The sequence below is a fragment of the Melanerpes formicivorus genome, unplaced genomic scaffold (assembly GCF_026170545.1).
Source record: "Melanerpes formicivorus ecotype bairdi unplaced genomic scaffold, bMelFor1.0.p_v2 SCAF_60, whole genome shotgun sequence".
Taxonomy (NCBI): Eukaryota; Metazoa; Chordata; class Aves; order Piciformes; family Picidae; genus Melanerpes; species Melanerpes formicivorus.
Genome location: NW_027142412.1, coordinates 2,459,245 through 2,908,323, shown reverse-complemented (window position 1 = coordinate 2,908,323; position 449,079 = coordinate 2,459,245). Strand labels below are relative to the sequence as shown.

The 449,079-nt window shown below is 56.0% G+C and overlaps 14 protein-coding genes and 1 long non-coding RNA gene across 24 annotated transcripts; 9 read left to right on the top strand and 6 right to left on the bottom strand.

Annotated features, from left to right (window-relative positions):
- Window positions 1-664: 664 nt before the first annotated feature.
- Window positions 665-27,585, bottom strand: EWSR1 (EWS RNA binding protein 1). Of its 3 annotated transcripts, none has more exons than XM_068161816.1 (17): window positions 27,514-27,585; window positions 22,185-22,221; window positions 21,121-21,172; window positions 20,172-20,295; window positions 17,087-17,273; window positions 13,576-13,743; window positions 12,693-12,907; window positions 11,103-11,283; window positions 6,977-7,014; window positions 6,311-6,343; window positions 4,357-4,475; window positions 3,589-3,718; window positions 3,152-3,274; window positions 2,893-3,070; window positions 2,537-2,634; window positions 1,838-2,111; window positions 665-1,095 (listed from the first exon to the last, which is right to left on the bottom strand). In XM_068161816.1, the coding sequence occupies exons 1-17, from the start codon at window positions 27,524-27,526 to the stop codon at window positions 1,056-1,058; spliced, it is 2,010 nt and encodes a 669-aa protein (XP_068017917.1). In that variant the 5' UTR covers window positions 27,527-27,585; the 3' UTR covers window positions 665-1,055. The 3 variants fall into 3 exon arrangements, with proteins under 3 accessions (XP_068017917.1, XP_068017918.1, XP_068017919.1); XM_068161817.1 differs by having other exon boundaries at window positions 6,977-7,011; XM_068161818.1 differs by lacking the exons at window positions 665-1,095; window positions 1,838-2,111; window positions 2,537-2,634; ... (3 more) ...; window positions 4,357-4,475; window positions 6,311-6,343 and having other exon boundaries at window positions 6,978-9,118.
- Window positions 27,586-30,513: 2,928 nt separating this feature from the next.
- On the bottom strand, window positions 30,514-39,407 carry EMID1 (EMI domain containing 1). Its single transcript, XM_068161815.1, is given in 16 exon segments — window positions 30,514-30,598; window positions 31,356-31,440; window positions 32,033-32,077; window positions 32,159-32,203; window positions 32,301-32,354; window positions 32,453-32,505; window positions 32,616-32,702; window positions 32,880-33,017; window positions 33,184-33,282; window positions 33,761-33,887; window positions 34,013-34,074; window positions 34,178-34,205; window positions 34,207-34,265; window positions 36,273-36,379; window positions 36,482-36,595; window positions 39,199-39,407. Coding segments are annotated over 16 exon segments (1,242 nt in total). The 5' UTR covers window positions 39,330-39,407; the 3' UTR covers window positions 30,514-30,590.
- A 4,013-nt stretch (window positions 39,408-43,420) lies between these two features.
- Window positions 43,421-54,387, top strand: DTX1 (deltex E3 ubiquitin ligase 1). The gene is made up of 10 exons (XM_068161814.1): window positions 43,421-43,500; window positions 44,947-45,712; window positions 49,932-50,592; window positions 51,282-51,343; window positions 51,666-51,827; window positions 52,000-52,061; window positions 52,222-52,380; window positions 52,496-52,657; window positions 52,745-52,834; window positions 53,684-54,387. Exons 2-10 carry the CDS (start codon window positions 45,454-45,456, stop codon window positions 53,906-53,908), a joined length of 1,842 nt encoding a protein of 613 aa, XP_068017915.1. The 5' UTR covers window positions 43,421-43,500; window positions 44,947-45,453; the 3' UTR covers window positions 53,909-54,387.
- Window positions 54,239-63,369, bottom strand: RASAL1 (RAS protein activator like 1). 7 transcript variants are annotated; one of them, XM_068161806.1, is made up of 21 exons: window positions 63,042-63,369; window positions 61,454-61,510; window positions 61,251-61,364; window positions 61,101-61,162; window positions 60,889-61,018; window positions 59,814-59,895; window positions 59,596-59,733; window positions 59,333-59,421; window positions 59,088-59,205; window positions 58,843-58,996; window positions 58,569-58,633; window positions 58,319-58,431; window positions 57,931-58,123; window positions 57,705-57,842; window positions 57,040-57,184; window positions 56,493-56,668; window positions 56,265-56,402; window positions 55,713-55,848; window positions 55,484-55,604; window positions 55,358-55,413; window positions 54,239-54,550 (listed from the first exon to the last, which is right to left on the bottom strand). In XM_068161806.1, the coding sequence occupies exons 1-21, from the start codon at window positions 63,104-63,106 to the stop codon at window positions 54,396-54,398; spliced, it is 2,445 nt and encodes an 814-aa protein (XP_068017907.1). In that variant the 5' UTR covers window positions 63,107-63,369; the 3' UTR covers window positions 54,239-54,395. The 7 variants fall into 7 exon arrangements, with proteins under 7 accessions (XP_068017907.1, XP_068017908.1, XP_068017911.1 ...); XM_068161807.1 differs by having other exon boundaries at window positions 56,493-56,665; XM_068161810.1 differs by having other exon boundaries at window positions 56,493-56,590.
- A 2,974-nt stretch (window positions 63,370-66,343) lies between these two features.
- WSB2 (WD repeat and SOCS box containing 2) lies at window positions 66,344-71,449 on the top strand. Of its 2 annotated transcripts, none has more exons than XM_068161805.1 (9): window positions 66,344-66,633; window positions 66,795-66,966; window positions 67,587-67,819; window positions 68,023-68,154; window positions 68,500-68,600; window positions 69,561-69,733; window positions 69,940-70,053; window positions 70,492-70,599; window positions 71,184-71,449. In XM_068161805.1, the coding sequence occupies exons 1-9, from the start codon at window positions 66,618-66,620 to the stop codon at window positions 71,344-71,346; spliced, it is 1,212 nt and encodes a 403-aa protein (XP_068017906.1). In that variant the 5' UTR covers window positions 66,344-66,617; the 3' UTR covers window positions 71,347-71,449. The 2 variants fall into 2 exon arrangements, with proteins under 2 accessions (XP_068017906.1, XP_068017905.1); XM_068161804.1 differs by having other exon boundaries at window positions 66,345-66,633; window positions 67,584-67,819.
- Window positions 71,450-72,432: 983 nt separating this feature from the next.
- On the bottom strand, window positions 72,433-75,921 carry RFC5 (replication factor C subunit 5). Its single transcript, XM_068161715.1, has 11 exons — window positions 75,848-75,921; window positions 75,578-75,642; window positions 75,298-75,434; window positions 75,132-75,211; window positions 74,647-74,720; window positions 74,379-74,538; window positions 73,478-73,559; window positions 73,242-73,371; window positions 72,953-73,030; window positions 72,803-72,857; window positions 72,433-72,697 (listed from the first exon to the last, which is right to left on the bottom strand). The coding sequence occupies exons 1-11, from the start codon at window positions 75,877-75,879 to the stop codon at window positions 72,601-72,603; spliced, it is 990 nt and encodes a 329-aa protein (XP_068017816.1). The 5' UTR covers window positions 75,880-75,921; the 3' UTR covers window positions 72,433-72,600.
- A 4,468-nt stretch (window positions 75,922-80,389) lies between these two features.
- KSR2 (kinase suppressor of ras 2) lies at window positions 80,390-165,534 on the top strand. Its single transcript, XM_068161803.1, is given in 20 exon segments — window positions 80,390-80,576; window positions 88,500-88,640; window positions 89,361-89,511; window positions 96,019-96,514; window positions 108,432-108,613; window positions 117,125-117,194; window positions 117,821-117,904; window positions 122,191-122,258; window positions 123,893-124,011; window positions 126,107-126,275; window positions 129,161-129,202; window positions 129,745-129,811; window positions 131,891-131,939; window positions 134,936-135,303; window positions 153,676-153,715; window positions 153,717-153,773; window positions 159,186-159,319; window positions 162,713-162,844; window positions 164,657-164,786; window positions 165,397-165,534. Coding segments are annotated over 20 exon segments (2,814 nt in total). The 5' UTR covers window positions 80,390-80,399.
- Window positions 165,535-179,164: 13,630 nt separating this feature from the next.
- On the top strand, window positions 179,165-278,983 carry NOS1 (nitric oxide synthase 1). The gene is made up of 29 exons (XM_068161802.1): window positions 179,165-179,231; window positions 218,282-219,416; window positions 230,989-231,121; window positions 239,408-239,545; window positions 240,066-240,211; window positions 240,791-240,953; window positions 242,272-242,363; window positions 243,754-243,895; window positions 245,645-245,784; window positions 246,749-246,923; window positions 247,698-247,799; window positions 248,769-248,963; window positions 250,531-250,616; window positions 254,393-254,537; window positions 254,936-255,040; window positions 255,616-255,674; window positions 259,040-259,156; window positions 259,894-260,068; window positions 260,464-260,602; window positions 261,549-261,627; window positions 262,269-262,462; window positions 263,053-263,222; window positions 263,470-263,680; window positions 264,383-264,470; window positions 264,769-264,890; window positions 265,970-266,118; window positions 267,299-267,493; window positions 268,484-268,602; window positions 270,308-278,983. Exons 2-29 carry the CDS (start codon window positions 218,689-218,691, stop codon window positions 270,321-270,323), a joined length of 4,323 nt encoding a protein of 1,440 aa, XP_068017903.1. The 5' UTR covers window positions 179,165-179,231; window positions 218,282-218,688; the 3' UTR covers window positions 270,324-278,983.
- A 1,669-nt stretch (window positions 278,984-280,652) lies between these two features.
- FBXO21 (F-box protein 21) lies at window positions 280,653-306,312 on the top strand. Its single transcript, XM_068161799.1, has 12 exons — window positions 280,653-280,884; window positions 283,403-283,538; window positions 286,215-286,309; window positions 288,958-289,079; window positions 291,780-291,926; window positions 293,707-293,840; window positions 294,177-294,313; window positions 296,138-296,314; window positions 297,040-297,172; window positions 299,044-299,234; window positions 300,320-300,477; window positions 304,656-306,312. Exons 1-12 carry the CDS (start codon window positions 280,661-280,663, stop codon window positions 304,832-304,834), a joined length of 1,833 nt encoding a protein of 610 aa, XP_068017900.1. The 5' UTR covers window positions 280,653-280,660; the 3' UTR covers window positions 304,835-306,312.
- A 2,630-nt stretch (window positions 306,313-308,942) lies between these two features.
- On the top strand, window positions 308,943-317,029 carry TESC (tescalcin). Its single transcript, XM_068161800.1, has 8 exons — window positions 308,943-309,106; window positions 312,841-312,910; window positions 314,313-314,393; window positions 315,676-315,815; window positions 315,917-315,978; window positions 316,050-316,157; window positions 316,619-316,666; window positions 316,759-317,029. The coding sequence occupies exons 1-8, from the start codon at window positions 309,049-309,051 to the stop codon at window positions 316,834-316,836; spliced, it is 645 nt and encodes a 214-aa protein (XP_068017901.1). The 5' UTR covers window positions 308,943-309,048; the 3' UTR covers window positions 316,837-317,029.
- Window positions 317,030-319,157: 2,128 nt separating this feature from the next.
- On the bottom strand, window positions 319,158-387,455 carry FBXW8 (F-box and WD repeat domain containing 8). The gene is made up of 11 exons (XM_068161798.1): window positions 386,709-387,455; window positions 383,429-383,533; window positions 374,646-374,810; window positions 373,183-373,271; window positions 358,731-358,888; window positions 348,030-348,226; window positions 346,167-346,376; window positions 330,059-330,186; window positions 323,882-324,055; window positions 321,688-321,798; window positions 319,158-320,008 (listed from the first exon to the last, which is right to left on the bottom strand). The coding sequence occupies exons 1-11, from the start codon at window positions 387,438-387,440 to the stop codon at window positions 319,864-319,866; spliced, it is 2,214 nt and encodes a 737-aa protein (XP_068017899.1). The 5' UTR covers window positions 387,441-387,455; the 3' UTR covers window positions 319,158-319,863.
- On the top strand, window positions 387,227-405,350 carry LOC137452960 (uncharacterized). Its single transcript, XR_010990214.1, has 3 exons — window positions 387,227-387,277; window positions 387,618-387,797; window positions 399,402-405,350. It is a non-coding gene; the product is annotated as an uncharacterized lncRNA (long non-coding RNA).
- HRK (harakiri, BCL2 interacting protein) lies at window positions 389,968-390,231 on the top strand. The gene has a single exon (XM_068161963.1). It carries the CDS (start codon window positions 389,968-389,970, stop codon window positions 390,229-390,231), a length of 264 nt encoding a protein of 87 aa, XP_068018064.1.
- Window positions 405,351-409,612: 4,262 nt separating the features above from the next.
- Window positions 409,613-441,908, bottom strand: RNFT2 (ring finger protein, transmembrane 2). Its single transcript, XM_068161797.1, has 11 exons — window positions 441,770-441,908; window positions 441,277-441,453; window positions 438,252-438,741; window positions 435,241-435,719; window positions 434,108-434,184; window positions 431,721-431,821; window positions 428,236-428,389; window positions 417,876-418,025; window positions 413,781-413,846; window positions 412,145-412,246; window positions 409,613-409,836 (listed from the first exon to the last, which is right to left on the bottom strand). The coding sequence occupies exons 3-11, from the start codon at window positions 438,332-438,334 to the stop codon at window positions 409,702-409,704; spliced, it is 1,347 nt and encodes a 448-aa protein (XP_068017898.1). The 5' UTR covers window positions 438,335-438,741; window positions 441,277-441,453; window positions 441,770-441,908; the 3' UTR covers window positions 409,613-409,701.
- Window positions 441,909-442,180: 272 nt separating this feature from the next.
- SPRING1 (SREBF pathway regulator in golgi 1) lies at window positions 442,181-448,807 on the top strand. The gene is made up of 5 exons (XM_068161795.1): window positions 442,181-442,512; window positions 443,075-443,231; window positions 444,561-444,712; window positions 445,189-445,302; window positions 446,510-448,807. The coding sequence occupies exons 1-5, from the start codon at window positions 442,402-442,404 to the stop codon at window positions 446,591-446,593; spliced, it is 618 nt and encodes a 205-aa protein (XP_068017896.1). The 5' UTR covers window positions 442,181-442,401; the 3' UTR covers window positions 446,594-448,807.
- Window positions 448,808-449,079: the final 272 nt, after the last annotated feature.

Genomic DNA, 449,079 nt, shown 5'->3' with positions numbered 1-449,079 from the left:
GGGGGTGGAGGTGTTGAGGAGGTTTGAGGGGGCTGTGGTTCAGGGGGGTAGAGGTGTTGGGGGGGGTTTGAGGGGGCTGTGGTTGGGGGTTGGAGGTGTTGAGGGGGCTGTGGTTGGGGGGTGGAGGTGCTGAGTGGGGGGTTGAGGGGGCTGTGGTTGGGGGGTGGAGGTGTTGAGGGGGTTTGAGGGGGCTGTGGTTGGGGGGTGGAGGTGCGGAGGGGCTGTTGAGGGCGCTGTGGTTGGGGGGTGAAGGTGTTGAGGGGGTTTGAGGGGGCTGTGGTTCAGGGGGGGTGGAGGTGTTGAGGTGGTTTGAGGGGGCTGTGGTTGGGGGGTGGAGGTGCTGAGGGGAGTTTGAGGGGGCTGTGGTTCAGGGGGGTGGAGGTGCGGAGGGGCTGTTGAGGGCGCTGTGGTTGGGGGCAGTGGTTGATGGCGCTGGGGCTGTGCTCGAAGGACGCCAGGGCCGGTGGGGGGCTGTGGGTGCTGCGGCTGGGGCGGTGCTGAGGATGCCGTAGCTGCAGGCTCGGGGCACCGGGACGCTCGGGCGGCCTCATCGCCCCCCAGCTCGGTGAAGGTCTCCGGCCGCGGGGGCGTGCGGGGCGCTGCCGGGGGGCACGGCGGCCGCCCCCCGGGCGTGCGGGAGGCTCGGAAGAGAGTCGGGCAGCGGTTGGGTTATAAACACGGGAATTTTATTTCTTAGAAAACCGTCACAACCGTTCACAGGCTCACAGCTGGCCGCCGCCGCGGGGGGGTGCGCAGCATGCTCACGACACGGGGAGGGGGGCGGGGGGCAGGGGTTTAGTTCTCGTTAAACAACCGGCTTCAAAAGGGGGAGGGGCGGGGGGGGAATAAAAGATAACTCGGCACGCTACCCTTGAACTCGGTTTTAATGTTTCTCCACAACCGGTGAAAAATACTAAAGAAGGAGGGGGGAGGGGCGGGGGGGGGGGGAACCATAATGTTGTGGGGGCCAACATTATAAATATGGAATTATAAATTTAAAACATTTGTCTGGTTTAAAAAATAAATCTGGTAGGAAAGGCAGCTGCAGGCCGCCGCTAGTAGGGCCGGTCCCGGCGCTCCTGGCGGTGCTCCCCCCTGCAGGGCGGAAGAGGTTGGCTCAGGGCAGCGCACTGCCGCCGAGGGGAAGGGTCCTCACCCCCCCGCACCGGCCGGCCCCACCAACCCTTTGCTCCTCTGCCCGCCTGCCCTACCGCCCCTGCGCTCAGCTGAGTGCCCCCTCCCCCCAGCCTCTGCTTCCTCTGCTGCCCACATCCTGGTACTGCTTCACCTCAGCACCCGCTCACCTCAGCACCCAGTCACGCCAGCAGCCAAGCACCCACTCACCCCCCCACCCGCTCATCACCCACTCACCTCCCACCCTCTCCCTCCAGCACCCACTCATAACCCACTCACCCCCCACCCTCTCCCTCCAGCACCCACTCATCACCCACCCTCCCTCCACCCTCTCCCTCCAGCACCCACTCATCACCCACTCACCCCCCACCCGCTCATCACCCACTCACCCCCCACCCGCTCATCACCCACCCTCCCTCCACCCTCTTGCTCCAGCACCCACTCATCACCCACTCACCCCCCACCCTCTCCCTCCAGCACCCACTCCTCCCATCACCCACTCCCCCCAGCATCCACCCACCCCAGCACCTGCTCCCCCCCGACACCCATCTGCCCCCTCACTCAGGCACCCAAATCCAACTCGGGCACTGGGTGCTGGTGTAGATGCCCGGTGCCACCCCAGTGCCACCCTGTCCCTTTCCCAGATGGCCTCGGTCAGGGCTTGCCCCCTGCCCAGCCGCTCCCCCCTGCCCCCCATACGTACTTGTCCATCTTGCCAGGTCCCCCGCGCCGCCCCCCTCTGCCGCCGCCTCCCATCTGCTCCATCAGGGGTCCCGGGGGCCCCCCAGGTCCTCCTCCTCCTCCTCGCCGGCCGCCTCCTCCGTAGCCTCCTCGGTCCATGCCGCGGCCCCCTCTGAACCCCCCTCGGTCTCCGCCGCGGCCTCCTCGGAACATGCCGCCGGGTCCCCCGCGGTCCATGAGGCCACCCCCTCGGCCGCCTCTCATCCCCCCGGGGCCACCTCGGCTGCGGTCACCGCCTGGGGGAGAGGAGCAGAGGCTCAGGGTGCTCCAAGGGGAGAGTGTGGAAGCTACAGCCTCTCCTTCAGCCCATCCCGGTGACCCTGGCACATCCAGATCCAGCACCAAGCACAGGAGAAGGCCCAGGGGCAGCTGGGAACCCTGAGGGCACCCAAGGAAGCACGCACACCTCGCCCAGCTTCTCCTCAGAGCCAGGGCTCTCCAGGAGGCTGCTGCCTCACAAGGTGGAAGTGCTTTGGGGAACCACAGAGAGCCCCAAGGAAGAGGCTGGCAGCTCCAGAGCGGCTGGGAAGCGTGGGCAGAACGCTGCCTGCCTCCATTTCACAGCTCAAGGAGGGAAGCAGCAGCAGCAGCAGCTCCCTGGGGCTGGGGTGGGGAACCCAGGCACCTCCAAGCCCTGCTGGCACCCCTGCAACTCACATACCTGGAGGGGGGAAGGGGGGAGGGAGAAACCCTTCTGGTTTCGGAGCCTTGCACTGGTTGCACTCCGTTCTCCAGGCGAAGTTCTGGTTGCCACAGCCCCTGGGGGAAAACAGCCATTGGCAAAGCCTGGCCAGGTGCTCCAGGAGCGCTGGGCAGTGCCAGGAGAAGGAACACCCAAGCTGGCCAGCAGCACCTGGAGCAAGCTGGTGCCACGGTGGGGAGAAAGAAGCCTCCTCTGGGGGCCCAGCAAGTTACCCTGGGCAGCACCTGGCACAAAAAGGTCTTTGCCAGGGCTCCAGGGTAAGGGACGGCAGAGCCCCTGACACGGGGCAGAGGTGGCACAGGGATGGTACTCACGGGTTGGGACACTGCCAGTCGCCGGCTCGGTGCTGGACGCTGCCCCCAGAGGGGTTCCCCCGGGACCCCCGCGGTCCCCGCGAGGAGAAGCCTCCCCTCTCCGTGCCTCTGCCTCCCATCCGCCCCATGGGGCCGCTCGGGCCGCCGGGCCCCCCCGGGCCCCCGGGGCCCCCCGGACCTGCAAGGAAGGCTCTGTCAGCGCCAGGAGGCTTGGGCACAGCTGGAGAAGGCACAGCTGGTGCCAGGGCCTGGGCATTACCTCCGCGGAGGGGAGGGGGCATCCCCCGCTGCTCCCGGGGGGGCAGCCCGCCCCTCATGCTGTTCATGGGGCCCTTCTTCCGTGCCAGGGTCACCTTCAGCTTGCTGCCCTGGAAATCCTTCCCTGGGGGCAAACACAAGAGGGTGAGGGCATCGCTCCGGGGCTGTGATCCCACCACACCCCATACAGGACCACGCCAAAAACCCCTCCCGAGGTCTGAATCTGAGGACTTCCTGCCACAGGAGACGGCAGGGGCCAGAGGCCTGGGCAGCCACAGCCCCAGCACCACGCTGATCTCTGCCAGTTCAGCCCAGAGCTCCTCGGGCAAGGGCCTGACCACCTCGAGCCGGCTCTGAACGACCCCAGCTGCGCAAGAAGTTAGTTCTGACACAAGAACCGAAGTGGTTTCACCCCAAAACGCCACCCCAGGGACTCACCATCGAACCACTCCACAGCTGTTTTGGCGGTGGAGGGGTCGTCGTAGGACACCGTGGCATCTCCTTTGGGTTTGCCAGTTTCTTTGTCAAGGTAGAGGTTTATCATGGGCTGCCCAGTCCTCTTGTTCACCTAGGAGGGCGGCAGCAGGTCACCCCACGGCACAGCTCCCCATGAGCCAAGGGGGGGATCTGCTCTGCTCTCTCCTGCTTTTGGCTCGAGCCAACCAAGCCTTGTTGCGGTGGCTTCGTGGCAAGACAAAGGGCCCTCAGCCTGCACAGCCCAAGGGATGAAGGAAGCAGCCCTGAGCAGCTGCCTGGCCCAAAGGGGACCTGGCAGGTCCCCAAGTCCTTCACCCACCACTCTCCAGGTGCCCCTCTGCTCTCCCACCAGCAGCAGATCCACAGAGGCACCTTCCTCCGTGACTGATCACGCTGTGGAGGGACAAACACCACAAAGGCTCTTGGGGACAGCCTGAGCTGCAGGTCAGCTCCAAGCTGTGGTGATCCTACTGCTCTATCAGCAGGGACCTGCCAGCTCCTGGAGATGAGAGGCTGAGGGGAGAGCACTGTGAGGGCAGGAGGAGCTGGGCAAGGCCATTCACAGACTACCTCGGGTTGGAAGGCACCCTCAAAAGTCATCTTGTCCGAGTGCTCTGCAGAGAGCAGGGACACCTCCAGCCAGATCAGGCTGCCCAGGGCTACATCAAGTCAGGGCCACATCTTTCTCCATGGCCATGCCAGCTGGAGGGTGACCTGTGTCCCCCTCACCTTGACAACACCGCACTGCTTGAAGAAGTCTACCAGATCCTCCAGGGTCACATTGTCACCCAGGCCCTGCACGTAAACTGAGCTGTTGTCTGAGTCTTCATCTGGATCCATGGGTGGGCCTGGAGAAGACAATTCATGGGGTCATTGTGGGAGGGGAAAGGCAGTGACATGACAATGGAGTCATCCTCATGATGTCACCCCCTCAGCCAGCTGTGGCTTCACTCTCAGTGGCCACACGACAGCAAAACCCAGGCGCTGAGGTGACTCTCCGCCACCTCTTCCACCCAGGGCTCTGCGCCTGGCCGCTGCAGAGGGACAGACTGACTCCCACTGTGAGGAGAACCACATGGCTAAACTGCTTGGTTCCAACAGGAGACACCCGAGGTGGGACCTGGAGAAGACCCTGGTGTCCTGCAGGCCCCCTGCCCGTGGCCATGCACCCTGCTGGCTGTGCTGCCCTCCCCCTTCCGCAGCGCTGTGCCGCGGCTGGAAGCTGACACACAGCTCCCAGCCACGCCTGTGAGAGAGGAAGGAAAGAGCTGGGGGCACGGCAGGGCCGAGAGGAGGAGGCTATGGGATCAAGCTGAGGCTTTCTCTCAACCCAACAGCCATGAAGCAGCTTCCCCAGAGAGCCAGGGAGAAGGATGAGCAGCTCACAACCACGTGTGGTCTAGCAGTAGCCCAGGTGCTGTGAGGAGCCAGCGATCATCAATCAAAGAATCACGAAGGTTGCAAAAGAGCATCAAGTCCAACTGTCAGCCCAGCACAGAATGCCTTAGGTTGGAAGTCACCTTAGAGGTCATCTACTCCAACCTCCCTGCCATGGCCAGGGATGCCTCTCAACTAGACTCAGGTGCTCAAAGCCTTATCCAGCCTGGTCTTGAACACCCCCAGGGAAGGGGCATCCACAACCTCTCTGAGCAGCCCATGCCAGAGTCTCACTACCCTCACACTGAAGAACTTCCTCAGCTCCAGTCTGACCCGGCTCTCTCTCAGCTTCAAACCCTTCCCCCTTGGCCTGCCTCTAGACACCCTCAGGAACAGTCCCTCTGCAGCCTTCCCGCAGCTTGCCTTCAGGTACAGGAAGGCAGCTGGTGCCAGGTCTATGTGCTTTGGAACACCTCCAGGGATGCTGACTGCAACACCCTGGGCAGTCTGTTCCAATGCTTGAAATGATCAGAAAGAGACTGCAAATGGCTCCATGGAGCCAGGGGACACCACCTCCAGGGACGGTGACTCCACCACCACCCTGGCCAGCCAACACCACAACAAGAGGACACAGTCTCAAGCTGTGCAGGGGGACGTTTCGGCTGGAGGTGAGGAGAAAGTTCTTCCCAGAGAGAGTTGTTGGCCATTGGGATGTGCTGCCCAGGGAGGTGGTCGAGTCACCATCCCTGGAGGTGTTCAAGAGGGGGCTGGATGTGGCACTTGGAGCCATGGTTTAGTTGTTAGGAGGTGTTAGGTACTAGGTTGGACTTGATGATCTCTGAGGTCTTTTCCAACCTTACTGATTCTGTGGCCAGCCTGTTCCAACACCTGAGACAACCTGAAAGAGCTCCTTGGAGCCAGGGGACACCACCCAAGGGATGGTGACTCCACCAGCCCCCTGGGCAGCCTGTTCCAACGCTCGAAAGAGCTCCTTGAAGCCAGGGGACACCACCCAAGGGATGGTGACTCCACCAGCCCCCTGGGCAGCCTGTTCCAACGCTCGAAAGAGCTCCTTGAAGCCAGGGGACACCACCCAAGGGATGGTTTCTCCACCACCCCCCTGGGCAGCCAGTTCCAACGCTCGAAAGAGCTCCCTGGAGCCAGGGGACACCACCCAAGGGATGGTTTCTCCACCACCCCCCTGGGCAGCCTGTTCCAACGCTCGAAAGAGCTCCCTGGAGCCAGGAGCCGGGGCAGGGCCGTCCGGCGGAGCCGCTCGGGGCGCGCGGCCGAGGGCAGCAATTACCTAAGTCCAGGTCCGGTCCTTCCTCCATGTGTCCTGCCAGGTGGGAGAGAAGCACAAGAAGCTGTGTTAGCTGGGGGGCTGGGAGGGCGGCAGGGCCGACACACACAACTCTAGCTACAGCTCACCACCGTGAATGGCACCGGGGCTGCCCCGCACCAGCAGCAATGCAACCTTCTACCTGCGGTGGCGATCGGTTTGCTCCCTTCGAGCAGCCTCTCAAACCATTAACCACTCTGACGCTGGGCTCGGGGCGAACCGGGCGGGGGGGGAAGGGGGGCAGGGGGAGTGGTGGTGGTTTCTTTTGCAATGCTTTACCAGGCCAATCTTTTTCTTTCCATATATATATATATATTTTTGTGGTTAACATTAAGCAAAGGCTACTTGACCCAAATCCTTTTGCTTACAGCTGCAGTTACTCTCCCCAAAAGGCTGGCTCCACCTTTTGTTGTCGGCACCCTTCGTCACCGCGCACCCCTGAGGCATTGCCGGCACCTTGCGGACAGCATTAGCTCGGTTTTTTTTGGTGTGCTTTCCCTTTCGATTTGGATATGCTAACAACAATTAACACTGGCTGCATCACTTAGGCTTTTTTTTTTTTGTCATTTCCATTTTTTTTTAATTTTATTTTTTTTTAAACACTATCCATTGTAATGCTCAAAAACTTACCACCAGGCTTATTGAAGCCACCTCGCTCTCCAGCGCTGCTGGGGGGATAAACGAAGAAATGAAGGCCTTTCCCTTTTAAAAACCACGGCAGTGCCGCCCGGAGCCGCTGCGGCTCACGGCGAGGATGGGCACTGGGCTAAGCAAACATCTCCAGACAATGCATCTGTCTCGCTCTCTCTCTCAGTCTCTCTCTCTCACTCTCTCAGCTTGGCAACTATTGCCTTTCTTCGGGGCAGCTCCCTCCAGCCTCCTCTACACATGTATCAGACCACCTGGCTTGTCTGGCTTGGCTCGTCGGTTCACCCCCTTGTGCGTGGCTTGGGATGGGTATTAGCAGTGCAATACTTGGCTAAAAAACCATGCTGGGTATGGAGAAGTTGGCCCTTGGGGTGGGGCTTTTTGGTTTGGCTGGCTTCGTTTTGTTTTGGCTTTGGGGGTGGATTTTGGTAGTTTTGGTTTGTTTGATTTGGTTTTGTTGGTTTCAGTTTGGTTTTAGTTTGGTTTGGTTTGAATTGGTTCAGTTTGGTTTGAATTGGTTCGTTTTGGTTTGAATTGGTTCATTTTGGTTTGAATTGGTTCAGTTTGATTTGGTTTGGTTTGGTTGAGTTTGGTCTGGATTGGTTTGGTTTGAATTGGTTTGGTTGAGTTCGGTTTGGATTGGTTTGATTCGATCTGGATTCGTTCAATTTGGTTTGATTCAGTTTGGTTTGACTCAGTTTGGTGTTTCAAGTCAACTCCCTCCCCTCTGTGTGGACATAAAGGTGCACCCCTCAGCCTGTGGCAGCACCGGAGCGGAAGGAGCCGGCAGGGTCCCTGACATCAACAGCATCAAAAGGGAGAGGAGGCACAACCAGACCGCGAGGCCTAACCGCACCGAGACCCTCAGCTGCTTGGACATTCCTGCTCCCAACCTTGCTCCAGCCCCACACATTTGGAACAGGTCTCAGCAGGGGGAGGACTTTACAGAGCAACAGGGAGGGGGCATCCAAGGCCTGGGGTGCAGCTTTGTGGGCACCGCTGGGCGGCTCTCGCAGGGGGCTGCGGCTGAGGGGTCAGCTCGGCCCTCTTTTGGGGTGCCAGGAGGGGAAAAAGATCACTCCTTGAGGTAAAGAACAGGTATCACCCCTTGAGGGAGAAAAATATCACTCCTTGAAGGAAAAAAATATCACTCCTGGAGGGGAAAAAGAAAAATACCACCCCTGGAGGAGATGGAGAACTCCTGGAGGAGATAGAGCACCCCTGGAGGAGGTAGAGCACTCATGGAGGAGGTAGAGCACTCCTGGAGGAAAACAGCACTCCTGGAGGAGATAGATGATTCCTTGAGGAAAAATACCACCCCATGAGGAAAATATCTCCCCCCCAAGGCTTTTTTCTCTCCTTGGTTTTGGTGTTTTGGATCTCCTGCTCTTTCTGGGTGAGCCCAGAAGCAGCGTGGCAGGCGGCGAGCAGAGGAGGGAGAGCACTGCTGGCTTGTTTCTAGCAAAGTATTGCACCTCTAATACTGGCCAAAGGAAAAGAAAGCATCGTGGTCAACACATTCCCCAGCTGTTGCATGCAGCTTCCACCTCCTTGGGGTTTCTTTGTAATCCAAGTTCAGAGTACACACCAGAGGGTCACTGTCTCTCTTTTAAAACCACAGATGGCTGTTACCCCAGCGCTACAGAATACCTCCTCTGCTGGTTGGGGGGGGGGTTTGCTTTGGGGTTTTTTTTTTGGGCTGGCTGTTTGCTGTTTGGGTTTGGTTTTTTTTTTTGGGGGAGGAGGAGGGGGGTTGGTTGGTTGGGTTTGGGTGGGTGTTCTGTTTAATTACCAAAAGAGAGAGGTTGGGTGTCGCTGGGTTTGGTAAAAGCAAAGCGACAGAAGGGGCTCCGTGTACACAATGGCTACGAAGGGAGTTGGGGGGGGGGGGGGAGAGAGATAACAAAAAGCAAAACCAAAATCAAAGTGGGGAGGGGGTGGGGGGTGGGGAAATAAAGAAAAGGGATAAAAGGAAAATATCATCAAAACCAAAGAGTCTAGGATTATTTTTCCTCTCCATATGGACACCGTGTCTAGTCCCACTTTTCATTATGCTGCCGGCTGAGTACTGAGTACGGGGTACATTTAAGTACTGAGGTGTATACAAGGCTCTCACTTTGTAACCTGTAGCATATAAATGCGACAAAGCATGTTAAAAAGTTTCCATGTTTAACAAAGCCAAGGAAAAAAAAAAGTCAAAGCAAAGAGTTCTCTTTTCTGTTTTTTTTTTTTTTTGTTAAAACTTTCCCAGTCAATGACAAACAAAAGGAAAACAAAAAACAAAACAAAACAAAAGAAAACAAAAAGAATTTACTTCAAGAGATAACAGAGAGAGAGAACAAAGAGAGACAACAGAGAGCTCGTCCCCAACCACAGCCGGCTCCTTACCTGCCGCGGACACTGAAATCCATCACCACAGCGCGCCTCAGGGAGGCCCCGGAGTGCACACACACCACCCCCCGCTCGGGGCTGGGAGGGGGGGAGCCACCTCCTCTAGGGACAGCAGAGAGCCTGCAGTCCATAGAGCAGGGGAGCTTTGGCCACGGGGGAGCTTTGGCCACAAGGGAGCCTTGGCCACAAGGGAGCCTTGGCTACAAAGGAGCTTTGGCCACAAGGGAGCCTTGGCCACAAAGGAGCCTTGGCCACAAAGGAGCCTTGGCCACAAAGGAGCCTTGGCCACAAGGAAGCTTTGGCCACAAAGGGGCCTTGGCCACAAAGGGGCCTTGGCCACAAGGGAGCCTTGGCTACAAAGGAGCCTTGGCCACAAGGGAAACCTTGGCCCCAGGGAAAGCTTGGCCAGGCTCTCAGTCGGGTGGGAACGGCCTAGGCAGGGCCAGCTCAGGTTGGGGTGGGGCAATCGAGAGAGGTGACCAAATGGGGTGAGGGCAGAGCTCCAAAGGGGCTAGACATTTTGGGATGTGATGATAGGCATTTCCAGTGTCCACATCTACTTGCAATCATTAAAGAGAGAGAGAAACCAGGTTGTGGGTGTGAAATCTTTATGCAGGACCACTGAACTCTTGTCCCCCTCCAGCCAATTGGAGCCACTTTGAGGCCAGGCCAAGCTTTTGGTGGTTTTTTTCCCTTCTCTTTCCAGGCACTGCAGCTCTTTATTTCTCTGATAAAGATTTCAGGCCACACCAATTCATTTGGACAGAGCTATGCAGAATGGGACCAGCCACTGCCCAGCTGTGGGGCTGCAGCAGGCTGGCAGACACCTGCAGGAGCTGGCTCCCGAGGAGAGGCTGCGGTCGTGGCCGCCCTGTGCCCAGGGCAGGGCTGGCGGCGCACATCCCCCCCCCACCTCCCCCAGGGACACTCTGCATAGCTCTGGGCGACGGGGGCGAAGGGAAGGAACACACACAAAGCCCCTCTGTCCCTCTCTGAGGAGCCTGGCAGGGGAGGACCAGTCCTCCTCCCTCACCACTACCAAACATCCCAGGCAGGGAGACGCTTGCTGACCTGCAGGCAAAGGTTGACCAAACCAGGCTCTGCCATCAGTTAAAATGGCCAAACTGGTTTAGAGCACCCACAAGCTCCGAGGGGGAGCAGTCCTGGGAGCCGAGCCAGCCCTCTGGATGTTCCTGGGGGTCCTTCCACATGCTCCAGGGGGTCACTCAGAGCCACGGCCTCCACAGCAGCCACCTGCCGCGGGGGGTGACGAGGCTGACGGCCTGGGGGGGGGCTGACAGCACCCTGTACATACCTGAGCTGTCAAGCCCCCCCCTGCTGAGGGCCAGGGAGCGAGCCCCGGGTGGAGGTTTGTGTGTGTTCCATCCACAGTTACTGTTAAACCCAGCAGAGGATTCCCCTCTGCACCACCACGAAGGGAGCTGAAAGGTCCTTGTTTGGCAACACCCCTGATTTCCCCCCCCAGCTCCACCCTGGGACCCAACCAAGCCACAGGACAGGATGAGCAGATCCTGCTCCTGTTTCTCCCAGCGACTGTTTGCACCCCTGTGGATTCGGAGCAATGCTACTACAGGGCTGATTTTTTTCCCCCCAGGGATGCAGTGTGGGGAAGGTCAACCTTTCAGTCCCTTCTTTGCACCTCAGAGCCTGTGGGTGAACCAGGATTAGAGAAAGAGGAGAAAAGATTTGCTCTTACCCCATTCCACCGCGGCCTCCTCCCCGCCCACCTCTGCTCATGCCTCCTCGCTCATATCCCCCTCTGCCCCTGCCCCGGCTCTCGGGGCCGCCCAGGCTGCGGCTCTCTCCCGGGCCCGAGAAGCCTCCGGCCTCCTGCCCGTACACGTTCATGCTGCTGGGGTGGTCCTGGCGGAAGGAACCTGGGGAGGGTCACAACAGACAGCTCAGGGAGCGACAAGCGAGAGGGGGTCCCAGAGCCCCAGCGTGGTGAGGGGCTTGGAAGGGACCTCTGCAGATCAGCCAGACCAACCTCCCTGGCTCCAGCAGGGCTCCCACAGCAGCCTGCCCAGCAGCACAAGGGCCAGGGTGGGGTTGGAAGCTCTGCACAGGAGACTCCACAACGTCCCTGGGCAGTTTGCTCCAGGCCTTCAGCACCCTCACAACAAAGAAGTTTCTCCTCCTCTTCAAATGGAACCTCCTTGGTTCCAGATTGTGCCCTCTGCCCCTTGTGCTGTCCCTGGGCACCACTGACCAGAGCCCAGCCCCAGCCTCCTGCCAACCCCCCAGGGCTTCATCTCTTGCTGAGCATTGCACAGGCTCTTCTCCAGGCTCAGCAGCCCCAGGGCTCTCAGCCTTTCCTCCTCACAGAGATGCTCCAGGCCCCCCAGCACCTCTGGAGCCCCCCCTGGCCTCTCTCCTGTAACTTCCTGTCCTTTGTGAACTGGGGAGCCCAGAACTGGACCCAGGACTCCAGATGCAGTCTCACTAGGGAAGAGTAGAGGGAGAAGAACCTCCCTTGACCTGCTGGCCACACTCTCCTGCATGCACCCCAGGGGACCATTGGCCTTCTTGGCCATGAGGGCACAGCACTGCCTCAAGGTAAACTTGTGCCCCAGCACTCCCAGGTCCTTCCCCTCCACACAGCTGCTTCCCAGCAGGTCTCCCCTCACCTGTTCTGCTGCAGGGGGCTGTTCCTCCCCAGGTGCAGGACCCTACACTTGCCCTTGTTGAACCTCAAGAGGTTCCCCTCTGCCCAACTCTCCAGCCTGGCCAGGCCTGACTGACTGGCAGCACAGCCTGGCAGGGTGTCAGCCACTCCTCCCAGTTTGGTATCATCAGCAACCCTGCTGAGGGTCCACTCTGGCCCTCACCCAGGTGGCTGATGCAGGAGCTGAACAACATCAAGGGTTGACTCAGGGACCTTTCAGACTGGAGAAGAGACCTCTGTTGAATAACAAAGGTCAAGAGTGCCTGTCCCCTCTCTCAGCCCTTGCACCTGCCCTCAGCACCAGCACACAGCCAGGACAAGCCAAGGAAGGGCAGATGCAGCACTGCTCCCCTTAGCCCCCAGCAGCCTGAGCCCTGCGGAGCGGCCGCGTGGCCCAAGAGCACTGCTCCCACCAACCCCAGCCACAGGGTTTTGTGCTTCTGTGCTTTCCCCTGCCCCAGAGCTGCCACCAAGCCATTGTTAACTGACACAGGGCAAAAGTCAGCTCTCCCTCTGCCAGAGCTGGGAGCTTCAGACCCAAATGAAGACCCCAGCCTCCTCTGGAGCCAGCCCACCCTGCGGAGGGAAGGGAGCTCGCCCCCCTCCTCCCCTCCCACTCACTCTGCTGGCCATAACTGCTGCTCTGCTGGTTGTACTGGCTCGGGGCCTGGCTGTAGGATCCTGTCTGCGGTGGGTAAGTGGTTGGTGGAGGCTGCTGCCCATAGCTGCTCTGCTGCCCATAGCTGCTCTGCTGCCCGTAGCTGCTCTGCTGCCCGTAGCTGCTCTGCTGCGAGTAAGTGCTCTGGTCGTAGCTGCTGGGCTGTGTGGAGGGATAGCTGCAAGAGAAGAGCATCAAAGGGGTGGAAGGGTGAGACAATCCCCTGGCACCAGGCTGCTGGAGGGGCTCCTGCCAGAAGATAATGGAGGTAATGCCATTAAAAACCATATGTGGGGCTGTAAACCATTTATCAAAGTGGAGTCATGCTGGGAGGCCTGGCTGAGGGCCCTGGGGCTCTTCAGCATGCAGAAGAGAAGGCTCCAGGGAGACCTTGTGGTGGCCTTGCAGTGCTGAAAGGGGTAGGTCAGACAGACTCCTGAGCAGGGCCTGTTGTGCCAGGACAAGAGGTGATGGTTTGAAACTTAAAGAGGGAGACTGAGAGTGCAGGGAAGGGAGAAATGTTTGGCACTGAGGGTGGGGAGAGCCTGGCCCAGGTTGCTCAGAGAGGTGGGAGATGCCCCATGGCTGGGAGCATCCCAGGTGAGGTTGTTTGGGGCTCTGGACAATCTGCTCTGCTTGGAGCAGATGACCTTTGGAGCTCCCTTGTATGCCCTTTTGGGTGTGCACACAGAGATCCTTACACACTCAGCCACAGCCCCATTTTCCCTACCACAACCAGCAGCACCCCAACAACTCCCTCCTCCCAAACCTCCTTTTCCCATCCAAAATGCCCCCAGAAGCTCCCCATGCCCCAGCTGAGCCGAGGGCAGCCCCAGGGGGGGTTACCTGGTGGGAGGGTAGGTGGGCGGCGCAGCCACTGGCTGCATGGGGTAGCTGGCGGGCACCTGGGGGTAGCTGTAGTTGCTCTGCCCGTAGCCCAGGCTGGGCTGGCTGTAGCCTGTCGTGCTGGACTGGGGCTGGCTGGTCTCTGCTGCTTTGCTGCCATCCGGGGGTCTGGGGAGCAACACAGAAGGACACGCTGGCGCCGAGCCCGCCCCCGCTGCCCACGTCGCTGTCCCCTGGGGGAGGGCAGCAGGGGCACCCCTGGGTGAGCTTGGAGAGCACACCAGCCTGGGAGGGAAGTGCTGAGCTGCTGGAGAGTAGGAAGCAGCTGCAGAGGGATCTGGCTGGGCTGGGTCGATGGGCCAAGGCCAGTGGGATGAGGTTCAACAAGGCCAGGAGCTGAGTCCTGCACCTGGCTGAGAACCACCCCGTGAACGCTCCAGGCCTGGGGCAGAGTGCCTGGAAACTGAGCAGGGGAAAAGGACCTGGGGGTGCTGGATGACAAATGGCTGAAGATGAGCTGGGTAGCCAAGAAGGCCACCAGCATCCTGGCCTGCACCAGCAATGGTGTGGCCAGCAGGAGCAGGGAAGTGTTTGTGCCTCTGTGCTGGGCACCGGTGAGGCTGCACCTCGGACACTGGGCTCAGTTTTGGAGCCCTCACTCTGAGAAGGACCTTGAGGGGCTGGAGCAGGTCCAGAGAAGGGCTGCTGGAGAACAGGGCTGGTGAGGAGCAGCTGTGGGAAATGGGGTTGCTCAGTCTTGCAAAGAGGAGGCTCAGGGCAGACCTCATTGCTCTCCACAACTCCCTGAAAGGAGCTTGGTTTCTCCTCCCAAGGAACAAATGATAGGACAAGAGGAAATGGCCTCAAGTTGATCCAAGGGAGGTTTAGGCTGGACATAAGAAACTCCTTGACTGGAAGGGTTCTCAAACACTGGAACAGGCTACAGGGAAGTGGTTGAACCTCCTTGGAGGTGTTTAAAAGCCAGAGAGATGTGGTGCTGAGGGCCACGATGTAGCACCACTTGGCAGAGTCAGAGACTGGCTGGGGTGGGTGATCTGAAAGGCCTTTTCCACCAGAAACCATCCTGTGATTCCATGCCTCTGGCTAGCAGAGCAGGAGCTCAGATGCCCCCAGAGAGAAGAGCACTCCCCAGGACCTTGGGTAGAGTTCCAAGCTGGCAGCAGAGCGGTGTCAGCCACTCTGGCAGCACCTGATACACCCTCATTAAACACTGAACATTTCAGCACCTCCTGGCTGGGGATTTCCCCTGCCAGCTGCAAAGGAGCACCCAGCACCACAGCCTCTGCCCTCTGGACACCTTATGAAACCAAAGGATTGAGGCTTTGGCTCTGGAGCCAAGGGGAGGGTGTGGGAGGGGCGGGCAGGGGGTCAGCAGTGCGCTCACTGCTCTGAGGCTGGCTCTGGGACACGATTAGCTCAGAGGCAGGCAGAGCTGCTGGCAGCTGAAGGAGCCATTGTCTGGTTTAGAATCCAGAGCAAGCAGCTATTACCCCACATACAGGAAAGGATGTGGGGGGCTGAATGTGGATGACCTTTAAAGGTCCCTTCTGACCCAAAGCATTCTGAGCATGAACTCTGCAGGCCTGGAAAATAAAGAGAAGCTTTGCAGGGGACTCAGATGTCCCTTTCTGCTTGCCCCATGCTGTTTATGGTCTCTAAGTGTTTATCAGAGCAGAGCAGAAAGAGTTAACCTCCTTTGGCTGTACAAGCTGGGGGGAAAAAATGACTTTAAATGGTGTCAGAATTCTCCCTTCAAAGTGTGATCTGACAGCCTGAGCTGGGCCAAGCTCTGCCTTTCCTCCCTGGAGTGGTTGCTACAACACCAGGTAAAGGAACAAAGCAGTTTTGACTCACTCCTAACCAGCTTTCCATGAGGTGCTTGAGGTCTCTCACATCCTGAGCAAACAATGACACTAAATATACTGCTGGGTGCCCAGCCAGGAGGGATGTCAGCAGGAAACTGCCTCCTGTGCTGCTCGAGAAGGGCTGGTAGGTAGCAGCATCCTGCCTGACCCTGGGGCTGCAGACCAAGCCAGACAGATCCTTTAGCTGCTCTGCTCTGAGCCAGGAGCCCGTTCTGGCTGCTGGCTGCTCTCCTCCTCTGCCAGTAACGGCACTGAGTCACCACACTGCTGCAGCCGCCAGCGACGCAGCCGCCCCCGGCCCCCACAGCCGGCAGGGAGAGCAGCGCAGGGGTCAGCAACGCCAGCAGGCACCAGCTTGGGTGCTGAGGCTTGCTCCAGAGCACAGCCTTCACAGGAGGAGGAAGAGAAGGATGAGGAGTGGGAGGAGGAAGAGGAGTAGTAGGTGAGGAGAAGCGAGATGAGCAGGAGTAGGATGAGGAGAGAAGGAGTAGAACGAGGAGAGGAGTAGAACAAGGAGAGGAGGACTGGGATGAGAAGAGTAGTAGGATGAGGAGACAAGGAGTAGAATGAGGGAAGAAGAACGAGGGGAGAAGGAGGACCAGGAGAGGAGGAGTAAGATGAGGAGGAGTAGAAACAGGATGGGGAGGAGTAGAAGCATGATGAGGAGAGGAGGAGTAGGATGAGGAGAGGAGGAGTAGGATGAGGAGAAGCAGGAGTAGGACAAAAAGATGAAGAGTAGGATGAGGAGAGGAAAAGCAGGATGAGAAGGAATAGGACTAGGATGAGGAGAGGAGTAGGACGAGGAGAAATAGCAGTAGGATGAGGGGGAATAGGAGTAGGATGAGAAGTAGGGTGAGGAGGACTTGGAGCAGGATGAGGAGGACTCGGAGCAGGAGGGGAGAGGAGATGGATGAGGAGCAGGACGGGGAGGGGAGCGGGATGGGGCTGAGGAGGGGGGCGCAGGGCAGGCGCGGGGCGGGCACGGGGCAGGCGCAGGGCGGGCATGGGGCGGGCGTGGGGCGGGGCGGGCGCAGGAGCGCCCAGGCTGGGTGGGCACGGGGCGGGCGCAGGGCGGGGCGCGGGGCAGGCGCGGGAGCACCCAGGCTAGGCAGGCGCGGGGTGGGCACAGGAGCGCCCAGGCTGGGCGGGCGCAGGGCGGGCGCAGGAGCGCCCAGGTTGGGTGGGCATGGGGCAGGCGCAGGGCGGGCGCGGGGCAGGCGCAGGAGCGCCCAGGCTGGGCGGGGCGCAGGGCGGGCGCGGGAGCACCCAGGCTGGGCAGGCGCGGGGCAGGCGCGGGAGCACCCAGGCTAGGCAGGCGCGGGGCGGGCACAGGAGCGCCCAGGCTGGGCGGGCGCAGGAGCCCCCAGGCTGGGCGGGCGCAGGGCGGGCGCGGGGCGGGCACAGGGCGGGCGCGGGGCAGGCTCAGGAGCACCCAGGCTAGGCAGGCGCGGGGCAGGCGCAGGAGCGCCCAGGTTGGGTGGGCACGGGGCAGGCGCAGGGCAGGCGCGGGGCAGGCTCAGGAGCACCCAGGCTAGGCAGGCGCGGGGCAGGCTCAGGAGCGCCCAGGCTAGGCAGGCGCGGGGCGGGCACAGGAGCGCCCAGGCTGGGCGGGTGCAGGGCGGTACCTGGCGGGGGCGGAGGCGGCGGGCTGCTGGCCGTAGGCAGGGTACGCGGGCTGGGTGCCGTAGGCGGAGGGTGCGGCGTAGGAAGCCTGGGTGGTGGTGACCGTGGCGGTGTTGGTGTCGTAGGCGGCGCTGCCGTAGCCCTGCACGGGCTGGCTGTAGGCTGGGGGGGCGGTCGGGGTGGTGTAACCTAGGAGAGAGCGCAGCAGCCTGGTCAAGACCTCAGAGCCCCGGAGCAGATCCCACGCTGCAGACCTGCGAGGGGGGAGCCCAGGAAGGGCCTTCTGACAAGGGCTGGGAGTGCCAGGATGAGAGGCAAAGGGCTGAGGCTGGAGGAGGGCAGGTGGAGACTGGAGAGCAGGAGGAAATTCTTTGCAGTGAGGCTGGGGAGACTCTGGCACAGGCTGCCCAGGGAGCTTGTGGCTGTCCCCTGCCTGGAGGAGTTCAAGGCCAGGCTGGATGAGGCTTTGAGCAGCCTGGGCTGCTGGGAGGTGTCCCTGGCCATGGCAGAGAGGTTGGAGTAGATGATCTCTGAGGTCCCTTCCACCCTGAGCCATTCCATCATTCTGTGAACCCAGGGCTCTTGTGGCACTCCCCCTTCCACTCACACCTTCAGGCTCTCTGGGCTGCAGCTCTTGGTTTCAGTTCCCCACTCTGCAGACCAGCAGTGCTGCCAGCAGGGCACTGCCTGCCTCTGCTTCCACATCTCCCAGTCCCAGCCACAAACCAGGGCCCTCCCCAGTGCTCACTGACTGGGTGAGTGAGGAGGAAGAGAAGTGAGAGGAGGAAGTCTGCACAGCACAGTAGCTACAAAAGCCCCAAAGCTCAGCTGTCTGCCCCCAGAGTCATTCTGGGGCTTTCTGGTTTGAATCCTGGGAGTGCAGAATGGTTGTGGTTGGAAGAGAGCTTTAAGATCCAGTCCAAGGATTACCTCAGCACTGCCAGGGCACCACCAAGCCACAGCCCTCAGCACCACACCTCCACAGCTCTGAGACCCCTCCAGGGATGGGGACTCCAGCACTGCCCTGGGCAGCCTGGGCCAGGCCCTGACAAGCCTCAAGGGGAAGCAATTGTTCCTCATGTCCAACCCAAGCCTCCCCTGGCCCAGTCCCTGTTAGCAGAGAATCACAGAATTGTTTGGCCTCTAAGGTCACTGACTCCAAACCACCAACCCAGCCCCTCCATGGCCATGAAATCACATCCCATGGCCACACATGTGTTGAGCAGCTCCAGGGCTGGGGACTCCACCACCTCCCTGGGCAGCCTGTGCCAGTCCCTGACCACTCTTGCAGCAAACACCTTTCCCTCATTCCCAGCCCAACCCTCCCCTGGCACAACTCCAGGCCATTTCCTCTCCTCCTATCACCTGATCCTAGGGAGAAGAGACCAAACCCCAGCTCACTGCAGCCTCTTTCCAGAGAGCTGTAGAGAGCAATGAGGTCTCTCCTCAGCCCCCTCTCCTCCAGACTAAACCAGCCCAGCTCCCTCAGCTGCTCCTCACCAGCCCTGCTCTCCCTCCCCAGCTTTGCTGCCTTGTTCCATGGCCTCTCCTGTCACCTGTCACAGTTACCCTAGGTGCCCCTGCACACCTTCACTGCCTTGCTGCTCCTGCCCTGGGCCTCCTGTCACACTGCTGAATGTCACAGGCTGTCTTCCACACCTCAGGGCTGCCAGCCTGCAAACATCACAGCTAGAGAGTGAGCTGTCTCCCACCAGGAGATCACCTGCACAAACCACCAGGGAAGCACTTGTCACAGACTCACAGAATGGCTTGGCTTGGAAGGGACCTTCCAGATCATCCACTTCCAACCCCCTGCCATGGGCAGGGACACCTCCCACCAGCCCAGGTTGCTCAAGGCCTCATTCAGCCTGGCCTTGAACACCTCCAGGGAGGGGGCAGCCACAGCCTCCCTGGGCAGCCTGTGCCAGTGTCTCCCCAGCCTCACTGCAAAGAATTTCTTCCTGATCTCCAGTCTCAATCTGCCCTCCTCCAGTTCAAAGCCATTGCTCCTCATCCTGTCACTCCAAGCCCTTGTCAGAAGTCCCTCCCCAGCTCTCCTGTAGCCCCCTTCAGGTACTGGAAGGCTGCACAGGCCTTCTCCAGCCTCAACAGCACTAACCCCCAGCCTGCTCTCCAGCCCTCTGAGCATCTTGGTGGCCTCCTTTGAACCTGCTCCAGCAGTCCCACATCCTCCCTGTGCTGGGAGCCCCACAACTGGGTACAGTGCTCCAGGAGCAGTCTCAGCAGAGCACAGGGGCAGAATCCCCTGCCTCAGCCTTCCCACACCCATGCATCCCCTCCCCAGCCCCCTCCATCCTTGCACCGTTTCACACCAGCTCTGCTCCGGCTCTGCAGGAGGGAGGCCCTCTGCCAGCAGTACCAGCGTGGCTTGGGCTGGAGGTGGGCAGTGCAGCCTGGTGTGGCCGGCAGGGGGCAGGCAGCGTGGCCGGCAGGGGGCAGGCTGTGTGGCTGGCAGGGGGCAGGCTGTGTGGCTGGCAGGGGGCTGTGTGGCTGGCAGGGGGCAGTGCGGCCGGCAGGGGGCTGTGTGGCTGGCAGGGGGCAGGCTGTGTGGCTGGCAGGGGGCTGTGCGGCCGGCAGGGGGCTGTGTGGCTGGCAGGGGGCAGTGCGGCCGGCAGGGGGCTGTGTGGCTGGCAGGGGGCAGGCTGTGTGGCTGGCAGGGGGCTGTGCGGCCGGCAGGGGGCTGTGTGGCTGGCAGGGGGCAGGCAGCGTGGCCGGCAGGGGGCGGGCAGCGGGGCCGGCAGGGGGCAGGCAGTGGGGCCGGCAGGGGGCTGTGTGGCCGGCAGGGGGCAGGCAGTGCGGCTGGCAGGGGGCAGGCAGTGCGGCTGGCAGGGGGCAGGCAGTGGGGCCGGCAGGGGGCAGGCAGTGTGGCCGGCAGGGGGCAGGCAGCGTGGCCGGCAGCGGGCAGGCAGCGTGGCCGGCAGCGGGCAGGCAGTGGGGCCGGCAGGGGGCAGGCTGTGTGGCTGGCAGGGGGCAGGCAGCGCGGCAGGCAGGGGGCAGGCAGTGTGGCTGGCAGGGGGCTGTGTGGCCGGCAGGGGGCTGCGTGGCCGGCAGGGGGCAGTCTCTTACCGGCAGGGGGCTGCCCGTAGGACGTGGCGTAGGCAGTCTGCCCGTAGGCGGCGGTGGTCTGGGGCTGCGTGTAGCTGACGTCGGTGGGCTGCCCGTAGGTCCCATAGCTCTGCTGGCCGTAGGTCTGCCCCCAGAGACAAGAGAGGTGGAACTGGTGAGCAGCACTGACCCAGACACCACCCAGAGACACACAGACACTGCTCCGGGGGTGCAGGCAGGCTGCGGGGTGACACCGAGCCGGGAGGCAGGGAGGGAGGGAGGGAGGGAGGGAGTGGTGAGCTGCTGGGAGGGTAGGAGGGATCTACACAGGGGGCTGGCCAGGCTGCACTGAGGAGTTGAGGTCAGTAGGATGAGGCTCACAGGACCTTAGGGGTAGCAATGGACCTCTGAAGGTCACTGAGTCCAAGCCCCCTGGCAGAGCAGGAGCAGAGACTCCAGCGCAGGGCACACAGAACACATCCAGATGGGGCTGGAGAGGCTCCAGAGCAGGAGACTTCATAACCTCTCTGGGCAGCCTGCTCCTGCTCTGGCTGGAGCTGTCCCTGCTGCCTGCAGGGGCTTGGCCAGCATGACCTTTGAGAGTCCCTCCCAACCTGATGCAATCTGTGAGAGGTCTGTGTATGCAAACACCACTGCTGCAGGCTGCTAGGTCATGGCTGCAAGTAAGGCTCCAGTATGGACACCCAGAGCCCCCCCAGGCAAATGCCCTCCCTCTGTGCAGCTGTGAGTCTGTGCAGCTGGGACCTGCTGCCTGCTCTCCTCCCAGGCCATCCCCACTGCTCAGAGGGGAGCTCACCGCTTTCCGCCCTGAGCTCTGAAGCTTCAAACCCACTTTCCAGGCCAGATTTTCACCTTCTGCTCAGGTTTCAGCTGGCTGGCAGAGCCCAGTGGAGCTTAGAGCAGGAAATGTTTCAGCAAGAGGCAAGAGCCCTCCCCTGGCTGCCCTTACCTGAGCGGTCTGTGCGTAGCCCTGCGCCGGCTGGGGTGCGTAGGCGCTGTAGCTGCAGGAGCAATGGGGAGACTCGTTACGGAGGATGAAGCTAGCCCCTCTCCAGCTCAACCCCAACACCCACCACACCAGGCAGCCTACACCCAGCTGAGGGATCTCTGCTGCAAGGCAGCATCTGAAGGCTTGAAGAACAGCATGAGGTTCAACAGGAGCAAGGGCAAGGTCCTGCAGCCGGCTCGGGGCAATGCCAGGCACTGCCACAGGCTGGGCAGGGACTGGCCTGAGAGCAGCCCTGCAGGAAAGGACCTGGGGGTGCTGGGGGATGAGAAGCTCAGCAGGAGCCAGCAGGGAGCACTTGCAGCCCAGAGAGCCAAGCAGAGCCTGGGCTGCAGCAAGAGAAGTGTGGCCAGCAGGGCCAGGGAGGGGATTCTGCCCCTCTGCTCCACTCTGCTGAGACCACAGCTGCAGCTCTGGGGCCAGTTCTGGAGCCTCTGTGCCAGGAAGGCTCTGGAGGTGCTGGAAGGTGTCCAGAGCAGGGCCAGGAGGAGGAGCAGAGGGCTGGAGCTGCTCTCCTGTGAGGACAGACTGAGGGAGTTGGGGTTGTGCAGGCTGGAGAGGAGAAGGCTCCCAGGAGACCTCATTGTGGCCTTCCAGGATCTGCAGGGGGCTGCAGGAAAGCTGGGGAGGGACTTATGAGGGTGTCAGGGAGGGATAGGACTGGGGGGGATGGAGCAGAACTAGAAGTGGGGAGATTGAGATTGGCTGTGAGGAAGAAGTTGTTCCCCAGGAGGGTGCTGAGAGCCTGGCACAGGCTGCCCAGGGAGGTGGTGGAAGCCTCCTGCCTGGAGGTGTTTGCAGCCAGGCTGGAGGTGGCTGTGAGCAACCTGCTGTGGTGTGAGGTGTCCCTGCCCATGGCAGGGGGTTGGAGCTGGCTGAGCCTTGGGGTCCCTTCCAGCCCTGACAATTCTATGGACAAACCCCAGGCAGAGCAAAGCACAACTGCTGAGATGCTTGGAGGAAATCTGTTTTACAAGAGAGAGGAAGAAAGGCCTGGAGTTACTCACCCCTGCTGGGCTGCAGCTTGGCTGTAGGTGCTATAATCTAGAAGACAACAGGGAAAAGAAGGAGAAAAATAGGTTGACAAAGGCAAAATGAGCAGGGCAAGAGCAGAGCAGCTGTGGGATTTCCTCCAGCAGCTGCTGTAAAGCCCTCTCTGGAAGGCCTGGAAGGTAGAGGCACTTCTGCAGCCTCCCTGAAGGGAACAGAACCTCTCTTCCCTTCACTGTTAACTGCTCCAACTTTGATCTCCCATGACCCTGCTTCACTGCTACTGCCCCCTTGGATGACACCCAGAGGGGGCAGGGCAGGAGGAGAGGAGGTGGTCTGGGGGCACTTAAACTCCCTCCCACCCTGGTTCCAAAGGGCTCTGTGGAAACCACCTCCCCTCTTCCTCTTTAACTTGTGAGGAAGCAAACTGGGCAGCCCCAGCAGGTCTCCCCTGGCAGGGGCTGAGGGCAGCTGGCTGTTCTTCCTTCCCCCACCCTGCCCCATCCAGGCCAATCCCCTGCTCTAGGGGAGAATGAGAATCCTGGAACTCCAAGCAGGAAAACCCTTCGCTGGAGGGAATGGGAAGTGCACCCACGTGGTGGTGACAAAGTGAGCTGGTGAGCTGCTCAGCCTGCACCAAGCACCTCCAGCTTCCAGCCACATGAGGAATCCATCCCTCACACCTTGCCAGCCACAGCCCAGCAGCCCTGGGCCACCAAGTCCTGAGGGCAGGGATCAGGATGAGCTCCAGCCTCGCTCACCTCTGCTGCTTGGGCCACAGGCTGGTGCTAGCAGAGCTTGAACCAGGCCAGGTCCCATGTGGGGAGAGGTTTGGGTGTCTGCATCACAGTAACCCCCAGGACACCCAGATCTCAGTCTGAAAACTTGCTGATCACTTTGAGAAACCTGGCTGACAACTCCCCACGGCCCTCAGTTACCCTGAGGCTGCAAGGGACTCCTTCCAGTCACAGCTGAGGGTGATGGAGCACTAGGAGCCACTGGGAAAAGACCACAGACCAGAACCTCCTCTTTCCTGGCTGGATTGATCCCTAACAGAGCTTTCCTCTCCTCTTCTTTCCTGGCTGGATTGATCCCTAACAGAGCTTTCCTCTCCTCCTCTTTCCTGGCTGGATTGATCCCCAAAAGAGCTTTCCTCTCCTCCTCTTTCCTGGCTGGATTGATCCCTAACAGAGCTTTCCTCTCCTCCTCTTTCCTGGCTGGATTGATCCCTAACAGAGCTTTCCTCTCCTCCTCTTTCCTGGCTGGATTGATCCCTAACAGAGCTTTCCTCTCCTCCTCTTTCCTGGCTGGATTGATCCCTAACAGAGCTTTCCTCTCCTCCTCTTTCCTGGCTGGATTGATCCCTAACAGAGCTTTCCTCTCCTCCTCTTTCTTGGATGGATTGATCCCTAACAAAGCTTTCCTCTCCTCCTCTTTCCTGGCTGGGTTCACCTCTAACAGAGCTTTCCTCTCCTTCTCTTTCCTGGGTGGATTCATCTCTACCAAAGGAGGGAGCTGGGGTTGTTCAGCCTGGAGAGGAGGAGACTCCAGGGGGACCTCAGAGCTGCCTTCCAACACCAGAAGGGATCCTGCAGGCAGCTGCAGAGGGACTGTCCCCAAAGGTGTCTGAGCCAGGCCAAGGGGGAAGGGTTTGAAGCTGAGGCAGAGCAGGGTCAGACTGGAGCTGAGGAAGAAGTTCTTCAGTCTGAGGGTGGTGAGACTCTGGGCTGGGCTGCCCAGAGGGGCTGTGGAGGTCTCCAGGTTGGTTGAGGCCCTGAACAACCAGTTCTAGCTGAGAGGTGTCCCTGGCCATGGCAGGCAGGTTGAGTAGCTGCTCTCCAAGGTCCCTTCCAACCTGAGCCATTCCAGGATTCCAACAGAGCTTTCTCACTCCTCCTCCAAAGCCCTTGAGGTGCACTTAAGGCTTTTCCCTCTTTGTCCTTCCCTCTGCTGATCCTGCAGGGAGGACAAGCAAAGGCCCAGGCCTCCCTGCAGTGACTTCTGACAGCTGCTAATCCCTTCAGCCTTGCAGCAGAGCAGAGGGGTTGGCAGGAGCACAGAAGGAAGAGGCCTGGAGCCCCACTCACAGCAGCAGGCACTGAAGGCTTTCCTCACTCCCACCACACTCTGCTCAGACTGCTCTGGCACTGCTCCCCTGCCTGGCCTGCAGCTGGAGACATCCAGCTGGGATCTGGGGATGCTGCTTTCCCCCCTCCCTCCCCCCCAGGCCTGCAGGTGGCTCTGAGCTCTGCTGGATCACAGAACAGCTCAGGTGGGAAGGGACCTGGGAGAGCACTGACTGCATCCTGCCTGCCATGGACAGCTCCCAACCAGGCCTGGGTGCTCCAGACCTCATCCAGCCTGGCCTTCAGCACCTCTAGGGAGGAGCCAGCCACAGCCATCCAGGGCAGCCCATGCTGAGCCTCCCCATCCTCACACTGAAGAGCTTCTTCCTCAGCTCCAGTCTGACCCTGCTCTCCATTCCCCCCTGGCCTGGCTCAGACACCCCCAGGAGCAGTCCCTCTGCAGCCTGCCTGCAGGATGCCTTCAGGCACTGGAAGGCAGCTCTGAGGTCCCCCTGGAGCCTCCTCTCAATTCTGGGTGCTAAAGACATTGCCATGCATCCCCCTCTCCCCCAGCTGTCCTACCACCTGCTCACACCTTGCTGGACACCTTGCTGGACACCCTGCCTGCCCCAGCCCCAGCCCTGCTCCCCCCAGCCCTGCTCCCCCCAGCCCTGCCTGCCCCAGCCCCAGCCCTGCTCCCCCCAGCCCTGCTCCCCCCAGCCCTGCCTGCCCCAGCCCTGCTCCCTCCAGCCCTGCTCCCTCCAGCCCTGCTCCCTCCAGCCCTGCCTGCCCCCTCCAGCCCTGCTCCCTCCAGCCCTGCCTGCCCCAGCCCTGCCTGCCCCCTCCAGCCCTGCTCCCTCCAGCCCTGCCTGCCCCCTCCAGCCCTGCCTGCCCCCTCCAGCCCTGCCTGCCCCCTCCAGCCCTGCCTGCTCCCCCCAGCCCTGCCTGCCCCAGCCCTGCTCCCCCCAGCCCTGCCTGCCCCAGCCCTGCTCCCCCCAGCCCTGCCTGCCCCAGCCCTGCCTGCCCCAGCCCTGCCTGCCCCAGCCCTGCTCCCTCCAGCCCTGCCTGCCCGCCCCAGCCCTGCCTGCCCCAGCCCTGCTCCCTCCAGCCCTGCTCCCTCCAGCCCTGCTCCCTCCAGCCCTGTCTGCCCCAGCCCTGCCTGCCCCAGCCCTGCCTGCCCCAGCCCTGCCGGCCCCAGCCCTGCCCGCCCCAGCCCTGCCCGCCCCAGCCCTGCCTGCCCCAGCCCTGCCGGCCCCAGCCCTGCCGGCCCCAGCCCTGCCTGCCCCCAGCCCTGCCTGCCCCAGCCCTGCTCCCTCCAGCCCTGCTCCCTCCAGCCCTGCTCCCTCCAGCCCTGTCTGCCCCAGCCCTGCCTGCCCCCTCCAGCCCTGCCTGCCCCCTCCAGCCCTGCCTGCCCCAGCCCAAGCTGTTCCTTCATTCACAGAATGCTTTGGGTTGGAAGGGACCTTCAAGAGCATCCAGTTCCAACCCCTGCCAAGGGCAGGGACCCCTCCCCCAGCCCAGGCTGCTCAAGGCCTTGAGCACCTCCAGGCAGGGGGCAGCCACAGCCTCCCTGGGCAGCCTGTGCCAGGCTCCCCCCAGCCTCACTGCAAAGGATTTCTTCCTCCTCTCCAGTCTCAATCTGCCCTCCTCAAGCTTCCATCCATTGCCTCTCATCCTGGCACTTGTCACAAGTCCCTCCCCAGCTCTCCTGCAGCCCACTTCAGGTCCTGGGAGGCTGCTCTGAGGTCTCCCTGGAGCCTTCTCTTCTCCAGGCTGAGCAGCTCCCACTCATCCAGCCATCAAACCCTCCCTACTGCTCACTTCAGTCTCTCTTTCTGCACCTACTGAGCTCCCCCAGTCCCCCAGGTCACTGAAAAGCAGCCAGGCTGCTGTGCATGGAGCTCTCCAGTCCCTTGCTGGTAGACCCCCAGCAGCCCACCACCCTCCAAGCAGCTGCTGGGCCCCCCAGCTGCTACACTCCTGCTCTGCCATGGAACACCCATCCCCTTCTCACAGCCTCCCCACACAACCCCAAGGCCTTCAACTCTGCAGCACTGCAGAGATCCACAGAATGGGTTGGGCTGGAAGGGACCTTGAAAGGTCACCCAGGGTCCCCTGCCACGGGCAGGGACCCCTCCCAGCAGCCCAGGTTTGCTCCAGGCCCCATCCAGCCCGGCCCTGAGCACCCCCAGGGCAGGAGGCATTCTCAAGCCAGGTGTGGAAGCTGCAGCTTGTCTCCATCAGTGCCTCTCCTGTGCCTTGCTCCAGTTCAGGTGAAGGCAAAACATGAAAGGAAATATTATGCTTCATTAAAAAAAAAAAACCCAAACCCACCCCAACTCTCCCAGCCTGCATTTCCAGGGGGAAATTAATCTTCATCCTACCACTTCAGCAGGCTCAAGAGCACAACAGCACAGCCAAAAATAGCAGCTCCCAGGGCAGAGCCTTGCCCTGCTCTGCTGAAAGCCAGCTGGGTGTTTTTCACAGCCCCCTGTGGGGTTTCATTGGCACAGGCTCCTTCAGCTAAACTTTCTTTTCTTTGGGGGGCACACAGGAGATGCTAAACAGCTCCAAGGTCACATTCCATCCTGTTCCCCTCACGCTCCCTGGCTGTGATATTACTTCCTGCCCCCTTCAGGGGCTGATCCCACCTTGGGCTTTAAAGCTGCTTCAAGGCTGGGGCTGCTGTGGCCGGGGGCGAGGCTGGGGTCGGAGCCCTTCGCCTCCTGAGCAGCTGGAGCCCTCCTGCGACAGACGCCTTTGCTTTCGGGATGCTTCACGGCTTTTATTACTCAAATGAAGTACACTCGCACCAGAAGCGCTCCCGGACACCGCCAGGGAGCCTGGAGGCGGGCGGGAAGCCCTCGGCAAGAGCGGCGAGCTGCTGCGAGAGCCCAGCCGGGAGGATGCGGCGGGGCCGGCCCGCCGCGGGCCCGCAGCCCTTTCACCGACACACGGCGCAGGCGATCCGGGCACCGCACCCCCGGGAGGGCCTGGACCCGCCGGGGAACAACGGTGCCGGTGGGGGGCCGGGCTGGGTGCAGGCCCCGCCGGGATGAGCCTGCGGGCCGGCGCCTCGCCTCGCCTCGTCCCGCCGCCGTGCCACGGCCACGGCCTGGCCCCGAGGCGCTCCCCCCCGCTCCGCTCCCCGCGGCCTGCTCAGCCCCAGGCGCAGGCTAGGCCGATCCTAGCTCGGTCCCGGCCCGGCTGCATCGTCTCCCGCTGAGGCGGCCCCCGCGGAAGCCCGGGCCGGCCCCGCTCCCCCCCGGGCCCCGCTCACCCGTCGACGCCATTTTGTCGCCTTCCTCCTCCGCGCTCCCAACGTCCGGCCGCCGGCGCCGCCCCGCCCTGCGCATGCGCCGCCCGGCCCGGCCGGCACCTACCACAGCAGCGGCGGCGGGGGGAAACCTCAGGCTGCAGCGCACCCGCCGCTCTTCCCGCTCCTCCCTCCGGCCCTTCCCGTGCCTCTCGTCCTTCGTCGAGAACCCAAATGGCTCCACGAGGGGGCGGCTCGGCTCGGGAACGCGCTTTCGGTGCGGTGCTGGGCGCGACCCCCCCCGCCGTGCTGTGCGTTGGTATCGCCCAGAGACGTTAGGGGCCGTCGCGCAAGAGCCGCGCGGAGCGGGGCTGCGGCGTGACGTCATCGCCCGGCGTCACGGCGTTGTGCGTGGGGTCGCTGTGACGTCACGCCGCGGTGGACGGGCCCTGGGGCAGTGACACGTGGGGGGCGTCGAGGGAAGCGGCGCAGGGCACGGCGCAGGCTCTGGCATCCCGCACCCTGCCTGATGTCACCCTGGCGCAGTGACGTCACCTGTGGCATCGTCTGTGACGTCACCCCACCCGCTGCCGGCAGGGGTGGCCCAGGGAGCCGCGGGGACACCACAGGGACAGTGCCAGCAGGGTTGGCCCATGGGTGGCATGGCATGGGCTGGTGTCCTGTGGGTGGTGTGGCATGGACAGGTGTCTCTAGGGATGGTGTGGCATGGGCAGGTGTCTCTAGGGATGGTGTGGCATGGACAGGTGTCCCATGGGTGGCGTGGCATGAGCTGGTGTCCTGTGGGTGGTGTGGCATGGGCTGGTGTCCTGTGGGTGACATGACCTGGCTGGGTGTTCCAGGGATGCCATGGCATAGGTGGGTGTCCCATGGGTGCCATACTGAGGGTGGGTGCCCCCAGAGGTGGTGTCACATGGGCTGGTGTCCCCAGAGGCAGTGTGGCATGGGTGGGTGTCCTGTGGGTGGCACAACGTTGGTGGGTGCCCTGTGTGTGGTGTGATGTGGGTGGGTGTCCATGGATTGCATGACACGGGTGGGCATCCCCTGGGTGTCAGTAGGTGCCCCCTGGGTGTCACTGCAGGAGTGGGTGCCCCGTGGGTGGAAGGGCACAGCTGGGTGGCACCTGGCTGGAAAGCCCACGGGTGTCCCACCACTGCCAGGTCCCCCTGCAGGTCACAGAGCCCAGCTCCCCAGGTCCCCCACTGCTGGCAGCCCCTGGCACACCCCGTGGCACCCCACCGCTGTCCTCAGACCACCCAGAGTGGGCAGAGGAGGCCAGCTCCAGCCACCAGCTGCCCACAGCGCCCAAGGGGGTCCCTGATGGCCCAGGGGACTCAGCAGGCCAGCAGTTCAGAGGCATTTAATGACCTTGAGGGTCCCCAAGCAGTGGGGACAAAGCTTGTGGCACAGGAGGGGCCCCAGCGGGGGGGGGGTCCCCACTCCCACCCCCGCCCCGAGCCTGAGTCCCAGCTCAGAGGTGGCTCTGGGAGACAGGATTGAAGCACCCCCAGAGCTGCACAGGGGAGTGGGGGCAAGAAGGGGGGAAGGGCCTGGCACCCCTTTGCCCCCCCGGGAGGGTTCAGGCAGCACCAATGGGGAGGCAAAGCACTGGGGGGGGCTGGCGCCGTGCCACCAGCTAGCACCAAGTGCCCTGGGGGGACTTTGGAGGGGGGTGACACCCGTCCTGCCTCCCCCAGGGGGGATGCCCCTGCCCATCCCAGCACAGGGGTGGGCACAGGAATGGGGGGGTGGGGAGTGGCAGTGAGTGCCAACTCCACCCCCTCCCCAGGGCGGGTCACTGGGGGCCGGGGGGGCCGCTGGCGGGGGGCCACGATGCGGTACGGGGGGTGGCCACCGCCACGCTTGGCACGGGGGGGTCCGGGGGCCAGCGTGCCTGGGGGGTCAGTGCCTGAGCCAGCCTCTGCTTCTGCGGGGGAAAGGAGAGAGAGAGGTCAGGGAGGGCAATGCCACACAGCAGGTGTGTGTCCCTGTCCCCCCCCCACTAAAGAGTGTCACCCCAGTCTCCTGCCCCACAGAAAGGGGGTTTGATGCCCCCTCCCCCCCGCCCAGTACTCTGGGAGCAGGGTTGGGGGACACAGATGAGGACCCCCGCAGCTGGCACCCCTGCCTGGCACCCCCAGCCGGCACCCCCAGAGCTGGGGTCCCCCCTGCAAGAAGCACAGCGGGAAGGGGGAGGCAGGGTGGGGAAGAGAGAGTGGGGGGCACCCAGTGGCAGCCTGCTGGGCACCCTGGCATGGCCGGGCACTGGGGGCTCCTTGGGCCGTGGGTGGGGCTGGAGGCTCTCCCACCCAGGAGCTCCCTGTGCTGAAGGGTTTCTCCGTGGCCTCCCTTCGTCCCTGGGAGCTCCAGGAGCTGCTCTGGCTCAGGAGGGGCTCCCTGGGGGGCTTCCTGCTGGCACTAGAACCAAGCTCCAAGGGATCCCTTGGTCCAAGGAGCTGTAAGGTTTCCCTTGGCCCGAGGGGGTGCCCCTGTGTGCCCCTTGGTTAGCGAGAGGCTCCGTGGTCTCCCCTGGTCCTTGGAGAGCAGCAGAGTTTCCCTAGGCCCCAGGAGCTCCAAGAGGATTCTCTCTCAATCCAGGATCTCTGGCTTCTGTTCAGGAGGGTCTCCATGGCTCTCCCCTGGGCTGAGAGGGGCTCTGTGGTCACCCTGGATCCCTGGGAAGAGCCAAGGCTTCACCTGACCCAGGGGGGTCTCCATGGCCAGCTCTCAAGCCAGGAGGGTCTCTGTGTCCTGCCTTGGTTTGAGAAAGGCTCCCCGGGGAGATCCAGGGCTTCCCTTGACCCAGGAGAGTCTCCATGGCCATCTGCCAGTCCAAGAGGGTCTCCATGGCCATCTCTCAACCCAGGAGGGTCTCCCTGAACTCCCTTGGCCCCGGGACTTGCCTGCAGGGGCTGCAGCCCCGTGCCCGCTCCCGGGGTGCGAGGGGCACGGCACGCCAGGCTCTTGCGGGGTGCGGAGGAGGGAGGGTGGCAGAGTTACCTGGCCAGATGATGGCTTCCAGCAAGGTGACCCTTCTAGCCAGGACCTCCAGCCGGGCCTGCTGCCGCAGGAGGGTTTGGAAGCTACTGGCCTGGGGGAGAGTGAGAGAGCAGAGCAGAGCAGAGAGCGCCTGGGCCCCGCGGCGGGCACGGCCGGGGCGGCGCAGCCTGCGGGCAGCCCCCTCCGCCGGGGGGGCCATGGGAAGGGGGGTGCCAGGTCTCCCGGGTGGGTGCTCCAGAGGGCTGCCAGGGGGGGCTCCCGTGGGGGTGCCAGGGGCTTTCCCCCACCGGCTGTGTGGGGCTGGGGGGACGCAGGGGTCCCTTGCGCTGACCTCGCTGACCCTGGCGGTGCCCTGAAGGGGACACCGCTGTGCCCTGCCCTGGTAGCGCCCAGTGAGGTGCCCCCTCTGGCACCCCCGGGCGTGCCCAGCCTCTGCACATGCTGGGGGACGTGTCCCCAACCTCCTTGGGGGGGGCACCGACTTGTGCCCAGGACAGACCGTCACAAGTGTCCCTTCCCGAGGTGGGCAGCCTGGGCAGTGCCTGGGGGGGGACAGCTCCTGGGATGCCCAGCTGGGGGTGGCCCTCACCCTATGGAACAGTCTGCTGTGCTGGGCATGGTGCCAGGGCGTGGGTGATGATGTCACCCCACAGCCGGGGGGGGCTGATGCCTTGCCCTGGTGCCCCCCACACCATGGCAGAGTGGATAGGGTGCCAGGGGACCCCTCCCCACTGCTCCACGGCACCAGCGAGCCACGGTGGCATCGTGGAGACCCTAGTGGCCTGCTGGTGGGGGCCACCTCGTGAAGTGGGGGACCCCCCTGGCCGGGCTGGCCCCCTCCTACTCACCGTAGAGCCCAATCATTGTTTCCAAGATTAAAACCCTCTCTGCTAAGATCTTCAGCGCCTCGCGGAGCTGGTGCAAACCCTCCCCCTGCAGGAGGGACAGGCACGGCCTGAGGGGGGCGCCCTGCGCCCTCACACGGCCCCCAGGCACCTCCCCCCCCGCCTCCCAGCACCGCCCGACTCACTGCAACACCGGGGGAGGGAGTGGGGGTCCCCCCGGGGGGTGGCTCCTGAACCCCCCCTGTGCCCCTTCCTGTGCTAGGGGGTACCGGGCCGGGGCTGGCTCTGCACCCCATTAGCCTGCCCAGGCACAGAGGGGGTCGTGATGGCATGACCCACCCCCGGGGGTGAGGCATGGAGCGCTGGGCACTGCTGGGGTCCCCCTCTGTCACTGCTGGGGTCCCAGGGATGGCACAAGGGCACTGGGCACTGCTGGGGGCTCCCCATGCCACTGCTGGGGTCCCAGGGATGGCACGAGGGCACTGGGCACTGCTGGGGTCCCAGGGATGGCACGAGGGCACTGGGCACTTCCTGGGACACCCATGCCACTGCTAGGGTCCCAGCAATAGGATGTGGGAGGGTCGGGGTCCCCCCGCGCCCCGCACAGCCCCCTCCCCCCAGCACGCCGTCAGCAGCTGTGTCCCTGCCCCTGTCCCCGATGGCACCCTGCTGCCACTCACCCAAGTGCCCTTCTCGCCCGGCTCGCCCCTGGGGCCCGGCTCACCCTGAAACACAGAAAGGAGAGGGCCTGGCAGGGGGGGGGCACGGGGGGCTGCAGCCCGGGGGGGCCCGACCCAGCAACGTACCTGTGCCCCGTCCTGCCCGCGGCTGCCCGGGTGGCCCTGCGGACCCTGCGGGGGGGGAGAGAGTCCATCAGCACCTGGGGGGCACAGCCACGGCGGGGGATCCGGGCAGACCCCCCCAGCTGGTGTGGCAGCAGGGACTCACCCTGTCCCCCTTCTCCCCGGGGGGGCCAGCAGGTCCGGGGGCCCCAGCTCTACCCTGTGCAGGGACAAAGCGGCTGCCGTCAGCCAGTGGGGGAGGGGGAGGCTGGGTTCAGCTCACCCTGTGCCCCCCACGCTGGCACTACCAGCACTTACGTCAGGTCCTGGGGGGCCAGGTGGCCCAATGGGACCTGGGGGGCCAGGAGGACCTGCAAGGAGAGGGGACTCAGCTCAGCCCTGCCAGGGGGTCCCACACTGGAGCACCCCCAAAGTGCTGGGAGAGGGCAAGAACCTGGGGGGAACGCACACACACACTCACCCATTGGCCCCGTGGGTCCGGGGGGGCCGGCAGGCCCCACGATGCCCCCAGCAGCTTCAATGAAGGTGTTGGAGAGCAGCGGGTCCCCTGTGGGGGGAGCGTGGGTGGTGGGCAGGGGTCCCAGCACCCCAAGCCGGGCAGGATCTGGCCTGGGTGATTCACCCACCCCAGATGTCCCCTGAGATCCTGGGGGGGGGGTCTCCCTCCCACTCCAAGCTCACCCCCCGCCCCCAGCTCAGTCTCCCCAGCCCGGTCCCTCCTTACTGGGCTCGACCAAGCGGGGGATCGCCGGCCCCACCGGGGCAGGGGGGCCTGGGGGGCCGGGGGGCCCGGGTAACCCCTTCTCTCCTGGGAGTCCCCTTGCTCCGTCCCGACCGGGGGGTCCTGGGGGGCCGGGGGGACCTGCAGGGAGGAAGAGGAGGGTGAAGAGCGGGGGGTGCCTGTTAAGCTCCCGCGGCCGAGCACCGCTGCTGCTCCGCTGCTTCCCCTCCGCAGCCCCTGGCGGGAGGGGTAGGGGGGCTGCTCGGCCGGAGCTGGGCACTGCTCTAGGAGCCCCCACCCCACTTACCTGGTGGCCCTGCCGGACCCTTCACCCCAGGAACTCCCGACGGCCCCCGGCCTCCCACGTCTCCCTTGGGGCCGGGGGGGCCCCGTGAGCTGGGTCTCCCTGCAGGTGAGCAGCATCCTCAGGGGAGCATCCTGGGGGACAGCCCCTCGGTGGGTGCCCCCCCGACCCTTGCTGGATCCCCACCCCCACGCCCCAGCACCCACTGCGGCCCTGGTGTGGGTGGGCAGAGCATCGGTCCGGGGCTGGGGGGCACCTCGCGGGCACCAACCCCACGCTGGTGCCCTCAGCCTGCCCCAAAGTGAAGCACCGAGAAGGGTGGACACAGAGCCCCTCAACCACCCCCCCAGCCCCCCCAGTGGCCTGGGCTTCACGTGTGGCTCAGTGTCACCACCCGCCCTGGGGACACCCCACAGCATGTGTGTCTGGGGTCCAGGGCTCCAGGAAAGCTGTGCCCCCCCCCCCCCGATACTGCTAACCCCCAGGGCAATGCCACCGCCACCGCCACCGCTGCCACAGGAGGAGGCACTGCCACCAGGATTTGGGTGTTTGAGGGGGTGGGGGCAGCTCCCTGCCTTACCATCACCTCCGGGGCTCCCACGAGCAGCAGGGGACCCCCAGAGCTGCCCAGTGTCTGCCCCCCTGCCCAGGGTGCTGCTGCTGGGCGCTGGGGGGCTGAGGGGTTCGGCCACCGAGAGCCGAGCCACCTGGAAAGGAGAGAAGGGTGGGTGCCACGCTGTGGGGGGGCCACGAGGTGAGCCCTCCCCTGGGCTCCTGTGCCCCTCAAGGGGTGGGGAGGTGGCTGCCCCCCAGGCTGAGGGGGGGAGCTCACCTGTGCCTCCAGGGTGGCAAGCCTGGCTGTCAGCTCCCCGACGTGGCTGCAGTTCAGGCACCCTGTTGGGGGCGAAAGTGGGGGGCACGGGGGGTTGGCCAGGGGGGCAGCCACCCCTCGGCCCACCCTGCTGCAGCATGTGGTGGGGAGGGAGGGGACACCCACCTGAGAAGGCCGTGGGGCGCAGGGGGGGGGCGGCGTGGGGCCGTGCTGGGGTGCCTGGGGTCCCGCAGGGCGAGGAAGGTGTGAGCCTCTGCTGAGCACAGGGAGGGTCAGGACGGGGACATCCCCCCCCAGAGGTCACAGGGCTGGGAAAGCCTGCTGCCCCCACCCCAAAACAGCTCCCCCCCCCGGCTCCAAACCCCTCTGTGACCAGCCAGACCTCCCCCCGACCCATCCACAGCCCCAGGACAGATCCCCCCAACCCATCCCCAGCTCCCAGCCAGATCCCCCCTGTACACACATATGAGCACCCAGACCCTCCCCAATCCCACCCATAACCCTGAGACAGACCCCCCAGACCCACTGCCACTCCTCAATCCAGACCCCCTACCACAACCACCCCCCAGATCTCCCAAACCCATCCCCTAACTCTGAGCCAGATGGCCTCAGTTTCACCCATCCTGAGCCTCATCCCCCCCAAACCCCTCCAGGGTCCTCAGCCAGATCTCCCCAACCCCTCATGACTACATGCCACACCCCCAAATCCCACCCATGTTCCTGAACCAGCCCCCCAAGACTGCATGCCAGATTCTTCCCCCCCAACCTTACCCCACAAGCCTCAGCCAGAATCCCCCCCCCAGTCCTGACAGAGATCCCCTCCCAAAGCAGATTCCCCCCAACCCACCCCGTACCCTGCATCAGACCCCACAAAACCCACCCCCCATAAAACCCACCCCTGATTCTCATCCCCAGACATCCTCAGATCCCCCCTCCAGCCCCTCCAGCCAGGTTCCCCCCACCTCCCCCCATACTCCTGTGATTCCCACCCCTAAATCCCCACCATGGCCTCCCAGCAACCCCCCCCCCCCAAACCCCAGCTGGAGGAGCTCCCTCTGGGCGGGGGTGGTGGTGTGTGTGAGCATATTCCTGGGGGCTCTGACCCACTGGGGGGTCCCAGCCCCCTGTCACCACCCAGGGACCCTGGGAACAGTGACTTGGGGCCACTTGGCATGGCAAGAAAGGGGTGCCTGGCAGAGAGCCCCCCCAGCCCCCTCGCTGCCAGCCCAGCCCAGCCACCGCCATGCTGCAGGGGACAGGCAGCGCCGCCTAAGCGGGGCCAGATGTGGGGCACCCAGCCAAGCACGCACGGAGAGGAGGAGGAGGAGGAGGAGACCCCCTCTGCTCCCCCCTACGCTGCTGCCACCCAGCTGGCTCTGCAGCCCCTTGTGCCAGCCACTGTCCTGCAGGCCCTCGGGGCCGCCCCGCTGTCCCCAGGGTGTCCCCACCCCTGGGTGCCACCTACAGATCCCCCCCGTGCCGGAGCTGGGGCCAGGCTGGGGACCCACAGCTGGGGACTCTGGGGAGAAGGAGGGAGTGCCACACGGGTGACAATGGGGACAAAGACGACCCTCCCTGGGGAGGAGGAGGCTGGAGCCAGCTGCTGAGGTGGCAGTGCCAATCCCACCACTCATGGCACAGCCTTGCACTCATTCATCCACCCACAGGCTGGCAGCTGCCTGGCTGCCACCCGGCTGCACGCAGGGACAGCGGGCAGACGGGTGGGCATCTCCTCATGGGTACAGCCAGCCAGCCACTCAACAGGAGCATCCATCCATGAGAACACCTATCCACCCACCCATCCACTCAGGACCATCCATCCCTCCATCCCTCCCTCCCTCCCTCCTCCTCCATCTATCCATCCATCCACTCAGGACCATCCATCCATCCCTCCATCCCTCCCTCCTCCTCCATCTATCTATCCATCCATCCACTCAGGACCATCCATCCATGCCTCCCTCCATCCCTCCATCCCTCCATGGATTCATAGAATGGTTTGGACTAGAAGGGACCTTGAAGGTCATCTAGTTCAAACATACCTGCCATGGGCAGGGACATCTTCCACTAGACCAGGTTGCTCATCCACCTACCCGCCCACCCATCCATCCCTCCATCCATCCATCCACTCATCCACCCATCCATCACTCCATCCAGCCCTCCCACCCCACCCTGCCCATCCCGCAGCCCAGCCACCACCCCTGGTTGGCACCACCCCACCTTGGCGGCGAGGAGGAGCAGGCTAAGGTGGATCCCATCCCACCTTCCTCGCAGTTGGCCCCGGAGTGCCCGGGGCAGCACCTCCACTCCAGCGCCGTCAGCGTCTTGTAGGTCACCCTGTAGATGGGCCGGACCACGGCGCGGTAGCTGCTGGCACAGAGCGGGGCAGCGCCTTCAGACCCAGCCCGCGCTGGTGGGGCAGCCCAGGGTGGCGGCTGCCCGCCGCTAGGGGACGCTGGTGGCGCGGCTCACCTGCCCCCGCCGCAGGCCAGGGGCCAACGGCAGCCCTGGAAGACCCGCTGGAGGAAGGTGCCGTTCTGGACGTGGCACGACACCGTCCGTGTCACCGTGTAGGAGCACCAGTTGCTGGAAGGGAAACCAGTGGCACCAGCGCAGCGCAGCCTGGGGCACGCCGAGACTGGCAGAGGCGGCGCTGCCCCTCGGCGGGGGTCCTTGCGTGTTTAGCCCAGGGGGTCCCACCCCATAGATCTGCCCCAGGAGGTGCCCACCCACGGCCATTGGGGTGCCCAAGGGGCAGAGACTGCCCTGGCATGCCGGGGGCAGCTAGGGCCCTGCATTCCTGCTGCATTCCCGGGCTGGCACTGGCCCCAGCTGGCGTGGAGCGGGGTCTGGAGCCCTCCCATGCCCCCGGCCCACCCCACACAAAGGCTCTTTTCTTCCGCCCCATGTCAGCTCCTCATGCCAGGCACTGCCCACCCTGCCCGGCCTCAGTTTCCCCCCTGCAGAGGGGGTACACCCGTGCCAGCAGTGCCGTGAGGCTGAGTGCCCCCATCCCCACAGCTGGCAGGGACTCGCTGCACCCTTGGTGGCCCCAAACTCCGAGGCTGTGCAATTTGGGTCAAAATCTGAGGGTTTTGGGACGGCTGCAGTGCTGCGAGCAGGGAGGCGGTGACAGCAGGGACAATTGTCTGGGAGGTGCCGGGAAGGGGGGTGGGCACAGCAGGGTGGCACAGGGCTTTCCGGCCGGGCACCGACCCAGGCAGGCTTTGTGCCAGGACCAGGAAAGCACCGAGGCTGTCGCCACGCTTCTGCTGCTGCCCCACCGTGCACAGCGAGGTCCCAGTGTCCCCCAGTGAGCCCGGTCTGGCACCTCCAGATGCCATTATCCGGGCTGGCAGCCCCTGGCATTGTGCCCGCTGGGTGGGCACCCAGCCAGCGGACAACGCTCGCCATGGGGATGCCACGGGTGCCACGCTGGCACGTGGCCACAGTGTCCTGGGGCAAGGATGCAGCGGCGATGCCAGCACCAGCTGTGGCGGGTGCCCACGGGCACAGGGATGGGTCCCAGCTCGTTTCACCTCCTGCCTGGCAGAGGCAGGAAGGGAAATTGCCCTCCCAGAGAGCGGGGCAGGAGCTGGCGGGCATCAGCATGCCAGAGCTCGCATGGCCCAGCATGACCCAGCCCAGCGGCTGCTGTGCCAGCTCTGGTGCACCGAGCAGGCCTGGGCTCTGCTGCCAGGGCACGTGCCCGCCTGGGGCAAAGCCCACGGTGGGATTGGCTCCAAATCCCACTCCCCCCTTCCCCAAACCAGCCTCTTGGCATTGTCCCCCCTCGCGGCTTGGCACTCGGAACCCCAGTGGGATGGATACGATGGGGGCTGGGGGCCTCCCTGGTGCCAGTGGCAGAGTGGTGGGTGCTGGGTGGTGGACTGGGGGAAGTGGGGGGCACAGGGCAGGGTGGGGGGCACTGCGAGGTGAGATGCATCGGGGGGGTGGGTGATGGACTGCGGGGGATTGAAGGGGACGTCGGCAGGGTGCTGGGTGGTGAGATGGATCTGGGTGCTGGGCTGTGGAGACTATGGGGGCACAGCAGGGTGGTGCCAAGGCACTGGGGGCTTCCTGGGCTTGGCCGGGAGGGGAAGGGGAAATGAGGCAGCTTCTGCCCGTCTCCTCGCGACCCGGGCGGAACCGGGAGGTCCCGGCAATCCGGAGCCGGAGACACGGCCAGGGCCGAGGGTTTCCTGTAAACAACCCCCCCCGCCCCCCCGGCACCCCTCACCCCCAGTGCTCTGCCACGGCAGGACGATGGAGCACCCCCAAGGCTGGGCACCGTGGCTGCCCCTGCCGCCACCACTCCCTAGACACGGGCGGGACCCTGGGGCTGGAGCCACTCACTCCCCAGCAGTGCCAGTGTGCCCAGGCAGCCCCAGCAGCCCCAGCAGTGCCAGTGTGCCCAGGCAGCCCCAGCAGTGCCAGTGTGCCCAGGCAGCCCCAGCGCTATGCTAGCCCTGGTAGCTCTGGTCACCCAGCAGTGATGTTGGTTCCAGTGAGTCTTACTAGTCCCAGTAACCTCACAGTAAATCCCAGTAAGTCCTGCTGGCTCCAGCAACTTCCAACCCCGGTGCGTCCCGCTAGCCCAAGTAACCCCCAGCCCCAGTAAGTCCTGCTAGCCCCAGTATCACCCTAGTAAGCCCCAGTAAGTCCTGCTAGCCCCAGTATCCCCCTAGTAAGCCCCAGTAAGTCCTGCTGTCCCTAGTAACCCTCCAGCAACCCCCAGCCCCAGTCAACCCTGCTGGCCCCAGTACCCCCCCAGTAACTCCCAGCTCCCCCAGCAGCTCCCCCGGAACGGACTGAGCAGCCCCTGCCCTGCTGCCGCCGGTACCCAGTGCCTGCTGCTCCTTGGTACCCAGTACCCAGCATCCAAGTACCCGCAGCCCTCGGTGCCGGGGGGATCCCTGATGCCTCCCGTGCCCGGTACTCGGCACCTAGAACCCTCCCCAGTACGCGATGCCCTTTCGTGCCCGGTTCCCGGAGCTCCAGTGTCTGATGTTCCCTGCGTCCGGTACTCCGTACCCGGTAGCCGATGCCCCCCGCGGCCAGTACCCAGCAGCCGGAGCCCCACGGTAGCCTATGTCTCACCGCGTCCGGTACTCGGTGCCCGGAGCTCCCTGATGCCTGGTGCTTCCCTTACCCGCTGCCTCCCCGGTGCCCCCCTTCGGTGCCAGTACCTGCGGGCAGCGGGCTGCAGCACGGCCGGGCTCCAGGAGCCGGCGGCGGGAGGCGGCAGGAGCAGCAGCAGCAGCGGGCAGAGCCCCAGGGGCACGGGCAGGGGAGGGCAGCGGCGGCAGAGCCCCGCCATGGCCGCTCTGCTGGGGCTCGGCGCTGCCCGGCCACCGGCACCGAGCGGCGGGAGGGGAGGGGAGGAGGAGGGTCGGAGGGGGAGGAGGAGGGTCGGAGGAGGAGGAGGGATGAAGGAGGAGGAGGAGGGATGAAGGAGGAGGAGGAGGGACCCCTCTCGCCCCCCCGCCCCCTGTCTTCCGCCCCGCCGGCCCGGGAATCCCGCTGGCGGTACGGGCAGGGGAGGACCGGGATCGGGGCGGGGAAACCCGGCGGGGAACGGTGCAGGAAGGGGGCGAGGGGGCACAGATGGGGACCCCCTGTGTGACATGCGTGTGCGTGTGTGTATGCGTGAGTACACGCGTGTGCAGACTCAAGGGTGCACGGGTGTGTGCGTGATTGTGTGCGTGGATGCACACTCGCATGTGTGTCTGCGTGTGCCGGCGCGTGGGGGTGTGCAAGGGTTCACCTGTGTGCCTCTCTGTGTGCTTGGGGGCATGTGAGTGTGTCACTGTGCCTGGGCACACACATGTGAGTGTGTCACTGTGCCTGGGGACAGACATGTGAGTGTGTCATTGTGCCTGGGTACACACATGTGAGTGTGTCACTGTGTTTGAGGACACACATGTGATGTGTCACTGTGTTTCAGGACACATGTGAGTGTGTCACTGTGCCTGGGCACACACATGTGAGTGTGTCACTGTGCCTGGGCACACGTGTGCCCCTCTGCCTGTGCACATCACGTGTGTGCACACCTGGCTGTCCTCTCACCCACACCCCTGTGCCCATGCCTGCCAGGCTGCACTGCCACGCGTGTCTGCATGTCCACACGTGTGCCCATGCATGTGCACACGGCATGGCTGTGCCAACAGACTCATGGCTGTCTGGCTGTCTGTCTGCTTGTCTGTCTGCCTGCAGCTGGCCCTCCATGTGTGCATGTGTGTGGTCCCCGTGTCAGGGTGTGTGTTGCATGGCCATGTGGGTGGTCCTGCTGGGGGGGAGGGGAATGCGTGTGGGGGGGTCCTACAGGCACTGTGTGTGTCCCCATGTCTGTCTATGTGTGCGTGTCTGTCTGTCTGGGGACATGTCCCTGCACCCACAGCATCCCAGGAGCCCCCCATCCCCCTACCCTGCCAGATGTGTGGGGGGGGCTCATCTCTCTTCTCCCTCCCCAGTCAGGATCCTCAGCCCGGGGTGGGGGTGGGAGTGGGGGGCGTGGGGGGGTGTCCTTTCCCCAGGGAACAGCAGGGTCCCATGGGGTGGGGGAGTGAGAAGGGGACCAGTGCTCTGCCCGCCCCCCCCCAGCATGTGGAGCTGAGCTGGGGGGGGGTGACAAGTGGGTCAGGAGGACTTCATACAGGAGTGGAGGTGGGAGTGCACCCCCCCCCCACCCCCTTCCTGTGGGCACGGGGGCAAAGTGGGGAGTTGGCACAGCACCCCCAAAGCTCACACCCACACCTGGGAGCACCCATCTCCTCAGCTCCCTGCCAAGATGGCACCCACCCCCTTGGTGGTTAGAGCACAGGGTGTCCTCAGTGCCTCCCTGACACCCCCACGCCCCCCTGCAGCGCTGCTGCCAGCCTGGCCCCCAGCATGTCCTTGTCACAGGGCCTGGGACGTGCTGGTGGCCCTGGTGGGTGCTTGGAGGAGCCCAAGGCCACATGCTCTGCTCCTCAGACTAAACAAGGCTGCTGCCAGGCACCCGGGGGGGCCTTTGGGTGGGGACAGGCTGTATCAGGCACTGGTGTCCCCTATCTTGTCCCCCAAAGTGGGCACCATCCCAGGCTGCTCCCACTCCAGAGCCAGACACATGGGACCCTGCCTCAGGCTGCCCAAGACCTTGTTCTCACGGGTAACCCTGAGTGCCCCCCACTCATTTCCGGGTCCCCTCACCCCTCTGCTCAGTGCCTTGAATCCCCCCAGTGCTCCTCAAGTGGGTTTCAGCCCACTGCCAGGTCCCTGTGCCCTGTCCATGTTGCACCTCCATGTCCCCATGCCATGCCTAGCTCTAGGTCCCTGCCCCAGGACTGTGGCCCAACTCCATGTCCCCAATGTCACCTTGTCACGGCCCTGCCCCAGCTCCTTGTCCCCATCTCAGCTCTGTATCTCACAAAATGTCCCAGCTCCAGCTCCCTGCCCTGACTCCAGGTCCCCATGCCGTGTCTCTGCTCCAGCTCCATGTCCCCATGCCATGCTCCATGCCCTCATGAACATCACCCCTGCCTGAGTCATGGCACAGGGTGCCAGCCCCCGGCCCCATTTACCCTGGGTCTGGCTCCCAGCATGAGACCTGGTGCAGCTCATTGCGTGGATGTGCAACGGGTGGCTCCTGCCCGTGACGGGGAGCCCAGTCCGGGCTCACCATGAGGACAGGGACAGGTGGATGTCCCCATGCTGGACCATGTTCAGCCTCTGCTTAGCCCAGGGGGTGGGGGCTTGCTGCCCTCCTCAGCGGGGACCCCCCTCCCCCCCCCGGTGCCACCCTGGGCTGCCACGAGACATGGCCAGAGCCACCAGGTGGCACTGCGAGTCCGCCGTGGCCATCTCTGCCCTGCCTCTGGCCACCCCCAGGGCCAGCCCCAGCTCCCCGAGTGTCCCTTTCACGTCAGGGGGGAGGATGCGACCAGAGGCCAAAAGGAACACCCCCTCTGTCGCCAGATCTGTCGCCGGTCTGCCCCTCCCTAAGCCCGGCCACAGCGGCAGCCGCTCTGTCCCCCACCCCGGGTCTGCCCTCCCCGTGGGCACGGCCAGGATGAAAAACCCTCTGCCTCAGCTGTCCACAAACCTGTCCCTCGGCGGGCACAGCCGGGGTGACCACGCCTCTGTCCCCAAACGCGTCCCTCCATGGGCAGTGCCAGCTGCCCTGTCCCCGGATCTGTCCCCTCTGCAGGCACAGTCAGCGGCAGCCCCTCAGACCCCAGTCCCAGTCCCCAATCTACCTCTCTGCAGGTGGAACCCCTCTGTCCCCCAACCTGTCCCCAGTGTGTCTCTGTATGACCCTGGCCACACTGGCAGTCCCTGTGCCCCCCACATCTTCCCTCCTCCTGGACAGGGGCAGCCTCACAAACCCTCTACCCCAAATCTGTCCCCAGCTCTGTCCCCAGGCCTGCTCCTCCACAGACACAATGTCAGCTCCCCTCTGCCCGGGTTTGCCCTCTCTACAAGCACAGACAGAGTGGCAGCCCCTTTGCCCCCAGATTTGTCCCCAAATCTCTCCACTCTGCAGGTAGAATCCAGGTGACTAAGTCCCTGCCCCCAGATTTGTCCCCAGATCTGCCCCTCAGCAGTCACAGCCCCTGGGGCCAGGGCTGGTGTGTGCCAGCAGGGTAGACGCTGGGATGTCACCGTGGCTTAGGACCTGCTGCCACCTCCCGTGCCTCAGGTGCCCCCCTGCAGGAACCACATCCCCTGAGACAGGGACAATGTGTGGCCCCCGGCCCGGGGGGGTCAAGCCAGGGCACAGCCCTCCCACGGGGACATGTCACCCCCCGGGTGTCTGAGCACACACCTGTGGGTGCCACTGCCTGGTCCTGTGCTGGGTGCCCAGCCTCCTGTGCACATCCCCAGTGTGGGTGCCTGGCCCTGGTGTGAGTGCCCGGTGTGAGTGCCCAGTTCCCTTTGCATGTCCCCTGTATGGGTGCCCAGCGTGGCTGCCCAGCCCTGGCGCGGGTGCCAGATCCCGGTACAGGTCCTAGTGCAGATGCCCCGGCCCTGGTGCGTGTGCCCGGCCCTGGTGCGTGTGCCCGGCCCTGGTGTGGGTGCCCGGTCTCTCCTGCCTGTCCCCGGTGCATCTGCCCGGTCCCTGCTGCGTGTGCCCAGTGCCGATGCCCCGTCCCTGGTGCGTGTGCCCGTCCCTGACGCGTGTGCCCGTGCCTGGTGTGCGTGCCCGGTCCCTCCTGCGTGTCCCCGGTGCATCTGCCCAGTCCCGGTGCCAGTTGCGTGTTCCCCTCCACGGATGCCCGTTCCCGGCGCGGATGCCCGGTGCAGATGCCCGATCCTGACGCGTGTCCTCGGTGCGGGTGCCCGTTGCTCGTGCCCGCGCGGCCGTGCGCGCCACAACCGGTGGCCGTAGCTGCCTGACGCTGGCGGAGCGCTGCCGCCGCCCGGTCCCGCTCCCGCTCCCGCTCCCGCCGCTGCCGCCGTGTCTGCTCCCGGTGCGGCTGCGGGTCCCGCTGCGGCTGCGGCTGCCGGAGGTAACGGCGCGGGGCGCCGGCGATGCCGGGCGGCGGCGGCGGCCATGGCGGGGCGGGGGGGACCGGATCGGGGGGGTGGGCGGCGGCGGGACCGTGCACCGGGGGCTGTCGTGTGCCGTGGGTTAAGCGTGCACGGGGTGGGGGGGAGATGGACCCTGGGACTAGGGGTTGCCGTGCACCGGGGGGCTACCGTGCACCGGGAGAGGGAGAACCGCGCACTGGCGGGGACTGTGCACCGGGAGGAGGGGACTATGCACCGGGGCAACCGTGCGCTGGGGGCTGGGGGCTGCCGTGCACCGGGGGGGAACACACCGTGCATCCGGGAAGGGTGGGAAGGGCTGTGCACCGTGGGGGGACCGTGCCACCGGGGAGCTGGGGGTTGCCGTGCACCGGAGGGGGCACGACGAAAACGGCCGTGCACCGTGGGGCTGGGGGCGCCATGCACTGAGGGGGGGGGGGAGGGGGGGGAGGGAGCACCGTGCACGGAGGGGACCGGGGCAGATCGTGCACCGGGGGCCAGGCCTGGCCTTTCCCCCCTCCCCGAGCAGCCGGGCCTTGGGCTACGGTGTGTGTGGGGGGGCTCGCACCGGGGCTCATCCCCGCTGCTCGGTCCTGAGTCGGGGGTGGGGGGTCGTCCCGGGGCTGGGGAGCAGGCGGTGCTCGGGGTCACGGCTGGCGCACACGCGTGTGGAGGGGTGAGGCTGCGTGTTGCACCCACCCGTGGTGGTGCATGTGGGGTGTGTGTGTGCGTCCGTGTGGCCCGGGGCGGGGGGGCGGCGGGGGGGCGGGGTGGTGTTGCTGTTGCTGTGGGTCCCAGTGTCTGGCTGTCTGTCCCTGCCGGTCCCCCTGCCTGTGTCACCGTGCGTGTGCCAGCGCGCGTGCCCATGCGTGGCTCCGTGTCCGTGTGTCTGTGTGTGCCCGGCCGTGACCGTGCGGCTGGCTAGCTGGCTGTCAACAACCCCCCCGCCCTGCTCCCGCCCTGCTCCACCCCCCTCTCCCCCCAACAACCACCCACCGGTGGGGCTGAAGGGTGCTGTGGGTGGCCGAGAGGCTGGCGGAGGGAGCCGGGGGGCGCAGCGAGTGGCCTGCGCTTGCCCCTAGCCCAATGCCTGCAGTGCAGATCATAAATCAGCGGTGGCTGGAGCGGGCTTCGGGGGGCCGCGGGTTCCCTGGCACCCAAATTACCTGGGTAGGGAGCTGTAGAGCTCCCTGGGTTTGTAGGACCCCTGCCAGCCCCTCAGGGCCGTGAGGAGGGTCCCCTTGTCCCCCTTGTCCCTGCTGTCACGTTGAAGGCCGGCAGCTGGCCAGGGCTGGCAGGCAGCCCACACTGCCAGGGCTGCGGGCACAGCGGCCTCGCCGGCTCTGGGGGGGTGACGGGGTCTGTCCCCCAGCTGCCAGCCGTGCGGTGGCACCCAGGGTGACGGCTGCCGTGGCTCTGTCTTGCAGGTGATACCCCACTCATTTGCCACCAGCGATGTGCTGGGTGGTGGGGACAGCTCTGGAGCCACCGAAGACATAGGTGGTGGGACACAAGGAGGAGGAAACGGAGGAGGGGGGTGTCTCGGGGACAGCATCTTGGTGTGTGTCCCCACCAGCATCTGCAGCCACCAGCCACCCTCAAGCCAGCGCCACCCGAGGGGGTCCTGGTGGCTTTTTGGAGCGTGAGCCCTGCCAGCGTCTCGAGGAGGAGGAGGAAGGGCCGAAGAGGACGTGCCGGGTGATGGATGGCCCCGGCCCGGCGCAGCGGCCTCGAGAGAGCAGAGCCAGGCGGCTTGGGGACCTCGGGGACCTGGCTGGCAACACCCTCCTCTGCAGAGCCCCACGGCATTCGCTCTGCTGAGCTCCAGAGCCTGCAGGCAGCGGGAGCCAGGAGCGGGGTCCGGAGGGGCTCCGGGTGACCCCCACGCCCCCGTGCTGGGACGCGGCTCGGGGCTGAGCCGCCGTCCCCCTGACATGGCACGGCAGGGCTCGGGGGCCATGCTGGCCTCCGGCGGCCTGGGCTTCCCTCCCCAGAACCTGGCCCGGGTGGTGGTGTGGGAGTGGCTGAACGAGCACGGGCGCTGGAGGCCCTACTCGGCCGCTGTCTGCCACCACATCGAGAATGTGCTGAAGGAGGACGCCCGCGGCAGCGTGGTGCTGGGCCAGGTTGACGTCCAGCTGGCGCCCTACGTCATCGACCTCCAGTCCATGCACCAGTTCCGGCAGGACACAGGTAAGAGGATGGTGCTGAGCCTGCAGCATCCACCCATCCTGCCATCCTGCCGTCTTGCCATCTTTTCATCCCTCCATCCACCCATCCATCCATCCATCCATCCATCCACCCATCCATCCATCCACCCATCCATCCATCCATCCATCCTTCCATTCTTCATCCATCCATCCATTCATCCATCCATCCATCCATCCATCCGTCCATCCATCCTTCTGTCCTTCCATTCTCCATCCATCCATCCATCCATCCATCCATCCACCCATCCATCCATCCATCCATCCATCCATCCATCCATCCATCCATCCTTCCATTCTTCATCCATCCATCCATTCATCCATCCATCCATCCGTCCATCCATCCTTCTGTCCTTCCATTCTCCATCCATCCATCCATCCATCCATCCATCCATCCATCCTTCTGTCCTTTCATTCTCCATCCATCCATCCATCCATCCATCCATCCATCCATCCATCCTTTCATTCTCCATCCATCCATCCATCCATCCACCCATCCTTCCATCCATCCATCCACCCATCTATCTATCCATCCACCCATCCATCCTCCCACCCATCTGCCTGTCCATCTGTCCCTCCATCCCATTGCACACCCCCTCCTCTCTGTCCATCTGTCTCACTCATTCCTTTTCTCTCCTCGTCCTGGGCTCTGCTCCCCCAGCAAGACCCTTCCTGGCCTTGCCTTTCCCTCTTCCCACCATCCCCTGGCACCAGTGGGACATGTCCCAGGTTCTCTCCATCCCCTCCTATCCCCCATGAGGTGCTTTGTCCCACTGGCCACCTATATGCTCCACAAATCTCTCCTGTCCAGGCTGCCACGGAACTGGGGAGGCCCCAGTTTGGGCACTGCGAGCTGTAGTGGGCACCAGGCTGGTTGCAGCCACACAGCTGATGGTGCTGTGGTGCAGCATGCATTCAGGCCACGTGTCCTCAGGGGAAATCAAAGCCAGTCCCAGTGCCAGCACTGAGCCCAGACCCCATTAAATGTGTCCCCATCTTGGTGTGACCCACTAAATGAGCACGTGCCAGCTGTGCCACGAGGGACTTGACAGTTCCAGTTCATTCCTGGCTGTTCCTCCCCATCCCTGGGAAGCTGAGGGCAGGATCTGACCCCCAGGCCAGGCAAAGGGACAGTGTGTCACCTACACACCAGGTGACACTGCTAGGCTAGGCTGGGGAGGCGCAGGGGCCACCCCCTTGTCCATGCCACTTTCTCCAGCCTCCGATGCCATCATTCCTGGTCACCAGCCACGGTGAACGACCCTGTGTGTGGATATGGCTCTTATGACGCGCTGGGGACTGAGCCAGGGACCTGCCACCCTGCTTCTGTCGTCAATCCTGGCTCTGGATCATTCTCCTGCCAGTCATGGGCTTGGCAAGGGGCAACTTGGCACCCGTGGCCCTGTGTCAGCGTGGCTGCGGCTGCGGGCATGACCCAATGGGTCGTGCCAGTGGCCGTGGCTGTGCTGACTCAGGGCTGTGGGTGCCACCAGGACACCCTGGCTGTCTCCATGCCAGGTTGTGTCAGCTTCAGCCAGGACCCCTCACCTGCCAGCAGCACCTGGCATTGCAGCCCATGGCCGTCAGGCTGGGTGCTCCTCATGGTGAGGCCGTGGCTGGGTTTGGGGGGGTGACACCTCTCTGGCAGCAGCAGGGCACTGCGGGACTTGGGGACACAACTGTCCCTCATGCTGAGGGTGCTCCTGGTGCCTGCTGTGCCATGGGGACACAGGAGGCTGAGGGCTTGGTCTGTGCCATGGCTGGGGAGGGACAAACTCAAGGTAAAACAGAGACAGTGTGAAATGAGGTGAACCCGTTCTGAGCAGCCGGGACGTGTGTCCCCTCCCTGTGGCCTGTGGCCCTGGGGACACCGGGCTCTGCCAGAGGAGGGGACAGGGGTGATTGGGCAGCTGGTGGCACTCAGGGACACAGAGCTGTGTGTGGTAGGGTGGCCTCTCCTTGTCCTCTTCTGCTGTGTGGCAATGGGATGTGGGATGCAGTTGAAGGGGCCAGTGGGATGCAGGACATGGATGTGAGTGGGATGAAGGATGTGGGATGCTGTTGTGAGTGGACCACAGGACATGGGACACGGCTGCATGGACTGGTGGGATGTGGGATGCAGATGGAAGGAGCAGCAGGGTGTGGGATGTGGATGTGAGAGGGCAGGGGGATGCAGGATCCAATTGCAAGGACCAGTGGGATGCAGGACATGGATGTGAGTGGGATGAAGGATGTGGCTGCAGGTGGGCCACAGGACATGGGATGCAGCTGCAAGGACAAGTGAGTGTGGGACATGGAAGTGAGTGTGGGACATGGATGTGAGTGGGATGCAGGATGCAAATGGGCTGCAGAATGAGGGCTGCAGATGCAAGGCCTGGTGGGATGTGGGATGCAGATGGAAGGAGCAGTGGGATATGGGATGCAGCTTCAAGTGGACCACAGGCCATGGGATTCAGTGCAAGGACTGGTGGGATGCATATGGAAGGAGCAGCAGGATGAGGGATGTAGATGTGAGCTGGCAGGGGGATGCGGGATGCAGTGGCAAGGGTGAGTGGGTGTGGGACATGGATGTGAGCAGGTTGCAGGATGTGGGCCATGGGTGTAAGTGGGCAGTGGGAGGAGTGATGTGGCTGTGAGCAGGCAGCAGGATGTGCGATGCAGTTGCAAGGAGCAGCGGCTGTGGGTCCTGAGCGGGATCCTGGGTGTGGGATATGGCTGCGAGCGGGAAGCAGGATACAAGGACCAGTGGGATGCAGGAGGCAGTTGTAAGGACCAAGGGGGGAGTGCAGGACAGAGACAGGAGTGGGATGTGGAGGTGAGTGGGCAGGAGGATGCAGAATGTGGCTGCGAGTGGGCAGCAGGATGGATGCAGGATGCAGTTGCGAGGAGCAGTGAGCTGCAGGATATGGATGTGAGCAGGATGCAGGCCGTGGGCTGCAGGATGCAGATGCAAGGAGCGGTGGGATGCGATTCCAAAGGGTGCTGGGATGTGGGACATGGATGTGAGTGGTCTGGAGAATGGGGGCCTGAATGGGCAGGAGGATGGAGGACGCAGATGGAAAGAGGCAGACGTGGATGTGAACCCAAATGGGATGCAGGGCAGGGCTGTGAGCAGGATGTGGCCAGGTGAGGAGTGGGATGTGGATGTGAGCCAGCAGTGGGATTTAGGATGGGGCCAGCAGCGGGCAGTGGGTTCTCTGTGGGTGCCAGAGCAGGACAAGCAGCCTCCCTGCCAGCCATGGGGCCGAGCTGGCTCAGCACAACCCAGCAGCTGGGGCCAGGCTCTGCTGCCCAACGCAGCTGATGATTAATGACCATTATTAGCGTCGTTAATCGGGCTGGGCAAACGGTGCTGCTGAGGGGATAGAGAGGCACCATGCTGCAGGGGGACTGCCAGGGCTGGAGGAAGGGGCTGTGGAGCTTCCCCCCCGCAAATGCAGAGCTTCAGACGCGGCTGTGGCATCCTGCTGGCTTGCAAAACAAGCAGCGAGGGGCCAGGATCTGGCGGTGCATGTGGGACAACGCAGGGCTCCCGTGACTGCCAGCTCCAGCCAGAGCCACAGCAGCTGGCAGGAAACCCTTGGTGACCGGGAAACGCTCCTGACAACGCAGGGAGAGCGAGGGGACCCCAGCCAGGGAGGGTGGAGGTGGGCCTGGAACAGAGGGATGGAAAAAAAGATGATGGAGGTTGAGCAGCGTCGCCCTTCCCGTGGCGGCTGAGGCTGTGATCCCAACATCCCGGCGGGCAGCCAAGCCGACACCGCCGACACCGCTGAGGGAGGGTTGTTGAGCCTCCCCCGGGGAGGCTCAGCCCTGCAGACGCCGATCGATCCCCCACACGCCGCGGCCAGGGCTGCCTCTTGCTGCTCATCAGCCCTCTGGCACGCTGCAGTGCTCTCAGGAGGGTGAGAGGGGGTGCCTGCACCCCGCAGTGCCTCTGAGCCCCCATCCCTGTGGGGTGCTGGGTGGGCACTGGACACACACACGTGTATGAGGTGTGGGCCCCTCCACCAGCAGCCCAGGGTGCTCTGTGAAGGGCAAGAACAAGCTGCTTGCACCCCACAGTACCTCTCTGTCCCCATCCCCGTGGGGTGCTGGGCTGGACACTGGACGTGAACCCCTGCAGCACCTTCTGCCAGCACCCCAGAGCGCTGGAGCCCTGCTCACATCACATTCCCCTCTCCCCCTCCCCCATGTCTCCGCAGGGACCATGCGCCCCGTCCGGAGGAACTTCTACGACCCCTCCTCAGCCCCGGGGAAGGGCATCGTGTGGGAATGGGAGAACGACAACAACTCCTGGACGCCCTACGACATGGACATCTGCATCACCATCCAGAACGCCTACGAGAAGCAGCACCCCTGGCTGGACCTCTCCTCCCTGGGCTTCTGCTACCTCATCTACTTCAGCAGCATGTCGCAGATGAACCGGCAGACCCAGCGCAAGCGGCGGCTGCGGCGCCGCATGGACCTGGCCTACCCCCTCACCATGGGCTCCATCCCCAAGTCCCAGTCGTGGCCGGTGGGCGCCAGCACCGGGACGCCCTGCTCCTGCCCCCAGTGCCTGCTGGTCAACAGCACCCGCGCCGCCTCCAACGCCATCCTGGCGTCCCAGCGCCGCAAGCTCTACCCGGGAGCCGTCCGCCAGAGCAGCACCTTTGCCGGGGGAGCCTTGTGGCCGGCGGGGACGGGGACGGTGGCGGTGGCGGGCGGCACAGCCAAGGGGGAAGGGCTGCGGGTGCCCGGCGGGGCCTTCGCCCCCGGCCAGAGCGTGCCCGCCGGGGCACCGCTGCCCGGGCTCAACAACCTCAACCAGCCTGGCACCCAGCGCGGGGCTGGACTCGGCGCCCGTGCCACCGTCCCCCCGGGGTAAGGAGGCTGGGGAGAGGGGATGGTGGTGGCGTCAGCGAGGCTGTGGGGAATGCCAGGCATGGTGGGCACAGGAGTGGGTACACAGGATGGGGGGAAGGGGAAGACGAAGGCACCTTGTGCCTTGCTGTCAGCTTGCACAAGGAGCCCTGGCACTCCCTGTGTCACCTCCAGCCCCAGGCTGCCCACCCTGGGGACAACCCCAGCGGCTGGCTCATCTTGTCTCAGGTGATCTGCTGGATCTCTGCCTCTGTGGTGATTTGTGCAGTTGTGTTGTGCCATGCTGTGCCACACTCTGCCATACTATGCCATGCCAGCTGCAGGAGATGGAATGCTTGGTTCCAGGGGACTTGTGCTCCTGCAGAGAGTGAATGACAGCATCCCATGGCCTGGTGCCACCAGGCAGGTCTCCTGGGAGTACATGGGGACCACAGCCTCAGTGTCCCCTGCACAGATGGGAATGACTGGGGAGGGATGCAAGTTGGTTAGCAGACCCCCAGTGGGGCGTCCCAGTGAGTGTCCCTGTCCTGGCACCCAAGCCCTCATGGCCACACCTCTTGGTGGGTCAACCTGGTGTCCCCTCAGGGCTCTCAGCACCAGGCTGTCACCACAGCCCCAAACCCAATGGGGGTGGACAGTGCCAACCCTGCCAGCCCAGCTGAGCCCTATCCCCTCCCATCTCCTCACAGGGTGCCAGCCCTCCCAGTGAAGAACCTGAATGGCACTGGCCCTGTCCACCCTGCCCTTGCAGGTAAGGGGGAGCCTGCCAGCAGCTGAGTGCCACTGGGAGGTGACATCATGGGGCTGGAGGGCAGGAGGAGCAGGGCACTGGGCTGAGGCACAGCCAGGTGGTGGGAAGGATGCATGGGTGTTGGGTAGAAGCATGGATGGGTGGGTGGGTGGATGAGCGAATGGATGGATGGGTTGATGGATGGGTGGGTGGATGGATGGATGGATGGATGGATGGATGGATGGATGGGTAGGTGGGTGGATAAATGGATGGACAGACAGACATGTTGTGGCTGGCTGGCTGGTGGGCTGGCTGGCCAGACAGCAGCTGTTCCCTGGGGCAGGGATGACTGGCATCCTGATGTGTGCTGCTGGGCTGCCCGTCTGCCTGACCCGTGCCCCCAAGCCCATCCTGCACCCTCCGCCCGTCAGCAAGAGCGACATCAAGCCTGTGCCCGGAGTCAATGGCATCTGCAGGAAAACCAAAAAGAAGCACCTCAAAAAGAGTAAGGAGCTGCCAGGGCACCTGTGCTCTCCTGGCCCTGCCAGCCCCTGCCAGGAGGGGAAACTGAGGCACGGGCACTGCTGCCACCCACAGGGGTGGCACCCCCAAGGGTGTGGCTGAAGGTTTTGGGGCTCTGATGGCATCTTCCCCCCTCCCCCTTCTGCCCATGGTAGGCAAGACCCCTGAGGACGTGGTGCGTCGCTACATCCAGAAGGTGAAGAACCCCCCGGACGAGGTGAGCGGGCACCCCTGGGCACCGCAGCTCAGCCCACTGTGGGGCCCGGCCATGGAGAGAGGAGGGGGCAGGGAATGGGCAGCCCACTGTGGTGGGCACAGACTTGGGAGCTAATGTCCTCTTTCCACTTGGACACTGATGCCCATCGTGTGCCCGTCAGGACTGCACCATCTGCATGGAGCGGCTGGTCACCTCCTCTGGCTACGAGGGTGTCCTCAGCCACAGGGGCATCAAGCCGGAGCTGGTGGGCAAGCTGGGCAAGTGTGGGCACATGTACCACCTCCTCTGCCTCCTGGCCATGTACAACAATGGCAACAAGGTGAGCCGGGACCCTCACCCCAAGGTGGGACACCCTCCCCAGGGTCACCCATCCCTGTGAGTGTGGGTGCTGGGGGTGGATGCCCTCCCCGATGCCCACTCTGGTACCTATGCAGGATGGCAGCCTGCAGTGCCCCACCTGTAAGGCCATTTATGGAGAGAAGACTGGCACACAGCCCCCCGGGAAGATGGAGTTCCACCTCATCCCCCACTCCCTCCCTGGTTACACCGACTCCAAAACCATCCGGATCGTCTACGACATTCCTACTGGCATCCAGGTGCGTGCTGCCCCCGGGACCCCCTCCTGCCCGGGCTGGGTGCCCACACCCTGTGCCACTCGCTCAGCCCATTGTCCCCCTACCCAGGGCCCGGAGCATCCCAATCCTGGCAAGAAGTTCACAGCCCGTGGCTTCCCCCGGCACTGCTACCTGCCTGACAACGAGAAGGGAAGGAAGGTGAGCGGCACAGCAGCGCCGGCGCGGGACGGGATAGGAGAGGAGGGGATGGGAATGGGATGAGGGAGGAAGAGAAGAGAAGGGGTGGAATAAAATGGGATAGGAATGGGATGAGGTAGGAAGAGAAGAGCAGAGCAGAGAAGAGAGAAGAGAGAAGAGAAGAGAGAAGAGAAGAGAAGAGAAGAGAAGAGAAGAGAAGAGAAGAGAAGAGAAGAGAAGAGAAGAGAAGAGAAGAGAAGAGAAGAGAAGAGAAGAGAAGAGAAGAGAAGAGAAGAGATAGGATAGGAATAAGGTGAGGTAGGAAGAGAAGGGGTGGGTTGAGATGGGATGGGATGGGAATGGGACAGGGTAGGAAAAGAAGAGATGGGGAATGGGAAGTGAAGGTGGGGAAAGAGAAGCAGATAAAATGGGAAGAGGATGGAATGGGAAGGAAAGGGATGGGAAGGGATAGAAAGGGAATAGGGAGGGATGGGATGGGATGGGATGGGATGGGATGGGATGAGATGGGGATGGGGATGGGAATGAGAAAGAATGACATGGGAGGAGAAAGGGAAAGGGATGGGATGTGGATGAAATGGGAAAAGAACATATGGGACAGGATGGGAAGGGAAAGGATGGTGTGGGATAGAAAGGGAATAGGAAAGTATGGGAAGCAAAGGGGAGGCTGCAGGAGGGCCGGGGTAGGGGTTGAGCTGTGCCACAGGGAAGGGTGGCCCCATGCAGGCCCCATGCTGGGGCTGACTGCTGCACTCCGGGGTGCTGGGGCTGGGCAGTGCGAGGCAGGGGGAGGGCTGGGGGAGGGCTGGGGGTGCCGGTCGGGCGAGCGACGCCCGCGGCCGCCTGCCGCAGGTGCTGAAGCTGCTGATCGTGGCCTGGGACCGTCGGCTCATCTTCACCATCGGCACCTCCAACACCACGGGGGAGTCGGACACGGTGGTGTGGAACGAGATCCACCACAAGACCGAGTTTGGTTCCAACCTGACGGGCCACGGCTACCCCGACCCCAACTACCTGGACAACGTCCTGGCCGAGCTGATGGCCCAGGGTGTCTCCGAGGCCAACCTGAAGGACTGAGGCGAGGGCGAGGGGCGGCCGCCAGCCCCCCGTCCCACCACGCCCCCGCCCGTGCCGCCCGCCGCCCGCGCCGCTTCGCTGCCGACGCCGCAGCCCTGCCGGGCGGGCTCGTCCCCCGTCCTGGGCCGCCCTGTGCCACCTGCCCCCACGGCCCCGTGTCTGTCCGCCCTCCCCCCGTCCCGTCCGCCCTGCTCCCGTGGCGATAGCATCGTGGCCTGGTGCTTTTCTTTTTTCTACCTGTGGCCTCTCCGCGCCTCAGCCGCCCGTGCCACCCGTGCCACCCGTGCCACCCTCCGCTGCCCCAGGGAACCGCGTAGAGCCGGTGCCATGTGTTACATCTCTGTGTTACAGAATACACCCTGAGCTGGGCCACCGTCCCCAGCCTGTCCCCAGCGCGTCCCCGCTCCGGTCCCTGCGCCTCCTGGGGTGCCGTGTGGTGTCGCTGCAGGGTGGGTCCCCGTGGGGCGATGTCGAGGGTGGGTCTTGGTCACTCCTTGTGGGGATGCTGGGCTGGCAGGGAGGGATTGGGGGATGTTGGGGGGCTCAGAGCTGTCCCAGGGGTTTCGTCCTGGCGGGCGAAGGTGTCATGGGCGATGTCCAGGTCCCGCAGCACAGCCTGCAGCCGCCCCTTCAAGGCGTCCTCTGTGCCCCACAAGCGAGGTCAGAACTCACCCCCTGGCACCCCTCCAGTACCCAGCCTCTGCACCCCCGCAGCACCTCTCTCCAGCACCCACCACCACCCTCACCCCGGCCCACCTTCAGCAACCACTACCAGCACCCACCCACGGTACCCTCACCAGCACCGTTTGAGGTACATCCTTACCACCCAGTACCCTCCCAGCACCTATCCCTGACATCCATCTCCAGCGACCCCTCCTACTGCTATGTCCCCTCATGTCCCCCCCGCACCCCCTTCCACCACACCACACACTGCTCCCCGCCCCCAGCTTGTCCCACTGCCCCTCCCCCGTCTCCCCACCTCTCCCTGCCCCTTCCTCCGCAGTGCCCCGCGGGAGCGTGGGGATGGGGTGTGTGTGTGTTTGTGTCTGAAGCCGGGTGCGGGCGCGCCCGCGCTCGCCCCCGCGCCTGCCTCCGTGCGCGCTCGGCCGTGCACGTCCCCGTGCGCGCGCGGCCTCGTGGCTGTGTCCCGCGGATTTGCTGTCCCCTGCTGGAGGGGACCGGCGGAGCGATGCTGGTGTGCACAAGTGTGTGCGTGTGTCTGCGAGCCTGTGAACGCGTGTGCAAGTGTGTGCATGCATGCACAAGCACGCGAATGTGTGTGCAAGCATGCAAATGCCTGTGCAAGCGTGTGCTCTATGTGTGCACAGGTATGTGCCTGTGTGTGCCCAGCCATGCCCACGTGCACCCACAGCCCCACGCAGAGGTCTCCCCAGCAGCAGCCAGAGGATTGCATGCTCCCCATGCCCCCTGCCCTCCACCTGCCCCTACCTGCATGCCCCGGGCCGGGAGGCTCAGCGGCTGCGCTGCCTTCGGAGTCCTGTGCCCTGCAGGAGAGGGACCCTCAGCACGCTGCCTGCCAGCACGCAGGGTCCCTTGGGCACCCCCCAGCCTCACCACAGGCGGGCCCCCGCCCTCCGGAGGTGCCCGTAGAGGGTCTGTGCTGCTGCCGCGGGGTCCAGGGGCTCACTCCACTCGCCCAGTGCCACGGCTCCGTGGGTCCGGCTGCAGCCAGGCGCTGCCAACAACGGCGGCAGCTGAAACGCTGGGGACTCCCCGACCCTGCTGCCCAGCTGGGCCCCCGCCCCGGGCTGCCCACCCGCCCCGGGCTGCCCACCGGCCTTACCGGCACGGGCAGGTTGCAGGCAGCAGGTCCAGCGGCCTGCGCGGAAGGTGCCCGGGTGACAAGTGGGCAGCATGGCCTCGTTGGCGCTGCTGGCCTGTCGCAGTGCCCAGAGCCACTGCCACAGCTCCTGGGCGCTCTGAGGGGACAGGGAGGGAGGGTAGCACTCCCCATGGGCACCCACAGGCTCACTGTGCTGGGGGCTGCTGGTGGGGATGAAGAGGGGGGAGGTGGGCAGGAGTGATGCCAATGGAGTCTCCATCAGAGGTGGGCACCAGGGATGGTGATGGGCACCAGGGATGGTGATGGGCACCAGGGCAAGGTGACTAGAAGTGACAGTTTGATGGCAAAGATGTCCGAGTAGGACCTGGTGTGGAGATGGCACCATGGGAGCCAGGGTACCCCAGTGGCTGCAGTGTACATAGGGCTGGGAGTGTGGAGGGTCCTGGGGTGGGAGGGTTGCAGGGAGCTCAGGGTGGGGTGTGGAGGGTCCTGGGGTGGGAGGGTTGCAGGGAGCTCAGGGTGGGGAGCAGAGTGGCACTGGGGGGCACCCACCTTGCACTGGATGTAGGTGGTGTGGAGCTGCCCAGCCTCGTCCTGTGCCACGATCTGCATGACGTGGGGGTGCTGGAAGGTGGCCTCGTCCACCCGCTCCACCGCCCGCATCTGAGGCACGGGGATGGAGCAGCGCACCTGGGGACCCCCAGACGCCCGCTGCTCACTGCTCCTGTGTCCCCATGCCAGCCCGGGGCTGGGGGGTCACGGGGAGGGGGCAGCACCCACCTGCCACTGGGGGGACTTGGAGTAGGTGAGGGCCTCAGAGCTGAGCCAGAAGTACCTCTTCTTGAAGGCGAAGCGGGGCAGCAGGCTGGGTCCCCCCGCTGTGCGGGTGTGCAGGTACCCCTCCTTGATGGTGCCCATAGGGTGGCAAAGTGCTGGTGGCACCAGCCCCTCGCCTGCTGTGGCATGGCCAGCAGTAGTGTCACCCCAAGTGCCACCTCCCCCAGCCCACCCCTGGCCATTCACAGCATGGAGCAGATTCCTCTCCCTGGGAATGCTCCCCGGATGCAGGGGGGCAGCAGGGACGATAGCATCACTTGGGTGCTGGCACGGCTGGACCCACCCCAGGGGTGCCCCAAGTGTCACTACCTCCCCCAGTCCGAGGATGCCCATCCCTGGCCATTTCATGGCACCAAGTGGGACTCCCTCTCCAGGGGTGCTCCCGGGATGCAGGGGACAGCAGGGATGATGTCACCACCCTGTGTTGGGCCCTGGCATGGCTAGAGCTGACCCCGGCTGTGCCCCTCCTGCGCCCATGGTGCCTGCTCACCCTCGGTGCTCTCCACGCTGACCAGGCTGTCCAGGAAGGCTTTGACACGGGTGACACTGGGCAGCAGGACAGCGTGCAGCGGGGCCATCCACAGCTCCTTGCCCTGGCCCAGCTGCAGCCCCAGGTTGCCAATGCTCTGCAGTGCCTGCCCAGCGCCAGGAAGGGCTCACACTGATGTACCCACCACGGTGTGGGGGGCAAACCCCCTCTCTGGCTTCTCCCCTCAACTCCAGGGGCTTGGCAGTTGGGGAGGAGAGTGAAAAAGCAGAGCGGCCAAGAGGGTGATGGGACCCAGGCACTGCCCCAGCTCGTGGTGGCATGGCCCAATGGTGGGCAGGGCTGGCCTTGAGTGCCAAGGGAAGGACCCAGATTGGGGCATATGGCATGAGGGCAGGAACGGCTTTGTGCTCCTTGGGATCCCCACCCCTTCCCTGGGTCCCCATCCCAGGGTCTCCCTCTCCTCCCTGGTCTTGCCTTCTCTCCCTAGCACCCCATCCCTATGGATCCCCATCTCTCCACAGTGTCCACTTCCCTCCCTACAAATCCCTATGCCTCCCAAGGGTTCCTATCCCTCCTCCCAGGGTCTCCATCTTTCCCGAGGGTCTCCCTCTCTCCTAGCTGTCTCCATCCCTCCCTGGGCTCGCAGTGCCCCCAGGTGCCCGTACCTTGGCGAGCAGCAGGAGCGTGCGGCCGGTGCGGGGCTCAGCGTGCTGCTCCCGGAGCCCAAAGAGCTTTGGGGTGAGGACAGCAGGGGCGAAGAAGCGAAGGAAGAGAAAGCCACTGATGGAGAAGTACTGCACCTCCTGGCCAGGGACAGGGACAGCTGGGGCCGGTGGTCCAAGTGGCATGTGCCCCCCCCGGCCCCAGTCCCAGCCTCAGTGCCTGTCCCACCTGGTGCTGTGCCGAGGGGAATCGCTCCTCCACCCTCTTGCGGAGCTGCTTGAAGGCCATCCTCATGAGGAGGGGACACTTCTCCACTGAGCCTACGATGGCATCCATGATGTCCCCCAGATAGCCCTTCAGCAGCTCCAGGCTGCTCTCTTGCACCTGTGCCTCTGAGAGGGACCCCTTGAAGGAGATCCTCCTGCGGGAGCGCCGCCTGGTCAGGGGGCCACCTGCTGCCCAAGAGCAGACCGCCCCGAGCCGGCCACAAGCTGCCGAGGTGACTCGTGGGCTCAGCAGCGACGGGTGACACCCTCCTTGCAAGGGACATCAGGGTGGAGGTGGCCTGGGACGTGCCAGGCACCACCTGTGTCTCCAGCTGCCCCTTTCTGCTCACCTGCCGCGGCTCAGCTCCATCTTGCTGGGGTCCAGCTCCACGTACTTCTTCTCCTCGAAGATGCGGTTCACCACGGGCCTCAGCACCTCCTGCAGGTAGGGCAGCCCCACCACCTGCAAGGAAAGGCAGGTCACTGTCCTTGCCCCCGGACTGCCCCCCGGATTGCTCCCCACATGCCAGCTCTGTGCCCCGATGCCCTGGCGGGAGGGGGGGCAGCGGGGGCTTGGCTGCCATCTCCTCCCCTGCTCACCTTCAGGAACTGCTCCATGGACTTGGAGGCCAGCGAGTTGGAGCGGAAGAGGATGTTGGGGTCCGCTGGAGGAGCACAGAGGCTGTGGCAGTGTGGGCACAGGGTGGTGTCCCAGCCCCCCCTGGTGTGCCCGACCCCTCACATATGTGCCACCTATCCTGCCTTCCCCCTGGTGGCCCCCACTCTACTCCCCGTGGGGGTCTGGGGAGACCCTAGAATCCAGTTTCCTTGCTGGGGTGGTGGTGCAGGTGGTGCTCTCAGCCCTGGCACTTACTGGTCCTGGCCAGCTCGTGGGTGGTGAGATAGTCCAGGAGGGGCACGGCCAGCCCCTGTCCCAAGAAGATCTTCACCAGCTGGGTGGCCACATCCTGCCGGCTCTCCCCCGAGGTCACCTCCTCCAGGACGGCCAGAGCAGTGCCAGCAGGGGGCTGTGGGGAGGGCAGGGTGGGCACGGCAGGGCCCCCATGCCGGGGTGGTCCTCAGCCATCCCTGAGGGTCCTCCTACCCCACATCACCCACCTGGCCTGGGCACAGGATGGGCTCGGTGAGGAGCTGGATGAGGGGCTGGTAGTAGGGGGTGGGCAGCACCCTGTCTTCCACCAGCCGCACTGCCAGCCGCAGGGCACCCAGCTGCCCCCTGCAACGGCACAGGAGGGGCTGGGTCAGGGCCTTCCATCAGCCATCGGAGGGGTCCCCCAGGGATCCTGTCACAGCTGTCCTGGGGGACTGCTCGTGGAAGCTGCCTGCCCCCTGCCTGCACTCACCCGTGGTCCTCAGCAGTGCTGGGGAAGGGCAGGAGCTGGAACCAGCCCTTGGTGGGGTTGCTGCAGATGGTGTCCAGGGGGATCTCGACCTGGGAGGCCAGAGGCAAGGTCATGGGTGGGGAGGGCCACGCAGCAGAGCACCCTGTGCTGCACCCCCCTAGTGAGGTCCCCGCCTTCGGGGGTCATCCAGACCCCAAGCACAGGGAGGCAATGGGGGCTCCCCCAGGACCCTGCCCCGTGCCAGCATGCCCCGAGGTCCTCACCTGTCCCAAGAAGTCGTTCTTGCCCACGATGTCCCAGTCCCACACCTCCACGTTCAGCACGGCCTCCCCCAGCTCGCCCTCTGCCAGCTCGAACTCCAGCACCTCATCCCAGCGGGGGAAGCGAGTTTTCTTCAGCACCTGCTGGGCACAGCGACCAGTGGCTGCGGGGGATGAGGTGGCCAAGCCTCGGGCTCCCAGCACCGAGCACCCTGACTCACGGCCGTCTCCAGCGTGTGCCCGCAGCACGACACCCGGGCGAAGGGGTCTGAGGTGCCAGAGAGGTCCCGGGGGGCCAGGTCCCTGTGGGGAGGTGTTGGGGTCAGGGGGGTGGCAGCAGACAGGTCCCCACCAGCACAGTCCCTGCAACCCTGTGTCTCCTTTTTTCTCCCAGCTCATCTGGGCACACTGGGCACCAGGGGGGTGCTGGGGGGGGACGTTGGTGAGAGTAGGTCTCCATCATTCCTGCCCCCAACCCCTTCCTTTGATCCCTGGGGACAAATGGCATAGCACTGGGGACTGGGATGGGAATGGGGATGGCAGGGGGGCCTGATGTCCTTCCTTGTTGTCCCCGTGGCCATCCTGTTGCCTTGGTACCCACTTTGGTTGCCATGGCAGTGGGATGCTGCCTCTGCTCCCTGCTCCCCACCGGCTGGCAGCCACGTGTGTGGGCACAGGCACATGCATGCGGGCACACGTGTGCCCCCCCCCCCCCCCCCCCCCCAAGAGCACAGGGGAATCCTGGGGCCTGCCTCAGTTTCCCCCCATTTTGAAGCCAAAGAAACTGGGTTTCACCCCACTTTGCTCCCAGTTGCTCCCCACAGGCTGACAGGAAGTTAGGGGTTGGAAAGGACCTCCAGAGATCATCGAGTCCAACCCCCCCCTGCCAGAACAGGACCATAGCATCCAGCACAGGTCGCACAGGAACACATCCAGGTGGGGCTGGAAAGGCTCCAGCAAAGGAGAAGTCAAAGGAGAGAAACTGGGTGCGAGCACCAGCTGGTCTGAAAGGGCCCATTTGGGCCACCCTGCTCTGCTCCTTGTCTCCCCGACCCAGAGCAAGGCTGCCAGTCTCCACAGCTGCTCATTCCCAGCTGAGGCCCTGTGGCACTGTGACATGTGGATTGGCATCATCGGTGCCCCCAAGCAGGACAGAGTGGGGATCCTTCTCAGAGCCTTGTGCCACCTCTCTTCCCATCCCCTCCCCTTCTCCTGCTGCCCAGACCTCACCAGCCAAAAGCAAGACCCCAAGGGGTGGTGATACCCCCTGGCATGCCCTGCCAGCACCCTCCCTACCTGGCCTCGATGAGGTGGCAGCGCAGCACCCGTGGGTGGCCCTGCTCGGGCACCTGCAGCTCCAGGTGGATCTCACCCTGCACCTCCTTGTCTGGGTCCACAGGTGCCAAGCTGAGCCAACTGTCCACACCTGCCAAGGGAACGAGGTGGGAACCTTATGGTGCCAGGCTGGGCCCCCCCAGCAGCCCCCTCCCCAGCACGACCCCACTCACCCCGAGGTTCGGCCAAGATCTGCTGGCGGCTGAGCGAGACCTTGCCGATGACATCGTCCTGCCTGCCAGGGCAGAGACACGGCGGGCACTGAGCCCACGGATGGGGGCGCGCCACCTCGGTGCCCGCCAGGACCACCTCGCCTGCCTTACCCGATGGTGTCTTCATCCAGCACGTAGACAGCGAAGCTGTGGAAGCCGCAGGGCAGGCGCAGGATGTATTCCTCACCCCAAAAAGGGTTCAGGCTCTTCCACACCGTGGCTGTCCTGTGATGGAGAGCTGGCTGCACCCCGAGGCAGAGTGCCCATCCCCACACCTCCCCTCCCCAGGGTGGCACAGTGTTTCCCCCCCCTACCTGGCCACCACCTCGTTGTCCACCTTGACCACGCAGTAGGGATCGCTGGAGCCAGACCTGGGCAGAGGGATGAGGGTGCAACAGGTTCAGCACCCGAGCTGGGGGTCCCCATACCCGGCTCGGGGGGGCTGGATTCGAGCACCGCTTCAAATCCCAGCAGGGAAGCACCAGCTCTAGGTGGGGAGCTGAGCTGCCCAGTCTCAGCCCAGCCCCACAGCTGACACCAGGATGGGGACCACGAATTCTGCTGCTGCTCCCTGAGCTAGGGGGACCTGCTGAGGGCCACCCTGAGCCATGGCCCTGCACCCCCCACCCGTGGGTACCGGTGTCTTGCCAGCAGCACAGCCAAGCCCAAGTTTCTGTGGCAACACACGATGTCAGGGTGACACTGGCCTGGCCCAGAGCCTGTTGTGCGGGGGAGGACATGGAGGGGACAAGGGCTGGATCCGGGGCTCTGTAGCTGGTCCCTGAAAAGCCACTTCCCCGCTGATTTGTGTCACCCGGGACAGCAGAGAGGGACAGCAGCCCTGGCTCAGCACGCAGGGCCGGTGCTGGAGCCCCAAATCCCCTGCCGCTGGTGGCAGGGGGCGACAGGAGCCGCTGCACCAGGGAGCCAGAGCCTGAGTGGTGCGGGGGAGGTGACCCCAACCTCTCTCTGTCCCGGCCACAGGAAGGTGCTGGTCACAGCTGTGGGCTCCGTGGGTGGTGGTGGCGGCTAATGAACGGTGGTGGTAATCCCCAGGGGTATCTCAGCACCTCCCAGCAGAGCAAAGTCCATGACCCAGCCAGTCTGGCAGGGCACACTGTGGCAGGGCACACTGTGGCAGGGCACTGTGGGGCTGGCAGTTCCTCTCTCCCACTACCCCAGGAGCCCTGGGATGGGAGCAGGTCACTTTGAATCCCCCTGCAGCTCCAGGCTGGATCTGGGGGGACTGAGAGGGGTACCAGGCACCTCATTCCCATGCTGGCAGGTCCATATCTCCCCACTGTGTTCAGACCCCCAGATCAGGGCACCCAGCACAGCATTGTGACCCCAGCTGGGTGGGGAAACTGAGGCAGGGAGACCCCGCTGTGTGTGGCCATGGCTGGCTGCCTGGCCCGGGGAGTGGCCAGCGGTGCCAGGCTGGCACATCCGGACAAGTCCGGGACTGCCAGGTCTGCTGAGGCATATCCATGGGGCAGGAGCAGGCAGGGGGTCTCCTTGCCTCCCCTCCCACTCTCCCCTTCCCCCTTTGCTACCCCCTTTGCCCAAGAGCATGGTTCCTCAGTGGGTATGTGGGGTTGTGGGGAGCTGTGCCCCCCGAGTGCTACCCACAGCCTTGGGGTGATTCCTGTAGCCATCCTGCTGGGGGGCAGCAAGAGGATGCTCAGGGGCTTGGGGGGGGCATAGGCTCTGGGGGATCGGGGGGACTGGCACCACCCTACCACCCCCAGCCCCCCACTTTGGGGAAGTGTGTCCCTGCCAGCATGGGTGTGAGCTGGGATCCCCAAAACTGCTCGGGGAGCAGAGTACCCAGCGCCCCCAGCACCCCCCCCCACCCCCACCCCCCGGCAGGGGGGCCGGGGGACCCCACCCCGAGCCACTCACACGTCCTTGGCGGGCAGGTCCTTCCCCTCCAGCACCCGGCAGTGCAGGGAGCTGCTTTTGGCCATGTCGGAGAACTTCGGGGCGAGCGCCTAGGAGTCCATGGGGTGCCCCGATGGGTGCGCCCGGGGGTGTCCTGATTCCCGCCCCTCCACCTTCGCCGCCGGTGGGGCTGCGGGCACCGTCCTCCGCCTCCTCCTCCTCCTCCTCGACCGTCTCTCTCGCCGTCGCTTCTTCCTTTTTCCTCTTCTGGGTTGTTTTTTTCGCTGCTTCTCTCCCCACCTGCGCCCGAGCAGCGAGTGAGAAGCCAGTGAGATGGGTGCCCACTGGCCCAGTGCCACCCCGCCGCCAGCCGCTGGTCGTCGCTCACCCTGCGGTCTCCCCGTGTGCCAGCCGCAGCAGCATGGGCAAAGCTCCCCCCGCCCCGGCTCTAGTGATGGGGAAACTGAGGCACATCACAGATGGGAGGGGGACACACACACACAGACAGCTTCTGTCCCCTCCCAGCAGAGTGGCACAAGGGACTGTCCCCAGGGTGGATCTCTGCCTGCACCCCAAAGTAGTAGTGGGCGGCATGGGGTGGTCTTGGGGTAGGGGAAGGGAAGCAACCTGCGTGAGGGGGGCTTCTGGCACAGGGATCCCCCAAGGCTCCCCATGGGACTTCGTTCCCTGACTTCTGTGACCCCCACCCTTGCGAGGGACACTCTGAGCCAAACTGGGGACATCCCATGCTGTGGTGCAACACCGTGGTGCTCCCCATACCCCCATGCTCCCCCCCCCCCATGCTCCCTCCACCCTGGCTTCTCTGCAATGGGCACCCCAAGCCAGGGGAGATGGAGGGGGGCAAGTTCCCCTTTGTCACTGCTGTCCTGCTGGGGTGCAGCCCCCCCCGCCGCCTGGCACAGTGTGGGGCACTGCGGGGGGAGCTGGAATGATGGAGAATTCCGGGGGTGCGGGGGTGGCTGGCCAGATGTCTCCTGCAGTGACTCACGGTAGGTACTGCCAGGGTGGGTGGCACCCAGGAGCTGTGGGGTCCTCAGGGTACTATTGCCAGGAGGGTGCCAGCATGTGGGCGTTGGGTCCCTAGGAGAGGCCATTGCTGGGGTGGGTGTCAGCCTGCAGGTGCTGGGTCCCAGAGGGAGGGGCGAGTCAGTGCCCGGGGGAGTCGTTGCGCAAGTGCTTGGTCCGTGGTGAGGTCGCTGCCAGGGGGGGTCACTCTGTGGGTGCTGGGTGCCAGGGGTGTCACTGCTGGGGTGGGGGCTCTGATGGGTCCTTTGGGGGTTCACTGCCAAGGGATGTCACTGCGTGGGTCCTGGGTGGGTCATTGCCATAAGGTTGTCACCGTGTGGGCACCGGGTCCTGAGGGGTCATTGTCAAGTGGGGTGTCACCGTCTGGGTGCTGGCTTCTTGGGGTGCTGCTGCCAGGTGGGTGTCACCATGTGGGTGCGGGGTCACTAATAGGGGTCATTGATGGGGGGTGTGTCACCCTGGAGGTGCTGGGTCCTCGGGGTTTCCAAAGCCAGGGGGGTGCCCCTGCAGGAGGATGTCACCATGCAGGTGCTAGGTCCCTGAGGGAGCAGGGCTGTCACTGTTGAGGGGTGTCACTGCGTGGGTGCTGCGTCCCTGGGGGGATGCCATTGTTGAACGGGGGGGGTCTCACCATGGGGGTGCTGGGGTTGAGTGTCACTGTGTGGGTGCTGAGTCCCTGGGGGGAGTCACTCTCGGGGGTGTCACTGTGTGGGTGCTGGGTCGCGGGGGATCTCTCTCGGGGGTGTCACTGTGTGGGTGCTGGGTCCCGGGGGATCTCTCTCGGGGGTGTCACTGTGTGGGTGCTGGGTCCCGGGGGGGTGTCACTCTCGGGGGTGTCACTGTGTGGGTGCTGGGTCGCGAGGGGGTGTGTCACTCTCGGGGGTGTCACTGTGTGGGTGCTGGGTCCCGGGGTGTGTGTCACTCTCGGGGGTGTCACTGTGTGGGTGCTGGGTCCCGGGGGGATCTCTCTCGGGGGTGTCACTGTGTGGGTGCTGGGTCCCGGGGGGGGTGTGTCACTCTCGGGGGTGTCACTGTGTGGGTGCTGGGTCCCGGGGGGATCTCTCTCGGGGGTGTCACTGTGTGGGTGCTGGGTCCCTGGGGGGAGTCACTCTCGGGGGTGTCACTGTGTGGTTGCTGGGTCCCGGGGGGGGTGTCACTCTCGGGGGTGTCACTGTGTGGGTGCTGGGTCCCGGGGGGATCTCTCTCGGGGGTGTCACTGTGTGGGTGCTGGGTCCCTGGGGGATCTCTCTCGGGGGTGTCACTGTGTGGGTGCTGGGTCCCGGGGGGATCTCTCTCGGGGGTGTCACTGTGTGGGTGCTGGGTCCCGGGGGGGGTGTCACTCTCGGGGGTGTCACTGTGTGGGTGCTGGGTCCCGGGGGGTGTGTCACTCTCGGGGGTGTCACTGTGTGGGTGCTGGGTCCCGGGGGGGGTGTCACTCTCGGGGGTGTCACTGTGTGGGTGCTGGGTCCCGGGGCGGGTGTCACTCTCGGGGGTGTCACTGTGTGGGTGCTGGGTCCCGGGGCGGGTGTCACTCTCGGGGGTGTCACTGTGTGGGTGCTGGGTCCCGGGGCGGGTGTCACTCTCGGGGGTGTCACTGTGTGGGTACTGGGTCCCGGGGGGATCTCTCTCGGGGGTGTCACTGTGTGGGTGCTGGGTCCCGGGGCGGGTGCCACTCTCGGGGGTGTCACTGTGTGGTGCTGGGTCCCGGGGGGATCTCTCTCGGGGGTGTCACTGTGTGGGTGCTGGGTCCCGGGGGGATCTCTCTCGGGGGTGTCACTGTGTGGGCGCTGGGTCCCTGGGGGATCTCTCTCGGGGGTGTCACTGTGTGGTGCTGGGTCCCTGGGGGGAGTCACTCTCGGGGGTGTCACTGTGTGGGTGCTGGGTCCCGGGGGGGTGTCTCTCGGGGGTGTCACTGTGTGGGCGCTGGGTCCCGGGGGGGGTGTGTCACTCTCGGGGGTGTCACTGTGTGGGTGCTGGGTCCCTGGGGGGTGTCACTCTCGGGGGTGTCACTGTGTGGGTGCTGGGTCCCGGGGGTCTCTCTCTCGGGGGTGTCACTGTGTGGGTGCTGGGTCCCGGGGGGGGTGTGTCACTCCCGGGGGTGTCACTGTGTGGGCGCTGTGCCCCCGTGTGTCCGTGCCAGCCTGCAGCCGTGGGGTGGCACAGGAGGACCGAGGCGTCCCCGGAGCCGCGCTCCGGCGCTTTGTTTGCCGTCCGACCTGTTCCCCCGGTGCCCGCACCCCAGCCCGGGGCTGGAGGAGCGGCACGGCCGCGGGCACGGCGCGGTCCCGGGCACGGCGCGGTCCCGGCGCGGCGCGGCCGCGGGCACTGCGGTCCCCCCGGTAACGGGCGGGCCGCGGCGGGGCGGTGCCGGAGGAGGAGGAGGAGGAAGCAGGCACTGCGCTCACCGCGCCGCCGCCGCCGCCGCCCTGGGCCGGGTCGTGGGCCTGGGCCCGCCCGGCGGGGCCTTCCCGGGGCCGGGACCGGGGCCGGGCGGGGCGACGGGGCCGGGCTGGGGCCGAGCGGAGCGGCAGCGCCGGGCTGGCAGCCGCCATGAAGCCGAGCGGAGGTGAGGCAGGGCGCGGGGAGGGCTGCGCCGTGACCGTGAGCGCGGCCGGCTGGCCGAGGGCGGGGGAGCGGGGAGCCCCCTCCGGGGCCCCCTTTTCCCCGGCGGGGAGCGCGGCGGCGCGGGGCCGTCCCGCCCGGGGCTGAGTGCGTGTCCCGCCGCAGAGGAGCCGCTGCTGCTGGCCGAGCTGAAGCCGGGCCGGCCCCAGCGCTACGACTGGAAGTCCAGCTGCGAGACGTGGAGCGTGGCCTTCTCTCCCGACGGCTCCTGGTTCGCCTGGTCCCAGGGACACTGCGTGGTCAAGCTGATCCCCTGGCCCCTGGAGGAGGCCGAGCTGTGAGTCAGGGGGCGGCTGGATGGGCAGCGGGGTGCTGGGGAGCCCCTGGGTGGATGTACGTGAGTAAGGAGTCGGCGCTGGGGCCGGGCTTGTTCAACAAACCCGCCGGCGACCTGGCGAGGAGACAGAGCAGACCCTCGGCCGGTTTGCTGCTGAGACAAACTGGGAGAGGCAGCTGGCACCCTGTCAGGCTGTGCTGCTGGAGAGCTGGGCAAAGGTGAACCTTATGCCGTTCAACCAGGGCAAGCGCAGAGCCCTGCTTCTGGGGAGGAGCAACCCCTGCACTGGTACAGGTGAGGGGGGACCTGCTGGGGAGCTGCTCCTCAGAGAAGGACCTGGGGGTGCTGGGGCACAAGAAGTTCATCAGTGAGCCAGCAATGTGTCCACTCGTGGCCAAGAAGGCCAATGGTCTCCTGGGGTTCATGAAGAAAGCTGTGCCCTGAACGGTTGTGGAGTCTCCTTCTGTGGAGAGCTTCCAACCCCCCCATGCCATTGTGCTGCTGGGCAGGCTGCTGTGGGTGCCCTGCTTTAGCAGGGGGGTTGGAGTGGATGATCTCCAGAGGTCCCTTCCAGCCCTCTCCAGCCTGTGGTTCTGTGCTGCTCTCCTTTCCCCCAGCAGCTGCAAAAGCTCAGAGCGCAAGAGCCGCGGGGGCAAGGCGGAGGCCAGGAGCCGAGGGGCGGCCAAGGAGAAGACGCTGGAGTGCGGCCAGATCGTGTGGGGCTTGGCCTTCAGTGCCTGGCCAGCAGCAGAGGCAGGAGGGACAGAGCCCACCTGCACCGTGGGCCTCCCCTGCCTGATCCTGGCCACTGGGCTCAATGATGGGCAGATCAAGGTCTGGGAGGTGCAGACGGGTGAGTGGCTGTTGCTGACAGCAGCAGCAGTCATGGCTTCGGGCTGCTGGCTTTCCCCTTGCTCCCTCTGGGAAGGAGATCCTGTCTCCATCCTTCCCTAAAACACTTCCCTGGGGCGTGTGGGAACACTTCCCTGTCCCTGTCCCAGGGTCCCTCCTTGTTTCCCATGGCAGGACAGCATTCAGCGTGTGCTCTCTCTGCAGGACACCTCCTCTTCAGCCTCTTGGGGCACCAGGACGTTGTCAGAGACCTGAGTTTCGCTCCCAATGGAAGCCTTATCCTTGTGTCAGCCTCGCGGGACAAGACCTTGCGTGTCTGGGACCTGAGCAGAGATGGTAAGGAGCACATGGAGACATCCCAGGTGCTAGGTCGTGCCTGGCTGAGACTGGGCTTTGCTGTGGGAAAGGGTGGGGAGAAAACTGCCTCAGGAGGTGGGAGAAGCTCTTTGGGGACAGTGTTTGAGTCAGAAGGGGAGAGTTCTGCACCACAGACGAGGACCATCCTCCTCCAGGTGGGGCCTGGGATGTGCAGGAGGAAGATGCAGGTGGACAGAGCTTGGTGTCTGCAGAAGGGAAAGCCCCAGCCCCATGTGTGCTCCCTCTCAGGAAAGAGAGGGGAGAGCAGGGCCAGGGCCCAGGGCTGGCTGTCCTGCTTGCCTCTCATGACTCCTGTGTCCCCAGGGCGTCAGATCCAGGTGCTGTCAGGCCATGTGCAGTGGGTCTACTGCTGCTCCATCTCCCCAGACTGCAGCATGCTCTGCTCTGTGGCTGGAGAGAAGTCGGTGAGTCTCTCTGGGAGGGAGCTGTCCTGTGTCCCGTTGAATCTAGGGCTCCCCTTCATCCTCCCAAGTCCCCACCAAGAGAAGGGGCCAGGCCCTCCTCCATTCTGGTTCTGCACACAATCATAGAATGTCAGGGGTTGGAAGAGACATCCAGAGATCTCCAATCCAAGCCCCCTGCCAGAGCAGGATCTCCTAGGGCAGGTCACACAGGAACACATCCAGGCAGGTTTGGAAATCCTTAGGGAAGGAGACTCCACAACCTCTCTGGGCAGCCTGCTCCAGGGCTCCAGCACCTTCACACCAAAGAAGTTTCTTCTCATGCTGAGGTGGAACTTACTGGGTTCCAGCTTAGCCCCATTGTTCCTTGTCCTATCACTGGGCATCTCCAAGAGGAGCCTGGCACCCTCATCTTGAACCCCACCCCTCAGGTATTTGTAGACATTGATCAGGTCCCCTCAGCCTTCTCTCCAGACTAAACAGCCCCAGGGCTCTCAGCCTTTCTCTATAGCAGAGATGTTCGTGTCCCTTCACCACCCTTGTAGCCTCCATTGGACTCTCTCCAGCAGTTCACTGTCTCCCTTGAACTTGGGACCCCAAACTGGACACAGTATTCCAGGTGTGGTTTCAACAGGGCAGAGTAGAGAGGGAGGAGAACCTCCCTAGACCTGCTGGCCACACTCATCTTGCTGCACCCCAGGATGCCATTGGCCCTCTTGGCCACAAGGACATATTGCTGTCCCCTGGATAGTTTACTGTCCACTGGGACTCCGAGGTCCTTCTCCATGAAGCTGCTTCCCAGCAGGATGACTCCTAGTCTGTTCTGCTGCCTGGGGATGTTCCTCTCCAGTTAGAGGACCCTGCACTCGCCTGGAGAGGCTGAGAGCAGAGCCCATGTGCCTCAAACCCTCACGTCCCACCCCGGGGATGTGCCCAGCCTCAGCCCCTGCCGGTGTCCCGCAGGCGCTGCTGTGGAGCATGAAGTCCTACACGCTCATCCGGAGGCTGGAGGGCCACCAGAGCAGCGTGGTGTCCTGTGACTTCTCACCAGACTCAGCACTCCTTGTCACCGCTTCCTATGACGCCTGTGTCATCATGTGGGACCCCTACACCGGGGAGCAGCTGCGGACGCTGCGGTACGGGGCCGGGGGGTGCTGAGGCACCGGGGAAGGGGCACAGAGCAGTGCTGGGGGGGGCGTTGTTGGGGCTGACTGTGGCCTTCTCTTCTAGTTGGGCACAGCCACCACCTCCCTCCTGCCTCCAGCAGTTGAAGGGGGGCTCAGACCTGCTGGGATTAGGTCAGCCTGGGGCTGACCTTGGGCTTGCTTTCCTCCCTCCACAGCCACGTCCCTTTGCACTCAGCAGTGGACTACAGCGGCGAAGTCCACACCAGCTCCCTGCGCTCTGTCTGCTTCTCTCCTGAGGGCCTCTACCTGGCCACAGTGGCAGATGACAGGTGAGTGAACCCTCGTGGGGACCTCCAGCAGAAAGAAGGTCCCAGGAGGACGCCTCTAAAACAAACCAGGAGCTCAGGATGTGCCGGTGGGGCGCAGATGTCACTTGCCAGGTCCCCACCAGTGCCCAGCAGAAAGGGAAAGGCTGGATTGCCTGGGACATGGCAGCTTGGCTGTGACAAAGAGGAGCAAGGTCCCCTCTCTCAGTGATGAACTGGGGCCCACCTCCTCCTCCATGCTGTGCCCCCCTCGCTGTGCCCCGTGGCACAGTCACAAGCTCTGCCTCCAGCTCAGCTCTGCAGGGGATTTGCTGCTGTGTTGGGACTTTCCTGGCATACTCTGAGCCCCTGGGTTGAAAATCCTTCTCCAGAGGCTCTCTTCTAGCTGCAGGCACTGTGTGGGGGTAGGCCTGGCAGGGTGTCCTCTCCCTGTCTCCCCAGGCTGCTGAGGATCTGGGCCTTGGAGCTGCGCTCTCCGGTCGCCTTCGCGCCCATGACCAATGGGCTGTGCTGCATCTACTTCCCACACGGCGGATTCATCGCCACGGGGTGCGTATGTGGGAGAGGAGAAGCACGGATCTCTTCCCTCCTCCCCCAGCTCGGGGTCTTCTCAGCACCTGCTGGGCTTCCCTGGGCTGCAGGTTGGTTTCCTGAGCTGGGGGAGGTGTGGTTAGAATCCTTGGATCTGAGAATCGTTGGGTTTGGAAGAGAGCTCTGAGGTCATGCAGTCCAACCCTTCAGCCAGCACTGCCAGGGCACCACTAAACCATGGCCCTTGGTGCCTCATCTCTGTGGTTCTGGAACCCCTCCAGGGATGGGGACTCCACCACTGCCCTGGCCAGGCCTTGACAACTCTTTCAGGGAAGAAATTGTGCCACATCTCCAACCTGAGTGTCCTCTGGTGCCGCTTGAGGCCATTTTCTCTTGTCCTGTTGATTGTCCCATGGGAGAAGAGACCAACTCCCACCTGGCTCCAGCCTCCTTCCAGGAGCTGTAGAGAGCAGTGAGGTTTCCCCTAAGCCTCCAGACTAAACCACCCCACTTGCCTCAGCTCCTCCTTGCCAGCCCTGTCCTCCAGACCCTTTAGCAGCTTTGTTGCCCTGTGCTCACAGCTCGTTTGGGTCCCGTTGCAGGACCAGAGATGGCCACGTGCAGTTCTGGACTGCCCCCAGGGTGCTGTCGTCGCTCAAGCACTTGTGCCGTAGGGCTCTGCGCACCTTCCTCACCACCTACCAGGTCCTGGCACTCCCCATTCCCAAGAAGCTGAAGGAATTCCTCACTTACAGGACATTTTGAGGCTGGGTGGGAAGCAGAGGCTCACTGTGGCCGGGCTCAAGAGGAGGCAACCTCCGCAGCGCCGCCTCGCTGACAGCCGTGGAGCAGGAGGGTTGCTGTGGCCCTCGTTTCGGGGCTGTGTTTGTCAGTGTGGAGGGATTTGGGGGTGTTATCATAGGAGAACCCAGCAAAAAAAAGGCATGCAGAAGGCAAGGGGCATGGTTGTGGTGGCCTGATACAGGTCCCCCTGTCCCCACCTCTGTGATCTGCAAGCTTTGGGTCAGGTGCTTCTGCTTCCAAGTGCAATGTTGTGGGGGTGACGGTTAGTGGCTGCAGTCCCAGCGGAGTTTGTGTCGCTGGGATGAGCACACAGGGCTACAACTGTCCCCAGCAAACCCTCCTTAAGTGGGGCCAGCTTGTCCTGGAGTTTAGTCCCCAGAGCTCAGGCCCAGCCACTGCTGGGCTGGGCAGGAGCTGGACAAACCCAAGCTGGTCTCTGCCGACTTGAGGACAGCGAGGACAGAATAAAAAGTGATTCCTCATGTCTCCTCCTCTTGGTTGGTAGAGGTGGCCTGGGGGACAGCTGGCAGGGCCTGCTCCAGCCCTCTTGCCATGGATGTCATGGTGGCAGTGAGCACTCGCTGGGCAGCAGAGCAGTAAGTGCTCAGTGATGTGCTGGGGAGGATCAGTCCACCATGAAGGTGGGACACAGGTCCAGCTCCCATTCCTTCTACTCCATCCTGGAGCTTGGCACTCCAGCAGCCCAGTCTCCAGACTTCAAGGGTGATGGGAAGGTTGTCTCCCTGGTGTCTGGAGTGACAGCCTGTGCTTCAAGTCCCTGACATGGTAAGTGCTCAGTTGTGACCCCAGCTGATGGAGGAGAAAGGGGATGGCTCCTGTGAAGCTGCTTTGGGAGCAGCATGCTATGCATGGCTGCATGAGTGATGGAGCTTGTAAGCACCTGGGGATTTGGTGACAGCAGCTGGACCTCAGCCTGTGTGACACCACTGGGAGCAGGATGAGGGCAGGGGGTGAGCCTCCACCACACCCCTTTGATCCTTGGTGTACAAGGGGGGTGGGGAAAAGACAAGTGGAACCTGGTGGGCTTTAGAGGAGGCTTTATTGATGGGTGAAGCTCAAACACACTACCCAACTTTGTGTGGGCTCAAAGCTTGTAAGAAGGCACCAGAGTGCTGCAGGGAGCAGCTCTGGGCACAGGGCTGATGGTCCCTTCCCACCTCTTGGCATTGCAAGCAAGGATCCAGTTAGCAGGGATCAGGCTTCGGCCACAATCAGGTCCCTGGTGACTTGGAAAGCTGCGATGAGGGAGCTCAGCTGAATCTTCTCACTGGTGCCAGCAGCCAGCCGGTACCTGGAGCAGGGGGCAAGGGCAGGTTTGGGGGTTTCCCTCAGGGGGTTGTGTACCCATGGGGGGTGTTGGGGGGCAGCACTGGGGTGGGGCTGAGCAGATGCTTACTCAATGTCTGCCATCTTGATCAGCAGCTGGATGCGGATGGAGGGTGGGAAATCCACTGTGGAGAGAAGGACACGGTGTGTGGTGGTGTGCAGGGGGAGAGGTGGTTGGCATCCTCAAGGTCAGCCAGAAGCCCTCCCCACGAGTCCTCACCTCTGTGCACGAAGAGGTGGATCTCTGTGAGGATGTCCTGCAGGGCCAAGCCCTTCAGTGTCTTCAGCTCTGTGATTTCTAAGGTGAGAGCGAGTGAAGGGCTTTCATCCAGGTCTCTCCCTGCGACGTCCCACTCCTCATCCCTACCACAGCCCACAGCACCCTCCCTAGTGACCCCTCCCCTGCCTCCCCCATCCAGAGCTGGAGGTCACAGGATGGGGAAGCCCCAGCAAAAAGGATTTCCAGCAGCAGGGAGGGAAGCCCAGGGCTGGCGGAGGGGAAAGGATACTGCGGTAGGCAGTGGAGAAGTCCTGGTTCAGCATCCAGTCGAGGATGTTGGCGATGTCAGACTTCAGGGGGTGTCCTGTGCAGGTGTAGACGTTCTCCTCTGTCACCTTCCCGAAGGCCATGGTGGTGCTCTGAGGAAGAGGAGGGTGGAGGAAGGAGGAAGGGTTCCTCTAGTGACCCCTCCAGGGCAGCTGCTGGCTTGCAGGGCAGGAGGGAGGCTGCCGCCGTGGTCCCTACTTGCAAGACGTTGAGGGCTCTGCGCATGTCGCCGCTCGAGAGGGTCACCACGGCCTTCAGCCCATCCTCCGTCACATCCACCCTGGAAAACAAGACCTGGGGGCTGCCAGGGGAGCCAGAGGGAAATGACACCCTAGAGAACCCAGCCCACTGCTCCTCCCTGTGAATGGGGCTGTGGAGGATGCCATGGGGGCACCCCCAGAGTCACAGTGCGAGGTCCTGTGTCTGGGTCAGGCCAACCCCAGGCACAAATCCAGGCAGAGTGCAGAGGGGGAGCAGCCCTGAAGAAAAAGCCTTGGGGGTGTTGGTTGAGGAGGAGCTCTTCACGAGCCAGCAGGGCAGGAGAGGGGATTCTGCCTCTTGAGGCTGCTCTGCTGAGACCCCACCTCCAATATTGTGTTCAGTTCTGGTGTCCATATCATAAGAAGGACACAGAGCTGCGGGAGTGAGTCCAGAGGAGGCCACAAAGATGATCCCAGGGCTGGAGCAGCTCTGCTATGAGGACAGGCTGAGGGAGCTGGGGATGTTCAGCCTGGAGAAGAGATGACTCTGGGGGGACCTGAGAGCTGCCTTCCAATGCCTGAAGGGAACCTGCAGGAAGGCTGCAGAGGGACTGCTCCTAAAGGTGTCTAGAGCCAGGCCAAGGGGGGAATGGTTGGAAGCTGAGGGAGAGCAGGGTTAGACTGGAGCTGAGGAAGTTCTTCAGTCTGAGGGTGGTGAGACTCTGGAAGGGGTTGCCCAGAGAGGCTGTGGATGTCCCCTCCCTGGAGGTGTTCAAGGCCAGGCTGGATGAGGCCTCAAGCACCCAAATCTGGCTGAGAGGCCTCCTTGGCCATGGCAGGGAGGTCAGAGTAGATGATCTCTGAGGTCCCTTCCAAGCTAAGCCAGGGCATGTGCTCACCCCTCCTCCTGTATGACGTGCTGCAGCCGGGGCACCATCAGCTCGGGGGTGAGGGGGCCGAAGCGGAAGCGAGTGCAGCGGGACTGCAGGGCAGGGATGATCTTGGAGAGGTAGTTGCAGATGAGGCAGAACCTGGTGTTCTCCGTGAACTTCTCGATGACTGCCAAGAGCAGCGGGCAGGTGAGGCAGGGCCTCAGGCGGGGTCCCACCCCCTGCCGGGCTGAAGGGGTGGAGCAGCCCCGGGCTCCCCTGCAGCCCCTCACCTCACCTCGCCTCAGGGCGTTCTGAGCGTCCTGGGTCATGGCATCAGCTTCATCCAGGATGACCAACTTGAAGCCTTTCCTTAGAGAGGGAGAGCAAAAGGGGTGGCTTTGGTCCTGGGTGGCTTGGTGCTTGAAAAGGGAGTGAGGGACCCTTACTCCCAGCATGATTCCCCCACCCGCCCCCCACCTCCACTGAGTGCTCCCAAGGAGCCCTTCCTTCCTCTCCATCTTCATCACTCATCCTTACCACCATCATCCTCCCTGCTTGCTGGGCACCCCTGGCTCCTTCCACAGAGTCAGCATCAACAACCAGGTTGGAAGAGACCTCCAAGTTCACCAAGTCCTCCCAACCACTCTGGCTGACTGCCCAGCCAGGCAGCACCCCCAAACCCACTCCCCACGCTGAGCGCTGGGGCAGGTTGTGGTGGTCACAAGGGGAGAGGGAGCTTTGGGGAACCACAGACAACCCTTCCCCTGGCCCCCAACTTACTTAAAGATGGTCCTGGTGCTGGCAAAGCTCAAGATGGGCCCCCGGACGATGTCGATGCCCCGGTCATCGGAGGCGTTGAGCTGCAGGCAGAGGAGGTAGGTCCTGAGGATGTACCCAGGGGTGGGGGGCAGCCCCACCATCACCATCCCATCCCACCCCAACTCACCTCCAGCACCATGGAGCCGAACTCCCGCTCCCGGTAGAGCTGCCTGGCACAGGCCAGGATGGTGGAGGTCTTCCCAGTGCCGGGGGGGCCATAGAGCAGGAGGTGGGGCAGCCGGTCCTCGCTGATGAACCGCTGAACTAGGGGGCGGGCGGGGGGAATGGGCTTGGGGGGTGCCCGCTGGGTCCCCCCGGGGTGTTGCAAGGGGGAGGACTTGCTGGGGCCGTGGTCGCTTGCCGGGAGGGGTGGGGGGTATTTATTTACCGGGAGGGGGCTTCCTTACCGGTGCTGAGGATATCCTGGTGGGACACCAGCTCAGACAGCGCCTGCGGCCGGTACTTCTCCACCCTGCACCGGGGAGGATGGGCAGAGGAGGGGGGGGGTCAGCCGGGGGCCGGCTCCCGCTGCTTTCACCCCCCCGTCCCGCTCCGGTTCCGGGGCAGGTTCTCCCTCCCGATCCCGATCCCGATCCCAGTCCCGGTCCCATTCTCGGCCGTCCTAGGGCATGCTTCCCCGGTCCCGGTCCCAGCCCCGGCCCCGGTCCCGGTCGTACCACGGCAGGTTGCCGCCGCCCGCTCGCGCCATCCCCCGCCGCCTCGCGAGAGCAGCGGGACGGGGCGGGGCGAGACCGGGGGCGGGGCGAGCGGAGCGGAGCGGGGAGGGGCCGGAGCAGGGCTACCGGGGAGCCGGAACAGGGCTCGGGGGGGGACAGGAGCAGGGCTGGGGCGGAACCGGAGCAGGGCTGGGGGGGACCGGAGCAGGGCTCGGGGGAGACCGGAGCAGGGTTGGGGGAGAACTGAAGCAGGGTTGGGGGAGAACTGAAGCAGGGCTGGGGGAGAACTGAAGCAGGGCTGGGGGGATGTGGAACCGGAGCAGAGCTGGGAGGGGACCGGAGCAGGGCTGGGGGAGAACTGAAGCAGGGCTGGGGGGATGTGGAACCGGAGCAGAGCTGGGGGGAGCTAGAGCAGGGTTTGCGGGGCGGGGGTGGCTGGAGCATGGCTATGGGGGAGCCGGGAGCAGGGTTGGGGGAGTCCTGGAGCAGAGGTTGGGGGGCAGCGGAGCAGGGCTGGGGTAAGCGCTGGCTGCTGGGAAGGGCGAAAGGCTTTGTGGAGAGCTGCGTACCGGGAGCTGCTGAGGTGCAGCCGTGGATGTGCTTTTGGGAGAGGGCAGCGGTGGGAAGCGCTGAAGGAGTGTTTGGAATCACGGAACGGTGGAAGCCTTTCGGTTGTAAAAGACCTTTAAGATCATAGTGTCCAGCCGTTCTCTAGCTGCCACGGGTGGTGCTAACCCATGCCCCCCAGCACCACATCTCTGCCTCTTCTAAACCCCCCCAGGGCTGGGGACTCAACCACCTCCCTGGGCAGCCTGTTCCAGTGTTTCAAAACCCTTTCAGTGAAGAAATTTCTTCCAACACCCGACCTAAACCTTCCCTGCTGCAACTTGAGGCCCCTTCCTCTTGTCCTGGTGTTTGTTCCTTGGGGGACCGACCCCCACCTGGCTCCAACCTGCTTTCAGGGCGTTGTAGACAGCCAGAAGGTTTCCCCTCAGCCTCCTTTTTCCCCAGTTCCCTCATCTGCCCCTCAGCAGACCTCTTCTCCAGACCCTTCATCAGCTTCATTGCCCCTCTCTGAACATGCTCCAGCCCCTCAGTAGTAAGGGTAGTGAAGCCCCCCAAAACTGGGCTGTGGGCATGCTTTTGGGGGGATGCGTTGTGCTGGCACTCCCCAAGGCAAGGTCAGCTCTGTGCTTTCGAGGAGAACACAGCACTGGGAGTTGCTAAGATGAAGCTGTGGGCACGTTCCTGAGGGAAGTGCTGTGCTGGGAACTGCTGGAGGATGGCTGTGGGCATGGGTTTAGGGAGGTGAGGTGCTGGAGTTCACCAAAGCAAAGTGGTGACTGTGCTCTTGGGGACAGCAAGGTCCCAGGAATTGCTAAAGTGATGCTGTGCTTTGCTGTGGTTAATTTGCTTTGATTCGGTCTTTGCTTTATTTTCTCTTATTTCACTTTGCTTTGGTTTATTTTATCTTATTTCACTTTGGTTTGGTTTATTTCACTTCATTTTCTGTTTTGGTTTGGTTTATTTCCTTTTGGTTTGTTTTATTTAACTTCATTTTGGTTTGGTTTGGTTTATTTCACTTCATTTTGTTTTGGTTTGGTTTATTTCCTTTCATTTTGTTTTGCTTTGTTTCACTTTGTTTAGCTTTATTTAACATTGTTTTTGTTTGCTTTTCTTTATTTTGCCCCTTTTTTTTTTTCCTGTTTCCCTTCATTTCCCCTTCTCCCTTTCGTCCCCTTTCCCCTGCTTCTTCCCCACTTCCCCCATTTTCTCCCCCTTTCCTCTCCTTTTCCTCTTTTCTCCTCCCTTACCCCCTCCCATTTTCTGCTTATTCCCACCCTTTTCCTCCCATTTTCCCACTCTTCCTTTTCCACCCTTTTATTCCCTTCTCCCCCTCTTTTTCCCCCTTCCCCCCTTAATTCCCCTTTATCTCCCTTTCCTTACACTCCCACCCCCCCTTAATTCCCCTTTATCTCCCTCTCCTGTGCTTCCCTTTGTGGCTGTGTTTTGCAGGGCAGACATTGGGCTGTGGGACACTTTGTGCAGCAGTGGTGCTGGTGGTGAGGGGGCAGCAGCAGCAGTGCAGGCAGAGGATGCCCAGGGGGGCCCTGATCCACCTTCTCCCAGCATCCTGCCTTTCCCCCCTTCCATGTCCCCACTCCATCGTGCCCAGCACTAGGAAGAGCAGCCCCAGCAGTGGTGGGCTTAGGGCTGGGATGATTGAGGGCCAGAACTGGTCTGTTGTGGTTGCCAATGAGCTGAGCACAGAGTGCCCCAGCTCTTATCTCCCAGCTCCTTATCCAGAGGCTCCAGGCACCACAGCAGCCAGGAGGGAACGTTCCCAGCATCGGGGGGGTGGTGGTGGTGGGTGGGTTTTTCCCATGCTCCAGTTAGCCACTGGGATGCATCACATCCCCACCACGGGCCAAGTGGAAAAGCAGGTGATTGCCACCACCCCCCAGTGCCTGTTGGCCTTCCTGGAGGAAAAGGCAGTAGAGCAGGAGGATGCTTCTCCCCTGGGACCTGCCAGTGCCCACCAGTTCCTTCCAGTGCAACCCAGCTGCTGCAGTACTGCTTTTGCCCACCCACCCCATCCAAAACACCCAGTTGGAACATAGAGATATCCATGGATATCTGTAGGGCTGTATCCTATCTGTGGGGCTATATCCTATCTGTGGGGCTATATCCTATGGATGTACAACCAGAGAGAATCTGGGAACACAGCCTGGCTGACGCTGGCTCCCTGGGGGACATGGTTGCAGCAGGTTCTCCACCAGCTGCTGCTGACCTGCTTGGTGGACCTGTGACCTGGACCTGTGTGGTCTGCAGAGTGCCCCACTGTGTCCCAGCCCCATCCACGTGTAGAACTGTAGAACAGTTTCAGCTGGAAGAGACCTCTAAGGTCAGCCAGTCCAACCATCAACCCAACACCATGCCCCAGAGCACCATGGCCACACATTTCTTGAAGAGCTCCAGGGCTGGGGACTCCACCACCTCCCTGGGCAGCCTGTGCCAGTCCCTGACCACTCTTGCAGCAAAGAGATATTTTCCCTCATCTCCAACCTAACCCTCCCCTGGCCCAATTCCAGGCCATTTCCTCTTGTTCTATCACCTGATCCTAGGGAGAAGACACCAACCCCCACTTGGCTCCAAACTCCTTTCAGGGAGTTGTAAAGAGCCAGAAGGTCTCCTCTCAGCCCCCTTTTCTCCACACTAAATCACCCCAGTTCCCTCAGCTGCTCCTCCCCAGCCCTCTTCTCCAGACTCTTCCCCAGCTTTGTTGCCCGTCTTTGAACCTGCTCCAGCCCTTCAATGTCCTTGGAGCTGGGGGCCCAAAACTGAACCCAATATTCAAGCTGTGGCCTCACCAGTGCTCAGTACAGGGGCACCATCACTGCCCTACTCCTGCTGGCCACACTGCTGCTGATGCAGGGCAGGATGCTGATGCTGGTGGCCTTCTTGGCCACCTGTGCTGGGCACAAGGGAACAGCTCTGGGCAGTTCCCTTTGACCCCCTCCTTTTTATTTCCATCCCACCTGAATCTTTTCAGCTCAGGTATGAGAGTCTGGCATCCTGGTTTTCTGTATATCAGAGCACATCATTCTTCTTCTTCATCTTCATCTTTTCAATCACCTTCTTTCTCTTCTTGATCATCTCCTTGATCTTCATCTTCTTGTTCATCTCCATCTTAATCTTCTCTTTAACCATCTTTGTATTTTCTTCTTCTCCATTTCCTTCTTCATCATCTTTTCTTCTTCTTGTCCATCTTCTTCATCTTAATATTTTCTCCTCCTCCTCATTCTCTTTCATCATCATCATCTTCTTTTCTTCTTCTTCTTGTTCCCCACCCCCCTCCCCCCCATCGCTGCAGCAGCACCCCCCTTTACACCAGCACCCCCTTGTTGCATCATCTGCCCCTGGGCCCAGGGGGGAGCTGCTGCAGGGATGGGAGGGGGGGAAAGTGTGTGTTTTGGGGAGGGGGGTGTTGAGGGGGTTGAGTGTTGGGGGGTGTGTGTTGAGGGATGTGGGTGTTGAGGGGGGGGTGTGTGTTGGGGGGGGTGTGTTGGGGGGTGTTTTGGGGGTGGGTATGTTTTGGGGGGGTGCGTGTGTCGGGGGGGATGTTTTGGGGGTGTGTGTGCAGGAGGGTGCGTGCGTTGGGGGGGGTGTATGTGTTGATGGGGGTCTCTGTGTTGGCGGGGATGCATACGCTGGGAGAAGGGTGGTTAACGAGCGGAGCGGCGCGCACCGAGCGCGGCCCCGTGGTACCGGAGCGCGCCGCCCCCGCCCCCGCCGCGCCGCGCCCGGGGAAGGTTGAGGCGGGGGGGGGATGGTGGGTTGGGTTGGGGGGGTGGGGGGGGGGAGGCGGACGCTCGGTGGGCACGGCGGGACCGCGATGCTGCGGGCCGCGGAGGAGAGGGGCTGAACGGCCGCGGGGGGGGGGGGGGGGGGCGCGGCGGAGGGTGGAGGGGAGGAGGAGAAGGAGGAGGAGGAGGAGGACGAGGAGGAGGAGGAGGAGGAGGAGGAGGGGAGGGGGGGGGCGCGGCGAGCGATGGATGAGGACAACATGACGAGGAGCGAGGAGCAGGAGCTGAGTCTGCAGAAGGCGCTGCAGCAGTGCGAGCTGGTCCAGAACATGATCGACATCAGCATCTCCAACCTGGAGGGGCTCCGCACCAAGTGCGCCGCCTCCAACGACCTCACGCAGAAGGAGATCCGCACCCTGGAGGTAGGGGCCCACCGACGCCCCCCCTCCCCCCCTTTCCCCTTCTATAGCCACCCCCCCCCTTCTTCCCCCCCCAGGCCGCGGCGGGTTCCCCCGCGGCGCTGCGGTGAGCCCGAGTGAGGCTGCGCGCTCTGCAGGTGGGTCCGGCCCCGACCAACCTTCCTGTGGGGGCTGCCCTCGGAGCCCTGCCCCCAGCTTTGGTGTGTGTCCCCCCCGCCCCCGACATCCCCCTGGCCCGGCCTCGGCCCCACAGCATCCTCCCAGCTCGGCCACATCACTCCCTCCAAGCGCCGATGGACCCACCGGGATGCATCCCTCCATCCCACTGGCATCCTCCTGGCCCACCTGCATCCCTCCATCCCACTGGCATCCTCCTGGCCCACCTGCATCCCATCATCCCACTGACATCCTCCTGGCTCACTAGCATCCCTTCATCCCACCAGCATCCTCCTGCCCCACTGGCATCCCCCTGGCCCACCTGCATCGTTCCATCCCACCAGCATCACTCCAGCCTGGCTGCATCCCTTTCCCTGGGCTGCATCCCTTCCATAGGGTCCTACTTCCCTACCAGGCTGCATCCCCCTGGCCTACCTGCATCCCTCCCGCTGGGCTTCATCCTTTTGGCCTGGCCTTATCTGTTCCATCAGGCTCCTACCTCCCCACCAAGCACCATCTTCCTGTCCCACCTTCATCCTCTGTCCCACCAGCATCCTTTCCCACTGGGTTGCATCCTTCAGGCCCACCTGCATCACTCCCACTGGCCTTCATCTCTCTAGCCTGGCCTCATCCCTTCCATCAGGCTCCTACCTCCCCACTAGGCTACATTCCCCCAGCCCACTGGATTCCTTCTGCTGGGCTCCATCACTCTGGCCTGACCACATCCTCCTGGCCTGGCTGCATCCCTTCCACTGGACTGCATCCCTGTGTCCTAACTATCTCTTCCAGTAGGAAGCATCTCCTCTGCATCCCTCCCACCAGGCAGCATTCCCGTGGCCTGCCTGCATCCCTCCCACCAGGCTCCTGCTTGGGCCAGGCTACATCCCTTCCACCTGGTTGCATCTCTTCCATGGGCTCCTATCTCCCTATCAGGCTGCATCCCCCTGGCCCACCTGTGTGCCCCCAGCCCAGCTGCATCCCTCTGGCCTGGCCACGTTGCTTCCACAGGCTCTCACCTCTCCACCAGGCAGCGCTCCCTTGGCCTGGCTACATCCTTCCCCCTGTAGTCCTCCCTCTTGTGCCAGCTGCATCCCCTCAGCTGGGCTCCAGCCCCTCACTGGGAGGCAGCCCCAGCATTGTGACCCCTGGTTCCTCCACCACATCCTCTGCCCAAACTCTCCAGCCCTCCCTGCAAGCAGGAGAGGCCCAGATGCTGGCCTGGATGCTGGTGGAGTGAAGGCAGCAGGGCTGTGCTGAGGGGAACACCGGATGGGTTTATTTATGCTTCAGAGATGGGAACAGCACCTCTGAGTGAGAGCTGCTCTGTGGGGCCCTGTCTCTTGTGGCCCCACAGGAAGAGATCCCCTATGGAATGTGCCAGGGGATGGGTTTGGGGTTCAGCAGGAGGTTGGTGGGCTGGGCAGGGCAGGGAAGGGGCTGAGCTGCTGGGAGGTGAGCGGAGGCATGGCCGCGCCGGTGCCGTGACCCCGGGGAGAGTGGCAGTGTGGAGGTGGCTGACGCGGAGCCAGGGCTGTGGGTGGGGGAATTTTGGAGCCTGGCCCCGCTCAGGGCTTTCGTTTGGTGCCTCCAAACCTGAGAACTCAGCCCTGGTGGCACTCTGGTCCCTGTACTCGGCTGCACAGGACCTTGCCAGCGTCTTGCAACCCCTCTGCAGGGGGTTTTCATCTCTGGACCGCAACCAGAGCTTCCCATCCTGCTGCTTTTGCTTCTGGAGGTCCCAAGTGAGTGGGGACATCACTGTGCCACTGCTGGGCCCCTCATGAGCACACCCCCAGGGCTGGGGTGCAGCTCCTGGCTCTGTCCCCTCTCTTTGCTCTGAGCCCTGTCCCCTCCCACCCCTCCATGCCAGGGCCTGTGGGCTCAGCCTCCAGGTGTTGGTTCGTGAGTGACCCCAGAACAACCTCAGAGGAGGGAGAGGGAGGTGGAGATGAAGGTTTTGGGGTGTGTAGAAAACTCTGCTGGAGGCAAGCTGGCTTGAAGGCTCCCTAGAAGAGATGATGCCCAAAGGTGCAGTTCAAGAGAAGCTCATCCCAAGTGGAGTGATGGCCTCAGCAGGGTCAGCACAGCTCAGGAGCTACCTCTTGCCTCCCATGGCTGGAAGCTGAAGAGCATGGTGAAGCCACCCCAGTGGGATGATCCTTCCCTGCATCCTGTGATGCCACATGGGTGAAGCAGTGCCCTGGTGTCAGCCAGAGGGTTTGGGGATGGCCAAAGGGGATGCTGCTCTGCAAATCCCAGGTGCTTGCAGGGGAGCATCTCTGCAGCCCCTGTGGGCTGGGCCGTGCCTGCCGTGGGGACAGCTGGCATCAGCTTCCCTAGAACACCCCCAAAACAGATGTCTCAGCCATGGGCAGCCCTGCTGAAGCTCACCCATTGCTTGGCAGCACAGCAAAGGGGCCAGCCCCAGGTTGGGAATGCCAACAGGTGAAGCCAGCACAGGTTCTTGGTGCTGGCTGATCGGTGTGGGGCTGAGCTGGCTGCTGGTGGCTCCTGGGCTGCTGCCAGCGCAGGCAGGAGCTGAGCTTGGCCCTGAGTCCCTGTCCCAAGGCCGTGACGCAGACACAGAGGCCTGCTCTGAGCTTCTGTCCTTCCCAGCTGGTGCCAGCAGAGCCAGGCTGGGGTGATGGCTGGTGATGGGCAGCCTGGGAGGTCATCTCACCCTGGGCACAGCCCTTGCCTCAGTGTGAGCCTGGGATCAGCTGAGTGAATCATAGAATTGTTAGGGTTGGAAGGGACCTCAAGGATCAGCCAGTTCCAACCCCCTGCCATGGGCAGGGACACCTCACACCACAGCAGGTTACTCACAGCCACTTCCAGCCTGGCTGCAAACACCTCCAGGCAGGAGGCTTCCACCACCTCCCTGGGCAGCCTGTGCCAGGCTCTCACCACCCTCATGGGGAACAACTTCTTCCTCACAGCCAATCTCAACCTCCCCACTTCTAGTTCTGCTCCAACCCCCCCAGTCCTGTCCCTCCCTGACACCCTCAGCAGTCCCTCCCCAGCTTTCCTGCAGCCCCCTGCAGATCCTGGAAGGCCACAATGAGGTCTCCTGGGAGCCTTCTCCTCTCCAGACTGCACAACCCCAACTCCCTCAGTCTGTGCTCACAGCAGAGCATCTCCAGCCCTCTGCTCCTCCTCCTGGCCCTTCTCTGGACCTGTTTCATCCTCACAGGCTGGCTTTAGAGAAGTTTTTCCATTCTTTTGTGGTTTTGAACTCCCTTAAGGGATGTTGAGTCCCCATCCTTCGTGTGCTGTGCTTGTGTGGGGCAGGGCACAGCATCCTGCCCTAGAACCATAGCATCATAGAATGGTTTGCCTTGGAAGGGACCTTCAGCATCACCCAGTCACAGCCCCTTGCCCTGGGCAGGGACACCTCCTGCTAGACCAGGCTGCCCAAGGTCCCTATCCAACCTGCCTCTGAACACTCCCAGACTTGGAACCTCCACAGCTTCTTGGGCAACCTCTTCCAGTTCCTTACCACCCTCATGGGGAAGAATTTCTTCTTAATGTCTCACTTAAATCCAGCTTCTCCCAGTCTGAAGCCATTACCCCTGTCCTGTCACTCCAGGCCTTTGCCACAAGTCCCTCTCCAGCTTTCCTGTAGCTCCCTTCCAATACTGGAAGGCTGCTCTAAGGTCTCCCAGGAGCCTTCTCTTCTCCAGGTTGAACAGCCCCAACTCACTCAGCCTGGCCTCACAGCAGAGGTTCTCCAGCCCTCTGCTGATCCTTGTGGCCTCCTCTGGACCCACTTCAACAGTTCCCTGTCCTTCCTGCTGCCCTGCAGCACCCTTCCTTCAGGAGGGGCACCACTGTCTGCAGCCTCGTGGCTGGGAGGCTTTTAGGTGTTGCTTGCAACTGGGGACAGGCTCCAAGAGAAACCGAGGCAGAGGCTGGGACCAAAACATGCTCCAGGGTGGGAGTCAGGGCCAGTCTGCTCCCTAGGGAAGAGCAGCAGCCCTGGGCTCTGTGGCTGGGGCAGGAGGGTGGAAGCAGAGCTGCCATCCCATTAGCCCTGTTCCCTGTCTGAGTGTGGGAGCTGGGTTTTGCAGCAATACATTTGGGGCTCAGGCTGTAAGCAGGGCAGAGGGCTGCTGCTGCCCTGCGTTGCTGGAGGCAGAAGGAAAAGCTGCTCAGCACTGGGTGATCTTTCTGGCCATGTTGCCCTCGGTGTTACAGCAGGGGGGGTCACTTTTCCTCTCTGTTTCAAAGCCTGGGTCAGGGCTTCTAGAAAGCAGTGAGTGGCTCTGAGGATGATGCCAGGGCTGCTGGTTCCCCTTGCCTGGGCTCCTCTGTTCCACCTGGGAAGGGGGAACCCTCCCAGGATGCCTTTGGCTGCTGCACAAACACGTGGGTGAGGATGGGAAGAGGCACCTGGGGAAGAGCTGTGGTTGCTTCCAAACTGTCACAGGCTGTGGCCAAAGGAAATGCTGCCTGGGGGAGCCATTGCATGTGGATTCTCTGGTGTCTAATACCAGGGGTGAGCACAGCACACTCAGCCTTGGGCTCTGCACCCTGTGTGAGAGCCAGGCACCTCCAGCAGGCTGGGCTGAGCCACTTTGGCCCCTGCAGCCCTGGAGAGAGCCCTGGGGACCATTTAGCAGTGCTGGAAAGAAATGATGTGGAGAGCTGGAGATGGCACATGAGCCTGGCAGGGGCTAGAAAGAGCCTGGGGAGGGCAAACAGAACCATGGTGAAGTATTCCCAGCCTGAAGGTGCTCCAGGTGACAGTGGGATAATGAGCCCCTTGGTAGGAGCCAGGCAGGAGGCTTTCTGGTTGCAGCTACACGCTGTAGGAAGGCATCTGCTGTGACCTGCTGCTGTGCCAGGAATGGTTAGAGGGAATATCCAGGAATATCCAGCACAGGCATGTGCTGCTCCTGCCATGCTGAGCAGGAGGAGCATCCTGGCAGGCACAGGCTCCCTCTTGACATCTTGCAGAGGCAGAGATTCACAGACTGGTTTGGGTTGCAAGGGACCTTCAAGATTATCCAGTTCCAACCCCCCTGCCACGGACACCTTCCACCAGCCCAGGCTGCTCCAGGCCTCATCCAGCCTGGTCCTGAACACCTCCAGGGAAGAGGCATCCACAGCCTCCCTGGGCAGCCTGTGCCAGAGTCTCCCCAGCCTCACTGGAAAGAATTTCTTTCTACTCTCCACTCTCAATCTGCCCTCCTCAAGCTTCAATCCATCGCCCCTCATCCTAGCACCACAAGCCCTTGTGCAAAGTCCCTCCCTAGCCCTCCTGTAGCCCCCTGAGAGGCTGTTCTAAGGTCTCCCCAGAGCCTTCTCTTCTCCAGGCTGAACAGCCCCAAGTCTCTCAGCCTGCCCCACAGGGGAGGTTCTGCAGTACTCTGATCATCATTAAGGGCAACGAGGCTGGGGAGGGGTCTGGAGCACAGCCCTGGGAGGAGAGGCTGAGGGAGCTGGGGTTGCTTAGCCTGGAGAAGAGGAGGCTCAGGGGAGACCTTCTTGCTGTCTACAACTACCTGAAGGGAGGTTGTAGCCAGGTGGGGGTTGGTCTCTTCTCCCAGGCACCCAGCACCAGAACAAGAGGACACAGTCTCAAGCTGTGCCAGGGGAAGTTTAGTCTGGAGGTGAGGAGAAAGTTCTTCCCAGCAAGAGAGTTTGGCCACTGGGATGTGCTGCCCAGGGAGGTGGTGGAGTCCCCATCCTTGGAGGTGGGATTGGATGTGGCACTTGGAGCCATGGGTTAGTTGTCAGGAGGTGTTGGGTATTAGGTGACAGGTTGGACTCGATGATCTCTGAGGTCTTTTCCAGCCTGGTTGACTCTATGATCTCTGTGGACCCTCTCTAACAGTTCCAGGTCCTTCTTGTGCTGGGGGCACCAGAACTGGAGGCAGTGCTGCAAGTGGGCTCTGAGCAGAGCAGAGGAGAGGAGCAGAACCCCCTCCCCGGTGCTGGCAGCTCCTGCCTGCCTTGCCTCTGTGAGGTTAATTAACTTTCCCCTCTTGCTCTCACAGGTGGATTTTCCACCACCTCTTCCCGGTCTCCAGGCAGGGCTGGGTGCTGTCTCCAGCCCTGCTGACGTCAGGGGGCTGTGCTGGGGGGGTCGGGCGGGGGGAGGGTGGTGCAGCCACCTTCCTGCTCCTTGGAGATGGCTGCTTTGCTCCCAGTGCTGCTTCTCCCCACCCTGGGCTTTGGGGTGAGAGCCTTGCCGAGAGGAAAGGCTGCTTGGGGTGCTGGGAGGAGCCTGGAACCCCCCCTCAGGGAGAGGAGCCCCCAGGCTTTGAACGGGGATGAAGAGGGCTCCAGCCTTGGGTGACCCCGGCCCCTCACCTCGCCGAGGTCACCCAAGCTCCCAGGGCAGGGATGTGCAGTGGGGACCTCCCTCCTCTGCCTGCAGCCATCCCTGCAGAGCAGCAGCAACCTGCTGGGCTCCTGCTTTCCAGGTCTTTGCCTTGGAGAGAAGATGGAGGGGGGGGGGGATCCCAAAGCCACCAGTAGCCAAGGGGAAGGGGCTGCTTGTGGTGGAGCATCTCACCCTCCCTGCTTCCATCTAAACCCTTTTACATTGAGGCTGCTGGAGCCCTGGAGCAGGCTGCCCTGAGAGGTTGTGGAGTCTCCTTCTCTGGAGAGCTTCCAACCCCCCCTGGGCACTGTGCTGCTGGGCAGGCTGCTGTGGGAGCCCTGCTGGAGCAGGGGGGGGTTGGAGTGGACGATCTCCAGAGGTCCCTTCCAACCCCCCCCCCCCCACGCTGGGATTTGCCCCCTTGTCTCTGTTCCACTCTGCTCAGCTGTTTTTGGGGTTCACAGAGCAGGGGCACAGCACCACCTAGTGCTGCTGGAGCAGGGAATCTCCCGGCTGGAAAAGCAGGAGCAAGGATTCCCAGCAGCTTCCAGCCAGCTAGGCTCTGCTCCCTGTTGCAGGGGAAGGAGGCCAGGAGCTTGGTGCTGGTATTTTGGGAGCTGTCAGGCATCTGTGGCCCCGTGGTTGGAGGTCTTGGGGGGGTGGGAGGTGCATGGTGGGAGCAGCTTGGTTGGTGGAGTGATGAGACCCTGGGCAAGCAAGGAAGGCTTGATGGCTGTGGTCATGGTGATGAGGAGCAGTGGGAGGAAGGAGGATTGGGTCAGATGTGGGGTGAGGATGAGGAGCAAACAGCCTCATCTTGGTCTTGACACTGTGTGGTGGTGGTGATGGTGGTGGTGGGTGTGAGGCTGGGTGTGAGGCTGGGTGTGAGGCTGGGTGTGAGGCTGGGTGTGGTGCTGTGCCATGCTGAGGGGTGCTGGGGAGGGGGAGGGTCTCTTTGCACTGAGCCTGGGTGTAAAAGAGGGGAGTGTGGCCTTTGGGTATTGGGCAGCACTGGGAAGGAGTGGGCTCTGAGTTGATGTGTGGGACAAGTGATGTCTTTGTGTTCTCTGTCCTCCCTCCTCACCCCACCCACCCACTGTGGGGTCCCTGAGGTGACAAGGGCTGTCTGTGCCCTGAGAGAGACCCTGGCACTGGTCCATGCTGGGCTAGGGATAAAAGGAGCTGAGAAAGGGCTTTTTTTTGGGGGTGGTGGTGGAGAAATGCCCCCTTTGGACACTCAGCTTGATGCCAAAGGAGCCTGCAGTAGTTTGGCTGCAGATAACAGGAGGGCTTTGAAGGCAGGAGGGGCTGAGTGGCAATGGGGCCGAGGGAGGGCAGAGCCCAGGCTGCCAGCAGTCAGCCCCTTCCTGCCATGGGTGAGCTGGAGGGGGAGGTCATGGCAGGAGGATCTCACAGAGCTGCTTTGGCTTCTCTTCCAGAGCAAGCTGGTGAAATACTTCAGCCGGCAGCTGTCCTGCAAGAGGAAGGTTGCCCTGCAGGAGCGCAATGCCAAGCTGGAAGGCTTCCCCCAGCTCCTGCACTGGTTCCGCATCGTGGACATCCGTAAGGAGGTGATGGAGGTAAGGGCTGGGCAGCCAGTGGCCTGGGGAGGGATGCTGAACCTCTCAGGCAGTGTTTCCCCCACGGTTTTAGGGCCTGGGGGCAGTAGTGGGGTCAGGTTGGGACAGCAGAGCAGAGAGACCTTCTTGTTTTACTGTGTGCAAAGCTGCTGCAAGGCCTTGGTGGATGTGCTGGCCAAGGCCACCCTGCAGCTCTCCTCCACCCACCGGTGAGGACACCACCCCCATCCCCCCCCAGGGACTCTGTGGGCACTGCTTACCCCTCCCAGGGGGGATCTTCCATGTCCTCATCACAGCATCCTTCTGCCACCTCCTGGACTCCTGCAGGTGATGGGTGCAGCAGGGGGGAGGCACCCAGAGGTCCTCCTGGAAGACCCTCCTCAGGGAAGAGGAAAGCCTCTACTGGAGCTGCCCAAGCCCTGCTTGTGCTCAGGGCAGGTTTGCGTGGTGCTCTGAGATGTCCCAGTGTTGAGCTGGGTCTTGGGTGGACCTAAAGCCTGTAAAAGCTTGAGGTAAAGCTGAGGCTCAAGCTGGGCCCTCTGGTTTCCATGTGGTTTGAGGTGGGGAATGCAGGGTTTGGGGTCTGTGACCTAAAGAGGGTAGCAGGAGGGAACAGCTCCTCAGCTGTGTGCCCCGAGGTGCTGGTTGGAAGCTGCTCCAGGCAGCTTTATCCTTCCTCTCTCACTCCTTCCTTGGTTTTCTCTTTTTCCTGTCCTTTAGGAAATTGCTCCAGGGCAGCTGAGCCTGGAGGAGCTGCTGGACATGACTGATGACGAGGTCTGTGCCACCATAGAGAAGTTTGGGGCCAACAGTGAGGAGTGTGCTCGCCTGAACGCTTCCCTCTCCTGCCTCCGCAGCGTCCACAAGTCCGGTGAGTCCGCTGCCCTCCTGCGCTCCTGGCCGGGTCCCCTGCAGCTGGGGGCGGTGAGTGGCACTGGCCCATGGTGGTGGCACCAGGAGTGTGGCTTTAATAGTTTGGAGGAGGCTCAGAGGAGACCTTCTTGCTGTCTACAACTACCTGGAGGGAGGTTGTAGCCAGGTGGGGGTTGGGCTCTTCTCCCAGGCAAGCAGCACCAGAACAAGAGGACACAGTCTCAAGCTGCACCAGGGGAGGTTTAGGCTGGGTGTTAGGAAGAAGTTCTTCACAGCAAGAGAGATTGGGATGTGCTGCCCAGGGAGGTGGTGGAGTCACCATCACTGGAGGTGCTTAGGAAGAGCCTGGACGAGGCACTTGGTGCCATGGTTTGGTTGATCAGATGGTGCTGGGTGATAGGTTGGACTGGATGAGCTCAAAGGTATTTCCCAACCTGGTTAATTCTATTCCAATTCTATTCTATCCTTTGGGCATGGGTGGCAGAGCTCCTGCATCACCAGGGCACAGCTGGGTGCCCTCTGCCCACGGGGCACAGCTTTGCCACGGTGCATCCCTGCAGCTCAGGAGCCTGTGGAAGTGATGAGTTGTGAGACCTCTGCAGGGAGACTTCACCCAAGGCAGGTGCAGAGCTTCTTTTGGGGTTCCCCTCTTCCCTCTTGCTGCAGGAGCACAGCTGGCATGCTCAGAGCAACCTCCTGAGATTCACCAGGCTCCTTCCACCCAGAGGGCTGGCTGCAGAGGGAAGCCCCTGCATCCAAAACCTTCCCAGAGCACCTCAGCCCTTCCCACTGGAACAGGCTGCCCAGGGAGGTGGAGTCCCCATCCCTGGAGGTGTTGAAGAAACGTGTGGCCATGGCACTTGGGGATGTGGTTAATGGTTTGGGGTCAGTGGTTGGACTCGATCTCAGAGGTCTTTCCAGCCTTAACGATGCTGTGATTGCCTGGCCTCTGGGAGGGGGTGAATGGGGACTCCAGTGTGAGGTGTCCCTGCCCACGGCAGGGGCTTGGAACTGGCTGATCCTTGAGGTCCCTTCCAACCCTGACAACTCTGTGATTCTACGACTGGGGGCTGTGGGGGGCTGCGGGAGCTGGAGGGGCTGCAGGACCGGGAGGATGCAGGTGCGGGGGGTGCGGGTGCCGGGGGGTGCGGAGCTGGCAGGCGGTGCCCGGGCGGTGGCAGCAGAGCTCCGCGCTGCAGAAGCCGCTGCACGAAGCCGGAGCTGCTCCGACTCTCGGCGGCGGCAGCCCGGCGGCGGGGCCGAGGGCTGCGGCGCCGGGGAAGGGGGGGAGTGATGCAGCGTGGTGGCGCCGGGGGTGCTGTGCAGGGTCTGTCTCTTCGGACACCTTGTCCCAAGGCAGCTGAGCCTTGCTGCATGCTGCTGTCCTGGGACTTCCTCTCCTGGGGCTGGCCTTGGAGGGGTGTTGGGGGGCTCTTCCCCACACATGTGCCTCCTCAAGCAGAAGCCCAGCCTGGCCTCCCCAGGTGCCTCCTTTTGGAGGAGCTGCCAGGAATGGTGAAACTTCATTTCACAGCCTAAACCACTCCTCCTCTCTCCCCTTCCCGAGGGCTGGTCCTAGCCTGGGGTGATGGCAGAGTGCTGGTTTAGCTGTGGACCCAAGGCTTGGGGATCCCAAATCCCTCTGCCTGTTCCCTCTTGAGGAGCTCCTCCAGCTCAGCTGCATCCCAGGGCTGGGGGAATGGAGGCTGAGCTTTGCTGGGGTGTAGCTGCTGGGGATTGGCTTTGCAGGGTCAGAGCAGTCCTTGGGGACAGGAGGGGACAGGGCTGGTGGTGAGGAGGGTGCTGTGATTTGTTTCCACCAAGAAGCAGCTTTCAGGGGCCAGCACTGTGCCCACAATACCATTGCTTGGCCTGACATGTCCCAGGCAGGGGTCCAAGCACCTTCCCTGGAGGGGTCTCAGCCACCTCCACCTGCTGTGGTTCCTGCCACTCCTTTGGCCTTCCCATGCTGTGTGGCAGAGTGGCATGGCATGGCACAGCATGGCAGTGTCTGTGCTGGGGGACAGTGGCAGCAGGCTTGTGCAGAATCCTCTTCCAGCCCTCTGCTGGAGCAGCAGGATGGGGATGGCTGAACCCAGCTTGACATTTCCCTTGGCCCTGACTCCAGCTCCTGCCTGTGCTTCTGCCCTCCTTCCCTTTGGCATTTCCCCTAAGTATCTCCACTGTTTGAGGAAGGGCCTCAGTGCCTCCCTCAGAGCCCAGGGAAGGCTCTCAGCCTGCTCTTTGCTTAAACACCTCTGACTTTTAAAGCCTGTTGCAAACAAATCTTGCTTTACTTGCTGTCCTGGCTGAGCCCTGCCCCTGCAGCCCTGCTGCTGCCCCTCTGCTGGCTTGCCCAGAGGAAATGGGTAGATTCAGATTGGAAGAAGTTCTTCCCCATGTGGCTGGTGAGAGCCTGGCACAGGTTGCCCAGGGAGGTGGTGGAAGCCTCATCCCTGGAGGTTTTGAAGGCCAGGCTGGATGTGGCTCTGATCTAGTGTGAGGTGTCCCTGGCCATGGCAGGGGGGTTGGAACTGGATGGTCCTTGAGGTCCCTTCCAACCCTAACAGTTCTATGAGGCTATGAATTCCACATGCTGGTGGGACCTCTGCTTTGGAAAATCCACCTGAGCCTTTGGTTCAGCAGCTGCACTGAGGATGTTGAAGCATCTTCTGCCCCTCTGGTGCTTTCTGGCTGGCAAGGATGGGGTGCACTGGTGTAGGGGAAGAAGGAGGGGCTGTGGGATGCTTGCTGCTTCATTTCCTTTTTAATGGGGCAGGTGATGGGGCCGGCAGCCCTCACAGCAGGATGCAGCTTGGTGGCCCATTGGGTCCCTGTGGGAGGGAGTTTGCTGCTCTCCAGGCTGGAAGTTGTGTTTGCCTTCCCCAGCGCTCCATTTAATCCCATCCATCATCGTGCTGCTCCCAGAGGGGGGGCTGCAGGCTGGGCTGTGTGCTGGGGGCTGCTGTTTTGTCCCCCCCAGCATGTGCAGAGATGCTGTAGAGGCTGTTCCTGCTCTGCTGGGACTGGGGCTTTGGGCTCTGCAGCACAATGGTCATTGCTGGTGGACATTGTCCAGTGGACAACACAAGCCTTGGGGACAGGCAGTTTGGGGCACTGCAGAGCCCCTGTGAGACACAGGAGCTCCCCAGGTGATGGAGGAGACCAAATCTCCCTGAATTTCTAGAGGATTTGGGTGCAGAATGCTCCACCTGGGCTGGCAGATGGTCTTGTGCCTTCCTCCTCATGGCTGCATGTCCCCTGCCTCTGCACTGCTGGTTGGCACCCAGCTGGGTGCTTGGGAGGTTTGCACAGTGCAGAGGAGCTGGTGGGTGCTTAGTCATTGACTCATACAATGGTTTGGGTTGGGAGTTGACCTCAAAGATCATCCAGTTCCACCCCCCCTGCCATGGGCAGGGACACCTCCCACCAGCCCAGGTTGCTCAAGGCCTCATCCAGCCTGGCCCTGAACACCTCCAGGGAGGGGGCAGCCACAACCTCTCCTGGGCAACCTGTGCCAGTGTCTCCCCACCCTCACTGGAAAGAATTTCTTCCACATCTCCAGTCTCAATCTGCCCTCCTTAAGCTTCAACTCATTCCCTCTCCTCCTGGCACTCCCAGCCCTTGTCTGAAGTCCTTCCCCAGCTCTCCTGTAGCCATCTTCTGGGAGGCTGCTCTAAGGTCTCCTTGGAGCTTTCTCTTTTCCAGGACATCTCTTCTCTCAGCCTGTCCCCACAGGGGAGGTTCTGCAGCCCTCTGATCATCTTTGTGGCCTCCTCTGGAGCCTCTCCAGCAGCTCCAGGTCCTTCTTGTGCTGGGGGCCCCAGAGCTGGAGGCAGTGCTGCAGGTGGGGTCTGAGCAGAGCAGAGGGGCAGAATCCCCTCCCTGTGCTGCTGCTCTCCCTGCTCTGGCTGCAGCTCAGCACTCAGCTGGCTCTGGGCTGCCAGTGACCACTGCTGGCCCCTGGGGAGTCTTTCACCACCTGACAGCCCCAAGTCTTCCTCCTCCAGGCTGCTCTTGAGCCACTCCTCACCCAGCCTGGCTTTGTGCTTGGGATTGCCCTGCCCCAGGGGTAGGACCCTGGGGTGACAATGCTGCTCTCTTGGGATGGGATCAGCTTTTTACCTACATTTTGCCTCTTTGCCAAGCAAATGTATTTCTGCTCCAAAACCACAATCAATGAGCAAGTTGTTGGCTCTTTAAAACATGGCAACAATTAATTCCTCCAACTGCAGCAGCCAGTGGTCAGGCTCTGGAAGCCCTGCTCAGTGTCAGTGCAGCAGGACTCAGGAGCAGCATTAACTTTTTTTCCCCCCATCAGTCTTTTATTTATTTATTGAGTCATTAATTAGAGACATCTAATTTCCCAGGCCAGTTCTGTCCTGGCAGGGGAGAACTCAGGGTCACCAAGGGTAGGTCACACAGGAACACCTCCAGGTGGGCCTTGAAAGTCTCCAGAGATGGGGACTCCACCACCCCCCTGGGCAGCCTGCTCCAATGCTCTGGGGCCCTCAATGTGAAGAAGTTTCTCCTCGTGTTTAGATGGAACTTCCTGTGTTCAAGTTCATGCACATCACCTCTTGTCCTGTCACTGGGGACCACTGAGAAGAGTCTGGGGACCCCATCTTCCTGACACCCACCCCTGAGATATTTGTAAGCATCAACAAGAAGTTACATCCTTCCACCACCCCTCAAGCTTCCTCTTCTCCAGGCTAAGCAGCCCCAGCTCTCTCAGACTCTCCTCCTGTGACAGATGTTCATCTCTTCACTGGTGATGAATTCTGCCAGGATGGATGGGGTTTGATGGTGGGGAAGGAGCCTCTTCCCGAAGTGAGCATCCCCAGCAGCAAGGAAAGCCCTGGAGGACCTGACAGGCCAAAAGCACATTGTGCTGCTCAGAGATGGTGGGAAGCCGGTGCTAAAGCCCAGCTGATGGTGCTGGGGAGGTTTTTGGGCTGTGAAGCCTCCCTCCTGCTCAGCAGCAGGGTTTGATTAGCAGCTGAGGCACCAGCTTGGAGCTCGGAGGGGGATTAATTGAATATTAAGTAAGAGCTGAGCTGTGGGTTGAGGAGTTGATGGTGTGTGACTGGTGAGTTCTGGGTGGAGGTTCTTAGCTGTTCTACAGGGGGAAAAAATGATCCTGAGCTGAATATTTATGGTCTGGCCCAGCTCTGGGAGGGCTGTGGGTGGCTTGGGGAACAGTGAAGGGTCAGGCAGGGTGATGAGTGACAGAAGAGGAGCTGTGAGTGTCCTCATTTGGGGCAAAGCTGCTGGAAAGCAGCTCCTCAGAGAAGGACCTGAGAGTGCTGGGGGACAAGTTCACCTGGAGCCAGCACTGTGCCCTCATGGCCAAGAAGATCTCCTGGGGTGTATGAAGAAGAGTGTGGCCAGCAGACAGTTGAGGGAGGTTCTCCTGCCCCTCTGCTCTGTCCTGGTGAGACCACATCTGGAGAACTGGTTGCAGTTCTGAGCTTCCCAGTTGAAGAGAGACTGGGAACTACTGGAGAAAGTCCAGAGGAGGCTGAGGGGCCTGGAGCCTCTCTATGAGGGAGAGGCTGAGAGCCCTGGGGCTGTTGAGCCTGGAGAGGAACAGCCCCAGAGGGGATCTGAGCAATGCTCAGCAAGAGAGAAAGGGCAGTGGGTGAGAGGCTGGGGCTGGGCTCTTGTCAGCGGTGCCCAGGGACAGAACAAAGGGCAATGGGCACAAATCCTTCCATTTCCAAAGGATTTGTCTCCTTTCCTTTTCCTCTGGAGCTTGAAATCAAAGGTTCCCCTCGAAGGGAGGGGAAGAGGGGAGGCCAGGCAGTTAATTATCAAAAGGGAGCTGTGAAGGATGCTCTTCAAAATACAGAGGTGATGGTTTTATGAGGCTTTCCTCGGTCGAGGCAACCAAAAAGGACCAAGCAAAGGGACCCTGAGTAGGATCTGTCACCCTGGTGCTCTGAAGTTGCAGCCAGCAGCCCTTTGTTGGTCTCTGTGCTGGTTGAGATGGATAATTATGAGCCCCCCCCTAATTACAGTCCCTCTTTTGTATGTAAATGGCAGGGGTGAGACAAGGCACTGGCCTTGGGCAGGCAAGGGGTGTCCTATCCCCAGGGCATGTTTGGGGGTGACGGTGGTAAGCTTGGTGATAGTGGAGGGACACATAGAGGGAGCTCAGAAGGTGGGGAAATGTGGGCACGGCCCCTCCGGAGCGCCCCCGGGCACAGCCCTTCTCGACCCCCTCTGGAGTGCCCCGGGGAGAGTCCCTCTTTAACCCTGGGCACAGCTCCTCTCGAGCGCCCCTGGGCACAGCCCTTCTTGACCCCCTCTGGAGTGCCCCGGGGAGAGTCCCTCTCTAACCCTGGGCACAGCCCCTCTGTGCCTCTCTAACCCTGGGCAGAGCTCCTGCTTGGCTTTGCAGGTGCAGAAGGTGCAGCAGCTCGACGCCGGCTCTTCAGAGCCGGGGCGCGGGTCGCGCAGCCTCTGCCATGCCTCACGGCCGCATCTCTCTCTTCCGTCCCAGGTGGGAGCCTCTCCAAGCAGGACTGGACCATCCAGTGGCCCACGACGGAGCCGGGGAAGGAGAACAGCCCCGGGTGCCCGCCGGAGCCGGGGCAGTGGGGCAGGACGCACCTCCTGCAGAGCCCCCGGGTCCCACCCAAGTGCGGGCAGAACCACTGCCACGCGGGCTCGCCCCACGCCCCCCCGGCGGACAGGCTGACCGTGGAGGGCCCCGCGGGGCTGTGCCCGCCCGCCGAGCCCGGCCCCCGCTCGCTGCCGCCCTCGCCGCGCCAGCGCCACGCCGCTCACACCCCTCCGCGCACCCCCAACATCGTCACCACCATGACGCCGCCGGGCACGCCGCCGGTGCGCCGCCGCAACAAGCTGAAGCCCCCCGGGACCCCCCCGCCCTCCTCGCGCAAGCTGATCCACCTCCTCCCCGGCTTCACCGCCCTGCACCGCAGCAAGTCCCACGAGTTCCAGCTGGGCCATCGGGTGGACGAGGCGCACACCCCCAAGTAAGCACCGGGGGAGGTTTAGGTTGGACGTGATGAGAAACTTCTTCCCTGAGAGGGTTCTCAAGGCCTGGCACAGGCTGCCCAGGGAGGTGGTTGAATGCCCATCCCTGGAGGTGTTTAAAAGAGGCAGAGATGTGGTGCTGAGGGACATGGGTTAGCACCAGCCTGGGTAGAGTTAAAGCATGGTTGGAATCCTGGCTCTCAAAGGGCTTTTCCAGCCCAGATGGCTCTGTGATTTTAGTTTGCCCTCCTGGGACCACATTTTGGGAGTGTGGGGGTGGATGGGGGGCACCAATGTGCCAGGTGGCTGGCAAAAGCCCCGTGTGCTGGAGCATGGCATGGGTGGGGGGTGGGATGCTGCAGCTGCAGCGTGGGGATGCACAACCCAGCCATAAGAGCTGAGTGGGAGTGGGACGGGGATATGACACTTCAGAGACCTTCTGGTATCTTTCCTATCGCTGATGGTGCTGGCAGAAGGCTGCTTAGGCTCTGGCCATGCCCTGCTCCTTCCTGCTGCTCTGCAGCTCCCATGCCGGCAGAGGCTGCTGCTGCGCAGGGAATGGGCTCCCAGCACCACCACACTCCCTCTCCATCCCCTTCAGGCTTCGTTGCTGGCAGTGCTCAGCAAGCCTGCTGCTGCCTCGGTGTAGGGTGGCAGAGGAGACCTCCTTGGTTCAGAGAATGGTTTGGGTCGGAAGGGACCTTCAAGAGCATCCAGCTCCAACCTCCCTGCCATGGACAGGTTGCTCAAGGCCTCATCCAGCCTGGCTTTGAACAGCTCCAGGGAGGAGGCAGCCACAACCTCCCCTGGGCAGCCTGTGCCAGTGTCTCCCCATCCTCATTGCAAAGAATTTCTTCCTCCTCTCCAGTCTCAATCTGCCCTCTTCAAGATTCAATCCATTGTTCCTCATCCTGTCACTCCCAGCCCTTGTCAAAAGTCCTTCCTCAGCTCTCCTATAGCCCCCTTCAGGTACTGCAAGGCTCCCCAGAGCCTTCTCTTCTCCAGGGTGAACAGCCGCAAGTCTCAGCCTGTCCCTGTAGGGGAGGTTCTGCAGCCTCCTCTGGACCCTCTCTAGCAGTTCCATGACCTTCTTGTGCTGGGGGCCCCAGAGCTGGAGGCAGTGCTGCAGGTGGGGTCTGAGCAGAGCAGAGGGGCAGAATCCCCTCCCTGTGCTGCTGCTCTCCCTGCTCTGGCTGCAGCTCAGCACTCAGCTGGCTCTGGGCTGCCAGTGACCACTGCTGCCTCATGCTGAGTTTTCCATCAACTGTCAGCCCCTTTTCCTTCAGTCCCTGTCTGGCTGTGCCCAGTTTGCCCAGCATCCTTCCTGGTGGTGCTGGGCAAACTCCAGTGCTGGTTAGTGAATCAACAGAGGAGGAAGCCAAGGTTGCTGGGGCTCACTGCCTTGGTATCCTACTGGGGTTCATCCTGTGGCTGCGGAAGGATCCAGGATCCAAAAGCTGCTCCAAGAACAGGGGAGGTTAATTTTCTCTAATGGCATTTAATGGTTTTTCAGGAGGCAACCACTAAATCCTGCCTGCTAATCCCATTAGTGTTTGGGGATAGTAATTAGTGTGTTTAAAGAGGCAGCTGCTGCTGCTTCCCCCTTTCTCTAGCAGAGGCACTCTGAAGTTCAGGCTCTGCATTCACCTGGAGATGGTGGCAACTGCTTGGCCTGGCACAGTGAAAAAGGAGCTTTGCAGGGCTGTGATGAGCTGGTGTGGAGGAGTGGCTGATGCCCCATCAGGCAGTGCTGCCATTCAGTGAGACCTGGCCAGGCTGCAGAGTTGGGTGGAGAGGAAGCTCCTGAGGTTCAACAAGGGCAAGCCTAGGGCCCTGCACCTGGGGAGGAACAACCCCCTGCAGCAGTACAGGTGAGGGGGGACCTGCTGGGGAGCAGCTCCTCAGGGAAGGACCTGGGAGTGCTGGGGGACAAAAAGGCCAATGGTCTCCTGGGGTACACTAAGAAGAGTGTGACCAGCAGGTTGAGAGAGGTTCTCCTGCCCCTCTACTCTGCTCTAATGGGGCCACATCTGGAGCCCTTGGTCCAGTTCTGGGCTTCCCAGTTCAAGAGAGACAAGGAACTACTGGAGAGAGTCCAGTGGAGGCTGTGAAGGTGCTGAGGGGTCTGGAGCATCTCTGTGAGGAGGGAAGGCTGAGAGACCTGGGGCCTGGAGAAGAGCAGCCTGAGAGGGGATCTGATCAATACTCAGCAAGAGATAAAGGGTGGGGGGGCAAGAGGCTGGGGTTGGGCTCTTCAGTGATGCCCAGGGACAGGACAAGGGGCAGCAGGCACAAGCAGGAACCCAGGAGGTTCCATCTGAACAGGAGGAGAAACTTTGTTGTGAGGGTGCTGGAGGCTCGGAGCAAGCAGCCCAGAGAGGCTGTGGAGTCTCCTGCTCTGGAGAGATTCCAAACCCCTCTGGCCGTTGTGATGCTGCTGTGGGTGCCCCTTTAGCAGGGTGGTTGGACTGGATGACCTCCAGAGGTCACTTGAAGCTTGAGGAGGGCAGATTTAGACTGGAGATGTGGAAGAAATTCTTTGCAGTGAGGGTGGTGAGACACTGGCACAAGTTGCCCAGGGGAGGTTGTGGCTCCATCCTCCCTGGAGGTGTTCAAGGCCAGGTTGAATGAGGCCTTGAGCACCCTGGGCTGGTGGAAGATGTCCCTGCCCATGGCAGGGAGGTTGGAACTGGATGATCTTGAAGGTCCCTTCCAAGCCAAACCATTCTCTGAGGCTGAAGCAGAGGTTAAGTTTCTTTTGAGCTCAGCTTCTCCTGCACGCAGCCTCCAGCTGCTGGCCCTGACTCTGGGGTACAGAACATTACTCCTAAACAGATTCCCCTGGCTTCTGTAAATCTGCAATCCATAAACATCTGATGAGTGGTCTTGAGGTGGAAAGAAAACATTTGGAGTGCTTGATAATAGAATGCTCATTTCCTACCTCCTGAATTCCATGGGCCATTGAAATCCTTCATGGATAGTTAATGATTATTCATCAGCAAGGAGTCAGAGAGGGAAAGGAACAGCACACAAAAAAAGCCCAGCCATGGCTCTGGCTGGAAGAGCTTAGAAACACATTAATTGGGGAGGGAAAGTCAAACTCAGCTGAGAGCAAGCTCCAGAGCTCTCATTAACCCTTAGCAGGCTGCCTGTCAAATAGTCCCCTGGAGCAAGATCTGCCCCGTGGGGTCCTGCCCCAAGCTGGAGGTTGGGTGGCCAGCCTGCATCCTGAGACCCCTGAGAAGAGGAGCTGAGCCCAAAACCTCCTCTGCTTCCCAGCTGGGGTTCTTTGTGCCATGCTGGTGCCTGGCCCAATTCATGACCTCCTGGGACAGCCACCAGTGAGCAGCTGGGGAGGGAGGATCCCGGAGTGTGTGGATGGTGAACCAAAGCTGTGTGACCTCCTCTGGGCCTCAGCTATTGGAGGTGTCAGCTCTCCCCAGGACTGATGTGGAACAGCTGCTGGAGAGGATGTGCAGCTTCATGGTGTACCCAGGTCAGGTTTGGGCTGGGAGGAGGCTCCTCCAGCTCAAGGCAGCTTCATTTTGGATACACTTTCATAGAATCAGTAAGGTTGGAGAAGACCTCAGAGATCATCAAGTCCAACCTATTACCTAACACCTCCTGACAACTAAACCATGGCTCCAAGTGCCACATCCAAGCCTTTCTTGAACACCTCCAGAGGTGGGGACTCCACCACCTCCCTGGGCAGCACATCCCAATGGCCAAGCTCTCTTGCTATGAGTGAAGAACTTTCTCCTCCCCTCCAGCCTGAACTTGTGGAAGCCTGAAGTCCTCTCCACCATCCCCACCACACCAAGCAGCCTGTTGTTGACTTGTCCTTCAGAGTCAATCATCTGCACCGGGTTTTAACTGCTGCTGAGTGCCAGGTCATTTGCTCTGCTGCTCTGCAAGCCTCCGAGTGACGCCCTGCTCTCTTCTATCAATTCCCATCCACACTGCTGCCTGCCAGATCAATTATTTGATATTCTGCGTGGGCTGGGCTCGATGGAGCAGCCCTTAGATGGCTCTTGTGCCTCCCTGACCTTTCCCAGGCATGGCAAGGCAGGTGGGCTCTTGGCATTGGGGACGAGCAAGAGATGGATGTTTGCAGAGCAGGTGGACTCAGCAGGATGCTACCAGTGTGTGCAAACAACTCCATGGGCAGCACAGAATCATCAACCAGGCTGGAAAAGACCTCAGACATCATCAAGCCCAACCTATTACCTAATACCCAGCACCTCCAGACAACTAAACCATGGCTCCAAGTGAGCCTCTCCTCACAGGGCATCTTGCAGTGTCTGAGTGCATAGAGGTCCACCTGGATGGGCAACAGTGCTGGGGAGGGGTCTGCAGCACAGCCCTGTGAGGAGAGGCTGAGGGAGCTGGGGTTGCTTAGCCTGGAGAAGAGGAGGCTCAGGGGAGACCTCATTGCTCTCTACAAGGGAGGCTGTAGCCAGGTGAGGGTTGGTCTCTTCTGCCAGGCACCCAGCACCAGAACAAGAGGACACAGTCTCAAGCTGTGCCAGGGGGAAGTTTAGGCTGGAGGTGAGGAAGAAGTTCTTCACAGAAAGAGAGATTAGAATGTGCTGCCCAGGGAGGTGGTGGAGACAACACTTGTTCCCTGTGATAGGACAAGGAGCAATGGATGGAAACTGCAGCACAGGAGGCTCCACCTCAACACAAGGGGAAACTTTACTGTGAGGGTGACAGAGCCCTGGAGCAGGCTGCCCAGAGGGGTTGTGGAGTCTCCTTCTCTGGAGACTTTCAAGGCCTGCCTGGATGTGTTTCTCTGTGACCTGAGCTGGATTCTGTGGTCCTGCTCTGGCAGGGGCTTGGACTCGATAAGCTCTTTGGGTCCCTTCCAACCCCTGACATCCTGTGAGCCTGTGAACATCCCTGGAGGTGTGTAAGAAAAGCCTGGATGAGGCACTTGGTGCCATGGTCTGGTTGATTAGCTAGGGCTGGGTGAGCAGCTGGACTTGATGATCTCTGAGGTCTCTCCCAGCCTGGCTGATTCTGTGGCTCTTCTGCAAGGGGGAGAGGGTTGAAGGCAGGGAATTTGGAGGGCAAAGTGGGCAGCATCTCCCTGTGTGTTTCCAGAGAATCTTTCAGCTTAATCTCGGTGTCTTTGATGGTGGGGAGGGAGGGAGGGAGGGCTGGAGAGTTTTGCACAGGTCCTGGGCTGTCTCCAGCTCGCTCAATGTATGGTCTGCACTCCATGAGCTGACAGTGATGGGTTGCCTCCATAGCAGACTGGCTCTCTGCTGCAATTATCCCACTGCTCCGGGCTGCAGCTCTCCTTAGGTATGTCATTAATGTTAATTACTGCTGCGGTGCTCCATCAAGAGGAGCAGGAGTTCTCACAAGCTTGGAGGAGAAACTTTTCACTGTGTCCTTTAATGAGAAGCTGAGCCTCCTTTCACCACTTGGGAAGTGGGAGAGTGTGATGGGGAACTGAGATAAGGATTAACACCTCAGGGAGGGGGGAGGTGGCAGAGCTCTCCTGCTGCTGGCACTGTCACCTGATGTGCTGCCTCCAGGCTGTGGGAGAGGAGGGCATGGGGAGGGCAGCTGCTGTGGGCAATGTCCTAGGGTGGTGAACAGGATGTGGATGGATTGGAGAACCGTGGCATAGTTGGGGTTGGAAGAGAGCTTTAAAGCTCATCCAGTCCAACCCACTGCAGCCAGCAGGGACAGCTGCAACCAGAGCAGGTTGCTCAGAGCCTCACACAACCTCACCTGGAATGCTCCCAGCCATGGGGCATCTCCCACCCCTCTGGGCAACCTGGCACAGGCTCTCCCCACCCTCAGTGTCTAACATTTCTCCCTTTTCTCTGCTCTGAATCTTCCTCTTTCAGTTCCAAACCATCACCTCTTGTCCTGGCACAAGAGGCCCTGCCCAGAACTCTGTCCCCAGCTTTCTGAGCAGCCTCTTTCAGTGCTGAAAGGCCACCAGAAGGTGTCCCTGGAGCCTTCTCTTCTCCAGGCTGAGCAAGCCCAGCTCTCTCAGCCTGGCCTCACAGCTGGGGAACAAGAGGGCTGAAGATGTGGCAGGGGGGTTGGAGCTAGGTGATCCTTGAGGACCCTTCCAACCCTAACAATTCTGTGATTCTAAGACCACAGAGCTGTCCCACCTGGCTGAGGTGGCGGTGTTTAGGGGTGCAGAAAGCCACTTTTCTGGCTGCAAACGAGGGTCACCCCGGGACAAAAGGACACTCCATCGTTGGTTGGACACAGCTGGTGGTGCTCGTCCACCTCCACCACCTTTGTGCCGTCCCTCAAAGACACCTCAGGGTAGAAACACAGCGAACAAAAGAGGCTTAATGAGCCCCAGGACCTGCTCAAGGATCCTGGCAGTTAGCTCCTCCAGGCTCCTTCCAGCCTGCAACCTCCATCTGCTCCCAGCCCCGTTCCTGCTGCCCTCCTGCAGCACCACCTCGTTGGCACAAGAGTCCCAGGAGTTTAGGAGGATGAAAAGGGGGTGTGGGGGGGAAGGGGGAAAAGTCCTCTTTGGCTCAAGCTCCCTTCAAAGAATTTCCCAGCTTGATAATTTGCAGCTGTAATAAAAAGTTAGGCTTTGTGCTGGGAAAAGAGAATAATTGATCAGTGAGACCTGAACCTTGAAATTCAGCTGTCCTGGGAAGCAGGGATGGGCACTTGGATGAATATTTAATTGTGGAGGCTTTGATATGAAGAACCTGCTCCTGTTCTGGCTGGAGGAGGGGGAGGAGGAGGAAGAGGAGGGGGTTTGTTGGCTCTTTAACGAGGAGGAGAGCTGGAAGCTCTGGTGGGTAGTCTCTATTTATCTTTTTAATCTCGGGCTGGTGTTGCACAGAGCTCCCTCAGATCTGGCTGGGTAATGAAGAAACTTCTGCTGCTCAGGCAGCTTCAAATGCTCCACCTTGAACCTGGCTGCCTTGAAACCCTGCAAAATGCTCAGGCAGCTGCTGCCAGCTGTGCTGCCTGGGGAGAGATGCTTGATGGCAGCAGGCAGGGATGCTCTACCTTGAGTCTCGCACAGCAGTGTGCCCAGGTGGCCAAGGAGGTCAGCAGCATCCTGGCCTGGATCAGCAACAGTGTGGGCAGCAGGAGCAGGGCAGGGATTGTGCACTGGGCACTGGTGAGGCTGCACCTGGAGTATTTGGTTCAGATTTGAGCCCCACACTCCAAGAAGGACATCGAGGGGCTGGAACCTGTCCAGAGAAGGGCAACAGAGCTGCTGAAGGGTCTGGAGAACAGGGCTGGTGGGGGGCAGCTGAGGGAAATGGGCTTGTTCATCCTGGAGGAAAGGAAGCTGAAGGGAGACCCTTCTGGCTCTCCGCAGCTCCCTGGAAGGAGCCTGGAGCCAGGTGGGCATTGCTCTCTTCTCACAAGGAGCAAGGGACAGGACAAGAGGAAATGGCCTCAAGTCACCCCAGAGGAGGTTTAGGTTGGAAATGAGGAACAATTTCTTCCCTGAAAGAGTTGTCAAGTCCTGGCCCAGGCTGCCCAGGGCAGTGCTGGAGTCCCCATGCCTGGAGGGGGTTTCAGAGCTGTGCAGATGTGGTGCTGAGGGCCATGGTTGAGTGGTGCCCTGGCAGTGCTGGGCTAAGGGTTGGACTTGATGATCTTCAAGGTCTCTTCCAACCAAAACCCTTCTGTGGCTCTGTTCAGACCCCCTCATGCCCATTCTTAGATTCCAATGCCTGCTGGTGAGCACCCACCCTGCTGCCCCAGCCCACCCTGCTGCCCCAGCCCACCCTGCTGCCCCAGCTGAGCCCCCCAGGGATGCCCCAGCTCAGGGACAGCAGAGCTCCCCACATCCTCCACGGGAACCCTTCTATCAGGGACCCTACAGCACCCAGAGCACCCCACCCCCCACCACAGCCCCTGTCAGTGCCTGCTTTGCCTCCTGGATCCGTGCAGAGCCTGGGCTGGGGCTGAGAGGAGTGACAGGCCCTTTGTCCTGGGTGTCTCCTCGTGTTTTGCAGCACCTGGTGAAACCTGGATGTTTTTCTGCAGCTGCTGATAAGCATTTGACTGATGCCACAGAGCAGGCAGGACCAAGCCATTCAGCCTGGATTGACACCAAAGAGATTTGCATGAAGCACTTCCAACCAGCTGGGCTTGGGCTTGGGTTTTTTCCTTTCCCTCCTCCTCCCCCCCCACTTTATTTGAAAGCCATCACCAGGTATTTAGCAAATTCTGCCATGAAATGATGGCCCTGAGAGGTGGCATTTGCTGATCTCTGCCTCCTGGGCAGCAGCAGCAGCTTTCCTGAGCAGCCAGGGCAGGAATCAGCCTTTGAAGCTCCTGTGAAGTTGGTCCAGGCTCGGTGTCCCCACCAAGAGAGGCACAGGGAAAGTGAGGATGGGATTGGTGGAGGTTTTTGGGCTATGCAGAGGGTTAGGGGCCAGGCAGAGGTGGCAGAACAGGCTGAAGGACATGGACCTGATGGAGCAGGGCCAGAAGGCAGATCACATCCTGGGGTGCATCAAAAGTGGTGTTGCTGCCAGACCCAGAGGTGAGACCTCACCTGGAGTACTGTGTGCAGGTCTGCAGCCCTCTGAGGGAGAGGGTCCAGAGGAGGGCCATGAAAATGCTCAGGGGGTTGGAGCAGCTCTGCTCCAAGGAGAGGCTGAGGGAGCTGGGGGTGTTCAGCCTGGAGAGGAGGAGGCTCTGGGGAGACCTAATAGCAGCCTGGCAGTACTTGAGGGGGGCTACAGGAAGGCTGCAGAGAGACTGTTCCCAAAGGCCTGCAGGGACAGCACCAGGGGCAAGGGCTTCAAACTAGAGAAGAGCAGATTTAGGTTGGGTATCAGGAAGAAGTTCTTCCCTGTGAGGGTGGTGGAACACTGGCACAGGCTGCCCAGGGAGGAGCACCAAGAGCTTGTGCACACCCAGGGAAGTGAAGGTGCAGGTTTGCTCTCAGTCCCCAGACCAGTCCCCCAGCACCCAAGGGACACCTTGGGGGTCTCTAGCAGCTGGGGGCACCACTGCCCCCACTGTTGGGCTGCTTGCCCATGGGTAAGGATGCTTCAGCTGCAGCATCCCATTCCTCTCTAGGCTCAGGTCCCTGCTCCCCCTCCTTTGGGGCAGGGAAAAGGGCTCAGGGCTATGGTGGGCTCAGGGCTATGGTGGGCTCAGGGCTATGGTGGGCTCAGGGCTATGGTGGGGCCAGCCCTTGGTGGTCACCCAGTTAGACCATGGGCTTTGTGTGGATTTATTACTTTACCTTTCTTCTTTTCTCCCTTTTTTTCTTTTTGAGGAACAAACAGGGAGAGAGAAACCTCTCTCTCTGTCCAAAATCACTCATCTTTCCTCCTAATGAGAGCTGTCACCAGCCCTGCTTGGTGAGGAAATGATGCTCCTGGTAAATATTTGGTCTGGAACTGATTTATGGGCAGGAGGAGGGGAAAAAAAAAAAAAGAGATCAGTGGTTAATCACCACACTGCAGGAAGTGCTTTGGGCTGAGTGCTGAGGCCAAGCTTGTGGGGAGCTGAGACCATGCCCATGGGGAGCTGGAGCTGTGCCCGTGGGGAGCCAAGGACCTGCCTGCCCCAGGAGCTTTGGTGGAGACCTTGTGGTGGAGTTGAGCTTAAGAGGCAACAACAGAGGCTCACAGGATGCTAAGGGTTGGAAGGGACCTCAGGAGATCCTTGAGTCCAAGCCCCCTGGCAGAGCAGGAGCAGAGACTCCAGCACAGGGCACACAGAACACATCCAGATGGGGCTGGAGAGGCTCCAGAGCAGGAGACTCCACAACCTCTCTGGGCAGCCTGCTCCAGGGCTCTGGGAGCCTCCCAGGGCAGAAGTTCCTCCTCCTGCTGAGCTGCAACCTCCTGGGCTGCAGTCTCCATCCCTTGCCCCTTGGCCTATGGCAGGGTGCAGCTGAGCAGAGCCTGTCCCCTCCCTCCTGCCCCCCAGCCCTCAGAGATTCAGAAGCATTCCTTAGATCCCCTCTCAGGCTTCTCCTCTGCAGACTAAGCAGCCCCAGGGCTCTCAGCCTCTCCTCCCAGGGCAATGCTGCAGTCCCTCAGCCATCCTGGTAGCCCTCCATGGGGCTTGGACCAGCTCTGGGGGCCACCAGGCTTTGCCTCACCTCAGTGCTTTGCAGAGATGCTTTAAGGACTGGAGGTTTAGGGGCAGCTCAGATCTCCTGGCAGGGCACAGCCTGGCAAACAGCCGTGGTGGTGATGGTGCATCAGACCTTGAGGAGGGTTGTGCTGGTGGACCTGGTTGGAAGAAACCATCAGCTCCATCCTTGAGCCCAGCATACCCGAAGAAGCCATTAGAGCCCCCCTGAAGGCAGCAGCTTTTCCTGTGTGAGGAAACAATTAGCTAATTAGAAGGGGGGGGGGAGAGTGTGTGTTTAATTTTCTTCTGCTGAAGCAGGCTGCTGAGCCCAGTGCAGTCATTTCCTACTGACTGGCATGGCCAGATGCCACTGGGCATTGCTGGGACCTGGGCAGTGGGATTTGCATGGCCCCAGGGAGGAAGGTTCACTCCTGGTCAGGGGTGGGTGGTGGAGCTTGGGTTCATCTCTGGTGGATGGCGCTGGACTGACGGCAGCAGAGCAGGACCCAGTGCCTGGAAACAGCATTTAGGTGTCTGCAGGAAAGAGCTGTTGGAGATGGTGTCCCTCAGGGGTCTGTATTGGGACCACCACTGCTCATTATTTTCGTCAGACACATGCACAGTAGGAACCAGGGCACTCAGTGCCCTTGGAGATGACACCGAGCTGAGTGGTGAGGCTGACATGCCCCAGGGACAGGATGCAGTCCCAGGCACTGCCACAGGCTGGGCAGGGACTGGCCTGAGAGCAGCCCTGCAGGAAAGGACCTGGGGGTGCTGGGGGAGGAGAAGCTCAGCAGGAGCCAGCAGTGAGCATTTGCAGCCCAGAAAGCAAATCACATCCTGGGCTGCAGCAGGAGAATCATGGCCAGCAGGGCAGGGAGGGGATTCTGCCCCTCTGCTCAGCTCTGGTGGGACCCCACCTGGAGTACTGCCTCCAGTGCTGGACCCTCTGTTCCAGGAAGGATCTGGAGGTGCTGGAAGGTGTCCAGAGAAGGGCCACCAGGATGAGCAGAGGTCTGGAGATGCTCTGCTGTGGAGACAGCCTGAGGGAGTTGGGGTTGTGCAGTCTGGAGAAGAGAAGGCTCCCAGGAGACCTCATTGTGGCCTTCCAGGATCTGCAGGGGGCCACAAGAAAGCTGGAGAGGGACTTTTGAGGGTGTCAGGGAGGGACAGGACTGGGGGGGATGGAGCAGAACTAGAAATGGGGAGATTGAGATTGGCTGTGAGGAAGAAGTTGTTCCCCATGAGGGTGGTGAGAGCCTGGCCCAGGCTGCCCAGGGAGGTGGTGGAAGCCTCCTGGCTGGAGGTGGCTGTGAGCAACCTGCTGTGGTGTGAGGTGTCCCTGCCCATGGCAGGGGCTTGGGGCTGGCTGAGCCTTGGGGTCCCTTCCAGCCCTGACAATTCTATGGTTCTATGTAATCCAGGGGGATGTGGGCAAGCTGGAGAAGTGAGGCTGTGTGAGCACTGTGAGGTTCAACAAGGTCAACTGCCCTGCACCTGGGTCAGTATCAGCAGAGGCTGGGGGCTGAAGGGCTGCTGGTGGGAGGGAGGCTGGGCATGAGCTGGCACCATGTGCTCACCCTTTTCAGCCAGGTTTTGCAGGGGAAATCAATGTGTTCCATAAGGAAAAGTCACCTTTTCTTTTTGGGGGAGGAGGGAGGATTGAAGGTTCTTGGAGGCAGGTGGGTCTGATCCTCACCTAAGCTCAGGGGTAATGGAAGCATCTCCCCACCTGAGCAGCACCACTCCCTCGCTGCCTCGCTTCCTCCTCCCCGCCTGCGAGCAAACTCCCTCCTGCCCTTCCTTCAGCCCTTCACTTCTGTCTCCTCTTGTTTTCTCCTTCTCTTCCCCTCCCAGAGTCAAGAAGAAGAACAAGCCCTTGAACCTCAAGATCCACAACAGCGTGGGCAGCTGCGAGAACATCCCGGCGCAGCGCTCGCCGCTCCTCTCCGAGCGCTCCCTGCGCTCCTTCTTCGTGGGGTATCCACCCTTCCTCCCCTCCACCCCTCCCGTCCACACTGAAGCCACCTTCTCAGCAAGTAAGTCCCTCTGACACCCACCCCCTGCTCTAGGTTCCTTTTACCATGGGATGGTTGCTGCCCAGCAGAGAATGTGGCTGTGGTAGCCTCGGGCTGTCTGCCTGCACGGGGGTGGGTTGGGGATGTTGGCCGAGCGGTGCTGAGCGAGCACAGCCCTCGTGTTCAGAGGTACCTGGGGGTGTTCTGGGCAGAAAAGGACCTTTGGGTGGGGGGTTGGTTGGCAGCTGTCTGAAGATGAGCCAGCAGCATGTGTTTGGGGAGCCATCAGCATCCTGGCTTGGATCAGTAAGAGTGTGGCCAGCAGGAGCAGGGAAGTGATCACCCCCCGTGCTTGGCACTGGTGAGGCCATGCCTCAAATCCTGGCTTCAGGTTTGGGCCCCTCACTCCAAGAAGGACATTGAGGGGCTGGAGGGTGTCCAGAGAAGGGCAAAAAAAGCTGGGGAAGGGCCTGGAGAACAGGGCTGGTGAGGAGAGGCTGAGGGAACTGGGGTGGTTCTGCTTAGAGAGGAGGAGGCTGAGGGGAGACCTCATTGCTCTCTACAGCTCCCTGAAAGGAGGCTGGAGCGAGGCTGGGGTTGGACTCTCCTCCCAAGGAACAAGTGACAGGACAAGAGGAAGCAGCACCAGGGGAGGTTTAGGTTGGATATGAGGAACGATTTCTTTCCCCACCTCAAGCATCATGTTTCCCCTGTTTCCCTGGCTTTGGGGTCAGGGGGACCTGGCAGGAGCTCTGCAGGCAGGAGATGTTATTTCTGGAGCTGTGTGGCCAGCAGAGCCAGCAGCTGTGCCTGGAGCAAAGGGTATTTTTACTTCACTCTTCCCCCTGTGGCATCAGCTGAGCTCAACCTGCAGACCAGGCTGCTGAGCACTTGCAGACCTACGGAGCAAGGCACAAAGAGAAGGCTCTGAGGAGACCTAATTGTGGCCTTCCAGTAGCTGAAGGGGGCCACAAGAAAGCTGGGGAGGGACTTTCCTGTGCCCTGCATTGCTGTTAGGAGACCTGGGTGGCTTCCCCCACCTTGGACACATGGAACTTTGTGAGTCCTCAGGTCTCCTGCTCTCATTTTGCTGCTCTTCCTGCTGGTCCAAAAAGCCAGGGCTTGTAGGTGCTGTGAGCAGCACTGCTCCTGGGTTTGGGGGTAACACCTCACCCCATCCCTGCTCCACAGGGCTTGTAGGTGCTGTGAGCAGCACTGCTCCTGGGTTTGGGGGTAACACCTCACCCCATCTCTGCTCCACAGGGCTTGTAGGTGCTGTGAGCAGCACTGCTCATGGTTTGGGGGTGACACCTCACCCCATCTCTGCTCCACAGGGCTTGTAGGTGCTGTGAGCAGCACTGCTCCTGGTTTGGGGGTAACACCTCACCCCATCTCTGCTCCACAGGGCTTGTAGGTGCTCTGAGCAGCACTGCTTATGGATTTGGGGGTAACACCTCACCCCATCTCTGCTCCACAGGGCTTGTAGGTGCTGTGAGCAGCACTGCTCATGGTTTGGGGGTGACACCTCACCCCATCCCTGCTCCACAGGGCTTGTAGGTGCTGTGAGCAGCACTGCTCCTGGTTTGGGGGTGACACCTCACCCCATCTCTGCTCCACAGGGCTTGTAGGTGCTGTGAGCAGCACTGCTCCTGGTTTGGGGGTGACACCTCACCCCATCTCTGCTCTAAAGTAAGAGCACAAAGTCTCCTGGCTGTTCCTTGGCTCCGTGGTGATTCCTGGGATGCTTTCCAAGCTCCTTTCCATCGATTTTATCCATCCCATTCATAATGTGAACATTGCCTGACTCTGTTTGCTGTAGTAGGAGGAGGAGGGTTTGTTTATCGAGCTGTCACCGTGATGGATCACACATTCACACCAACTCCCTGGGCACCCAGAAAGGTGCCAGGAGGAGGGGGCACATTGTGCCAAAGCAGAACCACAGAATCATGGAACTGTTTGAGTTGGAAAACACCTTTCAGATCATGGAGTCCAACCATTGACTCACCCCCACCATGGCCATTAAACCACGTCCCCAAGTGCCATGGCCACACATTTCTTGAGCAGCTCCAGGGGTGGTGGCTCTGCCTGGGCAGCCTGTGCCAATCCCTGACCACTCTTGCAGCAAAGAAACTTTTCCTAATCTCCAGCTTCAACCTCCTCTGGCACAGTTCCAGGCCATCTCCTCTTGTTCCATCACCTGATGCTAGGGAGAAGAGACCAAACCCCACCTCACTCTGACCTTTCGGGGAGTTGTCTCCCCTCAGCCTCCTCCTTCCCAGACCGTGGTCCCCATCAGTGTGGCTTGGCATGGCATGGCATGGCTGCCAGCCCCAGGTGATGCTCCTGGTGCGTTTGGTGAGGGTGGAAACCTAGATAAGCAGCACAGGGGAGCCTGGGCTGCTCTTGTCCATGCAGGAGCTGCCCTGGCAGCGGGGAGTGACGGGAACACATCCGCAGTGGCAGGCGAGAGGCGGCGGGGAGCCGGCGGGATGGCAGCAGGGGCGAGGAGGGCGTCACAGCCGAGGCAGCATCCCGGTCCCCGTCACCTCCGAGGTGTGTGGGTGCCACTCAGGGCCCAGCAGCGGCTGTCACAGCTGCCTGTCACCGCTGAGGCCGGGTGGCAGGGCTCCTCTGCACGGCGGCTGTCAGAGACGCGCCGGAGGCGGCTGTCACCCCGCGCCCGCCTGCCTTCCCCCCTTCCCTGCTCCCCTCCTGGCACGTCTGATCCCATCAAGCTGTTGACTCAAGGCTCAGCCCTGCGTGCTGAGCAGGAGCCCTGACCTTTGCCTGTGTGGTGCTGCAGAGGAGGAGAGCACAGAGGCTTTGGGGTGCTGGGGTGGAGGGTGGCACCCGTTGGCATCGGGTGCCCAGTGGCCGGGTTGCTGCTGCTCTGGGAGGATGGATGTGCTGGGTGGCAAGATGCTGGGGAGCAGGGTTTGGCTTTTGGGGAGGTGCATGGAGGGAGGCAAAGGGATGGGGGCTTGGCCAGGACGTCCTCATGATGCTACTCTGGGTACTAGTTATGTTCTTAGACTCACAGAATGCTTTGGGTTGGAAGGGACCTCAAAGATCATCCAGTTCCAACCCCACTGCCATGGGCAGGGACACCTCCCACCAGCCCAGGGTGACCTGGCTCAGGTAGAGCTGAATCTCCCCTCCCCTGAGCTATAATTGCTCTCATTCTTTGTTGCTAAATGCCTTGCTCACAAAGGCAGGGGGGGAGGGCACAGTGGCAGGGATTCATCCGGAGCCAACAAGGGCCAGGGCAGACACTTCCTTCCCCTCTGCTGCCCCGGAATTCAATTAAGGATAAAGCAGCCTTAGCTCTGGATGGTTCATAGATGGCTCAGAGAATGCTTTGGGTTGGAAGGGACCTCAGAGATCATCCAGTTCCTGCCTCCCTGCCATGGGCAGGGACATCTCCCACCAGCCCAGGTTGCTGCAGGCCTCATGCAGCATGGCCTTGAGCACCTGCAGGGAGGGGGCATCCACAGCCTCCCTGGGCAACCTGTGCCAGTGCCTCAGCACCCTCACTGCAAAGAATTTCTTCCTGATCTCCAGTCTCAGTCTCCCCTCTTCCACTTTCAATCCATTGTCTCTCATCCTATCACTACAAGCCCTTGGAAAAAGTCCCTTCCAAGCTTTCCTGTAGCCCCCTTCAGGTCCTGGAAGGCTGCTCTAAGGTCTCCCTGGAGCCTTTTCTTCTCCAGGCTGAACAGCCCAAGCTCTCCCAGCCTGTCCCCATAGGGCACATCCATGCTCATTAGATAGCACTTTGGAGGAGGAGATGGGAGAGGCAATTCTTAAACCTGCATGCGAGGGGAATTAGGGCACAGAGAGCTCTGATCTCCCAGCCACAGAGGAGGTGGCTGGTGCTAAACGCTCTAAGCAGTGAGTGACACCAGGGCAGGGGAGGTCAGGAGCCATCAATCGTTGCGGGGCAGCTCAGGGTTGTTAGCGTGGGCTGGAGAGCTGCCAGCCGAAGACAGAGGGAGGTGGGCAGCTGGCTGTCATGCTTCAAAGCTTGAGAGGGTCAGCTTTAGCCAGGTGCCTCAGCACTCTGCAGCTGGCTCTTCTCCATCACAGGCTCCCTATGACAAAGCTTGGTGTGTCCCCCTCCCCTTCCCCCCTCCCCCGGCAGCGGTGAGTCCTAGCTGTGAGATTCTGGTTTTCATTCTTGCAGTTCCCTCTAATTGTGGCGATTTGGAGGTTGTGACAAGAGTACCTCCCTTGGTGGAGGGGTTGCTGCATCCCATCCTCCCCAAAACCCCTTCAGGCATCACCCCCATTTAACATTGCCCAGGCAGGAGCAGCTTTCCCCCCAGCTGAGCATCACACAGGTTAAAGGGGAGAATCTCCAATTAACCTCACTCCCCCACACCCCAAACCCTCGGGACCGTTTGGGGGATGTGTGTGCGCCTTTCCCTTCCCTGCTTGGCTTGTTTCCCCCCCCACCCCAGCTCTGCCAACAGCAGGTCTATTGTTAACTGCTGCCATCCTCCCCGTATCGCTGCCTCTAATGAAGATAATTAGCCGTGAATCGCCGAGGTCTCGTTGTGGTGAGGAGGTTAAAATCCCCGCTACACTTTAATACATTTTTGCAGCGACCACATTTAGAAAGTAATTAAAAGGCTGAGCTGCCTTTGCCTGCGTTCCCTCTCCACCCCCCTCCCCTCTCCCCAGGCCAGCAGGATTTAATTGAGGCCAGCCGAAAGTTGGTGGAAATAAATCGTGGCTGATAAAGCAGAGGTGGTAATTTCATTCTAGGAGAGGAGCTGCTCTTGCCTGGGTGTTTAGTTCATCAAGGATCCGTGTTGGAGGGAGGACTTTATTTTGTGTAATGTCATTTGCTGATGAGCAAAAGGCATTTAGGGAGTAGAATCAGAGAATGCCTTGGGCTGGAAGGGACCCTGCAAGGTTATCTAGTTCAACCTCCCTGCAGTGAGCAGGGACACCTCCAATTAGATCAGGTAGCTCAGAGCCACATCGAGTTTGACCTTGAACGTCTCCAGGGATGGGACCTCCACACCCCCCTGGGCAGCCTGTTCCAGTGTCTCCCCAGCCTCACTGTGAACAACTTCCTCCTGATGTCCAACCTAGATCTGCCCTGCTCCAGGTTCAAACCACTGCCTCTCGTCCTACCACTCCAAGCCCTTCTAAAGAGTCTCTCCCCAGCCTGCCTGTAGGTTCCCTTCACATATTGAAATGCAGCTCCAAGGTCTCCCTGGAGCCTTCTCTTCTCCAGGCTGAACAGCCCCAACTCCCTCAGGCAGATGTCGTAGGAGAGGTGCTCCAGCCCCCTGATCGTCTTTGTGGCCCTCTTCTGGACCCACTCCAGCAGGTCCATGTTCTTCTTGTGCTGGGGACCCCAGAGCTGGACATGGTGCTCCAGGTGGGGTATCACCAGAGCAGGGCAGAAAGGCAGAATCTCCTCCTGGGACCTGGTGGCCATGCTGCTTTTGATGCAGCCCAGGATGCAGTTTCTGTAGGGAGGGATAGTGCACAGGCATGGGGTGCTCCTGCTCTGTAAAGCATCGGCCTGGAGAAGAGGAGGCTCTGGGGAGACCTTAGAGCAGTCTTCCAGTACCTGAAGGGGGCTACAGGAAAGCTGGAGAAGGACTTTTGACAAGGGCTGGAAGTGACAGAGCAAGGGGCAATGGATTGAAGCTTGAGGAGGGCAGATTTGGGCTGGAGATTAAGAATCAGCTCTTTAGAGTGAGGCTGGTGAGACTCTGGCACAGGTTGCCCAGGGAGGTTGTGGATGCTTCCTCCCTGCAAGTGTTCAAGGCTAGGTTGGATGGGACCCTGGGCCACCTGGTCTGGTGGGAGGTGTCCCTGCCCATGGCAGGGAGGTTGGAACTGGATGATCTTTGAGACCCCTTCCAATCCAAACCATTCTATGACTCTCCAGGGCTTGTGGGCATCCCTGGCAGGTTCAGATAAGGGGGTAGTGGGGAGGTGGTGGTCCAGGAGCCCGAGGTGGGTTGTCTGAAGGGCTGGTGAGAAGCCTGGCTCACAAATCTCGGCGAGCTGCTGGTCTGGTGTCAAAGAGCAGATGCAGGCCTGGGGGCAGCAATTACCTTAATCGACTCTATTGTCTTTCAGCATCTTAATTGCTGGCTGTGCTGGAGGGGTGATGGGGGCTGGAGTGGTGGAGTAAAGGGAAGGATCCAGAGCAGCTGCTGGTGGGAGGTGCAGGAGCCGGCCGGGTTCGGGGGCGCTCCCAAAGCTGTTCCCGGGAAGCAGCAATGTAAATGTAACCTTCAGAGCGGGAGCGCAAGCGGAGCGCCGCCCGCCCGCGATATTAAACCGGGAGCTGGAGGCAAACAGAGGCTCTCCCCGAGGGCAGGGAGCCGGCAGGGAGCCTGTTTGCCGAGGGATTTTCTGGCGTGCTGAACAAACAGCCCAGCTCCGCCGCCCGGCTCCGCACCACGGCTCGGCTGGCCCCGAGCTCAGGGCTGCTCTCTCGGTCCTGGGAACCCTCTCGAAGCCCTGATTGAAAACCCAGCCTTTGAACCACGGACTCGTTAAGGTTGGAAAAGACCTCTAAGATCGTCGAGCTCAACCTTCAGCCCAGCCCCACCGCGGCCACTAAACCAAGTGCCAGGGCCACAGGTTTCCTGAACACCTCCAGGGCTGGGGACTCCACCACCTCCCTGGGCAGCCTCTGCCAAGCCCTGACCGCTCTTGCAGCAAAGAACTTTTCCCTGAGCTCCAGCCCAACCCTCCCCTGGTGCTAGGGGGTGAAAGCAGACTATTCACACACCTGCTTAATTCTGTGTCTCCATCTCTGCACCTGATGAGTTTCCTCTGCTGCTGTGAATTTGACTTTAAAAAAAGAATGAGGAGTTGATTGGCACGACCAGAGCCAGAGCCCTGCCAGGGTGCATCACACATCCTTCCACAATTAATGACATGAATGAGTGAGTTGATGAGGCTGTGTTCAGCCCACGGCAGAATCAAAAGCCAAACCCAGGGTTTGTGCTTGGATTTGTTTGTCCTAGCCTGGACTTCGTGGCTGTAACTTGGTTCCACGAATGCATTTGCCCCAGGGTGATGTGTGTGCAAACCTCCTGCCTGTCTGCAGGGTTTGGTGTGCAAAGGGATGCAGCAGCTGCAGAAATGTCTGCTTGGAAAGCAGAGTGCTCTGTCCAGTGCTTGGGAGGAGGCAGAGGTTCTTTGAAGTTCAGAAAGTAGGTTTTCCTACACTGAGTAACACAAGAAATTAAGACACAAAATGACTTTGATTCCTCTCCCCTAAGGCAGGAAGCCTTGGGAGGGTTTGAGATCAAGACTGACTGCTCTCTTTCTTCCAGGAGTCTCAGATTGGAGGGGGGGAATTTGCACTGATGCTGTGCCCCAGTCCCCAGCGTTGATGCCCTCCCTGGGGCTGAGCATCCCCCAGGGCAGGACCTCTCCCATGACTTGTGCATGCCTGCAGGAGGAGGATGAAGGTCTCTGCCCTTGCTGAGGCAGGAGAGGCAGTCACAGAATCATAGAATTGCCTGGTTGGAAAAGACCTTAAGGTCATCAAGTCCAACCATAACCTGACATCTCCACAACTGTTAGACCATATCCCTAAGATCCTCATCCTAATGTCTTTTAAACACCTCCAGAGATGGGGACTCTACCACTACCCTGGGCAGCCTATTCCAGGTCCTGGCAACCCTTTCAGGAGAGAAATTGTTCCTCAAGTCCAACCTAGACCTTCCCTGGGGCAACCTGAGGCTGTTTCCTCTTGTCCTGTCACTTGTTCCCCCACCTCCCTGCAGCCTCCCAACAGGGAGCTGCAGAGAGCCAGAAGGTCTCCCCTCAGCCTCCTTTTCTCCAGGCTGAACAGCTCCAGTTCCCTCAGCTGCTCCTCATAGGACCTGTGTTCAAAACCTCCTCACTGGCCTCATTGCCCTTCTCTGAACCTGCTCCAGCACCTCATTGTCATTCCTGTAGTGAGTCCATGGCACTGGCATGGCCATCTTGTTAATGACCTGCCTTCTCCAGCCAGCACTGATGAACTTATCTCATTTTCTTTAGTGAGCCAAGGTCCTGTTCCCCTTTCTCCCTCCTTTCCCCCTAGAAGGAGAGCACTGAGGCTGCTTTTCACTTTGTTCTGCTGTTTCAATCCCAGTTCAGTTGCCTTCTGAGCAGCTGGCACTTGGCTCTCTGTTCAGTTGCACTGATGTCTTCTTAACTAATGAGGGAGTTGCTGTTTTGCCTTGATTCTCCCCTTCTTGAGTCATCAGGACATGGCTCTGACAGCTTTGCAGTCCTCTTTGGTGCCCAGATGGGTGCAGCACCCGTGGGGCATCACCTCCCACCTCTGGGTGCTGGGTGGGGGAGACCCCAACTGCCAACAGCCACAGGCAGAAAGGTTCTTGCTTTCCAGACAGGGAGCCCCAGCAAGGGTGTCTCTAAAGGGCAATATCCAGCAAACCTCGCTTTCTGTGGGCATCCTTTGCTCCCCTCTCCAGGAAGCTGAGCCCCTGTGCTCACCTTGGTGTCCCCCCTGATGGTTTTCCCTCTCTGCCCCCACAGATACTCTGTCAGTGCCTCGCTGGTCCCCGCAGATCCCTCGCCGAGACCTGGGAAACTCCATCAAGCACAGGTATGCCGCAGCACTGAGTGAACGCCCCCTCTTGCTGGGGGACCAGCACCTCCCTTTTCATCTCTGGGCCAGGATGCTATCCCATCCCATCCTATCCTAGCAGCCCATTTAAATTCCATTTCAGTTCTGATCTGCTGTCGATAAGGCTTGAGTGCCTGTCGATAAAAGCTGTGCCCTTATCCCTGACCTTCAGCAAATTCCCCAGCTCCGGATTATTGCCCTTCCAGATCTACCTCAGGAAGGAAAAACACTTCAGATAGTCTTGGTGCTGCTACTCAGTGGGGCAACCACTTCTCTGATGGGCTGGAAAGTGAAGTCCCCACGGCAGGGAGGGGTTTTGGGGGGCGCTGGGATGGGTGAAGCTGAAGAACTGTAGCAAGCTGGTGGATGGTGCTCCTCCTGGGCAATTTGGAGTTTCTGTATAACCAGCAAAGGGTTCAGATTTGTCCTCTGGCATCCCTAGAAAGATGCCTCAACACCTGCAGCAGTGTTTGAGGGCAGCAAGGAAAGGATGAATTGGGGCTTGGGAGATAAGCATGGCTTGGGAGATGCTCCTGTAAGGAGCACAGATGAGGTGGTGCAGCTTCATCTTTTCCCCTGGCCACTCTCCATGTCTCTCTCCACAGGTTTTCCACCAAGTACTGGATGTCCCAGACCTGCACTGTCTGTGGGAAAGGAATGTTGTTTGGCTTAAAGTGCAAAAACTGCAAGTATGGAGCTGTTCATGTTGCTCCTTGATGTTACACAGGGGGGGTGGGTGGGGGAAACTGCAGGGTTTGCTGGTGGAGCTGAGCAGGAGCTTGGGCACAGGGAGACCAAGCAGCCTCTCACCTGCTCATCCTTGCAGGAAGCTTTAATGAGCTGTGAAACTGGGGGAAGCTTCCCACAAAGTGAGGCTGAGCTCGGGTTTGCACGGTGGGGCTGGGAGCAGGCTCCTTGGGGAGGATGCTGCTCACCAGACCTTGGCTCTGCTTGTACCAGAGCTCTGAGTCAGATCCTGACAGCTTCCTTGCTCGCTGCAACCCCTGGCCTGGCTTCAGATGCCCGCGGTGTGGGGCTAGAGGTGGAGTTATCTGCAGGAGGTGGATGGAGAGTGGCTCGGATGGGAGCATTGCCTGAGTCAGGGTAGCTGCAGGCACAGGATGGGTTCTGTCCGCGGTCTTGGGCTCTGTCCTCCGGTTTTTGCAGCAGAAAAATGTCTTGTGGCCTCTGCTTCTTGGCCATGCTCTGACACCAACCCACCCCAAACCACATTTAAGCTGCAGTGCAGCTGAGAGGGGGCTGTAAAATTGGGCAGGACTGGGAAAAGAGAGAGAGGCAAGGCTGGGGCCACTTCTGCTGCCTCCAGTCCGGTGGAGCCCAGTATCACACAGCCTCCAGCACTGAGTGAAGCTGCTGCTGGAGGCAGGGCTTGCCTTTTCTGGGGCTGGGTGCTGGTATCAGGCTGCTAGTCTGAGTTAGCTGGAGCTGTGAAGTGATCACCATGGGTGCTGGGGTTGATTAAATGCTGATGAGTTAGCACATTGGGATTTAAACCTGGAGCAGAAATCCCTGGTTGCCCTGCAGCTGTGGGGTTCAGGAAGGGATATTCTCAAACATTTGTGATCTTAAAGCCATGATTTGCATGCAGTGCTCCAGCAGCTGGAGGCTTTGCTCCTGCTGGGGCTGCTGAGGGCTGGTCCCTGTGCAGGGGGAGGGATGCTGGGACTTGCCCTCACGATGTTCCTGCTCTGTGTGGGTCCTGCTGCCTGTAGTCACTCAGAAGAGAGTAAATAAATTCCCTGGTTGCTGAAGGTTTGGGTGGATACCAAGGGTTAGGTTTGCTGGATTTGCTGTAACCACCCAGCCCTGGTGCTGCTTCCCCTGGAAACTGGAGGGGATTGAGCAGGTAAACCAAAAACCAGCTCCCAGGAACTGGAGGGGATTGAGCAGGTAAAACAAGCAAACGGCCCCCAGGAACTGGAGGGGATTGAGCAGGTAAAACAAGCAAACAGCCCCCAGGAACTGGGGGAGAATGAGCAGGTAAAACAAGCAAACAGCCCCCAGGAACTGGGGGAGAATGAGCAGGTAAAACAAGCAAACATCCCCCAGGAACTGGGGGAGAATGAGCAGGTAAAACAAGCAAACAGCCCCCAGGAACTGGGGGAGAATGTGCAGGTAAAACAAGCAAACAGCCCCCAGGAACTGGGGGAGAATGAGCAGGTAAAACAAGCAAACAGCCCCCAGGAACTGGAGGGGATTGAGGAGGCAAAACAAAAACCAGCTCCCAGGAACTGGAGGGGATTGAGCAGGTAAAACAAACAAACAGTCCCCAGAAACTGGGGGAGAATGAGCAGGTAAAACAAATAGCCCCCAGGAACTGGAGGGGATTGAGCAGGTAAAACAAACAGCCCCCAGAAACTGGAGGGGATTGAGTAGGTAAAACAAGCAAATAGCCCCCAGGAACTGGAGGGGATTGAGCACGTAAAACAAACAAACAGCCCCCAGGAACTGGAGGGGAATGAGCAGGTAGAACAAAAACCAGCTCCCAGAAACTGGAGGGGAATGAGCAGGTAAAACAAACAAACAGCCCTCAGGAACTGGGGGGAAATTAGTAAGTAAAACAAACAAACAACCCCCAGAAACTGGGGGAGAAGTAGCAGGTAAAAGAAACAAACAGCCCCCAAACAGCCCCCAGAAACTGGGGGAGAATGAGTAAGTAAAACAAAAACCAGCTCCCAGAAAGTGTATGGGGGGGGGGGAAGGAGCAGGTAAAATAAAACAACCAACCTCCAGGAACTGGGGGTGGGAAAGAGTAGGTAAAACAGCCCCCAGAAAGTGAGAAGGATGAGCAGGTGAAAGAAACAAATAGTCCCCAGGAACTGGAGGGGATTGAGCAGGTAAAACAAAAACCAGCTCCCAGAAACTAGGGGGAAATGAGTAGGTAAACCAACCAACCAACCAACCCCCAGAAACTGAGGGGATTGAGCAGGTAAAAGAAGCAAACAGCTCCCAGAAAGTGGTGGTGTGGGGGAATGAGCAGGTAAAATAAAACAACCAACCTCCAGAAACTGGGGGTGGGAAAGAGTAGGTAAAACAAACAGCCCCCCAGAAACTGGAGGGGATGGAGCAGGTAAAACAAGCAAACAGCCCCCAGGAACTGGGGGAATGAGAAGGTAAACCAAAATCCAGCTCCCAGAAACTGGGGGGGAGGGAGGGGGAAATGAGCAGGTAAACCAACCAAGGAGCCCCCACATGCCCTCCAATCCTCAAGCACCAGGTTAATCTCTTCCTTTCCCTCTAGGAATGGCTTTGCAATAAAAGGCAACACGTGCAGCTCCTGGATTTTCATTACCCAGCTCACTGGCTTGCAGCCACTGCCTTTGGTTTGGGTTTATTTTTCCCCTCCCCTCCTCCCCCCCCCCACCCCTTTTCCATCTTTCCCCTTGTTTGTTTTATTTATTTATATTTTTCAGCTCCTTGTTTTTTTTATTCCCTGCTTCCCCAGAGGCTCTCCCTGCTCTGCAGCAGAGCAGGAGCCAGGGACTCGTTTCCATCCCTAATTAAGGAGGAACAAAAAGGTTTGGGGGCGATGGGAGCCTGCTTATGCCTATATACATGACCCAGGGGTGAAGCCCTCCACGGAGCCCTTGCTGCAGCTCTGTGAAAGCAGGGCAGAGCTCTGCAGAATATTCAGCGTGGCCATAAATGCTCTCATTCTTTGTTGCTAAATGCCTTGCTCACAAAGGCAGGGGGGGAGGGCACAGTGGCAGGGATTCATCCGGAGCCAACAAGGGCCAGGGCAGACACTTCCTTCCCCTCTGCTGCCCCGGAATTCAATTAAGGATAAAGCAGCCTTAGCTCTGGATGGTTCATAGATGGTTCAGAGAATGCTTTGGGTTGGAAGGGACCTCAGAGATCATCCAGTTCCTGCCTCCCTGCCATGGGCAGGGACATCTCCCACCAGCCCAGGTTGCTGAGGGCCTCATGCAGCCTGGCCTTGAGCACCTGCAGGGAGGGGGCAGCTACAGCCTCCCTGGGCAGCCTGTGCCAGTGTCTCAGCACCCTCAGTGGAAAGAATTTCTTCCTGATCTCCAGTCTCAGTCTCCCCTCTTCCACTTTCAATCCATTGCCTCTCATCCTATCACTACAAGCCCTTGGAAAAAGCCCTTTCTAAGCTTTCCTGTAGCCCCCTTCAGGTCCTGGAAGGCTGCTCTAAGGTCTCCCTGGAGCCTTTTCTTCTCCAGGCTGAACAGCCCCAAGCTCTCCCAGCCTGTCCCCATAGGGCACATCCTCCTCTCCTATGTTGGTTTGGGGAATTGGCTTTGCCCTGAGTGTGGGTCAGCAGAAATGATCATTTTGGGCATCCTCAAGCTGGCTGCTGGCTGCCTGGTGCCCTGCAGCCAGCAGGGAAAGGCTTTGGGGGTTCTTCTGCCCATTTCTTGGGGCAGGTGCACCCAGCCAGGCTCCTGTTTGCCTGTGTCCTCCTAGCCAACCCATCCTGATGCCCCAGCAGGACCACAGGGATGTAGGAAGGTTTGTCCTTGGCAGAGGAAGAGTAAGACTGCAGGGGTGCAGGAGGATTTGTCCATGGCAGAGAAAGAGCAGGCCCACAGGGGTGTGGGAGGGTTTGTCCATCCTGGATAGCCTGTTCCAGTGTTTCACCACTCTCATCGTGCAGAACTTCCTCCTGATGTCCAACCTAAGCCTCCCCTGCTCTGGTTTCAAGCCATTGACCACAGGCCCCTCTGAGCAGTCCCTCCCCAGGCTTCCTTAGGTCCCCTTCAGATGTTGAAAGGCAGCTCTGAGGTCTCCCTGGAGCCTTCTCTTCTCCAGGCTGAATTCTTTCAGTCTGTCTTTGTAGGAGAGGTGCTCCAGCCCTCTGCTCATCTTGGTGGCCTCCTCTGGACCTGCTCCTTCAGGTCTTTGCTGCTTCCTGGCTGCATGCCTCTGGCCACGCCACGGTTGCTCCCCCATCCCCTCTGCTTCTCACACCCTTTTGTCTCTTCCCCCCCAGGCTCAAGTGCCACAACAAATGCACCAAAGAGGCCCCTCCGTGTCACCTGCTGATCATCCACCGCGGAGGTAAGGACCTTTCTTCCCCCTTCTGCCTCCGGGGGCTGTCGCCAGCAGGTAAAACTTTCCGAAGCCCCCCGGGGCGATTCGGGAGCCCCGACGCTCGCTGCCGGTGGGTGGGCTGGAGGCTCCCGAAGCGCTTTGGGAGCTCGGTGAAAATTTTACCCACCGTTTTTCTCCGCTTGTAGGGAGACGAGCCGTGCGGGGCGAGGCAGATTTGCATTGCAAACCACTTCCACCCACCCTTCCCCCGCCTCCTTTTCTTTTCAGATTCCCCACCGCCCGGGGTAAGTCGCAACAGGTTTGAGCCTTTTGCTACCGTCGAGAGCTTAGGGCAGCCGTGCGGGACCCCCTCCTCCCCCTCCCTCCCCCCTCAAAACCAAACCGAACAACCCTCCGACCACAAAGCTGTCCCACGGCGCTGTTGTGGGCGCATGGGGGGATGTCCCCCTTGCCAGTGGGGCCGTGGCCGTGCTCCTACGGATGCTCGTGGTGCTTTTGGAGCTGCTTTGCCCTGCTCTGACCCAGCCTAAAATATCCACAGAGGAGGGAGGAGTCTGCAGCAGGACAACAGGCGGCGCTTCCCACCTCTTTTCTTCCAGATTTTGGCTGAGCGCTCCCCGACGGCCAGAGGACTGAGACCGCCTAAGGGAAAGGCTTCCAGGCCCCTTTGCCTTGACTTTTAAGCTCTTAAGGCCGTTGCTCTGTGTTAAATGCCACCAAAAGCACGCTCGTGGGTTGCATCGTGGGGGAAGGCATTGTGTTGGTGGCACCTTGCCAGACGAGTGAGGATCTGTAGCTTGGAGGGAGGCAACTCTGCAGCCTCTGCTCTGGCCCTCATGCCCTTGCTTGCAGCAAGCTGGGGTAGAAGAGGGTCGAAGAACCACCCCTGACATGCTCTGAGCTGCTACAGACGCTGACCAGGAGGCAGGGAAAGCAAGAGTCTCACACTGCCAGGGGCTAGTAGGCTCCTGAGATGGGCAGAAACTGGGGGTTATGGCTGTGATCTACAGTGCTGCAAGAGCTGGGGCTGCCTGCTGTGTGCTTTAGCTCTGGGGTGGCCTCAGCATCAGTGAAACAGCCACCACCCGCCCTGCCTCCCCCCAACCTCTTCCATGTTTTCCCCTGCAGCCAGCTTGTTCTCAAGTCCCCCAGGCTGCAGGCTGGTCTTTTGCTTTTAGTTCCCCTGCAAGAAACTCTCCTCCAAGAGCAGGCTGCCCTGAGCCAGCTCCTTCCTCCTGCCTTGCAAATCTGCAGTGAGGAAGAGGATGAGAGGATGGTGCCTCCTGCTGCTGCTGCCTGACCCCCCCAGCTCATGGGGTGGCCACGGTGGCTGCTGAGCCTCCCTGAACTGCAGCTGCTCAGCAGGAGGAGAGATGCAGCTTTCATCCCAGCATGAGGGTCTTTAAGCCCCCCACATCCCAGGGGGGTTTGGCTGTACCCTGGGGCAGGGGCTAGGCCAAAGGCTGGCTGCCCCCCCGGGGCAGGAGCCGAGCGGCGTCTGGATTGCTTTGGAGAGCGATTCAAGAGCGGTTTGCAAGCTCAGGGTTGACCCCCGAGAGCTCCTTCAAAGCTCTGATGTCTCTTTATCTCTCTCCCCTTCCTCTCCATCCCCTCTGCCCCTCTCTCCCTTCTCCCTCCAGCGCGGTTAGTCCGGACAGAGTCAGTGCCCTGCGACATCAACAACCCCCTGCGGAAGCCCCCGCGGTACTCGGACCTGCACGTCAGCCAGACGCTGCCCAAGACCAACAAGCTCAACAAGGTGAGCTGCTCCCCCTGCCCTGCCACCCCCTGGGTCACCCCACCCCCACGAAACATAGGCTCAGAGAATGGGTTGGCTTGGAAGGGACCTCAAAGATCATCCAGTTCCAACCCCCTGCCATGGGCAAGGACACCTCCCACCAGCCCAGCTTGCTCCAGGCCTCATCCAGCCTCCAGGGAGGGGAAAACCACAGCCTCCCTGGGCAGCCTGTGCCAGTGTGTCACCAGCCTCAGTGGAAAGGGTTTCTTCCTACTCTCCAGTCTCAATCTGCCCTCCTCAAGCTTCAATCCATTGCTCCTCATCCTGTCATCCCCAGCCCTTGTCAAAAGTCCCTCCCCAGCTCTCCTGCATCCTCCCCAGCTCTCCTTGTACTGGAAGGCTGCTCTAAGGTCTCTCTGGAGCCTCCTCTTCTGCAGGCTGAGCAGCCCCAACTCTCCCATCCTGACTCATAGGAGAGGTTTTCCAGCCCTTTGATCATCTTTGTGGTCTCCTCTGGACCCACTCCCATCAAGTCCAGGTCCTTCTTGTGCTTGAGGCACCAGAACTGGAGGCAGTGCTGCAGGTGGGGTCTGAGCAGAGCAGAGGGGCAGAATCCCCTCCCTTGACCTAGTGGCCAGGCTTCTTTTGATGCAGCCCAGGACACAGCTGACCTTCTGGGCTGCAAGTCCCCATTGCTGGCTCACGTCTTGCAGGTGTCTCCATGGGTCTTCAGGCACATCCACCACTATGGCATCGATGTGTGTGGGGTGGGAGCTGCCTGGTAACCTTCTTGGAGGCTTAAATTCAAGCAACAATGCCATGGTCTGGCGCTGGTTGAAGGAGCAGAGCGGTGCTGAGCTCAGTGTTGAGGCAGGAGCAGCAGAGCTGCCAGCCCCTCTTCCTCTGGCTTTCCTCAGCAAAATGGAACGAGCACTTTGAGGACAGCCTGTGTCCCACCAGCTTTGCTCCTCTGTGGCCTCTTGTTGTGCAGGTCTCAGTTGAATTTGGGGTGGTTTGGTGCCTGTGCCACCACCTGAGCCTGCCACGCACAACCGATTTATCCTTACCGTTAAAACAAGCCCAGAATTGGATTGTGGGCGATGCTGGGCAGCCCAGGGCTGACAGTGCACCTGCCTCCCTCACTGCTGCCCTGCTCTGACAGCAGTAAAACCAGCCTGGGGCTCTGCTTGATGAAATTTAAAGGCTGGTGCCTTCAGAAAGATGAAATTTAGAGCTCGCTGCCTTCAGAGAATTTCTGACGGGAGGTGGTGCAGGGGGAGGCTTCTGCAGCTGGAAGTGCTCAGAGCAAAGGAAGCCCTTGGTGAGATGGGGAACAAGCCATCAACCCCCAAACTTCTCAGTGCCTGGCATGACCCACAGGTCCTGCTGGACCTCAGCATGTTCAGCTTCACAGATTGCATTGGATTGGATGGGAGCCTCCAAGGGCATCCTGTCCAACCCCCCTGCAGGCAGCAGGGACAGCTCCAGCCAGAGCAGGCTGCACAGGGACACAGCCAGGCTGAGCTTGGATGTCTCCAGGCATGGAGCCTCAACCACAGCCCTGGGCAGCCTGTCCCAGTGTCTCCCCAGCCTCCCTGTGCACAACTTCCTCCTGATGTCCAACCTAAACCTCCCCTGCTCCACCTTCAAGCCCTTGCTCCTTGTCCTATCCCCACAGTCCCTCCCCAGCCTGCCTGGAGGTCCCCTGCAGATATTGAAGTGCAGCTCTAAGGCCTCCCTGGGTTCCTTCTCTGCCCCAGGCTGAACAGCCCAAATTCTTTCAGTCTGGCTTCATAGACCTCTGCTCACCTTTGTGGCCTCCCTTGGACCTGCTCTAGCAGGCCCATGTCCCTCTGTGTGTTTGGGGTCCCATAGCTGGGCACAGGTGAGGCATCCTCTCTCAGCAAAGGCTGGGTACCAGATGATGCTCACCTGCTTGCAGTTGTTTAAGCCTGAATCTCTTAGGAGGTCCTTGGTGTGATGCTCTGCCCTGTGGTTGTGATGGGGTGGTGCAAATGGCTTTTTGAGGCTGGGGAGTACCAGAGCACCTTGGTGGGGCACTGGTCAATGCTTCTCTAACCTGCTCCTCTCTTCTTTCCTTCCCTGTGTCCCACAGGACCACATCCCAGTGCCCTACCAGCCAGACTCCAGCAGCAACCCTTCCTCCACCACCTCCTCCACACCCTCCTCGCCGGCCCCACCTCTGCCACCCAGCGCGACGCCCCCGTCCCCCCTGCACCCCTCCCCGCAGTGCCCACGCCAGCAGAAGCAGTTCAACCTGCCAGGTACTGTCAGCTCCCCTCCCTCCCCCCCTGCCCCACCAGGAGCAGTTCAACCTGCCAGGTACTGTCAGCTCCCCTCCCTCCCTCCCTGCCCCACCAGGAGCAGTTCAACCTGCCAGGTACTGTCAGCTTCTTACCTCCCCCCCTGCCCCACTGCCTGGGTTTAGGTGAGAGGGACAGAAGCTCTAGCATTTGGTGACCCTGTCATGCATCACCTCTGGAGCAGAAACTCCTTTCAGGCCTGTTGAGATGTTGTTTAAAGTAGAAACCACAGGAGTGAGCTCCAGAGAGGGCAGCAGAGTCTCCCTGTGGGGACCTGGATGTGCTGTTGTTGCCTCCTGGGCTTATAGTTGGATGGGGAAAAGCTGGAAGCAGAAATGAGCAGCAAAGATGAGTTTAGGATAATTCAGGTCAGGAAGGAGCTGGGGAGTCTCTAGTCAAACCTCCTGCTTGAAGGAGGGTCAGAGCTTGAGGCTTGATCCAGTTTGGTCTTGAAGATCTCCAAGGATGGAGCCACACAACCTCTGTGGGCAACCTGCTGGTGCCTGAGGCTACAAAAAGCTTTCCAGACCTGACCTCTCCATGCCTGCTGCATTCCCTCCACAGCAAATGGGCAACAAGGTCCTACCCAGCCACAAGGGTAGCTTGGGTTGGCTTCATTGTGTCTGTGGGGTGATGGACCTCCAGCAAGCTTGGGGTGCTGGTGGGGAGGAGCTGATGCTGGCTGTGTCTGATGAGGCTTGCCTGGGTACCTGGAACACATCTGCTGCTGGAACTCCAGCTCTGCAGGGATGGTGGAAGAGGCAATTTGGTCACAGTGGCTGCCAGGACACAGGAGTTGCATTAAGTGGCCAAAAAAAGCTCCTTCTGGCCTGAGGATGTGCTGAAGCCTGTCCCAGTGTGGCTGCCTTTGGGTTAGCCTTGAGGCAGTGCTGCTGCTCCAGGGCAGGTCCCTTCCTGGAGGTGAATGGCTCAGTTGAAAGTGTCCTTCATCACTCACCTGCATCTCCAGCTGCTCCCTAAAAAGAGCCTGGCAAAGGGAGAGGAGAAGGAGCCACAGCCTTGACCCATCTCTGAGGTGCTGGGGCACTGCAGCTCTTCCAAGGCTGTTGACCTGGAGCAGGTCTGTGGCCTTGAGCCTCTGTTGGGACCTGGGATCCCTCCTGCATCCCCAGATCCCCAGGGTTAATGAACTGCTCTGGTAGGAAGGAGGATCAGGATTGCATCTCCAGAGGAAGCAGATGACCCCAGCATGCTCTGCTGATCCTGCTGCACTGTGGAGATTCCTCCCTTCCATCTTGACAAGCCATCAGCTGGAGAGGAGGAGGAAGAGGGAGGTGAGGGGGGATTTGACTGGCAGGATCCATCAGCACGACAACAAACATTGCCAAAAGCTGGGGAAGCACCCAAGAGACCACCAGCCAAACCACACAGGTCCTGGTGTGCTGGGAAACACCCAAGAGACCACCAGCCAAACCACACAGGTCCTGGTGTGCCTTGACCAGGTAGAAGTCTCACTTTCTGGAGCGCCCAGGATGCTGAAGGGGCATGAGGAAGATGGTGGAAGAGCTGAGGAAGCACTGAGAAGCCCAAGGTTCCTGTCAAGGAGGGACTCAGCTCCATTTCCCACTCCCAGGTTGGGATTTCACCTTTGAGTCACCAAGGAGCACAGGAACCAGGGTGGCTGCCAACCTGAGGGCACCTTGCTGCCACAACCATGCTGCTGGTGGTCCAGCCAGAGCTGAAGCATCCTGTTGTCTCAACAGCAATTCAGCCAAGCTCACAGTGAGGAACATCTCCAAACCACTTGCTGGGCAAGCCCTGGACCCTGCTTGGCTCTGGGTGGGGAAGGGACAGAGGGTTCAGTGCTTGGAGACCCCATCATGCCCGGAGAAGAGCCCTCCCTGCAGGTCATCAGAGAAGTTATTTCATGTTGTTTGAAGAAGGAATCACAAAAGTAATGCCCTGAAGTGGGCAGCAGCACTGACCACTGCCCCTCCTGGGGACCAGCACAGAGAGCCCCTGGAAGCTTTGCCTGGCTGTGATGGAGCCAGGCTAGGATCAGACCCTGGCTGCTCCCTGCTTTCATGCCTGAAGAGGAGCTGGCCTGACACAGAGCAGGGCTTAGTGTGCTTTCATCTTCCCACGGGGGAAGGTCACCTCATCAAGATGGTCATCTTGGGGATGAGGACTTGAGCTTGGCAAGTGCCACATGGTGACCTTTTTCTGCCAGAATTGCCTTTGAGTCTCCTTTGATCTCAGCTCAGGGGTGCTCAGGTCCTGCTGCAGAGGTGAGCTCACTCTCCAGGCTCTCAAAGCTGGAGAGGAGACACTGAGGGACACTGCTTGAGGTTGTGAAGCTTAAGGAGAAGCACCCTGAGCCCTTCTGCAGGGCTCTCCTGGGGCTGCAGACAGCCACTGACTTCCTTCAGTGGGCCAGGAGGCAGGAAGGGAGCCCAGGCAGGACAATGCTCCAAAGCATGGCAAAAAGGCAGAGTTAGATGTGCTGCAGGGGGCAAAAATGGGCAGCAGCTCAGAGTCTGTTTCCCAGAGGCTGCTTGGGAGCCAAGCACTCAAACCCTGAGGGCTTTTGCTGGCAGCAAGGTGTCCACATCCCACCAATGACTTTGTAGATGACATCAAGACCCTCTGTGTGGTACAGAGCAGCAGCTGAGGGTGGCAAAAGTAATCCAGCCAGGTAGTTAGAGGGCTCAGGTCTGAGCTTTTGGGCACCCATTGGGGGTGGCATCCTCTGGAGAGATGGAGGTGGGAGAGGTTGGGTGATGCAGTGGGGTGGGGGGCACCCAGATCTGGGACTGGCATGGGTTGGGGTCTCTCCAGCATCTGGATCTGTAGGTCAGTGCTTGACCCTCTCTTCTCTTTTCCAGCTTCCCATTACTACAAGTACAAGCAGCAGTTCATTTTCCCAGGTGAGTCTCTTCCTAAGTCGTCTTCTTTTGGGAGGAGATCTCATTTGGCTCTCCTGACCCTGGAGCTCCAAGGGATCTCAGCTGGCTCTCCTGACCCTGGAGCTCCAAGGGATCTCAGTTGGCTCTCCTGACCCTGGAGCTCCAAGGGATCTCAGTTGGCTCTCCTGACCCTGGAGCTCCAAGGGATCTCAGCTGGCTCTCCTCACCCTGGAGCTCCAAGGGATCTCAGTTGGCTCCCCTCACCCTGGAGCTCCAAGGGATCTCAGCTGGCTCTCCTGACCCTGGAGCTCCAAGGGATCTCAGCTGGCTCTCCTGACCCTGGATGTTATTCTGGGCTGGGATTTGCCCCCCAGAGCACCTCTGGTGGTGCAGGACTCTGAAGATGCTGCAGGGCTGGCCCCAGCTGTGTAGCTAAGGGTGTTACTGGAGGGGAGCTGGGGACAGAGGGAGGGGTTTGGTGGGATTTAGCTCTTGTGGGTGTTTCCAGCACTGGAAAGGGTTCCTGGTGCCTCCCAGCTGACTCTCCACTCTTTTATCCCCAGATGTGGTGCCTGAGACACCAACCCGAGCCCCACAGGTGATCCTCCACCCTGTCAACTCCAACCCCATGTAAGTTCTTCCTCCTCCTCCTCCTCCTCTTCCTCCTGACTTGCCTTCTTTTCCCCTCCTGAACAGTGCATCCTCTGCACCCCCCTGAGCACCCATGGGTGCTCCCCTGACCTTGCAGCACCAGCTTGGGGCTTAGGGCTGCCCTTTGGGGTGGGTGGCTGAGGTGCTTGGGCTGCCTTAACCCAGCTCATAGCTCTGGCTTGTGTCCTGGGGAGGAGAAAGGTTAGGAGGAGAGGGCAGGGGATTGGTTTCTAACCACAGCAATGCACCCACCCAGCACTTCACCACCAGGGAAAAGAAAGAGACTTTCAATCCAAGAGCAAACCCATGAGACACCAAAGCCCAGGAGCACTGGGTGGGCAGGGGGTAGGAAGCCCAGGAGCACTGGGTGGGCAGGGGGTAGGAAGCCCAGGAGCAGTGGGTGGGCAGGGGGTAGGAAGCCCAGGAGCAGTGGGTGGGCAGGGGGTAGGAAGCCCAGGAGCAGTGGGTGGGCTGGGGGTAGGAAGCCCAGGAGCAGTGGGTGGGCTGGGGGTAGGAAGCCCAGGAGCAGTGGGTGGGCAGGGGGTAGGAAGCCCAGGAGCACTGGGTGGGCAGGGGGTAGGAAGCCCAGGAGCAGTGGGTGGGCAGGGGGTAGGAAGCCCAGGAGCACTGGGTGGGCAGGGGGTAGGAAGCCCAGGAGCAGTGGGTGGGCAGGGGGTAGGAAGCCCAGGAACAGTGGGTGGGCAGGGGGTAGGAAGCCCAGGAGCACTGGGTGGGCTGGGGATAGGAAGCTCGCAATCACTGGTTAGGAAGAGGATATGAAGCACAGGATGCTCAAGCAGCTTGGGAATCTCTCCTGTGATCCTTGCTGCCTCTAGGAAGGGATGCTGTTAATTAGGTTAATGATAATAATGATTTAGAATGTATTTATATTCTGCTTGAAAGCACTGGAGCTGCTCCAGCTGCTCCTCCCCATGGAATCTCCCTAATTCCCTGTTCACTGCTGGGTGCAGGAAGACCCTGATCAGGGGAGGTTTAAGTGGAGAAGCTCCTGGCCCAGGGAGCTGGCAAGCAGACAGGTTTGGGTGCTGCCTTTAGAATCCCCACTTGTCAAGAATTTAAACCCCCATTCTCTTCTCTCCTGGTTGCCAATCAGCCCCATGCTGGTTGGTGCTCCCTGGGAAGGGCAGCTCTGATCTTGGAAACCACCTCAGAGTGATAGAATCAATAAGGTTGGAAAAGACCTCAGAGATCATCAAGTCCAACCTGTCACCCAACACCATCTAATCAACTGAACCATGGCTCCCAGTGCCACATCCAGTCCCCTCTTGAACACCTCCAGGGGTGGGGACTCCACCACCTCCCAGTGGCCAATCTCTCTTGCTGGGAAGAACTTTCTCCTCACCTCCAGCCTAAACCTCCCCTGGCACAGCTTGAGACTGTGTCCTCTTGTTCCGGTGCTGGTTGCCTGGGTAAAGAGCCCAACCCCCACCTGGCTCCAACCTCCCTTCAGGGAGTTGGAGAGAGCAAGAAGGTCTCCCCTGAGCCTCCTCTTCTCCAGGCTAAGCAACCCCAGCTCCCTCAGCCTCTCCTCCCAGGGCTGTGCTCCAGACCCCTCCCCAGCCTCCTTGCCCTCCTCTGGAATGCCACACGAGTGAGTGTGTGCCCCAGCAATGCCTTGAGAGGTTCAAAAGCTGGGAGGGTGTAAGTCTGTCCCTCAGCCCAGGCTGGCCAGGGTGACACCTCCCAGGACACGGCAGTGGTGCATCCTGCACACCGTGCACTTGAGAGCTGGCTGTGTGCTCCCCACATCCCCAAATCCAGCCTGGAGCTTCCCACCTCGAACGTTAATTAATGCAAGAATTGATATTGCTCTTCCCTTCTCCTCTGTGAGCACCCCCAGGGCTGTCCTTCGGGGTGGATGTGCCCAGGATGTTGGGGAGAAGGGGGGGAAGGGATTGCTCTCCCAGCTTAGCTGCCAGCCTGGTGCTTCTCCCCACTGATGCCTTTAGCTCTGGTGCAGAGTGATGGTGTGGGAAGCAGGACTCGAGGTGCACAAGTGTTTGTGACCTGGTGGTAACTCAATAATTCTTTCAACAGCCTGGAAGGAAACCCATTGCTTCAAATTGAAGTGGAGCCCACCTCGGAGGTGAGACGTTCAGGCTGGCTCCTGTGCTTAATGGCCCTGCAGCTTATCTCCACCCTGGGGCACATTTCACGGGGACCAGAGACATTTAACACCTGTGCAGTGAAATTACTGCTAATTGAATTAACAGCCAACCCCGGGGTCTGCCCAGGCAGCCGTGTCCCCACCCCACCAAGAGGGAACCCTCAGGGGCTCCATGTCCCTCACCCCCTCCCCCTGCCCCATTTAGAATTCAATGAGCTTTGCTGAGATGACTTCAAACCATGGTGGGAGGGGGAGGATGTGGGATGTAGCTTTTCAGGGGTGTTGGAAATCCTGTGGAAAGCTTGTTCAGGGCATGAAGGGAGAGTTCAGAGCTATCCTGGGGGGCTGGGGCAGGATAGCCAGAAGGTAGCAGGCTGGGAGCAGTTGGTGCTAGCAGAGAGCAGCTTAGAATCATAGAATCAATAAGGCTGGAAAAGACCTCAGAGATCATTGAGTCCAAGCTGTCACCCAGCGCCTCCTGACAACTAAACCATGGCTCCAAGTGCCACATCCAATCCCTTTTTGAACACCTCCAGGGATGGGGACTCCACCACCTCCCTGGGCAGCACATCCCAATGGCCAATCTCTCTTGCTCACCTCCAGCCTAAACTTCCCCTGGCACAGCTTGAGACTGTGTCCTCTTGTTCTGGTGCTGGGTGCCTGGGAGAAGAGACCAACCCCCACCTGGCCACAACCTCCCTTCAGGGAGTTGTAGAGAGCAAGAAGGTCTCCCCTGAGCCTCCTCTTCTGCAGGCTAAGCAACCCCAGCTCCCTCAGCCTCTCCTCCCAGGGCTGTGCTCCAGACCCCTCCCCAGCTTTCTTGCCCTTCTCTGGACACCTTCAAGTCTCTCAATGTCCTTCTTAAACTGAGGAGCCCAGAACTGGACACAGGACTCAAGGTGTGGCCTGAGCAGTGCTGAGCACAGGGCAGGATGAGCTCCCTGCTCCTGCTGGCCACACTGCTCCTGATGCAGGCCAGGAAGCCATTGGCCTTCTTGGCCACCTGGGCACACTGCTGGCTCATGTTCAGCTGCTGTCCACCAGTACCCCCAGGTCCCTTTCTGCCTGGCTGCTCTCAGCCACTCTGACCCCAGCCTGTAGCACTGCCTGGGGTTGTTGTGGCCAAAGTGCAGCCCCTGGCACTTGGACTTTTTCAATGCCATCCTGTTGGACTCTGCCCACCTGTCCAGCCTGGCAAGGTCCCTCTGCAGAGCTCTCCTAGCCTCTAACAGATCAACTCCTGCCCCCAGCTTGGTGTCATCTGCAAATTCACTGATGATGGACTCCATCCCCTCATCCAGATCATCAATAAAGATATTGAACAGGATGGGGCCCAGCACTGATCCCTGGGGGACACCACTGGTGCCTGGCTGCCAGCTGGCTGTGGCACCATTCACCACCACTCTCTGGGCTCAGCCTCCAGCCAGCTCCTGACCCAGCTTGGCCAGGCTAGGGTGAAATGCTGCTTTCAGACAGAAGCAGCCCATGCTCTGGGGGTATCATGCTCTTACCCTCAACCCTGGCATCATCTGGGTTGCATAAAACACAGCTGCCCACCTGGAAGGTACCTGCCTGGTTTCTTAGACTCACTGACTGGTGTGGGTTGGAAGGGGCCTTTAAAAGCCGTTGGATTCTACCTCCCTGCAGGCAGCAGGGACACAGAGTCATGGAATCAGAGAATTGATTCGGTAGGAAAGGAGCTTCAAGAGCATCAGGTCCAACCATTAACCCAACACCACCGTGGCCATTAAAATGTGTCACCAAGTGCCACATCCCCACGTTCCCTGAGCACCTCCAGGCAGCTGCAGCAGACTTGACAGAGTTAGTTAATGGTTGGAGGTCAATGATCTTAAAGGTCTTTCCCAGCTGAAGCAATTCTGTGATCCTATGAGTCAACTAAAGTAGGTTGCTCAGGGCCCCAGGATAGTCCCGGGCAGGGGGCATCTCCCACCTCCCTAATGGCCAACCTGGCACAGGCTCTGCCCACCCTCAGTTCAAACAGGTCTCCCTTCTCCCCACCCCGAATCTCCCTCTTTTAGTATCAATCCATCACCTCTTGTCCTGGCACAGCAGCCCCTGCTCAAGAGGGTTTTTTCCACCCTGTTTTTTTATTTCCTCTTTTATTCCACCCTGGTTTTTTCATTCATTTCCCCCCCACCCTGTTTTGTCTTTATTTTTCAATCTGGTTTTTTTTTCCTTCTTTTTCCCACCCTGGATTTTCTTTTCTTTCACCCTGGTTTTTCCTTTCCCCCCCCGTTTCTTTCTTTCCTTTTTTTTCACCCTCTTTTTTTCTTTCTTCCTTTTCACCCTCTTTTTTCCTTTCTTTTTTTTTCATCCTCTTTTTAATTTTTTTAACCCTCTTTTTTCTTTCTTCCCCCCCTTTTTTCTTTCTTCTTTCCCCCCCTCTGTTTTCTTTCTTCTTTTTCACTCTCTTTTTTCTTTCTTCTTTCCCCCTCCTTTTTTCTTTCTTTTTTACCCTCTTTTTTCTTTATTATTTTTCACCCTCTTTTTTCTTTCTTTTTTAACCCTCTTTTTCTTTTTTACCCTCTTTTTTCCTTCTCCTTTTTTCACCCTATTTTTTATCTTTTTTCATCCTCTTTTTTCTTTCTTTTTTACCCTCTTTTTTTTCTTTCCTTTTTCACCTTTTTTCTTTCTTTTTTTTACCCTCTTTTTTCTTTCCTTTTTTCCTCCTTTTTTCTTCCCCCCCTTTTTTATTTCCTTATTTTTTACCCTCCTTCTTTCTTTCTTTTTTACCCTCCTTTTGTCTTTTTTCCACCCTCTTTTTTCTTTCTTTTTTTTTTTACCCTCTTTTTTCTTTCTTTTTTTACCCTCCCTTTTTATTTTTTTTCCACCCTCTTTTTTTCCTAATTTCTTTCTTTTTTTTCACACCCTCTTTTTTTAATTTCTCCCCCTCCCCCTTTTTTGTTTCTTTCTTTTTTCCCACCCTGTTTTTTCCTTTCCCCCCTCTCCTCCAGAACGAGGAAGGCCCCGAGGAGGCTCAGGAGTCAGAGGACGACTTCGAGGAGATGAACCTCTCTCTCCTCTCGGCTCGCAACTTCCCCCGCAAGGCCAGCCAGACCAGCATCTTCCTGCAGGAGTGGGACATCCCCTTCGAGCAGCTGGAGATCGGGGAGCTCATCGGCAAGGGCCGCTTCGGGCAGGTCTTCCACGGCCGCTGGCACGGGGAGGTGGCCATCCGCCTCATCGACATCGAGCGTGACAACGAGGACCAGCTGAAGGCCTTCAAGAGGGAGGTGATGGCCTACAGGCAGACCCGCCATGAAAACGTGGTGCTCTTCATGGGAGCCTGCATGAGCCCTCCCCACCTCGCCATCATCACCAGGTAAAGCCCCAGAGCCTCCTCCTGCTGCGCTGGAATCGGTTTTGGTTTCCCCGACCCCCTTGGCTGTGCTTCCCTGTTGTGCAATCATAGAATCAATAAGGTTGGAAAAGACCTCAGAGATCATCAAGTCCAAGCTGTCACTCAGCACCTCATGACAACTAAACCAGAAGAGTAGCCCCAGAGGGGACCTGAGCAATGCTCAGCAAGAGCTAAAGGGTGGGGGGCAAGAGGCTGGGGCCAGACTCTGCTCAGTGGTGCCCAGGGACAGCACAAGGGGCAGAGGGCACAAACTGGAACCCAGGAGGTTCCACCTGAAGAGGAGGAGAAACTTGTTTGTTGTGAGGGGGCTGGAGCAGGCTGTCCAGAGAGGTTGTGGAGACTCCTCTGGAGAGCTTCCAACCCCCCCCGGCCATTGTGCTGCTGAGCAAGCTGCTGTGGGTGCCCTGCTTTAGCAGGGGGTTGGAGTGGATGATCTCCAGAAGTCACCTCCAAGCCCACCACGCTGGGACTCAATGATTCTGTGCCAGGGTGACTCCAACCAGAGGCTGTCTTTCTGCACCTGTGAACTGGAAAAAAACCCAGGCTTTTGATTTTGGAGCACAAAACAGCCACCTGGGAGAACTCAGCAGCCTTTCAGGTCTCCATCAATCAGCTCCTGTCCAAAAGCTTTATGCTAAGTCTGCAAACACAGGTATTGATCGGTGCGTCAGAGCCCCCCCAGCCCTCTCTTCCTCCCTGCTGCTGCTGCTTCTCCAGCTTGCTCCCCTCCATGGTCCCTTCATAGCCCCTTTGTGCTCAGCTTTTCAATCCTATTCAATACCCAAACCTGGGCAACAGATCCTGGCTTTTCTCTGGCTGTAAAGTGGTGTCTGTTCTGATGCCTCTTTAGATGAAACCAGGGAGGTGACACTTTTGACAGTCTGACAAAATGAATACCTGTGCTGCAGCAGCTGCTGCATTAACACCAGGGTTGGGAAGTGTCCAGTGCTGCTTGCTCTTGTTCCCACCTCCCCTTGGTCCTCTTTTTAAGGTTAAAGTAGAACTTTATTGGATTGCCCTAAATATAACCTGTGCTCAACACCTCTTGGAGCATCACCACCTCTTTGCCTGCAAGGAGCAACCTGCTCTTAGCTCTATCCTTTGAAGACTAAATCTCACCATGGGGGGGGTTGGAGGGGACTTCTGGGCTTCATCCAGTCCACCCCCACCCTGCTAAAGCAGGGCACCCACAGCAGCTTGCCCAGCAGCACAATGCCCAGGGGGGCTTGGAAGCTCTGCATACAAGGAGACTCCACAACCTCTCTGGGCAGCCTGCTCCGGCCCTCCAGCACCCTCCAACACTGAAGAATCTTCTCCTGCTCAGGTGGAACCTCCTGGGTTCCAGTTTGTGCCTGCTGCCCCTTGTCCTGTCCCTGGGCACCACTAGAAAAAGTCTGATCCAGACCATCACAACAGCTTTTCAGTTGCAGCTGGAAGCCTGTTTGGGTTTTCTCCTGCTGGGATAGTTCTGGGATGTGATCAGTTCTTGGCCTGTGCTGGTGCTGGGCTGGCCATGAAGATGTGGGAAAGCCAAGGGGGACGCTGGAAGGGGGACGCTGGAAGGGGGACGCTGGAAGGGGGATGCTGGAAGGGGGATGCTGGAAGGGGGTTGCTGGAAGGGGGCTCAGTTCAGTCTCCAGCCATTTTTAGGAGGGTCAGGACTGCAGGAGAGCACACTTGTTGCCTGAAGTTCATCTCCAGACACAACTCATTCCCTTTTGAGGCTTCCTACAGGGCTCTGTGCTGCTGGTGCTTCTCCAGGAGCACCTCCTTGGGCTTTCGGGGCAAAAGCTCCCCTAACACGTCCTAGGGATGCTCCCCTCCTTATACCTCTGGCCCTTGTGTGGACTCTGCTTGGTTGAAGAGTTCAGGAAGCTTCTTGGGGCATCTGTGGTGACCTCCTGTGGGGAAAAGCCTTCTCACCACGTGGAGGTCTCCATCCCATGCATGTTTCCCTGATCCCTGGAACAGGTCTTTCCTAAGGGATAGGACAGGTTTTGCTTGGAGTGAAGGAAAATCAGTCCCAGCCCTCTGATGGAGCTGATTACAGACATTGAGCTGCTGGAGCCTGCCCAGAGAAGGGCAACAGAGCTGGGGAAGGGTCTGGAGAGCAGGGCTGGTGAGGAGCAGCTGAGGCAGCTGGGATGGTTTAGTGTGGAGAACAGGGGGCTGAGGGGAGACCTCATTGCTCTCTACAGCTCCCTGGAAAGAGGCTGCAGTGAGCTGGGGTTTGGTCTCTTCTCCCTAGGATCAGGTGATAGAAGGAGAAAAAATGGCCTGGAATCGTGTCAGGGGAAGGTTAGGTTGGAGATGAGGAACAATTTCTTTGCTGCAAGAGTGGTCAGGGATTGGCAGAGGCTGCCCAGGGAGGTGGTGGAGTCCCCAGCCCTGGAGCTGTTCAAGGAACCTGTGGCCAGGGCACTTGGGGGCCGCGGTTTAATGGCCATGGTGGTCGTTGGGATGCTGGTTGGCCTGGATGGTCTTTGAGGTCTTTTCCAACCCAAACAGCTCTGTGATTCCAAAGGCAGGATGCCCAGGCTTGCTCAGCTCTGTGCTCAGCCCTGGGGCAGGACTGGCTGCGTGCTGCAGGGTCTCCTTTTCATCTGGGTGCCCAGGGCCGGTGGCTCTAGGATGGCTTTCTGCTTTTCCCCCCAGCAAGAGATAAAAAAGAGCAATTTCCTTGGAGCTGTTAAAGAAATCTCCATTTTGCTGCTGGCAGGCTGCAAGCAGCTGCCCAGCCCTGGAAGGGGCTTCACCAGCCGTGCTGGAGGGGGATTATTTATAGCAGGCTTTATTTTTGCTGCTCCACGTCCCTACGTTTTCCTTCCTGCTCGTTTGTGATATTCAAGGATTGCCTCATTAGCAGGAAGATATCTCCCCCCCAGCCCCTCCCCCTGCAATCACCACTGTGCACAGGCAAAAGCTGGGTGGGGAAACTGAGGCAGGAGCAGGCTGCTGCTGCCATGCTTTGGGTTAATGTTCTGATTTTTCTCTGCATCGACCATCGTGGATGGGACCAGCGCTGCTTAATGTCTGCACCACTGCCACAGATGGTGGCATTGAGTGCCTCCTCCTCGTGTTTGGGGATGACAGCAAGTTGAGTGGTGGGCTTGACACACCTGAGGGGCAGGGTATGGTTCAAGGGCACGTGGACAAGCTGGAGAAGTGAGGCTGTGTGAACTCTGTGAGGTTCAGCCAGGCCGAGTGCAAGGTCCTGCACGTGAGTCAGGGCAACCCCTGGCATCAATCCAGGCTGGGGAGTGAAGGACAGCCCTGAGGAGAAGGTCTTGGGGGTGCTGGGGGGGGGTGACAAGCTGGACATGAGCTGGCAATGTGTGCTGCCAGCCCACAGCCAGCCCTGCCCTGGGCTGATCCCCAGCAGTGTGGGCAGCAGGGGCAGGGAAGGGATTCTGCCCCTCTGCTCTGCTCTGCTGAGACCCCCCCCTGCAGAGCTGGGGACAGCTCTGGAGTCCTCAGCACAGCCAGGGACCTGTTGGAGCAGGGCCAGAGGAGGCCACAGCAATGCTGGGAGGGCTGGAAGCCCTCTGCTGTGAGGCCAGGCTGAGAGAGTTGGGGTTGTGCAGCCTGGAGAAGAGAAGGCTCCAGGGAGACTTCCTGGTGGCCTTGCAGTGCTGAAAGAGGGCAATCAGAGAGCTGGGGACAGACCTTGGAGCAGGGGCTGCTGTGCCAGGACAAGGGGTGATGGTTTGAAACTAAAAGAAGGAGATTCAGAGTGGAGAGCAGGGAGAAATGTTTGCCAGTGAGGGTGGGGAGAGCCTGTGCCAGGCTGCCCAGAGAGGTGGGAGATGCTCCATGGCTGAAACCATCCCAGGTGAGGTTGGCTGGGGCTGTGATCAATCTGTTCTGCTTGCAGCTGTCCCTGCTCAATGCAGGAGGGGGTTGGACTGGGTCACCTTGAAAGATCCTTCCCAACCCAGCCCAGTCTGTGGTTCCTGAGCTGTCTCTTAATGTGTCTGAGTCGAAAAGGAAAGAAATTCAGCATCTTTGGGTGATGGGAGGTGGTGGCTCCAAAGAGCTCTTCCATCAGAGCTGCTAATAGATTTTCTCTTGGGTAATGAGCAGTGGGGATGGTTAACATTCATCTTAATTAGTCTTGAGCAGGAGCGAGTGTGAGCCTTGCCGCTTCCAGTGCTGCGCAAATGGATTAGCAGGAGAGGCATCAAAGTCCTCAGCCTGGTGGGAATGAAAGGGAAATGCCATTTTTTGTGTGTGCTGAGAGCAGGCAAATGACAACTTGGTGTAGAATGAGACAAAGCCAGGCCTGGGTAAGCTCCCCTCGGGTCCTCAGGGCTCCTGCTCCCAGCCCCCGACGGGGAGGGGAGGGCAAAGCCTGAGCCACCCAGGAGGTCCTCCAGAAGGCAAAGTCTAACAGTTTCCTTATGCTAGGAAAATGACTCAAGCCACCCACAACAGGGAATGGATTGCAGAAAGCAGCAGGGTTCAGGCTCCTGGGTGTTCCTTCCAGGAAAATGAAAACAAAAACAACCAGAAAGGCTTCTTGAGCCCTCCCAAGGCTCCTGGGAGCCATTGGGTCTGTACTGAAAGGAAGGGGAGAGAGGGGTGGGAACAGCAGCTTGGGTGCAGCTTCCTGGCTGGGTCTGTGGTGGTTTGTGTTGGATGTGAATGTGGATTGCAGGAGGGGATTGAGGTCTGAGCTGGAGCTTGCCCCTCTTGGAGCTTCCCTTGGCTTGTGGGGGGCTGGGGGGGGTGGATGCAGCTGTCCTGAGAAGGTTACTTTGGTTTTCAGTTCAAAGCTCACATGTGGCTGAGCCTGAGCAGAGCCCCTGGGGGCTGCACCCTGAGATGCTTCTGGGCAGGGTTTGGCTCCTCTCTGCTCCCAGAGCAGTGCTGGAGTGACTCTGCATCTAGAGGATGCAACGAGGAGTCCCACCAGGGCCCAGGTGGCCATCCATGATTTATGGCCCTGCTGGGATGCATCAGGAGGAGCAAGGAGAGCACTGAAGCACGTTAGGAATGAAGCTTGACCGTGGCAGGACTGTATAAAGAGAGTTAATTTGTCCAAGGTGCCTTTCAGCAGAGGCTCTGGGAACATTTCTACCACAGAGGGAGCATCTCCCAAACCCTTCCCTGGAGCTCTTGGTTAGCAAAGTGGAGCTGAGAGCTGGGAATGAGCATAAGCTCAGGTCCTCTGCTCAAGAGGAACAGAGACTTTTCTCCTCCATGGCTGATTTTTAACCCCATGGCAAAGCAGACTGGGTTTAATAAGAGGTGGTGCTTCAGGCTGGAGTTTAGTGGCCATGGCAGCTGGGTCACAGTTGAGCTCTGTGGTCTCAAAGGGTCTTTTCCAACCCTGATGGTTCTGTGCTTCTGTCACATTTATGAGCCAGCAGCTGGGGTTTTCCCAAGCTGCCTTTTGGCTCTGGCCCTTCTCTCCCAACTTGTGCAACCAAATGATTACAAACTGCATCCTCTCAGCCTTCTTTCCTGCCCTGGAAAGTTCAGTGGGAGCTCTAAATCCTGCTCAAGGGGAGGGAAACTGAGTCACAGAGCTGCCACACTCTCTTCTTCCATGCCAGGCTAGAGCCACACATCCTCCCAAGTAACCAGTGACAGGATGAGAGGAAATGGACTTCAGCTGTGCCAGGGGAGGGTGAGGTTGGAGATCAGGAAACAGTTCTTCCCTGCAAGGGTGGTGAGGGGTTGGAACAGGCTGCCCAGGGAGGTGGTGGAGTCCCCATGCCTGGAGGTGTTCAGGGAGCTGCTGATGTGGTGCTCCAGGCTGGAGTTTAGCGGTCATGGCAGCTGGGTCACAGTTGAACTCTGTGATCCTAAAGGGTCTTTTCCAACCCTAATGATGCTGTGATTCTGTCATGTTTATGAGCCAGGAGCTGGGCTTTTTCACAAGCTGCCTTTTGGCCCTGGCCCTTCTCTCCCTCCTTGTGGGTGGCTTTTGGGTGGGGAAGCCTTGAGGTCCTGCCCCCCCCTTCACCTTCCCCTCTCTTGGCTGCTGGATTTTGGAGCTGGAGCATCACCTCCTGCCCTGCCTCTGGGTTGTTTTCCCTCCTCTGACTTTCTGCTACATTCCTCCTTCTCCTGGCAGTTAAATAATGGAGCTTGTAGATCATATAATAAATAGGTATTGATCTCCTGCCAGGGGCTGGATCAGAATGGATTGGCCCAAGGGAACAAACTCCTTCACGATCAATAAGAGGCCATCAGGCTGGAGAAATCTTGATAATGACTGACAACAGCAAAGTCAATGTGGGTATTAATACATACATTAAAAGGGTATGGATCTTCCACCTGGAGGCAGCCTGGCTTTGGGCAGCTGGTGGAGCAGGGTAAGGTGGGGAGGAGACCAAAATCTTCTGAGGGATGAGGGTGGGAGGGATGGGGAAAGGCAGCTTGGTGCTCCCTGAGGGTTTAGCTTCTCATAGAATCATAGGGCTGGAAGGGACCTCCAAAAGTCATCTGGTCCAAGCCCCCCTGCATTCAGCAGGGGCATCCTCAACCAGATCAGGTTGCCCAGAGCCCTGTCCAGCCTCACCTTGAATACCTCCAGGGAAGGAGCCTCAACCTGGGCAACCTGTGCCAGTGTTCCAGCAGCCTCATGGTGAAGAACTGGTTCCTAACATCCAATCTAAAGCTGCTCTGCTCTAGTTTGAAGCCATTGCTCCTTGTCCTTTGTGAACAGCCTCTCTCCATCCTTCCTGTAGCCCCCTTCAGGTACTGGAAGGTCTCTGGTAGGTCTCCCTGGAGCCTTCTCTTCTCCAGGCTGAACACCCCCAGCTCCCTCAGCCTGTCCTTTCAGCAGAGCTGCTCCAGTCCCCTGAGCATTCTCATGGCCTCCTCTGGACCCTCTCCATCAGGTCCATGTCCTTCCTGTATTGAGGGCTCCAGACCTGGACACAGTACTCCAGGTGAGGTCTCCCCAGAGCAAAGTGGGCATGAGGAAATATTCAGTTCCCAAAAGGGGATTTGGTGGAGGCCAGACCTTGAATCCTGGGCTCACTTTTGGGTGCTTACTCCAAGAAGGACATTGAGGGGCTGGAGCAGCTCCAGGGAAGGGCAGGGAAGCTGGGGAAGGGTCTAGAGCACAAGGCTTATGAGGAGCAACTGAGGGAACTGGGGTTGTCCAGCCTGGAGAGAAGAAGGCTCAGGTGAGAGCTTCTGGCTCTCTACAGCACCCTGAGAGGAGGTTGGAGTGCAGTGGAGGTTGGACTCTTCTCCCAAAGAACAAGCCATAGGACAAGAGGAAATGTCTTCAGGTTGCCCCAGGGGAGGTTTAGATTGGACATGAGGAACAATTTCTTCCCTGAAAGAGTTGTCAAGGCCTGGAACAGGCTGCCTGGGGCAGTGGTGGAGTCTCCATCCACAGAAGGGTTTCAAAGCCATGGAGATGTGGTGCTGAGGGCCATGGTGAGTGGTGATCTGGCAGTGCTGGGTTAATGGGTGGGTTCCATGATCACAAAGGTCTTCTCCAACTCAATTCTGTGATCCTATGAACCACAAGCTGGGGTTGCTTAGGGTGCTGGGGCTGCTGGGGGTGCTGGGGCAGCTCAGGGTGCTGGGGCTGCTCAGAGTGCTGGGGCAGCTCAGGGTGCTGGGGCAGCTCAGAGTGCTGGGGCAGCTCAGGGTGCTGGGGCAGCTCAGGGTGCTGGGGCAGCTCAGGGTGCTCAGGGTGCTGGGGCAGCTCAGGGTGCTGGGGCAGCTCAGAGTGCTGGGGCAGCTCAGAGTGCTGGGGCAGCTCAGGGTGCTGGGGCTGCTCAGGGTGCTGAGGGTGCTGGGGCAGCTCAGGGTGCTGGGGCAGCTCAGGGTGCTGGGGCTGCTCAGGGTGCTGAGGGTGCTGGGGCAGCTCAGGGTGCTGGGGTAGCTCAGGGTGCTGGGGCTGCTCAGGGTGCTCAGGGTGCTGGGGCAGCTCAGAGTGCTGGGGCAGCTCAGGGTGCTCAGAGTGCTGGGGCAGCTCAGGGTGCTCAGGGTGCTGGGGCAGCTCAGGGTGCTGGGGCAGCTCAGGGTGCTCAGGGTGCTGGGGCAGCTCAGGGTGCTGGCTGAGCTTTGCCACCGTAGCGTCGGCTCCTGGCTGGTGGCTGTTCCTCAGCAGCACTCCTCTGGCAAAGGGATGCTGGAGGGACAGGCTCTCCTTTGTGCTGGTGAAGTGTTTCAAAACACTTCTATTTTGGCCATGGCTTGTTGGGGAAAGCACTTAACACAGCGGGGCTGGGAGCCCAGGCACTTCACTGGAGAGCAGGGGATGTAAGTGGCTGTTTGAGGGAAAGCCTGTGATGAAGTGCCCTGCTGAGAGATGGTCCCACCAAAGGCTTTTTGCTTCTGCCAGCTCTTCCCTTCCCTCTGGAGTGACATCTCAGCATGATTCACTATTGTTGTTATTATCATTGTTGTTTTCCTTAGAGGATGCTGAGTTTCTCTGTGGGGCCAGGCAGGGTTTGTTTGCTGGGGAAGGGCCTGGGGCACCCCCAGACGGATAGGCTGGGTTGGGGTGGGAAGGAAGTTGGGAAGTTTTGCCTGTGCATACAGCTTCCATTGGCTTCCAGCTGAGCTGGTCTGGCAAATTTAATGGTTGGGGGTGGGGGGGAAGGAATTTTCAACCCACCAGACTTGGCTTGGGAAGGACTTTTAAAGCTCATCCAGTCCAACCCCCCTGCAGCCAGCAGGGACAACTGCAATTAGAAGAGGTTGACCACAGCCCCAGACAACCTCACCTGGAATGGTTCCAGCCATGGGGCATCTCCCACCTCTCTGGGCAACCTGGCACAGGCTCTCCCCACCCTCAGTGGCAAACATTTCTCCCTTCTCTCCACTCTGAATCTCTCTCTTTTAGTTGCAAACCATCAGTTCTTGTCCTGGCACAGCAGCCCCTGCTCAGAAGCCTGTCCCCAGATTTCTGAGCAGCCCTTTCAGGACTGCAAAGCCACCAGAAGGTCTCCCTGGAGCCTTCTCCTCTCCAGGCTGCACAACCCCAGCTCTCTCAGCCTGGCCTCACAGCTGAGCACTTCCAGCCCTCCCAGCATTGCTGTGGTCTCCTCTGCCCCTGCTCCAACAGGTCCCTGTCTGTGCTGGGGACTCCAGAGCTGGCCCCAGCACTGCAGAGCAGGTCTCAGCAGAGTACAGCAGAAGGGTAAAATCCCCTCCCTCCACCTGTGAGTCATCCTCCTACCTAGAGACAGAAGCAGCTGCCCAGGGCAGCAGATCCCTCCTGTGACAGTGTTAGCAATTTCTTGTTGTTAACACTATTAATGATCACTGCTCCTAGGCCAAAGCAGGGTTGGGGTTTTTTGCACAGCAGCTGCCTGCCTTGAAAACCTTGCAGCTTCCCTCTCTTCAGAAGCAGGCTGGTTGTTGAAGTTTCTGTTCCTTCCTGTAGTTGAGAATAGCAGGAGGATGGTGCCATGGAGAATACATTCAGCTCCTGCAAAGGCAAGGGGAGGTCAAAACTCCTTCACCCAGCCCCTTGCCCCCAGCCAGCCCCCTCAGAGCCCTGTCAACAGGCAGCAAAGGGCTGCCCCAAGAACCAGGCAGTGGCAAATGACTTGTTTGCAGCCAGGGCTTTAGAGAAGCCTCCAGGGTCTGAGGCTGCTTTGCAGTCACCTCTCGCTCAGCCCTTCTCCCTGCAGCTGTAGAAGAGCTGCTCTACTCTGACTCTGGCTCCTTCTCTTCCTTCCCTCCCTCTCTTCTCCTTCCTTCCTTCCCTCCCCTCTCTTCTCCTTCCTTCCTTTCCTCCCCTCTCTTCTCCTTCCTTCCTTTCCTCCCCTCTCTTCTCCTTCCTTCCTTTCCTCCCCTCTCTTCTCCTTCCTTCCCTCCCTCCCCTCTCTTCTCCTTCCTTCCCTCCCTCCCCTCTCTTCTCCTTCCTTCCCTCCCTCCCCTCTCTTCTCCTTCCTTCCCTCCCTCCCCTCTCTTCTCCTTCCTTCCCTCCCTCCCCTCTCTTCTCCTTCCTTCCCTCCCTCCCCTCTCTTCTCCTTCCTTCCCTCCCTCCCCTCTCTTCTCCTTCCTTCCCTCCCTCCCCTCTCTTCTCCTTCCTTCCCTCCCTCCCTCTCTTCTCCTTCCTTCCCTCCCTCCCTCTCTTCTCCTTCCTTCCCTCCCTCCCTCTCTTCTCCTTCCCTCCCTCCCTCCCTCCCTCTCTTCTCCTCCTCTGTAGTTACCTCATGTGCCAGCTGCTGGGAAGAAATTTCTGCTCCCTAAGTACTAGCCATCAAAGGGTGGACCTCCCATTGGGCAGAGATGGTGAGCACAGGACAAAAGGACCATCCCCTTTGCTGGGGCTCTTCTATTTCCTCTGCCTACTTCTATTTCCCCTGCCTAATGGAGCAGTCCCAGCTCTTTCTTAGTATCCCCCAGAGGTTTCTTCTTCCCTGTGAAATCCTAGGAGTGTGTAAATGGATGGGGAATGTGTGAGCACTGGAGCAGCCCTTCCTTGGCTCTGCCTTTCCTGGAGAGCAGATGCAAGCTGCTAGCAGAGGTATTTTTATATTAAAGTGCTTTATTAGTTCCCCCTCTGTGTTTCCCCTGGGTGCAGAGTGCTGGCTGTCACCATGGTATCTGAGCTGGTTGCCCATAAATCAGCAGACCCAGCAAGTAAGGAGCTCCCTGGGGTCTGGCATTTCTCACTTTGGGGTGTTTAAGTGATCCTAGTTAATTGAGTGGGTGTTTATGTGGATGGTTGGGCAGAGGGATGAAAAGCACCAAGCACCAGCTAGGAACAGCCTGGCAGCCTGTGTGCAACTCAATCAACTCCTGCTCCTGAGCCAGGAGCCAGGCTGAGGTCTTTGGTCCTACAGAGGTGCTGGATATCAATGTAGAGGTGGTAGAGGTGGTTGAGGGGGGTTATCCTCTCCCTCTGCTCTGCCATATCTGGAGGTTTTGGTCCAGTTCTGGGCTCTCCAGTTCAAGGCAGACAAGGAACTACTGGAGGGAGTCCAGTGGAGGCTATGAAGCTGCTGAGGGACCTGGAGCATCTCTGTGAGGAGGAAAGGCTGAGAGCCCTGGGGGCAGCCCCAGAGGGGATCTGATCAGTGCTCAGCAAGAGGCTGGGGCTGGGCTTTGTCAGTGGTGCCCAGGGACAGGACAAGGGGCAGTGGGCACAGACAAACCTGGGAGAAGCTTGTGTGTTGTGAGGGTGCTGGAGGCCTAGAGCAGGCTGCCCAGAGAGGTTGTGGAGTCTCCAGCTCTGGAGAGCTTCCAAACCCAGCTGGCCCTTGTGACTCTGTGACCCCCAAGCTGCTGTGGGTGCCTCTGCTTTAGCAGGAGGGTGGGACTGGATGATCCCCAGAGGTCCCTCCCATCCCCCTGCAGTCTGTGTTTTGGGTGTGATGCCATCAACAGCTAGGAGATGGCCTTCAGTTTAGAGGGGGGTGACCATCAATATTTGTGAGGGAGGGGAAAAAATCCCCAGTGGGAGGGGGGATGGCTGAGGCTGTTTTTCCCATCAAGTGGGAAAAATATCAAGAGGCAGTGCTCCAGCTCTTCCTCACTCATCCTTCCCAAATTGTTCCTCTGCAAGTCACTTTGGCTTTACCTCCCATTGCTGATGTCCTCAGCCCACGCTGGTGGAAGGCAGAGTGTTTATAAAGCAATTTGGGATTTGGCTTGCTTGGCTGAACACTTCAAAAACTCATTTTGAATAGACACTTGCATCTGCAGCAGGGCTGGGACTGTCCTAGCAGGGAGGAGGGCTATGAGCTGAGGCTGTGCTGTGGCTTGAGAGGGGCTCCTCAATGCTGGGCACCCCCTAGAAGGATCTTTGCACCTCCCTGAGCTGCTTGGCTGCTTGTGCCTACTGCCTTGCAGCTCTGGCTGGGGCTTGGGGACGGAGTCTTTGGAAGGGTGATAGGATGAGGGGCAAGGGTTTGAAACCGGAGCAGAGGAGATTCAGGCTGGACATCAGGAGAAAGCTCTTTACTGTGTGGCTGGTGAGAGGCTGGAGCAGGTTGCCCAGAGCAGCTGTGGAGGCCTCAAGCCTCATCCAGCCGAGTCTTAAACATTTCCAGGCATCAGGAGGAAGTTCTGCACAATGAGAGTGGTGAAGCATTGAAACAGGCTGGCCGGGGAGGTAGTTGAGAACCTGTCCCTGGAGACATTCAAGACCAGCCTTGATGTGTCCCTGGGCAGCCTGCTCTAGCTGGAGCTGTCCCTGCTGACTGCAGAGGTGTTGGACAAGATGGCCTTTGAGGGTCCCTTCCAACCTGCTGCAATCTGTGAGCCTGTGACTTGGCTGGGTGCTGGGACTCCTGTCACCAAAAGGGTTGTCAAGGCCTTGCCCAGGGCAGTGGTGGAGTCTCCATCCATGGAGGGGTTTCAGAGCCCTGGAGATGTGGTGCTGAGGGATGTGGCTTAGTGCTGGGGGAACACTTGGACTTGAATGCTGAGTTCTGGGCTCCTCAATATAAGAAGGACATTGAGACACTTGAATGTGTCCAGAGAAGGGCAATGAGTCTGGGGAGGGGTCTGGAGCACAGCCCTGGGAGGAGAGGCTGAGGGAGCTGGGGTTGCTTAGCCTGGAGAAGAGGAGGCTCAGGAGAGACCTTGCTCTCTACAACTACCTGAAGGGAAGCTGTAGCCAGGTGGGGGTTGGTCTCTTCTCCCAGGCAAGCAGCACCAGAACAAGAGGACACAGTCTCAAGCTGTGCCAGGTGAAGTTTAGGCTGGAGGTGAGGAGAAAGTTCTTCACTCACAGAAAGAGTAATTGGCCACTGGGATGTGCTGCCCAGGGAGGTGGTGGAGTCCCCCATCCCTGGAGGTGTTGAAGGGGGGATTGGATGTGGCACTTGGAGCTCTGGTTTTGTTAGTCAGGAGGTGTTAGGTGTTAGGTACTAGGTTGGACTTGATGGTCTCTGAGGTCTTTTCCAACCTGGTTGATGATTCTGTGATGATCTTCAAGGGTCACTTGCGTGCTTTGATGATCCCTGCTCTGCTGCTGGCTGGGCTGGGGAGGTTTAGAAGGCAAGGCTTGGTTTACAGAGCCCTAGTCCCGCGGTGAATAGGCCTGGATCCGCCTGGAGATGCAAATCCTCTGCCTTTGTTCCCGCTGGCAGGCGGGGGCTGCCCGTGGCCTTGCGCTCCCCAGCCTCGCTCGCTCGCAGCCGGCTGGTGCCTCAATGGCAGGGTTGAAGGAAGACCTCTTGAGGAGGTGAGGCAGGAGCCGATGTGCCCGCCCCCGGGAGCCGCGCTCCGTGCCCGCCCCGGGAGCGGCGCTTTGTGGCCGCCCCAATGGGGAGCGATTGACGAGGCGGGCGGCGGGCGAGGGGAAGCGAGGCTGCTGAGCTCTGCCGTGAAAAGGTTGCGCAGGTGGTGGCTGAATGGGCTCAGGTGCTGCATAATAGGTATCAGCCAGGGCTTTGTCTGGGTGTTGGCAGCTCCTTGTCGAGCAAGAAAGGGCGAGCAAATAGCGGCGCGGTGGTCGCCGCTTGGCGTCGTGCAGAGGGAGTCGTTCGTCGCAGCGGGGGAGAGAGGCACCTGGGCTGCTTTGATGGCTCTGCTGAGGTCTGTGGAGCAGTGCTGGAACGTCCTGTGGCCGTGGTGCCGGGCCGTGATGTGCTGGGTTTGAAATTTCCTCCCTCCCCAACATTAACTTTGCCAGCCCAGCCCAGCCCAGCTGGAAGCAAGTGGGAGCTGTATTTACAGGCAAAAACGCCAATCTACAACAGGATGCAATGAACATGGATAAAATCGATAGGATTTACAAGATTTGCAGTTAATAAACAGCATAGGAACCCCCCCGGTCTTTGTAATAGCTACTAGCTGTCACAGGAAGGGTCTGGAGGTGCTGGAAGGTGCCCAGAGAAGGGCCAGGAGGAGGAGCAGAGGGCTGGAGCTGCTCTGCTGTGAGCACAGCCTGAGGGAGTTGGGGTTGTGCAGGCTGGAGAGGAGAAGGCTCCACGGAGACCTTCTGGTGGCCTTCCAGGATCTGCAGGGGGCTGCAGGAAAGCTGGGGAGGGACTTTTGAGGGTGTCAGGGAGGGATAGGACTGGGGGGGATGGAGCAGAACTAGAAGTGGGGAGATTGAGATTGGATGTGAGGATGAAGTTGTTGCCCATGAGGGTGGTGAGAGCCTGGCCCAGGCTGCCCAGGGAGGTGGTGGAAGCCTCCTGCCTGGAGGTGTTTGCAGCCAGGCTGGAGGTGGCTGTGAGCAACCTGCTGTGGTGTGAGGTGTCCCTGCCCATGGCAGGGGGTTGGAGCTGGCTGAGCCTTGAGGTCCCTTCCAACCCTGACAATTCTGTGATCCTAAGTGCACAGGAGGTGGCAGAAAGCCTCTTGCATCCCAGAGCCTACAGCTTGACCAGCTTGTTTAGCACAAACACTGCCCAAACACTTTCGTGTTGGGAAGTTGGTGGGAAAGGAATTCAGAGATTTATAGAGTGGTTTGGGCTGGAAGGGACCTCAAAGATCATCTACTTCCAGCCCCCCTGCCAAGGGCAGGGACACCTCCCACCAGCCCAGGTTGCTCAAGGCCTCATCCAAGCTGGCCCTGAACACCTCCAAGGAGGAAGCATCCCCAGCCTCCCTGGGCAGCCTGTGCCAGAGTCTCCCCAGCCTCACTGCAAAGAATTTCTTCCTCATCTCCAGTCTCAGTCTGTCCTCCTCAAGCTTCAATCCATTGCCCTTCATCCTATCACTACAGTTCCATGTCAAAACTCCCTCCCCAGCTCTCCTGTAAGCCCCTTTTTGGTCCTGGCAGGCAGCTCTGAGGTCTCCCTGAAGCCTTCTTTCCTCCAGGCTGAGCAGCCCCGGCTCTCATGTCTGTCATTATTTTTTCACCCTTGAAGTCTGCCTGCAGAAACCCAAAGGCTTGCTTTTTTTTTTCCCCCTATCACTTATTTCCAAGCAGGAGCTTGAGTGCTTGGATCCTAATCTTCAGACAGATTCATTCTTGACTGCAGCCCAACTCTTGCAGAGGCTGGGAAGCGGCTGCTGGTTGAGCTGGAGGAAGATCACGTTTGTAATTGCGGGTGTCTAGGGCTTGGAGCCCAGCTGCTGAGCTCAGGGACGTGCTGAGACACCCAAGCAAAGAAAACCATCCCTGAGGAGGCAGTTGCAGGGCTATGAAGGTGCCTTGAAGTGCCCCCCGTGGCTCCTTGGCATCTGGCAAGGAATATTTCCACCCCAACCCGTGGCAAAGCGCTTTGCAGGGTCAGGTTGCTGTTGTCTTTCCCAAACCTTAGGAGATTTAGGATTGGTCCTGTTGCTGTTTCACTCTTTTGACTCCCAAGTGGTGCTTTCTGCCTGTGGAGGGACATGGAGCTTTGGCTCAGGAGCTGGAGGGTCCTTTGTGTCTGGGAGCTTCTGAAGAAGGATAGAATCACAGAATGGTTTGAGTTGGAAGTGACCTTTTTAAGGCTCATCCATTCCAACCCCCCTGCAGTCAGCAGGGACAGCTGCAACCAGAGCAGGGCAGCTCAGAGCCCCAAACAAACTGACCTGGAATGCTTCCCGGGCTGGGCTATCTACCACCTCTCTGGGATGATGATCTTGGGATGAGGCACAGCTCAGGATGGTTCTTTCCATCCCAAAAGGGCAAACCCCAGTAGCTCCCATCAGACAAATCCAGACCAGTCCATGCTGGTTCCCTGGGACATGGGCAAGGAGGAAGGCAAATGGGAAGGGGTGCAAAAGCATGTTTGGAAGGCCACAAAATGATCCAAGGGCTAAAGAGCACCTCTCTTACGAGGATAGGCTGAGAGAACTGGGGTTGTTCAGCCTGGAGGAGACAAGGAGCCAGGGAGAGTTTTAGGAGGCCTCTCAGCACTGAAAGGGGCTGAGGAAAAAAAAAACTGGAGACAGACTTGTCCTCTTGTGCCAGGACAAGAAACTTGAAACTGAAAGAGGGAGATTCAAACTGGAGAGAAGGGAGAAATGTTTAACACTGAGGGTGGGGAGAGCCTGGCACAGGCTGCCCAGGGAGGTGGTGGAAGCCTCCTGCCTGGAGGTGTTTGCAGCCAGGCTGGAGGTGGCTGTGAGCAACCTGCTGTGGTGTGAGGTGTCCCTGCCCATGGCAGGGGGGTTGGAACTGGCTGATCCTTGAGGTCCCTTCCAACCCTAATGATTCTATGACTCTCTGGCTTCTGCTTTGTTAACTGGAAGGGGCTCAAGCTCACATGTGTGCCCACTGAAGCCTCTTTTCCAAGCTGTGCCAGGCACATTATTCCCTGGCCACAGGTGCCCAGTTCTGGGACCCTCAATTTAAGAAGGACATTGAGGCACTTGAACATGTCCAGAGAAGGGCTGGGTGTGAGGAGGAAGTTCTTCCCCATGAGAGTGGTGAAGCCCTGGAATGGGTTGTCCAGGGAGGTGATTGGGGGCCCCGTCCCTAGAGATGTTTAAGCTCAGGCTGGATGAGGCTCTGGCCAGGCTGATCTAGTGTGGGGTGTCCCTGCCCATGGCAGGGGGGTTGGAACTAGCTGATCCTTGTGGTCCCTTCCAACCCTGACTGATTCTGTGATTGTATGAAGGGCAGCAAGGCTGGGGAGGGGTCTGGAGCACAGCCCTGTGAGGAGAGGCTGAGGGAGCTGGGGTTGCTTAGCCTGGAGAAGAGGAGGCTCAGGGGAGACCTCATTTCTGTCTCCAACTCCCTGCAGGGAGGTTGTAGCCAGGTGGGGGTTGGTCTCTTCTCCCAGGCAAGCAGCACCAGAACAAGAGGACACAGTCTCAAGCTGTGCCAGGGGAGGTTTAGGCTGGGTGTTAGGAAGAAGTTCTTCCCAGCAAGAGAGATTGGGATGTGCTGCCCAGGGAGGTGGTGGAGTCCCCATCCCTGGAGGGGACTGGATGTGGCACTCGGAGCCATGGCTTAGTTAGTCAGGAGGTGTTGGGTGACAGCTTGGACTCAATGATCTCTGAGGTCTTTTCCAGCCTTGTTGATTCCATGGTTCTCTCTTCCCACAGTTGCCTGTGATCAGTGTGGGTGGATCCAGAAAAGAAGAAAAACTAAACAAAATCCCCCCCTCTTGATGTGTTTTTTTTTGGGGGGGGGTGTGGGGTGGGCAGGATCCCAGGCAGCATCCTCCCACATACTCCATTAGGATATTCAAATGTCAATATATTTTTAATTGGTTTATATGCTTCCCCCCCCCTCCTCCCTCCCTCCTCTTCCCTCCCCCTCCCCCCCTTCCAGCTGCCGTTGGTAATTAAGTCTCTGTAAATAGATTTTACTGTAATTGGTACGAGAAGGAAAATTGGAGGACATTGTACAGTGCCTTGGGTTGGGGTTGGGGTTGGGTGATTTTCTTCCCCCCTCCTCTCCTTCCCCTCCCTCCCTGCCTTTCCTCTTTTGACTCATTACATCTGTGAGCTTTGTATCCTCGGGGGGAAGAGGCGGGGAGCCAGGGCCCCTTCTCCACCATCAAGAAAGGAGAAGTCTGAGGCAAGAGGCCCAGGTGCTCTGCTGGCTCCTGGGACGTGGGGAAGAGCCTGGAAGAACCAGCCTGGGGCACTGCTCACAGGGCTCAGCACCCCGCTGACAGCACTCTGGGGAGCAGCAGCAGCAGCTCCCTCCCAGTGCCAAACCGGGGAGAAACCCCCTCCCCACTCCCCTAGTTTCCAAGCTGCCTTGAAATGTAGCCAAAGCTCTTGTGGTTATTTATAGCTCCCTGCCACTGCCTTCATCACTTGGGGGATCAGGGGAGACCTTATTGCTGAAGGGAGGGGGTTGGTCTCTTCTCCCAGGCAACCAGAACAAGGGGACACAATCTCAGGCTGTGCCAGGGGGAAGTTTAGGCTGTAGGTGAGGACAAAGTTCTTCCCAGAATGAGTAACTGGCCCTTGGGATGTGCTGCCTGGGGAGGTGGTGGAGTCCCTGTCCCTGGAGGTGTCCATAAGAGGCTTGGATGTGGCACTGGGAGTCATGGTTTAGTTGTCAGGTTTAGTTGTCAGGAGGTGTTGGGTGACAGCTTGGACTTGATGATCTCTGAGGCCTTTTCCAACCTTATTGATTCCTCTTCTCTTCTCTTCTCTTCTCTTCTCTTCTCTTCTCTTCTCTTCCTCTTCTCTTCTCTCTCTTCTCTTCTCTTCTCTTCTCTTCTCTTCTCTTCTCTTCTCTTCTCCTTCTCTTCTCTCTTCTCTTCTCTTCTCTTCTCTTCTTCTCTTCTCTTCTCTCTTCTCTTCTCTTCTCTATCTCTCTTCTCTTCTCTTCTCTTCTCTTCTCTTTCTCTTCTCTTCTCTCTTCTCTTCTCTCTTCTCTTCTCTTCTCTTCTCTTCCTCTTCTCTTCTTCTCTTCTCTTCTCTTCTCTTCTTCTATTTTTATTCTTATTCTATTCTATTCCTCTCTTCTATGATTCTGAGTTTCTCAGTGGGGGATGGGGGCTTTGCAGACTGTGGTTTTACCTTCTCCCTTCTCTGTTCTTCCAGCCTGTGCAAAGGAAGGACTCTCTACTCCGTGGTGAGGGAATGCCAAAATCGTCCTGGATGTGAACAAGACGAGGCAGATAGCACAAGAGATCGTGAAGGTATGCTGTGCTCTGTGTGTGGGGGGGCAGCTGGGGAGGGGCTGCACGCAGCTGAGAGCCCTGAAATGGAGCTGCTAGCAGTGGGGTTGGACTCCATGATCTTTGAGGTCCCTTCCAACCCCTAACATCCTGTGTGTGAACCCATCTGAGCTGCAGCATGGGGGTGGGAGTCGAGAAGCCAAGGAGCACAGGCGGGACAGCAGCTCTTGGCTTCGGCATCCCACGTCTCTTAGACCTCCCTCCACTACCCTGAACGAGGTTTTGAGCAGTCTGGTCTACTGGGAGGTGTCCCTGCCTGTGGCAGTGGGGTTGGAACTAGAGGATCTTGAAGTTCCCTTTCAGCTCAAGCCATTCTATGAATCTATCTCCAGGTGAACTGGAGTGGCACCAGGGCTTCCCACGGGCTCCCTGTACAGCTCAGGGCTCATCTTGGCCACCTCTCCTCTTCCCCCCTTGGAAGTGCAGGTGTTTAAGTCCTGTCTGAGGGAGCTGAGAGCCTTTTTGCTTCATTTCTTGTTTTGATCTGTATCTGACCACTTTGGAGAATGGATCTGAGGCACCACACAGGTTTGCCCTCACTTCCCACCCTCCCACCCCCGACTGCCATCCTGTTTGTGCTGAGGGTTTTGCAGCTCCCAGATGTTCACAGCAGGAGGGAATGGGCTCAGCTCAACTCCCTTCTCTGTGCTGGTTGCTTTGCTTTGTGTGGGTTGGGGGTTGGAAGGACGAGTCTGAGACTACAGCCTTCTGCAACTGCCATGGGCAGGGACACCTTCCACTTCCAGCTTGCTCAAGGCCAAACAGGCCTTAAACACTCCCAGGGATGAGGTGTCCACAGCTTCTCTGGGCAACCAGTTCCAGTGTCTCATCACCTGCATAGTGAAGAACTTTCTTCCTAATGTCCCATGGAAATCTGCCCTGCTTTAGTCTCAATCCATTGTCCCTCATCCTGTCACCACAAGCCCTTGTCAAAAGTCTCTCCCCAGCTCTCCTGGAGCCCCCTTCAGGTACTGGAAGGCTGCTCTAAGGTGTCCTTGGAGCCTTCTCTTCTCCAGGCTGAGCAGACACAGCTCCCTCCCTCCATGTGCCCTCATAGCAGAGGTGCTCCAGCCCTGGAGTCCCCATCCCTGGAGGGGTTCAGGAAGAGCCTGGTTGAGGCCCTTGGTGCCATGGTTGAGTTTGATCAGATGGTGCTGGGTGATAGGCTGGACTGGATGATCTCCAAGGTCTTTTCCAACCTGGTTAATTCTGTATTCTTTATGGGACAGCAGAGCTGTGGATCTGATGAGATCAGTGGGTGGCAGGTCTGTGGCTGTGCCAGGGTCCTGGGGACAGAGCAGTTCCTGCTCAGAGGAGGAGCGGCAGAGGGAGCTGGCTTTTCGCTCACGCCAGGCAGGAGGGAATGAAGGCATTATGGGGCTGGGAGCTGCTTTCTCACAGAGCATCCCAGGGGTGAAGGCAGCAGGGCTGGAATTTGCAGTGGGATCTGAGCCATACCACGAGGGGTTTGGGTTTGCCAAGACAAATACCTTCATAGAATCATAGAATTGTCAGGGCTGGAAGGGACCTCAAGGCTCAGCCAGTTCTAATCCCCCTTCAGGGACACCTCACACCACAGCAGGTTGCTCACAGCCACCTCCAGCCTGGCCTTCAAAACCTCCAGGGATGAGGCTTCCACTACCTCCCTGGGCAACCTGTGCCAGGCTCTCACCACCCTCATGGGGAACAACTTCTTCCTCACAGCCAATCTCAATCTCCCCACTTCTAGTTCTGCTCCATCCCCCCCAGTCCTATCCCTCCCTGACAGCCTCAGAAGTCCCTCCCCAGCTTTCTTGCAGCCCCCTTCAGATCCTGGAAGGCCACAATTAGGTCTCCTTGAAGCCTTCTCTTCTCCAGCCTGCACAACCCCAACTCCCTCAGTCTGTCCTCACAGCAGAGCAGCTCCAGCCCTCTGCTCATCCTCCTGGCCCTGCTCTGGGCACCTTCCAGCACCTCCAGATCCTTCCTGTGCTGGGGGCTCCAGCACTGGCCCCAGAGCTCCAGCTGTGGTCTCAGCAGAGTGGAGCAGAGGGGCAGAATCCCCTCCCTGCCCTGCTGGCCACACTTCTGCTGCTGCAGCCCAGGCTCTGCTTGGCTCTCTGGGCTGCAAGTGCTCCCTGCTGGCTCCTGCTGAGCTTCTCCTCCCCCAGCACCCCCAAGACTTTTCCTGCAGGGCTGCTCTCAAGCCAGTCACTAAGGCTTGGCTGCATTGGATGGCATGGGAGAGGTGCTCCTGGCTGTGCTGTGTGAGCATGGGGGCAAAGTCCCTGCTGCCTGCTTGGAGCACCCAGGCTGATGGGAAGGGGCTGGGGAGAACCCCTGTGGTGCTGGATATCATCTTGGCCCATGGAAGCTTAGGACCCTGTGCTGCACCTTGCAGGAGGAGCAGGCTCATGGCATTGAGATGCTGCTCCTTGCACAACCCCAGGACTTGGTGGAGGTGACAATGACAATTTTAAAGCAGGCTTTTAAAACCTCATCATTATTTCATGTGCTGGGACCAGGAGGCACCTAATTAATCCTGGTGCCTGGAATGGTCCTGGCATCCAGCTGCAGCTGTGGCATCTCAGGGACAGGCACAGGATCCTTTCCTTCCTTCAGCATCCCTTGGCAGTAGCTCCTCAGGGTTTACTGGCCAAGAGGTGCAGCCAAATCCCCCTGCCTCACTGGGTCAGGGGTTATGCTGTCCTTGGCTGTCCCTAATCCTTCCTGCAGGGTTTTTGTTCCCATCCTGGGCATTTGCATTTCTGGGGTTTTCAAGTTGCTTTCCTGATGTTTCCAGACTGTTTCTGAATCTCATCCCTCCCAGCTTCCCATCACCTGCAGGCTTAGAGATATATTCTTGTTCCACTGCCCTTCTGGCTACAGAATCATTGAGCCCCAGCGTGGTGGGGTTGGAAGGGACCTCTGGAGATCATCCAGTCCAGCCCCCTGCTCCAGCAGGGCACCCACAGCAGCTTGCCCAGCAGCACAGTGGCCAGGGGGGGTTGGAAGCTCTCCAGAGGAGGAGACTCCACAACCTCTCTGGGCAGCCTGCTCCAGCACCCTCACACCAAACAAGTTTCTCCTCCTGTTCAAATGGAATCTCCTGGGCTCCAGCTTGTGCCCATTGCCCCTTGTCCTGTCCCTGGGCACCACTGAGCAGAGTCTGCCCCCAGCCTCTTGCCTCCCCCAGGACCTTTGTCTCTTGCTGAGCATTGCTCAACTCCCCTCTGGGGCTGTTCTTCTCCAGGCTCTCAGTCCCAGGGCTCTCAGCCTTTCTCCTCTCAGAGCTGCTTCAGGCCCTACAGCATTTTGTCAGCCTCTGCTGGGTTCTCTGCAGTGGGTTCCTGTCTCTCTTGATCTGGGGAGCCTGGAATGGGACCCAGGAATCCAGATGTGACCTGCTTGGGATAGAGCAGAGGGGCAGAGGAGCCTCCCTCAACCATCTGCTGGCCACACTCTTCTGAATGTCCCCAGGAGACCCCTGGCCTTCTTGGCTGTGAGGGCACATTGCTGGCTTATGCTTAACTTCTTGTGCCTCAGCACCTCCAGGTCCTTCTCTGAGGAGCTGCACCCCAGCAGATCCCCCCCTCACCCTTACTCGTGCAGGGAGCTCTTCCTCCCCAGGGGCAGGGCTCTACACTTAACCCCTGTTGTACTTCATGAGCCTTGTCACTGTCCAACTCTCCAGCCTGCAGCCTCTCCAAATCAATGGCCAGTGCTGGGGTTGGGTTTGTGAAACGTTCAGAGGTGGAAGCCTGGTGGAAACTCAGCTAACAAACCTCCCCAGGCACCGTTGGACAAAGGATACTTGGTCGGAAGCAAAGCTGGATCAGGCTCCCAAGAGAGGTGCTTGAATCCCCATCCCTGGAGGTGTTTCAGAGGGGCAGGGATGTGGTGCTGAGGGCCATGGTTTAGCAGGCACCTGGCTGGAGTTAGAGCCTGGTAGGACTGCACGACCTCAAAGGTCTTCTCCGAGGGAAACTTTTCCGCGTGCCCACGCTTTTCCTGCCTCGTTTGGCACTTATCCCTCAGCAGCATTCCTCCAGACTTCAGTTTCCTTTGGTCTGGTTATGAGGATGACAAGTGAGGCAGCCCTGGGAGCCCTGCTGGGGGCAGGATGGATGGCTTTCATCTCCCTCCCCCTTCCCAGAGCCGGCTGTCCCGTTGAGCTGAGTGCGGGTCGCGGGGCGCTGCCGGCAGGCAGGCTGCTGGATCTGCTGCTGGAGCAGCCTGGTGCAGGGGGGTTTGGATTCCCCATCCATGGCCTCCTTTTTTGGGTTTTTTTTGCCTCATTAGCAATAATTTTAATTAACCCCCAAGCAGCTTTTCCTAGGGGAGAGGAATGGAGCAGGAGTCCTGCAGGGTTGGTTTCCAGGCTGGCGGTGCCGGTGTGCGCTGATGGCTCAGCTGGGGTCAGCGATAGCGGCGGCGGTGGAGAGCTTTGACTTATTAGCCTTCTGCTGCCAGCCCTGAGAGAGAACCAAGGCAAGAGCATCATCATCATCAATTTCTCAGCAGAGGATTTCAGGAGAGTGACTGCCACTTTGCCTTGCTGCTAATTCTCCTTGCGTGACCAATTAATCAGGAAGATGAGTGGGGGCTGCCGCAGCCCAGGCGCCGCAGTCCCTGCGCCCTCGCCGAGCACCGCTGCGAGCACTGAAGGGCTGAGGCTGGAAAGGACCCCACAGATCACCTCCTCCAACCTCCCTGCCGTGGCCAGCGGTGCCTCTACAGCTGCACTTGGGTCTCAAGGCCTCATCCAGCCTGGCCTTGGACATCTCCTGGGAGGGGGCATCCCCAACCTCCCTGGGTGACCCTTTCCAGAGTCTCACCATCCTCATACTGAGGAACTTCTTCCTCAGCTCCTGTCTAACCCTGCTCTCCCTCAGCTTCAAACCATTCCCCCTTGGCCTGTCTCTAGCCAGCAGTGTGCTCAGGTGGCCAAGAAGGCCAATGGCATCCTGGATCAGGACCAGTGTGGCCAGCAGGAGCAGGGAAGTCATTCTGCCCTGCACTCACCACTGGTTAGACCACACCTTGAGGACTGTGTCCAGTTCTGTGTCCCTCAGTCCAAGAAGGATGTTGAGCTGCTCAAGCATGTCCAGAGAAGGGCAACAAAGCTGGGGAGGGGTCTGCAGCACAAGTGGCAGGATGAGAGGAAAGTGTCAAGTTCCCACCAGGCTGCCCAGGGCAGTTGTGGAGTTCCCACCCCTGGAGGGGTGCTAAAGCTGTGGAGATGTGGTGCTGAGGGACATGGCTTGGTGGTGCCCTGGAGGTGCTGGGCTGAGGGGGGACCTTGATGATCTTCCAGCCCAGGGCACTCTGTCATTCTGTGCTTCTGGGCTGCTTTTTTCCATCCTGGGTATTTCTCTCTCTCTCCCACCCTAGGGAATGGGCTACCTGCACGCCAAAGGGATCCTGCACAAGGACCTCAAGTCCAAAAATGTTTTCTATGACAATGGCAAGGTGGTGATCACAGACTTTGGCCTCTTCAGCATCTCAGGAGTCCTCCAAGCAGGCAGGTAGGACATGGTGTGGTGGAAATCCTGGCCTTCCTCCCCATGCCTTAGAGCTGCCTTTTGTGCTGGGAACGCTGGGGAGGAGCCCCAAAACCTCCTCTCCAGAGCCTTTGTGGGTCTGTGGTCTCAGCAGCCATGAGGACAAGGTGCCCTTGAGTGTGATGGGGCTGCCCCAGGGACTTCACTGTCTGACCTTCCAGGATTTTACTGCTGGGGAGGCATGCTTTGGGGAAAGAGCAAGCAGTGAAGCTCCTGCAGAAAGCCTTCTGCCCCACAAGCTGCTGCAGAACCTCCCTCTGCTCCCTCATGCTGCAGCTCCATGCTCAACACCAGTGCTGGGCTTGCAGTGCAAAGCCCCAGAGGGATGGCAAAACCAGGGTTGGGGTTTCCACAGTGAGATGGGGCTGGGCTCAGTGCTGAGGAGTGAAACCCAACTGCTCTGCCCCTTGGGTGCAGAGGTTGTGGCTTGTTTTGTTTTCTTGGGTTTCATTTCTCTTTTGAAGCCAGCACTGGAATTGCTTTGGGTGGGTAGGAAGGCATGAGGGCTGCCAGCAGTTTGGTTCAGAAAAGCAGGGCCTGGCCCATGGCAGGGCCTCCTGCACCCAACCCCTTCCCATAGGATGCATCATTCCCATGGCCAAATCACCCTGCACCCACCTGGGAGATGCTCCTCCAGCTCTGCTGCATCATGGCCTGGGGGAGAGGAGGCTCAGGGGAGACCTTCTTGCTGTCTACAACTACCTGAAGGGAGGTTGTAGCCAGCTGGGGGTTGGTCTCTTCTGCCAGGCACCCAGCACCAGAACAAGAGGACACAGTCTCAAGCTGTGCCAGGGGAGGTTTAGGCTGGAGGTGAGGAGAAAGCTCTTCCCAGAAAGAGTAATTGGCCATTGGAATGTGCTGCCCAGGGAGGTGGTGGAGTCCCCATCCCTGGAGGTGTTCAAGAGGGGATTGGATGTGGCACTTGGAGCCATGGGTTAGTTGTCAGGAGGTGTTGGGGGACAGGTTGGGCTTGATGATCTCTGAGGTCTTTTCCAACCTTATTGATTCTATGATTCCATGGCCAGCAAAGCTGCTTCATTCCTTGGCCTTTCCCTAACATTATGATCATAATCCTCCAGCATTTGCTTCATCTCCTGCCTCTGGGCTGATGCGTGGTGCAGCCAGAGTAGCAGCTTGGCTTGGGTAGTGCCACCCCTGTGGCAGTCCCTGGCTGCTGTGGTGACCTTTCATGTGCTGCAGACATCTGGCCATGGTGTCTGCACCGAGCAGGGCATGGAGCAAGAGGCAGGGAACAGGAGAGCCAACCCCAGGACGTTTGCAGGGCTGTGACATTTTTTGGGCTCTGTGGGGTTTGGAGCCCAGCCTGTTTGGTGAATGTTCCTGATGAAATGTCTTTTCTTCCCAGTGCTTTGGGAGGTTTCCCAGCTGCAGGCATCACAGGGCAACAGGTTTCAGCAGCAGCAGAAGGGAAGAAAAGCAAAGCTGGGGGTGTGTGGAGGGGAAGGAAAGAGAAGGGGGGGAGGGGGAGAGGAAAGAACAAAGGTTTTATTTTCCTTCTCTGCTCAAACTAAAAAATGGAGCATTGCTGACTTTTCCCAGTGGGAAAGGGCTTTTCCCTCCACCCTTTGTGTCAGGAGCAGCGTGGGCCATGGGCAATGTTATCAGTGCTGGCAGCTTGGGCAGGTTTCCTCTGGCAGTGCTGCTCCTTTTGGTCTCCACCACCCCACCTGATGGGATGTGTCCCTGGAGAGGCTGTGGTGGCAAAGCATCTCTTGCTGCTGAAGGTGCTCGGGAGATCAAGAGCACCTTGGAAATGATCACAGGATGTTAGGGGTTGGAAGCCCATGCCTCTTGTGGCAGCAGGATGGGGAGATTGAGAAGCTGAGAGGCCTGGGGCTGTTGAGCCTGGAGAAGAGCAGCCCCAGAGGGGAGCTGAGCAATGCTCAGCAAGAGATAAAGAGTAGGGGACAAAAGGCTCTGCTCAGTGGTGCCCAGGGGCAGCACAAGGGGCAATGGGCACAAATTGGAGCCATCTGAACAGGAGGAGAAACTTCTTTGTTGTGAGGGTGCTGGAGGGCTGGAGCAGGCTGCCCAGAGAGGTTGTGGAGCCTCCTCTGGAGAGATTCCAAACTCACCTGGGCCATTGTGCTGCTGGGCAAGGTGCTGTGGGTGCCCTGCTGTAGCAGTGGGATTGGACTGGATGATCCCCAGAAGTTCCTTCCAGCTGGATTCTTGGATTCCCTAGGGAGGTTTTGTGGCTGGGAGGATCCAGACTGAGTCATCTTGGGATTGTGCACATTGTGCTCACAGCTGCAGAGGGAAAAGGCAGCCAAGTGTTGGTGGTGGAGCCTGTCACCTCCCCTCAGGGGCTGATGGAGATGCCCACACATGGGTGGTGTCCCCTGGGACGTGGGCTCTGCAGTTTTGGCCCTAGGCTGAGGTTCAGGAGGACAGATGGCCACTCAGGCATCCCTTACTTCTGCAGATCACCATCTTTGGGAGGGCATCAAAGCACAGGGAGGAAGAAATTCCTTGACCTGTAGGTCAGCAGCCTCATCCTTCTCTAGCTGGACGTGACCTGGGACAATGCCAGCTGCCTGCTGCACAACTCTGCTGCAGGACTGGGGCTTGGGCACATCATTAAGCTGCTCAATATGTCACCACCACTGATAGTCACTGTCTGGGGACCCTTTTAAAGCCAGCCATGTATCCTAGGTGCCTGCTGCAGGGTATAAAGGATGAAGAAGGAACCAATGGCATCCTCAGCTGTTGGCCAAAGGAACTTAATGTGTTTGTAGCAGGCAGGGGGAGCTTGAGGAGGCAGAGGGGGTTGAGGCTAGCAGAGAGGCTGCTGGTTATAATGAAGCCAGGCTGCTGCCATGGGAGGCTTGGACACAAAGGTGAACTGGAGAGGTTGGTTGAGGCCAGACAACCAAACCCACTCATTTCCAGGCCATTAGTATAGGTTGGGATTGGTTGGAAGAGGTTCTTAGAGGTCCCAAGTCCAACCTCCTTATCAAACCACTGCAGGACCAGCTCAGGCATCAGCACTGGTGGGATTTACCTCAGGTAATGCTTTGCCCCTGCTGTTTTCAGGTGTTTCAGTGCAGTGAGGACCTTGGCAGACCCTGCCTCACCATCACCAAGCCAGCAGAGCTGAAGGTGCCCCTCAGCACCATCCTGTGCCCAAAGCGTGCCCTGCCACCAGCTGCCAAGCCACCGCGCTGGCGTCTCTCAGAGCGGAGTTAAAGCCTAGCTTTGCAAGGGTGTCCTGGGGAAAACCAGGCTTAAACAGCATGGGGAGGGCTTGGGAGGGGGGTTGGGGAGTGCTGGCTGGTGGGGGGTGGCAGTGTCCCCCTGTGTGGTACCCATGGCTGGGGCTGGGTGTCTCGGCAGGCGGGAGAACAAGCTGCGGATCCAGAACGGTTGGCTGTGCCACCTGGCCCCGGAGATCATCCGGCAGCTCTCCCCGGACACCGAGGAGGACAAGCTGCCCTTCTCCAAGCACTCTGATGTCTTTGCACTGGGGTGAGTCCCTGTGGGCAGGCTGTGGAGAACTAGGGGGGGTGTGTCAGGTGTGAGCAGCTGGGAGAGGCTGGGGGACACCGTGTGCTGCCCGTGGGAGTCCCCAGGGCAGGACTCAGACAACCTTGGCTTTGAGACACCTTGCACTGAACCCCCCTCGAGGTCCCCAAATGCTCCTGTTTTGGCTGTGGACCAGGGTGGCCTCAAGCAGTGGGATCTGGAGCATTCTGGGGCTGCCAGCGTGGTGCAGGTCTCTGCCCTGCACCTTCCTGAAGTGGGTGTTGATGAGAAGGTGCTGGGGATGCAGAGGGCTTGGGGATGCAGAGGGCTTGAGGTTGCAGAGAGTTTGGGGATGCAGAGGGGTTGGGGATGCAGAGGGGTTGGGGATACAGAGGGCCTGGGGATGCAGAGGGGTTGGGGATGCAGAGGGCTTGGGGATGCAGAGGGCTTGGGGATGCAGAGGGCTTGGGGATGCAGGGGGTTGGGGATGCAGAGCTGGGGACACAGGTCTGGGAGCCCCCATATCCCCAGGTTCTCTCCCCAGCCAGCTGCAGGGGGTCTGGCAGAGGTGGTGGTGGAAGGAAATGCCAAATGGAGTAGAAGAGGAGAATAGCTGAGTGTCCTTCAGCAAAGTGCCTTCTCCACTTAGCTGAACACTTCCTGAGGGCAGGAGCCTCCATCCTGCCCCAGTCAAAGCTTCCTGGAGGCAGACACAGCCTTTTTATGCAGTAGATTAATTTTCTCTGGCTGCAGGGATGAGTGTGTGTGAGGCTGGTATCAGAGGTGAGCTTCCCATCAAACCCACAGTAATTACAGCTCCAAAGGGCCTCTCCCCCCCTCCCTCTTTCTCGAGGTATAACTTCAGCACAAAAATAAAGAAGTAATTAAGGGACTGTATTGAACTGAGTGAGAGGCACTGACTTAGGCTTAGCTTTTCCTTTTTCTTTCAAGCCTGAGCTCTGCCCTTCCACAAAGCCTGAGCTTCCTTCAAAGAGTCAAAGATTTTCCCCACTTTCTTCCTCTTTTGTTCCTGTTGCCCTCTGCTGAGCCTGAGAGGCTCAGGGATGATCTAGAGAGTTGTTGCCACTGCTGCTTCCCTGGCGGGGGTGGATTTGGGGATCAGTGACAGCTGGAGGAAAAGAGTTTTGAAAGAAGCCAGGAATGTGGAACTCAAGTGGTGTGTGCCTGCTGAAGCCTGAGAGTCATGGAGGAGGAGCAGGAGTAGGGAAGTGGTGGTGCCCCTGTACTGGGCACTGGTGAGGCCACAGCCTCGAATGCTGGGGTCAGGTTTGGGTCCCTCACTCCAAGAAGGGCACTGAGGAGCTGGAGCAGATCCAGAGAAGGATAACAAAGCTGGGGAAGGATTTGGAGGGCAGGGCTGGTGAGGAGCAGCTGAGGGAGCTGGGCTTCTTTGGTCTGGAGGAGAGGAGGCTGAGGGGAGACCTCATTGCTCCCTACAGCTCCCTGAAAGGAGGCTGCAGTGAGCTGGGGTTTGGTCTCTTCTCCCTAGGATCAGGGGATAGAAGGAGAGGAAATGGCCTGGAGTTGTGCCAGGGGAGGGTTAGGTTGGAGATGAGGAACAATTTCTTTGCTGCAAGAGTGGTCAGGGATTGGCAGAGGCTGCCCAGGGAGGTGGTGGAGTCCCCAGCCCTGGAGGTGTTCCAGAAGCCTGTGGCCCTGGCCCTTTGGGACGTGGCTTAATGGCCATGGTGGTGTGGGGTGGTTGGAGTGGGTGGTCTCAGAGGCCTTTCCCAAGCCCATCAATTCTGTGCTGCTGTGTTTCTTTCATCTCTAATCCTTGCTGTCTCCTCACAGCACCATCTGGTACGAGCTGCACGCACGGGAGTGGCCCTTCAAGACCCAGCCAGCAGAGGCAATAATCTGGCAGGTGGGAAGAGGGATGAAGCCCAACCTCAGCCAGATAGGGATGGGCAAGGAGATCTCGGTAGGTGCCACGGTGCAGGCGCTGGAGCCCTGTGGGTGTGCTCATGGGGGAGGAGCCTGCTCCACTGACTCACACCCTGGGTGCAGGGTCTCTTTGAAAAGGACCCTGTGCTGCTCAGGGTCTGCCAGCAAAAAGACACAGAGGCCTTCCCTGCCCAGCTGGTGAGGCTCAGTCCTGATGCTGGGGCACGAGTATCAGCTCAGCTTGCATGTCCCCTCTACCCCAGCCCTTCACAAGGATATGCTGGTGGGTCTGGTGTCCTCATGGGGTGGACACATCCCCTCCATCCCAGCCCTCTAACAGGTTGTGGTGATGGAGGTGGTGTCCTCATGGGGTAAACACATCCCCTCCATCCCAGCCCTGCAGCAGGTTGTGGTGATGGAGGTGGTGTCCTCATGGGGTGAACACATCCCCACCATCCCAGCCCTTCAGCAGGTTGTGGTGATGGAGGTGGTGTCCTCATGGGGTGCACACAGCTCCTCTGCTGCAGCCCTTCTCAGGGATGCGGTGATGGCAATGGGGGCCTTGCAGGGTGGATGCTGGGCACAGGGGTTGCTGTGGGAGAGGAGCTGGCTCTGTTTGCTCATGCACTCACCCTGTGTGGCTCCAGGACATCCTCCTCTTCTGCTGGGCCTATGAGCAAGAGGAGAGACCCACCTTCACCAAGCTCATGGACATGCTGGAGAAACTGCCAAAGCGCAACCGTCGCCTTTCCCACCCCGGGCACTTCTGGAAGTCAGCAGAGTAAGTCCCTGGCCCTGCCTGGCCCTCCCATGCCAGCTCTGCCTGCACTCCTCACCCCCTGCCCTCGTCTTGGCCCTGGGGAACGAGCTGTGGGGACATTTGATGCCGCCTCAGTGGGCAAGGGTGGGTAGAAAGGGTGCCCACACAGGGGTGTGCCCGTGCCAGCTGTCACCAGAGTGCCAGCACCCTTAGCACATGATGGAGGTTGGAGCAGAGGACCTTTAAAGCTCCTTTCTATGATCACCCCTGGGGACATCAGCCATGGTTCCTGTGCCTGCCTGTGCAGTTTTCCCTCCTGGAAAGGGTTATTTTGCCTTCTTTTGCCCAGACTGATCTATTTGAGGGGCAGATGATCTGCCTGGGGTCTCTCCCCAGACCCACAGCTTGTGGCACCCTCCACATCTTCCAGCAGTGAGAGGAGGGGAAGGTCTCTTCCTCTCCTGCAGATAGCTCGTGGCCAAGTCCTGCTCCATTTCACTACTTGGGCTTAGTCACATCTCTTTGCTTCAGCAGCCCAAATGGGTCCCCAGTCAGGGGTTCAGGATCTGGCATGGTGGCAACAGCAGGCAGAGCACAGAAGAGTCCCTTGGAAACTCATTTTCTTCCCTGGATTTCACCAGATTGTGACAAACAGGACCAAAAGCCCAACCCCTGTGGGGGCTGCATGCACAAAGGGGAGCTTTTCCTTCTCCCTGGGCCATGGAGGGTGGAAATAGGGATGGAAGGAAGGAGGCAAAGGTGAGCTAAGGGAGAGAAATGAGGGCACCTCAGACTGCTCCAAGCATCCCTCTTGGACCCCAGCAAGGGTTGAAGATGTCGACTCCTCCTCTTGCATCTGGCAACCAACCTCCTCCCTTCCTCATCTGCATGTGGAGCACGGGCAGCCCCAAGGTTGTGGGCACAGCAGAGGATGCTGGAGTGTCCCCCTGTGTCCCCTGCCACCCTCCTGTGTGCTCGGGGCTGATGTGGGGCTCCTGGGAAGAGCACGAAGCCAGCAGTCAGGTGGCCCCCAAATCACCCGGAACCTAAGCTGTTAATCAGGAGGGAAGTTAATTAGCAGGCACCAGGGTGGCTCTGGCAGCCAGGCAAGGAAAGCTGAAGGTTGATGGCCCCCAAGGCAGCAGGCTGTGTAATTGCTTGGTTTGGTTTGAGAAGGCTTTTGCAATCACCCAGCCACGCTCTACCTGCCACCAGCTTCTCCTTAATTACAGGCCCCCTCTTCAGCCAAGGGTGAGGGGGGGAGGAAGCTTCGGCTCGGTGCCTGCCTTCCACCTGAGCTGCCTCCTTCCTTGGGCACTTGGCTCCAGTCACTGCCCCCGTGCAGGGGGATGTTTTGTAATGCCCTGTGGTGACAGGAGGGGAGGGGCAGTGGTTTGAAACTAGAGCAGGGGGGATTTAGGTTGCACATCAGGAGGAAGCTCCTTCCTGTGAGGCTGGCGAGAGGCTGCGACAGGTTGCCCAGAGCAGGTGTGGATGCCTCGTGCCTGGAAACCTTTAAGGCTAGGCTGGATGAGGCCTTGAGCAACCTGGTCTAGTGGGAGGTGTCCCTGCCTATGGCAGGGGGTTGGAACTAGATGACCTTGAAGGTTCTTTCCAACTCAAGCTACTCTGTGATTCTCTTAAGTCCCAGCTTCCCCACAAGCTCCTTTCTCACCCAGAAGCTCTGGTGAGCTAGCTGCACTATCCAGGACCTCTGCCATCCCTGCATGAAGGAGACAGGGGGTCAAAGCCCCCTTGGGGTCCTGCTGTGGGGAGAGCCTGGGTGGGTGTGGATGAATGAAGTGGCTCTGAGCAACCTGCTCTAGCTGCAGATGTCCTTGCTGACTGCAGGGAGGTTGGACGAGATGAGCTTTAAAGGTTCCTTCCAACCCAACCAAGTCTGAGATGTGGATGGGGTGAGGTGTGTGGTACCCAACAAGCTCTTTCCCCTCTGGACAATGCTAAATCCAAGGGCTGCCTGCCAGGACAACCCTCTGCAGGCTGCTGGGGAGGTTCATGGCTGCACTCAGGGGCAGCTCCACGGCAAGCCCATCCAGGAAGGCTTGCTGCAATGAGCTGCCCTGCAAGCCCCATGGTCCCAGGGGGTGAAGCACCCAGCACTGGCTCTACCCTGTTGTCTCAGCAGTGTGCCTGGGGGGCATGGAAGGCCAGTGGCATCTTGGCCTGGGTCAGGAATAGTGTGGCCAGCAGGACTAGGGATGGAATTCTGCCCTGTACTGGGCACTGGTGAGGCCAAAACCTCAAGCACTGTGTGCAGCTCTGGGCCACTCACTTCAGGAAGGATCTTGAGATGCTGGAGCAGGTCCAGAGGAGAGCAACCAGACTGGGGAGGGGGCTGGAGGGAAAGTCATATGAAGAGAGGATGAGGGAGCTGGGGGTGCTCAGCCTGGGGAAGGGGAGACTTAGAGGGGACCTTATCACCCTCTACAACTACCTAAAAGGAAGCTGTAGTCAGGTGGGGGTCAGGCAGCTTGTGACAGAACAAGAGGGCATGGCCTGAGGCTGTGCCAGGGGAGGTTTGGGTTGGATATTAGGAAGCACTTCCTCCCCAGGAAGGGATCAGGCACTGGGGGGTGCTGCCCAGGGAGGTGATGGAGTCACCATCACTGGAGGGCTTGAAGAAAAGCTTGGATGTGGCACTTGGTGGCAGGGTTCAGCTGATGTGGTGGTGTTAGGTCATAGGCTGGATTGATGATCTCAGAGGTCTTTTCCAGCCTCACTGATTCTGCTTCTGTCCCTTCCAGGCTGTGATGGGAGGAGCTAAGGGACAGTGCCTTCCTCCCGTGGCGGTTCTCCTCTTCCTCTCCGCTTCCCAAGCCGGCGCTGCAGAGGGGCGAGGGGCAGCGGGGGCTGCCAGCAGTGGGACGGGCAGCAGCCTCCTCACCCGCAGTGTTTCACCCTGGGAAGCCTCTCTGCAAGGGCTGGAGGAGCCAAGCCGGCGGCCAAGGCGTGGGGGACAGCCGGCTGCGGCGGGACCAGGACAATGAGCAGCTCCCAGTGCACAGGGGCTGGGGTCCCGGGCCCCTTCCCCACCGAGTGCAGAATCGTTGTGGTTGGGAAAAGACCTTTAGGAGCATCAAGTCCAACCAACCACGAGGCAGCAGCTTCAGTTTACCCCCAGGGCTCCTCTGATCCCAGTCAGCATGGTCAGCGCGGGGTGCTGGGGCGGGGAGGGGTTGCTCCTGGGTTCTCAGTGGGGTTTCTTTCATTTCCTTTGGGTTTTTTTTTTCCCCCCCCTTCTTTCTTCTTGGTTTTTCCTTTTTTTTTTTTTTTCCCCCCCTCCCCTATTTCTTTCTTTCTCTTTTTCTTTTTTTTTTTTTCTTTTCCTCCCCTTTCTTTTTAATGAAAACCACAAAGGAGGAAACGTTGCTGATTCATCAGCTTAACACTGGAGCCTGCCGGGGCCAGGGGGGTGCCGCCCCCCCCCCCCCGCCCTGCCGTGGGGAAATGCATCTGCAGAGCCAGAGCTGGAGGAGTCCTGCTCCCTCCCCTCCCCCCCCGGCCTTGCCAAGCCCTTTTGCAGGCAGTGGTGACCTTTTGCAAGTGGCTGCTTTACCTCCTGGCCGTCCTCACTTACGTTTCACCCCCCCTTCAGTTCTCCCTCTCAGCAGGACACATCTCCACCTCCCCATTAATTCAGCCATTTGTCCCAGCGTGTCCCTGATCAGCCAGCCTCCCCCTCCTGCCCTCCCCACGGCCTTGCTTTTGCTCTTGGCTTCAATCTTTACTGCCCAAGCCCTGGGTTTGGGGATGCTCTGAGGCTGGGCAGAGCGGAGCAGCCGGGCTTGGGCTCCTTTCCTTCTCTTGTGGCTCCTCACTGGATCCAGGGATGGAGACATGCTCTGGTTGTACAGAGCATCTCCCTTTCCAGCCCCACACGTGGGAGCTGTGAACATCTCTGCTGGACAAGCAGCCATGCCCAGCAGTGTGGTTTATTTCCGCCCCCCTCCCGCAGATTCACCTCCCAGCAGCCAAACCCTGGACTTCCCTGCAGAGATGCTCTCTGGGCAGCGCCTCAGAGCCCCCGTTGCCATCTGAATGTTGTGTGCTGGTATTTCCCTCTCCCTGTCAGCTCAGATGGGCCCTCGAGCCCATTAGATGAGCTGTCAAGCAACCAATGATAGCAAATTGTGTTTGCAGGCTTTTATTGAGCATAATTGCTTGACAGGAACCATCCTGAATAATTCAATCCTACTCCAAGTTAGCTTTAATTTGGTGACATGACGAAGCTCTGCAAAACTAACCGGCCCTGGTTTGTTTGCTGCTCCTCTCCCCACCTCCCCCCCCCCCCCCCCCCCCCCAGCCAGTGTTTGAACCACTTTAGCATAAGTAAATGAAGATTAGGAACCTAATTGCAGCTAGGAAGAGATGGTGCTGTGATTGTGGGGGTGTGTAGGAGGGGGCTTTTATTCCTTCAGATTTGCACACGTGCAGATGTACAAACTCTGAGGCAGGCAGGAGAAGTGGGGTTGGGGGGGTGGGGGGGGAGGAGGGGAGGGGATGTTCAATCTGGACTCCCAAGTGCTGGCAGAGGGTTGAGCCTCCTGCAGATGCTTTTGGGATATTTGCTGTGCCATGTGGTTGTTTCTTGCTCTCAGATGTTTTGCACGAGGCAGAGATGAGCCAGGATCACCTGCTTCTGCCTTTGGTGCTGAGAGCAAGTGAGAGAAGCAGAGGAGGGCAGGATGTGCCTTGGTTTGTCCTAGCTGCCCCCTGCAGCGGGCAGCCCGGGCTCCTCCTGGTCCCCTGGGTGTGATGCTGCAAAGCTCAGCGCGGTTGGCTGGGCATCACCTCATCCCACTGACACAGGAGGATGCTCCATGGCTCTTCTGCCTCCTCCACATCCCTCCTCTTCCCTCACCATCTTCTTCATCCCACCCCACCCCTGCCTGTCCTCCCCATCCCAACCCTTCCCTGCCCTCTCCGCCCTCAGTGTGTGCTCTCCTGTGCCATAAATGTTGCACTGAGCCTCAGAGGCTCTTTGAGTTTTCACCAATGCCTTCACCCTTGGTGGTCCTGGGGCCCTTGGGCAGGACAATCCTCCTGTTGCTGGAGGTCATGGCTGCTGGAGGGGCAGGAGGAGGCCTCACCAGTCCCCAAACCATGCTCAGATGGAGTGATCACAGTAGAAGGCTGGTGTCCTCCTTGCTGAGTGATTTTGGTTTCTGAGTAGGTGTGAACGTTCCTGGGTGAGCTGTAGGGAGTGGAATGTGCTGGAAGGATGAGGGAGGTGATACCCTGGGTGAGGCTCAGCACCAGGGCTGGCAAAGTGCTGTAGCCTGGTAGATGTGGTGCAGGTTTCCAGTCGTGGAAGCCTTGAAGGACTTGCTGTGGGTTTGGTCTCTGGGAAGTCTTAGCTTGGCCTATGCCCCCCTGGGGTCCCACCAGTGGCTGCTCTGTTTTCTCAGCTGAGACTGGAGGAAACAAGTGAGTGGATGAGCATGCTGATTGGGTCACCCCCCCGTGGTGTCAGGTCCTCAGGGCTCTGTAGCCAATCCCTTAGGCTTTGGGCATCTGAAAGAAGCTGAGCGCTCCTCTAGCCAATGAATCTCGGCAGCTCTTCCCTCAGCTCCCTCCTCTTTCTCCCCCCACTTCCCTCACTGTGATTCAAGAGATGATAATTCCCTCACCAGCTCAAGGCAGACAGGGATCTGCTGGAGAGAGTCCAGCAGAGAGTTAAGAGGATGGTGAAGGGACTTGAACATCCTTCCTACAGAGAAGGGCTGAGAGCCCTGGGGCTTAGTCTGGAGAGGCTGAGAGAGGACCTTGACAATGTCCATAAATATCTGAGGGGTGGGTGTCAGGATGGAGGTGCCAGGCTCTTGGTGGTGCCCAGTGATGGGGCAAGGAACCACAGGCACAAACTAGAACCCAGGAAGTTCCACCTCAACATAAGGAGAAACTTCTTTGGTGTGAGGCTGCTGGAGCCCTGGAGCAGGCTGCCCAGAGAGGTTGTGGAGCCTCCTTCTCTGGAGAGATTTCAGACCCACCTGGATGTCTTCCTGGGTGACCCTGCTCTGGCAGGGAGGTTGGACTGGATGATCTCTGGAGGTCCCTTCCAACCCCTAACATCCTGTGACTCTGATTCTTTGGGGCTCGTCCAAGGCACAAGCAGAGGAGAAACTTGTTTGGTGTGAGGCTGCTGGAGCCCTGGAGCAGGCTGCCCAGAGAGGTTGTGGAGCCTCCTTCTCTGGAGAGATTCCAGACCCACTTGGATGTGTTCCTGTGTGCCCTGCCCTGGGTGACCCTGCTTTGGCAGGGGGCTTGGACTGGATGATCTCTGGAGGTCCCTTCAAGCCCTACCCTTCTGGGATTCTGTGCTGTCTCAGCCTGACCATGAGCAGATCCCTTGCACCATTGCATGATAGTATTGATGTGGACAAACAGCTGCCCCCCCAAATTAACCCCAAAGAGCAGCTCCTTCCCTTCCCCTCAGTGCAGCCACCCCTGCTGGGGCAGCCCTGGTGCCTCCACCACGCTGCCTGATCTTGGAAAGTCTTCATTGGTCCAGAAACCCAAACCAACAGGTCTTTTCAGTTGTTGTCCTTTGGGTTTGGTTGGTTTTGACTCTGGCTTTTGAGAGGGTTGAGGGTTGGGTTCCCCCCCCCCAGGTTAAAAATATGCAGCCCTTCAGCAGGGAGAGAGTGTGGGAGAAGCTCCCCACAATGCCCTCCGAGAGGAGGCCCAAAGGAGTGAGAAGGGGCATCTGCTGGCTTGGTTTAGCTGTGTGAGCTGGAGGAGGGATGGGTTGTTTCTAGGTGTGCTGGCTTCAGCAGAGTGATGTTTTGAGCAGCAGCCTGAGAGGTAGGAAACCACCCCCAAGCCCTGGGGACATCCCCAGGTTCTTAACTGTGAAGCAGCTCCAGTGATGTTCATAGATGGTTTGGGTTGGAAGGGACCTCAGAGATCATCCAGTTCCAACCCCCCCCCCCCGTGGGCAGGGACACCTTCCTCTAGCCCAGGTTGCTCAAGGCCTCATCCAACCTGGCCTTGAACACCTCCAGGGAGGGGACATCCATGACCTCCCTGGGCAACCCATCCTCCAGCTCTTAGCTGCTTTATCCTTTTGGTTTCCCCCCAAGGCTCTTCCCCAAGCTCCCCAGCCCCTGACCTTGCTTTTGCCTGAAGGTTTTTCCCTTCCCCAGCATTGCAATGCTCATGGGGGAACACCATCCTTAGGGCTGGGTAGTCAAGCCCCTCCCAGTGCATGGCCCCAAAGCACTATGTCCTCCTTTGGCTGCTAAATGCTGTCCCCTGGTCCTGCTGCTGCTTCTGTCTCCCCTTTCTCCCCAGCTTACCCCAGTCCTCACCGAGCTGTGACTGTGGGTGGTCCTTGGGGAGCTCAGAGTCCAGCCCTGACGACTTTTGATCACCCAATACTTGACCATGGCAGGAGCTGAGCTGGTGAGGAGCTCAGACTGACAGAAATGAATGTCTCGGTGGTGGAGGAGTTGCTCAGCCTTCGCTGGGTGCAACGGAAGAGTCGGTGCCAACTTGGCCTCTCTGGCCAGCCCAAGGAGCAGGGCAAGCTTCTGCTGGTGCCATATTGTCTGCACCCCCCCTCCCAAAAGTGCCATGGGGGAGCCCTGGGGGGGTGGGGGAGGGTTGCAAGCCCACCAGCATCCAGCTCTCCACTGGGCACCTTCGCTTCCCTTCCACCTTTTTTTTTTCCCCCCACACCATTTATTTATTCTAATTTATTTTAATTTATTGATTATTTTTGTGTGTGTGGTGGAGGGGGGGGAGGGGAGGGGAGGGAGGGGAAGGGAAGGGAGGGGCTGATAGTGACTTTTCTTGGGGGTTGTTTTGGAGAAGTTTGGTCAACTGTAAAAAGCTTTCTTGGATTTCCAGTGCCCCTGTAAAGTAGGCTGTTCCATTTCCTTGTACATAAAGTATATATAAATATATATACACATCTCTATATGGATCTATAGAGATACCTACAGCACCAACCAGCTCTTGCTCCTGGACACTTCCAACCTCAACTCGATGGCCTGCTTGGTTTGGTTCTTTCTTCTCTCTGTGCTTAGTTTCTGACTGTGGAAGAATGAGCTCAGTTTTCATTCCCTCCCTTTCCTCCCTTTCCTCCCTTTCCTCCCTTTCCTCCCTTTCCTCCCTTTCCTCCCTTTCCTCCCTTTCCTCCCTTTCCTCCCTTTCCTCCCTTTCCTCCCTTTCCTCCCTTTCCTCCCTTTCCTCCCTTTCCTCCCTTTCCTCCCTTTCCTCCCTTTCCTCCCTTTCCTCCCTTTCCTCCCTTTCCTCCCTTTCCTCCCTTTCCTCCCTTTCCTCCCTTTCCTCCCTTTCCTCCCTTTCCTCCCTTTCCTCCCTTTCCTCCCTTTCCTCCCTTTCCTCCCTTCCCTCCTCTCTCTCTCTCCCTTCCCTCCTCTCTCTCTCTCCCTTCCCTCCTCTCTCTCTCTCCCTTCCCTCCTCTCTCTCTCTCCCTTCCCTCCTCTCTCTCTCTCCCTTCCCTCCTCTCTCTCTCTCCCTTCCCTCCTCTCTCTCTCTCCCTTCCCTCCTCTCTCTCTCTCCCTTCCCTCCTCTCTCTCTCTCCCTTCCCTCCTCTCTCTCTCTCCCTTCCCTCCTCTCTCTCTCTCCCTTCCCTCCTCTCTCTCTCTCCCTTCCCTCCTCTCTCTCTCTCCCTTCCCTCCTCTCTCTCTCTCCCTTCCCTCCTCTCTCTCTCTCCCTTCCCTCCTCTCTCTCTCTCCCTTCCCTCCTCTCTCTCTCTCCCTTCCCTCCTCTCTCTCTCTCCCTTCCCTCCTCTCTCTCTCTCCCTTCCCTCCTCTCTCTCTCTCCCTTCCCTCCTCTCTCTCTCTCCCTTCCCTCCTCTCTCTCTCTCCCTTCCCTCCTCTCTCTCTCTCCCTTCCCTCCTCTCTCTCTCTCCCTTCCCTCCTCTCTCTCTCTCCCTTCCCTCCTCTCTCTCTCTCCCTTCCCTCCTCTCTCTCTCTCCCTTCCCTCCTCTCTCTCTCTCCCTTCCCTCCTCTCTCTCTCTCCCTTCCCTCCTCTCTCTCTCTCCCTTCCCTCCTCTCTCTCTCTCCCTTCCCTCCTCTCTCTCTCTCCCTTCCCTCCTCTCTCTCTCTCCCTTCCCTCCTCTCTCTCTCTCCCTTCCCTCCTCTCTCTCTCTCCCTTCCCTCCTCTCTCTCTCTCCCTTCCCTCCTCTCTCTCTCTTCCTTTCCTCCTCTCTCTCTCTCTCCCTTTCCTTCCTTCCCTCCTCGCTCTCTCCCCCTTTCCTTCCCTCTCTCCCTCTTTCTTTTACTACAACCATACACACAAATCTCTCTCTCTCTATTTTGTTCTCCTCATGGCAAAACTCTGGTGCAACCACCCCAGCCACCCCCAGGAGCAGTCGATCCTGGTGCGAAAATCAGGAAGAATCGATAAGAAATCGGCCCCACAAAGCAAGGACAACACCACAAACCCCTCCTCTCCCTCCCCCTTCTCCCCCCCCCAATGCTCCCCCCTGAGAAAGGCAGGATGGCTTCTGTAAATTTGTACAGTAACATTTCTAACGTTTTCTACACTTGAAGAAAGTTTATTTCTAATTTCAGCTGTCTGACTGGGTGCGAATCGCTGTGACCTGCAGAAGTGGATAGCCATTTGTTCCCCGTGGTTTCTCGTGCAGTGTTTGGTGAGGTGACAGTGTATGAATTATTTATGCCAATAAAAAAAAACCAAAACCACAAAAAAACCCACCCCAAACTACACCAAACAACCCCACCCCCACCCCACCCCACACCTCTGAAACCCTTTGCCACCCTCTGCTCCTTCTCCGTTCCCGCACCGCTCGCTCCCTGTGCTGCATCACCTCCCAGGCGTGGGGTGGGAGGGTTTGTCTGTGCTGAGGGCTGGATCCCCAGGAGCCTCTCAGTGCTCCAGGGATGCTCCCTGCCTTGCTCTGGCATCACCTCCCAGACATAGGGTGGGAGAGTTTGTCTGTGCTGAGGGCTGGATCCCCAGGAACCTCTCAGTGCTCCAGGGATGCTCCCTGCCTTGCTTTAGCATCACTTCCCAGACATGGATTGGGAGAGTTTGTCTGTGCTGAGGGCTGGATCCCCAGGAGCCTCTCAGTGCTCCAGGGATGCTCCCTGCCCTTGCCTTGCTCTGGCATCACCTCCCAGTCATAGTGTGGGAGGATTTGTCTGTGGTGGGGGCTGGACCCTCAAGAGTCTCTCAGTGCTCCAGTGATGCTCCCTGCTCTTGCCTTGCTCTGGCATCACCTCCCAGACATGGGGTGGGAGGGTTTGTCTGTGCTGAGGGCTGGATCCCCAGGACCATCTCAGTGCTCCAGTGATGCTCCCTGCCTTGCTCTAGCATCAATTCCCAGACATGGGGTGGGAGGGTTTGTCTGTGATGGGGTCTGGACCCCCACGAGCCTCTTGTTGCTTCAGGGATGCTCCCTGCCCTTGCCTTGCTCTGGCATCACCTCCCAGTCGTGGGGTGGGAGGGTTTGTCCATGGCAGGGTTTGTCCACGCACCACTCTCCTCCACCAGCCCCCAGGGGCGTCTTGGTGCTCAGGTGATTCCCCCCTGTCCTCACTTTGACCCCAGCATCACATCCTGGCCTTTCGAGGTGGGAGGATTTGGCCCTGGCAGGATCTGGACCACTCTCCTCCATCAGACCCCTGGGAGCTTCTTGGTGCTAAGGTCTGCTCCAAGCACTTCTGAACGCTCCTTTTCCTCTCTTCCCACCACTTCGCCTCGCAGCTTGGCCCCCTGGGGAGGGTAATTCACGGTGAACATTTGGATGGGAGCCACAAGGAGCCGCAGCAGCTGGGAAGATGGGAGTGGAGCAAAGTGCAGGGCAGGCAGCAGATTAATCGCTGCTCGGCAGAGGGGCCGGGCCGGGGGCCGGGCCGGGTGCCGGGGCCGGGGGAGGGACGCTGCTCCCCCTGTGGGGATGGCTGAGCCCGGTGATGAAGCGCTGGAGGCTCCTGGCATCTGCTGCTTTGTTTGTTTGCTTCTCCCATGCTGTTTTGCTGGGGAGCCACCATAAATCTGCATCCCAGCCCGTTGGAGAGCAGCAGCAGCCTTCACTCGCGGGGCAGGCACAGGCAGCACCCGGTGGAGGGAGATGGAGAAGGAAATCACCGAGGATTTGTGTTCCTCCCCCCCCCCCCACCCCCAATCCCTTCTCACTATCTCCCAAGAGCTCGAAAGGTATAATAATGATGGCTCACCATTAATAATCCATGAACACTCAACACTCCTCCTGGTGAGGGCTTTTCATCTTTCAAAGCCTGCAGGAGCTGGTAACCAATTAAACCAGTCACATCCTGGGCAGGGAGAGGTGGTGGGGATGGCTGGCTGAGGGGATTTTCCTTGGAAGGATGGAAAGGGGATGCTGTGATGGGGCATGGATCTCCCAGAGGAGAGAGAAGGAGGGGATTGGGGAGTAAAGTGCCACCACTTGATGCCCTCTCCCTGCCAGAGACTTTGCCACCTCCCCCCAGCTCCCTGGCAGGCCGGATGGGATGCAGCTGTGGTGATGTTCCCATCCCTTGCACAGGTGGCAAGAACCAGGGGCTTCAACCCTGCTGGTGGTTACAATCATGGAATTGTCAGGGCTGGAAGGGACCCCAAGGCTCAGCCAGCTCCAACCCTCCTGCCATGGGCAGGGACACCTCACACCACAGCAGGTTGCTCACAGCCACCTCCAGCCTGGCTGCAAACACCTCCAGGCAGGAGGCTTCCACCACCTCCCTGGGCAGCCTGGGCCAGGCTCTCACCACCCTCCTGGGGAACAACTTCTTCCTCACAGCCAATCTCAATCTCCCCACTTCTAGTTTTGCTCCATCCCCCCCACTCCTATCCCTCCCTGACACCCTCACAAGTCCCTCCCCAGCTTTCCTGCAGCCCCCTGCAGATCCTGGAAGGCCACAATGAGGTCTCCTGGGAGCCTTCTCCTCTCCAGCCTGCACAACCCCAACTCTCTCAGGCTGTCCTCACAGGAGAGCAGCTCCAGCCCTCTGCTCCTCCTCCTGGCCCTTCTCTGGGCACCTTCCAGCACCTCCAGATCTTTCCTGGCTCCAGAACTGGACCCAGGGCTCCAGGTGAGGTCTCAGCAGAGCAGAGCAGAGGGGGAGAATCCCCTCCCTGGCCCTGCTGGCTGTGCTTCTCTTGCTGCAGCCCAGGCTCCCCTGGGATCAGTCTGGAGGCTCCCACCAGTCTGCAGTGTGGCTGGTTGGCACTGGGGTGTGACTGGGCAGGCAGGGCCCTGGTGGTTGCAGGTCTTTGGGGCCAGCTGCTAATTGAAAAGCTGAGCTCCTGCTGTGCCCACCACAGGGATGCTGAGCTCGTTCCTGGCTTGTGGCTAATGAGATGGCAGCACCAGGGTGGGAATAAATGTGCCACATATCCCCACATCCACGGTGCTGGGGGATGAGAGGTGCCTCTGGAGACAGTTCTGCTTGGATGCACAGGGGGGAGTGTGCCTGTGGAGCCCCAGGAGCACACACACCTGTCTGTCATCTCCTTGCTCTGGGTGAATCAGGAGCCATTAATATTTCACAGGAGAAGGATAAAAGCAGGGAGAGAGGAAAAAAGACCTAAACCCCCAGGACACTGCCTCCAGCCCCCCTGATGCCTCTCCTGGGTGAGCCCACAGGACCACAGGGCAAGAATCAGCCAGCCCAGTGCCCTCCCCCCAGCCCAGTGCCCTCCCCCATTCTGTTTCTCTCACCCAGATCAGCCCAGGGGGTTCTCAGAGGGGGTCAGGGCTGCACAGGGTTTGCAGTGCACAAAACCCTCTCTGGATGACCTCAACACTTGCACTGAAGCCCTAACCAGGATGGGGCTGGTGGGTGTCCTGCAACACTGATCCATCCTGTTGGTGCTGGTCCTCCCCAGGCTGGGCACAGCCCTGGCAGGGGCTGGGGCTGTGGCAGTGCCCAACAATGAGGTATTGTTTGGCCACTGTAATTTATGTTTCCTCCCCAGGCTTGCTGGGGCTTTCTCAGGAGCCTCAGTGAGCCCTCACTGCTGGAGCAGGGGCTGGTCCCTTCTGGGGGAGGCCCTGGGAGGGTTGAGCTCCCCAGAGCCACCCCAGTAGAGACTGGGGAGGTCTTGCCTGGGTGATGCACGCATGGGCACAGGCTGGGGGACAAAGCACAGCTCCAGCCCTTTGCTAGGGCTTGTTTAAGCTCGGCAAAGGCTCTCCTGCCCCACGAGCAAGACATGCTGCTCCACTATGGACCTCCTGGAGAGCGTTGTGGGGGCTGGGGAGAGCTGGCAGCTGATACTGCATGGACTCATTGGCCTCTTGTGTGGTGGCCCCCAGCCCTTTAACGGGCTTGTGTCTCTGAGCACAGCTGGTGCCACTTTGCAGAACGACCTGGCTCCTTAGTGGGATTAACACCAGCTGGGGCACGCCAGCGAGCTGCCCAGCTTTCCCCTGGCATTTCCCACCCCCTCCCCTGCTCAGCTGCTGGGGAAGGGGCTGCCCTGGCCCTCGTGGCCCTGCTGTCCCATTGCTCAGCAGGTTTCCTTTCCTCACTTCTATTTTCAGACCGGGACAGAAACCTGAGCCCCTCACTGCTTTTGCTTTGTGCTTGGGGACACGATGTGAGCTCCTCCTGCTTGGCTTCCAGCACAGGACCCTTTCCTCCAGGCAGCTCTGGGAAGGAGCAGCAATTCCCAGGTCCCAGCTTTCTGTCCTAAGCTTTGTACCTGCAGCTTCCTCTGAGGGTTAAAGATCCACAGCAGCACCAGGTAGAAAAAAACCCAACTGGCTGGAGGCTCCCCAGTGCCTCACAGCTCTTCACTGGTTCCTTGATTGGCTGGGACAGGGTGGCCTGGGGGGTGTGAGGGCATCCACCCCCTGCTGGGTGGCCCTCAGGGTGTGGAGATGGGCTCGTGGTGCTGAAGGTCCCCTTGGAAAAATCAGCTCCCAGCTGTGCCTGGGCACGTGGAGAGCTGTGCTCACCCAGGGGGCATTTGGGCAGCTGGCATCAAGAGAGCTGTGGGTGGAGGAGAGGTTGTCCTAGTGGGCATGGGCTGAGCTTTCCAGGCACTTTGGGGTGCCAGGCATTGCCGTGGTGGGCCTCTGGAGGGCATGAGGAAGGCCTTGTGCCCCCTGTCCCAGGGACAGCTATGGGGCAGGGGTGCTCTCTGGTGCCTAATGTCTCCATGTCCTCATTTCCCAACGATGAAGAGAAACATCCCAGCAGCCTGGCTGCTACCAGGTGAGCCTTCAGCCTCTCCTCTCTTCCTTGGAAGAGAGCTCTTCCCACAAGAAGAGCTCATCTGGGTGCTGTTCCCTCCAGCTCCATGGTGAAGGGCAGGGTGAGGGCATCTGGAGGTGCTGGAGCATGTCCAGGGAAGGGCCACAAGGATGAGCAGAGGGCTGGAGCTGCTCTGCTATGAGGACAGACTGAGGGAGTTGGGTTTGTGCTGGCTGGAGAGGAGAAGGCTCTGAGGAGACCTCATTGTGGCCTTCCAGGATCTGCAGGGGGCTCCAAGAAAGCTGGGGAGGGACTTTTGAGGGTGTCAGGGAGGGATAGGACTGGGTGGGATGGAGCAAAACTAGAAGTGGGGAGATTCAGATTGGATGGTCAGCTGTTCCTCTTGTCTGCTGACACTGCACCAAGGCGTTCCCATGGCCTCAGCTACTGCCCTGTGACTGAGGGGGCACAGGAGGGGACAGCCACCTCCAGGCTGCTGGCTGCTGAGTTTAGAGTGGTGCCAGCATGGTGGCCAAGCCCCAGGTTGAGTTTCACTTGCTGCTGGTTATTTTCAGGGCTGCAAATCCCTGATGGTGATGATGCTTGTGACTCTGTGTGTGTGGTGAAGTCACCCTGGGAGCAAGGTGTCCTTCCTCAGCCTGGCCACGCTCCTGCCTCTGCTCTCAGAGGTAGATTGAGGCTGGAGGTTGAAAAGGAATTCTGTACAGTGAGGCTGGTGAGCCACTGGAGCAGGTTGCCCAGGGAGGCTTTGGATGAAGCCTTTCTGGAGGTGTTCAAGGCCAGGCTGGATGAGGCTTTGAGCAACCTGGGCTGCTGGGAGGTGTCCCTGCCCATGGCAGGTGGGGTGGAACTGGATGATCCTTAAAAATCCCTCCCAACCCAACCCAACCCATTCTGTGTTTCTGTTATGATTCTGTGATTATCCAACTTGCATCCTCTGATTTTCAGCTGCTCACTCCATGCAGCTCCTTTTCCAGCATCCTGGGTGCAGCTGGGTCCTTGCCTACCCCTTGCACCAGGAGCTTCCTGCTCAGATTAACCCACAGCATCCTACCACGCAGTGGCTGCTTCCTGCTCCATACCCAGAGCCCAACAAAACCCCAACCTGCTGGGCTCCTTCTGGGTTTGTTTTACACTGACAGCAGTGCATCTGTGCTGGAGGAGCAACTAAACCATGGCTTTGCCAGCTCACAGCATCACAGACTGGTGGGGGTTGGAAGAGACCTCTGGAGATCATCCAGTCCCACCCCCCCCTGCTCCAGCAGGGCACCCACAGCAGCCTGCCCAGCAGCACAATGGCCAGGGGGGGTTGGAAGCTTTCCAGAGAAGGAGACTCCACAACCTCCCTGGGGAGCCTGCTCCAGGCCTCCAGTAGCCTCACACCAAACAAGTTTCACCTCCTGGGTTCCAGTGGTAGTTGTCCCTTGTCCTGTCCCTGGGCACCACTGAGCAGAGTCTGGCCCCAGCCTCTTGCCCTTTAGCTCTTGATGAGCATTGAGGAGAGCCCTGAGGTGATGCTGGCTCAGCCTTGGTTTGCAGCCTGCACACCACGAATCTCACCTGCATCCACAGGGATGTGGGGAGGCTGCAGGCAGCTGCAATATCAGGAAGAGGATGATTTGGGCAGTGGGGATCCCTTGCTCTGTGGCTGGGCAAATCCTCTTGGTGCTTTCCCCCAGGTCCTGTCCCAGGGCTTGGCTCAGGGCAAACCTGCCTTGGGTGCCAGGAGGAAAATGGATTGCTCCATTATCCAGCTCTCTCCCACACCTTAAATACAATGCAGCTGGCAGGAGAGGGGCCCTTGGGTGCTGCTCACCTACACCTTGTGGGTGCAGGTGAGCAACTCAACTCCAACCTCCCAGGGAGCACCTGTGGGGCTTTTTTTCCCCCCTAGGGGAACAATGCTGTGCCTGGACCTGGACCTGGACCCAGTGGTGAGAGACACCAGGGCTGTGCTGGGGCTGCTGTGCTGAGACCCCTGGGTTAGGTCTGTGTGTGCCAGGACTGGCCCAGGAGCTTGGGGCGATGCTGGGAGGGGCTCTAATGTGGGGATGTGTGCTGTGAGCTATGTTTTGGGGTGCCTGTCATGCTTGGTGGGTGGGGGAGGAGAATTTGGGGCTGAGACCCTGGGAAGGTCATGCAGAACTTCTGAAGGGGCAGGTGAAGACTGTTGTTGGAGTCTCAAAACACTTTTTGCTGGTGGAAAGAAGGTGAGGATGGGGCAGAGCTTGCCTTCAAATGCTTGAGAAGCTGTTAAGATAGCAACTGCCCCAGTGAGAGCTGCTGCCTGGCTGGCTGCAGCCCAGGGGCATCCCTCCAGGGCTTCCTCCTGCACTGCTGGGGGGGTCCAAGATGCCTCTAAATGCCTGCAGTTGATCACAACCACAGACAGCAGCACACAGCCCCTTCTTGGGCTTGCCCCTCCTTGTTCCCCTAAGCTGGTCGATGTGCAGGGATGGATCCCAGGATCCAGGGCTGGGAAGCCACAGCTTGGGGTTTACAGGCATGAGCACTGGACAGGGAATGCCTCTGTGGCGAGGTAGCTGCTCCAGAGTCTTTCTCATGGTGCAAAACAGTGGGGACTGGCTCTGACTTTGGGAGAGGAAAATGCCAGGTTAAATAGGTCAAAGCAGGATTGAAGTGGAGAGTTTTGCAGGCAAGTGGTGAGTGATGGAGGACATGCAGGACAATATTCCTGCTCTGGAGAGGTCACCTGGGGATGGGAAGGGCTCGTGTGAAGTATAGCAGGGACCTGAGCTCTAAGTGTTGACAGCAATCAGGGCAGGATGTGACTATTGAGAACTATTTTTATGTTGCAAGGTTTGGGCTCCTTGGGGCTGAGCTGAGGCTGCTGGGCAAGAGCTCCATGTCTGAGCTGGTGCAGTGTGGGGGTCTGGCAAGGGGCTGACACCCTGTCAGGCTGTGCTGCCATTCCATGAGACCTGCCCAGGCTGGAGAATTGGGTGGGGGGGGAACTTCATGAAGTTCAGCCAGGGTCTTGCTCCTGGGGAGCAGCAGCTCCCTGCAGCAGCACAGGTGAGGGGGCACCTGCTGGGAAGCAGCTTCATGAAGAAGGACCTGGGAGTACTGGGGGACAAGAAGCTCCCCATGAGCCAGCAATGTGCTCTCGTGGCCAAGAAACCAAATGGTCCCCTGGGGTGCATGAAGAAGAGCTGTGGCCAGCAGGTCGAGGGAGGTTCTCCTTCCTCTCTACTCTGCCTTAGTGAGCTCACACCTGGAGTCCTGGGTCCAGGTCTGGGCTCCCCAGCTTGAGAGAGACAGAGAACTACTGGAGAGAGCCCAGTGGAGGCTCCAAAGCTGCTGAGGGGCCTGGAGCAGCTCTGTGAGGAGCAAAGGCTGAGAGCCCTGGGGCTGCTGAGCCTGGAGAAGAGCAGCCCCAGAGGGGAGCTGAGCAATGCTCAGCAAGAGACAAAGGGCCAGAGGCTGGGCAGAGACTCTTGTAAGTGGTGCCCAGGGACAGGCCAAGGGGCAGTGGGCACAAACTGGAACTCAGGAGGCTCCATGAAGAGGAGGAGAAACTTTGCTGTGAGGGTGCTGGAGGCCTGGAGCAGGCTGCCCAGAGAGGTTGTGGAGTCTCCTGGTGTGGAGAGCTTCCAAGCCCCCCGGTCCTTGTGCTGCTGGGCAAGCTGCTGTGGGTGCCCTGCTGGAGCAGGGGGTTGGGACTGGATGATCTCCAGAGGTCCCTTCCAAGCCTCACCCTGCTGGGGTTCTTGGGTCACTCCCTGCTTGGGGCTGGAGCGTTCTTGCTTGGGGTTAAATTCCCTTCAATTTCAGAAGGGAATTGCCTCTGTGCCAGCTGAGCTGGGGAACTTCAGGGGCTTTGCAGGAGCTGAACTTGATGCTGAATCAAGGTGCCACTCTCCCATAAGCTGGTTGTATGCTGGAGGGGGTGTTTGGAGAAGACAGGAGGCCACCAGGTGATTATTTCATCTCAGAGCCCTGGTTTAATTAACGCAGCAGCCCTGGGATGCATCCTGATGGTGCAGGCACACCTGAGCTTGCAGCAGCTGGGGGCTGAAGTTGTTGGTGGGGAGCCTGCATGTGCCTCTCTGCTTCCCCTCACTTTGTAGCTGGGGAGAGGGGGGGGAATCAATGCAAACCCCTTCAAAATGCCTGGAAACCTCTGTTAGCTCCTGATCCAGCTGGGGAGGTGAAAAGTTCAAAGCAAGCCCCACTGCTGCATCGAGGGTGAGGGCTCCTTGTCTCTTCTTCTGGACGTGGGTTAAAAAAAACAACCAGCCCAGCTCCTTCCTTGTGGAAAGTTAAGATTCCTTTGGTTGGGGGTACGAGAGCCTTGCTTGCCCTGGCTGTGGGGGTAGAAAGAGCCTCTCCCTGAGCCTGAGGCTTCCTGTGTTCTGCAAGAAGCCTTTTGCAGCGGGGAAGTTCCTCATACCCTGTGCTTGTGTCCTCAGGAAGCAGAGGACAGCAATGAGGCTCTGCTCAATTTTCACTTTCTACTTCCCCTCCCTATTAGTTTGGTGTTTTAAACTCAAACTCGAAGCTTTTCCCTCCCCCTTGCCTTCCTTTCTCCCAACCCCACCGGCTGGCCCGAGGCAGAGGCAGCCCCCACGCCACCAACTGCTTTTAAATCAGCCCAAACCCCACGGCTTGAGCAATTCGGCAGCTTGTAAAGCAGCTTCCACCTGGGGAGGCTAAAAGTTACTGAATAACCAAACTCCTGCGGCTGCCGCCGGGGCACTGCCCGGTGCCCTGCGGGTATTTGGGGCATCCAAACTCCCCCCACCCCACCCCCCACCCTGGGGAGCTTAAGGGGACGATTCCCTGACTGAGGCGATGGGCGCAGTGCTGGGCATGGGCTGGGGAGGGGACGGGGCCACCGGTGGGCCCCGGTGTGTGGGAATGGCACCGTGGGAAAGCAGGCTGGGGCCGCGCAGCCGGCTCGGCACCGCGCACGCAGCCCTCCCGCGGCTCCACCGCCAGCCAAGCCCTTTCTGCTCGGCGCCCAGCAGCTCTCCAGCCCCTCACCTCTCGGATGGCTCCGCAGCTATGGGCTCGGTCTGTGCCTTTTGTTTGCTCTTTCTTTCGGGGCTGAAATCCCACGGGCAAGGGAGGGGGTGGAAGCGGGGCCTCGGCCAAGCGGTGTCTGCAGCGGGGGCGAGCGGGCGAGCTGCCCGGTGGCCGGTTCTCTCCGGGCACCAGTAAGGCTGGGGGTGGCAGGAGAACCTGGGGGACCTGGCTGTGGGGTGGCAGGGAGGTGGGTGGCTCCGCATGGCCGAAGGGGTGTGAATGTCTTTGGCTCCCAAAGCGATTGGGAGGTTTCCAGGTGTGGAAGGAGTGTGGTTTAACTGGGCTGGGATGGTGGCGCCGGCTCTGCCCTCCTGCCCTGCTGGTGCCTTAGCCTGAGAATTACAGAGGGATCGTTCCTTTCCCCCGGCTCTCCGGGTGTTTCACTTGTCCCTTCCCTCGGGCACAAGTTTGGCCTTCGCAGCGGTGAGCTGGGGGCTGGGGCTGCCATTCCAGCGCTTCAGCTGGAGCAGGAGCTCGGCAGCTGCCTCCTGGCTCAGCAGGTTGATAGGTTGTGTGTGTGTGTGCGGTGGGGGGGAGCTGAAGGACCATTTGCTGCACTGAAAGACTTGACAATCCCTCCCGTGTGCATCTTGCTGCTCTTTTAGCTTCTCCTACCCACCGTGGTCCAGCAAGGTTGGACTTGGTGATCCCAAAGGCCTCTTTCTAACTGAAAAGCTTCTTTGGTGCCAAGGTGTCCTCCACCTTGACTAACCAACAGCAAACCACTGGCACACGTCAGCGTGGGTGAAGAGATATGTGGGGTGCAGAGGGGCAGCCATGGGGCTTGGTGAAGGGAGGAGGGGGGGAGGTGGAAAAAAGGCAGGCAAAGGGGAGGGGAAGCACCTCAGCAGCTTCTGCGGGGAGGCGTGTGTGCTCCTTCCTCCAGCAAGGACCTTCATCCTCCGAACTGCGTCGGCACGCAGCTGCTCCGGCTTCCTGGGAAGTCCTATTGATGCCAAAGCAACGCTGGGCTCGGTGGGGGCGGGGGGGAAACGACTGAAGTTATCCCGGGCTGCGTGCGGCTGCAGATGTGGGGTCCTTGCTCCCGCCGCCTTCTCCCTGTGCTGGGTTTTCTTTGGGGGGGTGGGGGGTTGGGAGCCCGTGATCAAAACCTGGAGCCGCCGTCCATCTGCTTCCGACAACCTGAGCGCTCGCTGGCAGCTTCAGAATCCCGAGTGTTGAATTCCTCAATAATTAGCGGGTTTCTTGCTTAAAAAACACCACCACAACCCACCGAACCAACCCCCCAAAACCAACAAACCCCATCTGGGCTTTTGCATGGTGGGAATGAAAAGCCAAGGTGGGTGTGGGAGGGGGGGCAGGTGGATGTTCAGCCCTAGCAACCCAAATCTTGAAATCCTCCATCAGCACCGAAGAGGTGTAATTAAGAAGGAAACAAACGAGCCCAGCTAATCTGTTTTGCTTGTTTGAGCTTAGCAGAGTGCAGAAAACAAACAGAGGCTGAGTGATGAATGAGATTTTATTTATTTGTATTATTTTTGTTTTGTTTTTTTTAAAGGGTTTGGCTTTCTCTGAGCCCTGAGGGTGGGGGGTGGGATACGGGTCAGGAAACTCAGCCGCTCTCCCCCGCGGCTCCGAGGCCCTCCGGACCGTGGCAGCCAAGGCTCTGAGCCACCCTTTGCCCATTTCTTGTTTGAACTGACTGCTCTGCCAAGCCAGCTCCCCTGGATGTCTTCCCAGAGGGATGGGGATGGATTTCCGCGCTGCTGTTCCCTGTGGCTGGGTGGTGGGGGCGGGCATCAAAGCCTCAGCCCTGCAGGTCGCTGTGGAAGTGCCCTTTACTGTGGGCTCCACTGCTGCATCCCTCCTTCAGCTGAGCCCTAGGAGTTTCCACGTGTCCTGGGGAGGATGAGATCCTGCCCGCGGTGACCTCTTGGCGTTGGTGTTTCCGAGGAGTGTTGGTCTTGGTGCGTTGCTCTCGGTGGCAAAAGCCAGGGGGCTGGGCAGCTCCAGTGGAGGGATCCCACAGCATCCCCCCCACGTTCCTCCCCCTCCCACCTGCTGCCTCTTTCAGCCCCACCGCTCCCAGCCATCCCACGAGGGACCTGGGCTCACGTCCCTGCTTGTGAAACCACAATCAGGGGCAGCATTTGGCAGCCCTCTAAGCACCCCGAAGGACTTTGCCACTTGGTTAGAGCAGACCCCGCCGCTGCTGCTGCTGCTTCTCCTCGCCTGGGCATGCCTCGGCTGCCTTCATCTCCCCGCTGCCTGCTCCGAGCCCAGCGGCACAGGCTTGCCGAGCTGCTGGCTGCTCTTGGCCGTGGCAGGGAGGAGGGCTGGCTTGGCTTTGTTTTCTCCGTGCACTCGTTTGCTTTCGGGCTCCGGCGGCGGCATGAGGTGCCAGGAGCAGATGGCAGCCATCGGCCGGGCTTTCTCTCAAACCCCCGTGACTCCTGGCACCGCGCTGGGCAGCGGCTCCCGGTAACCCCCTCGCTCCCACGCTGCTCTCCAGGGAAAGAGCTGGGATTTTTCTGCCTGTTCTTTTCGCTATGTTCTGTCTAAACCCTCTCTTCAGCCCCCCGAGCTGTTTCTCGCGTGGGTTTTGGTGTGATGCCCTGTGCTGAGGGCTGTGCAGGACCTGGCACGGATGGAGGTGGTCTCAGAGGCAGATGGGTCTGAGCTGCTGCCCGTCAGCTGGTGCCAGCAAACACCCTGTTCCCCCAACACCTTCCAGCTAAACCTTCCAAAAAAGGGTTTTAAAATCGAGAAGAGGAGCAACTTGCTTGGTCCTAGGGAGTGCAGGGTGCTGTGGGGAGGAGCAGGGGCTTGGCAGAGCGTGCAGGGTCCTGGGGGGCTGTCAGCCAGTGGGGTCATCCCAGAATGGTTGGCCTGGCCACCCTGAGTTCCTCCCTGACCCTGCTGACACATCTTCCTGGGTTGAACTGGGACACCAAAACATTGCATGGCAGAGGGGATCCCAGTGAGCCCCAAATGTTGCATGGCAGAGGGGATGCTCCCAGTGAGCCCCAAACATTGCATGGCAGGGGGGATGCTCCCAGTGAGCCCCAAATATTGCATGGCAGAGGGGATGCTCCCAGTGAGCCCCAAACATTGCATGGCAGGGGGGATGCTCCCAGTGAGCCCCAAATGTTGCATGGCAGAGGTGATGCTCCCAGTGAGCCCCAAACATTGCATGGCAGGGGGGATGCTCCCAGTGAGCCCCAAACATTGCATGGCAGGGGGGATGCTCTCAGTGTGCTGGTGGTGTCTCTCCTGGTCAGCATTGCCCCAGATCACTCTGGTGCCTCCTTTGCCCCTACTCTCCTGGTCCTGCACCTTTGGCTTGTTTTCAGCCTCCCTGCCAGGCTTGTGCCCGTACTGCTGTCCCGGGCAGCAACCCCTTCCTCACAGCAGGAGGGTGTTGAGCCCCTCTCCCCCCCTACTCACAGCCGTCCCTCCTCACCCTCCCCTCCCAACCACATCCCATCTCCTGCCCCTGGAGAGGCAAGGAAATTGGGAAACGGCCAAAATGAAACAAGTTTTCCCCTCCCCTCCTGGGTGACAATTTCAACTCCGCGGGAGCTCGGTGGCTGCCAGCCAGCTCCTCGGTCCACACCGGTCCCCAGCAACCTCCCCCTCCCCCCGGGATGGGAACACCAGCCCCTTCCTCCCTTCACAACCAGTGCTGGCTGCATTATTATTCTAATTCTGATGTGGGTTTTGGTCATGTTGAGTTTCTTTCTCGGCGAGGAAGAGGCTGGGGCTGGTTCTTGGCAGGCGTCGGGGTCTGCTGGCTGGGCTCAGCAGCGCGGTGACTCTCTCCAAGCACTCACAGCCTCTCTGGATGAGGAAATCGAGCAGCGTGGTGGCAGGCAGCGTCTTCCTCCCCGAGTGAGGTTTTCATTCTCCTCAGTTTGGTTTCAGCTGAAGAAATCTGCCAGGCAGCAGTGCCATTAGCCTGGTCCCGGCGACTTCTATCAATCTGCAGTTGTCTCTTTGCTGATAGTTTTATATTGAACTGCCTGAGATGGGTTCCAAAGAAGAGGGCTGCAATTTAAACTATTAAGTCATTTGGGAGAGCAATTAGTGTTAATCTGGAAACTCCCTGTGTTGCTCCCAAATAAATCAACCCCTCTGTGAGAGCCCTGCTGAAAGAGCCTGGCCTGAGGGAGGTGTGGGGCTCCGGGGGGAGGAGCGGGGAGCTTCCAGTCGGGAAAACAACACAGGGCAAGTGTCTTGCCTGGCAAATTGTGGAATCACAGGCTGCTTTGGGTTGGAAGGGACATCTGAAGGTTGCCTCCTGCAACCTGCCTGCAGTCAGCAGGGACAGCTGCAAGTAGGACAGGTTGCACAGAGCTACAAACAGCCTGACCTGGAATGGTTCTAGGCATGGGGCAGCTCCCACCTCTCTGGGCAGCCTGGCACAGGCTCTCCCCACCCTCAGTGGCAAACATTTCTTCCTTCTCTCTATTCTGAATCTCCCTCTTTAAGTTTCAAGCCATCACCTCTTGCCCTGGCACAACAAGTCCTGCTCAAATGTCTGTCCCCAGCTTTCTGACCAGCCCTCTCAGCACAGGCCCCAAGAAGGTCTCCCTGGAGACTTCTCCAGGCTGAACACGCCCAACCCTCTCAGCCTGGCCTCACAGCAGAGCCCTTCCAGCCCTCCCAGCATTGCTGTGGCCTCCTCTGGCCAACAGGTCCCTGTCTGTGCTGAGGACTTCAGAGCTGGCCCTAGCATTGCAGGTGGGGTCTCAGCAGAGTGGAGCAGAGGGCAGAATCCTCTCCCTCAACCTTGTGGCCACAAAAACTCCAATGCTTTGATGGTGCTGTGATTCAGAGTGTGTTAGAGACTTGTGGGAGCCAGGTTTTGATCCTGGGGTCTGCTAATGTGCTGGGGGTGGGGATGGGACTCCATGCAGCCTCATCTCCAAAGCCTTTCTCTGCCAGCAGCTGTGCCCAGCCCTGTAGTGCTCCCCCAAACGTCTCTGTTTAAGCTGGTGTTGTGGTTTGGCTTCTGACCTCGTCTCTCCTAAGGAAGAAGGATGACAGGGATGGGGACAGGGAGATGAGGGGGAGCAGAGGAAATCCTTCCAGATCCCCACACTGCATGCCCAGCACTAGAAACACTGTGGTCCCATCAGGTGGAGCTGGTAGAGGTGAAGCCTCTTCCTCCTCTGTCTTGTTCTCTGTTGGCTTCTGCTCAAAACCAACCAGCAAAACTGTGTGCAGGTAATCTCTGCACTCCACCTTCCACCCTGCCTCCTGCCTGCACTCTGGGTGTCCTTCCTCAAGTCAGGGCCAGAGGTATTCACTCAGGGCCACCACCCAGCCAAGGTTCAAAGAACTCCAAGGATGACAATCCCATGTCTTTGATCACCTTCATGGACAAAGTTGGTTTTTCCTTCTTCCCTAACAGCAATTCAGCTTTTCTCCTGTCCCAACTTGTGTCATTGCATCTCCTCCTCTCCCTGATGACCTCTTGCTGCCTTCTCACCAGCTGCCACTTAGATCATTGCAGACAGCCATTAGGTCTCTTCTTCCTCTCCTCATTTGGGGTAGACGGAACCCAACCCCTGCAGCCTCCCTTTGTGCTCCAGTCCTTGATCAGGCTGGTGGTCTCCCCTGGGCTTCCTCTACTGTGTTCATGTCTGTCTTACCCTGAGGAGCCCAGAAGTAGAACTGTGAGTACCAAATACAGGGTAATAAGACAGCCCAGCGTGGCAGCTGGCTTTGGCCAAGCTCAGCTATGGTTCTTCTCTCCCAGGATCTCTACTCTGCTCTGGTGAGACCCCACCTGGAGGTCTGTGTCCAGTTCTGGAGCCTCTGTGCCAGGAAGGATCTGGAGGGGCTGGAAAGTGTCCAGAGCAGGGCCATGAGGATGAGCAGAGGGCTGGAGCTGCTCTGCTCTGAGGACAGCCTGAGGGAGTTGGGGTTGTGCAGGCTGGAGAGGAGAAGGCTCCCAGGAGACCTCATTGTGGCCTTCCAGGATCTGCAGGGGGCTCCGAGAAAGCTGGGGAGGGACTTTCCTTTCTTCTCTCTTCTCCTCCCTTTCCCTCTTCTCCTCCCTTTCCCTCTACTCCTCCCTTTCCCTCTTCTCCTCCCTTTCCCTCTACTCCTCCCTTTCCCTCTACTCCTCCCTTTCCCTCTTCTCCTCCCTTTCCCTCTTCTCCTCCCTTTCCCTCTTCTCCTCCCTTTCCCTCTTCTCCTCCCTTTCCCTCTTCTCCTCCCTTTCCCTCTTCTCCTCCCTTTCCCTCTTCTCCTCCCTTTCCCTCTTCTCCTCCCTTTCCCTCTTCTCCTCCCTTTCCCTCTTCTCCTCCCTTTCCCTCTTCTCCTCCCTTTCCCTCTTCTCCTCCCTTTCCCTCTTCTCCTCCCTTTCCCTCTTCTCCTCCCTTTCCCTCTTCTCCTCCCTTTCCCTCTTCTCCTCCCTTTCCCTCTTCTCCTCCCTTTCCCTCTTCTCCTCCCTTTCCCTCTTCTCCTCCCTTTCCCTCTTCTCCTCCCTTTCCCTCTTCTCCTCCCTTTCCCTCTTCTCCTCCCTTTCCCTCTTCTCCTCCCTTTCCCTCTTCTCCTCCCTTTCCCTCTTCTCCTCCCTTTCCCTCTTCTCCTCCCTTTCCCTCTTCTCCTCCCTTTCCCTCTTCTCCTCCCTTTCCCTCTTCTCCTCCCTTTCCCTCTTCTCCTCCCTTTCCCTCTTCTCCTCCCTTTCCCTCTTCTCCTCCCTTTCCCTCTTCTCCTCCCTTTCCCTCTTCTCCTCCCTTTCCCTCTTCTCCTCCCTTTCCCTCTTCTCCTCCCTTTCCCTCTTCTCCTCCCTTTCCCTCTTCTCCTCCTTTCCCCCCCCCTTGTCTAAAACAATTAAGCTTGGCTCAAGCCCTCTGCAATCCATCAATTAATACAAGCTGCAGCAGTAAATTAGAGGGAAACAGGAACAACTATGCTGGGATTAGGTCACTGAAACTATAAACTTTGGACCAAATCAGATTTCCTTGGGAAGGGAAATGGACAGCGGTGATATGTCAAGTTGTGAGATGAGACAGGCTTCAGAGCAACTTTCCAGAGTCTCCTGACTTGGCTGCTGGATGCCAGAACTTCTTCCCCAGGGAAACTTTTGGGTTGCCAGACCCTGTTGCTGCGGAGAACTGCCTGGATGGCCAAACAAACAAACAAGGAGAGGGAGAAAAGGGAAAGGAGGGAAGGGGGAGAGGCTGTGTGGCTGCTTTGGGCAGGGGGGTTTATCAAACTGTGCTGTCAGTGAGGTTAAGCCCCATATGGAACCAGAGGATGCTGTTGCTTGGAGAAGACCTTTAAGATCAGCTGGAATCCAGGGAGTTCCACCTCGACATGAGGAGAAACTTCTGTGGTGTGAGGGTGCTGGAGGCCTGGAGCAGGCTGCCCAGAGAGGTTGTGGAGTCTCCTGCTCTGGAGGGCTTCCAAACCCACCTGGATGCATTCCTGGGACCTGCCCTGCTTTGGCAGGGGAGGGTTGGACTGGATGATCTCTGGAGGTCCCTTCCAACCCATAATGTCCTGTGATTGTGTGATTACCAAGGCAATGCTGCAGAGTACCTTACTCCATCACACATCTGCTACAGGTAGCTTGTGCCACCCCAGCCACTGCAGGGTGCAGTCCTGGAGACATCCAGGTGCCCCACAGTCCCCCTGGGACCTGCCTTGGGTGACTCTGCTCTTTCAGGGGGGAGGGTTGGACCAGATGATCTCCAAAGATCCTTTCCAACCTCCACCACTGCAGTGTGATTCTGCCAGAGCCTGCTGGGTTCCTTCTCCAGTGAGGAGTGGGAGCACTGGAAGTTGTTGGAGCTCACCACAGCCCCACCCCCAGGCAAGCCTCTCCTCTCTGACACAAAGAGCCCAGAGTGTTGGTTCCCACCTTTGATGCTCCAAAGGAGCTGGAGTGGCTGAGAAGCATCATTAGTGCTGGAGGAAATAAAAGGCCACCTCAGGTTGTTGTTTCAAGACCGAGCACAGCATCCCTATCCCTGCAGCTCCCACGCTGTTCCAGCTCCACCAGCAGATGTGGAGATCATTAGCAAGACTTTTACTGGAGGTGAAGAGCTGTGGTGGCCTTCACATCGCTGCTAACAAAGCTGCGTGGGCAGGGGTTAAGTGCTGGGGGTCAGATAGGAGCAGCAAGAGGAGCTTTGTGCTCACAGGGGAAGAGGGATGCTCCTGCAAGCAGGCTGTGGAGGCTCCATGGGTTTTGCATGACCAGCTTGGAGGACAAAGGAGAGGGTGAAGAGAGAGGCAGTGGGAAGAGAAGGGGGAGGGACGATGCAGAGCTGAGAGCAGGAGAAGTTCTGCTGGTGCAGGCAGCAGGTAATTCACTTTGCAGCCTCTCCCTGAAGCCAGGAGCTGAGCAAGAGGCCAAAGGGACAAGGTGTTTATGTAGCTAATGAGAACATCTGGCCTGCCACCACCCCTGCTGGAGGCAGCAGCCCAGGAGGGTGCAGACTGCCACCGACCTCACGTCACTGGGAATGTGAGTAAGGAGGTGGGGAGACAGCTGACGTCTGTCCAGCAGTCTGTCTGTCCTGGGTGCCAGCAGCGAGGTGCTGAAGATGGTGAGGGAAAGGGACTGCCTTGTGCCTTGCTGGAGCAGCAGGGCAAGGATGCTCCTGATCCCTCAGTGCAGGAGCTGCTGTGTACCAATCCTTTGGGCAGGAGTTTCATCTCCTCTCATCTCATAGGAAGGTTGGGTTGGAAGGGACACCTCCCACCAGCCCAGGTTGCTCAGGGCCTCATCTAACCTGGCCTTGAACACCTCCAAGGAGGGGGCAGCCCCCAACCTCCCTGAGCAACCTGTGCCAGTGTCTCACCACCCTCACTGCAAAGAATTTCTTCCTAATATCCAATCTAAATCTGCTTTCCTCAAGCTTCAATCCATTGCTCTTCATCCTGTCACTCCCAGTCCTTGTCAAAAGTCCTTCTCCAGCTCTCCTGTAGCCCCATTAAGGTATTGGGAGGCTGCTCTAAGATCTCCCCAGAGCCTTCTCTTCTTCAGGCTTAACAGCCCCCACTCTCTCAGCCTGTCCCCATAGGGGAGGTTCTCCATCTCTCTGATCATCTCCATGACCTCCTCTGGACCCTCTCCAACAGTTCCAGGTCCTTCTTGTGCTGGGAGCACCAGAACTGGAGGTGGGTCTGCAGTGCTGCAGGTGGGATCTGAGCAGAGCAGAGGGCAGAATCCCCTCCCTGTGCTGCTGCTCTCCCTGCTCTGGCTGCAGCTCAGCACACAGCTTCCTGCTGGGCTGTCAGTGACCATTGCTGGCTCCTGGGGAGTTTGTCACCACCTGACACCCCCAAGCCCTTCTCCTGCAGGCTGCTCTCAAGCCACTCCTCACCCAGACCAGATTTGTGCTGAGGAATGCCCTGACCCAGAGGCAGGACCTTGCACTTGGACTTGTTGAACTTCATGAGGTTGACTTGGGGCCACCTCTCCAGCCTGTCCAAGTCCCTCTGGGTGCCATCCCTTCCCTCCAGCCTGCCAACCGCATCACGCAGCCCGGTGCCACCTGCGGACTTGCTGGGGGATGCCTCAGGCCCTCTTTGGCTCCTCTCAGTCTTCCTTTGTGCCCACCTGCATCATGGGGGCTCAGTGGCTGCTGGGGGTTTTCTGGGGCGCTGGAGCCTGTTGTGGGGAGTGGAGAAGGCAGGAGGGGGGCCGGGAGGTTCAGACGCTGGCTAATGCTGTTAGGAAGGCAGTGCTTATTGCAGGGCTTCCAGTGGGACCTGCTAAATGAACCTTAATTCTGTAATGAGATTTCCTTTTCCCGGCCAGACTAAATGTTCCTGGCCACTGGGAATAAAAGGTCAGAGGGGAAGAAAAAAAGCTAAAGAAGAAGGGGAGGGGGAAAGCCTGTCTCAGGCTCCATCTATCTCGACTGGATCTGAAGAGCTCTCCCATGTGCCTGGCTGTTGCAGCTCGCTCCTGCGCCCTGTGAGTGCAGCTCAGGGCAACAGGCTGCCCTGTCCTCCCCTGCAGGGGGTTGATAGAACCCTGAGAGCAAGCAAAACACATCTGAGGTTGTGATATTACTCCAGAAGTCAGAGAAGGCAAGAGAGGCTTCCTTATGATCAGGGAGAGGGATGGGGAAACAGGCTGCTGGGCAGGGGAGGAGGAAATGTGCCCCAGAAAGGTGTGGATTTCTTTGTAGGAAAGCTGAATTCCACCCAAAACAATGCCCAAGGTGAGCTTTGGTTTGAGTTCTAGCTGCAGCAGAGAAAAGCCAGCAGCATCCTGCTCTTCTCCAGGAGTGGTCTGGGGTCTGGTTGCTGGCAGAGTCCAAGGCTTTGGGCTGGGGCAGCTCAGCACCGGTCCTGCCCCAGGCTGGTGCCACTGTGCCCCTGGTGCTTTGGCTGGGGTGAACTCAGGGCAGAGGGGAAGTTGTCCTTTCATCTTTGGAAATAGGGGGAGCTTTTAGGCGAAAACCCAGAGTGGCCTTGGCTCACTGACCAGGGGCAGCCAGCCTCCAGACTCCTCAGACAACCTGTTTGTGCCTTACACAGCTCCTCGGTGAGCTGACCCCCAGGGTGAAGGAGGAGATTCTGCACCTCTGCTCTGCTGAGACCCTCCCCTGCAGTGCTGGGGCCAGCTCTGGAGTCCTCAGCACAGACAGAGACCTGCTGGAGCAGGGCCAGAGGAGGCTGCATCAGTGCTGGGAGGGCTGGAAGCCCTCTGCTGTGAGAGTTGGGATTGTTCAGCCTGGAGAAGAGAAGGCTCCAGGGAGACCTTCTGGTGGCCTTGCAGTGCTGAAAGGGCTGCTCAGAAAGCTGGGGACAGAGTTTTGAGCAGGGCCTCTTGTGCCAGGACAAGAGGTGATGGTTTGAAGCTAAAGGAGGGAGATTCAGCCTGGAGAGAAGGAAGAAATATTTGGCAGTGAGGGTGAGAGCCTGTGCCAGGCTGCCCAGAGAGGTGGGAGCTGCCCCATGGCTGGCAGCATTGCAGGGGAGGTTGGTTGTAGCTCTGTGCAACCTGCTCTGGTTGCAGCTGTCCCTGCTGGCTGCAGGGGTTGGTCTGGCTGAGCTTTAAAGGTCTCTTCCCATGAAAACATTCTCTGATTCTCCTGCTCCTGTTGAGGGGCTCTGGAGAGCACTGGGGTCACTCCTTGCTCTCTCCTGAGCCCTGAGGGGTGGCACTGGTGGCAGAAGGGGCATGTGGCTCACAAGGAGGACACGGCTGGGGTACAGAGCTGTCATGAACTCAGTTGCAGGGTTTCTAGTACCACACCTGATGCAACTGCATCTGCTGCTAGGGCTGCACCCCTCCCCTCTTCCTCCATCTCCTTGCTTGCAGGTGTTGCCAAGCCCCCCCCGGCTGGCCTTGTTTCAGCGCAGGATGAGGAGCCAGGCTCCGTGGGGCAGGGCTGGGCTCTTGGCTCCGCTGCTCTCGGCTTGGGCTCTGCCGGGAGTGGCCTGGGGCTGGGAGCTCTCGCTGCAGCCCAAGGAGCAGGGAGAGATCTGCCCGCCGGGCCGGGGGGGTTGTGCAACTGCTCCTTTCTTGCCTGATCTCCATCTCGTCTGGGTTTTGTTTCTTTTCTTCCTGGGCTCCCTTTCTGAGCGTCTGACTCTAATTTATTTCTGTCTAAATGGCAGAGAGAGGCTTTGGCTCTGCCAAGCCTCGGGCTGGATTTCTCTGGCTGGGGCTGGTGCTTTGGGTGAGGGATTTCCAGCCTGCCCTGCTCCAGGGATTCCTGAAGGGCCTTTCACCTCCCCGTGAAAACTCCAAGCTCTGTCTCTCACCCAGCAGGTGAGGAGCCAGAAAAATCCTTGGATGTTTGGGTTTCTTTTATTTGCTTTTATTTTATTTGCTTTTATTTTATTTGCTTTTATTTTATTTGCTTTTATTTTACTTTATTTTGGTTTTGTTTTATTTTGTTTTATTTTCATTTTATTTTAATTTTTATTTTAATTGGATTTTTAATTTATTTTATAATTTTATTTTAGACATTTATTTTATTATTTGAGTTTTTTAATTCTTTGATTTGATTTCTTTTCATTTTGAATTTGGTCCCAAGAGAGCTGCAATCAAGTTACCTGAGCCTGGCCCCTCCTGTGCCTTAATTTCATCACTTTTCAAACAAGGGTTGGTGAGAGGGGTGGGAAGAGTGGGACCAGCAGCTCCAGGAAGCTTTTCCTGCCTCTCTGCTCTGACTTGGTGAGCTCACACCTGGAAACCTGGGTCCAGTTCTGGGTAGGGAACTGCTGGAGAGAGCTCAGCAGAGGCCATGAAGATGCTGAGGGGCCTGGAGCAGCTCTGTGAGGAGTAAAAGCTGAGAGCCCTGGGGCTGCTGAGCCTGGGGAGGTGAGCTGAGCAATGCTCAGCGAGAGATAAATGGTGGGAGGCAAGAGGCTGGGGCCAGACTCTGCTCAGTGGTGCCCAGGGACAGGACAAGGGGCAGTGGGTGCAAACTGGAACTCAGGAGGTTCCATTTGAACAGGAGGAGAAAGTTGTTTGGTGTGAGGGTGCTGGAGGGCTGGAGCAGGCTGCTCTGTGGACAGCTTCCAACCCCCCCTGGCCATTGTGCTGCTGGGCAAGCTGCTGTGGGTGCCCTGCTTTAGCAGGGGGGTTGGGCTGGGTGATCTCCAGAGGTCCCTTCCAGCCCTCACCACGCTGGGGTTTGGTGATTCTGTGATTTTCCAGCCCTTCATGGAGCAGTGCTTCACAGGTCCAAGGCTGCCTCTTTATTCCCTGGGCTGGTTTCCTGTTTACTCTGGTTTTTGCCTCCGAGCTCTCCCTCAGGCTGCATGGATGGGTGCCTCCTGCTCCTAACTCAGAGCCTGTTTCCAGGCCATCAGCTGCTCTTGCTGTTATAAAAGCCCTCAAATGAGGATGGGAAAATAACATTGCTAAATATAAGATAAAAATCTGAGGGTTTTGGAAGCCAGCCCTCCTGGGAGCTTCTCAGCACCTCTCCTTCCTCCTGGCCCACAACCCTTTGATACGGGGCTCAGCAGGGCAGCCAGCGTTGCTGTGCTGGAGATGGGTGCAGGGGGGCTTGGGGCTGTCTTGCTCCACCTGCCATGGTGCTTGGGCAGTGTGGAGGCAAAGCCCAGGGGTCTGCATCCTTCTGTCTGGACTCTTCTCACAGGATGGTAGGGGTTGGAAGGGACCTCTTAAGATCATTGAGTCCAACCCCCCTCCCAGGGCAGGATCACCTAAAGCAGACCACACAGGAACATGTCCAGGCAGGCCTTGAAAATCTCCAGAGATGGAGACTCCAGCACCTCTCTGGGCAGCCTGTTCCAGTGCTCTGGCACCCTCAAAATCCAGAAGTTCCTCCTCATGCCCAGATGGAGCTTCCTGTGCTCAGTTTTACACCCATTAGTTCTTGTCCTGTCACTGGGGACCACTGAGAAGAGTCTGGCCTCATCTTCCTGACACTCACCCCTTAGATAAGCATTGAGGAGATCCCCACTCAGCCTCCTCTTCTCCAAGCCAACCAGCCCCAGCTCACTCAGCCTCTCCTCATAGGAAAGAGATTTTCCAGGGTTCAGTGGTGGGGTCAGAGGAGGATTCAACACATCAATGGTGACAGCCTTGTCTGGGGACACTGATGAAGTGTAGAAGGGTTGGCAGCCACAACCCAACTTCCATTGCCTAAAGGGCTTCTGCCTGTGGCCTGCTGGCAAAGGGATCATCCCCTGGGCTGAAGTGACATAGTTTAGTGGTGGACTTGGCAGTGCTGGGATTAGCAGTTGGACTCAGAGAATCAGAGAACCATTTTTGGTTGGAAAAGACCTTTAAGACCATCAAGTCCAACCATGGCTCCAATTCTACCAAGTCTGGTGCTGAGCCATGTCCCTCAGCACCGCAATGATGATCTTCAAGGTCTTTTCCAACCTAGGCAATTCTGTGACTGTATGAAGTGACCACTGAGGGAGCCTGATGCGGATGGCAGTGTTGCTCCCATTGGGACCTCCCTTACTTTACCCAGCTTTGGGAACAGGGTGGAAGCAGAAGCTCAACCAGATGGATTCATGAGTCCCACAGCTATGACCCCTGGGCTGATAGATTACCAACCAGCTCTGCAGGAAGCATGAGGGAAAGGTGAAGGCATCCACAAGCTTGTTTGGCAAAGCCCAAGGAGCACAGGGCTATAGCTGGCTGCAGGCAAAACCTGAGGTCAGAAGCTGATGTCCCAGCAATCCATTTAATCTGGCCTTACCCAAGTCACCTCCTGGGTGCTGAGATGCAGCAGGAAAGCAGGAGACTGGAAATGGAAACAGTCAGGGCCCCTCCAGCATTTTCCTGGCACGGAGAGCCAGGGTTTCCTGGGATTTCACTTTCCTGCCTCTACAAACTGGGCAGGATCCCAGGTTTAGGTGGGGCTAGAGAGGTCTGTGTTCCCATCAGGAAACCTCTTCTTGCCTGGGGCTTAAGGATGGGAGGGTAACTCCAGCTGGGGACTTTAGCCCCACCCTGAGCAGCTGGTTTGGGTTTGGTGAGCAGTGATGCCATTGGTGGTGGAGTTACCATCACCTGTTGGAGCTGTGGGGTGGTGGGAATTCTCCAGCTCTTAAACACAAGGACACTTTCCCTGCTCCAACAGCAGCAGGACACTAGAAGGCTTTTAGGTGGGGTGCTTTTCTTTCTGGGGGTACCCTTGGTGCCACTTCCCTAAGGAAGCAGGGTTCATCTGCTTTATCTCTCCTCCATGCCCTAAACCAAAATCCAGCTCATTTTGGCCACATTTAATGGGGGAGCTGAGACCTGAAGATGGGTGCCAGGTGGGGGAACTGAGCAGGATGGCAGGCAGGGGGCTGGGGTTTGGACTGAAATCCACGTGGCACTGCTGACCTTGCAAGGAAACCTCAGGGATGCTTTGGACTGCAGGCAAAGTCTCCCTCAACCTCATTAGAGCTGACGTCAGCCCTGCTTGAGGCTGGGGTCCTGGGTGCTAACGAAGCAGGAATGCAGTGAGATGCTCAGCCCCAGTTTCCTCTCATTAGTGGGGCCAGCCCTAGCTTCCAGGAGCCTCAAACCAGAGGGGCTGCATGTGAGCCAGGAAGTGGCTGTGAGGAACCTCTTGCAGCCTGGAGGCAGGTGAATCACTGAGGCTGAGCTGCGTCTGGAGGTAGGCAAAAAGTTGTAAATGGCTTTAATTTTATAATAATTAATAATGATGATGATGGTGGTGATAATCTCAGGGGCTGGCAGGTTCAAGCCTGCTGCAGGGGCTCCGTGTCGGGCCACTGAGCTCTCCCAGCCACGCTGGGGTTTGTCAGCTCTGAGCTAAGTGATTTGAGGGAAGGGTTTGCTTCAGCTTGGTTCAGCCAGCAGAAGCAGTTTCATACCTTTGAATCCCAGCAGTGTTTCAATATCCCATTAAAGTCATTCCAGGAATGAATCTGAATTCCTGGCATAGCTCCTGCAAAGTTCTCCCCAGTCGGTGGGGAGGCTGCACGCTGTCTTTGGTGTTGTTTGCTTTGTGGAAGCAAAGGGGGGCGGTGGTGGGGGTGGATGGGGGGAAACCACAGCTCTGTCTCTCAGCTTCTTCCTTTTCTCCCTCTTTTTTTTGGAGGGGGAAGGGGGGAGGAGATGTTGACTCACACATCTGGGCTGGGAGAGGTCCTTGGCTGTGGTTTGACCATGGTGCTGGTTCAGAGGTGGGTGACCAAAGCCCCCAAGGCTTTGTTGGGTATTTATTTTTTGCTGGAGCTGTGAGTAATTTAAGGGTTGGGAGCAGCCTTCCCCAGTGTCACCTGAAACTGTGCCAGAAGAGGTTTAAGTTGCACATTGGGGGAAAAAATTCCTTGCTGCCAGAGTGGTCAGGGACTGCAACAGGCTGCCCAGGGAGGTGGTGGAGTCCCCATGCCTGGAGGGGTTCAGGGAGTGTGTGGCCATGGCACTTTGGGACATGGTTTAATGGCCATGGCGGTGTTGGGTTGGTGTTTGGACTCCATGACCTCAGAGGGCTTTTCCAACCAAAAGACTCCATGGAGTGTCCATCCCTCAGTGTCCCCTTCCCCTTGGTCCTGATTCTTTGCAGCTGGGGCTGTGTTGCTTTGCTGCTCCAGCCCAGCTGGAAGGAGCTGGGCTCAATGTGAGGGAAGGGCTGCCCAGCTCACTCCTCCTCATGGGGTGTCCCAAATACACTGCTTCATTTCAGTGGGGGACTGGGGATGCTGGAACCTTGCCCCCCTGACCCCGTGGGGAGGCACTTGAGTGGTTCTGCTGGTGTGTAGTGGAGTATTTTTGCCTTTCTCTTATAGTTTTTTTTTCCTCCCCCCTTCTTGTTCTTATTTAGAAATTAAGAACTTGACAGCAGCTGTTTCTCTGCTTTTGGGTTTGCTTTGTGTTCCTTTCTGCAGTGAATGCTTTGCAGATTTGCCTTATCAGGCTGCTCCAAGCCCTCCGCTCTCCTCCCCAGCCCTATTTACCCAGGGCTCTGGCTGACGCAGGACCCTTTCCTGTGTTTGTCACCACCCACCCCAAGGTCCTCCGGTGATAACTTTGCGTTTAAGATTAGGGATTTGGGTCCTTTCAAAAGAGTCTTTAACCTCCAAGCCCTCTGAAATATTTCACTCGAGAGGAAAAAAAAAACCCCAAACCACCAAACCTTAACCACCACAAACCTCTAAATATACTGTTTAAGGTTGGCACAAAAGTGATTCTCCCTCCCCCCTCCCCCTCTTTGTAATCAGCCCAATAATTGATCCGAAGGTGAAAAGGTGCCGTATGGGGGCTGGATGCCACTGGAAAGGAAGGGGTTTGAAGCAGGGACTCGGATGGATTGGAATACTGAGGACTGGCTGGTTTTAGCTGGCTTTAATGATCTCGATTCTGCTGATTTCAGTGGAGTCGTGTTGCTCCGCCGCGCTGCCGAGCATCTGCCCCCAAACTTACAGCTGCCGGTGGATGGCTCAAGCACTTGCGTTCCAAAACAGCGTTTGCATCTGAATAACCCAGAAGTAACTCGAGCCCCTTTCAGCCTGTGAAGTGTGAGGTCTTAAAGCAGAGGTTTTTTTTTCATCTGTCGAAATTAGCCCCTGGATTTCTCCCAAGTCCTTGAACTCTGGTGTCTTTGTTAGACCTCCCTGACGTGTCCTTAAAACGATAATGAAAGCAAGTTTGGCTTTGACGGGGAAGTGGCAGGGCTGTGAGCTGGAGGAAACATGCTGCTGTGATTCTCTCTTTTTTCCGAGGTAGGGGCTTCATATTTTTGAAGTACAAGAGGAGGAAAAAAAGAGAGAGGGGGGGGAAAAAAAGGAGGAGAAGGGAAGACAGGCAGGTAATTCTCTGCCCTCTAACAGTGATGAAACAGAAATTCATCCCCCTGGAATTTCTTGTTTGTGTTCTCCCATAATTTCATTTCTTTGGTGTCTGTATGAAGCTGGAGATAGTTGAATGCCAGAAGCCAAATACTCTTCGACTAATATCTTTTGATTAGATTTTGGTGTGTGCCTGTGTGCCCACGCCTACGTGTGAGAGAGGCAGAGAGAGAGAGAGATCAGCCTCTGTAACCCACTTCATACCCCTGGAGCTTGTGAGACACACTCCCAAAGAATCTTTCCTGCAGCACAGATTGAACTCTAACTCCCCCCTGGTACAGGGAGGTTTTTGAGACGCAAATCTGGTGTTGGTGGGATTTGCAAGTGTCTTGTTGGAAGGGAGGCTGGTTGAGGGGGGGTGGGAGTGGGGAAAGGTGATGTCAATGTTTGTGCTGGAAGGGTTCACCTTGCCACATCTCTGCCTGGTAGCTGTGGAGTTGTTAGAGAAGCTGGGGGAGCAAAGGGTTTCCCCCTGCCCCCAGTATGTTCTGGAGCTTGTGGGCTGGTGGAGGTGGGAGCTGGCATGGGATATTTCTGAGAGTGAGATCCCTTGGCTGTGTCCTCCCAGGCTCTAAAGGCACTGTGGATTTGATCACACCCCAACCTTTTCCCCATGCACCTTGCAGGGGAGAAGATGCCAAAGCATCCCCCCCGAGCCCGTGGCGTGGGCGTGTGTGACGTGGCTGGAGGAAGGAGGCAGCAGGAGTCTATGCTGGGCACAGGTTACCTTTATTTCTGCCCACAGCAAACACTTCACCTGCGGCCAATCCAGCAGAGAGTGCAAAGCTCCAGCTCAGCTGGGGACTTCCCAAGCCCTCCTGCTCTGCTCTGCTCGGGGAGAGGCCAAGAGCGAAGGCTCACTGCCACCTCTAGGCAAGCTCCAGCATAGGCGCTTTGCTCTAAACTGGAGCACGGACAGACAATCCTGGGATTTGTCCCAAATCACCGCAGTCCCCGTGCCAGACCCCCCTCTCAGCTGCTGTGTGTGCAGTTACACAGCCTCCCTAAGCTTCCGTATAAATATGTTGAGCCCTTTCTTTATTCCCCGGGCAGTAATCCCTCGAACGCGCCGCGAGTGGCAGCGGAACAGCAGCCGCCGAACTCCAGCGCCGCGGCTGCCGGGGATATTGGCGGTGTGATCCCTGCCGAGGCCACGGCTGCCTGAGGATCTTAGGGAGCTGAGCATCCTGAGCAGCACACTCGGCAGCCGAGCAGACTTGCTGGCCGCCCAGCCCTCCAGGCAGAGCCTTCGCCAGCTGCTTGGCACGGCAGCGGAGTGCACGGCCACCGCTGGCTGCTCAGAGAGGTGGGTGAGGATGAGGGGCAGCAGGAAAAGAGCCCAGGTTTGAGGGAGGGAGAGGGGGAGGAGGGAAAGGAAAGTCGGATGAGCGTTTTCGGTCAGGCTGCCCAGGAAGGTGGTGGAGTCGCTGTCCCTGGAGGCGTTCAAGAAACGTGTTGACCTGGCACGTTGGGATGTGGTTGGATGTGTATGGTGGTGTTAAGTCGATGGCTGGACTTGATGATCTTAGGTCTTTTCCAGCTGAAATAATGCTTTGATTCTATGATTAGCTGCTGGGGTTTATATTTGGCTTCTCTGACTGCTGGCAGCATATGGCCAGGAGCAAGCAGCGCTGAGCTGATTTCAGAGGAGAGGGGGAACTGGGGAACAGCTGGGTGAGGGGCAGGCAGGAGGCTTGTCCCTCTCCTGAGCAGTCTGGGGTGGGGGGGGATAACTTGCTGCTAGCACCACTTGTGTTTGTTCCCAGCTGTGAGAGAGGGGAAGCAACTTCCATGGACAAAGCTGGCTCGGCAAGAAGGGAGGGGTGCTTCTCCAGAGCTGAGTCTCTTCTCCAGGGCTGTCAGCTACCCAAGCAGGATGAAACAGGATTACAGGAATATGCTCCCTGTGGAGCAATCCTATCCACAAATATTCTCTGCTGGATGAAAGGAATGTACAAACGTTTGCTGTCACACCAAGAGCTTCAGAGGAATGGGCTCTCTGGGTGCAGATGGGCTGGAGAGGGTCTTGCACCACCTTCTTAATTTGCAGACTAACATCTGTTTCATTAGTTGCTTCTGAATCTCTGAGGCTGACTCATGGCTACCAGCTGGAGGAAAAGGCTACTTGGGGCTCCTCCCTGGCTCGGGGGGGAGGCACAGGACATGCACAGACCAGCAGCTCTCTTCTTGTACTGATGCTTTGCTCCTGGCTTGCCCAGATTTATGGGATTCAGAAAAGCTCCAGATGGTACAAAAGAGGAGCTTTGTCCCATGGAGTTTTCTGTAGGTGAAAGAAGTGCTGCCATGGTGGGGATGTGGCCCACAGAGGGGCACAGCTCATCTCGATCCTTTAAACTCTGGGCTCTAGTGGAGAGGGCTGGGATTGTGCCAAGGGTGAAGCTGCAGGGTGGGATGGATGAGCTGCAGTGGCAAGCTGTGTCCTGCTCACCTGCACCCCAGCAGTCAGGGCTTTGCTTCCCCAGCATGGTTGTTGCCTCCTGTGCATGTGCCTCAATAGCAGGAGGACAGAAGGGCAGTGAGGTGCTGGTGGATGGAGCTCATGGAGTGTGTCAGGGGGGCCTTGGCAGTGCAGAGTCCCCCTGAACACCATGCAAGTGCCATCACACTCGTCATACTTGCTTGAGCTGGACCTCCAGCCATGCTACACTCACCCCCATCTGTCCACCATCCCATCCAAGAGGGACTGGTCCAGTTTCCCTGATAGTCACCAGCACACATCCCTGCAGTGCTGAGGCTACACTCAAAGATGCTCACACTGGGAAGAGAGGGATTTGGACTCTTTTATAGGCTGGGCTGGAGCCTATGGCAGGGTCACAAAGCTCTTCCTTGCTGGTGTGCACCTACTCACCCCTCCATGGGGATGAGTAGATGCTGGTGTGTAGCATACTATGAGCTTAGTCCTCCTACATCTAAACAGGCATGATGATGTTTTTGTTAGCCCCAGTCAGTGTGTGTCCCAGTTTGGGCACTGTGTCTGGGCAGTGTGAGGAGGGGGAAAGCAGCCTCAGTCTTGCTGCTGCATTCCCCTCCCCTCTCCCCTTTGCCACCTCTGCAAAGCTCCCCAGGTGCCAGGGCTGCTCCCTTCCCTGGGGGAAGTTTGGTAATTGAATCACCTGCTGGGCTGGGTTTTAGTTGCCTGCCTCTGGAGAGATGGTGGGGCAGGCTGGGGCTGCTGGGGTGGGGGGCACTGCATCCCAGAGCTGCTGGGCTTTTTTCTTGGTCATCCATGGGCTGTGCATCTTGTCCAGGCTGAAGCCAGCTCTCTGTGATCCAGTGGGAGCTGCCTCCTGGGCTTGGGAAAAGGCTGTGGGTGGGTGAACCTCACACTCCTGCCCAAGAGCCCTCTTGGGTTTATATAATATTATAGATCTATAATGGTGTGTTTGTGGTTGCCATGGGAATGAGCACAACTGCAAAGCCTGCAGACTGATGTTGAGCCTGGGTCTGCACTGGGCCTTACTGGGGGCAGGTAAATTGCCAGGAGGGGAAATGGGGTGAGAAGCAGTCCCTTTGCTCTCTCTCCAGCCTGCAGCCCAGGCTCTGTTCAGGCAGCTGGGAGAAGGGCAGACCTGCCCAGCCTGCTGCAGGAGTGCAGGGCACTGGGACATGCTGGTAGGGCTGGTGCCTTTTGCTCTGGGCACACAGAGGGCAGGGGCAGAGCTGGCAGGAGGCTGGCAGGGAAAGAGGGTGCGTTTTCTGCAGCCCTCAGAGCATAACCCAGCTGGGATCAGGAAGTTGGGGGGGCGGGGGGAGAGGGGCTGCAGCTTTCCAGAGGCTGAGGAGTGGGGCTGACAGAGCCCCTCCCTCCCGCCCTGCTCCCTCGGGGCAGGCTGAGACTGCGGAGCAGAGCTTCCCGCAACAAGTAGGGACCGGGGAGGCGGTGGGTGGGTTGTGGCTCTCGGCTCTTTAATTGGTGAGGGAGCTTGAAGGGGGGGTGGGCGATGCTCCCTGGAAAGGGGAGGGAGGGGGGAGCAAAGCCAGGCTGGAAATGAGGTTATATAAAAGATGTATGATTTGGAGAGCCGAGTGTCTCCTATCGAGGGCTGCACCGGCTCGCTCCCCACCCATAAAAACCCTGGTTGGACGTCAAAGCGGATTCGTTTCGGTGATGCTGGGCTAAAGGGGCGCAGCGAGGACTGGTCCCCTCCCTGCCAGCCCAGCCCAGCCCGGAGCCGCCGGGAGGGATGCGCTGGGCGGCACCGGGAACAGGGACGGGGACGGCTCCTCTCCGCCGCACGGTAGGTTGGGCGGAGGAAGGGCTGCCCCCAGCCCCGTACCGGGCACCGCTTCTCCGGGAAACTTTGCGGCAGGCTAGAGTCTGAGGGACCGGCGAGACCTTGCACAGTCCTTCGGGTGCCCGTCGGAAGCGTTCCCAGGGCTGGGGGGAGCACAAACGGGGCCGGGGCGGGCAGCCGGATTTTGTCTCTGGCTGCACAGCTCCGGAGGTTGGCGTAGCCGCCCGAGCCCCTCCCTGGGCACCGTGGGACCTGCCCGGCTAAAGACGCTTTAATGGTCTGCCGAGACGCAGCTCCCACCCAGTGCCCCCTCCCGCCCCGCCACCCTCCTGGGCTGTGCTACCTACTGGGCCACCGTAGCCGGTGTCCCTGTGCAGACCCCCCCCTCCCCCGCCACCCCCCATCCCTCTGCACCCCGCGGCTCCGCTGCAAACTTCCTCCAGCGCCTCCGTGCTCGGTTCCCCGGGACCGGGGTGGGAGGGGGGCTGGCTGTTCTCTCCCTTCCCCGCAACTCTTAGCAGTAAGTTTGGATGGGGCGAGGGGGGCTCTCTGCACGGCTCGGGGGGGGACACCGTGTGCCCAGGAGGAGGACAGTTTGCCCGATCAAGGAAGGAAGGAAGGAGGCGGCGGGGACTGGCGGGCAGGTGGATGGGAGGGGGCGTTCAGTTTGGCCAGGGAAGGCAGGCGGGCACCGTGCCCGGGACAGGGGGGAGTTTGCCCCAGGAGGGAAGAGAGGGACCGGGGTCGACGGCAGTAGGGTCGGGAGAGGATGTCATCTGCCTGGGGAGGGCGAGGATGGGGGATCGGCGTTCTGGGGGCATGGAGGGCGGTTTGCCTGGGGAGGGAGCAGTTCCCAGGCTGGGGGCTCTTTCCCGGGAGGCAGCACAGGCAGGGCGGCCCCGTTCCAGCTCCCTCCGGCTCCTCCGCCGCCCTGCCCGCCTCTGCCGGAGCTGTCCCGGGTGCTGAACGTTACCGGAGCCGCTGTCCCCCGATCGGGGCACCTGGAGACATCCCCCCACCAACAGACCTGGGTGGGCTTGGGGCTGCAGGAGATGCCACCACCCCTCAGTGGTGGGAGGGAGGGGGAACCACACTGCGTGATGCCTCTGCCATCCCCCCTGTCCAAGGCGGTCAGGGTGTCCCCAAGGCTAGGGAGCTTTCAGGAGATGACAATGCTGCTGACGCCCCCCCTTCCTCCCTCCAATAATGGTGTGGAGGAGATGACCCATGCCAGGTTCTGACCCATGCCAGGTTCTGCCCCACGAGATCGACTGTCTGCGCTGTCCTGGGATGTCCCTACTCTACCTGGGAGGTTCCCCACTCTTCCCAGGGACACTGAGGTGGAAGCAAGATTCCCATACAGTCTGGGATGGGCAAGAGACCCCCGGATACAGGTCCAGCCCCCGAGTGCACCCCTGGGATGTCCCATTCACGGCTGGCTGCTGTCCCTCGGGGAGATCCGAGAGTCACTCTGGCTCCTGCCCTTTCACTCTTCCCACATGCCCACCAAGAACCTCGGTTGTTGTCTCTGGAAGCACCTGGGATGCAGGAGGGATGTTGGTGCAGGGATCAGGGGACATGAACCCTGCTTGCCCTGCCAGTGGTCTCGCTCTCCACACGGTATGCAGTAGTTAGTAGAAAGCTTGTGGGGTTGTTTTACTGGCAAAGTGGAAGAGAGGAGCTCTCTGTACCTGCACATCTGGAGCAGCTGGTGCTGGAGTGGGTGTGCATCCCCCCTCCTCCCCATCCAGCACCAGTCCTGCAAAGTCTTTCCCTGCCTCGGCTCCCAGAGCGCAGCTCTGACTCCACAGCCCAGGTGCAGACATTTTCTTCCAACGCTTTCAAGTTCTGGCTGTCAGGAGGAAATTCTGGCAGGCAACTTGACAATTATCTGCTGAGTCCCCGGGGAGCTGATCCGCCTCCCGCTGTACGGGAGGGGAAGCGTCTCCTTCCTTCCCGCGGGAGCACAGCCTGGCTGGGGTGGCAGCTAGGACAGATCGCAGCGGGCAGTTGCAGTGGTCGGGGGAGCGGGGGTGGGGGGTTGACTGCTTTCAGTGTCAGCTCCTCTTCTGCATCCCCCCATGCTGGTGGCTCAGGGAGGAGCACACAATAGCTGTGGGGAGGCTTTTGGGGCAGGGGGCTGCTCAAAGTAGTGCTCACCCGGTGATTTCGACCTGCACCTCTTGGCTGGTTCTGTCTTTCCTGTTGATGAGCTCAGGTGGGGAAGCCTTATTTGCAAGAATGTGGGTTCACATCACCAGTTTCTTTTCCCCCCTCCCTCGGTTTCTTTCTAGCTTGTGTGAGCCACAATATTTCCTTCAGGCTGCTACAAACTCCCTCCTGCACTCCCCAGCTTGAAAATGTGTGCGTGTTTGCAAACAAACTCCCGCTGCAGAGCCTCTTCCTGTGCAGACGTGGGGGTTTGGGTGTGTGGGGGGGAGCTGTCTCTCCAGTCAGACACCTGCACTGGGAGAAGTGTCACCTTCCCTCAGGAGCCAAGGAGAGTGACAAGTCCTGGTGCACTTTGAATTCTGCTGATTCCCTCTGCCTGTGCAGCAGCAGCAGCGGGCGAGTGCGAGAGGCCATCTTAGGCAGAGGGGTTTGGGTTGAATCCTCCCTCGCCATTCATGTGCTGTGCCTGCTGCTGGGGAGGGGCTGGTCCTCCCTCACCCTCAGGCACATTTTTGGGCCTGTCAGATTTCTTTTTCTTTCTCTTTCCCCACCCTCCCCTGCTCTGTTGGTGTATTTTGTGTTTTCCATGTCAGTAGTGGTGTCTGTGCGAAGGCTTAGGAAATCTGCCAGATTGCCTAAATCAGTGCCTGCAAACAACTATATATAGCAACTGATAAGTCAGATGAGCTGGGCTCGCATAGATTAGCATTTACCTCTCCTGAGTGACGTGGATATTGTTTGATACTTGTTGATACCATCGATTTTCACTAAAGGAACACAAGCCCTGGCAGCCAGGGACCGGTTTGGAGAGGCAGCTTCCAAACCAAGCTAAAATGCCTTCACCTCATTCACGCTGCTCTGATTGTATCTGTGCATTAAATCAACCCCACAGACGCGATCTGAGCGTCCCCTCTGCCACCAAAAATAAACAGATTGTGTCCCAAGGAGGGCAGGAGCTGTAAGCCAGGCTCTGGAGGAAGCAGGAGGGAGGGCAGCGTGATTGTGTCCCTCCTATTTGTGCTGGGCTGCGTGAGGTACCTGACCCAGCACCCCACATTGCCACCCTGCCCCGCAGCTGGAGAGCAAGTGGAGGGATGTATGGATCTGATGCTCTGTTTCTGCTTCAGTGTCCAGGGAAGGGCAACAAAGCTGGGGAAGGGTCTGGAGAGCAGGGCTGGTGAGGAGCGGCTGAGGGAACTGGGGTGGTTTAGTGTGGAGAAGAGGAGGCTGAGGAGAGACCTCATTGCTCTGTAACTCCCTGAAAGGAGCTTGGAGTGAGGTGGGGATCGGTGTCTTCTCTCTAGTATCAGGATAGGATGAGGAGAAATGGCCTGGAATTGTGCCAGGGGAGGGTTAGGTTGGAGATGAGGAAAAATTTCTTTGCTGCAAGAAAGCAGACAGGGAGTGGCAGAGGCTGCCCAGGGAGGTGGTGCAGTCCCCATCCCTGGAGGTGTTCAGGAAACCTGTGGCCAGGCCACTCTGGGACATGGTTTAGTGGCCACGGTGGTGCTGGGTTGACGGTTGAGCTCGATGACCTTAGAGGTCTTTTCCAACCAAAACAGTTGCACAGTTCTCTGATTCTAAGTGCTGAGGATGTGTCTGTGGGCACGAGAAACACAGGCTCTGGGAAGCCCATATGTCCTCAGTATGTTGGTTCTATATGCAGAGCGTGGAAACCTGTGAGGACCATGTGTGTATATACAAAACTGGGAGTGTTTTGCTAAGGCAGCTCCTTTCATAGCCTCTCTTTTGCATGGCAGTTCAGCAATGCCTAATGAGATCTTGCAGTACCCTTCCAGGGCTGGCTTCTCTTAATCCCATTTTGCAGAGTCTCAGGCTTATGCTTTCAGACATGCTGAAAACGTGCAGCTCTTCCTTGCCTTGAGAGTCATGAAAGCTCTGTCTTTTCAGAGCAGGACTCAGCCTTCATCCCCAGCCACCATCAAAATTAACTCATCCTTGGACCTGTCAGTGATGTCTCTCAGCCAAGGGCTCCAGTCCCAGTGCAGAGCACTGAGTCATAGCCCTGCTGTGCCAGCCTGCCCCACTGCTGCCTCTCCCCACAATGCCAATGTCAAGAAGCATGGCCTGGGGAAGCCCAAATCCTCTCTTCTGGTGTTGGGGAAAACCTCTGTGCTTTCAAGACAGGGGTTGAGCATGATCCAAAGGCAGCATCACCAGTATGGGATTGCCCCATGGAGGAAGAGGAAACGGAAAAGCAGGTGAAGAGAGTGGATTCTGCCCCTCTGTTGAGACCCCCCCCTGCAGTGCTGGGGCCAGCTGAGTCCTCAGCACAGACAGGGACCTGTTGGAGCAGTGCCAAAGGAGGCCACAGCAGTGCTGGAAGGGCTCTGGTGTGAGGCCAGGCTGAGAGGGTTGGGCTTGGGCAGCCTGGTGAAGAGAAGGCTCCAGGGAGACCTTCTGGTGGCCTTTCAGTGTGACAAAGACTGATCACAAATCTGGGGAGAGAGTTTTGAGCAGGGGCTGTTATGACAGGACAAGGGGTGTTGGCTTGAAACTAAAGGAGGGAGATTCAGAGTGGAGAGAAGGGATTGACACTGAGGGTGCTGAGAGCCTGTCCCAGGTTGGTGCCCAGAGAGGTGAGAGATGCCCTTTGCCTGGGACTATTCCAGGTCAGGTTGTTTGTGCCTCTGAGCAACCTGCTCTAGTTGCAGCTGTCCCTGCTGACTGCAGGGGGGTTGGAGTGGGTGATCTTGAAAGGTCTGCTCCATCCCAGACCAGTCTGTGGTCCTAGGAGCATCTCCAGTAACTGGTGGCTACTTCTGAGAAATGGCCTTGCTCTCACCAGCAGCACTTCTAGCAAAAATTAGGAAGCAGAAAATTCCACATTCCCCAACCTCATCCCTACCTGAATTAGAGCCAGAGCCCTCTGTGGGACAAGGAACAGGTCCCAGGAGGTCCCTAGAGAACTTTGTTGCCGCTGCTGATGCTATGGCAACAAGTGCTAATGCAAAACTCTAGGAAAAGCTTGGACAGAAGCTCAGGGGACCAAATTATCTTTGCTTTCTGCCTTGTGCAGTCACCGAGGATGCTGCTGCAGAGAGGACAAGAGCTCTGCTTCCACTCCACATCCCAGATTCATCGGTGGGACTCACACCTCTGGTCCTCCCACGCCTTGCTGTGGTGAAGAGAGGTCACAGTGATGCTCAGGGGACAGAGCAAATCCCCACAGCCCTTTTAGTGGTGGCTTTCACGGGGACCTGGCAGGAGAGAGGCTTGTGCCTCCAGACCGAGTTGCCCAGGCTTGTGCTGGGAGCAGCCTGCTGTTTCCCTGAGGTTTTTAAATAGTGACATGAGTCACTCCTTCTGCAGGTGGGGACAATGTGGTTTAATGCTGTTTAGTGTCATAGAACCATAGAGTTGTTAAGGGTTGGAAGGGACCTCAAGGATCATCCAGTTCCAACCCCCCTGCCATGGGCAGGGACACTTCACACTAGATCAGGTTGCTCAGAGCCACATCCAGTCCTAACCAGGTTACTTTCCCCACAGCCCTGGCTGAGGAGGAAATTTTACTGGTGTGCTGGAAGGATTTTGGGGGAGTCCACAGCCAAAAAAAGAAAAAAGGAGATAGAATGTGAGCTGCTGAAAGGAGCTGGGAGTGTAATTCCTGAGATGACGCCGAGCCCAGAGCTCTGCCGGGGACTTTATTGATGCTGGCTGGCAGCTCCGGAGCTATTACAGCTCCAACCAACCTGCTGCTAGCTTTAGAATTCCCTTTTTTCTTCTTCTTCCCTCAATGGAGCTACGATTCCCTTCTTGTGCTGCAGTTGGCTTCTGAGCCCATCCATCAAGTGGCATTGTCTCATTTATTTCCTATCTACCTGCTTTGTCACTTCGGACAAAGCGCTGTTGTGTTAACAGGGCTCCCATTTGTCACGCTGGAGTCGCCGCTGCAATTCCAGTCCTCTCAGCAAAGGGATGCCTGGTGAAATTTATGGTTTACAGGTGATGGGCCAAGCCCTAATAAGAGCATCAGCTTTAGCTGGGGGTAGCAGCAGAGCCGAGGGGTTGATCTCTGCTCCGCTCCAGCCGCACGTCTGGGAGAACGTCGCACGGAGCGGGGGAAGAGGAAATGGCAGGAGGGGTGCTGAAAGCTGCTAAGCCTTGAACTCCAAATTAAAGCAAGCCCTTTCTTTCTGTCATCTAAAAGAGAGAGGGATTTTTGTCAGCACAGTTGTCTTGGCAACATTAAAATGTATTGCCTTGTGGTCTGCTCGGAGAGGAGCAGCTCTGATCGGATGGGGCCGAGGGCAGAGGGATGAGGGATTTCAGCCAGCTACAGCAGCGTCTTGGTGTGGTTCTGCCTCCTCCAGTCTTGCTGCTTCATGGTTAAGGAGTGTGCAGGATGCTGGTTGGGGTAGGATAGGACAGGACAGAAAAGGACAGGATAAGACAGGATAAGACAGGATAGAAAAAAACAGGGCAGGATGGGATAGAAAAGAGGAGGATAGGACAGGACAAAGGTAGAAGAGGAGAGAACAGGGTAGGGTAGGGTGAAATAGACTGGCACAGGATAGAATAGAGTAAGATAGAACAGGGTAGGATAGGGATAGGATAGAATAGAAAGGAACAGGATAGGACAGGGTAGAACAGGGTAGGATAAGGACATGATAGAATAGGATAGAAAGGAACAGGGTAGGATAGGACAGGATAGGGATAGGACAGGATAGGATAGAAAGGAACAGGGTAGAGTAGGATAGGATACAATAGACTGTCTCAGTTGGAAGGGACTTGAAATCATCATGCAGTCCAGCAGCCAGTGACTGCTTGTGCTGGCAGGAGCAGGTTTGCCTTGGCTATCTAATTCCAGGGAGAGGGATGGTTGGGATGAATATCAAAGCAAGTGCCCTGATAAATGTGCAGGTCATGGGGGTAGCTTCAGCCCACGGCAGGGTTAGATAATGCTTGGCCTCGATGATCTTAAAGGCCTTTTCCAACCAAAAGGATTCTGTGGTTCTGTGATATGGCCATGAGCAGAGCTGTGTTGTTTTGCTTTCCAGAAATCAACCTCCTGAGCAGAGGCACTGAACCCCCTCAGGGAATGGGCAGAGAATTCTTTCCCTCAGAAAGGAAGTGTTTGTTTGATTAACTTATTTTACCAGTGATAGGCATGTTTTGAGTGCAAACACTCGTGCCCTGCTGACAAGGGGGAAGTGAGGGGGTCTCCAGGGCTCAGAATTTCAGCATCTTTTCCTGAGCTTGCTGGTTCCTGTGGCTGCTTGGAGTGGTCCAGAAGCATCCCTGGGCACTGACACCAGGGTGTTGTACAGAGAGGTGGCAAAGTGCCTCTTAACTTAATTCACTCCTGAGTGTAGATCTGGTCTGCTGGGGATAAAGAATGTGTTGTGGCTCAGGTGAAAGAGCCAATCCCCAGCCTTGTGCCCTGGAGGTGGAAGGGGAAAGTGGGGCCTCTTCTTTGGCTGTGAAGGAAAAGGACTTGCTCCTTCCCAGATGGATTTTTGCAAGGATGGTGGGAGGTGGATCATCAGAGAGAGCTGGGGAGATTCACCTGCATGTTCTCAGGATGAAAAGGCTGTGTAGAAGAGAAGGGCAACAAAACTGGTGAAGGGTCTGGAGAACAAGTCTTACAAGGAGAAGGGAACGGGGGTGCATTTAGTCTGTAGAAAAGGAGGCTAAGGGGAGACCACCTGGCTCTCTACAGCTCCCTGAAAGGAGGTTAGAGCAAGGTGGATGTTGATGTCTTCTCCCAAATACCAAGTGAGAGAGAGGGAGGCAGTGGCCTCAGGTTGTGCTAGGAAAGGTTTAGGCTGGGTATTAGAAAACATTTCCTTACTGAAAGAGGGCAAATGGTATACTGGAATGCATTAAGGAAAGCGTGTCCAGGAGGACTAGGGAGGGTCTCCTGCTCCTCTGCACTGCCCTGGTGAGACCACACCACTGTGTCCAGTTTTGGGGTCCCCAGGTCAAGAGAGACAGAGATCCAGGCAGGGAGAGTCCAACAGAGAGCTATGAGGGTGGTGAAGGGAGTCGAAAAATCTCTGGTAAAAAGAGAGGCTGAGAGACCTGGGGCTGTTAGTCTGGAGAAGAGAAGGCTGAGAGGGGACCTGAGCAGCATCTATAAATATATCTGAGGGGTGGGTGTCAAGATGAAGGTGCCAGACACCTTTGGTGGTGCTCAGTAATAGGACAAGGAACACTGGGGATAAGCTGGAACCCAGGAAGTTCCACATCAACATGAGGAGAAACTTCTTTGGTGTGAGGAAGCTGAGGGGTGTGGGGGCCCTGGAGCAGGCTTCCCAGAGAGGTTGTGGAGTCTCCTTCTCTGGACAGATTCCAAACCTGCCTGGATGCATTCCTGTGTGACCTGCCCTGGGTGATTCTGCTTTGGCAGGGGGGGTTGGACTGGATGATCTCCTGAGGTCCCCTTCCAATCCCTAACATTCTGTGCTTCTGTGAAAGGAGGGTGGTCAGGGATTGGAGCAGGCTGCCCAGGGAGGTGGTGGAGTCACCATCTCTGGAGGTGCTCAAGAAACCTGTGGCCATGGCACTTGGGGACGTGGCTTAACGACCATGATGGTGTTAGGCTGATGATCTTGGAGGTCTTTTCCAGCCCCAAACAGTTCTCTGATCCTGTGTACACAGCCACACTGCAGCGTTGGTGGGAGCAGAAGAGGAGCTGAGCTCAGAAGGGCTGGCAGGAGCGAGCTGGCTGCCAGTGAATCAGTTTAATGCTCAGCCTGCAGGTTTACAGTAAGTGTGCATATGTTGCATCCCATTGCTCCTCATCGGATTCCCTGGCTCTCCACGGGTCAGCCAAATTAAACAGGCATAAATCCATCGGCCCTGGGGTTCTCTGTGGAGCTCTATAAATCCCACCAAAACTAATTAAACAGGACAATGGTGCCCATTTAAAGCTGGCATGTAGAAATGTAAGCCATGGCCACAGCCAAGGACTCGAAGGGATTTGAGAGGGTGAGGGCAACACAAGTGCCTGCACTCAAGGGTAGGTGTTGAGCGCATCTCAGCTCTCCACAGCTTGCAGCTTCTGGCTGGATGAGTGTAGAGATTGTGCTAAGCTCCTAAGATTGATTTCTCTTCTGCTTTGCTTTCTAAATCAAATCATCCAATTAACAGATGTGCTGGAGTTTGTTGCTTGAATTGTTATCTGGTGGCTCTAAAAGCTTTTTGTTATTGCTCCTCGTAGGGCTTGTCTGCTAGGCAAGTGCCTTGGTGGCTGCTGCCCTAGGGGAAGCTGTTCTGCTGAGCTCCCCCACGCTGATTAGAGCCTCCAAACAAGCCATATCATCGTGGGTCAGTGCTGAGATCAGAGCTAATGCTTGTCTGGGCTGCTCCAAGTTTGCAGTTCTGCAGGGCTTGGCCACAGAATCAGAGAGCTGTTTTGGTTGGAAAAGATCTCAAAGATCCAAACTGAGTCCAAGCATCAACCCAACGCCACCATGGCCACAGGTTTCTTGAACACCTCCAGGGATGGGGACTCCACCACCTCCTTGGGCAGCCTCTTCCAATCCCTGACCACTCTTGCAGCAAAGAATTTTCCCCTTATCTCCAACCTAACCCTCCCCTGGCACGATTTCAGGCCATTTCCTCTCCTTCTATCACCTGATACTGAGCAACCCCCACCTCACTGCAGCCTCCTTTTGTGGAGCTGCAGAGACAGAAGCCCTGATGCTCTTCTGTAGCTTGGGTTGGTTTTCTGCTTTGGAAAAGGGAGGGAGGCTGAGGCAGGGGGTGGGACAGCACTCTCCATGGCTGCAGTGGTCACGTCCCAGCTGCTTTTGCACATCAGTAGCACTCACCCCAGTGAAACTCTGCTCACAGCCACGCTGTTCTCGCTGGCTTGTGGCGTCAGCTGTGACACCTCCAGTAGCTTTAAATGTATGGCCTGGCAAATGTACTCCTGCTCCTGGGTTCATAAATCAGACTCTCAATGATGCTCATAGAGGGAAGTGAACTCTGCAGAGCTGAGCAGAGCTCAGCCACCCACGCTGCCACCGGCCGGCGTCTCCCCTTCGCTTCACACAGGGCTGGATGCTCCAGGTTCCATCTGACAGATGTTCCCCCTGGGAACAGACCTGCAGATGTCCTGGGACATGGTGGAAGGTGGGCATGGGGGAGGCCCTGACCCACACCTGGTGTCTGTGGAAGGCTTTCCTGTGCTACCAGGTGTATCTTCTGCTGTCTTCTCCTACCCTGTACTTCTTGCTCTGCCTCCAATCTTCACTCTGAGTCACTGGGAAATGGTTGGCCTTGATGATCTTAAGGTTATTTTCCAACCTAAAGGTTTCTGGAAGTCTGGGAAAATGCCTCTCCAACTGCCCCTTTCCTCATCCCCACTGACCTGCTCAGTTGGCATTTAACCCTCTGCTTGCTGCCTCTGCTCTGCAGGGCTGAGTGATGGCAGGAGAGGAGCCACAGGGGTTAAATCCAGCCACAAGGGTTGTCGGTCTCTCATTGCTTTGTTCTTTACTCATCTGTAGAAAGCCAGTCTGGGGCCAGCAGCCTTCATCACAAGAGGATGAAAATGCATCAGCAAGCTCATGCCAGGGCTGGTGTCACTGCCCTGCTGCTCAGATCCCTGTTTCCCCCCTCCCAGTGCCATAGGGAGCTGCTGGCAGAAGGGTGTTTGGTGCTGGGTGTCTGAAGGTGCAAACCCTGCCCCGAATGTGCTGCCTCTGGGAGCCAGGAGAGCGTTTTCCTTGGCACACCAGTGCCTCCAAGCCCACAGATCTGGTGCCCTCTGTTCTCTCCCCAAAATTCAGATTTCAAGGAAGAAAAGAAGGCATCTGCATCTCAGCTCCCTGCTAAATGTCAGGGCACAGCCCCAGAGGGCAACATTCTCCAGAGCATCTCAGAAACGAGGGAGGGGAACACTGAGAGGGTTTGGGAGCTGAAGTTACCAAACACAAGCGTAGGCATGGAGAGCCAGGGTCCCATCAGGAGTCAATGAGACGTGGCTCCCCAAGCCATGAGAGGGCTGTAGAAAGCCAGGCCCAGCTTTGGGAGCTTCCCCTGAGAGCTGGCTAAACTCATTGCATGTTCTCCTCTAGATGGTTTTCCGTCAGCTAAAGCAGTTTGTTTGGGAACTGTTCCCAAGTGGATGGCAGGGCTGGGCACGGGGGAGTGTTTGCTTTGCCTCCTGCAGCCCTCTGCCAGGCTCGAAATACGGGGAGAGGAGGAGCTGAGCCAGGCTGAGGCTGTGATCCCTGGAGCCAGGCTTAAAAGTGCTTCCCGTTGGAGGGGGCTTTGAGTAGCTCAGGGTAAGGGGAGCTGAACCTTCTCTTCTCCTATCTCGTTTTGCTTGTGGCTGCTGCATCGGAACGGTCTCGGTGTGGCAGCACCTATGGCAAGGGTTTCATCCGGGGCAGGGACATCCGATCTGTGCCTGCTCGCCCTGATCCATCTCGACCCTCAGGTTGTGGGATACTCTGGGAAATGCACGGAGACAGGATCCTCAGCCGGCAGCAGTCGCCGCCGAGCTCTATGAGGTTCTACTCTTACCCAGCCCCGGAGGATTTGTGCTTGCACCCCAGGGGCCAAGCGGGGAGGGTCCGAGCGAGGCTGCCCAGCAGCCCCCTCCCAGGGCTCCCTCGCTCCCCCTAGCGCGTTCCCGGCCCCCGCTGAACAGATGGTGCCGGTTTTTGCAGGGGGAGAGCTGGAGAAAACAAAGCCCAGAGCGATGGGAGGCTGCAGCCTGGCTCCCAAACGCAGCCCGAGGGGTGACATCTGTGGGGACAAGGTGTGGGTGGCGTGCCGAGCCCCGTGCCGCGCCGCCACTTACGCTGCCCTGCCTCACTTGGCTTCCTCCTTTGGTGGTTTTGTTTGTTTGTTCTTTTTCTTTTTCTCTTTTCCTCCCTAGATAAAGAAGCTGGGGGACCGTTTGCAGGGATGCCGGTGAAGCCAGCGGGCTGCCTCCCCACCGCTGCCCAGCGCAGGACCAGAGCCTGACTGAAAGCTGGCATGGTGCCCCTGCTCAGCTCCGTGATGCCCAGCCCTGCCTGCCCTGCCCCTGGCCTTGCCTTCCAGCGGTGATACAGCCTCCTTCCCCGGGCTGCGTGTCGGAGAGAGGTGGCAGTGAGCATGCTGCAGGAAGCCAGCCTGCAGCCCAAGCCCGGAGCAGCTTTGCAGTGAGGTCAATTGCTCAAAGCCAGAGTTGTCCCTTCCTCGTCCCGGCGCGGAGGAGCATCTCAGAGAGTGAATCTGCGCTCAGAGAGTGTCGAGGTCCTGGTCTGCAGGCTGTAAGAAGTGTGTGGGGGGTGGGCTGCCATGGAAGAGAATGTGTTCAGTGTGCAGCAGATCCAGCCCAACGTCATCTCGGTGAGGCTCTTCAAGCGCAAGGTGGGCGGCCTCGGCTTCCTGGTGAAGGAGCGTGTCAGCAAGCCGCCCGTCATCATCTCAGACCTGATCCGGGGAGGGGCTGCAGAGCAGAGTGGCCTCATCCAGGCTGGGGACATCATTTTAGCCGTCAATGGCAGGCCCCTGGTGGACATGAGCTATGAGGCCGCGCTGGAGATACTGAGAAGCATCGCCTCCGAGACTTACGTGGTCCTCATCCTGCGGGGCCCCGAGGGCTTCACCACTCACCTGGAGACCACTTTCACGGGCGACGGGACCCCCAAAACCATCCGTGTCACCAGACCCCTCTGCCCGCCCCCCAAGGCCGTGGACTTGTCCAACCCAAGCCCGCAGGGCAAAGAGCAGCCGCCGGCGGCGGCCGACCGCACCATGGGCTCGCTGTGGGCAAGAGAGATTAGGAGGGAGGTGGAGCCCATGGTGCACATCAACGGTGTCGTTACTGGCAGCAAAGGGCAGGACGCTGGGAAGGGCAAGGAGGGTGCCGGTGGTCGCCCTTGCCTCAACGGTGGTGTGGAAGACAATGAACTGCTCAAAGAAATCGAGCCCGTCCTGGATCTCCTGAAGAGCAGCAGTAAGGACAGCGATGGAGATGCACCCTCCAAGGTAGAGACAAGAGATATAGAAGTCCAGGTGGACTGGTAGGTCCCTAAATACATTTAATTCATTTTTCTTGCTTCTGGTGAAATGTGCTGGGCTTGGCTGCCCAGCAAGGCTGCTTCAGGTGCTGGGGAGCAGCTCTGCAGACACAGCTGCCTTCTGCCCTGGTGGGATGGAGATGGAGAGGAGGGGATGCAAAGAAGAAGGGGAAGCAGGTGGTGAGGGCATGGGGAAAGTAATGAGAACTTGGGAGGAGGTGGTGGAAGGAAGGGAGGAAGGTGGAAGTGTGGGGAACTGGGGGAGACAAAGTAAGGTCTTGTGGAAAGCTGAGCTGTGTGGTGGGGTGGATCACAGGCTGGGCTTGCTTCTCTCCCATGTTCTTCATCTCATTTCTTTGACATTTAAACCAAATCCCGTGTCTCAGTTTCCCCACCTGCCAGATAAGACTCGTGGTGTTGTCTGTCCTTGCTCTGCTGCTTGAAACCTGCTATTGATTGACTGCTGGAGAGGGAGAAGGAAGGGCAGGGGTGGAGGAGGATGGAGAAAGGGGTTTCAGAATGTTTTGTGGGTTTGGATTTCGAGGTTGACTTGGGGAGGGGAGAGGGGAGCCCCAGTTCAGCTCCAGGTGAAGCCCAGGGGACTGTTGTGCAAGGGCAGTGGGACCTGCCTTGGGTGCTCCTGTTTTCTACCCCTAGGGAGTAAGGGGGGGAGATGTTTCCTGTGTGGAGCTCATGCATGGCCATCCTGTGTTGAAAGGCATCAGAGGAGCTGCCTGTGTGTCCCCTCTGCTCTTTCTAGACCAAGCTAATCATTGCAATACGTGTATGCATGTATAACAAAGGGGGGCACATGGATGCTTGTCCCACGGCCTCTTGGGGAGGGTGAAGTCCCATCATGTGGGAGGAAGCAGGGAAGTGACTCTTTGCAAGGGCTTGTGGTGACAGGATGAGGGGCAATGAGGAGGGCAGATTGAGACTGGAGATTAGGAAGGAATTCTTTCCAGTGAGGCTGGTGAGGCACTGGAACAGGTTGCTCTGGGAGGTTGTGGATGCCCCCTCCCTGCAAGTGTTTAAGGCCAGGTTGGATGAGGTTGGATCCACTTGGTCTAGTGGGAGGTGTCCCTGCCCATGGCAAGGGGGTTGGAAGATCTTTGAGGTCCCTTCCAACCCAAACAGTTCTGTGAATCTATGAATCCCTTGCTGCCTGCTCCTGCCAGGGGCTATGTGCATTTCTCACCATGTAGACCATCACTCTGACACCAAAGCAGCTCCCTCCAGCCCTTCCTGCTTCCCAAAAATCTTGTTGGCTGCTCTTTATTTATTTATTGTGGTCCCAGCTCACTCATCTCCTGGCTATTTATCAGCAGTGATGGGTTGCCTTCTCCTGGTACCTCTCCCCAGGCCCTCAAGCACCTTTTAGCAGCATTGAGTGCCGCAGCAGGTTGTGGCTCCCTCAGCTATCGACCACTCTAAAAGCTGGGGGGGAGCTTTTTGGGGGTGAGGTTTGCTGAAGCTGATTCAGTGGCAGAGGGATTTGTAATTCCAGCTCCCATTGCTGCCTTAACAAGGTGTGTGGAGGAGGGGAGAGAGGGGAGGGGGGAGAATGTAGTCCTGTTATTTATCAGAAACAAGAAGAGAGGAAAAGTAGAGCTGTGGAAAGGTAGAGTGTGTGTGGAAATGTAGTCCTGTTGTTTATCAGAAACAAGAGAGGAAAGGTAGAGCTGTGGAAAGGTTGTGTGTGTAAATATAGTCCTGTTATTTAGCAGAAAGAAGAGAGGAAAGGTAGAGCTGTGGAGCAGTGTTGCTCCCGAGGTGGGTGCAGAGCCCAGGCTGAGCTCCTAATCGCTCCCAGCACAGCCCCACACCCACGCCCTGTGCTTGCCATCTCCTGTTTGTTTTGTGTTCATGTTGTTGCTGCTGCTCTCCCAAACGATGCATCTTTTCCGTGGAGGACACGGCTCCCCAAAGCCCATTAGGGTGATCACCCTGAGGCAGAGAGAAAACAGCCTGCTCAGCTTGGTGCTGGCAGCAAGTGACAGAGGGCTGGGGGAGAGCGGTGGGGCAGGGCGCTCGCTCTGGGGGCATCCCTCCTCATCCTGCCCCCAGATCTCATCACATTTGGCTGCTTTCAGAAAACCCTCGAGCCCAGCACTGTCCCAGGAAGGTTGAGGGGCCACCTGCCCAGGCTGCATCTCTAGTACCAATCCATCCCTGTGTTTAAGCATCCAAAGAACTGAGGCCTTGAAGAGGTCCAGCAAAATGTGATTTAAAATCCCCTTTGTCCCTCTGTTTGCACCAAGGCTGCTGTGGTGGAGCTGAGGGGGGGGTCACAGTCTGGTGAACCTCAGAGGACACAACCCCAGGCAGTGATACAAGGCTCACCCACATCATTAAAACCCTGTCCCCAGCCTACCAGCCACAGGGTCTCCAAGGAAATTCTTCTCCAGCTGGGGAGGGGAATGGATGAAAAATGCTTTTTTATGTCCTTTTTATCCTTTTCTTTGAGAGTGCCTTCTACTCAGAGAAATTAAACTGAAACACTTTAAATTCACTTAAACTGAAGGACCTCAAAGCAGCAAAAACATTAAGCAAGAGGGTACTTCACCACAACTCCACTCACTTTCGTTTTCAATACCCTTAAAACAAATTAATCTGTGATCTCTGTGTCTTGGGACTGAAAATCCACTTCTCAGTCAAAATTTAATCTTCAGCCTGCTTGATGAAAAGCTGCAGCTTTGCTCTAGCTGTTGGACCCTGTCTAGACAAGGAGACCTGAGAAGAGGGGAAGGAGATAAACTGCAGAGAGAGCTTGTGGAGAGCTGCTGGGCAGGGTAAAGGGCACTTCTCAGCTGCCTCTCCTCCCGCTCCTGTGATGGGCTGGAGATGATTCATCTCCTTGGCTTGGTCTCAGAGCCAGGGCATTGCAAAGGTCTTCTACAGCGAAGGTTTTCTTGGCCCACAGGAGAAGTGCAGACAGGTCAGGGCATGGTGGGGAGCGGAGAGCTGGGGAGGCTGTTGGTCAATGCCAAAGAACTGCTCCCAAAATGAAGCCAGGATTTATCAAGTGGTTGCAGGTCTTGTGCTGTAGGCTGTGACTTCTCCAGGCTGGAGGGAAGCAAGCAGAGCTGGTGTTACCTGGCACAGGAACAGAGCTCTACCTAGGCACCCCTTGGAGGCAACACCTCGCTCAGCGTTGAGCTCGACACCTACAGTCTGGGCCACTTCACCAGCTGGAGATGTTGGGTTTGGGCTCAATCCTCTTCTTTCTCCATCTTTGCCTGGTGCTGACCTTGACAGCCTGCAGAGCTTTGCCCAAGCCAGGCCAGCTCACAGAGCTGTGAGAGCTCTCCCAGGGCTGAAAGGGATGGTAGGAGTTTGAGGTTATTCTCCAGCAGCCAAACGCCTCTTGTTCAAGGTGGGCTTTGCCAAAAGTGATTCAAGTTGCACCTGATGCTTTGGGCTCCCAGCCCACATCTCTAATGATATTTCTGAGGAAAATTGGAAGCTGTAAAGTTTGCATTGGGGGAGAAAAAAAATTTTCCATCCCCTGCACCCATGGTCTGCACTCCCTGGGGAAATGATCTCTGCAGTGCCCTGGCTTTGGCTCCCTGCTCATTTGCAGTTGTACAGTGCTCTGTGCCCATGGGGCATGCCCATGTGGTGGGCTGTGACCACTCAAAGAGCTGTGATGTCCAGGTGGAGACCAGTGACAAGAGGAGCTCCTCAGGGGTCTGCTCTGGGACCAGTGCTGTTTGACATCTTTGTCAGTGGCACAGTCACTGGCATTGAGTGCACCCTCAGCAGGTTTGCTGATGACACCAAGCTGTGTGGTGTGCTCCACTCACCTGAGGGTAGGGATAGCATCCAGAAGGATCCTGACAGGCTTGAGAAGTGTGCCAGTGCAAACTGCATGAGGTTCAACAAGTCACAGTGTAAGGTCCTGCATCTGGGTGGGGCCAAGCCCAGGCACAAATCCAGGTTGGGTGCAGAGTGGGTTAAGAGCAGCCCTGAAGAAGAAGCCTTAAGGGTCTTGGTTGAGGAGAAGCTCCTCATGAGCCAGCAGTGCCCTGATGCAGCCCAGAAGGCAGCAGTGTGCTGGGCTGCATCAAGAGGAGTGTGGCCAGCAGGGCAGGAGAGGGGATTCTGCCCCTTGACTCTGTTCCTGAGACCCCACCTCAAATACTGCCCCCGGCTCTGGTGTCCCTGTCATGAGAAGGACACAGAGCTGTTGGAATGGGTCCAGAGGAGCCCACAAAGATGATCCAAGGGCTGGAGCAATGTCTGCTCCTTGGCTCAAGCCATCTGTGGTGAAGTCAATCACAGAACAGAGCATGGGAGTGGGGCACAAGGTATGATGAGAGCTGGCATTTCTGCCACGAGGCTCTCCGTGGGCTAGGAAACAAAAATAGAGTTTGATTCACTCCCTGCCAGCTAACCTGGCTCTGCTTTTGCCCCTGAGCTCTAGGGAGATTGCCATCTCCCATCTCCCAGCCCTCTCCCTCCCTCCCTCCCCTCTCCGAGGTGCCACTACGTATTTTCCTTCTCGGGTCTGTTCCGTAACACGAGCAGCGTGATGGAAAGGTGGCAGTTCCAGTCCAAACAGCAGCACCAGCAACCCTGAGAAGGGTGTTGAGAGCAGGAATTCTGTTTAGGAAGGGTTTCAAGGTTTCAGGCTCAATCCTGCCTTGGAACACACCCCATAATTTCACAGTTCTTCAAGGGGAGAAAAAATTCTCTTCCTCCCACCTCCTTTTGCCGCCGCCAAAATCTCTTTTGTGTTGCTCAAAACATTTCATTTGCATTTCTGATGTCTTCATTATTCTCTACTTGGACAAGAAACTTTAAAACCCTCTGAAATGAAAAGGTTCCCTGAACCCATCATCTTGTTGCCAGCAGGCACACAGGCAAGTAGGAAGCTCTGGCAGTGAGTAACCCTCCTCTTCTCCCTCAGCCAATTCTTCTTCCTTTGACTACATCAGACTAACCCAGAGAGATATTTTGTGCCCACAAACAGCACATGCCACCCAAATATCTTCTTCCCCCTCCATGGAACCCTCTTGGACTGGTCTCCAAAGCCCCTTCACCCACCTGTGTGACGGCTCCGTGTCCGTGGGCCCTGCAGGCAACCCACGACCCACGCAGGAGCCTGTGCTCTCCTGGTGGTCCTGAACCACATCTGGCCTCCAGAGAAGGTGCTGAGGCTGGAATCCTCCAGGTGGTCTTTAAACATGGCTGGGAAGGGCTGAGTGTGGCGGTTCCAGGTTGTGTGGGATGCTGTCTGCAGCTTGCATGGGACCTTAGGATCGCTTGGGACTGTTGCCAGGGGCTTATCTGTCAGTGCCTATCAAACAGCATTCTCAGACCTCATATTTCATGGGCATCTCTCCAGAGCTGCTCCATGCAGCTTGCTTGGTTCATTATCCCCTAGTCCCACCACTGGGCACAGCCTTCTGACCTTCTGAGGGTGCAAGACCCTCAAGCTATGCTGCATGTTTGTTGGTGAGGCTTTGATCCCTCAGTGCAGCTCAGGTTCCCCTGTCTCATTTAGTGGCTTCTTGCTCTGACAGCTCTGCAGTTGCCTGCTCCAGGCATGCTGGCCTTGCTGCCTCTCCAGAGAGCTCATCCCATTTTTGGTGGGATGGACTGGACTGCATCAAAACAGGCATGGCCAGCAGATGAAGGGAGGGGATTCTGCCCCTCTGCTCTGCTCTCAGCAGTCCCCAAAGTCCCCAGCACAAGAAGGAGGTGGACCAGAGGAGGGCCACAATAAAGATCAGAGGGCTGGAGCACCTCTGCTGAGACAGTTGGGGCTGTTCAGCCTGGAGGAGAGAAGGCTCCAGGGAGACTTTAGAGCAGCCTCCCAGTACTTTAAAGGGAGCTACAGCAGAGCTAGGAAGGGACTTTTGACAAGGGCTGGGAGTGACAGGTCAAGGAGCAATGGATTGAAGCTTGAGGAGGGCAGATTGAGACTGGAGAGTAGGCAGAAATTCTTTCCAGTGAGGGTGGTGAGACACTGGCACAGGTTGCCCAGGGAGGCTGGGGACACCTCACCCCTGGAGGTGTTCAAGGCCAGGCTGGATGAGGCCTTGAGCAACCTGGGCTGGTGGGAGGTGTCCCTGCCCATGGCAGGGAGGTTGGAGCTGGATGATCTTTGAGGGCCCTTCCAACTCAAGCTGTTCTATAAACCCATGGAATGTGGACACCAGCACACTTCTTGGTCCACCCTTCTTGGCCTCTGGGGACTGCAGCAGCCTGTGGTAGCTCTCATCTCTGTTTGAGAGATCCTTCTGCCAGGCACATCCAAAGCAGGGAAGTGACAAACCTTCCCTTTGCTCATACTGACTTTTTTTTCCCCCCCTTCTTTTCTTTCATCTTTCTTTTTTGGACAAGCTTTGGAGAAATTTCTCAAAGGGCTGTCTCAGCAACTTCCCTTCTGCTTCATCACTCCAAGCACTGCCACATCATCAGATTAGTCAAAAGAAAACAGTGGTGCCTCTCATTTCCCCAAGCAGCCAGATGCTCTTCCCGAGGTGAGGCAGAATCTGAAGCTCTGCCTTTGCACCAGTGGGGGAGGGCAGGATTCCTCTGGCTTTTTTTAAGTGACAGCTTTGGCTTGCAGAATAAAACACGAGGTCCCTTCCCCAAACCCTGCTCTGGATCTGAGAGCTGAGGGTGGTTAATAAACGTGGCAGCAGGACCAGGTCAGAGAGGGATCTCTGGAGCGTGGAGCTGGCTTGGGAGAGTTCAGCCAAACAAGTGCCTCTGAAGACAGAGCCCAGGGCTGTGCCCAGTGCCTCCAAGGCACAAATTGGTGATTCAAAAAATCCTCTTCAATGCCCTAAAGTGCCCAGGCTGGGTCTGGTAGTGAGTCAGGAGGAGTTGTTCACAGAATGGTTTAGGCTGGGAGGGACTATGAAGATCATCTCACTCCAAGCCCCCTGCCATGGGCAGGGACACCTCCCACTAGACCAGGCTGCTCAAGGTCTCACCTAACCTGGCCTTGAACACCTCCAGGGAAGGGCTACCCACGACCTCCCAGGGCAGCCTGTGCCAGTGTCTCAGCAAAGGCATCTCTAAGGGCATCTTGCTGTGGGCTGATGCTCCACCTCCCTCTCCCTGGCATACCTGCAGAAGGGGCTGCTCCCACAGCAGCTACTGGAAGTGCCCCAACTTGGTTGCCTCAAGACACCCCTCAAGGGAAATTCATCTTCCCCCATCACCCCCTGGGACCGGCCCCTGGGTGTGGGCAAACAGACTTTGGGAGCATTATCTGGATGCTGAGCTCGGGCACGGTGGTTTGGCCATCCTGCCAGACTCCTTGAGTGTGTGAGTGGCATCCTCCTGTGAACCTGGCAGGTCACCCCCAGTCTCTGCTGGGGGCTGGGGGAAGCCAAGTCAAGAGAGGAAAATCACTGGCCCCGAAGGCCCTGTCCCTGCCTGGGGTCACAAACAAGGAGCTTTCCAGAAGCAGGCAGGAAATGTTTGGAAAATGAAGCAACTGATTTTTGTTCATTTTCTTCTCACCCCCTCCCCATCTGGGGTGAGGCTGGGGCTGCTCTGAAAGGGCTTTTCTCTCCCTGCTGCTCTCCAAAAGACAGAGCCGGATACTTCTGGGCAGCCTCATCCGGGCGAGGTCTGCACTGGCTCAGGGCAGGCTAGGCACCCACAGCCCTGCCAGGGGGGCACCCAGGGAGCTGCAGCACAGGGCAGGGATACAGCCCTGAGGCTGCTCTGAAGGCTCTGTGGCAGCTATGCTTGGCTAAGGGTGGGGGTAACACCACACAGCTGTCAGCTCCTTAAGGAGAGCAACAGGCAGCCTGGTGGTGCCCCAGCTGCTCAGGTGCAGAGGGATGTGCAGCACTGCAGAGCGTCAGAGAGTTACAGAACCAAAGAGTCAGGGACCCCAGTGGTGCCCCCAGTGCCTTAAAGACACAAAGTGGTGACTGGAAAAATCCTGCTCAGTGCTGAGAGTGCCCAGGTTGGGTCTGAGGGTGAGTCAGGAGGACTTGTACATAGGATTCACAGAATGGTTTAGGTGGGAAGGGATGTTGAAGATCCTCTAGTTCCAACCTCCCTGCCCTGGGCAGGGACATCTTCCACCAGCCCAGGTTGCTCAAGGTCTCATCCAGCCTGGCTTTCAACACCTCCAGGGATGAGGTGCCCACAACCTCCCTGGGTAACCTGTGCCACTGTCTCCCCATCCTGACTGGAAAGAATTTCTTCCTCATCTCCAGTCTCAATCTGCCCTCCTCAAGCTTCAATCCATTGCCCCTCATCCTGTCACTGCAAGCCCTTGTCAAAAGGCCCTCTACAGCTTTCTTGTAGCCCCCTTTAAAGTACTGGAAAGCTGCCCTAAGGTCTCTCTGGAGCCTTCTCTTCTGCAGGCTGAACTGCCCCAACTCTCTCAGCCTGTCCCCATAGGGGAGGTTCTGCAGCCCTCTTCATGGCCTCCTCTGGACCTGCTCCGGCAGTTCCAGGTCCTTCTTGTGCTGGGGACACCAGGACTGAATGCAGAGTGCTCTGGGTGGCTCTCACAAGAGTTGATGGATTCCTCTCTGAGGTTCCTTCATGCTGCCAGATGCCTGTTTAGTTGGGCTTGCAAACACCTTACTGTGTCCAGTTCTGGGCCCTTCAGTTTAAGAAGGACACTGAGACACTTGAACATGTCCAGAGAAGGGCAACAAGGCTGGGGAGGGGTCTGGAGCACAGCCCTGGGAGGAGAGGCTGAGGGAGCTGGGGTTGCTTAGCCTGCAGAAGAGGAGGCTCAGGGGAGACCTTCTTGCTCTCTACAACTCACTGAAGGGAGGTTGGAGCCAGGTGGGGGTTGATCTCTTCTCCCAGGCAAGCAGCACCAGAACAAGAGGACACAGTCTCAAGCTGTGCCAGGGGAAGTTTAGGCTGGAGGTGAGGAGAAAGTTCTTCCCAGAAAAGGTAATTGGCCATTGGGATGTGCTGCCCAGGGAGGTGGTGGAGTCCCCATCCCTGGAGGTGCTCAAAAGAGGCTTGGATGTGGCACTGGAGCTGTGGTTTCGTTGTCAGGAGGTGTTGGGTGACAGGTTGGATTTGATGACCTCTGAGGCCTTTTCCATCCTTATTGATTCTATGATGAAGCCTCAGGTGGTGCCAGGTGCCTGAAGTGTATGGCCAGTGCCATCTCAGAGGTGCCTGTGGCATGCCTGGCACTGAGCTCTGCTTGCCCAAGCCTCTCCTGTCTGTGTGCTGACACAGTCTGCACCCCTGGCACAGCACCATGGTCCCCAGCAGGGTCGCTCTGCTATGTCCCAGGCACCATTAAGCCAAGGGATTTCTTCCCTTTCCTTGTGGATTTAGTCCTTGTGCCTTGATTTTAGGCCAGGTGATGAGCCCCAGCACCTTGGGGCTCAGCATCTACAAGAGGTGGCTTGTGTCTGCTCATCACTTTGTGTACTGAGTGGTTCTGTCTTGACTTGCCTCCACTCTCTCTGGCGTGCTGGGGCTCAGGGAGAGATGGCAGGGGATGTGCAGCCTTGGGGATGAGTGTTGCCCAGGAGGCTTGAATAGCTGCCCATGGCTTACAGTGAGCCAGAGCTGCTGAATCTGCTGCTTGCTAACCCTCTGCCTTGTTGCTGGGAATTCTGTAGCTGGAGGTTGGCTGAGACTTTGCTCTTCCCCTTTGGCTGGGCTGATGGAGGGCAGAGTGGGTGCTGCGTGGATCATGGTCATCCCCAGCTCCAGGACCTGTGTGGCTCCTGCAGTGCCACCACCGTGTAAGAGAGAGCTGGGACCTGTTGTCTGGGGCTGTGGCTGGGCAGGGGGTGGGGATTCTGCTCTGTCTGTTTGAAACCCTTTGCAAGAGCCAAGTCACAGAAGTTTTCTTTTCCTGGGGTGGGTGCCACACAGAGAACCCTGTGAAAACTGCTCCTCTGGCACCTACCTGCACCTCCTTGCTTGCACCAAACCAGCCCCTTTCATCCTAAAGCAATGTTTGGAAGGTGTCCAGGAGCTTACTGTAATCTTTTGGCAGTGGAATTTTACTCTGGAAAGGCAGAAAAGTCATGGAAAACTGAGAGCACAGGGAGATTATCTCTGAGGCAAACACTTTCCTTGAGCTGTGCCTACAGATATGAGCTGGGGGGCAAGGAGGGTTGTGAGACTGAGCTTAGCTGTATGTTCCTGTCTTCCCATGATGGTGTCAGGAGCAATATGTTGGTGTGAATGATGTCCTGAGTCCAGGTGTCCTGGTTTGGTCAGTGCCCAAAGCCTGCTGGTGTTAATAGCAGCATTTCAGTATCTGAAGGGCACCTCCAGGAAGGTTGGGGAGGAGCTGTTGAGTGATAGGAGGAGGGGCAATGGAGCAGGGGAGATTTAGGTTGGACATCAGGAGGAAGTTCTGCACACTGAGGCTGGTGAGACACTGGAACAGGTTGCCCAGGGGTGTAGGTGAGGCCCTGTGGCTGGAGACGTCCAAGATCAGCCTTGGGGTGTCCCAGTGCAGCCTGCTCTAGTTGGAGCTGTCCCTGCTGAGGGCAGAGGGCATTGGACAAGGTGACCTTGGAAGGTGCTTTCCAACTCAGTGCAATCTGTGAACCTGTGATGGGAAGGTCCCTTGCTGCCCTTAGTGGGCCTCTGAAAGACTTTTAGGGGCTGAGAGCAGGAGCAAAGCAGTTGCCAGAGCACTTTACCTGGACGGTCTGTTGAGCAAAGGGCTGTGCTGCTCCTGTGCAGCCCAACCCACAGAGCTGCCTCACACCAGGGGTGGCTGGCTCCTTTGCTATGGATGGCACAGCCTGCTTGCTCTGAAGATCACGTCTCCAAACCCCATTTGTTTTCCTCCTCGGTGAGGGCTCCGGCGGCAGAGGCTTTCCATCACCTGCTCGGATGGCATTTCGCAGCCTCTCCCCAGCAGCCTGCGGTACCTTTCCCCAGGCAAAAAACATGCTGTAGGCTGTGTGTGCCATGAGTTACACCAGTCTTCCTGGGAGGCACTGGGGACACTCTCAATTCTCCAGCCTGACCAACCTTCCCAGCTCCGTGGAAGCAATCCATCAGTTTGCTCGAGTCGAATCACTTACGCTCACTGGCATTTGCAGCAGCTCTAAAGGTCAGGAAGAGCAGAGCAAGCTGGCTCTCCCTCCTGGGAGCCACCTATTTTTCCTTGGGTTGATTTCCCTCTCCTCCACTCATAAACACCAAGCTGCTCTGCAAACCTGGCTGCTTTGGCTGGGAGGTTTAGCAGCTGGGAGCACGTGCATGCGGATCTGCTTTGCTTGGCTCCCCGCTTGCTCTCGCGGGGCTCTGGCTTGGGCTTTGGGGGGCTGGCGTGTGAGCCCACCACAGCTAGTGTCGGGGCAGGGGCTTCCTGTTGTTTGCAGGCACTGTGCCCAGCCAGGCAGTGAGGTTTCCATCGTGTTTGGGTTGGCCTCGCTGCAGTGATTCATCGCCTTGGCCCAGGCAGAGCGTTTCCTTCCCCCTCGCAGGGCGATGGGCAAGTTGCTGCTCCTGCAGGAAGCAGCTGGAGCAGGGCTTGGAGTTTTTGCCCTAGGATTTGGCCCTGTGATCCCAGCTCCAGCCCTCCTGGCCTCATGGTCCCAGCCCTCCAGCCTCCTACTGACCCAAACGGTTTTTAACCCTTCAGTTTCAAGGAAGGGGAAAACAAGCCCCAGAAAGCCTTGCCGGCTCCGATGGAGAACGACCGCATCCTCGGCGACCTGTGGGGGAAGAGCAACGTGCCCGTGGTCCTGAACAACCCCTACTCTGAGGCAGAGCAGGTAAGAGCCCATGGCTCGTGCTACTTTGGGTGGAAATGTGGGGGGGGGGGGGGGGCTATGTGAGCTCTCACACTGCAGAGCACCTGTGAGGACCACACCAGACCACACACTCTGCCTGAAGGGCTTTGATCCCCAGAGCTGGAGTTGATGGGGTATCGATCATGGGGGTTGGGCAGGGCATAGGTGACTGGAGAATGATGCTCTCCATCCAAGGAGCCAGAGTGGGATGGGAACACAGCCAGGGACTAGGGCTCTGAAGCCTCCCTCGGGACTGTCATCCCTTTTCATGGGCACAAGGCGAATTGCGTCGTTAGAGTCGTTTGGATCCATCTGATGGTAATTCAATAGAGCACTTCAGATGTTCTGTTGTACGCTGCCTTTTCATCTCCTCATGCTCCATGGACATAAATTCTCAGGCTTCCTCGCCAAAAATGGATTAACTCCACGTTTGTAGCAAAGCCAGAGACGTAAGGCAGACCCTGGCAGGCCAGGAAGATCACCCCGGGGAGAACATGACGTGTGTGAGCACAGCCAAGCCTGCTCAGGCAAATCTGTCTCCCTGATGGGATTACCCAGCAGCAGGGCAGGACATGGGGTGACCAGCCCGGGGACCATCTTGTCTCCTTGCACCACTCTCTTTCTCTGGGTGACAGAGTAAGGGCTCTTTTCCAAGCAAGGGCAGGATCAGTGTTTGCTGAGCTCAGGAATCAGCAGACACCTCTGGCTGATGTCCCCTCCCAGCTGTGAGGAGCTGCAGAGCATCACTCCTGGCTGCCTTGCCACGTGCAGGGTGGTGCCACTCGCCCTGTGGTGGACACCCAGGTATTGAACCTGGCCTTGACTCCCCAGTGCTGTCCAGCAGCACCTCCCAGACTGTGGCTTTGCTGGTGAATGCTTTCCCACCTCACAGGCATTTTGCAAGCTACAAAGCCAGGAGCAGGGGGTGAGGTCACGTGAGGTGACATAGTCCTTTCATGCCCACGGAGGTGACATGGTCTTGGCTTGGCTGAAGTGGTTTAACTCTGCCCTGTGCCAGGAGCACTGCACTGCACTCCTGAACAGAACAATGTGGTGGAGTCCCCATCCCTGGAGGTGTTCAAAAAGGCTTGGATGTGGCTCTTCAAGCCGTGGTTTAGTCAGTCATGAGGTGTTGGGTGGTAGGTTGGACTTGATGATCTCTGAGGTCTTTTCCAGCCTTATTGATTCTATGATGTTCACTGCACTTCTGCAGCACCCTCAGTGTCAGAGGCCCATGGGACATGCAAGACCTGCTGTGTGGGTGCTGATTCACACCTTAGGTGGCTGAGATACTCCTGACCATGCCAGACTTGCTGCACGTTCTAAACCAACCTGGTTGGGTGCTCTGGATGCAGGCAGGAGTGATTTCCATCCCTCCCCTTAACCTGGCTGCAGCTCAGGATTGCTTCCAGCTCTGCCAGCAGCACAGACAACCTTATGGTGGCTATCATCCTGCATCAGCACACACAAAGATGGAGGCATCCAAGAGCTGCAACACAGCTTTGTCCAGCTGCTGGAGAGCTGTCCTTGGGCAGCTTTATGTCCTGCTGCATGGTTAATGCACTGTGGCAGGTAGCATGAGCCCACCTAGCCCAAGGACAGCTCACTGCTCTGGTCCCTTGGCCCCAGCTCTGGAGAGACGCTCTCCTGACTCCTTTGCTGGGCTCCTCACATCTAAGTGTGGGTTACTCTAAGCACTTTATAACCTCCTGTGTTCAGAGCTTAGTTTCTCCCTGTGTTAGGGCTGCCAAAACCTTCACTCTTAAGCTGCTGCTAAACTCTTTAATATTTCATTCTTTGTTTCCCACTAGATGTGCAGCTTTCTTTTTATCCTCCTTATCCCCAAGCCACCGTTGCCTGCTGGCTTGGGTTTCTCCCCCATGCTCCCTGCAGCTCTGTACCCCAGCTTGGATGTGGTCAAGGCATCTGAGCTCCTTGAAGGCTGCTGTTAGCATGGGGGCAAGTCAAGGCAAGGGTCAGCTTTTGATCCACCATGAACCAGCAATGTGCCCTCATGGCTGAGAAGGAAAATGCTCTCCTAGGGTGCAGGTCAAGAGAGGATCTTCTGCACCTCTAATTTGCTATAGTGAGGCCACATCTGTTGGCCTGGGTCTAGTTCTGGGCTCTCCAGTTCAAGAGAGACAGGAGACTACTGGAGAGGGTCCAGTGGAGGTTACAAAGATACTGAGGGGCTTGGAGCATCTCTGTGAGGAGCAAAGGCTGAGAGCCCTGGGGCTGTTGAGCCTGGAGAAGAGCAGCCCCACAGGGGAGCTCAGCAATGCTCAGCAAGAGCTAAAGGAGCTGTGGGGGGCAAGAGGCTGGGGCCAGACTCTTGTCAGTGGTGCCCAGGGATAGCACAAGGGGCAGCAGGCACAAACTGGAAGCCAGAAGGTTCCATCTGAATGGGAGGAGAAACTTCTTTGGTGTGAGGGTGCTGGAGGCCTGGAGCAGGCTGCCCAGGGAGGTTGTGGAGTCTCCTTGGGTGGAGAGCTTCTAACTCCCCCTGGCCATTGTGCTGCTGGGCAAGCTGCTGTGGGTGCCCTGCTTTAGCAGGGGGGTTGGACTGGATGATCTCCAGAGGTCCCTTCCACTCCCCACCACGCTGGGCTTCTCTGCTGCTTTCTTAAAGGAGGATTTGGTGGACTCCCTTGGCCAGGTGGGGAATGTCCACAGAGGCTCATAACAAGGTGCTGGAAACCTTGCTGGGTATTGATCCCTGCTGTTCTTTATTGTGCATGCAGGATGTCTTGCCTTGTTCTCCAGCACCTCAACTCCCCTGGCCCTAAACTTGGCTGTGACTGCACCAGCCCAGGTCCTGCAGGAGCTGTACATCAGTCCACACAGATTGATTTGTTAGGAGCTCCAGGGTGGGGAGGGTGTCCATGTAGCTCTAGCAGGGGCAGGGAGCCAGAGCAGCTTTGCACTTGTAAGGATGATTTGCAGCCTTGTAAAAGTGAAAAACACACTTCCAGCCAGTGGGGCTAAAGCAGGCTGGAAGGAAATGTCAGCCTAGCAATAAATCTCTGACCTGGGCTAAAGCTTGCAGACCTCCTCCTTCCCCAGTCACAGGATCACAGCATCACACAATTGTTTTGGTTGGAAGAAACCTTTAAGGTCATTAAGCTCAACTGTTAACTCAGTACCATTCCTTCCCAAACCTGCTCCAGCCCTAAAGCCATGTCCCTCTGCACGGCATCTCCACATCCTTTCAGTCCCTCCAGAGGCAGGGACTGCACCACTGCCCTGGGCAGCCTGCTCCAGGCCTTTACAACCCTTTTGGGGAAGAAGTTGTTCCTCATGTCCAACTTAAATCTCCTCTAGGGCAACTTGAGGCTGTTTCCTCTTGTCCTGTTGCTTCCTCCTTGGGAGAAGAGCCCAACCCACACCTGGCTTCAGCCTCCTTTCAGGGAGTTGAGGAGAGCCAGGTCTCTCCTCAGCCTCTTTTTCATCCCTCAGCTGCTCCTCATGAGACCTGTTCTCCAGACCCTTCACCAGCTTCATTGCCCTTTTGATGCCTTTCAGATGCCACCATGGCAGGGACTTCTGAAGCCCAGGAGCTTCAGGAGTCCCTGCTATAATGGCATCTGAAGAAGGCTGAGGACCTGTAGAGCCCAGCTGGGTCTGCAGAAAGGGAGATGCTCCTTGGCTCCAAGGGGCTGGGTGTTTCTCCCCTGGGTCTGTAGGAGCTGCAGACAGCTCCCAAGCTGCCAAGTGCCAGCACTTTCCCTGCTAAAAGATGTTTGCATAATGCATGTGAACCCTGACTGCTGCCTTAGTCTCTCCATTTGTCCCACTCTTGAGTCATTAATATCACAGCTGCCTAATTAAAACATGAAAGGAACTCACACAACCTCCCTGACAGAACCAGGGGTAATATTTGGCTTCAGCTTTGCCATGCAGGGGACACACACACACAGAGAGCTCTTTCCCTGTCTCTTCTGGGTGTTGCTCTCTCCACAGCTGCTCTGAGATGTGCTTGCCAGATTTGGCACCTCAGTTTCTTGTAGGTGGTGGCACCTTGGCTGCTCTAGCCTGGCTGGCATCCCAGGGATTCATCCTGCCTCTGTACTGCTCTCCTCTTTCAGCAAGGATCCCAACTTTTCCAATTCCTGCAGGGAAAACACAAGAAGGAAAGGGCTCTGAAGGTGCTGAAGGGCCTGGAGTACCTCTGTGAGGAGGAAAGGCTGAGAGTCTTAGGGCTGTTGAGCCTGGAGAAGAGCAGCCCCAGAGGGGAGCTGAGCAATGCCCAGCAAGAGAGAAAGGGTGAAGAGGCTGAGGCCAGATCCTTGTCAGTGGTACCCAGGGACAGGACAAGGGGCAGCAGGCACAAACTGGATCCTGAGGGGTTTCACCTGAACAGGAGGAAAAACATCTTTGGTGTGAGGTGCTGGACCCTTGGAGCAGGCTGCCCAGAGAAGCTGTGGAGTCTCCTCTGGAGAGCTTCCAAGCCCCCCTGGCCATTGCAATCCTGTGCAAGCTGCTGTGGGTGCCCCTGGTTGGACTGGATGATCTCCAGAGGCCCCTTCCAACCCCCACCATGCTGGAGCTGTCTGCAATGGAGCAGCTTTCAGAGCAGGTTAGGGCAGAACATCAGTAGGCAGATGTTAAGCAGATGATGTCCATCAGCTTGGACCATGAGCTTGCGTGCTCCAAGGGTGGGGCCGCTGCTACATCTGGATTCACAACACACTCCTGGTCCACACCTGCTCTAGCAAGAGGAGGTGTTTAGCAGCACACCTCCTGAGCTGCACTGAAACCAAATCAGCACTAACTCAGAACAAGGAAGTGGTGCTGGCTGCAAGCAACACTTTCTGCTTGGTCACTTCTGAGTCCTGTCTGGCAGGTGAGGGAACAGGTGAGGATTGGCTTTGTTTGCACTTCCTAGCAGCAGTTTTCAGCTCTGCTTTACCAATCTCCTGGAGCTGCTCTGAGCAATCACACTCAGAAAGGAGGTGACAGATTATCCTCCTCAGTGCTATGGGTGACCAAGGTTGGTTCAGAGCACACAGGAGGCTGGTGGTGGCTCAGGAGTGGTTTCATTCTCTGGAAAGAATAAAGCAAGCAGGGGAAAAAAATACTAGTAATAAAAAAGCCCAGGACCTGCCCCCATTTAGGTCAGGTTCCCCAAACCTGAAAAATAGGAACTTAAAAATAGTGCTCTTCCAGACTATTTTTACAAGGTTCCTTTTGTCTGCTGCTGGCTTTGAGCTTTAGACAAAGTCTTCTATTTGTTTCCTGAAGCATGGAAAGGCGAAGCCGAGATCCACGGTGTGGTCATCTGCCTTCGGGGGCCAGGACTTCAAAATGCTTCTTGGCAGGATTTGTGACAGGGGGGATGTCACAGAGACCTGTGACAGCCTAGCCTGAGGCAGGCAGAGAGTGGAGCTGTGAGGACCAAAGATGGTCCTACCGAGGGCTCGGGTTGTCAAATCCTCCCTTCCCCTCCATCCTCTGTCTCTTGCTCCCAGCATATGCTCTCAGTGCACAGTGATACACTGAGAGCCTCAGGCTTCTTGACAGCAAAAATCTCTATTTTCCAGGGGGGGAAAAGTAATAAATTAGGAAGCATGTGGGCAAAGCAAGGACTGGGCAAAATACATGGCCAGCACTGAGGCCAGGGCGATGCAGTGGTGTCTGCACAGCCCAGACATCCATCTCGCGTCGCATCAGGCATCGATCTCCCTCTGCTTTGGAAACCCAGAGTGAAAAACAATCCTCTGTCTGGCAAAGTAAAACCAGCTTTGATCTGAAGCCTCCTTGCTTTTGTCATCCCTATGGGCCCTGGTTGCTTTCTCTCCTGGCTTTGCTCACCACCAAAAGGACTACTTCTGAGGCAAGATCCTCTTCTGCTCTATGCTGGCTCTTCTTCCCTTGGCCCTTCAGGCTGTAGTGCTGGGTTTGTACCTACTGCTGCTAATCCATGAGCTACAGCTGTGGCATGAGCACCCAAAGGGAGGGTGAGACTCTGCAAAGTTCTGCTGAAGGCAGTGCTGTCTAAAAAAAACCCAATCCAAACCTTGCAGGTGGCTTAGAAAGGGACACAAGCTATGGGGTGCACAGAGTCAGAATCGTTTGGGTTAGAAGGGACTTAATCATCTGGTCCAGCCCCTCCTGCCCTGGGCAGGGACACCTTCCACTGGACTACATTGTTCAAAGCTCCATCCAACCTGGCCTTGAACACTTCCAGGGATGGGACATCCACAACCTCTACTGGCAACCTGGGCCAGTGCTTCACCATCCTTACAGCAGAGAGGTTCATGGAGGAAGGCTACATCAAAGGTTCCTCCAAGCCCAGATCTGCTTAGTGGTGGTGCAAACCTTTCAGTGGTGCCAAATAATAGCAGGTCCTGATGGGGTGTTCTGGGCTGGGGTCACAGCTCCCCTTGAAACCTGCAGTTGCATGGCAGTGACTGAATTACAGCCTGAATTGCACCTCTGCAATGAGGACAGGCTGAGGAATCTGGGGTTGTTCAGCCTGAAGAAGACTCCAGGGGGACCTTGGAGCTGCCTTCCAATACCTGAAGGGAACCTATAGGAAGGCTGCAAGGGACTCTTCCTAAGGGTGTCTAGAGACAGGCCAAGGGGGAAGGGTTTGAAGGTGAGGGAGAGCAGGGTTAGACTGGAGCTGAGGAAGAAGTTCTTCAGTCTGAGGGCGGTGAGACTCTGCAATGGGTTGCCCAGAGAGGTCGTGGATGTCTCCTCTCACTGGAGGTGTTCAAGGACAGGCTTGATGAGGCCTTGAGCATCCAAGCCTAGTTGAGAGGTGCCCCTGCCCATGGCAGGGGGGTTGCAGTAGGTGATCTCTGAGGACCCTTCCCACCTAAGCCTTTCTGTGATTCTATGATTTGATTCCTAGAAGAAGCTTCTCTGCTTTCCATGGCTGCTGCAGATCTCCCTGTGACATGATATGCTGCCAGACTCTGATTGCTCTTTAAGTGCTTGGGGCAAATAAGGGTCCCAGAAGAAATCCTCCAAAGCAGCTCTGAAAACATGTCCAAGTACAAGCTCTCTGCTGGCTGAGGCTCTTCCTCCTGCTGGCACAGAACTCAGTATGTGCTGGATGAGCACTCCCTGATGCAGAGGATCAGGGAGAGCTGGAGGCTGAGAGCTGGGACTGAAGGAATCCAAGCAGGCAGAATTCACTTCTCCATCCTTAGCCCTACAAAACCTTCCAGCACTGATATCAAAGGAGCTGTGCCTTTGGCTTGCTCAGAGGAATGATTGGCTTGATCTTGATGCTTGTATTAATGAGGCAGAGCTTGGCACGTGTGAAGCCTCAGCAGGTGATGCTCCTTGAAAGGAAACATCCAGTGGGGCTTAGAATCATAGAGTTGTTTTGGTAAGAAAAAACCTTTAACATCATCCAGTCCAAGCCTTCTCTAACTCTGCCCAGGCTGGTGCTAACCCATGTCTCTCAGCACCACATCTCTGCCTCTTTTAAACACCTACAGGGATGGGGATTCAACCACCTCCCTGGGCAGCCTCTGCCAGGCTTTGAGAACCCTTCCAGTCAAGAAGTTTCTTCTAATACCTAACTTAAACCTCTGCTGGTGCAACTTGAGGCCATTTCCTCTCATCCTATCACCTGTTCCAATCTCCTTTCAGAGAACAGTAGAGAGTGAGAAGGTTTCCCCTCAGCCCCCTTTTCTCCAGGCTGAATGACCTCAGTTCCCTGAGCTGTCCCTCACCAGCCCTGCTCTCCAGACCCTTCAGCAGCTTCATTGCCCTTCTCTGGACTGACTCGAGGACCTCAATGTCCTTCTTGTAGTGCAGAGAGGTTAAGACTTCCAGGAGGAAACTTGAACACAACATTCCCCTAAGTAATGTCTAATGTTTTAACTCCTCTCCTACACTTCTGGCTGTTGTGCAGACAGAGATGATTTCTCACTTGCCTGGAGAGTTGTTTGCTCCATTGTAGGTCCCAAACATTGCCAATATTTGGGTCACAGACCTTCTCTTGCTATATTGGCACAGGCACAAGTTCTCTACCATAAGGGTGGTGAGACACTGGCACAGGTTGTCCAGGGATGTTGTGGATCCCCCCTCCCTGGAGGTGTTCAAGACCAGCTTGGATGAGGCCTTGAGCAGCCTGGGCTGGTGGGAGGTGTCCCTGCCCTTAGGAGGTGGGTTGGAACTAGACGATTTTCGAGGTCCCTTCCAACCTAAACCAATCTGTGACTCTATGAAGTTGTTCCTCGTTGCTGTGGTCTTTTCCCTGTGTCTGGCTGATGAACACTAACCCTGTGCCTGCTCTCCACTGCCGTCCAGCCCCTGCCCTGCGGGCGGCAGTCGCCAACGAAGGGCGCAGCAAACGGAAGCCCTTCCAAGTGCCCGCGCTTCGTCAAGATCAGGAACTGGGAGACTGGCTCCGTGCTTCATGACACCCTGCACCTCAAGACAGCCATGGTGAGTGCAGCTGAGGGGACTGCCTGAAAGGTGGTCTGAGCATAACTGAGTGGATCACAGCGTTTCCAAGCTGGCTTCACCTGGAAACGCAGGGCTGGGTGAGCTGTGGCCACTTCCCCTTTCCCCGGCGGGTGAGAGGGAAGCCTGTCTGGCATCATCGGGACAGGCAGGGGGCTTTCTGCCAAGCTGGGGCAGCTAGTGAGCCCCAGTTGTGACAGAATCACTGAATCATTTTGGCTAGAAGAGACCTTCAAGATCACAGAGTCCAGCTGCTAAGGCAGCACTGCCAGGCCCCCGCTAGGGCATGTCCTTCAGCAGCAGGTGACTGCACACGCTTGGGCTGCCTTCTGCAGCGCTGCTGGGAGGTGTGAAAACCAATGAGCTGGAAACGGCCCTCGTTGCCAAAGGTGCCACCAACTTCTGCAGAGCTAACTCTTGACTCCCCCCAGCCCATCCCAGCTCATGTAGCAGAAAGTGCTGCAGCAGCCCAAGACTCTCTTGTCTCCTCCTGTCTCACCAGACCACTGCATGCACCGAGCAGATCTGCATGGGCTCAGTCATGACCCCCAGCCAGCATGTCCGCAAGTCAGAAGACACCAGGACTAAAGAGGAGCTTCTCCTCTTGGCTAAGGACTTCATTGACCAGTACTACTCCTCCATAAAGAGGTAAGTATTGACCAGAGAAGGTCACAGTCCAAGGCTGCTGCTCATGCTGAGATGTCACCTATGCCTGTGAGTCAAAGCAGGGTGAGACTGTGGTGCTCCACATTCAGCTGCTTCTTTGGGGGGATTTCATTCCCAGCATTTATTGTGTGTCTCTGTGCAAATTACTGACCTCTCTTGTTTGGCTTGTCCAGCCCAGAGAAGAAAAGGCTCTGGGGTGACCTTATTGCAGCCTTTCAGTACTGAAAAGGGCTGATCAGAAAGCTGGGGACAGAGTTTTAGCAGGGCCTGTTGTGCCAGGACAAGAGGTGATGGTTTGAAACTGAAAGAGGGAGATTCAGCCTGGAGAGAAGGAAGAAATGTTTGACACTGAGGGTGCTGAGACCCTGTCCCAGGTTGCCCAGAGAGGTGGGAGATGCCTTTTGCCTGGAACCATTCCAGGTGAGGTTGTTTGTGGCTCTGGCTGCAGCAGGGATGGACAAAATGAGCTTCAAAGGTCTCTTCCAACTCAAATTGTTCTGTGAGTCTGTGATTCACTTGCACTTGGCCAGCTGTTACCTCCTCCTTTGCCCACCCATGCAGATCTGGCTCCAAAGCCCACATGGAAAGGCTGGAAGAAGTGACCAAGGAGATTGAAGCCACTGACACCTACCAGCTGCGGGACACGGAGCTGATCTATGGAGCTAAGCACGCCTGGAGGAATGCAGCTCGCTGCGTGGGCAGGATTCAGTGGTCCAAGCTGCAGGTGAGCACCAGCACAGCAGCAGGCAGCTGCCAGGCTGTGGCTGCACAGGAGTTTTGGAGAGGCCACACTTGACTCTTCAAGCATCTGGGGAAGCACAGCACAGGTTCTTTGGGGGTGTTCACAGCACAGCAGCTGCGGTCTCCTTGAGAGCCTTGGGGATGCACAGGTTGGGAGGTCAGCAGAAGCTGGAAAAGCATCTGTGGGGCAGGTGTAGCCTCAGTGTCTGAGTGTGAAACAGGGCCAGCTGGAAGCTGGTGCTCTAAAGAAGATTTCCCAACCTCAGACACTGCTCCAGCATCTTACATGCTACTCCCCAAACCACTGTTCTTCCTGGAGAGGGGCAGCAGAACACACTCATCCTCAGGACAGAGATGCTAGGCAGGAGAAGGTTTGTCTCAGTGCCCTTTTGGCTGGCTGGTAGCGCAGGGTAGGATCTGATTTCATGATCTCTAGTGGAATCCCTTGGTGTGGAGATGACATATCACTCTGTAGCCTGGAGCACAGCTCAAGTGCTGCTGAGCTATTCTTGGGGCTGCTTCACACATGGCTTGGCAGTGCTTGGGGCTAGGAAGCTGAGCCTCCTTCACTCCCAGCTCAGCCTTCAGCTCTTCTCTTTCGCTGTTCCTTTTGCCATATCTGAACCATGAGAGGAACCATTTCTGCCTGAAACTCTCCTCAAGCCTCCTACTGACCCTCTTTCCTGGTTCCCCCATTCTTTTGTCAATGTCCCGTGCCTAGAATCATTCCAGGTCAGGTTTTTGGGGCTCTGAGCAACCTGCTCTAGTTGCAGAGGTCCCTGCTCACTGCAGGGGGGTTGGACTGGATGACCTTGAAAAGTCCCTTCCAACCTGTCCTGGGTTAACACAGCTCCCTGGGTTGGCATCAGCAGATTTGACTCAACACATGACACAGCCCAAACCCTTCTATGACTCTGTGATTCCTCACCCTCTCAGTGAATCTGAGCCCTGACTGACACTTCTCCTCTTTCAGCTTTGAGTCTTGATCTTTAAGAGACAAAGAGAAGAAACCAGAACTGTTGGTGGGTAAGCCAATAGGAGCAGCAGCAGGTTGAGAGCACTGAATTGAGGAGGTTTTTTTGCTTGAGCAGCAGATGACTCACCTCTCCAGCACAGAAGGGGCAGCTGGATTAGACATCCACATGTTGTAAAGGCAGGGAACACATAATTATGGAGCTTTAGATCCCTTTGAAGTCACGTTGGCCTCGAGGGCTTTCCCTGTGCTCTGATCCTTCTGCCTGGCTCTGCCCTAGGACCTGGAGCATCTTGCAGCATCACCAGAATTATTTCCACTCTTCCAGGTGTTTGATGCCAGGGATTGCACCACAGCCCATGGGATGTTCAATTATATCTGCAACCACATCAAATATGCCACCAACAAAGGGAACCTCAGGTGAGACTCCGGGGTTTGCAGCTGAAGGTCCCTGGATGTGTGTCCACCCAGCGCTGGGCCCTGCTGAGACTGTCCCCTTTAACATCCACTGCACAGTGGGATGGCTGCAGCCAGACAGGATGGTTGTAGCCAGCCTCTGTCCTGGGGAGGCTTAGAGTGACCTGGTATCAGCAGAAGTGGTCCTTCTGGTCCAAGTACATCTGTTCTGGCTGCCCATGGGACCCTAAAGGGCAGATGTTCCAGTTATTTCTCCTTTCCTATACTCTGCATCAAGGGCAGAGCATGAGCTGCTCTCCAGATCTATCTGAACCTGCATGTGAGCAGCCAGCTTGTCCCTGCAGCTGAATTGCTGGAAGCTCTCCACATTCCAGAGCTGGGTTGCACCTGGCCATGCCTTCTTCTGGAGAAGGAAATAGAGTAACTGTTTAGTCTTGAGAGGAGAAGGCTGAGATGTCTGTAAATATCTGAGGGCTGGGTGTCAAGATGAAGCTGCCAGACTCTTTTTGATGGTGCCCAGTGATAGGACAAGGAACCACAGGGATAAGCTGGAAGCCAGCAAGTTCCACCTCAACAGGAGGAGAAACTTGTTTGGTGTGAGGGTGCTGGAGCAGGCTGCCCAGAGAGGTTGTGAAACCTCCTTCTCTGGGGAGATTCCAAACCCACTTGGATCTGTTCCTGTGTGACCTGTCTTGGGTGATTCTTCTCTGGCAGGGAGGTTGGATGGATGATCTCTAGAGGTCCCTTCCAACCCCTAACATCCTGTGGTTGGAAAAGTCCTCAGAGATCATCCAGTCCAACCTATCACCCAACACCTCCTGACTAACTAAACCATGGCTTCAAGTGCCACCTCCAATCCCTTTTTGAACACCTCTGTGGATGGTGTCTCCACCATCTCCCTGGGCAGCACATCCCAATGGCCAATTACTCTTTCTGGGAAGAAATTTCTCCTCACCTCCAGACTAAACCTCCCCTGGCACAGCTTGAGACTGTGTCCTCTTGTTCTGGTGCTGCTTGCCTGGGAGAAGAGACCAACCCCCACCTGGCTACAACCTCCCTTCAGGGAGTTGGAGAGAGCAAGAAGGTCTCCCCTGAGCCTCCTCTTCTCCAGGCTAAGCAACCCCAGCTCCCTCAGCCTCTCCTCCCAGGGCTGTGCTCCAGACCCCTCCCCAGCCTCGTTGCCCTTCTCTGGACACTTTCCAGTGTCTCAATGTCCTTCTTAAACTGAGGAGCCCAGAACTGGACACTGGGGGTCGTCCAAGGCACAAGCAGCGGTGGGGCACAGGGTGGTGACAGGCAGGGGCAGCCCCTTTCCCCCAGCATCGCTCTGACGCCTCCTGTCCTGTGTCCTCGCAAGCCCTGGGCGCTCAGCAGCGCTGCCTCTCCCTCCCAGGTCTGCCATCACCATCTTCCCGCAGCGGACGGACAGCAAGCACGACTTCCGCATCTGGAACGCGCAGCTCATCCGCTACGCCGGCTACAAGCAGCCCGACGGCACCGTGCTGGGGGACCCTGCGAACGTGGAGCTGACCGAGGTACCGCCCAAGGCCGCCTCCCTCCCCGCCCAGAGCCGCGGGCGCGGCGCTGCTGGCGGCAAGCACAGCCTCTGACCCTCCCAGGAGGGTGCTGGGTCAAGCAGTGCCACGAAACAAAAAGAAGCAGGCTGGGACTGGAGATCAGGAAGAAATTCTTTCCAGTGAGGGTGGGGAGACACTGGAACAGGCTGCCCACAGAAGCTGTGGATGCCCCCCCATGGAGGTGTTCACAGTCAGGTTGGATGAGGTGTTGAGCAAGCTGGTCTAGATGAAGGTGTCCCTTCCTCTAGAGGGAGGTTGGAACTGGATGATCTTGAAGGTTCCTTCCAACCCAAACCATTCTCTGAACCAAGGAGGTCTCCTCTGCCACTGCAGACAGAGGCAGCAGAGGGCTTGGTGAGTACTGCCAACAGTGAAGCCTGAAGGAGATGGAGAGGGAGACCCTGGAACAGGTTGCCCAGGGAGGTTGTGGATGCCTCATCCCTGAAGTGTTGAAAGCCAGCCTGAAGGAGCCACCTGGGCTAGTGGGAGGTGTCTCTGCCCATGGCAGGGAGGTTGGAACTAGAGGATCTTCAATGTCCCTTCCAACCTAAGCCATTCTATGAATCCTATGAAGAAGTTCTCCTGACTCACTCTCAGACCCAACCTGGGCACTCTCAGCATTGAGCAGGTTTTTTCCAATCACCATTTTGTGTCTTTAAGGCACTGGGAGCCTGGGCTAGTGGGAGTTGTCCCAGTCCATGGCAGGGGGGTTGGATCTGGATGGTCTTGAAGGTCCCCTCTAACCCAAACCATTCTGTGGCTCTATGAATCTGTGAGAATGAGGCCCCTGGATATCTCCCCAGGAATCAAAGCTTCCACTCATGTAGGAGTTGGCTACAGCTGCACTGAGAGATTCATGTCTCATGCTCCTCCAGCCAAGAAGGGGTCACTTGGTGGTGCTGAGGGAACTGTTGCAGGAGGACCCAATGCTGACCTAGGCTGGTGGGAATCAGAAAGGAGATCTGCATTCTGCTGCTGCCTGTGGGCACTGCCCACCCTGCACCAGTGCTCTGCTCAGCTCCTCCCAAACTCCTTTTCCCACCCATTTTCTCCTTCACCATTGCAGGCACAAATAGGGTCAGGAGCTTGTTCAGAGCCATGTCCCTACCTGTGGATGTTCTAAGCTCATTTGGAGCCCAGGTCCCCCTTGCTTGGCCATGGGTTGGCTGAGAAAGGCAGCCTCATGCCACAGCTCCCTTGGATGGACTTGCTGCTCAACCATAAGGGCCAAGCAGGGATGCTGTCAGGAGACCCTGCTCAGTGCCATGTGACTCCCAGCATGGTATGGGTTGGAAGGGACCTCAGGAGATTCTTCCAACCCTAGAGCATTCCTTCCCTTCTTGTTTCTCTTCCACTGCCAGTGCAGCCAGTCTGCCTACAGTCTCCATTCCCCTTGGCTCATCTGAAGGGGGTGCAGGGTCCTGCTGAACTTGATCACCCTGGGCAGGATCTGATCACCCTATCAAAGTGAATCAGGCACCTCTAATTCTTGCAAAGGCCATGGAGATGCTTTGTGCTCTCTCCACTCCCCAGAAGCTGTCCTTGCCCTCTTGCAACACCGGAATCACAGACTGGTGGGGGTTGGAAGGGACCTCTGGAGATGATCCAGTCCAACACCCCTGCTAAAGCAGGGTCACCTAAAGCAGATTGCTAGAGGGGCTTTATGACCTGCTGGGACTTCCACCCCCACCTTTGTTTTGCCTGTAGATCTGCATTCAGCAAGGGTGGAAGGCACCCTACGGGCGCTTCGACATCCTGCCTCTGCTCCTGCAAGCCAACGGCAACGACCCAGAGCTCTTTGAGATCCCGCCGGAGCTGGTGCTGGAAGTGCCCATCAGGCATCCCAAGTAAGTCAGAGAGAGCCCCAAAACTGCTTGAGGACTCTGGTTTCACTCTCAGCCATCTCCTGTTATTGGCCTGCTCATGACTTGGGGGCTTTGCCCAAGACCCTCTTACAGGGCAGAGCTGGGAAGCGATTTGTGTCCTTGCCTCAGGTCTTCCAGGACTTACATCACCCTGCAGCACTCCTGACACATCCCCTCCTCCCCAAGTCAGGGAGACAGTCTGCTCATAATCTGGTGGCTGTAGCAAAGTGGCCTCCTCCATTCCTAGTGGGCAGCAGGGTGCCCTTGTGGCCAAGAGGGCCAATGGTATCCTGAGGTGCATCAAGAAAAGCGTGGCCAGCAGGTCTAGGGAGGTTCTCCTCCCCCTTTACTCTGCACTGGTGACACCATGCCTGGAGTGCTGTGTCCAGTTTGGGGCTCCCCAGTTCAAGAGAGACAGGGAACTGCTGGGAGAGTCCAATAGAGGTTGTGAGGATGATGAAGGGACTTGGAACATCTCTGCTATGGAGGAAAACTGAGAGCCCTGGGGCTGGTTAGTCTGGAGAGGAGAAGGCTGAGAGGAGACCTTATCCATGTCTATAAATATCTGAGAGGTGGGTGTCAAGATGAAGGTGCCAGGCTCTGTTTGGTGGTGCCCTGTGACAGGACAAGCAACAGTGGGGATAAGCTGAAACCCAGCAAGTTCCACCTCAACAGGAGGAGAAACTTCTTTGGTGTGAGGGTGCTGGAGCCCTGGAGCAGGCTGCCCAGAGAGGTTGTGGAGTCTCCTTCTCTGGAGACTTTCTAAACCTGCCTGGATGTGTTCCTGGGTGACCTGCCCTGGCTGATCCTGCTTTGGCAGAGGCTTGGACTGGATGATCTCTGGTGGTGCCTTCCAACCACTAACATTCTATGATTCCGTGGCTCTGTGATCCCCCTGCCTGCCCTGGGGAACAGCTGATGGCCTGACCCTGCCGTGTCCCACCAGGTTTGAATGGTTTAAGGACCTGGGCCTCAAGTGGTATGGCTTGCCAGCAGTCTCCAACATGCTCCTCGAGATTGGTGGCTTGGAGTTCTCTGCCTGCCCCTTCAGTGGCTGGTACATGGGCACAGAGATTGGCGTCCGGGACTACTGCGACAACTCTCGCTACAACATCCTGGAGGTAGCTGCCCCTCACCCAGGAGGCCAGGAGGGAGCCCCTGGGGCGGTGGGTGGCTGGGTGTGGAGCAGGCAGGACGCTGGGAGATTGTTGCCTTGAGTGGGAGAGTACAGGGCATTCACCTTCTGGAGCCAAGTGGCCAAAGGATCTGGTGGGCTGGCAAGTTTGTTGTGTCCTGTGTGGCCAGCTGGTGTCGAACACAGGGAGTGGTGATGCCCACTGAGCTCCACAGAGACTTCTCAAGGCATCTTATGGATCAGCAGGAGCCTGATGTACTTGACTGAGGTCCAGTGCTAAGAGCTGGTGGGGCTGAGAGGGCACTGAGACACTTCACAAACCCTTCAGGGCCATGCTTGCCCATCCTCCAGCTGCCCCCTCTGGAGTGCTCTACCATGGCATGGAGACTCTCCACACTGTGGCCAGGGGTCTGTTCCTCCCCACACATGGATCACCACCATCTCCTGCTGTCCCACAGACCCACTCATTTCCTCTCCTCTCACAAAGAGCAGCTGCTTGGTGGTCCTTCTCAGCAGCATTTAGTCATCTCCCTGTGCTCAGGGGAGGAAGGGACTGGCCTTGCTCCTGTCAGGGAGAGGAAAAGGCAGGACCACATTTTCTCAGAGGAAGGCAAAACGTCCTTGCATGTGTGCTGCCCTGCCCTGCAAGTGCCTTGTGGCAGCCTGAGTCCCTCCTTTGGGTTCCTCTCCCCAGGCAAAGACTTCAGCCCTTGGTTCTTGGCCATTGATTGTGTTCACCTCTTCCCATGTTTTGTTACAGCAAGTGGCCAAGAAAATGAACCTGGATATGAGGAAAACCTCCTCCCTGTGGAAGGATCAGGCCCTGGTAGAGATCAACATTGCTGTGCTCTACAGCTTCCAGGTACTTGAGCAGCAGGACTCTGTTTGGGTCATGCCTGAGGGACACAGGGACTGGATGGGACAAGTATGAAGACATCTTCCCAAGGACGATGGCAGCAGCTGATAAACTCAGCTGAAACCAGGCTGTGCCTTCCTCATTTTCGGCTGTTCCAGGAGCCTGCAGTGATATTTAATCATCTCTGTGCCCTGGATGTTGCAAAGACAGCACTGCAGCATCTGAGCTCTGCTGCTCCAGGGGGAGTGCCCTGAGGGGGCAAGATCCAGCCCTTCTGTCCCATCCATGAGGCAAGAACTGGCCCAGGTTCTCCTCACCACCACCTTCACCTAAAGGCTGGGTAGCAAAACTAGACCTTGATAACTCAACTTCAGTGGGTGAGAGTCCCTCCTAGAGCTGGATCAGAGCTGCTCCTGGAGCTGTGTGAGCCATGAAAGAGTTCCCCTGGGGGCTGAGCAGAGGATGCTCCATCCCCTTCACACCATCTTAGTCTTGGCTTGACCCATGAGAAGAGGAGGAGCAGCCATCCCATAGTGCATCCATTCAGGAAGGACAAGGACAGCTTTGCAGCCTTCTTGGGAAGACCAGGGTCAGCAGCCACCCTCTGTCATGTCCAAAAGTACAGTCCTGTAAGGCTGTGGGAGTGAGAAATGAAATAAGGGCTACGTGGAAGGAAAGTGAGGCCATCATAGGAACAAGTTCTTTACTGTGGGGGTGGTGGAACACTGGAACAGGTTACCCAGACAGGTAGTGGAGGCCTCATCCCTGGAGACATTCAAGGTCAGGCTTGCTGGGGCTCTGAGCAACTTGCTGGAGGAGGGGGACGTCCCTGCTGACTGGGTTAGAGGACCTTTAATGGTCTCTTCCAACCCAAACCATTCTGTGATTCTATGATGTGGGTCCAGCAGCTCCAGATGTAAAATTTGGTTGCAGTAACCCACAGCTGTTGGCTCTGCTCTCTTCTCCCTCCCACAGAGTGACAAGGTGACCATTGTGGACCACCACTCAGCCACAGAGTCCTTTATCAAGCACATGGAGAATGAGTACCGCTGCCGTGGAGGCTGTCCTGCCGACTGGGTGTGGATTGTCCCCCCAATGTCTGGCAGCATCACCCCAGTTTTCCACCAGGAAATGCTCAACTACCGCCTCACCCCCTCCTTTGAGTACCAGGTACTGTCTGCACCCTGTCTTCCACCAGTGCTGCCTGCCCAAGGGGATAGCCAAGAGCAGGGTGGGAGCTGGAGCTCAGAAGGTGCAGGAAGGAGATGGACACCATCTTATCCCTTCCACAAGCTGTTCCTTGAGGCAGTGAGGTCCAGGAATGAGTCTAAGTGGTGATTCCCCTTCACATGGTGTAATAACCCCCTGGGTGTCACAGCTTTCCACAAGGGAATGGCTTTGTTGTCCCCCCATGGGAACATGGAACACCCAAGGACCCAACTTTCACCCTTGGAAGCAGAACTAAGCAGAGCTTCCTTCCTTTGGAAGTGCCTCATTTTGCACTTTGATGCCCAGGTGAGGAAATGAGCTGGTGGCCATCATATCCCTTCCTTGGGTGGATGGCTTCTGCCAGCCTGGGGATGCAGCACTTTGCTGGGGGGGGAGGAGGGGTCCCCTGCCCAGCAGGCCAAGCCCTGCGTGAGCCGAAACGCTACTGCTGGAGCCTTGAACGCTCCAAAGCATGGGAGAGCAGGCTCTGAGCAAACAAGCACGCCCTCATTAGCCAACCATCCCTGTTCTGGTGGTTTTCACACAATGTGACCTTTAGTCAAGAGCCCTTAAGGAACAATCCCCAAGCAGGAGCAGTCTGTTCATTTCTGTAAGCAATCCACCAGGAACCCCGACGCTTCCTGGCCCCGCTCGCAGCCAGCCGCCTGCCAGGGCACTGAATTAGCTTGTTCCTCACTTCAGCTGCCTGCTCTTCCCAAAGGGCCTCTTAGGGAAAAGAAACTGGGCTGGGGAGGGGGAAGAATGTGCTTTGCATCACCTCCCTCCTTCTGGTGTTGCCTGCTGCCTTGTTGCCTGTGACCTATTGATGCTCAGCTCAGAGGTGAGAAAAGCACTTGGCCAGATGCTGTGTTGAGCCAACAAGGGTTTTAGCAGATTGCAGTTCTCTCTGTGCATTCTCCACTGCCCAGCTGCCCCAAGAGAGCTCCAGGGAGCCTCCTGTAGAGATCAGGAGCTAGAAAGAGGCCAGCTAGTCTTCCCCTTCATGACTAGAGGAAGTGCTGCTGAAGTGAGTCCAGAGGAGGCCACAAAGGTGATCCAAGGAGTGGAGCAGCTCTGCTATGAGGATAGGCTGAGGGAGCTGAGGTTGTTCAGCCTGGGGAAGAGAAGGGGCCGGGGGGGACATTAAAATTGTCTTCTAGTATCTGAAGAGAACCTGCAGGAGTGCTGGAGAGGGACTTTTCATGAGGGTGTCCAGAGACAGGACAAGGGGGAACGTTTTGAAGAGGAGAGGAGATTTAGCCTTACAATTTAGGAAGAAGTTCTTCAGTGCAAGAGTGCTGAGACTCTGGAAGTTGCCCAGAGAGGTTGTGGATGCCTCCTCCCTGGAGGTGTTCAAGACCAGGTTGGATGAGGCCTTGAGCAACCAAAGCTAGTGGAAGGGAGGCTGGAGGAGATGACCTTTAATGTCCCTTCCAACATAAGCCATTCTGTGATGATTCTATGAGATAATCATTTCCCAGAGCTCTGAGCACTGCCCATCAGCTGCTGCTGCTCTTCTCTCTCCTAGCCTGACCCCTGGAACACCCATGTCTGGAAAGGGGTCAATGGGACACCTACCAAGAAGAGGGCCATTGGCTTTAAGAAGTTAGCAAAGTAAGTACCAACAGGCTCTGGAAAGCCTTGGAGCGTGTGGGGCCCGCCCTGGTTTGGGAAGCTCTGTCTGCATTATTTGATAGCACTGCCCCATGGATGTGGGTAGCTGATGGCTTATAAGTCTTTGCCTCAGTCCATTGGAGGCTTTAGCTGCCACAGGGGACATCTGGAGAAACAAACAGTCTGTGGAACACCCCATCAGGCCACCAAAAGATGTGCCACCAGGTGAATATTAGATGTTGCACATAGTCTCTTCTCCCAGGCTGGTTCGTTGCCCAGTAAGGTGTTCCTCAATGCTCAGGAATGGCTTTGTCACTTCTTGAGGGTACAGTTGGCTGCACATCTCCTTTCACTGCCCCCTGGGGCAAAGAGCTCACCCATGGTGACATTCAGAGCCATGCTGGCACAACTATCCGTATTTCATTTCCTCTCCCTCCCTCTTCAGCTATTTGAGGAGCACTTGTCTCCAGTGTGCTCCTCAGCCTCCAAACACCCACTTTGCAAGAAGTGGGGAGTTAGGAATGAGGAATCTCCCTGCAGGCTGCAAATGGACCAATACTGAGCTCAGGTTTGCACTTCATGGCCAGCTGACCCCTGGTAATGACCACTTGAATCCCTTTGTCCTGCCCAAGCTTCTGGTCAGCTGGGGTGTAGCAATGAAGAGGCATTTGCAGCCTTTGGCTGACCCTGCCCCAAATGCCTCCTCAGTGGGCCACTGGCAGAGAGATTCTTGTAGGAGCTCCATGGCAGCAGAACCCTGGGCTAAGGCTGGGGAGGGCTGGGTCTGCCCCCAGATCTGTGGGCAGGCTGCCAGGTGGCCTTGTGCTGCTCACAGCATCTCCCCACGCTTCAGCTTCCCTGAGCTTCCCTATCAGCTCGTTCCCACTCTTCAGCTGTCACCTTCTGTGAGCTGTTCTCCATGGTGCATCCATAAACATGATCAGCAGCTGATGAATGCTCTCCTTAGGCTGACTCTCGGTGCCTGGGGCTGGGCTGGAACCCAGGGCTGGTGGAGAGTGTGAGAAGATTAATGGAGCCATTGAGTTGGAAGGAATGGGGCTTTTATTTGTGTGTGTGCCTGCAATTGATTCATAGCCTGATGAAAATGTGAGGGTGGCAGGTAATGGGGGGAAAAAAACCAAACCACCTCCATTGTTCCTGGTGGAGGGGAGAGCAATTCCCATCAATCCTGCCTGGATCTCGGCTGAACAAGGGACGGAGCCAGCCCAGCAGACCCGAGCGCGGCGCCGGGCGCTGGTCTCAGCCTGGGTTTGAAGCCTGTTTGGACAGGCTGCGCTGGTCCTGGCCAAAGCAGAGTGTTTAACCCTGCAGTCCCCACCTGCCCTGCCCCTTCCATCCCCTGGGGACAGGGAAAGCAAAGGGGCAGCTTTAGCATGCAGAGCTGAAGCTTGAGGAGGGCAGATTGAGACTGGAGATTAGGAAGAAATTCTTTCCAGTGAGGGTGGGGAGAGACTGGAACAGGTTTGCCCAGGGAGGTGGTGGATGCCTCCTTCCTGGAGGTGATCAAGACCAGGGTGGAAGAGGCCTTGAGCAGCCTGGTCTCCTGGAAGGTGTCCCTGCCCATGGCAGGGGGATTGGAACTGGATGATCTTTGAGGTCCTTTCCAACCCAAACCATTCTGTGAATCTATGAAACATGCTGAGGGATGCTCCAGGGGCTGACTTTGACCTGGAGGGCAGTTGCCTGGAGAAGAGAGGACACACCAGCCTGGTGGGGGGTCCTACCTCTTAGTTCCTCTCCTTTTTTAACCTCTCCAAGTGATTTTCCAAACCTAGAGCCTTTCTTCCCTCCTTGCTTCTCCTGCCAGCCCAAGCAGTCCATCTGCAGCATCCATTCCCCCTGGCCCATCTGAAGGGGATGCAGGAATCCTGCTGAAGGTGATCACCCTGGGCAGGATCTGATCACCCTATTAAAGTGAGTCAAGCACCTCCTGCTCTTGCAAAGGCCATGGAGATGCTTTGTGCTGTCTCAACTCCCTGAAAGTTGCCCCTTCCCTGTTGCAGCACACCTGACTAAGTCACAGACTGGTGGGGGTTAAAAGTGCCCTCTGGAGACCATCCAGTCCAACCACCCTGCTACAGCAGTCTCCCACAGCATGTTCCTGACTTGCCTTTCTGGTGGCACCTTTTAAAGGCTTGATGGTCCACTTAGAAAAGGTGCAGATATTCTCCTGCACTTAGGAGAGGCTGGTGTGATCATGAATGGCCCTCCAACAAGCAGTGTGCCACACTGGCCTTGGTGACCTATCCATGTAACCAGGCTCTCCACAGCCTCCTTTGACCCCATCACTGTGCTCCCACTGAGGCCAAGCCAGTGCTTCTGGGTCTGCATCACCTTGGCTGGGATTAGAGAGGCTGCTGACCTCTCAGGGCCCCTCTGCCCTGCTGTCAGAGCTGATTCCACGGGAGAGCTGCAGCCAAAGCTCCAGTCAGGATGGCAGCCGCGGGAGGCAGACGGCTAGACACAGCCCTGCAAGAGCTCAAAGCAACGTGCAAGCACTGAGCCTCAGGAGGGCTGCTCCTCAGAGGAGAGTTCATTGCATCACTGGAGTGCAAATCAGAGGCTCTCCAGACAGCCTCCTCTGGCCTGCTTGGCGTCTTGGGGCTTTGTGTGTGATGTGTGGAGCCCAGGCGCCGCTGCTCGCCGTAGACACCTCCTGCACAGAGTCAGCTGGATAGGAGATGAAGACATAAAGAGAAGGAGAAGCCACTGTTCATCCTGAAGCTTGGGCTCTGGCTGGTCTCCAGCTTTTCCTTTGAGCTTATATGCTCACTGCTTTTCAGCCTCTCATTCTTCTGCTTCTCTGCTCCTTCAGTAGGAGCAGCTCCACACTTGGTTAAGCATTTTCCTCCCTATTTCCATTTGGGTGTTTCAGATCTGTCTTCAAGTCCCTCCATCTAGTCTTCCTCTCTGACAAGTTGATTGATCAATAGCCAGCTGAAGACAAGCCAGCATGTGCCCAGGTGGCCAAGAAGGCCACCAGCATCCTGGCCTGGATCAGCAGTAGTGTGGCCAGCAGGAGTAGGGCAGGGATTGACCCTCGGTACTTGACACTGGTGAGGTCACTCCTTGAATACTGGGTTTAGTTTTGGGTCCCTCACTCCAAGAAGGACATTGAGGGGCTGGAGCAGGTCCAGAGAAGGGCAACAGAGCTGGAGAAGGGCCTGGAGAACAGGGCCGGGGAGGAGCAGCTGAGCGTGTTCATCCTGAAGAAAAGGAGGCTGAGGGGAGACCTCATGGCTCTCTACGGCTTCCTGAAAGGGGATTGGAACCAGGTGGGGGTTGGTTTCTTCTCTTAAGTCAGGAGTGATAGGACAAGAGGAAATGGCCTCAAATTGCACCAGAGGAGGTTTAGTTTGGACAGGAGGAACAATTTCTTTTCCCAAAGGGCTGTCATGTCCTGGCCCAGTTTTCCCAGGGCAGTGGTGGAATCTCCATCCCTGAAGAGGTTTCAAGGCCATGTAGGTGTGGGGCAGAGGAGATGGTTTAGTGATGCCCTGGCAGTGCTGGGTTAAGGCTTGGACTCCATTATCTTACAGCTCTTTTCCAACCAAAATGCTGCTGTGGCTCTAAGCCTAGACAGACTCTTCCCTACCTTCCCTGTTGGGCACATCACAGCAACAACCCCAAGCTGACACCGGGGGTTTTAAGGCAGGCTCTGCGCTCGCTAACAAATCAGACGGTGTGAACCGGCTGAGCTGGAGGCACCAGCAAGAAAACAAGCTCTCTTAGCAGGATTTCTTCTTGCTTCCCAGAGCTGTGAAGTTCTCAGCCAAGCTGATGGGACAGGCCATGGCCAAGAGGGTCAAAGCAACCATCCTGTACGCCACGGAAACGGGGAAGTCGCAGGTCTATGCAAAAACTCTGTGTGAAATCTTCAAGCACGCCTTTGATGCCAAGGTATGGTGCCAGCCCCCCCTGCCCCTGCACCCAAGGACAGAAAGAAATGGCTGTTGGTACTCAGCATGTGTGGAGCTTGGGTCTTCAGCAGCTCCCAGCATATGACCTTGTGGGTCTGGATTGAAGCTTGCAGAGGGATTTCTCCAGCGAGTTCTCCTGCAGGCACTGCAGCAGGCATTTGTCTGCCGCCCCTCGGGTGGGAGCCCCGTGGTTTGTTCATGCCTCTTGAGGCTCTGGTTCTCACCCTCCTTGTGTGGATATCTCCTGTAGTGCACTGGCATGGAGTCAGCAAGGATGTGCTGCTCTCATCCCAGGTGGACTAGAGTCCACCCAAGGAGACTGGCTGGTGATAGATGAATCCACCAAAGGCCTCTTGCTAACACCTCTGTTGCTTCCAGGTGATGTCCATGGATGAGTATGACATTGTGCACTTAGAGCATGAAACCATGGTCCTGGTGGTTACAAGCACCTTTGGCAATGGAGACCCACCAGAGAATGGAGAGGTAGGACAGAGCAGGGGGATGTGTGACTGCAGCAGGAGCGTGGGCAGGGCAGAGAGAGTGGAAATGGGGAGGTGCATCACCTTCTTCCTCAGCCTGAGCTGGAATGGCCCAAAACAGGTCTGGGTGCTGAGGGATAATTGGTGCTGTGCCTACTTCCCTGCTGTGAGACAACTGCAACAGGTTGCCCAGGGAGGCTGTGGCTGCCCTCTCCCTGGAGGTGTTCAAGGCCAGGCTGGACAAGGAAGCAACTTGGTCTAGTGGAAGGTGTCCTTGCCCATGGCAGGGGGCTTGGAACAAGATGATCTTTGAGGTCCTTTCCAACCCAAACCATTCTATGCATCTATAAGTAACTAACCTGTTGCTAAATCCATCCTGTCCTGCTGATGAGAGTGGCACACAGAAGGTGCCAGGCCCTTGCCTGGGGAGCTATGACCTTGTCCAGCCCTGTACACCAGCGATGCAGGCTGCTGGGAACAGTAAGCAGAGGGCAGAGCCACAGCCCAGGCTTAGCTCCTGGCTTGGCTTCTTGCAGAGATGGGCCAAACTGATGGTCTTCCCATGTCTCTTCTCTGCAGAAATTTGGCTGTGCATTAATGGAGATGAAGAATCCCAACTCCAACCTGGAGGAGAGGAAGTAAGAGCACCCCAAACCCCAGCCTTCCCCCCCTCCAAGCCCAGCAAGCAGGCAGCTGGCCCAGCCTGCTTCCCTGCTTCCCTGCTCTTGGAAGGGAATGTGGAATTCTCAAGCAGGTTTCAAGTTTGCCAAGGCCCAAGGGATGGGACCTGCCTGGAGAGGCAGAGGATGGAGCAGGTGGAGGTCCTGGGGAAAACAGAAGCACTGAGTCAGGCATGCCTGTGAACTCCAGCTTGTAATTCCATGGGCTGGTGTTTGAAAGCTTCTCTCTTCAGCTGTAGGAGGCAGGCACTGGTGGGGAACACAAACAAACACCAACATCAGATTATGGCAGGAATCCCCCCCAGATCCTCAAATCTGAGAGGAGCTGCCCAGGAGACACCAGAACAGTAAGACTTGGAGGTAGCAGGGAGCTGCTGGCTGTGTGGATGCAGGTGGGGGGAAGGGCTTGAGCACCACATTTAACTACTTGCATGGTGTGAAAAACATTCCTAGGGAAAACAAGAGCTGTTAGAAATCCTGGCTGTGATGTTTGTGACAGTGAGCCTGCAACCTTGAAGACAGGCTCTGGGATTGCAGGAGGTCCCCCACCGCTGAAGATGAGCCTTGAGCATGCTGGTGCACGTCCCAGAGGCTGGGAAACGAGGGCAGCCATCAAAGTGTTAATCATTTGGGGCTCTCTCTTATTTTAGCTCTTAAGAACAATCAGTTTTGCTTAACTGGGTTGCTGCTCTGCTCTGGAGTCTCCCCTGAGTCAACGCAGCGATGGTTGCACTGGCAGAAGGCTGCTCTTTAATTAAGGAAGAATTAGCCCTGCCCAGTGCTCCAGTGTGCTTTCACCACCCTGCCTCTCTGCTCCAGCAGCACTGGTGGGGCTGCAGAGCGATGCCAAACCCACTGGGCACAGCAGGGACTGGTTTGTACCACATGGCAGCCCCAAAGTGGTCTCCTTGCTGTGCAGTCGAGGGAGCCCCACAGAGCTCACACGCCAAAAAACCATTAAGGTTTCTGCTGGCCTCAAGCCTTAATGGGGGCAGCTGACAAAATGGGATGGGCAGGCTGCCCTGGAGGTGTCTGGACAGAGAAAAGGGTGTTTAGTGCATGGCTCTCACACAAAGATCTCTGGGTTGGGGGTGGAGGTGCCCCTTCATGGCGAGCCAGGCAGATTTGAGGAGGGTAAAAGGACCTGAGCTTGGTGCTGGCTGGCACAGTCACCTCAAAATGTAATTTAAGGGGTTGGCAGAAGTTTCTGAGAGCCAGGACAGCCTGTGGCTTGGTTACCTGACAGCAGAAGTGGTCAGAGCACTGGAGACAGTGACCTGCAAGGGCAGATCAAAAGGCTGAGAGCTATTTTATCTGAAGAGGAGGAGACAGAAAGGCGGTGTGGTAGCAGACTTCAAAAGGAGAAGGTGCCTGCAGAGGTGGAGGGAATGAATTGCTTGCCATGGGCCCCCCCAGGACAGGCCAAGAGGTCATGGCTCTGGCTGATAGGAAGAGATGCTGACGTTAAGCCTGGAAAAAGCTTTTCTGGTGAGAAAAGGCAGCCTGGAGGAGGCCATCTGGGGGAGAGCAGCAGAGGCAGCCTGGTGTCTGCAGGGAAGGGGAAAGAGCAGCTTCTGCTCATGCACTCCATGGGGTCCCAGTTCCATGTCCACCAGAGGATGCTGAGGGTGGATGAGATCCCCTGGGATGGGGGTTGGTGGTCTCTCTAAGCCACTGTGTCTTGAGGAGCCTGCCAGAGAGCTGCAGCTGTGGCTTTCCAACCAGAGCCCTGAGGTTTTGCTGTGGTTGTTATATTTGGTTCCTTGTGCAGCAAAGGGTTCCTTCCTACAGCAAGGGCTTTCCAAGGGTTTGCAGAGGCATTTGTCTTCCTTCCATGTTTAAGGACTTGCTGTTCCAGTGCAGCCCAGCTTCTCACAGTCACCCCCTGCCACAAGGGCATGGTCTTCTCACAAGAGCTGCTGCTGCCCTGACCTTGGGCCCAGCACCCAAGTGGGGAATCTGGATTTTATGCCCCTCCAAACCAGTGGGCATGGCCCGGGGCAGTAGAGAAGGAAGTGGCTTCATCCAGCTGGAGTGAAGCAGAAGAGCACAAGAGGCCTGGGTGGCAGGGAGGAGGCTCTGGAGCAGCGGTGGAGCACAGGGCTGTGTGACCCTGGAGTTACTTTGCTCAGGGGTTGTCTCCTCTGTGTGGCATGCTGGGTGCAGGAGGTCTGCTGTGACTCATGCACACACCACAGCTTCATTGCTCTGGCAGTATATTTAGAAACTCTTGTGTGGAGCAATTTCTGGAGATGCTTCAATTCAGAAATACTTCTGCTCTCGTCAGACTTTTTTTCCCCTCCACTTCCCTTCCCCCCTCCTCACCCCCTCTGCTCTCTTTTTTTCCTTCCTATGAATAAAAACCCCCTCAGAATATCTCTTTAGACATACACCCGACCTTGTGTGCAGCCAGGGGAGGACAGGTAAATGCCAAAGGTCATCCCAGCTCTGCCACCACTGGGGACAATGTGGTGGCTGACATCTGGGTCACCCCACTGGGAGGCAACTGGAGGACAGCACAGAGCAGACCAAGCCCAGCTAGGGAAGATGCAACACATGGGCTGCTATGGCTTAACGCTGGGAGAGAGCAGATTCCTCATCTCTAGCCATGGAACATGTGGCCAGAAGGACAAGGGAGGTGATTCTGCTCCTGTGCTCTGCTCTGAGACCCCACCTGCAGTACTGTGTGGAGCTCTGGGGCCCCCAGCACAGAAGGACCTGGAACTGGGGGAGCAAGTCCAGAGGAGGCTACAAGGATGATCAGAGGGATGGAGCACTTCTGCTATGGGGACAGGCTGAGAGAGTTGGGGCTGTTCAGCCTGGAGAAGAGAAGGCTCCAGAGAGACCTTAGGGCAGCTTTCCAGTAGCTGAAGGGAGCTACTGGACAGCTCCCTTTGAGAAGGGCTGGGAGTGACAGCAGGAGGGACAATGGATTGAAACTTGAGGAGGGCAGATTGAGACTGGAGAGTAGGAAGAAATTCTTCAGAGTGAGGGTGGTGAGACTCTGGAACAGATTACCCAGGGAGGTTGTGGATGCCCCCTCCCTGGAGGTGCTCAAGGCAAAGTTGGATGAGGCCTTGAGCAACCTGGGTCAGTGGAAGGTGTCCCTGCCCATGGCAGGGAGGTTGGAACTGGATGATCTTTGAGGTCCCTTCCAACGCAACCCATTGTATGATTCTGTGACCACGGTGCCTGCTCCTGGAGTACTGAACCACTGGTTTGGACTCCCCTGCAATCTGGTCCCCTCTGAGCTCACAGCCAGGTGAGAACCACATTGATGTGTGTTGGCAGTGTCACCAGCTGGGTGCTGTTGCTGTTCACAGGAGCTACAAGGTGCGTTTCAACAGCGTCTCCTCTTACTCGGACGCACGGAAGTCCTCCAGCGATGGCCCTGACTCCCGGGACAACTTTGAAAGCACAGGGCCCCTGGCTAATGTCAGGTAAAGAGGATGGTGTGGAAGCACCAAGTTCCTGCTGCAGAAGTTCTGCTGGAGCACTGCCTCCAGTTCTGCTACCCCCAGCACAAGAGGGACTGCTGGAGAGAGTCCAGAGGAGGCCATGAAGATGATCAGGGGGATGAGAACCTCCCCTGTAGGGACAGGCTGAGGGAGTTGGGGTTGTTCAACCTGGAGAAGGCTCTGGAGAGACCTTAGAGCAGCCTTCCAGTACCTGAAGGGGGAAACAGGAGAGCTGGGGAGGGACTCTTTATAGAGGCTTGCAGTGATAGGAGAAAGGGCAATGGATTGAAGCTTGAGGAGGGCAGACTGAGACTGGAGATTAGGAAGAAATGAGATTAGGCGAGGAGACACTGGAACAGGTTGCCCAGGGAGGCTGTGGCTGCCCCCTCCACAGAGGTGTTCAAGGCCAGGCTGGATGAAGCCTTGAGCACCCTGGTCTAGGAGAAAGTGTCCCTGCCCATGGCAGAGGGGTTGGAACAGGGTGATCTTTGTGGTCCCTTCCAACCCAAACCCTTCCATGTATCTATGAAGGAACAGCACAGGAGCTGGTGCTGCACAGAGTCCCTTTCTCCTGCCACAACCCTTAACCACAGTGTAAGCCTGCAGTATGCAGATCCCTCCATGCTGCCTCATGCTTGTGTTGGCCATGGTGGTGTAGGAGAGGGAGATGTCAGCGTGCCCCCCAGCTCTGCAGTCACAGCTGTGCCATGTCTCCACAGGTTCTCTGTGTTTGGGCTGGGCTCTCGTGCTTACCCCCACTTCTGCGCCTTTGCCCGGGCGGTGGACACCCTCCTGGAGGAGCTGGGTGGAGAGCGGATCCTCCGCATGGGAGAGGGAGATGAGCTCTGTGGCCAAGAGGAGTCCTTCAGGACCTGGGCTAAGAAGGTCTTCAAGGTAACCCTCTTCCCTTGTGCTCCAGGGGGGAGAGGACAGGGGCACAGAGCAAAGCTGCTGCTTGGAGCTTGATCAAAGCCCAACCTCTCCTTCACGGTGCTGGGGCAGCTGGCCCTGCCCTTGGTCCACAATAAAGAGGCTCTCCACATTCTGGTGGTTTGGCTTGTGCCAAGTGCCACAGGGTGTGCACCCTGTTGAATTCCTGCATCATGCCAGATGCCTGTGGAAGGAGAGCACCTCAAGGTGTGCCCACAGTCACCAACGCAGCCCGATACAGTTGTGGGCTCCCTCTCCACGCGCTGGCTGAGATGGGGTGGGACAAGGAGGGCCATGGGGCTCAGTCAGAAAGCTGAGGGGCAGCAGGGAGATGCCTGAGAGCCTGGTGTGTGCTGCAGGCAGCGTGTGATGTGTTCTGCGTGGGGGACGACGTCAACATCGAGAAAGCAAACAACTCCCTCATCAGCAACGACCGGAGCTGGAAGCGGAGCAAGTTCCGCCTGACCTACGTGGCTGAAGCCCCTGAGCTCACACAAGGTATAAGGATGGGGTCCCCTCAAAGGGCTGTGGGCATGGGGCAGGTGGAAGAGGAGACAAGTGGGGGCAATGGTGAGACACTGGAACAGGCCACTCAGGGAGGCTGTAGATGACCCCTCTCTGGAGGTGTTCAAGGGATGGATGAGGCCTTGAGCAACCTGGGCTGGTGGGAGGTGTCCCTGTCTATGGCAGAGGGGTTGAAACTGGATGATCTTGAAGGAGCCTTCCAACCCAAACCATTCTGTGAATCTATGACAGGGACCAAGCCTCCTTCCTTTTCCTTTGTTCCATTCCTATCCTTTCATCCTTGCCTTTCCTCTCCATCACACGCAGGAGAGGAGCAGTTTGTGATGCTCTCAGGTTGGTCCCTGCCAGAGATGTTGGGATCTGATCTGATCTCCCTCCTCCTGACCCCGTTTTGGGAAGCAAAGAGCTGGGAAGCTGGGAGCTTTCCAAGCTGGCTGCGTCCCAGCGCGGCTCGGCCGAGCGTCGCGGTGCACCGGCAGGTCCTGCCCAGCGACACCTGGCCCCGCAGCACGGCTCCTGCAGCGGAGGCTCTGCCGCCCTGCCCCCGCTCTGCCCACCGTCAGGCACTTAGCTACCAGCCAGATGGTTGTGGCAGCCAGAGGAACGTGCCTGCCCGAGAGGGCACGTCCCTGCACCTCGTGAGAGAGGCTTTGGAGTCCTTCCCTATCACCTAACAAAAGAGAGACCTGTTTGGTTCCCCCTCTGGGCTTTCTGATCCCCCCCCCCCCAGGCTCGCTGGAGCACTGCAGGTGGAGGCAGGAGGGTGGCTGAGCCCACAGTGAGCCCAGCTTGCTGCCGTTGGTGCCAGCCAGCTCTGCCCCAAAGGGCTGAAGGCACAAAGGTGTCCAACAGCCCTGCAAAAGGCAGAAGCCTTGGCCATGTTCTGCTGCATTCCCTCACTGTGCCTCCTCCTCCCCAGGACTGTACAGCATCCACAAGAAGCGTGTCTATGCAGCTCGGCTCATCACACGCCAGAATCTGCAGAGCCCAAAGTCCAGGTAGGAGGTGCAGCTCTCCTGGGGCACCTGAGCATCCCTGCATGCAGTACTGCAATTAGCTCTTGACCCCTGAATGTCCCAGGGATGCCATCTTCCTGGGAATTATGGCTGAGGTTGAATCTGGATGAACTCAGTGAAAGGAGTACAGGTGAGGGGGGACCTGCTGGAAAGCAGCTCTGCAGAGAAGGACCTGGGAGTGCTGGGGGACAACAAGTTCCCCATGAGCCAGAAATGTGCCCTCATGGCCAAGAAGGACAATGGTCTCTTGGGGTGCATAGAAGAGTGACCAGCAGGTGGAAGGAGGTCCTCCTCCCCCTCTACCCTGCTCTGGTGGGGCCACATCTGGAGTCCCAGGTCCAGTTCTGGACTCCCTGGTTCAAGAGAGACAGGGAACTACTGGAGAGAGTCCAGTGGAGGCTGAGAAGATGCTGAGGGGCCTGGAGCCTCTCTGTGAGGAGGAAAGGCTGAGAGCCCTGGGGCTGTTGAGCCTGCAGAAGAGCAGCCCCAGAGGGGAGCTGATCAATGCTCAGCAAGAGCTGAAGGGTGGGGGAGACTTGGACATACCACCAGTGGCCAACACAGCCAGCAGCTCCCTGAGGACTCCCCCAAACCACATCCTGCTCTTTCTGCTTCCCCTGTAGCCGCTTGACCATTTTCCTGCGCCTCAACACCAACGGGCACCAGGAGCTGCAGTATCTGCCCGGGGACCACTTGGGCGTGTTTCCAGGGAACCACGAAGACTTGGTCAATGCCCTCATTGACAGGCTTGAAGATGCTCCTCCAGCCAACCAGCTGGTGAAGGTGGAGCTCCTGGAGGAGAGGAGCACAGCTCTAGGTAATTGAGGCTCCCTCTCTCTCTCTCACCCATCCCTCGTAGCAGTTCTTGTAAGCTCCTTGGGGAGGTGGGTGACCCCCAGGAGAAATCATTCCCCATCTCACTGCTGCATTTGCCTGGATTTGGAGCAGCTCCTTCAAATTTCTCCTGCCCAGAGCCATTGCTCATCTGCATTTGGGGTGCAGAGCATGGGTTTGAGGGCTGAGGAGGACCCCAAGGAGAGGAAGTTTCCATCTTCTTCAGAACAATTTGAAGTGTTTGGATTTTTGTGGCAGGAGCAATGTCTAGGGCTGGAAAGAAGAGAGAAGGGATCTTGGTGGACCACCCCAACACTGTATTTCAGGGATCAGCCTGATACCCTACTGCCATGTGACAGGAGATGGAAAACAGTGTGGACCTCAAGTGACCAGGGGCTCATGTTTGTGCTCATTGTACAGCTCCTCACTTGTAGCAGGAGGAGATCTCGTTGGCTCTTCTCTCCAGCCCATCATTATTCACTGTCTCAGAGCTGATAAGGGGGCAGTGAAAGCATTGTCCATGGCTCCCATGCTCAGCTGATGACATGCTTGTGCTGGATTCCCTCCTGGCAGGTGTCATCAGTAACTGGACAGATGAGAATCGTGTCCCCCCGTGCACCATCTTCCAGGCTTTCAAATACTACTTGGACATCACCACCCCTCCCACGCCCCTGCTGCTGCAGCAGTTTGCTGTGTTGGCCACCAGTGACAAGGAGAAGAAACGCCTACAGGTCCTCAGCAAGGTGAAGCCTCCTACTCCAAGCCCCAAGCTCCTCAAAACCCTGGGGACAACAACTCCAGGGCATTCCCATCCCACACTGTGGTTAGGCTGAGTCTACCTGTGACAACAGGACTCCTCCTGCCTGCCTTCACTGCCACCCACCCCCAGCTTTGCCATGGGCCGGCTGGGATGCTGGCAGGGGCACTTGGCTTGGAAGAGGTCAGTGCTGCAACTCCCTTCTCCTTCCCTTGCTCTTTTCCTGGCTGCAGGGCTTGCAGGAGTATGAGGAATGGAAGTGGTCCAAGAACCCCACCATCGTGGAGGTGCTGGAGGAGTTCCCCTCGGTGCAGATGCCCTCCACACTGCTGCTCACACAGCTTCCCCTCCTCCAACCACGCTACTACTCCATCAGCTCCTCCCCAGAGATGTACCCAGGCGAGGTCCACCTCACCGTGGCAGTGGTCTCCTATCGCACAAGAGGTACCAGGCTCGTGCAGGTGGCAGTGGAGACAGGCACTGGCACATGGGCAACACCTCAAGGTCTCGGGTAGAGATTGCAGTGGCTAGAGTCCTTCAAGCCATGGCACTGCTGTCCCACCTTATGGAGCATGGCCACCCATCAAAGGTGCCAGGTCTGAGTCACACAGCAGCAACACAGCAGCCATGGGGGCTCCAAGCTTCATCAGTGAACTCGTTTGCCCACACCAAAGTCCACATGGCCAGATCTCTAGCCAGATGTCTGGACCTGTGCAAGCACTGGTGTGTCCAAGAAGTTCTGAGTGGGGTGTAGACAGCCCCCAGCCCCATCACTCCTGCAGCAGGTAGGATACAGGGAAAGACATTGCCCATTCATCTGGAGTTGCCGTGGCAGGCTTGTATCTGTAAGGACCATGGCACAAAGCTGCTTATGCCAAACAAACAAAGGACCAAAGAGAAATTGGGTGCTTTCTAAGCATTGTGGAGGTGCAGCTGTCCCAGGGCTGGATCCTGGGTGAACTTGGGGAGCTCCACAGAAGGAGCCAAGTGCCAAACTTCTGCCCAGTTCATGGGGAGTGGATGGAGAGACACTAAATGTTTCAGTCAGGTGTCCATGTGGGGTGTAGCAGGGACGATTTCAGAACGGCAGGCAAGTGGGAAGCTGGCTGGTGTGCCAAGTAGAGACCTGCTTCCTTCCTCCCCTAGATGGAGAAGGACCAATCCACCACGGAGTCTGCTCCTCTTGGCTCAATCGGATACAGACCGATGAAGTCGTGCCCTGCTTTGTAAGAGGGTAAGTGATCCATGCAAGGCAGAGGGTGAAAAAGATGAAGTGAGCCCCGCTGCAGGATGAGCTCCTTGCCCTCAGTCCCTGCCTGCAGAGCACTAAGGGTGAGAAGAAAAGAGGGCTGGGTTTGGGAGCAGCTGGGTCCCTCTTGGGGGCGGTTCTGTGCTACAATGTCCCTGTCTGAGATTTCACCTCGCTTTGCACCCCTCCCCAGGCTCTCTGGGTGTTGTCTCAGCTTGCTGAGGGCAGGGGTGAGGGAAGGAGCATCATGCTTGGGTTTAACTGGTGTCTCTGCTGTGTGCAGTGCCCCTGGGTTCCACCTGCCCCAGGACCCCCAGGTGCCCTGCATCCTCATCGGCCCTGGCACCGGCATCGCCCCTTTCCGGAGCTTCTGGCAGCAGCGGCTCTTTGAAATCCAGCACAAAGGTGGGGCCAAGCTTCTGCCTCCTCTTCCTCTTCTCTAGCAGTGCTTGGGAACCCTGGGCTGGTGGGGATGGGCTCTCTGGGCTGCCTTAGCAGAGGCAATGGGACTCTGGAAGCAGCAACTGTTCCAAGTGCAGGCTGGAAGGTCAGCCCAAGCTTGCTTAACAATACCCCTGGGAATCCTCCTGTAAAACGTTGTGGGGTTTTCCAGCAGCACCACAGTGATGCTGCTGGCTTTTAGAGGCCCTTTAATCACAGAATCATTAAGGCTGGAAGACCTCTAAGATCAGTACAGTGCCCCTGTACTCAGCACTGGTGAGGCATCCTGCATCTCGAATCCTGGGTTCAGTTTTGGGTCCCTCACTCCAAGGACATTGAAGTGCTGGAGCAGCTCCAGAGAAGGGTAACAAAGCTGGGGAAGGGTCTGGAGAACAGGGCTGGTGAGGAGCAGCTGAGGGAACTGGGGGTGGTCAGCTTGGAAGGCTGAGGGGAGATTTCATTGCTCTCCACAACTCCTTGGAAGAAGGTTGCAGTGAGTTGCACCTAGTCTCAGGTGATAGAAGGAAAAGAAACAGCCTGAAATTGTGCCAGGGGAGGGTTGAGTTGGAGATTGGGGAAAATTCCTTTGCTGCAAGAGTGGTCAGGGATGGGCACAGGCTGCCCAGGGAGGTGGTGGAGTCCAGCCCTGGAGGTGTTCAAGAAACCTGGGGCCATGGAACATAGGAACGTGGCTTAATGGCCACAGTGGCGTTGCACTGAGGGTTGGACTCAATGATCTTGGAGGTCTTTTCCAACCCAAACACCACCATTTATACAAAACACATTTTTCACAGACCATTAAGGGAAAAATAAAAGGCTAATTCCTCCCCAAAACCTGGCACAAGCTCCCCTGCCATATGGCCCCAGGCCAGGCAGTGCTTTACCTCCTCCTTACTGGTGTGCCCTTCCCAGGCTGGCTTGAGAAGGCTCCTGGCCCTTTAGTGCAGGTTGCTGGGGCTGCTGGCAGATCAGGGGGGAGGTGGCTTGCACAAACAGAGCACCAGTGGTCCTCAGGCTAACTGCTTCTCTCCTCTCTCCCCCAGGCCTGAAGCCTTGTCCCATGGTGCTGGTGTTTGGCTGCCGGCAGTCCAGGATCGACCACATCTACCGAGAGGAGACACTCTTTGCCAAAACCCAAGGGGTCTTCAGAGAGCTCTACACAGCCTACTCCCGGGAACCAGACAAACCAAAGGTGCGTGGTGGGCACTGCTCTGGTCCTGCTGTGCAGCCATGGGTGGCTGTGGCCAGCCAGCATAGCATGGGGATGGTGGTTCCTTGGCACAGCCATGGTGGCTTATGGCCTCGAGTGCTTCGGTTACATAAACCATACCTGAAGGGAGGTTGTAGCCAGCTGGGGGTTGGTCTCTTCTCCCAGGCACCCAGCACCAGAACAAGAGGACACAGTCTCAAGTTGTGCCAGGGGAGGTTTAGGCTTGAGGCGAGGAGAAAGTTCTTCCCAGAGAGAGTTGTTGGCCATTGGGATGTGCTGCCCAGGGAGGTGGTGGAGTCACCGTCCCCGGAGGTGTTCAAGAGGGGACTGGATGTGGCACTTGGTGCCATGGCTTAGTAGTCATGAGGTGCTGGGTGACAGGTTGGACTTGATGACCTCTGAGGTCTTTTCCAACCTTATTGATTCAACTTGAGGCCATTTCCTCTTGTCCTATCTCTTATTGGATAGTAGAAGAGGCCAACTCCCACCTGGCTCCAGCCTCCTTCCAGGGAGTTGTAGAGAGCAGTGAGGTCTCCCCTCAGCCTCCTTTTCTCCAGGCTGAACAGCCCTGGCTCCCTCAGCTGCTCCTCACCAGCCCTGTTCTCCAGACCCTTCCCCAGCTTTGTTACCCTTCTCTGGAGCTGCTCCAGCACTTCAATGTCCTTGGAGTGAGGGGCCCAGAACTGAACCCAGGATTTGAGATGCAGGATTATGCCCTTCCCAGTGCAGCTCATTTCCCAGGGCACATCTCCATCCCTTTGCCTTCTGCGTGTGTGCCACTTTGCTCTGCTTTGCCCTGGGGAGCTGCAGCCATGGCAGATGAGGAGGGGAGATGCCTGTCCTCCCCAGGAGGTGGCCAAGGAGGGATGTCACCTGGTGGAGTGGCCAAGAGCCAGTGCAAACATCTGGTCTAAATCCCCACCGCCACCCAAGTGAACTCAGCAACGAGATATATGGCGGAGGCGTGACGCTGCAAGAGCAGAGCGATGCTTTGCTGCTTTCCCCAGGCCTCTCCTCTGGCTGTGGGTGCTGTGGGGTGCAGATTTGCTCCCCTAAAGAGGAGGCCACGCTGCACTGCCGCTTCAAAGGCCGGCCAGAGCACGCAGGGTGGCCGGGGCTGAGAAGCTGTCTCTGACCTCCCCTCCCGCCTCCTCCTCCTCAGAAATACGTGCAGGACGTGCTGCAGGAGCAGCTGGCCCAGACCGTCTTCAAGGCTCTGAAGGAGCAGGGAGGCCACATCTACGTCTGTGGGGACGTGACCATGGCTGGGGACGTCCTCAAGACCGTCCAGCGCATCGTGAGGCAGCAGGGCCAGCTGTCGGTGGAGGAGGCAGGAGCTTTCATCAGCAAGCTGCGGGTGAGTCCAGCCTGCACCGCCGGACACCGCCCCGGCGCCTGCCACCGGCGCTGCCCCTGCTGCCTGCTCCCGCACAGCAGGCGGCACGCAGGACGTGGGTGCTGAGGGAGGGGCTGGGGGGAATTTGAGGTCTCTTCCAACCTGGACAAAACAAGATGAATTGTGGCTTGCACCCAGGCTGAAGCTTGGAAGCATGATCTTCCAAAGGTCCGGGTCTGCAGGTGGGAAGGCGTCTTGCTTTGCAGGAGCTCTCCTCCAGGCTGCAGCACACCCCCAGCCCGCCCTGGGCTCTAGGACAAGCTCTTTTCGGCACCCTTGGTAGCTCAGGCAGGGTCTGCTCACCTTGTCGAGTCCCTGCTGTCCTTTCATCGCTGCAGCAATCTCAAGGGGCAGTTTGTGTGTGGGTCCTCCTCCCCACATCACACAGAATCAAAGCTTGCCAGGTTGCAAGGGACCCCAGGGGTCATCTGGTCCAGCCTTGCAGTGTTCTGGCTGGATGATGCCCCTGGGCAAACACACTGCTTCAGATGCTGAAGCACAAAATGAGCTCAGTTTGGGGGACAGGCTCAAGGAATGGCTCTGAATGGCTCTGCTTCCATTCAGGAAGATAACTCAGCCCAGTTCCTATGGGACTACCCCTTCTGAACCATGCCCCCATGCTCCAGCCAGGAGCTGAGGGAGCCCAGAGTCGGTTGGCAAACAAAAGCTCTCATTCCTGGGCTTGCCTGGGGCTACCTGTCCCCTTGACAGCCAGGCAGTCCCTGGTTACCAGCAGTGGAGGAGCTCTCATTCACCCTGGAGACGCTGGGAAGATCATTACAGCCTCCTGCTTGCTCCTGCCCCTCTGCCCTACCTGTCCCACAGCTCTCGCAACAGATCCCGGGAGGTTTGCTGTGCCTTTGGTACCTCCCCGTGCCACGGACAGCTTTTGGTGCCTCAGCGACACCAAGTGTTCACTGCTCCTGCCTCCCTCTCGCCCCTCTCTCGCAGGATGACAGCCGGTACCACGAGGATATCTTCGGAGTCACCCTGCGCACCTACGAGGTGACAAACCGCCTTAGGTCCGAGTCCATCGCGTTCATCGAGGAGAGCAAAAAAGACACGGACGAGTGAGTTGAGATGCTCCTTTTAACCCCTGCAGCTGCCTCCCGAGCCCACAGGCTGCAGGATGGGGAAGGGAGCTTGAACTTGGGTACCCATGGGGTCCTATCCTAGGCAGGTGGGTTCAAAAATCCAATGGATTTCACTGGAGGCAGAGGCTGCTGCCTGGGATGCCCTCTGAAATCACTGCCACTTACCCAGGACAGTCCCCTGGCATTCCCTGGCCACCATACTGGTGTGCTCAGAGCTGACAGCCAGTGGAGATGTGAAGCAAAAGGGTCATAGAGTCAGAATGCTTTGGGTTGGAAGGGATGTTCAAGATCATCTAACTCCAACCTCCCTGCCCACTCTAGCCCAGGTTGCTCAGGGCCTCATCCAGCCTGACCTTGAACACTTCCAGGGAGGAGGCTTCTACAACCTTCCTGGGCAACCTGTGCCAGCGTCTCACCACCCTCACTGCAAAGAATTTCTTCCTAATCTCCAGTCTAAATCTGCCCTCTTCAAGCTTCAATCCATTGCTCCTCATCCTGTCACTCCCAGCCCGTGTCCAAGTCCCTCCCCAGCTCTTCTGTAGCTCTCTTCAGGTCCTGGAAGGTTGCTCTAAGGTCTCCCTGGAGCCTTCTCTTCTCCAGGCTGAACAGCTCCAACCCTCCCTGCCTGTCTCCATAAAGGAGAATGCAGAAGGCATTTGAAATGCAGAAAGCAGTGAGGAGCTCACACCAGGACAGCCAGCAGCTGGCACCTGGGTAGGCCAGATACACAACCCTGGTCCTGCCTGCTGCCTGCCTCTGCTCTCCTGCCAGCAAGCTAGTGGCTGATGGGCTGGGAGCTTGGCAGGACCCACAGCAAAGAGTGGCTCTGCCTAGCTCCAGTGTCAGGTTTTGGGGGTTCTGGCTGGCTCTAGGGTGTAGGCAGTGGGAGAGGTCTCCAGGTTGCTGCACATCTGGTTAGGAAAGCTTACACAAGCACAGAAACACAGACTGGGCTGGGCTGGAAGGGACCTTTAAAGCTCACCCAGTCCAACCCCTCCACAGCCAACAAGGACAGCTGCAACTGGAGCAGGTTGCTCAGAGCCACAACCAACCTGACCTGGGATGGTTCAACAGAGAGGGCAACTCTCACATCTCTGGGCAACCTGGGGCAGTGTCTCATGACCTTCAGCACCAAAAACGTCTTCCTTAGATGTAGCCTGCACCTCCCCTCAAAGATCCAGAGACTTTTCTTTCCACTGCTGTAAAAACAACCAAAGGCAGTAAAAAAACCTTGACATTTGCTGTGTTTGTTTCTACTCTACCATGTCCTGCTATTTGCTCAGCTCTGTCAGGCTGGGATTTTCCCCAGCTGAGCAGAAGGATTATTCAGGATAAAGGACAGGCAGCTGCATGCATCTTGCTCCTTTTCCTGGGGTGCAACCTCTCCCCTGCACTTCTGGCTGTGCTGAGTGGTGCCAGGCTGACCCAGAGTGAGTTTCCCAACATCCCTGAGCCTTGGTAGGAATTCTGCAGCACGTGTTCTGGGGTCTGCAGTGGCGAGAGTGCCTCAGTTAGTTTCCCACCTCAAGGCAGGGATAAGGGTGAGGCAGCAGCTCCCTCCCACCGCGGCAAAGGGCTCTGCAAATCCCTCTCACGGTCCCGTGGGAACTCGTTAGTCAGGGTGTTTGGGTGCTCCTTGCTGCCCCCTCTAAGGCCACTCTTTCTCCCCTTTCCCTTGCAGGGTTTTCTGCTCCTAAGTGGACCCTCCTCCCCAAGGGGAAGCCAAACCAGTCCCAGCACCTGCTGCCCGCTCCAGCCGCAGGGCACTGGGTTTTGTATCTCACGGACACGGTGGCTCCTTTTCCACGGGGCACTGCCCATGGAAAGCACTCTGTCTCTCGTCCTGTTGTTGTGTCCTGATGATGATGATGATGATTTTTATTTCCTTTTCTTCCTCTTTCTCTTGCTCTTGTCCTGTGGCCATTTCTTTTCCCCTCCTTTCCCTTCCCTGGGTCCCCCCACTGAAGTACGATGGCTTTATAACCTGCAGTGGCTCTTGACACAACTTCTCATTTCTCCTCCTTCTCCTGAGAGTGTTTTGCAGCTGCATGAAATCATCCCCTTTATGATCACCTGCCTTCCTGGTGTGCTGGGGGACAGCAGAGCTGCCAGGGGCAATGGCTAGGTCTTGTTGCTTAGCCAGACCTGGGGGTTGCTCCCCTCAGGCTTCTCCTTTCCTCAGCTCGGGGCTTGGCTGAATCCTTGCATTTTCCTGGCTTTCCTTTGGACTTGTCCAGACCTGGCTGTGTGCCCATGGCTGGGGGGCAGCTGATGTGCAGTCCCCTCGTGCCTATGAACTTTGTTCATCCCCAAGCAGCCAGGGTACAGCTGTGCCTGTTTTGAGCTGCAGGGTGGGATTCATCTGGTTCATCTGTCATGGATTCTGTGCTGTTTGCCTCCTTCCCTGCTCCCCATGAGCCTCTTCCTTTTGCTCAGTCCCCACTTCTGCTAGCACAAAAGTCCTCCCACAGGGGAGCAAGCATAGGCTGATGTGTATGCCAGGGGAAAACTCATGGATGGCAATGGACTGCTGTTTGGCCAGGCTGTCCTTCAGAAGGCTTCACCAGAGACAAGGGATCTGCAGCCGTGGTGCTGGTGGGACAGATTGAGGAACCAGCTGCATCCTAGAGCTTTGCATGCTGTGAACATGTGAACCTTCTCCCAGGTGAGACTGGAAAGTCACAAGGATGGGAGAGAAGTGGCTCCAATCCCAGCTGCAAGAAGGACCTCCTGGTAACAAAGCCTATTTAGAAAGCAGCACTTGGAAGGCTGTGGAGCCTCCTGGTCCTCGGTGAGGGTGTGCAGACCAAGGACTCCTGAAAGCCCAGAAAGCATCACCTCCACCTTAGGGCAGCCTTGTGAGTAGTTCTGGGACAGCAGACCCCAGCCACTTCCACACCTTTGGGAGCAGAAAGTGCCAGCAAGGAGTGAGCTGCCTGCCAAGAGCAATGCATGTGGCATCTCGGTGGCAAGCCTCAGCAGGCTCTGCACCGCCTGCCCGTGGCACGAGCTGTCTGCCAGGACACCTCCTGTGAGAAGGGAGGTGAGACCTGCTGCAAAGCTGCTGCATGAGCTGAGCCCTCACACGCTCACACCTCAGCCCTGCTGCAAAAATCTGACCCCAAAAGCAATCTGTTAACATGCTCACAGGAAGGTCTCAGTCCCTTGAGCAGAGACAAGCTGGCTGCAAGGCAAAGCGTGTGTGACCTTGTGTGTCCTCCCTCCTCCTCCTCTCTTCCTCACCCTGGCAAAGGTTTGGCCTCCCTCACCACCAGGATGAGGACAGCAGGACATGGCTGCAGGTCTTGCTGGAGGATACAGGGTTGACATTTCGAGCTGGTGGCTGCTGATCCTCTCCTCCTGCCCCTGCTCCGCTGAACTGTGAACTGATGCTTGCATGGAGTAAAGCATTTGCACCAGTGAGGGCAGAGGGTTTGCCTAGGAGCTCCAACTCTGGGCATGCTTTCAGAGGACTAAGATTGGCTGCCTTAAGCCAAAGTAAGGGGATGCAGGTGATTTGCTGCTATCCTAGCCTATGGGACAAGCAACACTGGCTCCCCTGACCCCGGGCTGTGCAGTGATCCCCACCCTCAGCCAGGACCTCCTGCGCTTCCCTGCTGCTTGGCTGGCCACGTCTCCCTGCGCTGTGACCACCTTCTGGAGCTTTGACTCCCTGGATGTTTGCAGCAGCTTCGGCACAGAAAACAGGAGGAAAAGGTTGCCAGGCACTGGGAGAATTTGAGATGCTGGTCTCGGGTTCCTTGATCGCGGCGGAGCAGCTGGTGTGGTGCAAACCGCGAATGGCTGCTGCCACAGTGTGGCCAGAGCGCAGCCGGCTGGGCTGGCAGGGCCACCGAGGCAGGCTTTGGAGACAGCTGTCACAGAATCACACAACAGTCTGGATTGGGAAAGACCTTAAAGATCATCTAATTGCAACACCCCATCCAACCCGACCTGGAATGGTTCCAGGGATGGATCATCCACAACCTCTGTAGGCAACCTGGAATCTCATCGTGAAGAATTTCTTCCTTCTCTCCACTCCGAATCTCCCTCTTGCAGTTTCAAAGCAGCATCCTTTGCCCTGGCACAACAAGCCCTGCTCAAAAGTGTCCTCAGCTCTCTGAAAGGCCACCAGAAGGTCTCCCTGGAGCCTTCTCTTCTCCAGGCTGAACAAGCCCAACTCTGTCAGCCTGGCCTCACAGCAGAGGGCTTCCAGCCCTCCCAGCTTTACTGTGGCCTCCTCTGGCCCTGCTCTGACAGGTCCCTGTCTGCGCTGAGGACTCCAGAGCTGCCCCAGCACTGCAGGGAGAGTCTCAACAGTGCACAGAAGAGGGGCAGAATCCCCTCCCTGCTGCCCACGCTGCTGGGGATCAGACCAAGACACAGCTGGCTCTGGGCTGGCAGCACTCAGTGCTGACTCCTGTCCAGCTTTTCACCCCCCAGCAGCCCCAAATCCTTCCTCACAGGGCTGCTCTCCAGCCCTTCATCCCCCAGCCTGGATTCGTGTTTGGGATTGCCCCAACCCATGTGCAGAGCCTTGCCCTTGGTCTTGTGGAACTGTGTCATTGCCTGGGCACTTTGTGACCTGGAGATGAAAGCAGGACAGGCAGGAAAGAGGACAGCCCATGGTCTACCTCTGGGGCTTGTGCCCTAATGCCAGGACAGGCAGAGGGGTGGAGGAGCTGTGTCTCTTTGCTGCTGGGATGTGTGGATTTGGACAGAGGTCCTGTCTGGGGGAGACAACTCCTCAGCCCTAGAGCAGTGAACATGCAGCAAACCAGACCCCAACCCCCAACTCTATGGCTGCAGAAACAGAGCTGAAAGAAGAAATCAAACTCAGCCCTTCCTTTAGGAAATCTGGTTCTGGCTCTGGACTTTGAGCTCTGCTCCACCTTTTAGTAGGAGCAAACTGACAAGGAGGCAGTGCCCAAAGAAATCATACAATCACAGAACGGTCTGGGTTGGAAGGGACCTCCAAAGGTCATCTAGTCCAAGCCCCCCTGCAGACAGCAGGGGCATCCTCCACTGGATCAGGTTGCCCAGAGCCCTGTTGAGCCTCACACTGAACATCTCCAGGGTTGGGGCCCCTACCACCTCCCTGGGCAACCTGTTCCAGTGTTCTACCACCCTCATGGGAAAGAGCTTGTTCCTCACATCCAATCTAAATCTCCTCTAGTTTGGAGCCATTGCTCCTTGTCCTATCACTGCAGGCCTTAACATTGTCCTCTTTCCAGCTCCTCCTGTGCTGCTGGTAATTTGCTTTCTCCTGCCCTGCCTGTATCACTGCAACATCTCCCACCTGGGAGCCACATTGCTCCTGGACTCTGTGTCTGAGGTGACCTGGATTGCTTCTCCTGCACCTCAAACCTTCCATCTCCCTTCAACTTGAGCCATGGTGGAGAAGGGACCAGGGGGTTGTGCCTTGCCTTTGGCGGGATCTCCAAAGGGGTTCTGTGCCAGGCAGGTAGCCAAAACCCTCTCAAGTTCAACAGGCACGGGGTGGGTGAGTCCTTCAGAGCCCTCTGGAAGGGAAATGCTGGTTGAAGGCAAGCCTCCCTGCCTGGCCCTGGAGAAACAGCACGCTCCCTGCTGTGAAGGTCCACGAAGTTAATAAGTCCCCCAGGGCTCTGAGCAGCCTCTCTGCTCCCTCTGCCTGAGCAGGACTGTTTGCTCCTCACAAGCTGCACCACTGGGAATTTTGATTCCTTTTTCCCCTGTTGAGTCAGTCTCAGATGTCTTAAACTTCTCCTCCATCCCCCTTCCCTGCAGGGGCTTCACACTCCCCTCGAGCTTCATTTTCTCCCACAGCCAAGGGGGAAATAAACTTCTGGATCTGCTTGGTCATGCCACAAATGTGGCTCTTCCCCCACCTGTCCGGACTCTGCTCACCTCGGTGTGGCGTCGCCGCTGCGGGGCTGTAGCCACAGCATCGCTGGCATGCAAAACCGGCACGGGGTCTGCTGCAGACCGGTGTCAGGAGCTGCTCAGGGTGTCATGCACGGAGGGGCTCTGCCTCTTGGGCACTCCATTCATAAATCTCTCACCTCTGGGTACCTGCTGCCCATCCAGGCTCCTGCACAGCTCCACAGGGCTCCCACAGCAAGGGGATGCTGGACCTGATGGGACACCCAGCCTGGTCCAGTGTCCCAGTTCCTCTCCTGGCCGATGTCCCCCCCCCCCCCCCACTGCCTGTTTTTAGCAGCTCTGCTCCTTGTCACTTACCAGGTGTTGAACATAAAGAAGGTCCTCTCTGATTCTCTCAGATTTGATTTTCAAGACCCCCTGAAGTGGGTTTGTTTGTTTGGTTGGTTTTTTTTTTTGGGGGGGAGGGCAAAGATTTTAAGTCTTGGGTCTTTCAGGTGTCCACAGAAAGTTATTATACGAGCTTGAAAACTCTTGGGAAATGGTTCTCTGCTTTCCCAACCTGTTGTGTCCACTAGCAGGGGGAAATAAGTTGTTCATTGAGGGCAACTGCCTGTGCTGTTGGTGACTTCAAAGGTTTCATCTCTCCAGAGGGACAGCCTGGGAGCTTGTTGTACTGCAATTTATGAGAGACAGCAGGAAAATAATGAGGCTTCTGTCTTCAGGAGTAGGCTCACCCAGAGGACAGCTCCATGATCACTGCTGGGTAGGTCTGAGCTTGTTGCACTAGAGGAACCCAGCCAGTTGCATCCACACTGGCCAGAGAAATGGGGTTGGGGCTTGGGCTGTCCACACTCCCTGTGCCTGTGCATCCCCAGGGACGAGCAGGGGACTCTGCTCACACCCAGAGCAACATCAGCCAGTGCATCCCTGCATGACCAGCACACCAGCAGCTGTGTCCTGAGCAAAGGTGGTTGCTCCTGTGCAGAAGAGAAGGGCAGAGGCAGGAGCTGCACAAACCTCTGTCCAGTTGAACTGTGATTGCTCCACCAGCTCCTTTGCTCTCAGTATGTGATGCCTGTCACCCCATCCCAGGCTGTAACCCAGGTTGCTCTATCACTTCTCTCTGGAAGTCCCTCCTGTCTCCTCCTCAGCCCAATCTGCCCAGCCCAAAGGTGCAGTGAGCTGCTGGGCAAGGGTGAGTCCTGGGAATGGCAACAGACTGACAGTGCCTTGTGTTGGGAAGAGACTATTGCACTGGGGGTGCCCTCCCACTCCTGCTCTCTCCAGAGATGCTTCAGGCACACCGAGACTGGGGGCTGAGAGGAACAGATGGCTTTGTTTTGCCAAGGGAATCCTTGGTGAGGAGATTCCTCCTGGGACAAATGACAGGAAACTTCTACCCTGTGCTCTGTGATGGGGTTTCACAAGGGTATGGCCTCAGTGCAAGCTCAGAGGGCAGGGGTAGAGTGGACCCACAGCCAGGACCCAGGTCTGTGCACATCTATCACATACAGGAGACTGTGTTTTTATTGAGCTGCTGGTGGGGAGAGGCATGTTTGTGCTTGAAGCCTCATGGACTTGCAGTAAGCCCAAGCCCAAGCTGCTGTGTCCTGACTTAGGACCACTGAAGCCATCACAGCCCTCTGATTTATAGCTGTGGGGAAGCTGCAGAGAGCTCCCAGCAGTTTATGGAAGGAGAATTTTATGCTCAAAACTGAATTTTGTTCCTCCTTTCACTGGGGACCAGTTTGCAGCTTCAGAGTTGCTCTGATAACTTTGCAATTGCTTTGCTAGCTCCAGAGGGGAGCAGAGTCCCTTCACAGAACAGATGGAGACACATTTTCAGGACCATTCAACTTTGCTGTAACTCTTCTCTGCGTTAGAAGAGTTTCTTCTGTCAGAACAGGAGGAGCAGAATTTCCCTTCTGAAAACTGTGCTCTCCAGCTTGGACAAAGCTTAGCCTGGAACCCAAGTCCTGCCAGGTACAAAAATGCCTTCCACACCCACTTGGCTTCAGTGGCCTTGGGGATTCCAGCAGCTTGCAGGCTCAGGCTTTCGCAGCAGCAGTGTCTCAACCTGTGTCAATCTGCACTTGCCTGCAATGCATGGCTCTAGCAATCCATTTGAAATCTGCCCTCCATGGGGAGAGCTGAGCTTCTTCCATATGGCCATGTGTATTTAATAGGGAATCAGGGGACTGGGAGAAAGCTGATGAGATTGCTGCTTTAAAGCACTTGGTTCCAGAAGTAAACCAGACCTTAGCAGAGGTCGGCAGTGGCTTGGTTCCAGCCTGGGCACAAAGGTAACTCGTGAAATATTTAAGCATTGTCATGCAGAGACACCTTTTCCTCTGCTGTGCCAGAAATGAAGTAGATTAGAAACTCTTGGCCTCCACCCCTACAGATGTTTGGCTGTGAATGGAAGTTTGAGCCATTGAAATCCTGGGATAAAAAACCACAGCAACTCCAAACAACTCAGAGTGTGAGCTCCTAGCTGAGCAGCTGCAGCTCCTTTAGCAGCAGAGCTTCTCCCTCAGCAGGCTGCTGCTCTCCTGCCTTACTCATTCATCTACCTACCTGGCCAGAGGGCAAGGAGGGAGGAAGCACCACAAAAGCAAGAAAATCAAACTGATGAGCCTTGCTCTGTGAATCCCTCACTAACAGGAGCCCACAGGCCAAGACTCTACAGCTCTTCCCATGGTGGGAAAGTGGGCAAGACCCAGGGGTCTCTCCTGTAGCCACGGGCCAAAGCTTGGGCTGTGGAAGAGCAGGAATGTGGCACTGGGATAGGAGTGGACTCCTGCTTGGCTTGACTACAGTGTTTGGGCTGGTTGAGAAACTTGCTAGTGAGGAACACCAGGCCAAGTATTTTTCTTAATACTTCAAAAATTAAAGAGACCAACCACTGAAAATGTGAGTCTCAAAGAGCAGCCAGCTTGGGGCTCCTTTTTTGTTGCTGTGTTTTCTGTGTGATGGTTTTGGGTGGGGAATGAAATAAAAACCTGGTCTAGTGGTGAGTGTCCCTGCCCATGGCTGGGGGGTTGGATCTGGATGATCTTTGAAGGTCCTTTCCAACCCCAACCCCTCTGTGAGTCTAGGGAAACACTTGGTTCCCAGGAGACTTGTTGAAGGAGGTTCACACATTTATCCAAGGGCAACAAAGCTGCCTTAACATGTCTTCAACCCCCAACAAGAGACATCAGTGCTGCTTGCTTCTGAGCCTGCTTTTTGTTTTGGTGGTGGTTTGGACTCTGTGTGATCATGGCATGGAATCATGTCTTAACAAAACAAAACTCTACAGCACTCCACAGGATGTCCAGAAAGAGAAGAGGCTGGTTCCTAATCTCCCCCCCACCCAGTGTCGATGGTGATGGCTTTGAAGCCAATGACATTCAGTGCCACATTCTTTTTGCTCTGCTAGACTGCTACAAACCAGGCCCCTGGCCACCATCCCCGAGGTTAAATGTGCTCTGCTGCCTTGAGATGCCTTCAAACAAAACAAAACAAAACGACCCTGGGATCTGTGTGCTGAGAAGAGATGGAGAACAAGTTCCCTGCTTCACAGCAGCAGCACCCCCAGCTCCTCTAGAGGGTGAGCAGTTCCCCAGGCTGTAGATGAGCAGAGGAGGATGACTTCCAGCCAGGACTCATTGCTTTTCAGATTGCATGTAGTTAGGAGCATGAGTTCTGCCAGCTGCCCAGGGAATGGGATATTCAGTGCCAATTAATTGCTGTAACAGGAGCAGGGATTCATTCTCTCAATTCCCTTTGGCACCTTTGAAAAGAGCAAGCCTCAAAGGTTGGGGTAGGTTGGTTGTTTTGCTGGTGGCCTTTCTCCTGAAGAGCAGTGGTGCCAAGATGAGACTGGGGGGGCCAGTCAGTGAAGGGGAGCAGCTTTGGGGCAGGCAGCTCCCAACATGCTGGCTGCAGAGGTTTGCAAAACTCTTCAGCTGTCTGTAAATTCTGCTCTGCTAGATGGGACTCCCACCTCTTGCTGCTCTCTGGTCCTCTTGCTCCTTTTCCCCACCCCCCATCCCCTCAGCACTTCCTCATGTCACTGTGCCTTCATGTGGTTTCTAAATGGATGCCATGATTTCCAGCTGGCACACTGTCTTTCCTTCCACTGCATCCCATCAGACAGGTCTGGGGGGTGGGTGTGGGAGGGGAGCTTCTTTTGTAGCTTTTTGTGCGGTCTGAAGGTCTTCTGAGGAGTAAAGGGGTGGGGAGGATGGGAGCCAGGGCTGTTGTGTTTGGTCATGCCAGTGCTTTAAGCGGTCAGAACCATGGTTTTCCCCTACCTCTGAGCTCTCAATGCTGCTACAAAATCTCTGCCGTTCGTACGATGTACTCCAGCCCCCTCTCTTGGACTGACTCTGGCTCTGTTTGCAAGGTATCCACGTCGTTCTGAAGCATGCACCTCTCTCTGTATAGTCCCAATCTTCTGATTTTATGGAATACTTATGCCTGTTTGCATTACAGTCCAAATAAAAAAGCGAACTCCAGTCTGGTGGACCTCATTCTTCCCTTATCTCGGGGCTTTTAAAATGCTGAACACCTCTCCTGGTATCTTGGCCTTGCTCTGCTTCACTACCTGTAATGCCAGAGCACTATAAATAGGCTGGTGGCGTCAACCAGCAGCATCTAATTTATCTGCAAGACCCAAACACTCTCTCAGAAGGTTGCTTGAGTCACAGCATCACACATTTCACATCATTTACACCGTGTCCAGGGGGAGAATGCCACAGGAAGGGCTGTCTGCACACAATCCAGGGCAACTTGTAATGCTGGAGCGTCAGGGACACAGCTGTGGTACTCCAGGCAGGACCTGAGAGCCCTGAGGAGAAGCAAGGGCTGCATGTGGCCAAGAGAATGAGCCATAAATAAGGATGTGGCTTTTCCAGGGGAAGGTTATCTGCTCTTGCAGAGGGTACTGACCACAGAACAGTAGAATGACAGAGGTTGGAGGAAGGGACCTTCAGAGATCATTGAGTCCAAGCCCTCCATCAAAGCAGGGTCAGCTCGGGCATGTCACACAGGAACACATCTAGATGGGTCTTGAAATCTCCAGAGGAGACTCCACACCCCCTCTGGGCAGCCTGCTCCAGGGCTCCAGCACCCTCACAGTAAAGAAGCTTTTCCTCGTGGTGAGGTGGATGTGGCACCTCCCAACTCTTTGGGCAGCCTGGGACAGCCTCCCAGCACTCTCATAGTGAAGATTTTAGTACTTCTAGCTAGTCTGAATCTCCCTCTTTTAGTTTCATACCATCACCCCTTGTCCTGGCACTAGAGGCTCAGCTCAAAAATGTCCCCAGTTCTTTGAGCTGCCTGTTTTAGGATTGGAAGGCCACCAGATCTCCCTGGAGCCTTCTCTTCTCCAGGCTGAACAACCCCAACACAGCTGGCTCTGGGTTGGCAGCGCTCAGTGCTGGCTCACGTCCAGCTTTTCACCTCCCTGCACCCCCAAGTCCTCTTCCTCAGGGTTGCTCTTCAACCCCTGTGTTCCTATCAGGAGTTGCCCTGATCCATGAGCAGGACCTTGCACTCAGCCTTGTTGAACCTCATGAGGTTCACACCGCCCCACTTCTCCAGCTTGTCCAGGTCCCTCTGGATGGATCCCATCCCTCAAGCGTGTCAACCCCACCGCCCAGCTTGGTGTCATCTCCAAACGCGCTGAGTGTGACATGGATGAAGACATCAGCAGCCCACGGTTCAGCTCTGCGCAGGGCAGGCGGGCACAAACCACCCAGCTCGCTAAAGCACTCTCATGGTCCAGGTCCGGACCTGGTCTCTAGGAGCCCGCACAGCTCTGTAGGGACTCGGGGCAGACGACGTTTAGGGGGCTCGGATGTCCCCAGACCCGCGTCCCTACTATCCTGGGGACCCACGCCTCTCCTGGGGGACAGGAACTTTGCAGACGCTCCCTCAGCCCCGCCGCGGGCTGCCGCCTTTGGCCCGGAGCCGCAGCGCGCTCCGCTGCGCTCTGCGCCGCGCACATGGCAGACGCTCCCTAGCGCTGAGACGGCAGCGAGCGCTGGCTGCGCTCTGCGTTTCCCGCGGCGGCAGCACTTGGCAGACGCTCCCTGGGCCCTTCCTCCGCCTTCGCCCTGCGCCGGAAGCGGCAGACGCTCCCTAACCCCTCCCGCGGGGGGCGCGCAGGTAAACAGCCAAGATGGCGGCGGCGGAGGGCCCGGGCCCGGGCGGGCCGCGGGGCTCGGCGGAGCCCGACACCGAGGGCATGGGCCTGACGGACCTGCCGGGCGAGCTGCTGGAGCTGATCCTCTGCTGCGACGTGCTGGGAGCCGCCGACATCGGGCGGGTGTCGTGCACCTGCCGCCGGCTGCGTGAGGCGTGCCAGCCCCGCGGCAAGGTGTGGCGGGAGCGCTTCCGCCTCAGGTGGGCACCGCCGCCCGGCCCGGCCCGGCCCGGGGGCTGCGCCGGCTGCGCGCGGCTTGGCCGGGGCGGGCGAGGGCGGCCGCGCTTCCCCTCGGCGGGCACAGGGCCCTGCCAGCGCAGGCCTGGGCCGCTCCAGAGGCTGCGGCCGGGCAGGGCAGGGCCGGGCAGGGCAGGGCAGGGCAGGGCCGGGCAGGGCCTGGCTGCTGCTGCGCTGCTGGCAGTGAGCGCCCCCCGCCCCCCGGCCTCCCCCTGCCCGGCTGCGCAGGCTGCATGCTGAGCTCCTGACGGGTCGGATCAGCCCCGCAGCTGGCTGCTGCCGCTCCGTGTCCAGCGAAGGGAAACGAGGGTGTCCTGCCCGAGCAGAGAGTGTCGCAGCGCTGCTCCCCCCCTGACTCCCGTGGAGCGGCCCCGGGCTGAGCCTGCTGCTGGGAGGCGATTGCTCTTGGCAGCCCTTTTCGCAGCCAGGCGCTGGAGTCCCCTGCGGTGCCCAGGAGCAGCCTGGGGGCTGGCAGTGCTGCAGTCGTGAAGCCGCAGGCGCCCTGGGGGGGGCAGTTGGCCTCTCTGGCCCCACCAGCAGCTCCCAGAAGAGCTGTCAAAACTTGTCCTGTGGCAGGGCTGAAGCTTACAGCACAGAGTGCTTCATTTGTAGTGGTTTTAGGAGAGATTTTAATACAGCAGCCTGGATCCTTTAGCTTGAGTTGCTGCTTGTGAGTTCAGTTTCCCTTCAGGGCTGTCACAGGGGGCCTGTGCTGTAATCCCTGAACCTGTGGATGCTTTACCTGGGAATAAAGCATGAGCAATGTCTCCCCTCTGCAGTCCTAGACACACCACTCTCTCACTGAGATCTAGACTGGGGCATGTTCACCTGCTACCAGCTTTTGTCTGTGTTTTGGCCCAGGCAAAGCAGCAATCTTGCCTTCTCTAGTTGCCAGCTGGCTTCTAAGACTTAGCACAGCTCAAATGAGAGGATCATACTCCTTTTTAATGGGTGAAAAGGGCTGCTGAATGATTACAGCTTGCCCACTTCACCCAGCTGTGGCTTGGGATGGCTGGCCAGGTACTTTCACCAATTCAGTGGCTCTGATTTCTCAAAGCAAGCCCTGAGAGCTGAAGAGTGGTTTGAGATCCAGCAGCTGGAATTGAATGTGGCAGGTGATCAGCACACTGCTGCCCTCCTCTCTCTTTGGTAATAGGACTTTTGGCAGGAGCTTGCAGGCTGACCTTGTTGTCCTGGCTGGATCCCATTGTGAGTAGTGGCACTTTGTTTATCTTCCTGAATTTTCTTCACTGCCTTTTCAACCCCAGAAATTACACTTTCTTTCCTCACCCTAAAAGGAATGACTGCAGTTGGCTGACCTGGCTGTGCTTCAGCTGCTCAGGGACCCAGCAGGAGGCAGGTTGTTAACAGAATGGGAAGTTGCTTGGTTGGTCTTTTGACTTCCACTTTGTAACTGCAGCTGCAGTGTGGGTTTGTTATTAACTGGTAGCAAAATAGCTTCCATGTGTGGCCAGCCAGACCTGGGGTGGTTTGGGCATCAGGTGGTAATCACTCTTCTGCAGAAGTGGTGGTTTTAAACAGTGGGCTTGCTCTAGATATCTAGAAGTGTAAAGCTACCTTAAAAAGAGTGTACAGATACCTAAAAGCGTGTGGTTTTGATGTGTATGTTCTATACACACACATATGTAGCCTGACAAGAGCCTAAAGCAATCCATGCAGCTCCTCCTGCTGTGGCAGGGAGGTTGGGCTCAGTGATCTCCTGAGGTCCTTTCCAGCTCCTCTGATGCTGTGGTGTAGTGAAGGGAAAGGCCTTGCAAAGCCCAGCAGTCATGAGCAGAATTGCCCAATGTGAGGTCAAACCTCCCTGTAAGTCACCAGAGGCCTTTCTCTCAGCCTGCTTTCCCTTACTGCCCAAATTGTTTCCCCCTGCATTAATTCTCCTTGGTGTTTTGTACTGGGAGGTCCTGGTAGCCTCAGGACAGGTGTGGGTGTTGCTGCCCTGGCAGATGTTTTGCCCCTCCCCTCTGAGTCTCCCCAGAGCCTTCTCTTCTCCAGGCTGAACAGCCCCAACTCTTTCAGCCTGTCCCCACAGGGGAGGTTCTGCAGCCCTCTGATCTCTCACCTCTCAGGCCAGGGCAGAGGGCCCTGGGCACACCTGGGCCAGGCTCTCACCATCCTCAGGTGTCCAACATTGCTTCTGCCTAGTGTTTAGAGGAAATCCCCAAAGACTTTAGGATTTTTAGGCACTGAAATGCCAGGAGTATGAACTTCTGGAAGGTTTCCTGTGGGCAGGCTTCAGAAGAGCTTGCTTCTAAATAACCACTAAGGGGGAGATGAAGTTGGTCAGGGTGCTGCTTTGGTGCTGGATTCAGTTATTTGGTACAATTGCATTTGAGGTTTGGCACTGACTCAGCTCCTCAAGCCTCATGGGGTCACAGTAAGCAACGTTTTAGGGTTGTGGAGGTTCTCAGTGGTGTTTGGAACAGTGATGAAGTTGTTCCCTGATGTATTGTTGTGCAGGTGGCCATCACTGCTGAAGTACTACAGCCACACAGATGGTGTCAGCTGGCTGGAGGAATACAAAGCACGGCACAATGCTGGTCTGGAAGCCCAGAGGATTGTAGCTTCCTTCTCCAAAAGGTTCTTTTCAGAACATGTAAGTCACTTCCTCTGGGCAGCAGCCTGGTTTATAGATTCATAGAATGGTTTGGCTTGGAAAGGACCCTCAAAGTTTCAACCCTCCTGCCATGGGCAGGGACACCTTCCACCAGCCCAGGTTGTTCAAGGCCTTATCCAGCCTGGCCTTGAACACCTCTGGGGAGGAGGCAGGCAGAACCTTCCTGGGGAACCTGTTCCAGTGTCTCACCACCCTCATTGGAAAAATTCTTCTGATTTCCAGTCCAAATGTGCCCTTCTCAAGCTTCAATCCATTTGTCCTCATTCTGGCACTCCAAGTCCATGTCAAAAGTCCCTCCCTAGGTCTCCTGTAGGCCCCTTCAGGTACTGGAAGGCTGCTCTAAGGTCTCTGTGGAACCTCCTCCAGTCTGAACAGCCCCAGCTCTCTCAGCCTGGGCCCTCTCCAGCAGCTCCAGGTCCTTGTGCTGAGGCCACCAGGGCTGGAGGCAGTGCTGCAGGTGGGGTCTGAGCAGAGCAGAGGGGCAGAATCCCCTCCCTGTGCTGCTGCTCTCCCTGCTCTGGCTGCAGCTCAGCACTCAGCTGGCTCTGGGCTGCCAGTGACCATTGCTGGCTCCTGGGGAGTTTGTCATCACCTGGCACCCCCAAGTCCTTCTCCTCCAGACTGTTCTCAAGCAGTTACTTCAGTCCTTTTCCTCTCTCTTCACATCTTCGCAACTACTCAGGCAGAAAGCTCTTGTCTCAACCCTTGGTGTGAAAATGCTGCCTCACCAGCCAAGGGGGGAGACAGTTCAGTCTGGTGCAAACAGTCTAGAGCCCAAAGCTTACTCCACAGGTCACATTCAGCTGGGCTGCTGCAGCTTTCAGAGCTCTTCACTCACTGCTGTGTGGCTCTGGGAGCTTCTGGAGGACTCAGAGTTTGTTGACACACAGCACAGCCTGTGGATTTATCTCACTGCAGACCTTGTGCAGGGACATGTTCTGTGAGTTACCAGAAGTGCTTTTAAAACCAGGACCAAGGCACATTAGGTTGACTGAATGGTGTATTCTTCCTTTACCCAGCCAGGGCCCCCAGATGCTTTTGCATTCAGTGTGAAAAAGATGAGAGTGTAATCTCTGGGAGACATAACTTTATGTGGAGCATAAGTTCCTTCATAGAGTTGTGGACTCCTAGAATGGGATGGGTTGGAAGGGACCTGAAAGGTCAGCTAGTTCCAAGTCCCCTGCCATGGGCAGGGACACCTCCCACTAGCCCAGATTGCTCAAGGCCTCATCCAGCCTGGCCTTGAACACCTCCAGGGAGGAGGCATCCACAACCTCCCTGACTGCTCCAGTGTCTCACCACCCTCACTGCAAAGAATTTCTTCCTGATCTCCAGTCTGTATCTGCCCTCCTCAAGCTTCATTGTCTGTCTGCTTAGTTGATGGCTGTGGGCTTGGCTGGCTGTACAGTTTGGGTCAGTTCTGTGGAACAGGCCCAGATGCTGCCTGTAAGTTGGGCTGAATGGAAAAGGGTCACTGAAGAGTCACCCCTTTGTGGTTCCTGTGCCACAGAGTGTGTTATGGGCCAGGGGAGACTGCCCCTAAAGTAGAGAAGACCTGTGTAGAAATACTCTTGCCTGACTTGAAGCATAGGTTGGTCACTTAGGCTTTCAGCCCTGGGGGAAAAGGCCAGTGGGATGTTTGGAGTTGTGCCTCAGCTCTTCCTCTTGAACTCTTCCACTCACTGCAGCAGATGGCCATTTGACCATGCAGCAGCCAGGGCACTGCCTGGGGGCAGAGGCTGCTGGATTCCTCCTGTTTTAATCACACATGCAGAGAGTACTGAGAGACAATTCAACCATACCCAGAGGTACAATAATGATAATAAGGATCATCTCCTGTGGGACTGGAAACTGCAGCTTGATTTGCTGCTTGGGATTAAGGGGAGGAGACTCACCCCAGTTCTGCTGGAGCTGGCAGAGTGCTTGCTGAGCTGCAGTGTGATGGGAATTGCTTTTCCCTGCTGGCTTAGCCCATGTGCTGCACTGAGAAGTTTGGAATAAAATGGATTTCTTTCAAGTTCAACCAAAGTTTAAAAAGGAAAAAACACCTCTGGGAGAAAAGAGCTTTCTGAATGGCAGAAAATGGTTTGGCTTGCAAGGGACCTTAAATCTAGTTCCAAGCCCCTCTGCCATGGGCAGGAGCAGCTTCCACTAGACCAAGTTGCTCAAAGCCCCATGCAGCCTGGCCTTGAGCACCTCCAGGGTTAGGACATCCACAGCTTCTCTGGGAGACCTTTTCCAGGATCTTTTACAGATACCTAAGTGACTGTTTCAAACAATGCAGGCTCCTGCTCCTTCACTCCTTCCCCCAGGATCAATCTTCTCCTCTGGTGTGTGTGGAGAGTTGGTCAACCACAAGCAAAAGCTGATTCCACCTTAAAAGTTACTTGGTCCCAGCCTGCTTGTCCTGGTCCTTACACCTACCCTAGGAGCTCTGGATCCTCCAGGAGCTAGCTTTAGGCTGCTCCCAGGGGCTCTCAATGGATCCATGTCCCACATCTGTGGAGACTGAGTACTTGGTGAGCTGGGCAGTTGGAAGAGCTCACATAAACTCTGAAAGACAGAACAAAATGAGGTTTGGGTCTTGCTATGAAATGATGTTCTGTGGGCAAAGAATCTGTTGTGCTCTGCAGTAATCACTGCCTGCTTTGACAGGTGCCCTGTGATGGCTTCAGTGACATTGAGACTCTGGGCTGCCCAAGTCACTTTTTTGAGGATGAGCTGATGTGTATCCTTAACATGGAAGGAAGGTAAGAAAGAGAGGGGTTAGAAGTGGGGAAAAAGGACCTCAGCTGCTGTCCTTTTATTTTTCCCCCCACTCATAAACCAACATTCCTGGGCTGGGAAATGATTGCTGTGTGTTTAATGTTCCCAGAGGAAATCATAGCATCATAGTGTCAGTCAGGGTTGGAAGGGACCACAAGGATCATCTAGTTCCTACCCCCCTGCCATGGGCAGGGACACCCCACACTAGATCAGGCTGCCCAGAGCCTCATCCAGCCTGGGCTTAAACACCTCCAGGGGTGGGGCCTCAACCACCTCCCTGGACAACCCATGCCAGGGCTTCACCACTCTCAAGGTGAAGAACTTCCTCCTCACATCCAGTCTGTAAATCGTTCCAGAAGGAGAAGCTCCTCTGGCTTTGTGTTGCTGCTTCATGACACCTCAAGGTGTGTTCCACCATAGCCTCTTCTCTGCAGTAGTTCTGGCTTAAGGAGCTCCCATCCTCAGGTTCCTTTTATTGGATCACTTTGCTGACCTGATTGGCAGGATGAGGCCAGAGCAGGGAGGGGAGCAGGAATGTTCAGTGAGGGTTGCCCTCAGGAATAATTCCTCTATCACAGCACTTAGAGCTTTTTGAGTTTGCCTTTAACTCTTCATCTTGCTTTTCTTAGCTGTAATAAGCTGGTACCATTTTTGTCCCCCAGTAAACACCTGGCTTCAATTCAGCCACTGCCAAGATTGCAGGCTGCTTCTTTTTAAGTTACCCAGGTGGATGGCAAGCAGGTAAAGGAAATCTCTGCTTTGCATCTGCCTTAATACTGGGCAAGATAAATAAGTGACTGTTTCACTTGAAGGTTTCTCTGCTGGTGGCATAAAACCCACACTGAGTTCACTGTGCTACAGCAGCCATAGATTGCTCTTAATGGAGCCTAATAGCTCTGATTAAAGGGACTATTAGTAGAGCTGGAGAAAAACATCACTGGAATGGCAATCATCTCATTTTTGCTTTTTTTTTCCCCCCCATCCATTTTATTACCTCCTCTGTTTGAGCTGAGACCCCACATCTCTCATCTGACAACTGGTTACAAAGCTTTCAAGCCTTTGCCCTGGCCAAATGCCTCCCCTGTAAAGCAGAATTGATGCTAATTACCCCCTGATTAAGCTGCAGTCATTGCAATTCAGGAGCATTAGGCTAAATCATTTCCCTGGAAGATAGCCCAATAAGGCACTTGTCCCTGTTGAGCATCCCAGTGTATTGGAATGGGATGAAGTGTTGTGAGGTTTGATTGTTCTCCTGTCCAGGAGGCTGGAGGAGGCTGATTTGCCTTGCAGTCTGGAGGAGAGGAAATGTGAGCAGGGGAAGGGGGAGTCTTCTGAAGAGCACTGGACTTGTTAAAAGCCTGGCAAAGGCAGAGCCTGGGAATCTGTGGAATCCTCCCTTTGGGTTTTTAGCATAGAACCATAGAATTGTTTTGGTTGGAAAATACACCTAAGATGTCTGAGTCCAGCACCACTGTGGCCATTAAACCATGGCCCCAAGTGCCATGGCCACACATCTCTTGAACAGCTCCAGGGATGGGGACTCCACCACCTCCCTGGGCAGCTTGTTCCAATCCCTGACCACTCTTGCAGCAGAAACATTTTTCCTCATCTCCAACCTAACCCTCCCCTGGCCCAATTCCAGGCCATTTCCTCTCCTTCTATCACCTAAGACTAGGGAGAAGAGACCAACCCCAGCTCGTTCCAGCCACCTGTCAAGGAGTTGTGGAGAGCAACGAGGTCTCCCCTCAGCCTCCTTGTTGTTGTGGGGCTGGAGTTTTGTGCCATCCCTGTTTGGTGTAAAAGCGCTCAGTGAGGCACTGGGTGACCCACTGCTGAAAGCCAGGGTTGGCCTAGATGTGATTTCAGTGGCTCTGAGTTGGTGCTGGCCATCCTTCAGGTGGCCTCTTCAAACCTGACCTGTGTAGTAACCAGCTCGGTGTTGCTGCTTCTGGGGCTCTCTGCCTTTGACTTGGTAATTCAGGAAGAGAAGTGGCTGTAGGGGGTTTTGTGATCTGCAGGCCAGCTGTTGATCTGTTGCTGCCTTTCCAGGGCAGCAGAGGTGATTTTCTCCTGGGGATTGTGATCTTTTTCCTTCTGAATACTGTTGGAACTGCTACTGGACCTACCTTGATCCATGTGCTGGAGCACCTCTCCTGTGAGCATAGGCTGAGAGAGTTGGGGTTGTTCAGCCTGGAGAAGACTCCAGGGAGACCTTCTGTGGCCTTTCAGTACTGGAAGGGGCCAGTCAGAAAGCTGGGGACAGAGTCTTGAGCAGGGCCTGTTGTGACAGCACAAGGGGTGATGGTTTGAAAGTAAAAGAGGGAGATGGAGACTGGAGGGACAGCAGAAATGTTTGCCACAGAGAGCCTGGCCCAGGATACCCAGAGAGGGGGGAGATGTCCTATCCCTGGAGCCATTCCAGTGGCCATTGCTGGCTCATGGGGAATTTGTCACCAGCTGACACCCCCAAGCCCTTCTCCAGACTGCTCTGGAGCCGCTCCTCGCCCGGCCTGGGTTTGTGATGAGAGGAGCAATGCTTTGCAGGGCTTATGTTGGGGTTTTGGGTTGGGGTTTTTCTTGTTTGATTGTTTGTTTCTCTGATTTTTATTTTTGTGTGTGTTTCAATGTGCAGGAAAGGTCTCACCTGGAAGTACTATGCAAAGAAGATACTCTACTTCCTGCGGCAGCAGAACATCCTGAAGAACCTGAAGGAGTACCTGCAGCGCCCGGCTGACCGGCAGTCCTTCCTGGAGGGTGAGTCTGGGGCAGGGCTTCCCCCTGCAGCACCCAGGCTTCCCATCAGCTCTCCATCGTGGTTATTTCACTTGGAAAGAGCCCTTCACAGACTGCATTGGGTTGCAAGGGACCCTCAAAGGTCATCTTGTCAGTGGGGACACCTCCAGCTAGAGCAGGCTGCACAGGGACACAGCCAGGCTGAGCTTGGATGTCTCCAGGGATGGGGTCTCAACCACAGCCCTGGGCAACCTGTTCCAGTGTCTCCCCACCCTCACTGTGCAGAACTTCCTCTTGATGTCCAACCTAAATCTGCCCTGCTCCAGTTCCAAACCATTGCCCCTGGTCCTATCCCCACAGCCCCTTCTGAACAGTCCCTCCCCAGCCTGCCTGTAGCCTCCTCCAGTCTCCCCAGAACCTTCTGCTCTAAGGTCTCCCCAGAACCTTCTCTCCTCCAGGCTGAACAACCTCTACTCTCCCAGCCTGTCCCCATAGCAGAGGTTCTCCAGTCCTCTGATTATCTTTGTGACCTCCTCTGGACTCTCCATCAGGTCCAGGTCTCTCTTATGTTGGGGCCCCATAGCTGGACACAGAACTGCAGGTGAGGTCTCAGCAGAGCAGAAGGGCAGGATCCCCTTTCTCCATCTCTGGCCACACTGCTTTTGATGCAGCCCAGGCTGCCCTTGGCCTTCATGGCTGCAAGTGCCCATTGCTGGCTCCTGCCCAGCTTCTCACCCCCCAGCACCCCCAAGTCCTTTCCTGCAGGGCTGCTTTTACATTTGTGTTATTACATTTCAGCTAGCCCTTGGACAGTGACTCCAAATGAAGTTGGGATTTGTGCTGTACCTGAAACCCTTCCAATTTTGCAGTAGCTGCATGGTGTTGCATCAGAATGAAAGGCTTCTGTTAGCTTCAGTAATTGCCCAAGGACAGATGAGCTGAAAAGCAATACAGAAAATGTTAAAGCACTTGCAGTTGGATTTTGGAACAGTCTGTTGAGGAACTCAGCAGTAGCTCAGCATCCCAATTAGCTGACATTGCAGAAGCATTTTGGCTGTGGCCTCTGGGCCAAACTGATCTGATTTCAAGTCACTTCCCATGCTCTCTCCTTTCCCAGGAGCTTCTCTGATAAGAGCAAGGAGCAAACCTGTGGCAGGGAAATTGCTGTCACAGCTCCCAGCCTGTGTCTGGGCTTTCTCTCCAGAGGTGTCTGACTGCTGTGCAGTGCAGAGCTGGGAATGGCTGGAAGGGCAGTTGCAGGGTGGGAAGGCAGCTGCACCCAGTAGAAAGAAAGAAAAGGTTCCTCTGCACTTCAGATCCTCACTCTGGTGGATTATTCTCTTCTCCAAGCTTCCTGTGGAGAGGATTGTTTTCTGAATGGGGGGAAAGCTGCCAGTGTCTGTGGGAGAGTCCCCTGCTCATAGTGTATACCTCCAAAATGTAACACAAAAGAGCCTCTAACACCAAGGCTGGTTCTCATTAGTGGCAGTAGGCTTTGAAGAAAGGATGAGGAGGAGTGAACTGAAGCTTGAGGAGGGCAAATATAGACTGGAGATTAGGAAGAAATTCTTTCCAGTGAGGGTGGTGAGGCCCTGGATCAGGTTGCCCAGGGAGGTTGTGGATGCCCCCTCCCTGGAGGTGTTCAAGGCCAGGTTGGATGAGGCCTTGAGCAACCTGGGCTAGTGGGAGGTGTCCCTGCCCATGGCAGGCACTTGGAACTAGGTGATCTTTGAGGTCCCTTCCAACCCAACCCATTCTGTGACTGTGTTAGGGCAAGAAGTGCCAAAAGTGGCACAGAGTTAACTGAGAGACTTCATCACTTGGGTCACAAATGTATGCATTTGTCTGCCATGCAGGTACTGTTAGATCACCTACAGGGTGTCCTAGGGGAAATTTCCCCTGGTCAGCATGGGGAACACCTCTGGAGGGTGAGGGGGGAAGTCATGGCTTTGGGCCCTGCCAAAGTCCCTGCGTGTGGGCCTGTCATGGAGGCAGAGTGCAGGAAGCCGGAGGAGGAATGGTCCATGCAAAGTTCATGCAGGTGCACACAGCTGATTGCAAAGGCTGAGCAGTGCAGAGGCTTTGCAAAGAGCACTGCTGACATGGAGAAGATTCTGGGAAGGGGCAAGTTTCTTTTCTTCCTGCAGAAGTTTGATGGAAGAGAACTTGTGCAGGAGGCAAATGAACATCAGTTCTGTTAATAGTGGTTTGTGACACGAAGATGGAGAGCAGGCATGGAAGAGAAAGATGAATGTAGCAGGAGAGGGAAGGATGAGCAAGAGTGATAGCTGTGGGGAGGATATGGCAGGAAGAAATCAGAACTGAAGCAGGAGTGGAGATTGTTTGAGGCTCTGAATAAAAACACATTATGAGTTGGGAGGATGCCGAGAGAGTCAGCTGGTTGAGCCTGGTCTAGCAGTACCTGCTGAATCTCTGCATCTGTGGTGGGGAGGGGAGCACTGAGTTGGCATTCAGGGGGTCACCCTTTGCATTTGATGGGATCAGTCCAATCTCTGGATCTGTGGTGGGGAGGGGAGTACTGAGTTGGCATTCAGGGGGTCACTCTCTGCCTTCGATGGGATCAGTGCAGTACAGGACCACAGATGCGCAAAGGGAAGCTCTGGTGTCCTGCTGCAGTTGCTTGCTGCCTGCCTGTGGTTTAGTAGAGGAAAGCCAAAACCAAACTGAAGCCCTGTTTCTTATATAGTTTGTTTTTTCCAGGTGCTGTTCTAATTGACCAATACTGTAACCCCCTGTCAGACATCTGCTTGAAGAGTGTGCAGGCCCAGGTGGATGACATCACCGACAAGGTGCGCAGAGTCCTGCGGACCAAAAACCCGAGGCACCCCAGCCTGGCCTCCAAGGCAGGTACTGTGCACAGCCTTCTGCTTCACTGCACAGCAGCCCTGCAAGCCCAGACACAGCCAGACAGCCTGCAGCAGCTGTTGGGTTACTGCAACATAAAGAGCTGCTGTTTCTTATCTGCTGTGGCTTCCAAGGCAGGTGCTGTGCACAGCCTTCTGCTTCACTGCATGGCAGCCCTGCAGACAAGCTGCAACAGCTGTTGGGTTACTGCAACACAAAGAGCTGCTGTTTCTTATCTGCTGTGGCTTCCATGGCAGGTGCTGTGCACAGCCTTCTGCTTTACTGCAGAGCAGCCCTGCAGACAAGCTGCAACAGCTGTTGAGTTACTGCACCATAAAGAGCTGCTGTTTCTTATCTGCTGTGGCTTCCAAGGCAGGTACTGTGGACAACCTTCTGCTTTACTGCAGAGCAGCCCTGCAAGGCTAGACACAGGCAGACAAGCTGCAACAGCTGTTGAGTTACTGCAACATAAAGAGCTGCTGTTTCTTATCCCCTTGCAAGCATAACCAGTTCCTGAAGTGAGTCTGCAAGACAGCTGGGGAGGGACTTTTTGCAAGGGCTTGTTTTGATGGCACAAGAGGGAATGGATTGAAGCATGAGACCCCTCCTCCAATACTGCATCCAGTTCTGGTGTCTCCATAAGGAGGATGTGGAACTGTTGGAGCAAGTCTGGAGGAGGGCCCCAGGGATGATCTGAGGGCTGGAGCACCTCTGCTATGAGGATAGGCTGAGGGAGCTGGGGGTGTTCAGTTTGGACAAGAGAAGACTCCATGTGGGCTGTAGAGCTGCTTTCCAGTGCCTGAAGGGAACCTACAGGAAGGCTGCAGAGGGACTTTTCCTAAGGGTGTCTAGAGACAGGACAAAAGGGAGTGGTTGGAAGCTGAGGCAGGGTAGGGTTAGACTGGAGCTTAGGAAGAAGTTCTTCAGTCTGAGGGTGGTGAGACTCTGGAGCAGGTTGCCCAGAGAGGTTGTGGATGCCCCTTCCCCTGGAGGTGTTCAAGGCCAGGCTGGATGAAGCCTTGAGCAGCCTGGGCTGGTGGGAGGTGTCCCTGCCTGTGGCAGGTGGGTTAGAAGTAGATGATTTTTGAGGTCCCTTCCAAGCCAACCCATTCTGTGATTTGCTAAAGCCATCATTCAGGAGACAGCCTTTGTTCAGCCACAGGCACTCAGGGTTCTGTGTCCATCTGAGCCAGAAAAACAAGCCTGGGAGGATGGATTTTTCAGTTTTATTGACCTCCTTCCTATTTGTCCCTGAAGTCTTAAGTAGCCTTGATAGCAGAGCTGTGGGACAGGGGATCAAAGTCTTTTCCTCTGCAAGTCTCAGAAAGTCAACAGCAGTGGAAGAGGTCTCTGCTTCTACACCTCCAGAGGTCAGGCTGCATCTTGCTCCTTGTGTTTTTATAGCACTGTCTGACGTTTGCTGTCCTTCAGAGACAGTCAGCCTGTACCTGTGTGTCTGGAACAGTTAAGCTGTGCCTCCAGCAGTGTCAGCACAAATCCTGTGTTTGGGCAGCGTGACCTGGCCCAGGGTGGCTCAGGTCCAGTCCTGCAGCTGCAGGAGGCAGCACTGGTGCACAGCCCAGGCTCAGGGCAATCCACACTGTGAGCAGAGCACTCAGGGCACCGCCGTGGTCAAGCTCCAGCCAGGCTCTTGACTCTCTGAGCTGAGGTGAGCCTCTTGTGTTCCCAGGGCAACAGGAAGAAGTTTGGTCTCCCTTTCATGACAGAAATGTGAAGTCCACTTCTTTTCTCAGTCTTTTCTTTCTTCCCCTGTCTCTTCCAGGGGAAGTGTTGGTTCCAGAAGTGGAGCTGCAGCGGCAGGTGCTCGACGCTATGAATTGTGTCCTGTATGAGCAGCTGAAATACAAAGGAAATGAGCTGGACTACTACAACTCCCTGAATTCCTACATCCACCAGGTATTCTCTGTGCTGGGCAGAGACTAGGCAGCTGGAAGGCTTGAGACATTCTGCTGGTGGTGTTTGTTTGTGGTGCCTTCAGTGCTGATTTCTCCCTGCTCCTCCTCCACAGCTAGCACTCTTGCTCGTCATTCCCTCTCCTGCCACATTCCTCTTCCTTCCATGAGTGTAGTCAGACAGACCATTCTCTCTGAAGAGCAGCTGTGAACCCAGTGTGATGGCATTTTATTTTGGGTGCCTGTTCTGCCCAGTTTTCATCTGTGGAGTGGCACGTGGAGGGGGGGCTGTGGTGTTCCTTACTCTCTGCCATCTTTGTGTCACGTTGTCATCCCCCAGGTTTTGATCCGCAGGACAGGAATTCCCATCAGTTTGTCTGTGCTTTATTTAACAATTGCCAGGCAGCTGGGAGTCAAGCTGGAACCAGTCAACTTCCCCAGCCATTTCCTGCTGCGCTGGTGTCAAGGCAAAGAAGGGTGAGTGACCCTGCTGAGCGTTGGAGGTGTGCCCCCGGGGATTGAAGCTGGGAAGCTCTGACAGCCCCAGCACCTCTTCCCAGAATTATGAATTATTGTTCTATGTCTAATTATAACCCAGACAGGAAAAGATTCACAGATTGCATTGGGTTGGAAGGGGACCCTCAAAGGGCATCCTATCCAAACACCCTGCAGGCAGCAGGGACAGCTCCAGCCAGAGCAGGCTGCCCAGGGGCACATCAAGGCTGAGCTTGGATGTCTTCAGGGATGGGGCCTCAACCACAGCCCTGGGCAGCCTGTTCCAGTGTCTCCCCACCCTCACTGTGCAGAACTTCCTCCTAATGTCCAACCTAACTCTGCCCTGCTCCAGTTCCAAACCATTGTCCCTTGTCCTATCCCCACAGCCCCTTCTGAACAGTCCCTCCCCAGCCTGCCTGTAGGTCCCCTTCAGGTATTGAAATGCAGCTCTAAGGTCTCCCCAGAACCTTCTCTTCTCCAGGCTGAACAACCTCTACTCCCCCAGCCTGTGCCCATAGCAGAGGTTCTCCAGCTCTCTGATCATCTTTGTGACTTCCTCTGGACCTCTCCATCAGGTCCAGGTCTCTCTTATGTTGGGGCCCCATAGCTGGACACAGCCCTGCAGGTGAGGTCTCAGCAGAGCAGAGGGGCAGGATCCCAGGCTGCCCTTGGCCTTCTTGGCTGCAAGTGCCCATTGCACTGTCCTGTCCAGCTTCTCACCCCCCAGCACCCCCAAGTCCTTTCCTGCAGGGCTGCTCTCAATCTCATCATCCCTCAGCCTGGACTGATACTGAGGGGTGCCCTGACCTGGGTAACTGTAAGGTAATGTTTCCCTTACCTAAGAAACTGATGAAGATCTGAAAAGAGGCAAAAATGGTGCTGATTTCACATAACCCTTCCCACAGAGCAGTTGCTAGAGCCACTCATTTCATTCTCTTGAGTCAGTGCAGAATGCAGCTTTGGCCAGATTGCAGCCAGGTTACTGAAAGCTGTGTTTTGTGGCTGACATCACCAGCCCCATTCAGAGCCAGGGGTTTCTCTCTGAGGACCTCTCTGGGGTGCAGATATCATAGAATCATAAAATGTTAGGGGTTGGAAGGGACCTCTAGAGATCATCCAGTCCAACCCCCTGCCAGGGCAGTATCACCCAGGGCAGGCCACACAGGAACACATCCAGGTGGGTTTGGAAAGCCTCCACAGCCTACCCTTTTGGCTACAGAGATGCCAAATGCCTGGGCTCTAGCAATAGCTGCAGCAAAGCTGTGAACAGCTGAAGGAAGGAACTGATGGAGTTGAGAGGTCCCTTTATTTTCTCTCTTGTTTTCCCATACCTGTTTATAGAATAGAATTAACCAGGTTGGAAAAGACCTTTGAGCTCATCCAGTCCAACCTATCACCCAGCACCATCTGATCAGCTAACCCATGGCACCAAGTGCCTCAGCCAGGCTCTTCCTAAACACCCCAGTGATGGTGACTCCAGCACCTCCCTGGGCAGCCCATTCCAGTCACTCCTTCTGTGAAGAATTTCTTCCTAACCTCCAGCCTAAACCTCCCCTGGCACAGCTTGAGACTGTGTCCTCTTGTTCTGTTCTGGGAGAAGAGACCAACCCCCTAAATCTAGATGAGAAGGGAGGAGGGTGGGGAAGGGCCCAGGTAATCTCTTCGTTCTTTAGAGGGAGCTGGGGTACAAATGCCAACTTGTTTTACCAGCAAGCATGCAGGTGGTGAGGGAGGGGCAGGAGTGGGTAAGGCTGCTGTAGCAGGAGAGCCACCAGCACAGCTGGCTTCCCTTGTTGGCCCATTCAGAAGCACAGACATTTTTGACTACACCTACATCGACGCCTTCGGGAAGGGGAAGCAGCTGACGGTGAAGGAGTGCGAGTACCTCATCGGCCACCACGTCACCGAGGAGTTCTACGGAGTGGTGACCTCCAAAGAGGTCTTGCAGCGCATGGTGGGGAACCTCCTGAACCTTGGCAAGCGGTGAGCTGAGGCTTCCTGCAGCTGTGGGCACCCTAGGGCAGCAAAAGCAGACTCAAAAGGGAAGGGCTGGGGACTGACTCGGAGAACTGCTGTGGTTGGTGAGACCTCTAAGGTTCTGGAAGCCAAGCCTGAAAGCTCTGAGTAGGATTGTTTGTCCAAGGGGAATAGCAGTGAAGCAGGGGGGTGGAGGCCAATCAGCAGGGGTGTGTAGTGTCTCCTTCTGAGCAGGCTGTTGGAAGTGACAAATGGCAGTGCTGGAGTCACAGAATGCTAGGGGTTGGGAGGGACCTCCAGAGATCATCCAGTCCACTCCCCCCTGCCAAAGCAGGATCAGCTAGGGCAGGGCGCACAGAAACACATCCAGGCAGGTTTAGAAGGTCTCCAGGGAGAAGGAGTCTCCACAACCTCTCTGGGCAGCCTGCTCCAGGGCTCCAGCACCCTCGTGCCAAGGAAGTTTCTCCTCATGTTGAGCTGGAACTTCCTGGGCTCCAGCTTCTCCCCTATTCCTTGTCATATCACTGGGCACCACTGAAAGGAGCCTGGCACCTTCATGTTAAGACCCACCCCACAGATACTTATAGACACTGATAGGGTCCCCTCTCAGCCTTCTCCAGACTCTTGGCTGTGCCTGCAGCACCACCTTTGGTGCCTCTCCCTGTGCATTCGGGGCTGGGGGTGGGGACTGAAGGACTGACCTTAAAACTGAGTCTCTCTTTTGCCGGCAGAGAAAGCACTGATCAGTCTTACCAGCTCCTGAGAGACTCCTTGGATCTGTACCTGGCCATGTATCCAGACAACGTGCAGCATCTGATGCTCCAGGCCAGGTTGTACTTCCACCTGGGAATCTGGCCAGAAAAGGTACCTGGCGCGCTCCCAGCGCTGCTCCATCCATCGGCAGCGCAGCCCTGCCCCTGCCCCGGGCCGGTGTGGAGGGAGCTCAGGGAGCCGGCTCTCACCTTGCAGACAATCAATTTCTGCTCGAGCAAGCAGGGCAAAGAGGATGGCTCTTACTTGCTTGGCCTAGGAGAGACTTGTGAGCAGCCTTCTGAGTCATAGTGATGATTTACTGCCCGAGCCTGAGAGCTTATCTTGCTGCTAATAGTGTGGGCTTCCAGCTGGAAGCTATCAGAACATTCTGTGTTTGGCTTATGCCTTGGTGTTGATAGTGGAGGAGCAGCTCTTGCTGGACTGGAGTTATTACCTTATCAGAGAACTTGGAGGAAGCTTAATACAGAAGATCAAAGCTGTTCCCTGAAGCCTTAGGCACACAATCAGTGGCTCTTGTGAAAAGGCAGCTTAAGATTCATAAATTCATAGAATGGTTTAAGGTTGGAAGGAGCCTTAAAGGTCATCTAGTTCCAAGTTCCTTGCCCTGGGCAGGGACACCTTCCACTAGACCAGCCTGCTCAGGGCCTCATCCACCCTGGCCTTGAACACCTTCAGGGAGGGGGCAGCCACAGCCTCCCTGGGCAGCCTGTGCCAGTGTCTCACCACCCTCCCTGGAAAGAATTTCCTCCTAATCTCCAGCCTCAATCTGCCCTCCTCAAGCTTCAGTCCATTGCCCCTCGTCTTACTACCACAAGCCCTTGTCAGAAGTCCCTTCCCAGCTCTCCTGTAGCCCCCTTCAGGTGCTTGAGGTATTTGATGTTGGGATGGATGGTTCTGGCTTTTCCCAACTGGATTAGCCAGATTAGCTTTGCTAAGAGCAAGGCAGTGGGGGAGGGGGGGAAGAAACATAGTAGAACTTGCATTGCCTGCCTCTAACAAACCTGGCAGCAGCTCTGACAGTGTGCCAGAGGGTGAGGGTGTTGGTGGGCTGGTGCTCTGGATCTGCAGGGTTTGTTGCTTGGAGAGCACTTCAGAGCTGGTGCTCTTCAGTCATCCTGAGACAAGAAGGTTCCCTGCCTCTTGGTCACTAGCACATGGTATAGAGTCAGAGAGGTGATTTGCACTTCTTTCCCTGCTGCCCTGGTTTGCCTCTGCCAGGCTCCCACAGACACACTGAGGATCTCTTTTAAACAACAATGTTTGTTCTCCAGTAGAGCAGAAATCATCTGGAATCAGTTCACAGCAGCACTTTGGGAGACTAGCAGCAGTGTTCTCTTAACATCTGATAAACCTTGGAATGGTCTCATCAGCACCCTGTGGCTGCAGAATGTGACACCAGGAGCTGCTGGGACTCGGTTCTGAGGAGTTCCTCTGCTCAGCAGTGCCCTTCCCTGGAAGCAGGGAGCTTTGCAAACAGAACAGCAGAGGGCTGTCTGCAGGTTCTGCAGGCTAAGCAAGTGTGAGCACACCCCTGGCAGTTACCTCGTTGGTGTGATGGGTGCAGAAGTGACTGCACAGCCCAGCAGGGTGGTTGACTCCCTCCTTGTTTCTTGTTTCCCCTTCTCCCAGTTGCTGACTTCCAATCTCCTTCCCATTCTCTTGTTCACATTTGGGTTTCCTTTGTCTTCAGCTGTTTGTTTCTGCATTTATTTAGTCACTCCTAGTCATTTCTCCCCCCCTCAAACAGAGCAGAGGTTTTCAGCCCCCCTCAACCAGAGCAAAGGTTTTCAGCCCCCCTCAAACAGAGCAGAGGTTCTCAGTCCTGTGTGGAACATTCATGTGGCAAAGCTCGAGGCTGGGCACTGAGACCCAGCTGACTTGGGAAGTGTGTCTGCATCTCTTTGTGTTGGACTGCTGCAGAGACTTGGTCTGAATCTGTCTTTCTGTTTTGATTGCTGAAGGTTCTGGACATCTTGCAGCACATTCAGGCTTTGGACCCATCCCAGCACGGGGCTGTTGGTTACTTGGTCCAGCACACCCTGGAGCACATCGAGCGCAGGAAGGAGGAGGTGGGGCCCGAGGTGAAGCACCGATCGGACGAGAAGCACAAAGAGGTCTGCTTCTCCATCGGGCTGATCATGAAACACAAGAGGTGAGCCCTTCCACACCTTGCCCACCTGAGCAGGCTGTGCTGCAGGCAGGAGGGTTTGTTGTGACAGGAATGAGAGGTGGGGCTGGCTGCCAGGGAGCGGAAGGTGCCCAGCCAGGTGGGGCTGCGCCGCGAACCTCCCCGGGAAACCGGAGCAGCCCTTTCCGTCCCTGGAGAGGGCGAACGTGTGCACCGCTCCTGGCTTGCAGGGAGAGGTTGGTGACTTGGCTGAGTCATCAGAAATCACACAGCTAAAATTTCCACAGCCCAGAGCTGTCGAGGAAACCACAGCAATCAGCTAATGAGGAGCCATGGAACAGAGCTGGCTTCAGGAGGTTCTTAAGGCAGCTCGTGGATCTCTCCCTGTGCTCTCGCTACCTCCTTCTCTTCCTGTGTTGCACAGAGCCCTTCTGTGTGCTCTCTGTGCCACTCTGCCACCATGACATGCCAGCACTGTTGCTTGGGCCACTCCACAGGGCATCTGGAGTGTGTTTGAAAGGCAGCTGCAGTGGCAGAATACCTCACCACTCCTTCCATAAATCATCTGAGGATAATGTTGGCCTTGTTCGGGAGGTCAGTGCTGGGATTGGCCTCCTCTGTGTGGTGGACACACAAGTTCAAGGCCAGGCTGGATGAGGCCTCGAGCAGCCTGGTCTAGTGGAAGGTGTCCTTGCCCATGGCAGAGGGGTTGGAATGAGAAGGTGTTGAAGGTCCTTTCCAGCCCAAACCATTCTGTGATTCTATGAAGTGATTGCACAGCAGGATGGTTGATTCCCTCCTCGTTTCTTGTTTCCTGTTCTCCCAGTTGCTGACTTCCAGTTTCTTTCCCATCCTCTTTTCTTGATCCCATTTGATTTTCCCTTGCCTTCAGCTGTTTGTTCCTGTGTTTATGCAGTCACTCCTGATCATTCCTCCTCACCTCATAGCACACACACAAATCATTTTAGAATTGATTTCCCCCCCTGCCTTGCTCTTCCTTATGCCAGCTGCCAGCAGGTTCCTATCCTGTTTGTTCTATATTAGTCTTCAGGAAGCAGAGCTGGCTCTGGAGGTTTCACAGTGCTTGGTGTGCCTTTTTGTTTCCCTAGGTATGGCTATAACTGTGTGATTTATGGCTGGGATCCTGCCTGCATGATGGGCCACGAATGGATCCGGAACATGAACGTCCACAGCCTGCCACACGGCCCCCACCAGCCCTTCTACAACGTGCTGGTGGAAGATGGCTCTTGCAGATACGCTGCCCAAGGTGAGCAGGGGGCTCCTGGCTTTGCTACCTGTTTAGCAGCACAGTAAGAGAAAGGGAGGCTGAAGTATCACAGTATCACCAAGGTTGGAAGAGACCTCAAAGATCATCCAGTCCAACCTGTCACCACAGACCTCATCACTAGACCACTGCACCAAGTGCCACATCCAATCCCCTCTTGAACACCTCCAGGGATGGGGACTCCACCACCTCCCTGGGCAGCACATTCCAATGGCTAACAACTCTCTCTGGGAAGAACTTTCTCCTCACCTCCAGCCTAAACTTCCCCTGGTGCAGCTTGAGACTGTGTCCTCTTGTTCTGGTGCTGGTTGCTTGAGAGAAGAGACCAACCCCCACCTGGCTACAACCTCCCTTCAGGGAGTTGCAGAGAGCCAAAAGCATCCTGGCTGGGATTAGAAGTGCTGTGTAGGGAGGAGATTGTCCCCTAGTGCTCAGCTCTGGTGAGGCCACTCTTTGAGTATTGTGTCCAGATTTGGGCACCTCAGCACAGGAGAGGTGTGGAGGTGCTGGAGCCAGGGCAGAGCAGGGCAAGGAAGCTGGGATGGGCCTGGAGAATAAATCTGATGAGGAGCAACTGAAGAAGCTGGGGTGGGGTTGCTTAGTTTGGAAAAGAGGAGGCTGAGGGAGACCTCATTGCTCTTTACCACTACCTGAAAGGAGGTTGTGGAGAGGCTGCTGCTGGTCTCTGCTCACAGGTGAGTAGTGATGGAACAAGAGGGAGTGGCCTCAAGCTGAGCTGGGCAGCTTTAGACTGGGCTTTAGGGAAGCATTTTTTCCCATCAGGAGTGGTCAGGGATTGGAGCAGGCTGCCCAGGGAGGTGGTGGAGTCACCAACCCTGGATGTGTTTAAAGGTCATTTAGATGTGGTGTTTGGGGGTGACCCTTGTGGAGCAGGGTTCTGGGTTGGACTTGGTGATCCTTGAGGGTCTTTTCCAAGCTGAATGTTGCTGTGATTCTGTGATGTATGTTCAGTAATCCAAAAAAAGGGGAAGTGAGGACTGGGAATGTTGCAGCTCAGCCCTTAGGGCTTTCAGGAGGCAGCACCTGGCCTCTCAGAGCTTCAGCACCAAACCTTGCTGTGTGCTGTGGGTTGATAGTAGCATCTGCACCTCAGTGCAAAGCAATCAGGTACTTGTCCCGAGTGCCTCTGGGGCTGAGTCATCTCTTAGCTCCTTTGCCTAATTGTTTCCCAACAAACACAGTGCTGGCTGGTTCCACAGCACAGAGTTTGCTAAGCTCTCTGCTGACTCTCTCATCTCTGTGGCATCCAAGTGTGTTGGTGTCACTGGGAGGAATGAAAGGATTTGTCCTTGCTTGCTGCAGTCTTGCAGCCTGTTTCAGGAGTACCTCCTCCAGGATACATCTTCACATCCTTTGGGGGAGTGTTTCATAACTCCCTCACCTGACTTGGGGAAGGGATGATGGGGTTTTTATACTGAACCTTAAACCTGCATGCAGAGTGTGAGCTGCACAGCCCAGGAATAACAGCAAGGTTAGCACAGGGCTCAGCTGCAGTCCTTTCTGTCAGTTCATAGCTTGAGCTGTAGCTAACTCACCTGCTTCAGGCAGAGGAGTGTGGCCAGCAGGATGAGGGAGGTGATTCTGCCCCTCTGCTCTGCTGAGACCCCACCTGCAGCACTGCCTCCACTTCTGGTGCCCCCAGCATGGAACTGTTGGAGTGGATCCAGAGGAGGCTGCAAAGATGATCAGAGGGCTGGAGAACCTCCCCTATGGGGACAGGCTGAGAGAGTAGGGGCTGTGCAGCCTGGAGAAGAGAAGGCTCTGGGGAGACCTTAGAGCCACCTTCCAGTACCTGAAGGGGGCTACAGGAGAGCTGGGGAGGGACTTGTGACAAGGGCTGAGAGTGAGGGGCAATGGATTGAAGATGGAGGAGAGCAGATTGAGACTGGAGATGAGGAAGAAACTCTGCAGTGAGGGTGGGGAGACACTGGCACAGGTTGCCCAGGGGAGGTCATGGTTTCCCCTCATCAAGGCCTGGCTGGACAAGACCTTGAGCAACCTGCTCTAGCAGAAGGTGTCCTTGCCCCTGGCAGGGGGGCTGGAACTAGAAGATGGTTAAGGTCCCTTCCAACCCAAACCATTCTGTGATGTCCCTCTGTCTTTCGTTTGCTCTGCAGCAGCAGAGGCCAGGTATCTGGCTCAGAACTGCCAGTCAGCAGATTTCTCAGGCTCCCCAGCTAGCACCAAGCTCCCTTCCCTGCTGCCAGCTTCTGTTTCATCACCCTGCTGCTGCCTCAGTGCACAGCTCCCTGCTCAGCCCTGCTGCTGCAGAGCGCGCTGGAGCCGAGCCTGCGCTCCGCGGTGGTGCAGTGCACAGCAAAGCTGCTTTGCACCAGCCTGCTGAGGTGCAGAGAGCTCTTCTGCTTCCAGCTGCACACCCTGACAAGGCAAGGAGCTTCCAAGAGCCTGCCTGCCTCAGTACACCTCCTGTGTGCTCCCTGTAGTGGATGGACTCGGTCCAGAGGCAGAGGGATGATTCCTGAAGGATGTTCTCTGCAGCCCAGCTTGTCCCTGCCCTGCACTGTGGGACTCAGGCAGCTTTTTGTTCCTGCTTGTACCTCTGGTGCTGGGCTGGAAAAAATGACATCATCTGAGGAGTGCTGCAGGCCACCTGCACATGTGATGGTGCACTGCTGGGCTGCCTCACAGTCACACCACTTTGCACACACACTGCCCTCAGCTTGGGTCACCTTTACCTTTCCATGCCAGTGCCTCTGCATTGTTTACCTCCTGGGCTCAATCAGGTTGTCCTTCAGTGCAAAGGAGGTGCTGTGGGAAAGAACCAACTTGCTCTTCTTGTGGGAAAGAACCAACTTGCTCTTCTTGGGCACTTTCTCTTCAGTTTGGAAAGCTGACTTTAGAGAAGCTGAATTTAGCTGGGTGAGCTGTGCTTGAGAAGCAGGCTGGGGGGTTGGCATGGGTGAGATGCAGGCTGGTAACTGGGGACAAAAAAGCCCTTGGCTCCTCTACCAGGATAACCTTGTGCAGTTGGCCTCACCCTGGAGCATCTGAGAAGGATCTCCCTTAGAGACTGGGTCTGCATGGGACTTCATCATGGCATCACAGAATGACTCAAGTTGGAAGGGACCTTAGAGGTCATCTACTCCAACCTCTCTGCCATGGCCAGCCTGGCCTTGAACACCTCCAGGGAAGGGGCATCCCCAGCCTCTCTGGGCAACCCATTCTGGAGTCTCACCACCCTGGTACTGTAGAGCTTACTCCTAAACTCCAGTCTAAGCCTGCTCTGCCTCAGCTTCAATGGCTGCCTAATGGCAGTGTGGTCTCAGGAGTTAAATGGTTTTCACCCCAGTGTCAATGGGGTCAGCATCACCTGGGAGCTGAGGCTGTGAGCAGCCACACTGGCAGCCCCTGTGTGTGCCTTTTGTCTGGGAATCATAGAATCACAGAAGTGTTTCAGTTGGAAAAGACCTTGAAGATCACTGAGTCCAATTATCTACCCAGCACCACCATGGCCACTAAGCCATGTCCCTAAGTGCCATGGCCACACATTGCTTGAACAGCTCCAGGGCTGGGGACTCCACCACCTCCCTGGGCAGCCTGGGCAGTCCCTGACCACTCCGGCAGCAGAGACATTTTTCCTCACCTCCAACCTAAATCTCCCCTGGCACAATTTCAGGCCATTTCCTGATCCTAAGGTGAAGAAGCCAACTGCACTTCACTGCAGCCTCTTTTCAGGGAGCTGTAGAGAGCAGTGAGGTCTCCCCTCAGCCTTCTCCACACTTAACCACCCCAGTTCCCTCAGCTGCTCCTCCCCAGCCCTGCTCTCCAGACCCTTCCCCAGCTTTGTTACCCTTCTCTGGGGCTGTTCTCCAGCCCCTCAATATCCCTGGAGTGAGTGGCCCAAGACTGATCCCAGTGTTCAAGGTGCAGCCTCACCAGTGCCCAGAACAGGGGCAGCCTCTCTCCCCTAGCCCTGCTGGCCGCTCTTGCTGATCTGAGCCGGGGGCTGGGTGAGCACGCTGCCGGCTGCCGGCTCACCTTCGGCCGGCGGCCCCGGGTCCTTTCCTGCCAGCAGCAGCAGGGGGTGATGCTCCTGGAGACAGAAACAAGACTGGGGAGGGGCAGAGCACTTAGTGCCTCGTTCCGTGGCGATAACTGCTGGTTGCCTTTGCCGACAGAGAACCTGGAGCACAACAGCGAGCCGCGGGAGATCCCTCACCCCGACATCGGGCGCTACTTCGCCGAGTTCGCCGGCACTCACTACCTGGCCAACGCCGAGCTGGAGCTGCGCTACCCGGAGGACCTGGAGCTCACCCGTGCCACGGTCCAGAAGATCTACAGCTCAGGCAAGGAGTGAGTGCAGAAGGCCCCCTGAGGACAGAAGCAGCTGGAGTGTAGCTTTACCCTCGTTTGCAGAGCTCGCCTCGGGAGGGCGAGTTCGGGGACAATCCTTTGGCTTAATGCATTGGAGACTGCATTGGGCTTCTGTGACTGGTGCAGGAGCATCTTCCCACTGCCTGCCTGCCCCAAGGGCACAGGGACACCTTGGTAGCTGAGGCCCAGCACGAGGATCTGGCAGGGACAGTCGTGCTAGGAAGCACATCATCCCTCAGAAGGGTCTGCACACAGGACTTGCCCTGTGGTTGTCCTGCCTGGAAGGTCCATGCAGTGAGAGCCTTGGTGTGGCACATGGAAGAGCCTCCTCTCTAGAGAAGGAACCTGCTTGGCCCTGCAGTGCTGTGGGCTTGGTTTGGGTTCTTTTTCAGTTGGCTGTGTTTCATTTTTTAATGTATATCTCATGCAGGTGATAGTTTTTAAAGTCTCTTCCCTTTCACTGCTGTCTTCTTCAGTCTGAATTTGTGGTCAGAGTTTGCTTCAGCTCTGTTGTCTGATGGTTCATAGAGCAAATCCCTTCTGAATACCCACACAGGCCTGGAAAGAGCCCCAGCAACAAACCCAGCAGCAGCTGGGCTTCAGGGGGTGGCAGCCCAGTGGTGCCCCTGAGGTCCATCCAGCTGGCCACCTTGCTGGTGGTACAAACTCTCCTAGTGCAGAAGATGAGCTTCTAGCCCTTGGCCCTGCCTGCCAACCCCCCCCAGTCCACATCCTCACCTGGGCTCCTGCTCTGTTCATCAGGCCTGGCCGTGGCAGGATCTGCAGCACAGCCCCAGTGCTCCCAGGACCGTTTGGAACCTCATGGCACTGTTCCATGGAAGCCTTTGAGGCCAGTGCCAGGATGACTGATGTGTGGGGAGCTTCCCCTGGCCTGCCATCTCCACTCTCTGGGAGTTTATGCAATGCAGTGGGATCGTGACTGGAAACTGGCCAACCCTGGAGGCAGCCAAACCCTCTGTGGAGGAGATTCCTGCAGCTCAAGGCCTTCTCCCTTTCTGCCAAGAGGATGGATTTTGGGGGGAGCCCAGAAGGGAAGAGCTTTAGCAGCTCAAGGCACATGAACTTGAACATGACTTCAAGTCCCAGCCAAAGCCACTGCAGCAAAGGTGTTCCTCTGAGCTCAGGTGTCCATGGGAGGCAGACTGACACCAGCTTTGTGTCCACACACAGCCTGTGTACCTCTCTGGTTTCTGAAGCAAGGTCTGCAGCCCAGCTGCAGCTAGTGTCTGCTCTCACTGTGTCTGGTTGCAAGATCAGAGGTGACAACTAGGCCCTGTGCCCTCCCTGTAGAGTTAGGTGGATGCTCTGAGTCTGTTCTAGCCCTTCAGGTATCACCACATGAAGTCACAGAGCCCTCCTCCCACAAGCCTGCTTGCACTGCATGCCCTCCTCTGGAAACCCAGCACTGCTTACAGATGAGAAATAAATACTCCAAGCCCAGCACTGTTGCAAGCAGAGTGGTGGTGGTGGTGGTCTGCAGGAGCCTTGGTGCTTCAGGAAGAAGTCTTGTGTGGTAAGTCAGTGCTGAGGAAAGGGGAAGGTGCTCTGCTCCAAGCAGCTGTCTTTGAAGGAGTCTGCAGTGGAGTGAAGGTGGAGGGGGGAGGAGGAAGGGGCCTGCAGAACTTCCACCCTAGCAGACTGGATCCAGCTGGAAGGGTGGAGAACCATGAGGCAAAATCTGAAAGGAGCAGAACCATAGAATCACTTTGGTTGGCAAAGACCTTTGAGGTCATCCAGTCCCAACTGTTCCCTACCAAGGCTGCTACTGGCCCATGTCACTCAGCACCACCTCTCTGCCTCTTTGAAACACCTCCAGGGTGCTGTAACCACCTCCCTGGTGGTTCCATGGAAGGTTCTTCTAGTACTGAACCAAAACCTTCCCTGGTGCAACTTGAGGCCATTTCCTCTCACCCTGACAGCTGGGACTGTTGCTGCTGAGCACAGACATGCAGGAGCAGGGCTTGGGCTTCCCCTCCCCAGCCTCAGCTTTGCTGAAGTGAGCTCTGTGCCAGCAGTGAGGCTGCTGGGGCTTTGCCCTGCCCTCTGCCATTCTGGTGACACCTTCCCCCCCCTGGCAGCACAGCCAGCTCTGCAGGCACCATTTCCCCCCAGAAGACAGCAGTGGATCCCTACACTCCCTTGTGTCCCTGAGGAGTGTCTGTGTCCACAGGAATCTGTGGTGCTAGGTGCTGCCTCTGGGTGTGTGTCAGGAGCTGTCCTGTCCCATCTGGGGGAGCAGGGATGGTTTGCCTCATGGAGGAGGTGGCACTGCCACCCTTCTCTTGTCTCCTGCCTTGCCAGCCCACCAAGCAGCCTCTCCTAGGGTGTCTGGTGCACAGCCTAAACCCTCAGGGCTTGATCTCCTGCAGCCAATTCCCTCTTCTCCCTTTTCTTTGTGTGTCACCAGCCCTCTGTCCTGGGGGCACAGCAGCCAGGGGGCTGCCACCTTAAAATGGCCTTCTGGAGGGTGAAGGGGAAACAGGGAGAGGGGAAAGAAGAGGCTGGGAGGAGCCAGTTGTGGTGACTGGGTTGTGAGGAGAGCCATGGAGAGCTGAGAGCAGTCCTGGGATTCCTGAGTTGTGCCACTGGGTCTTGGGGCTCAGGTGGGGCCTAAAGGAAGAGCCCAGCAGGGAGTGAGGACTGTGGGCAGCAGCCTCCCAGGGAGGTTGGTTCCCCCCTCCCAGGCTGATGCCCTGATGGTGCCAGGGGGAGAGGCTGAGGAGCTGCTCCCAGCCTCCCCCAGCCAAGCATCTTCTGGGGCAGGGGCAGTTAATGGTGCAGCATCCTCCGGGGAAGCCCTTCCAGCCCCTCTGGAGCCATCCCAACACACAAGGCCAGCAGGGACACATCACCCTGACAGCCCCAGGGCAGAGGGCATGGTGTGTGCCCCGTGACAAACCATGGCACTTTGGCACCAGCCTGCACAGGAAAGCCCTAGGGAGCAGGCAGGGGAGAGCTGCATCTTCTGGGGCTATGCCACAGACTGCAGGAGGGTGAGGGGAGGAGCTTCCCGAGGCTCCCTTCCAGGCCACCTCCACCTTCACAGCTGCTCAGGGTACTGTCTGCCTGGATCTGAGCATCTCCAAGGGCTGCCACAGCTCCAGGGGCCCTCCCAGCCTGGCTGGTGGCTCTTCCCCTGCATGAGGACACAGGGCTGAGTGGGCAAGGGCAGAGCAGTGCCCATGGTCCCCCTCCCTCCTGCCCTGCTCCTCCTGGATGGAGATGCCTGATCCAGGGAAAAGGACACATTAGGCAGAGAACTCTGCCCCAGGCCTGGGGTGGCTGCAGCCCCTCACCCAAGAGCCTGGGCAGGCAGGGGGGCTATGGGAGCCAGGGTAGACAAACTTCCCCCTCCCCCCCATGCCCACCAACAGCCCAAGTGTCTGCAGACAGGCTGGGCAGGGAGCAGAGGGCACAGGGGAGACCCCCACCCAGCCCAGGTACCTGCAGCAGCCTGGGCAGGGAGCAGGGGGCACAGGGGAGACCCCCACCCAGTCCAGGTACCTGCCCCAGCCTGGGCAGGGGAGACCTCTGTGCCTGTCCCAGGCTGGGCGGGGAGCAGGGGGCACAGGGGAGACCTCTGTGCCTGCCCCAGGCTGGATGGGGAGCAGGGGGCACGGGGGAGACCTCTGTGCCTGTCCCAGCCTGGGCAGGGAGCAGGGGGCACAGGGGAGACCTCTGTGCCTGTCCCAGGCTGGGCGGGGAGCAGGGGGCACAGGGGAGACCTCTGTGCCTGTCCCAGGCTGGGCGGGGAGCAGGGGGCACAGGGGAGACCTCTGTGCCTGCCCCAGGCTGGGTGGGGAGCAGGGGGCACGGGGGAGACCTCTGTGCCTGCCCCAGGCTGGGTGGGGAGCAGGGGGCACGGGGGAGACCTCTGTGCCGGTCCCAGCCTGGGCAGGGAGCAGGGGGCGCAGGGGGCACTCCGTGCCCCTCTGGAGGATGGGCACAGCAGGCCCCGCAGCTCCCCGCGCCTGGCTCTGGCCGGGCTCCAGGCGCCGCCAGGGGCGGGAGGGCTCCGCTCGGCTCCGCTCCGCTCTGCTGTCGCTCTGGAGCCTGAGGACCGCGCGGCGGAGCTGCGGGACCCGGGGGAGCCGCACCGCCGCCGCCGCCTCCCTCCTTCCCCGCCCGCCTTCATCAGCGGCAGCGGCGGCTCCCGGTGCAGCCGCCCGGCCCGGGATGGGCTCCGCGCACTCCGTGCCCGCCGAGATGCGGGAGCTGGCCGACAGGACCGGCTGTGAGTACCGCCCGCCGCGGGGGCGCCGCGGACCTGCATCCCCCCCGACCGCCTCCTGCCCTCCTGCCAGCACCCCCATGGAGGGGCTGGGGGCTGGACGGCCCCGCGGGGGCACCTCACCTGGGGGGGGCAGGAACCTGTCACCGGGGGGGGGCAGGGGTCTGGGACATGTCGTCTGGCGGGGGGGGTGGTGGTGTGCGACATGTCAGCTGGGAGGTGGGGTATAGGACATGTCGCCTGGGGGGGCTGCAGGACGTGTCACCCGGGGGGGGGGGCGGTGTGCAGAACGTGTCACCCGGGGCAAAGACACGGCACTGGGGCGCAGGCACTGCGGGACCTGGCACCTGGGGGCACGCAGCACATGCCACCGCGGCCGGGGTGGGAGGGGGGATGCGGGATGTCACCTGGGGTGCCGGCATGTCCCTAGGGGCGGGGGGGGACACGCACCGGTGTCACCCCCGCACCCCCTGCCAGCCGCACACGTGTGAGCCCCGCAGCGCTTTGCCCTCCCACGCTGCCGGTGCGTGGAGCTGTCCCCGTGGCACCGTTCGGCCCCGGAGCCACCGGCCCTGCTGCCAGCCGCGGCTGCTCCGGGGGCTGCTCGGGGGCTGCTCCGGGGGCTGCTCTGGGGGCTGCTCCGGGGCTGCTCCGGGGGCTGCTCCGGGGGCTGCTCCGGGGGGCTGCTCTGGGGGCTGCTCCGGGGCTGCTCCGGGGCTGCTCCGGGGGCTGCTCCGGGGGCTGCTCCGGGGGGCTGCTCTGGGGGCTGCTCCGGGGGCTGCTCCGGGGCTGCTCCGGGGGCTGCTCCGGGGGCTGCTCCGGGGGGCTGCTCTGGGGGCTGCTCCGGGGCTGCTCCGGGGCTGCTCCGGGGCTGCTCCGGGGGCTGCTCCGGGGGGCTGCTCTGGGGGCTGCTCCGGGGGCTGCTCCGGGGGCTGCTCTGGAGCTGTTCCGGGGGGCTGCTCCGGGGGCTGCTCCGGGGCTGCTCCGGGGGCTGCTCCGGGACTGCTCCGGGGGCTGCTCCGGGGGCTGCTCCGGGGGCTGCTCCGGGGCTGCTCCGGGGGCTGCTCCGGGGCTGCTCTGGGGGCTGCTCCGGGGCTGCTCCGGGGTGTTCCGGGGGCTGCTCCGGGGCTGCTCCCCTGCGTGACCCGCGGAGGCAGCAGGCTGGGGGGAGGGCAGCAGGGACACGGCCTCGGGCTCCAGGCAGGGCTCGGTGCACAGCATGGGGTGGTTGTGTCCCTCCTGCAGTGGCATCGCTCCAGGGTCCCCCAGGACGTGGTCAGCTCTGGGCACAGAGTCTGGGGGGCTCCCATTAGGTTCCCCCAGCTCCTGCCATACCCAGAGCAGGTCGTGACGGATGGAGGGGTGAAGGGAGGCAGCTCTGCCCACAGCCAAAGGATGGGTCAGGTGGAGGGGGGCCTTCAGCACCTCTCCCCAGCCCTGCCACTGAGCTCTTCCTCCCTGCACCACCCTCCCTCCTCCTTTCCCGGTGAGAGCTGAGCCCCACAGCACCCCTGGGCACCCCGGGGTGACCTCAGCCCTGGAGCCTGGGGAGTCCCCGGGGTGCAGCCCAGGGCAGGGGAAGCTCTGGGTAAGGCCTTGTCCTGGGGATCCTGCCAGGCTGGTGCTGCCAGTGAGCACTGCTCAAGCACTTGCCCATGTGGAGCACCTGCCTCATGCCCTGCTGCCCCCTCAGGAGCAGGGTTTGCAAGGCCAACACCCAGAAAGGCTAATTGGAACCAGCTGCTGGGGCCAGGCCTCACCAGGTGGTTGGGGCTGGAAGGGACCTTAAAGCCCATTTAGTTCCCACCCCCTGCCAGGGGCAGGGACACCTCCCACCAGCCCAGGGAAGGCAGTGTGGTGCCCCCCTGCCAGGCTGGGCTGTGAGCAGTGTGCTGCTGGGCAGCAGTCACAGAGCTTCCACCCTGCTGTGGCTGCTGCAGCACAGCCTCCTGGAGGGCATCACAGCCACCCCTGGGCCCTTGGGAGGAGCAGGCTCAGGACAGGGCTCCCTGTGGGTCCCCAGGATGTGCCCATGGCTTGTTCCTCTGCCTCCCCCACTGCTTTACACCTGGAAAGCTTCAGGGACACCCCAGAGCTCATGGAGTCAGGGCCAGGTCCCCTCTCTGCCTCCGTGTGCCTGTCCCCAAGCTGCAGCATGGCCTCTGCCTGCTGCTGAAGTGGCTCTTCCTTGGCTAGGGAGCTTCTCCTGCACCCAGGCTGGCCCAGCAAGGTGCAACATGGCACAGTGCAGGGCTGAGCCCCTCCAGAGCATCTCTCCTCTTTGCCCAAGCAGCACAAACTGCTGCAGGCTGGCAAGCAGCAAACCCAGCACCCATCTGGTTAAATCCCCCTTTCCCCCCCTCCCCTCTCTAGCACAGTGCTTGGACAGAGCCCTGAGGACATTCCTCAGCGTCTGAGGAGCCTCTGCTGCCCTCCAGCCAAGCCTCCTTGCAGGAGAGAGCCTTTGCCCTCTGTGCAGGTGCAGCTTTTCTCTGGCTGCTGTGGTGCTCAGGGCCCTGCCTGCACCACAGCACTGTGCTGCAGCTCCCAGCTGGGTGAAGACGACCTGGGCTGGGGGAAAGAGGGAGGCAGAACCCTCCCTTTGTTCTGCCTTGCAGCCAGGGGCTGGATGCTGAGAGGCTGAGCTGACCACGAGCACCCAGCCAGTGCCCTCAAGTTTTTGGTCACATTGTGTCTGGGATGTTTGTCTTAGAGATCAAAGATCTTGGTGTCCAACAAGTCCCAGAGGCTGCAGGCTTGGCCCAGCTGCTCCCATGGGATGGGCTCAAGGGAGAAAGCCAAAGGTCACTGCTCCATGGCCAGAATTGGAAAGCAAAGGCCAGGGAAAGCTTCCATGTGTGTGGTCAGCAGCAGAGCAGCAGCCAGAGAGGGATTAGGGGGAAAACCCTCCCAGGGATGAGTCAGTGATGCCCCTGCAGATGTCACCAGACCCCACCCCCAGAGCCCCCCCAGGGGGTCTCAATGGCCTCCTCCTGCGAAGGGGCTGGAGGCTGCCAGCACAGGCAGAGCTCTGGGGGCAGCTCAAGCCCCAGCAAGAAGCACAGATGGGATTTCCAGGCCATTACCAGGGCTCTGTAGATGCTCAGCCTCCTGATCAATGCAGTTTCTATTCCAAGGCTGTGAAAGGGCCATCAGAACCCAGCAGAGGACATTAGTTAAAGATCATAAAAGAGAGTGTGGGAGCCAGCCAGCACCCAGCTCAGCACGGACCTCTTCTCCTCCAGCTGCAGCAATTAACCATTTGCAGCCCCTCCAGGAGCCTTCAGCAGGCTTTTATCTTGCTCTGCTCCACCAGCAAGGGCTGAGGAGCAGGCACCAGCACAGCCCTGCCCCGTGCCTGGCTCCCTGTGGGTCCAACTGGTGCCCAGAGAGATGCAGGCAGCTCCTGCAGCCAGAGCTGAGAGCTGCTGCCCTGGCTCCTGGGAATGGCTGCTGTCAACATCTGCACAAGAGCCAGGCCCTGCCTGTCCTAAGGGGGCTGCAGAGCTTGGCTGCAGCCTGGAGAGAGGAGCTGGGGCTGCCAGGGGCGGGAGCAGGAAGGCTTTTGGCTGTCAGGGGGTGAGCTATGGTGGTGTCCCCAGGGACCAAGCTTTGCAGCAGGCTCTGGTGCCCACCAGTCTCCTGGCATCCCCGGGCAGGACGTGAGCTCTGCAGACGGGTGTCCTTGGGGTGTCCGCAGGAGCTCCCCCCTCACCAGCTCTCTTCTCCCCCGACAGTCACCTCGGAGCAGATCGAGGCCCTGCACCGGCGCTTCAAGCAGCTGAGCCGGGACCAGCTGACCATCCGGTACCGCACCCCCGGCCCAGCGCCGGCAGGGGGCAGAAGGGACCTCTGGAGGCCATCCAGGCCACCCCCTCTGCCAGAGCAGGGTCACCTAGGGCAGGCTCCACAGGCTGCACCCCTCTGCACTGCTGCCTGGCCGCAGCAGCACCCCTGGCACCTGCCTTTCCCAGGCTGCCCACTCGGGATGCAGCTCAGTGGGCTGCAAGGACGAGCTCGTCCTTCCCACTCATCCCACAGCCAAGCCCAGCTGGTTCCCTGCTCCCTGCAGTGCTGCAGCAGTGTCCTGGGCCAGGCTTGCTGTTGCCAAGCATCCCATTTTCCCCCACCTTTAAAATCCATGCTGGGAAGGGAAGGGAAGGGGATGCTGGGAAGGGAAGGGAAGGGGATGCTGGGATGGTCCCACCCAGCAGCTGTGCTGGGGTCTGCAGTTGTTCTTTCCCCCTCCTCAGCTTTTCCACAGCAGATCCTGCAGCACAGCTGAGGCTCCACTGCCCCAGGACAGCTCTGGTGTGACCCAGCAGCTTCCCCAGCCCCAGGAGCAGCCAGCCCAGCTGCCCTCTGCTCCCCCTGAGCCCAGAGATGGCTTCGTGGCTCATTTGCTCTATACAAAGCTGAGAGCAAAGGACCAGCACCAGCTCATCCTGGTGTCCCAGCCTGGCAGAGAGGTCCAGAGGATTGGTGCAGGGTGGAGGAAGCCAAGGGGGGGCTGGGGGGAGGGTGGCAGAAGCTCCTTCCCTCACCTCATCAAGCCCCACTTTATTCATAGATTGGTTTGGGTTAGAAGGGACCTTAAAGGTCATCCAGTGCCAACCTCCCTGCCCCTCCCACCAGCCCAGGCTGCTCAAGGCCTCATCCAGCCTGGCCCTGAACACCTCACAGGAGGGGGTAGCCACAACCTCCCTGGGCAACCTGCTCCAGGCTCTCCCCAGCCTCACTGCAAAGAATTTCTTCCTCATCTCCAGTCTCAATCTGCCCTCCTCAAGCTTCAATCCATTGCCCCTGGTCCTGTCCCTCCCAGCCCTTGTCACAAGTCCCTGCCCAGCTCTCCTGGAGCCCCCTTCAGGTACTGGAAGGCCACAAGGAGGTCTCCCCAGTGCTGCCTTTTCTCCAGGCTGAACACCCCCAGCTGTGCAGCCATTTGCAGGCTGAGCCCTGCAAAGTGTCACTGTGTCCCAGAACTCCTCCCAGACCTATTTTAGTGGGTCCAAAGTCTCCCTCTCCCCCCTCCATAGCTGCTCCAAGCAGAGCCTGTCTCGTTTCCAGGCTGACTTGAGGCACATTGGGGTTTCAGACAAAAGCTTTTATTCCCTCATGACTGCTTTGAAAGAATGGGGTCAGGGCCTCTGCCCCAGCCCTGTTGGCAGCATCTTCCTCACACTTTGGGCTGTCTCTGGTTCCTTTGCAGCAAGGAGAACTTTGACAGCATCCCAGACCTGGAGTTCAACCCCATCAGGGGCAAAATCGTCCACGCCTTCTTCGACAAGCGGTGAGAGCGGCCCCGGGGGAGCCTCGGGGGCTGGGGGTGCTCCCCAAAAGCAGGCTGTGCTTGGGCAAACACCACAGGATCAGGGGATGCTAGGGGTTGGAACGGACCTCCAAAGAGCTTTGAGTCCAACCCCCCCTGGCAGAGCAGGAGCAGAGACTCCAGCACAGGGCACACAGAACACATCCAGATGGGGCTGGAGAGGCTCCAGAGCAGGAGACTCCACAACCTCTCTGGGCAGCCTGCTCCAGGGCTCTGGCAGCCTCCCAGGGCAGAAGTTCCTCCTCCTGCTGAGCTGCAACCTCCTGGGCTGCAGTTTCCATCCCTTGCCCCTTGGCCTATGGCAGGGTGCAGCTGAGCAGAGCCTGTCCCCTCCCTCCTGCCCCCCAGCCCTCAGAGATTCAGAAGCATTCCTTAGATCCCCTCTCAGGCTTCTCCTCTGCAGACTAAGCAGCCCCAGGGCTCTCAGCCTCTCCTCCCAGGGCAGTGCTGCAGTCCCTCACTCATCCTGGTAGCCTCTGTTGGGCTCTCTGCAGCAGATCCCTGTCCCTCTTGAACTGGGGAGCCTAGAACCAGATGCAATACTCCGGGTGTGGTCTCCCCAGGGCAGAGCAGAGGTGGAGGAGAACCTCCCTGGCTGTGCTGGCCACACTCTGAATGCACCCCAGGAGCCCATTGGCCTTCTTGGCCAGCAGGGCACATTTGTGCCCCATGGAGAACTTGCCACCCACCAGCACTCCCAGCTCCTTCTCCCCAGGGCTGCTCTCCCAGCCTGTACTCCTGCAGCTTGTTCTTCCTTCCCAGATGAAGGACTCTGCACTCATCTCCTCCCCAAGGGCTGGGATGGAGCCAGGCTGAAAGTTATCACAGATTCAGTAAGGTTGGAGAAGACCTCAGAGATCCTCAAGTCCAACCTAGCACCCAGCACCTCCTGACAACTAAACCATGGCTCCCAGTGCCACATCCAATCCCCTCTTGAACACCTCCAGGGATGGGGACTCCACCACCTCCCTGGGCAGCACATCCCAATGGCCAATTCCTCTTTCTGGGAAGAACTTTCTCCTCCCCTCCAGCCTAAAGCTCCCCCTGCACAGCTTGAGGAAGTTTACAGACATCTGAGCTAAGGCTTAGGGCAAGGCTGTCCCAGAGCGTTGCTGAGGGAGGCGCTGGGCTCTGTGGCAGGCAGCTGCAGGCTCTGCTTTGGTGGCGATGGCAGCTGGGCTGTGGTTGCACTCAGTGATCTGCAAGGCCTTTTCCAACCCTGGTGGGGCTGTGCTCCTGGCAGGAACCTGCGGCAGGAGTCGGAGGGGCTGGCGGACGAGATCAACTTCGAGGACTTCCTGACCATCATGTCCTACTTCAGACCCATCGAGATGGACATGGACGAGGAGCAGCTCGACCGCTTCCGCAGAGAGAAACTCAAATGTGAGCCCTGCCCGGCCCGGGGCTGCCTGGGGGCTGGGGGGGGACCATGACGGTGGGGAAGGGACCCTCTGACCCTGCCCTGCCCTTCTGATCCCTCCCAGTCCTCTTCCACATGTATGACTCAGACCACGACGGGAAGATCACGCTGCAGGAGTACAGAAATGTAATGTATGGTCCCTCCCCTCCCCCATCCCCCCCAGCTCCCAGCCCTGCCTCTGACTCACTGCCTTGCAGGTGGTGGAGGAGCTGCTGTCGGGGAACCCCCACCTGGAGAAGGAGTCTGCGCGCTCCATCGCCGACGGCGCCATGATGGAGGCAGCCAGCATCTGCGTGGGACAGATGGTGGGAGCTGGTTTCTTGCTCTGCCACAGCACAGAGACATGGAGAGGCTAACAGGGCTGGAATGGCCTTGCCTGGGGCATCCTGCCCATCCCCACACTGCTGTGGCTGGAGGTCTTTTTGCAGGCAGCAGCTCTCTGTCGGGATGTGGGCAGCAGGTGTCGGGATGTGGGCAGCAGCGCTCAGGATGTGGGCAGCTTTCCACCATAAGAGGCTATGGGGAAGAGGCAGCACCCCCAAAGCACCCTCCTCAGTACCTTGGGGCTTTAGTGCATGCAAAAGCAGCAGTTCCTTGCAGCTGTGGTGGTTCTGGGAGCCAGTTATGGGCTGGCCATGGGGCATGGTGCAAGGCCAGCACTGCACCCACGGGAGGCAGGTCCCATAGCCCCAGAGGACACATCAGTGGTCACCCAGTGCCCCAAGGCAGGGGGCAGCCTTAATCTTCTCTGTTTTGCTGTGCACAGGGACCAGACCAGGTGTATGAGGGCATCACCTTTGAAGACTTCCTTAAGGTTGGTGCCATCTCCACTCATCAGCCCAGGAGGAGGTGGTGGCAGGGTCCTGGGTGTTGGCCCCAGCCCTGCTCACCCCCTTCCCCCTGCAGATGTGGCAGGGGATCGACATCGAGACCAAGATGCACGTTCGCTTCCTCAACATGGAGACCATTGCACACTGCTACTGACCTCCAGCCAGCTCCTGGGAGCCACAGGAAGGGGGGGAGGAGGAGGAGGAGGAGGAGGAGGAGGAAGGAGAGGATTCTGTAGCAGCTCCATGTTCCTGGCACTAAGAGCTCTGTACCCGCCCGCGTGCCTGTCCCGCCGTGGGGCTGCCTTCTGCTCTCTAGAAACATGGGAGGCTTTTATCTGTCATAAAAAGGATTTATCTTTTTACTCCTTGCTGGGAAATATTCCTGTCTTACATCCATCCTTCCAGCCATCCACTCCTCCCTCTGTCCCTTTCTCCCTCTCTCCCCCTCCATCCCTCCCTCTCTCCCTCCATCCCTCCCTCTGTCTCTCTATCCCACTCTCCCTTCCCCCCCCAGGCTTGGTGGGATCTCTCCCTGCTCAGAGAGCCTCCACAAATCCTGCTCTCCCCACAGATCTGAATTTTTAGGAGCTGCCCAACTTGTGCTCTGACCCCACTGATCCCTGGGGAGGCAGGGATGAGGCTGCTGAGGAGCAGAGGTGGAGGCAGTGTCCTCTGCACCCGGAAGGGAATCACCGCTCCTGCCAGTGCCTGAAGGGGGCTACAGGAGAGCTGGGGAGGGACTTTTGACAAGGGCTGGGAGTGAGAGGATGAGGAACAATGGATTGAAGCTTGAGGAGGGCAGATTGAGACTGGAGAGGAGGAAGAAATTCTTTGCAGTGAGGGTGGTGACACATTGGCACAGGTTGCCCATGGAGGTTGTGGCTGCCTCCTCCCTGGAGGTGTTCAAGGCCAGGCTGGATGAGGCCTTGAGCAGCCTGGGCTGGTGGGAGGTGTCCCTGCCCATGGTAGGGGCTTGGAACTGGATGATCTCTGAGGTCCCTTCCAACCCAACCTACCCTGGGATGTTTGATTCTGCATCCCTCAAGATGCTCAAGGCAGCAGGCACAAGGAATAACCCCGAACCAAACCCAGCCCAGCCACCTTGGCCGCCTCTGCACAGGAGCCAGGCAGGAGGAGCAGCATGGGGAGTGAGCTGAGGTGGCAGCAGGGATGGCAGGGACATGGGAACGTGGGCTCCTGGCAGCAGGGAGGCTTCCACCCCCACATGTTCCTGCCAGAACAGGCGAGCAGGGCTTGTTTACTGCCATTAATGACTGCATGGCTCCAGGCAGGTTCTGTCTCTAAGGCAGCCTGAGCTGGGAAGGCAGAGTTCTGGGGAAGGGGAGGGGGAAAGCACAAGTTATTTTTAGAAAAGCTGGAAAGATTTGTTTGTTCTATCAAAAATAGGCTCCCCTGGTGCCATGGGTGCTCCATGGGAAAGCAGAGCAGCCCCTGCAGCCCAGCAGGCAGCAGCGAGGGCTGCCGGGGCGCCGACGTGCTGGCTGTACCACCAACCCCTCCAGCCCCCCGGGGAGCATCAGCAGGCAGCACCTCCCAGGCTCTGGGCATGGACAAGCCACCTTCTGCCCCATGTTAAGTGGAGGTTCCTGCACTGCCCAGGACCTGCCCTGCTCCTCCAGAGAGCTCCACTCCGGGTTCAGAGCTGCTGAGCACAGCCCTGCGCCGGAGCAGCTTCTGGAGGCAGCAGCGGCAGAGCAGCTGCACTAACCCAGCGAAGGACAACCCTTCCCTGCAATGCAGTCCTGGCCTGGAGAGACCTGAGCTGCTCCCTGCACCGAGGACAGCCTGGGGCTGACCTGGCTTCAGAGGGAGCCGTGAGGGTGGAGATGATCTCCCACCTCCCAGCTCCACACCCGGGCAGAAGTTTGGAGGTGGAGTCCAGGAGAAGGGCTCAACAAGGATGGCCAGAGGGTGAGCTCAGCTTATCTGCTGCTTGCAGCAGGGAGATAAAGAAAGAACAAAGCTGTCCTGAGATAATGAGGCAAGATAAGGAGAGTCAAAGCTGGAACAAGCCAAGGGTGTCTTGGGCGAGAGCAGGCAGCAGGTCATGGCTTGGAGAGCAAGAGAAGAAGGAGGGCTCAGGGAAGCTCTCTGTGCTCAGGCTCATCAGGAGAGGGAGCTGGAGCAGCCCACACAAAGGTTGGCTACACAAACCACTGCTCAGTTGAGAGGTGTCCCTGCCCACGATCCTGCAGCCTGGACTCTTCGACATCATCAGTGGACTGTAGACAGTTCACCTCTCTGTCTCACTCCACCAACATGCTCAGCTCCCAGCTCAGACGTGAGGACAGCACTGGAAACCCAGGTCCCAGGCACCTGGGGAAATCCTCTGGGTGCTGAGGAAGGTCACGATGCAGCATGGGACATACCTGACAGCTGCCCTGAGCCAGGACAGCCTTTGGTTCCAGTTCCTAAAAGCCTTATGAACAACCCCTCCCCCAACCAGGCAAGGAGGCAATTAGAAAACATTTAATCAGAAGCTGAGAGGATTAAAAAAATAACTTCTGGAATGTGGCCCTGCAGAGCTGCCAGGCAGCCAGCCAGGCCAGGGCCAGCCTCCTCCTCCCCTTCGCCAGCCTCCTTCCCTCTCCCAGCTGCCATAACCCTTCCGGCATGCTCCTCGTCCTAGACACATTCTGATGCCCTCCAAAGAAGAGAAGAGCCAGCAGCTCAGCACAAGGAGAGAAGTTTCCAGCACGTGGCTTAGCAGGATGCTTTCTCTGAGTCCTTGGTGGGTTCTTCCCCTCTGAGGACAGGCATGAACCCCTCAGGGTGCTCCCAGCCTGCAGCACTTTGCCTTGGGGCTCTGGCTTCCTGACCCTGTCCTCTGCCAAGGAGGGTGCAGGAGCATTTTCCCCACCAGCAGCAGGAAGGAACATTCAACACACTCAAGTGTGTTGTCCTCTCTCACTCTTCAGCCTCTCTGTTCCACCACAGTGGACCTGTGAACGTTTGTGGGGCAGCAGATTGCAGTGCAAGGCTCCGGGGCAGCCACACTCCCTGCTCTGCTTCGCCTGCTGGAGCTCCCGGCGAAGGCTCAGCCCGTCCCACGCGCCTGCGGCCGACGCCAGCTCTGGCCTTCGGTCCACGGGGACCTCCTTGCCTTTGGCCATGGACTTGGCAGGGGGCTGGCCCCCAGGAGCCAAGTGAGGTGAGGTGCCTAGATGCTGTCATAGGGCACTGTGAGGCCGATGTTGTAGTTGTACCCCGTGGCCTCGTCGTAGGAGGAGCGGCAGATGGGGAGGACGCTCTCCACAGCCAGCTGGTCCACGGAGAACTCGTAGGCATAGATGGTTCCTCGGTGCCTGTGCACAACACAACCAGCACACACCTCAGAACCTTCCCTGGGCATGGCAGCAGGGGAAACCAGCAGTTAGGGCTTGCCATCAAGGACCACAATTCAGTGCCTCAGGAGATGAACAGAATCAGGGAACCGTTTGGGTTGGAAAAGACCTCAAAGATCACTGAGTCCAACCACTGACCCAGCCCAGCACAGCCACTACACCATGGCCACACAGCTCTTGAACAGCTCCAGGGCTGGGGACTCCACCACCTCCCTGGGCAGCCTCTGCCAATCCCTGACCACCCTTGCAGCAAAGACATTTTTCCTCATCCAACCTACCCTTCCCCTGACACAACTCCAGGCCATTTCCTCTCCTCCTATCCCCTGATCCTAGGAAGATGAGACCAAACCCTCACCTCACTGCAGCCTCCTTTCAGGGAGTTGTAGAGAGCACTGAGGTCTCCCCTCAGCCTTCTCCATACTAAACCACCCCAGCTCCCTCAGCTGCTCCTCCCCAGCCCTGTTCTCCAGACCCTTCCCCAGCTTTGTTGCACTCCCCTGGAACTGCTCCATCCCCTCAATGTCCTTCTTGGAGTGAGGAGCCCAAACCTGACCCCAGTATTTGAGATGCAGCCTCCTCAGAGCCCAGCACCACCACCCCATCCCCTCTGCACTTGGGCTGTTTATGCAGTTTTATCAGAGGAAGCTTTCTTCTGCCTCCTTCCAGGGAGCCTGAAAGGAGGTTGCAGAGAGGTGGAGGTTGGTCTGTTCAACCATGTAACAAGTGAAAGAATGAGGGGAAATGGCCTCAAGTTGCACCAGGGGAGGTTTAGGTTGGACACCAGGAAGAATGTCTTCACTGAAAGGTTTATTAAGGACTGGCCCAGGCTGCCCAGGGCAGTGGTGGAGTCCTCATTCCTCAAGGCGTTTAAGAGTGCTGTAGACACAGTGCTGAAGGACATGGTTTAGTCAAGGGCTTGTCAGTGCTGGGTTAATGATTGGACTCGATGATCTTAAAGGTCTTTTCCAATCTAGGCAATCCTGTGAGCTCACCAAGCCCTGGAAAGCCAGAGTGAATCATTCACTTGAGCTGTAGGCATGACTCTCATCTGCTGAGACACTTCTCGTCTCTCTGGAGGGGGGAAGAGAAGTACATTGTAGCTTGATAGTTCAATTAGACATGCACACAGCCATCTGAGATGCAAACACCAAATGCTGGGGCTTAAATAACAGCAGTTTCCTTTAGGAGGAGATGTCACTGCCAGTATCTAGAGCAAGGAAAGGGCTGCACTCTCTGCCTGGCTTCAGTGCCCTTTGCATTGCCCTGCTGAAAAAGGAAAGCACTTTGTGTGTGCTAAATAAAGAGTCAGAGTCACAGAAGGGTTTGGGTTGGAAGGGACCCTCAAGATCATCCAGTTCCAAACCCCTGCCATAGGCAGGGACACCTCCCACCAGCCCAGGCTGCTCAAGGCCTCATCCAGCCTGGCCTTGGACACCTGCAGGGGGGCACATCCACAAGCTCCCTGGGCAGCCTGTGCCAGTGTCTCCCCAGCCTCACGCCAGTGGCCATGGTGGTGTTGGCTGGGTCGGTGGCTGGACTGGATGATCTTAGGGGTCTCTTCCAACCCAAACAATTGCATGATGCTCTGAAGCAGATCCTCCCAGTGCCAAACCCCTGCCTGCCGGAGCTGCCTCACTCACTTGCGGTGGGTGGCGAAGTCGTCGTCGCTGGCGCCCCGGGGGCCTTTCTCCTCGGGGACGTTGGCGGTGATGAGGCTGTGGGAGTTGAACCACACGTGCCGGACTGGGTGCCTGAAACAGAACCCACAGCGCAGGCTGAGCTGCCAGCGGCGCCGAGCTCCTCGCATCCAGGTGCAGGAGGGGGCTGGCTCCGGCTGAAGGAAGAAGCCCTTCCCGTCAGGGGGCTGCCGGCGCCCGAGGCTCGGACCCTGCCGCTCCGGCTGTGCCCCGCGGCCGCAGCACAGACCCGGCGGCGGCTTCCAGCGCCATCTAGTGGTCTGCCAGCGGAACGCACGGGGAGGCACTTGGCAGCGCCCTGCCCGCCTGCTGGCTCGGCTGCTCTCAGGACCACGGGAAGAGCAGGATGCTTCCCCAAACAAAGGGCAGGGACCCCCAGGGCCCCTCAGCCCCAAACACTGAGCTGTGGCTGGTGCAGACCTGCACTGCATGGAGCAAGGTCTGGGCCTCATTCCTTGTCCTGTCACTGGTGAATAAAAGAACCCTGAGCCACTGTAGCAGCGTTTTCATTGTTCAAGTAGGAGTAACAACTTCTCAAACTGAGATGCCTCTTCTCCACCACCCCAACGTGTCTCTTGCCATCTCCCTTAGCTGCTGCCCCTGCACTGGGCTGCAGGTGTGGGGAACATCACAGATCCCTAATGTACAAATGCCTTCTACAGGGATCCCCTCTGATGCCTGTCTAAGTTAAAGAGGGTTTTAAAAGTTGAACCTAACAGGTTCACTTCCAGCACCCCTCCAAAGCTCAGATCTTTGCTGCCTGCCCTCCTTCTGGGCATGCTCCTTAGTGCTGCTCCAGGAGACAATCAATGACAGTACTGTCCTTAATGCATCTGGATGATCTTTAAGGTCCCTTCCAACCCAAACCATCCTATGAATCACAACAGGCTTTGCAATTCACGGGGTCAGAAGAGAAGGAGATGGCTGCTATTAACCAATGACAGCTCACACTTGAACTTCTCTGACTGTAAATACCTCACCTAGCTCATCCTTGGGGGAAATGCATTAAAGAAGAAAAAAAACCCCAAGAGATCAGGATTTATCTGCTCAATTTACTAAGGCTATCATTTAGATTTACAAGGGGCTAAATCCTTGCAGTCTTCACTCAAACAAGGACAACTCCCTGGGAACTGTGCCTTGATCAGGAAACCATCACTTCAGTGTAGCAGCTAAGAGTCTCCTGTCAGCTCCAGGAGGCTGATCCCTGCTGGTGCTCTCAGCACTGCACTTCTGGAGGTTTCACTACAAACTGGTGGCTTTAATATTCAAATGAGTTTTAATCCCAGCCTGGTTATGACTGTTGCAGCTAAAGGAGTGTGTGAAGGAGGGGGATAGCAGCACAGGTACCGTGGTAAGGATACAGCAGAGAGACAGCCAGGGCCAGACACCCTGAAGGCAGCAGCCCAGCAGTTTTAACCCAGTGTTTAATGAAATAAATACTGCCTGGGGGTGGGACAGGGAGAGAACACTAACTGACCCTCATGGAAAATCCAAAGCAAACAACTTCCATGCTCCCCTGGGCTGACTGAGGCACTCTTGTTAACTCATGACTACAAAGGCTCCAGTAGCTGAAGGGCACACACAAACACACACAAACCTCCAGGTGGGGAGGCAAGCTGCCTCCAAATCACAGGAAAACTAAACAGAACTCTCAGAAGCTTTAGAGTTGGACACATCATCATCCTGGACCTGGATCATTCCATGCCCACATTCCTCCAGGCACAGAACTGCAGACTGGCTCAGGTTGGAAGAGACCTCAGAGATCATCATTGCCTGATCTAGTGTGGGGTGTCCCTGCCCATGGCAGGGGGGTTGGATCCTTGTGGTCCTTGTGGTCCCTTCCAACTCTGACTGATGCTACTGTGATGCTAGGATCATCTACTCCAACCTTGCTGCCATGGCCAGGGATGGCTCTCAACTAGACTTGGTTGCTCAAGCCCTCACCCAGCTTGGTCTTGAAGACCCCCAGGAAAGGGGCATCCACAAGCTCTCTGGACAACCTATTCCAGAGTCTCACCACCCTCAGACTGAAGAGCTTCTTGCTAAGCTCCATCTAGCCCTGCTCTGCCTCAGCTCCAGGCCAGGCCTGAGCTGTCCTGCCAGTCAGATGCAATGATCAGCCCTGCAGACGACTCACCTGGCGTGCATCTCCCAGAGCTTGGTGCCCATCCGTTGGTCCCAGACGCAGACCAGGCCCTCCTCTCCTCCACTGACCACCTTCCAGTCATCCATCTGGACTGCAGTCACCCCCAGGTGGTGAGCATAGAGGGAGCACAAAGCTTGGCTGCGGCGCAGGTCGAACACCCTGACCCTAACGGAGAGCAAAGACAGAGGAGAGATGAAAGCTCTGCGGAGCTGCAGCCTGGGGCTTCTGGGAGCCTTCAGGGCCAGGACAGCAGCACTCCCATGGCCACTACAGGGCAGAAATACAACCTGGCTGACACTTCTGAGCATGGAATTTTCACCCTGACTTCTCCTCTGTCCTGACAACAGACACCAAGCTGCTGGAGAGGCTCCAGAGGAGGACACGAAGATGATCAGAGAGCTGCAGCACCTTCCCTATGGGGACAGGCTGAAAGAATTGGGGCTGTTCAGCCTGGAGAGCAGAGAGCTCTGGGGAGACTTCAGAGCAGCCTTCCAGTACCTGAAGGGGGCTACAGGAAAGCTGGGAAGGGACTGTTTACAAGAGGCTTGTAGTGACAGGACAAGAGGCAATGGATTGAAGCCTGATGAAGGCAGACTGAGACTGGAGATTAGGAAGAAATTCTTTCCACTGAGGGTGGGGAGACACTGGCACAGGCTGCCCAGGGAGGCTGTGGCTGCCCCCTCCCTGGAGGTGTTCAGGGCCAGGCTGGATGAGGCCTTGAGCAGCTTGGGCTGGTGGGAGGTGTCCCTGCCCATGGCAGTGGGTTGGAACTGGATGATCTTGAAGGTCCCTTCCACCCCAAACCCTTCTATGATTCTATCTTCAAAGTCTTTGAGGCAGACTTCTCCCACCACAGAGAACCTCTGTGTCTTCACAAGTCCTATTTGATATCAAATCTAAGTGAAATTTGGAGACAGCTCTGCCACCTGTGCCTCCTATGTATGGCACAAAATCTTTTGGGCATAGTGCTGACACATCCCACCCTTGGTCCCTAACCTACATCTGCTGGGGCTGGGGGCAATATTATGGTGAGGATCAAGGCAAAGGTTGCTGTCACAGGCCTGTGGGGTGAGAGGAGATTCATAGAATGCTTTGGGTTAGAAGAACCTTTAAAGAACACCTAGTTCCAAGCCTCCTGACACAGGCAAGGACACCTTCCAATAGCCCAGATTGCTCAAGGCCTCAACCAACCTGGCCCTGAACACCTCCAGGAAGGAGGCAGCCACAACCCCCATGGGCAGCCTGTGCCAGTGTCTCACCACCCTTACTGGAAAGAATTTCTTCCTACTCTCCAGTCCAAACCTGCCCTCCTCAAGCTTCAATCCATTCCCTCTCCTCCTATCACAACAAGCCTTTGTATGAAGTCTCTCCACAGCTTTCTTGTACTGGAAGGCTGCTATCAGGTCTTCCCAGGACTTTGTGTGTGATAACTGAGAGAAGCTGAAGGGATTCTAGGCTTCTAGGCTGGAGTTAATCACCAGTGTGGGATCAAAGCTATCCACAAGCAGCCAGCAAGCAGAACCCCTGCAGTGCTGTCAATATCGAAGACTTGGCCAGAAGCAGATGTGCAGAAGAGGAGCTTAGGATGTCAGCCACTGCAGCTAGCCCAGAACAGCAGTTACAGCCAATGGGGGCAAGATTTAAACCCAGCCCAGCTCACCAAGGAGCTTGTTTGCTGAGCCTTAAACACCAAGATTAAGAGATAAAGCAAAGCACATAAGTGAATTAACACAGAGATGTGGTGAGTGAAAGCAGAAGGGGAAACACTGACCTCAGATATGGAAAAGACTCCAGAGAAAGTTCCTCCCAGCTGATGGCTCCAAAGCCTGGAGCCATCAGGTCCACATTAATCCCAGAGAAGGCCAAAGCACACTTGTTCCAACACATTAACTGTACTTTAGTCCATACCCCTGCTAGGATCCTAATGGTGCTGCAAGGCTTTCCTTTCCCTTCCTCACAAGGAGATTGCATCATAGGGATTCACAAAGAACACACTTCAGCTGAAATAAAAGGCAACAGAAAGAGTCCAAAACTCCAACAGAGCAACATCCATCTGACATGGATCAAAAGCAGGCTGGAAGGGAGCGAGGAGCACGGTTTCTGTGGCCCTGCACTCACCCCTAGGAAAACCCCATCCCAGCTGATGCTGGAAGGACTTCTTGCTCCCTCCCACTGCAGCAGAGGGAAGCTGTGGCTGCCCCTGAGAGCTGGGCTTTGGGCAAAGGGGGGTGCTCTGGAAATGCCCAGCAGCCTCCCTGTCTTCCTGCACTGTTCCACAAGGCAATCAAAGCTGCTCCTGTTTGGTAAGCACACTTGGAAACAGAGACCTGATCATGTCCTGGTTATGTCACTAGCAAGGGCCCAGGCTTCAGGCAGGAGGCCATTTTGGCACTCCCTTGGAAGAATCAGAGGCACACTTGAGTTGTTTAGATGTGCTTTAAAAACAACCAACCACCACCAACAAAACCCAAACAAAAAGGAAGAGCATTTTGCAGAGCTAATGTGATGCTGTAATGCAGCCCTGGCAGGGCTGCCATCTCCTGCCTCAACAGCTGGGCTCAGTGGGAGCACACCAGATCCAGCCCACTCCAAAGGAGCCCTGAGGAAGGTGTTCCTGTGGCCAGGCTTTCATGCTCCTGCTGGACTACCTTAGAAGGAAGCTCACTTGCACTTAGGACAGCATGCAATATGTGTTTTGATCCACACCTTTCAGACAGGGCTCAGTGGGCTTGCCATGTGTTTGCTCTTCACCATCTTAGGTCCCAACCAAGAATCATAGAATCAATAAGGCTGGAAAAGACCTCAGAGATCATCCAGTCCAAGCTGTCACCCAACACCTCCTGACAACTAAACCATGGCTCCCAGTGCCACATCCAAGCCTTTTCTTGAACACCTCCAGGGATGGGGACTCCACCACCTCCCTGGGCAGCACATCCCAGTGGCCAATCTCCTTAGCAAGAAGAACTTTCTCCTCACCTCCAGCCTAAACCTCCCCTGGCACAGCTTCAGACTGTGTCCTCTTGTTCTGGTGCTGCTTGCCTGGGAGAAGAGACCAACCCCCACCTGGCTCCAACCTCCCTTCAGGGAGTTGGAGAGAGCAAGAAGGTCTCCCCTGAGCCTCCTCTTCTCCAGGCTAAGCAACCCCAGCTCCCTCAGCCTCTCCTCCCAGGGCTGTGCTCCAGACCCCTCCCCAGCCTTGTTGCCCTTCTCTGGACACCTTCAAGTGTCTCAATGTCCTTCTTAAACTGAGGAGCCCAGAACTGGACACAGGACTCAAGGTGTGGCCTGAGCAGTGCTCAGCACAGGGCAGAATGACCTCCCTGCTCCTGCTGGCCACACTGTTCCTGATCCAGGCCAGGAAGCCATTGGCCTTCTTGGCCACCTGGGCACACTGCTGGCTCATGTTCAGCTGGTTGTCAACCAGTACCCCCAGGTCCCCAGAAAGAAAGTTCTCTTGTGCAGTGCATCAGCAGCATGTCATAGAATCACAGGATGTTAGGGGTTGGAAGGGACCTTGGAGGATCATCCAGTCCAAGCCCCCTGCCAGAGCAGGACCACCTAGAGTAGCTCACAGGAAGCATCCACTGCTGATCTCTCTCCAGTGGGAAGCTCAGCTAAGAAATCCAGCAAAGCAGCAATGCTTCAGGAGAGGCTTTTGATGGGAGGACAAATTTTATAGGTCCTACCAAAAACATTTCCCAAGTGTTACTTCAGAGCTTTGAGTAGGAAAACAGCAGGCACTAATGGAACTGTGACATTCACAGCTTCAAAGAATGGGTTGGGTTGGAAGGGACCTTAAAGATCATCTACTGCCAACCCCCCTGCCATGGGCAGGGACACCTCCCACCTGCTGAGGTTGCTTAAGGCTTCATCCAACCTGGCCCTGAACACCTTCAGGGAGGAGGCATCCCCCAACCTCCCTGGGCAACCTGTTCCAGTGTCTCCTCACCCTCACTGGAAAGAATTCCTTCCTGATCTCCAGTCTGAACTTGCCCTCCTCAAGCTTCCATCCAAGCTGCTGTATTTAATTCAAGCAGGAAGTTTTCTCACTGGTCCTCAGCAGTCTGAACTCCCATGGCAAATTCCCTGCTTGCTCCATCATTGGGCTATGGAGGGTCAAGTCACATTCCACCTGTGGATGCCCAGCACCTATTTATCTCATCAATCTGGTACCACATGAGGATCTTGAGATAGACATAGTCTTGTCTCCTGGATGCTCAGCTTGTTTGCTGGAGTATTGAGTCCTAAATCCTTGGTATTTTAGTGATGCCCAACCCCTTGGACTCAGGCAGTGCTTCAGCTGAAGAACTGAAAAGCTTTCTGGAGGAGAAAGGGTACATCATAAGGACATGGAACTGTTGGAGTGAGTCCAGGGGAAGCCACAAAGATGATCCAAGGGCTGGAACACCTCTGCTGTGAGGACAGGCTGAGGAAGCTGGGGCTGTTCAGCCTGGAGAAGAGAAGACTCCAGGGGGACCTTAGAGCAGCCTCCCAATACCCTAAGGGATCCTACAGGAAGGATGCAGAGGGAGTTTTCCTAAGGGTGTCTAGAGACAGGACAAGGGGGAATGGGTTGAAGAGCAGGGCTAGACTGGAGCTTAGGAAGAAATTCTTCAGTCTGAGGGTGGTGAGACTCTGGAATGGGTTGCCCAGGGAGGTTGGGGATGCCCCCTTCCTGAAGGAGTTCAAGACCAGGCTGGATAAGGGCTTGAGCAATCAAGTCTAGTTGAGAGGCATCCCTGCCTATGGCATCCCTGCCTGTGGCTGCCATCTCTGTGGCAGGGGGGCTGGATCAGATGATCTCTGAGGTCACTTCCAACCTAAGCCAGTCCACAATTCCATGGTGATGGTTTGCTGAAGTATTGGTTCCTCATTTCTTGGTACATCAGTGATGACCAACCCATTGAACTTGGCCTTTCAGCTGAGGAACTGAAAAGCTTTCTGGAGGAGAGAGGCAGCATTTAGTCCAGTTGAAAGGGAGAAAATTTCCACCTCACTTAAGGGGTGTCAACTTTATCCACTTGCTCCTCATTGTGCAAGAGATTAGAATTGGAGGAAGTTTTACTGGGGTGCTTTGGAAAATCAGTTACCTGCTTTTAGGAGGAGGGGGGAAAAAAACCCCCACCCCAGCAGGCAAGGATTCAATGACAGGTGTCAAACTTCAGATATTGCCTTTATCCTCTTTGCTGAGAAAGAGTGAGAAGGGAAAAAAAAACACCCCCAAAAAAAACCCCTGCTTGACAAAATAATCATTTTTGCAAGCTGCTGCACTGGCAGGACAGAGGTCTGGGATTTGGCACAGGGAAGTATCCGCCTCACAAGCTGATACCCACCAACACACCACACCACCACCTGCAGCCCGCTGCCCACTGCAGAAAGGAGGAGGGAAGGAAGAGGGAGCCATTAGAGGCTGGCTCCTCGCCATCCCACATCTCCTTTGGTGCACTGGATCAGACCCCACAAATCACTAGCCAAAAAAGAAGGGGGGGTGGGGGTGGGGGAACCTCTCAGAGTTGGCCTCCGAGGGTCTTTTTAAGCACTTTAATCCTTTCGCACCGACTGTTCCCAGCGCGTCCTCTCCTGGCACCAGACACTGTGCTGGGAAAATCCTCCTCCCCAAGCCAAGGAGTTAAAGAGAAAGCTGCTAATCAGCTAAATAGAAGCTGGAATCTGTTCATATGAAAGTCTCTCTTGTCTTTGTTTTTTTGGTGTGTTTTTGGGGGGTTTGTGGGGGATTTTTTTGTCACCTGAGGGACGCCACAGTGCTCTGAAATACCCTCTTGACATCATTTGGCAGCCAGAGCCATCTCCATCCTCCCTGCTTCATCCCTGAGGTTATTGTTTTAATATCAGAAAGTGAGCTTTTAAATGCCAAACCAATTTTGAGGGTGGTGGTGGGGAAGTGGAAGATGTTCCAAGTGGTCTCGCTGGGCTGTACACCAACTGTGTCCACCAAATGGCTCCGAAAGAAAGTCCTCCCATGGAGCTCTCTGAAACAAAGCAAACTGCCAGCCACAGCCAACTATTACCTAATATTTTGTTCCTGAAGTTCATGCAGGCTGCATGTGAAACATTAGAGGAGAGACAAATTCGAGCAGGTCCAGATGTAGGACAGCAGGGCAGGAAGTAAGCTAATTTGAGCTGGGTTACAGCTCGGGGGGTACCTACCTTCTGTCTTTATTGCCCGCTACAAGCATGTTTGGAGGGCTGTGCTGGAGGTTGACACACGTAAAGTCACCCATGGAGCTGCCCATCTTCCTCAGGCACTGACTTGTTTCCAGATTGTAAAGAAGAATCTGGCAGAAAGAGAACAAACACCAGCTAAACGTAGCAGGAGCACAACTGCATCTCGCTGCAGCACGAAGCGGAGCAGAGCTCTGACCGCGAGGGATGGTGAGCAGGACTCGCCTCTCAGCGTGCTACTACAGACAGCTGGGGAAGGGGCTGGAGAACAGGGCTGGTGAGGAGCAGCTGAGGGAACTGGGGTTGGTTAGTCTGGAGGAGGCTGAGGAGAGACCTCATTGCTCTCTGCAACTCCCTGCAAGGGGGTTGGAGTGAGGTGGGAGTTGGTCTCTTCTTCCTAGTCTCAGATAATAGAAGAGGAAGTGGCCTGAAATTGTGCCAGGGGAAGTTTAGGTTGGAGATGAAGAAAAATGTCTACACTGCAAGAGTGGTCAGACCTTGGAAGAGGCTGCCCAGGGAGGTGGTGGAGTCCCCATCCTTGGGGGTGTTTAAGAAATATGTGGCCATGGCACTTTGGGACATGGTTTGATGGCCATGGTGGTGCTGGGTTGATGGTTGGACTGGGTGATCGCAGAGGTCTTTTCCAGCCAAAACAATTTGATGATTCTATGATAACCAAGACACAGATCTCTCTATTAAGAAGGGCAACAAGACCCCTCAGAAATCAGGCAATCAAGTCTGTCAGTGGAATTCATTCAGGAGCAGGGTGCAAAGCCCTTGCCAACCAGTATCAGGGGTGCTCTGACACCGGCCAGCTCCCTGGCAGACAGGATGAGCCACACAGGTTTTCTCCACGTTAAACTTTTAATGCTTACATGGAAAAGCAAATAGTCCCTTCATCAATTTGAATATTTGAAGGAGCAGCGAAAGCAGACAGGATCATCATCTAGAAGGTTCAGACAGATGGACTGTGCAAGGAAATTCAATCAAGTCCAGCAAGACCTGAAGTGCAGACGTGAGCACGGCTCCAGCGCTGACAGCCCTGCGGGTCATGCATCAGAGACAGCTGAAGAGAAACACCACCTCTGAAGTGGCAGTTCAGATGGGAAGGGAATAAAAACAACTCTTGATTTTCAACTGCATCCAAGCTGACTTGCCCAGAGCCTGGGAGAGCAGCATGAGTTGTTCCCTGGCCACCCTCCCTCCTCTGCTCCATGCAGCAATCAGTCTAATCACATTCGCTGTCCTCTCCTGCAGGGCCAGATGAGATTTCTCCATTTGGGCCTTTCAATTTAGGTGAGTTCAGTATTTTTAGCAACAGCAACATGCACTGCTCAAAGCCCAGTGGAGCCCAGCACAGTACCTGCTCTTGCCTAACTTCATAAACATGATTAAATTTCATGGTGATGCTCCTTTCATTTCAAAAGAAACTTAATGACCATGAAATGAGGAACGGTAGCTACACCATCAGGAAGAACTTAGGGCTTCCATGGCAACACCAGCATGGCTGCACCACCATCACATGAACATTCTTCATCCCTCCTTTTCTGATTATAGCCCCATGCAGCTTAATAAAACACCACTCACCCTGTACCTACTGCTTCAACGTTTGCCAGTGATAGTGATGCTGCCTGGCCTTTCATTCCCTATCTGGGCAATTTTAGCAGGCATCTGAAAGCCTGACCAGCTCTGTGTCCAGCTCTGGAGCCCTGAACACAACAGAGACATAGATCTGCTGGAGTGGGTCCAGAGGAGGCCACAGGATGATCAGAGGGCTGGAGCACCTCTGCTATAAAGACAGGCTGAAAGAATTGGGGCTGTTCGGCCTGGAGAAGAGAAGGCTCCAGGGAGACCTCAGAGCTGCATTTCAATATCCAAAAGGGACCTGCAGGAAGGCTGGGGAGTGCCTGTGGTGATAGGACAAGGGGCAATGATTTGAAACTGCAGCAGGCTACATTTAGGTTAGACACCAGGAGGAAGTTCTGCACAATGGGGGTGGTGAAATACTGGAACAGGTTGCCCAGGGTTGTGGTTGAGGCTCTGCCCCTGGAAACATTCAGGATCAGTCCTAATGTCTCCCTGTGCAGCCTGCTCTACTTGGAGGTGTCCCTGCTGCCTGCAGGGGGGTTGGACAAGGTGACATTTGAGGGTCCCTTCCAACCTGATGCAATCTATGAATCTGCAAGTTTGAAGTAAGGAAGCTGGAGGGGATCATTTTGTGATGGATGCCTCTAGGCAACGAAAGGGAAGCTTGGAATATCTCTAGGAACACTGCAAAGCAAGGCAGACTTCCTCCACCTGCTCTTTGTCCCAGCTGAAGAGGGGGTGTGCTTTCATGTAGACATATTAGCAGCTTCCTATTGCAATCAACACTTTCTCAGTTGCTTACAATATTTATGATCTCCCAACAGCTCTCTTGCCCAGCCTTGTCCTTTTTAACCTCAAATAGCAGCCTTTAGCCTGCAATTGCTCTCATGTAAGACCCCAAAACTCAAAGCACTTTTACCCAAGCTCTGTAAAGCAAGGGCAAGTCTACTTTTTCGGGGAGGCTTAGGACATAAAAGTTGCTGAACATGAAATTTAAACTTCCATACCTCAGAAAAAGAAAAGGCAAATGGCTGCAAAGTGCATGGAAATTGTAGTCTTCAAAGCAAAGGCCAATTTACAGCCTGTCCTCACTTGCAGCACAGCTTCCAACAGCTCCCTAACCAAACCCAGAGATAATGACATTCTGGCAAAGCCTCTCTGCAGTGTTTTCCAGTGCAAAGGAAATTAATATCTGTGCCTGGCAACCAGATTTCTCCTTGGAAAAGTTCTGAACAAAAGACAAAGTCAATAAACTGCTGAAACTCAGCTTATGGACAATAAACGATGGGGTCAACGGTGCTGGGTTCCAGCTCCCAGGCGAGCCTCTGAACCAACCCTTCCCAGCTGCAAGTTCAAGCTCTGGAGGGGGAGAGGGCCAAATGTTGCTTTCTCAAAAGTCCCCTGGGGCTCATAGTTAAAGTGAACATCCATAAACTATTAATTTATCTAAATGACCATAGCTCCCATCTATCCTATAAACATGTGAGACATGCTTGAAAATTCGCTCCTGGCCCCGAAAGACTGCAGCGAAAAACTGCTCCCACACAGCAGTTCCAAACTCCCCTCTTTTACATCCCAGCACACAGTCTCCTGCTTGCAAGCTCGGTTTTAGACCTGTGGCAATCCCCCTGCATAGCCAAAGCCTTCTTTATTGAGCTTCACATCCCTTGCAATGGGCACCAGTTTACAATGCTTGCCTCCAAGAAAGGAAAGCTGAAACAGAACCAAAGCTCTGGAGCCACAAACCTGGGAGAAAAGCTTTTCTCTTACCACCTCCTCCCCACTCAATTCCTTCTCTTCTCACCTCAGTCTCTGCTCTCCCAGAGATTGTTGGGCTGGTTTTATTTTAGACCCTATAATGCATGTGTGAGTTTCCAGCCAATTAGCTGAAGCACAGGAAGAAAGATTCCCTTTGTGATTTGCAGTATCCAGGTTCTAGCTATCTTTAAATTCAACTTCTGGCTTGGGCAATTTGAATGAATTTCAAAACCTCACCCTGCCAAACTGACAGCTAAAGAAACAAAAAGCACTCTGGATGCTTTTTCAAGTCTGAATAATAATTTCTTGGAAGCCAGGGGGCTGAAGAGCATACTGATGACAATTTTGAAGCTGCTAGAACGCTGCTGATCAGCTCTCCTGTAAGGTCCCAAGGCAACAAGGGTTTTCTTTGCAAAGGCCAAGGAGAACTAATGAAAATACCTGGTCAATAGGGACTTGAAATAAGGGTCTGCATGTTAAAGGGCAGATAAGATCTTTAGGAGGTTTATAATCCTATAATGCACCCTGCAAAGGGATTACCCTTTTAAGGATATTTATAATCCTATAATGGACACCCAAGACCAGTGACCTAATAGGTACCCAAATGAAGGCAAGTGAACCCAGAGCATTTAGGTGTGAAATGAACCCCCCTGGGATGAGACACTAATGAGCATCCCTTCCCCCCGGGGGGCCTGCAGGAGTCAGGGGAGGAGGAGCATTAAATACTCTGTGCAGAGCAAACTACAAAGTGTTACCTATTAACACTGCTCACATGCAAAAGTCCAAGTTGTTGGACAGGAGCCAAGCAATCTCCCAGAATGCTTAATAATTCAACAGGCCAGAAATAGCCAGAGTACCTTTACCATTATGTTTAGTTAAAGACCACAGAGATTAGAAAACACATTATCCATCTCAGAGGTGATTCTTTCCATGTTACAAGTCCCTTAACGACCTTTACCATCTCTCCCTCTCCCTCTCTCTCTTTTAATAAGGCTGAGCAAATGGGACTTCATTTTACCCAATTGCCACAGACTAGTGGTATTAATTATTCATGCTCCCACTCTCTCTTTTGTTAAGGCAGTGCATTAGACTAATTTCCCTCTTCACTGCACGAGTTGGGCAAGTCTCAACCTGTGGCCACTGTCCTCAGATAGATGCACTGAGAAGCTGGCCAATTCCTGAGCCCAGGCAGAGGAAGAGAGGAAAAGTTACTGTACTCCATGAATCAACAGAGGGGATGGGGAACTCTCTTTACTGCTGTCCAAGAACTCAAGAAAGAAGACTAAATGAATTCACAGAGAATTAAAGTCTCTGTAGCCAGAACAGCTAAGCTGTGAGCTTTGTTACATCTTGCAGCTAAGTGAGGTCAAGCGTGGTCGATGTACTCTGGTTGAGACACTTCCAAGGAATTGAAGGAAATGTTGTTGATGGAACTCTTCCATGCATGTCCAATACCCCAGCAGGTGTTGTGGGATCCTGTGTTGCTGGAGATGTCTTTTTTGGATGGAACATTAAAACAACAAATCCCTGAGCACTTGTTATCAAAGAGCCTGTGGTACTTTCAACAAGAGCAGGGGTGCTCAACCCACTGTCCTGGCTGGAGGCCAGCAGACAACTGCTTTGTGGAAGAGCTGGTTTCCTCCTGCAGACACATTGCTGCCTCTTGTCAAAAGCCACCACGCTGTAGGGTTAGTGAGAAGTGAGCTGCCTCAGGATTGGGCAAAGCAGTCTCTACAGGCAGTGCATTTAGTTCTTATTTAGATGAAGCACTGAGCAGAAAATCACAAAGATCAGCCAAATGACACACCAAAAATCACACAAAACCTACATCCTTTGTCTGAGTTCCACACACTGGGTACATTAGAGAACCACTTTCTCACCACTGTGTAGGATGGAGGTTTCTGTCACGTTAGAGACTGAGGATCAAAATAAAATGCCTAAGCTGCTGGGAGAGGCAGAGAAACAAGCAGCAAGACTGTGCACAGAACCTGCATTTATTTGCAGGCTGTGTCTCCTCCTGCCCATCCCTCTGACAACCAGCAAACCCATTTCCTGAACACACACAACCATGGCCAAGCAGAAAAAAAAGCTTGGTGAAATTTCAAGTCCCCAACAAATAAAAAAAAGGGATGTGGTTTCTGCTCAGGTCAAAGCCACCCAATTTGAAGGCTATCTCCACAAGTGGGAAGGGCAGCTCCTGTGCATTTGCAGCAGAAGTCATCACATTAAGTACCGTGTCCAGTTCTTCAGTACTGTGCCCAGTTCTGGGCTCTTCAATTTAAGAAGGACACTGAGACACCTGAAGGTGTCCAGAGAAGGGCAACAAGGCTGGGGAGGGGTCTGGAGCACAGCCCTGTGAGGAGAGGCTGAGGGAGCTGGGGTTGCTTAGCCTGGAGAAGAGGAGGCTCAGGGGAGACCTTCTTGCTCTCTGCAACTCCCTGCAGGGAGGTTGTAGCCAGATGGGGATTGGTCTCTTCTCCCAGGCAAGCAGCACCAGAACAAGAGGACACAGTCTCAAGCTGTGCCAGGGGAAGTTTAGTCTGGAGGTGAGGAGAAAGTTCTTCCCAGCAAGAATAAAACCAAACCAGGTTGGAAGAGACCTTCAAGATCATCGTGTCCAACCCATCAACCAATCCAACCCACCCAAACAGCTAACCCATGGCACCAAGCACCCCATCAAGTCTCCTCCTGAACACCTCCAATGATGGTGACTCCACCACCTCCCTGGGCAGCCCATTCCAATGGGCAATCACTCTTTCTGTATAGAACTTCTTCCTAACATCCAACCTGAACCTCCCCCGGCGCTGCCTGAGACTGGCCACTGGGATGTGCTGCCCAGGGAGGTGGTGGAGTCCCCATCCCCGGAGGTGTTCAAAAAAAGGCTTGGATGTGGCACTGGAAGCCATGGTTTAGTTTTCAGGAGGTGTTGGGTGACAGGTAATAGGTTGGACTGGATGATTTCTGAGGTCTTTTCCCACCTGGTTGGTTCCATGGTTCTCAGTCCAACACATGGCACAGGCTGCTGCAAGTTGGGATTTGATTTCTAAAGGGATGCAGGGGGGAGCAAAAAAAAAAGCCTACTTTCAAAAGCTGAGAAGCCTCAGGGGCACAGCTTCCCAATGCAAATGTATTGAAGTGCCTTCTGTAAACATGGCAGAGAGCACTGCAACAACAGCAGCAAACCCTGCCTGCCGCTAACAAATGCAAGGTCAGCCGATTGATGCTTGCACCCAGAGATAAGTGTGCTGGCTCCATAAATTCAAAGATGAGCTAAGATTTAAAAGGAGCAGCTGAGGGAGACAGACAGACAATCAAAGGGGGGGAAAAAAATAAAAGAGAGGGGGAAAAAAAAGAGTAAATCATACACAAACCAGCCAGTTAAAAAAAAAAGCAGCAGTTAATATACATGAATAATGGATGCTTGATTTAAAAGCAGTTTACTCCAATATGATGTAATTTTTGACTATCAGCCAGAGAGACTATTTTGCAAGTTCTTGCCAGATAGAAGTCATTGTGTAAAGCTGGTAACACAAGTATTTCTCTGAGCCTGTGGAAAAATTGACTTTCATGCCAGCCCAAAGGTGACTTTCATGCCAGCCTAAAGGCACACGAGAACTCTGCTTTCACTCGTGCTCAGCTGCACCAAGCTGCCTCAAGTGATGCTTAAAGACCCAGAGGACTGCAAAAATAACAGGATTCTAAACAGCTTGCAGCAAATGCAGGTGCAAATCCAGCAGCAAATCCAGCAGCAAATGCACCACTGGCTCCTCCAAACACCTACACCTGCTGCAAAAGTTACACATCAAGCTAAAGATTCATGTGGTTTTCCCTTTAAAGTGTTGATCAGACTGGAGTTAAAAAGTAGGACTCCAAGCTGGTAGGAAGAAGAGGAGCCAAGTGTTGTGCAGGCAGGCAGGGAGAAAGCTTCAGCAAGGCAGCTCTGCCAAGGCACCTGCAACCCTCGCTGTTCCAGCACTGGACACTGCCCCAGGCTGAGCTGCCAGTGGCCAGGGCTCTGCCAGCCTCCACCGCTTGTGATGTGGGCAGATGTCTGCTAGGACCTGGAATGAGGTCACCAGACTTGTATCTGACTGATGTAACGTGACAGGGTGCTTGGTTGCATGGGTTAGTTGATTAGGTGGTGTTGGATGATAGGTTGGACATGATGATCTTGAAGGTCTCTTCCAACCTGCTCTGCTCTATTCTATTTCTATTCTATTCTATTCTATTCTATTCTATTCTATTCTATTCTATTCTATTCTATTCTATTCTATTCTATTCTATTCTATTCTATTCTATTCTATTCTATTCCTATTCCTATTCCTATTCTATTCTTATTCTATTCCTATTCCATTCCTATTCTATTCCTATTCTATTCCTATTCCATTCCTATTCTATTCCTATTCCTATTCTATTCCTATTCCATTCCTATTCCATTCTATTCCATTCTAGTTCAGGTACCCAGAGAAGCAAGGATATTGTGTTTGCTCCCTGAACCACCCACCCCCCAAAAAAAATAAACCCTCCACACCACATTTTCCCTAAGCTAGGGGCAGGGCAGGGAAAAGGAAGGCAAAATAATTGTTAAAACCAGAATGAATTCTCTTGGGTTCCTAGATTGTCACCTTCAATACTCTCACCCTAGCAGCTGTATCTCCAAAACCTGAGACACCTAAGCAGCTGTGCCCAGGTGGAGGTATTCCCCTGAAGGTACAATCAGGCAAAAACCCAAAGCAGAATGTCATCAGCATTTACCAATTAAGAAAAGAGACATTTTTAAAGTCTGTTTAATTTGTAAATGATTTCTGGTCATTCATAGGTGGAGGAAACTTCAGCTGGATGATTGTTGCTTTTCAGCAAGAGAGAGGCTGATCGTGGCCAGCAGGTTGAGAGAGGCGACTCTGCCACTCTGCTCTGCTGAGACCCTACCTGGAGCAGGGTGTGCAGCTCTGGAGCCCTCAACACAGGAAGGACATGGACCTGATGGAGCAGGTCCAGAGGAGGGCCACAAAGAAGACTGAGGGGCTGCTGCTACGAGGACAGGCAGAGGGAACTGGGGTTGTTCAGCCTGGAGAAGAGAAGGCTCCAAGGATACCATAAAGCAACCTTCCAGTACCTGAAGGGAGCTATGAGAAGGCTGCAGGGGGACTGCTCCCTGTAGTGATAGGATGAGGGGCAATGGTTTGAAATGAAAGAGGAGGTTCAGGTTGGATGTCAGGAACAAGTTTTGCACCATGAGGGTGGTGGATCATTGAAACAGGTTGCCCAGGGAGGTAGCTGAGGCCCCATCCCTGGAGATATTCAAGGTCAGGCTCAACAAGGCTCTGAGCAACCTGATCCTGGGGAGGATGTCCCTGTTCAATGCAGGGGGGTTGCAGTAGATGACCTTTGGAGGTCCTTCCTACCCAAACCACTCTATGATTCCACATAGAATGCAGGCAAGGGAAGCCTCTGGTCTCTCTGCTGGGCTGTACTTGCAGTGCCTGATGGCTAAAGAGTTGCCCAGTTCAGATCCTCAGAAAGAGTTCTGACTCAGTTGCTAACACTCTACAGTCCTGCAGCACCCCAATGAGAAGAGTTTGGGCAACTCTCACAGCTTCCAACCCAGCCAGCAGTGAGACCTGGGCTTCTAGTGGTAAAGAAACCAGGGTTCACGAAGATAATTCATTGAAAACTGGACTACTGACATGGGCCACAGAGGTAAACAAAACTGAAACAGCCCCACAGTTCTGAACAACAAAAGTCAGGAGGAAAAGAAGAAATCTGAAGTCTTGGAACCTTGATGAGAACTGGAGATACTCTGACACCAGAAAAGACAATGCAGGCTTAGCAGCTTACAAAGAGGGGGATTTTAGTTAATAGAAGGTGCAAGAAAGATGCAATGGCTTATAAAAACAAGATCTGACCTAAATACATCAAGAGAGACTGCAGAGCATGAAACCCAGTCTAGGGGATTGTTTGAAACCTGTTTTCCCCTTACTGTTAGCTCCTAAAACCCATTTCAAGTGATTAATTCTCCTGGATCCACACAGATGAGCAAGCAGTTGATCGTCAAATGCAGGAGCCAAACAAGGCAGTATTTCAGTGGCTGGTGAGAAGACAGGTGATGTTGAACCCCATTCATCAAGCACAAGCCAATCAACAGCTCAGAACAGATGACAAAGTGACAGCACAACAAACAGCTCCCTGGATATGATCTCAATATAGGCAGCCTTCTATTTCTGAGCTCACAGAATGCTGGAATGGTTAAGGGTTTGAAGGGACCTCCAGAGATCATGCAGTCCAATTCCCCTGCAGGATCTCCTAGGGCAGGTCACACAGGAACACATCCAGAGGGATCCTGAGTCTCCAGAGAAGGAGATTCCACAACCTCTGGGCAGCCTATCCTCGAGGTCTCTTCCAACCTTAGTTATACTGTGATAAATATCTGAGGGGTGAGTGTCAAGGGGAGGGGGCCAAGCTCTTTTTGGTGGTGCACAATAATAAGACAAGAAACAACAGGTTCAAGCTTGAGCATAGAAGATTTCACCTCAAAACAAGAAGAAACTTCTTTACTGTGAGGGGGACAGAGCCCTGGAGCAGGCTGCCCAGGGAGGCTGTGGAGTCTCCTTCTCTGGAGACTTTCAAACCCACCTGGATGCATTCCTGTGCAGACTACTCTGGGTGATCCTGCTTTGGCAGGGGGGTTGGGCCCAATGATCTCTGGAGGTCCCTTTCAACTTCTAATGTACTATGATACTGTGAATCCTTCATCCTGTTCCTGAGGCTGAAGGCAGGTTGTCTACTTGTGATGAGCATAAGCAGCCAGTGCAGAGCCCCTCACGGTGGCCTGAGGCCTCTCATTACCATCACATGCTGCAGTGATTCATTTCCAGTGTGAGGTCAGCTGCTGCACCAACACCAAGCAAGCCTCCTTGTCAAGAACAGCCTGGCCTCCAGGTCCACCTCCTCGCTGGGATGTGAGCTGATGCTCTCTTCAGGGACTAAGGAAGTTCCTTAGCTCCTTTCAGTTCCTCTATCCTTTCACCAGCGAGGAAATGCCGCTGAAGGAGGCAGTTTGCCCTTCCAACAACTCACCTCTGCAAGTGACAGAACTGGAGCAGGGCAGAAAAAGAATTAGCAAAAGCAGCCTGGCCTCGCAGCACCTCTCAGCCCTAGAGGTACTCCTTGTGGCCTCTGCGTTTTCCCAGTCACTGTGGGTTTGTTGTAAGGGGAAATTCAATGCCACAGGTTACATTGATGCTTAACCTAGAGGCAGCCCCAGACCAAGTTTCCTCTTCTAGTCACTTGACATGAGAAAAGGATGCACTTGCAAACCGCAGACCGCAGCTCCGGGTGCTCAACTCCTGCCTCCCTTCTCCACCTTGCTTGAAGCCTCAAAGTATTAACCACAAAACCGGAAGAAAATCAGGGAGGGGAGAAGTATAGGCCAAAAAGAAAGGGACACAGACTCCTCCGAAGGCATCTGGTCTGCGCAGACATTGGTCCCTGCTCCGCAGAGAGGCTTTACCAGGAGCAGGCTGCTGCCATCGGCCGTGGGAGATCTCAGGTAGGATTCTGTGTCCTCCCAACTCCACATTTGTTCCTGCTACCTGCTGCTTGGGTCTGTGTGGTGGGTTGAAACTGTGCTCCCTCCCAGCATAAAATTGCCAGGCCAGCTCAGTTGAAAGCAAATGAAGCTGTACTGACAGGCAAAACTACACTCTCAAATATGGAATGCACTGAAGATACAGAACAAGAGGACTAGAACAAGAGGACACAGTCTCAAGCTGCTCCAGGGGAGGTTTAGGCTGGATGTTAGGAAGAAGTTCTTCCCAGCAAGAGAGACTGGCCATTGGGATGTGCTGCCCAGGGAGGTGGTGGAGACACCATCCCTGGAGGTGTTTAGGAAGAGACTGGATGGGGTGCTTGGTGCCATGGTTTAGTTGATCAGATGGTGCTGTGTGATAGGTTGGACTGGATGATCTGAAAGGTCTTTTCCAAGCTGGTTAATTCTATTCTATAATACACAATTGTTACATATGTATGCAATTTATAAACCAAATAAGAACCCATCCCCCCCAGGGACAAAACCATGGGGTTACCGACAGCTTCCCCCTCCCTGCTCCCTCCCCTCCCCCTTTATGTGAGACAAGAGAAAGAAGAGTAATTTGTGGGTACTTGACCACAACAGAGACCAAAGCAAAGTTCAGCAGCAGCTAAGCAAAAGCCAGCTGCTATCTGCCACAGTGAAGGAAGCTGAAAAGAGAAGTTGGTTTTATACCACTGGCTTTAAGTGAGCCACCAGCCCAACGGCATTATGCAGACCTTACCATGATTTCCCTTTTCACATCCAGTGGTAGTTTATTTACAGCCTACTACTTTCAGATCAAGAGTTGTGGGAATTTTTCTAGGCACAGCCTAAAGCTACCAGAGTCTGGAAGTCCAAAGGAGCTGCTCCTACAAGTGGAGAAGTTTGGGCAGAGCTGCACGAGAGGCATGCTTCAGCCACCACTCTTCAGCGGGGTTACAAAGCCAGACTGCTTTGGATCTACCCTGCTATGGTGTGCTGATTAAAGCAGCAGTGTCACAGGGGGGCTTCAAACCTGGGATTACAATTTAGCTTCCCTTAATCCACAGAATCAGAGTGGCAGGTTGGAAGGGACCCCAAGGATCATCTGCTCCAACCTTGCTACATCATAGTCTACTTGAAATGAGCTGGCCCAGCACCCTGTCAAGCTGAGGCTTAAAATGATCCAAGGCAGGGGACTCCACTGCTTCCCCTGGGAGGTGATTCCAATGTCCAACTGTTCTCATGCTGACAGATGCTCTTCTGCAGCCCAATGTTAATCTCCCCAGCAGTAACCTGTCCCCATCACCCCTTGCCTTTTCCAAGGGACTCCTTGTACAAAGGGAATCTCCATCCCGCCGGCAGCCACCCTTACCCCTGGTCGTAAGGTCTCCCCTAAGCCTTCACCAGGCTGAGCAAACCCAGCTCTCCTCACATGGCAGGGCTGCCAGTCCCCTGATCATTCAGGTGGCCCTTTTCTGGACACCTTCCAGCTTGCCCACGTATCTTTTTGCACAGCAGGGACCAAAAGAGTGGCTGCAGCATCCCCACCAAACTGACTCTGCTCTCACACAAACCCAAGAAGCATCCTGCTCAGATTGTACATACACTTGACACACTGCTCAGGATGTCCTCATTCATGGAGGGAGGGATGTTTAGATTTTGGGGTAGCATTTTTAGGGGACCTGGGGTCTTTTTGAGATGAGGGGCAGAGAATCAAAGCAAGGATAATCCCTTGCTGCAGCACACTAGAACAACAAGCATCAGAATATTGCCCTAAAAGGGAGTCTTCCCTCTGCTATCAAAAGCTGAAGGGAAGGGCAGGAAATGGCATGAAGGATGAATCAGTCTTTATTCATATGGTGATTCTGAAGGTATAAACATCTCACTTAGAAACAAACCAGAAGAAACCCAAACTGGTTGGGCTCATTCAGTAACCAGACAAAAGGTTTGGACCTTTGACCAGCCTCATCTACCATGTTGAACCTCATGAGGTTCTCCCACTTGTCAAGACTGGCCAAGCCCCTACAGATGGCTCTCCCATCCCTCCAGCATGTTGAATGCACCACTGGGATTGGTGGCATCCACAAGGCTGCTGAGGGTGCCTCCATCCCATGGACACATCCATGGGCAAGGGAGAGACAGGAACCAGTACTGCTGCTAGTTGGAACACTGGAGGGACAACACTGCTCTCCACTTGGCCATGGAGCTGGAACTCAGAGACTCCAACTCCTCTGTGCCCTCTTTTCCTATCCCAATCTCCCCCCATGAAGAGCTGCCAGAGCTGGCAGGGGTGGGGCAGGACAATGGAAGCCCCCACATTCCATCTCCTTGGAGACAAACTCAAACAGCCAGACCTGTGTCCACTCAGTACCACTGAGCATGGCACTGCCAGCCACAGCCATGGTGCTGCCACCCTTTGGCCCCTGGGCCACCTCCTTGCCTCAGCTTCTGCAGCCATTCAGCTTCCCCCAGAGCTTCTTCAGCGCCACAGGTAAGGACTGAGTGCGGCTGGCAAGGACGCCCTGGGGCCAAACTCGCCCTGGGGCCATGTGCACCTCTGCCTGCTCCCTTGGCCTCCTCTGGCCCCAGCTCAGCCTGGGACTGCCACCAAAGCCTCATCTCTCTCTTTCAGGATCAGCCAGCCTCTGCCAGGGTCCTGGGCAGCAGCCCCCACTCTTTCCTGCACCCTGGACGTCTCCAAGACTGCTGCCACTCCAGCCACTCCCAGCTGGTAGGACATCCCCAGCACCCCTGGCACCTTACCACTCACCTCCTCCCCACCACCTTCAGCACCTGGGACTCCCCTCTCTCCTCTCCAGCACCCCAGGCACCCTTCTACCCCTGCCACTCCAGGCACCTGGGCTCAGCAAGACCCAGCGAGCACAGCTGATGGAGCCTGGCCAAGATCTGCCCAGCAAAGAGGATCTACAGATCCTTTCCCAGCACCCTGGGCACACCTCTCCTGTCTCACCTCCTCAGGGATGGACCTCTCCCTCAGCACAGATGTAGAGATGCACGATGCCAGCCCAATCCACCACGACATCTCCCTGGCCACGGACGTGGAAATGCACCAAGCCACCACATTCCACAACATCTCTCTGCCCACCGACGTGGAGATGGAGGATGGCAGCCTTCCACCTGCAGCCACCTCCCTGCCTGCTGTGTGCCCCAGCTGCCAGCACCACAGCAGGCCGAGGAAGCGCAGGCTGGACCCGTGCAAGGACCCCGGCCCAGTCCCTGCCGGCAAGCGCAGGGGTCCTGCAGCCACGGCTGGGGCGGGGTGGAGGAACTAGGGGGAGGGGTGGGGGAGGGTGGGATTAGGTCTGTAGCAGGGGTCAGATAGTGTGGGGGAGGAGGGGTGGTGGGTGGGATTGTTGATATTGATATTGTTGTTGATGTTGTTGTAGTAGCTTAGATAGAATGGTTTGGGTTGGAGGCGACTTCCAAAGGCTATCCAGGCCAACTGCCCTGCAGCCAGCAGGGACAGATGACCCTTTGGTTTTCCCTTTGCCAATTAAAAGCCATGTTCCAGAACCTGTCTGTGCCTGCATGGGATGTGGAGGGAGGGAGGCACACCAGGAAACGGCACCAAGGAGCTGCCAAAGCAGTGCTAAGCCCCACACCAGATTCACCAAGCCCCAAGGACACCAAGCTGTGCCCAGCCCTCACTGGGCTCCAGCCCAGCAGCACCCATGGGGGGTGACTCCCCTGGACCCTGCCCCACCAAACTGAAACTGATTACACACAAAAGCAAGAAGCATCCTCCTAAGGTTGTACACTTACCTGTTCCAGGTGTGGCAGTTTATGCTGGGTGCCTCCTGGTGCTGCCACATAAGTTACCCCTCTGGCATTGCTGCCCATAAACCCTGCGCACTATCAATCCATCTGCAAAGCCACTCTCTTCTCTTTCTGCCCTCTCTGCTCCCATGGGAGATGCCTCCCTATCAGGTAAATGGTGGGGGAGTATCTCAGGGCCTGTTTAGGCCCAGTGCCAGCATAAGAAGGTGTGTGTGGGGCAGTCTCACACCTGGCCAGCCTGAGACCAGCCCAGCAGTGGGGAGGAAGAAAGAGCCCCGAGGGTTTTGGGTACAGCCTCGGGTGGGGAGAAGGGAAGTGTTGTGGGGCCTTTGAGTGTGGTGTGCCTCTGCATGCTGTGGGATACCTTTGCCACAGGGCTCTGCAGTTTCTGTAAAATATCAACTGCTTTTCCATTTGAACTTTCCATCACTCTCCAATCCGTTTGTGTCATTCTTCTGCCTGTCTCAGGGCAATAGAGGACCTGTCTCACCTTAAACCAGGACACCAGGCTTGACACACTGCTCAGGATGTCCAGGGCCAATGGCATCCTGGGGTGCATCAAGCAAAGTGTGGCCAGCAGGGCTAGAGAAGTTTTTCTCCCTCTCTACTCTGCCCTGCTGAGACCACACCTGGAATACTGTGTCCAGTTTTGGGCTCCCCAGCTTAAGAAAGACAAAGAACTGCTGGAGAGAATCCCATGGAGAGCCCCAAGGATGATTAGGGGACTTGAGCATCTCCCCTATGAAGAGAGACTAAGACCTCTGGGGCTGAGGAGAGAAGACTGAGAGGGAATCTCATCAGTGTGTATAAATATCTGAGGGGTGGGTGTCAAGGGGAGGGGGCCAAGCTCTTTTTGGTGGTGCACAAGACAAGAAACAACAGGTTCAAGCTTGAGCATAGAAGATTTCACCTCAAAATGAGGAGAAACTTCTTTACTGTGAGGGGGACAGAGCCCTGGAGCAGGCTGCCCAGGGAGGCTGTGGAGTCTCCTCTGACAAAAACCACCTGGATGCATTCCTGTGCAGACTGCCCCAAGTGACCCTGCTTTGGCAGGGGGTCGGACCCAATGACCTCTGGAGGTCCCTTCCAACCTCAAATGCACTGTGACACTGTGACTGATGGGTGGATGGATGTTTAGATGTTGGGGTGGAGCTTTTAGGGGGTTTGGGGCCTTTGTGAGATGAGGGGCAGAGAATGCAAAGTAAGGATGATCCCTTGCTGCAGCTCACTAGAAGAACACCAACAGAAGCACAGCCCTAAAAGGCAGTCTTCCCTCTGCTGTCAAAACCTGAAGGGGAGGGCAGGAAATGGGCAGAAGGATGAATCAGTGTTCATTCCTTTGGTGATTCTGAAGGCATAAACATCTCACTTAAACCCAAAACCTAGTCAGAAGAATACCTGGTTGGGCTCATTCAGTAGCCAGCCAAAGGTTTTGACCCCAAAGGCTGCTTCATGAGCAGACACATCCAGGCATGTAACAGGCTGGCCATAGACAGAATGGAGAATTTTCACAGGATCCTCTGCTTTCAGGAGGTAGACAATGTCCTCTGCAGCTGCCACTGCCACTGGGTTTCCTGTCACACTTGGTATGACGTGCAGGAAGTTGACCTGAAAGGAGCAGACTTCTGTTACAGCCAAGAAATTCTCTCTGCCATGCCCTAACCTCAGTACAAATGCTGCTCTGTGCTTCCCAGCCAGCTCCAGCTACCCCAGTTAAGGACTCATTTCAAACAAGGACCATGTTTTAGCCTGAGCTTTTGCAAGCTTAGCTCCCATGGTGAAACCTAGCTCCCAGTCTTTGGAATGAGCTCATGAGATGGAGGGAGCTTCTCCCCCCCTTCTACTCTGCCCTGGTGAGGCCTCCCCTGCAATACTCCATCCAGTTTTGGGCTCCCCAGCTCAAGAGGGACAGGGAGAGAGTCCAGGGGAGAGTGTGGTGCTTTCAGGCCATGTCTTTAAAATTTAGTTACAGATTTTGAGCAGAAAAGTGTAAACAAATCACTATTGGGTGTGAAAAGGAAAACAAAAGATTACTCTAAACAAATTCATTGGATAAATATCCAGCAGCTAGTAGCTTCCCCTGGTCCTTGGCCAGGGAGGTCTTGGTGCTGTTTATTAATTGTAAATACTGTAAGCCCTGTGTATTTTGGACACATCCATTGCATTCCATTGCAGAGTGTAGATTTTGCTTGTCAGTGCAGCTTCATTTGCTCCTAACTGAGTTAGTCTGGCAAAGCTCATGTTGGGGGGAAACTCCAACCCACCACAGAGAGCTACCAGGCTGATGAAGGGACTGGAACACTGCCCTATGAGGAGAGGCTGAGCCCTGGGGGGGGTTAGTCTGGAGAGGAGAAGCCTGGGAGGGGATTTAACAAAAGCTAATAAATCTCTGAGGGCTGGGGGTCAGGAGGGAGGGGACAGGCTCTGCTCAGCTGCACCCTGGGGCAATGGATAGAAACTCCAGCACAGGAGGTTCCACCTCAACATGAGGAGGAACTTCTTCACTGTGAGCCCAGAAAGGTTGTGGAGCCTCCTTCTGTGGAGAGCTTCTGACCCCACTTGGCCATTGTGCTGCTGGGTAAGCTGCTGTGGGTGCCCTGCTTCAGCAGTGGGGGCTGGGCTGGACAATCTCCAGAGGTTCCTTCCAGCCCTCACCATGCTCCATACTCACCAGCTGTACAGCCAGCTTCCTGCAGTAGGACAGCAGCCACAAGCCTCTTTATTGCTATGTACTTCCAAACACCACCAGCACCCTCAGACATAACACAGCTCCAGCTTTTGATTTCTAATTAGGAGTCTCCAAACTTCAGTGACAGAAGGTGCAACCTGAAGGAGCTGCACCACCAGTTACAGCTTCACAAGTGCCACTATTAGCTTGTCTGCAACATCCTGCCTCAGAATTAATCAGGGAGTGTGGATCTGGAATCAGACCTTGGGCTCCAGCTCCATGTGAGAAAACTGCTCTTCAGAATGAGCCAACTTAGCTTGATGTTGACAAAGAAATAATTGCAAACAGCCAACCTCCTGCACCATATGGACTTCCATTCATTTGCACTTGGAGATTGAGCCAGCATTTCACCCTTGCTCTTCAGTGACAAAAAGCTCAGCCCCTACCCTGCTCCAAGATCCCAGTCCCTAGCTGATAATGCTGTTGCCTAGCTCAGGAAGCATCTTTGTAAGGTCCCTCTTAACTCTACCACAAGTAAGTGGCAGACCAGGAGAGGAGCTCCTGGAATGAAGATGAGTAGCCTGGAGACTCACCAGTTTCTGGATGTCAAATGATCCTGCAGTTTGCCAGACCCCTTTGTCATTAGGGCTTTCCACTTTGACCTGGAAGCCAGATGCTGTGGCCACCGTGGCACCCTCTGAAGCCAGAGCTAGAGCCTGGACCCTCTGGTTGTGCTGGTAGTGATGGATTGGCTCCCGGCCCAGCAGCAGGCTCCAGACACTGATGGTTCCTGGGGACAGAAATCATCACTGTGTGTTAGCTGGGAACTGAACAACACCCTGCAAGAGCATTTCAAGATGTCAGGTTAAAAGAATTCTAACAGGAAAGAGTCTCCTGGGCTCCATCAAATGCAGTGAGAGCAGCAGGACAGGGAGGGGATTCTGCCCCTCTGGCTCTGCAGCACTGCATCCAGTTCTGGTGCCCCCAGCACAAGAAGGACATGGAACTGATGGAGTGGGCCCAGAGGGGGACAAAAAGATGATCAGAGAGCTGGAGAACTTCCCATGTGGGGCTGTTCAGCCTGGAGAATACTCTGGGGAGACAGAGCAGTATTCCAGTACCTGAAGAGAGCTACAGGAGAGCTGAGGAGGGACTTGTGACAAGGGGTTGGAGTGACAGGATGAAGGGCAATGGATTGAAGTTTGAGGAGGGCAGATTGAGACTGGAGATAAGGAGGAAATTCTTTACAGTGAGGGTGGAGGAGACCTTGAGCAGCCTGGGCTAGTGGAAGATGTCCCTGCCCATGGCAGTGGGGCTGGAACTGGATGATCTCTGGGGTCCCTTCCAACCTAAACCATTCTGTGATTCTATGAATAAACAGAAAAGAGGCTGCAGGACAGCAGAGCAGAACTTCAGGACACTTACAGCACCTAGACAACAGCTTCAGAGAAAACTAGGAAACTGATCTAGCTGGAGGTGTGCTGCTGACTGCAGGGTGGTTGGACAATGACCTTTGAGGGTCCCTCCCAATCCAGTGCAATCTGTGAACCTGTGAAACCTCCTCAGACATTGGAGACTCTCTGCAATTCAGTCCTAATGTTTGACTTTCAGGTAACACTGATGTCCACCTTGAGGAAGGCTGCTCAACTTCTCTTGGATTTCCATGTTTGGAGAAGATGAGACCTAAACAGATACCTGAATTCACAGATTCATAGAATGGTTTGGGTTAGAAGGGACCTCAAAGATCATCTAATCTCAGCCCCCTGCCATGGGCAAGGACACTTTCCACCAGCCCAGGTTGCTCAAGGCCTCATCCAACCTAGCCTTGAACAGCTGCAGGGAGGGGGCATCCACAACCTCCCTGGGCAACCTGTCCCATTGTCTCACCACCCTCACTGGAAAGAATTTCTTCTCGATCACCAGTCTATATCTGCCCTCCCTCAGCTTCAATCCACTGCCCCTTGTCCTGTCACAACAAGCCCTTGTGGAACAAATTCTTTTCCACCATATACTTGCCCTCAACTTCCATACAGAACAGTGAGGAAGATCCCACATTCAAATTTGAGTCACTCTGCTGCATAGTGCAAAGCTTTCAAGGGAGGAATCTGAGGCTCTGTACAGGCAGCCATCAGGGCAGGGCTTCTAATCCTCTTTCCTACAGTTTACAACCAGCAGCAAAGCTCAGGAAAAACCAGAAGAGTTCACAAAGCTAAAGAAGGGAACCCAGGAGTCCAAGTCAAAAGCCAAAACATTTGCACTTTCTGCTGGCACAGAGCAGTGATTCTCTCTTTAAAGGCATGCTCCATGAAAGCAATCATCTGAACAAGAGCCACCTGAAGCAATCAGGAGGGTACAGGAGAACAGAAGGGACAGAGGGAATTGGAGACTTCTGGGCCACCTCTGCACGGAATTAAGAGAGAAGCAATCTTCAGCCCTGACAGACAGGGCTGGAGAAGCCTTCCTTCTACATGAGCATGGCCATTAATGATGAAATGATTAATGGTAGCTCTCCCTTCAGAAGGAGACATAAAAGCTCTGACAGCCAGCTGCGGACGGGCACCACTGCCAGTCTGCAAACACTCCTCCCGCGTCCCAGAGGAGGCGAAGCAAGAGTGTGGTAATGAAACTGCACAGAGTGAAATGGTATCTAAATGAGTTTAAATTGATTTATGTTTGCTTTTGTAAAGATTATTTGGTATCTGGAAAGTGCTGCCCATGTGAAATAATGCAGATAATCCTTAAGATCCCTGTCTAATGGCACTCCCACTGCATATTTATACTCCTCGCCATGGGACTGAGGACCATAATGGGGACCATTTTGGTTTTATTAGGGATGCATATTTAAATTAATCTCCTATTTGCCTAAACAATTAGCTGCCTCTGGTTTGTTTACACAAAGCCAAAACTGCAATTAGGCTTCCATCAAAAAGATAAGGCCCAACTAAAGCTGTCCCGACGGAGTCGTAAGGGCTTAGAGCAGAACTTCCCCAAATTACTTCTTAGCATAATGGTAATTATGTTAATTGCTTGAAAGGTAAATAACTGCTAAACTGGTTTTGAAAAACAGAATGCCAGCCTGCATCACACACACTCAGGCTGCAAACCAGTTAACAAATACAAATGGCCAGCTCAGGCTACCGTTGCCTCCCCCAGCCTGCTCTGCCCCACACGCAGCCTGGGCAGCAGCACCTGGGAGCCTTCACAGCGAGCCCTTGGCTCCAAGCACACACAAAGGGAATGGGAATGGGTGAAGCCCCATCTCCAGGACAGCTGGTTTAAACAAGGAAAGCAACCCACAGCAATGACAAAAGATGGAGTGACATTAGATCATGGATGTTAGAACTGGACACTGTCATCAGAGGATGAATACTGCTGCCAAGCTCCTCCTGCAGGCAGGGCTACCTCCCCTTTTTGGTGATTTTCAGCACATCTATCCCTTGTGTGAAGGGGAGGAGGAAGCTGATTTGCTTTCAGTGAAGACTTGTTAACACATCTCTGAGAAGCATTCTCCTGATTTTAACAGAGTGTATTCATAGGATCACAGAACTCTTTGGTTTGAAAAAGTCCTCTAAGATAACTGAGTCCAAACCTCAACCCAACCCCACCACAGCCATCAAACCATGTCCCAGAGTGCTATAGCCACAGCTTTCTTGAACACCTCCAGGGCTGGGGACTCCACCATCTCCCTGGGCAGCCTCTGCCAATCCCTGAGCACTCTTGCAGCAAAAACATTTTTCCTCATCTCCAACCCAGACCTCCCCTGGCACAATTCCAGGTCATTTCTTCTCCTTCTACCACCTGATCCTAGGGAGAAGAGACCAACTCCCACCTCATTCCAAGCTCCTTTCAGGGTGTTGTAAAGAGCAATGAGGTCTCCCCTCAGCCTCCTCTTCTCCAGATTAAACCACCCCAGTTCCCTCAGCTGCTCCTCACCAGCTCTGCTCTCCAGACCCTTCCCCAGCTTTGTTGCCCTTCTCTGCACACATAACCTAGCACCTCAATGTCCTTCTTGAAGTGGGTGGCCCAAAACTGTACTCAGTGTTCAAGCTGTGGCCTCACCAGTGCTCCATACAGGCAATCACTTCCCTATTCCTGCTGGCCACACTATTGCTGATGCAGGCCAGGATCTTGTTGGCCTTCTTGGCCACCTGGGCACACTGCATTCATTTATGAAAGGTCTGCAAAAACCAGTCAAGTCCCAGAACCCTGCTCTGACCACACAAGCAAACTGGGGAAGCCACTGCTCAGATCTCTGCTCTCTAATGCTGGGCAACAAAGCTGCAGTTCTTGTTCCTGCATCTGGAACCCCACAGAAAGAGAAGGCAGTAAAAATGGCTCATGGAAGAGTGGAATCAGTTGGAGTCTGGGGATTCATTAGTTGTTTTTAACAGATGTTCCACAGCAAAATGTGTCCAAAATAACTGGGGAAAAAAAAATCATCAGGCAGACACAGCACTTGCAACACCTGATGCACAACGTGGTGTGAAAACATCCCTGGTAACATTAAACATCCCTGGTAAGTGACTTGTGAGGGCACCAGTTAACATCTGTTTAATGAAGGAGTGTGATATAAGGAGGGGAAAACAACATCCAAAGGAGGGGAAAAAGGAGATCCAAAGGAAGGCAAAGAGCAAGAGAAACACCATGTTCTCTCAGGATGAACAAGCAGCTGCTTGCAAAGGGATTGTTGGTCTCCTTTGCTTCTCCCTTCCTCCCAAAGAGTGCCCAATGCTGTCTGTACATCAAACACTCCACTGGATTTATCTAGAGGTAAAGCTACTACTAGGTCTTACAGTGCTACTGAAAACACTCTGTGCTCCCTGTTTCACTGCAGAAACAGCACAATGCCTTTATTAGCATGCAAGCCTCTGCCCCAGTCAATCATGTTTGTGCAAGAGGATGAAGCAGCAAGCCACCATGACACTTCAAGTAATTAGTATGGCAGCATAAAAACACATTGGGTGTAAGATTTACCAGTGCAGATGAGATCACTGCTTTGTGCAGGCTATCTGCCTGCCTCCAGCAGTGCCCAGGACTTCATCTCCAAGGCAGCATCTTTGCTAAGGTGAAGGTAAGGCTGCAAGCCCCCAGTGCCTTGGCTGGGCAGGGGTTCTTGGGGTGATGGGGTTTTGGTTTGTTTCTTTTTAAGTGCTAGAAAGTGACCACATCAGAATCAGCAGCAATAGTTCCACAGCAGGCTACAATCTTGCACCACAGCTGTGATCATTCCAGTTGAATTCTAACTCCTCAAAGCCACTCAGGCTTCAGAGCTTTGCTTCTATGTCATCTTGGCTCAAGGAAATGAGTTCAGTGCAAGGAGCTGATGAGGCTGGTACAATTGCTGACACTTGGCATTACAGTCACTGTGCCAGTCTTGCTGCTTAGCACTTCAGCTCAGATCGCACTAAGAACTCAGCTTTGTAACTTCCAACCCTGTAACAGGTCTGCAACTTTCAGCCCAACAGGTTTGTAAACTTCCAACCCAACATATGGGGAAGGGTCTGGAGAACAGGGCTGGTGAGGAGCAGCTGAGGGAACTGGGCTGGTTTAGTCTGGAGAAGAGGAGGCTGAGGGGAGACCTCATTGCTCTCTACAACTCCCTGAAAGGAGGCTGGAGTGAGGTGGGGGTTGGTCTCTTCTCCCTAGGATCAGGTGACAGAAAGAGAGGAAATGGCCTGGAATTGTGCCAGGGGAGGTCTGGGTTGGAGATGAGGAAAAATGTTTTTGCTGCAAGAGTGGTCAGGGATTGGAAGAGGCTGCCCAGGGAGGTGATGGAGTCCCCAGCCCTGGAGGTGTTCAAGGAACCTCTGGCCATGGCATCCTGGGACACGGTTTAATAGCCATGGTGGTGCTAGCTTGATGATCACCTAAACAATTCTGTGATTCTATGATTCTGTATCATTGAAAAGTGGCCTGAGGAAAGGTCCATTCACTGTAATCCACTCCAGCCTGGGAGGTATTTGGGGAACATTGACCTCTGGGTCTGTTGAGCCTTACACAGAGCACTGATGGTGATGCCTGCACTCCAGTTTCAGTGAGCACCACACCTCTGCAGCAGAGGAGAATGGCTGGAAGCTGTCAGTCCCTGTCACTAGTCCATTCCTCTTTGCAGCTGGAAGCACAAAGGGCATCCTGCAAAAGCAGCTGGTTTTACATCTGTTTGCACATCAGTTTCTCTCTGGTGTAAAAGGCAACACTTCTGCCACAACAAAAAGATCTCTTTGCCTATAAAGTGCTGGAATGCTGCAACAGGGGAAGGCCAAAACAGAAGTCAAGAATGCTCACCCACACCTGTACATATTACAGTAGCTGTGTCTGGTAATCCAGCACCTCACAGCTCCTCTATGAGCTAGCCACAGCAGAGGCCAGCTGCACACTCATGCTGCTGCCAGCTGCAAGCTCCTCTGGGCTAAGGGGAGGGAGGGCTGGGCTGGGGTGGAAGATCCTACCCTCACAACCCATTGCTTCAGCTCCTCCACAGTAAGACAAGGTGACCAGCAGCTGCAGTGAGCCTCAGGAAGGATGTGAAACAATCTCCATGTGCACTAGCTGCAAAAAACTCAACAAGACTTTGTGCATGCCTGAGCAGGGAGGCTGGACATGCTCATGGTTTCCATGCTCATTTGCTTCAGCTTCTAAACACAACTGCATGGGAAGGTCAGAAGCTGCTCAATTCACATCACCTACATGATGGTTTTCCTGTTTGAGAGCTGCAGGTTTGCCACTTCTCTCTTGATTTAAACAAAACACTTCTCTGTCACCTGCTGAAAACACTTACTCAGGGATTCACAGAATGGTTTGGGGTAGAAGGGACCTTAAAAGATCATCTGTTTCCAACCCCCCTGCCATGGGCAGGGACACCTTCCACTAGCCCAGCTTGCTCAAGGCCTCATCCAGCCTGGCCTTGAATGCCTCCAGGGAGGGAGCATCCACAACCTCCCAGGCCAACCTGTTCCAGTGCCTCCCCACCCTCACTGCCAAGAATTTCTCTTAATCCCCAGTCTCAATCTGCCTTCCCCAAGCTTCAACCCATTCCCTCTTTTCTTCCTTGTACTTTTTAACTCCAAGCTGGGGTCATTGCTTTGTCAAGATTTTCAGATCCCACCAAACTTCTGAGTAGTACAAACAGCAGCTGCAAAACACAGGGTGAAAATGAACAGCAGCCTGAAGCCTCAGAACTTCTTATCTCAAATGTGGAGTTTCTCTCCCTCCTAGGTGGAGGGAACACCAGTACCCAGAAAGCTGAACCTCACCTGGTGCTGGGTGTTTATGGGCTGAAACATGACATTTTCTCTCCACTGCAGGGCTGTTCCTCAGCTTTCAGCCAGTGCAGCAAACTGCTCACCATACTGAACAGTGAGAGATCAGGCCTCAGCCAGAAGAGCTGGGCCTCTACACCACCACTACCACATCAGCTTTCACCAAGAACTGAGCTCTACCACTCCTCTCAGAGAGACCAAACGACCTCCTCTCTGGACAGTCCCTCAGAGAAGGCACACAGCAGAGTCTGCATTTTGTCCCTGACTGAGGGACTCTGGAGGTGGTGTTCTCTGACCAGGACATGCAGTCACACACCACTGACCCAAACCAAGGATGCTGCACCCACAGCCACCTGTATGGATCTGATGGGAATAAATCCACCACCATCTGCCACATGCAGTTGCCTTCTGAAACTTTTCCCTTTGCTGCAGCCAGCCCATTTCCCAGCTTTTGCCACCTTGCAGCATGTCCTGGCACAGAGGGGAAGGCACCAAACTCACAACTCCATCTCTGCCTTTGCAAAGAGGGCACAGAAGGGACAATGCCCACAAGCAGCTTTAAGGGCATCAGAATGGACAAGACAGCAGATTTCCAGTCCCAGAAAGTAGTGCTGCCAAACTTCCCTTCCTGGAGCCTGCCAACAAGCAGGAGCACTTCTGCTCCCTGCCGAAACCACCTACCTTCGCGCCGGGTTGCTACTCCGCAACTCGGGAAGTGCCACTGACTCCTCCTGATGGGTCTCAGAGCATTACTCTGAAGTGCAGAAGCACAACACCTCCTCCCTCTGCCTACAGGAGTAGGAAGCATGGCATTCACAAAAAAAAGAAGAGAGAAAAGGCTGTTCTCTCATTGGAGCACATTGTTTGCAAGTCAAACTAGGAGGCTCTGGAGGGCCGGGGGGAGAGCCATGGCTAAAGTAGACCGCTGTTTCCCAAAAGCTGTGGCTCAGAGCCAAAGCCAGGCAAGCATGGAGCAGATGGAGTCCTGGCAAGGCCTCTCCTGTCCCTGCATTAGCAGCATCTGCTCATTACCCAGAACCCTCGCCTGCTTTATCTAATGCTCCAGGAAAAGCATTTTGATTTGATTCATTTCAGTTCGGTAACGTGCAACACAATTAGTGGTAAAATCAAACTGGAAGGCTGCCAGTGCTGACAATAGGAAACAAGGCAGAAGAAATATGAGGCCAGTGGGTTGGAATTCAAAAATCACAACTGTGGCTCGAGTTGCCAAGTCCCCTTGCCCCAGGTGTACATCCAGTGCCCCCACTGAGCACTGGCATGGGCAGAGGGAACTTCATTTTCTCCTCATGCCTCTCTCTCTCTCCCTCTCTCTCATTTACCTCTCCTTGCAGCTTGTCTCCCAGAGGCTGGCGCCGTCGGCAACATTCACCAGCAGCCACAATTCAATTTCTCCTTTAGTGCTGTGGTGGAGTCACAATTCACTCTGGATGCAGGCATCCCAGCTCAGACAAATCTCTCTCCTCGCTGTATTTCATCTGCCCGGGGAAGCGTTAGCAGGCAGCGCTGCGAGGCCGGCGCGGCGCGAGCAGAATCTGCCTGCGAGCTCTTCCCTCTGATCGCCTGCCAAGGACATCGCTGCGTGAGCTCTGTTGAACTGGGAGAAACTGATGTTATCTGAACCAGTCTGCTAGCCAGGGATTCGACAGGGAAGTCTAGACTCTTTGCCTGACAGCACCACCTCCAACACTAGCAGATGGTTTCTCTGTGTTAGTCAAACTTACAAACAAAGAGAAAAAGGGAGCTGGAAAAGTACAACAAAGAACAATCAAACACATTCTCCTCAAAGTCAGCCTCTCCCTCCCCCAGCTGAAAACCATCCTCTCCACCAAACTGTAAATAGATGCTTTCAGCTTCCAGTTAGTAAACACTCCTAAAAATCACTCTTTGCCGTTCCCTATTCACACAGAAACTAATCTGTTCTGCCCAGGCTCCTCAGGGCAGAGTCCCTGCCCCATCGCAGAGCCCATCACAACTCCTGCCCAGAAGCAGGAAAGACACCGAGCTGTATGCAAACCACTTCAGACAGAGCACACCCAGGACTGACAACAGGGACTATGACAGAACCAACCCCTAGACTAATTATTAGATTAGTCAGTGGGAGACTAGAAAACAAACAAAGGCCCCTCTGCTTCTCATTCTCTGGCACACTGGACAGAGAGCCAACACTTCAGACTATCGCTGTGACAGAATTTCCTCTGACAGCAGTAAATAAATAATATTCATGAGCATTCTGCAAGACCAGGCTTGCTGCTGTCAGAAAATGTTGCCTGTCAACAGTTTTTAGCCACAGAAAACCATTCTGGTCTGATCCAGGCCCAAACCCAAACAGCTAAGGATGCCAATCATCTCTGAACACTTGCTTTCACCCAGAAAGCATTTCATTTCCTTCTAAACCACTCCCAGTCTGGACTGGAGACTTTGCTTGGGTTGCCCAAGCAGTATGTGGACAAGCCTCCTTAACTTTCAAGCATTCCTAATTCATACCTGAGCAGAGGGTTGGAGGTGTCAAAGCAAACACTTTAAAGATGACAGCAGCCAAGCTCTGCCTCAGCAGCTCAGCCTAGGGTCCCAACTGGCCAGCACTGCCCTGCCCTGGCCTCTTAATTGCTGTTCCCATGTGCAGTAAACCTAGGGGTTGGTCTCTGGCTCTTGTTGCCCCTTGTATAAATAGCTAAGCACACATAAAACACCTAACTGTGGTTAGGCCTGCAGAAGAGAAGGCTTTGGGGAGACCCTACAGCAGCTTCCAGTACCTGAAAGGGGCTACAGGACAGCTGGGGAGGGACTTTTTATAAGAGCTTGTAGTGATAGGCTAAGGGGCAAGAGATTAAAGTAGAGCAGGGTGGATTTAGATTGGGCATTCAGGAAAATTCTTTAACATTAGGGTGGTGAGACACTGGAATGGGCTGGCCAGAGCAGCTGTGGATGCCTCACTCCTGCTTTAAGACCAGGCTGGATGAGACTCTGAGCAACCTGGTCTAATGGAGCTGTCCCTGCCCATGGCAAAGGGGGAGTGGAACTAGATGATCTTTAAGGCTCCTTCCAACTCAAGCCCATGGCAAGGGGGTTGGAACTAGATGATCTTTAAGGCTCCTTCCAACTCAAGCCCATGGCAAGGGGGTTGGAACTAGCTGATCTTTAAGGTCCCTTCCAACTCAAGCCCATGGCAAGGGGGTTGGAACTAGCTGATCTTTAAGGTCCCTTCCAACTCAAGCCCATGGCAAGGGGGTTGGAACTAGCTGATCTTTAAGGTCCCTTCCAACTCAAGCCATTCTGTGATTCCATGATATGTTTCAAACACCTAGGTATATTTAGAACAACCAGCAACCTGGTCTAGCAGCAGGTGTCTCTGACCATGTCAGGAGGTTGGAACTAGGTGATCCTGAAGCTGCCTTCCATCCCAGGCCATTCTCTGACTCTGGGCTAATGCACACAATCAGGATTTTCTTAGGGTTTCATTCCATATTAGCTCCCAGTCTTTATTTCTCTGTATCAAAGACCATAATCACCCACCACTGCAAACCAGTGCAGGAAATGTGCATCCAGCCACTGTGCCAAAAGCAAGAGAGGAGGCAGATTAATTAGCCATGCAAGTTTACCACTGTTCCCATAACAAAGCCTCAGAGCCCCCCGAGGGAGTTTTGGCCAGAGGAGAAGGCTGCTGGAAGAATATTTAATATTTTTATAGCCAAACAAGTTATTTGCTTAAGATAGTTTGGCTGGCCTACAGCCTGGCACTCAAGCTTTGTGTAGCAGTTCCAGTAGGAATTAAACAGCAGTTTTTAATGGGTGCTATGTTCCAATGCCTCCTAATGCATTTAGGGGTAGTGGCCAACTTCCTCACATAAAAGCAAGTGTGTGTGTGTGTGTACACAGAGGATTAGAGGCACACAAAAAGCTGAGCACAGCTGCTTGGGGTTTGTAAAGCCTTTGCTTGTTTTGTTTTGTTGGGCTGTGGGTTTTTTTCCCCCCCTCTCTATTTGTGAAACAGGGAGGAGAGTTGTGCTTCCTTACCGTCCTCGTAAGCTGCTGCAGCCAGGGAGCTGTTTATCCTCACAAAGGAGACATGTGGCTGAGGTCCAGCATCACCAGGGCCGTGCACTGCTTCCAGGATGGGGGCTGTGTAGTCCCAGGTGCGAGTGTCCCACAGCCTCACTTCTCCTGATGTGTATCTGGAAAGGAATCACAGAATTGTTTTGGTTGGAAAAGCCCTCAAAGAGCAGCAGCGAGTCCAACCCTCAGCCCAGCACCACCATGGCCATCAAACCGTCTCCCAAAGTGCCATGGCCACAGCTTGCTTGAACACCTCCAGGGATGGAGACTCCACCACCTCCCTGGGCAGCCTCTTCCAGTTCCTGAGCACTCTTGCAGCAAAGACATTTTCCCTCATCTCCAACCTGGACCTCCCCTGGTCTGGTGCAGTTTCAGGCCATTTCCTCTCCTCATATCACCTGATCCTAGGGAGAAGAGACCAACTCCCACCTCACTTCAGGGAGCTGTAGAGAGCAATGAGGTCTCTCCTCAGCCTCCTCTTCTCCAGACTAAACCACCCCAGTTCCCTCAGCTGCTCCTCACCAGCCCTGCTCTCCAGACCCTTCCCCAGCTTTGTTGCCCTTCTCTGGACACAATCCAGCACCTCACTGCCTTCATTTTCATCCCAAAACCTCTGAACAGAGACAGCTGAAGGGTAATTGAGGGAGCTACAAAAAGTGCCTTAAAACCCAACAGCACTGACAGCTCCTAGGCTGATTCTGATTCTCCTCTTCTTTCCACACTGTGTACAAACACAGCAACTTTGCACATTCTGTTCCCATGCACTGAATGGGAATAAAGTCATCAAGTCTACCAAGACAGTTGGGTAAATGGAAGCTGCAAGAGCAACACAAGGGAGCTACCACAGGTAACCAACTGTCAAGGGTAGCTTTAAAAATACAATGCAAGCAATGCTGGACTTCAGGAGAAAAGAGGTGAGGGTGGGTGACCCAAGGCAAGGCTCTTTCATCCCAGCACTTCTGTAGGTACCAAGCACTCAGCAGCCCCCATCCAATCTACTGCTCTTGCTAAAAAGTCTTCAAAGTCTTCAAGCCTCATCAATGGATCAGATTGGTTAACATTTCTAAAGCCTCACTGATTGCTGAATACATTAAGACTCCTCTTTAGAATTAGAATTTAGCATTCGAGAGTTGGGGCTGTTCAGCCTGGAGAAGAGAAGGCTCCAGGGAAACCTCAGAGCAGCCTTGCAGCACCTGAAGGGCACCTACAAGAAAGCCAGGAAGGGCTTTTTCACAAGGGCTTACAGTGATAGAATGAGAGGCAAGGGATTGAAGCTGGAGGAGGACAGACTGAGACTGGAGATCAGGAAGAAATTCTTTGCAGTGAGGCTGGGGAGAGACTGGCACAGGTTGCCCAGGGAGGCTGTGGCTGCCCCCTCCCTGGAGCTGTTCAAGGCCAGGTTGGATGAGGCCTTGAGCAACCTGGGCTAGTGGGAGGTGTCCCTGCCCATGGCAGGGAGTTGGGAACTGGATGACCTTGAAGGTCCCTTCCAACCCAACCCATTCTGTGATTTTAGGAACGTGTCACATGAGGAGAGGCTGAGAGAGCTGGGGCTGTTCAGCCTGGAGAAGGCTGAGGGGGGGCAGGGACCCTATTAATGCTTACAAGTAACTTAGGTGTGGGGCTCATGAAGATGGGGGCAGACTCTTCTCAGTGATCCCCAGTGACAGAACAAGAGGCAATGTGCATAAACTTGACCATAGGGAAGTTCCATCTAAACAAGAGAAGAAGCTTCTTTACTTGCAGAGTGCTGGAACCATGGAGCAGGCTGCCCAGAGAGGCTATCAAGGCCTGCCTGGACATGATTCTGTGTGACCTGCCCTAGGTGAGCCTGTTCTGGCAGGGGGGTTGGACTCAATGATCTTCAGAGGCCCCTTCCAACCCCTACCATTCTGTTTCCATGAGTACCCACATGGAGGGGTTACAGGTAGTCTGGAGCAGCTCTGGGTGAGAAGCTAAAGTGCCTGAGGAGATGTTGAAATCCCTCAAGCAGTAAGAGATGCACAGCAATTCTCTGCCCTGAAGAGGAAAGAGAGGAGAGCTGTGTCACCTTGTTACCTGGCTTCTACTTCACTGCTTTACAGGGCAAGGCAGGAGATGAGGCAGCTGGATGGGCAGCACTTCTGCCTTCTCCTCCTCCTGCACACGCTGCCCCAAGTCCCCTGTGAATCCTACTTCCATTCCCAACTGACAGCAGCAGTGTTTGGAAGCACAGCATCTCCTCCTAGTGCACACACACTCACTCACTCACTCTCCCAGAGCCCAGTTGAGAAAGGCTCTGTGCAGAGGACAGAACAACTGCAGCAGCAACATGGGGCTGCCTCACTGCCCAGGAGCACTGCACTGCTGCTGGTTTTCCTCCAGAGCTTGCAGCTGAAGTGATCCAGGGCTCAAGACACAAATAAAAATACCATGGATCTTCAGCCTGGAATTAAAGACCCAACATCACAGCACTACAAGAAGTGCTTAAATTCATTTTATCCTGGAATTCAACCAAGTCAAAATGTACAGACTCAAACCCAAGTGGATTAGGAGGGGCCTGTGAAGATCACCTGATCCCCCTGCTGCTGTGGGCAGGGACACCTTCCACTTTGCTCACGTTCTTCTGAAGGTGTCAGTGTGCACACAAGAGAAGTGTCAGCAGGAAAGGGGAGAGCTGTATTTTTCTGCCCTTGTGGCCAAAAAGGCCAAAGGCATCCTGGGGTACATAAGGAAAGTGTGGCCAGTGGGTCTAGGGAGGTTCTCCTCCCCCTCTACTCTGCCCTGCTGAGAACACACCTGGAATATTGTGTCCAGTTTGGGGCTCCCCAGTTGAAGAGAGACAGGGAACTGCTGGAGAGAGCCCAAGAGAAGCTACAAGAATGCTGAAGGGGCTTGAACATCTCTGCTATGGAGAAAGACTGAGAGACCTGGGGCTGTTTGGTCTGGAGAGAAGGCTGAGAGGGAACCCTATCAATGTCTGTATCTGAGGGGTGGGGGGATCCAGATGAAGGTGCCAGGCTCTTCTTGGTGGTGTCCAGGGACAGGACGAGGAACAATAGGGTTAAGCTGCAACCCATGAAGTTCCACTTCAACCCCAGGAGAAGCTTCTTTGGTGTGAGGGTTCTGAAGCCCTGGAGCAAGCTGTCCAGAGAGGTTGTGGAGTCTCCTTCTCTGGAGAGATTCCAAACCCTTCTGGATGTGTTTCTGTGTGACCAGCCCTAGGTGATCCTGCTTTGGTAGGGGCACTGGACTCAGTCTCTGGGGGGTCCTTTCCAACCCTTACCACTCTGTTACTCTGCCTGTACTTCCCCCTGCCAAGCCAGCTCTATGGTTCAGGACAGAGAAGAATACCTCTGGCAAAAGGAGTCTGCAAATTCAGCTTAAGTTTTACAGATGAGCCTAAAAAAACCCAACCTTGCTGAGATGGAGCAACAATGGGTGGAATGCAGATGGCACAGGGAAGCTGCAAACCATTACCTCCATATGGTCTCTACAAACATCCCATAATAAAAATATCTCCTCCCTAATCAAAAGCATTTCAACTGCTTTTCACTGGCAGTAGTGTCACAATGAGCTGCACCATTTCCTTGTGCCCTCTCACGTGAGTGAAAGCAGAGGAGCGAAGGAGAAGGAGCTGGGGATGAAAAGCTGCTGCTGTCCCACGATGGCTGGGAAGCAGGTGGTGAAGTGCAGAGCACATGTGGGAGGAAGCAGGGATGGAAGCTGGGCACTGCTCTAATGAAGTGGTGCTGAAGAGGCAGACGATTTCATAAGGAGAAAACCATCAGGAAACTGGTCAGAACACGGAGTCTCAGCTGAACAAGCTCTGCTGGGCTGGAGAGCAAGAGCCAGAACAAATTTGGGGAAGAGGAGGAGGGGGAGGCTGATCTCTCTCCAGAGCCCCAGATGTCTTTATCGTTGCCTAATGACAATTATACTCAACCAATTAAGACACTGCTATCACAGTGGCATTGTTAGCAAGCCTTTGGCCCCGAGTGTTGATGGCTGTCTAATTAGTGCTTGTGCAAAGTACAACTGCAACTAATACATAAACTGACAAATACACAAAAGAGAAACTGTCAACAGGAACATTTCCCAAACAGTCAAGGCTCCACTCATTCAGTCCATGGCAGCAGCAAAGACAAAGTGCTCTCCTTCATGGCTTGCTCCCTGCTGGCACTGCAGAGCTGCACTTCCAACGAGCAGGTCCCAGCTAGGCTGCTGCTGCCTCTCTCTTCAAACAGGATGCTGCTGTCAGTCCATTTTGTCAGCTGCCTCCAGGGGCAAGTCTTAGGACACTCATCACAGCACAGTCCCAAGGAGGCTTTGGGAAGGCACTTTGGGAAGTGTTTTTCCATTAGTTTTCTCCCAAGAATTTAGAGCAAGAAAACAGAAAAAAAAATGGAGGAAGAAAAACCCTTTTGTTTCACACTCAGGTTTGGTGTCCAGAAGGCAAAGTCTGTTCAGTTTCCAGATACCTGTGGTGATCAACACAACAACAACAACAACAAAAACCAACCCAACAACTTGGTTTCAGGCAGCCAGTGACCATCTGTTAATACTCAGAAGATCTGATGCTGAGGTCCTTGCAATGTCAATGCATTTTACTGCAGTCAGGAGGAGTTCTGCTCCAGCAACAAGCTTTAGCTCTAGCTCTGTTTAGACTGATGCCTGTTGATAAGCAAGAACAATAAGGAGTCCTTTGCATGGTCCTGCTGCAACAAGCACCTCACACCTTGGATCTTTATTCCACCAAAAGCCCCTACCCAGTCCTTCATGTGCTTAATTAAGGGACCTAGGCAGTGACCTCCTCAGCAGACTTAAGAATAAGGCCCAATTAAACATGCAAAGCCAAGACCAAACCCTTTTTAAGCTGGTTCAAATTGCTCCTAAGCTTCATCCTCTCTGGAAGGCTCAAGCTGAGACAGTGGTAATTCAGAATGCTCCAGCTCAAAAACCTCTCCATCAAAACCACTGCAAGAAGGTAACTCAAATCACAGCACACAACACTGAGGTGAAATGGATTCTGCCCCCTGCTCCAGACTCAACATAAAGAATCACAGAATGCAGCAGGTTGGAAGGGACCTTAAAAAGCATCCAGTTCCAACCCCCCTGCCATGGGCAGGACACCTCCCACCTGCCCAGGTTGCTCAGGGCCTCTTCCAGCCTGGCCTTGAACACCTCCAGGGAGGAAGCATCCACAATCTCCCTGGGCAGCCTGTGCCAGTGTCTCACCAGCCTCACTGGAAAGAATTTCTTCCTGATCTCCAGTCTCAATCTGCCCTCCTCAAGCTTCAATCCATTGCCCCTGGTCCTGTCCCTCCCAGCCCTTGTCACAAGTCCCTCCCCAGCTCTCCTGTAGCCCCCTTCAGGTCCTAGAAGGCTGCTCTGAGGTCTCCCTGGAGCTTTCTTTCTCCAGGCTGAGCAGCCCCAACTCTCTTAGCCTGTCCCCACAGGGGAGGCTCAACAGCTCTCTCATCATCTTTGCAGCCTCCTCTGGACCCTCTCCAGCAGTCCCAGGTCCTTGTGCTGGGGGCACCAGAACTGAACACAGTGCTGCAGGTGGGGTCTAAGCAGAGCAGAAGGGCAGAATCCCCTCCCTGCCAGAGACCATTGCTGGCTCCTGGGGAGTTTCTCATCAACTGACAGCCCCAAGTCCTTCTCCTCTAAGCTGCTCTCAAGCCACTCCTCACCTAGCCTGGCTTTGTGCTTGGGATTGCCCTTACCTAGGTGCAGGACCTTGCAAATTGGCCTTGCTGAACTACATGAGACTGGCTTGGACCTCTCAAGCCTGTCCCAGTCCCTCTGGATGCCATCCCTTCCCTCCAGCACATCAACCACACCACACAGCTTGGTGCCATCCCCCCAGGTCTTCCCTGAGGTGAGGGATAACAATGGGCTGCTTAGATATTGCCACCAGAGTGTACACACCTCACAGAGCAAGGCTGGATGAGAGAGGCAGAAGTTCCTAGGCCTCCCTGTGTCCTCAGTTGCAATTAGAGACATTGCTTTTGCCACTGCAGCTGTAACCAACAGGTAGCTTGGCTGAGGGATTTCTTAAGGGAAGAGCTGAGGGGAAACAGGCTAGGAGCCCTGACAGAATAAAGAAGTACTTTATAGGGCAGGAAGGGATATAAATAGAACACAATGACAAACAAATGCAACAGAAATGGAACAGAGGGGAGAACATTTTCTGCTGTTACATAGTGTGGCAGAAAATACACCATAAACACAAGAAAAACCAGATGGGGGCAAACCAAAGCCAGCAGCTGACACAGCCCCAGTGCTGGGAGAGGAATGTGAAGGAGAGGAGTCCCTGACTCCATCCAAACAGCCTTTTGGGTTGCTGGATACTTGAGTGCAGCCATCAAAAAAGGTGACTAACTTGTACCCAAACTGATCTGGAAGCACTTGGGAGGTTTAAGCTGCAGGAAGCACACTCAAAGCATCCTTAGGATCAGCTCCCAAACTCTTTCTTCTGCTGGGGACTTCACTTTCCACTTCAACAACCCAGGTCCATCTGTGGGCCACTCACAGAAGCTGAGCTTTGGAGAGCTTACAACCTCCCTTTTAAGGCCTCTCTTAGGGAATCACAGGTCTAGGAAGAGGGTTAAGCTGCTGGAGACAGCACACAGCTCTCCTGCAGCTTCTCACTGTTATCTCTAACACCCTAAGTCCTTCTGCATGCCTCACTTGCTTAATAATTTGAAGTGCATGCAAATGGCCTACCAAGGGAACAGGAACAAGCCAAAGGGTTATAAGGTAGGCAAAACATTTTAATGAGCACTCAGAAAAGCAGAAGCTGCAAGATGCCAAACTGTCTCTGCTAGTTTCCTTTTGTGGGGGCCAACAATCCCCCATCAAGGTTCCAGTGGCTTGCATCAGCCCAGGCCCATTAATTAAACTAGCTGCTCTGACCAAGGAACTGCATCACTCTGGGTACTGCCTGAGGCTACTGGAGGGGCAGGAGACAAGACAATCACCTTTTCCAAAGGAGTTCCAGAGGAATTCTGATGCAGTCTGGGCAGAACCTGCTCCCTCAGCCCTACTGTTTCACAGAGGACAAATAAATAATGCAACAAATCCACCAGGAGCTTACAGTTGCAGAGCCAGGCAAGAAAAGAGCATTTGAAGAGGATGTAAATGGCTATGTGTACATGCTGGGAGGAGCAAACTGCAACACACTGCACACAGCAGAGAGGAAAAGGATCACCTGCACTCCAGGCACTGATGGCAACAGCCCAGAGGCTGAGGGGTTGTGGGAAAGGTAAAAAATAAATGTCTGAGAAGTTTCCTAGAACAGAGGATGGGTTTGAATGGCCACATGAGGAAACCAGGCTTCACAAGCTTCAAAAGTGATGACTGTGGCTTTTGAACACTCAACATAGGCTGGGGGAAGAGTGGCTGGAGAGCAGCCTGGAGGAGAAGGCCTTGAGGCTGTCACTTGGTGACAAACTCCCCAGGAGCCAGCACTGGTCCCTGGCAGCCCAGCAGGCAGCTGAGTGCTGAGCTGCAGCCAGGGCAGGGAGAGCAGCAGCACAGGGAGGGGATTCTGCCCCTCTGCTCTGCTCAGAGCCCACCTGCAGCACTGTTGCACAACAGTTCTGGTGTCCCCAGCACAAGAAGGACCTGGAACTGTCGGAGAGGGTCCAGAGGAGGTCACAAGGATGATCAGAGGGATGGAGAACCTCCCCTATGGGGACAGGCTGAGAGAGTTGGGACTATTCAGCCTGGAGAAAAAAGGCTTCCTAAACTGAAGGAGGCTACAGGAGAGCTGGGAAGGGACTTTGTACAAAAGCTTGTAGTGATAGGGCAAGAGGGAATGGATTGAAGCTGGAGGAGATTAGGAAGAAATTCGTTGCAGTGAGGCTGGGGAGACCCTGGCACAGGCTGCCCAGGGAGGCTGTGGCTGCCCCCTCCCTGCAGCTGTTCAGGGCCAGGCTGGATGAGGCCTTGAGCAACCTGGGCAAATGGAAGGTGTCCCTGCCCATGGCATGGGGGTTGGAACTGGATGATGTTTGAGGTCCCTTCCAACCCAAACCATTCTATGGATCCATGCACACAGCTGTGCCACAGCTCTGCACCCAGCAAATCCTAGGGGTAAGCCCATGCAGCTTAAAGGGCAGGCAGGCTGGGAAGCAGCCCTCACAAAGGGGCAGTATCAAGCTTCTGCTATTGGTTTCACCTGCAAGGCTCATTTTCCCCCAATGACAGCCAAGCCACTGGGCTGGGCACTTTAGCTAGCTCCCCCAGTTTGTCACTCAACCCCTCTGGCCTCATGATGTCATTCTGTTTTCAACCTGCCTAAAGGAGACTCATTTCCAAAAGGAGAACAAGCAGAAAAGATGCCTGACACTTGTTGCCTCTTAACGATGCTGAGAATGAGTGAGGAGAGCACAGAGGGCTGGGGGGAAGGTTGAAGGGACAAGGCAAGCATTCCTACCTTCTGCATTCCTACCTCCTGCCTTACAGCTCTGCTTTCCATCCAGGCTTTGCCAGTGCTGGGAGGGGAGGGAGAAACCTCTCAGAGTTGTGCCATTCTAGAAGTGACACTTAAGCAATTAAGCAAGGCAGGGGGGAGGTTGTTCAGGCTGTTGCAGACTTCAGTTTGTTAACTTTTATTCATTTCCAGTACTAATTAATATTTTGGTCTCCTCAGGTCTGCACACTGAATTAAGATGCAAGAGCTAATAATAAATACCTTGAGAATAGCCCAGGAGCCCCATAGCAAAGAAAGCAAATTAGCTGAGAGCTGCCACGAAGTTTGTGAGGGTGCAGCAGAGCCTTCTCAAGCCTTTGGGGCTAGTTTCACACATCATTACCAAGCTCAAAGAGCAGCAAGCCGGCTGCTCACCAAAGGGAAAAAGTCATTTGCAGGTCACCTTTGAGCAAGGGGAGAGCGGAGTGGGAGGCGGTGGCAGAGAACAAAGCAAGCTGCCAGCCAGCAGCAGCTCCTCAGCTGTGTGTGGGTGGTGCTCAACAGCTCAACCCGAGAGGGCCGAGCTGTCTGCAAGGGCCACTGCTGAAGCTGGGACTCCCGGGAAGACTCCTTCAGGATGAACACAGCTGATGAAAGTAGTTTCAGTGCATTTAGTTCCTCGGCAAGAGAGAGGCTGAAGCACGTCACTGCCTCCACACCAGAGGATTCCCCCATCACACAGGGTATTCACAAAGCTCTCTTCCTCAGCAGGGCCTTTTCTGAGGGTCACTTGGAGAAACAGCAGCTGTGCTCCGCTCCGAAAGGGGAGGAAGTTTGCACCTGGGATTGATTGGAAGCACTCAGAGCACACTCACAGATTGCAGCAGGCTGGAAGGGACCCTCCAAAGCCATCTTGTCCAACCCCCCACTGCAGGCTGCTAGAGCAGGCTGCCATGGGCAGAGGCACCTTCCACCAGCCCAGGTTGCTCAAGGCCTCATCCAACCTGGCCTTGAACACCTCCAGGGAGAAGGCATCCACCACATCCCCAGACAACCTGTTCCAGTCTCTCACCAGCCTCACTGGAAAGAATTTCTTCCTAATCTCCAGTCTAAATCTGCCCTCCTCAAGCTTCAATCCATTGCCTCTCATCCTCTCACTACAAGCCCTTGTCAAAAGTCCCTTTTTCACAGTGAGCCAGGCAGCAAAACAGTGTCCTCACATGCTACAGACATGTTACACCACAGGATCCACTGTGCAGTGACAACACAGTTCAAACGAGGACCAGATGCAGGCTCTGAGATTGGCATCTCCAGGAGGTCCTAACCTCTGCCTACAAATGACTACATATGCCCATCAGTGGGGCTGCCAGCACTGGCAAGGGGAAACAAAACCCCCAACCACACAATAAAAGCAGCAGTACTCCTGTCTGAACATGCATTTGCTTCAACACAAGGCTAAAACATGATGGGCTTATCAAGGGAAGGCAAAGAAATGGAGGTGTTCTGCACTGAATGCAAAGGCAGGGCAGCGCAGGGCAGGGGCAGCGCGGGGCAGGGGCAGCGCGGGGCAGGGGCAGCGCGGGGCAGGGGCAGCGCGGGGCAGAGGCGGCGCGGGGCAGAGGCGGCGCGGGGCAGGGGCTGCGCGGGGCAGGGGCTGCGCGGGGCAGGTGCGGCGCGGGGCAGGGGCGGCGCGGGGCAGGGGCGGGGCAGGGGCGGCGCGGGGCAGAGGCAGCGCGGGGCAGGGCAGCGCGGGGCAGGGGCAGCGCGGGGCAGAGGCGGCGCGGGGCAGAGGCGGCGCGGGGCAGGGGCAGCGCGGGGCAGGGCGGCGCGGGGCAGGGCGGCGCGGGGCAGAGGCAGCGCGGGGCAGAGGCAGCGCGGGGCAGGGGCAGCGCGGGGCAGAGGCAGCGCGGGGCAGAGGCAGCGCGGGGCAGGGGCAGCGCGGGGCAGGGGCAGCGCGGGGCAGGGGCAGCGCGGGGCAGGGCGGCGCGGGGCAGAGGCAGCGCGGGGCAGGGCGGCGCGGGGCAGAGGCAGCGCGGGGCAGGGGCAGCGCGGGGCAGAGGCAGCGCGGGGCAGAGGCAGCGCGGGGCAGAGGCGGCGCGGGGCAGGGGCGGCGCGGGGCAGGGGCAGCGCGGGGCAGAGGCAGCGCGGGGCAGAGGCAGCGCGGGGCAGAGGCAGCGCGGGGCAGAGGCAGCGCGGGGCAGAGGCAGCGCGGGGCAGGGGCAGCCAAGCAGCAGGAGCCACTTCTGAAAGCCCAGAGAGCAGGCACATCATTGCTTGAAGCAAACTCTGCCTTCAAGACAAAACTGCATTGGAATTGAACACAGGGAGAGGGGGAGAACAACAGCCCTTTAAAGAAGATCCTCTGAGAGATGTAACTGTAGAAGGGCTGGGGAAGGCAGCATTGATTGGGAGTGAGGTAACCACAAACACCACTGGCTCAAATGAAAAGGGATTCAAGGGCTGACCCAGAAAACAAGCAGCGTAACCACTGGGATGAAATGTTAATGATAAACACAAGATGCTCTGCATGCAGGCCAGATTGAATTATCTGATGTCAGCCAGTAAATGCAAGGCACTCTGGAGAAAGAGGAGCTGCTAGCAGCCACCTTCGGCTCGCAGCTCAGGTTGCACTTAATCAATCCTTGATACTCTGCCATCTTCTGGCTTGAGCTTTGGCAGCAGCGTGGGGAAAAGGGAGTGCATGAAATAGGTGCATTGCTCCAAGGGACAGCCAGCCTTCCACAGCTTATTTCTGCTTCCTGACACAAAGTTAGCACAGAGAGCTGCTACTGAGCCAGGTCAGGCAAACTATGTCTCTGTGATCCCCTCTCAGCCTGCCCTTCCCCGTGCTACATGGCATGGGAGCTGTGGCTACAGACTGCTAAACAAGGGACACAGGGCAGCCAAGGAAGAGGACTGATGAAGGCTCTGGAGAGCAGGGCTGATGAGGGGCAGCTGAGGGAACTGGGGTGGTTTAGTCTGGAGAAGAGAAGGCTGAGGAGAGACCTCATTGCTCTCTACAGCTCCCTGAAATGAGGTTTGAGTGAGGTGGGAGCTGGTCTCTTCTCCCTAGTCTCAGGTGATAGGAGGAGAGGATGGCCTGGAGTTGTGCCAGGGGAGGGTTAGGTTGGAGATGAGGAAAAATTTCTTTGCTGCAAGAGTGGTCAGGGATTGGCAGAGGCTGCCCAGGGAGGTGGTGGAGTCCCCAGCCCTGGAGGTGTTCAAGGAACCTGTGGCCCTGGCACTGTGGGACATGGTTTAGTGGCCACAGTGGTGCTGAGCTGATGGCTGGACTCAATCTTAGAGGTCTTTTCCAACCTCAATGGTTCCATACCTCTATGTATCACACTTGCAGCTGCTGTTCAAGCCACTCTGCCCACAGCCTGCACACATTTGTGTTCAGAAAGATTAAAAAAGAAGCTCCACACCAACTGAAATAAAAATCATTCCACTCTCCAAGAGAGCCTGAAAGAGTGCAGGGAAGAGCACAGGGTTAAGTCTAACCCAGCACAGGGTCACATCAGATCTGCCTGCTCCCAGCCTTACTCCAGACACACCACAGCCCCAGATTGTCTGCTGGATAACCTCTCTCTCTCCATCCCTTTTTTAATTTTTATAAGCATCCTCTGCTCTCCCAAGATCCTGAGCTGGGCACCCTGAAAGCAGGGAGCAGCTGCTACCCACTGCCACAGTTTCCAGCTATAAAGACAGAGTGCAATGCCTGGCTGGCCTGACTGAGCTGAGCCAGTGCTGCAGCTGCTCCCCAAAACCAGGCATCAAAACACCCTGCTCAAAACAGTGGCCCTATTTTCCTCCAGAGCAGCAACCTGATTGCAGCAGCAGGAGAGGTAAACAATGCCACAAGCCACAGCTTAGGAAATGCCAGACACAAAATGAGCTCTAAGACCATCCCCAACTTCTCAAGCCTTGCAAAGTCACATCACAGCTCTGTGCAGGCTGCAATCTAGGAGTGTTCCCATGGAGAGCTAAGCACAGGAGTGCTTGCCAAACTGCAGAGAGAACCTTGAAGTGTTACAAGCAGTTGGTATTAATACCCAGAAGGAAACTGACTTCTGTTAACCTCAGCTAAATGATTTCTTTATTCTTCACTTAAATGATTTCTTCAGTACCCAAAGAATGCAACAGATCACCAGAACCTTACACTGTGATGACAAATCTGAAAGCACAGCACCTTAAGCTGGGAGAGAAAGGGAAGGGTTGTGTTTGGGTTTATAAAAACCAAACAACAAACCCCCAAATGACTTCTCCTCCTTCTCCCTCTCCTGAATCCTTACCAGACTGCAGGAAGAACAAAGTCATTGCCTGCACAATTTGCCACCACCCTTGGAAGTGCCAGGTGTGCTCCAATCTGAAAGGGGAGGAGGTCTTCCTCTGGTGATTCAGTTACAACCTAGAGTCTGCTGCTTGATGTTTGCCATGAGGTATTACTGGGAGGTGAGGCTGTCCTGCAGGCTGTGATCACCACTGGCAGAACAACCAATCTGTCCTCTGTTGGGCAAGAGTCATAGTATCATAGTATCATTCAGGGTTGGAAGGGACCACAAGGATCATCACAGAATACTTTTCTACTTGCAGCAGTTCCAAAGATGTTTCCAGCTACCAGAGAGAAGAGCAAGCAGTAAACAGCAAAGGGAGTGAAGTTAACTCTTGTGTTTACTGAGCAGGCCAAGCCCAACAGCTGGATTCTGAACTCCCCAGGGTGTTTGAGCTGATATCCTCTGGTAGCTTCCCATAAGAAGCTCTGTGAGTACAGTCCATTTCCTCAGAGAAGGGCAGCTGCTGAAAAGCCACTGGAGTGAAACCCACATCATCACTTTTCCCCATGGATAAGCATCTGGAGCTCTTTCCTCAGTGGTCTCCTGCCTGCTCACCTACTTCAAGAACCTTTCAGGAACCTGAGCTATTGACTGGCACCTCCTCTCTTCAGCCATGCAAGCTCATCACAAGAATCAAGGCATACTGAAGGAACTGGGGAACCAACATGAAAACACTGTGTGGAACTGCACAAACCCAACTTCTGTAGCACACCAAGCTGAACCAGGGACTCAATCCATGTGCAGGATTAATGGCCTTTGTTTATTAGCTCTTTAGACCTTTAATTTCTTCTGCCTGCCTTCTAGATATTGCATGTTTGGATTGAACCCCAGTGGAGAAAATGAAGATAAAGAAGAGCTGGAGTTTTTGGCAGCAGCATGGAGACAACTGGGGTTTCTGGCTCCCAGAGAAGTACAGGAGGTTTCATCAGAGCCAGTGGAACACACACAGCAGTGCAGATCCCCAGCCAAGGCCAGGAAACACGTTGCCCAAGCTGAAGGGCACAAAAGAAGTCAGGTTGCTATCTGCAGAGCTGGATCCCAGCTGCAGACCACAGCAGGCTGGGAGCTGCAGGGCTTTACTGGTGGCCCATGGAAGTTGCAACACAAGGCACGATGGTGCTCTGGGCACACAAGTTCTTCAAGCCCTTCCCATGGCCAGTGTTGAGGTTATCACCATGTGGCACTGACCCCCAGAGGTCACAGGCCACACAGCTCTTGTGTGCTCATTTCTAGAGCTGAACTGACTACAGCAGCAAAACCACAGATTCATAGAAGGGTTTGGGTTCAAAGGGACCTTCAAGATCATCTGGTTCCAACCCCCAGCCATGGGCAGGGACACCTTCCACTAGACCAGGCTGCTCAAGGCCTCATCCAACCTGGCCTTGAACACAGATTCATTAAGGTTGGAAAAGATCTCTAAGGCCATCAAGTGCAACCATCAATGCAGTGAAGAGTGGAGACAGAGAAGCAGTAGTCAGTGAGTAAGATGGCAGAGGCCTCTGGATGCAGGAATAAAACCAGTGGAGAAGCACCTAGCAAAATCCCACAGGAACCTCAGTCAGGGAGAAGAATTCTTGTAGCCCCCAACACCTGCTTCTTTGGAACTGGTGACAGAGCAATGCCTGAGATTCCAAGCAGTGAAGATGAAGTGGGCATCCCACCACTCTGTACTCACCCAGCAATGACAACTCCATCCCAAGAGTGCACATCACACAGGACCTTGCCCAGCTCATACTGCAGCTGGCTCACAGCACCGATGCGGTTCTGCACGGAAAGAGGGGACACAGGGTTAGCCCAGGGGCACAGCTGCTGCTTCTTGGAGAGCTCCAGGCTTTGCTGTGGCCATGGACAAGCTGCACTGGAGCTGAGAGAAAACACAGCTCTTTTATGCTTGCTGATGGACTTTTTACAGACAGAAGCTATCACTCTTTGTTGTCATTCACAACCTTTAAGTACAGAGACAACCAGCAGGACAAACAAGGGGATTCTGCCCCTCTGCTCAGACCCCATCTGCAGCACTGCCTCCAGTTCTGGTGCCCCCAGCACAAGAAGGACCTGGAGCTGTTGGGACATGTCCAGAGGAGGCTGCAAAGAACCTCCCCTGTGGGGACAGGCAGGGAGAGTTGGGGCTGTTCAGCCTGGAGAAGAGAAGGCTCCAGGAAGACCTTAAAGCAGCCTCCCAGGACCTGAAGGGGGCTACAGGAAAACTTGTGAGGGCCTTCTGACAGGAGCTGGGAGTGACAGGACAAGGGGCAATGGATTAAAGATTGAGAAGGGCAGATTTAGACTGGAGATTAGGAAGAAATTCTTTGCAGTAAAGGTGGTGAGACACTGGAACAGGTTGCCTAGGGAGGTTAAGGTGTTCCAGGCCAGGTTGGATGGGACCTTGAGCAACCTCCCACTGGGTTAGTGGGAGGTGTCCCTGCCCATGGCAGGGGGTTGGAACAGATGATCTTTAAGGTCCCTTCCATGATGATTCTATGAATCATCCCAGCAACTACAACAGAAGAATTACAACTTTCACCTCTGAGGGGCTCAGCATGCAGCCAGGGATCAGCATTAAGTGCTGCTGATGTGGGAGATGGTTAGGAGGAGGGCCACATCTCATCAGCCCTTTTGGAAGGGGTTAAAAGCAGCATTTATCTGTTGTTTTGTTTGTTAATTACCTTGAACTAAATCAATGCTGAAATTTAAACTATGCAGAAGGTCTCCCAAAGTCCCTGGAAGCCTTTAAGAATTGGTGTGGCCTCACTGCTAGGGAAGATAAAGAACTGAACTGGTTCTGTGGTCATGGAGATGTTGGGGGAAAAAGGGTGGACTTGATGATCTTAGAGGTCTTTTCCAACCTTCATCATTCTATGGTTCTGTGAGGAAAGGAGAATCACCTGGAAGGCTGATCCTTGTTTTCAAAGGAGGGCTGATGTACAAACATCTCCACAGCCAGTGCAGGAGAACAGCAGACAGAGACTCCTAGAAGTGATCAGTCACTGCTAAGCCCCAGCAATCCCTCAGCAGCTTTCCCCTTTCAGCTGGCAAGAAAGAAGCTGCAATCCCAAAGCCCAAGGGTTTCAGTGCCCCCCACTCCAAGCAGGTTCCCCTCTTCCAGCAGCATCTGGCTGCCAACAGATTCCCTTTCACCTTCCAGTTGGTGGTCAGAGCGCGCTCCCGGGCTCGGCAGCTCTTGAGGGCCAGCTTCCAGGAGGAGTGGTCAGAGATGCTGGTATCCAGCAGGTACCCTTCCTGCTGGCACAGCCTGTACCATAGCACTTCATCTTCTGCAAGGACTTTCCATGTCCTGCTGACCTAGAATCACAAACAAAATCACAGAGTTGGAAGAGACCCCAAGGATCATCTGGGCCAAACTTCCCAGGTCACAGTGCAGCCGAAACGAGCTGCCCCAGCACCCTGCCAAGCTGAGGCTTAAAACTGCCCAGTGCAGGGCACTCCACTGCTCCCCCTGGGAGACAATGCCAGTGTCCAGCTGTTCTCATGGGCAAACATTTCCTTCTGCAATCCAAGGGGAATGTCCCCAGCAGTAACTTGTCCCCATCACCCCTTGTCCTTTCCATGGGACTCCTTGTGCAAAGGGATTGAGACTGGAGATGAGGAAGAGATTCTTTACAGTAAAGGTGGTGAGACACTGGCACAGGGAGCTTGTGGCTGCCCCCTCCCTGGAGGTGTTCAAGGCCAGGCTGGATGAGGCCTTGAGCAACCTGGGCTGGTGGAAGGTGTTCCTGCTCATGGCAGGGACTTGGAACTAGATGATTTTCAAGGTCCCTCCCAACCCAACCCATTGCATGAATCTATGACACCAAAATATCAGGGCAGTAGAAAATGCTGAAGGGCAAAGCAGCCAGAAAACAATTAAGAAGCACTGCAAGGGTAGAACAAAAACATCAACTCCTTTCCCTCTTTGTGGCTGAGCAAGCCTCTCAGATCACAGCCCCACATGCCTGAAGTCCTACTGCCAGTGCCTGATGAGCTCTATGACATTAGTCATTTATGACCTATTGGATTACAGTATGCAGAAATAGGAATGAATTATTAAGTTTTCCAAGCAGCCTCAAGTTGCTGTCCACTGCAGAGAGGACAGCTTCATCATAATCAACTGTGGGCTCAGAATTAAAGAGGCAAGAGCCAACTTCAGCAGGATTTGTTCTCTGTAATCCTTAATTGAAGAACACAGCTGCAGCCAATGAAAGCTGCTGGGGAGGGCAGCAATCAATTGTGTGCTGCTTCCAAAAGATCAAAAAAGCCTCCTTGGGCTGACATCACTTTTTCAAGCTCCAATTAAGCACCCTATGTCCACTTCAGTCCCAGGAACCTTGGTCTCTCATGGATACAAGCTCTCACAGGACCATCTTGCTGTGCTTCCTTGCCCTCTATTCCATGGTTACTCTCAGGCACAACATGGCACAGGGGGGGAAAAGATGAACTACAACTTGCTCTCCAGGTTAGAAGATCAACCTCCTCTGTATTAGATCATTAACACACAGCTTGCTTCAGCCTTCTTAAACCCACAGATTTCACACACAATGGCTTCATGAGCCAGCAATGGGCACGTGCAGCCCAGAAGGCCAAGGGCAGCCTGGGCTGCATCCCAAGCAGCTTGATCAGAGATGGAGAGAGGGGATCCTGCCCCTCTGCTCTGCTGAGACCTCACCTGCAGGGCTGTGTCCAGCCATGGGACCCCCAACAGACATGGACCTGATGGAGAGGGTCCAGAGGAGGCCACAAAGGTAATCAAGAGGGCTGCACCACCTCTGCTATGGGGACAGGCTGGGAGAGTTGGGGCTTTTCAGCCTGGAGAAGAGAAGGCTCCAGGGAAGCCTTAGAGATGGATTTCAATACCTGAAGGGGACCTACAGGAAGGCTGGGGAGGGACTGCAGGGATAGGATGAGGGGCAAGGGTTTGAAACTGGAGGAGGGCAGATCTAGGTTGGATGTCAGGAGGAAGTTCTGCACAATGAAGGTGGTGAGACACTGGGACAGGCTGCCCAGGGCTGGGGTTGAGGCTCCATCCCTGGAGACACTCAAGATCTGCCTGGCTGTGTCCCTGTGCAGCCTGCTCTGGCTGGAGCTGTCCCTGCTGCCTGCAGGGGGGTTGGACAGGATGACTTTTGAGGGCCCCTTCTAACCCAATGCAGTCTGTGAGAACCAGTGAGTTGCTTTTTGGTGGCACACAGAACACAAGTTACTGGAGCAACAAAATGTGCAGAGAGGCTTAGGGAGAGGTTAGGAAAACAAGAGGCACTTACATAAATCAGAGTTTGTAACATGATCTCCACAACTGCCCATGAGATGACTTGGAAGAGTGCATCAAATACATCACCAGGCCAAGACTAACTAATCAGCCCAACCAAAACACCCCCAACTCTGCAGGGAGATAGCAGCTACGGTTCACAGAGCACCCATCAACAGAACCCCTGTGTCTTCCAGCACTCCTTGGGTCACAGTAAGTGCAAAACCATTTAAGAGATATAGGCCCAAGCCTCCTTGCATGCCATACAGCTCCCAAACAGCAGGACAGCTTGCTTTGCTATGGGCAGCACAGATCTGCCCCTGGAAACTTTAGGCAGCTCCCAGCAATCTTGGTGATGTTGTTCTGCCTGTTGGTCTCGCTGTAAAGACACATCTGCATCACCACTGCTCTCAAACCCCACCAGCCCTGCAGGAAGCAAGAATTCCAGCACAAAACACAACTCAAGGCCTGTTTGGTCCAAGGGAAGGGCAGAAAAAAAAACAACCTAAAGCCATAGAACAGTTTGGGTTGGAAGGGACCTTAAGGATCATCTAGGTCCAGCCCCACAAGATGCCTTTCACGAAGCATGGCTGCTCAAGGCCAGATCCAGGCTCACTTTGAACACTTCCAGGCTTGCAGTCTCCACAACTTGTCTGTGCAACCTGTTCCAGTGCTTCATCACCCCCATGGGGTAGAATTTCCTCCTAATATCTAATCTAAGTCCAGCTTCTTCCAGTTTGAAGCCAGAGCCCCTCATCCTGTCACTACAGGCCTTTGGAAACAGCCCAGCTCTCCTGCAGCCCCCTTCAGGTACTGGAAGGCTGCTCTCCCCCACAACCTTCTCTTCTCCAGGCTGCACAGCCCCAACTCTCCCTGCCTGTCCCCACAGGAGAAAAACTAGGGGTGGACTGAGTGACCTGTGTATGTTTGTAAGGTTTGACACCTACATAAGCTCAGCTCTCAAACAGGAAGAGCCCAGGCCAGCAGAGCTAATGCTGCACCAAGGAAAACCATCTGGAGAGGGCAGTCAGAATGCCTCAGGAATTACAGAAGCAACCCAGAGTCTTCTCACAGAATCACTGAATTGCTTTGATTGGAAAAGACCTCCAAGATCATTCAGTCCAACCAGCCACCTAACACCACCATGGTCACTAAACCATGTCCCACAGTGCCATGGCCACAGGTTTCCTGTACAACCCCAGGGCTGGGGACTCCACCACCTCCCTGGACAGCCTCTTCCAACCCCTGACCACTCTTGCAGCAAAGAAATTTTTCTTAATCTCCAACCTAGACCTCCCCTGGCACAATTTCAGGCCATTTCTCTCCTTCTGTCACCTGAGATTAGGGAGAAGAGGCCTAAACCCCACCTCACTGCAACCTCCCCCAGGGAGTTGTAGAGAGCAATGAGATCTCCCTTCAGGCTCCTCTTCTCCACGCTGAACACCCCCAGTTCCCTCAGCTGCTCCTCCCCAGCCCTGCTCTCCAGACCCTTCACCATCTTCATTGCCCTTCTCTGGGCACACTCCAGCACCTCAATGTCCTCTAGCATCAGCCATCACCCAGCAATCAAAAGCCAGTGCTTAATGCTCCTGTCCCTACAGGGACACCCTCAGGAAGTGCAAAAGCAAAAAGCAAAGCAGGCAATCCAGAACTGAAACCCTGAACAGCTCAGTGGGGAATTTGCTCTCAATTTGATTTTAAAGTAATATAAATCCATCTTAAGGGGGGGGGGGGGAACAAAACCCCCACCCTATCCCACCCAGGGTTTTTGCTGACACAGCCACACAAGAGCAGCTGTTGTGCAGGAGTCCTGCCCCCTGGCCAAGCGTGGTCAGCCACAGCACCTCTGCCCCCTCCTGTAACAGCAGCACGTTTCTGCTGACAGCTGGGGGGCAGGCTGAGGCACAAGCAGAAGTAAACAAAGCCAAAGTAGGCCAACTTCTGCCTTGCTTTTAAGAAAGAAAACAACAAAAAAAGGCAATCCAAAGCAAGCAAAGCACACACCTTTGGAGGCTGCCAAAAGAGACAGTGCTGGGCAGACCCTGCTGGCTCCCAGGCCTTAAAAGACAGTGAAAAAAGAGCCCCAACCATAAGGGGAGGACTACATAAAATGCAGCCTGCCTTTTCAACTTCCAGGAACAAATAGTGAAGGAGAATAAAGATCCCAGCCCCTGAGGATTTTGTTTCCTAAAGCAAATTACACTGAACCCTGCTGCTTTACAAGCAGGCATTTCCAAAGGGTCCCCAGCGCAGCCTGCCCTTCACACACACCAGCCCTGGCATGCCAAGCCCTTGGAAAAGCCCCACTGAGCAAGCCTCAGCTGCAAGAAAGCTCTCATAAAAGAGTCTCAAGCATTTCACTTTACAGCACCACTGTGAGCTGCTGCATTAAGCCCAGCCATTGGCTGCAAGTCAGCTTGATTAGATCTGCCTGCTTGGAGTTTCAGGTGAGGCCCTGAAAGCCAGAGCCTGACGGCTGGGTTTATCTGCCCAGAGAGCAGTGGAGATGTGTAAAGCTCTCATTAAACCATGAACATAATCATGTCCACATCTCCTCCACAGAAACTCCAACGAGGATCAATGACAGCATCTTGCAGGGCTGGTTATAGATTGAGAGGCTCCAATTTCATTTTCTCTTTAGTGTTCCTATTACTTTTTTATTGCAGTTCTCAACTGGTTGCAGTAAAGAAACTTTGGTTTCCCCTGAGCTCCACACTGGAACAGTTTTAGGTCTTACAGCTCAGCAAGTAATAATGTTTTGAAGGACTTCAAAAGCTCACACTGACATAGGTTTTGCTGTTTGCTTTTGCCTTTAGGGAATTCTGGGTTTCATTCTAAGCCATCCCCTCCACCCCACCCCCCAAGCCCCCAGGTCTTCCATCAAATCCTAAATGTCTTCTAATCCAATGTAAATCACCTGGCTCAAATCCTAATGGGGGTTTATTCATCCCCCTCCAGCTGATAACTGTCTTTGTTGCAGCAGGTTGAGTTTCTTCCATGGACACAGAGGCAAAGTTCATCTGGATTTCAGTTCAGCACAATCCAGGGAGCCAAGCAGGGTTTCATCCAAAGCCACACCAAGTGGAAGCTGCTCATCTTCTCAGCTCATAGATCTAGGGAGATTCTCCTCCCCCTCTACTCTGCCCTGCTGAGATTACACTTGCAATACTGGGTCCAATCTTAGGCTCCCCAGCTCCAGAGAGACAGGGATCTGCTGGAGAGAGTCCAACAGAGGCTATGAGGATGATGAAGGGACTTGAACAGCTCTGCTATGGAGAAAGACTGAGAGACCCAGGGCTGCTCAGGCTGGAGAGGAGAAGGCTCAGAGGGGACCTTATCCATGTCTATAAAGACCTGAGGGGTGGGTGCCAGGATGAAGGTGCCAGGCTCTTCCTGGTGGTGCCCAGTGATGGGGCAAGGAACCACAGGGCTAAGCTGGAAGCCATGAAGTTCCACCTCAACATGAGGAGAAACTTCTTTGGTGTGAGGGTGCTGGAGGCCTGGAGCAGGCTGCCCAGAGAGGTTGTGGTGTCTACTTCTCTGGAGAGATTCCCAACCCACCTGCCTGTGTTTCTGTGTGCCCTGCCCTAGGTGATCCTGCTTGGACAGGGGAGTCCCTTCCAACCCCTTCCCCTTCCCCAATGTTGTTTCAAGTCTCATCCTGAGCCCAGGATGTCCTCATCCATCTGTTCCTCTGCTCTCTCTCCAAACCCTGAGGAATATGGACACCCTCTTTCACCCATACACACCCTTGCTGCAGAAGGGGGCTTGAAAGCAAAGCAGAGTTTCTTTTGTCACATGTATAAACACTGCAAGCCTCCCAGCCTGACAAGCCCAGGAGCTCCAGAGGCAAGAGTCTGAAATCCTTGATTTATGCAGGCCAATTCATTCTGGAGTTCCTAGAAGCAGTCTCCCTTGCCCCAGATACATACACAATTGTTGTGCTGCTGATCATCTCTAAGCCTTCTCTTAGAAGCAAACACCAACAGTTCAAGGCAATTTCCCATACATCCCCCCAGAAACAAAACTGCCTTAGCCCTGCCAAAATCCAGCACACTGCTGGGGAGTGTTTCACACCACAGAACACCCTTGATGCAGTCTCTGGTATTTACTAGAGAGCAGCACCAGCTGTAAACACACAAAGAAGTCCACAGATGAGACATCACCTTACCACAGAATGCTAGGGGTTGGATGGGACCTCCAGAGATCCCTGAGTACAAGACACCTGCCAAAGCAGGATCACCTAGGGCAGGGCACACAGAAACACATTCAGGCAGGTTTTGAAAGCCTCCAGAGGAGACTCCACAACCTCTCTGGGCAGCCTGCTCCAGGGCTCCAGCACCCTCACACCAAACAAGTTTCTCCTCATGTTGAGGTGGAACTTGCTGGCTTCCAGTTTACCCCTGTGGTTCCTTGTCCCATCACTGGGCACCACCAAGAAGAGCCTGGCACCTTCATCCTGGCACCCTCCCCTCAGGTCTTTATAGACATGGATAAGGTCCCCTCTGAGCCTCCTCCTCTTCGGCCTAAACAGCCCTGGGTCTCTCAGTCTTTCTTCATAGCAGAGCTGTTCAAGTCCCTTCATCATCCTCATAGCCTCTGTTGGACTGTCCCTCTTGAACTGGGGAGCCCCAGGCTGGACACAGTATTCCAAATGTGGTCTCACCAGGGAAGTGGAGAGAGACAGAGGAGAATATCCCTAGATCTCCTGACCACATCCTTCCTGATGCACCCAGGATGCTGTTGGCTCTCTTGGCAAATGAGAAATGTGAAACATCTTCTCAGTGGTAAAACACATCTTAGGAGAAGAGGTTCAAGCTAAGAGTCAAAGTGAGCAAGAGAAGCCAACTGCAGGTCAAGCACAGGGAAAAGGAGCAGCCTCTCATCAGCCAACCTTTCTACCCTGCCACGATGTAAACTGATCACGGCCAAGGGGAAAAGAAGGAGAAACTGAATAATCTTCAAGTAATCCACTTCAAAAATGCAAGGCAGTTCCATTCCAGGGGATGTGGCCTTTGCTGACTGCATCTCTCTAGCTCCAACAACAGAAACTTGAGTGTTCTCAAAGTTTCAGCCTCCTAGGAAGCACCAAAAACTAATCCTAGAGAGCTTTTCCCTCTGAAACAGGAGCGTTGCAGGAGCAATTCTTGCCCTTCTTGTTCCCAGAAGGCTTCAGCAAGTCAAAGATGTGAGCAGTGATCACCTGCAGCTCTCTATGCCTTGCTGCTAGTGAAGATCCAAGCCCAGTTTCACTGCAGTTAGGGTGCTATTCAGATCTAGTTTACCACCCACCACGAAGTTCTGCCCTGTCTGTCAGACTCTAGTGCTCCATGTGAACATTCCCTCCTCTCACAAACATTCCAGGACCAGGTTTGAGTGCAACATAAACAAGGATTTTGGTTAGCCTGGTGAAGGTGCAAGATGGGATTGGTACATAAGAGTTCAACTAAGGGCAGCCTGAAACACCAAACTGTGTCCATGGGAGAGGCTGGCAGTGAACACACCCCATGCTCCTACTCTGTTTCACAGGGTAATCACCGAATGGTTTGGGTTCAAAAGGACCTTCAAGATCAGCTAGTTCCAACTGTCCTGCCATGGGCAAGGACACCTTCCATGAAACCAGGCTGCTCAAGACCTCATCCAGCCTGGCTTTGAACACCTCCAGGGAAGACTTCACAACCTCCCTGGGCAGCCTGTTCCAGTGTGCCTCACCCTCAGTGGAAAGAATTTCCTCCTAATCTCCAGTCTCAATCTGCCCTCCTCAAGCTTCAATCCATTGTCTGCTGTCCTCTAACTCCAAGCCCTTGTAAAATGTCCCACCCCAACTCTCCTGCAGCCCCTTCAGGTCCTGAAAGGCTGCTCTAAGGTACCCCTGGAGCTGAACAATCAACACTTGCCAACTGAGCTTGCTTTGAAGACTCACAGAGAGGAGGGTCATCATTCACTGTGTGAAGAAAGGAGCCAAAGAGGGGCAATAGTGGGGGCTGAACCATCCTAAGAGTAAGAGTGCTCAGGTGTGTGGGGAAGAGTTTCAAGACAGGAAAGCTACTTGCAGAGACCAGCAGTTCACAACCACATAAATTATGGAGCATGTCTGAGGACAGACTGCTGAAAGCATGACCTTAAATTATGGCAGGGGAGCTGGAACTAGAAGATCTTTAGGATCCCTTCCAACTCAAACCATTCTATGAATCTCTCTATGAAAATATAAACCCCTGGCAGGGCAGAGAGGAGGAGAATCAGTGTCAAATTTAAGTATTTACCTCACACTAAATTACTACAGACAAAAGCTGACTACTCAAATGTCTCTCTGCTCCAAGTGGGAGAAACAGCTTGGCTGCCATGGCCTCAGCACAGCAAAGCTCTGAACACTGCAGCAAGACACTCACTTGTTCCTAGGTAGGTCCACTTGTAGCTAAAGACCTTTGCAAGGATTTGGTCTATATTCTAAGGCTCCACTTTTGCTCCAGCCACAAATGTTTGATTTTACTCTATTCAACTGCCAGCCCTAAACCCAGCTCCTTTCATTCTTGCAGCAGTCAGCTTTGCAAGTACTTCCAGCAAGCAAGAGTACAATCAGCTGAGCTACCACACATCTTCCCTTGCATCTTGCCTGCTTCTTGAGTATTTCTGCCAATTGTAGGTGGTATCAGAGAAGCAAACTGTTAGCAGCACCTACCTGAGCACATCTTCCTAATTCAGCCTTGCCCAAGTACTGAAATATCTTCAGTGCCAGTTCATAAGGCAGCTGGACATCAAAGAAGGGAATCTCATTTATTTCATTCTGAAACAGAAAGACAAAACAGAGAATCACTGTTATTTGGTAGGCTTCTCTGAGGCACAGACAGATAGCAGGCAAGGCTGCCACAGGATGAAGGAAGAATTGGTATCCTCAATGCAACAAAAGAGGCAGAATTCTGCCTCTCCTTCCCATAACAGCACAACATCAGACAGCCCAAGCTGGCATGAAGGGACCCAAGCTACCCTTTGTTCTCTCCAAGACACATCAGGTAAAGGACATCAGAAGGCTACACTGAGCTAAGAAGCAAACTGAGGAGGAATGTAGGGCTCAGCTATAGCCAGGTGACAGAGAGAGGCAAGACACACATCCAACTACCTGAAAGGAGGCTGTAGTAAGGTGGGTGTTGGACTCTGCTCCCACGGAACAAGCAATGGGATGAGAGGAAATGGCCTCAAGTTGCTCCAGGGGAGGTTTAGTTTGGATATCAGGAAAAATTTCTTTGCTCCAAGAGTGGTAAGAGATTAGAACAGGCTGCCCAGGACGATGGTGGAGTCACCATCCCTGGAGGTGCTCAAGAGACAATGTGGACGTGGCACTCAGGGACGTGGTTTAATGGCCATGGTGGTGCTGGGTGGATGGTTGGACTTCATGGTCTTAGAGGTCTTTTCCAACCTTACTGATTCTAAAATGTAAGTGGAAATGTTTGTTTGAGGTTTCAGTGTCTAAAAGAGCAAAGTAATAAGCACTTTGGAGACACAGGCTCACTAAGAATCCTGCTTGCAAGGTTTCAAACACAGGTGATGGAAAAGGAAGAACCAGTCTGATCTCCAGCTGGATGGAGCTGCTGCTGCAGCGTGGGTCTCTCTTTCAGCAGTAACACACAAACACATCTTGGATATAAAATGTGCTGACAGCTGCTGCTTCAGCTGATGAAGTATCTCCAAAAAAAGAAAGGTTAAGTCCATAGAATCCATCACTTCAATCTCACAGCTAATGCAGCACATGGAAAAAAAAGGAAGGAAAAGCATGTCTCTGTGTAATGATTACATCTCCTGCCTGCAGTTCTCACCCCAGGATTATCCCTCTCCCTCATTTCTGGCTGGACAGTCCAACTCTTTACACCATGCAACAGAGAAAGAGCAAAATTAGCCCATTCTGACCAGTTCTGTGTCGCCCATTTTGCTCTTTGGTGTTTTATTCCCTTGTTTCTGTGCCCCTCAGGCACTCCCAAACACCTGATCACTCTCCCTCCATCCATCCCTCCCTCCATCCATCCCTCCCTCCCTCCCTCCCTCCATCCATCCCTCCCCACAAACAGAATCAGCTGTTCAGTTAAAGCATCTTTCCATGATTTGCTGTCAGGAGGTGGGCAGCTCACAAATCAGGACCATTCACTGCCTCTTAGCACTTCTCCAGCCTTTGTTTCTTTGCACTTCCACTGCTCCTTGCTCATTTAAGCCTGGGCCCTTTGCAGCACCAATGAAGAAACCACATGAGGGCTGTTTAAAGTAGAGCTACAGGAGAAAGCCATAGCATAATGTGGTTGTGTGGAAGTTCTCCATGCAAAAGGTATTCTGCACTAGGTAAGTGTTTGGGCAGCACAGATATGGGCAAGGTTCCCATTAGGTCTCTTTAGCAAAACAGCTAAATCCAGTTTATAAACATTGGAGCCTTGCACTCACTCTAATGTTACTAAACCCAGGACCTGCAGCCAACCCTCCTGCTCCCCTCCCTCCTTGTCCACAATTTCCCTGCACAAACAGCTCCTTTTCCTTCCCCTCTGCCTGAGGACCACTGGCTCCACTCCCTGCTGTGGATTTGCATGGAGATTGTTTGCTTTCCTGTGATTTATATTACATCTATTTCCAAAGGGGACACCAAAGAAAAACAGAAAAGGAACTCTGAGAGCACATCTCCAGGGCCACATGCAGACAGAGCCCAAGCTGGCCAGATGTGCAGCAGCTCAGATCCAGGAGCCACACAACCATTTTGGAGCAAAGAGCTGCCCAAACAAATAAGATGAGCCATTGGGCAAGGCTTATTAGCTCCAGGCTTATGAGCTCAGGCACAAAGAGACTGCTTCCAAATTGGAGTTGAGTCACATCCAGCCAGCAGAACCTGGACTGCCTACATGCACCCAAAGGTATCATCAGAAGGACAGACTGCCTACAAAACACAACAGTTGAGACTGAGAGCTCTCTCATGGAAAAGTGAGGGGGGGGAAGGATAAAACCCAACCCCCTGCCATACAGAGTATTGAATCAGCCTCTAAGAGTGTTTAAACCAACAGTGAGCCTGTGACAAAGCACAAGCACCAGCTCACACTAATTCCATTCTGATGCACTGTTAAAATTAGAGCCAGCTCAAGGTCTTCCCTTCCTACCCCCCAAAAACTGACCCAGCTTGGTTTGAGCACAGTGCTCACTGCTGCACACGAAGCTGGGGAGTGAAGTCAGCACCAGGCTGTCTAAAAGTCTGCTGGAAGGAATCCAAAACTCAAACACTGCCATCCCCTCTGAGACAGATTTGGGCTCCTGTGTGCTAATGGAGCACTAATTCTGTAAATGGATTAATTTGTGCCTTGCAGATAGAAATTTAATCTCCTCCTTTTTAATTTATTTATTTTTAAGCAAAGAGTAATTAGTCACAGTCAGGTTAGTGAGGGGCAAGAAAACGGGTTTCCCCCCTAGTTTTCCTCCACTGTAAATAAAAATCTCTGCTGCATTTAGAGGATTTACCCAAACAGCTTTTATCTGGTTCAGAGCTGTATTTAAGGGTATTTCCAAACCAACTCCTTTATTTAAAGAAGGAGCACCGGGTTTGTCATTGCGCTGCTGTGACACCCTCAATGACCGCACCGCCACCCACCAGCCTCAACAGGCAAGAAAATGTTTCTTAAGAGGGAAAAAAAAGAACTAGTGCCGCGAGCAGGAGTGCATTCCGGAGGATTAAAGCCGAAATATTGGGATGCTGAGGTTAGGAAGAAGCTCACAGGAACCCCAACCTCAGCGCCCCCCTTTCTCGCCCCATCCCAGAGCCGAAGCACAGACTCCTTCTCTCCGTTCGTGTTCAGGCGGCCCCAACGCGGCCCCAGCTGACCCTCCGCCGCCCCGGCCGGCGCCAGCCCCTTCGCTCTTCGGCCCGGCCTTTGCCCCGCGGCGCAGCGCCAGGCCTGCCCCAGCCCAACGAGCGCGACCCCGGGCCCGCGCAGCCCTACCAGGTCCCGGATGAGCTGCCCCAGTAGATCGTCGCTGCCGTCGCCGCCTCCATCCCCCGCGGGCTCCTCGGCGGGGCGGGCAGGCGACGGGCTGCGGTGGGCCGGGGCGGGCCGGGAGCCGCCGTCCAGCAGGCCGCGGGCCAGCGCCAGGTAGCCCGGCTCGGCCGGCTCCGAGCTGCTGCTGCTGCCGGGCTTCGCCTCGGGCTCCGCCACCGCCTCCCGCCGCCGCCGCTTCGCGCCCCCCGCCAGCTCCTCCCGCCAGCGGCGACGGAACAGATCCAGCTCCGCCGAGACCTCGGCCATGGCGGCGGGGCCGGGCCCGGCCCAGCCTCCCTCCGGCCCGGCCCGGAAACCGCCCCCCGCGCCCTCGCGTTCCGCCGCGCGAAGGTTCCTACTGCCGCCGGGGCGCCACCGGAGGGGCTGCCGGCAGCCATCTTGGCGGCCCGGGGCAGGTGCGAGAGCCGGCGCGGCCCGGGCGCCCTCGTCGGGCACACGACGGGCGGCAGGGCGGGCGAGGGGCCCGGGCGAGCGTGGCCTGGCCTCGGAAAGCTGGTGGTGGCCGCGTGAAGGTAGAGTCCTCTGTGGACGCCTTGGGCCTGGGCTCCGCTGGGGAGAAGCTGCGCCCAGAGAGGACGAGAGGCCGCCGCAGGGGATGCTGCCGCGGAGGAGGCGCAGAGGTGCACTGCTCTGCCACCCGGTGACGGCCCCGCTGGGACCATCAATTCCGCGCATTGTGTTGGCCAAGTTAGCCTGAGGGCAGGGGAGGTCCAACCCCGCGGCCCCTGTAACGCCTCCTGGGGAAGCTGTGCTGCGCTGCTCAGCCCACCCTGCTCCGCAGCCGCTGCAGCCCAAGAGCTGCCACTTTCACCGTGCTTTGGTGAGGAGTCAACATTCTGTCCACGCTTCCAGGAGCAACCCAGCTTGTTGCTGAGAGGCCGTGTTTCAAACGATGGATAAACCCAGCTGCTGAGACACAGCCACGGAGCTGCTTCTGCTTCATCCCAGTCCAGCAGCCCAGAGGAGTGGGAAGGCTGCAGGGACACAAGTCTTCAGCACAACTCCTGTGGAGCATTTGAGGTAATAAAGCAGGTAAGTGAGACCTGGCCACAGGAGTCATAGAATCATTAAGGTTGGAAAAGACCTCTGAGATCATCAGATCCAACCATCAGCCAACACCCCTGTGGCCACTAAACCACGTCTCCAAAGTCACACAGCTGTCCTTGATGGGCACTGGTGGGCATGCGAAAATGCTTGGCCCTTGCTCTCAGCAGTGCTGTGTGCCAGTGCACCTCCACCCTCACAGCCCCCTCTGGCTGCTGTCGTTCAGCATCCTCGGCAGCCACTCGCTGCTGTTTCTCCTTCACAGTGTTGCTGCCCATGCAGTGTAGAAAACTCAGCTTAGTGAACACAAGCATTTTGGATTCCAGGAAACAAACTGAACTACCTCATTTTTGAGGAGGAAATCTTGTAGGTAGAAACCCCCCAAGTTGTCTTCCCTATAAAACAGTCATTTGGACTTGGAGGAGGATCTCCATGGGAGGCGTTTGCTGACTCTGGTGAGCCCTGCAAACACAGGAGCTGCAGAGCCAGAGCTGCCTCTAGCAGGACATGAGGCTGCTCCACGGAGGATAGGTGGGTTGGGAGGAAGGTGAGCCCCAGGAGGGTCTCCACAGACCCCTTTGCAACACCAAGGTGATCTGCCAGGGCGGGGGCAGCAGCCTTCCTGCCAGGCAGAAGGGAAACAGGACAGTCTAGGGTGATTCTTGCCATGCAGGAAGCTGCAGGGAGCCCCTGCTGCTGTCCTCAGGGCTGATGTGGGATGGGGTGTCCTGCCTGAGGGTGTCTCAGCCCTGCTGGGATTCTGCATCCCCCCCAGGTCAGTGCCTGCAGGCAGGTTCTGGGGAGGCTGTGCACCCTTTGGCCACCTGAAATGTGATCAGAATTGGTAATGCTCTGGGTGATGAAATCCTCCCTGGCTCTGTGTAATCCCCTCACTGCCCCCCTGCATTTCCACACTGTCCCTTCAATCTCTACACTGCCACCTGCATCCCTGCACTGTCACCTGCATCTCCACACTGTCCCTCCATTCCTACACTGGCCCATCAAACTCCTACACCACTCCTAGGTACCAAATGCCTCACCACACAAACCCTGCTCCTCTTTATTCCCCCTTTTTACACTCTTCCCTCATGCAGCACTGTCCCCTCCGTACCCCCACCTCCTGCCATCCCCACACTGTCCCCTCCAGTCCCCACACAATCCCCCCATCCCCATACTGTGCTCCCATCCCACAGTGCTCAATTCTCACAGTCCCCTCCACTCCCCACACAGTTCCCCCTATCCCACAGTCTCCTCACCGTCCCACTGTCCCCATCTGCACACTGCCCCTCAAATCCCACAGTCTCTTGTCCTCATGCTGTCCTTCCACCCCACAGTCCTCCCATCTGCTCACACTGTGCCCTCCCTTCTGGTCCCCCATCCCCACACTGTCCCCTGCACTCCATGTCCCCCATCCCCACACTGTCCCCTCCATTCCCCCATCCCACACACTGTCCCCTGCACTCCACGTCCCCCATCCCCACACTGTCCCCTCCGTTCCCTCATCCCCACACACTGTCCCTTCCACTCCACGTCCCCCATCCCCACACACTGTCCCTTCCACTCCACATCCCCCATCCCCACACTGTCCCCTCCATTCCCCCGTTCCCACACACTGTCCCCTGCACTCCACGTCCCCCATCCCCACACTGTCCCCTCCATTCCCTCATCCCCATACAGCGTCCTCTCCACTCCACATCCCCCATCCCCACACACTGTCCCCTGCACTCCACGTCCCCCATCCCCACTGTCCCCTCTGTTCCCTCATCCCCATACAGTGTCCTCTCCACTCCACATCCCCCATCCCCACACACTGTTCCCTGCACTCCACGTCCCCCATCCCCACACTGTCCCCTCTGTTCCCTCATCCCCATACAGCGTCCTCTCCACTCCACGTCCCCCATCCCCACCCTGTCCCCTCCATTCCCCCGTTCCCACACACTGTCCCTTCCACTCCACGTCCCTCATCCCCACGCCCTGTCCCCCTCCCCTCGCTCCCCCGCCCGCTGCCCGCTGTCCCCGTCGCCCCCTCCCGCTCCCCGCGGCCGAGCACCGCCCCGCGGGGGATGATGTAACCCCCCGGTCCCCCGCCCGCCCGCTCTCCCGCCCGCGCTCCCGCCCGCACACGCCGCGGCAGTCGGCGGCGAGCGGCGGCGCAGCCATGTGCCCCTGCGCGCTGCACGGCGGCCCCCCCGCGCCCTGCCCCTGCAGCCCCGGCCGCGCCGCGCGGCCCTCGGCCGCCGCCCGCCTGCTCGCCGCCCGCCTGCGCCGCCTGGGCGATGAACTGGAGCAGCGGGCGGCGCGGCGCAAGGCGCGGGGCCGCGGCCCCTCGGCCGGCCGGCGCCTGGCCGCCGTGGTGTGCCTGCTGTGCGCCCTCACGCCCGCGGCCGCGCTGGCCTGGCTGATCCGCAGGAGGAGCCTCTAGGCGAGAGGGGCGATGGCCGGAGCGGGGAGCAGGCGGGACGCGCAACAGGTCGGCACCGCGCCGGGGAGCGGGCGGCGGCGGGGGGGCGGCTGGGCGGCCGGCGGGGCTCGGGGCGGCGCGGCCCGGCGTGCTGGGACCCGCAGCGGAGCGACGGGGTCCGTCCCGGGGACGCGGGTCGGTGGAGTCCTAGTCCGGCGAGGGTGGCCCGGCCCGGCCCGGCGGAGCGCGCTGTCCGCGGTACCAGCTGACGGCGACCGGGACGCTGCTCGGAGCCCTGGGCTGCCGGCACCGGTGCTGCCAAATTGCACCTCCTTCGCCTTCGCCTCCTCTCTCTCCTGTTCCCTCTCCCTTTCCCAGGACTCCCCAAACACCCTCTTTCCCCATCCGCAGACTTTGACGGCTCCCAGCCCTGTGCCTCCTCTGCGCTCGGGTCATCCATGGGCAGCTCCTGCTCCATGCCTGACTAGTACCCTGTGGCCCCTGCGAACAAGTGTCAGTGGTCTCTGCGCAGGATGCCTCAGGGAGAGTGGTGCAGGTTCTGTGTCACCCCAGCACCTAGCCCGGGGAGGTAGAGGATGCTTGCTCCCCCTACCCATGCCTGCCAAGCCTCCAGCCCTCTTGAGAGTGGAGGAACTTTTGCTCGTGCCCTGTGTGGGATATCCCCTTAGGACCTTCCAGCAGGGCAGCCTGGAGTTTTGGCTGGCTGTGTCTGGCTCTGTGTTTTGGATATTGCCTTGCCCGGTGCTGGAGACTTTCCCCAAGGGTGGTCCCAAGCCATCAGCCAGAGAAAAGTGTGCCAAGCCCAGTTACTGCTGGTTTCTAGAACCTCCAGTGTGCTCCAGAGCCTCTGAGCAAGCCAGCAGGAGGGAAATGGGACCTAACTTGCAACCTGTTGTTATCCTGTGACCCTTGCTGTCGTCCTGGTGACCCCTCCCGGGCTGGTGGGGACGGCTCGGAACTCAGCCCTGGGAGCATGCAGGGATACTCAGCATGTGTGGGGTCACCTCAGGGATTCAGGATGCTTTGAAGTGCTCTTTGGGATAGGGATTTGTCCCCTCAAACATGAGGGGTGAGGGCTGCTATTTGGGGTGCATTATGTCTGTGAATGTTTGCCAGTGTGTATCTTATGTTCAGGAGAGACCTTGAACGTTCAGTGTGCTTCATACCCACCAGACCAGGCAGGATTTAGACAAGAGCTTAAAATCAGTTGAAAACTGCCACCAGTTGTGGGCTGACCATGCACAGTTTTAGCTTAACTGGGCTGTTTACATCTCCTGGAGCAGAGCTGGGCTGAGAGGAATCAGGGCTCACGTTGCAAGGTGTCTCACATGCTTCCTAGGTGCATGCAATACCATTAGGTGCGTAGCTGTGGTGTGAAGAAGAAGTACAGTTATCAAGAGAGTTTACAAAGAAGGTTTTCCAGCAGGTCTGTGTGTCAGCACGGGGTGGGGGGTGTAAATGTGTGTGTATGAGGGGGCATTATTATGGTCTGGCTGAGCCACAACTGCTGCTCTCTCAGGAGGTTCAGCTGCTTACCTTTGAAAGCCTGCTTTGGAAACAAACCCGACCAAAACTCGCTCTTTGGTCAGCCAAAGCCTCAGCTCTACAAAAAATCATCACCTCAGGGGCTCTGGGATGGTGTCTGCAGGGTTGTGCCCAGCAGAGCTGTGGAGAGGCAGTCAGTGGTGTGGAGCAGTGGTTAGAGGTGTGGGGCTGTGGCCAGGGGCAGAGCTCAGGCATCTTCTTTCCCTTCCCATCAGTTTGTGGCAAGTTTGAGTCCGGTGTTTCAAAGCAGAGCCACCTGTCTGACTTGCTTCTCACTCTGAGCTCAAAAAGAGCCAAAATTCAAGGGGGGACTGCAGTGACCTCCCGTATCTAGGGTCCCAACTGTCCTTTTCCTTCTCCCTGCCCAGTGTGGGACCTTCATCCCGTGTAGAGCAGGTGGCAGGTGAGGGAGGTCAGTGTCCCCACGGATCCATGCCCACACTCAGCCCAGGCGTCCTGCTCATCCTGTTGGAGTTTTTAGTTTGGTGAAGGTTTGCACTATTAGGCAGATAGGAATTTTCCCCCAAACTCCTCTTGCTGATGGCTCTGGAGCCCTCACCTCCATCTGGCTTTCTGCACTTCAGGCCCAACAATAACCCATTACCTACAAATTGCTTTGATAAAGAGACTCTGGGAAAGCAAAGCTCTACCCTCGATACGGCGAGCTGAGCTCCTTCAGCAGGCACAGTCCTTCCTTACAGCTTCAAAGGCTGCTGCAGGCAGGATGTGCTCAGCTGCCTCCAAATGCTCTGAGGCTTCATGGACACAAATGTAAGTGTCTGAAGAGAAGGTCCTTGTGTGTGATCTGAAGCAGTTTCAGGGATAAAGAGGCCAGGTACAGGAGACTAAGAAGCTAGGACAGTCTCCTGGTTACCTCTGTGTGCAGCACCCTGACCTGTCCAACTCCTGGCAAGCTTCTGAGGCAGAAGTGACCAAGTGCAGTTGGAAATACAATTCCACCCCAGAAGAATTAAATCAATTACCTGCACCTCAGTTTCTGGCTTGGTTTTGCCATCGAGAACCTTTTCTTTGCCTGATTATGTGTGGTGTCTCAGAGCTGGTTGGACTTAAAGCTGTGTAAAGCAGCAGTGGCTGAGTGAGGCAGTGGAGTATTTCTGAACAGAGCAGGTGGTGTTCTGCCTTCCTCAGAGACACTTTGCAGTGACAATAACATTGTCCTGCAACTGGGCAGGAGGGCCAGGTGCTGGACACTTAGAGGATTTCATGGCTCATGAGAGGGGAGTAACTTTCATGCTTAATAAATGCTCTGCAGAGCCAACCTTCGCTTTGTGCTCTGGTGGCTGCAGAATGAATAGAGAGGTTAGAGGACAAGGCCAGCTTCAGCTTGGCTTAGCACTGCAGTTCCTCTCCTGCCCTTTCAAGTAGTAGCAGCGTTTTGCATGGACTGCTGTGAGTGTCCAGGCTGGTTTTGAGGAGGCAGGTTGGTAGCTGTTCTGTTTCTGAGGAGGCAGGTTGGTAGCTGTTCCCTCAGGCCCTTGTGGCTTCACACAACAATGTAGCACAGGGAATAACAGTATCACAGTATCACAGTATCACTTAGGTTGGAAAGGACCTCGAGGATCATCGAGTCCAACCTGACACCGCAGACCCCATGACTAGACCATGGCACCAAGTGCCACGTCCAATCTCCCCTTGAACGCCTCCAGGGTCGATGACTCAACCACCTCCCTGGGCAACCCGTTCCAATGACGAATGACTCGCTCGGTGAAGAACTTCCTCCTCACCTCGAGTCTGAACCTCCCCTGGCGCAGCTTGAGACTGTGTCCCCTTGTTCTGGTGCTGGTTGCCTGGGAGAAGAGGCCAACTCCCTCCTGGCTACAACCACCCTTCAGGTAGTTGTAGAGGGCAATAAGGTCACCCCTGAGCCTCCTCTTCTCCAGGCTAAACAATCCCAGCTCCCTCAGCCTCTCCTCATAGGGCTTGTGTTCAAGGCCTCTCACCAGCCTTGTTGCCCTTCTCTGGACACGCTCAAGTGTCTCAATGTCCTTCTTAAACTGAGGAGCCCAGAACTGGACACAGTACTCAAGGTGCGGCCTAACCAGAGCAGAGTACAGGGGCACTATGACCTCCCTGCTCCTGCTGGCCACACTATTCCTAATGCAGGCCAGGATGCTATTGGCCCTCCTGGCCACCTGAGCACACTGCTGGCTCATATTCAGGTGGCTGTCGATCAGCACACCCAGGTCCCTCTCTGTTTGGGAGCTCTCCAGCCACTCCGACCCCAGCCTATAGCTCTGCATGGGATTGCCATAGCCAAAGTGCAGCACTCGGCACTTGGACTTGTTGAAAGCCATCCCATTGGACTCTGCCCATCTTTCCAGTCGGTCGAGGTCCCTCTGCAGAGCCTTTCTACCCTCTAATTGACTAACATCTGCCCCTAACTTTGTGTCATCTGCAAACTTGCTGATGACTGACTCTACCCCTTCATCCAGATCATCAACGAATATGTTGAAGAGGACAGGGCCCAGCACTGATCCCTGGGGGACACCACTGGTAACTGGCCTCCAGCTGGATGCGGCACCGTTCACGACCACTCTCTGGGCCCGGCCCTCCAGCCAGTTCCTAACCCAGCACAGAGTGTAGTGGTCCAATCCACAGGCTGACAGCTTAGCCAGCAGTTTGCTGTGGGGGACGGTGTCAAAGGCCTTGCTGAAGTCTAGGTAGACCACATCCACAGGCCTCCCCACATCCACCAGGCGGGTCACCTGATCATAGAAAGAGATCAGGTTGGAGAGGCAGGATCTGCCCTTCCTGAATCCATGTTGGCTGGACCTGAGCCCTTGGCCATCCTTCAGGTGCGCAGTTATTGCTGCCAGGATAATCTGCTCCATCACTTTCCCTGGCACTGAGGTCAGGCTGACTGGCCTGTAGTTTCCAGGTTCCTCCATCCGACCCTTCTTGTGGATGGGGACCACGTTGGCCAGTTTCCAGTCATCTGGGACCTCACCAGTGAGCCAGGACTGGAGGAAAATGATGGAGAGTGGCCTAGCTAGCACATCCGCCAGCTCTCTCAGCACCCTAGGATGGATCCCATCTGGTCCCATGGACTTGTGGATATCCAAGTGTGTGTACAACCCTGTGTACCAGGGAACTTCTGCTCTCACATCTCTAGGTGATGGCAGTGAGAGCAGGACTGGGGCTGCTGCACGTGACTGGCTTGTATCTGTGGCCCACGCTTGGGATTTGGGGATGAGTGCTTTGCAAATGGCAGTGTTCTAATGTATCATCTGACATCACCTTGAAATGCCCAGCCAGGGCATGAAGTATAGTTGTCAGGTGCCAGTTTGGCATGCAGTGTCACTTGTATCTCACTCTTAGTTCAGAAGTGGCAGTGCATTAAAATCAAACCCTGCTTGTCCCTGCCAGCTTCACCAGCCTGGTTCTGTGCCCACCGTGTTGCTGGTGATTCCCCCCACTGTTTGCTGCGGGGTTCATGCAGAGCCACTCTGTCCAAAGTCTCAGTGCAGTTAATTATCTGTATTAAAACTGTGCTGATAAGAGTTCTGGAGGTGTCACACTGAGCTGTGCAGGAGTGCAGAGCAAATGAAGGACCAGAGGCAGTGCAGCTAGCACAGGACTCGGCCGAGTGGCTCAACACTGAGCTGGGGTTTTGCAGGAGGACAGCAGTCAGCTTGTCCCACCCTGTGGGACACAGAGGCCAGCACTGTTGTTTATCCTCCTGGGTAACTAGGGCAGAAGAAAGCTGCTCTTCCTAGTGGCTAGCATCCTGCTCAAGACTGCCCAAGATCCCTGCCATCCTTACCCCAGCTTCACAGTTAAGTTGCACACAGAGATCCTTCCAGCACTGGCTGTGGTGATAAACAGGCAGCAGAGCTCTTTGAAACAAAGACTCCTGAGATGCCTGTTTCTGCAGGTGGGGGGATGGCCAGGCCAGCCACTGCTGGGAGCAAAGGTCAGAGCCCCAACTTAGTTGTTTACTCTGCCTGGATTCCTTCATCTTCCTGTGCTGAGATCTCCTTCCTGGACACACCATTCTTCCCAGTCCTTCCCTGGTAGTTCTCCTCTTACCTCTTGAACCTCCTCCTAATTGTTTTTCGGTCTTCCAAGTTGCCCTTGGGTCTCCCACAGAGCTGCTAATGAAGTGTGAGTGTACATGGATGCAGGCTGCTGGGGAATTTGACAGGGCTCCTGCCCAGCCCTTGTTTTCTCATTAACCTGCTGCTGCATCAGGAAGGAAGTGGAAGTGCCTTGTTTTGTCCCTGCTTCCAGCCCTCCCTCAGCAATCCAAGCCCTTGAACACTTTTTGTTGTGCTTGGGATATATCAATAACTGTTATTTTGTTTATTAGCAGAGGAGCACGTGCCAGCTGACTTGCCTGTGTAATCCATTTAAACCCAGAAGTGACAGGCTGATGGGTTAGCTGTGAGCAGAGCTCCTTTTGCCAACTGCTTTAGGGCATGTGAGCTCAGCTTCTCCTCTGGCTTTGTGCAGGTGGCACCAAGCGTGGCTCTGCAGCCTGCCTCTGAGTAAAGATTAGTCAAAGAAATGCTGAGATGAGATTTGGGACCCCCTGCCTGAGCCATTTCATGCCTGTCCCGCTGGGGATCCCAGAGGAGAGCAGCTTGCTTTCTGTAGGTAGGCACCAGCTCTGCAGGCTGTGCCAGAAACCTGTAGGATGAGGGCTGGGGAGTTCAGAGCAGTTGAGAAGCTGTGGTGCCCATGTCTTACAAATAGCAAGGGGACATCTGGGGGCTGGCTGAGATGGTTTGGTGTCTCACAAATTAAGAGGAACTTTCTGAGCAAACTCTGCACCTCCTGAAGTGCCCAGGAAGAGAGGGATACATCACCAAAGGGAATGCTGGTTCCCATGACAGTTTCCTTCATCCCTTCATGTTTTCAGGAGACGTAGCATTTGTCATCTAAGAACTCAGCTAGAATTCCTGGGGTGGTTTTTCTCATCAGTAAATGAAAAATGTTGTTGGTTGTGGACAATTCCCTGCTCCCATCTCCCCCCTAAAATAAAGTTTCAACATGCTAAGGATAAGCTGTAAAACAAAGAGGTTTTCAGCAGCTCTGCAGAGGGGATGTGCTGGCACTCTGTCCAGTTCACTCTCCACCCCACTCTTACAGATGGGCTGCAGTTTGGCTTTCCTCAGCCTTTTTCAGACCCAGAGTACCAAATTTTGGTCTATCTGCTGAGTGCCTATTGTGGGAAATTTGGAGTAACTCCACTGAAGTCAATTGGGTTGCCCTGGATTTACAGTGCTGTAAATGAGATCAGAATTTGGCTCCAACTATATTCCATTAATGACTCAGATACTGGCAGCGCAGCCAACGTGCACCCAGAAAGGGCTTTAACACAGCCCAGGATATTCAGAGTTGTTTTATTGGAAGGTGGGCTGAAGGCCAGCATTCTGGGCTTCTCTTTTCTTCTTTCCATGAAATTCACCTTTCTGCAGAAGGCCAGCCCCAGGCTGAGGCAAAACTTAAAGAGCCATTTGAGCTCCTCCAATAGGGCTTGTGAGATGCATAAACACTGCGCTGAGCTCTTTGCCTGCCCTGGGGCAGATTTATCGCTCCCAGTTCAAGATGTTGGAGGATTTATCAACTTTTACAGGGTTTTATAGATTTTTCTATATGTTAAGTGACACAGAGGGACAGTCTGTAAAACATAATGGCACCAAGGATGATCGGTGGCCGGCCGTGGATGGCACAGCCGGACAAGGGTTCATAGCTGGCAACTGGAAGTGCTGCTGCAGGAGAACTCATAAATAAGGATTAAATGGGTTTGCTTTGGAGGAAATCCTTTAATCAACTCCTGAAGTCTTTATTCCAGCCTAACTTGAGTAAATACCTCACTTTGTTAGTGTAAGAAACCACTTCAGTGGCTCTGCCTCCGTGTCACCAGGCCAGCTCCTCAGCTGTGCCTTCCTTCACACTCCAGCAGTGCCATGGGGTTCATTTTGAGGACCTTCCTACAAGGATATCCTGTGTGATAGGTGCAGGTGCCCAGAAGCTCCTCCTTGAGATGTTTCACAGGTGTAGAGCATGCCCTGGTGCTGTCTGTGCTCAGCAGCGGCCTGGTGCTGAGCATGCAGTCGTGTGAGTGCAGGCTGAGGTCCTGGGCGGGCTGCATGGCAGCATGGGGCTCACAGAGGGCTGTCTCCTGGGCATGGAGGCCAGGAGGCCAAATGGGGACAGGGGTTCAGCCTCTGGGCTAGTCATTGCCAGCTGTTTCTCAATGGTCTGTGCTCTGTTGGCTGTTGCTGTGTAGCCAGTATTGTCGTGTTCATGCCTTCTCAAGCACCAAACACCTTTCCTGGTTACCTCCTGCCCAAGAAGCTAAGCAGCTCTGCAAAACAGACCTCCAGTGCTTCCTGGGAGCTGGTGTGTGTGTGAGAGTGTTCAGGCACATCCAGGAGCCATAGAAACTGTGTGAGTAGCTGGTAGCCTTGATCACAGCCAGACAAATGAAAACGTGCTTCCAGTCTAGATGATTCATTCTGGCTTGGGGCCTTGGAGCTATTTTCACTGTTGCGTCAGATCGCTCCAAACTGGAGAGCAAGGCAGCGAAGAGCGGGAGGCAGGGGTGGGAATGGCCGCAGCCCGTGCGCAGCGGCAGCTGGAGCAGCTGGGAGGAACCGGGGTGAGGTCAGGTTCAACCTCAGGAGGCTGATGCAGAGATGCAGTAGGTTACTGAGAGCCTGTTGCAGCACACAGTGAAGGTTTTGGTGCACTTCAGAGGCAGTGACCCTGGCTCATGGTAACCTGCAGGCTGGCATGAGCAGGGTGGCACTGCAGAAGGAAGGGCAACGGTCTGGGGCTTGCATTGGAGTAACCATGCTCAGAGTCTGCCCCAGAGCTGCTGGCCAGCCCTAGTTCACACTCGGACTTCAGAGCCTGTGCAGTTGCACAATCAGCAGCTCTCCCCCTCCTTCCTCCCAGCTGGGTGATATCACCTCCTCCAGAAGCCAGCAGAGATGTCTCCACGGAGGTTTTTCTAAGCTCACTCCTCGTCACAGCCTCTGCACAGTAGACAACTCGCTCTGAAAGGCAGGATGCTGCTATCGAGAAACCTAGGGATGAAGGTGGGGAATGGGAATTTCATCCCAGCTGCCCCTTGGGCACCTCTCCTGCTAATTTGCACTTAGATAGGTGCCTTTCTCTGAGCACTTTATTAATTAAGGCTTGCAGCCCACCTATGAGGCAGAGAAGTTATTACTGCCCTCATTTTACAGCAGCAACTGAAAGAAGCACTTCGCTCAAGGCCACAAATCTAATCAGTGGCAGAAGCAGGAGTGAGTGAGTGCCTCCAAGTCTCCTGTGGTACTCCATGCACCCCCTTGCCTACCTGTACCCAAATTAATGGCTTCCCTAAAAGTCAACATTTCTGTTCAGGTGGTGTAAACGGAGAGAGAGCAGGGGAAAGAGCGAGAGCCCTGGCGAAGCGAGGGCTCCCCAGCAGCACTGCGGCAGCGCAGGGCTGGAGGTGTCAGCTCCTGTGCAGCCTCCCCATAAATTACCTCCCTCCTCTGCTGGCTGCATTCAGCAGGAGGCTTCAAGCATAAATTCCAAAAGAAGCTTTTATTGTAACCAATGCATCAATATAATTAAACCCAAACACAATTCTTTTGCTTCCTTAGGCTGGAGGAAAACCCTGTGCCCTTGGAGAAAATTGTTTCCCCTTTTCCTCCAGGGAATCCAGAGCCTGAGCAGCAGCTGTGGAGAGTGGAGATAAAGAAAGAAGTGGAAGATGTTGGAAGTGCTTTGGGCAACGTGAAGAAGGATTTGCACGGCAGGAGCTGTTGAAGGGCCCAGCAGCAAACCAGAGACACATACATGCTTATATATAGAAGAATGTAAACCCTCCTGTATGCATACGTTAAACGTGCATGCCTTGTCGAGAACGTGAGCCGCGTTCCTTGTAGATGATGGTGGTCTGAGCAGGCCTGCTCCTGCAGTCTGAGTCAAAAGAGTAGTGATGTCCTTGCTGTAACGCTGGCCTTGGCTCCGCTGCACCTTGGGTACGGCCACAGCAACGCTGCTGCCGGGGCAGCAGGACGGAGACGCACATCCCGAGCCGGCAGAGGCGCTGCCGGGCGGGCAGGGCCTGGCCGCGGCGGCGGGGGCCGGGTGCTGGGCAGCTCGGACGACACTTTGTGTGTGTATATAGTAACTATGGCACCGGGGGACGGAAGCTTTCCCTACGACTTCAGGTTTCTCTGGTGCTCCATTTAATATTTGTCTGGGGCTAAAGTGCCTCGCTGTGGTGCTATACAGGTTCCCCCAAGAGGATGTTCTGAAACGTGGGGCAAGGAGAAATCTATTTTGGTTATTAATATTTATACACAAGATACAAGAAGGAATTCTTGCTGAGAAGGTGCTATTCTTTTCTCTCTTCCTTTCTTTCAGTCTGCATTAGGTAAGGTGAGACAACCTAGCCCAGAGCTTGACAAAACTCAGCTCTGTTTCTTTTGATTGTTTGGAGCTTGGGAAGCAGCTTTCCTTGGGATGGCAAAGACACTCCAGCTCTTGTCACTGCAGCATCTGCCTCAAGAGTCTGTGAGTGCAGGACCTCCTCTGGCTCCAGGGCTGGCTGTTCTCACAGATTGCATTGGGTTGGAAGGGACCCTCAAAGGTCATCTTCGTCCAACCGCCCTGCAGTCAGCAGGGACACCTCCAGCCAGAGCGGGTTGGACGGTGAGCAGAACACTCAAACCCTGTCAGCCATGGAGGAGGACTGTATCTAGACCAATCCATAGACAAAGGGATAACAAGACAACTTGTCCTTAGAAGTCCAAGGGCTCTTTTCAGTCTGGTACTGAGCACTTTTTCTTTCAGCCAGCGCTACCTGGCAGCTGGAGGGAGCTTCCCAGCCGCTGTTCCACAGTCAGCGTTAGGCACAGGCTTTTAGAAACATTTTTCCAAGCTTCAGATATTTGCACCAGAAAATTGCCCCTCTCATGGCCAGAGGGGTTTGCTCAAGGAATGTTAAGGACCCAATTTCCAAAGGAAGTTTGGCTGCTTGCTTTTTAACCATGTGCCCTAACCCTGGCCCAGCCACGTGGGCACTGTGTCCCTGTCACACCTTGCAGCTCTCTCTCCTGCAGGAGGAATGTTTCTAAGCAGCCTCAAAGCTGAATCCTGCCTTTATCAAATATTCACTGCTGTGTTTGGGGGCCCTGCACACATAACCATGGATATTATTGATCCAAGTCAACTCACAAACAGCAGAAAGAGCAGCTTGTTCCTAATGAATAACCTTGCCCTGCGTGATGTTCTGTGCAGTGTGGGGAGGGATCATTAGCTCAGTGTAGTTTATCTGTTGATGGGGTTGGAATGGTCTGAGAGCCACAGGGACCAATAAAACATTTTCCTACAATTTTTTGGCCCCAGTGCTCAGTGATTCTCAGCATCCTGCCCTCCTTCCCAGCTCAGTCTCCTGCTGAAATAAGTAATGCTTCTGGTCAAAGGAGGAGCCTCAGCTGATTTCAGCAAGTGCTGGATTGGGCATAGTCTTAAAAGTACAGCTCAGGTGGGGAAGTGAAATTGTGTGGCACGAGTCAAATGTGATGAGAAAGGAGCTGATCAGGAGGAGGGGAGGTGTCACTTTGCTGTAGAGGACAGGCAGCCTTAGGTCTTCACTCATCTACACAGAGGCAGCCTTGTGACAGCCCCCCCCAGGGTGGGAGCTGGCTCACATTTCTCAGTGCAGGAGTGAGGGGTCTCCTACACGTTCCTCCCCTTCAACAGTTCTTAGCTCCCAGTTCTGAATGTTCAGTGAACTTCTCACCTGGCACAGGCATGATCCCATTTTCCCTGGTACCTTCTGAGTGCAGAGTTTGCAGGGTGCTGCCTTGCAGCACTTTTGCCAGAGGCAATTCCCCTGCAAGATGACAGCACAGCAGAGGGAAAGTTCTGTCCTTCCCAAAGTGTCCCTCCCTGCCCTGGGAAAGCCCCTTGAGTCAGCCATCACCTCAGTCCTACCCTGTGGACAGGCTTTCCTGTCCCTCCCCCACCCCAGAGCTCCCAGGGAACAGGTTCCCCTGGCTCCTCCCAACACACCAAACACCTGAGGAGACAACAAAAACCCAACCACCAAACCTGTGGTGCTGCCCAAGTGTAAACTCCAGCAGGTTCAGTACTCCAAATCCTGCTTTAACCCTGATGTGCTTCACTTTTGTAGTTCTAAATTGGCTGTTCAGTGGGAACTGAGGGTCAGGGTTTGGAGAGTTTTCATCTCTGGTGGCTGGGCCAAGCCAGCTTTGCCAGGGCAGAAGCTTCCCAGCACTTCCTAGCCAGCAGTCCCTGTACAGAAATGGAATTCCTTCCTGGAGGGTATCTGTTGTCCAAGCCTTACATTTGCTGGTACGATTGCTATTCCTGAACGCCTCCCTTTTTTGACAAGGGCTGTTTTTATCCTTTTCACAAGCTCTGATCTAGCCCTGGTCGGTGTTTGTGTTGGCCAAGCCAGCACGCTGTGGACTCCCCTAGTGCTCCTGGAGCTGCACTGCAGCAGCTGGCTGCGGCGGTGGTGGTAGGGGGGGGCTGTGCCGCGCTAATGGGTAGGAAAGCGGCGCAGTTCCTCTCTCGCACTCCCCTTGTGTTTTTGCAGCAGCCAAGAAGTCATTGATTGTGATTAGCCTCGGTGAAGGCTGGGGAGTGCTCCCTACAGGGGGAGAAAAACGCAGCCCTCGTCTTGGGTTTCAGCAGACGGTGCGTGTGCGAGCCAGAGGAGGAGGCTATGAGCTCATAGTCTGTGCAGGGCGCTGCATAATGTGGCTGCGAGGAAAGTCTTGATGAATTTTTAAAGCAGCACTCCACCAAGACAGCTCCCATCACACGCTGCAGCCTCATACTGAACGTGAAAAAAGCAGCAGGGTGGCAACCACTAACCAGCTTCTCTCCCCCCCAGCCTGACAAAAGGAGTCCTTTGGCCAAGTTCATAGACTCATAGAACAGGTTGGGTTGGAAAGGACCTGAAAGATCATCCAGTTCCACCCCCCTGCCACGGGCAGGGACACCTCCCACCAGAACAGGTTGCTCAAGGCCTCATCCCACCTGGCCTTGAACACCTGAAGCTGATCCTAGGATGGCACTGCTGTCTGCTTGCAGGCAGCTGGCTTACAGCCAGGACAGAATGTGGCCCTTTAATTCCAGGTTATTTCCTTCTGTCTCTTGGAATTATTTTCAGTAGGGGACAAAAAAAATGGAGTGGGACCAAGCCTCCCATCACACACTTTGACATGCCCAGGAGAGGCATCACTTAGTAAAAACATCCAGCAAATCACCCAAATCAATGAGTTGTCAGTGCTGAGGAAGGAGAAACCCATCACACTTGGGCTTTAGAGCATGTGGGCATGCAGAGATGACCTTCATTTAGCTAAGGCCACTCCTGAAGTAACTGACTTAAACCAGAGGCCCTGCTTAGCTCAGTTTAAGCTGATTGGTGACTTTGCTCTCTTTCTGTATCATGCTAAACTCACCAGGGCCCCAGGTGCAGTGCAGAAGCAGCAGCAGTGCTGGCCAGTGGCACTGGTTACAAACTGGTGCAGCTTCTGTGCCCACACACCCCTTGGAACTGGGTGGTTGAGTTCTGCCCTCACTGTAGTCTTCATGGGCTGAGCAGCCAGAGTTAAATCTCACCTAGGGAGGAGAATGGGGAAGGAAAGCTCCAGTGCTGTGTCCACAGTGGCTCATGGGGAAGGCAGATAGTGCATCTGCCTCATACTTAAGTAGTTTCCCTACAAATGGGCTCAGAACATCTGCCCATGCTCTTGACAGAAGGCTGAGATACAGCTGACAAACTTCCTGTGGGGCCAAATTCAGTCCTGGAACCACCTTTGTTGTCCATGTCAGGCCCTGCTGGCTGCCTTCTGTCTCCACAAGAGCTGAATGGTATCTGCACAGCTTTTCTTAGGGCAAGCTCCAGAATCAGCCCCATTCATAGAACCACAAAATGGTTTGAGTTGGAAGGGACTTTAATGATCATCCAGTTCCAACCCCCACTGCCACGGGCAGGGGCACCTCCCACTAGCCCAGATTGCTCAGGGCCTCATCTAGCCTGGGCTTGAACACCACCAGGGAAGGGGCATCCACAACTTCAGTGGGCAACCTGTTCCAGCAAAACAGTTTGCAAGGCCCTGCTGGCTGTGTGCTGAGCTAAACCTGCTCAGCTCTCCAGCAGAGAGTTAGGAGACACTGGCCATGTAAATGCAAAATCCCAGGGAGGCCTAAAGGATGGGATTTGATCTTCCTTGGGAAACAGCAGTCTGTCAGCTAGTCTGAATGGAGGAGAGGAATCAGACACTCACAGAATTTAGTGGTTGGAAAAGGCCTCTGAGATCACCCAGTCCAACTGCTGACCTGACACCCTCAGGGCCATTAAAGCATGTCCTGAGGAGCGTGCTGCTGCTGCCTTGCTCTTCTCAAGCAAGCTCTTTGCAGCTGTGCTCAGCACACAGGTCAGTGTCCCTGTCTCCTCTGCAAGCCCTCTGCAGCCAGGCAGGCAGCTGTGCTCAGCACACAGGTCAGTGTCCCTGTCTCCTCTGCAAGCCCTTTGCAGCCAGGCAGGCAGCTGTGCTCAGCACACAGGTCAGTGTCCTTGCCTCCTCTGCAAGCCCTTTGCAGCCAGGCAGGCAGCTGTGCTCAGCACACAGGTCAGTGTCCCTGCCTCCTCTGCAAGCCCTCTGCAGCCAGGCAGGCAGCTGTGCTCAGCACACAGGTCAGTGTCCCTGCCTCCTGTGCTCCTTGCCTGGCTTGGGCCACGCACCGTCTGCACCACGGGCACCTCCATCAGCACACCCTGCAAGGCTTCCCACCACCAGCAGTAGTGGGAGGAAGCCAACTGTTCCAGTCAGAGCTACAGACTCTCTGTTCCCCACCTGCCACAGAAATGTAGGAGTACAAGACACCCAGCAGGTGAATGTTTTTTCTGACTAGTTATTTGTATGCCAGAGTGACTTTTGCCCAGCAGAGCTCTCCCCTGGTCACTCTGCAGGGACACTTCAGTACTTGAACCCCAGGGTTTTAATATTCACAGAAGGTGGCTTTGGAGTGTGACAAATACTCACTGAGAGCATCTGGGAACTGAGCTGCCCTTGCTAGTTACCTCCACTCTTAGTTACAGATGGCACCTAAGCAGAGAGCAAAGCGGCTGCAGTGGGTTTGGCTTCGTGGCTGTTCACAGCACAACCTCTCCAATCAATCTGAGGGCCACAATTTATCATGAGAACAAATCTTCCCCTCACCTCAGGACATGTCCAAATTCTCCCCTCTGCTCCCCTCCCAGGGGCACTGCTGGCAGCACACAGCTGAGCTGCAGGGAGTCCTCTTTCCCTCGCCCCTCCCTGAGTTGGTTCTGTTTGGATGTAAGCTGGTGCGGAGTCACTGTGCAAGTTTCCACCCTCACCAAAGCGAGAGCAGAGCAGATGCTCACTGCTGCCAGGAGGTCATGGAGCTCCTGCTTCTGGTTGGATGTGGCTTCTCTCTTTTGTAAAAGGAAATTTCATATGCTGAGACTCTTTGTACATATTTATAATGACTTTAATAAAAAAAATAAAAAGCCAAGGACAAGAACTGTTCCATGGCAGAAGAAAGGCTCTGGCTTTGTTTCGTCTCTGCAACTGGAAAGAGAACTGCTGTCCTCAGCACCAGCCCTTCAGTCATGGAAAGCAGAAGTGTCTCAGGAGCTGGCCCTAGAACTGAAGTTTTCCCCTGTGCTTTTACAGTATCACAGTATCACTTAGGTTGGAAAGGACCTCGAGGATCACTGAGTCCAACCTATCAACACAGACCCCATGCCTAGACCATGGCACCAAGTGCCACGTCCAATCTCCCCTTGAACGCCTCCAGGGTCGATGACTCAACCACCTCCCTGGGCAACCCGTTCCAATGACGAATGACTCGCTCGGTGAAGAACTTCCTCCTCACCTCGAGTCTAAACCTCCCCTGGTGCAGCTTGAGACTGTGTCCTCTTGTTCTGGTGCTGGTTGCCTGGGAGAAGAGGCCAACCCCTTCCTGGCTACAACCTCCCTTCAGGTAGTTGTAGAGGGCAATGAGGTCACCCCTGAGCCTCCTCTTCTCCAGGCTAAACAACCCCAGCTCCCTCAGCCTCTCCCCATAGGGCTTGTGTTCAAGGCCTCTCCCCAGCCTTGTTGCCCTTCTCTGGACACGTTCAAGTGTTTCAATGTCCTTCTTAAACTGAGGGGCCCAGAACTGGACACAGGACTCAAGGTGTGGCCTAACCAAAGCAGAGTACAGGGGCACTGTGACCTCCCTGCTCCTGCTGGCCACACTATTCCTAATGCAGGCCAGGATGCCATTGGCCCTCTTGGCCACCTGGGCACACTGCTGGCTCATATTCAGGTGGCTGTCGATCAGCACACCCAGGTCCCTCTCTGTTTGGGAGCTCTCAGCCACTCCGACCCCAGCCTATAGCTCTGCATGGGATTGCCGTAGCCAAAGTGCAGCACTCGGCACTTGGACTTGTTGAAAGCCATCCCATTGGACTCTGCCCATCTGTCCAGTCGGTCGAGGTCCCTCTGCAGAGCCTTTCTACCCTCTAACTGACTAACATCTGCCCCTAACTTTGTGTCATCTGCAAACTTGCTGATGACTGACTCGACCCCCTCATCCAGATCATCGATGAAGATGTTGAAGAGGACAGGGCCCAGCACTGATCCCTGGGGGACACCACTGATGCCTGGCCTCCAGCTGGATGCGGCACCGTTCACCACCACTCTCTGGGCCCGGCCCTCCAGCCAGTTCCTAACCCAGCACAGAGTGTAGTGGTCCAATCCACGGGCTGGCAGCTTAGCCAGCAGTTTGCTGTGGGGGACAGTGTCAAAGGCCTTCCTGAAGTCCAGGTAGACCACATCCACAGGCCTCCCCACATCCACCAGGCAGTCACCTGATCATAGAAAGAGATCAGGTTGGAGAGGCAGGATCTGCCCTTCCTGAATCCATGTTGGCTGGACCTCAGCCCTTGGCCATCCTTCAGGTCCAAATGTCATGTTCCAGGAGAGGTGAACTGTTCTGCCTCACACAGCCAATGCTGTAATCACAGAATGGGTTGGGTTGGAAGGGACCTTAAAAGATCCTCTAGTTCCAAACCCCTGGTGTGGGCAGGGACACCTCCTGCTAGACCAGGTTGTTCAAGGCCCCATCCAGCCTCACTCTGAAGGCTTCCAGGCTTGCAGCCTCCACAGCTTCTCTGTGCAGCCTGTTCCAGGACCTCATGGGGGAGAATTTCTTCCTAACGTCTAATCCAGCTTCTTCCACTTTGAAGCCAACCCCCTCTCCCTGTCACTCCATGCCTTTGTTAGCAGTCTCTCACCTGTAGTCCCTTTCAAAACTGACCCAAGGACAGACTGCCAACAGCACAGAGCTGGCTCTCCCACAGTGTCCCAGCTAGAAAAGCAGGGACTGAGGGATGCTGGTTTAATTTAGCAGCTCTACCATAGTGGCCTGTAGTAAGTTCTTCATCTTGCAGGAAAGGAAATGCAAGGTACCTGGCAGTTCCTCCAGTGGGTGCTGCTCTGAGGTCTGACTCCCTGGGCTGCAGCAAAGTGTTTCAGGTACAGGATGCTGAGAGTCCCCTCTCTGTTACACTGACAACTGGGAAAGATTCAGCAAAGAAAAGTCAAGAAAAAGGACTGTAAGAAGGGCAGAATCCCCTCTGATTGCCTGCCTTCCTCATCACCCAACAGAAAGCAGATGTTTTGAAATTTATCAAATGCTACCTGGAGTGTTGGGCTCCCACTGACCCTTGGGGTTGGCTTCCACTGACCTTTGTGTTGGGCTCATCCTGCCCTGTGTGTTGGGCTCCCACTGCCCCTTGGGTTTGGCTTCCATTGACCTTTGTGTTGGGCTCCCACTGACCCTTGGGTTTGGCTTCCATTGACCTTTGTGTTGGGCTCATCCTGCCCTGTGTGTTGGGCTCCCACTGACCCCTGGGGTTGGCTTCCCTTGACCTTTGTGTTGGGCTCATCCTGCCCTGTGTGTTGGGCTCCCACTGAGCTTTTCATGCACTTCTCCAAAGACAATTCAGAAACCCATCAGACTCAGAAGGGTTTTTTTTTTCAAGCACCCTGAAGGCAGGCAGCAGCAACCTGTGAGTGAACTGGCACTGCACTGAGAACTGCCACTGAAACCCTCCCTGAGCTGCCTGCCCACACAACCAGGGTGCTCCCTTTGGCTGGTGCAGGTACCAGACTGTTGCACATGACAACATTTTTATGCCCACTGAAAACTTTGCTGCCTTCCTTCCTGGACTCTCTTCCCTCATGCCCAAAAGGCTGTTCCATTGCAGACAGCCACCAGATTTAACTCTCCACTTTCATGGGATTCAGTTGAGCAGGATCAAAAAGGCAAAGCTTTTCCTCCTCTACCTCCCTGCACCTCCCAAGCCAGATCTGGATTATTTTCCCTGCACAAGCTCTTCCCCTGAACATTTCTCCTCCAGCCATACTGAACTTGTTTCCAGAGGAATGCTGAGCCCTAATCCTGCTGCCATTAGCTACTCCTTGCTTCAGTTCTCCCCGTGGAGCCTGGCAGCAGGAGGGAAGGCAGCAGTCAGTACACACACACAGGCTCATTCCCCCAGGTACAGCTCTTCCTGATTATCCACTGAGTGGAACTGCAACCTTATGGCCATCTCCATAGCAATGAGCATGGAAGATGCCACAGTTGCCTAATGAGGTCCCTTCCCTGTGCCTGCAGCAGGGAGCAGAGGTCCTTTAGTGCACCAGAAAGCTCCAGCCAGCAAACAGCAGCTCCATTTGCATGCAGGGTCCGGAGCTGGAACTTCAGCAACACCAAGGATGATCACTCTCCTGTTAACACCACAAGCTGTGTCCTCCAGGAGCTCTTTCTGAAGCAGAGCTGTGGCAATCAAGTCCCTTCCATCACAGGTGGATTGTCCAGCTGGTGTAGAAAGCAGGCTGGCTCCTGGAGCAGTGCAGCTGCTTCTGGAGAATTCTGTCCTCCAGGCAGCCTGCCTCACTAAACCAAGGCTCTGTGGGGGGCCCTCTGTCCCTGATGCATTTCTGGCTCAGGGCTGTGTGAGCCCTTTCTTCCACTGCTGGACCCAGGCAGGTTGGGGGTGCTGGGTGGCACTGGTTTGGAAAGCAAACAGTCCCTGCCTCGAGTAGCTGTGCTGAAAGGCTGACGGCAGAGATCCCTGAACGTGTGTGATGCTCTTGGTTAGACCTTAACTTCTCCCCTAGACAAAGCAAACCTGACTTTAATCCCTCCCTGCCTCCTGCTGTGCTCTTCATATGCCAGGAAATCAGAAAGTCTGGTCATGAAAACCACTCCCAAGAAAAGCAAGTGTCATTCCAGCTTCCCCAGCTCCTTCAGCCTCATGACAGTGACAACAGGTACCACTTGGGGAATCAACTGCAAACCCAGGGCTTGCTGGGCAACAACACTGCACCAGCCCCAGAGACACTTGGGGCAGAAGGTGTGTGAAGCACTGCTTTGGAGGAGTTCTCCAAGGCAGTGTGGCTGTAAGGGGTTACAGAGTAGGGGAAGGCAGAGCCATTCAATGTGAGACAGCCAGAGCAGGACAGATCTCCCCTGCACACCAGTTAGCCACGGGCAGTTCCCAGCAGGCTTGCCTTACAGGAATGATCTAGACTAAAAGGCCAGCACAAAAGGAAGCACCCCAGGCAGCTTGTCACCCTGTCAGTTCAGGGAAGCTCTTGGCTGCAGCTTAGCCATGGAGTTTGCTGTAACACAAAGACCATTCTCCTTGCCTTTGAGGATGAAGTTGCTGGCTAGGAACAGCTGTTGCTCTTTTGGCTCCTGCAGCAACAGAGCTGGAAGAAGCACTAAGACAACAAATCCACAGGCAGCTAAATAGGGGCAGGGGATCAAGCAGAGCTTCCAGCTTTGTCCTGTCTCCACACAAGTGACTCCACTTGCTGGCTTGTGTTTGGCTCAGTAGACCTGGAAGTGGGCAGAGGTGGTGCCGTCCTTCCAGCAGCGCAGGGTCTCGACGCTGACGGAGCGGCAGAGCGGACACGTCTTCTCCCTGTCGAACCACAGGCACAGGCACTCCTCACAGAACACGTGCTGTGGGGACAAGAGGCCATCAACACCCCTCACAGGGGCTGGCACAGCACCCTGTCAACCTCACTCTTAGAGCTGTCCCATGCAGGGACTCCACTGCTTCCCCTGGGAGATGACTCCAATGTCCAACTGTTCCCATGGTGATAAATTTCCTTCTGGATTGCAGTGGGAATGTCCCCAGCAGTAACCTGTCCCCATCACCCCTTGTCTTTTCCATGGGACTCCCTGGAAAATGGGAGTCTCCATTCTCCTGATAGCCACCCTTTATGGACTGCCTCCCCTAAGCCTTCTCCAGGCTGAACAAACCCAGCTCTCCCAGCCCCCCTCACCCGGCAGGGCTGCCAGTCCCCTGATCACTCTGGGCACCTCCCATCCTGTCCTCGTCTTTTTCTCTTTTGTACAGCAGGGACCAAAACAACATCCCCAGCATCCCCAGCACACTGACACTGCTTTCACACCAAACCAAGGAGCATCTGCCTGAGATTGTACATTCCCCTGGAGCTGTGGTTTCACAGAACCCCAGCGTGGTGAGGATTGGAAGGGACTGTTGGAGATCATCCACTCCAACCCCCTGCTCCAGCAGGGCACCCACAGCAGCTTGCCCAGCAGCACAACGGCCAGGGGGGGTTGGAAGCTCTCCAGAGAAGAAGACTCCCCAGCATCTCTGGACAGCCTGCCCTAGGGCTCCACCACCCTCACAGCAAACAAGTTTCTCCTCTTGTTTTCACTACCCTGTTTCCACCCTCAGCTCCCTGGGTTCTTGCTCAGACAATCCTCTCTCTTCCCCCTACTCCTTACTGCATTTGCTTGCTTCTGCTCACGCCACCCAGTGCCAGTCAGCAGCTTCACAGCCCCTATCTCCCCTTCTTTATCAATGTCAGGTTTCAGCCCTTATCTCCTCCTCTCATTTCCACACCAAGCCACAGCAGGGTTCTCCCTCCAGCCTGGACAAACAGAGCTCAGGAGGGATGGCTGCCCAGCACACAGCCCCATCTAAGCCAGACTGGAAGGGCAAGAATAGGAGCTGTAATAATTTGAGACCTCCTCAGCACATGTGGAGTCAGCAGAAATGTTACTCATCAAAAGCTGGACTCTGATAAACTTCCCTGGGGCTTACAGATTGGTAACATCTGCACAGACATTCCCAGGAATAGGAGGAGGCACCCTGGATGCATCTAACCCTGCTGCACAGCATGGGAATGCTAAAGCTCCTTGGGAAAAGATCTTTGGTTTGGTCTCACAAGAAAGCAAACATCCAGCACCTCCAGAAATGGCTGAATCCTTCTGCCCAAGGCTTTCCTGCAGGCACTCACATGTCAGCCACACAGCCTCCATGAGGAAGCATTTCAGCCCCCACACACAAAGCTTGACTGAGTTACAAGCAACTGAAGAGGAACTCTTGGGGAAGCACCACCAGCCTTGCCACAAAGGCACTGCCTTCAGCTGGCCTCTGACACACCAGCAGAACCCATGGCAGTGTGGTGTGCTCAGAGGGGTTCACCCACACCACACCAGGACTGCTGCAGCACCCTGAGCACACCACTCCCAGGCAAGGGAGAATGGTTTGAAGCTGAGGGAGAGTAGGTTTAGACTGAATCTTAGAAACAGGTTCTTCAGTATGAAGGTAGAGAGACTCTGGAATGGGTTGCCCAGAGAGGTTATGGAGGTGTTTGAGGCCAGGCTGGATGAGGGCTTGAGCACCCAGCTCTAGCTGAAAGGCATCACTGCCCATGGCAGGGAGGTTGGAGTAGATGTTCTCTGAGGTCCCTTCCAACTTAACCCACTCTACCATTCCCTAATTCTATGACCTACATTTTACCAGTGCTCACCCAGTCAGACACAGGACAATTCCCAGTTACTGGCAGTGGTCAGACATGCAGAGCTCCTTTTCCTCCTGGCTGGGTGCTCAGAGGCCAGACTATGTTACACAGTGCTGCTCCAGGCTCCATGCTCCCTAGCAGGCTCATTCTGGATCTCTGCCCTTCTCTCAGCACTTGCTCTTTGTTCAGCTGGCCTGTTGACCAGCCAGCCTCCCCACAGGTCAGATAAAGCATCTTGCATTCCAGATCCAAGACCTGGCCTGCCAACTGGCAAACTCAAGGCTGGTCTTTTCCATCTCAGCAGCTCTGATCAGCCCCTCAGGAGTAGCTCAGCTATCACAGATCTCTGCCTATCCAGTGGAGGGCAAGAAATAGCCACTAGGACCTAGAGCATGACCGGCACCTCAGCTGGCTGTGCCTCTCCCCAGCTGCAGAAGTTAACCAAGTGAATGCCAGTGGGGGAGCAGGATGTGGGGAGCTTGGAGTCTTACCTGGCACATGAGGATCAAAGGTTCCCTGAATTCTGCTTGGCAAATGGCACAGATGTCTCCTGCCTCACTGCACTGCTGGCTGGTAGCACGCACTCCGTAGCTCTGTCAGGGAGAGGTGGAAAAAAGTTCCCAGTGTCAGAGGGTTGGAGGTAAGCTGGGCCGTGGTCAGCCACAGGTATGGACACTGATCTGGCCCCCAGATTCCCTGCATGGCCTGGGAAGGACAGCAGTGTTATGTCAGCATGTATGGGGAAGGGAGATTTGGGCCCCAGCAGATGGAAGAGAGCGAGTCTGGAGCTCTGTGCTCTCTGGTTTGTTTTCCCCTCGAGCTGACTCCAGCTTTTAGTGCCTGCACTTGTGGAGCTGTGATAATGAAATTTAATGAGCTCAACAGGGAGCTGAAAGGATTAATTCAGCATCATTTGCAGAGGTGTTTAGATAGTGGGAGGGACTATTGCTGGAAGTTAGACAACAGAAGAAAGAATAACAGCAGCAGCACCCACAGCCTTCCCTCTTCTCTTTTAAAGATGTGGAAAGCAAATGTTGCTTCTGCTCTTGTAACAGAGGGGAATCAGAAACCTGCTGAGGGGAAGTGACCAGCCCAAGCCCACAGAATAAGCAAGGCAAGCTCTAACAGACTCCCAGGATGTTCTGTTCTTTTCCTCTCCATCTTCAGTCTTTGATTTTCTCATTTCAAACTCTCAGTCACAGTATTTCACTGCAACAGAGCTGCTATCACTGCTGTAGGATGTGATGCCTGGGATCATTTCTGAGCACTCTAGGGTGTCTTTCACTATCACTGCACATCAGACACTGCATTTCCCTGCTTCAAGTCTTTCTCACACTCTGCACTACTAAGTTTTTGTCAGGTTCTTGCTGTTTGGGCTTCATTACACAGGGCTTCCAATCAGGCAAACCAGGCCAGAACTGCAACAACCTCTTACCACAGCTGGGACAGGGCAAACATCAGAAAAGGCTCCTGACAGGAAGTGGCTGTCCCCCTGCACTGGGCACTGGTGAGGCCACACCTCAAATACCAGGCTCAGTTTTAGGCCCCTCACTACAGGAAGGACACTGAGGGGCTGAAACAGGTCCAGAGAAGGGCAAGGAGGCTGGCAAAGAGTCTGGAGGATAGGGCTGGGGAGGAGCAGCTGAGGGAGAAGGGGGTGTTTATTCTGGAGGAGGCTGAGGGGAGACCTCATTGCTCTCTACAGCTCCCTGAAAGGAGGTTGGAGCCATGTGGGTGCTAGTCTCCTCTCCCTAGGATCAGGTGCCAGAATGAGAGGAAACTGCCTGAAACTGGGCCAGGGGAGGGTTAGGTTGCAGATTAGGAAAAAACTGCCCAGGGGGGTGGTGGAGTCTCCTCCCTGGATGTGTTCAAGAAATGTGTGGCCATGAAACTCTGGGCCATGCTTTAATGGCCACGGTGGTGTTGGGCTGAAGGTTGAACCTGATGGTCCCAGAGGTCTTTTCCAACTCCAACACTTCTGTGATTCTGTGACCCCTGACCAGTTTATCCATCCACAGGACAACAAATTATGTTATGATCCTCATGCACTGAGCAATTGTCAAGTCCATCATTCAGCAGTACCAAGGTGGTAGCTAGGAAGCTGCCCCCATGGGGCTGGCTGCTTACCTGCGGGGTGCAAAGGACCTTCAGTGCCTTCCGCACGCTCCCCAGCCGACCACAGATGTCAAAAGACTGCAACAAAGACATGCTGGTTTAGAGACTTTTCACAACCTTTCTGTGTCCAGCCCAGAAACTCAGGGAAAGGTGGCTCCAAATGGATCCTCAGAGGCAACACAGATTGCTTAAGTAGCAAGGGAGGCAGAAAAGGCCTCATGGTCACCATGAAATCTGTAATGCAGTGCAGAAAGGTAGCCAGAAGAGCTCTGGTAACGAGGGACTGTCAGCTAGGGACTCCACAGGACAGGAAAAGGAGCAGCTCAGGAGGTTGAGGTAGGGTCAATTGCCCAGCCTCACTAAGCAGGAAAGGGTTAAACTGGGCCCATTTTCCCCCTTTTCCCCCCTGAAGAACAGAGCACCTGAGAAGCCCAGAAGTGAGGTCAGAAAACACTGTGGTGAGCTGGAAGGAGAGGGGAGGAAGGACAGTTTCTTTCACAGGGAAGAGGTAGAATACAGCTTTCTACAGCCTCAGGGGAACAGGGGGACTTCCAGGGCTGGGTGGCTCTGCCACACAAGCTGACACTCCAGGGCCCAGGTTATACTGTGATAGAAGGAGTGGAAATTGCCTGGCCTGCTCCAGAGGCTGGTGTAGCAGAGATTAAATGATGCCAAGAGAAGAACAGCCTCAGGAATGAAAAGCAGGACTGAGGTTGAGTTGCTCCCATCCACTTAATGAGTGACAAGGCTCAAATGGCAGAGGAGAGTGAGTTTCCAGCACCTTGGTAATTTGCAGAGGCCCAGAGATGGCCAACAGCAAGGGCAAACCCTGGGCCCTTCCTTCCCCCCCTCCCTCTATTGCCCAGCAAACATGATGTAACTGCATCTGGAGAGCAGCTCTCCTTCTGGGCTCCTCATTAAAGACTAAAAGCAGCTCAGAGAAGGGCAGAAAATGAGCCTGCAGAAAAGGATTTCTGAAAAGAGAATAAAAGACATAAATATTTACAGCTTGGCTGAGCACTACAAAAGCAGGGGGAAAAGATGATAAACTGCCTACAAATATCAAGGGGCTGAGCAAGAGCAGAGCCACTCAGCATTCTTAAAGACATGCTGCTTCTCATGAAAGGACAAACCTCATCCACATGCCAGCAGCAGCAGTTAAACAAAGGTTCTGCAAGGCAGGACTGTGGGTGGTGAGAGGAGATGGACCCAGATGACCCAGGGAAGGACAATGTGTCCAGAGAAGGGCTGGTGAGAAGTCTAGAGCACAGGTCTTGTGAGGAGCAGCTGAGGAACCTGGGGTTGTTGAGCCTGGAGAGGAGGAGGCTGAGGGGAGACCTGGCTCTCTACAAAGCCCTGAAAGGAAGTTGGAGCCAGGTGGGGGTTGGTCTCTTCTCCCAAGGGACAAGTCACAGGACAAGAAGAAACAGCCTGAAGTTACCCCAGGAGAGGTTTAGGTTGGACATGAGGAACAATTTCTTCCCTTTGAGGGCTGTCAAAGCCTGGCTCAGGCTGCCCAGGGCAGTATTGGAGTCCCCATCCCTGGAGGGGTTTCAGAGCTGTGTAGGTGTGGTGCTTAGGGACATGGTTTGGTGGTGACCTGGCAGTGCAGGATTAATGGTTGGACTTGATGGCTTTAGAGGTCTCTTTCAACCAAAATGTTTCTGTGGCTCAGCTTCTCTATCTGCTGGCAGCACAGAGGGGAAAAGCCCCTGACCAGGAAAAGCTATGGAAAAAGGATTGTGCAAAGAGCAGACCTGCAGTCACTGAGGGAAGGGCCAGATGACACAACAGGAGCTTTGCATCTCTAGCCTGAGTGAGAAGCAGCTGGGAGGGCAGGGAGAGAGGTGATAGGGAGTGTGTGCAGAGCAGTGCAAAGGCACCAGAATGCCTGGAGCTGGCTTTCTCTGTTTGTTTTGGTTAGCATGATTAAGTGGGCTCACTGCAGGGAATGCCAATGAGATCATCCTGCAATGCATGTGGAATCAAATGAAGGCCTCAGTAATGCTTCCAGGCAGCAGCAAAGAGGCTCCCAGGGTCCTGCCAGTAATGCTTCCAGTCAGCAGCTAGCACTTGAGCTGCCCCCCACTACAGACTTGTCCTCTTCTAACAAGGCCTGGGAGCAGCTCTTTCCCACAGTCCAATTTGCAGCTCTTTATGGTTGCTCTGCTTACTGCTAATGCCTTTGCTCTGGCTCTGAGGGCTCCTCTTCTGCCAGCCCCTTTGCCCCCTCCATTTCTGTTCCTCTGGAGCTTCTGTACCCTAAAAAGTGGAGCCTAACATCCAGTTATCACCCCATGCACTGAAGTCTATGTTGCCTCAGTCACTCTTCTAGCCATATGGTTGCCACAAACTGTGTTGGTAGACAGTGAGTGTTTCTGCTCAGGAGAGGGGGAAAAACCCAACCCCTGGATGCCCTTGGCGATGAACATCTGGGATTTCTTCACCAAAATCAGAGTTCCATGCTTAAGAGTCCAGCCAGAGGCATGATGACTGCTCCCATCAGCTGCACTATTTATAACTGCAACCTTCTGCAAGTCAAGCCTGCCCTTTGTGTGGGGAAAGGGGCTGCAGCCCTCCCTGAGCCCTGGATTTCTGCCAGGAGCACAGAAGGTCTGAGTGCCAAATTGGCTTCTGTGGTTTTTCTAATGTGGTTTGTGGCTTTGCTAATGTGGACTCCTTTGGGGATATTTTCAGTGTCTCAGGCAAGAAACTCCAACTCCTGTGATTGTAAATGGGATGCACACACCTAGGGTTTCAGGACCTGCATGGCACAAGTGTGCTCCCACTGTTCTTCCACTTCCAAGCAGAGTCTCCAGCATGCAGAGGTCTGATCCTAACCTCATACTAAACATTTGCCACCCTTAGGCTGGCCTATCCCTCCATTTACCCTCCTGATGAACTAGAACTAAAGGAAGAAACTTGCACATTACAGGCACAGGCTGTAGCCAAGGCACTGTCACAAAGTGTGCCCCACTTCCTGGTCCTGAAGTTCCAGTCAAGGCCAGTAAATAGCTGTCCTCTCCTCAGGGAGCTTCTAAGTGATAGATCAGCAGAACTTTACACGATGAAGCTGCCTTTCCAACCTAGATCATCACAACAGTGCCTTTAAAGGCTTCAAAGCACAATCAAGTTAACCCCTAAAGAGCTGCTTACAGCTCCATGTCACGACCCTGAGCGCATTAATAGGCCTTCATGGCCCTGAGGAGCCTCACCTGGAGTCTCACCCACAAGTTCTGCCTATGGCTCCAGGAACTCTGTTTAAGCTCAGCCCTGGAAGCCTCGGTTGATGTCTGAGCTGTGCTATGTAACTGGTGGTTTCCAGTATAGCCACAGCTGTGCCTAACTACAGGCTCCCCTGATATGGACACCCCAGCACATGAAGTGACTTTCCACCCTCAGCTTGAGCTTGTCTCATCACTATGGCTGTGCCCTGCAGTTGCTGGACTGTGCCTGACCCTGGCTGCCTCCAGCCAAAATGATTTTGTTTCTAAGCCACACCTACTCATTTACAGTAGTCCAGGCAGACTTTGTGCTCTTAACATTCTCATTTCTGAGCAAACATGAATTACTCTTGCCCATCACTGACATCCTGGACTTGTGACAGCCCAACCAGGGTTATGAAGGCAGGACTTGGATGACCCTCTCCCTCCCTGCTGCACGCAGCACTGAGAGTGACAGAGTACCTACCCTGCCTTGGAAGACAGAGAGAGGCTTAGAGAGAAACATTTAACTGCCTGTGACCTTTCTTTCTGTGCTGCATCCTGCAGTCTGCAGACAGCTAACAGCTCTTCCAGTATTGGTCCCCCAGACTCCCATTCCCCTCTAGCCTTTATAGAACGGTAGTAGAAAGCAGAGATGACTTCATAGCCTGATGCAACACTCCATGAGCACTCACAGATCTTCCTCTAGCTTATCAATGCCCACATGCTGCTGAAGCAAAATGCTTCCAGCAACTCAAGCACATGGTGCCCCAGCTGCTGCAGCAGCTTCCTTCCCTAGGCAGCCAGAGCCACGATCAAAAGGGGGAGTTGCTCCCTTCAGCTCTGCTGCTTTCTCTGCTCTTGGTGCAGCTCCCATGGAGGTTGTTCACAAGGTGGTACTTGCCTTGCAGAGGCTATACAGGATGATCAGGATCCCACCTAGGAAGTAGCTGCTGGATGGATCATCTCCCATGATGTATTTATACCACAGCTGGATGGGGACAAGGGAGCGAAACAGCTGGCTCAGCTCCTCGATAACCAGATAAAACTTGCCCTGTAAAACAACCAGACCAGTGAGACAGGATTACTGCCAGGAAGGCAAAAGAGGGGCACTTAGCAGGTGCAGAGCTTGAAGGTTACAAGACTTGTGTCCACTGTTCACCTATGCACTCTGTTAAACAGTGTAAAGACCAGGAGTCATCAGGTGCAGCTTTATCTGCAGCCACTTCACTCTCTGCCTAGAAAGGACAATGATCACTTTGTTGTCTCATGGGGTTCCTCTTGCTCTGTCACTGACCCACAGAGTCTACAACTGAGTCTTGAACCTCTCAAGCAGGTTATGGATGTGCACCTTATCCACAAATCATAGCATCAGAGAGTGCTGGGGGCTGGAAGGGACCTCTGGGGATCATCCAGTCCCACCCCTTGCTAACGCAGGGTCACCTACAGCAGCTTGCCCAGGATCACAGTGGCCAGGCAGGTTTGGAATCTTTCCAGAGGAGACTCCACGACCTCTCTGGGCAGCCTGCTCCAGCACCCCCAAAGTAAAGATGTTTCTCCTTAAGTTCAGTGGAAATCTGCTGTGTTCTAGTTTGTTCCCATTGCCCCCTGTCCTATCACTGGGCACCACTGAAGAGAGCAGTAACTGGGCAGTGTTACAGAAGCTGGCAGCAGAGGCTAACAGGATGTAAACTGCAGATCCTGTTCATAACAAGAAGGAATGCAGGGTAGGTCTCTTTGGTCTTATGCACCTGAAGGTACAGGCATTAAAAGTAAGGAAACCTCTCCTCCCTGGTTGACCAGGTTGAATAAGGCCTTGAGTCTCTCAAGAGACTCCAAGAATGAGCAACATCCTCTGGACCTTCACCAAAGCTGCGCCTGTCATTCAGGTGTTTACTCCCACCAGGAAGCTTTCCTTCCTGCAAGGACACGTGTAAGGTAACCAACTCCCCCCTGCCTTACTACAACCACGAGGTACAACAGCTGAAATGGACTTTTCTTACCACATCATTTCTGTTTGAAAGCTCCTAAGGCCAGGGCAGCTGGCTAAATAAGGCATCTAATTCAGGACCCTCTGGTCTTAATGAGGACATGTTTATATGCTCTGCCCCACGCTGCTTACAAGGCAGAACTGGTGACAGGGCACTAGGTCAGGCAAGCTGTGAGCCTCATCTGCTATGACATTATCTGGCCTGAAAGACTTGCTTTTGACCTGTCAAAATTCTTTTCTTTGACAAGATCAGGGAGAAGGGGAAGTTCCCCTGGAATTTTGCTGTGCTGTCCCAGTTAGCTTTGTCACGGGTGATGTCAGCGCAGGTCAGCTGCTAACTGGCGAGATCTGGAGTGGGGATTAAGTCCCCTGCAGCCCAGGAGGCCCAGCAGCAGCTCTCGCCCTTCCCTCAGGTCCCAGGGATGAGATCACTGGCAGGCCATCCTGCTGTACCCAGCAAATCCAATCCTTCAGAGAGCTCTGGCATTCTCATGATCTCATTTCCCCCCCGGGACACCGAGTGAGGTCACACCAGCGGTTGCTAACGGACCTGGGCTGCTGCTCGCTTCCTCCCCCCGCTCCTCCCCTCCCCCTTGCTGATCCCAGGTGGCATCACATAGCAAAAATATAACAGGGACAATCTGGGCTCCTAAATGCAAGCAATTTATTAAATTAGCAGAGAGGTCTCTATCCAGGCTCATGCTTCAATAGCATCATCGTTTATTTCAGGAGCCCCTGTGACAGAGGGTCGCAGGCTGCTAATGACCGTGCTGTCACTTCCTTCCCTGAGCAGGCAGCTGCCTCCCTCCTTACCCAGCTCTGATGAAAGCTACCAGCAAGCTAAAGGCAGCAAACTGTTAGCTTTCTCTGATTTGTTCCTCCCACCAGGCTCACTCTCATCTGTTTCCTTTTTTGCCCTGCTTCCCCAGCAGGCTGGGCTGGGACAGGTCACTGCTTACTTACTCATTGCATCAGATGGAACTTCAGGATCCAGCATTTGGGGCATCAAAGCTGAGATTCACAGAATGGTTTGGGTTGGATGGAAGGGACTTTCAAGATCATCCAGGTCCAACGCACTGCCATGGGCAGGGACACCTCCCACTAGCCCAGGTTGCTCAAGGCCTCATCCAACCTGGCCCTGAACACCTCCAGGGAGGGGGCAGCCACAACCTCCCTGGGCAACCTGTGCCAGTCTCTCACCAGCCTCACTGCAAAGAATTTCTTCCTAACCTCCAGTCTAAATCTGCCCTCCTCCAGCTTCCATTCCCTCAGGTCCTATCACTACAAGCCCTTGTATGGAGTCCCTTCCCAGCTCTTTTAATGCACTCAAACACTGGAGCCCACAGCCAGATGTAAGGAAAAGATGGGTCACAGGCAATGCAGACAGGCTGTGGGATTGGAAGTGGCAGAGTGTGGCTCTAGAATGAACATGCAGCAAGCCACAAGCTTCATTTTTCTACTCAGAAATGCTCCAGGCTTTACAAAGCTTCTGTAACTCCTTATGCAGATCTCCCCTGCAGGGGACTGGGGGCTCTCAGCAGACAGCTGCTTGTTAACACCCTCACAGAAGTGAGGGTGATTTTCAATGGCTGCATCTCCCCATCCAGCCCATTGATACCACCCATTCCACCATTGAGAGGCCTGTTGCTGAGCTTAGTGATCACAGCTAGGAGGAGCAAGACAAGTGACAGCTGATCAACATTCAGAAGAGAACTGGTGCTGCAGTGAATGCTCACAGAAATAGAAACCTTGTCAGGCAATCTGAGTCTTCAGTGCAGCACACCAGCCCTCTTTTTTACACTAGAAGCACCCAGAGAATCAGCAGTAACTCTACAAAGGGCTGCAGCAGCAGCAGAGGCTCTTCCTTCTGAGCCAGAAGCTGGGAAAGCAAAGCTTAGCCTTCTGATAGTCACTGAGCGCCGATGGCACCCAGCACTTTGCAAGCTCTGTCTTCTGCTTTATGGCTTTGCTGTATCTTGGCTATTTAGGTTGAAACTTTCAAAGCCAAATCTTTGTCTCAAGCTGTACTTTGTCTGAAAGCTTCAGCTGAAGCATTTCAGTGATATCTCATCAAGATTAGGAAGCACTGTGTGTTATCTTAAGTACAAACCCAGTTATTTCTCTTGTGCACTGGACTTGGAACAGCCTGAAGTAAGGCAAGGCCTGCCTCTGTCAGGTGACTTCCACTTCATAACAATCCATGTAAATCTGTGCATCTCCTCTTGAATGTACTCTGCAGAGACTGAACAACCCTCCAAGACCAGCAAAAGCTGGCTCTGGTGAGCCTGTGAGCCAGCCCCAACACACGACTGGACTGGGGAGAGCCAGTGTCTCTACCTTGCAGGACTACAGAGATGAAAGAGGGGATTACCTGAACTTACAGCTCCTGGTTAGGGCAGACTCAGGTACCACTGCAGAGGCTCTCCTCTCATCAAGGCCTTGCAACAGGTTGGAGTTAAGCCTGACTAAAAAGTAAGCCCCACAGGGCTGGCCCTGCTCCCTCCGGGGGGTCAGTCGCTGCAGCCGCCGACAGGCTGCTACTGCTGTTACTAAACACTTCATTAGCACACTGCATTTAATTATAGCAACTGTGCTCATGAGCCTTCTCACACCACATGGTGACATTCTGAATCCTTTTTGGGGTTTTTTTGGTTTAGTTTTTCAGAAAGCTTTGTTCAAAGCTAAGTCACTGACTCATGTGTAAGCCTCTGTTTGCCTCTCCCTCCTTCACCACACAGGCTATTTTTGTACATTAAATCAGGCACTTACTTTGACAGAGCAGAACTGAGGATTTTCAGGCAGTTGCAATTTTCTCTCTGCCTGTGCAGTGTTACAGCCTCAAGAGGTGAACACAGATTATCATCATTAATTTTTTTTCCACAGGGTGAGTGGTACTCATTATGCATGGAACTTAGCAGGACTTTCCTAGTATCATAGTATCATTCAGGGTTGGAAGGGACCACAAGGATCATCTAGTTCCACCCCCCCTGCCATGGGCAGGGACACCCCACACTAGATCAGGCTGGCCAGAGCCTCATCCAGCCTGGGCTTAAACACCTCCAGGGATGGGGCCTCAACCACCTCCCTGGACAACCCATTCCAGGGCTTCACCACTCTCATGGTGAAGAACCTCCTCCTCACATCTAGCCTGAATCTCCCCACCTCCAGCTTCATTCCATTCCCCCTAGTCCTATCACTACCTGAGATCCTGAGAAGTCCTTCCCCAGCCTTCCTGTAGGCCCCCTTCAAATACTGGAAGGCCTATCTCCTTGTTGTTTGGTGGCAGGTGTGCAGCCTGTCACAGTATCACACAATGCTAGGGATTGGAAGGGACCTCCAGAGACCAAGTCCAACCCCCCTGCCAAAGCAGAAGCACATAGGGCAGGTCACAGAGGAATGCATCCAGGTGGGTTTGGAAAGTCTCCAGAGAAGGAGACTCCACAAGCTCTTTGGGCAGCCTGCTTCAGCACCTTCACAGTAGTGCCTCCTCATGTTGAGGTGGAACTTCCTGGGTTCCAGTTCATCCCTGTGGTTCCTTGTCCTGTCACTGGGCACCACCAAGAAGAACCTGGCACCTTCATCTTGACATCCACCCATCAGTTGTTTATAGACATTGATCAGATTCCCTCTCAGCCTTTTCCTCTGCAGACTGAACAGCCTCAGGGCTCTCAGTCTTTCTTCATCCTTGTAGCTCTCTGTGGGACTCTCTCCAGCAGATCCCTGTCTCTCTTGAACTGGGGAGCCCAAAGCCAGACACAGTATTCCAGGTGTGGTCTCCTCAAGGCAGAGCAGACGGGGAGGAGAATCTCCCTAGACCTGCTGGCCACGTTTTTCTTGATGCACCCTAGGATGCTGTTGGCCCTCTTGGCCACAAGGACACATTGCTGTCCCACTAGGACTCCAAGGTCTTTCTCCATGGAGCTGCTTTCCAGCAGATAACCCCCAGCCTGTACTGGTGCCTGAGGTTATTCCTCCCCAGGCTCTGCACTTGTCCTTACTGAACCTCATGAGGTTCTCCCTCACCCACCTCCCCAGACCTTGTTGGGTGGCAGCACAGCCTGACAGGGTGTCAGCCACCCACCCCAGTTCTGTATCATCAGTGAACTTGCTGAGGGTACCCCAACCCCCTCCATGCCATTTGAGTTCTGTTCAGAGTAGCCAGTGACTAAAACTTCTTCAGTCTCTTTGACATGACTACAGTAAAAGGCTTAAACCCCACATTTTCCCCCCCTATTGCTGGCTGCCACCAAGTGCACCTATTCTCTGCATCTTCTAAATGAAAAGTTGGGAGACAGAAGGACTAAGGCTGTTTTGGTGTCCAAGTTGAGATGTCAGGAATCAGACTTTCTCTAAAGCACTTAACTTTACAGCTCACATGACCATTAAGAGCTAAGGCACTGACTTCAGCTTGCAGCTGCACATGATTTCTGTAGGAATTATTTGGCAAAGGAAAGGATGAAGTTTCATTCCCCAGTGTAGCATTCAGCTTGAACTTATAGAACATCCTTCTTTTTCCAACAGCCTCTTTGTTCTTCTCACTTTCTACCACAGCTTGTCTCAATAGCTCACCTTGCTTCCTCTGTGGGGCACAGCACACACTGGTGATGGGTAGAAGAGCTCTTAAGAGACAAATAACATGGAATCCCATAATTAAAGATGGAATCACAACCTATACACACAAAAGGGGGCAAATTACAGCTGCAGAAGCAATGTGAATTCCCTCATAGCCTAACTGAGCACTGACTCTAGTTTCTTTTGACATAAGGCTTGGTTTAAGTGTTTGTGTGTGCCCCCACGGAAGGAAACAGAAAGGCATGCTAAGGCTTTGCACAGTGGAATTAAAATAGGATGGAAGAGAAGTGAGAGAAGTTGCAATGAGGCAACTGTAAGTTGTGATTAGCACTCAAGGGAAGTTCCAAGTCTCACTTGTTCTGCTGCCAGCAGCATTAGGACATATTCTGAAACAGGAAGATGATAGGAAAAAAAAAACCACTTTGGAGACCTGCTGGCAATTTGGATCAGAGAGCAGACTCTGCAGAGATTGCAGGTCATATTGCCAAGATAAGGAAGCGCTGGGTTGGAGCAGTAAACAAGACAGGCACAGAGGATGCTGGTGAAAATCCATGCATGGCTAATGAGTAATTCTGAGGTGGGACTAGAGAGAGAAATGAGTTGGTGCACAGCACTTCTGAAAGTCACACCTTGGCTGTGTTAAACTGGAAAGTTAAACTTGGAAGGCACCTAAGAGCATTCATGACCTTAAAAAGTTTAGTAGTGGTGACTTTTAAGGGGGGAGGGACAGAAAAGAGTCTCTCAGTACCTCATCTTAGGCTGTAGTCAGTCCTCCTCTTTCATGGGTAATAAATCCCCTCCTTCTGACTCAGGGACATCACACCTGTCCCAACCTGCAGCAGGAAAAGTCTTTGCACAATCATGACACAGTTCCTGTGGCTTTAGAAGGTCAAAGCTCAGACTGTGTTTCAAGAAAGAGTGATCCTATTTCTGAATGAGTTCACCCAAGCAGCATCCAAGATCATCAAGGAGAGCCTGATCAGTTTGTGTGCCAGTTTACATGGCAGAGCTGTAACCACCTATGCTAGGAAACATGATATGCACCTGAAAAAGATCAAAGCCCAAGTGCAAAACTATGGCAAGAAAGTCTGCCACACACTAGGATTATTCTGTGATTCTATAGAAATGGGGAGATTCAGATGGGATGTGAGGAAGAAGTTCTTCCCCATGAGGGTGGTGAGAGCCTGGCAAAGGTTGCCCAGGGAGGTGGTGGAAGCCTCATCCCTGGAGGTTTTGAAGGCCAGGCTGGATGTGGCTCTGTGCAACCTGCTGTAGTGTGAAGGGTCCCTGACCATGGCAGGGGGGTTGGAACTGGCTGATCCTTGAGGTCCCTTCCAACCCTAACATTTCTATGATTCTATACAGGTCAAGTTTCCTCCAAGCAGATCTGAGGGCATGGTTTTTCATTGGGGTTTTGGTGCTTTTGTATTTTTTTGTTAAATCAAAACCCCCACCAAGGAAATCATCTCAAAGGTGCAGTGAGGAGTCCATAGTGCCAGTGTGGACTAGTGTTGCACACCATTTAAACAGCATGAAGAAAAAGCTTCACATGGGTTTTTCACAGGAGTCATGCCAGTCTTGCCACCAAAAACATCGTTTGGAATGTCCAGATCTGGCTTTCAAACAAAACTGACAAGTATTTCTTCAACAGTAATCCCATGCTGGGTTCTCCACAAGAAGGTATTGCTGCTTTCCTTCGGAATTTCCAACCTTCTGCCAATGCAGTACCTTGTACCTTGGCTGTACATCTGTACTGAGCATGCAAAGACAATACCTGGGGCCTTTCTTATGTCACAGAGTACTGGGGAAAAAAGTGTGTCCTTGGGATCTTTCTCCCCTACAGAGATGGGGATATGTATAAAGAAAGCTGGGAGACCAATTTAGTCCTTCTGGTTTCGTTTTCTTTCTCCCTTCCCCCTTCACACTTCACTCCATTCTCCAGGATAGCAGCTTAGATTGCTGACAGCAGCATGAGGAGGGGATGGGAGCCTTGCAGGCACCTGGGATTTCCTAAAGGAAATCTTTGGCAACTGTGTCTTTTTATTATTTATTTCCTTATTTTGAATTCCACCCCCCTCAAGCTGTCATTCCTTAGCAGGGAAAATGAAAAGCTGCCATTGATGTCTGTACAACAATGGAGGCCTCTGCAGGCCACATGGCTCCTGCAGTTTAATTTCCTTTAATTCATTTTATATTGAACCAAATGATCTTATTTGCCTTTTTTAATGGAGAGCCTTCAGCATGCAGGGTGGGAGCCAAGCCCCCCTCCCAAAGAAATGATGAGCACAGCTGCTAGGAAAACTTGTCCTGAGCTTGATGATCACAGCTCCTGGGGAGGAAGGGATGTCTCCAGCCACAGGTATGAAGAGTTTGATGCATAAGGGAGGACAATCTGATCTTGCTCCTGTCACAATGGGTATAGAGAGGTAAGAGACCTAGAAGAAGGACATTCAGAGGAGGTATCTGAACTAGACAACCTATGCAGGTTATCAGTGACAACCAGAGAGGATACAGAGGAGACTACAATCTTGAGGAACAGCATGAAAAGCCAGGCTGGCTTTGGAGGTGCCTCTGAACTTCCAAAGTGAGGAAGAGCTCAAGAGCATGCTCAAAGATTGAGTGCAAACTGATCAAAGTTCCTGATATCCCATCCATGGGCATGTTTTATCATCTATTACTGACTTGCCAGCAAGAAGGTACTGGAAGGAAGCTGGAGATTACAAACCTGTCCCATTCCCAGCTGTGCTGAGCTACATCCCTGCCAGTGTAGCACTCTCCACTTCAGGCTCTACATTACAGGGAGCCAGAGGCTGCTGCTCTGCCTACTTATCAGCAGAAAAATTCTCTGTGTATTTTGAAAGAAGCTTTTAGCTCTACTCTGGGAGTGCATTTTATTTCTCCAGCAGCTTGCTACCTGCTACCACTGAGTGACAGCCATCCAAAAGTTCATACACTACAAGCTGGGCTCAAAGCAGGAACACTACTACAAGCAGATGGGGAGGAAGAGAACAACTTTGCATCTGGCAAGTGGTAAGATGGCAGATAGCAAATAACTTGATTAGAATTTGGTCCAAGTTAATGTGCCTAAGGTGCAATAGTTCTGCTCTAACTCAGGGGGAAAAAAAAGATATCACATCTAAGAGAATGATCTGAAAAATAAGATGGGTAGCATTGTGCTGGGCTCTAGAAGTAAGGAGGGTCACCAGGCTCAGGGCAGGAGCTCAGCTATGTGCTTACCAATTACACATTTTATGGCATCCTGGGGTTCTCTTGGAGCTCTCCCATCCTGGTTTGATCTTGTTTAATTTGTTACACCAGATCTCATCCCTAGTTGGCTTAATGCATGCAGAGTAGAGAGGGGATGAAGGTAAACCCAGATCCATAGTGGTAGGTAACAGCAGTCTCAGATGTCCAGGGACAGTGAGACCATCAACAACATCCTAAGACAAAAAGGGACTTTAAAAAAGTGAGAAATATTGCTGTCCAGAAAAAGGTATTAAAAATGAAGCATCTGTGCTCTGAGTCATTACAGGCCCTTGACAGATGTGATCTTACCAGCCTCCCACTGTAGCTGCAAATAAAGACCCCTTCTCTTTCTTCTCTCCAGACAAGGATTAATGAGTACTTGGGATAGCTCTCAGACAAGCAAGCAAAGGCTGTGAACCTTTTCCAACACTGCAATTTATCTTGGGAAGACTATTCACATGGCTTTTCCCTCCCTCCCCAGGCTGGATTATGCTCTGACCTAGCACATTAATCTCCCAAAATAAAATAATAATAATAATAGAAGAAGAAGGAAGGAGGGGGGGGTGGGGTGGGGGAAGAGCTGGACAATTGCCAGAAATAAATTAATAACCATCTCAAATAGCCCTGCTGTGCAGGGACAAACTGTTCAACTCCCCTGCCACCCATGTCATTTGTAAGCAAAACTATTCCCAGTTTAGATATCCCCCTAAGTGCCCTGCCTGAGACTTCCAGCGATTGATGAGAAGATCTTGCATCTATCTACTGCCTTTCAGCCCAACAGCTGCCAGAAAGTTTCTTTACTGAATGCAAATGATAGAGATTGCTACATTTACTACTAACATGTAGACACTCAGAGGCAAGGATGACAGATGTGAGAGGGTAAAAAATCAGACAAGGGATTTCAAGGGAATGCAGTGCCATGGTTTCAGAAGTTAGGTCCAGCCTACAAGATTTTAGAGACATTGAAGTATCTTAACAATTCAGTTGAAATCTCTCCTCACTCGTGGTTAGAGCTGCTCAGTTGTGGCATTAGCAGCTTCAGTTTAATGCTGTTACTTCTTTGTCCCAACTGGAAAGCCAGAGAGATAAGGACCTGCAATTTCTTGCCATGAAATGAAGCGATCTCGCTTCCAAAATGCCTCTTTACAGAGAATACTCAGAAACAAGGGTTAGAACAAGGTCAGCCAGCAAAACAGTCATCTCACTGCTAGCACCTATTCCTTCTAAAGCAATGCTTCCCTCTTCCCCTCCAGACTTCAATTACTTGCTGGTATTACCAAGCCCTTGCTCAGATCTGTGATGGTTTGAAACCCCAAACTTGCTACTCGAATTACTCTCTGCCAATGATTTTGTTAGTTTTACTCTTCCACCCGTATTTTATGCTGCAAACATGCTCTCTAGGTATCAGGTTATCAAAGATAAACATCTACATATCAAGAAGAAAAGGGACTCTTACCTTTGACTTGACAGCTAGGATGATCTTGGGCAGGGCTACGACGAGGCATTTGAGCGCGATGGTGAGGTACTTCAGCACAAAGTCTGCAATCCCCACAATCCACATCAAGTCAAAGAAGTCCAGGCTTTCAAGGTTGGGTTTCAGGAATATAAGGCTGAAAGGCATGACACCAAGGCTCAAATACCAATGAGGAGAACCCCACTCATGCTTCTTGATAGCAGCTGTATCTACTGCTGGCTAGAGAAAGCCTAGAAACTCCACTGAGCTTCAGTGAAGCTCTCCAGGGCAAGAGGGTTAAGCCATGCAAATTGGTCCTGTGGTTGCTCTGGGCATCTTCACTTTGCTCTTACCCAAACAAGGAAGGCTGCAACCTCCATAACCTGCAATCCACCCAGCACCAGATCTTTTGGTCTAATGACAGTGTCCCTAGTTTGCAGGCTTGCTCTACCCTCTCTGAGTGTAAAAGCTTCTCTTTTGAAGTCCAGGCCAGCAGCAGTTATGATTCCAGGGAGGAGTTGTGGCCAAGTCAAGACCAGCCTGGCCTCTGAGGCTGGCTTGCCACAGGCAGAACCACTGCAGAGACAGCAGTTTCCAAAGCTACTTGTGTGTATGAAAAAAAACTGGTGGCAAAGGGAGCACTGTACTAGATGTGGCTGTAAGGTCAGAACTTCATCTGTGTCATGCTCCAATAGTACCTGTCCTTGTCTGAAGCAGAACAAGAGCTGGGCTCTGTTAATTAGCAACTCTTACCTGAACCAAAGATCCCAAATGGACTGCTCCTTATATCATGTTATTGACTGGCCTGAACATTTGCCCTTTAAAGAAGGGGAGTCCAGGACAGCAGAACTTCAGAGAGCAATGGAAGCAGCTGCTGACCTGAGCAGCAATAAGGAACCCTATTCAGACTGAACCACCAGGATTTCTCTTCAGGATGTTTACCTCCTAAAGCCTCATTGCAGAAAGCAAAAACTTAACAAACAAACAAACAAGGCAAAAGTAAAATAACCAACCCCAAATGAAAAGCCTGAACGTGAATTTAAAATACTCACAACACTGGCACAGCACAACAGGCAAAATTACACCCTAAAAACAGAAACAGAATCAGAGACTTTACCACTGTTCATGCACTAGAAACAAACAAAAAGTAAATCATTCAGGAAATGAAAAATAAGCCAGAAAGAAATGAAACCAAAGCAGCGATTTCTAAGTGCCCAGGCCTGCCTTGTGAATACTCCCAGGTCCCCACACAGCAAGCAGTAGATACAGTAGCTCAAGCAAGACAGCAGCACAACACTTGCAAGAACAGGACCCTCAGTGAAGCTGTTGCCCAGGCTGCTCACTGCTGATAAATGATGCTGTAAAAAATGCTTAGGATGGCCTCAATTTGCTGAAACTCCTGAACACCTCCAGGAAGGGGGCATCCACAACCACCCTTGCAACCTATTCCAGAATCTCACCACCCTCACACAGAACTTCTTTCTAAACTCCAGTCTCAACCTACCCTCTCTCAGTTTCAAACCACTCCACCATGTCATTTCTCTAGACACCCTTATGAAAAGGTTCTCTCCAGACCTCCTGCAGGTTCCCTTCAGGTATTGGGAGGCAGCTCTGAGGTCCCACTTGAGCTTTCTCCACGTTGAAGCACCCCAGCTCTCTCAGCTTATCCTCATAGAAGAGGTGTTCCAGCCCTTGGATCATCTTTCTGGTCCTTCTCTGGCTTGGATGAAGCCTTGATCCAAGTCCTGTCCATGGCAGGGAGGTTGGAGTAGATGATCTCTAAGGTCCTTTCCAACCTGAGCCATTCCATGGCCTTGAACACCTCCAGGGAGAAAGCATCCACAACCTCCCTGGGCAACCTGTTCCAGCGTCTCACCACCCTCACTGGAAAGAATTCCTTCCTAATCTCCAGTCTAGATCTCCCCTCCTCAAGCTTCAATCCATTCCCATGCTATCACAAGAAGCCTTCTCTTCTCTCCCCCTTTCTAGGAGCATTTACACACACAGCTTTCCAATGATCAATCCCAAATACACTGAGGCAATTCCAAAGGACAGCTGGGTGGTGGGGGCAGCCCTTGACTCTTTCACTGCATAGACATTATTGGTGGGAAGAAGCAGGGAAGGCAATGAAAAAAGTGACTCAAAACACATACCCAAGAGCCATCTAGCCATAAGATGATGCATGTTGCACACAGTTTATTTTCAGTCTGAAGTGCTAAATCCCCTTCAGTGGGACAAACAGCATTTTTCATTGGGAGGATAATTCATAGGGGTTTAGATAATAATATCACAGCTACTTTCTCAGGGTTTGATATTGCTCCAGTTCTTCCAATTTATTCTACTTAAGTTCTGTAGCTTTGCTTCCTATCTGTCACTTAATCCCTGTTTTGTAATAAGCAGGGATAGTACTGAGCCAAATCCATGGGTACCAACTTTCCTGCGTTTGAGGACTGCTCTGAAACTGGAGGCTATCTTAATCAGATCCAAGTGCCTCTAAGCCTGAGGACACTGAGGTTAAGTTCCACTATTTAATCTCCAGTAATATACTCAAAGCTTGATAGGTTGAAGAGAAAACATTATAAGAAGAGGAAAACCAGTGGGTCAGTTTCTTATCTGCTTCCAACACCTGCTCTTTATGTTCAGTCACAGTGGTCAGAATGGAAATGCAGAAGTCCCACTATAAAAAAGTCTCCACCTTCAGTACATAAGAAAGCAGCAGGTGTGCATGTTTCAAGCAGTAGCACTGTGGTGCATCATCACACCTTGGCCCATTTAGACCCTGCTTATGTCATTACCTGGAGTCTTGTACCCAGTTTGGTCTCTCCAGTTCAAGAGAGAGAGAGATCTACTGGAGAGTCCAACAGAGGCTAAGAGGCTTCCTCTGCTAGGAAGAAATACTGAGAGACCTGGGGCTGTTTAGTCTGGAGAGGAGAAGGCTGAGGGGAAATCTTATCAATGTCTATAAATACCTGAGGGGTGGGTGTCAAGCTGAAGGTGCCAGGCTCTTCTTGGCGGTGCCCAGTCACAAGGAACAACAGCGATAAGCTGGAACCCAGGAAGTTCCACCTCCACCTGGGGAGAAACTTCTTTGGTGTGAGGGTGCTGGAGCCCTGGAGCAGGCTGCCCAGAGAGAGGTTGTGGAGCCTTCTTCTCTGGAGACTTTCAAGACCTATCTGGACGTGTTCCTGTGTGACCTGCCCTGGGTGGCCCTGCTTTGGCAGAGGAATTTGACTCAATATCTAGAGGTCCCTTCCAGCTCCTACCATTCTAAGATCCTATGATCTATTGCCAGGAGCACAGGCCTACCAATAGATGGAGGTGATGCACACATTTTCCTCCCTTGGAAGTACCTCAAAGATGTAACAAGGGCAGTATAACTCTTGACTGTTCACACTTATTCCTAAAGTGTGGGGAAAAGCGGGCTTCCCTCTGCTCCTCCCTGGCAATTCCCCACTACTTCCATCACCTACACTGCAAATTTTGCCCACCTGTTGTACAGCTGCTGAGAGCTGAATGTGTAGAGCAAGTACAAGGTGTTTCCAGTGAGAAAGGCCAGGATCCAGAAGACAACCAACACTGATCTCTTCTCCTGAGTGGGAAAAAGAAGCAGAGAAGGTTAATTCCAAGACTCATGAGTCATGCCAAGCCTTCACTTAATCAAAAAGCAAGACCAACCCAGAGGACATAAACATGCAGCTAAGTGTCCAGTAATTTCTTTGTTTTACATAGGATTAAGACTCAGAAATAGGCTGCTAGGTAAAGATACACAGGGGAGATTTAGGCAGGAAATCAGGAAAATTCATTCCTGATCAGGCATTGGCAGAGGCTGCCCAGGGAGGTGGTGGAGTCTCTATCCCTGGAGGTGTTCAAGAAACATGCAGACATGGCACTTTGGGACATGGCTTAATAGCCATGGTGGTGTTGGATGGTTGGACTGGATGATCTCAGAGGGCTTTTCCAACCCAAACAGTTCTATGACTATGAAACACAAGCAGAAATGTAACCTTTTCAAATGAAGTAACTTCAGAGAAATCAGTTGACATCATTAACTGAAAATGGCAGCCTCACTTGCAGAATGCACTTTTCCAAGTTAGGATCTTTCCTGAGCCCCCTAAACTCTCCTGATATTAAACATGCAGTTTGACAAGCAGATGAGCAAAACATCAGTCCCATGTATTGTCTTGGAATTCTGAGCTCTCACCTGCTGGGAATGACACTTCAGCAAAAGGGGTTTTTCACAAACAGATCCAAAGTCACTTAGAAGAAGACTCAGCAAAGTCAAACATAAAATAAGGGACTTTTCACAGGAGCTTGTAGTGACAGGACAAGGAGGAATGGATTGAAGCTTGAGAAGGGCAGATTTAGATTGGAGATTAGGAAGAAATTCTTTCCAGTGAGGGTGGTGAGACACTGGAAGTCGTTGCCCAGGCAGGTTGTGGCTACTCCCTCCCTGGAGGTGTTCAAGGCCAGGTTAGATGAGGCCCTGAGCAACCTGGTCTAATGGAAGGCGTCCCTGACCATGGGGTGGGGGTTGGAACTGGATGATCTTGAAGGTCCCTTCCAACCCACCACTATTCTATGATTCTATAACCCACCAGTACATGTAGCACATAGGAATGTTAGCTGAATGTGTGGAGGTTCTAGAACATGCATTTTTCAAGTGCAGAAATAACTGAAGTTCCTGAGAAGTGCAAATTGTGCATTTCAAAAGACATTATAGAGGGAAGCTGGATGACAGAAGAGCTTTCCTGGGTCTTGGCCCAGTGTGACTTTGGAAAGTAAATTTTCCCCCTGGGAGGAAAGCCCCTAGCATTTTCCTTGTGAGCTGATTTATTAAGACACCAGCTCTTTACAGCTATTCAACAGCCAGGGATGTGAGGCTGAGATTTAAAGCAGGCAGATTAAGGGGCACACTGCTGGAAAGACAGAGGGGCAAAGAGCAAGGCAACAGCAATCTATTGCATGATTGTGCAGTCTGTCTGTTCATTCAGCATCCTGTCCCATTTATTCCATTGCTGACTTGTGTCACCCATGGAATTTTTTCCCCAAAACCAATTCTAGTCTGGTGCTTTTAGTGCTGGTGAAGTATTCTCCTGGCACTGAAGAGCATCAGATCTGAAAAGATCTGCTAGGTTCTTCATATCCAAAATGTATTATAAACAGAGCATTATGTGCATCTGCAAAATCCTTCAGCTGAACATCTCAAAGCATGATCTAAATGCTAATAAACTTAATCTCACCCCTGCCTAGTGAAATGGGGTCCAGCATCTCTGCTGTGCATACTGGGAAACTAAGGTGCAGAGAAGTGCTTGCAGTCTCTTTAGTATCAGGAGATAGCATGGGAGGAAAAGGCCTGTAATGGTGCCAGGGGAGGGCTAGGTTGGAACTTAGGAAAAATTTCTGTACCCAAAGAGTGGTCAGGCATTGGAACAGGCTGCCCAGAGAGGTGGTGGAGTCACCATCCCTGGAGGTGTTCAAGAAATGTGTGGCCATGGCACTTTGGAACATGGTTTAGTGCCAATGGTGGTTTTAGGTCAGTGACTGGAGTCAGTGATCTTAGAGGTCGTTTCAAATCAAAACAATGCTATGATTCTGATGCACTGCCAGCCAGTGGCAGAGCCAGAAGCAGATGACAATATCACTGATCCTTCCTCTGTTTTGTTGTGAGGAAAACGGAAACTGTAGGCAAGCATCGATGGAGAGAAGGAGGAGGAGAAGGAAGTGAGGATTACACCTTGGTGTCCTTATTCTGACCAGTCTGTAGGCATATCATGACATTCAGCCCTACACAGCAAAAGAAAAGCCAGCAGAGATGGTTTTGCATACAAGCAGTGAAGCTGTCTGGGAGAGTAAGGGAGTGAGATGCTGTACTCACCTTCAGAGCAACCTGCTCTCGGAGCGTGGAGTTGGCGTAGGCGAAGGTGCTGGCCATGCCGATGCACATGGCGATGCCTGCAGGGAGAGGCACTGTCAGAGCAGCAGCAGCCTCAGGCCTAAGCCACTTCATTTCAGCATCCCAAGCTTACAGAAAAAAATTACTGGGTGCTGCTCTGGATGCACCAGGAATTCAAATATATAGGCAATGAAAATAGGGTAGTCTGGACTCGTGATATCAAGGTCAAATTCAAGGTCAATGGAAATGAATCATTTGCCACCCAGCCCAGTCCAGACACTCTGCTCTGGTTCTCTAGTTCTGGCCTGAAGGAGTACAGAAGTGGTGGCTGTACTCTGCTAACAGAACTCATCTAGATGACTGCATTACAACAGCAGCTTAGCAGCTCTTGTTGGGCACACCATTTCTCATACTAGGTCCAAAGAGTGAGCTGTTGCAGACATGAATCAATATCTGGTTTTGGGAATCCTGGCAGAGCTGCAGGACTAAGCTCAAGCATTATTGGCTTCCATGTTTTGTGATAATCTCAGTACACTACTCCCAGAATGAGTAAGGATCCTCAGACAAGGCACACATACAATTTTGTAGCAAGAGGAAGATTAGATCAATAGATTTTACATGCCCACTGAGAGGACAAAAGATGCTGGATAGACATATTCTTCAGGGAGCTCTGAACACCTTAAGACACACTTCTGATGCTGTTTGATTTCACAGCTATCATCCCTCCAGCTATACAGGAGTCCCATCCCTCTGAACCTTTCTGTGCTACACAGGAGCCTTTGCTAATCACTAGTGTGAGAGGTCTGATGGAGAACCCTTGATATCTTCCCTCAGCCCCTACAGGAATGCCAAGGAGAGATTAGGGAAAGGAACAGAATTGGTCTCCCACAGGTCAGGACAGGAAACAGATGGGATTGACACAGCTGAAAACAGCTTGGACTGAAAGTAGAGTGAATTTATCAAATGCATTATCTCATGCATTTGAATATGTCCCCTTCATGCTAGACTACCTCTAGACACTGGCATGCAGATAAACGTATCAGACATCCCAGCATGATAGAGCTTCCTAAACCACTCTCTGATACACTCAGAATCCAAAAAATAGAGATGCTTACCAAGCTTGTGCTGGAAACAAACTTTAGCCAGCAGGATTAGGATGAAGGGGAGTCCCTTCTGCAGCCAACCAATCACAGCTTTTAACTCTGACAGAGCTGGGGCTGGAGTTCCAGCTTGCTCCTCGCTGCCTTCCTCGGCGTGCCCGTGGCGGTCCCCTCCCGCCATGTGCAGCAGGGAGGAGCCCCGGTGATGGCCGTGGTGGAAGTGATGAGCCGACTGCCGGTGGTGAAACGGAGCTCCTTCTGCACGGCTGCTCCCTTCCTCCCTTGGGGCTGGCATCTGAATGAACACTTCTCCACCTCCTGCTGAAGAGCCCAGCACCAAACCTGACTGGAATGGCGTGGCTGTGATGGTGCCCGATGGGATACCTGCCAGGCCTGAGAACAGCTGCTGTGGAGAGGAAGCTTCAGCCTTCAGACTTTCAAAAACTCCACTCTCATCCACGCTGGTTTCAGAACTGACTGTTTGGCTCCTGTTTCTGCAGAGGATGGAGATCAAGGGAAAGTGATTCAACAAAAACAGAACTTGTCAGTCTTTAAGCCCACTTCTGACTGCAGTCAGCTCCTGACACACTACCAGAGGATGTAGGTCTCCAAGTGATGGATGCTTTTCCCTCTGTTTGCTGTTGGAAAGTCAGAGTTGCAGAACTAAAGGCTAGAAACCAGACTCCTAAAATAGGGATTAAGAGTAATTCTTAAGTACTGACTCTTCCTTTAAGGAACAGAGCTCCCAAACACCCCCTTTACTTCTGGAGGAGCCATAGAAATAATGTATCTGATACCAAACTCAACATCTGGCAGGCAGCAAACAGCTCTCTAACTTGCAAAAGGAGAGTAAAGAATAAGTGAAGCTCAGCAAGAGGAAAAACTAGTAAATAATGTGTGTTGCAGAGCTTTGGTCTCTCTTGGTTTTAATCCTTGGGGATCTCTAACTTTAGAAGCAGTGGTCACAAGCTGAGACAGCACAGGCAGGCACATACAGAGGGGGCCGTTAACCCCTTCTCTCTCTTGGGCTAAAAAGCCTCCCCAAGCACCTTACAGGGCACAGAACACTGCCCTTCATCTCACCCTGGAGACAGCTTCCAACCTTTCTGGGAATATTTTCCCCTAAGTAAACTCCCAATAAGGCTTTGTATAGCTACACCCCATTCCAAATCCCTCTCCACAGGCTCCAGCATGGAATCAAGTCAACACCACCTTGCACACCTCTTTCTGGATCAAAATGTTCATCAACCAGATCTTGGATTTACACCTAGCATTACAATTCAGGGATGTATACAGAAGACAGGGGCACAAATTGACAGTATTTATGTCTGGGAACATAACAAACAAATTGGGTGTACCCCAGCACAGATAAGGACACAGATATTGTTTGGAACAACACAAGCAGGATATCCCACTATGCTTTCAGCAGGAAGGAATTATTCAGGGACACATTTAAACATAGATAAACAAGGATGAAATTGTTGAGTCTGTTGAAGATAAGAGAAGTGAAGATCAGTGGCAACAGCATTTCACTCCAGCCTGCTGCTGACAATATGTATTTACCCTCATAAAACCCATAAGCATTTACTGACATTACTCTGAAGTCAGTTACTTCACAGCAAATACATTACTCTGCTTTTGCACTTAATAACAGACACTGCTCCTATAAAACACACCCTGAAGTGCCTAATAAGTCTGCACAGACTCAAGAGAGCTCTACACTGCTGATGAGAGGGCCCACACAGCATCTTATGTGTCTCAAGCCCCAGCCTTGCCTGCTGATATCAGCTCCACAGAGTGCACAGGGGCTTGGGCATATTGGATATTACTTTACTTGAAATAGAGAATGGCACCCTGCCAGAAGTGGTGAGGACATCAAGCTTCACCTCTATTTGCAAATCCACTAAGAAGTATTTAGTAATGGTCTTTCACTTTAGTCTCAGCTCAGGTAGAGCAATGAAATTTGTTAGTTCCATCTTTGCCTTAATTAGATTAGTTTCTTCTTTGGAGCAAAAAAAGAAGAGAGGTCAAGCTCTAACTCTGGGAAAGCACAGATGAATATTGAGTACCAGAACAACAACAACAGTGGCCAAGCTCCCTTGCTGATACTGTAATTACAGAAGTGAATTGGAGGTATTCTACTCCTAAGTATTGATATATACAATGATAGATGATGTGAAGGATCACTCAAAATCTTTAGCATATACTAAGTCATATTAGTTGTGAGCTTCAGCCCAGCAGACTTTTAACACACCTTAACAAAAAACTAGTGTAAACAGCCTGTGTTGATCAATCCTTTCAGACAGTGCTCAGGATCCCTGAGCTGTGCCACAAATCTCACTTCTAGAGCTCCAAAACATTCTGCTCATGCTAAGTCAACTCTCCCCATAAGTCCCATACTGGATCAGGAGACTGGATCAGGTGGTAGCAGCTGATAACTGACAGCAAGGAGGAAAGTAAATCTGCCCCTAAATGGAGCAAAAAGCCTGGCTGACTACATGCATGGTGACACCTTTCCTATGAAGACAGGCGGAGAGAGTTGAGGTTGCTCAGCAAGAAGGCTCCAGTGAGACCTTCTAATGCCCTTTCAGTACCTTCAAGGGGCCAATCAGAAAGCTGAGGACAGAGTTTTGAGCAAGCCCTGTTGTGACAGGACAAGGGGTGATGGTTTGGAACTAAAAGAAGGAAATTCAGACTGGAGAGAAGGGAGAAATGTTTGACACTGAGGGTGGTGAGAGTCTGGCCCAGAGAGGTAGGAGATACCCCATAGAATCATTCCAGGTCAGGCTGTTGAGGGCTCTGAGCAACCTGCCCTAGTTGCAGATGTCCCTGCTGACTGCAGGGGGTTGAACTGGATGGCCTTTAAAGGTCCCTTCCAACCTAAACCATGCTGTGGCCCTACAATTCCATGCAGTACCTGCCTTTCTCAGCTTTGACCTTTCATTTCTGAAACACACCACACACTTCAATCTGAAAAGTCCCCTCTGGAGACAAAAAGGGAGGGAAAAAGAAGGCAGGAGCTGTACCTTTCAGGGGGAAGGTTGTCAGTGTTGCTGCTGTGTCGTCTCTGCATTTTCCTCAAAACCCTAAAGCACAACACGCTCAACATCAACGGTGCAGGTCAGCAAATCCCAGCGTGACTACCAAAGGCCCACGCAGTCAGAGGGCTGTGGAACCCACTTGGCTGGGGACATGGCTGGCACAAACCATCTGCTGCTCTGACAGAGCACCTCCAGCTTGCATTTGTCTCTTAGGAGAGTTTTGGGGAAACAACTTCCAACTGGCAAACAGAAGCACACAAGCACAGGTCTCCACGCAGGGCAGGACTCAGTCAGATCTCCTTCAGCAGAGTGTGGGAGTCTCAAGGGGTGTGCAGCTCTGTGAAGACACCTTCTGAGGAAGGACTTGAGGACAAGTAACAGGGTAGCTCTTGATGTGACATGTGAATCAACACACACTCTCTGGAAATGAAATCCCTTCTTCCTTCCCTGAAGACACTTGCTTTGGAAAGCAAAACTGAGAGGGAGGAGAAAGAGAAAATGTATAAACACTTTGAGTGAGAAAATGCAATCAGACCATGACAATATTCTTTTTAATAAGCAACTAACTCCTTTGAAACCTGAGAAATGCCATTAGCAAACTCTGCACAGGGGTCACCAATAATCTGCATATATGCAAAGGATCACACGTTCTGCCCCACTCATTCTGGAGCTGTCAGCATCAACAAAGTAAGGCCTGGAGTGGGAAATGGGCATTGAAATGGTGTTAACTTCAGAAACTACTCTGAAACAGGGAGAGAAGGTGTTTATTTAGTTATTTAAATGTCTGCTTTGTAGTGTCTAAGTTCCAGCAAGTCAACCTCCTTCCTAAACTGAGGGGCCCAGAACTGGACACAGGACTCAAGGTGTGGCCTAACCAGAGCTGAGTACAGGGGCAGAATGACCTCCCTGCTCCTGCTGGCCACACTGTTCCTGATGCAGGCCAGGGTGCCATTGGCCCTCTTGGCTGCCTGGGCACACTGCAGGCTCATGTTCAGCCTACCATCGACCAGTGCTCCCAGGTCCCTCCCTTCCTGGCTGCTCTCCAGCCACTCTGACCCCAGCCTGTAGCACTGCCTGGGGTTGCTGTGCTCCTAAACACCTCCAGTGACAGTGACTCCACCACTCTGATCCTACTCAGCCCTAGACTATTATAGACATTCAAGGTCAGGTTGGATAAGGCCTTGAGCAGCCTGGACTAGTGGGAAGTGACCCTGCCTGTGGCACGGGCTCAGAACTAGAAGATCTTTAAGGGCCCTTCCAATCCAAATCATTCTATGATTCTGTAAGAACTGAACAAAACCTAAAAGGCTCTAAATAGTTCTGAACATCACCAGCTACAACATTATTTGTAGCATTCTGCTTATGCAAATATTGCTACTAAGAAACAGACAGTGACTTTTTTCCATGCATGAATTATTTTGTATTAGCAGAGGACCTTTCCCCATCTGCTTCAGGCAAAGCTGAAGGCTGATGGGCCATCTCCTTTGAACTCTATTACCTAGAAAGGCTGGACCAGATGATCCCTGAGGTCTCTTCCAACCTGGCATTCTATGACTCCATGCTGTGTGAATATATGTAAATAAATGTACAGCCCTATCCCTGTATTCTGTAAAGGCTCTGAGAACACTTCTCAGCTAAGGAAGTAGAAAAGAGCTGAGAAGTAGAAAATAGAGAATATTTATTCCCCCCCATTTTAACCTTCTCATTCATATTCTTCACTGCCCCTGACCCACTAGCCCATGCAAACTTGCATTAAATCCAGATGGTATCCCTTAATAAAGCCCAAATCCTGCAGTTCACAGTGTAAAACCAGACAGCTGTGCTTACCACATACACCTGCAGCAAAAGTACAATTAGTTTGCCCTTAAGTTCCACAACAGTGAAAGAAGAGTCTTGCAGTTAAATCACACAGGTAACTCTACTGAAACTGTCACAGGATGAGAAAGAAAATGCCAACATTTCCAAACTAGACTGCTGGTTTGTAACATCCAGTCTTGAAGAACCCAAGTGGGCTGAACTGAAACAACAGTGGATTTGAAGCATCCCTGGCAGAGCACATGGAGGTTTTATTGTGAGATGCCAACTTTGGAGAGCCCCTTGACAGTTAATATAAACACACATGTAGCTGTGTAAATAAAATTTGGCATTATCATACATGGCAGGGAAAACACAGCTTTTAACACATGGAGAGGATGCAGGAAGCCATCAGGAGTACTAGAAACCTATTTCTAACCACAGTCTTTTGATACTCTTAGGTCACCAACACTCTCTTAAAAATAGACCAAAATTTGGGAGTTATCTCTGCCTACAAGTTTCATTTGGTGTTGTGTTGTCAGGGCCAAAACTTGTTTTGTAAGAATTTGCAAGTTTTATACAATAAAAAATAGATGGTAGAAGTGTTGGGGGGTTCCTAGGTTTTGTAAAGCTGCATTTGTTTTAACAACACACAATGCTGCAGAAACCTTTTGTGCTTTCCCAGCAGTAAATATTATTAAATCCTAGCCTGACTTTCTCTCTGGTTTTGAACCAAAACAGTAATTAAGACACAATGAAAAGGCCAAGACAGGCTGGCCCATGCAGGCAGAACTGTGCTACCTGTGAAGAGCTTTTGGGTCACTGCTCATAAAGAAATTTGTCCACCTCCTCATGCCACAAGCTGAGAGCTAGAGTCAGTGTTAAGATAAATCTACAACTAGGAAAATCCTTCACTCTCTTCTAGACCTTAAAAGTCTACTAGATTGTAATGTGGGGTGAAATAATGTTCCAGATGACATGCAGTTCTACGGGGAGACACTTTTTCTTTCAGCAATAGCCATGAAGAGGACACTGACACGAATGCTAAGTACTGAAGAGGAGGTACTTCATGAGATTTAATCATCTATTCTGCCCAGGGAGCTACAGACATAAGATCAGATGGAATTTAAATGGTCTGTTCCAAAGGGTGCTTGGCCCGGCCTTTACTGGGTTAAAGGTTCTCATCTTGCAACACTTGGACATTTTTGAATAGTACCTGAACAAGAGGTTTAACCAGAGGTGCAAGGTGCCACGGTGGGAGACAGGGAAGCTCAAAAGCATGCAGACATCTTATACACCTTCAGACAATCCAAGATGATCCAAATCTCAACCTCATCATAGGTCCTTCAAGCTGGCTGTAAAGCACCTGGATCACAGCACCAAACATGGACATCTGTAAGAAGAACAAGCATAGAGTTATTTTCACCACAGCACAGCAAGATTTACTTCTCCATCTTCTTGGGAAGGACAGAGAAGAGCAGGAAACCTAGGAGCTTCAAGCTTTCATGCATGTATGATCCAACAGGGCCGTTTCCTCTGGGACTAGCACCTACAGCCCTGCATACTGCACAGGCATTCCCCAGGTGCCTGCTAGGCTGTACTCTGCCTTCCCTGTGTATACACACGTGTGTGCATAATAAATACACCGATAAACGTAATCATACATACACACACAATAAGCACATCTTTAAATACCCTTATGCACGTACACATATATCTAGACACCCAGAGAGACACGGGCGAGGCCTTTACATTCCAGTCAGATCGGGGAAGGAAATCCCCGGTGCCAGTAAGCAGCCAAATGCGGCAGCGGGATGAGGGCAGGCCGGGTCCCGGGAGGCGCGAGAGCGGGGCGGGGGCAGGCCGGGTGCCGGGAGGCGCGAGAGCGGGGCGGGGGCAGGCCGGGTGCCGGGAGGCGCGAGAGCGGGGCGGGGGCAGGCCGGGTCCCGGGAGGAGCAAGGCCAGCCCAGCCCAGCCAAACTCGGCCCAGCAGCCGCGCTCCCCAGTACCTACCCGCGCGGGTCGCGGTGCCGAGCCCGCCCTCGCCCGGCGTGGCCGCACCCCCTCCGCTCACGCACAGTCGCCGCTTCCGCCTCCCCTGCCGCCGCTGGCGGAAGCGGCTGGGCCGTGCTGGGGCGGGGGAGAGGTCCGGCCCGGCGGCAGCGCTTGGGGCTCTCGGCCGGGCGCAGCCGCGCTCTCTCTTTCTGCCCCATCCCGCTTCCCCCGGAGCCGGTGATGCCGGTCCCGGATCAGCCCTGTCCCTGCCGTTCCTCTCACTCCGTGCTTGGGGCGAGCGCGGCGGCGGCGGGGGGCTGAGGGCCGGGCCGCCCGTCGCGCCGCCATGGTGCCCTGGGGAGCGGTGCTGTGGCGGCGGCTGCTGAGGAAGCGCTGGGTCCTTGGCGTCGTCTTTGGGCTCTCCCTCGTCTACTTCCTCACCAGCACCTTCAAGCAGGTCAGTGCCCGCTGGCGGGAGGTGCGCCGGGGGTGGACTGAGACATCCTTTCTCCCGGGGTAACTGTTCTCCGAGTGCTCCCGTCACATGTTGCCGTAAGAATTATTTTATTGCATTATTTTGTTAAATAAAAGAATTATGTCTGATACTGTGTTTGACAGCAATAGTGTTCTGAACCAACAACTGCAGAAAAAATATCTCCAAGGGAATCTCGCATGGACTTGGTCATTCTGCTGTCTTAGCCCTTGTGGACTAATTCCACTAGCAAAGAGAAATGGTGTACCTGTGGTTGCTTAATGTAAAATGTGCTGCTTTTAGTTGCCAAGTTCAGCCATGTCGCTGATTCTTTGCTGAATTTGTGTACCCCTGGTTTACAGGGCTGTGTTGTTTTCATGCCATGCATAGCAAAACGTTCCTCCAAGGAGCTGTTGCTGGTGCCATGGGCACTGGAGTTTCCTGTGTTGTCGAGTTTGCAACGTGTTTGTAATTGTGGCAGAAGCACGTGGAGTGGAACGGCAGAGGGAACTGGTACGTGTGGTTTCATTGCTGTCTTCCCTTGCAGGAAGAGAGGACAGTGAGAGATCGGAATCTCCTCCAGGTGCAAGAGCATGAGCAGCCGATCCTGTGGAAGGTGAAGTTCAGTGCGGGCAACAGCAGTCAGCTGAGTAACCAGTGCAGGAATTCTGTGCAGGGGAAGCTCCTCATTACAGATGAACTGGGTATACTTGATACTAAGAATTTATTCTGCCTGTTGCAGTGTCCAATGCTGCTTTGCCTGGCTGGTTGTGATGGCACTTCCCAGTAACAACTGATCTTATTAAGGCATTCTTGCTGCACAGTCTTGGCTGTTGGCATTTCATCCTTGGACTGGGTCATTTTGCTGTGGCTGCAGGTATGGCTGATCCCACTCTGTGTGCAGCAGGATGGGGTCCAGCTGGGCTCAGTTCAGGCGCAGTACCTTGGTTGTGCAGCTGTACTGTTCCCAGGACTACCTTAGATTCTAAGAACTCTATTTACTCAACCTTCCAACCCTTCCAACTCAAGTTGGAATTGACCTTAATGAGAAGATCTTTAAGGACCCTTCCAATTCAAACCATTTTATGATTGAATGAACCACTGAGTCCTGCTTGCAGAGCTATTGGTATCTCTCTGTAGTGTGTTCCTCCTGCCCAGATATGTTAAGGAGAGTAATCAAGGAAATCTGGCCTTGAATGCAGGTAGCTCAGGACTGGTATAATTACTGCTCAGTCACAATTAGGAGGCTTATCTGACCCTTATCAACTTGAGGACATTTCTTGCAGGATCTCAAATAGTTCTAAGTGTTTGGAGTCTTTCCTGTCCTGTGCATATGCTTCTCCACTGTGCTTGTTGCTCAGGCACTGGACTTTCTTGACCAGAAATCAAGGCTGTAGAACAACTACCACATCTCCTGTGATTTGCAGTGTCTTGAGTTGTGCTTCTGAGGTGGCTAAAATCACAGATCTCTTTCACAGCCTAACATTGCTGTAGTACAATTCTGTGGGGACATACGCTGGTTCTGTACTATTAAGGATTCCACTCAACAATACATATATTAGAACCATCTTGCATGGATTAATTTAAGTCTCTTCATACAGAACTATTCAGAGAGTTATCTAGACATAGACCCATTGAAAGAATGTAGGTCATCGTTTTTTCCAGTGCAATCATCCCTAATTACCTTTCTCCTTCCAATCACAACGATGAATTATGCCCCAAAGAAATAAGAACTTAAATATTCTGCATTCAGATACTCTTACTGGATAGACAGCATGTTGGAGCAGGTATGCAGTGGGTGTGCAGGTAACACCAGGCTGCTGTGAAACTCAGCTCATTGTCCAAGTGTATTTCAGAGAATTGCTACAGGACTGAAGTCAAAGTGAGTAATAAGTCACATTGAGTAATAAGCCAAATCATCTACTAAATGAGAAATAAACCTGCTCTGAAGTTACATGATCCTTACTCTGGAATTGTGTAGAGCATACAAAGGAGTATATCTTGCCAATTTTACTACTGTTTTTGTTTTTCAGGCTACATCTGTGAGAGGAAGGACCTGCTGGTAAATGGCTGTTGTAACGTTAACGTGGCCAGCACTAAGCTGTACAGCTGTGACAGCTGCCTTCCCAATGGCTGCTGCAGCATCTACGAGTACTGTGTGTCCTGCTGCCTGCAGCCCAGCAAGGTGGGAGGACTTGCTCCTGCTTTTCAGGTGTTCTCAGCTACTTAGCTTCCTCAGTGGCTAAAAAGTGCTTGTTTGTGAGGGCTTTTTCTCCATAGAGGGGAAAGTCCTTTTCTTCAAGGCATGAGGAAAGCCTGCAAGAACCATATGGAAAGCTTTAAAAGAATTAGTCTTGCTCACCTCTGAGAAGCAATACTGGGAGGCTTGGAAAATGTTTCAGCCTCGGAGGGATTGTGTTTGCTGAAGTGATTGCAGAAAAGCTGTTCAGCCACTATCAGTTTTGCAATTAGCAATTCCCTGTATTCTGTTACCTTCTTTAGATCATCTTACTGCAGGGGTTCCATGATGTAACCTTTCAGTGCCTGCTAGAAATACTGAAGTGGAGTTGCTAATACTTGAGCTGTGTAGGTTAGGGTGGGCTTTGATTAATCTTTATTGTTTGTGGGGTTTTTTGTTTTGTCTTTTTTGCTAAACTGCAGCAACATCTCCTGGAACGGTTCTTGAACCGGGCAGCTATTGCTTTCCAAAACCTCTTCATGGCAGTGGAAGATCACTTTGAGCTGTGTCTGGCAAAATGTAGGACTTCATCCCAGGTAGGACACAAGTATGTGGCTAGGGCTCAAAAATGGAGAAATTCCCAAGGAGTGTCTTTGGAAAATGGGGCTTGGTCTGAGTGGCTGGTCTGTTGTGCTTGCATAAATGCTGAAGCTGTGGCTGAGAGCCAAGCTGAAGGCGATGCTCTGATTTTTGAGGGGAGGAAGGTTGTACACTCTCTTTAGAAAAGAGGTACTTAAACTAAAAAGGGACTAGCTGAGTTCAGTGACCTCTGAAGATCTCGGATGAATTCTGGGGAAGATCTCATAAGGTGAGAACAGTGAGAGTTGGTCCCAGAGGCTTCAGAATGCCACTTACTTTATGGTATGCTTTCAGACTTGCCATATGCTGACAGTCATCTCTGTAGTAACTCAGAAAATATGCTGTAACTTTTCCTTGCTTTTTAAGGCCAGAGGTGAACTTCTGTTACCTGTGTGGTTTTATTAGAAATTTTGGTTTAATAAGGAAGCCTCAGCCCTCTTGGAAAGTGCTGGGTGAGGTGTCACAGAATCCCAGCATGGTGGGTATTGGAAGAGACCTTTGGGGGTCATCTAGTCCAACTGCCCTGCTAAAGCAGGGTCACCCACAGCAGGTTGCTCAGAATTATAATGTCCAGGTGAGTTTGAAATCTTTCCAGAAAAAGAGGCTTCACAACCTCTCAGGGCAGCCTGCTTTAGGGCTCCAGCACCCTCAGAGCAAATTACTTTCCTTCTGTTTAGGTGGAACTCCCTGTGCTCTACCTGTGTCAGGCAGCTCAAGTATTTAATACGGCAATAGGACATAGGACATAGCTCCAAATGTCTCCAAAGCTGTGGGGTTTTCACCCACAGTACCTGAACAGTATCTGCTTTAGCAAGAAAATGCACACATCTCAAATAGCAACTTTACTATGCCTTGCTTGCTTAGGACATTTGGTGATACTGCCTAAGCATTGATTTTTTGGAATATCAAATCTATTCCCACCTCCTTGGGTAGCCTGAAAAGGAGGTTCTGGGTATGGTTCAATATTAAAGTGCTGCAATACAGCATCTGTCTTTTAGTTGTTGGGAGTGCAGTGTTCTTTGACTCCAGATGATAGTCTGATATGTAAAAAGAATGTGGGTTGTTTTTTGCATATGTATAAATGCTCTGGGGCTTGGCCCTCAGTGAAGAGCTGTATCTTTTCAGTGTGTGTGTTGTTTAAGCTTCTCCTCCTGTTCCTGACAGAGTGTGCAGCATGAAAACACCTATAGAGATCCAATTGCAAAATACTGCTATGGAGAATATCCCCCAGAGCTTCTGCCTGTCTGAGCAACCAAGGGAAGGAAGTGGAGACTCAGAGCCAAAACAGCAAGACAAGAGCTGCTACTTTACAAAAGCCTCAGTGTGAAGTTGTTCCTGTGGACAGCGTTAGCAAGGAACTTAAGTTCTCTGGGCCTGAATCACACCTTCTGCAGTGTGTTACACATCTGCTTTAGAGTACCAGAGTACTAGAGCTGGACTGGAGTGCTGGTCCTTTCTTTGAGTACTTCCTCTGGATTTTGGGGTGCATGGAGTCAACCTGGGCTACAAAACACCATGGGAAAAATACCTAATGTAGCTTTGCATCTGTATGTGAAGGTTCAGTTGTGTCACTGCAGTCCAGAGACCTTCCAGAGTGGTGGAGGTTTTTGCTTGTAGAGAGTAAAGCATGCCTGTTGTGCTCTCTCTCTGGAGCACTTCTTGGCATGCATGGTGTACACTACATATGTACTGATGGATTATTTATTCATTTTATATGAATTACTAGCTGAAAGTATTGATGCTTTGCATAGCTAGTTGTTGATGCCTTTCAGTTTTGTTACAACAGGTAGAAAGGATATTTTTAGATCCTGACTAAAATTGGTTGGTTTTTTTTTTCCTTCTTAGTCTAAAGGAATTGTGTTGGGATTTGTCACTATAGTGCTTTTGTTCCTCTTATTGAGTTTAAAGCATTCAGAACTCCAATGGAGTTGTTACTCTGTCCATAGCATGAGAGAAGAGCAGGGATCTGCCTAGGATGGGGTGTTTATTGTCTGTAAACACTTTCCTTGTTACTCTGCAGCAGTTTCCTCAAAGAGGAGCCTTAGTCTTACAAAGAGCTCTCTGCTAGTCCACTCTCTGACAGGGAGCCCCAGAGATTTGTTTGCTTGAACTCAGTCAGGCCTTGCTAACTCAAGCGTGCTTTGCTCCTGGTTGTGCAGGAGGCAGAAGGGTGGAGCTGGTCGAGGACCTCAGTTTAATGATGTCCTTGTGCATGAAGTAGAATGTCAGAACATGAGGCAAGTCATCCTCCAAGGACAACTGTGTTGCACAAGTTCAATTACACAGTCATGGCTGTTTTGATTTGCTGTTTGGCAGACTTGTTTCCTCTGCAGTTTTGGTCTGATCAGTCTGAATGGCACTACACCAGGGTTGGTTTTCCGACAAATCCTCCCAGCTCTCTAAAGTTTTAACTTAAACTGTCTCCTTCTTAAGGCCCCATGACACAGAAAAGACAGGTAGAGAACCTGTAAAATGCTGACTAAATTTGTGTTCTCCCTGCAAGACCCTGGGAAGTGACCAAAATGATGCTGTTCTTTTCGTTATGCAGAGCCACATTTCTCTTGTTTTTACCCCACTGACCTCCTCCATGATTTTGACTTTAGTATGTTTGTTTAAACCGGTACTTCCTATTTCTTGACTCAAATTAAACAGTATACAGAGGCTTAAAAAGCCAAACCAACAACAACAAACCCCAGCTAACCACAAAACCCCACAAGAACAGTGGTGGAGCATCCTGGTGTAAAAATCTGTTGAATGCTATTGCCTTACATGTGGTATACACAAGAAGTGGTGTTGCCAGCCACCTGATAAAATCCACTTTAATCGTTGTCATTGTTCTTTCCCAGAAGTCATCATGGTTCTGTCAGCAGATCCTCTTGAAAATCTTGGTTTTTCCAAAAGCTTAAAAGCTTTAGCATTAGCAGTTTATCCAGCTGAAAATCTTTCTCCCCTTTGCTGCCATCCTATGGCAGCTAGCTGCAGCAGTTATGATCCAGTGTGAAGATGCAGTGTGAAATGCTGTCTTCAGAGGGTAGCAGAGGTTACTTCTCAGTGTTAAACAGATGCTTGATCCCTGTGCCAGCACTTCTATGGTTTTCCTTGTGGAAGGCCATCAAATTGGTCCTGCTGAGATGTATTCCAGCAGTTCATGGTTTTGCACCACAGATGATGGAGTCAAGATACTGATGGCTTGCTCTTGCTTTCTTTTCCATCTTGGTATTGATTCCTCAGCAGGTGATACCACTGATTGAAGGAATTGCAAGAAATCATAAGAACCAACCTCATCTGGACAACAGCAGTGGCAATTCCTGGTCCTTTTCTCTCCTAGATGTGATCAGAAGTGCATTGTGACCATTGTCTGTTTAAGGAGACAGAAACTGCATGCTCCCTCCCTGGTTGTTGAGCTGTTCAACTACTGTCTGTACTCTGTATTAAATCATTAAAATTTGATCTGTTACAAAATACTGCCTCTTGCCATGTCTTTCCTTGAACTACATGGCAGCTGTATACCAAAATCTAAGTTTGAAGAATGCAGTGGAGCAGAGAGGGACACTAACTTGAGTATGTGTGATAAAGGCAAGCAAGTGGAGGCAAACAGGAAATCTATTTCATCTCAGTCCATGAAAAGAGTGTGCTTCTCTCTGGTGCACAGAAAGATCTGGCCCTTTGCAGAAGTAGATTAAGCAGGAAAAAGGAATGCAAATGATTGCATCGTGTTGTGAAGATGTGGTGAG

Excerpts from the sequence above, each read along its gene's own strand:
- WSB2 (XM_068161804.1), top strand. Across the intron at positions 67,820-68,022 it reads GGTCTGGGAGGTGCAGACGG|GACACCTCCTCTTCAGCCTC; the intron begins GTGAGTGGCTGT and ends CTCTCTCTGCAG. Across the intron at positions 69,734-69,939 it reads GAGCAGCTGCGGACGCTGCG|CCACGTCCCTTTGCACTCAG; the intron begins GTACGGGGCCGG and ends CTCCCTCCACAG.
- DTX1 (XM_068161814.1), top strand. The coding sequence starts at position 45,454 with ATGGCACGGCAGGGCTCGGGGGCCATGCTGGCCTCCGGCGGCCTGGGC. Across the intron at positions 45,713-49,931 it reads CCAGTTCCGGCAGGACACAG|GGACCATGCGCCCCGTCCGG; the intron begins GTAAGAGGATGG and ends ATGTCTCCGCAG. Across the intron at positions 52,381-52,495 it reads TGTACAACAATGGCAACAAG|GATGGCAGCCTGCAGTGCCC; the intron begins GTGAGCCGGGAC and ends GTACCTATGCAG.
- FBXO21 (XM_068161799.1), top strand. The coding sequence starts at position 280,661 with ATGGCGGCGGCGGAGGGCCCGGGCCCGGGCGGGCCGCGGGGCTCGGCG. Across the intron at positions 289,080-291,779 it reads CCGGCAGTCCTTCCTGGAGG|GTGCTGTTCTAATTGACCAA; the intron begins GTGAGTCTGGGG and ends TGTTTTTTCCAG. Across the intron at positions 297,173-299,043 it reads TGGGAATCTGGCCAGAAAAG|GTTCTGGACATCTTGCAGCA; the intron begins GTACCTGGCGCG and ends TGATTGCTGAAG.
- HRK (XM_068161963.1), top strand. The coding sequence starts at position 389,968 with ATGTGCCCCTGCGCGCTGCACGGCGGCCCCCCCGCGCCCTGCCCCTGC.
- RFC5 (XM_068161715.1), bottom strand. The coding sequence starts at position 75,879 with ATGGCGCGAGCGGGCGGCGGCAACCTGCCGTG. Across the intron at positions 73,372-73,477 it reads GAGCCCTCAACGTCTTGCAA|AGCACCACCATGGCCTTCGG; the intron begins GTAGGGACCACG and ends CCTCTTCCTCAG. Across the intron at positions 72,698-72,802 it reads ATCAAGATGGCAGACATTGA|GTACCGGCTGGCTGCTGGCA; the intron begins GTAAGCATCTGC and ends CCCCTGCTCCAG.
- RASAL1 (XM_068161806.1), bottom strand. The coding sequence starts at position 63,106 with ATGGCCAAAAGCAGCTCCCTGCACTGCCGGGTGCTGGAGGGGAAGGAC. Across the intron at positions 56,403-56,492 it reads CCAAGTCCCCCCAGTGGCAG|GTGCGCTGCTCCATCCCCGT; the intron begins GTGGGTGCTGCC and ends GGGGGTCCCCAG. Across the intron at positions 55,849-56,264 it reads CCACCTACATCCAGTGCAAG|AGCGCCCAGGAGCTGTGGCA; the intron begins GTGGGTGCCCCC and ends CTGTCCCCTCAG.
- FBXW8 (XM_068161798.1), bottom strand. The coding sequence starts at position 387,440 with ATGCGCGGAATTGATGGTCCCAGCGGGGCCGTCACCGGGTGGCAGAGC. Across the intron at positions 374,811-383,428 it reads AATTAGGAAGATGTGCTCAG|GTCAGCAGGACATGGAAAGT; the intron begins GTAGGTGCTGCT and ends TTGTGATTCTAG. Across the intron at positions 330,187-346,166 it reads TACTGAATGAGCCCAACCAG|ATTCTTCTTTACAATCTGGA; the intron begins GTATTCTTCTGA and ends TCTTTCTGCCAG.
- TESC (XM_068161800.1), top strand. The coding sequence starts at position 309,049 with ATGGGCTCCGCGCACTCCGTGCCCGCCGAGATGCGGGAGCTGGCCGAC. Across the intron at positions 309,107-312,840 it reads GCTGGCCGACAGGACCGGCT|TCACCTCGGAGCAGATCGAG; the intron begins GTGAGTACCGCC and ends CTCCCCCGACAG. Across the intron at positions 316,158-316,618 it reads GCATCTGCGTGGGACAGATG|GGACCAGACCAGGTGTATGA; the intron begins GTGGGAGCTGGT and ends TGCTGTGCACAG.
- NOS1 (XM_068161802.1), top strand. The coding sequence starts at position 218,689 with ATGGAAGAGAATGTGTTCAGTGTGCAGCAGATCCAGCCCAACGTCATC. Across the intron at positions 245,785-246,748 it reads GTGCCCATCAGGCATCCCAA|GTTTGAATGGTTTAAGGACC; the intron begins GTAAGTCAGAGA and ends GTGTCCCACCAG. Across the intron at positions 260,069-260,463 it reads GGGCTAAGAAGGTCTTCAAG|GCAGCGTGTGATGTGTTCTG; the intron begins GTAACCCTCTTC and ends TGTGTGCTGCAG.
- SPRING1 (XM_068161795.1), top strand. The coding sequence starts at position 442,402 with ATGGTGCCCTGGGGAGCGGTGCTGTGGCGGCGGCTGCTGAGGAAGCGC. Across the intron at positions 442,513-443,074 it reads TCACCAGCACCTTCAAGCAG|GAAGAGAGGACAGTGAGAGA; the intron begins GTCAGTGCCCGC and ends CTTCCCTTGCAG. Across the intron at positions 445,303-446,509 it reads AATGTAGGACTTCATCCCAG|AGTGTGCAGCATGAAAACAC; the intron begins GTAGGACACAAG and ends TGTTCCTGACAG.
- RNFT2 (XM_068161797.1), bottom strand. The coding sequence starts at position 438,334 with ATGTTGAGCGTGTTGTGCTTTAGGGTTTTGAGGAAAATGCAGAGACGA. Across the intron at positions 428,390-431,720 it reads TCTCAGCAGCTGTACAACAG|CCTTATATTCCTGAAACCCA; the intron begins GTGGGCAAAATT and ends CATGCCTTTCAG. Across the intron at positions 412,247-413,780 it reads AGGTCCTTTGCACCCCGCAG|AGCTACGGAGTGCGTGCTAC; the intron begins GTAAGCAGCCAG and ends TCTCCCTGACAG.
- EWSR1 (XM_068161816.1), bottom strand. Across the intron at positions 20,296-21,120 it reads GCTACGCACAGACCGCTCAG|ACCTACGGCCAGCAGAGCTA; the intron begins GTAAGGGCAGCC and ends CTCTGGGGGCAG. Across the intron at positions 2,635-2,892 it reads GACTGGCAGTGTCCCAACCC|GGGCTGTGGCAACCAGAACT; the intron begins GTGAGTACCATC and ends GTTTTCCCCCAG.